The sequence below is a fragment of the Aythya marila genome (genome assembly GCF_965140915.1).
Source record: "Aythya marila genome assembly, chromosome: 5".
Classification (NCBI taxonomy): domain Eukaryota; kingdom Metazoa; phylum Chordata; class Aves; order Anseriformes; family Anatidae; genus Aythya; species Aythya marila.
In genome coordinates, this window is record NC_139046.1 from 34985950 (window position 1) to 35481368 (window position 495419).

Genomic DNA, 495419 nt, shown 5'->3' on the forward strand with positions numbered 1-495419 from the left:
CGGCACCTGGGCTCGGCGCTATCGGTTGAAGAGCAATACCGTGGGCTGCCTCGGAGGGCAGAGCTCGGCGCGGGAGCTGGCAGCGCTTCGGGCAAAGCCGCATTTTAGGAAGTTGAACTTTTTTTTGCCAACTCGTGCTGGAATTTAACAAGCGGGCGGCGCTGCGCTGCTCCCTGCTCCCCCCAGCGCCGGGCGCTGCGCTGCGCTGCGCCGCCCACCTGCGGCCGAGCTCCGGCCGGCGGGTCCCAGCGGGTCCCAGGGGGTCGCGGGGGCTCCGCCGCCTCCCGTCCTGGCAGCGGGACTCGGCTCGAGTTCGGGGGGGGCCGGGGGGGGCCTCCGGGGCGCGCTGCCCCTTTAAGGGGCGCCGGGCGCACGGGCAGGGAGCGACCTCTGGGCTTTGACAGCTCCCCGCAGGACTCCCCGCGCCGCCGGCCCCGCCCCCGGCCGCCCATTGGCCGGCGGGCCGGCACGCCGCGCGCCCATTGGGCGGCCGCTTGCCCTGAGCCCAGCTTTAGAACTCCGAGCCCCAATATTCGGTTACATTGTAGCAAAATGGCGACTGTCATTCACAACCCCCTCAAAGCGTGAGTACCGCCCGGCGCGCCCCGCACGGCGCCCCCCGCCCGCAGCCGCCCCCAGCCGCCGGGCCCCGCCGCTCCGCCCGCCGCCCGCCTCCCCCCCCCCTTCCTCCTCCTCCTCCTCCTCCTCCTCCTCCTCCTCCTCCGCTCGCGGCGTGCGCCCCGCGGGAGCCGCCGACCCCCCGAGTTCGCGCTCCCCGCGGGCGGCTCTGGGCGCGTCCCGCCCGGCCCCGGGGCTGCGCGCACTTGACAGCGTCCCGCGGGGCCGGCCCGAGCCGGAGGGGGGTCGGGGCTCGGCTCCGCCGCTGCGGCCCCCCCCCGAGGAGTTGGGGCTGGCGGGGGGCTCGCTCCGGAGGCGCGGCGCGGTGGGCGCGGGGCTGTGCGGGAGGGGAGCGGGAGGGCAGGCGGGGAGGGGAGGGAGGGAGGGCGGCGGGCTCGCCTTAAATGAATGACTCGGGCCCGCCGCCGGCGGGTTTGGGGCAGGAAGTCCGGAGGGCTGCTTTGCATATGCCAGGCTTTCGCTTTCCCGAGCGGCGGGGACTCGGGCGCGTCTGCGGCTCGGGGTCGCGGGGAGCGCCCCGGGGCAGCCACCGGGACGGGGACAGGGACGGGGACACCGGCGGGGACGGGGGCAGGTGCCGGTGCCGGTGCCCGGCCGTCGCCGGCCTCCCGAGCCCCGAACGGGGACGGCCGCCGTCTTCTGGCTCGCGTCCTTTATTTTCCTTGTGGTCCGCGTTGCGCACCGCTAATCCCCGGCGGCATTAGGGAGAGGGGGATTTGGCCCCGGCCGTGGGGCCAGGAGCTGCCGGAGCCTTGCCCGAGCCACTTCTCCGCGAACGGGGGCAGCGCTCTCGCCAACGACGCGGAGCGGAGTACCTGCCGGGGCCGCTTCGTTTGCACTTCCCGGCTGCACCGAGTGGGTGTTTTTATGCCTTTGAGTTTTCAGAGATGAAATTGAGGCTGCGAGTCTCTTTTCTTTTTTTCTTTCTTTTTTTTTCCTCTTTGACTCAAGTCTCTCCGCCTGGAGTTGGAAAACCCCTCGGAGGTTTTTTCCAGGGATTCCTGCCTCTGCCTCAGCGCGGAGGGAAGGGAGGGCAGGAGCTGGGAAGGGGCTCGCACGGTCCCCGGCGGGCAGCGAGCTGCCCTCCCGCCTGCCGCCCGGCCCTTCGGTGGCACCGCACCGCGGCCAGCGGGGAACGGGAGCGCAGGTCCCGAGGGGACCGAGCGGGCTCTGCCGGCCCCAACCCCGGTCCCGGCCCCGCCGGTCCCGGTCCCGGTCCCGGCCCGCCGCGCACTTTGCAGCCGCCGGCAACTTCTCGCCCCGGCCGCTCCGCCCCGGGAGGCTCCAGCCCGCTGGCCCCGAGCCCTCGGAAGTGCCCGGCCGGTCCCCGGGAGCAGGGGGGGAGCGGCGAGGGGCGCGGAGCCCCCGGGGGGGAGCGGGCGCCGCCGTGCGGGCGGCTCCGCTGCGGGGCTGCCCCCCCGGAGGGCCGCGGGGACCCCGGCCGGGCCCCGCTGGGATCGGGGAGGGCAGGATCAGGCCGGGTCCCATCCGCTCCCCTTCCTCCCCGGGGGGCAGAGGAGGAACAATAGGCACCCGCTGCCGGGGTCGCTTTTCTCCCCGCGCCTCCCAAAGTAGCGGCGCCGCGCGGGGTGCGCGTGGGGGAGTTGGTGCTGGCTGCCTGACACCATCTGCATTTTTTATTAAGAAGTTGTTTAATAAAACATTTTATCGTTTTCACTTATTCTTGAAAGTTGCTGATCGGGAAACAATACACATGTAAATAAATTATGCATGGGCTAAATTAGGACAAAAGCGGTAGGACACATAATAGGGTGAAGGATGCAGTGTACAGTATTTTATCCTCATGTGTCCTTCCTGACAATGAAAGGGAGCTGAATGACATTTGCATTTCCTCTGTCTGCGTTTTGATTGTATCGCAAAACCCACAAACGCCCCCTACAGAAACTGGCCACACAAAGGTTTTGCTCTCAGATGGGGGACAATGTCGAGACGGAGAAATCCTAGCTCAGGTATCGAGCAGCTCCCTGTGTGTGCTTGTGCATTTAAGTGTGTCCAATATGCAGTCTCTCTCCGGCACTTGGACACATATGTGGCCTCGTTCATGCTAGGCTAGTCCCTCGGGGTAATCCAGTGTACCTGAACATCTGGGGGAATGCATTAGGTAGAACAGCTCAGTCCCTTATTAATGATGGGTACTTCCCTACATTCAGCTCGCCTCTTTCTCTACCTCTTCTCACTTGCCGCTTCTCTTTTGGGGCTTTCCTCCCTCTGCTGTTCTCTTCACTTCTTCCAGTGATCCGAACAACCTGGCACAACTGCCTGTTGTTTCTGCCGTTTAATACCTGGTTTACCAACACAGCGCTACAGGCAAAAATACTGGAGATCTAAGTTTAACCGACCTGGGAAACAAGGGAAAGGCAGCAAGCGTCTGGACAAATGCATTCTTTATCTGTGGAAAAGGCAGTACTCAGAGGGCTTTGGTGGGGCAGCAGTGGGTTTGAAATGCTGGGTTTGTTGGGCTGTTTTTTTCCCAGTAGCCTGAGTACTTATCTCAGTGTTTTCTCTTTCCATCTTCCACTCCTTTGAATATCTTAACGTGGAGATATTTGAGCAGGGCAATAGAAGAAACAAATGCCGTTAAATAGTATTCTGAGTGACTTAAAATGTCAGTCAGAAATCTCAGTGGACTTTGTAAACATTAATTAATTAAACCTCTCAACACCCCTGTGAAGAAAGGATTATTGCCTTTGTTTTATGGGCGACTAAACTAGGACAGAGTGGTTAAGAAACTTTCTAATTCAAAGATCGAGCCTAGAACGCAGCAGTTCGGCTTCCAGCCCTAGCACCTCATCATGTTTTCCCCATCTCTGCCTTATTAGTGATGTGCATATGGTTCCATAATGCATTTAATGTAATTAAGATCTTGTAATTTACAGAGTCTTATCTAGAAGCGGAGCTGATTTCCCCCCACCCTTTCTCTGTCTTTACTCCCACAGCTGACTTTTATTTCAGGTTGTCAATTAAACATACTCACTGCAACATATGTTAGGCTATTGCCTTTTCTGCGTGCGAGATTCCCTCATGCTGTAGCTCTCTGCCTGAGCGCGCACGAGAGGAGCTGCTGCCGCTGCGTAGCCTGGCCTCAGAGTAAGTAGCAGTGCCGGTGCTCTCCCGTGCTCTTGCTCCAGACAGCCTGTGGGGCAGAAGAGGCGAGCTGCGCCCCCGTTGCAAGGCTGGGTCACCTACCTGCTGGCCGTGCTGCTGGACATCTTTGATGTGCGGGAGGAGTTTTATTCCCAGCCAGGTGTTTGGGGAGCGTATCGGTGCGGTGTGGTGTGTACAGCGCTGGAGCTGACCTTATAAACCCTACCAGGCCTGTTGTGTGTCTGCACTCCCGCTGCAAAGAGTCAGCAGCGGGTGGTTTTCCAGTCGCTGTGCCTTCTCAGATAAAACTGCCTTGACAGCCCGCTCTGGCCCCTGGGCTGCCAGTTGGCCATCCTTGTGATGAATTCTGTGGCATGAGGCACCTGTGGAAAAAAGGCTCGGTGCTCACATCCTTGCTTAATGTCAGCAGCAGACCAGAGTAGGTCTTTGGGTCTTGTATGGCAAGAGTATTTCGTAAGTGTTAACTTGGGCTGGAATTCAAGCTAGGGACTCAGAACTGTTTCCACATCCTGTTACCCACCCCTGAAACAACCCTACATTGTGATTAAGTGCTTGTGAAGACTCATATATATATATGTAAATACATATACATATTTTTTCCCCTGAATGTTGTTGCATAAGCATCTGGTTGCTAATTTTTAGTATTAAAGCGAAAGTATAACGTGCTGTGCTTTTTAGAGCAGGTGGAAGCAGAGAAATAGATGGACAGTTAGGTTGCCAGTTCAGTGTTTACAAGTGATGTGAAGGTGATTTTAATGTGGCTTTGCAGAAGGGAGTTTTCTTCTGCTTGACAGAACAGGGTTGTTGGACGCATTAAATCATGTACCAAAATCTCTACAATGTTTCCAGTATGGCTCTGAAGTCACTTAAAAACATAAATGAACCCTACTGTGACACATTTCGAGCCAAAACTCTTGCCCACATGAACGCTCTCTTTTCTGTATCCCAGCACCAGTCTTCAGAGCAAATGATGGATGAATGTTTTTGTATTTATGCAGGGAAACATGAGCATAAGAACAAAGTTGTTGGGGGTGAGAGGGGGAAGAGAGAAGCCAAGTTATGAGGACCTGAGGACATGCTGGTTTGAATATGGGAGAGTCTGATAAATATGTTACTAGTTACAGTGTTTTGTCTGGTTGCATGAGTAACTTGTGCATGGTTAGTTGTTGTAGGTCTTTTGTAATTTTGTTTTGTTGGTGTGGATGGATGAAGCTTGTGCCATGAAATTGTCATTTAAAAAAAAAAAAAGATTTTTAAAACATGCTATTTGTGGTGTGTGAAAGCAATGTTGAACTATCTGGGATGGGCTACAAAGAGCCATTTTTTTTTTTAATTTTTTATTTTGGAGGGTGTAATCATTTAAAGGTAAGCATGTGTCCAGTGGTCTGGGTTCATGATGCCCATTAGATTGGATCCACAGTGTATGACTGGGAACAGTTTACCAGAGCATGCACGAATGCAGCACATGAAGCACAATGGGGTTCTGTCTTCAGAGGGAGCTGTGGTGGACTCCAGTGAAGGTAATGTGAAGGTAATGTGGCTCATCTGTTGTGCAGCCTCATGAAAATTAATTTCTTCCTCTGCTCTCCTGAAACTGCAAGTGTGGTTTTCTGGGGTTGCTCTCAAGAATAGACCTCGTCCATCTCATTGGCTGTACCACTGCTGTCCAGAAATGAGACATCCCAGTGTGTTTGTTGTCTGGAATAATGCATCTTTTAGGATTATCATTTGCTGAGACTGGTGTTTTCTCACTCTGGTTTGCCTTTCATGTCAGAGCTGAATTTCTTTGCTTGGTAGATCAATTTTACAATCTTGGTATTTATTCTGGGCTCATCACTGTGTTGTCTCTGTATGTGATGTTGCCTTGAGCAAGAACAATTCCTGTATTGTTTATCCCCGAGGACTTGTAGGAGTAGAATGAATCTGGTTTGGGAGCTGAAGCTTTCTTCCCGTTGGACAAACAGACCTCTGATCTGAGGATTCCCTGGCTTGGGTGGCATGCTCCCTCATGCAGGGAAGCGGCAGCGAGGCAGCATTGCTCAAGGCCTGTTCTGAGGGCTTCATTAGGACTGTGCTGCTCTTCTGGCTTTGCCTGGGAGTTTTGCCCAGGGTGCACAGACTGAGGTGTGTTAATTGCTTCTTTAGTGCAGGTCTGTTTTACCATTGGCTTGTTTCTTTTAAGAAAAGCAATATCGTTAACATAATCTAGGAGAAAACATACTCTAATACCCATTTTTAGCAACTTTTTGTCAGGTGGAAGTGCTCCTTTCTTCTCTTCATAAACTTCTCAGCAGTTTGTGGAACAATCCCAAATATGCTGGAGCAGTGTGTGAAAAGCAGAAAGTGATTTTACTTTCCAAAGAAAGAAGAAAACTGCCCACTGTGTTTTTACTGTCCAAACTGAGTGACATGCAACAAATAACATAAGTGACTGCTTGAATACCGAATGTTCAAAACTCTTATTTATCTTTAATGGCCTAAATTATTAGAAATACCATACTTCTTTTTTCCTATTGTTATATATGGTTTATTTCCCAGAAGAGCATATTTTAACCACAGATTCCCAGCAGATGTCTCGGAGAAGAATAATGCAGTGTCTCAATAGCTGCTGGCAAATATCCTTCTCACACCCCCATCTCCTCCAGCATGGGACTAGCAGGGCTATGTCAGCACGTGTCTCGGTTTTCAGGTTACCTGCTTGAGCCGGGTGCAGCAGGAGAGCTGCAATTCCAGCTGCATGGAAGGTTTTTTGGCACCCCAGTGCTGTCTGGGGGGAGGCTTCGCAGGGAGTCACCGGAGCAGCGCGAGCAGGGCAGGGACGGGCGCTGATGAGCGTGCGCTGGGTGGCTGCGATCAGCAGCGTGTGCTTGCCAAAACCTGACTCATTCATTTTTCGTTCTGCTGAGCTATAGCCGGGGGAGAGTCCCCTGCTCAGGTGCTGGTGGGGACACTGACTGCATCAGTGTTCTTCTGGGGAGAAAGGCTGGAAGTGACATTTAATACTGCAGTCCCTTCTGACAGAGCTGATCCAGCCTAACTGAGGCTCATCTCCCCATTCACGCAACGCTGTGAGTCGGATCAGTCTTTGGCATCTGATAACGCTGCCCTTGCTTTCTGGTATTTTTTTATACATCACAATAAAATGTCAACTATAGGGTGCGTATTAAATCTAAGTATGCAAAAGAAAGCAACTCCGGATAATTTAGTTTCTCCCCCTCGTTTCTTGCCAGATCCCCCATCATTTTGACTCCTGTACGTGTTGTAAAGGGCGCTCTGGCTGGGGCAACGATCAGTTGTTATTTAGGCTCCTGAAGGTCTTGGTTAAGACATTGCACTAAATTCTCTACAAACACATGGCTTAATGGTTCCTGCCTCGTAGGGCTCAAAAATCTGAATAGGTTGGACAGCGCAAAGAAAATCAGGTGCAGAGCAGTGAAATAAGGCCATGTCCCGAGTTGGTTAATTCCAGCCTGCCCTACCGCATCAGCTGGCAGTGCTGATTTGATCTGATCAGATGCGGGCATGCTACTCCTGCCAAAACACAAAGTACAGTGCTTATGCTGCTTTTATGCTTTGGGTTGGCTTCATGCTAGCCACAGGAAGATAGATTATGCCTGTTGGAACAAAATTACCTCTTCGAAACATTCTGAGTGTTTTTCATGTTTGGAAGAGTGAGCGACTGCCAGTTCAGTGCCTGTGTCACACAGCTCTGGAGTTTTTGGTCTGGTTCTAGCAATTCTGCAGTTCCTAGTGTTTGTTGTCTTGTGGATCCACAGCCTAAAGTGATTAGTCAGAGTTGGGAGAAAAATTGAAATGGCTGGAGTTAGATCTCAGATAGCTTGCTATCCAGTGAACAGTGTTGTTGGGAAACTTAACGGAGGCAACAGAGTTAATATTTTTTCTTCAAGGGAAAATTAATATATTCATATTTCCATTTTCTTCAAGAACAGTCCTGAAGAAAGTAATCCATGGATTTGTGACTTTCCAAGTATTTTGGCCTCCATACGGTTTCCTGAGAGATTGTGGGTAGCCAATAATGGGGACAAACACATTTTATGCTTATGATTACTTTAAAACCTATGCAATCTGAATAAAGAATAGTGGAGACAGTGTGTCAGAAGGATGTTTTACTGCTCATCTCCTTTGGTCTTGGCCATGAATAAGAACAGAATCCAGTATCAGAAATTTTAACACGAACCCACTTACATCTACAAGTTGCACTGACTGCTACTGCTTATTTTATTTTATTTATGAATGGATTTTGAAGACTGTAGGTTTCTGTGTTTTCTATGGAATCCTTATCCTTGCAGTTTCCTGTTCATTCACACGTACCTGTTGATGTGGAATAGGGAACAGATCAGGAGCACAGCTCCAATTCGTAGCTCAGCACCTTTTATAGCTGGGCTGGGGCTAGTGCTGGCTAACAGGCATGTGAGACGTGCTGGGAAGACTCCGCAGTGAGAAGTTTCTCTGCAGGTGTGGTTTGATTGCAGCACTGAGATACTTCTTTTACTGCTTCCTCATATCTGACTGACACCCAGACTTCAGCTTTTAGAAGGGCTTCTCCAAAAAGGGACGTGTCCCTCTGTTCATTTTGGTGACATTAGTCCCCAAGGATCAAATGTGACGTTAATGCTTCCCCAGGCAGAATGGGGCCCCAAAGACCTCTCCCTTTTCTCTCTTCTCTTACATTGATGGAGAGGAATAGGAACTTCAGCAGGTTAGCTGGTGTTATGTTGGTGGCAAACAGGCATTCCTGAGGTCAAAATCTGACCAAAAAATATTGATGGGGAAATATGTGGAAAACCCTTCTCAATTTCATGTCACCAGCTCTGATTCATTGTTGTTGATAAGCTCAGCTAAATGTTTTATCTTTTCTTAGCTTTCCTCTCCCCCGCCTCTCAACCTCTTTCCCCCATTGACCTCTACGAGCACAGCCCTAGCTGTTGATTTATCAGGGCAGGCTAGCTCAGCACTGTGTGGAGATTGCTTTTAATTAACTCTCTTCGTTTTTTCCAACCTTCAGGGAGCAGCAACCCTTTAATGATTTTAATATTTTATCTGGATTTATATCCACCTTATGTGTTGTTTGTTGCTCTGCTTCCTCACACGTTCTTCTTGAGTCATTTCCCAAAATGAAGCGTTTGCTTCAGGTCCATCACACGGGATGAGGAGGAGTGTTTTTAATGGCATCTGGACTGGGAGAATTGGGCTCCCTATGGTCTACCACGGTGTTTTGGAGGAGGATGGGGAGTTTGAGGTGATGCATTTTGGTGCTGTCTCAGAGCAGGACTCACTGCAGTGTTGTGCCTCAGTGCGCAGGGAGCGGCAGCTTTGTTTTGTGGTTGCAGCATGGCAGATCAGAGCCTACCAAATTAAATCTGACCCCTGACTTGTTGTCATGGTCAGAGTCACAAGCTAATTTTCGCAGCCAGGTATGACTCTCGTGCTTGAGTACAGGAGGCACTAATGGAATGAACTGTTGCTAAAATGTAGTTAGCTTCCTGTGCGTGAGTACAGGTCAAAATGGGAGTCCTTGTTTACCAACAGAACCACTCTGCCTACTGTGAGTAACTCTACCAAGTGAGATTTCTTCAGCCTCATCAGAAAGCAGCTATATAAAACTTCTCCCACCTGGAATTCTCTGTTTACATATCCTACAGTGAGCTTTCAGGCGGTCCAGGATAAAAGAATTAGGGAAAATGCTATTTATAATATTAAGTATGGCGTTTTCATGCCAGAGGAGGAAACCACTTTATAATCATGCTCAAAGTAGCATCACAATCCCGTTTGTGGGATCATTTTCTTTGTTCCTCTCATGCAAGGAATGACTTGCACTGAGTGACTTGGTTGGGGTTGCACCAACAACCACTGACAGAACTGGATGTTTAGTAACTGCATTTCTTTGCTTTTGGTATTGAGTGTTGAAAGTGCATGGGAATCCTTCCTGGGTAGCAGTTTGATGGTCCAGCTGAAATTGGGGGCGTGAAGGAAAGTGACTTCAGACTGTCTGCCTGGTGCTGATGGAAAGAGTCCACAGATAAATATCGCTAAGACATCCTTTATGGAAGTGGTTTATGCCTAGAGCAAAAGCATCTTTTGGGGTGCAAAGATTGTACCACTGAAACAAACCAGATGACACCAAGTGGTAAGTAGTTAAGAAGATATTCCCCTTGTGATGCAGAATATACATGCTGCACACCACATAGCCTGTTCGGTGTCATTCGTGCATTGAATTCAAAGTCATTGGTGTGAGAACAGTTTGACTCAATTTATTTTACAAGGCTACTTATAAATATGTGTGAGTGTATTTAAAGCCCATTTGTTAAAATGGCCAAAGAAATGAAGAGGTTCCCAGATCCAGTCCTCCCTTACTGAGGAAGGTAACTCCGAGGCGCTAGCTGGGAGGATCACGATCGCTGGTGCTACTTAGGGAAATATTGGCAGTGCATCACTGCGTAAGATCATGTATGTCATCTGGTCTGCGGTTTGTGTCTGTTCTGTCTTCCTCTGCAGTACACTTTAATTTTAAAAAGTAATTATTTGGGTGTATTTTTTTTTTCCCATGCTGTTGCTGCGATTCCTCCGTAACTAACTCCTGGCATTCTCATCTGACCAGATTGCAGATGTGTCTGCTTCAGGTATTCATTCTGCTGAGTTGATCTGAAAGTAAATTCCCTCCTCCCCTCTTATTAGCTTTCTAGCTTTGTTTCCATAACTAACTTATCCGCAAAATCCAAGGGCTAGGAGAAGCTGGCTCTCCTGATAATGTCTTCTGAATTCCTGACTGCTGAACGCACAGCATGCGAAGTCAAAACCCGTCTGGCCCTCACAAGGCAGTCTGTTTCCCAGGCTGTTGTGGGCAGCTACCTTCTCCATGCACCCCTCGGAGGGGAAGAGGAGGAACAGATGAGGGGTGAGCACTCTGCCTTTGGGAAAGGCTCTGACCTGAAAATGGATTGCAATTCCAGCCGAATGGTTCCTTCCCTTGGTAACAGAATTGCACGCCTGGGCTCTGAGCTCTTTGCATTAATTCCATCTCTGCTAAACTTTCCCAGTCAATTAACCATGTCCATCTCCCGCTCTAGCAGCCACATGTGTGCCTTTCCTGCCGCAGCAGGGTTTTGGAACAGTAACTCCCTGCAGCCTTTGCTGCAGCAGTTTTCCTCCAGCAGCTTCCCTCAAGCATGGTTATCAATTAGGACCTGTCAGGTTTTTCCCGCCGATGCATCTGTTTTCAGGGCTGCAGGACTCTGACCTTTTGCTTCTGTCTTTATAAATACTGCTTCTTCCAAGAGGGGCAAGCTCAAATGCTGAGTGTTTCGTCTTTACGCTGATACAAAAGCTAGGTGAAAATTTCAGTCTTAATCTGAGGGGATTCTGGTGAACGTGGATATTTCTTTTCGTTTCTGTCATTGTTCTTCCCTTGGGTTTTGGTTTTGCTTGTCAAAAAGGCCCCATTAGGCTGACCAGTAGTTCTCATGGGGTGTTGCAGGCAGCACCCAGAGTTTAGAGACCTCTTCTGAGTGGGTGGCCAGACAGAACAGGAGAGCAGCGTGTGCCTGGAGGCTGAAGTGCCTGAGAGGTGCTCGCCTATGGGCTCCGAAGTAGACTTTCTCTGAAGGGCATCCCACACACACCTCTGTCGCTGGAAGAATAGTTTGGACACTGGCACTGGTGGTCTCTTGGCAAAGTGCTCAGGGGACTACAGCAGTAGCTTGAACGTGATTTTCTTGCATGCTCTGCTGTCTTCAAAGCTCAGGTTGGGCTAGAGTGCCTCTTAAAGTTAGACACTGTGCTTAATGTGTTGCCCTGAGTGTGTGGGTGATCCTGGTTAGTGGATAGGTATCTATATCATAAAAGCTGCCATCCCAGTTGGCACTAATTGGTTCCTATGTGGGTGATTTCAGATGAGAAGACAAAGACCAAATTGGCCACAGAGGCTCAATTAAGAGAAGTGTAGGTTTAAAAGAAGGTTCCTGGGTCTTATGTCCAGTCCCCTGGTACCATGTCAGATAATCCCTTTCATAAACTGAAAAGTCCTTGTCTTAAATCCCCACTTGGACTGTTTGTTCCCATTACTCCTCTTGGGAGGGTTCCAGAACCCACTGCTCTGATGGCTGGAAATAGCATTTTAATCCCTAGCCTAGCCCTACTTGTGACCAGTTTATACCCATTTGTTCTGGTGCCAGCATGGAGTTGTTAGTTTAAATAGTATTGCTGCTCCCTCCAAGTCTTCCTCTCCACTGTTGTGCATTTGTATGGTAGTGTTACAAGCCCTCTTGGCCTTTGCTAAGCTAAACTATCTGCACTATCTCTTCCTTTCCTTTGATCACCAGAGTATTTATTGCCTTTACCTTCTCTACTTCAGCTTGGATTACTCCCATTTAACTTGCTTGAATGTGAGTAGACAGTTTTTGCCAGTGCCCTCTCCAGAACTTTAATTTTACCCCTTCTGGAAGCATTTTGCCTTTGCATTTGTTTGCCGTTGTATAGTGCTGGTCGTTCAAAGTCATCCTGTGAAAGACTGGTATTGTTCTGTTTTTTCTGTCCTTTTTCAACTGTTGTTGTTGAGGAGATATCTGCACGGTGTCAACTGAAGCTTGTACTAAATTCACTCCAGCTAATTCTTGCCCGTTATTCTTAACTTCCTGGATGACCCTTCAGCCTGTGGAAGTGGCTAACGTTTATCAGCACACGCACTTCTTGTGCCAAGGTCATTAGCAGAAATATTGAACAAGAGCAGTCCCCAGACCAATCCTTTCTGGAACTCTGTAAGTAACCTCCCTTCGGCCAATTACTTTCTCTCTCAGGATGTTAACTGTGTCCAGTCCTCTCTCAGTAGTTTTTCAGTCATATCGCCATTTTTTACTCATCCTCATCTTCTCTGGTTTTGGTAATTTCTTTTGTTTCTTTTTCCTCGTTTTGTAATTAAAGAACTTTGTCAGTAAATTCAGGCTCATTTAGCTTTGCTGCAATAACTTGCAAGGTTTTAGAACACTTAACAAAGAAAGAGGAATTTTATTTTGCTTGCTATGCTACAATAGTATAGTACTAACCTTAATTTTTAGTATCTGCCTAAAGAACTTACCCGTAGATGTATGATTTCATGTTGCAGTTCTTGCTCAAAGATTTTTCAGAGTTTGTGTTACAGCTGCACAAGTGTCTGTGGCTTCTATCTCAGTCATCCCACTAAAGCACGAGCACGGCATTCCTTTAGCTCTTGGCCCGTACCTACGTTGTGTTTAATCTAAGTACCGTTCTCATTGCAAAACAGCTGATCTTTCTTTGATCACTTTTGTTTTGATGTATGAAGAATATTACTGTTTCTTAATAGCTTTCTGAAGTTCCAGCTCTTGACTTTGGCAATTCTCCCTTTATCACTTCTACTTCCTGACCTTTTAAAATCTTTTTTTTTTTTTTTTTTTTTTTTCCCCTGTAACTACAGCTTTCTGTTCCTGAAGGGTGTATGTTTTATTCTAATGTCCTTTTCCAAATATTCAGCCAATAACTTCTCCAGTCTTTCCATACGAGTTTCAAACAATTTTTGCATTTTTGTCTTAAAGAAATTCCACAAGTTCTGCTGTATTCCACTCCTCCCATGCTTAAAGAGCAGGTTTGAAGCACTCAAAACCAGGTTCAGAGTACTTTGGTGATGGGAAGTGTACAATTTTGTACCTATTCTTGGACTGCAGAAGACTGAGGCCATGCTGATCTAGGGCAAGCAGAAGCAATTCTGTTTAATATTAAGGTATTTCACTTAATTAGTTCATGTCTAGATGTGGCTTTTAAAAGTTCAGCAATATAAAACTATGTTGTTTCTTTCAGCAGAGTTGCAACCATTAAGTAAAAACCCCAAATGAGCAACATAAAGTAATTTTTTCTTAAATGACTCTGTTCACTTTTTTTCCCCTGATGTTATTGATCTTATCCAGAGAAAATTGTGTGTATGCAGAATGAAAAAAAAATAAAAAATATGTATGTATATATATATATATATATATACACATATATTTGTGTATATAGGAAAGAAAGAGTGTATCTATAGATGGTGTTTAGGAAAACATGATACTGTTTGCTAGTCAATGCCTTGCCATTTTAAACCTTTCCATACACTTCCTACTGATTTATAGCAGTATGTGATTCAATTCTTTCCTATTGGACAGTTTCAAAAACCTCATATAAATTGGTTTTTGTTTGTTTGTTTGTAATGAGAGAAGGCTCTGGGAACTTTTGCAGTATTACAGCACTCTTTGGATCAATGCATATCCCAGCAATCCCTTGCACAAATGACCTAAAATTGTGTGATCAAACCTCTTCTCCCCTCCCCATCCCTAGAGAGATATTTGTAATTAGATAAAATGAGGACAGAATATGCATAAGTATCTGTTATGCTGGGATTCCTGCCCAGAAAGGAAACTAACGGCCTGAGCTGGTCATAATCTTCTGCACCCTGTATGCTATTGACAAGGCTGTGGCTTGAGAATGCTGGGAGTTCAGAAGCAGATTTTGGCTGCTGTCTTTTGGTAACCTTTTTTAATTGACTGACTGTTTTCCAAAACAAGTGGAATTACACATCCTATATTTTATTCATCGGTCATTGTCAGGGACGTTTTGCTTGTAGAAGAGGGCCTGATTCACCAATCTCATGCTTTATGCAATGGAAGTGAGTGTAAATTACTGCTTCTGTGGTTTGGAAGTGCTTCGTGTTCACTTTGCCCAGATGTAAATGACCACATGAAGTGCAAGACAGTGGAGATCTGGGCCTGGATTGCTGTTGGTTATTTTTTTCCATTTCATCTAGCAATTGCTTCTTGTCTCTGATTCTTGGGCAGAAGGGACTGTGGTGTTTTGAGAGCGAATTCTGCTCTCTCGGCTCAGACTAAGAAGCCTCTTTGAAGTCTGCATGCTGGGGTGTGCCATCCTGTGATACTATGCAGTGTGAGAGGACTGGGTAGGTGACAGTAGGTGTTAGCTCACCCCTCATAAGCTTGTCGTTTTTTGGTCCTCTGCTAGAGTTGTGGTTTTGTCTTGTGACTTACCAACAGTGAAACACAAACCCTGGGCACTTATGAATCCGTCAGCCTTCCTCAAATAGCCTGGTCATTGGCAAATCCATTGATGAAAAGCTTTACTTGAACAGATGGGCAGTCTGTTCTCTAACCTTTCCGTCATGCTTTGCTTCGATGTCCATGGGGTAAATGTCGGTGAAAGTGAGAGAAGCCTTCTGATCAAAGGAGAGGCAAGGTCACGTAAAAAGCATGTCCTCCTGCACGTTCCCAAGGAAGGTATCTATCCAGCATTTCCAGTACTCTGCCCAGTGCAGCTAAATCAGGAGGTATGAGAGCCAAGGCTATGCTGAAAGGAGATTCTTTTTTCTTCTTGTGATTATGTTAAGTTTGGCATCATTTTTACCTGAGGAAGATTGGTTTGTTCTCCTTCTCCCCTCACAGTAGTTTGCAGCGGGAGATTTGGGATGAACCTCAGTTTTCTGTGCCTACAAGGGAGCAGGAGCTTCTGTGGCTGGACTGGAGGACTGGAATGTGTTGTTTCAGGACACTGAATGTGAAAAAAAAAAAACAGGTTGGCTTCATACAGACTATGGTTTTTGTTTGTACTCAGCCAATGTGATTTCACTGAAGTCCAGAAAGTTGTGCCAGTATGAGAGACGAATCAAGTACATGTTATTTCAAGACAGCCTTGCTACCAGAACTAAGAGGAAAAAAATCTTTTCATTTTTTTTTCCACCTTAAATTTTCAGAATCTCCCTCCCTGTAGGATATTCAGCAGCGCCCAATGCTTATAATTTGGCAGCAGTTGTTGCCATTAGCTGCCACCTAGGAGATCTTTAGCAGAAGTCTATAGCTTACCATGCAGGACAGGCAGCAAGATGACTTCTTAGTAACAGGGATGGGTCTGAACAAAATCCTGGATCTCAGCACTTCTTGCGAGCTTCAAAGATTGAACCTGGATCTGAAGTTAAATGTCTTTAATGGAAAGGATCCAAACACCCACATGCTTTGGCAGAGCTCAGATACAAATTTTGTCTACCTAAAGAATCAAGGTTCTGTTTTCATCTAGATTCATCTACTAGTGAGAAGCAAGGGAAGGGATAAGACAGAAAATATGACACATTGGCAAAATTGTTTTTCAATACTATGTTTTTCAAAGTTTTTTCCATGAGGCGTCAGCAGCTCTTAAAAGTCGCAGGGAGAGAGTACAGTTGTCAATGAGCCAGAACAGTTAAATGCTTTTAAATATTTGAGTTGGGTTATTCCTTCACCTTTCTTTCTCACAAACATGTCTGGTAAAACTCCAGTAATGAAAACACTTGCTGTGGGGGGGGAGGGGGGGGATAAAATCCTTTTCAGCAAGTAGTGACGGTGACATTTTAATCGTATCATAACAACACTGTTAGCAACGGTTTAGGTTTGGCATTGAACATATACACAACATTTGTTCTTTTATACAGTATCGGTATTACGTAGTAAAAATAGCACAATTGCAAAACTCATTTGTCACCCTTGTGCCAACTTTGTTCAGCTGACAGTTGCTGTTTGAACTTTTTAAAGCAATGTTTCATCCATATGTTAATACCAACTGTACGAATAAGTCTCTGCTTTCAGATGATCCTCTGGTGCCCTACAACCATGCACGGTAGTTACTTCCCACTTTGGGATACCTGCAAAGCCATCGCTGCCAGATAAGCTGTGCTCATCCTGGCTGGTTCCGTACTTCGAGCTGGTAAAGAGCAGTCTTGAGATAGGCAGCGGGAATCTTTCTTCAGCTGCTGTAAATTTTCCAGCACATTCCTATGCAGAAGTTTGTTATAGCCACTTAGCTTCACTGAGCCATTTCAGGACGGTGCTATTCAGAAATTTTCATCTTCCTAGTGGGAGATTTGGAGCTACTCTGCAGTGTTTTGGATGCTGTATATTCTCCCTGGTTATTTGCTGCATGTGATGGATGCTTATTGTATAATTCTCAGTTCAATTTTATAGCAGGCTTTTGATTTTCAAAAAGAAACAAAATCATGAGGGCAAAAACAAGACTGAGGGCATCCATCCATAAATGAACACTGGAAGTAGTGCTACGTAGTAACAGGTGGGCAGCTGGCAGGGAAGTCTCCGCTGGCTCACGCTAAACTAGCTTTGGTTTAATAAAACCAAGGATGCCAAGTATGGGAGGAGGGAAGAACTCTCCCCGGGTCAAATGGTGCTCCCTTGGGTAGTTATGAGCAGGGAACAAGCTGATGTACAGATATACCTGCTGCTGCATCATCCCACAAGGTTGGAATTCAGCTGGAATAGACACAAATAGATCTTATTTCAAAGCCTTTTGAATTCTGCCTCGTACCTACTGTTACAATAAAACCACACTTTATTTTAGGAAGGTTGTTATTGTTTTCTGTATTTACTTCTGTAATGGTTTCTCAAGGGTGGGGGAGAAACATGCAGTAGGTAGGAGTGAATCAACATGCAAAAGTTTGTGTTCAGACTAGGACCTGAACCCAGAGTGGGGAATTGATGGGATTTCACCCTGGGGAGGACATCAAAGCAGAGAGGAGCCCAAAGTGCAGCTGGTCCTTGAGAAGTGCCATTTACCTATAAACTACGTGGAGTGGTTTTGTTTTCTGACAGGCCTGTTTGGAGTTTCACTCAGTGTTTCCTTTTACATATTTATAAACATAATGCTACAGCGAACTTGATTGTCATGACTGATATGAGACCCATGCTTATAAAATTGCATGACAGCCCTTATTTGTTCCAAGATACCGCTAAATAGAGTCCTGGGGTTGGTAGACCTTTGCTTAGCTGGAGATTGTTTGAACAGTGATGGAAGGTAATAATAACTTATAGCTAAGCAGTGAGGGACAGTGCTTGTGTGAGATACTTGTTCTTCTGGTTTAAGTTGGTGGCACATTTATATAGCAGTACAGGTGTTGCCTGCTCTGGTTGCACCAGTGCTGGGACCGCAGATGCCTGCACTCTGAGCCTTGATGCTGCTACAGGTAATGCTGCATTTTGCCTTTCCGAGGGTGAGAGGCCAAGGCCAGTGCTATTCTGGTAACGGGGAAGGAAAAAGTAGGAAGAGCTGGGATGGAGAACAGGGTGAGAATGAGGCCTGCTTCTCCCTTTCCTGTTGGGAGGACAGGAGGGGTGGGAATGGTGCTGGCAGCTGGGGGCCAGAGCTTTCCTCCAGTGGCCGCCACTCTCAGCAGCCACCACAACACTCAGGCTGGTTTCCAAATAATGTTGTGGAAACTTCTAAAGAAATTAAACAGCCTTAGGAAGTCCTCTAGAGGCACAGGAGCTGGTTAAAAGCCTGGAAATGCAGGCTAGGAACAACTGGTTGTTTCTCTCAGGTCACCTGTGGATGCCCAGCTGGCTCAGTAAATGGGGCTGTGCCGCTTGATGTTGGCATGCAGTCTGGAAAAGAAAGTGGAGAGGGAGGTGGCAATCTTAGCTGGTAACACTAAGTATATTCCAGGTTGGAAAAACAGGGTTGCTGTGAAGTATTGAAAAAGGGCCTCATGAACCTGAATAATTGGGCTAATGAAACTGGTTGATTATGTTCAGGCTAGATAAATGTAAATTAGCGCATGTGGGGCAAAACAATCTCAACATACACAGCAATAGGGACAGAACTAGTGAGTGGCACTGAAAAAGAAAGGTTTGGGAGTTATAATAGATAGTTTCACCAATACATGAGCTTTGTGTTCGGTAGCTGGGAAAGATAATAATAAGGTAATAAGAAAGAAAGGAGGAGAGGCAGGTTGAATGTTTGGTTTCTTTCCTTTACATAATAACTCCTAACATCATTGCTATGACACTATATAGACCCAAGTTTTGCTGCATGTTAAGTAGCGTGAGCAGTTTGATCTCCTTATCTTGAAAAGAATACAAAAAGCTCAAAGATGTGCTTAGGAGGAAACAAGGATGATCAAAAGGAACAACTTCTGTATGAGGAGATACTAAATTGATTTGGGTTTTTCAGTCTGTAAAAAGATTTCTGAGGGCTACTTAAGAGAGATTTATAAGACCAGGGGCATCATGGAAGAGGCAAATGGGATGAATGGTCTCTCTTTCCCTTGAAGCTAGTTAGGACATCAAATGAGATTATCAATGGGCTGATTCAAAATGAACAAAAGGACACTTTTCCACAAAATATTAAATAAAGCTGCAGAATGGGATATACAGGGTGTTAAAGTGAACCCAGATCCAAAAAGTGTCAGCTTCATGGAAGAAAAATCCTTCAATGGCTATTGAATAGCAGATGTCTGGATTGCAATTTGCTGGAGGTTGAGAGGATGTATCAGTGTATTTCCTGCAGAATATCACTCCATCTTGTTCGTATTTGGTGTACCTCCTTAGGGATTCCTTCTTGGCTGATGTTTGAGACGGGGTCCTGGGTTAGATGGACCTTTGGTCGGACCTGGTTTGGCCGATTTTATATTTCAAGGGCTCTGGCAGTCACATAGTACTTGGTGTTGCAAGAAAGGCCTTGAGAAGTTTCAAAATAAGAGACCCAGAAATGCAAGATGGAATTAGGATTACTGGCTAAGTAACCAGAGCTTTATTTTGCTCTTTGCAAGGTTTGCTCCTTCATGTCAACCCTAGGGGTAAATCTGTGTGCCAGTTCACCCAGGTCTTGCAACAACCTGAGACAACCTGTTTATTAAACATATGCTTTGGCTGCTATACAGAGGAAATGGCATGATCCAGGCTGGTAATGCAGAGACTTGCATTTAGTTTCTGCCTACACCATTGACTTTCAGTATGTTTCTAGCCAAGTCCTTATTGTCCCTCTGTTTCCCTATGCCAAAGAATAAAACCCTTCATATCTCCCTTGAAGAGCAGCTTGAGATTAATGGTTGCAAAGTGCTAAGTAAGTGCTAAAAGTTGTGAGTGAATGCAAACTTTGCTTAATGCTGCTTTGTTTAATGGACAGTGCAGTTCAGAAACTTGCTCTCTTCTGTGTCTGTTTATAGGCCTCTAATTCAGACTGGGTAAGAAGTAAAACCTATATTCATTCCAGAGGAAAAAATCTGATTGTTTTCCATACTTACTATTTATTCATTAGCTTGGGGGTATGTATGTCAATACTGGCAGGGTTAACACATGGGAAGTCTGCACTGGCCTGATTTGTCTAGGAGAAACATCATTTTTTGTCCTATCTGTCCTGTTGCAGTCTCTCCTTGTTTTTGTGCTCTCACTAGGTTGCTGTTTATGGGATGAATTTTCAAGTCATGTCTCAGATTCCCAGTCACCGTCGACCTTTGCACTTCCATGTTGCTCTCTTTCTGCTACTGTGACCTTTTGCAGATGTGTTGTATAAGTTATTTATAATGAAAGGCAGCTGATGGCACTTTCACATAAGGTGGTTGTCCTCTCCTTTGCTGTGTGGTAGCACACCTGAATCCTGATGAGAATGTGAAGAGATGCTCTTGTTCAAAATTAAACATATCAAAGGCCCTAGAACCTGCCTCGGCACTTGCTGCTGAGCTAGATGGTACCAGATTTCAAGAAGACATGGAAAAAATTCTTGGTGTCCAGTTATTGTGTCCCAGGAAAATGCTACCTGCTTAAATTGAGTTTCAGCAGGGAGGTGTGCAGCCGTGAACACTGTGAATTCACACTGTGATCTCTGACTTCTCTGCACACGGTGTAAAACTGCAATGGATTATGTAAGGCTTTTTCCTCCTTTGGACTGACTAAAATCTGGCAAGGAGGTGACTTGAATCTGCTTGGTTTCTGAATTTCTGGGAAGTGGTTTGGTTCCTGGCTCTGCTTGCTATTACATCTGATTGCTGTCGTCCTCATGCTGCTCTGGTATGGTTGGGGTGTGGGGATATTTCAGCTCAGCTTGCAAGTCCTGTGTCACTCCTGCTCCTAGGGCAGGAGCCTTCTCATCTGCTGTGCTCCCACAGCGGGGCTCCTCTGCAGGAGACCTGTCCTTATGCAGGAGTTGCTGCTGCTGCAGGTTTACAGAATGATTAATAATCACATATTGGGCCCTTGATCAGGCACCTGTAGATGTTTCAAGGACACTCTACACATCCACTAGAAGATGTGGAAAAAGTCCACCGTCAGTGTGCTAGCTGGGTGTTAACACACTTCATTGTTCAGGAGGATGCTCCAGGGTGCTGCTTTTGTATATCATCATTTGAGTTCTTAGACATCATATTTCTGGGAGCTCTTTGGAAATGAAACACTAACTTTGGCAGTACAACCAAGAAGCCCTACGTGATTCCCTTTACTATTGGGATTTAAGTGTTGGGATTGCATCAGTCCTCTGCCTCAAAGCTGTTACAGGTCAGGAAGTGGGGGAGAAGACCCAGGTGCTTGTGCAAACCTTCTCTGAGTCTCACTAACACATTTCCAGACACATTTCCCATGAAATAACTAGCATTGCGTGGTTCCTACAGAAAACCTTACTGCAGTGAAAGAAAGTAGCAGCTCCTGTTAATGTATCTGCTCAGTGTTTGTATATGGAATTGTCCTGTTGGGTATCAGGGTAGTTACAATATCAATGCAAGTCTCCATCCCAAATGTGAAGGCAAGAGCTGTGTTATTGCTTCTTTATATTTTACTTTTTTTCCAACACTCCCTGATAAGTTCTTGGGACCACCACTGATGGCCACTAAGAAGAAGTCTGTGGATTGAAAGGAGAGCCTCATAGTAAAAGAAGAAAAGGCATCCAGCAGAGTGGGCTGTCTGCAGGCATGATCTGCAGAGCCACAGAGTCATGCGGCATGGAGCAGATGCACACAGGGCAGTGTTAATTGGCAGTCCCTAAATGCCATTCTCACCCCCAGTAAACCCTGCCCATCTCAGGATAATGCTTGAGTGAATTCTGCCAGTGCTCTGTGTCTAAGATCGCATTAGTAAGCGGTCCAGATCTAATACAACACTCCCCCGCACAGGTTCTATTCCATTCATGCAATTCATCTTGGAATTTGTTTCCACTTACACTCTAAGCCTCTTGTGTGCTGGTTACAGGTATTTTTTGTTTGGATAAAAACAGTTATTTGAAAACGGCCATCTCTGTCTTGATTTTATGTAGTTTCTCTGTAAATTCTGTGTGAAGGCCACTGTGTCCTTTTGTTCTTTGCATAAGTGTGGAGAGGTACCTAAACACGGCTCAGCAAACAGTTATCCTATGCAATGCAAACAGTAACTCCGGCCAAAGGGCATTTACCCGGGCCTGTGCTGTCAGTGATGATGCTCAGAGGGTGGTCCTGTCTCAGGCTTTCCTTGTTAGCCTTACTTTACTTCTGATTGTCTGTGTATGTCTCGCTGCTGCTCTGCCTGCCTAGGAACCAAAGGTAGCCAGTTAAGAAACAGAATAACTGATTTTAGAAAATGAATGAACAAACAAATGAAAAACAACAAAAACTCTCAACACATGGAAGAAAACATCCAGTCCAGTTTGAGATATGCCACCTTTAGAGCGAAATATTGAGGGGTGTATCGAATGCTTGAAGTGTCTGTGAAAATGCAGCAAAATATCTTATACTAAAACAGAAAACAAACTCTAATTCAATATCAGTATTTCAGTTTATGGGAGTATTGTGCTTTAGTTCCACTTTGTACCTTTCTCCGTGTGTAGTCCCAGTTCTGGTCTTAGTTAAAGATTTTCTATACCCTTTGGGTATCTGCAAACTGTCTTCTGGCAGTTTTAAGGTAGTTGATAGCATTGTGAAGGTGTTAACTGCAGTTTAATCCTTCTTTTTAACGGGGCCAGGGACATTCTACCAGAGTGACTTGCCAGTTTTCCTAGCTCAGTGTCGTTTTTTGCTGAACTGATATTATTTCAGTGGGGGGAAAAAGAAAAAAAAAAAAAGAGAGAGAGAAATATTTCTAGTTGTTAGGATATTCTATTTCTTTACCTCCTGGAAAGGCCAAAGTGAGATGGGAGAAGCTAAGCAAACCCCCAACAAAGTGAGGCGATGAGTTACCACTGATGAAGCAGGCTAAGAGGTTAAGCTTGAGAGAAGCACTGTAAAGAAATTATGCTGTGTGTACACGTGTGGTGTGTGTGCTGCTTCGCTTTCAGAGCAAGTCAGAGGAAAGGCCTGCAGATGTGAAGGTACTGCTGGCCCTGGTCACTGCTAAGTAGCAGGATGGGCACTGATAGCAAGTGAGGAGCATGAGAGCAGTTGGCTACCCACAGACTTCCTTGCAGGAGAGGTTTGCTTGTGGACCTGGTGTGACATCCTTGGGGATCATGTTGGGAGGTTGCTGGAGGAGAAGGCTTAGACGTGGCAGAACAAGAGCGACTTTTCATGCCCAAGGCGAAGACGTGGTAAGGGAGAGTTTGGGAAGGATGAGCAGGAGGGCATTCATGGCAAGGGGGAATGACATACAGCTTTGTCTGTGGATGCCAAAGCTGGTGAGAACTGTATCCCTGTTCCCGAGGGGAGAAGTGTGAGATGGGACCCCTCTGTGCGTTTGGGTTGTTAGAGGCTACGCTGCTCAGGGGATCTAGTGACTTTTCCTCCCACTGTTGATAGAAAGAAATCCCTTCTCCTCCTCCTCCTCCCACCAGTGAAGAGTGGAAGCAGGAAATGAGGTGGTAGCAGCCTCCCTGGAAAGGGCAAGAGACAGCGTCAGGGATGCCTCTGCACCAGTGCATTGCAATGTGAAAAAAAAATTGCACAACTGTCACTTTGAAGTTTGTGGGTTACTGTTCTGGGAGGAAGCAGAAGCAAGGATCCTTTTGCTCTGGCTCATAGACTTAACCCTTGGCTTGCTACTCAGGATTTGTCATGCCAGATCAGACCTCTTATCTGCCTCGTTCAGAATCCTGTTCTGGCAACACCTTTCAAAGCTGGATTTTCAGCGTCTTCTAGGATTCTTCAGCAGAAGCTTTATCACAACAGCTCAACTGCACAGGCTGAACAGACTGTGTGCTGTCCTCAGTAGTGCTGTTTGCTTCCAACAGATCCCCTTTCCAGTGCTATTCCCACTCCCAGAATCCCAAAATTCTCTTGGGAATTTGTAGGAACTGAGAAATGTAATCCCTTTATTTATTTTGCTTGTGGGTACAGAATGGATTCTGTGCCCACTGAATTTGGCAAAGAAGCACTGAGGGGAAGCCTGCAAGGGTAACTCCCTCTGTGCCTGCCTACGGGTAAGTGGCTAAACTGATCTGACCACCTCTTTTGCCTCCCTGCTCTTTTCTGACAGAAATTCTCTTAAAGTTCTTGCAGCCTTTGCATGACCTGAAAGCACTTAGTCATAACTGCTCAACAGCTCTCAACGTACAGCATCCCCAAATAAAACAAAGGCACTTTCCCACCTTTACCGTCAATCTATCTGTACTATAGTAATTTGAGTACTTTCCTATTTTATGATTTTTTTTTTCTGAATTGATCAGTACAAGCGAGGAGTCAGTAAGTGAGCCTCAGCCTCTGTTGTCTTCCCTATATGGTGATTTGCTCCCCAAGAGAGCATGTAAAATCTTCCTGTTTAAAACGTGTGACGTTTTGACCAGGTGTTAACAACAGTACAAAGTGTGCCAAAAGGGGTTAGACTGGCCTTGGGCCTTATTGAAATATACAATATAGGCTTAAGAATCTTTCATGTCATCCTAAACGACTGTTTCACCTTTGCTTTCTCACTTTTCCATCAGTGAGTAGCAAATACAAGGCAAACATCCTCTTTCCTTTCACATCATAGATATGAGACAAAACGATGTAAAAGCCCAGCCCATGACTCACAAATGCGTAGAAGTAGAGCACAGACATCACACTGTTCATCTTGAGGGGTGGAGAATAAAAGCAGTTCAGTGGCAGGAAAAGTTTTCTAGAAGGCCAGCATTTACAGTTGGTGTTGCAATGTCATAAGGACATCCCCTTCCAATTATGAATTGGAGTGGTGCTTGTCTATTGTGCACAAAAAACGTACAAGGGAATGCTATGTCATTCCTTGTAGGAATCTGGTGGCTGACTTTACTACCCTGCTTTGTTCTGTCCTCTGCTCAGGAGAAGGCTTCAAAGCTGGCACTGGACATTTTGCTGAAGGCCAGGGTGGTTCTGCAGCAGGAGGCCTCTTGCATCCTGCATAATGTGCTGCAGAGACTCCTTTCTCTGCTGCCACTGGCCTGACATACCTCCTGAAGAAAGGAGCCACAACCTGCCTTATATTTGCTTCTGGTCATTACAGACTTGTTGGTAAGGAGGCACACTGTCTTACAGCTTAAGTCCTACCAGGAGTTTCAATACTTACACTGGTGCTGTGGGTGGGAGAGAAGTTTCCTGAAAGGAGCTCTAGTTTAAAGAGCAGCGCTGAGGAATTTTGTGCAGCCAATGAAGAGACTTACCAGGCTTTATACTGAATCCAGTGCGTACTGGACAGGATTTTGCATGTTTAATCACTGCTGTGTGACTGTGTAGTGCAGAAATAGTCAAAAAGGTGTGTAATTATGATACACCTCACTGTCCAGTCTCCATGCTTTGAATGAAGGTGCACAGAATAGCAGTTCACATCTTCAAAGCATTGCATCAGTGCTAACACTGGAAATTCCTGTGATGGGTCCAAGTGACGTTATTCCCATTTTTGAAATTAGGGAACTGAGAGAGAGGGGTGAAGTCACAGGCTTGGGACTTTAGAAAGATTTACATAACATTTAGGCATTGCTGGCCCCTATGCTTGTGTTAAGCATGACAGAACATACCTGTCTGGATATTGTTTCTATAATGCTCTATGTAGATGTGTATGTATATTACGATTCCTCATGATGGTTAGTCTTCTTGGAGACACAGCTCTGTAAGAGTCATACTCAGGTGTTCCTGATCCAGAATCACCTATGTGCATCATTTCATCCTGGCCCTCTCTGTGACCTTTGTTACCCTCCCTCACTGGTAACCTAGGATATGCTAGAGTTTACCATCATTTGAAAGGTGGCATTAGTGATATTCTGTCTCTTCAATTTCTTTTACGTAATACTGAACAAGAGAAACAATTATTTTTAATGTTCTGAGACATCACAGTCTAGTATAATTGGGTGAGATCATTAGGATAGAGGCTGCTCAGGGAGGTTGTACAGCCTCCATCCTTGGAATTTTTCCAAGGCTGAGCTTGACAAAGCTCTGAGAAACCTGGTCTGACCTCACAGCAGACCCTGGATTGAGAAGGATGTTGGACTGGAGACCTTCCAAGGTTCCTTCCAACCTGAATTATCCTTGGATTATTATGCAACATTTTGTGGCATGCTGCAAATTAGTGTTCATATTGAATTTACAGAAGGCTTTCCATGGTATGGAAAGGAATCTGAATGGAACAAATGTGACAGCAGGGATGCTAGAGTAAAAAGTTCTCAATTTCTGAAAGAATTCTGTCTCATTCTTTGTAATGGGAGTACGTATTTAAATAACACAATAGCTTGGTGGTAAAGGCTTGGTGACAGACTTGTATCCTGGAACAAGCAATGCGAAGAGCTTCCTTCAGCTCTCCACGGCTGTAAAGAGGAAAGAATCTCTTTCAGACAGCACATAACTCCTACTAGTGTCAACGGGTGTTAGCTCACTCTGCCCCTTCTCTCTCTTTTCTTGTGGAAGCATTGCCCTTGGAGTGACTCTGTATCACAGTTCATGGATGTGGCAACAGGTGGAGGAAAGTCCTCACAGTTTCTTTCTCCAGGTAGAGCTGCAGTTTTTTTTGCTTATAACCCATGTTACTTCCAGTGACCATGGTTTGTGGTGTATGAAATACACATTCTCAAGAAGCAATTTATTTCCTAAACTATATTTTTGACTACGGTAAGTGAAGGCTGTCTAGGCCACACGTGTTTTGTTTGGGGAATTTATAATACGCTCTGGAGAGATATTTAATGGGAGCACTAAGTAGAAAATAATGGAGTGCTTGCAAGTCTTACATTTTCGGAACAGACTAATATTAATCACTTAACACCCTTTCCTGAGAGTAAGGAACACATGCAGTATGTTTAACTTTGTTAGATTTTCTTTGCTCAGAACTGTAGACTCCACTTTTGCTGATTTATTGGCACTGTACTGTGTCAATAGAGCTACTTAAAGTGAGTGCTGGAAGCAGTAGGTTTTGTGTGGGATAGAATACTGTATTTCTCATTTTTGATCGTTTATTTTGAAGTGCCAAGACTTCAGTCTGAAACAGCTTTTCTAGGAAAAACTGAACTGTATGGAGAAATAAATAGTAATAATCTAAGAAAAACATGCTGTACTTTTTTTTTTTTTTTTTCCTGGCATTTATAGAGCAATAGTGGTTGAGCTAGATACACTGTAGGTAATGATGCAATGATAATGGTTTCTGTCAGAAACTTCTAATTTGAAAAGAACTTTACGAAGCCCTTACCACCCCTCCCTTCACAGTTCTTTACCCCACTTGGTGTCACCTGTTGAAAATGTTGCTTAACTGTTCTCATTTTCTGTGAAGATGAGGCTTTTTAGCTGAAATAGAACCTCTGACCCTCTCACCTGACACCTGGTAAAGGCAGATAACACGAGACTTTCCACTTATCACGGAACACCTGAAGCTGTAAGAGGATACCTCTCCTTTGCTAGGTTGAGGCTCCAGAAAGCTTAGTAACCTGTCTCTCTTTCTCCTTCAACTCTGAGAATGCCATTAGGACAGGAAGATTGAGGTTGAGATATAAGCGTATAAAAGAAGAGTCTCCTTCCTCTTCTCTGTCTAGTCAAGTTGGGCAGGGAAGTCCTTTTGACAATTCAGATTATATGGTTCCTGAAAATGTTAATGAACTCTGCAAGCTGCCTGGAGAAACAAGCATGAGAAGCATGCCTCGCAGTTAGTTTTCAGGCATAATGAGTCAGAACACCCAGCATTTATTTGTTGCATCCTGAGTGTCCTTGGACAGGTTGTTTAACTACTCAGAAACTCTTTCATTTCCTGTATAAGGAGAACAATAAATCTTACGTGCACTAGAGGAGTGTTTTCAGGGTTAGCTGATGAATACTCATAAAAAACCTTAAAAGGGCTTATTGAGTGACAAACTGTAATTATGACATATGCATCGTGATTACTAGAGATTGCTGCTCTGTGTGTATATATGTGCACGCAACTGACTTGGGTACACAGTCTGCTGAGGGCACCTCACCAACAGTGGATTCAAAAAGGAGTTCTTAGATTTGGAAGGTGGAGGAGAAGTCTTCTGCTAATATTAAATGACTTGCTTCAGTGGGAGTTGCTGTTTACAGAGGTATTAAATTTAGGGAAGGGGGTGGTGGTGAAGAAGGAAAATAAGTACTCTTCCTTGTATTTTGGTGGTTACAGCGTCTTTCCTTTATCTCAGCATGTTTATAGGCAAGAGTTTACAAGACTCCCTCATCTTGCATTCAAAGGAACGAGAAGATATTTTATGCTCTACAACACTTTAAAGCCTATGGCTTCTCTCCAAGAGTGGTAATTCTATGGTGTGTGTCAAGTTATATGGCAGCTTTTCCATGGGAGACCGAATTGAAACACCACCCCCCTCCCCTTTATAAATGTCTTCCACGATGTACATATAAGAGTAGCTCACTGTCAAGAAGAGCTGTGTGGAAAAAGGTAAAGGTGAATTTTGATGACTAGTTTTACAATAGATGTTTAACAGAGATGTGCTGACTTTCCTTCTGTTGTACTGGATGGGAGGATGAGAAGTAAAAATAAATGATTAGTGTGGATGAGGGTGGAGTCTTTCAGTAGGGCAGCTTCGTCCTTCTCTGGATTTCCCATGCATTCTTAATTTTCTTGCTTCTTTGAAAGGATAATGAAGATCTCAGTGACACATTTTTTACCTGGAGTTTTTAGCTAGCCATGTGTCTATAATCAGAAAGTCTAAGATCCATATAAATGCAGAACTGGCTCTTCTAATTGAAGAAAGTTATCTTGACTCTGTTTAAGTTGTTGCTCAAAAGCAGAATGGTGTAGGCTCAACTGGCAAGGTAGGTAGAGGGAAAAGGAAGTTTCCAGGGCAATGATACGGAAACTAGAGAAGATAGGGGAATTTTTTGACTAATTGTTTTGGGGTAAAGTATGTAAATTCATCAAAATCAATCCAGTTCACAGAACTCAGCAGATTTTTGATTAATTTCTTAAATCAGTGAATTGTTGTTTTCCAGAAAAGCATTGGAGCACGTAGGAACATTTAGTATTTTCTAATTTATTTTCTTTTATGTGGAAATGACTTAATAATTCAAAAGACCACAAAGGTTAAAATCAAAGTGAAGCATTGTTATTGACTTAAAGACTGGTTTTGATACATTGTCAGTTCGTGCGTATTTTTAAGATTTTTAAATTCTTATGCTGTTACGGGAGAGGACACCAGATCTCCTCCAGATGACCGAAGGTGAGGAAACCATTTCCCAATAAGATTTAGCAAGTGAGAGATGTCAGCCCCAGAAGTTCTAATCATAGTTGCCTGTGCTGCATTGAACAAATCAGAAGCCTGCCCTGTATAGCTATGACTACTGCTGCTAATCTTGAAAACCGCAATATAGGCAAATGCTTTTTCCTCTTAAAGGTTAAAAACTACGATTTGATTGTTTTTAATGGTACCTTTTTGAATACCTGTCTTTACTTTTTAGGTTAGAGCGCATAGGGTACCAATCCAAGGTATTTTCTGGAAATCCAAGAGTTAGAAACACTTCTAATGCCTATGTATGCTCCAATTGTGTAAGTCATGTTTCTGGAGCTGAACTTTGAGGAAGAATACCACATTGCAATAAATGTGCAACTGAACTATGAGAACTGGTAAGAGCTGATTTAAATTCTTTGTGATACTGCAAATGAGTTGAGAACCAGTGGCAGCTTCTAAGAATCTTGGTGTGAGCTTGACTGCTCCAGATCCCTGCTTGTGGAACAGATGTAATACGACTGACTACACAGCCGTCATGTGAAAGTGAACTCTTGGTTACAGAGTTCCCTGAAGTTGCAAAGAGGACGTGATTTGTGCAGATTTTATTAGCTGGGCTTTTTTTTCTTTTTTTTTTTTTTTTCTTCCCTGAGATGATAGCCTCAAACTGGAACAGAGTGAGGCTTTTTCTTGTTTGTCAGAATATATTTATCTTTCCATAACTTATTCACCTGGTTTGGAAGCTAGCTTGTTTGTTTTTTCAGGAAAGGTGCCTGCTTTGCCCCACTTTATGATGAGTAAATAAAAATGCAAGGAAGATGAGTGGCTAACACAAGGTCATCCACTGAATTATCTGCTTAGCTGAGTTTAGTACTGTAGACCAGTTCGACTCATGGTCAGGCAAATAAGGACCAGCAGCATTTATCCTCTTCTTCCTTTTCCCCATTCAACATGTACAAAACAGACCTTTCTATAGTCAGGAATCTCCTGCTTAGATTCTGATGTTTGGTCCAAAAGCCATCAGAAAGGGGGCATTTGTTCACAGGGTGTTTCATAACGGTTGTGACAATCCCGCTTCCAAACCAAAATGAACCCAAACTACATTGAGGACAGGGGGTCACAGGGAGTCTAGCGGGCAGAGAATAATTGCCTTCAGCTAAATCGTTTATGGATCAACAAATCGGTTAAATCTTCATCACATGTCCTGGGCTTATAGAAGCTTTTCAGTAGTCATGGAAGTAAAGCCTTCAGATATGCCTGGCAGGACGGAGGAAGTACCTGTGGAAAGGGCTGTCTTCGAAACCATCCACTTTTTACATTGGGTCTGGTGAGCACAAATGATTAATGTCCTTTTCCTGCTGACAAGTCTCTCTTAGGAACATACATACATGCAGCTTAGTTTAGAGTGGCTGCTAAAGATTAGGTCCTCTGTGGAGACTGAGGAGGGGACCTACTGTTTGTACAGAGCGAGTGACGCCCCTGTGCCCTTCGGAGAGGCCATTTGGATCTCCTCGCTTTGTGCTGCTGGAGCGGCACCTGCCTGGCTGTCGCTCCCGTGGCCTGCTCCCTGGCTCCTTCAGCTAGGTCACTTTTCCAGTTTGTGTTTTCTGTTGGGCAGATCAAATAGTATCTGCTTTTATCTGCTGTGCTTTATCTCCTGTCGTGAAAATCAATTCTCCCATCCCTCTTTGAGAATGGTCTATTCCCTTGTGAAATGCCTCATGCCTTTCTCCCTCAAACTCTTACTCTAACTTGCTTATGATTTGGCCAGGTGGTTTGTTATATTACCACATATGGTTTGCACAGCTGGGCCTCCGAGAGGGGAAGAACCCCCCCCTAAACCTGCAGTTTACGTATCTTTTCTCCACCTCTTCTTCCTTCTCTCCTCCCTGCCCCCCACACCGGAAAATACAATTCAACTAATCAGCCGTTGCATCTATTAAAATATTAGTCTGTGGGATGCTACATGCAAGAGCAAATCCTACAGAAACTTGTTGCACCTGCAGGGGAAATGTTCCATATACGGTGTGGAGGCTGGCAGAGTCCTGATTCAGAATAAAATTTAAACGATTCTGGTCGTTTTGCCACATCCTGTTTCTCTCATTTATGCATGCACTATTTTGATAACCAGAAAATAGTTCTCAGTTTGCTGGAGCTAAAGATAACCTTGAATCGTAGTAACCTTGAATCTCGCTCCTTTAGCAGGGCTTGGGTTCTCCCCCTGCACAGACTGGGGCCAGCCTGGAAAACTGGGGCCAACCTGAAGTTTCATTTCTGGCATTCCTTGAAGTTTAGCGTGATTTCATAACTGCTTCTGAAGTGTTTCAGAGCAACCCAAACATGGCAAGTAGCACAGTTTAATTCTCTGGCTGGTCAAATTACCAGTGTCATCCGTCTTTGTATCTGTCTTTTAAGCCGAGAGACTTTGTTTTGTGTAAGATATGAAGTAGCAGGGAGAAAAGCAGTTGGTATGCTTCAATTTCCGGACTCTGCCCGAGGGCTTTCCCTCGTTCACTTGGTTTCTAGCACTAGAGTTTTTTGGCATGTGAACCATTCTCTAGATCCCTTGGCTGATTTCGGCACATTGTGTGTTTACATCCTGTTTTATTTCCCTCAGAGCATAGGTGTTTTAACACCAGAGAGAAAACTTGATCTTAAGATTGCTGTCAGTGGTTAGGGAAGCAATCCCCACGTAGACACGCTGACTGGCATGGCAGCTACTCCACTTCCAGCAGTCTTCCTGTTGCTCTTGTTGAGCACTGCTGCTCTCCTTGCAGCAACCCATGGTGTTTCAAAGTGCTCTTTCAACCTGTGGCCGTGTTTGAATGGACAAGTTGTCTCCTTCAGCCCTTCTACAGACTCTAGTGGTAGTTGGATTTGGAATTCAAAAAAAAAAAAACAACAAGAAATGGCTTGTAGAATTGAATAGTTTAGCTTAACATTACACTTTTCAAATTCATAATGAAGAAGAGACATGTCAACAAGGTGCATCAAGGTCCATTGTGCATATACTTTTATTTATTTGACATAGGCCTTTTCTTGAAACAGATCTAGTTAAAATTAGTATTTGGTAACTCAAATTCAAAGAATGACTAGGCTGGTATTTTGTGCAGTGCCATCAAGCTTTTCAAAAATGAAGTTCTTTGTGACATTTTACTTTTTCTGTTCCTTTCACATGACTTACGTTAAGCTGAATCAGACTTTGGTCTGTGCAGGCTGGCGCGCTTCCTGAAGCAGATGAGAAAGATCTATATTTTAACTGGATACTTAAAGAAAGATGTTCAGGGGACAGAAGTAATGAGCAGATCTTTCTGCAGGTTTATAACTTCTTCAAGTTTCTTTGGACTATCTGGAGATGCTGACAGTCCTAACACAGTACAGCCATTTAAAATTGCAAACAAAAGTGTTTGGCTGTCGGATGCCTGATAGTGAAGAATGCTCAAACTCCCATGTGGCAGCTGGGACCCAGCACCAGATACATAACTGTTATCATCACTTATTTGCTATTTATATTTAAATAGCATCCAGAGTAACTAATTTATGGATGAGCACTCAGTGTTCATCTAGCTTGCTCAGCATTAAGGAACAAATCTTGCATATTTTACTCATGTGACTAATCGCATTAACTTTTCAGGTGAGCAAGACTAGGATTTTTGGGGTGCCTTGCTCTCATTGGCAATCCTGGAACTACTCAAGTAAGCAAGGCTAATAACATTTGGCTCTGTGTGTAGAGAGTTGTGTTCTTTCCATTAAACAAAATGTGACCTCTGTAGGTTCTCCTTTTCTGGTGTAAACACCACGTCTACACCGACTGGGGAACCTCTGTACCAGTGCTGCTGATTCCAAATAAAGTCACGGTGACAGGGCCCTTAGTGGGAACTTACTCTGCCAAATTCATAACGCAGCAATACGAGAAAATTAGCTCATTGGATCAGATCCTCACGCTGTTGTAAATCTTGGTCACCTTATGGACCTTGCTGGAAGTGTGCCAGCGTACACCAGGAAACGAGTGGAATCATTCTCCTTCTGTATTCGTGATCACCACCATGTATATTTTCGTGTAGTATTTATATGCACCTGGTGTTACTTTTTAGAGGAAATCCTTTGCTGCCTGTTTTTCTTCTCAGTGGCGCTGCTGACCTGCGGTGAGCCGCTCTGCCCGGCAGAGATGCGGCGTGTTACCGCGTCTCGGTGTGCACTGCCCGTCCCTTCCCCTTCCCCCTCCTTCTCCGCCGTGTGGAGCAGATGGTGCTAATTCCCATGGAGACTCTTGATGCAGCTGAGGTCTCTTCCCTGATGCCTCTACTGTGTCATGGAAACTCCCTGTGGTCTTTTTGGAGAAGAGAACACACAGCTGATTATTATCTTTTGTTTATGACTTTTAAGATCCTATTAGGATTATATTTCTTTTTGCTGTTCTCTTCCACCTTCCAACCTGTCCCGAAGATCTTTGGTCTGAAATCCCATCTCACTTGGGGAAAATTACTTTTCATTACTGTTAGTTACATTATTTTGCATTCCTACAGACACCTATCCACAACATATTTACCTTTGTAAACAGTTGTGGTTTTATTTACTTTTTTTTTTTTTTTCTTTAGCAGAAATGCTGGCCCTTCACATATAACAAGGGTCACTATTGTTTTCTGTTTTAACTTAGAGGCTGAAGCACCACTATTTGCCATTTCTAATCAGCCCCTTCTTTAGTGCCCGTTTTCTTAGCCTTCAGGCCTCCCACTCTCTTGAATTATACATATACAACAGGATGTTTGCTAAAAATCATCTTCCTCTCCAACAGGCTCCCGATGTGTGCTGCCCACACCTTTCCCTGTGCTGGCATTCAGTCTCCTATCTGATTCAAGCACCACGTCTTTGTCTTTAACACACTCAGTTTCTTTCTCCAGACCCTTCTGATTCTGTCTTACCATATTGTATGCTCTTTATAATTTGGTGGTTTTATATTGGTGAAACACGGAATAGAATTTCACCTTGTGTATCTGATTGCCTTTGCTTTATTAATTGTGCCAGCTTCTCTCCTAATTCAGCTTGCTGCGTTGCTCCAGCATTCTCCTGCCATAAATGTCTCTGTGCATTTTCCCGTATCATATAATGATGTTTCCCCTGACCCTGTGCATTGTACTCAACTTTCTTCCAAACCACTCACAAAATCCACTCCTTTTAGGCTGGCCTTCCTTTGCTGTTCTCCACCCTTGTCTTTTATGCCAGATATGAAGCCAAATCCTGACGCTACTGAAGTCATTTGAAATGTTGCCATTTGCCTCACTGAGATGAAGACTGCGTTCACTGTCTACGGATTTAAATGCTATGAATGAGGGGGAAGTGGGGAATGAAGGGACACAAGAAGAGGAGTCATTAAGCTCATTACACCCTCTGAACACATCCTGTGAGCTCTCACTATTGTGGTATGTGTCCTCCTGTGCCACTGTTTTTGTCACCCTCGCTGTGCTATGCTTAATGGAGATTGTAAATTCCTCACAGCAGACTCCTCCTGTTTCATTTCTTCTTAGTGTGGTAAGCCCACCTATGGCATTGTGCGTATGTAGTTATTCAAGAAGCAGGTATAGTCTTCTGACAATTTTACCCAGTTTAAACAATAAAAACAAAATAATAACAAAAACCAAACAAACAACTATCTTTTCACAGTACCAAACAGGAAACCTCTGAGCAGTGGTCAGACTGGCAGTGGAAAGTCCAGCTTCACTGGGTGACGGGGTGTGCAATGACCACAGTAAGGGGCAGAACAGAAGCCTGTGGAGGAACATTTTATTCATCACCTTTGTATCTTTGCCAGGCTGAGGGGTATAAATCCTTAAAATCCCTGGAATGGTCAGATGTAGTCTTCTTGTGAAAATACACACACAGAGGTGACCTCTGTAGGGTCTTCAGCAAGTGCGCACCTTGGCTCCCTGTTATGAGAGAAGAGAAGCTGTCATTGCGTGTGTTTTTTTTCTTCCAGTCTCCTATATCCTGTCAGCCTCTCAGGTGAACCCTTAAAGGCCTAGGCTGTCCCGGTGACATAATGTTTCAGAGTAGCTGCTGTTTTGTGGAGAGCATTGGGTTTGGTCCAGGCAGCCCTAATGATGTGTTGAGTGGTGGTTATGTCCGAAATGAAACAGGCAAGAAGCGCTGTGTACAGCTGGGGCTGGAACTGGCGGGGGGGGGGGAACACAGCAGGCTGGGTTTCGTGGGGAGCTGCATGACTCCATCGCTACCCCTCTGCTCATTAGTAAGTGGCCCATGGCCTTTGTAAGGCACAGAGCACTGCGTTCAAGTTGCATCAAGCTCTGATATTGCCTGATTACAGTGGTAAAATGGATTCAATTATATTTTGTGGATATCACAAGCTACTTGCATTCTAACTGAAGTCACTGGCTAAACAAAGCCAGCATTCCTGCCTTACATGCACGAGACTACTTTTTTCCCCTCTTTGCTTATGGTTCACTCTAAAACACCAAAGACATGAATCTCCTCTTGCTTCTGAATTCCACTGGCTTAATTCTTACAACTTGCACGGTCCTCGTAGTTTAGAGAGGTGATAAAAGCAAACCAGTCTCTTTCATGTCATGTGACAAACCAGTGGTGGCACAGTGCAGTGGGAGAGCTGCTCTGAGGATCAGCTAGCAGTGAAGGTCTGTCTGTCTTGCTGCATCTGTTTCTTTGATATTTGAATAGGACTTTTCTGAGCCAGTCTCTGCCACTCCTTAATTAGCCTGCCACTCCAGGGAGCAAAAAACCACACCCCACAACCAACCAACCAACCAAAAAAATAAAAAAGGACAGGAATCAGATCCGTCTTTCCTAGATGACAGGGCACAACACAAGGTTGGCCAAAGAAATATATACTTAAACAAAATGCTTCACATTTACACATTAACCCTTGAGTAAATGTCTTGCATTTCTTAAAGAATCTACTTCGCAATTGACTAATTTCCCACCTTTTGCTAAGACCAATGAAAGGACAGTCCAATCAATCCTCTATTCTGCAATTATTATTTCTATCCTGTCTTTTCTGTGCTAGAAATCCTCATCTATCCCATTCTCAAACAAGTCTCTTGGAGAAGAAATCCTCTGTTTGTCAATTCTTAGACCATTCTTAGCATCCTGTATTCTAAGAAGTGATGGTGGAAAGCAGTTCAAGGCAGGAATCTCAGAACATCTCTCAGAAGCATAGAGAAGCCTATGAGAATCACGCTGAAGGGGGACCGCAGGCAGGGACCTATGGCAGGAAGATGCTGCCATACAATGTCTTCTAAGGATACTAGTGAAGGCATTGGATGGCTGATTGGGAAGCCAGGGATCTCCACGTGGTGGGTTTGTGTGAGCCTGAGAAACAGCTTCACTTGCTGTCAGTCCTTAGGACCTCCTCTGGAACAGAAGGCATCACAGGAGTGAGTAAAATGTTAAACCAGACTGGGATGGACTGCTATGTGGGAGCTTTAGTGGGAGTCAGTTACAGTCTCCAGGACAAGTCTGTGCCCAGGATGAGGGAATGACCACTGTGGGAATTACAGCAAAGGCAAAATACAGGCTTGGTTTCATTCCTGTCGCTTTTGAACCATCAGTAGTCCATTCATTTAACTGCTATGAACAGGTGTCTTTCTTTTCCCAACTGCCAAGAGTTCATGTTCTTGAGAGTACAGGAATCTGTTACAGTGTTTTCACCTAATATTTTTGGTCAATACAACAAATACAACAACTCTTATAGTCTGCAAAATAAATGCTGAGGTTGTAACATGAAGCTTGATTTTCTTCCCGAGGTCAGCTGCCACTTTAATTTCTCTACAATCTTGTTTTTCCTGCAAGAAAAGATACCTACCAGTTACATTGTGTGAACTCTTTTTGTTTTGTTTCTGCAACATGAGATTTTCTCCAAACAGTTTTTAACTACAGAATTCATCTTTGGCATGTCTCTGGATTCGCTGGAGTTACACCAGAAACAAATTTGTCTCTGGAAACCAAATAATGGATCAAAGATTTATAATTAGAATGTCTCATACCCTGTGGTCCTGTAAATGTTTTCCACATCAGAGGCAAGGTCTTCATTAGGATAAATGAGATAGCACGCTTTACTGTAGGCTTATAGTAGCCATGGAGGCTTTTTTCTTTCTGAATTTAGTTATTGTTGCTCTATTTCCAGATATGTTGACTTAAATCTCCTTCCCGATGCCTGTCCAACATTGCCAGCAGCAATGCAACTGTCCCACAGGCTCTCCTGCCCATCTACGCCAATTCTAGTCCTTGACTATGTGAGACAGCTTGAACCTTCTTATTCTTTCAGTTAGGAAGTAAAACGATAAGGAATTTAAGGTAAATCAGTATATTACTCATCTAAAGCAAAATCAAGCCATATAGAAAGACACTGAGTTAAACACATACATGTTTTAATCAGTGTAGTTAGTTTGGAAATGGACAGCTTTCGATGAGTGACATTGCTACTATAAGCCAAACAGAGCAGTTTGTGTCCCATTGCTTTCATTTCAGGAAAATTAGCTAGTTTAGTTCTGACCACCAATTTGAACTATTTAAGCTATCTCAGCTTTTTTTGGTTGATGCAAATTAGGAACCTTCTTCAGTAAAACTTGGGAAGTAACCTCAGATATGGTGGTGCTGCAGCCACTCCAGGTGAAGCTAGATGAGCTGAGCTGAGAATTTCTGTGCATGGCAGAAATCCATACAATTTCCTTAGGTGATTTGCTCTTCAGGAAAGTTCTTGGCATGTATGACTCAGAAAAACGTGCTCACCGTGGTGTAGGTGTTCATGAGATTGACATCTGACCACTGTTGACTGAATTTAGGCTCCTATGCCACTATGTTAATATGCAAGTTTAATGAAATTATCTCAAAGTGTTTCTGGTTCTTCTCCCCATACCCCTTTATTTCAAAATGTGGCAGAAAACCAGAAATTTTGTTAGTCTTCACTACAGATCTGAATACTACAGAACTCCACAAGAGCGTTATTACTTACCAGTAACTTTTTTTGTTGATGGATTTTCATAGTTATCTGTGAACCTCACAGAGAACATGTAATGGTCAAGCTGTAGGCTGACTTGCAGCAGTTGATGGTAATCTAGCATGTAACTGAAGAAGTTTAACTCCATGTTTGCTCCTCACTTATCCCACTGGAATAAAGAATGAAAGTTACATTCAGAAGCAATTGTACAAACTCTGGTTAATGCACTCTACATCAAAAGAAGTTGCGGTAAGAATAGTACAAATTCAGATTTAATAAGAAGCAACTTGAGCCTTTCCAGGATTGAAGCAACATGGATGACAAATTTCTGCAAAGTAAAGATTTCCTCCTCTGTCACTTCCGCATTCCAGCTTACAAAAAGGAATAGGAAAGCCAAAATAGAGTGAAAGTGCTCTTGTGGAGTAGTGAGCCAGCTGGGAAGGTGGGCGTTTCTGTTGTCCTGGAGGAGAGCTGTGCACAAGTGGAATCTCAGCTCAGTTGTGCCAAACCAGGCAGTTTGTGTCTGAACCTGAACTGCACAGATTTGCTAGGGAGATTCCAAGGTGGCTGGCTAGAGGATTGTAGGACACTTCCCAAAGCAGTGCCTGAGTTCAGAAACTATTAGTCTGCTTTGTGTGCCTGCCTCAAATGCAGATGTTTGAGGGGAAGCTGTTCATGTTAGCTTACAGAGCTGTCTACAGACTAAAATTTAGTTATGTGTTTCCTATATAGGGCTTGTTAAAGCATGAGTATATGTACATTATGAAGTATTTATAAGGATGGTTACAACATGGAAACATGTTGTCTGTTTCTGGCTGCACAAGTGTTGGAGGAAGAAGATGGAAAAGTACTCTGAATAGGAGGAATTAAAGGGACTACCAGCATGAAACTTGAATTCAGTAGAAGACTGACATTACACTTACCTTATACTTAAATTTATTTATTTATTTGTATTTTTCATACACATTTTTTTCTCATCTGTTCTCTGTGAAAGGTGTGAAAAATGGGGAGGTCCAAAGATAAGCAAGGAATAATCAAATCTGCAGTGTAAGCAAACAGAGAAGCATTAGGTTTTTTCTTCCTGGTGTCTTCCTTAGAGTGACCTTCAGTAGACGTGTGTTAACAGGATGTTAAAAAAACCTTCTGATAGCAATGTGACTTTGAAGTCAGTCGTGTTCCTTTTACTGAAAGCTTTGCTACAAGAGACCCCCAGCCTTTCCATTCCATGGTAAAAAGACCTGATAGTGCTGTAAGGTTTTTCTTGTGGCTGGAACAGAAGGTGAGAGCTTTTCTCAGGAGAGCTCACAGCCTAGCACAAGTATTACAAAATCATCACACAACTCCTATTCTTTCTCCCCTTAGGAATAAGTTTCTCTGTTGTTTTCATGAGGTCAAATACACTGCAGTTTTAGTGGAGTGTGAGATCTGCCCCTAGCGTGTATTTTACCCACACGATAGATTCTATAGGATCTCCAGCAATCGTCCTCCATCAGGATCTCCACATCAGAGCTGATTTGGGCACCCACAGACTGTTCCATTAACATCAAGTTTGGGCTTTAATTCAACAATGACTCATTGAGGGCAGAGCATTGCTTCATGAACTACCAGCCAGGCGCTCTGTACTGCCTGGGGTTTCAAACTAAGTCACGGGAACACAGCCCTCCTTTGAAATATGCGTTCAAGTAGTGCACAATACAGCGGTGTAAGGATGACAAATATTGAAGACCTGTAACCATACTGATGAAAAATCTTTTATAATTGTGGTGCATCCCAAGAGATTATGATGTATTTCTGGAGCCAACGGGGCTTTGGCAGTTAGGGTCATGTTCTGAGACCCTCCTCCTGCCAGTGTCATGCTTGAGATAGCACCAATGGTACTTGGTGGTTGTATCCGATGCAGTGTGAGCTGATCCAGAAGGAGCAAAGGTCTTGTCTGTTTGTTTTAATGTATCACAGAAGATTGTTGAGGCTACCAAGAGCATTGGAGAGGAATATTTATTTATTTATAGACATGCTGTTTACATATCATAGCTTGATGAAAGGCTGAACTCATTACACTTGGACTGAACATGTGACTCTGTAGTTATCTGCCTCCCGCTGGATGGCTGCAGGCCAAGGCAATATATGTACGCACTCTGAGCTGCACTTGTACAGCTGAAGCAGTTGTCTCTTTCAACTTGTCTTTGCCTCTCTGTTGAAAGTTAATGTCCCCTTGGTGTGCCAGCTATGCTTGTCCTTTTAGATCTCCCTTTAAAAATATTCAAGATTAGCATAAACAAAGAATTTAAACAGCAGGTCTCTTTGCTAGTTTATTGCAACTGGTAAAGGTGAGGGAATGCTTGCACAAGCCTCTTGACTAGTGGCAAAGTGGCTTCTGGCAGGGAGGCTGGGGATTAGGTGGGAAGTAGCAGACCCTCCATGTGCCATGGTGGCACTTGGGACATGTGGCAAAGGCATTCCCCTTCATAGTTCTTTAAGTCCTGTTTTGCCTAAGCAGTCTCCGCTGGCAGCAGCATTAATTGAACTGGAATGCACTGTTCATAACCTGTTCTTTCTGAATCACCATTATGGATGAGTGTAATGGGTTTCTGCAGTAGGCAAAGGGGCTGAGAAGTCAAAGGCGATGCATTTCTGCTTCTAAGCAGAATGAAGCTACATCGTGTCCTGCAATGGTGTATCTGGTGTGAATAACAGCAGGAGAGTTATGCTTGCTGATGTTATGATCTTTCTGAAAGATGGGCCCTTTTTTGCTGCATTTTGTTGGCAAATGCATGGGAGTAACTGTGCTTCCTGTTGACGGGATGGCTTATGAGTTACACGTAGACTATCCATTGGGAAAGAATTTCTGTGCTGTCTCTCAGGTGGTGCTCTCTCACTGAACACTACCTTTTTCCTGTTAGGGGGATGTTCTATTGGGACATCTTCATAATATCATTTGTGTGAACAGGGAACTACATTTGGACTTGTATCAAGGATAATCTCTTAATGGGAGATCTTTCCATGCTTTTTGTTGTCTTTGTGTGTGGAAGTAGAATCATAGAATCAGTCAGGCTGGAAAAGACCTCTAAGATCATCCAGTCCATCCTTTAACTGAAGTCTACCAGTAAACCATGCTACTAAGTTCTAAATCTACACGTTTCTTGAAGACCTCCAAGGATGATGACTCAACCACTGCCCTGAGCAGCCTATTCCAGTGCCACACACCCTTTTCAGTAAAGAAATTTCTCCTAACATCCAACCTAAACCTCCCCTGGTTCAACTTGAGTCCATTTATCCTCGTCTTATCGCTTGATGCTTGGGAAGAGCCCAATCCCCACCTTGCTACAACCTCCTTTAAGGTAAATGTAAATAGAATCGTAGACTCATTCAGGTTGGGAAAGACCTCTTAGAAAGCATATTAATGACTTGATAGCATCCCAAGCACAGAAGCTGGACAGGGTGGATAGCAGGATGTATGGTTGGTAATGCAGGATGGGTGATGATGGTGATAGAGTAACAGTGCTGCAAGAAGAAATGGCAGGAAAGTTGCACTTTGTGGCCTCGTGGAAAGCCCAATGTAGCAGGCACAGAAATATGGAGTAGTCTGTTCCTGGCAAAACTGTCTGTTCCTCCTCAGTGTTCATACAATCACATTAATTTCCAGTGTGGATGGCAGTGACTTAGAAGGTGCTAGCAGAGTAAAATGAGACTGAAATAACATTCGTGACTTCTGCGGGTAAGGGTGAACATTCATCAGATATGTTGAAACAATAGACACAACTCTTATAACCTCCTGGTTTCTGCCTCTTTCAAAATATGAAAAAAATAACTAATAATAATTTCAGTGAAGAAAGTGTAAGACTGGCTGAGTGGTGGCATAGTTCCATAATGGATTTAGCCAGTGCTGCAGTCTTGTCCTCTGGCTGTCCCTGGCTATGTGTCCCAGCTGTGATCCTGCCTTTCCTTGTACCAGCCATATTCAGGCCAGAGAAACAGTCAGATTTAAAGCATTTCTTTAGCATTATTGTGTTACATTTAGTGACTGTGCAAGAGCTTTGCTGGCATGAGGGGGGAACAGTGTGAGGCTGGGACCTGTAGCAAGAGAAGGATAGAGGACATTTATTTTAAGGTCAGTGCTAGCTATTGCTGGCCTAAACTGATTGTGGGACTATGGCATGGCGTGGCCATGTAGTGGGCAGGGAAGGAGATAAAGCATGTCTGGTTGATTAAAATAGTGCAGGTGTTACAGCTAATGTAGCAGGTCCCGTGCTTGGAGAGGGTTTGTGTCCTCCACGTGCCTTTAGCTTCTCTATCAGCAGAAGTGCAGATAACTTCCTCAAGGGGCTCCTGGGGGGTTCAGTTCAGTGAAGTCCTGAGGAGGGGAGGTTCACAGAGATAGGCAGTGTTGGTAGATAGTAGCCAGGTGGCTGCGCTGACCTACAAAGCTTGCAGCGTTTGCCCTTGTCTGGGGCAGTACAAGTTTCTCTGGCGTAGTGCAAGCCTTCCTTCAGAAATGGGGGTCCTGGCTTTGTCACGTTGGGTTTGAGCTGTGTGTCCTGCCCTGCAGCCTTCAGTGATGGGAAGTAGGGCGAAAGCTGTATGTGTTCAGAGTGACAGTGCACGTGGGGAAAGAAGTGGCACTTTGTCCTTAGTGACGTTTGCTGTTCGCACGTGTCCCTGTGTACGTTGCCGAGTGCTCACTTCCAGTGAGACCCTAGCCATGAGGAGATTGTAGCAGGTAGTATTTGCACGTGCACACCGGGGACAGGGTGCAGAGCAATTATCTAGCAGCCTCTCAGCTGGGAGGACAAGAGCAGGATGTTATGTGAAAGGTCTTTAATAGCGAAACTTGCTGCTTACATTAATGCTCCTCGCTACTTCCTTTTGGAATATACCCCGTGCCGTCAATTCTCCACACCCTCCAGAGGGGGAAGATTAAGCCACAGTGACAGTAGGGAAAATTTGTTGAGGTGGTGTTTAATTTCTTATAAAATGGGGGCTACTGTAACATTAAGGGAAGTGCACAGATGCCTGGAGAAGGGAGCCTACTTCTCATTTGCTTTCTCATAGCTCTGCTGAGCAGGCATCTTTCTGATAACACTATGCAATAATTTTGCTTAAATCTGTTTCTGTTCATGGTCTCTCTTTGCCCTCTTTAGATGCCCAGGAACCTGCCAGGTTAAGAACAAAAGCAGAAGCCTATGTTTTAAAAGAAGATTGATTCTTCAGTCTGCTTCCTTGTATTTCCAAAGCTACTGATGAGTTATACATCCTAAGTCCTGTGTCATTTTACTATTTTAGCACATTCTTAGTTCAAAAACTGCTCTTAAACATGACGTTGATTGTCATAAACTACCCTCCTTATGGCAGATTACTTTTTGTCTCTTTACCAGGCATAAAACAGACACATTTTTACCTTTCCATGGTCAAGGAGACCATAACAATATCATAAGCATGAAATTGTTTTGCAAAATTGTCCAGCTTGCTGGTGTAACCTGAGTGTGATCTGGCTTTGTGTCTACCTCTCTTTTGTTCTGGAGGTGTTTCCAACTTGCAGCACTAAGCATGGGTGAGAGGAGAGGATGTCAAATACCACAGTATTTGCCGTGCTTTTCATTTCTGTCATAACTCTATATTCTTAGTATTTTTTCTTTAATGTTCTGATTCTTATAAGAGTATCAACTTAAGTCATAGTTCTGGCTCAGAAGAACCTGTTACCACTATTTTGAAGTAGTTCCCAAGATGGCCTTAGTTGAGAAAAAACTTGTTTTAATATCTTCACCCTCAGGTTGTTAACATGACGGCACTTGACATCATTTACTCTAATGGCATTTTTGGAGTGCGATTTACATGGGTGAAGGAACAATAGATGAGAAGCAAACACAGAGAAGTTCTTGAAAGAGGAGCTGGGAGCAGAAAAGTGGGACATCCCACATGAGGCATATGCCTGGGGTGCTGCTGGGATCCCCGTGCCTTCTCCGCCAAACCTGCCTGGGCCCCCACTTTAGTAGGAATGCTGAGAATTTGGTCAGCACTTTGGCCCCGAGGTTTTCCATACAACAAAGCCTGTGGCACTCCTGTGTTGACTTCCTCTCTGGTTCTCATCTGATTTTGTCAAAAAAAAAGGAGATAGGGACAGAGTAATTTCTGCTGGAAGAGTGGAAAGCCTGAGAATAAAACCACCAGGCAGTGCTTTGACCAAAGCCAGAACAGGGGCAGGAGGAAGGGAAGCTGCTACTTCTTCTAGGAAATCAGAACACATTCATCAAAAGGCAGTCCTGTGCATCCACCTGGCAGGAACACACAAGTTTATTTTCGTCCTGGGAAGCTGTTTTTGGATCTTTGAAATATAACCCCTGTTATGGCAAGTTTGAGGAGTTTGAAGAGCAGACTGCCGAGGAATTTGCTTTGTTACGTTTTGTCTCCTTCCTTCTGCTCCTCCCCGGGGAAGACATCTTTTCGAGCTCCTGCCCCCTCCCAAAATACCATAGTAACCCACCAGCTTTGCCAGAAAATGCTTAGCACATTAGCGGGTTTAAGTGTCATAGTTGTAATCACTCTGAAGGCCGCAGAGCCGCATAGATTTCATTCCAGTCTCCTTTCCAGCTGGTGGCTTTCTGACAACGCTCTGTGGGCAGGGTTACAAGCTCACGAAGCCCGTGGTACAGATGAAATACGAGTTGCTGTGCTGCATGGGGAGGACAGTTGAATATGTGTGGATGTGGCAGAGGGAGGAGGGTTATGAGATCAGCTGGGTGTCTGTAGTGAGGGAAGTGTGAAATGGCAAGGGTAAGTTTTCCATTACACAGCGTTCAAATAAAAATGGTTGTTATTATTGAGGCTATCTCTTCTAGAGCACAAAAAGGGTCAGCACTGCCTTATCCAGCACTCTGTGTAAATAAGCAGTATTTATGCCCCGTTGTTTTGGCTGTCTTGGATAATTCCTGCCTCCTCTAATTTATTTCTGTAATTGCTTGTGTGCCAGATTCTGCTCTCAGCTTCAGGATCATGACACCAGGAATAATTTCTCCCAAGTCAACAGTGATCTGCTGATTTTTTTAACCTGGTGCAACTGTAAGCAGGATTTGGTCACTGGCTGTATTAACACCTGTTAACAAGAACAGGGAGCCCCACGTGCTGCTGAATGGAGCCAGACAGCCGCTTATCTCTCCTGCAGATGTTCCTCGCTTTTTGTCTCCTCGGCGTGAGGAGGCACGATGGAGCACAGGAATGTGCCATATCCTTTCCATTCCCCTCCCTGCTGGTTTGGGGCAGCCAAAAATGAGAGGGGACTAGGGACTCATTAGCAAAGCGAGCGGGGGAATGTGTAATAATTGCCTTTTTTTCTTGAGCACGGGATCTGACTTTTTGGCTGGGGCTGCAGGCAGGGCTAGGAGTGGGGATATATGCAGAGAAAATGCGTGCCTCTGCTTTATTTTCCCTAAGTTACCGCTTTGACAGCTTTTGGTGTGCAAAGACTGCTTTCAGAGCAGTGTCTGGGTGGAGGCAGAGTCCCTCTCTTACCTTCCCTTGCAGGACCTCGCAGCAGGCTGGCTCAGCAGCTGCTGCACCATTGCAAAGGCAGAGAGCTGGTGGGCACGCAGGTGACAGGCAGTATTCTGCTCCTTCCGAGCCAGTGGCCCAGTCCCAAGCTGTTTCCAGCCTGTGATTTCCTCCCTCGAACAGGGCAAATTGGATTTTTGCCTCCATGCGAAGCAATTCCTTCCAGTTCCCGCTGCCTGGATTCCTCCCCTCTCTCACAAAGGCAAGATGTTGCTGACCGCCTCCTGCGTGCAGCAGTGCCACGTATTTCCTGCTAAGATCTCGCTCGGATCTCGCTCCAGTCTGCAACAGAGGTTTCTGGGCCCACATGAACCTGGCAACTGCTCTGAGCTCCCTCACAGAGGTTAAATGCTACCAACTGGGTGATCAGAGGTAGCCTGCTTTGTGTAAAGCGGGGGCTCCTGGGCTCCTTTGAACGCTAGATGAGGTCCAAATCCCATTAGGGAGCAGCGCTCCGAGTGCTGGCCGGCAATAGTCTGACACTACTGGGCCGTAAATAACTTTAATAACTGTTCAAATTGGCATCTCCTATCTATGCAGCACAAACTTCTCATAGCTGGGAGGAAGTGTGGCTGCCTGCGATACAGGTGCGGGTGCTTTGCTAGGAACACTTGGGCTGGAGCCAGAAGTGACACGGCAAGAGCCCGCAGAGGCAGATCTTTGTTTTGCTAGGATTTATTTTAATCTTTGCTCATCATTTGGAGTCACGGTGTGCTGGGGCGCTTGGCCATGCTTTCTGGAGGGCATGAGGCTGGTTCTTGCCTACAGGAAGGAGCAGAGTCCACCTAGAATGAGCAAATGAAAAGGCGCTTAGTCTTTTTTCTCCCTGCCTCCTACCGGGCAGTCTGTGGATGAAGAGATACAGTTGCTTACACCAGGTTGTCATAGTTACCTACTCTTACAAAAAAAAATAAAAAAATCAAGGAAGACCATTCAGATTTTGTAGAACTGGTAGGCTACTCCAGTCTTTTCTGTTACTTTGGGATGAGAGCGAAGCGTCTGAAGCAACGTAACGTGTCTTAAACAGAACAAGCGAAATCTCCAACTCTGAGTTTTCCTTCCAGCATTTCCCCAACATTGCATAATACTACAAATGCAAGCAGCATGTTTTAAGCAGGTGTAGAGTTGTGCCTCACTGCTTCCTGTGTTTCAGTGCCTGCTATCTGATTGGAATGAGACTGCAGGTATCGAGTGCCTGTGCGCACTTGGGAACACTTGATTATGCATTCACTGAATCGCCAGCCCTTCGCTTTTCTTTGTCCAGCGCTGGAGTACATCTCCATCCTCCTTTCCTGTCTCACACGGCTTATGCACATGGTGCATGCACTGGGCTGAGCTCCTGCTTGCACCAAATCCACCATGCTGTCAAAGGAGGGTGTTACAGTGCTGGAACCAGTTGCAGCATAAAGCCAAGAAGTGCATGAAAAAGGGAATTGTGTTTAAATCATCAAATCAAGTATAAGGAACACCCAGATAAACGTGAAGAGAACATGAAATTTCCTTTGATGTTCTGTGCTAGGAAGGTTTCAATCTCATTTCAAAGTGCTCCTCCTCCACCCCCTTGCTTCTTATGGGATTGTATCCAATATTCCAATGTTCATGTAATGCCTTGACTTTGCTATCATTCTTCTCGGGATAATTATAGGTTAGCATAATGTACCTATTGTTCTGTTCCACAAAGCCGCACTGTCATACGGATGCAGGGGTGAGCAGGGGGAATCTTTGTGTGTTCTCCTGCATCCACACTGTGTCTTTAATTTGTGTTCTTCCTTCTCTTTCCTTTTTTATTTTTATTTTTATTTTTTTCTGTCCTTTAGTGAATGCTAAGCTCTTCCCATACTGTCGGTCTCTTTTTCCAGGTACACCAGTACTCTGTTTTTGGGTTTTGGCTGAGTTCATATTACAGCAGGTTTGCCTTTTGGATGAAAATAACACGAATGCCAAGAAACAAGCAATTGGTATTTACAGAGAAAACAGATAAATCATTCTTCCCAAAACCTTATCAGTTGAGTCTCTTTTATTATCTTGCTTGGTTTTCCCTAGACTCAAAAAGAAGGAAAAAACCTATGCTGAGCCCAGTCTCCACTCTGGGCCCTGCTGCACAAGGCACTTCATAAACATGTACCAACATAGTCCCTGCCTCTGAATGCTCACACGTTTCTCTACTACAGCATTCGTCTTTGCCCTCCAGGTGCAGGTGTGGGAGACTGCCGTTGAGTGTTTCTGGTGCTGGGGCTTTGCTGCTTTTTTATTATTTTGCTAGACCAGGTGCTAAGTATATTGCTGGGTGCTCGTAAAATCTTAAAGTAAGGCTGAAGAGCTGGTTAAATCTCCATTGTTGCACACAGGAGATAAATGTTGGTGCATAACTGGTTGAGAAGCTGTGTAATCAGTTGCTCAGTTTCTATTGTTGCCACCTCCAAGATAAATAACACTCGGGGCTGGTGTTGTATTTTAGCCAATGAGGCTGTATAAGCAAATAGGTTCATCTTGATTAGCTGCTGTTTATTTTGCTGAAAACTACTTTTTGCCTTTGAGTCAAACAAGTGGTCTGGGGAGATGGTTCCTGACTAGCCCATCAAAGGAGAACCATAGCGAGGTGTTTTTTCTTTTCAGGACTTCACACAACTTCCTCCTCTTTGAATGTGGGTTTACCAGAATAATGAAATGGGAAATCTCCAAACGATAGCACTTTTAAAACCTTTTGTTGTAAAGGAGGGAATTTCAGATTTTGCAAAAATCTGGATTAAAAAAACTCAGCTAGCATTGAGTGTGCCTCAAGTGTGCCTCCTGGAAAATCGGACAAAAGTGTTCTCCAAGGTCAGAGCTCTTTCTTCTCTTCTGCAGCATTTGGGCTTCCTCTTGATCCAGATGCACCAAGCCAAAACACGCAGTCTTCATTTGAATGTCTCTTCTAAAATACCTTGTATGAATCCTGGAAAGGAGACAACCTAGAAGGTTTATCCAGCACTGTCATTACTAGATTGTTCTGCCACAGAAAGCGACTTCTATTGTGAAGCTGTTAACGTTGGCAATGTCTTTGCCCACTTTTGTACGCCTTTGTGGATTTGCAAATCTGAACAAATGTAATGTCCATCCGTCTGTGTGGAGTTGAGAAAAAGGGACTTTGTGGATGAAAGTGGGCTTCTCACTCTACCCCTAGAATGTGATCTTTTTAAAACAAAAATTAATCTTTCAAAATGATAATTTGTAGAACCGTGTCTCCAAAACAAAAGAACCAGCACAGATGCACAAATTGGCAAGCTGCAAACACTGAACAGCCAACCTCTTTCTCCCTGGTGTAATTCCATGGACTTCAGGGGAATTAAACCAGTGGCAGTGAATTGCACCTAAAATGCCTTTGACTAAAATGTTTAGTATCTAGCGTCCTAGTAATGTTGAATGAGATTTGATGTTTTAGAAACAGATGACATCTTGTGTGTTTGTGCAGCGTGTTGAGGCACGTGCACATGTGTGAGCACACACGCGTGTGTATATGTGCACGTGCACTGATTGCTGTCTGGGGATATTCCCAGAGCTGACGCAGCCGTGCCAGGTATATTTGCAAGCCAGGTCTGACTGTGATGTGTGTTTTGGAGAAGAGCAGGGATGCTCCTCGCAACTGCTGTTTGCCTTCTACTTGCCTATTGTATTTCTCCTTTGTATCCTGAAGTGGAAATCACAGGTTAATCCCAGTCAAATCCTGTAAATGATTGGCACTGTTGGACTGGACCCAAAAAAATTCCTCCCTCTGGCTTAAGCGTATTTACATACCACAGGTCATTACAAGTTGGCGCTTACCTTTGTATTCATTCCCACATGTTAAGTATGAATGTTGATTCATTTTTCTTTTTTTCCTCCTATTTCTTCTATTTTCTGGGTAACCTTTTTTAAAAAAAATACAAAAGCCAAAGGAGTGATCCCCATGGGCCCTGACATCTGCTGCAACCCTTCTTACTGATGCAAAGGACACCTAGAGAAGGAGAGGGAACAGCCTGGCTGCAGTCTCTTGTTGTTCCTCTTTTATGGGCCCCTACCCCGCACCCTCCTGGGCCTGCAATCCACTAACTAGCTCCTCCTGACTCCAGCTGTCATTTTTGCTTTTTATCTACTGCTCTCTCAAAGAACCAAATGTCATCTCTTGTTGTTCCCTTAGCCAGGGTCAGAGACTCCTTTATGTGCCTTACTCTGATCAAGGATTTTTAACTGGGAACGAGAGCGGTAATCAACTGCATAGTTGGGGAAGGAGAGAGATTAAATCCGAGAATTGCCAGTGATTGCCCCACGTGAAGAACAGCGGCTAACAAAACACATGCTATCATTATGCTGTTATGATTATTTTATTCCCTTAGTGACAGTAAAATGCTATCTGTAGCAGAAAGGTAGGACAAGGTCCACCCTTGCTTTAGCCCTGTGGTATTCAGTGGATTTTTAGTGGGGTAGAATTGGGAAAATCTAGATTTGCAATGAGGGGTGACTCATATTTTCAGACCCTCTCCCTTAGAGATAAGTCAAGAAAGGGAGAAAGCAAATCAAAGATATGTTTGTGTTCTAAATTTAGGACCCATTTTTGTTCAATAGGGCATCCATTTTTATTTCCAGCCTTGACTCCAGCATGGGAGAAGTAATTGGTGGGTGTACTGAGAGGTGACTTCTGCTGTGTCCTGACACTTCCATTTCATCAGCCAGATTTGGAGTGTGCTGGCTGAATAAAAGTGGGGACAGGAAGGGTTCCCAGTGCTGCTGTAGTCTCTGCCCATAGTTTTTTTGATTTATTGAAGACAGACTCAAGCTCCAGGGACTGCAGTAGGTTGCAAATTGTTATTTGTTTATTTATTATTTGTTTCATAGCCAAACCCAGGAAGGCAAAACACTTAACAAACAGGCTAAATGATGAGAATTACCTTTCAATTGATTAATTACTTAATTATTAAGTCTAGTGGCCTAAACTGTCTTCTTCAATACATTCCTTTTAAAGTCTTGCCAGCCCCTCTGAAATATCTTCCATTGTTACAAAACTATAGGAAGAACAGTACAAAGTGTCCTGATTCTCCTTTTGCACTGATGGAACTCAAAAGTACTCTGAGGTAGGCAGGAACAGTCAGCCCTCTTCCAGAAAAGCACTTTCTTCACAAGAGACAAACGGGCTGTGTTTAGAGTTTGCCTAATTAAGGGAGACCCGGCTTGTAGGGAAAGAAGCTTCACTGAACTCAAATTGCCAACATTTGAGAAGATCTGTGTTAGGGACTAGCACACTGGTATCATTCCAAATTTATTCTGTAGGCATTTGATAGTGATTTTGTTAAGGCTTTCAAAATGTGTTGCTTTCTTTGCAACTCCAGCCCTAGAAGCCAGGAACTACATGAAAATTTCATTTTGATAGCTATAGCTTTTGTTGATTCTGCTGGCTGTAGAAATAGGAATTGAATATCATCTATCAGTTCAGTAACAGGACCTAAGTCATGATTTTTCTGAGTGCTTTGATTTGGAAATATAGGTGTTCATGAGCCTGCAGTTCCAGGTGCAGATAGTGGCTGGAATACAGGAAGACAGATAGGAATACGAGGATAAGACTTCTCCATCATAAATTCAGCATTAAGCTTCTTGAACTTGGACTTCATCCACTTCCTAGTTATTTATTTATTTTTTGTTAAAATAGGAGATGTGTCTGAATCTAAAGTTTAAGTTGTGACCTACTGGTAAAGAATTCAATCAAATGCTGCATTGTGAAGCTCCAGAACCTAGGGAAATACGGAGTCCTGCCTGACCTGGGTTTTCCCCTTTCCATCTATGATGATGTTTCAGCTCTAGCGTTTACTTGAGCCTTTTTATACTGTATTGAAGTCTGATCATCTCATGTATACATTGTGATTTGAAAAGAAGGATAGATAGGAGGAATCCATAGCCCTAGAAATTCTTGTCAGCTATCCTCTTGGTCTCTTCCTTTGTCTTTCTCAGTAGGAGGATATGGGTCACCTCCTGGGACATTCGTCCCATGAAACCCTTGGAATTCTGCATGCCCTAGGACACTGGCGAGGTACTTGAGATTCCTGCTCTTTTTCAGTATAGATCTTAAGGTTTTTTGATTTTTGTTTGTTTGTTTAAAAAAAAAACACTAAGAATTTGCACCCAGGTTTTTGTGGATCTCTTTTAGCTAAATCTCATGTACATTGTTTCCTGGGGCTGCTGGAGTCTGAGCTCAGTATTTCAGTTTGTCATTTCCAGTCCTATCTTGTTCAAAGACTCGCAGTCCCTGCTGTGTGCTGTTCCATTTACCACTTCCTTTTCACTCTTTGCTTGCCATCTTTCCTCCCATATTCAAATTTCCCATTCCCAGTGGTATTACTGTTTTGTTCAGTGGGAGCTGCTGTTAATAATTTCCCCATTGCACTGACTTGGATTGACACCTGTCTTTTCAACCCGTCAGTTTTTGAACAAATCCCTCAATATGTAGGCAAATACTAACACTGAAGCTATGGACTCATTCTTCTTCCACCTCGAGCAGTCTTTTTCCTTGAGCAATGGGAATGTAAAACACTAGTAGAAATGAGAATGGAGTGCTCAGTACATGCAAACTTTAATGGAAACTGAGTGTGAGATCACATGGGGAAATGATGTTTCTGAAGTTTAGATTCAGGCCTTAAATCCAGACTGCAGTTAAAAAATAATTTGTCTTAATTTACCTGTCAGAGCACTATTGAACTGCAGTATCTAAAACACTGCAGTGTTTTCGAATGCCAAGTTGTACTTTTCCTGCTTCCACTTTTTTCTGTGATGTTGCTGTACTCAAATGTATTGACAGTTGCAACCACATGGAAAGATATTACTACAGTAGCCAATTTGGTCCTTCAGGACATACCATAAGTGTGTTTCTCAAGTGAGTGTAGAACATACGACCCTGAAGGAAGCGTGTAATTACAGAAACAAAGTGCTATAGTTTTACTGTCATTTTCTTAACACTTACAGCTCTCTAAAAAGTGGGTGTCATTAGAATTGGGTCATTTTCTTTCTGCAGAACCACGAGCCCTAGGATCATCCTTCAGTATTTCATCAAGATTTTCTCTTTTATGTAGGTAGAATTAAAGAAAACAGGCAAGCAAACAAACCTAAGCAAAAGCATGCAGCAGAAATATTCTGAGAAGTGTGAGATTTTGGACATTAACCTATAGTAAATCATAACCATACCTGCTATCACCTCAAATCCACAAGGAATTCTTGCCACAGATGCTTACCAGATGCTGCAGCAGTGGCTGCAGCAGTGTCTAGCAGTTTTTCCACTTTTGGATGCACCAGGCAAATTTGAGAGAGTTAATCAGCTGATGGATAAATCCATGAAGGGTAAAATTGTAGACCTAAGTAGAAGCTGCTTAGCTGAAGTGGCAACAAATAGAATTTCATCCAAGATGATACTGACTGAAGACCTAGATGCTAGGAATTTATCAGATGGCTTCAGATTGAAGGTTCATTTTCCTTTCCTTCTCTATACTTGTATTTCCCCTCCTTCCCTAAGTCTTTTGTCTTGTTAGACCAAAAGAAAGGGTATAAGAAAGAGAGCCATGCACTTACAGTTCATATAAGTGTATCATTCTTTTTTAATTGAACTTCTTCTTGGAGAGATGTCACATGGGAAGCAAGACAAGGGATCTTCGAGCTGTTCATTGCCCCCACAACAAGAATGCCCTGCAAGTGATTGTATGTAAACATACAAAATGTCAGATAAACAAATAAATGCGTTTTCTGCTTTCAAAACCCAAACATTCAAGTTCCTATAGCTATAAAGGATTCCATTCCAAGTCATACATTGCAGTTTTATGACCAAGAATCTCAGTGTGGCAGTGACTCAGCTGTAAGAATATCCAATATGTCCATGTATAGACATCACTATAGATCAGTGACAGTCAAACCTGAAAAGTTTGGTTCTGGAATGGACTCAGAGGGAAGCAACATAATCACCAGGGTGTGGAAACCTGATGCTATGCTGTGATGTGCTTTGTTGCTTTGTCATCATTTTTGCATATTGATGGTAAGCTATGAGCAGATGCCTTAGTGTAGTGTCAGATCCATCACACCACGATTAGCGTGTAGAACTCTGCAATTGTATTTTCTTTCTAACCCACTCTGACCACTGGTAAAATGAGTTGCTTCCCATCTTTCCGTCTTTCTGCCTCTCTTCAACTGCATCAAAGAATAAAAAACAATCCCAAGTGCTTTGAAATATTGGCTAAGTCTTCTTGTTTGTTGAGCAACGGGGCTCTGATCAAGCCTACAGATTCCTCCAGAATCCACATGTGGTGTTTTAAGGAACTCAAGTTGAGCATTGCTGAGCTATGTAATACATTAGATTTTTTTTCTGACTTCTGGGAAAACGTCCTGTGTTTCACTGGCTCACACAGTGCTTTCTTCTAGCAATTTTCTTTACGCAGAGAACGATTCAGCTTATGACTGTTTTGTGTATGTCACACAAAAAAACTCCGAACAAAGAATCTCTGAAGGGCTTTTCTCTCATAACCCTCCTCAAAGATGACAAGACATTTTAGCATTCAATGCGTATGACTTGTGGTTCTCTTTGGGAAGAAGAGGAGAGACGTTTGGAGAGAAAGGAGACAGTCATTCTGTTGTGCATGTGATAGAGCCAACAACGTGGGTGTCAAAGAATAGCAACTCTTAAGCTAACCACAGTGGAGAACCTCTGGATGAGGGCAGAGGAGACATTTACCTGCCTGCTTCATGCTCAGCAGCAGCTGCACCAAGATGTTTCATCTGTGGTCGTTCCTTGGAAGCAGGAGGCTTCCATACCCACCATATACTGTGACCTTTATGCAGATCCTTCCTCTTTCTTCCCATCTCAACTCCTGCCAGTGGAGGGAATCTTCCCTTCCCCTTCCATTGCCTCGGAGCTGTTTTCCTTCTCCTGATGAATGTCAAGTGCTTTGGGCCAGCAGCGCTGAAGGGTGGGGGCTATGGCTCAGATCTACCCCTGAGACAGAGTGGAGCCAGCAAAGATGGGTTATTTTAAATTGTGTGGTGACAAGCCTTTTTTTCCTCCCTTTTTGTTCCCAGAGGATAGCTGGGGAAGTTTGCTGTGCCAAAGGCTTGGAATGTGGTTTTTCTCCTCTTCTTCCCCCTTCAAAACAGAAAGAGAGAACTTTATGCTGTGAAATGTGTTAATTGGGGAACATAAATCCAAACTGTAGTGCAGCACTGCTGGGCCTAGGCACCTATTGAAGTTTAATGAGGGAGGAACGGCTTTCTCGTGCCTTCCCCTCTTCTGCTCTCCCCACATCAAGCTCTTTCTTGTGGTACGGTCCTGTTTCGGATGGGAGTATGGGAACTCCAGGCGGAGTGTGCGTGCTGGCCCAGAGTTCTCACGGGACTGAAGCAGTGTGTGACTCCTTTAAACTAATACAGCTAGAGTGAGGCACAGATGTTCTCCCAGGGCAAAGTTAGTTGTGTTGCCAGTGTAGGAAAAAGAAATATTCCTCTGGGTACCTGTCAGAAGTGGCTGCAAGCCCATTTGAGGCATGTCCACATGCCCTGACCATCCATTTCTGGATCGACAGGGTCCCATGTAGCATGATATATGACTTTTTACTCCTCATGTCAGGCCTGATGTTTTCTTGGACCTTCATGATGAAGTATTTCATTATTGTTAGTGACTGGCTGAAGAGGTGTCTTGTTACTTCCAGAACAGAAAATAAGAATCCTTCTCCCTGTCCCAGCTGTGGTGCTGGGAATAAATGCCAGCCCGTTTGTACTGGATGTAATGGAGTCCCTTACAGAAAAAGCCAACCTAGGAGGGCCTTGATCAGAGCATGAGTGGGAGTGTAATAACCTACTGAGTGTAATAACCCATGCTTTAGCAGAGATGGACAAGTTCATCTGAAATGGCTCTGGAGCGAGTGCAAGAAGTAAAAGCTTCTCTTTGGCACTGATGCTTCAAGAAGAAAAGCAATTCACGTAGTGGAAGAAAGGTAGTTTGGAAGAGTAACAGGAAAAGAACTTAGATGGCCCTGCAAATCCCAGAAATTTATTAAAACAAATACTGACTGGCTTTGATGTCTGCTGCAATAAAATAGTAAAACTTGCTCTCAGACAAAATGCTTCTCATGATGGTGCAAAACCAGTGTTCATCCGTCAGCTCTGGATAATAGAGCATGAGTACCTGAGGTATTTTAACTTGCTGTAATGTTTTACTGCTTTTGCTCACAAGCTCATCGATATTTGTGTAGCATTAAGCATTAAAACTCTTATTTTATCAACTTCCCCAGCCCTTGCTGATGCAGCACTGGAAGTATGGGAAGAACTGCTCGCTCCTGCTTTGAGAGATGGGAGGAAAGGCTAGAGGGGGTGGATGGCGATTGCATGAGCAATGCAGGTCAGGTTACTGGTGTATTCCTCTTGCAAGATAAGTGAGAGCCCTCTGAAAGGTAATTATTGGAAAGCATAAATTCCTGAGATAACCTGTCCAAGAAGAAATACTGACAGGAGCAGAGGCCATGTGTTAAAGGCTAGCCATTACTCCAGGGCAATGGGCTACCCTCTCTGTCTCGTTTTTTTCTGTAACCTCCCTTTGCTCTGACAGTTGACTCCCTCGGTTCTTTTCCTTCAGCTGCTTGCCATTCTTATCGTGGTCCTGTTTATAGACCGCTGTGGTGCTAGGCCCCATTTGGGGGAGGAGAAGTGGAGACTCACTGTGCAGTTTAGTTCCATGTCTAAATTCTTTGGAATCTAGTCATTGTCTTTGCTCGCCATTGTCACTGTGGTGTTCAGGTAGCTTTTACAGCGTGTCTGGAAAAAAAGAAAGGTTGCCCTTTGGAGCTTTCTTCAATTGATTTGGGTGTAGAAGAGTTTCAGCTGGCATTCAGGGATGACATGGAATTAGCTTTGCCTCTGAATGAAGAAAATTGCTGGATTGCAGTTGGAGAAGGAAATCCTGAAGTGTGAGATAACAAATTTCAGAAGAAAAGATGGAGCAAAACTGGGAAATAAGAAAAGGGCCTTCTGCTTCTCTCTGTCTTTGTTATGCAAACTGTCTGTGTCTCATCTGTAATGTAGAGATAATGATATCTACCCAGTTCCTATTTCCACTGGTTGATTGATTAATGACTGCCTCATGATCCCTTGATTACACTTTCGTGACCTACAGCTTTAACTATTGCAGTGCTTTGCATCCCAGAAAGAAAATGGAAGTGTTGGCTCTGGCTAGTTCCAGCTAGGAAAACACGACAGACTGACCTAAACAGGCTTGCCCACATGCTTCTAAGACCTCATCCTAGCAGTGAGATGAAGCATGTGCTGTCTGCTCAGCTGTCATCTCTGTTCAGGAAGGCATTCAAGTATCTTCAGGACTTTGAACTGAAGGGGTCCTACACGTTCAATGAGGTGCTTTGCTGAATTGGGATCTAATGGTTGGTCCCAGGCAGGCTTTCATCAAGAGTCTTTGAAGACCTCGGTGAACACATGGAGCTAAAGATGGATCTGAGATCTTTTGCCTAGCATGATTGGGATGTGCATTAAACAACTGGTGTCTTAAGCAGAGTGAAACTATTGCCAGAAGAGTAAGTTGTTTGAACAGAACAGAGGATTTTTATGGCGCAGCGATAATCGCAGCAAACATTTCTGCAATCTTTGCTAACTGCTAAGTGAATTACAAGACTCTTCTCTTCCCTTTAGCTGTTCTGCAGTAATAACCACCCTGATCTGATAACTGAGTTAAGGTGGTACTGAGAACAGGAGGGAATCCAGAAGAAAAACGTTTACAAGGAAAGTCAGCGTATAGGGGAACAACCATCAGATACTTGAATTTCTAAAAGCTTGTGGTGTGTGCTTTTTCTTGACTATATCAGACAGTTCCTCTTCGATACTACGTAAGTATCTGCACAAGCAAGGACACAGGTGTGTGAAACATGTCATCCTAGAGTTAAAGCGGTGTGTCTATTCGTAATGGTGGTTTTCTCTGTTTCCATGGGCAGTGCTCCACATGCAGAGGATCCTGTGCCTAGACTTTTCACTTAGCTGAAGTGCACTCCCAATAGAGGGTATTTTTTATGCTAAGGGAACTGTAAGATGATGTGTTGGAGGCCACAATGCATGTTTCATCTCTTACTTCTAACTTCTGAGCAGTAATAACGATACTTTACCAGAGGAATGCCAGTAATCTGCCCTGCTTCCATTTGCGGGCAGAACTGGGGGAAGGAGGTGAAAAAAGGAAATAAAATTCACAGTCCTCTTGTGAATTCCCCTACATAGCATGAGTCAAGTGTATCCCTGCTATATGTTTGCTAAGTCAGTAGGTTTAGACAAGTAAGAGAATGATAGTTCCTATGTGTTCAATAGTAATAACAACTCAAAGAAGCATAACCTTAATTATCTAGACTCAGGATGGCTTTGTAGAGAACAGAAAATGTGACTTTCTGTTTTTTTTTTTTTTTTTTTTTGTGTGTGTGATTAATGGTTATTAACTTGGTCGAGTAGATTTTTATATTTTGTTATGTGTGGTCTATTTGTCATACATACTGTGACTGAGGAACTGCTACCCATTCAGGATTAGTAGTGTTATCTTTTAAATATTGACTATTGCTGAGATTTTTTTTTCAAGGTTGACCTCAGAAGCAAAGTAAACTCTACTAATTATGTGGTTTTATTCTAGATCTATATAAATTTCTCTCTGCTTTGCTATTTTTGTGATCATATTCACCTGAGCAAAATGGATTGTTTCCTGTATAGGGATTTCCTTTGCAAAAGGCGATACAAGGTTCCCACAAAAGAGGCAAGTCAGTTAGCTCATTAACTCTTTATAGTCAAAGGACAGGAAATACCTAAGATGTTAATGTAATTTCAGTTTTGTGTGATGGGGAAGCCTTCCCTGTCATTTAGGATCATTTCTACTACTCTTCTACTTGCACGTTAATTTCAGTCTCTTCTAAATTGTGCCATCTGGATTGAATGGCACTCTATATTTGTCTACTAAATAAATGCACAGGGGAAATCCCAGCCTGGGAAGTTCCAGGAGGGCTAACAAAGGTCTTTTTGACTAGGACCGTGCTGTAGAGCTTTCACAGGTACAGTTCTGACATGGCTAGCAACTTGCACAACCCTCATGCTCTTTCCTGATATCTCTCTGCCTGTAGAGAGCTGATGGAGACGCATGACTTCATGAAGGACAAGTTGCATGGAGACTCATGAAGAGGAATGCTCTTGGCAGCTTAGGTAGTGTTGTTTGAGCAGATGATGTAATTATGGTGGTAGAGAAAAACTCCTTCCATTTGTATACGTTGTGCCTCCATGGAGGGCTGTGCTGAAGGAGTGACATAGCCCTACCGCTCATGATGTGGACAGGCTTTTTCCCATTACAAACAAGCGTCCTTCTTGAAGTCTTACCCAAACTGGTTGTGCTGCTGGTGACTACCTCTGGCGGCAGAAGGGGTTGTGCGAGCTTGTTCTCAGCTCCCCCAGGCAATGTCAGCTGGGTTTGCTCAAACACATCGAATGGCCTTGCCGAAGTGGATCAGGGAGCACTCACACAATTATTGCTACTGGCAGGAGGTGCAGCAGCAGTAAGCTGTAGGAGACAAGCAGCGAAAAGCAGCAGGGTAAGAGGGAAAGGACGATATTTTTAGCCAGCACAGCTAGAGCAAGAAGAGGATGCCTCTTCATGATCTGAGGATCTTTTAGTACAGACAGTGCCTAAAGTAATCTGCACAATTTATTAGTGAGGTAAGTCTTGGGTGTTACCCCTGTTGTGCAGGTGAGCTGTTAAAGCTAAGAAGGGAGTCAAGGCAGAGTCATTTGGAGAACTCTCATTTGCCGGCTTCCAGGTGCCAGGTCAGGTAATAGATCATGGATTTTACTAATCCACCTTTTCCCTAACGTGTAGGAATGCAAAAGATAGTCCCACTGTGGGAAACTGGGACTGAGAGCTGAATGGATAGATTTTGTCTCTGGCTACATCTGTCCCTAAAGCCATGAATGCTCTAAGCCAAACAGGCTTCTGGTGACTCCAAGTGCCAGCAGCTTGAGATACTTCTTTACAAAACATAAAAAAATCTCTTGGATGTTGTCATGTCTAATCTAGTATTACTGCTGAAATTTTCATTAGTTCATTCTTTTAGTAATTGGAGAGAATTTTTGACCTTTTGGGGGAGGTTAGGACCAAGCTGAATTCTGACTGCTGTCTTCAGATACAAAAAGAGGTCTAGGTTATTACCTTTCGCACCTGTTGTTCATTTAATTGGATGATGCTGCATCTCTTTAAAACAGAAACCCTGGCCTGAGAAAGAATAGATGCTCTGTGATATCCCCAAGGAGTCTGCCTCTGAGATTAACCTAATTGGTCACTGTGCTGAGTCTAATAGAGATTGCATGCAGTGTCTGACTCTGGAAACACCTTAGATGGTCAGGTGTATGACACAGAAACTGCTGCTGTTATGTCTCCTTGGAAATGGAGGAAAAATAAGAGGAGAAGTCGACAAATAAACACCAGCACCATAATATGATTGTTCAGAGCCCCATATACATGAATAGGGCCAAGAATTTCATCTTCTGAGGTAAGCTCACACACTTCATCTTGTACCATACACAGATTCCTGCTGTATCTAGACAGCAACTCTGGGATCTCTATGCCCAACACTTAACAGGAACGTTTTTGGCTGTGAGGGCAGCAATATTGCTGTGGGCCTTGTGCAGAGGGCCATGTGCAGCTGCAGAAAAAGGAGCACCTCCAGCTCTGCTCCTTCTTCCTGCACAAAGATGGCAGCGGCTCCTGACCCTAAAGCCAGGTTTGGCCTGTAGGCTGCTGTTATTGAAGCACCCTGACGTACCACACTCTTCTTGGCAGTGGTAGCTTCTGCTGATGCTTCTTTTCTTTAAATGGAAATGCTGGCAGAGCTCTTGTAATTCCACAATACTTGTGAGGATGGGACTAATCAGATCAATTTTGCCCAATTTGTAAGGTATGCCTACTTTCTGTCATTTTTATTCAGTCAGATTTTTTTCATGAGATGCCTGTAGGTTCACACTGGATTAAATTACAGTCTAAACCTGTTTTCAGAGTAGTGAATTTAGCTCACTCAGTGAGGCCAGGCTCTCTGTTATGATTCAGCATCACCCCATGATTCAAGCAGTGAGAAGTCAGTAGATTCTGGCCACAAATGGCCACTAGGGATTTCCACCCCCACCAAGGGGAAGTCTGCTGATAAATAGCTGGCAAAAGGGGATTCCTCTGCCTTCTACATACAGGGGATAGACTGGTGCTGGGTGCTCAGAGGAGAATGCTGGAAGATCTCACGTTAGTCTTTTGCTGCTCTATGATTAAACCTAGACTCATAGCTCAGGGCATCTCCTTGACTGCTGTAATGTCTGGGCTGTGCCAGTGCTGACTCAGGAACTTGTCATCAGCTCTCTGATGGCTCCTAATCGCTTGTGCCACATACCGTCTATGCACCTGGCACAGTACTTTTGAACAAATGCTTGAAAGCTTGTCTGTTTTGACTTGATGGTGTCAGTTCTTCCAATGAAAGGCATTACCTATCCTTACAAGCCTTTCCGTGCGTTTACCCTCAGATCATTGCTACTTCAGCAACACTGGCTCTGCTTGTGTCTGTAAACTGCTTTGTGATCCAATTTGTGTATTTTATCTGCTACTGAGATGATTCTGCTAGCATTTTTTTTTTCTCTGACTCTCATGCTTAGGAAAGTTGTACAGGCCTTGTTTTGTGCACCAGATAAAACTATTTGATACGTATGGAAACAAAATGGGTGTATGAGCAACTCTGACTCTTTGAGAGTCTTGGAGAGTTTAGGATAGGCAGGGGTATGTGTATGTGGGTCTTCACAAAGCTGCCAAGTTAATGTTAAAAAATGAAGGTCTAAAAAAATTGAGTCACTCTGTAGCCCATCTGGAAATCCTGTTTTGCCTTTGCTCATGTTCACACCCCTTACATCATCAGAAGATGTTGTGCAGGGACAGATTCAACTGACCGTTGTGAGAGAACTGAATCTGCACATTCCTGCACTCTCCGGCTTGCCCTCAGAGTTTGTGGTAGGGTTTGGAACACTGTTCTGCTTCACCTAACGTCAGGAAAGCCGTTCTGTATTGCTGTTGCATCTCGTTACCCTACCTCTCTGCAGTCACAAAGGGCATGCGATTGTAGCATTTAGGTGCTCCCTATGGGCTAGAAAATTCAGAGTCATATTTTCTTTTGCTTCAGTCTTTTGATGGATGTTGTGTGACCATCTTGCAATGTAATGTGAGGATGAGCAGAGCAGAATTCTTTATCTCTTCTGGGAAGATGCTCCAGAGCTGTGGGTCTGCTGTCCAAAGGTGCTGCTGGAGTCTGGCAGATGCTGGGCTCTGTTACGCACAGAGTTCCAGTTGCATTCGCTGTTTCAGCTCCAGGAGAAGCAGCTTTTCAAGTGGCTTGTCTTTAGCACACTGCACGCTTTGCAAAAAAAGTGTTAGAGTGCATGAAGAAAAGGGATGAGCACAGGCTGGGGAGTACTGATCTCTTCGGCTTGCTTTGTGATAGGGTCGATACCACATTTTTGCAACTAGCTCCGTCTCTGTTGCTTATCTAGTCTAAGGTAGAGTCTTAGTAGCACAGCCCAGATGTGAAAAACACACATGAGCATGGCAAGGCCACTGCTTGAAAGTGGAATTATGCTGACTGGAGAGAGAGGAAGGCCCTTGTGATGATTGCCTCTATTAGATTGTCCACAGCGGTCTGTCTTTGAATCATAAATGTTATTAGCTCACAGTTTGTAATGCTTCCCACTTCTAGCCAGCCTCCTTGTTGTCTCTTCTGACTTCTGCCTCTGCCAGCTATGCCACCCTTGCTTTCAACACTGAGAGGTTTGGGAGAGTGCTGTCTGCATGAGGGGAAAAAGGCACACAAATCCATGTGTCGTCAACATTCTGTCTGGCATTGCTGCCTGTACCACTTCATCATATTCTCTGGAGGTTTTGCATAGATATTAAATAGGAGTGTTGGAAGAATTGAGCCTCGTGGCATTCTTCATGTCAAGGCTCACGGAGAGGAGGAGCAGCTGCCTGTCAGGAGCCTTGTGGGATCTGCTAGAGGGATCCAGTATAGCTGCTTGGTGCAGCTCTCTCAGCTCTTGCCAAAATGTGCAATTGGTCAGCAGTACCTCATCATCTGCAGTGTCACAGGCAGCTGATAGCTCAGGTAGCATCTGCATGACTTGGTCTTTGTCCATCTTTGTAAGAAGGCCCAACACTCCACGTGTGTTTTATTTCCAGGCTCATTTGTGAACGTCTCCAGCAGGAGAGGCCAGAATGTCTTCTGAAGCAGCGTCACATTGCTTTTTCCTACCACGCTTCCCAGATTTTACTTAGTTTGAAATTGGATGATTGTGTTGCTGAAGAACAATTTCTTATTTAAAATGTATTTCAATTTTCCTCAGTGTTCCTCCCGGTATCAAATGATCTGAAATGTAAGACTAGAGGCTAAAAGTATAGTAAATGAAAACGTCCTAGTCTTGGGGAGAAGTTCCACGTTTTTGATCAGCTGGGGACCACTGTAAACTTCCAAAGGAAGTCTGCTGCTTTCTGTTACATGATTAATCTTTTCTTTCTGTGCTATCAGCTTTTTACTTGCCTAGTCATGTAATGAGCCTGGTTTGGGAGGAAAATGAAAGGGTCCTGGCCTCTGGAACCGGAGACAGTCCAGATTCACACTCATAGTATTGGCTGAAAATGTAAGAGCTGCACTTAAGGAGGACTGGCCCTTCATTGTATGAGTTTTTCTGGGGTGGCATGGGCCTGTAACCATGGTTGAGGTTGGCTGGTTATATGCCTTAAAAGACTGTTCTTCTCTGGATCCTAATCTGAAAAGTGATAGGCAGCAGAGGAAGGGTGCACTAGGTTCTGCCCATTTCATAGCTTTTTTAATGGGTGTAGTGCACTCAAATAGCCTGGACTTTGCAGACTGGGTTGGAAAGAGGTGGTGGAGAGCTGCTCCACTGCCTTCAGGTCCACGAGGCTACCTCGTAGGCAGAAGGAACTCTCAGAGAAACAATCATCTCAAAGTGAAGCAAGGCTCTCAGTCCTTGCAGCTGACTCGTAAGCTGCTCATAAACCAGGCTGATTCTTGTTGGCTTTGGTTTAAGGCATGCCTAGGCAGAGGGATGGCACCAGGTATGGTACAGAAAAGCAATAAGTCAGAGTCTGCTTGGAAATCCTACAGTCTAGGCAGAGCAGGCAGACAAATGTTGAGAGAAAGGGAAGGCTTGTTCACCGAATTTGTTTTTAAGTTGACCTGATTCTTTGTCAGAAAACCTCAGTTTCTTAACGTGTCAAAGGAGAGTGACCTAATGAAACTCACACCGTGTGCTCTTCCAGTCCAGCACATGCTTTTTCACCAGTGACTACCTACAAAGTTGCATAGGACTGCACCAGCCTCACGTCACTGTCCCAGGACTCAGAGGGTGTTGGTGCTTTGGGCATCCTTCAGCGTGCTCGCCCCACTCCTGCTGCACTTCAGCTGCTCCAATCCCGCTGTTCAGTTTCAGTCCCACCCTTTTCCACCAAAACAGCCCTTCTGGAGCTATACCCCTCTTGAAAAGGGGCTGCTTATGTGCAGTCTTGCAGGAGATTTTAATAGTGTAGGCTGTTCTTTTCCAAGCCAGAGAGCTTTTATTAGTCAGAACTGGGTTATTTTAGTGTCCTCAGGCTGGAATGCAGATGCGGAGCCTGCACCTCTCCCAGCAGTGTCACCTGTCCCGCCGGTCCCAAGCCCCCAGGATTTCACCTGCGGACCTGCACTGGCGGCCTGCACTCTTTCTGCACTGCACTGACAACTTCTGTTCTGTATTTCCACTCGGGCTGTTTTCAGTATGGTTTGCCTCCCTTGACCGGCAGTTATTAACATCAGCCCCTCGATTTTTCCCTGGTATTGTTGAAATCTATGCATATGCTGGTGATTTTGTATTGTTAATATAAATCCAGACAAGTCAGTGTGACCTTTCGCTCCCATGTCCAAAGGGAAGAATCGACCCTTGCAGTGGGTTGCCGCACAGCACTGAGTCATACATACTTCTCACAGAAATAATGCAGAAATTCCCCATAGTTTTTACAGATATTTTTTCAGGAGGTGAAGTGTAAGTCTTCCATGGCAACACAGCTTGGGAAAACTACGAAGCATGTAGCACCAGATAATTAATCTTTCTGACATGTGATACACTTTTTACTATCAATGTAGTCTGTTTATTTTTTTGTCTCTTCGTGTGCTTCATTCAGTCAAACTCAGCTGATCTGTTTGAGTTTCTTTTGAACTCCTGTCCTCTCCAGTCTTACTCCTGCCCTCGTGTGTTCTCCAGTTCCCTGGGAGAGGGCTGGGTCTTATCCCACCTCTGTGACTTTGCAGTGATCAGTGCATTGGTACCACGCTTTCCTTTTTTTGCTTGGATTCTAATAATACTTTCTGTTTTTCCTGTACAAGATAAAATATGCTGTGTTTGGATATGTAGCACCACACTGAAAACAAAGAAAAAAAATGTATCTAAAGTTCCTTAAAATATTAACTGAAATTTTGACTGATGGAGATTCACTCCAGTGAAGACTATTGGTAAAACAAAACAGTGAACTTTACAAAAATGGTCACAGGGAAGCTGTTTTCCACTGGGATATGACTATCACAAGGAAATAATGTTTCTTAATCTTCCAATATCTGATTATTTGTTACTTAAAAAAAAAAAAATCCATTCAAAATTAAAATCAGGGCAAGCCCTTAAGGACCCAGTACTGCAATACTGGCCTTCCCAGTAAATACTTAGGGGTGGGTTTTTCATTGTGCTTGCTGTAGTGGATCCAAAGCAAGTTTTCCTAAAGTATGGTAATGACTAAATGCTTCTCCTAAATTATTATTTCTTTAAGGCAAAAGGTGCATATATATAATCTTTAAAATAAATATAACAAAACAGAGTACATAATCGAGTGAAGAATGAATTTGACCATTAACTTGGCAGGTTCTGTGGTCGTTAAACACATTGGGATTCCAAAAACCCTTTTCTCCCACTTAGAAAAATCTGAATTTTAATTGTACACGCCACTTGATGGTGACACCCTACTTGATAATGTTAAAGCCAAATATTTAACACTCAAAGATTTGTACTTATTTGTAGTCTTAGAAGAAGACGGAAGCTGTGGCCACCTCCAGCCAGATGTTATATCTGGGTTGCTGAGATGTCCTGTTTTTGTCAATAAATTCCTTGGAGTTAGCGAGCATCCCTGCTTTAATGTAGGGGGAATCTGACTTAGCTCTGCGGAAGCTCAAGTGTTTGTGGAAAGAGCTGTTAATCTTTGATCAACTGGAGTCTCCTTGTTACTGACTTTGATTACACAAGTGTACAACTTTAATTACAGCTTTTAATAAGCTTTCATTTTTTCCTAGCCACATTCTTTGTATAGTAGTGCGTCTTATCTTTTCCTTTCTCCTCTGTTCCCCTTCCCTTCCCCCCTGCCTTTGATGGAAAAAGTGGTTTGAGGTCATTGTGGGGGGGTTTGTGTCCAGAGACACCCCTCTGCAATGTCCCTGCCGGAAGCTCTGCCCTCTGCTCGCTTGTACAGCCCCGAGAGCTCCCTCCTCCAGCTGCCCCACAAAGAGCCTCCCCTGCACCAGCTGCTGCCCAGGGCCCGGTGGTCAGTGGTGGGGGGCAGGTCTGTGAGATGCCGGATTCACACTGAGTTCTGCTGCACGAAACAGCTGAATGACCTTTAGAAAATCTGTGAAGCCAAAGGACGTACTGGCTCTTGGGTGTAATTCCTTCCTGCTGAGGGCTGCCCAGTCCTCCCCGCTGGGGACGCTCTGAAATGCAGCAGCTGAAGTCAGTGGCTGAGAACAGCAGGAAGCCAGGGGGCTCAGCGTCCATCTGTGATGCTTATTCTGCATCCAGAGCCTCGGTGTGCTGGATCACCTTTGTTCGTTAGAGAAATGACCTGGTGGAAGCTTAGTGGATGACTTAAAATTGTAAATAAATGAGATGTGGCTTAAAACAAGCATAAGAAAATGCTTTCCTTTAATTATATTTTAGCCATGCTTTACAATTTTTTAGGTGTGAAAAATAAAGGTGGGTTGAAGTCAGCTGGATAAATTCACAGAAGAAAGATTCATCAAGATCTCTTAAACACAATATACCCACCACTGGGTAGCCTGAGACTTAGGGAAATTAAGTTCTGATTATCAGAAGCTAGAAGGAGGAACTAGAAATGCCTGCCTCTGTAGTGGTGTTTCTCAGTAAGCCTCTGTTATTGGCCCCTGCCAACAAGAGGACATTGGGCCAGTGCAGCCCACGGGGAAAGAGTATGGCTCCCATGGAAGTCATGAGGTGAAACTGAGGAGTGAATTAAAAGATATGAGTCAGAAAAAAGACACAGTAAAGCAGCAATTTACACCAATTTGACATTCAGAAGTGTGCAAAAAGAGTATAATTTAAAAATGCCAATTGTGTCTGTGCAAGAGGGTAGCGGGGAAACAACTAACAGAAGAGGGAAGGGAGCCTCTTTTATCTCTGTGCATGCATCCCTTCAGCTCCCTTGCTGTGCATGTTATACTCTTTTTGCACACTAATGAATATCGGAGTCAGAGCAAGTTATGTGATATATCATTCTACTCCTATTTTCTAATGAACTTACCCCTGATGGGTAGCTTTCCTAGCAATTCATGTCACGACTGAATTTTACCTTGACAATAGATCAAGAATGAGGTTGAGCAGCGAGGCCCACCTACTTTGCACTATTCCAGCATGACAGCTGCTTTGTGTCCTCAGGGTAGCTCTACTTTGATGCTTTTCCCTGTTTAGAAGAATTTGGAGGGAGGATTTTGGTAATCTCCAGCAGGCAGAGTTTTTAAACCTTTCTCAAGGGAGTATGAAGATTCTACAGAATTTTTGAACAAATATTTCTGAAGCAAGTGGCATTGTTTCAGAACATTTGACTGTTCTTCCCACTGCACCCCAGAACAAAGAGTTTGCCATGCTAGATCTTACCAGCTGCTGTTGGTGCCTAAAGCCTGCCTGTGGAAACCTCTGGAAGGGTAAAGACAAAACATCTGGTCTGACCACTGCAGGCATGGCCCTAGCTGTTAATGTGTGTGTTTTCGTGCCTCAGAAGCGCGCAATATGAAGACTGTGTCCTTTGCTCGTACGGGTTCTTTGACATCAGAAATGCTGGAGTGAAGTTCTTCTAAATTTGGCTGGCTTTCTGGTTGCTCAAAATATCCTGCAGGACTTCCTATAGCATAGAATTGAGATGACTGGTTTGTTAACTTGGCTGAATAAACTACGGGGAAAGGGAAACAATAGAAGGAGGTCACCATGGTGTACAAGTTGGCTGACCCTGGGTCATGGCCAGTGTGGTTGCACCGCTTGCTCGTTCAGTATCTATGCCTACTGAAAAGATCTGTGTCTGCTTTCTGAGAGTCTTAGCCTTTGATGACACTTTCTGCATGATCCGCTTCAGCAGTGTCATGCGTCAGCCAGCCTTTTTCATGTGTTCAGGGAAAGTTGTTCTGGTTCTTAGTTTATTTTTTTTAAACCAACCTCGTGTCCCCTTTTTTTCCTAGTCTTGTTTGAGGGAAGATGCAGTCTTCTTTAATCTCCGCCCTATCTCTTTTGGCAGACTTGGGGACCAGTTCTACAAAGAAGCGATTGAGCACTGTCGCAGCTACAACTCTCGGCTGTGTGCTGAACGAAGCGTCCGCCTTCCCTTCCTGGATTCACAGACCGGTGTAGCTCAGAACAACTGCTACATCTGGATGGAGAAGCGGCACAGAGGACCAGGTTGGTAGCATTATGTCTGTGAATGCATGTGCATGTATGGAGGGCTGGCCACTGAACCCTCATGGGGTTTAATTAATAGGAACTCAAACCTGCTACAGGCCACACAGAAGAGAAGCTGCCTAAACCTCTGTGCCTGCAGGGGATTTCCTTTGGTAACTGCAGAGAGCTGATCCTAATTATTCTCTCTCTACCCAAAGAAGTGCCTGACATGGTAGTTTCTAAGACTGTATCATTGTAGCTCTCTTAATGCTATTGATCCTAGTCTGTAGCAGAAGACACAATGCCCTGCTCTAAGTAGGACTGGAATTATCTTCAGGGTGGAGAGGTAGAAGTGGAAGTCTCAGGTGAATGCTGAAAATAAAGGATTATACTGGGAAGCGTATACACTGGAGGTGAAATTCAGGAGGGTCCAGTTACAGGAATGAATGTTGTTCTGATGATTAGAGATGTAGGTATAACTTCTAGTTTTGATTTGGACAAGGTACTTGGATACCAGCTCCGGAGCCTCAGTTTCTTCAGTTGCAAAAAATAAATTGATACATGTCCTTAAAGAGCTTTGGCTAAGGTCTCTTCCAGAGCTCAGCAAAGCTGAAGGGAAAAGACCACTATCATTTTTGTACACTTTGGTCAGTCTTTCCTGTGTTAGAGTAAATTCATCTGAAGTGCTTATTTGGAAGGTGAAGGACAATCACCAGTTTAAATGCTGGAGACGTTACTTAGACAAAACTCCTCCTGAAACCCAATGGAAATTTTGTTAGAGTATGGCTCAGTATCTGATCCACAGTTTGCACAGATTTTCTTAGAACACCAAGCTGCATTTCTGTTGTTTGTTTGTTTGTTTGTTTTCTAGTGCATACCAGAGAATCCAGGCAGGGAGGGGCTAGTGTACATGCACACTGGAAGCACAGTGTACACATGTGCATATATATAGTTGGCAGTTCCTGTAAACTATACTGAAAAAAATGGGGAAAAAAAAAAAAAGCAGCAAAAGAAAAAATCCAGATCTGGAATTGTGGGAAGGTGCAGGCTGCTGTTACCTCCTCCATCAGCCAGTTTGCAACAGCTGTAGTGGGAGGAACACAGAGGGCATTTCCCTCCCCTCCTGCGGGCAGACTATGAAAGCAATTGATGTCTCTGAAGAGTGCTTAGCTGAAACATTCCCTCTCCCTTTCCTAGGATTTACTGAGGGGCAGATCCTTGCACTGCTCCTAATCCTAAAGTATCCAAAATAGATGTAGTATCTTGTCTTGCAATATGGCCAGAAAACTCTTTTGACAGTAAAATGCAGCCAGTTCTAGTGCAGGAGACAACAGGTGTTTTACCAGCATTAAAAATACCCTAAGAAGGTTTCATCTGCCAAAACTATTTGGGTAATCTGGGACTGCTAAATGTGGTTTATGAGGTTCTGGGCTAACTCTTCTTTTGAAGGTTCCTTCATGACCACAGTTGTTTTTTGTTGTTGTTGTTTTTCTTCTTTTTTTTTTTTTTTTTGTTTTTTTTTTTTTTGTTTTTCCATTTGAAAACTCTGCATTCCTAAGAGATTATGCTTTGGCAAAGCTAGCTTGCTTTCCTTTTTTTTTTTTTTTTTTTTTTTTTTTTTAATTGCTAATCAGTTTACCTATGTAATTTCTGTAGCATCTGGTTATGAGTGAGATGCTATTTTTATCCTTTTGAACTCAGTCATAAACAAGAATATGTCCACTATATGCACAAGTAATGTTCTGGCAAGAGCATCTGCTACAAAGGTGGGCACAGATAGTCTTGAATGGGTCTCACTGGTGTCTCTGCACTTACAGAGGGAATCATCATAGAAGAGTTACAGCATCACACCAGGAACTGAGAGGTCTTAACACTTTGCTTCTCTCAGTCACTAGTTCTCTGGACTACCTTCAGAAAATTCACTGTGCAAATCTTTCTTTCCTCACTTCTGATACTGACCTGTTCTGCAGCTTCCCCTGCAAAAGAGGATCAGTGGCATTCCTCCTGCAGGGCTGCAGTGGGGACTAATGGTGGAACATTCTTCATAGAGAGTCTTAAGTGAATCAGGCCTTCTGCATCTGCTTCAGCCACCAAATCTGATGCCTTTGTTATTTTGAATTAGAATAATCAGTGTGAAATGAAGCAGCCCTCCTCCCCCATATTTGCTCTGCTCTTTCTTGATTTTTATTAGCCCATTTAGTGCTCCCTTGGGTCTCTTTGCATCATCTATTTCTTGTAGTATCATTATGGTGGGTCAGACCATCCCTCTGTAGTTTCAGCATGCCTGTTTTAAGGCTGTACACAATGTGCTTATGTCCATACTGAACATCTCCAAAAATTCTCTGCCAACCACCTTGGTATCTGTCTTGTGTGCTGTGTTCACTGCTATTTACCATCTCTAACCTAAAAAATGTATAAAGACAAATGGCAAAACTCCAGGACCTCTTTTTACTTACAGAGGGTTTGGAAAACAGAGGAGAGCCAGGATCTCAGTGTGTTAACCTGGTTTCTCACTGTCCTCTTTGTTAAAGGAGTCAGAAAACTGCATCTCCTGATAAACAGTTCAGGGTTAATTTCACACAATACTGCACAGAACTCCCTCCCTCTTTTCCCCTCCTCCCCCAGCCTTTCACAGGAGCTTTGAGTTATGACTCTCCTACACTAATGAGATAAACAACATAACTCACTGCAGGTTCTGCTATTTCCTCTGTAAGCAAATGGTTGGAACCTTCTCTGGTTGCCCTATAAGGCACCAGAGGGAGAGACAGCTCAGCAAGGGCTGAAGACAGTAAGGCCTGTATATGTGCTATTTCCACATGCACCAACTGTGTGGGGGTTAGACTGAAAGCGTCCAGAACAGAGCCTTTTCTCATTGCTTCTCTTCTGTGTAAACAATCAAAGATGCACAGTTTGTGTGAGCCAGCACAGTGACAGATGGGGGTCAGGATAGAGAACTGAAGATAGTGTTCAATGGGTTTGGATCAAGTGGAGGTTCAATATCTGTCTCAAGTTCACGGGATAGCTTCATATCAATGAGCAAGGGTATTGTGAATAGGAATAGAGAGCTTGCCTCAAGCGGTGTAGAGGTAGGTGTTGGAGGAACTTAAAAGCCTATCTGCCACCTGCATGGGCTATATTCCCTCTAGGGAAGAGCCTTTCCCACCTCTGTTTCTTCAAGGATACCTGCTCTGTTTCTTGTTGGCCTCTCAGCAGCTGTGGTTGGCTTTCACTGTCCTGGCAGAATCCAGAATTGCTAATTCTTATGTGAATTCTCAATAATTGAACCCACATTAACAGATACTCCGCCAAAACCACAATGGATCTTTGCTTCTCTTTGTCGGGGACAAACATTCAAAGCTGTGGTGCCCATTTTATGCAAATGACTCCTCTTTGGAGGCCTGTTCAATGGGAGTCTGATCCTCTGTCCTATTTCTTTCATCTAGCAACCCCCCATTTGAATGTTGTGAGCAAGGTCTTGCACAGGACCTACTGTTGAAGGGTGAGGCTTCTTGGCTCCACCTCTTTAATGACTCACACCAGAGCCAGGCAAAATCTACCCCATTATAATAGCAATTGTTTGCAGTGGTTAATGTTTGCAAAGTGTCATGAAGAAGTGTGTCAAGAACTGTAGAAGTACTGGTTATTCGTATTTTATTCATAAACCAGTCACATGTGCCCCTTTCTAAAATATATCCTTCTTGTGGTGGGCATAATGCCCAGCAAGCTGTGCAGCAATGAAAGAAGGGTGTGAAAAGCCCCAGGCCAGTAGTGCTTTGTGCCCCAGAACAGCCAGGACCTCTGTGAATACCTAGCTAGGACGTTGTAGTTCCTCCGTTTATGCACCAAGACCTGGAAGCAGGTGGAAAGTGCTGGGGTCTGCACTGGCATTCCCAACAGCAGAACTATTTCAAACCATGAGCGTACAGAATTTGATCAGCCCATTCCCTTGAGGTGAATAATTTTGTTGTGTCCTCTTTTTTTGCCTAGTAACTGGATATTGTTTTTATTAATATTATTATTATTATTATTCTCGTCTGGTTCAGTGAACCAGTTTTGTACCCGAGCTGCTGTGCTCTCCTGGCTGTTTCAGAAAGGACGCCAGAGAGCACTTGGGCCATCCTGCTGTCCTCAAGCTGTTCTGCTTTACTCACACTGCCTTAATGATGTCCAGCTGTTCACTGTTGGTGCTATTTCAGATATGGTAATGCTACTCCTGTCCTCTCTCTTATGTCATCTTACCTGTTTTCTGAGGGTATTGAGTCTGGAGCTTTAGTGATGCTCTGTACCCTCTTCAAGACTAATAGCAGCAGCAGAAGGATAGAAGAGTCAAAGCAGAAGTGGTGGACAGAGAGGGCAGGGAAGCAGAGGAAGAGAATGACATTCTTCCAACAATTCTGGGTCTTTCTGGGTATCAAGAATAGCTGGGGCAGTTGAGGATACTTAGAAGCACTTGGCAGTGTGCTTCTGTGCCCCTAGTAGTAATGCATTCATGATGCCCTGCTGCGTTTGCAGTACTAGAGAACAAAGCATAGCTTGAGCATTGGCTAAGGGGGGCTGCCAGGAGAGCCAGGGCAGCTCAGAAGCCAGCAACACCAAATGTGAATCAATGGAGCATGCAGCAATATAAACATTACTGCCGTATCTCCTCCCTCATTCAGGATGTGGGCATGAGGAAGGTAATAACCAGAATGAAGAATCTGTCTTTAAGCAAAAATCCAGAATTTAGGCAAAGATGCAGAGTCTCAATAACCAAACCTCATGGATCTTTGTTTGCTTCCACTCAGAAGACAAATTTTGTGAGCAGGTCTGCATATCAGGGCCTTATGATTTGTGTGTCGGAACTTCATCTCTTCTCTCCCAGGGGGCTTTCACTGCCTGTGGAGGAGGCATCGCCCCTGTGACCCAGGAGAGTCTGAAATTCTATTTACCCTGAAGAAATCACAAATTATTTATGTGCAGCTCTGGTTTCAGTGAGCTGAGTGAAGTGTATGAGTGAGACCTAGATTCTCTGTAGGCCTGATCCCAAGAGGTACTTAGGAGCCTCCAGAGCACTGGATGCCTGGAGTGCATAGTTCTGCCTCGCAATTTGCAGGATTGAACCTTCTGACAAGGAGATGCTGAAAGGACAAGAGCAAAGACGCTAGAGACAGTGCTTGTGGTTTACAAACTGAAATGTGATTATATTTTATTTTTTGCCTCTAATCTTCAGGCCTGGCCCCAGGTCAGCTGTACACGTACCCGGCACGTTGCTGGCGCAAAAAGAGGCGTTTGCATCCCCCCGAGGATTCCAGGCTGAAGCTGCTGGAAATTAAACCTGGTACGTATTTGTTTGTCTCTCTCTCCTGTGCTGCAGAGCAGCTGGCATACATGCAGGCCTGGCATTTAGACCTTGGACTCCATCTTTGCCCCTGTCTATCCATTTCTCCTTGCATCTGTTGCATCTTATCTCAGTTTGCTGTAACAGTAACCACCAAGCTCTCTGTACTTAGCTCACCCCTTGCAGAAATGTGCACAGCTTTTATTGGATGAAATGGGAGCTGAATTTACCTTCTGCAGGGGTGAATCCCGGCATCTACAAACAAATTTATAAGGATGTAAAGTATTTATTACTAATTACTGCCTCAGTCTGTTATTAATACATAATCTTGCCCTGGCGTCTGCTGCCTAATCGTTGTGAAGACTGCTGTGTGTAGAGAATAGTACACTGATAAGATTTTTCGTAAAGGGGCCAGAGGTGTGATCAGATTATGAACACCAAATACTAAAAATTGGTGAGGATATGCCACACATATGTGTGTATATGCCTGTATGTGCATCCTAGTCCACTCTTCTTTCAGTGTTGTTGTCCTTGGTAATCTTCCCCCACAATTAAGCTATGTTAAGTGATGAATCTGGATGCTGAGCGAGTGATTGTGAAGCAGATGTGGAGGAGCTGCAGCTGTCAGGTAGAGTGTAGTGCTGTGCATTCTTCCCTGCAGTTAGTAATAAAGGTTTGCTGTCTTTGTGGTCAGCTATTATGAGAAAGAAGGAGCACACGCAGCTGTATGTGATTTTTAAGAGGCAAGACACTGCTAGTATAAAAAGTACAGAAGAAAACCCCAAAATGTAAATTAAGGATATTTTAAAAAACAAAAATAAACCTGTTTGACAGAACGAGATGTCTGGGAACTGAGCTATACTCAGCAGTACTGATGTAAAATTAGAGGCAAAATTCTCATTGATTTTGGTAGAGACAGGTTTTTGAAGGCTCCCTATCTTCAAGACAGCAGATGTCAACAGGCTATTGTACAAGATGAAGAGATGCCTGTGACCACTGAGTTGGGGTGCAGACCAAGGACAAAGCCTCAGACAGCAGATAGAACCAGACCTCGTGGCTGAGTCAGTCAGAAAGAACTGTTAAAATCGGTCAGTTTACTCTGATGTCAGTGAGACTGGACTCGAGGAAGAGGATGGTGTTAGCCCATAGAAATCTCTACCTCAGACTTTTTGATGTTCCAGAAACTGTTGTGCCTTGATTGTTTAGTAAGGTAAAGCAGTAAAGTAGAGTTTGATGCTTCTTTGTTTGCATTATGCTTCTTTGCTGTACTCACTGAATGCCAAATTAGTGCATCCTACATGCCACAGGGCATGAAAGGCAATTACCACAAAGTTATCAGATAAAGAGACCTCAGCATGTCTGTCTCTGTGTTGTTTTCCCTGCTATAAACATCTCTTCTGCATCTCAGGAGTGCTACTTTTGTTGCATTGCCAGTGGCAGCCAAATAAGGCAAGTTATATTGCTCTGCCATTTAAATCTATTTTCCAACCAATTTCTATCTAGTGATTAACTTTCCTTATCAGTTACACCACAAAATAATTTCACTCCATCTGTGCATATCTGGAATAGACTCACTAGCAAAAAATGGGATTTTTCCCGTCTTGGATTTAAAAGTACAAAAGCCACGGAAAACATTGGAATTTCATTTAAAGGTAGCTTTTGATGATTTTAGAAAATGATAGTTTAGGTTATTTGCAACATGGACAGTAGAAATACTGTTCATTTTTGGTGAAAAATGCTATGGGAAAGCCTCGTGCTGAACCTAGGAATCTACCTCATGCTGTCTTCCTTGTTCTGCAGTTAAACATTAGGTGTCTGTGTGGGGTACAGATATGGCAGTTTAAGATCCTTTGAGAAGTACAGGGATGACAACCATAGAACATATAAAATACACTTGGCAAAATTCTAATTTAAATATATAATAGTTTCATTATGCCTAGGTCTTGGACTCAGGGCTTCGAGCTGTTCTCAGCAGCTAGCTACTGTCTGCCATGCTTGTGCTGGCTTAATATGAGAGTAGCTGATTTTTATATAGGAGTCTGTTGAGTTGGGTATATGTTATACAATATATGCAAGCAGTACAATTCTATAACATCAAATTAGGGTTAAACCTTATTTTTATCGTGTTTTACTTTTGCTAATTTCTTAGAAGTACTTTTAGTAAAACTGCCACTGCAACAGCACAGAAGGGGATCTTAGCTCTAAGATTTTTCCAATCCAGCAGTTAGTGGGATCAATACAAGAGGGTTTCAATGCTTGCTTGGGCTTCTGGAGTGGCTTATTATACAGATAAGTTTATCCAGAAGTTCAAGACTTCTACATCATTTTGGGGATAGCAAAACAAAAATCCTAGGGCTATGTAAGTTACAGCTAGTCAGCAGCTGGTCAGTAAGTAGAATCAAACTATTGTCTTGCTAGCAACTTAAGGGTGTAGTAAATCATTTAGCAATAATACAGCATTCATAGCTGTAACCCATTTTTGCAGTGTTGGTACCTTGCAGCTGTAGGTAGTATGTGGTGCAGCTCAGTGTTTGAGAGTTTCATATATGGTAATACCAAAAGTTAATGAAGAAAATATCTCAACATTTTCTGTTTCCAAGAGATTGTGTTCCAAGACAGAATCATTTTTTTTGTAAGATGCAAGTGCGCTATAATATTTTTCTTGGGGTCAGTTGCTGCCTGCTTCTTAATAGAACATGCTGCTTTTACTGTCTTGGTCTGTTGCTCTTATTTGTGAAGTGTTCCATTTTAAGCATAGTTACAGCTAAAGTTGTAAAGATCAGAACAGTGGAATGGAGGTTGCTGATGCAGCCTTCAGACGTCCATTTTCCTCTGCCACTGTACTCCGAGTTAAGTGCATGGATTGCCCTAGTAAAGTTTTTTGATCAAGGGTCTAGCAGTTTTCATGTTAGCACTATTTCTAAGCATCCTCCATCCCATTCCAATGGATATGAGGTAGAAATAAAGTATCACCCAAGCTTACTTACGATAACTGCCTCAGACAATTCAGTCAATATTATTACCAGACCTTTATGAATTACACTAAGTATTCCTGACATTTAATTTCACATGGACTGGTCTTCATCTTTCAGTGGTACATTCATATCATCACAACCAAACATTATGCCTCAAGAGCAGCCAAGTTTTCATCAGTGTAAAGGATATGATCTGTAACATGAATCATTGTAGTGTAGCAGCCAAGACTCCTATGAACAGTGGTATAGATCTGAAGCAAATTCCCAGTTGTGGGCAATATATTGATATCTTGGTCATACTATGATTTTCTAGGTATATTGTTAAAGTTATCAGGTGTTGATACTTCTGTGATATTCATGAAACTGGACTTCTGCCTTGTTCTGTTCAACTCAGTATGGGCAAGCCTGCCTCCCTGCAAAACTGGGCAGTGATATTTGTATGGGGTCTCACTGTGGAGCAATGGAAGGACTGGAAGCCAGTCACGTTTCCACTCCTTATCTGGCTGTTTTCCATCTAACCAGTAAAAGAGGAAGAGCAGAGCAGAGCTCCTGTGCATGGGAGGTCTGTGAGTCTGGGAATGGGTGTGAGAGAGAGTTGGGCTGGACTGCAGAGCTTTTTATTCTACAGGAAAGTGAGAAGGAGAATTTTCCCCAACTCTTCTACCAGCACCTTGAATTGCAGGTGCCACAAAGGCAAGCAGTAAGGATTTGGTCTTCAGTAATATCAGAGCAGCTGGAAAGATGAGGGTTAGAAATGGAAGAGAGATTACATCCTGATTACACGCAAGTACCTTGGAAATCGTAATTGCTCCCTGTGCAATATGCTTGGTGGTTTTGTGATACTGGGTGATAGCATGTTTCTGCTTTGGGTCAGGCATCAATATTGTGAAAGTGGTATTACCTACAGTAAACCCTGCTGACAATCAGGTATTACAGAAGCTTTGCAACTATGTGGATGAGAACAGATAGGATGTCTATGGCCAAAAACTCTGGTGGAATTTAAATTGGTAGTGTCCCACTTCAAATTTACAAGATGGCTAAATATAGATACGTACATAAAATACACACAGAGCTTTCAAGTATTTCACGTGCTATGTAAGTGTAAAGAATACGACTGGAAAGTTCTTGTCTCAGTTCACTGCTGTCCTTTGATTTTGAACTGAAAGGCAACAGCGAGGTCTCAGAGCTGGCAGCCTTCCCACCCATTTGGTGGGTGTGGAGTACAGTTTGTGTGTGCTGCCACTCTGGTAAGAATGAGCTGTGCTAGAGTTTGTTCTGTTACTTATCTCTGGGCAGTCTAGTGTTCAGCTGACTACAGAAATGGCTTTTGTTTTGTTTTGTTACCAGCTTTGAAGCGGTAAAAATAAACAAAAGTATTATTTTTCATTTGCTATGATGGACCATGGTAGTATTGTTCAAGGCAAGTGCCAATATCAGATTTTTAGATGGCCCTTAAACAGTGCCTGATCTGTCTGTAATCTGACATATGGAACAGACCACTGTGATTGTGATTGTGAACAAATGAATGGAGTCCTTACAGATAAGCTATTATCTCTCCAAAGCATCTTGACTTACCTTGTAGAGACTGTGTCTGATTGCACAAAGTGCGGTGTTTATCCTGGGAAGTGCTGAGTGCCCCCAGCTCTTGTGGATGATGTTCAGCATATCCATGGAAATCAGTGTTCTTTAAGATGGGGCACTTCACCAAGATAAACTTAAGATGAAATTAAAAAGCAAAGGACAGAATTAGCATTAGCATCACTTATATGATAGCATCTAGAAACTCAAGTTAGACCACTATCCCGGGGATCATTGTGAAGTCTCCTTATACTATCTGCTATAGTCTTGTGTTGTAGCACATATTACAGCCCAAACATATAAAATATATAATGGAATTCCTTCTGTTCCAAAACGGAGAAACCAGTGACAAAGTAAATTACCTGTATGAAGGTCTGATCAGAGACTTGTGGTAGAGCTGGAAATTGAACCCAAGAACACAAAGAACTCAGTTCTCCCGAGTTCCATATTATTCTTTCTTTCCCTGGCTGATATGTCTAGTGTCACTCAAAGATATTAGACCCTAAAGATAATTCAAAACACTAATTTCACGAGAATTTCTTTTTAGCATTTTTGTCAAACAAGCCAATTAATATTGTCTAGTTTCACTTTTGATTTCAGCCATTTTGTACACAATCACATGTTGTTTCTTGTTCAATACTACAAGACAGCAGTGTTGTTTCTCTATGTGCTCTATATGGAAATACACATTTCTTTTTTCTTAACAAAAAGTTTTGCTCTACTGTTTAACATATATGGAAACTTCTCTGTGATTAAGGGAAAAATTGGTTCCTATCATCACGGGAACCTGTGCCAATGGTACCTCTTTGCTATCTAAGAAGACTGTTTTAGGATCAAAACCAGCAGGATAATTCTGGTGCCAAACAAGAGTACTTCTGTAAAGTTTAGATGAATTGGATAAGATATTCCTGAAGGGTCTATAATAGCAATATATCAATTGTTCAGGCTTTGCACAGGCTTCAGCATATCTGAATAACCAAAGATATTTCTGTGAAGAACTGAATCATTATTTTTAATCATTATTATTTTTTATTTTCCATGGCTTTTATAAGCATTTGCTGTGATGAAACCTAAATTTGGGGCAGATGTGACATGAACAGCCAGCAGATAGGAGGAACTTCTATTGTCTGATGACTTGGTCTAGATTCCTCGTGTAAGACAGTTTCATTGCTGATACCAGCTTGTGTGTCCTTTGCTGTCTTCCTGCCAAACTCTTGGAATTAAAATGTTTTTGAAAATCTGGTTTTTATTCAAATACTTCTGCTTTCTTAAGTACTTTGGCTTTTAAAATAGCACTGCCCATCTTTTATAATATATTCTATAGTACTTTAAAATTTAGTTTATTTAGGATTTTCTTTTTCCTTCTCACATAGTTATTCCTGACTCCACCTGCTAGATGTTTAGTTGTGGGAGGACTGGAAATGGGCTCTGCCTATGACTGCTTCTGTATTCAGGCATCTGCACATGCAGATGGTGCTTCAAGGCCAGCAGAGGGAGCATTGAATAGTTGGTTTTTTTTTTTTTTTTTTTTTTTTTCAAGGGCAGGGCCTGACTCTGGTTCACGTAACTGAAGTAAGTCAGGAGTTACCTCTGCAGAAATGAATGAAGCTCTGTGGGTGTAAAATCAGGGGAGGAGAAGGACTGAGCCTACTGCATGAGTCAACATTTAAGAAACATTCTTCTGTAGCAGGAATAGGCTATTTTTAACTCATTATTTTTTAGAAACGGGATTGGATTTTTGGTAGGTGGTGCCAAAGCAACAGTTGTGTGCTGTATTTAGGTCACGTGTTAGGCAAATATTAGGTGAAATATCAAATAACCTTACAAAGTGTGGACAATGATGACCTTCATATTTGAAGAAGCTGCATAACCCATGTAAAAGAATTTTACAGAGCAATTCCCACATGTATTTTGGTACAAATGGAGCAGGTCTCATTTTCATCTACTCCCATCAGTCTTTATTTTTGGTACCTCATGTAGAAGAAAACAAAAAGTACTTACCATTTTGTAGCAGGGACGGTGGATAAAGTTCAGTTCTCAATTGATGTGTTACAGTGCACATCTGCACAATGGCAGTGCTGAATCCTGAGGTTGGTGTAACATGTACCTATATATGTCACACGTCTGTATCACTTTGGAACAAACCAAAGCTTCACATTGTGAATCCAAATCTTGGAGCAGGGATTCTGGAAGGTGGTTTATTGATGTTGTTTTTAAATTAGGGTTAGATAAGAAATTTCAATATGTAAGAGAAAGGGAACATTTATCATGGCTTTAGGAATCCCTAAACACTCCGACTTTTTTTTTTTTTTTTCCCTATCATTTCTTTAGCAAATTGGGAACTTGTCATGAAAATGGGAAGAAAATTCTTTTTTTAACCACCTCTAGTTTTTATTTATACCAAAGTAAATACTGATTTCTGCTGGGCTCTTTTTTTTTTTTTTTTTTTTTTTTTTTTTTTTTTTTTTTTTTCTGGCTTCTTATCCAGCAAAGTACCTAAGTATTGTCCTAAATTTAAGTAGGTGTTTATTCATCAGATAAGCCTGCAGCTTACAGATGAGTCCATCAATGCTACCGAATCAAAACAGTGGGCTCCAATTCTCCACTAATCTTGCCTTCAGATTGTTCACAGCAGGACATGGCAGCACAGGAAAGTGCTGCTGCTCTGTGGCCTTTACACATTGAGCTATGACTCAGGTTAGAAAAAGTAACTTTCTCTTGCCAAGAAAAAAAAACGTAAGTGTGGGATCTTCTTCTGAATCTGTTTCTTCCTTTTACACACATATATAACCAGACTCTACTCCATCCTAACCAGACTCTATTCATCCACCACCCTTAAATTCTTACAGTGGGGGCTTTCTGTAGTCAGAATCTCTGGTTAGATAAAGTTTGCTTTCCTTTTCTCATGTGACACTAAGAAAACGAGAGAACCTGTCCCTTTCTGCATGTACTCACTGACACTGAATCACAATGTGGAAGTCCTGCAGTGAAATGTCTTTGTCCCATTACCAGTCTACAGTAGAGATGCCAACCTCTGCATTTAATGTTCTGCCACACTATCACATAATTATATTGCCTGTGTGCCATACAAGACTACACAGCACAAGGCCAATGGAATATTTCTTTTTCTCTCTGCTTCTCAGTCTGTAAAATGGAGGTGCTAAAACACTTACTCACTTTGTCTATCTCAGAGAAGTGCCTAACGGTTAGTTAATAAATCTTTTTAGAGAGCCTGGGAGGAGTAGGGGAGTATCTTTAAATAAAAAGGAATGTCTGAATAAAGCCTGACACTTGCCAAGACTTTAAAGTGCTAGTTTAAACATTTTGGCCATCACCATGTAGCCTTGCCAAAGTGGTATGAAAGTATATCAACTCTGGTGCAAAACCTGGACTTATCTGCCCCATGGTGGCCAAGACAACAAGTAATTTATTACACACCCATTTATCCAAATAGAGAGACCAACATAGGTGAGTCGTTGGGTCAGATTTCATAAGGCTAGCTGAGCAGTGTAAACTTTAGAAAGATATCTGAAGTTTTGCACAGTGCAACTAACTCTTCTTGTTTCATTTTGGCCCCTGACAATCTGGCCTTACGTATTCCCTGTGTAACTGCTGTGGCCGACAGGGCTGTGGTAACTTCTAACTCCTCCTTTAGTTCACATACCGGCGCTGGGTATTGTTATGTCTGCTAAGGTGCAAGTTCTTAGACTAATTCAGTTCAGTCAGCTCAAGGATAAAAGTAAACGTGTATTTTCTCCCAGATGGGATTACATGATTTCACAGGTATGGAAATAAAACACACTCCTTTCTAGAAAAGCAAATAATTTTCTATAAATAGTCTAGTCAAGAAAACAAAAACATTGCTTCTGCTGCTCCACTCCCGTCATGCTACTAGAATTTACAGGATTAACTTTGTGTAAATAGTTTCTCTTTCATTTGTGGGATCTGGAACAGGTCACTACAAGTATTTTATACGCACAGTTTTACCATGAGAACTGTATTGGTTAGCTAAGATTGCTCATATGAATCACCTGGGTTTACTCTTGGTTCTTGTGTGGCTCAGCCAGTTTGCATAATTGGGAGAAAGCTGCTTGCAAAAGCCACTGTGCTTTGGAATCTCTCTGGATTTTGATCAAAAGCCTATTTAAGCCAAACCCTTCTGGCTCTAGTGGTCAAACTAAAGCAGAAGTAGCAACTAAACAAGATAAAGCAGTTTTGGAAACTGTTAATTTCATCTCTTTCTGAGCTCTCCAGGTCTTGTCCCTGAGAATGAGGATGTAGACTGCATGTACAGCAACCCCCCCATGCCAGGCTGTTGTAATTTAAGAAGCCATGCATCCACCTGGAGGTGACTTTTCCCCTGGCATGTAGTCTCAGCTGTATTTAATGTACATGTGAAAACGGAGTTATGGTGACTTTGAAGCCAGGCCATTTTGAAAATGATCTGGGGCAACTGTATCACTGTAGTAGGCCACTAAATCAAAGGAATGAGCTGTGCCGATGAACTCGTCAGAGCCTCTGCAATGCGTCTTGTAGGTCATCTCCTGGGACTTGATCTGCAAGATATGAGGAAAGCTTGGAGGGCTCAGGCAGCTGAGATGGTGTTGGCTTGAAATACCTGAGGCTGCTTGCATGGTTGCTTTCTTGTGGTCTTATCACCCTTTCTGTGTTATCCAGTCCATTGTTTTGTTCTTTCCCTGTTCTTCACTGCTCTGTCTTTACCTATGTCTGGCTGCTAGGAAGCATCTTTGAGGAGAGGTTTTTCAACATGTGCCTCCTAAGTTGCCAAGGCCTGACTGTGAATGCAATGTCTCTAGGAGACATTATTCCTACTGGAGAGGTAAAGTGATGTGGAATATATCCTCTTTCTATGAAGTTAACATTGATGCCTGTATGTAACCATTAGAACTATTTATTGCTGAAATCAACAGCTTTTAACATTGAAAGGTGGGCTGAGGATGGGATTCTCCTCTTCGAGGAAAGGTGGCTTTGAGAGACTGCATCAGTGCTCACCAAGCGGGCCTTGGGGGGCCAAGGAGTGGGTTGTCAAAGCTGTCTCCCTAAGGCTTGTTAGGAGGAAGAGGTAAGGGAACTCCTGGGGAAGTGCCAGGGGATGGTGTATGGGGGAACAACTTGAACCTGGAGGTTTTGTTTTCCCCAAGGCAAAAATTGTCTGCTCTCCAGAAAAGGGGCAGCTGAGACACAGCCCCGTAGAAGTTTTGCAACTAGAGCTGAGCCTAAGCAGCTTTGGCAGCAAGCCTCCTGGCACTTTTCTTGGTGTAAGCAGTACCAATTCCTTAAAAAGAGTAAGCTGTATTGGCAAAAGTGTTTTTGTAAAGCACAAGAATAGTTTAGATGCAAGTGCTGGACACAGGATCCTAGGAAATAGGTATCTTTTCTCTAATGCAATGCTTCTATTTTGTATGTTTGTGTAAGTAATCCTTGGAGTTCTTTGGTAATCACATGAACAAGAGTTTATAGGATCAAGTCCCCATGGCTTAGTCTTCTAAGATGCCAAGCTGTCTATCCCCGGACAAGGAAAGCACCTGAGCTTGGGCTTTAAGAACATGAGTGATCTTTTTGTAATTAATGGGACTTGGCACATGCTTAAAATTAAATCCACGTGTAAAGGACTTGGTTGGACCAGACTTACAGGTTTGGTCCTGAGCATCTTGCAAGATAGAGCCCCGTAAATTCACCAGGCTACTAGATTAACCATTTAGGAGAACCTGTGTACCATTTTATACAAGAAAATACTAACAAAAAATAACAGAGGTTATGGAATGTCATTGCATTCAAAATAATTTTGTTAAAAAACTTTTATTCAATTTTATTGTTCTTCTGACACATAGAAAATTAAATTGTTTTGTAGTCTGAAATATTATAAAATTTATAGCAGGTGATATTTTTCTGGTGCATATATAAAGGAAAGAGCAATAAATGTTAATATAAAGCCCACTATGAAATCTTACAAGCCAAGCTTTACAGATTTGCTGAGAGTAGAATAAAGAGTGTGATGGCTTCCTCTCCCCCATCCTTGTACCTTCCACCATCTTTCCTGGTTGGTGTTTTGTCAGTCGTTCTCATTCTCATGTAAACATTTTACCCCCTTGTAAATCACCATCGTATATCTGAGAGGTATTAAGTGTGTTTTTACTGGATTTCAATGCATTTCAGTATTTCTTGCATTTTGTATTTGATTGTCTGATAAACCACAGATATTTTATGCTTTAGAATTCAGACATTGCTGGTGTTTGCCATGGAGTCCATTGCCAATAATAAACTCCTTGGGGGAAGGAGAGTCAGTGCAATGTATGTTTGGTGGGGGATAAAGTACAGAACAGATATATATGGCTTTTCTATGCAACCTCTTCCAGACCAGAGATCTCACTTAGGATGCACTTGGAGCGTGATTCTCCTTAAACTAACAAGGTGACTTAGGGCCAGTACCTTAGCTGCTGGAGGTGGATGCAGCTCCCTGAAGACTACGGTGAGCAGCAATTTCCATCAGCTAAAGCTGTAGTTCTTGATGTAGGAGAAAGGATGAAAACTTCACTCATGGTGCACTTCTGAATGCATGTAATCGCCCTCGGGAAGTATGGAGTGGATGTCTTAGAAACACATATGGTCATGATTAATATCCTATGCATGTCCTCCAACACTGTGGAGAAAATTCTTTTGTTCTTGGCCTAAAACAAACAGCATGGCATGATGGGAATAAAAGACAAATTTTCAAAGATGGGACATTCAGTTAGTGCACTGAAACTACATTTAAACACTAAGCAAGTGGCTATTTTTTTTGTATTTTTAAGAGATGCTGAATACTTTTATCTTCTCATGATACCCTTGGTGCAGTGCCTGTGAATGACAGTTACAGATAGGTGCTACTCTGACAAAGTGAAGTTCATAGCTCTAGGACTTTTCAGAGTGATGTTGCCTTTGTAAACGATGGGTACGTCTGCCATGCAGTGCTCATTGCCTAAGTGAGATAGCGGCACGGCAGGAGAACTGGCAATGCGGAGCCTGTGTCTGAGAGCAATGCTATAGACCAGGACAGTATCAGCAAACAAAGAAACTATTAACTAAATAGGAAGGAGTCAGGATTAAATGCTTTGTGGCTCTGAAGCTGCTATACCAGGGATGGCACTATAAATATACTTACAGTATATTCTTCCAGGGAGCTTTCTTTTTATATCTAAATGAGAAAAATCATCATAACAATAAAAAAATTAGCCTCTGTCTGCTAAAGATGATGCCCAAGTACATCTGATCTCTCAGCAAGTGCTACAGATGGAACCAGAGTGCATCCAACTTTTTTGTTTTGCCTTTCAATCCTGAATCATAATTAGTTCCCTACTGCTTTAGTACACGTACAACATTTTAATAGTCACAAGGACTCACTCCAATCCACTTTGCCATTTCCACAGTTCACTCTTTCATACCAGTGGCAACCTCCCCTCCCCGTTTTAGGAACAGCATAAAAAAAACTAAATAGCCAAGCATGTAGCTGTAGATTGATGAGGTTGTCACACCATTCTCCTCACCGTTTTCTTCCGACCTGCACTGTGCTCTAATAGATGGATGATTGCTGGGGGAGGGAGAGAGTTAGCAAATCCCACAGCCAGATGTTCAGGGATGGACAGAGCGACCTTCTCAAGGAACCCAGAGGAGTGTAACTGTGTCCTTCTGAGGGAGAAGGACACTCAGGTGCCTCCGGCTGTCTTTGTTTATCTCTCTTTTCAAAAGGAGCACGAATGGGCTCAGCATGGCTGCAAGGATGGATGTTTCTCGGTGCATCAGGGGAAATGACCAGTCATCCGTCTCTTCACTGTGGAGTCTGCCTGCAGCCATCAATCTTGTAGCCCAGCACGGCAGCTCCTTTGGCTTAGTTTGGCTCAACATTAGATGAACAAAGGGAAATGAAAGCTGATCAGGGGGAAAGGAGAGAAGAGCAACTATTCTCTATTTCACTTTATTTTCCCCTCATATGGCTCTCTCTCCACCTCCCCCATTATCATCTATTTTTGCCATATTTTGTAAGGTGTGGAGAAGGCCCAGAATATACATTTTTAGGATCTAGAAGTTTACAGCATTTCTCTGTTAACAGAGAGGAGAAAGGAGGGAGATATTGAAAAGGCATAATTCAAGGCCCAGAGCCTCCATTTTTCAGTTTACTGTGGCAGTTTTCAGAACAAGCCTGCCATAGTCCAGCTGCAATAGGCAAGGGGAAGGAATATAATATCTTTCCTCCATCTTGCTATTTTTCTCCCTTGTTCCTCCTGATTCCTTCTTCCACGCCACTTTAGTGTTTTCAGGTATGTACTTCATCTCTTCACTCCTGTTCTATTCAGAAAGCAATCAACAGAGGCACGTGATGGGACTGTCTGGAAAAAGGTATGTACTGACATCCAAGAGCCATGACGGCAGCTTGTGTCAGCACATGCAAGCTCACTTGAGTTTGTCTGCTTGATACCACAGCGCTGGGGCTGCATAAGCTTTGCACAAACTGCCCAAGCTCATCCAGCACCTGTGATTCATGCTGTGAAACTGGAGGTCATGACAATGTCTTCATTGCTGTTGGTATGTGGCCTGTCAGAATCAAAAACATTCAGATATGTCTGCTTGTAAACCTAGCACTGAATTAACTGAATTCAGCACTGAACTCAGATGGGCCACTTTTGCCTGAAATCCTCAGATTTCATGTACTTCGAGCCAGGCTGGGAGGAAAAGAGGGATGTGAATTCACTGCCTGTGCTGGATTCCCAGAGCTATGGTCTGATTTCTTTTTTCCATGGTGGGTTGCAACCTGGTTGCTTTCACTGTTTTCCCCTAAAAATCTTGCCTCTGGATATCATAGCAGAACATCTTTGGCTTAATTTGTAGAAGCTTTATTTAGAGATAGCATTGCTCTGTTAGCACTGCCCAGTGTGGTGTGTGATTGACGTATTTAATAAACGTGTGATTACATTTACTTTTTAATTTTCCTGGCTAACACCAATGATCTAAGCACCAGGTCTGAAGGAGCCAGGCTCCCCTGCAGAACTGTGGTAGGAGATTTCTTTCTCCCACTTTTTACTGGAGGCAAAGAACTGAGATCTCCCAGGCGTGCACAAAGCTTATAAGGAGATTCAAGACCTAACTAAGCACTAAGACAGAGCAAGGGAACTCTGTAAAAGCAGATATTGGACTCAGAGATCTATCTGAGGAGTCTTTACCTGCTTTCAACCCAAATGTGCCATCTGGAGTGAACAGGCTTATGCCAAGATGGGGAAAATGTATACCATCATGTGTTTAAAGGGCTGCTTTGCAGTTTGGGCTGCTTTGTTTTGTTTTGTTTTTGTCTTCTTTTTATTCTAAACCTGAAGCACAAATCCTCAAGAAAAACATATTTGGTGAAAAGCAGTTTCTCCTCCCCCACACCGTGCTTGTGTAGGCTTTACAAGTGGACACAAGACCTCTTTGAGTGGGGATATTCAGAGAAATCTCACAGTCCTTCTTTCATATTTTCCTTATATAGCGATAGCATCATTTCCCAATGTGTGTATTTAATTGTGCCCCTTTTAAATGAATGCTCAGATTTTCTGCGGCTTCCCTGCAATTGTCGAGAAAGACAAATCTTGTTCATGTTGTCATGAGGCAGCCTACCCCAGATGGCACATTTGTGTCTCGGGATGCCCTCTGGCTGGCCTATTGGCAGGCATTCCAGTGGCTCTGAAGGTCACCTTGTTTACACCTTGCCTTTTTCCCCCTCCCTATTCAGTCTTGCTGAGCCTGCAGGCTGGGCTTCACCATCTGCATTTTCTCTGGTGCCATTAATCTTCCTGTTTACCATTCTGTTATTAATTCTGGAGTTCACCTTTTTGTTTAAATGCTTTATAGGCCTCTTGGAATTTCTTGCCTTTTTTGTGGCAACAGATCTGAGCATCTCAGTACATGATTTGCTTTGTTCTTTCCCATTTCTGAAAGGATACCTACTAGCATCTCATGCCATTTTCTATTACAAGTCTTCCTTCCCATAATAACATTTTTCAATTAAATAGCTTCATCTGTCAGATGCATCTTACCGTATGAGTAAATATTATCCTTATTCTTTGGGGTTTGTGAATTGGCCAATGAAGCCTGGTATCTGAAAATAGTTCAGTGTTTTTCTTGAGTAGAAAAAAAAAAGTGTTTAAACCTGTTTTTGTGAGAACCTGTGAGAACACCTTGGCTTTTTGGTGTATTTTATTCGAATGTCTGAATGCCTATGAATATTAAACAAGTCCTACCAAACCCTAGAGGATAGATGAAGGCTATCTCCTTTTGACAGATGATGGAAACACAGAGGGTACCTTTGTTAGAGTTTGGCCCAAGATCACATAGGGAGGCAGCAGCAATGCCAAGGGCAGCGTCTAGGATGAGTGGGGATGATTGTTCCCTATCCTTGCTAAAATTGTTGGTCACTTTGCTGTGGCCTTTCTGTTCTTCAGTGGTTTATACGTGTTTGAGCCTTGCATGATGAGCCAGTTCTGCTTGGCATGGTGTGGCTGACTTCTTCAGACACTGTGCCATGCAAATGTGGCTGTCCTGCTTCCCCGCACTGCCTGGGTTGCAGAGCACTTTGTTCCTGCAACTGGGAGCTTCACAGCCACAAATGCAGGATGAGGGCCAGGACACCTGTAATTGGGCTGTGCAGCACTAATAAGCCCTGCCGCATCTGTGCTATTACCTTTAGAGCTGCCGGGGTGCCTCTGCCTGCTCCCTGATGCTTTGGGTGTTGGAAGGGCATCGTTAACTGAGCTGCAGCATCGCACGAGCATACAGAGGAAGCTAGAGCTCAGCACTGCACTCAAGCAAATCCCCCTCCTCATTCCGGCGCAGGAGAAAGCGCGGTGCAGGCTCCCAGGAACCACTGCAGGACTCAGATTGGCTTTGGCAGGTTTATCAGCTCTGGCTTGGTGCCGGCTCTGCTAGGCCCAGTCTGAATTAATTGGGATGCCTGCGCACTGTGGTTGAGAGATAACTGCATTACAGAGATTTATCTCTTGCTGAAGGTATCCCCTCCACTGTCCTCGATAAGGGAGAGGAGAAGCTATGCAAAACATCACAGAATTTGTAGCAAGGTTAAGGTATGGCTGGCCTTATGTATGGTTTATGTATGAGGCTAGATTCGGTGCTGTCACGTATGGAAATAGTAGAGTCGACTGCGATGGAGGTCCACTCCCTGCTAGAGTTGGCAGACTGTACTGTGTCGAAGTGGCTCATGTTTTCTGGTAGCTTTCTTGGTACTGGATAATGAGCGGGTTCTGCTTCTTTTGATGGGTCAAGAGACCAAAGGCCCATCCATCTGTGTATCTACATGACCACGTGCAGATAGGTTGACCAAGTTACTCTCTTATGCCATACAGGCCAGAAGCCATGTCAGGGTGATGCGAGGCCTAGAAAGATAAGCAGGAATGTTCTCTAAATTGTAGTTGTTACCCAGGCTCTGTCCCCTGATGCTATCTACTGTGTTTGCTCGTTCTGGTTCTGCTAAGTCCTGGTTGTGGTTTGAGCCGATCTAGAGCGCAAATGCAAGAGCGACCATGAATGCAAGGGAGTGCTAGAGTAACGTTACTGACAGGAGATATTCCTTTATGATTTGAACACTGAGGGTAGTTATATGATCCAGCATTTAGCCTGATATTGTAATTTGGCAGGCTTTGAAAAGCAGGTACAGTATAACTGTATGTGACAATGATTTATGTTTGCTGAGAAATAAATCCGTAAAAAACTTCTAAAAGACAACCAACAAGAGGGCTGTTTTTTATCTTATTTTATTTTATTTCTATTTTTTTACTGTGAGATTTTATAGAGGCATTCTAGTCTGCCAAAGAAATACAGCTGCTTGTAAAGTCCATGTTTTGATGATGGGTTAAGCTAAACAATACCTAACCTTATGTTTGAGGGTCTCTGCTCTTTTTTTTTTTTTTTTCAATTTTATTTCTCCCTTGTGTTGTAGCACCCTGAGACATGTTTGAGCCAGGAGCTGACAGAATCTTTCCACTGGATCCTGATTTTAAAATTCAAAGTTGTCCTCTGCTTTTTCTACAGTTTATGCTCAGACTGAAGAAAGTTTTAGACCCCCGTACCACAGCTTCTTGTCTTTCATCTCTTCATTTTCTTTCCCTGCCACTGCCCCATTCCCCCAATCTTACAAGAGTGGCAGCTTTGCAGTAAGAGGTGCTAGGGAGGCATTGGGATTTTTCAGTCTCCCAGTGCTCCCTAGGCCAAACCTCAGTAAGCTCTAACATTTGCAACAAGTGTTTAATAAGATTCATTTTGGAGCATTATAGGACCCCATGGCTTCAGTCTGTTGCACTGTGTGGGTGCAGAGCAGAGGTATACTCTGCCCCTAAAGAGAAGTTTTCACTTAGTGGAGGATAGTGCTCCAAACTATTCTTTCTGTGCAAAATGGCTTAGTTACAGAGAAGCAAATAACCTCTCATTTTCAAGTAATCTTGCTTCTAAAATATGTTTATCTTTCTATTTAACCTAATTCTCATTCTCACCGTGGCACCATTTACCTTGAGAGTGCAACAGTAGGCATGAGGTTTGAGGGTGGAATTGGAGGGGGAGACAAAGGGTTACTGGAGTAGCCTTACGATCTCCAGTCCAGCCATGGCTTTATTGCATCTGACTTGAATTAAAAATAAAGCAAATTTGATGTTTACTAGCCTCCAGGGTCATTTGTTTGGCTTTGCAGACCCATTGTGAGAATCCGTGTTATCAGCAGTCTAGTTTTGGGGAACACCCAGGGCTGGGATGGCTGAAGGTCCTGTGGATCGGGGCTGCGGAGGACTCTTAGGTGGAGATCTGACACTGTAAAGTTCGCTACAGATGGGTGCTGAATTGCGGTGATGTTGGGAGAACAGGCTGGGATAGCAGGGACCATGGAAGGTGAAGATAAGAGCATAATGGTGGTAATGTGTAGCATCTGCTCCTGGGATAGCAGGTGACAGTGCAGGGAAAGAAGAGTTTTGAAGATCCAGGTCTGCAGGAGGAATGAAGATCGTTACTGCACTGTGCTGGCAGATGCATGCTTCAGAGAAAAGCTCGTAGAGCCCTGCCTGTAGTGTACCTGGTTCTGGTGGTTGCTGTGAAAGCATCCCTTCCAAGGGCAGTAACATATCACTATAAGCAAGGAAGGAAACGTGCTGAGGAGGATCTGGTTGTGCACACACAGAAAAGCTACAACATCCAGCTATTCAACGTAAAGCATTGTCTCCTCTTTTTTTTCTTAAGGGATTCCATCCCCCCTGCCCCCACCCTTTGCACTCTAACGCTATATTTGTGCCTTGGAGATGTGGAGATGAGCATATGATGGATGGATGGATGCTGCTTGTCTGGGTTTTTCACCACCATTTCCCCCGGGGCACTCTGTCTGCTGGCAGAGAGCACCATCCCAAAAGATGGTATCTTTTGCAAACTCGACAGCTAACAGACAGCTTCTCTCTCTGCATATTTCCCAAAAGAAGAGCAGGCTTAATCTGGTTTTTATATGGCATATTTCATTATAATCTTTTTGACTTCCCATGTTCCCAATACACCATCATAAAATAAAACGCTGGGGGTGGGAGCAGCAGAGATGCTGAGGCTTCACACTCTTGTGACACTGATAGATTCTCATTTTAAACTGTCATGGGATTTAATTGCTTGCTGAGCCACTGCACTGCACTTTCAGACACATCCTGCCACATCCTCTTAATGAGCTTAGTGGCTGCATTCGCTCAGCAGTAGTTCTGTTTGCTGTGAATTAGGTGGCTTTTTCAGACCACCTATATGATTTTAAAGAGCCAGCGGTTCTTAAGGTAAATATCCTTGGATTTGTCCATTTTAAAGAGCAGTTCATGGACTCCTAATATATAGTTTCCTCTGGCGCTTTTTATGTTCCAAAAAAATAGAACCAAGAAACAAAAACACAAGAATCTATGTGCAAAGTCAGTGTTTGTCTAAGAGGGTTTTTGGAAGCCGGATTGCTTTGGTTTGCATAGTAGCTGTCTCTGGCATGATAGATCATGCTGGAACTCACCCAATAAGTATCTCTGTTCCCAATTAGAACTGGAAATGGAGCTGCTTACGAGTGCACAGAGATGATGGCTTGGGTGGCAGCTGCTACTGTGGAGATGGAAATGATCCATTGTAAAACAAATACGTTTCACTGTATAGAAAAAGGGATGGTTGTTTTTAATTTATGTTTCAAAGAGACACTGAAAAGTTGCTTAGCTCCCAATGCGTTGTAAACCAAATGTGGCATATTTAAAGACAGGCATGTGCTGCTATTTTGGTGAATCAAAACTTGCAAAAGCCCACCATTTTGTAGGATTTGCAAAAATGTGATTCTTTTGGAGGCAGCATGTCGATAGAAAACAGATACTGGAATGGTACCGGCCTGGGTGCTTGTTCAGATCCTACCACTGCGGTTTAAGGACCTTGATAAATAGAGAGGTTGTTGCGCTGAGCTGGTAAACAGAAATAACCACGTTAATTTAATCACTATGGAAAGGACTCTGCCAAGTTAAGAAATATAAATTTTAATTATATGTACACACATATTCGAATTATACTATATGCACAACATTTGGCTGAGACACCAATAATAGCTTGGTTTATTAAAACAGGAAGGACTCTAAAATAACGTCTTCTTTTTCATTGATGATTTTTGGTGATTTGACTCTCCTATTTTGTATGGTTGTGGCTTTCGGTCTGTGCTATTTCCTGCATCTCCTTCACTAACCAGGTGCTATTGCATTTGCAATACTAATCAAAAGGAAATTTACCTACAAGCTGTCTTTAAATTGTTATGTATAAAAGAGAGAGCTTTTAGTTATATTGCTTTTACTAGTAGTTATTACTTGTAATAAAGATTATGTTCTCTGAAATTGCAATGTCTGAAGAAGAGCTTGTGGTACAAACTAGGAGTTACAATAGAAAGAATTTAGAACAATTGTGGGTAGCAAATGTTATTACTTATATTTAAAAAGGATTTGGATGTGATTCAAGAATTTAAAGAGCCATAAATTCTACGTGAACATTTGAGAAATTGATTGAAACAGTAATTAGGTATAAGCAGTAAAGCACCTCAGAAATGATGATATAGGAGGTTCTGACTGACTTCCCCCACCCTCCAAAAGGAAAATCATGTCTCACCACTCTCTTAAAATTCTTTAAATGACATGTAAAGAATTAATAGATAAGGAGGTTGACAATTTACTTAGACTTTCTGAAGACCTTTGGTCTTCTCCAAAGAGGAACAAAGAATTGTTGCAGATCAAGACTTCTAGAATAAAATATGAAGCAAAGGAAAAATGAAACAAAGAATTTTATAGAGAAAGGCTAGCAGCTGGTGCATCAAGGTTTGGTGTTCAGTCCAGTGTTGTGCAATATAGTAATGAAAAAAATGGAGAGAGAGGGAGTACGTTGTAAAGTACAAAGGTCTGCACATAGTCCAAAGTTATCTTGAGCAGTCGTGGCCAGAGAGGTCTGTGCTGGCCTCTTTGGGGTGCGTCTCAATGTCCTTTGGGAATGGGCAGTGGGAGAGACAGTTTAATTTGTTACCTGTGTGTTGAAAGTATTGCCTGCTGGAAGTTTTTGTCCTTGTTACAAGGTTTGTAATCCTGCCTAGCATGCAGCTGTGGAGACTGTTAAGACCCTGGATGCTGCCCGAGGGATAATACTGTGGGTAATATAAAGAATATTGTAATACATTTGTTTAAATGGGGGCTGTGGCTTCATCTGAACATATCAGGTGCAGTATTGGTCCATCCTGGGGAGATTATTGAAGAATGAGAGGAAGTTCAGAGAGGTCTAACATGACAAAGCCATATGGAAAAGCTCTCACAGCAGAGAGATGGAAAAGATTGTGACTGTTTATCTTCAAAAGGAGAGGAATAAAAAGAAATGTGAAAAGAAGTTCGGTCAGGAACTTCTATTTTCCCTATCTAACAGCAAGAAGATAAATAAATCTGCTAAGCAAGCAATAAATAAAGCGAAACACTCCTTATTTCAAGCCATAGTTCAACTGTTGAACTCACTCTAGTAGGAGGACATTGAGAATGAAAGTGTATCAAAATTCAGAAAGGGATGGGCTATTCTGTGTATTTCCAAAGGACCCAGATTTAGGATAACTGGAAGTGATACTGTGTTTATCCCTCAGGACTGACCTATTAGATAGCGTTTAACCATTTCTCTAGGCAAACTGAACCATCCTTTAGATTTTTGGAGGTTTTTATCTCTGAGGATTCAAAAAGTGTTTTGGAAATAAAATTTCTACACTTCCTTACTGTATCCTTTTATAGACCAGCCATCTTCCAAGAAAGATTGAATTCATTACAGGGACTGAATTCATTACAAAGGTGTTGTCTATGGACCTTTGTAGGTTTATATGCTGTAAAGTTTACATTTCAGATAAGATAGGGAGGAGAGAGTGCCATTTCCCACTTTGTAGAGCTGCTTAAGAATGAAAATGGCCTCAAGAATCTACCAGCAGAGAAGGAAATAAAGCGGTTGAATAGTTGTTAGCTTAGTGGGCAGATGGGAGGCAACTGCCCTGAGTTTCTTTTCCCCAGTTTTCCTCCCTTCTAATTTAATTCTTGGTTATTCAATCTCCTCAACAGTAAACTGGGAATAAAAGTATTACCTTATACTGCCTTGTCAGTGGGATGTTAAATTTAATAATTAAAAAATGCTCTGAGAGTTTCGCATGAAAAGCCTCCTGGAGTGTTGCTGGTGGGTGGTGGCAGCACCACACAGAACAACTGTGCTTTTTTAAGGTCAAAAAAGGGCAGCTATCTTTAAGCCTACCTTTTCCCCTGACTTAATTTTCAGTATCTCTGGAAGAAACAGGAACTAGTTTTCCTTTCATATATGTTTTACTTATCCCCTCCCTTCCTTGCTCATTCCCTTTACAAATGCATTTGTTTGCTGAGTATATCAGAGGCAGGCATAGCTTGTCACAGTGAAGCAATGTTTGTTACTGATGCCCTTCAGCTTGCTTGAAGCTTCTTCTCTTGCTGAATGTATAATGACCTGTTGGATTTTACAGTCCTGCAAGGTTCACAATGCAAAACAAATGCCCTTTTGCACCTAAGCACAGGACTTTGAAACAAGGGCGAACACACAGCTAGAGATGATTTTAGAGGTCCCTTAGTGACTTTAGATTCAAATGTTGTGACTTGCACATAAATCGAGTCTAAAACGCTTTCTTTCTATTGAAATGTCTGGATTTAGCATCCGGAGGGAGGTACTAGGTGTTCATACAGGGAATTCTCTGTTGACTTCTCTGTCAGTTTTTTTATAGCTCAGAAAGGGGAAAAAGTGGAGAAAGTGGCATAAGGGGGGAAGGTGTGCAGAGCTTGATGCTAAAAATGGAGGCCTGATTGCACAGACCTCCTTGCAATGAGAAGGGGTCAATTCACTGTTGACCCCTTCCCATTGTGTTGGCTGTCCTGGGAGTTTCCTTTGAAAATCCCAGTGGTTTGGGTTTACTCGGCCTCTCCCTCCATGAATAGAATAGCTTTTGCTGGAATTTTGCTGGATTTTATGTGGTTATTGGCTGAGCAGTGTTCTCTCACTTAGAAGACTTGAGCAAGCATGTTGTGGAAGCACTGATCAGGGACCCTGAATCATTTGCTGGCTTAGAGGTTTTCACATATAGAGCAAACATATTCCTGGGACACAATTGCCCCCAGGTAACAGATTACACTTTACTGTCCCAGGTGGAAGTGTTCATTCATTATTTGGATTGCAGGAGTGATTTGAGGCTTTATAAACACAAGAATTTCTGCCCTGCAGAGTTTACAACTCAAGGTGATAGAAAAGCAGGGAGCTTCAAGCAGACTGGGGAACACAAGACAGTTCTAAAAGATGAAAAGTGGACAGAGCTGTGAAATCAGCACACCAGATGCTGATTTGTAAGCATTGATCCTGTGCATTATTACTTTATAAATCTATTGGCCAAGAGGAAGGAATTCATTTTAGAAGGGAGGGAGTACTTGAGAAATCCACACCTTGGCCTTGTCAGCAGAGACATTCAGGATGTCTCCCTACCATAGAATTGCTCTGAATGAACACCTACACAAGTAGGATAGAAGCCAAGATCTACAAGGAAAATGTAATTCTTTCCTGGGTGTATTTTAACATCTTGCTAAAATTAACATGTTGTATTTGCATGCCTACTCTACCGTCTCATAATCCAGTGACAGAACTCCAAAGGGGAAGTATGCTCTGTTCCTTCACCTGCATGGCAAGTTGCATCAGGCTTCCTCATAAACCCTCTTTGCCAGTTAAAGTCCCATGCCCCAAGCCTCCCCCCGAGCCACACTTGGGTTCTTACTGCAGTGGCTGAGGTTCATCCTGTTCTATGGGCTACATTCTGCACTTGTAACTGTGTTGGCTGATGGTTCTTCATTTGTGTTGTCCCATTTAAATCAGCCTAGGTATCATATCTAGTCAAAAATGGGAGCTGATATTCAATGAAAATTCAAGGCACATCCTTTTTTGTTTGTTTGTCTTTTTTTTTTTTTTTAAATTTTAATTCTCAGCATTGGCCCCACATACTAGGTTTCCACTTCACCACATGCAGAACATGCCCTGCTGTAGGGAAGTGCTGCTTGTAGCTGTTCTATATAAACTGTGCCAGATGCTAAATTGCACTAAACTACTTCGCAACTTCAAAAGATCAGATCTTCATATTTGTTATTTCAGTGTCTACGAAAGCCTTGGTTTTGTTTTTTATTTGAAGCATAAGGAGTTTACATAAAGGAAAAATATTTTTCCCCCTTTTATTTCCTCTTGATACAATGTTCACAGCCTTATTTTCCTGTAAGCAAGCAGTAATTGAAAAGATAGCAAATTTTCAGCAAAATAGAATTGAATCCTATAAGGGGATCCATAGAGATTAAAAAAAGAACTTGAAGAATTCTCCTTCAAGATAGAAACAAGCTTGAAGGACTGTCAGTCTTCTGCTTGCCAGCTCTGTCCTTCTGCCTGTTAGCTGCCCGGGGGGAGATACATGCAGTCAGTGTGTTTTGTTTTTCAGAAGTTGATCTGCCTCTGAAAAAAGATGGGTTCACATCAGAAAGTACAACTCTGGAAGCCTTGCTACGTGGAGAGGGAATAGAGAAAAAAACGGACACTAAAGAGGAAGACACTATACAAGAAATCCAGGTAAAGGAGATCCCTGTGCCCTGACAGCAGTGCTGAATTTTACAATTTGTCTCTAAGCCTAGCAATTTTTGTCCTGTGACAGAATAGGTCATCTCTTGATAGTTGTGTCATTCTACTGTCAAAATGTTATCAAACCATTGTGCTATACTGTGATGCTCAAAATGAACTTGGGATCTCACACACTTCTCCTGTCATAAGAATCTCGGTCACTTGGCTGTGTTCTGCGTGGCTCGTGTGTTGGGATTTTCAGCAGTATGAGACAGTAACACATGGAACAGCCAAGCAGAGATGGGTCACAACCATAAACCAAGTTTTATTGCCTCAGATTTAGAATGAGTTTGGACATGGGTTTGAAGTTGTATTCACAGCTGCTGACTATAAAGAAAAATATGTTGTTGCTGTGTCTGTTTTTGCTTATACTGACAAGTCTTCAGGAAGTATGCAAACAAAATAAATAATTTAAAATATGCTAATGTTAATTATCTCAGTTATCATTAGTGATGCAGGTACGAGAACTATTGCCTCTTTGCATGCATTATGGTTTGAAAGTTACTTTTGCCAAAATTCCACTTCATCCTTTAAAACTGTTAAAAGTAGAAACACATTTGTGGGTCTGTCACAGAATGAAGTCAGCTAATATAAATGTTTCTTATATAAGGGCATCTCACTTTATAAAGACATCTTAAATTGATGGGAAAACAGGCCTCTCCCTTGGGAACAGCAGCAAATCTTTGGTGATGGTAAAACACCATTGTGTTATTTGATTCTCTGTTAGTGATTTTTAGGAAGAACCATTGGCAATGCATCAAACTTGGTTATTTTGGCTGAAATACAAGATCATAGAATCATAGAATGGCTTGGGTTGGAAGGGATCTTAAAGATCATTTAACTCCACTCCCCCTGCCATAGATAGGGATGCCACTGACTAAATCTGGTTGGCCAAGGCCCCATCCAGCCTGGCCTTGAACACCTCCAGGGATGGAGCATTCACACCTTCTCCTGGCAATCTGTTCCAGTGCTTCACTGCCCTTACAGTGAAGAATTTTCTTCTAATGTCTAGTCTAAATCTATCCTCTTGTAGTTTAAGACCATCTTTAGTTTAGGACCATTTAGTTTAAGATGTGGCATCTATACCTGAAATTAGTAAAATTTTGAGTGGCCAACCCCATGCCAAATGAAACAGAAGAGCATGGGGCTTCAAATCTATATTACCTGGAGATCAGTCCTGCTCCACTGAAATTTCACATATGTAAGGGCAGCAAATTAGGTCTCCTGTTCCCAGTAACACAGGTAAAAGAGCATCATCAGAGAAGTGTCCCATGTTCACTGAGTGGGGAAGAGTTCTGCACAAGGTGCCATATGTGTTTCCTTTCTCAGTGGTGTATCTGGCTCTAATAAGGTGAGAGCCCTAAAGCCCTGTTCATATCTACTTTCAAAGTCACAAGAAGTCGCAGTGCAGCACCATTATGAGATCAACAGGTGCCTTTGGATGTTATTTTGTGAAATGAGCTCCCAAATTATCCCCAACATCAGTCCGAGGAAAGAGACTTCAGAGATGGTAGAACTAGCACAAGTCTGGGCATTAAAGAGCAGAGAGGGGATACCACAACATACCATGAGTTTTTCGCTAAACTGCCCAAGCTGTGACCTGTCACCCATATACTAGTTTCATCAGAACAGACACAAAAGGCATGTCTTGCTGTTGTTTCTTATGCAAGCACAGCTTAGCTGGATTCAGTCTGTACAATGATTCCTGGAGCCTTTACTAGTGGCCAGCTTTCGGTGTGTATTTCATCACTTGACAGCTAGACTGTAACAGATCAAAATAATGATCAGGGTCCTTCATCCATATCACAAACAGAGAATACAGATATCTCTTTTGTTACTTTGCATGCTCTTCTATGCCATAACTTGAAAGGACCCAGGTTCAGTGGTGGTAACATGAGCAGGTGGGATAGACACAGTTGTAATTCCCACCTCAGTCCCAGTCACATACCACCCTCAAACTCACAGTATCTGTTAGTAGAAGACTTGGTGCTTAGCTGTGCTGAAGTACGTTGGGCTGGGAAACTCTTTTAGAAAGACAGAATAGGAAAATAACAGTTACTTTGCTAAAACGGTAAGGGTTGCCCCTGCTAAATAGATGCAGTCACTGGGGTCTGCTCTACAGCTGGTATTGAACAGAGTTGAGGATTTTGCCCTGCTATAAATTAGTATTGAATGTGTGTCTCCATCATTTGCTGGAGAAGACAGAATAGCCTTTTGACCATGCATCAGAAAGGCTATGCCCTTTCTACTGAGAATTAAAGCCATTATACTGGCAGTGTCATCAAATTCACACATGGTTACTTATTCTCCATGTCTCAAATTAATGCTGGAATTTAAAATGAAGAAAGTGGTTTGTGATATTTTTCTTAACTGCTCTTGTGTAACATTATTAGTATAAACTAGTTCCTTCCTATTCCACATGCAATATGGTGGTGGCCTTTTTTCCCTTTTTTTTTTTTTTTTTTTTTTTTTTTTTGAGATGATTTAGGACATCAAGCACCATGAAAATTTAAATTCATATCAGTAAGCTTGCAGATTCTCTTACATAGCACTTGTCTCCTCATGTACAACATTTCCAGAGTGCTCCAGTTTTCTAAGACCTAGTTGATCGATGTATGTAAATACCTTAATTTTGAAAAAACATTTTTTGTATGTAGAACTGGAACTTGCTTAACTCTTCCACACTCTAGTATTTAGAAGTCCAGTATTATGTGAAATTAGATTTCATGATGGTCTAATCTCATTAATAGCCTCCTGAGATTTAAAAATAAAAGGAGAAAAAGCCAGATGAAGAATTCTTCATTCTTCAAATGAAGAGTTCTTCATCTGGCTTTTGCTCCTTTTGTTTTTTATCAATTGAAGATTTTCTACCAGGTTCAAAGAACTACTTATTCTTTTTAAAAAGGACACTGTCCAATATTAGTCTTAAAAACATGGCTGATAAAATAAGAATAAACTTTTATGGCTGTTCTTCCAAGTGCAGGCTTTTTCTTTAAGTCAAGTCTCTCTTGTTTCCACAAAGGCAGAGTTCAGTACTTGAGGTATGTAGAAAGGAGACAAAGCCTCTGTGATTTGCTCCTGTTCTCCTTCTGCTGGCTCTCTAATATCTGTTAACTAGAAATTATTGGGAAGTGACAAACACAGTGAAAGATTAAAAACCAACCAAACAAACAAACAACACCTCCCCATCAGTTTAAAGTCACACTTTTGAATCTGCATCCTGGCTAAATGTTGTTGTGGTTTAACTGGATGGTGTCGTGGCAAAGATAAGTCAGTGGTTCCAGAGTAGCCCCTTATGAAATGGCATCCATATCATGAATGGCAGGAGTGGCTGGGGCCCTTTTCTTTGTTTGCCACAGGGATGCCAAAGGTTGAGAGAATTTCAGCAAGACATCTTTCCACATTAGTGTTGTGATGGTCTGTCTTGCCTTTGTCTGTGCTATGTCCGATTTGTGCATGTTTTCAGGGTGTCTGGCCTGGGTTTGTTCTCTAGAGGTTACATTTCAGAAGATTAAAGGAAAAGGGTTGAAATTCCCTGACAGTTATGTGAGATGATGAATTATTGTTATTGTTTTCATTATTATTCCTATTAAATAATTAACTGAAGAAGCTATTATTCCTATTAACTTCAACAAGACCTATACTTCCTCAGCCTTCTCATGCAGCAAGACCCTTGCTTCCAGATTACAGAGTTGTGCCTATGGTGTAAGCCCTGAAAGATGTGACTTTCTAGTTGCACTACAGATGATGGAATATATAGAGGAATTTTCTCTCTTTTTGCAAAACAGATAAAATTCTAAGCTGCCAAGGAGAGAACAAGTACTGACTTCTACCTTCTTAAAGTGCATGCTCAACATTAGAGGAAAACAAAACAATTTAAGTTGCAAGAAACAAAAACCAAAAAAAGTCATGCAAACCATTCCTCAGAAAGGGCCTGCATGAGGATACTACTTGTGCTGTCTTGGGGCATCAATGCTCAGCAATGCCACTATTATTTCCTAGGAACCTTTTTTCCTTGGTTGACTGATATCAGTGGTATTTTTTAATAAGAACTCCTTGGAGAACTGAGGGTGGAAGGGAAAGCAAATTTTTCTTTAGCAGAAAGAAATAGGGGTTCTGGGATCTGATTTGGCATTATATCATTAATCAACTGTAATTTAATAATGTACAGTCTCTGTGGTAAAAAGCAGCAGTTGTTTGTATGTGTCATCTTCTTTTCTTCTAACCATTCCTGTTTATTGTTCAACCACAGAGGGTTTTAGAAAACGATGAAAATGCAGATGAAGTAAATGAGGAAGAGGATTTGGAAGAAGATATTCCAAAACGAAAGAACAGGCCTAGAGGACGGGTATGTTGAGAATGTACTGGAATAGAAAGGAAGGGAGCAAACCTCTGCTTTCTAGTGTGTATTTTTCACATGTATTATATATGCAAAGTGTATATCCGTGGATATATGAGAATGATAACCATGTAGATAATTTTCAGTCATACCATCAAAGATTTTTAAATATATTTTACTTTATTTTTGCAAATTATCAAGTAAAAAGACTTCTTTGAGAGTAAAAAGTTGGGGTGCATTTATTATAGTGCTGTATTTATAATTTTAATGTGAACTGTAACAATTATGGTGACATCCTGCTATTGCAATGCTCTTACTATAAAACAGCATTTACTAATTACAAAAAAAAAAAAGCAATATATTCAGTCACAAGATCCAAAAAAAAAAAAAAAAAAGTGTTAGTAAGAGTAACTTGAACTGTGTTATTATGTCTTGCAGCTTTCTCTAAGGTAGCACTTTGTGGCTGATATTTTGGCCTTCTTGAACCCAATGGCAAATAATCCATTTGCTTAAAATGGGCAATATTTTATCTTTAGGGGAGTCCGTGTCCCTTCTCTTACCTAAGATGTCTTTTCACAATTTCAGTAGGGTGCCAGTTAAGTAATGAAATCAACATTTTAATACTTGGAATCAATATTTTCAATTGTGGCCCCTTAAGCTAGGCATCTAAATAAAAGGGAACACAGTTCTCAGAAGTTTCAAGCATTTTCATCTCTCCTTGGTTCCAGTGGATGCTGCAGGGGCACAGGAGCTCTAGAAGTACCTTTTGATGTGTTTATAGGAGTCAAGCAAGAAGGGCCACATTTTAGGCCAAATGAGCAGGATATAATAGCTTTTGAATAAGAGAGAGACATGAAACCACATTGAATACCTACAATGTACTTATGCATCAAACCCTCTCTTTTGGTTTCTTCTGTTGTTGTATTGTTTCAGTTTTCTGCTCCTCTTTATTTTGGAGCTTAAGTCCTTTAATATAAGATCAAAGCACTTTAATAACTGGATAAGTATATATTTCACCTTCCTTATTCTCAAAATCACCTGAACCAGTTTCTTTCTTTCTTTCTTTCTTAGCCAAAGACCCCCACCTGGAAAAAAATTTTCCAGAAAAATGTAAGTTTCAGAAAATTTGTATGAACCAGTAACCAAAACCAGGAGTTAGAGTCGATATGTGCACACAAGCTTGACTGTAGCTATCAACTAATATTCCAGGCTAACAACTCTTTTCTTATAAGCTGCCCTCACTTAAGTTGCGCATGCTGGTTAGGGTAAGTGAGGGAGAGTGAACAGGTAGAAGAAATATACTACCTGGGAGAAGGGAGTTAGCAGTATGCAGATATCCCAGGCCTACACAAAGTTCTGAAGTTACTGTTATGTGCAATGTTGTTCTCCCCTGCTCAGGAAACTGTTTCATTTTTTTTCTCTGCTACTGTAGGGAGAGGAGTTGGAGGGTAGTAGATGTCCCATTCATTTTAAAGTGTAAATTTACTACTTATTTTCTGCCCTAGAACTGGCCCCCTATTAAGAACAGGAACAGCCTTTTTTGTTGCTAACTAACTCCCACTCTGCTAGTGCCCTGGCTTCATTCAGTACAAAAAAAAAAAAAAAAAGAAAAAGAAAAAAGAAAAAAGAAAAAAAAAAAGAGAAGTTTGAAGAGTGCCAAATACTTTGAGCAATTTTCATTTTTATTTAATGGCATCAATAACCAAAGTAAAATGTGGTATAAATTAGGATTTCAAAATTAGGGCCAGATACCCTAGCTGTTGAAAACTGGTAAGCCTGAGCTGAAGCCTGAATTGCATCTGGTTATGAGTGTTTTGCAGCTTTTCAAGCAACCCTTTTATAATGTTAGCCTGACTCAGTGTAGGGAATCACAACTGAGGATTTCAAATTAGGGGATATGAAACCTAAGCAGCACTCCGTTTCTGGGAAGGAGGTTGTCAGGGTGTTTTTAGAGAACAAAAGTGGGGAAAGGATGTCCATAGGAAACTAGATCCTGCAGAGTGTGGCCTTTGGGGATTCAGAGAAGGAGTAAGGGCTGGAGGCATTGATGTAGAATGAATGCAACAGAACTACTGCTCTGGACATTCCAAATTGCACATGCCTCTTCCTTTTCCTACAGCATAATTTTATTTTTAATCCTCAACTTCTCCATCTGTCCCTCTGGCTACTCTCTCTGGCTGCTTCAGGACTGCTTCAAGGCTGCTGTGCCATAGCTCCCAGGCCTCACATGTCAAGTGTCATAGTCTTTGCTGCATCCTGTCAGGAGAATGAAGACAGTCATGGATGACTGAGTGCAACAGACTGGAGAGCCGACAGCAAGCACGTGGCACTCAGTTGAGAGCCTTTGGTGCAGCTGCTAAGTTAGCTACCCTCTCAAAGCTAGACCTGAAACCATGGGAGCATTAGAAAGGACACTGAAAGATGAAGAGATGGATTTACAGAAGGTTTTTAGTATCTTTGCTGGACAGGGAAAATGTGGTAGGAGCTAGGAGAGAGAGTTTGTTAGGTGGTGTGAGAGGAATGCAGCTGCACCTGTACAAGTGTGTGTTCCTCAGCTGAATATCCCATAGGACATTTTCAAAGGCACTGGAGGTGTTTAGGAGCCCAGCTCCCAGTGAAAGTCACTGACTTGAAAAATTTCCCGGTGTGTTCAGTGCATGAAAAAATGTATCTGACATGTGGTCATGACATGAATGCTGTACCCTTGCCTTTCTGTAGAGAACTGCTTGAAGGGAAACAGCTGCCTGCAAGACTAGTGAAACTCGGAGCAGCAGACTTTAAATTGCCATCCTCTTCTGAGAGGTGTCAATGTAAAAATAGTACCTTCTTACTCAACAGACCTGTTTTCAGTGTATAAACAGACAAACCTACTGACTAGTGACAAAAAAACCCACAAACTTTACAGCTTTTTCACAGCCCTGAAGCGCCAATGCAGCCTGGTAGGACAAAGAAATGGGATTCTAATCCAGGTACCAGCAGAAATATTTATTAAGGGCCAATCACTTGTCTCTGTGAAAACTGTGATGAGCTGAGGGTTGTACAGGAGCTGCCACAGACCTAAATTCAGCTTGCAGCACATTTTGTAGTGGTGATGGAAGAAAGGAACTAGCCTGGGATTGATTTCATAGCTCAGAGGGGGTTTATAGAGCTGGCAGTCAGAAATAAAAATATTGTAGACTAATAAGCTGATTTTTGTGTGATATGGTCAGTGAAGTAGCTTCCAACAAACAATTGTTGATGGGTCCTTTTCCAGGGTGAAACTGCTTTTCAGTTCACCCTTACAAATCTCACTTTGCACGTGTGTACTGATTTGCACAGAGGTCTTGGCAGAAGGCAAAGCTGTACTTGTCATACCTAATAGTATTTACACCATCCAGAGAGCTGCAAATCCATGTCTCTCCTTCAGGACTGTGTTAAGAGTTAGACCTGAGCAATCCCGAGGAAATAATACATGATGTTTTTGTAAATCCCTGTTTTGACAGACTGTGGTAGGCGAGTGTAAAACTGTTCCTTATTCCTTCTCTTTAGATGTCCAGTGGAATGCAGCTCAAATATTTCTAGTTCAGTCCAAAATCCACAGATGAGGGACAGAGATTATATGACTGCTTAGTATCTGAGGCACTGATATTCTCAGAATTTCTACATCTTCTCCAGCTTTACTTGATAAAGCTCTGTTCCTTTCTTATTTTCACATGCAAATGCTTGAAAGATTTGAGTCAGGTGGCCTTGCCTAGGGTGAGAGACGCCAACAGTTTAATAAGAGGTGCAGCAGAAACAATTTTGTTGCTTTTAGGTGGGAAATAGATTAGCTGGCAGAATTACTAAAGGGCTATGTAGCTATCCACCTCCAGATCATTTTCCTCATATGAAGATCAAGTCTAAAATTATTGTCATCTGCAGACTGTACATTAACTATCATTAAAGAATTGAAGGCCTAGGCTCAGTTTCCAGTTCCACATCAAAACTGCTGCCGTTGGATAGATATGAACTGCCCCCTTGTTGTTGTCTGGCCTGAGAAGGGTCAGAACCAAGTCTCCACTCTTACCTCTCAAGCTCAGACAGAGCAGTGTGCTGTGAACAGAGGTTTTCCAGGGCTGCCAACCTGCTGTGTTTTAGGAACACAAAACTGCAGAGACCTTTCTGGGTAATTCCAGTTCTCCACTATTGCAGGTAGCCATTCTACCTAATCTTTTCCACTAACTGACCTAAGCTCCATGTTGTAGTGAACCATGGTATCTTTGTCCCAGTCAGAAGGCCCTTGAAACATTGCTTTCCAGCTAGAAAACAAAACAAAACAGCCCACCATCACCTCTGAAAATACGGTAGTCATTTTACCTCTGCTTTGTTTGTTAACTGCTTTCTGGCTGGTTTAAAGGTTATATTTATCCCTTACCACCTGTTCATCTATTTTTTCATTCATATTCAGTATGACAGGTATTTGGACATCTTCAGAAATGAAAGTTTGATGATACTTGACTGAATATGTGCTGGCAGTAGCATACTGCTATGGATGAACAGTTTGGGTTATCTGTGGAGGGGATCTCTGCTGCATTACGAGGTCCATTTGCATAGTGCATATCTTAGGAGTTGAAGGGTCAAGCCTACCCTTGATAAACCCATGTGGAAGCTGAGGATTTATTTAGTTTATGTTGCACATTTTTCATAGGAGGGTGAGGGGCACAAGGAGACCCGAGGGGCAATGGAATAATGTTAACATTCTTCTTGTCCTTGCAGGCTCGGGGATCTGGAGGTGGCAGGAGACGGAATGATGCTGCCTCCCAGGATGATCATGACAAACCCTATGTCTGTGACAGTAAGTAGCACCCAGACAAATGACTTTGCTTCCAGCCTGGTCCTACCAGCTCGGTGCACTCAGGGTTCATCTTTTCTTTTCCAGCAAAGTATTCTGCTGCTCTCTGACTTGCATGTTTGCAACCTGCTGCTGCTGCTGCTCTTGGTGTTTTTGCATGAAGGAAATATAATTAAGTCCTCGGCAAGACTCCACCTCCCTTTGCGCTATAACAAGTCATCTCTTACATTCTTTCTCCTTCTCCTCTTTTTCTGGCTTCTTGGCCTTTTGTCATCCTTTCCCCCATGTAAGATTCACCCTCTATTTCTTTCTCTGTTTCAGATAGTTACAAACAAAAGCATAACTCAAAAATCTCCGACAAAGGTACTTCACCCTTGTTGTATCTCTTCATATATTTGGTGATTCTCTTTCCTTCAGTCCTTTAAAATCTCACTGGGCTAAATTTTGAAGGTCTTATTCTCATCCCTTATTCAGAAAGGACTCTTGTGGCATCATCAGGAGATGAGCCCTCCTAAGAAACAAACACAACTGGAATGCTCTGTTTTGATACATATTTCCCTTGAGTATGACAATACTGTCTGACATCTTTCAGTGGGACTGCAGGTGAAGTAAAGCATTGCCCAAACTGAAAAAAGATATCAGAGTCCTAGTATGAAGAAGGAGTACAATATTTGTTACACACTGTATTTTTTAAGGTCTACTACTTGGTGCATTTCTTCTTTTTATATTCATTTTTTTGCTTCGCTATGTCATTTCCATGAGGGACACTCATCTTTACCTACATGCTTTTGAGACTTCCTATCTTAAGGCCTACTGCAGTGTGTTTGTGCAGCAAAGAGTATTATTAGAGTGCCTTCTATAGTACAAGACAATAACCTAACAAAAAATAATAGAAATAGGAGAATAACAGGAAGTTTTCAGTTCTGTGACCCAAAAATGTTTGGTGGTTTTGAGAAAGTTAGAACTCCCCTTTCTCCACTGTTTAACTATTTTACCATGTTACTGACACAGTAAGTATTTAGTGGGTAGTATTGGTGGTAGGGGGAGGAGGGTTGGACCAGATGATCTTGAAGATCTTTTCCAACCTTAACCTTAATGATTCTATGACCTTAAAAGACCAACCATTACTATGTCAATCTCTGGGTATTTTCTGCTAATTTTTAAAAATGTGAAGAAATATGGTGCATGTGTGGTAAATGAAAATTATATTCCATATGATTAAATCATATTCTTTTATAGCAAGACCAGATGATTGTGCATAGCACAATATGACATGTTTGGTATATTACTTCAGCAATGTGAATATTATAAGGTCTGCTGGAAATGAGTAGATATAGGGAGACTTGCAGATGAATGGGAGTCTCTGAACATATAATCAAGGATGAAGAGCTCTTTAGTATTTGAAGAGTTGGGAGACTTCTACTATAGTTATATAGCTGTCGTTTCATTCTGGAAGAACTAAAATATGTCTTCTAAGACTTATCTAGGAGCCACTGTATATCTTGTAGAAAGACACAGTTTTTCTCTGCTAGTATATGCATAATTATCTTAATCACTTTTTTGGAACATCTTTCTAAATCCAAGGACACTTGCCAATGATGTACGCATTTTGAACATAATGACTCTTTATCGTCTGATCTTGCTCTGCTTTTGGATCTTACAGAGAACTCACAACATGCATAGTAGTGATTTGAACAGAGTAGATAAAACATCTAAGATACCAAAGAAGGTGGCAGAAATCTGAGCTGAAGTCTATGTTCTGGTACATTGTTGTACTGATGGAATTTTGCCTTGGCTTACATTTTGGAGCATAAATTTCCTCTTTGGTTTTGGAAGTATAAACTTTCCTATTTCATTTGGCTGATACCCTTCATTTTTAAGAAACATATAGTCAGAGGGTGAGTCATAAGGAGTTTTGGAATCCAGACTTTACACAGTAACTCCTCCTTTTCCATTGTAGATAGCTGAGAAGAGGGTTATGTGATAGCAGAAGTCTTACCTGACTGTGGAGCAGAAGAACTGTCCCAGTTGCAGTGCCATCCTCCTGAAATAATACTATGCCAATGTTAACTTTCTGTAGAAATATTGCATACAATTCATAGTGAATAATTAGCTTGTCCGTTCTGAGACCTTTTTCCTGCTTGGGTGATCAGTACACCAGTAAAGGATTTCTTTAATGATTTTTTTTTAATTTGAAATGATTTGCTAAATAATTTTATAAATAAATATCAATCTGATCACGGTAGGTTAGATATTGGTTTGCAGTACTCCAGGTAGAGGTGTTTTGGGCAGATAGTTTAGTTTTACATGGCCATGTGCAGGTCAAAAATAGTGAATCTGTTCCATGGTTTGGAGAACATGATTCCTACAATTACATTATTGGTATGAATAATTACTTTAGCAGGTGGACACTTTACTTTTTCTGTATATTCTTTAATTTACTTCCAGGTTGCTTTTTCTGCATGTGTTCTGATATTTGAATTTGGAATGTGACCACAAAGCAGAATACATAAGCATATCTAAAACTAATTTTGGTATTTAAGTGTATGACCACAAAAATGACTTGTGGTGAAGAATGCCCTTTTTTCACAGTTGTGCGTTCATATTTGTAGGAAATTAGTATATCACCAGACTTCATCAGGAGTAAGAAGGTTATGTGAAATACCTAGCCTGTGTGTCAGTAAGATGATGCAAGAGTTGTATCCAGCTGACAGTGCCCCTTGTGTTGTAAAATAGCAACGTTATTTCTGAAAAGGCTTGCCTTTGGTGGAAGAAGCATTCAGCTATGCACCAATATTAAAGTTCATCCCAGTATTAAAGCTGGCTGGAAATATGGAACCTCTATACTCAGGGATGTTTTCAAAGCTTTCAAATTTTGTGTCATATGGTGTTAGGAAAGCACGAAATCTCTGTTTGGTTGTTTGCCTGTTTTGTAGAATTAAATATTCTAACATACTTCAGTTGTTTTTTTGAGTATATACTGTATCAGGAGTTCAGAATGAAATATTTGGCCATTCAAAGCATTAATAAAATTGCTAATAAAATCATGAAATGCTTTATTTCATTAAATTGGCAAATGGAAATGGGTTAGCTAGATTTTTACTCAGTTGTTCTGGACAGTGTTGTGCCTTGAGCTCCATTGGGAAAAAAGCCTCGATATAAAAAGTGGCAGGGAAACCTGGTGTAAGGTGAGTATAGACAGGAAATGGTATCACAGTGGGATGGTCAGCTGCTCTAACAGAGCAGACCCCAAATGTAGCCTGAGTACCTGGCTAGCACGGCCTCTGATGTTACTCCAGAGAAGCTGAATATACTGTTCAAGATGAACTTGGCATGTGGTTTGTAAAGAAGGAACAGAGTGAATGAATGTATGAATGCCTATGTATGTAACAAGAATTGATGTTGTGTGGTGATGTCATGTGGTTGTCAAATGATCAGCTGAGGAACAACTATCCTGCTAGTCTGCAGTCTTAGAAAATCATTTTGCTATTTTTATATTTACTTTATTATTATTGTTATTATTATTATTATTTATTCATTCTGGGGAAGCAGGGGGAGCTTATGTGAAGTTTTATCTAGAAATATATTCTGTTTTAAAAGTTGCAATCAGTTGTAGCGGCAGAGGTTCATGACTCTGGATGTCTACTTCCTTCAGCCAGACTTGTTAGTTCGTCCTGAATCTCCAGGAGTTATTAACGTCACTCATGAGCATTCTTATTTACATGTATCTACTTTTATTCATGTTCCCACTGATAGTTCCCTACACACTTACCTACTTCTACCTTTGTTTTCTGTTCCTTCATCTATGGGAGATTTCCCTTGACCATCTCTAAATGAGTTGCTTCTTTCTCTCTCTCTTTTCCTTTAACCAATATGTCCTTACCTCCTTTTAGTTTTATTCCTGTATAAACTGCAATGTTAGCATAACAACTTATGTTTGCATTGTATCCTTTATTCATGGTCCCTCTGAGACTGAGATATGTATTTAGATCCATTCCTTGTCCAAAAATGAGAATCGACCAAAACCTTCTTATGATCTCTGCTGGATCAGTGACTAATGCAACCTTAAATGTACCCAGAGACACTGATCCTACAGTCTTTTGTAGAAGCTGGTTCTTTTGTCAAAAACTTTATTTTCAGGTTTTTCCAGTTACTTATAGTGATTTTCCTCTGCTTCAGTCTAAGAACAGAAGTCCTTGCTCTGTTCTTAGTGGATAACAATGTCTTCTCTCTATGTCTGAAAACAGTTACCGTGGCTTTTTTCAGCTCTGTTTTCTTCAGAGTTTTTTAAGAAGCTTGTTTCTTTTCTCTGAAAAATCCTCAGAGATTCTTCTTTGAATAACAGTGGCCAGCACTAAGTAGAAGATGCTGTTCTGAAGATAGAAACAATTCCGAAGAAAGGCAAATGGCTGTTACATTTATATGTAATTTATACTTACCTATATAAATTGGATGTATGCAACTTGATCTGTTATATATCTGTGAAAGGTGGCTGATCTAATAGGTTGCCTAATAAACCCTTTTTCAATGCAAGACACTCCTTTCCAGTGGCAACAGGGTTTTCACCTGTGTCTGACATGCGAGTTCATATTTAATAGACCCTTTTCTGTAACTTCTTGTTCCTTCTCTGTTCAACCTGCTTCTACTCAGGCTGAATATCTGTCATCCTTAGTTTCCTCGTTATACTGTCCTCCCCTGTTATACCATGTTTTATTGATCTACACAAGATGTCATCTTAATATTTACTAATTATGCTGCTGTTTGAAAAAACATTCTTTGATTGATGAAACTTGTATGGTATATTTTTATTAGTATTCCAATATTTTATCCAATCAGTTCTCTTCATGTCTGATTCTTTTATTCTCAATTCCACCCTTCAAGTTACTTGTACAAATAGAGGCAAATGTTGAGCCCCAAATACACTCTCAGGTGCTTGAAGATGCAGAAAAGTGCCATGTGAAGTTTTCAAAAGGTTAGGCTCCCAGTTCTCACTGATTTCAGCTGGAGGTAACCTCTTAAACTGTTTTCTGTAAATATCCCAGCCTATCTGTTTGTGCCTTCCAGATTGTATAAGGCTTGGTGCCTTATTGAACACTTTGAATTTGACTTTGAACTAATAATAATTAATCAGAACATCCTACGTTCAAATCATTAGAGCTTGAAACAATTGGATTTCTCTGTGAGTTCATCATCCAGCACGGTATTGAAATTTCAGTATTTTAAGGTTAATTTTTTCTTCTCCTTTCCCTTTCTGCAGTAAATGTATCACAGGTTCTGCCAACAAAAGGCTGGAAACTTCGGATAGTTTAAGTGATTTAAGATGAACAGATTCCACTGAGCTTCAATGGGAATTGAGGATCTCTCTCTTTTGAGTTCCTTAAAAAAAAAAAAAAAAAAAAACCACTAAACGGTTAATTTACATGTATGTTGTTCTAGCATGACTTGCTAACTATAACTCCTTGTGGCCTATTCTTTAGGAACTATATTCCTGTATATGTTCACAAAGTGACTGGTCAAGTAATTAGCTTAATAACTTCACCTGCCTTCTTTCTCCTCTCCTCTGAGTACGACCTGATCCTGCCATACTCATTTTAAGAAACGACTCATTTGTTCTCTGTAAGGTTTGCTGGAGTACCAAAGGCTTGCAAGATAAGTCATGATGTAGGCTGATTTTTACCAGTTCTCCGAGACTTAATCTGTTATCATAATTCTCACAGATATGAATGAATCTAACATTGTTACTGCTGCTTCTTAGACCTTTGGTTAAATACCACGCTGGCAAGCTTATTTTAAAATACTTTGATTATAGCATTATGTTTTTACTTGCTTCTTATAAATCTCCATCATGTCTTCAGCTTCCCTTTAAACTATTAGCAGCATAAGCCCTAAATCATCTCCTGGTATTATCCTTTCTAGTGAATCTCTAAGTAGGTAATAAGCAGTAAGATCTAGAATAAGATGATTGTTCAGATGAACCCAACAAACATCTCTCCCACCATAGCTGCTGTACTTGCCATTCATTGACTATATTACTGGTAGAAAAGCCAACATAAGAGAGGCAAAAACACTTTTTTTTTTTTTTTTTTTTTAATATTGAATAACACAGCTGTGGAGTGGGTCATATGGTTAAGAGGGGAATAGAATTGTGATTCTAATCCTACAAGGTATCTGTTTTCTGCTTTGCTCCTGCTAGCAATTTATTTATTGAAATGTGGATGTACATATTGTTGGATATATGTGCATTGTTGACCTGTGTGTGGTTTGCTTTGGAGTTCAACCTTCCTGTGATCTTAATGCAAAAGATAGATTCTGGGACTTGTCCCTCTGGGGGCAATGAAACAAAGACTATTTACTACCTACAGAAAATCCCATAAGAAATGGGTTAATAAATAACTGCTCTGATAAAAGAGGTGTATAACATGACAGTACTGATCAAAGAGGGACAAGCGTAATGCCTTTCCATCTGTGGAGGTCAAGATACACTGTGTTAATGTTTGAGATCTCTCTGTACCAGAGAGTGGACATAACTGTAACAGTGGAGGTTATATTACCAAACCAATGCAAAATAAGGCATGTTTTTATTTTATTTTTTTTTTGTATTGGAGTGAATGGGAGGACAGGAATATAACTTTGAGGAATGACTGCCTGCCATCAGTTAACTTAAGCTTTGTTTTTGACACAGCCCCATTGAGGAGAAAGAACAGGAGGCAAAGGAGAAAAGCAACAACAATGAGGGGGCAAGACTCAGCAAGGGAAAAAAGAAAAAAGCATATATCCTCCCCCAATTTCCGGTTGCCACTGAAAACACGGATTGTTTCCTTCTGTGTCATACTGGTGACAGATTGTGTAAAATGTATGTGGAGAGCTGGCTGGAATATACCTCACAGCCTGCCAAGGACCAAATGTGTAACAATTTGAAAATGACAGCAGCACTGCTATTAAATATTTGATGAGGAAGTCTTTTAAGTCATAGATTTCAAACCTTCTTTGAAAGGAGGAGAAGTATTTTATATTAATTTTACTCATAGAGAAACGTAAACAGAGAGAAAATTTGCTTATCCAAAGAGTTACAGGCTGTTACAGGCCATAACTTAGAACAGAGCTCTCTTTTATGAAGTGCTCAATGCTTGTGATTAAGCTGTCTGCAAGTTGTGGTTTTTCCCCATAACATAGTTGTGTAACGTCTTCACTTCAGTCTTCAAACTGGAAGGGATGTAGGCTCATCATAGGAGAGCGTCTGGTGGCCTAATAAAATCTTCCTCATCTGTGCTGTTTGATCTGCACTGCCATGTTAGCTTTTAATTACCCAGCTTGTTTCTAAGATGGCATTCGCATCAGGTTGTAGCAAAATATGTCCTTTGAATGCAGAAATGGAGGAGGTTATGTTCTACAAACTCCTGCTGTTTTCATTGGGTTTGGCTACCTAATTAAAGATTGTCAACTTTCCAGTGTTGAGATTCAGGATGAAATCTAACACATGCAAGGATGATGAGCCTACCCAGCATGGAAAATTAAAGATAGAACAGCCAAAGCCACTGAAAGAAAGGCAAGGCCACCCAGCAAAGTTTATGGAAGGCACACTCTCACTTGCTATGTATGAGCTGTGTAGTGTTAGAACATAACCACCAGCATACATTTCTGACTGGGGGAACCAGTTCCCATTAAGCTTTTGTCAGCTCCAAGAATGAGAAAGATGTGGTGTGAGCACTGGTCTGGTACTGGAACTCATGAATTCTAATCCTGGTAATGATGAAAGATCACTGTGTGGGCAAGCCACTTAACCCCTTTGTGGTTCTCTTTTTTCAGAAGTGAAATGAAGGTAGTATTTCCCACTCAGGAATGTGGAGGAAGATTAATTAATGTTTGAAAAGCCAGTCTTGCAGTAGGAAGAGTTATATAAGAGCTAAGCATTTATTAATGATCACCCTTTTATAGAAACTCCTTCTTAGCACAGTAATATGGTAGATTAATAAAATGTGCTCTATCTGGAAAATAAGAAGTTAGGGTGAATTTGGGAAGATTCCAGTCTGTTGGAGAAACCATGAAGTTCTGACTTAGCTTTTATCCTAGGAAATTGTCACTGAAGTCAGCGGTTCTTTTGCCTGAGTAATATCATGATACCCTTTTTCCCCTATAAAAGTCTGATCTGCTTGGGGAATAGGAAATCCCAGCAGTTCAACTCATGGTTTTGCTTTAGACTTTTTTCCATGTCAGAACATTGAATGGAGGAAATGTCTGGACACCCAGAAAAAAGGCTGCTGGAAGCTACAAATCTTTGGTCCTACAGAGGATCTGCTAGAACTCTGTAAACATAACTTCTTTGCCTCAGCTCTGGGTATAAAGTCCTCTAAATTCATTTGTAGTGAGGAATGTCTCAGCTTGCTGCCACCCTTGAAGGTTATCTCAAAGAGCTTTGCCAGTGGAAAGTGCCCAGCTACAGAATTACTACTGCCTTAGCTTATATTGATACTTGCTGGTTTTTTTTTTTTTTTTTTCTATTGGATTTTTTTTTTTTTTTTTTTTTTTCTGGAGAAGGAAAAGTCTGCAAACCCACCTGATCTGATTTCCTATGCCATCCCAAACTCTGCAGCTAAAATCCCTGCAGGATCCTGTAGGGAGTGGAGACAAGGCCACAACCTTGGGTATTTCTGCAGGGAATGCAAGTTTCCTTTTGTACATTGAGGGAGAAAGCTGTATGAGACCTTTATTCAAGGATGCTGTGCTTTTATAAGGTAATACCTGTAGAGCTAGAATTGTGTATTTGTTTTCAGGTAGACCTAAATGAAATGTAGTGTGTTAGAATTTTTAGACATAATTTTGTTTTGAAATTTAAAACAGACAAAACAAGAGGTAAATGGGACTGGGATTTAGAGCTTATCTGATTTTGCACCTACATTAGCAGTAATGCAGGATCAAGCTGTATAAGAGCAAGATAGAGTCAGATAGTATATATTGTGTAGCTGCTAACTCCAGGTGCCTCCTCCACTGTCAGTACAGCACTGATCATCTGATAGTGCTCTGAAAATAAATTAAGCAGATAGAAGTTTTGGAGAATACCAGTAATTCTTAGCAAAAGTAAAATTTTTTAACTTCCATTTTCAAAAACACGATAAGGTGGATAGGCTAGGACACTTAGTGTGATGCTCCAGTCATCTGCTAGGAATGTTAATCTCTCTCACCATTCTAAAAAAATGACATTACAGTCGCTTAATTAGAGGGACTTATCCTTCCAAAATCATTTTAACAGTGAACATTGTGTAGTTTTCTCTAGTTTGATGATTACTTCCGAGTTACACTTTTTCCAGTATTCAAAAGTTGTACTTATTCACTTAACTGTGAATATATATATATTCACATATATATATATTTATATATATATAATTTATATAATTTATTATTATATAATATTCATAAATATATATTATAATATTTATATATATTTATTATAATATATATATATATATATATATATTATTTTTTCTTTTTGGTCCTTGTCAATATCTGTTCCATGGCTTGTCCTGTGCTTTGTAAGACCACAGATGAGCAGTAGGTAGTTTCCCAGTCCAGAATGCAGTGAAGAATACATGGTTGGTACCAGAAGAAGGGAGACCAAACTGAACTTCTGAGGAGAGTGTGCATCCAAGAACAGTTCTTCAAAATATCAGGCAGCACAGTTAGGTTTACATAGGTAACAAAGGCAGATGCTTCAAAGAATGGGTGAGCGTATACATCTGAGTGTTTTAATCCTTCCTACTTCTCCCCTGTCTCCTGCAGGAATTTTCACTTCTAAATCAAGGGAATTTAAAGACTTAAGACTCTGTGCTAAGGACACATTACATTTGGAAAAAAAAAAAAAAAATCTGCTCTGTTACAGTAACTGTATGATCATCATCTTGCAGAATGGTGAAAACTGGGATAAAAGTATCTAATCTTCCAGATCAGACATTTTATTCATATCATGAGGTTGTTTTACACGTTTATAATAAGGCAAAGTATTTTCCTTGAGGGAGTTTACAAATCAGTTAGAAGAGACAGAGAATGAAATCTGTTACCATACTAGGCTTTGATTTACAATTTTCTCTCTTCTGTTCCACAGCGTGGACCACCAGTTAGCTTTTTGTGAGCAATAGCAGAAAAGTGAAATAATGGAAGTTTTACTTAGCTGGAAATGAATAATTGCAGTGGGTCTTTTTAAGATTTTTTGTTTATAGAGCTTAATGACATTCCCAGACTCAGGTGTCTGGGGAACGGAATCTATATATATTGCAAGATACGTTTTAGGTATCACAGTTGAGTGAAGTTTTTAGGACTGGATGGTGACTTCCCCTCCGGGGATCTTTTCAAGAGATCTAAAATCAAGACAGAACTAGAGGCTGCTGGGTTCTGCTCTATCTTCTGACACACCTTCCTAAGCAAGCCACGTGGGACATAGTACCACTTATTTCTGTGTGATATCCTGGAGGTCAGTGAAGCCAGTACAAAAGTGTGAAAGTGTGGCTGGGAGAAAAAATCTGCAGGAAGGGCACTAAGCTTCTCAGCTTTTGTTTCCTAATCTTTTAGAATGGCAATAATTGATTCAGAGACTGCTTTGAAGATGAAAAGAGAGAACTTTTAGAAACAATACCATGAATTAAAATCTTTATAGAAGCTGAATTTGTATGTAATGAATGTTATGATGAAGTTTGCCCTTGTGTTGAGCTTCTATGTTTTGTAGCCCTTTTATCAGCCTGAATTGTTTGATCCTGTTCTTAATGCCTGTTGGCTTAGTCCTAAAGCAAACAAGTGTTCAGAAGGAGGATTCCATGTCACACTTTGTATTATTTATTGTGATTGCTGAATGTGAAGTTTGTTAAATGTTCTTCTAGGAAGAAACTATGGATGATTTCCATCTCCTTGTCTTGACTGGCAATCTGTGAATAAAGCAATTTATTGCCCTTTTAAAGAAAGACTTTATTTTCCTTTTCAAAAAAAAAAAAAAAAAAGAAAGAAAAAAGGAGTAATTTTGTTTCCTTTTCTGAGAGATCAGTAATCAAGAAAATAATGCCCTTTCTTCTTGGTCCAGTTCCCCTTGCTGTGCATTGTGCAGCATCAACATCAGAACTGGCATTTCATTTAATTTTATGGGCAATCTTGTTAGTAATCTCAGCAGAGAGGATTAGGGTGGTATGAGCTGCGGAGACTGGATGTGCATTTGTCTAGGCCAGTAGGAAGGGCTGCTGGCAGCATGGTGGGAAGAGCGCTTGTCTGGGGCCGTGGGGCTGCAGGGCTGGCATCTGTCACCTTTCACTGACACCCATCGGTAGCATTTCAAGCAGGAATATGGAGTTTGTGGTGCTACTGCCAGGGGAGAAGGGAGTGCTATTTTAAAGGATGCTGTCATTGTTGCAGGTTGTTCTGATGTTTCCATTCTCTCTTCCCCTCCCTCGTATTTCCTTTCCTCCCAGTCTGTGGCAAGCGTTACAAGAACAGGCCCGGGCTGAGCTACCACTATGCCCACACTCACCTTGCCAGCGAAGAGGGTGATGAAGCCCGCGAGCAGGAGACCCGCTCTTCCCCTGTCCACAGAAATGAAAACCACAAACGTGAGTAGTATTTTCTCTTTGCCTTTGAGATCCTTTTCAGGGATGTTGCCTCCACCTGCTCTTTGCCTTGCGGAGGCTGGCGTGATTGCCTGGCTCCATTGTGAGTGATTGGTACCTGGATGCTTGGAGCTAATCAGCCACTGCTCACACCAGTGCTGGCTCAGCTAGTCAGGAATTCATTTCAAACCCAGCATTATCTCTGCAGCAAGTCACTTTTCCATTACAGCTCCTGTGGGGAGGAGGTGGCAGGGAGAGGGGGGGAAAAGAAGAGATGCCCAACCCACCCATCGTCAAGCAGCCTCCCAGTGGCTGTTAGCAGGGATGTCAAGGAAATACACATTCTGTTTCAGGGGGCTGTCTTTGTTTTGCCTTTGAATAAGACACCTTTATCCATGCCTCAGATTTTTAGCTATGAAATTTACAGCATCTTTCTGCCTTATCCCTGCATCTCCTCCTCAGAAGGCTTACACTCATCTTTACCAAAATGCACTTCTTAGTTACAGTTTTGAAAAAATCTACGAAAAGGTATCAGTTCTCATCTGCAAGGAGGAATGCTGGAGCATGACATCAGTTACATGCCTAGATTCTCCACACCAATGCAGGGCTGAAAGAAAAAAGGTATAGCCCAGATGGCCATGTTTGACTGTCCTTCCCCTGCTTCTTAGGCACAGAATGAAGGGTCAAGGAGACTGTGCTTTATTACTGATTTTTGTGAGACTGACAAGTCTCTAAGCCCCTGTTTCTCAGTTTTCCAGTGTGCAATACTATGTGATAGTCGCTTTTACCATGGGATTTGTGTTGATACCTTTGTTCACTTATGAAAAGTCCTTTCAGATCACTGTGTGAACTGTCATTTTAGTTCAAAGCAAGGAACAATGCAGACAAAGCTATAAAATGTTTATGGGGAAAAATATCCAGGCAAACATTTTATAATATATTAAGAAGAACTGGAAGAAATATGGAAGTAGGAAAACATTTTGTTTCTGAGGAGGATAATTGATAATTGTCCCCAGGGATGGAGGGGGGGAGGGCTTCCTTCCTCCAAAGCATCTGCTGCTAGCCACTGTCTGAGCTTGAAGGGCCACTTAGTGTGATCCCATTTGGCAGTCTCTGTGTTTCTGTCACTTTTATGCTCTACCTTTCAGTTATTCATGTGTTTGGTAGGTTCACAGCAAAGGTAATTTTGACTCCTCCAGCTGTTGATAAACTTGAGCTGTCAATGCACTAAGAGTGACTGCTTGGGCAGACTGGAGACTGTCAGTGTTCAGCCAGTAGCTCTTGTTTACTTAGCATTTATATTACCTCTGATTTTTGCCATTGTTGTTTATCATCGTCATCATTATTATTTTGGTGCCTGCAGTATTTAGTAATAGTTGCGTATCTGAGAGGTGTGTTGCCAGTCTGTATTGAGTTACTATTCATAACGGCCTTGCACTGGGGCCCAGACAAAGGAAGGTAGCATCCATTACCCTTCAGCTTGTCACAGAGGCCAAGGGCAGTCTCAGCCCTCATGTTTCTGGTGCTTAGGAATTGATAGAAGTTAGCAAGAAGAGGAGCTAGAAGAGCCGTGGAGAGATTAGCAGCAGCAGGACTTGGCCCGTGGAAAGAAAGGTTTGTTACGTACTATGGGAAGGGGTAGAATGGGAGCTGCTCGGGCTTGTGTTCCCCCAGAGCTCCCGTGTAATGTGTGTGGTAGAGGGAAGCTGCTGATGCTGATCCCCAAATAGGCAGAAGTATAAAAGCAGTGGGGTAAAACCCTCTGACATCTAGCCTCCTGAGCAGAAAGAATCTGCTTAACAACCAGCCAGGAGCCAGTGAGGTACAGGCAACAGCCATGCGAATGTGAAGATCACCCCTGGGGAAAGTCCCAGACGCTGGAAGGTAACTCTCCCAAATGGCTTAGCTGTCGCAGTGGCTGTTTGTTCCTTTTTGCCTGTTTATTTGTTTACAGCCTTGAGCTCAGATCTTGCATCTTTGCTCTTTCACTTGGCGATATTTAATTTATGCTGCCATTTATCTTCCATGTGAATGCTAATTGTCCACATTGCTAATGTGCAGTCATTAAATGGTCCCTTTGTACAGGGGGATGGTGGGGAGCCAGAGCATCAGATCTTTCCTCTCCCCTAAGAACTGCTAGGCATGTGTTATGAATTAGATTTGACAGGTCTGCAGTGTCGCAGGGCTCGGGCTTCAAGAATCCTCTCTGCATGGGCTTGGGGGGAAAGGGAGGGAGGAGGGGGGATGTTAATCCAAACAGCTAATCCGCAACCTACTGCACAGGAGGACCAGAGATATGGTATAGAGCAGGGTCTGGTTATTTGCTTAGCAGTGTGTCAGAGAGATATGAGCAGCCTGATTTAGCAAAAGCAAGGCAAATTCAAACGAGCCGTTTGGAATTTTTCATGCTGTGGGAGGTGAGCACTGGGTCAGTGAAGTTCAGGCGGGCAGTTGCAGTGTGAACTTCCTTCCTTTGTACCTACGTCTGCTCTGCAGTCTCTGCTCCTTGCGGTACCCGCAGCAATGGCAGCCTTGCTGATGCAGGAGCTAGCTTTCTGGAGCATGGCTCCTACTGGGTACAGCTACAGATGCCCTGGCTGGTGCCAGCTAAGGAGCTGATGGCTCTGTCTCTTGCTGCACACCCAGACCCCTTTACCTCTGCTCTTCTCCTCATGCACAGACTAGTTCAGGCAGTTCAGTAAATTATCCAGGAATTTTTTGTCCTGGAAAAGAGAGTTAGATAGGAGGGATCTATCTGAAACTGAGAGCCACTGAATAGATGTGTATCAAAGAAGGGGATTGGCCCAAGCCCCAGGTCTCACCTCCCTGGCACGTCTCGCTGTCCTTGGCAGGTGTAGATGGTTTGTTTATTTACAGCTCTCCTTCTGTCCTTCTTCCTATAGATTATCTTTTGCATCAGGGAAGATAGTTTGACAGTCTTCTCTGCCCTTTGCCTTTCCTAAAACAACTCAGCCTGGGCTTTGTTTGAGCTCTAGTTGCTTTGTTTGGATGTCTTATCTAGCTCTTTGACACAGATAAACAGCCCTTCCTCAGTGCCTAGTCTTGCCTCTGCCTACACACCCATTTATTGCTGACATACGTTCTGATTTTTGGCATGAGTATAGACTCGTGAAAAGGAGATTATAGAAAACCTTTAAAAAAGGCAACTCCCCTTTCCTCAAGTCCGCCAATGAAAAGGAAGGATCATACACCATTCTCAGCCTTTTTTTATTTTTTTCTGCTGCCTTTTCCTCCACATGTTGGCACTGACAGTGTGAGATTTGTGAGCCCAGGGTGCATCCAAGACTGCCACAAAACACCTGCTGTTTTATTCCATCTCACTCTATGGGTACAGGCCAGCTCTGGGGGCAGCTGGCGCTCAAATTTGGAGACACTTCTGATATAGGAATTACATTAGACTTCTATCTATTGAAATGTGTGTGTGAATGAGTGCATGAGTATAAATGCGCTTCCTTAATTCCCAGGAGAATAGGATAGTCTGTCTACATGGAGAAAAACTTCCTCCCCATTAAAGGAGGAGAATTTTCAGTGATATTTTGCTGTGTAAAACGTTGGTTAATGGCAGCTGTGTCGTAAACAGCAACTGAACTTATGCCCACAAGCACTTTGGCCAATGACGATCCTAAATAAAGCACATTGTGCTGGCTGTTGCTGGCCTAGCTGTGGTGTGCAAGTTGGGCCGTACCTGCAGTAGGCTTAGCTAATGAGCATGCAGGTCTGCGAGCTCCTGTCACTCTGCGAGCTTGCACATCTGACCTATAAAACCACCTGTTTATGTTGTTTCGTGGCATCAGGCTGTTGTGCCCAGTTGCATCGCCGATTTTATGATGTGGATAAATCTCTACTGGAGAGACCAGCCAAAGTTGTTTGTGTACTCTAAGCATAATTGGATACCCAGTCTCCAGAGATAAAAAATTAATGTGCTAACCTCAGTGTGCCTCCAAGCTGTCCTCCAGCTCCCCCACACAGTCAGCTTTGAAACATTTTTATTTCCATCCAGGCAGGGGGCTGGCCATGAATAAATGACGAGAGTCAGCCCCTCAGTTGGAGACGAGCTGTTTGTTCCTCTCCACAAGCAGCATCAATTTGAAAAGCTACATCAGGCCTACTTTTTCCCTGCCTCAGTGCTGATCCTCGCTGGGGCCATGATAGGAGCCACATCTGAGTGCAAGGGTGCATCAATGCTCACCTTGTGACAAGACACCCTGCAGCAGGTGCTTTTTCAGTGAAAATATGTACATTGCCTTGATTTGACTTCTCATTAGTTTAATCTATTTTTTTTTCCCAGGGCTAGTTTTAATGAAGAAAAAAAAGTCAGGATACTAAAAGAAGCTGTAATGATTGCAGACTTTGGAGATGCATAACGATTTCCACTCAAACTCTGTTTGCAGTTGTAAATTTCTCAGACTTCTGTGCCTGTGTTTTGAGATGTTAAGGAAATAATAAATCAGATGTTTAGAGTGGCAGAATACTGGAAAATCTCAAAATTATCTCCTATGTACAGAAACCCATAGGGGTCTTTTGGCTGGTTTGTTTGAAGTTGTGTTTTTTGTTGTTGTTATTGTGTTGTTATTGTGGAGGTGCTATCTCCATGCTTTTTGTCCTCATGTAGATTTTAAACTAAGTAAAACTCAAAGATTTGACTCAGTTTGAACTTAGGTGCTCTGCCTTCTGACATTCCTCCCGTGAACAATTTCTAGAGCCAAAGTCTACAACATGTGACAGGGACCAACTTGAAGACAATGGCCATCCTCATATGAATGCGGAGGGATGCTGTTGATCTGCCCTGTATATTGGACAGCATGACCCCTCCTTGAGTTCCCTGAGCTGACAGGAATGCTGCACTTTGATGGCCAGAAGCCAAGCCTCAGGAGAGGAACCCTTCAAAATCAGGAAATCTGTATTTTAACATGTTGGACTTTTTGTCTGCTTGCCTATTCTTTATCTCCTACTGTTAATTTTCATGGGGTGCTGGACAATTACAGTATGGTCTATTTTTAGTGATTTACTGTGAGCAGTGGGATTTTGGCTAGTGTCTTATGTGCTCCTGCAGAAGACCCTCTGAGATCAGTACACAGACATTTGTATGAAGTGTGCCTTATGGTGCAGGAACACTGACACCCCAAATCTCCTAGATCTCAATAGCTGATCCTGTATTTCATTGGCTTACCTTCCATTGCCTGCTTCCCAACTCATTCCTTAGCTGTTCAACTAAAGGGCCATACCAATTCCTGTAAAAGATGAGATCGAATGTTCTTCCTCCCCCCACAATCAGAGGCTTCCTCTGACTCCTACAGAAGTACCTGCTGCTGGTAGCATTCGCTTGTTGCAGCTTGTAGCGCTCCTTGGCTGTGCCTCCCCATGAGCAGGGGGTATGTAGGAAAGGCAGCCTGTCAGAGCTGCTAAAACATGTGAAGGCGAGAGCTTCCTCTTTCCTCACAGCACCAACTAACCCAAAGAGGAGACAAAATCCAGTTACTAGGGAGAACTGGCAATACTTGCAGCGGGCAGCTTGCAGCACCTCTCGCAGTAGCACAGCTCTGGCTGCCAGCAAAGGGCATGACTGCAATGTGCGGTGGGGCCCCTGGGGGCCCATGGGGCTGTGCAGAATGATTAGCTTGGTACCGGGAACACAACAGCAGCAGTTTCCCAGTGCTACCCCTGGTTCACACACACTGAGCAGAGGTTATTTGGTTGAATGCTGTGCCACATCAGCACAGCTGTGTCACTACCAGCCTCAGTTGTGCTTGCAGCCTGCTGGAGGGTCTCTGTATCAAGCGCCCCAACACTTCCCAGTTTGGGGTTAGCCCACATGCTTATCTCTGCTATTAATGATAGAGGAAACACGCCCAAAGAGACTCGCCATTTCCTCTCATTCTATTTGATTTATGTTTTTTTCCTGAAAAACCGCAGTGAAAAAACCCCGTGTTTAATTCATTGGTGAGGACAGCGCAAAAATGGCTGTGCACATCTCTGCCTGGCCACGTACAAGTGAGAGCAAGAGCCTTGAATGCAGCTGAGCTTTGCTTGGCCTCTCCCTCACCACACCAGGGGTTATATATTTTTGTTTTATAGCGTGGTTCTGGGGCAGGGTCTGGGCCTGGGCACTGGGCACAGAAGCACCTCTGGGGCCCACCTCCATGACTTCCACCATTGCTCGTTAACCCCAGCAGTGATGAGGCAGACGTGGGTGCATCTCTGGCCAGGCATCGCCCTCCATTCTCCTTCAGAAGATATGCTTCAAGACAGGCCAGGGTTCACGCTTTGACTCTCCTTCCCCTCTCCTCAGTACCATTTTTTCGTTGTTATTACTTCATTGCAATTTTGAGCAGCAGGCCGAGGGGCCGCGCGGCAACTCCTTGTGCTCGAGAGCTGGAGTCATAACAGGTGGCAAGACCAGAGGCAGCCTGGCCTGGCACGCCGGTCGCCATGGAAACGGGCCAGAACTGCGAGGGATGAGCTCTGTCAGCAGCGGGGGGGAAGGCAGCCCCAGGCACATGGGGGCACTTGGGCGGCGGGTTGGGACGGGATGGCAGCGCCTTGGGATGAGATGGGTCCTCCGAGGGGCTCCGCCAAGGCAGGCCGCGTGCGGCTGAGCGCTGGGCTTGTGCTTCAAGAAGGGAGGTGTCGGAAAGGAAAACTGGGCCCCAGCTGCAGACAAAGGGTCTTGTAGATTTAAAAAGGAAAAAAAAAAAAAAAAAAAAGCAAATCCACCCCTTTTTCTCTGTTGCAAAGCGCATTGACTTGATTCAGGCCTGCACGCAGGTTCCTGTGGTCTCTATTGTGCTCTGGAAATTTCTGTTGCAAACAGAGTAAATGACCTCATTCAAAGCCTTTCGAATTGAATTGAAAACCTCCAATGGACTTTATTGGTTTTGGATCAAGCCCAGAAGAAAAAGGTAAGAGCTGGACAAAATGTGTTAGGAAAAATCCCTTTGGGAACGCATTTATGTCTGATTGTAGCCAATTCACTGTAATCATTTAAATAAACAAGGCACAAGCCCCCACCCTGACCCTGAGGCACACGCTCTAGTCCTCCTCCTCCACCGCCTTTCCAGTCCTGTGGACAAGATACAAAATAGAGATGAAGTGCTAGCAAACCTGGATATACCACTTAAACCGTGGCTCAGTATCAAGCTGCTGTACCCACAGGCTGAAGAAATGTATGTGGCTGTGATTCAGTACTAAGGAGCAGAGAAACCAGTTTTTCTTTTCAGTGCTGTTTCCACCTACAAGTGTTTAAAGATCATTATCCAAATCATTAAAATAACTTCAGCTGGAAATCAGAAAATTGAGAAAATACACTGTTCTACTTATTTAGCTTTTGTTTGTTTTTAAGAGTGTCATTTAGAAGGAAACCTTTTGAAAATATTTGTGTTCTGAACTTTTGGGTTAAAAAAAGGGACAAGCATTGCTTCTTTTGCCTTCCATTCAGGGACAAGAATTGCCTTCCATTCAGGTTATTTATTCTGTGCAGCCATGAGAGCTAGAACCTGAGGCTCTTATCGTGTCACACAGCATCAGAAGAAAATAAAAATCCTAATTTCTTGATGTTATTTCACTAGAAGCAGCTTTTATCATTAAAACAGGAAAATAATTTTTAGATTCTTTGACTACTTTGAGGGAGAAGAAAGGAAGCTAGAATTCTGGCTAGACCACCTACCTGCAAAATCAAGAAGGCATAGAACTTATTTTAAATATTTAAACTCAGTCAATTTGTTTAGCATTTAAGGTTTTGTCTACAGAGCAAAGTTACTTTGTAATATACTACAACATTAATTTAATTTACAATACTTGTTTTGTAGGAAGACTCCTGTGAATGATGTTACTATATTTTAATAAGGAATTTATTCAGCTTACCATTATATAGTTTGAAATTCACTTGATTAGGCTGAGAAGAAAAAAATCTATTTCAGAATAAGAGCAAGCCAAAGTTATTTGGAAATACTGACTTCATTTTCAGTCTGCATCCTATCTTCACATGAATCAGCTTACAGGTACAGTTAAACCATCATCTGACCAGTGCAGATCTTACTCAATGCATTTTAAAAAGGATTTTTAAAGCCAGTATACACTGCTTATTTGGGGGCAGATGTAGATGAAGACAGGGCCTTTGATGAAACAAGAAAGTGAGACCAAGTTGAAACTGCAAGAGGCGGTGATTTAAGTACCCCCCCTATGAGAACACCTTAGCTCAGGCAGTACTCCTCAAAGCTCCACAAAGCTTTTGATCTGTTGTAGCAGTTTGTAATGTAAAAGAAAATCAGAGGAGTTTTGTGTAAGCTAGGACGAGACCATAGTTGTTTTTCACGGCTTTGCTTTAAAACTCTTTCTGATTCTGGGTGAACGTTTTTCAGACAAAATCCTTGGCTGTAGTCACCTGATCAAAATGATTTAGCTAGCACACCTTGGTGAGTTACTTCTCATTAGCTGAGCTATCATGTGGCTTAAGCAAGCACCTTCTACTTTGTGATTAATGTGTGCAAAAAGTGTATACCTAGTTAATTACTCTGTCTCAGATGAAAACACATTAGTCCCTAGTAATTTACTTGCTTTCACTTGTGCATCCATTCCCATACTTTTGTAAATACTTTTATTGATAAAGGGGAGGGATTAGGGTTGGGCTTTTGGTGTATGATATGCTTCTCATGAATATTGTACATTGTATCTTTCTGTCTTTGCTTTGTTTCTTAATTTCCTCATCATTTGTGAACTACAGGAAAATTGAAGTAAAAACTAAGGACATACACAAAAAATCCTTTGAAAGTAAGAACTCTGCTTACTGTCATCTGCAAATCTTTTTATTCTTAAGCCTTCTGTTATTTAGCCTGAGGCTTAATTCGCTGTACAGTACTGATCAAGAAAATAAGCCTGAGTTAGGCTTCATTCCAGTTTTTGTACCCATTAGAATGAAAAAGCATTGGAGACATTGCCTGTACTGGTGTATTTGGCTGTGAAGATGCATCACTAAAGACAACATTGGTGTAACTTCAGGAATTTTAATCTGTGTACAACTTTTCAGGACTGACATCTCTTATCCGAGTCAGATGAGCCAGGTGCATATTATGAATGACAAGCAATAGATGAGCACATAGACACTGACATTAAAAATTAAATGAAAGTGGAAGACAAAAAAAAAAAAAAAAAGTAAGAGGAAGTGATTAAAAAGTGTGCTTTTCCCCTTGCCAGTAGTCTGGGAGAATCCCTTCAGCTTCATCACAGCCGATGAAAACCCTCCACGTGTGCCACACGCCGTAGATGAATTGGTCGGTGTACGTGTTTTCATGAGTTCCCCTGTCCCATTTCCAGTTCGACTGTTAGTGGGTCTTAGGTTCGTGAGCTGCGTTGGAAAATTTAAGTCAGTATATGTTGCACATTAAACCAGTTATGTGATCCTACACCATGTAGAAGTAGAGCTCTTTGCTTAGTACACTGGCAGGCACCTTGAATGGTTGTTTTTATTTGTGGCCTCACCACAGAATTCTTGTGCTTTTGAGGAAGCCAGCTAATGACCCTACTACCAGGTCTTTCCAGCTGTAAAATGCCATGGTGCCTCTTCACCATGAAATTTAATTAGGGCGCAGTAATACTTTGGCTAGATGGCAAAAGGCACTTTGGACTTCACTGAGGGTTAATATTAGGTTCCTAGTAGCTGCAAGGTGCTTTAAGAAACTCGCATGAAAAGTGAAGTAATAAGGAACAAAAAATCACTGGATGCTGGGCTTGCTGAGCTTGTATTGCATTTGACCTGTTTGTAGATGCAGCAAAATATACAGAAATAATGACTTAACTTTTTCAGAGTGAGGCTGCAGTGGGAAAAATAAATGTGAGAGAGATCTGCTTTTTATAAAAAAATAAAATAAAAAAAGTACAAGTAACAACTTTATGACCATTTTGTTACAGCTCTTAAAATGAGTCTGTGTGCTAGGCTTCCACCTGGTTGCAGTTCTTTTCTGCTTATCTTGCATTCGCGTATTAAATGCCTCTCTGCTAACTGGCAGGATGCTAACCTAACAGTGGGAGCTTATGGCTGGTTTTGGGAGAACCAAGGATCTGCTGACCACCATTTCAGAGCAAAACCCATTGTTTAGTAAATACATCAGGGACTTGATGATCATGTAGGAAGATAATGCTGTATTTGCAGTGCTATGGTTTTATTTATTTATTTATTTTTATTTTTCTTCTTAATTTCACCTTACTTGCAATCTTTCAGCTACCAATCTTCAAAAAGCTCAAATAATCAACAGCTGGAAGGGAATGAGTAACTAGATGCACCCAAACCAGAAAAAAACGATGGAACTCAGAGGAAATTTTAATTTTAACTGTATGTCTTGGACTGCTACCAGAAGCCCTTTAGAATGTCATTGTTCTGTGGGGGAAATTTGGATGTGGACAAAAAGATCATTAATAAAGGCTGTCAAAACATCTGTTAAAAATCTGCAAGTTACAAAATATGCATTAAAAGGATAATTAAATATAGATGACACAGTTTAAAGGTCTTCATTTTCTAGTTTGTAGCAATCCACATGGGGTAGGCTTAGGCCAGGTATACCGTTGGAATTTTTATTTTTAATTTAAAAAAGGAAAAACCAAGACCAACCATTTCCCTCATTTCCCTCACCCTTTCATGGTTCCTGGTCAGACTATGGAGGAACAAGAAGTTTTCTCTCTCTGGAAAGCAAAGGAGGAAAATGACAGTTGTGAGGAAAAAAAAGAAAAAAGAAAAAAAAAAAGTGATGGTCTGCTCAACTAGAGATGCTGAAGACTTCTGTCCATTTCTCCCTTCTAGAGGAAAAGCCTCCCCTTGTACTTGAGCCCCAGTGTGTGCCTGCTCTTTTCCAATATTCCTAGGTGGAAAACAAGAACCTAGCCTCCCTCCTTTTTTAGAAAATATGTGAAATAAAACGAGTGAGGGTGCCTCTCCCTCCATCTCCCTGCTGTAGGTTTCTGAGTTTTGGGGAACATGCTTTTCCTTTCTGAAGTTGTGCTTTGTGTGTTTGCATTTATGGCTGCTGTCTGAAAAAGCAGGCTTGGCTTACCAACAGCTTAGGCCTGATTCTGCATTAGGGTATGTTTATATGCTTGTGTGTATTATGAATTCCCTGAACTGCACAGGGATCTCTGGCAGCATGTCCTGGTGAGGGACCAGCTCGGCTGCATTGTGAGGGAAATGGTGAAGTGCATTTCAGGTGAAATAGCTACAGCATACAGTGTACTTAAGATGGAGGTGATTTATACAGCCCAATTCTTGTTTTAATTGACAACATTTTGTGTGGCCTGCAAACTCACCCAGTTAGCATTATATCAAAGAGAAGTGGGAAATATCTGAACTGAATGCTCTTTAAGTAAATCTGATTTCTAACCCGACTGCAGCCCAGAAAGGACCAGACGGGGTCATCATTCCCAATAACTACTGTGACTTCTGCCTCGGAGGCTCCAATATGAACAAAAAAAGTGGCCGGCCTGAGGAACTTGTATCGTGCTCAGACTGTGGGCGCTCTGGTAGGTGACTCCTTCTTGCAACTTTCTTGTACAAAAGCATTTGTGTGTTTTCATTTTTTCTCCTCCTGAAAATTTTGAAGAAAGGCAGCACATTTGGGAGGGAATAGGACGTGAGGTCTTACCTCTTGCCTGTATTTGTGGGAATGGATGATTGGGAAATTTTCTGTTGTAAAACCCATTGTTGGATTCACAATTTTAAGCTAATGGGGTTCTTACGAAATAACGAAGTTTTAATGTATTTATTGGCTTCTGTGAACATTGGTACATGTACTAGTTGTTCTTTAAATGGAAGGAGAAAATCCTATGACAATGTTAAAGAATGGGCTCTGTCTTCAAATGCTGCAATTACAACTATAAATTACTTACAAGATTTATGAAAGTTGCATGACAAGCATTTCCATTGATTACACATTTCATGCATTTCTTCATCCAAAAAAGAAAGAGGGAGGAAATTACAGGGTAGAGATGGGGGTAGCTGTCAAGAATTATCCTCTTACAAGATGACTATCATTAATTTTGTTTAAAGAGGTTTTTATTTCTCCATTTTCTCCTCTTCTCTCTTTTTAAATGTAGGCAGTTGTGTCTTTCCCATTTCTAGTTGTCTTTATTTCTGGACAGTTCTCTTCTCTTCTCTTCTCTTCTCTTCTCTTCTCTTCTCTTCTCTTCTCTTCTCTTCTCTTCTCTTCTCTTCTCTTCTCTTCTCTTCTCTTCTCTTCTCTTCTCTTCTCTTCTCTTCTCTTCTCTTCTCTTCTCTTCTCTTCTCTTCTCTTTCACTTTCCTTCTCTCTTTCTCTCTCTTTCTCTCCCTCCCTCCCTCCCTCCCTCCCTCCCTCCCTTCCTTCCTTCCTTCCTTCCTTCCTTCCTTCCTTCCTTCCTTCCTTCCTTCCTTCCTTCCTTCCTTCCTTCCTTCCTTCCTTCCTTCCCTCCCTCCCTCCCTCCCTCCCTCCCTCCCTCCCTCCCTCCCTCTCCCCTTTTGTTCTCTTGTTCTCTTTCTCTCTCTCTTTTCTTTTCTTTTCTTTTCTTTTCTTTTCTTTTTTTTTTTTTTTTTTTTTTTTTGAATTTTTGTCCCAGCTGAGCAGCTACTCAGAGTTTGTGTGGGAGGTGGTGGCAATGGTAGAGGGAATGGGAGACCTCTAACAACTGCATATTCCAGCTTTGGTCCAAGTTTCCAGTTGTGATATTTCTGGACAGTGGTGATACTAGTGGTGATAAGACCATAAAATGTAAATTTGAAAACCAAAGAGACCTTGAAATTCAGTATTGCTGCTGCTGCTTCTGTTCTGTGGTCACTGGAGGATGTTTGTTGCGTGATGGCTGCAATGCTATGTGAAGTGTTCTCGTGATGAAGGAATGGCCTTCTCATATTCCTGCTGAGATTCATAGTGAACTTCTTACCAGATTCAGTGGGAGCAGGACTAGGCTCTCACTGACAAATTGCCTTCTGCAGTTGTTGTGACCTCTGAAGATATCCTGAAGTGATACTGACTGGTCACCAGAGGACCACTGGTGACCCCTTTGGTTTTCTCCAGGGGCATCCTTATGAATCCTGCATAGTCAGTGGCATGGACCTTTTAGTGTATATGCATTTGCTTCTTAATAACTAAAGGGGGAAGCTCATGTGGTCTGTGGTGCCATCTTGGAAGAGCATTCCTCTTCTCCTTGATTGCTGTAGTTCAATATAACTCATTTCAGCCTTGTCCTGATACGGCGCAGTGAGACAGATCCATATTTTTTGCTATTTAAACATTGCTATGGTGATTATATCAGAATGTAACACAAATACATTAAATCCCTTGATGGCTTAGTGTGATAGAACAAGTAGATCCGCATGTAACCTAAATTGTGCAAAATCAGTTCCATTAAATGCTATCCTTGTACAAATTCGGACCCACCTGGGTCATTCGTAAGGGTCTGCAATGGTGTGACTGATGTGTGATGGAAGCAATTAAGGTACAACCACACACTAATCTGTAAACTAAAACAATGAAAACTCTTTGGTGGCTGCCATCTTTCTCTTTCTTGATAATGGGCAACATTTTCATTATACTGAAAGAGAGGTCATGGAAATTATGTTATTTCTTCCCTTCACAAGACGAGTAATACCACATCCCTGTAAGGTGGTTCATCTACCAATTATTTTGTTATATCCATTTTATTTTTGTGAACAGGGTTTAATTCTTCGTTTCTCAAGCAATGCAGTGTACTTAACCACGCAGTTATATGGCTGATTGGTGTAGCTGGAGTGGGGACCAAACAGTCGGTTACTTAATATCATGTTAGTGTTTCCGAGTAATGAATCAGTTGTCCCCTACACACTGACCCTTTCGTTTTGCTGGGGCACAAGAAATATCTTTTTCTCTACCTTTATTGGAGAGGGATTCTGAAGGTTATGCTATTAATCACATAATGTGTTTGATTGAGGGAGAAAATAAACCTCAATTTCACAGATACCAGTACTTGACTTCTATTTTCAAGAGTCTTGTTGTTGTTGTTGACATTGATGTTCTGTGTGGAGAATTTCCTGTTGCATACTGAAAGTTGGATTAACGCACACTTTTGAACTTTTCAGTGTTCCCCAAGACAGGTCACTTCTCATCTTAGTTGTTTTAGTTATTGAATTGTGTCTGTTTGTTTGTTTGGGGTGTATTTTTAAAGGAGATGACATGAAATTGGAATAAAAGCATTTATTTAGTTTACTTCCACTTAGTTTTCAAAATGTATTTCATTTTTTCCATAGAAGAGGCTGTTTAGGATCAGGTGAAGGACAGGAATAAAAGTCCTGAGGCTGATGAGATGTCTAATGGGTTACATTTCTATAGCAGTAAATTTGTGACAGTTGATGCCAGTCTGAAGGACAGTCATTGTGCTTAGAAGCTCTAATGGTGTCTAATTACTTACACGGTCTAAAATTCTTTTTAAATTGATCTAAGTAATCACGAGAAAATATTTTAATGTCTTCTGAAGAGAGGAAAATATGATTAACCCTTTCGCTGCCATAGCTATGGGCACCTGTGTTATTTGTAGATATTTTTTTTCTTTGAAAGAGAAACTGACCCTTTTTTATTTTCTTACTGCAGTTCTACCAAGTTATGACGTTGAGGTGTGTGGGCACGTACAAGCACACACCTCTGAGCTCGATAGTCTGTATTGTTTAATAATAATGATGCTTAAAAAAATGATGATGATGATGCCTGTTGCTTAACCCATGTGCTGATATATTCATCATACATGTCAGCTCATTTGGGAAGAGAAGGCAGGAGGGACGAAGCAGCGCCAGCACGCACTACGGAGGACTTGTTCGGTTCCACGTCAGAAAGCGACACCTCGACCTTTCACGGCTTTGACGAGGACGATGCAGAAGAGCCTCTCTCAAGCCGAGGAGGTGGCTGTGGTGGCAGCTCTCCCTCTGCAGACAAAAAGGGCGGCTGCTAAAATAATTAAAAAGACGCACAAACTCTGAGCAATTTGCTGTCCATTTTACTACTAGAATTATTATTACCTTTTTCTCTCTTTTTTTTTTTTTTTTTAATTTTAGGTCCTTGGTTTTTGTTTTGTTTTATTTTGTTTTTGTTGTTGTTGTTGTTTTTCCCGTGGGGTGTACACTGAAAGCACAAGCGCTTAAAGCTCTTGACAACTACTTTGAAGAGACAGAAGGTTTTGATTTTCCTGTTTTTTTTTTTTTTTTTTTTTTTTTTTTTTTCATTTTAGTTTGTTTTTCTCCCACCTCCCCTCCCTTCTCTTTCTCTCTGGAAACATAAAAGGTGGATTTAATATTTTTTTTTAATAGTGAGCAGAGTTGATTTTGTTGTCTTTTAATATATATATCAGCAAACCACAAAAAATACAGATGGGTTGGAGAGCATGAAAGAAAACCCAAATAGTTTTTTTTAATTATTATTATTTATATATTCTATATATTATTAGAAAAAAAAAAAAGATACTTTTTAAATAAAAATACAAAAAAAAAAAACACAAAAAAGCAATGGATGTCTACTTGATGATAGAACTGTTTCTAGAGAACCACTGTGGGCGGACTCTATCCGAAGACAAGGAAACCCTTGGTGTGATGGCTTCTGCATTTTGCACTTACTGTACCATGTGGAGTTTGGCTCTTCTTGTACATCTGCTACACTTGTCTTTAACAGCTTGAAGGCACAAGCAGCTCCATTGAAGACCATGACCTTGGGGAACACGTTTCCATCATCCGTCCTTTGGATACCTTTACACTCAATAGATCTCTTCCTTCCTGCACCCCTGCATCTTTTCCTCACTCCGCTCTACCTTTTTTTATTATTATTAAATTACTTTTCCTTCACCTTTCACTTCATGGATAGCAATTTCCAAGCATAGGGACGGCATATGAATGGCAAGTCATAGACATCAAAGACAAAACAGATGGAGGAGCAGAATCATGGAAGAAATGATATGGAAAAATACCTCACCTATACTTTTCTTTCCATTTTTAAATTTTAATTCACAGCATTTTTTTCTGTGTCGCCCAGATTTTTCTCTCTGTAGTGTCTTGTGAGACACTTTGTTTGCTTTTCAATAGCTTCTCTTGAAATAAACCAAAGCAATACTCATTAAAGTTCCATGGGCAATGGCGAAGAGTGACTCCCTTCCCAGCGACTTTCCCAGAAAGGAGGAAGCATGCAGCAGAATTCAAAAGGTATGTCCTAGCTGAAAAGTCTTTCACTGATTGTGAAATCTCTGTTCCCTGGATTTTCAAGAGACCCTTGAGTGAACTTTGTTGTAGGAGTAAATACTGTGGATTAAATTGTCTTATGAGTATGTGCCACATTCAAAATATGAGTATGTGCCTCTTATGAAACTTATTGAAGTTATGTGGGAGCAGGATCCAGCCTTGTTTACAGTCAGAAGTGAAGTCTATAAAAAGATTTAGTATGTAGGTTATGTTTTCCTGTCCTAATGCTGGTGAAAATACTCCTGGAGCAGAGACAAAATTAGGTTCTAAGGTTGTGTTTTTACTGATGCGTATAATGCCAACAAATAGGGTGAAATCATGACCCCATTTAAATCAAAGGCAAAGTAGACATTTATATGGGCAGTGTGTAGTTCTTAAATTGGAGATATTTGATTCCAGAATAAAAATCTCAGCCTTGTAATGAAGACTTTGGATACATATTGTTCTAATATGTGAATGAAGCCTGTCCAAACAGATTCCTCTTCTTTTTCTGGGCACAGTACTGTCTGTGAGAGTTCTTTCAACAATTTTTTCTTTCCATAAACCTTAAAAAAAAAAAGAGGATCCAGTCATAGAGCTTACCTCAAATTCTTTATTGACTTTAGGCCTAGAATAATCAGTGGCCAGATTCTGCTCTTAGGTACGTAGATGTAAATCCAGAATGATGCTACTGATGTTTAGATTACATTAATAATCTGCCCTCAGAATTAAGTGTGCTACAAAATGTTACAAAATACCTCCATGTGTTTATAGTGTAGAATAGGGAATGTAAGAGTCATGTGCACCTGTGAGGAGAAAGCCTTGTTTGAGCTTTTTCCATATTGACAATCTTTTTCTGTTGCTGTTCTGTTCCTGCTGGTGTATTATAATCCATCAAGTGTCAAATCAATGATATTGTGACTTAACACTGTCAATGAGAAGTGTACTTTAACTGATGAAAACATTCATTCATTCCACAACCAGTCCTTTTTTCTCTGAAAGAATACAGCAGATTAATTCATAATATTTTGCCATTCTTCTGTATTTACCAAAAGCTCAAACTTCAGGTGGTTTCCAGGGGGGAGGCACAGGCATACAGGTATCTGCCAAAATCCCTGAGAGGACGTAGTTGGCTCATTTGTATCATCTTGTGTGTGTGTAGTTAAACATATATCAGAAATACATGTGCACAGCTACATACACACCTATAGACAATACAGACGTTAAAATGAAGAGCACAGCAGTCAAGATAGCAGACACTTCCTAACCAAGAATAGATGGAATCAGCACTTGCATGAATCTTATGTTGGCTCACTCATTTCATACTGACCTTACTGTAAGCAGAGTCATATCTTTAAAGTCCAGTGGATTTCCTCTAATTTTACATTACTGTAACTCAGAGCAGAATCTGGTCTAGAGATGCAGTCGTTCACAGTTTTCAAAGGAATACCATAAACCTGAAATCCTTTAGATTAAAAAAAAAAAAAGTTCAAACTGATTGCTTCTTTTTCTCTGCCCTTCAATCCCTGCACTTACATCAATGTTACTAGTATTACATTCTCTCCCTTAATTTCTTTTTCCTTCTGTTGTTAGTCTGTGACATGGCCATGTGAACAATAGGAAAAATGGAAAGGGAGCAGTACATAGAAATGTGCCAAATGGAAAGCAAACAAGGAACATGATTTCTAGCATCTATCTTGCATCCATTTCTTGTGTTCATGTAGCAGTCATATCACACAGATGAGTTAAAGAGTTTTCATTTTGTACAGCCAAAGTATACTTAGGTGAAACAGACACTTGAATTATTAAAGAACTGAAGAGAGCTCAGTTTTCATGAGCTGAGGAACACCAAGTTTTGTTAATTTTATCTACTTTTTGCAGTCTGAGAGGTGGATGCTTACCACAGTTGGCACCAGGCAACTGCACGTGGCTACTGGTGCAGTGATGGCAGCACAGGGCTCAGCATTTGCTGACTGCTGTGTTTACTCAGCTTCTTGCACACTCTTGCAGCCCATTCTCAGCTCTGTGCTGCTGCACTGACTGTTGTCCTAGCAGCACCTGGGCTAGCTAGCTGAAATTTATCCAGATATATCTTTCTGAAGAACTTCAGTCACCGCAATAACTGCAGAATAGACATACTCTAAATATAATTTTAGACATACTCTAAATATATTTTTTTCCAAGTGGAGTCCTTACCATTGTCTTTTGTGAACCATGCCTAACACATTCTGGGCTCTTCTGGAATACAAACAATAATCAGATGCCCATAATTCATTAAATCTTGATTTAGTTTCACAAATGCAGTTAGTATAACAATGCATACAGTCTTAATCCTTTCGCAACCTAACCACCCATCTTTGTGACAACTGGGTAGCACAGTGCCCTCAGAAAGAAGCCACAGCTCACAGAGTGCATAAGGCTGCCAGCAGACATTTATTACAGATGGCATACAAAAGTACCCATTACTGTTATTTATGCCATTAATGTGTATATGGACAGTCAAGCTAGTCCTGTAATGTGTAGTAATGTGTAAATGGACAGTTCAAGCTAGTCCTAAGGAAGGAAGGAAGGAAGCAAGGAAGGAAGGAAGGAAGGAAGGAAGGAAAAATAAATTTGTTGTTATGGAGAGCAGAGTGGTCTTTGAATTCCTCAGGATATCATATTAGACTGAGATAACCAACCTGAGGAGAAATCTACTTCTCACAGTTTAATCAAGTAGGCTGAGCAGTGGTACTGGCCATAGGAAGGCATTGATCACAAGGAGGAGGTGAAGATGTAGAGATGGAAGCTAAAAGTATACTTGTTTAAACTAGGTTGTAAAGCAGTGTTAACTGTGAATATCGAACGGAGAGCTGATGTGGAAATGAAATACTGTCAGGGTAGGCGCTGCTGGAGTGAAGACTGGGAACAGGGAAAGAAAGTTGGTCAGCTCATAAGTCAAAGATAAAGCAAAGGCAAGGGGCTGCTTGCATGAGACCCTCTCAGATGACAAGAAAATGGCACTGTTATGAGGTAGAACATACATAGGAGGAGGTTTCATAAATGCAGTGGGGAGGAAAAAAAAAGCAGGGAGGGGGCTGACACCAGCATAGCCGGGTCAGAAATGAGGAAACTGCACAGTGCCAATTGTATCCTCAAAGACACGTAAGTCCCAAACCAAACTAGGAAGGCATAAAGAAAGTGAATTCTATGTCATACCTGAAAAATAAAGTCATCTTTGAAATGAGAAAGAACTGTGATGCTCTGTATTCCTCAGCGATTTCAGCAGTTCAATGAGACCTGCTGTTCTGAGCTTTATAAGAAGGAGATCTTTGAAGGTACAGTCCTTCAACTAATCACAAGCCTGGCTCTTGCAGTCCACATCCAAAGACGTCCTTCTTATTAGAGGAAGGTTAGCACAAGTCTATCCGTAGATTCTCCTGAAACTTATATGCTCCCACACAAACCACATCCCAAAATAAAACCACTCCAATGTGGAATGTGAATAAAGGAAAGTTTCATCTCAGGTCCAAATTCAGGCTTACCCATGTTTGTTTAATCATGTGAGCTATGTTCTCTGGCCCCTTTCTACTGCTTCATACTAAAGGATCTTAGAAAAGGTACAGAATTTCCTGAGCCATCCTCTGCAAACTGATTCACAGATGGGAGCAGGTGGAAGTGAGGAAGTGACGTGCTGCTTGAGCAGCCGATTTGTGGGAAGAAAGGCTGTGTGCGCAGATCCTTAGCATATTCCATTCTGTGGTACTTAGAGGACATGTTAGCAGGGGCAGACCTTATCTCTTGCATAAAAACAGTTTAAAATTTTAAGCATGATGGTATTGAGAAGTTTTAAGAAAAGGGATTCTGACATTACAGACAATAAAGGGAGGCCACGAGGCATGTGGCAGAATAGGGTTGAAGATGGAATCTGTTTTACTTCACTTTGCATCTCTTCCCTCCACCCTGGTGCCCCCAGGTTTGTGGGTTTGTGGCTTGGATATTTATTTCTTGTATATGTAATATGCTTGGGATAACATTGCACATATGTGGTAAGGTCATGAATGATGAGGCTGGGCTGCTGAAACACGGTCCAGGGAGAACTTTGCCACTGGCTTCAGAAGGATTAGCACTGAGCTTTCTTAGCTATTGCTTTTATTGAATGAAACCTCCCTGTTAATACGCTTGCTAGTATGGTGTAGACAAGCTCTGAGACGGCCATTTGTTTCAACAGAATGTGTTATTAGAATCCCCTCCCCGCATTGTTTTGCCTTTGAGCTTTTACATTAGTTATTCATTTTGAGTTCCAGTGTGCCATTTTACAGTCCTCAGCTTAGGCTCTTGATTGAAGACAGAGACTCAGTTTGCTGCCTGCTGGTGCGTGGAGCAAACCAGAGCTGCACCCAGAGAGCCGCTGAGTCCAGGCTGTGCTGGGGCACCACAGCATTCTCCTGGCTGCCTTGCCTTTCTTTGGTTAATCCTTTTAATGATGTTTTGAGATGGATCCTGAAATTATGATTCAAATACCATCAAACTGTGGCGCTTTCAAAACCTGGATCCTCAGACAATTTGCCTCTTTCACATGGCAAGCAGTTTTACTGAATCGACTCCTCAAGCAAACATTGTATTGACCCCACTGGGAGTTGTCTCATTATAAAAACTGCAAAATCTGCCCAGTGTGTTTTGTGCTGCAGCATATGTAGATGTTTCCAATAAACACCCATTTTGTATTTTCTTCTATTTTTCTCTTATTTGTATAAAATGTGTCACTATGAGTATATGTAAAGTATGAGGCATATACATGTGTTCATGCTGGCATGGGGTTGTTTTGACAAACCCTCACAGTGCAGGAATGTAGCCAGGCTGAATTTTTGCTGACTGAGCCATTACAATAAACCCTACCAACCTTTGTTCTCTTTGCCAGATATTTACCAGGGTTGAAAAAGCCCAACCTGTATAAATACCATAGAGTACTGAAACTGGGTTGGAACTTTTTTCATGTTCCTGTCTGATTTCTCCATGAGTGTTGAGTTGCCAGCTTCAGAGGATGGAAGTTATAGTAACATTTAGAAAAAAATAAAAATAAAAAATCCACAGATGTTGCAATTTCAAGTTCTGATACCTCGTTAAGGGGTTGCATCCAGTTCATATCATTGAGTTATTCTTCCTGTCACTGGCAGCTTCTAAGATTTTGGACCTCCAAGTCATCCAGAACTGATACGAGAGGTGTGGGGAAGGTGTGGGGCAGGCCCTCCAATTTTGTGGGAATAAACATGAGTTTTTTTAAGCTCAGGAGCTTAGTGGTATACAACTTAGTCCATTCATGGATTAAATTAAATGCAAAATGCAAATTTTCACGTGTTTCCAGAAGTTATCACGTTGCTGCTGCCCCTGTGCATATGGTTCAGAATCCTAAAAATGTCTTCTGTGCAGTGCTGCATACACTCATGGCTCTGTTCAACTAATTAGCAATATAGCAGTGTAATCAGAGCAGGATTTCATAAGCAAAAATCTTAACCTCTAGTGAAGAGACAGCTATATAAGCTGAATGATGAAGGTTATTTAATGACGTTCACAGTAAGAAAGATTGACAGCATTTGGTGCCTTTCTTTTGGATGTGCTCCTTCATATCCCGTTTGTTTGCTTCATATTTACTTGTAGCTCCCCCAGTCAGTTGAAACTGAGTCTGTCGATCTATGTTTTCAAAGCACTAGAATGCAAACAGTGTTGGAAGGTTGGTTTGTGCTTTTTCTGTTTTATTCTGAGCACTTGCTTTTGTTGTCTGTTTGAGTTTGTTTAGTTCTACTTTCTATTGCCTTTCCCTCTGCAGTCAGCCCTGCCCTCATGGACTCCAGCATCCTTCAAGCAAGACATTTCAGAAGAAGGCCGAGAGAAGCCAGGATGCTTTGATACTTCTCCTTGCCCTGACCCTTCTGTACCTGTTTCATCTGGCACAGGAGCCTGGACTGCGGGAAGCCAGCTGCCAACTGTTCAGAGAAGTTCTGGGGATGCCCTAAGCTGGTGCAATACAAAGAATTTTTTTAAAGTCTTGATTTCACTTTCTTTTAAGCATGTGTATAAACCCAGGTCAAACTGGAATTGATCTACAGTAGAACTGACTGAAAAACAAACAAACTGAAAAAAGACTTAACTATTTTATTTATTTCAATATTTAAGAGAGAAAAGAAGTGCTGAAGTTGCACAGTATTTTTGTTTGAAATACATTTTACTTCAAATTTTAAATGCAATTTTGTGAAGACATGAAATTTTAAAAAGCACTTAATGTAAAATAAAGACTGAATATTTACTTTAAGGAAAAAAACTTTTTTTTTAAATAACGAAAATAAAGATCAACTCTGCTCTCTCTCTTACTTTAAAGAAGCCATTCATACATGTGCTGGGTATCTTTGTTTTTTGCAAATTGGATGTGGTAAGTGAAGATTGTTCTGGTTTACTTTCTCCTTAATAATAACCTGTTAGATGCTTAAAACTTACTTTGCTGTATTTGTGTTAGGCACAAATCTGAACAAAAACTGTTGAAAGAGCAAAGATCAGGCTCAGTGGCTGGATTTTTTTGTTACCATATGTTTTGTCCAATTCAAAGGACTGTCTTCTCCCAGTAGGATTGATGTGTCTCTTCTGCACAGAAAAGCAGGTTTTCACTTGAGCAACTCTGTGAAATACCTCTGCTGAAAGAGGGCTTTGCAAAAAATGAAAACAACTCTGTTAATCCCCCTACCCCCCTTGTAATTCCTCAGCTGATTGTGAGTTGGTTGTAAGGAAAGTATCTAAGTGTTCAAATGCTCTTGCATGGAGCTTCCTGTTGGAGTCAAGGATGATGCTCTGTGTAGAAGCCTTGTGTATTTCATCCCGTTATTAAGAAGTAGTCGTCTTTGAAAAGTATAGAGATGCACCTGCATTTCAGCAGTGAGCAACAGGGGTTGCTCAGCAGGAGAAGAATGTGAGTTCCCACAGCTGCAGTCCTAAATTATCCGGTGAGGAACATTCACAACCCTCATTCTGGGTTGTTAGCCATCTTCTCAGTGAAACAAGTTCTGCTTCATGTGAGCACTGGGGGAGTTTGTTGGCTGCCAAATCTGCTCACAGCAGATAGTGTAGGACTGTTCTCTGTCATGTGTGGTGCAGGGTAGGAAGGATGCAAGATAGCCTTGTGTCTTAGGAGAAGGGTATTGGACTTGGCTCTGAGATTACCTATCCTCTGTGGCCAGGGGTACCTATTGGGATAGATCCAGTGTATAGTTAGAAAAAGTGTTTTTGTTAATGTGGATTATGTTGGCTTTTTGAGTGAAAAAAAGCAATGTCACAAAAAATTCATCCTGAGTAGGTGAAGCTGCCAGAGAGCCTGATCCTGCATCATGTTTCTTGTGCACCTAAATCTCAAACTCACCTCATTGAGACATTTCCATGTGTCAGCAGTGGATTTTGTCCTATGCTCCCTCTCCCTTCTCCTGCTCCCTCCTGCATAAAGACATAGAGCCAAAAATAACCATATTAAATCTTTGGTAAACCTAAGTCCTGCTCCCACTAAGTCAAATGGCAAAATCCATGTCATAATCAGGCTCTTTAGCAGAATGGGTTTGCTTTGTTCATTTTGCTGATTTCCAGGCTTGCAGTGGTGAGCTGCCTCTAGAGGAAAAAAGAAATCAAATTTTATTTAATCAAAATATAACAAAACGCACAACTGTAATGAAGATTTACAAACTGTAGGGTCTGTATCCAGTTTGTGTAATATTCCTTTCAAATAAAAGTTCTGCTTCCAATGCCCCTACTGTATATTCCTCTGTAAATATTACATTATCAAACCGATTCCACAGGGTCTTTTTTAGTGCAAATAATCTTCTTTTAAAGAGATATTGTTGAATAACGTACTTGTACATATACTTTTCTAAGCTCTCCATTGTTTATAATACTCTCTTGAAGCTTAAAATAAAACTTCCTCCTCTATTGATTTTGTTTTTCTTTACCATTTTGTAAATTACGACTCTTGTCCCTGGATTTTGTTTTGTATTTCTTAATGAAGCTTGAAGTTAACCAAAACTTCTCTTCCTTTTTCTCACATACTTCCTTTTAACCCTAGAAATTGGTCCTGTTACTTGCTATAGTGAAGGCAGGCAGGAAATAAAATACTGCTTTTGTGTAGGACTCATTTTGGTAGTATATCCTGTGACTTGGTGGTAGTAGAAGATCTTCCTCAATGTGTTTGTGTTTTAATAACCTTCTTTATGAGATAAATAGAGTTGCAGTGAGGTAATTTAGACTCAAAGGTAGAGTCTAAATTATATGATGCTCTTTGTATGGATTTTAGTGACATCGCCTTATGGAGCCGCGACCCTACCTATGACTCTTCTAATCCAGTCACTGGAGTGACTGCCTGCCAGAGCCAAAGCTGTGGTTCCCTTTGCTGCATTTCACAGTGCAGGCATGAAACCTCCCTTTCCCTTTACACATCTAAGATTAGTAGTGTGGTTGTATAGGATGGGAAGAGAAGGAGGAAAGACTGTTTCAGATTAGATGCCCTCTTTTTGAGAAAAGCCATGTTTCCTCTTCCCTAATAGACCTGCTGTCATTTTTATGAAGTTCTGTTGTTTTTCCTCTGCCTTACCATTGATTGCTCTGTTACCAGTAGTGGCTATAGATGGGCCTTTTCATTTTGGCAGCTGCTTGCAAAAATAGCAGCAGGGATGTAGTTTTTAAGAGATCTTCTGATGTGGGTACAGAGCCTTTAGAGTAGTGGGGAATAAAAACACAGCAGATCAAACAACAAATAAGTCCTAAAGAACACAGCAGAAATGAATCCAATAAGGCAACATAGAAATTATAGTAAACCCCTAAGAATTGTCGAACATGAACTCCTACCTTCATGATTTGTAACATTTCTGTCTCAGAGTGTGTCTTTACAGCAGAGTTAGCTATTTCCTGTGAAGTTTTATTTTTCACACGTGTAATCTTACTTTCCATTAGCGTTTTGTCTCTTCACTCAGCTGGCCAGAACATGACTTGAAAACTTCACTGCCTACCTTCAGACCTTATCTTTACCTGTGCAAGGCCCTTTGCAGATTTACTGAAGGGAGGAGGAATCCAAAATGCATTTCTGCTACCCTTGCTGTCCCATCACTGTGGCTCTTGGAAACTTCTTTAGGATCTGGTAGAGCAGCTTGTGGGCTGCTCGCTGGCTTGTCCTGAGCCGTTCTGCAGCTAAAAAGGTCTTTCTTTCCTTTGCACAGTTTGGACGTGGGGGGCCAGAGACAGCTGAGGAGGTGGGGTAAGGTGCCAGCTGTATTTCTGAGCCGTGCTGAGAAGGTAGCTGTGATGCTTCCTGAAGAGTGCATGCTGATGTTGCTAGTTTTAAAGCTGCTCCTAGCAACTTCCAGTTTCCTTTCTGTGATTTGCTCTCAGATATTCTTACAATAATCTAAACTGTATGCCTACAGAACTACTTTTCCAAAGGGACTTGATGGGGGCATGCAATCTTCCTGCCCTAAGGCAGTGTTGGTAGGGAGGATGTGTGGTGACAGATTCTGAGCCCCTGGCCATTGCTGCTTTTGTTCTTCTTCTAGCTCCTCTTGAGCTTTCTGCTGTGCTGCACAGGACAGAGAGACCCAGATGGAGGTTGGACTGGGGGCAGAGCTGGACAAATGGTGACAAATCAAAGAAAGGAAAGTTGAAAAAATGAAGGAAGGAAGCAGCTCATGGCATCAGAGCACTTTTCTTGTTCAATAGGTCATCTCCCACTCTTAACTCAGTTGTCACATTCATTGTTCTCGGTGTGATGGATACACAGAGCAGAGCTAAGCATTTCTGCTAAGGTAACCAGGAGTGAAAGGGTACATTGAAACTGGCCTTTATGGATGGCTGTCAACACCTTGTTTGGATGAATGGGATCCTTCCCACCACAGCGGAGCTATTGCTACAGGCTGTCAGACTCCACAGAACAACTCTGCATAGGTCTTACTTCAAATGTTTTTGTGCTTTTTGTTTATTTCCTCCCTCCCTCTCTCTCTCTCTCTCCCCATCTCTCCATAGGCCAGGAAATATAAATGTTATAAAGGAAAGTTTTAATTCTACAGAAATTATCTGGACAGAAAAAAACAGCACTGTTCTGTCATCCCCAGAGCTGATTTCTTTGTCATGCTGGCTAGGAAGTTGGCATATTTTCCTGTATGGAGAAGGGTTCTTGCTGGTGAGAATCAGGTGCGGCAGAAGGGGGAAGTAAAAGTGCTCACCAACCCTGCTGCAGCTGCTGGGTGTCCCCACAGCCACGGCCCCCTGGGATGAGGTTTAGCCGAAGGCTGACAAAGCCGAGAGCTGCAGTCCTGAGTTTTCTGAGTAAACTGACAATGGAATTGGCTTCTTTGCTTTGACCTGAGCTAGTACACTGCACTGGTTTCGGTGACATAGCCTTTTCAGTTCCCCATCCCACCCCTAGTGTTGAAGATGGATCAGTAGGACACCCACTACCTCATGCATAAACAAGAGCGCATACAAGCATTGACTTCTCAGCCCTCTGCTTTGGCTGAGCCTGTCAAAATTGTGGCCTGATGTGTTATAATCTTTGTTGTCCCTTGGAAATTGTTGTAAAATTGTATTTCCTTTGTTCCACCAAAGCTGGGCACTTGTAACAGTTTAGTTCTATCTTTGATTTTAATGAGTAAAGCTGAGAGCCATCCATCTGTGGCATCTTAATTTCACCAGTATATTTTTTAAAACCTGACTGCATTTTTTTTTGCTGTTTCAGTGTATGCTCTTGCTGTGTATCTAGAAAAAAAAGTATTATATCTGAACTTTTGTTCCTGTATTCAATAATTCTTCGTGATGCCATGATGTGTGCACCATGATGGGAGAAGCACGGCATTTACCTTTAAAAAGTACAGATTTCTGAAGTGTTTGTTGTTGCTGTCATTGCCACCCAGGATATAACTAGAAACAACTTTATTTGATGTTGTCTAAGATAGCTGTAGTAGCTCTGCATAGCCTACAAACCAAATATTTCAGTGTTATGGAAAAGGCAATATACTTTGAACACTGAAAGCTAGGTGGTGGGCTGAAGCTCTCAGAACTACTGCTACCTGCTGGAGAGAGGCAGCTGCTCTGGAGAGCTTGCAGAAGGGTTTGTCCTCTTTGGGAGCCCAGCTGATCCATCTTGAACAGGAACAGGTGTAACTTCCCTTTAATGTCTTATGCTGAGTGTTTTTCTTCAAAGAGTGACATTTTGTTTCTCAGTGCTGTTAATCTTCCAACACAAATTCTCAGTAAGACCTTCTAGTTTATCTCCAGAACTGCACAATTATTAAGAGTCATTCTTCACTTGGGCTGAAGTCCCTTCTTATTACAGTTCTTCAGTCTTTGCTGTTAGTGGCCTGGTGTTGGGGATGCTCATTGTGGGTTGCAGGAAGAGAAAGAGCATGACCAAATCTTTCAGATACAGCCATCTTGTTTTTAATCAGAGCAGAAATTTTAAATAATGCTGGAGTGAGTTTTGTCAAGCATTGCTGAAGACTTAACTTACTAATTTAGATTTCTTTCATGTACCAACAGCCATTAACTCCTTCTTATGATGAATTCAGGGGCCAGTACCGAAGCCAACTCTCAAGTTGAGAGGAAATCCCTAGATGGGAAGCAGCTGGAAGCTATGCTGTCACTGGAGGGGTACTTTTATTTTAGCATAAGACAGCCTTAGCTTTCCAGTTCATGTAGCACATTGTATGGTGGAATTTACATAGGGTGTTTTTGAGCCTATGTTTGAGAAATTCACTTTCCACTGTTGGTGCAAATCATGGTTGCTTCACATCAGTGCTCTGCTGGGAGTGGCTTAAATCTGTTAACCTGCACTACAGTCTTTCCAGCCCTTTCCTCAGGCTCAACAACTCATTTTAGCATGCAGTGGATTCTGCAACTGTGTCTTGGCTCAGAAGCCTCGTCCATTGCTGGGATACCTGGGCTTGGGCTTCTTAAAGAAGGTCCCAGCTCTTCTCAGGAAGACACGCAGGGACTCGGCTGGCATCTCTGAATATGCCCATCAGCCTGGAGGCTTAGGAGAGTTATTAACTATCTACAACCACTCTCTGGGTTCAATTCAGATTGCTGTTGTACTCTTCAGCCATCCAGATGGTTCAGAGCCTTAGTGTTCCTTCACCTGGAGAAGAGGATCTTCCCTGGGCTAGGGAGCTTCAGTTCCCTTGCAAGGCCAGGTCAGCCTCTTCCTTATTCAGCTCACCAAGACCACATTCTCACTTCTGTTAAGGATGAGATTTTACAGGTATTTACAGATGTGATAGAAGAAAATGTAAGGGAATCTCCTAATGATGTATACACCCATTAGATTCCTCTGTGATTGTTTAGGAGCTTGCACCTGGATTTATGTTGAAAAGAGCTAGTCCTGATTAGGCTCAGTGCAGCTGTCACTGAGAATTGCCAGGGAGCTCTTGGGTAAGTGGATGCCACCTCGTAGTGAATGTTGCAGGTGATGAACGCCCTCAGTAGCTGTGAAAGGTGCCCAGGTCAGACCAGCAATGCAGGAGAGGACTTCCCAGCCCCCTTGCCAGAATCACCAAGCAGCAGTCCTGCTAGCCAGCACAGCAGCCAGCTCAGAGCAGGGGCAGAGGACTGAACAGATCCCAGTAGTACAGTGGAAGATCATTTTCTGGCATTAAATAGAATAATGTTCTACTTTCATATAGCCTCTATTAAGCAATTCCTCTGGTGCTGAAAAGGAACAGGACGAGTGAACTGTTTAATGAGGGACACTTGTGTCCACTGCAGTGGAACTAGCTAATTTCTTGTTTCATCGGAAGTGATACTTAGCTGTTATGAAATACGGGTTGTGTAGGTAAAAGCAATGCTGCTCACTTGTTACAGGTTAAAGAGTGCTCTGCACCTGGGCTTTTTTAATCTAATGTCTACAAAAACAAATGATGGATTTTTATCTGGTCTTTTTCTACTTAAAAACAAAACAAAAAAATCCTACTGTTTTGGAGTCTCTGGCATTATTTTGTTACAAAGTGACTCAAAAGGGCTGTTGAAATGACTGAATTGAAAAGTGCCGTGGTGAGGAGAAATGATTTTGGTTTGATTCAAAACTAAATGAGTTCTATTTTTCTGAATGGAATGACCCTTTTCCTTCCTTTCCCACTGCCAAGTGGGCTCTGACTTGAATGAAACATTTCGTTTGTGAGTATTTTTTCCTCTCTTAAAAACAATTAAATGGAGCTCACTTTTAAAGCAAGGTACTGTTCCAAAATGAAAGTAAAGCTTTTTGTTTGTAAAATTCTGGCACAAAATGTCTCACCCTTTCTGAAAAATCTGTTTCTGCCTCTGCTGTTTCTTAACCCTTTAACACCTCAGATTTTCTTTTGACAAAAAGCACTTTGTTCAAATTCAGGTATTTACTCAGATATTTAGATCAGCCTGGAATTGCATTTTTTAGAAAGTAAACTCATAGTTGTCACAGCCTTTTTCACATAGTGGGCATGTACCAATGCTCTGCAGCATGTAGTGAGCTGATACTTCCCTCGGTATTGATGTTGCTGGCATTTTGATGGGGAAGTGAAAACTGGCTGCCATGTTGATGAAATCTCCATTGGAGCTTAAAAATTCCTAACCAAACAGAAGGTTTAGCAAATGGAGAAGGGAAAAATCAGTATTCGGTGGGATTTTTCCAGCTTCTAACACTGCATTGCAAACAATGGAGAGTTTGTTTAAAAAAAAAAAACTCTGCTGCCTATTCTGTAGCTGAAAGAGCTTTAAATCAATGGGGGACTGAAGTAGCTTGCTTTAAATTGTGTTTAGTTAAGTGAGGCAGTCCTAGTTATGTCTGAATATACAATCATACAACTGCATTAGCAACAGTAAATTATGCTCGTGTGGGAAAGTCAGACTTCTTGCATTTGTGGTGTGTTCGTGTGGGTTATCAACCATCTACTCATCATATGCTGAATTTCTTTACCTGGATGGTACATAGTTACCTCATGCAATCACCATGAGGTCACTGTCTATGCAATGGCATGGTGTCTTCTGCATAGTTAATTTTATTTAATATTAAAAAAAAATATATATTTTTTTTCTCTGGAGTTTGCCATTTGATTTGAAATTCCTGGAACCATCCTGGTAGTGAATTAACCTAGAATTGCTCTTCAATCATTCTAGAGAGAAAGTTTGTTCAGAGACCAGTACCACTCTCCTTTTCAGCTCTCCCATCCCCTCCTTTAATTCACCTGTTAAAGGAGGTTTAACTCACCTGTTAACCCAGCCTGCCCTATTTCCAATGGGCAGTGGCTCTTAGCAGCACATGGCTGAAGTCACCCCTGAAGTTCTCCTCAAAGCCCTTGGTGCCTGGGGAGGACTGCAACTGGTCTCCGCAGGTGCCGCCTCGAGAATATGGTGTGCTGGGCAGCACCGACTGTCCCTGCAAACGTGCTGCTCCCAGGTTGTGCCAAGGAGCCATTTAACACCAGGAATACTGAGGAAGGACCAGGTGTCTCATCAGCAGTTGGGGCTGAAGGTTTCAAGCAGGTAGCAGAGTCCTTGTTCGCCTTAAAGGAAGGGGAGGAGGGGCAGAGCTTATATCTTGCTTTATGGGGGGAGGCTTAATGGAGTTTTTCATGCAATGCTCTAGTAGAAGGCTATTCAGGCTGCTGTTTCCCTAGCATTTTAAATAGCACCCTACTCCTCTCATTATAGCGGGAGATTTTGGCTCTCCCAGGGGGGAGGAGATGTTCTAAATGGGCTGCCAGGGAGGTGGATTTAATGCACTAGGAAGAACTGGCTTCACCAAGTTAAAAAGCAAAACAAAACCCAATCCTCCACTCCTATTTTTAGTGTTTATGACCAAGTATTTTTGCTTGGTTGCTCATTTTGAAAGGGTTTAGTGAGCCTGCCAGTTGATTGAAAGCTCTGTGGTGTGTGAGCTGGCCGGGCCGGGGAGCCCGCAGCGCATAGCGACGAGGTCGGAGCTGCCTCTGAGTTTTTTTCCACTGCAGTTTGTTGAAGGGTAACGAAAACGTCCCCCAGGCAAAAAGGGGATGTTGGCTTTCCAGGTTGTGGTGATTCATCTTGTCCGGATGAGCGGCCTTCCTCCCTCCCGCTCCCACATTTTCATCTCATCTACCTCACCCCTGCTTCTCTTCACAGCCGAGCACAAACCTGCCCCGCATGGCACGGGCTGCCCGGCTGGGAAGGCCTCTGGCGGCCGTCCCCGCTAGGCCTACCTGCTGGGCAGCGCTCGCCTTCGTTGCCAGGGTTCCTGGCCAGTTTGTGCTTTATAAATGGGTTTATTCTCGTTATTAGAAGCTGCGTCCCTGGCATATGGAGGCCGTGCAGTGCCTGCAGGCAGGTTTCCTTCCTGTTGGTGTTGGTAAGCCGCCCAAGTGCCTCCTGGCAATTAGCAGATCGTTACCCATGAAGCTGCGCGGTGCTGCAGCCTGGTGGGTTTTCGGGAGGTCACTCTGACCTAATTCACCCCCAGGAATCGTACAGCGCTGGCATGACTTACCAGTGCATTAACGAGCTGATGCTTCGCTGTGAGGTTATTTGAGTGCTTCCACATTATGCTTCTCAGGGAAGAAATAGCCATTTTGTCCGGCAGCCAACAGTGTCTGACAGGGACCAGCGTGGAGCAGGAGGGAGCGGAGCTGTCTGGTGGGTCACAGCAGGCACGAGGTATTTCCTTTGGGGTTAGGCATGGGGTCCGTTTCTGACCCCCTGGGTTGCAAAGGTGCAGAGTTTGCTGTGTGGCTTCTGCCTTATCGCAGCCTCTCTGCACCAATCAGAGCAAAGTCCCTCAGGTAGGAGCCAAGTGCCTGCAGCTCTGCCCCACCAGCAGCTTTGCAGCGTGGGGAGGCTCTTTTCAAATAGTTTTCCTGTAAGATTTGTGGCATATACTACTGATAGGGTGCTGTGGGATAACTCAGAGGGACTACCACACCTTCAGGATGGCTTGCATACCTCACTCCTGCTCCTCAATTTGTGTGCCCTATAGAGGTCATTCCCAGCTCCCACCCAGTGCCTCCTGCTGCCATGTGACAGACACAATTGCTCCATCCTGGCCTCAGCTAATCTCTGCAGGCCCGGCTGTGCCTGGATGTGCACGGTGCCTTCGTTTTGTTTAGGCACATATGCCGGCATTGCACCCAGCTTTCCTCCTGACACCCTTGTAGTCAAGTTTCTTTGTCCCAGTGGATGTTCTCGATGCTTACCAGCATTTTATGTGGTGGTGTTGTGTAGTCAGAGCTAGGAGAGAGTTGCATGGGGAAACTGGTGCCCAACTCTCAGCCAAGGCTGAGAAATTTTCCAGCCGCTTCCCCGAGATGCGGGGTGTTGTGGTAGGACCTTGCTCTTGCTGTGCCCTTTGGTGTTTGCATGGCCAAAGCAACAGCAGGGGACTGCAGTGGGAACTGCTGCCTTCAGCACACAGAAATGTTTTTTAACTTCATCAAGATCTCTGGTGTAATCACTTTCAAACGCCAGGCTTGTCTGCTTTCCGTTCCCATTGACTCCAATTATACCTGCCTAACTGAGGCTGAGACCTACCCAGTATCTTTTGCACAGGGGTTTTATTTGTCTCTTGGGTGGGCAATTAAAGCAGGTTCTCTCCTACCAGCGCTGAATATTTGAGCTGTCTGTAATTTATGTGCCTGTTTTTGCTGGAATGGGCACCGAGGAGCAATGCAGTGCCTCCCGTGTGCAGATGCAGCGGTGTGCCCTGTGCTCGGGCCCGCTCCTCTCCAGCCCTGTCCACACCGGGTAGGAAGGCTCCAGGGCCAGGAAATGAAGTGATAGGAGCTAGAAGCTCTGCCACAGCCGAATGGTTTCAGAGCTCCATCAATTATTAAATGAGTTAATTCTTCCACAATTACTGGCATATTGCAGCATATTAGAGTAGAGGAAAGTTGGTCTTGCACCAAATCAGACAGACCAATCTATGAAGCAAGGCCCCTGAGTCCTTTTGGACTCACCTCCGTAGCAGCGCCCGCAGCACCAGGTCATGAAGCCTTGGACACTGGGGGAATCAGCCAGGTTTGCTCATTTCCATGTAGAAATTCACATTGGCAATACTTCCTCTCCTCTCTTATGCCTTAGTAGTGAAACCCAATGGTGCCTGTGAGTGAGGCTTCCTTTGTTTCTTGTTTGCTTGTTTTTCTTAAAAGGCTGAGTTCAGCAGGGCTCAGCTCTGAAGAGGGGGAGGCTGGAGCTCCTCATCTGCAGCTTCTGGTGCCCGCCCCTGCCATGGCCTCAGGGAAGCCTGTTACATTTTTCTGCATGAAGTACTCCGGCTTCCCCAAATCACAGAAGTAGCGAGGCAGTTGGTGCACTGGATCCTCACCCTACACACACTTCCAAAAACTTCTGTTTATGAACACTTGCACTCGAGCAGGCAGGCATATGTCCCTGCATCACAGTGCCTCGGTGTTGCCAGACGGGAAGGGCCAGGAAAATGCCAAGAGCTCCGTGTCCTCACCCCTTAGAAATGCTTGGTCTTTTTGTCAGAGCTGCAGCTCCTGGAGCCCTGGGATTCTGGCAGCCTTTTGGTTTGGTTGGATGGCTTGCTTTTTTAACGACCTTCTCTAATCCTTCTATTTGCTTGGGAACCTTTCAAAGAGGAACCCTAAAAGGCTCAAGAATTAAAATGCAAATAAAACGTACTTTTAATAATCTACTGATTGGCAAACTTGGCTCAGAGTTTTTGAATGTGTGGGGTTGTTGACACCAGATATCTGTAAGCATGCTGAACTGCATTTTCAGATGGACAATGTAGGGCTACAGTTTTATATCACAACCGTAAAAACATATCCCTTAATAGAATTACAAGTTACTTTTCCCTTCTTTTTTTATGAATAACACTAATAATTCTGTCTGATGATGGCAGTGGTCATAGTAATGCTTATCCAGTCTTACGAAGAGGAAATCTTGCAGTTTCTGTGCATGCATGTTTGGATGGGGTTCCTGTGTCGTTATATCTGTAATATGTATTTATGGCTGTTTAAAGACCTGAATAGTTTATGGAATAAATTCTGACATGATATAGCCAGGAGCCCTGTGGGTTTTCATTATGCTATTGATTAAAAAGCCTACGACTACACAGTGAAGATAAAGGAAGGAATTGGGAACTGGGTGAAAATTCCTTTTGCTCTGTATAAATAATTTCACATTTGTTTTTTCAAAAAGGACTCTTTGCTTATTTTTTCCCCTCAAGATAATCTCTGCCTTTGTTTGAAAAAGGTTATTGATTGGATTGTTAACTTAAATAGTCTGTGGCGGGTGTGACAGAGCACATGGCTGCAATTAATCTTGTGATGCAGAATCCATTATTGAAGAAGCACTAATGAGCCATTCGCAGGCCTTCGCTGGTCACAGAGCGCCTGGGAGCAGCAGATTGCTCCTGCCCTTTAATGTCAGTTTTGGTCTTTAGTGTTACACAGCCAGCGTAAGCAGAAGAGATTTTTAGATTTTTTTTAGGGTATTTCTGTTTAAATTCTCTGTACCATCAGCCTGCAAGTGCGCCGCACGCAGGAGTCACAAAATGGTGGCTGAAATGCTTTCGCCCCCCACTCCTCAGATCAGATGTCCAGTGGACACAATGTACAATTAAAGCCAGCGGCATGTGAAACATGGATGTCACTGTAAAATATTGTCTCAGTCACAGGGTTCAGATCCAGATGAGAGTTTTGACAGAGATGGGGGAGCATTCAGGGCTGATCTATACTTTAAAATATTGCTTGAAGACAAAGGGATGAGCTGTTGGAAACCTGCTCGCTGCAAGTTTTATTGTTTCTGTTGTTTATAGCTATTGCAGCATAGCAAAAGTTTAGGTAGAGAATAGTTATGGTAGATTAGAAACTGTCGATGTTAACATATCACCTTCTCCTTCAGCAGAACTACTCCCTGGATGTATTTTAGAGGTCTGTCTATTGACTTCAGTGACACCATAAATATATGTTACTTCTGCCTTCTGTTAGATCCGCAGAGCTGATACAGACATGTGAGAGTGATCGGGAGTTTGCCAGGGCTGAGGCACCACCTAAATAATTAACCACAATCCTGCTGCAGACTCTCTGCAGCACACCTTAACATATTGAATGCAATTTATCACAAGATTATCAAAATAGTAGTATTTTTTTTTTTCATCCTGACCAAATAACTGATGAAAGTAAGTGAAAAAGCCTTTCCAGCTCTTGGGCTTGTGCACTTCCATAGTATTTGTAACTGGAACCGCATTTTTGACTGCTCTTTGTGTGAAGTAAAATTGTTCACAAGCTGAACTAACCTTTATATTTTTTAAATGAGTTCAGATCTAGCAACAGAAGTTATGTTGTGTGAAGCTACAGGGCTTTTTCCTCCGGTATTCCACCACAGAGGGAATGCTGTGATGTGGAGCAAGGATGGTGCTCACTGATCCAACTCCAGGAAGTCTTGGATGTGAATTTTCTGATAGGTTATGGAAAACACTGCTTTTTCAACCAACGTAACAGGAAAACAGAGGGATGATGATGAAGGAGAGCAAGCAGGGCAGAAAAAAAGGATTTTAATGTCTTAAGTGTCCACTGTCATGCTTGCCATACACTGCAGTAACTTATCAAGCTGCTGGCATAAATAAAAATAGTCTTTCCAACTTCATTTGGTTGGGGCCATGGTACCACATGGCATGTTTAATGTGAAAGAGGATCTGACTTGGAGGCTAAAGAAGGAGATGTCCATGAAGTGTTCCTTTTGCTTTGGACAAGTAATGGGTCCTGGGCTAACAGAGAGTGGTCTATGGCTATGCAGACATGTCTGTGGCCACTTTTTTCAGACTTCTTTGTAGTCACAGCATTTGGAGAGAGAGACCAAAGAAGTAAGTTAGTATGTTTTGCAAAATATTCTCTTTGCTTCTGAAAAGAAGCCATGGTGGCCCTCACTCCACTAATAATATTTTCTAGGGAATACTCAGCTCACAACACCCTGCTCCTTTTAGGCTTGGGGTGGGTGCGGTTCTTAAGAAAGGCTCTACAAAATTGGATGTATCACTTCCAGGGTGGGGCACCACTGATATGAGATGTGCAGAAAATGTGCAAGGTGTTTCTGAGGCAAGCGAGGAACTAGAGAGTCAAGACTAATAGCTGGAAGGGAACAGGAATGACTGTGAAGGGACAGAGAGAAAGCAGTGAGCAGAACCTGACCTTCATGTTGTGTGAGAAAGGGATAGGCTCTAGCTGGAGTCTGCAATGAGCAATAGGAGTATGCAGGCAAGTGAGCACATGAATGCATGTAGGCATTTAACTTTGATTTATTTATCGAGTTTGATAAATAAAGTTTGATTTATTTGTAAGTTTGATTCCATATCTGTTTCTTTTCAAATGTGACTGAAGCTATTTAACTGATTAACTTGCACCCCTCTACGAGTTGTTTTCTTTGATATATTCCAGCACTTCACAACCTTTCTGGATGCCGACTTGCATCTGTAGGGATGAATCCCTCCCTGCTGTGTAGTGTGGCCCATTTGTTCTATTTACTGGTGTTGAAATGAGGTTCTGCATTTGCTGTAAATCAGATCTGGGAGATCGTTTCACTGTCATGTCAGGTTTTCTAGTTTGGTAGCATCAGAAATTATATGAGGTCTTCTCAGCCAGAAAAGGTCTTGTGTCACGGAATTGCCTTCTGGACAGTTGTGACTTCAGGGTCCCCAGAACTTCAGTTTGGACTTGGTTCTCAGTAAATCTCAGTAAAATCTGACTTCTGTTTTGTGCTGACATTTCAAGGGCTCCAAGAGTTAGTGATCTTCTTAGCAGGTCTGAGCTCATCGGTACTGTCAAAACACTTTGCTCAAAGGCTTAAAAAAGTGACATGAACAATGTCATTGGTCCCTCCTTCCTTAAATATCTTCTTTATTTTCTGTTCAATTCCCTTAATAACTTACACACACACATTTCTTTGCTGGGCTTGGTTGTCATATCAGTACCATGCAAATGTAACTGCAGAACCAAAATCCTTGTTCCACCGCTTGGTAACAACATGGGCACATAAAGAAAATATATTTCCCACAGCATTATTGCATTACCCAGCAATTCTCAGCAACTGTTTGCTTCACTAACTGGAAAATATAGATGCTTCTTATAGGCTGGTGGTGGGTAATGTGATAACACAGCAAAGTACCGCTGATAGGTCTGGTAATGAAGACAGTACATCTATGCCCATGTCTCCTGTAGCCATGCCTGTTCTTCTTATCGGAGAAACAGCTTTTTTTTTTTTTTTTTTTTTTTTTCCTCCATTCTTAAAAAGACACCTAGGCTGGTGGAGGTGGCAAAGATTGCTTTCTACCCACTGGCTCTTTTCTAAGAACAGATCTGCTAGAGGTGAAAAAAGCCCACACACTCAGTGGTGTAAGTTTCTAGAAGTAGTGTTGGATGTGCGTACCTGTATTTCTAGATATTCTCTGCCTTTAGGTGAGCAATTGAATAGTCCTGTCCCATTTCCCCTGCCCCAACTCTGCACAGTACAAATGCTTGTATGTGCCAGAGAGGGATGCTAAATGCAGGGCTTTCCAAGCAGGCGAGCGATAGCTTATTGCAGGAGGTTGCTTTAGCCAGATAGGGGTGGTTTGGGACTACAGCACTTTATTTCAGCGGTATATTTTTCTTGTTTTGTTTTGCAGAAGGAACACTGATCCTACCTTTGGTTTGTTTGTTTGTTTGTATTTTCCCCTCCAGAAAGCCCATTGCTGACCCCGCTACTGTGATACTGCTGTTTTGCAAAGCTGGAGTCGACACGCATGTAGGGGCGGGGGTTGTAACTGGCAGTTTGTCCTCCCCGATTAGATGTGACTGTTCTGCTAGCTTTCCCTTCTTTATTCCTTTCACTTAGTTCGTTGTGGAGTTGGCTTGGGGTGTTTTCCTTTTGGTTTCTTGTTTTGATCCTGGAAGGTTAGCTGTGAAATTTGGTTTCTTCTGTGCCAGCAAACTTTAGCGGCAGAGCTCTTAAAAAAACAACCTGACAGCTGCATCCCTCCGTCCTGTCTTGTCTCTTCTCTGTATGCTGCTGCTTCCATGTAAGCAAAGTTTACAGAATTGCTTCGCCCATCTGGACACCAGGAAGGGAAGTTCTGAAATGGAGAATAACCTCATTTCCACCAGGTCCTTCGGTCCGGTCGAAACAACGCTCATTGAAGCTGTAGTCCAATTGCTATTAAGATGGATGGGCTCCCTCTAAAATTGGGTTTGTTTCTGACTTCATCCTTTCTCTTGTTTTCTATCAAAATAAAAAACAAGCAAGCAAAAACAAACAAAAAGCACAAACAAATGAACAAAGAAACCTAAACCCGATCTCAAAAAACAAATCCAAAGACAAAAAGCCAAACCATTTTTAAGAGCTCTGAGTAAAACTGCTTTGCCAATGGGGAAAGGGTGGGGATGACTCTGATTTTTCTCTTGTGCCCGGCAGCGAAAGGGTTAATGCCTGCTTTCCTCTTTGGTATCTGTTAGTTGCAGCCCATGTTGTGATCAGTCCATGTCCATGTGCGTTTTGTTCCCAAACATAATGCCGGTTTGCTGACGATGGGTAAGTGAGCCTTAACAATGACGGTTGTTTCCCATCTTCCTCAGGACACCCGACCTGCCTGCAGTTCACCACAAACATGACTGAGGCTGTTAAAACCTATCAGTGGCAGTGCATTGAGTGCAAATCCTGCAGCCTTTGTGGGACCTCTGAGAACGATGTGAGTTTTTTTTACCTTTTCGTGCCAGTAAGCGTCACAGCCAGGGGATGCCGTGCCCGCCCCTGAGAAGCAGGTGGCAATGCTGTGGGTCATTGCCTTTCTGCTGCTTTCCTACATCTCCTGGGAGGAGATACTCCTGAGAGCAGGGATGGGCTCCTCTCAGCGACCCGGTCTCTGCTGAAATTACCGTGGGTATCCAGTAGGGCCGCTTAAGATGGTGTGCTCATTCATTAGAAACTAGCTGGAGGCCATGCACTCATGTTGCAGGGAGCTGCATAAGAGTAGTGTTTTTAACATTACAATCAGGAATAAATCTGAATGGGTGATAATCCCAGAGATGACAGGTATGTTTCTTCGGTCCAAGATTTTATTTACTCTGTTGGCATGATTTTTTAATCTTAAATATAATATTCAGGAAACATGGAAGCATTTGGATTGCGATGGCTGAGCCTCTCATGAGTCACCTAATCACCTTTTCCAGTGATTTCCAGACCATGACGCAGAGTCTGCAGCTGAACATTTTTTTTTTTTTTCTTCCTCCAGTTAAAATCTAATGATAAGGGCTCTTGATAGTCTGTAAGAAACCTGGAGAACTGACCATGTCCGAAGAACTTCGGAGACAGTAGTTAAGGCTGCATTCCCTACAGCAGAATGAATTTGAAGCCTGAAATTTTAGTGGTAAATGAGGAAATCTGAGAATAGGGAGCTGTTCTGTATTAGGAGCCAGGGGCACTTTGGAGAAGGATTTATCCCCAAAAGTGTGTGAAAGAGCTGCAGACCATGAGGTAGGGTCACATTTTTCACATCTCCTTCACAAAGTATATGCTACTCAGTTAAGTTTTTGATAACTGGCAAAGTCCAGGCTTTTGATGAGAAAGGATTCCTCTGAAAAAATGAGATCCAGCATTGATCTCACAGGAAACGCAGGAGCCCAGCAAAGCGGGGAAGCCAGTCCTCTTCTCTCAGTACTGACCTAAGAGCTTTTGGTCCTGCATCATAAGGCCACTTTGGAGAGAAAGTCCTCTGGTTCTCCCAGAGATTTCCCAGTTAGAATCTAAGAGAATTGTAGAGATTCTTAAGAGTCTAATCTTCTAAGAGAAGGATTTCAGTTAGAAATCTCAGAGAGATTTCCAAACTGTCTTTGTGATGAGAAGGGCTCTCAGTGGCCTCTCAGAAATATGGTGCTTGATCCTGGACCCACAAATGTGATGTCTTTTACATCCTTTTACATTCCCAGTAACCCCTTAGTCTCTATGTTGCAGCTCCTTGCTCCTAGTTGAGCAATGCTGATTACCATGCTTATGTTTTCATCTTGGCATGAGACTAATGTGCATCATTTTATCTCTCTTCTCCTCTCCTTCTCTCCCTTTCCCCCTCTGTCTCTCCAACAACCCTGCCTCAGGACCAGCTGCTCTTCTGTGATGACTGTGACCGTGGCTATCACATGTATTGCTTGAATCCACCAGTCTTTGAGCCCCCAGAAGGTAACATATGTTAGAAATCCGCTTTGAAAATCACGATAAAGTCCCTGTGGAGAAGAGTTTCAGAAAAGTGGCCTGGGCCATGCAGAGTTAAGGAAGCAGTAGGAAAGGAGAGGCAGGTAGCTCTGGAAAGAAAGCAAATGAGTAGGCCTGGAGGGCCTGTGTGATCTGAGATGTCCTGTGCAATCTTGCATAGTCTCTACTTCCTCTTCCAGCACATAGCTCTTCTGCAGGTCATGGGTACCTTTGGATGTCCCAGATGGCATTGACTCCTCAGTTTATGCAGCTGAAGTGAGCTCCTGTGAGCTGTGACTTTGGACTTCCAAAGAAGTCAAGGTCCCAGAGAGAAAGCTCCAGATGGGAAGCTATTCTCTGGAATAGCTGAGTCTGTTGTAAGGAAAGAGGATTAAGAGAAAAAAACTCTTCCTTTCTTCTCTGGCCTGTCGTTGCCTTGGAAGGGTGAGGGTTTTATGGTCTGTATTACATTCGTATGCAGTTAAAACCTCTAAAGGGGATTGTCTGACTATACTGCTACTGGTTGCAGTTTGCCTCCTGGTTTTGGAGCAGAACTAGGCCCTTACTGTTATTGATTCTCTGACTGAAGTCTGCAGAGAGCAGTAGAAATGGAGAAGGAGATGTCTGGGTACAAATGACTGCAGTTTACATGAGGGGTGAGACAAGAATAATTACAAATTAATCATGCATGCAGGAGCTAAATGTTTGTAACTTTGATAAATGGGAAACTAAAATCAGGAGGGAAAAATTTGAAATGGAGCTAATAATTAGGTAAAGGTTTCTGTTGGAACGGAAAGTGGTGTATTGAATGTATTAAGACATAAAACACCTATGAGCAGGAATGCACATCCCAGCTGTGTTTTAAGCTGTGTAGAGAGGCTACATGCATGACATCAAGGGCACCAGAGCCTGCTTCAGATGCATAGAGGCAATTCCAGTGTCAGGAATGTTTGATATTCTATTCAAGCCAATCTTGAAATAAACTCTGAGTATCTGGATTTGGTGTCATAAGAAGGATTTCTTCATTTGCAGGGAGTTGGAGTTGTCATTTGTGCCGGGAGCTGCTCAGAGAAAGAGCATCAGCTTTTGGTTTCCAGGCCTGAGGAGCTCCAGCAATCAAGAAACACTTTGCTCCTCATGTTGTCATACCAGCACACAATTCCCATTGAGAACACAAAGACACAACCCACATCAAAATGAATGGACATTCAAGTACAGGAAGAGGTATCTGTCGTATTCGCTGTCACTGATGCAGAACCTCCTGGGCTCTACGAGAAGGATCGTGTACTTTCCTGATGCTCCGGATGAAATCTCTTCACTGCTATGCATGGTTGCTGCTTACCGTCACGGGCTCACATGCATTATGGAAGGGGGAGGGTTGTTATATTGACACAGAGAAGTCAGTTTTGTGTGGCCTTGTGCTTTCTGTTTAGTCTTCTTCTTGAAGGAGGAATAGTAAAATATCTCCCAAGGATTTATTGGTGAGTACGTTGGTGGGGAGCAGCACCAGTTACTCCTCAAGGGCTTGCCTGGAAATCTCTTTACTGCAACCACTCTGTATTCATACGGGGCTTTGCGTTGCATTAGTTCAGTACTTACCCGGTTGTGAACAACACATTGTCACTGAGAGAACCACTGATCAAAATTTTTTGCGGGTGACACTTTCTCCCTTGGATCAAATGCTTTGCTTTGGCATATCTTTAGACATCTGGTTTCAGTATTTCTGACAGAAGAGTAGGACCATTATGAACACACGCAGATGCTTAGGAAAGCTTAGGAAAGTCTACTATGTTTGGTATTTTTGGATATTCAGGGACACTGTCGTACTGCAGTGCCATCACACACACAGTTCAGACTCATCATTTTATTTGTTTTGCTCAAAAAAATTGTGAATGGTTATGTATCTAACTGTCTTGCTGTTTAGCTCAGAAAACTGAATGAAAGCAAAATGTAATTTTAAGCAGATCATAGAAAATGAAGGTGTCCGTTTTCTGAGCCATCTAAAGTAAGGTGAAAAAAAAAGGAGCAACATTGGCTTAGGGTGGTATGAAGCACTTTTGATTATTACTATTTTTTTAATTTCTAAACGAAAATATTCTGCAATTGAAAATGGAAATTTTATTTTAGGAATTGTCTCATCAGGAGAAGTTGTACTTTTTTTTTTTTTTTTTTAATGAAAATAGTTACCAGGATCTATCTGAATGTTCTAATCATTTTGCCCCACAATTCTATACAACTGCATTTTTGACAAACATGATAATTTGGCAAAAACCTTCCAAGCTCTCGAGAAAAGACTGCTTTACTGAACCTAATATGGAAAGAAAGATTTTCATAGTTATTTTAAAATTTAAATAGAAATAGTTGTACTTTGTTTAAACAAACCTCTACATGTGAAATGGAGAAACATTAAGCAAGAGCATCATTGGAAAAAATATTTTTACAGTTGAGTCCCTTTGAATAACTTACAACATTGCTAGGAGGACAAGTGAGTCCATTAACCATTTTTTACCAGATGCATCTTTAAGGTTAAAAACATGCAACTCCCCAGACTGCCAAGTAGCCCAGGAAGATCATTTTCCTGAGTATGATGTATATTACTTTCTATGCATAGATTTAAGTGGGATTAAAACATAAAGTTATGAGAGTCCCAAGCAGCATGTGGTTCAGGTTGCCTGTACTAGTAGGTAAGGACACTGAAGATTATATTTGGGATATTTATATTGGTTGAAATTTTTCTGCAAAAATTAAATGTCCCTGAACGCTTGAAAGGACATTGTGGAAGAATATCAGTGAGCTAATTTTTCTTCCTTCTCCTGCTAATTACACTTAGTTAGAATGAACTTTACTGACCTAATGCACTTTTCCTCATTATTTAGATAGTTTCTTCACCTTTTATGTTTTGTAGCTTGCACAGTAGCCATGTCAGCTGTTGGATTTTCCCATGTGCTGTCATGAAGTAATTTCAGACTGCAGTGGGAGTATTTTAATCTGTTAGAAAAGGAGTTTAGAAAGTATTTATCCTAGTCGTATTGGACCAAATTTCTTCTGGAGCAGCTGTGCTGGCTACCTGGGATTCATTCAATACCTTAGTTTCTGTGTGACAGCCCCCTGGGTGAGCCAAGAATACAAAGATATTTGAGTACCACATGCAAGGAGGGTAAGGCTTATGGGCGTGCATGAGGTGTCTGGTACATGGTTGGACAAAGCTCTAGAAAAAATGTCAAACAAAGCATCTTCCTCACTCACAGTTTGAGGAACTGCCCATCACTGCGGTCCCATTCAGATTTCTGTGCCACTCCCTCTGCCCTGTCTGCTGTCACCCTGTTTGATGGGTGGTCCTGGGGACATGGCCGTGAGATAGTGTGATCCTCCTGGATGCATCGCCTAAATTTCTGGTAGCCCTCTGTGGGCTGTTGGTGGGACCAGCCAGTGCAGAAGGTCAGTGCTCTCTGTCCTGTGATGGAGACATTGCTGAAGGAACTTTGCTCTGCGTGCCCACCTGCTTTCCTGTTTTGCCCTTGTGATCCATACCGCTGACCGTATTCTCCTCCCACACTGTAGTGAACAGCATTGTTCGTGGTTGTAAGTATTCGTTAGTGGCACTGCTGAAGTTTCATCGCTAATGAGGTATGACAGAATAGATTGCTAGACCTTCGGCGGCAAAATATTGTTGGAGATCAGTGTAAGATCCCATCAGCTTTTAAAAATGGAATGGATTTGTTGGAAAGTATGTTTGTCGTGCAGTGGGCAGGGCAGCAAGGGGATGTTTTTCCTGAGCACTGACAAAGACATGTGGGCAGGGAAAGCTGTTAGTGAAGGCAACTTGGTCTTCCTTTTAGCCTGGCAGACTGAACTGAGACAAAATTCAAGGTGTTGTGCTCTTTATCTGCTCTGGGGATAGCTGGGATTTCTCTTTTTTGCCTTTTTTTTTTTTTTTTTTTTTTTTTTTAAAGTGATGTACCCAGTAAATCATCTTTGTACCTGCTCCCCTCTGTGGTGAAGTTCACACTCCATGTGTGAGCTCGTTGGCAGTCCTCAGGGTGATCAAACTGACGTATTTCAAAACTCTTCTGAGTAGGCAAAGCAAGCTATTTTCTTAGCACAAATCAGGCCAAACTACCATAGGAGGTGGTAGATTCTGCATCCCTCAAAGTCTTCAAATCAAGACTGGGCAGTTTCCCAGAAGACATATTTTAATTAAATACAATTTTAGTTAATCACAAGAATGTCTGACTGGAAAAGGCTCGTGTTGTAGAGGAAGCTAGACTAGATGATGTAATTGTTCTTCCTGTCCTTATTATAAAAACAGATGTTTACCAGTTGAGGGGATGTATTTAAATTAAGATGTGTCTGGGTAAAGGCCTTAAAATATGTTAGTTAAACATATTCATGAAATCCTTCTCATTTTTAACTCATTCTGGGTAAACCTAAAAAGGGTCAGTTACAGAAAAGTGTCTTTATGAAAGCAGTAAATAATGTAGTACCTCCTTCATGCCCTCAATGGCAGCTGTTGGTGCTAGCTACCTCAGGCTTTTCCAGAGAACAAAAAAATCAGTCTGCGTTGTGTGGAACTGTGGCTTGGTTCTGGCTTTCCCTCCATAGTATGTGAATGCAGGGTTGTCCAGTTTTCTGGAAGCCAGAAGGGGCAGAGAAATGATCTCAGTCTTCAGATTGCATCTGAAGCATTTGAGAAAACGTACCTTAGGACACTCCTTGAGCTAGGAAAGTCACCATTAAGTATGTTCTGTAAAAATATTACTCAAAATAACTTTGAAATTGTTATTCTTCACCTTTCTTTAAAAAGGGCTCAGTAAATTCTGCCCCAAAGCAAGAGCCTGTGCCGTGCTGTGGGGCTAGTGCATGTTCCTCACACCTACAGCATCTATTTTGACAGGGTTCATCTGGGAGGTGAGGACAGGATGGGGGTAGAAAGGAATATTAATTAAACTTGCCACTGCTGCAGGAGTGGTGTACATTGTGTGCAAGGAAATTCCAGGTAGAGCTGGGCATGATTTTTCTGTGTGGAATAACTTTATTTCCAAAAAAAAAAAAAAAGTGCTTCTGAGGGAACCACAATTATTCACATATCCATTTGCAATCTGACAAATTATTTCATGTAAAAAATATGGGGGAAATATTGGAAAAGGTGAAACTGTGTGTTTCAACACATCAAAGCCTTGCATTAGAAGAAAAAAAAACCACAAAACAGTATCTACTTAACAGAAAGTTAGCATCTATGGAGGAATAAGAATCATCTAAGATGATGCGACTGGGTACATCTAAAAGTAAAAGAAGATAAATAACAGAGCAAATGGTAATTTTTGTGTACTAGGGACACTTCCCTAGTGAGGCATCTTTAATCAGTTGATCTTGTCTGTCTGTCTATCCCATCATTTAGCAATGCCAACTTTTAGTCTATAAAACTGTCTTTAGAGCAGAAGGGGAAAATGTTTTATGTTTTCCTGGATATAAAAATATGGACAAAGAAACACTGAATATATTGGGAACACTTTGGCACCAGTCTAGGAGGACAGAAAATGCAAATCTCATTGAGGAGGCAATTGAAGATGGATTGAGTTGTCAGTTTTGTTGAGGGAGACTGCATGTTGGCAAGAGGAAGTCCTCATCTGAAATGTTAACAGTAAGGCAGTTGCACATTTTTGTGAAAATAAGTTCTGCAGGGAGGAACAGGCAGACAGGAGAGGTGCCCCACTTAGTGAGCTGCTCTTTTCATCTCATTTTACCTGTCCATAGTGTCTCACCATCAGCACTTCCAGCAGGGATCGTGGCACTGCTCTGGGCCAAGGAGTGGTGTGCTGCAGTCCTGCCTCTCAGATGCACCACGGAAGCCTTTGCCAGGTGCCACCACCACTGCCCATCGAGGCACTCAGCCGAGTGTCTGCAGGAATGGCAAACAACAGCTCCTGCTCCCCTGGGGAGCAGGGGAGGGACAGACTTTTTAGTGTTTACCCCTTTATTTCACACATGTCAGTGAGAACACCAGGTGTTTTGCTGCTGGGGAATCAAGCCAATAGCTTATTAATGTTTGCAATGCCTTTCTGCCACCCTGGGTGAAAATGCAAAGAATTATACTACAGTATTCACTCGTACATTTAGGATATGCATTGGTACTGTTATTTTGAAATGAACAAGCTACTGTTTCCAGATCAGCTTACTGCCCTGTGTGTGCGTAAAGTTAACAACAAAGCCCTTCGTGCTGGAAAATTGCTGATTTTTCAGGTCCTGATGTTTTATTTCAGACTCCTATCAGTCTAGCCACCAATCTTGTCCAGTTCATTGCAGCAAACCCAAGATTTCACCTCCACAGTGAATCAGGAAATGTTCCCCCTCTGCCCGCGTTTCAGAAGGAAGGTGAGAGAAGGGCAGTTCTGAGTCTTCATATTCTGGGTGATAAAGAACAGGTCTCTTTCATGGTCATCGGGGTACATTGGGAAGTATCTGCTCAATATCAAAGGAAAACATAGGAACACTATGCACAATGTACTCTTCCTTCATAGATCTTTTAGAAGTATAGGACAAGAGATGTGCCCCCGCATCCTTTTGCAAAGGCTATCACAAGTGTATGAGGAATTTCCAAGTGTTCTCTCATTTGAGCTTCATTATAGAATAGCCTTCATTGTTCATCCTAATGTTTTTTCTTCCCTGAATTATGTTTCTGGATTTGAGAAAGTCTGTACCAAAGCTGATACGGAGGGTCTAGATCAATTCAGAGATAGAGGGAGGTCCAAGCTGAACCATCAACTTTCACCTCCCCCTTTAGAAGTGTTTAACAAACCCTTCATCGTTGCAGGGAATCAAACTCGCATGCTGACTGAATTCCAATTCAGCATTAAGGTCATACAATTGTTCTTTTAGACTCTTCTGTAGTCATAAAATGTTCTTTAAAAATGCAGGGAGAAATGTTCCCTCTTTACCTTGATGGCATTCCTTTTTTGTGCTGCAGCAGAGATCAACAGTCCTCTAGTTTACTCTGACTTTCTTCCAACACCGTAACCTGGGTCAGCAGTAACAGGGACAGGTCCAGGAATAATCTGTGTCATTGAATTGCAGATATAAGAGAGCCTTGAGAGCATTCAAGTAAATTGTCATCTATGCTAGGCAGTCAGATCTCCTAAGAACCAGAATTTTGTGTGCTTTTTAAGCGATTACTTCACCTGTTCCTCACCTGCCATTTCAGACTTTTTTTTTCCACTAAAAGTGGCTGCAAAGAAAAGTATCAACTAAAACTGGGGGTGGAGGAGACTGAGTTAGGATCTTTGCTCTTGAACCTTTATTTGACAGTCGTTCAACATTGTCACAATTCATAAGGGGGGAAAGAAAGAGGCTAAATCTGTGACATCATAGTGCTTCTCAGATAAAACTGTGATGTCATCAGCTTTTTAATGCACTTTTGAAATGCTCAAGTAATCATCCCAAAATAGTGACATCCCCATTAATACATTGGTAGAGCCTTACTGTATGATGCTGTAGTATTTAATTTTAATTAGAAAGACTTTAAGTTGTATGTAGACATATACATATATATTTGTGTTTAATGTTATTTGCTGTAAATATGGTTCACCAACCAGGAGTAGATCTAAAGTCCTATAACAAGTGTTTCTGACCCTGAAAGAGAAGAAGAAGGGAGAATATCTTACTTGTTTTGCTAAAGACATGTGAGAATTCTAGCAAAATAAGACAAAACATTACCCCTTACAATATAATTGCAATGTATTTGGAACATGATTTTATTGACAAATGAAAGAGCACAAATTCACTAAAAGTTAGGTCAGCTTCTCAGCTTGCTCAATCAACATTCCTCGATTGACTTTAAGCCAAGAGGCTGATCTGGTGTCTTAAAAAGGCCCAATTGAAGTAGCCCTAGTCTTTGGTCTTTAGCAAGAAATACACATTTTTAATAGTTGAGAACACCCAGCACATACAAGAAAATAGGCGTTTCTGCTCCAGATGGGTCTGGTCTGTTTACTTTGGGTTTGGGTTCAGCCTGGTTCTGGTGCCATGTCACAGGCTTCAAAGCAAAGTGAGACACTGCAGCAGATGATTATGGAGCAGTCAGCAACCAGGGTAAATTTCCTCCTAACTCTATAGAATTTGGACTTGATTGCTGCTCAGTTTCCAGTATACTGCCTTTTGATTTACTGTAACCCCCTTATTGCTGTATTAGCAAACAGCGAACTACAGCACGTGATTTTCCTCTGCTGTATCAGGCCTCACTTCACTTGGCTCTGAGCTCACCTCCCTTCTTCATTTCTAATCTGTTCCAGTCTTTTTAATCTCTCTCTCTCTCTCTCCCCTCATGTGGAAATCTTCTCCAGCCCCTATTGTTAGCACCTGTCCCTGGAGTCAGTCCTCTTCAGCTCTGTTTGTTCCACGACAGCCTGAAGTGGAAGTTTGCATGAGGGATATGCTGCAGGTTTACTGAGAGGTATGCAAACCTCTTAAGCACGCCTTCCCTCCCAGTGGTACCTCCTGACAATATCTTTGCTTTTTTAGCCGCCCCATGAGTGGTCCCGAAGTCACCCCTGGGATATTTCCCTCCGTGGTGCCAGCTCACCCCAAGGGAGCCCATTCTGCACGGGGAAGCCACGCGGCGCTGCTGCTGGCACATGTGCCCTCCTTCTCCCAGTGCGCAGCTGGGGACGTGGTCAGGCTGATGGCAGGAGATCACATCCAGCACGGCTACTCCCTGGAAGCCAAAGTGTTGCTTAGTAACCCACTCATGGAAGTACCAGAAGCATTTTTCAATCTGTCACATTGGCGAAAAACACTGGCTTCTTGATTTAGAGGCATTCTGCTGCGCGTAGCAGGGCTGTGCTCCATTACCTTGCATCCAGCGCTATCTGCCAGCGAGGAAACAAACCTCCCCCTGCATGGAGGGGCTGGGGGCGGGGGAAAGGCACAGCAAAGATTTGCCCAGCATTGTCTGTGAAGCCTTTAGCCATTTCTCCTGACATCTAGACCTCATCTTAACTCCCTTCCTGTGGGAGATATTCCCTCCTTATGGTAGTGCACTCCAGGGTCCTATAGCAATTGGCCAAACAGGACCCTGTAGCACCTTCATCTATTATGAGACATTACTGCAATAAAACATGGTGTGTCATACAGAAACTGGATGAGGTATTGCAATATTTATGTTGTAAGCCTCAGTGTCATGGACAATTGCTACAGAATAATGTATGTCTTTTTTTAATGCGGTGGAGTCATAGCAGCTTCACCAGAGCACACAGAACACAGACCATCTGGGAGTACATGGTTTCCTCAGTTATTTTCAAGTTATTGCGTTATTGAGAATTAAATGAAAAACATCCTCTCATTTAAAAATAGACTGTAAAGGCTTTTAGGTTACTTCCCTTCCTCTTTTAAGTATAATTCAATTTGGGAGCTAAACATCTAAGTTCTGACTTAAGAGGTTTGCTCCTTTATCTGGCACTGTTTTATCCTTAAAAATGGCTTCAAGAAGTAACCGAAGGGCTTTTATTTGCAGTACCTTATTGATTTTGCTATCAAGTCTCCTCAGTTTGGAAGTAAAAAGGTATTTATACAATGTCTAGCTTTGAGCTCTGGGGTCCAGCTGGGTTCTTCCTACCCCGCTTCTCATCATCAGAATGAGCAGAACCATCAAAACACTGTATGACCCATTTCTGTCAATTGGCTCTTGCTGTCAGATTGTGTCCCTGGAAGCCCTCTGCAAAAAAATGAAGGTGTTTTATGAGGGTCAAGGAAGGTCCAGAGTGTCCTGAAGTCCAGGTGTCAGACAAATGATCCTGAGAGGCTCTTTCAGTCATCAGAGACTCTCTTACCCATGACGATGCTCAATACTGCAGTGATGAAATCATCAAGGTTTATTTCTTGTGCAAATCCCTTTCAATGAAAGGTCAGTGACACACACAACAGTTGTGGTCTAAAACTTAACACAGCCTAAAGATGAAAATACATCCCACAACATGAGAAGATCCTAATTTGACCTTTGAGGAATTTATGAAGAAGTACGTTCCTGTAGTCCTTCCTAGTCTAATAGCCAAGTTTGGGTATGGGGTGCAGTTTCTTTCCATTTTAGTTTGTGTATAGTTTAAGACATACATGAAGTAGACAAACAATGTTCCTGCTGGCTGGTGTGTCACCAGCATAAGAGCAATTGATGACCCACCCTGGGGCTCCAGGTGCAGAAGTGTCTATCTCACACAAATGTTCAGAGATAACTGGTATCTTTGGGGGGCAGGGAGCATTTCTGGCACAGGAGACAAAGACTGGAGGGAGGCCTGATCTATGTTTTAATTCTTAGAACTGGTTGTGCCAGCTCATGATAGATGGAAATCTTGCCCTTGTGGTGCTATGCTCCTTGGAGAGACAATTCAGAGAAGAATTAGGTGTACAATATATTGTTTGTTAGAAAAGTAGCAGGGTATCTGTTTCCAGTCTTCTAATACCTTGACCTTGGATTTTGTTCATAATTAAATAGTCTTGTCTTACCAGCTAGCCATTGAAGCAAAAGAGCTGCTGTTATAAAGGGAGGGAGCAAGGGAAGAGCAGGCAGACTGGGTATTTCTAGGCAATATAGAGAAAACACAGCCATTCCCTGCATTCACAACACCTCTTTCTTCTGTATGTTCTGCCAGGTAAAATGATTTGAGCTGAGAGATATTTTAGAGCACCTGGGTTAGTTAGCTGCAAAGCAGGGGCTGTTCTATTAATGCCCATTCCCGCTGTTTAGTTTCTGAGGTTTTTATCTATTTATATACTCACAGCCTTGTTTTCAACATGGAGGATGCTCTAGGTTATCTCTGTTTCACCTAGCTGGGATCTACCCTTACAGAAACAACAAAATGTGGGCTGGAGCCTGCTCCACCTCCTGGCTGTACGTACCCCTACATATATATGGCTGCATTACAGTGACTTTTGTGATGTGTTGGCTGTGGTGCCAAGACAACATGGCTGGAGAAAATTAGGAATGCTTAAAACTTAATGTGAATAGAAAGTCAGTCAGTGAAAAGGCAGTACAGCTGAAAAAGTTTTCTTACCCTGAGCCACCATCGTGTCTTCTACAATCTGCCAACCCTTATATCCCCTAAATAGCCTTTTGTCCTCTTTGCAGCAGAAGAGAACTTGACTTTTGTGTCTTTGCTACAAGATGGAGCCATTGGCGTTCAGTCTTTTCGTAATGTCCAGATGAATCAAAAAACTGGCTTTGACATGGGTTTGCCAATTCCCACCAGAATAATCTAAATACCAGTCAGGGGATAGATTGGAGGGGTTCTGGGATGCTGCTGACTGATGAGTGCCATTGAAATATCGGTGCTCAGGGCAATAGTGATAAGGAGGTTTTGTATCAATGCTCGTGAGAAAAACCTGTCAGTCACAGATGAAACCGATTGTCCTGTTAGTCACAGGGTAAGTACAGATGCAAGCCAGAACTACAGAGTGAGAAAATAAGGCTTGCTGCCTGACAAATACCCCAGACATCCCTCTTGCTTCAGACAAAACACCCTTCTGTGACTGAAGCTGGGGTGGCGAGGAGGTGGGCTCACAAGGCTGCAGAGCCATGTCACTGCAGCACATTTGCCACAGTGTCTTTGATCATGTAAATGTACAAGAATAGGATAAAAATGCCTGTCATTTATTTCAAATTCCTTTTCAGCTATGTACACTACCTCCAGGTTGCCTGTTGCTACCCCATGTGAGGCCTAATTGGAGTTTACACGATGCTGCTTGGTATTCATTTACTTTTGGTGGCCACAGACTAAGGTTACAGGTTTAGGAACCAGAACATAATCATAAGGACAGCTTCTTGTGTTATTTTTCTCTTTCCCTCCTTTGTAAATGTGAACCTTTCTTTTGAACTCTGAAGTGACTGTATTGTTACAATGTGTGTATGTAGAGATTTGTTTTGATATGGCTTGTGTGGAGGACCGCTGCTCCTCTTATCTCACACTCAGTTTTCTCAAGTGCTTGATAGCTTTGCCAGCCTTTTGTGGGGGAGGAGAGGTGATGGGGTGGGTTCCTACGCTTCAGACTTGACGCTTTTCGAGGGAGATTTGCACAGCTTTGCACAGAGCGGTATGAGAATCCAGGGTGCTCCCAACTGTTCTTAAGTAGCCCTGATCTGGCTTCTGCCAGCAGAAACAGATCAGTTTTGAAACCCTCAGAAAAAAACATGTTACTCAATGCTATAAGCCAGCACTGATCAAGAAGGCCCATTGGTTTGTTATGCGTGGAGACATGCGTGATGTTCCCCCCCAGCCTGAAGGCACCTGTCTGAGCACAGAGTGAATCACACCCTTCGCTCACGACAACTGACATTGCTCCGTGGGTGCTAACGGAGCTACCCCAGTTTGCACCAGCCAAGGATCAGCCCTTCTGTGTTTTCGTGGTTAGGAAAACCGTGAGTGAAATCCTACGGAGGTTTGAGAGAAGAGGGCAATGTGTGTTGAAACCTCTCAACTTTGCAGGATTTCTTTGGTATTCATACACATTTGCAAGAATGTATTCCAAGCATCTTGTACTGTTATTAGTAACTTGTACTGTAGTTTGTTAGCAGTGTTGACTACCTACGTAGCTAATATTCTGTTGCAACTTAGAAAAAGTGTAAACGATTGCAGAAAACAGGAGTTTAGAACTTGTATGTACTTTTTTTTTTATATTAAAGCACTACTATTAAAAGTACACGCAAAAATGCTCCTGTATCCTTTGTTGCATGTCCAAACAGATGTGTGGAAAGAGAAGGAGAGAGCTCGCTTCCTGAGATCTTTCCTGCTTGCTCTGGTACTTCACAAAATAAGATAGTCAAACTCTGGAGAAGGTCTCCGTATGTTAAAGTTTCTTCAGCAATCAGAAGATGCCAGTAGCCTAGTCCAGTATCTGTTATAAACTCATGCTGTCCCTGAGACCGACACCTAAGCTGGACAAGCCCCAGGTGTCCCTGGGAATGCTGAGCCAACACTTAGCAGTGATTCACGGACCTGAGGAGCTACAAAAGCCCTGGTAAGTGGGGGGAGTTTTAATGAACACGTCCACTGTGCAGTATGTTAGGTTTCTTGTATTTTTATCACAAAGTACCTTGGTAGTCACTGGCAGCCTGTTGATGTTAAAGAGGAGGAAAAGTGTCCACAGCCCAGACTTACTTCAGAAGTACTAGGAAGTTGTGGGTTTGGGTAGAGGAAAAGGGGTACAGGACGACAGCTGCACATGCAGGCAAGAAATGGTCCTTACTACACTTCCCAGAAATTGTTTTTCTTTTCCTCCAAATTTGAAATGTGCTGGTCCAAATACTTTTCTGGATCACATCACTGTGGGATCAGAGTGCACAAACAGACATCTCTAAAGCAGCTTGTGATCTGGTGATCTCAGCCCAATTCTTAGTACCCAGATGCCCATAATACGAAAACAACCATCAAAACTGTCTCCTTTGCTGGCACTGTTTAATCAAAGGGACAATGGGAGAGAATGGCAGTCTTATTTCTACAAAGAGCCCTTCAATGTCAAATTTGCCATACAGTGGAGTAGCATTCACCTCTGTGGCACAGACCACAGCCACTCCAGAGAGGAACAAAAGCTCTCAGACAGCACGCAATTAATCCAGCATCTATTAAACCAAGCACGGGTAATTTTGAAGGAACGTAACAGATTTCTGCTTTAAATTATTCTAAGCACCATTTTTTAACTCTACATGGTATGCACGTCTCAAAGTAAAAAAACAGAAGCCCGTGCTTCTGGCAGATGTTTTCTTCTGAGTAGCTGTTTTACCTCCCCAGCATCTCATAATCCTGAGACAAAAATCAAGTAAAGCGCAGCAAAGGAACAACATTAAAACGCCGATGGCTTTTGTGCTGCCCACAGCCATGATCAGGTGCCCAGTGCAGGAGCAAACGATTAGTTCCATGACCAAGAGTACTAATGAAATCTGGCTTCCTATGGATTTATGACAATACGTTGCCTTGGTGCCAGAGACTCGAGGAGTTAGTCTTTCTGTTAATATCTTGAATCCAGATGAGGATTTTATCAGCAATCGGCTCTGGAATGGCTTAATAAACTCTGAAGTGGTGATACATTTAGAAAAAAAAAAAAGATAAATTGCACATGACATACAGTGAAAGACTAAATTTAGTGATGGGAATGCAAAAGATAGTATAGAAACACAGGTCAAAACAAATATATCTTGCCTGCTGAGTCCTCAAAATGAGTCTACTGTTATTTGTATTTCTGTAATGTCTATCTACACTTAGAACTTTTTCCAATGCAACTATTTTGAATAACAGTGTAATTAATTGACACTTTGGTAGTTCCAATAAAAGACGTAGAGTAGTTGCAGCAGTAAAGTATAAAGGTGTAAAAAAACAATATGTTTTCACAGAGAAGGAAGATTTCCCAGAGATCTAAGCTGGATGGATTCTTTTTTATTTTTATTTTTTAATATTTATTTGCAAGTGATTTGGAAAAACAGGTTGAAAAGTGAGGTGGAAAGTTTACTGAGAATGAAAAACAGTTCAAAACAAGAGTTGATTGTGAAGAATTGCAGAAGTTTTTCATGATAATCAGTGACTAGGTTTTAAAATGACAGATGAAATCTACTGTCAATAAATGCACAGTAATGCTTCTGGGAAAAAAAAACTAATTATACATGCATAATGAGGGGCTCTAGATCAGCCATCACTGCACAGGAAAATGATCTCGGAGGTGGCACTAATTCTGAGAAAATGACAGGTCAAGGCTGAGCAGGTGTCAAAAAAAACCACAACAACAACAAGTTAAATGTTAGGAATTACTAGGAGGGGAGAGAAAAGAAGAGGAAACAGAAGACATTGTGAAGACAATTTTATGTCTTTGAATAATTCAATGGTAGCCGTTAGGAGAGCAAGGAGATGCACAGGCAGGAAGCGTTGGAGCTACGGGGCAGCTTCCATGAAAGGAATAAATGCAGTGGGACTCGTGGGCTGGCAAGGGAGATGGCAAAGCATGAGAGACAGGTCTGCAGGTTTGCCAGGAACCAGCCACCACCCTGAACTAGCTTCACCTCCAGCCCCAGAAGCACCTGGATTCCTGCAGCACACAACCCAACTGTGGGTACGTGCTCTATGCTCATCTTTCTTCTCACATGTTTTTAGCCTCCAAGCTTCCTCCAGAGGTCACGGTACGGGAAAGTGAATCCCCTAGCAGGCCCTGTGACCCGGCACTATAGGGCTTTACTTTGGTTCTCACATGTTATACCCACAGAGTTTATATCTATTCCTGGACATGTTTTCCTGTCACCTTAGTTTGTGCCCATACTGGGGGAGGAAGATCTTTTCAACACCTTAGCTTTACTCCTTCTTGATCAAGTGATGCTGTGCCTGCTTATTTAATTTAGCACAGCTGATAAAAGGTTATCAAACAGCTTGTGGTTGAAGCTTTCAGCATTTTCCTGGCACAAAAAATGTATGAAACAATAAGTCTAAACTCGGCAATCCACAGCTAAATTCAGGGGGTGGAAAGCTAGCACCACATAAGCCGAGGGTGAAACTCCCATCCCTTTGTGTGGGATGGGATTTTATCTCTAAGTGTAGGAGCTTCCTAGGAAGTTGTGAGGCTGATTGCAAAGATTGAAGGAGGCCTTTCACAACAGTAGAAATTGATTTAATGGATTTTTATTTTGTGCTCCCAAAAGGCCCTAGTGCAAATATGTGTTTTGATACTGCGATAGCTCACTGCTTTGCAATCTCTGCTTCAGTAATTTTTTTTACGTGCCCACCATATTCCCAGAAAGCAGGAATCTGTAGAAAGGGAACCAGCCTTCTCCCCGATGCTGCATGCCTGGTGCTGAGTGGCAGAAAGACCTGTCAGTCTCGCCATGAAGCTACGGAGAGCAAAAGTACCTCCCCGGCAGCCTGACCTTGGCAAGGAGACAGGGGACTCGACGTTCGCGACAGGCGGCAGCTCCCTTTAATAAATATTTCACGGCAGAGAGCCGCAGACTTGGGGAGAAAATGGAGGGCAGGGTTCAGCCTGTGACGCAAGGTGATGTGACCGGACCTTGTCTAGTGGGGCTGGAGGCCACCTAATTGGCATTCCTGTGCCATGCTTGCGAAGAGCATTCTGTAGTCCTCTGGGAACGCAAAAATAATTAAAAGGCCCCTCAGCACACAGTGTTGCTAATGGGCTATTGCCTGCCATGTGATGTTTTTGTGCTCAATTAGAGCTGAGCAACACAGGCTGCTAAAAATTCACGTTCCCCCCTCCGAGAGACACCTGGGTGGACTGAACCTCCCCTTCCTCTGCACGATGGCCCTTCTCATACATCATCGCCCTGCAGCACTGGCGATAAGGAGCCAAAGGAAGAGGTGACAGCTAAGCTTCGTGCAGCAAAGTACACATCACTATGTTTACTGCGTTGCAGACCGAGCTCTGGCATGGGCAGCCTGAGTGAGGAAGGCTGTTCAGCTCCGAGCAGTCATCCCAGCGTGCCCGGGCACAGCCGCAGTGACCTTGAGCTGCAGAATGACTGTGCATATGGCGTGAAGCAGAGGCCCTGGACCTCTTCCAGGCGAGCGCTTGCTCGCGCATTGCATGTCTGTGTGGACTGCTGGCTTCTCACGGCGCCGTGCACGGCTCAGCCAGCGCCAGCTGCGGCTGCCTGGCAGGAGGAATTCCTCCAAAACCCCCCCTTTCCTCGCCCTCCCGCCCCCGACCTTGTGCTCTGCACAGATCCTGTATGAGACGATGCTGAGAGACCTATCAACACCTTTCGCGTTTCCTCAGGAGGGATTTGGCCACCTCAAGGCAGTTTCTCTCTGCAGTCTCAGATTTGCCTTCTGTCCAGGCACCTCTTCTGTTTAACAGCTCTGCCGCAGAGGCTCCCTTGCCAGGTCTTTGTGCCCAGTGTCTTGTGCCTGGTGCTCTCACAAGCCTTGACTTGCTTTGCAAGCCATCATTGCTTCGTTTGGGCCAAAACAACAATTTGTCTCCAAGGTACGGTTGGTTGAGTATTCATGGGCTAAACTTTAGGTAATTAGCATTGTTAATGTTCTCTGTGTGATATTACAGCTGTGGGCCTCATTAAAATGTTCTCCCGGGAGAAGCCAGGCGAAGAGTCAGGTGTCAGCCTTGCTTCATGTGGAAAAGCCTGCTGGTTATTCGGAGAGAATTGTTTGTTTAAACACAGGACTTGCACACATCGGCGTATTTAATCCCTCATGCTTCCGACAGCCTGCGAGGTGGGCTGAGCTGCTGGGCAGCACCTGGTGCAGCTCAGATGGCCGGCCCCTGGCAGCATCACGTCCAGGAGGTACCAGGCCCGAGGGAGGGATTCGGCAGCAAGGGTCTCCATCTGCTCTTCCCAGGAAAGCCTCGGGCCTGTGGGTTCCTCCAAAAAATGCAGGCAGCGGGCAGGGACCTGCAGGGCAGCCTGACCCCGTCAGAAGACACTGTGAGATCCTGCCCACTGCCTGGGCAGCCACGGCATCTCCCCTGAGCAGCGGGAGACTAATGAGTGCTCTTAAAAGAAAGGAGAAAGAAAAAAAAGGAGATCACCGAGGAGATCAAGCTAGTCTGAACCAAGCAAAGTTCAGAGTAGTGAGAAGAAAAGCAGAGGTTGCATTTCACTCTGGTGGATGTTTCCCGTTCTTTTTGCTAGGGAGGCTCCACCGGGGAGAAATGAGAAGGTAGCAGCTCTTCCCACCATGGACCAACCTCCCCCCGGTGTGGGTCACCACACGAGCCACACATCGTGGCAAGAAGCACCATGCCTCCCTTTTGTGTCTTCCTGAGGTTCCTCGAGCCCCTGCTGCGCGGGGAGGTGACAGCATGGCCCAGGGTGGTACTGGGAGCCCCAAGGCCACCCTCCTGCGGCACCACCACCAGCAAAGCTGATGTCCCACCCTGCCTCCATACGTTACACAAGGAATGGGAGGGGTGAGCACACGGCAGCCATGTTACTGCCCTGGGCAGGGCAGTTATGCCCTCAGTAAGAAGCCTGAAAGAGTCCGTATAGCTCAGGTGCCAGGCACTACAAATGCGGGCTCTGCATTCGCTCTGTTTGTGACCTTTCTGAGTCCTTTCCACAAAGCCTGCCAGCAGCTGGTCAGGCAATTATTTGTGAACGAGAGCTGGGCTTCTTCAGCTGAAGGTGGTAGCTGTGGACAGATGTCAGTGCAACACATGGGCACGTCCCAGCTGTTTGCAGGCTCTGAGCACAGACAGAGATGTATGTTAACAGAGACAGACGTAGACAGAGATGCATGTTGGCTCCACACCTAATGTGCCAGTAACTGCATAGAATTTTAAGCGTAAATGCTGCCGCTGTTGCTATTTCTTAGATAATTTTCACCCAGTAAAACTACGTGAGGACTGTGGTTGGAATTAGGGCCACCTGTGTGGATAGCTTGAGTGCTCAGGCACAGCCAAGGCCTCCTGTTCTGGGATACCACGTGCAGCTGTCATCTTGCTGCTGTATGAAACCATTGGCTTCACCTTCTAGGTAAGTTTCTCCATCAACAGATTTTTTTTTTTTCTTTTTTCTTTTCTTTTTTTTTTTTTTCCCCGCTATTTTGTTTGGGTGTTTTGGCAGGCAGCTCAGATAGCTGATGGCCATCGCTGAAATCTCTTCCTCCCTTTCCATTTTATCTAGTTAAATGCCCTCCCTTCCCACAGATCTTTCAGCTGGTGGGAGTGATAGGTAGGTGGCTAAAAGAGGAGAAAGATGGAGAGACACCATGGAGATACCGGGTTCCTGGTGTGAAGAGAAGCTGAGGGCCTGGGTGGAAATGAGGGGTGGTAATGGGTGAGTAGGAGGAAGCCAAACAGGCTGGAAAGTGGGACAGAAGAGACTGCAGGATGGGGATGGGGGAGGAAGATTACCTGACTGCAGGGTAATTTGTGTAGTGGGATGCTGCTTTGCTTCAGTTACACAAATTACATGTACCCACTGTGCAACATTTTCTTGGTTTTGCTGAGCTGGTAGGGGGGTTGGCTGCTCCCCATGCAGCTGCTACTGCCACTGTTGAAGGAAATAATGTCTTTCCCAGAGTTGTACTGACAGTATTGGCTGTCAGCACCAAAATTCAGATGTAAATGAATTGAGCCGTCTTGATGTCTGTGAAGTTAAAAACAAAATTAAGGGGAAGGGGAAGGGGAAGGTATGCTTTGTCTGGTGAGCTGTAATTCAAAATCTTTCCCGAACTATCCAGAGACTCACTCTGTAACACATCATCTTCAGGTTGTGGTAGCAGGGCAGAGTAAAATGGAATATCCCTATCTCTCTGGGATCAAATGTGGGGAGAGTCTATATTACCAGTGTTATTAAATAACTTCTATTGCATTTCTTGTCTGTTTTTAGCCATTATTTAGGAGAGAAGACCAATTGCAGTTATGAAATCAATGACTTCCAGTGAATACTTTCTAAACTCCTTGGTCATTTTGGGCTAAGTATGATAAAACTGTATGGTTCTTAGGCTCTTATAATTTTTATGAAAACACGTAGATGAGCAGAGGAGGGAGAGAGAGTGAGAAACTTCTCGTTAGTCTCTTCTGAAATGAAAGGACACAGCATGACATTACATCATATTAAACACTAGGGAATGAGGGAGAAAGATTATGATTGCCCCAGCTGAATGGAAATTTGCAATCAGAGCCTGCATCTTAAAGGCATTGGAGAATCCCAATAAGCAATGCAAAGCCATACAAAAAAATACTTCATTTCATCTGCTGCTCATGGAGCATCATCTCTTACAGTTGAAACATAAAAATGTCTTTAGGAAATTTCACAGAGGACAACATGAGGCCAAGAACACAGGAGGGTAAATGTAATTGCCTTGGTCAGCTCCTCTGGTAAGCGCTCAGCTGGTCCATATTGGATTATCTCCATTAAATCTGCTGTTTTACACCTGCCAAAAATCTGACCCATCAGGTTTTGTGCTGGGATAAATGTTTAGTTCTTCTTTCACTCTTCCAGTCCCCAAGGAGAACAGGAGGCTGACCAGAGAACTGTTTCCCTACTGAAGTGTTGCTATTGGAAGTGTAATGCATTGCAGTTACTCCAGGCCTACCTGTGCTTTTGGGAACATTTAACCAGAGTTAAAAACAGTGAACACCTCTGTTGTCCTGGACCTTCCCAGAGCTGGGAGGAGTCTGGGGCAGAGGAAAGACAGTGTAAAGCTCAGGTGGATCTACTTTTCTCTTGAGCCTGTCCAAATATCCGTAATTCATCCATGCTCAAGCCTTTGGTGTTTCTAGAGGTGGCTTATGCCACACCAAGACCTCCATATACCTACAGCAGAAACCAAGGACGGAAGTAAGAATGGTAATCACATAAGGAAAACTATTTTGTTTCAGGAGAAATCAGAGCAGGGTTTTATATGATGGTGGAGGCTGCAACAGTGCGATATTGACAACTAACATCTTTACTAATAACACTAACTTCGGAGAGTTGCTGGGCACAGGGATTTTATCCAATTTAAATGTAGCTCTCCTGCGTTTCCTTTGCTGTGAACTCGTGCAGATGAAAGGCAGAATAATAACTCCCTCACAGAGAAGCATTTCCACGTACCGGAGATTAGCGGTGGCACCGGCAAGGCGCGCAGCTCCTGCCGGGTGCCGACATTCCCGCAGCGCCAAGCAGAGCCTGCATCCCAATTATCCTGGGGAGAAGCGGCTCTTCTGCAGGGCAGTGCCATGGACACACGTGGCAGGGACCCAGCAGAGAGGTGCCTGATGCTCACTGAGTGCAGCAGTGCCCTCCTGTTACCTGCCCGACGGACTTATGTGTGCCTCCTTCCCCGGTGCCGACGTGCACGTGTGAGTTTGTGTGTGCATCTGTGTATCTGTTTCAGGGCTGGCATGTCCGCCTGATGATACATATTTAAACACTGTAAATAATTGACATGCAATGAGGAAATGCGCTTTATCAAATGAAGCGAGACCACGCAAGGCCCAGCACCAATTCATATTCATATGCTGTGCATTTCCTCCCTGTTTAATCTGTGTTTTAAAGGAACCTGTCCCTACTGGGAATTCCACTGCCAGCCTTCACCGGCCTCATTTTGTGCATAGCATGCCTTCAAAACTAATCCATCCTCAAAGCCAGAAGCTCATGTCAGCTTCATTTTGAGAGTGAGCATTTAATTTCTGCTTGCTCCTGTCCTTTAAAAAAGCCAACATTTAAGCTAATAACAGCGAAAGATCAGGGAGGGAGTAGAGGAATAGCAACCTGACTCTCCATCCATTCATCACAGCTAAATCCAGCATTTTATTATGAGGATGGATTTCTCCTTGCCCTCTCTCTACCTCGCACTGACATTAGGACTTGGTGTAAGGCCTGTTTCTCCTGGGTTTAAACTCAAGTCCCCTATACTTTCTCCTGCCTTCTAAAGTTTAGTCTTCCCTCTGCTTGCTTGGTACCAGCAATGTAAAGTTTGGGATGGCAGCAGAGTGTCCTGCACTTGTGGTGCCTGGTGAGCCTGGCTGCCAGGGCTGGCTGAGCAGTGCAGAGCTCCCCAAAACGCAGCTTGTGTTTGATCCAGCCGTGTGCGTTCTCCTTTGGGGTTTTGTGCCTCTGGATGCTTGTGGCATTAGCTCTTTGTTTTCAGGAATGTGTGGAGCGGCGCTTTTATTAATTGTGCGCTGCAGCCCGCGAGCAAATTAGCATGTGTGCACAAAGGTGCCTTCCTGGCCACCCTATCAGTGCAGCTACAGCTAATTGGTGTGAACACGGCCAGGGAGAAGCCATCAGGCAGGCAGTGCATTTAGCTCTGCTCTTTCTTCCCCCCTTCACTCATGAATTCATCTACACTATTTCTGAATTGGAGTCTCCAGGCGCCTTGTTTAATTTATGCTGCAACTTTCTTATCGTCCCCGGAAATGCGCTCGGAAAGGAAAAATCCATGCAGAGGATCTTGGCAAGGGTGAGGTGACGGTGATTATGTAGCGAGATGATCAGAATGAAGAGCAGCGAGTACCCCTGAACAAACAAGTTATTGGTAAAAAATGGCAGCTTTGATCAATTTGTGTGTTCATTTGCCTGCATGTGAAGCTGTAACTCTTTAACTTCAAGTCCGGCCGTTGAACTGAAGCCGCTGTTTCTTAAAAAAGAGCTGCGCAGAGAAACCTCTCCTCCCCTCCACCTCCCTGTTTCAGGCATTTAGGATTAGCACAGCATCTCCGAGCTTATGGCCGGTGATCTCACTGTTTCTTCACCTCCTTCTGAGCTCAGGCTTTTGTCTTTGGCCTGTGTTGCTTTCCTGTGCTTTGTCCTGTTTTCACTCATACACAGAGCATGAAGAGCCCACACGTCTGCTGTGCCTTGGGGGCTGGCGAGCACACAACCAGCAGGGAATACACGCCGGGGAAAGAGGCTGGAGCAAGACCTTCGAGATATTGCTGGGGGGTGCTTCTGTGCTTGTTGCCTGGGGTATCTGCAGAGCTGCCATCTGCGGGGGGAGCTTCTGCTGCCTCTCGGGGAGTGTCCCCTTGTGCCTGCCTCCAGGCCTTGTGCCTCCTGCAAGGGCACGGAGGGGGGGAACGTCCCCACATGGCTGTGCTGGAGGTCCCTGGCACCAGAGCCCTGGCAGGGGGGTGTTTGGCATTGACACAGCACCACCTTTCCAAGCAGCACTGCTTTTATGGAGTCATGGTCCCCCGCAGGGCTGCAGGGACAAGGATAAATTAGCATGCATGTCCCCGTGCCTCAGGCCCACAGCATCCAGGTCTCATAACTCTCCCTTTCTCTGTGCTGTCCTGATGCCTCTATTGTTTCTCATCAGCTCTCATTATGTTGATTTAACATCTTCTGCCTTCCTTGGGCAGAAATAGCTCTTGTCCTTCCCCTGCATCTTCAAAACAGCACTGCCCAGCTGCAGAGAGTCCTTGAGAGTGCATTAGTGGCAGTTCTGACCCACAGCCATCTCTTACTCATCCCCCCCAGACAGCAGACAAGACTCCCCAGCCCTGCAGAACATAATGAAAAGATGAAGGGGAGACCAGGATTGTATTCTCTTGTTTTCTGGGTAAAGCAGAGCTGTCTTGTGCGCTGCAGAGGCACTGACGCAGCTTCCCCTTGCTACTCCACTCAGTGATGTTGACAACCAGGACAGACTGCTGCCGGTTGCCTGTTTGGGCTGTGTGCAAATGTGCAGGGCCTCCACAGGGCACAAAATCCCTAGAAGTGCAAGAGTTGGCCTCCCATGCCACCTGCTCTTCTGGTGCTGCTTGTGTGCAAGGCGCTCCATGGAGTGAGGAGATGCCCAGGCACTCTGTGGAGAGAGAAACTGAGGCACGCGATGGCTACAAGGCAAGGCACAAGAACAGGGGGTTTAGTTTGTGCTGAAATGACGTACATGTGACTGTCCTAAGGCCATATACTGTCATAAAGGATTCCTTCTACACAAAGCTTTGGCTCCCTTGAAATGAAGGACCTACTTTGCTGGAAAACTGCCCCCAAAGTCACTCAGAGATGTTGCTGGACTCCATAGCTGAGCACCTCCTGTAGATTTGTTCAAGAGGTAACAAGAAGCTCATCTGAAATGTGGCCCGAGGCTTGCTGGGAAGCTAGCTCCAGGCTGGGAAGCCTGCTTTGCCCAGCAACACCTTGGCCCAGTGCCTTTCGCAACCTGCCTCCGCCTGAGCTGCCTCACTTGTAGGGCAGCCCCAGGCTCCCGGCAAGCCCAGCACCTCTGTGAAACATTCATCAGGCCTGGAGAGCCTGCAGCAGAGTTCATCTTTGTTCCCTGCATGAACAGAAAAGCCAAAAGCATTTCCCTCGGTTTCTCTGCAGCTCCTGTTTTTGGTCTGTGCCTCTCATGCACGTCACACTGTGTTGGTACTTGGAAGCTGCTGGGAAACCCAGGGTAAGAGCTGGAAGCTGGGTCTTGTTTCTGGGCTTTCCAGAAATGTGCACCACTGGGAATACCGCAAGCACAGAAGGTCAGGCAGCCGCGGACTCTGGCCTCAGACAAGATCCACCTGGTGCCCTGCCAGGAACCCTCATCCCCCCCCTTCGGGCCTCTGCCTGCTCGAGGAGGCAGGTGAGGGGATCCTGGGCACTTGGCACCAGCACAGAGCCAGGGGGCACCAAGGGCAAGCAGCTGATGATGGGAAGCTTTACAGGAGTATGCCAAAGACAGGAGGAGAAACAAAACTAGGGGGGAAATTTCGTATTTAAGCCTCTGCTGCAGTTTCCAGGAAAAACAACCTTATTCTCAGCAGTGAAAGGGTTAATTCCCTTGACAACCTCTCCCCCTCCTTCCCAAAGTATGTTTCAAAAATAATCAAAGTATTTAATTAATATTGCAGTAGTCCAAATAAGTACAATCATCTTCCAGGAGTATTTACATGTCGGGCTATAATTAGAAGCCCCCTTGGCACCAGCCCACATGAGCTGACAGGTCACGGTTTCCATTACATACAACATTTTTCCATATCATTGCTCAGTCATGAGTGACTGTGAAGTGAGTTAGCCGGGCTCAGCAGAGAGGAGGGATTGAGTGAGCCATGGTGGAAGAGGAACAAGTAATTTTTCTTGTCAGGAACTTGCTGAGACTCACCAACACCTCAGTTAAATGAATGCTTCCTAACCTGACAATGAGCCATTTCTTCCCTGGCTGAGCTGCGGTGGAGGGTAGTGCTTTGTCCAGCCTAGTGGAAGATCTCTCCTGATCCAACAGAGGTGGGTGGGTGAAGGAAGAATGGCACTTAAAAACAAAACAAAACAAAACAAATGTTCTTGAATGCCTTTAAAAAAAACCACAAATGTTCCTGAATGTCTTTTCCTCCTAGACCCTGAGCTCAGACACGATGGACCATGGAAGGAAGCACAAGAAGCGTGCTTCAGACCAGAAATGACCTTCTGCCCATAGAGGAAAGTTATTTGGTAGTGATCAGAGCTGTTGGGAGGCTGAGTCCCTGAGCATTGGTGTCCCAGCACTGCACTCGCTGTGGTTTTCCAGCTTGCAGTGTCCCATACATGGCAGTCGGCTGGGCTATGCTAGGGATGCAGCTGAGAAGCAAAGGTCGAAATGAACCTTTACATATCTTACTTACCAACACTCCCCTTTGCCTAACCACATAAAATGGAGCTTAATTAATAATACATTCTGGAACTGTAGTCAACACCAGCTTCACAACATCATTATTATTTTTTTTTTTTTCTCTCAGGAAGGACAGCACCAATATTATAGTGAAACTAGCCAAGGCTTTTATTTAGTTTATCAATAACCTATTGCATTTTGGGGGGTAATATTTCTGCTTTTTTCCCTCATTCCAAGAAACTGTTACTACAGATAATCTATACACATGCAAAGAAGTAACAGCTTTTATAGAAATGCCTGATTATAAGTTGCAAAGCAGTACAGGTCTTTGCCAATAGAATAAATAAAGATACAATTTTCAGTGAACAAGTAAGATAATTGGACATTTTCCTGTGGAAGTGGATTTTTTTTTCCCATTGGAAGATAATTCAAAAACTGAAATTTTCCACAGAGAGATGGCAATACAATTAATAACAAACTCTTTTAAAACAAATGAAAAACCTGATTTAAAAATATTTCAACTTGAAATGATCACTTTTGATAATCTTAAATGTCATATTTTAAATGGTTTTCTCTTAATTACACTAATTTAATATAAAATTGTATTATATAATAATAAAAAAAAAAAAGTAAAATGAAATAGTTTCTTTTTAAGTCCAACCATTGGATCAAAATGAAAGCCATTTTTTTTACTAACTTAACAGAATTACTAGGCTTTTTTTTTTTTTTTCATTGAATTTTGCAACAAAAGAATATTTGAACCATGAAACTCCTACCCTCAAGTGAAAAATATCATTTGCCATGTAGTTCTTGGGAGCAATGACAGCACCTAAAAGATTCCCAGTGAAAATATGAGGTCTTTGCTGTGTCTCTGGAGTCATCCCATTGGCATTTGAAAGATTTGTGATGCTGCAGTAAAAGGTACAGGGAATCTGCTGAGGACTGCAAGGCTTGGTGCTGGAAAAACATGGAGTGTAGAAAGAGTTCATATTTATTATTTTACACAATAAAAAAAGTTACTCAAAAATTTTCAAATTAGTAGCAAGCATAAAACTAGAAAAAATAGTGAGCGGATTCTTACCTTTTTTCTTACAAAAACGAAATGACAGCATCTGAATTTTGTCACTCTGATTTACATGTGGTACATTTGCAAAAGTAGATAAGCAGAAACCTGGTGAGGTGGGCACGTACACTGAAGACGGTCCTCCAGTTTTCCTGGGTGATTTTGCTGGAAATTTGCCCCAAAATGAAGTACAAGGGTTTCTGCAGAAATGGTGGTTCTTGTTTTGGTACCATACTGACTTCTCATTTAACTGGGTTTCTGCTTGGAAGGGGAAGGCTACGAACCACCCTGATGTGATCTCCAAAGATGCCTTCTATGCTTTGCTCCTCACTGGTCCGTTCAGAAGAAGACCACACCACAGTTTAGGTGGGACACAGCAGCAGTGTGTTTCAAGAGAGAGGAGGGAACAGAAGGCTGCAGCATTTGGAATCAAGCTGATGCCCTGTCTGACTCCTGTGAGGAGACAGAAATGTGAATGCTGACCTTCACCTACCAGCTCTCTTGCAGCTTCAGCTGGACAAAGATGCCTGTAAGGAAAATGCCTGCGTAGGAGACAGAAAGCTGGGCAGGCAGTGATGGGGGCAGTGGGCTGCCCTTCATGCCTCGGGGCGCGCTGGACTCCATTACGCACTTGCATGTCTCCCTCCAAATTGGCACCATCTGGCCCACCACCTGAATGCTTCTTTTTTTTTTTTTTTTTTTTTCCCTGCACAGCCTCTCACATGGTTTGCCAGCTTGCATTTGTGATTTGAGGGGGACTGAAAAGGTGGTGAGATTTGCCACAAATTATTATTATTATTTTTAAATTATTATTATTATCATCATCATTATTTATTTTATTTTTCATTTATTTTTTATTTTTATTTTTATTTTTTTGCATAAGCAGTGCCACTGACAGGACTTTTCTTTAGGTTTTGATTGATCTCTGCACCTTTTTGGAAACCTGTGTTGCTTATTGAAAGGAGCTCCCTAAATCAGTGTTCCTCAGGCTCCAGTCAGGAAGATGTAGAGCACTGTGGTCCTGCTACAGGAACAAACACATTGCCTAGCCTAAGGAGACAACCTTAAAAATATTGAGCAGCATTTTGTTTGTAATGCTTCTGCCGGGGAGAGAGTGTGGCAGGGGCAGTCCGTGCTGGGTGACTGGTAGTTCAGGCGGTGTGGGACCCAGCCAGCATCCTTGGGATCAGCTCTCGCTAACCACCAGACTCTGCCCAGGTGAAAACAGGCTGCAGGGAGTGAAATTCTTTGCATACACTGGTAAAACACAGACTAGGAAGACCCACTAGGTTTAACAATTAAACTCTTGAAATACAGAAGTTTAATAATAAATGTTAAATAATATTAAATACACAACTTCTAAGAGGGAATCTCAGAAGGGAAAGATTTTTCCCATACTTCTAGGTGCTTGTGAGCAGTGAACCCAAGGACAAGGATGCCTGGCTACTGCCTCTCTAATGACGCTGACAGAGAGCCAGAAGCCATGGGGAGCAGCAGCATCTCCAGGAAGGGGCTAGTCACGTGGAGTTTGGGTGATGCCTTTCTAGCATTAAGAGGAGAATTTGCTGTTTTGGTTCTACCTAATTACAAATACACTAAAAAGCAGGAGTGGCACAGCTAAGTGGAGTGGGACTGTGGGTCTGTACTGACCAAAGGTTTTGCCATGTCCTTCTGCAGCCAGGCAGGTCGAAGTCAGCCTGCAGATCTGGCACGGAAAGGCCCTGAGTCTCAGCCTCGTACTTGAGGCTTAACTTCATTGCAACATCAAGACCTCGAGTGCTGCTTCAGCACAACCTTAATTAAAACTGTATCTTACAGCCCTTTAATGAATGGTGTAACAAATGGGACTAGACATTTACTGCACACCAAAAGTCGTTTTGTTCTGTCTGCTCTGGTAAAACATGAACGGTGCTTGCACATAGCTTCAGACTGACTCTGAGCCTGACACACACATGGTTTAAGACATAAACGCAGAGGTAATAACTCCAAAGAAACTTAAGGAAAAAGGCTTTTGATCAAGGTATTTGAGAATAGATTCTTTTTCTCCCAGAGTGCTTGTCCTGAATTGAGAAGTAGAGAAGGGATGGATGGATGGAAGAAATAAGACAAAAGAAATGACTGAAGTCACTGGAAGGTTACCTTTTTTTTCTCTCTCTCTCTCTTTTTTTTTTTTTCTTTTTTTCTTTTCTTTTCTTTTCTTTTTTTCTTTTTCTTTTTTTTTTTTTTTTTTTTAAACCAAAGGAGCTGTCTTTTTTCAAAAATAATCAATGACATTTCCCATGAAGTTCAGGGACCACAGCTTTTTGCCTCCTAAAAACTGAAGAAATAAAATACTAGCCAGTGGCAAGAAAATGCAGTTGATTTATTGTACACCTTTAAAGTGAGTACTATTTTTTTTTCTATGTACATTAAAAACAACAGCTTTTTAATTACAGATTGCTTACTTCTAGTAGCCTTAAGATACAATTATTATCTGTCTGAATGAAAAACCAGCTGGGTGGCAAAGCTAGAATACAGGCCTGCTGGTTTTGCCCAAACAAGGAAACTCCAGCAACTGCCATGGAAGTTTTAGCTCCATAAATACTGCAAGCACCTACCCTGTGTCTCAGGCATGGCGAATGACACCACAGGTTTTTTCAGCAAACAAAAACCCAATGATTTAGCTTTGGCTGTGTTCACACCTCTTTTCTTTCCAGGAATATTCTGAGTTAGTTAGAATTTGACTTAGACAAATGTTTATAGAAACAGTCAAATTAAAACAAATCATAGGGAAAGGCTGAACATACCCCACTGTAACAGTTGTATCCATGTTTTTGGGTGGCAGACACCATACCAGGTGACCTGCATGTCCAAGCAAAGCTAAACAAAGCTCCTTGAGTTTCAACTATCCAATGCCAGTAGTAACTGCTTCGCAAATGAGCTGCAGATCAAGAATTCCTCCAGGAATAAACTCTCTGGCAAGTAAATATTTGGCAAGTATCCTCAAATAGCGAATAAATCTTGGAGATACTGCAATCTACTTGCAGGCAACTTGTTAACACAAGAAGAGATGGAATTTGTCAAAGACATCTTTGCCCAGGAGCAACAGACTTATGGGCTAATAGAAATTAATTTTCCATCTCTAACACTGGGCACTATTTCTGCCTGGTATCACGGGCCTTGACACTTTTTTGGCATGTGATGTTGAAAATGGCCAGTCACAGTTAATTCACTTCTACATTCACAGGTTCGCCAAGGCGGGGGCTAGAAACGCTTCCTGTTGGAGTGACTTTGCCCCTCTGCCAGGCCTGCACAAGGCTTTGAAGCCTCCTGTAAAACCTCGCAGCAGCCCAGGTGTGAGGTGAGGCACCCCATGCATGACCCCCAGACATGGCTGGGGCAGGGGAAGTTGCCTTCAGTGGTCGTAACCTCACCACTGCATGCTCTGCCTTAGAGTTTTGTGGTGGTAAAAAGCCTGGTATGGACGATGGTACTGTAAGGAGGTGATGCTGTTCTGCTCCCTCTGCAGTACACCTTGTCAGTGGAGACCCTGTTGTCCAGGTGCTCCTGGGGTTTTCAACGGGACCAGTTGGATCATTTCCAGTGCCTTCCCACCCAAATGCTCAGCTGGGGTGGGTCACCAGGAGCAGGTGACAGCAATGTCTCATGCCTGGCAGTTGTGCTAGCACAGCACTGAGTGGAGCACCTGGATAAGAGCACCTGCAGGGGGTACTACAGGAAAAAATGCCTGACATGTTTGCCTTATTTTACAAGAAACTTGCCCATAGAAGTGACTTTGGAAATATCTGCATGTGCATATGCATGTGTTGACCAAGCATAGCAATATGGCGTTGTATAAAGCTTTCTCTGACATGACTGCAGGATGGCTGTATCACATGCAAACAAAGAAGCCCTGAGTACATTATGCAAGCCAGTCCTGTGGAAAAACAATTCCAGGAGCAATTTACGTAGCTTTAGCACATTTGTTTGGGACTATTTCAAAAAGACCTTCACTCAGTGCAGCCAGGTACATTAGTTTCCATGAGGACAAGTGTACAGTGTATTGAAGGTGTCATGCATGTCACACAGAATTATTTTTTTGAGACTACAGATATTACAGCTTGGAAGCCTTTGAAAATCTGCTCTTCCTGGTCCGGGCACAACTGCTGATTTGTCTCGCAGTGCTGGACACGGCCCCTTTCAGACAGGACTCTGCTCCCCTTTTCATCTACTGCAACAGCATTGAAAACGTGCCCAACAGGAAAGCTGGAATGGGTTTGGCATTGACTCTGCCTTCCCTTGGCACTCTTGCTAGGGTAAATTTGCAACTGAAATTCCAAATTTGGCAAGAAAAGGAGGAACCATTTTCCTGGCAGCCCTCCATAGGTACTGAGGAGTGTGGACTGGGGGAGGTAAGCCACAGAACAGATGGCAGTGTAGGATGGAGGTAGGCAAGGTGGTCAAAGATGGCAATCCATAGATGTAGCAAAATGTGTTACACCACAACATGTGTGACACATGGATGCACAATGCTAGGGTGCTACCTCGCTTGCAGAAATGATGGGGTAACTGTGCCGTATGGACTAGCACAGCCCTTCTGTCCCACTTTGTTATGTTTTTCTTGACTGATCTTTTCAACAAAGAGAAGGGCAGCAAAGTTGATAGCAATCTTTGAGAAACTGGCATATGAAAAGAGCTTTACTCAGATTTATAGCCTGAGCTGGGGAAAAGACAATAGCCCACAAGTACCTACACTGACCGTGCACAAACATCTGCTCTGTGTCGTGATGCAGGGTGAGAGTGGACGGTGGTGCAAGGAACAATAGGCTCAAGACAGTGCAAAAAAATACATTACGGGAACTACTCAAGGAAAAAATCCACAGTGCTGAACACCTTTGCTATTTGTGGCCTACAGATGGCTCTCACTGTTTTTAAACTCACTCAGAGATGGCTTTTTATGTTTTAGATCAGAGGTTTGGGTTTTATCCTTGCAGTAAGAATGTTTCAAGTATGGAAAAATGTGTTCTTGAGGGCATCTTTTGAGGTCCCATCCCTGGAGATTTCAGAGGCATGGTACATAAAGCAACCTTGGTGAATATTCAGTAGAGAAAATCCTGCTGATTACACAGAGCAATGCAAGATTAGCTGCCAGGTCTTTTATTATCTATGACTCCATGACTATTGGTAGTGAAGGGAGTTCTTACACAAAAGCCTTTACTGGTTTTATTTATGCCAAGGCTTCTTCCAGGAAGGGGAAATCCATCATGTCAGAGATGAATGCAAACACAGAGCTTTCTCTCTTGCCCTCTCTTCCCTTTTGGACCGTCCTGTCATCTGACACGGAGCCTGTGGTGCTCTGCATATGCTCTGCCACTTGATTTGCTTAAGACTCCCCAGAAACAAAGAAACAGCAAGGGCAGGATCAACTTAATATAGTAACACGGCTGTTTTCTGGGAACCGATGGCTTGGTTAGAAGAGAAAGTCGGGGAGGGAAGGGTAAGCTGGGCAGCAGGGAGCCAGCAGGAGGATGCTGGTCCGGCTCCCTTAACCTGCAGCCAGGGCACATCATTTCTGTGACCCAAAGAGACCTCACATTGCTGGCAGATGAATCAAAAGGTCACTCCCACATCACTGCTACAGCAATGCAAAATTACTGCTGCGTTCATAACACCGAGGGTAAGAGAGAAAGCCCACGTAACCAATGTCATGTTCAATTTGGTGCAGGTAGCTCTGGTGCTACTTGTCTGGTCACGTCCATGGTCAGAAGCCTGTGGTTTGCTGGGCTGTTCCCCACGAAGCTCCCCCTGGGCTGCTCTCTCAAGTAAAGGACTGCAGAGAGCTGCTAAGCCCTGTGTGGTGTTGGCTGTGAGCACTGTGTTGCAGGGTGAGAGGCAAGGCGCAGTGGGGAACTTCAGCATCACAGCAGAATGGCTTGGTGTCCAGTGGTGGGTCGACATGGGAGGACAGATAATTTGGGGCTGGGTAACTCAGGGAAGAGCCCTGCAGAAGCTCAGGAATTTGGCACCAGGAAAGGACCTGCAATTTGCAAGTGGCCCACAGCAGATGATTCGTCATGCTGAACAAAGAGGGTTTTTTGTTTGTTTGTTTTGTTTTTCCTCCCTGTGTTATCTGTGCCTGTGTACGTATGTATGAGCAGGGCTGGCTGAGGGGCCTTTTTGGCATGGGCAAAGCAAGCTTTCTCTAGGCTGCAGAAAGCTCTAGTTAGCTTGAATTAGCCAGCACATGCCCAAAATATGTCTGTGCCCCAGCATGGAGGATCTAACATCTGGTCTCAGCCATCGACTGCTGCTGGCTGCACAGACAAATGTGCGGCTGCAGAAATGTCCCGGAGGTGGCAGAAGGGCAGTCCTGGACACAGCCAACAGCCTTTGCTGAGATGTTCCCACTGCCCTTGCTCAGGACAAGCCCGTCCTGCTGACAGGCCAGGCTGCCCTGTGGCTCTGAAACTGGGACAAAGAAGGGGTGAGTCCAAGCCAACGTATGCATCACCCTCCGCCTGTTTCTTTAATTGCAGAGCAGGTACAGAGCTCAGCCGGCTCCAGCGGGGAAAGCTCAATCTGGCAGCCCCTTTAGGAGCCGCACAGACGAGCCTAAGAGAGGGCCAGAGAAAACAGGAGTGATGAGGCAAAAAGGCAGCTGGGAGCCACAGGAGCTGAAGCAATCACCACAGGTGCTGAGGGGTGCCTGAGGAAGGGTTAAACAGCCTGATGGTGCCCTGAGCAGCCCGGTGGCAGCACCACAGGCTCCTGCTCGCCCCCCGCTGTGGGCGCAGCTGCGGCCCAGCACCGGCCAGCTGGCTGCCCGCCCTGCCCAGAAGTGTCCAAAGTCTAAATCCTGAGCGGCTGCCATGCCTGCGCAAGGCCAAAAATACTCAGTGGCAGTGACACGTCCCCACTGTGCTGGGAGGTCATGCAAGGGGATGCGTTTTCCCACCTCCCCAGCCTGGGCTATTTTGCCCGTAGCAGGGACCCACAGAGCCCGTCTGCCCCCTGGGAGCACCCCTTCCTGCACCCTCGTGCTCCTCATGCAGCAGGCCCCATCCCCACCACCCCATGGGACACCCCCCGGGTCCTGGCACCAGCGAGCCTGCTGTGCTGGGCAAGTCCCCGTGGCCTGAACCCAGTGTCCAGGCCTTCAGTCGCACACAGCACATGGGTCAGGAGCCCTTCAGAGTGCTTTTCTTGTAGAGAAATGTCCCACAGTGCCTCGTTTCTCTGTATTTGACCCCAAATGACCTCACAGTCGGGCATTTCAGAATCCCAAATGCTTTTAGGGGAAGTGCTGTGCCGTGTAAAGCATCATTTGAATGTTTTTATGTGGTGTGCCTTAACCCACGTGGCATCAGGCTGACACTGAGTATGACAAGAATCAGGCCCCAGCAGCACGGGGCTGTGAAGCTATGCGGCACGCAGGAACAACCTGCATGCAGATGGACGTGAGACGTCTTGACAAGGATCCAAAAGGGACCGATCACTCCTGACGTCCCAGCCCAGCCAAGGATTTCCTAGTGCAGCCATGGAAGGAGCAGGCCAGGTCTCTGCCTCCCACAGTTTAGGGAAAGGACGGCTTTAAACTTAGGGACGACTTAAACTTAGGGTTTAAGTCCCCAAAGACAAGAGATGGAAGCTCAGTGTCATGTCTCTGATAGGCAGCAATAGTCAGGGGTCAATGCAGTTGCCCATGGGGAGTTGTTTTCTGCCACACAAGGAGTACCAGGGTACCTTTGTAGGCCTCCAGTCAGGATGCACTGGTAAATCCAATGACATCGCTGTCAGACTCATGTGGATGGCTTGGGCACATCCGACCTTCTCCAACAGCATTAAACTCCTTTGCCTGCAACACATTTGAGCCCTGAGCCTGCAAGCTGCTCCCTAAATTCTGCCCACCGACTTCCTCCCTCTGTGCAGGGTGAATCCACAGCTTCCTACTGCAAATGCAGTGTGGGCAGCCACACTGACACTTGCGGCAAGAGCCATAAATTCACATTAAAAGGCTGTGAGTAATAGCATTGCTGTCTAAGGCAGCCTTTTCAAAAGCTTGTTTTCAAATGCTCAGCAGCAGGATTAGAAGGTTGCTGGCTCTTAGTGGTGAGCTTTGCAGATGTTAGGGGCTGGCAAAGCAAAATCTGTATCACATGAAAAAGTTGATCAGGTCTGACTCTCTCCTGCCGTGAGATTACTTTTCTCACTACAAAGCATTTCTCCTCACCAGTAAGTTCAAAGTACATATGGGCATGAAGATAGTGTATTGTTCGACAGCTCACTGTTCTGCTGTGCAGCTGCCTCACTTGTTCTCCATCTCAGGTTATAAACAGTGCTGAGAAGCTGCAAAATTGCTCACAGCTTAAGCTATGAAATCATGATAACCCAGCCTATCTTACCCCACTGTGAGCTCTACTTTAATAATCCTACTTAATCATTAAACCACAATAAGAGCAAGCCAAGGAGTTGGAGGAAAAAGCCAAGCCAAGGCGTATCAGAGCACTGCTCAAAATCTGAACTGAGCTCCGTCAGCTCTAGACAGAGGAAGCCATATCAAGGGACAGCAAAGCTGTTGTGTTAGGGGTTGGAAAGACGTGCCACAAAACCCATATCTGTTGGGACCGGCTGAAGGAGCCAGAGCCAGCTGTGAGCTGCTCCCACTATTCATAATTTGCAGTGGTGCCCTATTTACATCCCCTCCCCAGGAGACCAGCTTGTTATCTAGCACACACACTCCAGTCAGGCTTCACATTTTGACATAGATGCTTTGGCTCAAACCTTATGCCTGATTATTATTGAGCATAGCAGTGGCTTCTGCTTTTTTTTTTTTTTTTTTTCTTTCCAGCACGCTTTACCCTTTTCTGAAGGGTACAAAGACAGCACATGGACACACCTGCTCTTTGCCCACTGTGCTACATGTTGTCTTATGGCAGACTGATTAGACTGATTTTTTCTAATGACATTTCACATAGAGATGATGCTTTTTTTTTTTTTTTTTTTTTTTTTTAAAAAAAAAAAAAAAAAAAAGGAAAAGCAGGAAAGGCGATAAGAAATAAAACCTGCCTCAGTCACCCAGCTGGAGACACACTGAGAACAGGTCCCACGGGTGCATACGGGACTCACACTGATTCCAGCAGGATTATTCATGTACGTGTGTGTGCATGACAGACAGAACAGATTTGGGCCTCATTGCTTTGACTTTTCCAGGATGCTCAATTTATTTGTGCATTTCAGGAAACAGGCCAGTACAGTTGGATGTCCTGTACCTGGGTTCTCCTTCCCCCACCCCAAAACAGAAAGAGTTGTAGGCTGAAAGCACCACCCATGCCAGAAGATGACAGAGCCAAATCCTTCCCAAGGCAGAGGACCACTGAAATTGCTGGGGTGTCACCTGAGTAAGGACCAACCGAAGAACTTTGCCACCACCTGTGACAATTTGGCCAAAGAGATGAGTTGATTTTGTATTTTCAGACCAAAATAATAGACTGGATGGGGGACCTTTCTTGCCTCAGCTTCCTTAAAAGCAGGGACTGATAGGATCAGTATTGCCAAGATTGTTCCAGGATTTTGGTTACTCTGCAGAAAACAGACCCATTATTTGTGGTCCAAAATGGGGCACATTTTGCCTTCATTGTCTTTCTACCATGTCTTGTAGGATTTGACTGCAGCATGGAAGCATCCTGATAGAGCTGTACAGTGCATCATGTTGCTGTTACTGTAGTAACTTATTACTAGAAGACCTCGTGTTATCTTTATTGCTGCAGTACCTGGTACAGATGTACCACAGTTTGTCCACACACGCTGATACTACAGCCTTATTCCCCAAACTAATTTACTGCAGCGCCCTGTTGTCTTATTGCTGCATTATCAAAATGCTACTTCACTGCAGTGGCCTGTGTTACCTTATTGCTACATTTATCCTGGTATTATGTCAGCTTACTGTGACTTTTTATGGCTGCCCTGCTACCATTTTATTACAGTACTCTATGGGATCCTAGCACTGAGTTATACTGAGAGTATATTAATCCATTTGCCTTAGCCTGGCACTGCACTGACTTGTCGAACCTTCCTCGTGCTCGTCCCGGTGCTGATCCACCACAGTAGCTATGAATGCTTTGGATACTTCATTATCCAAATAGCATTGTACGGACATATTTCACAGCCATAGCCCTGCAAGCATGGGACGCCTGGTGGCTAGCTTTCACAGCGTGAAGATTGTAAAAGCTTTCCAGTTCTGCCTTTCCTTGAAACAATGCCATTTAGAACACAAATAGAGGTGGAAAGCTGATTTCCTAACTCATCTTCTGGGTGATGAGGTAGTTGGAAGACATGGGATGCTTATAAAGCAGCAGGTTACTGCTTGCAGCACTCAGCGGGGTACTAGTGAGTGTGCAAGAAAAGCATCACTTGCAATAAGCAATGTCATTAAAGAGCAATAATTCAAGGATGCAGTTCATGTGGAAGTCATTATATGTTAGTATCGTCATGTGTGAAGTAAAAGACAGGTGAAGAGCAGTTCATATGTGCTCCCAGGAGGAGGCCTTGTCTTCTCTCATGATGTTTGTTTTAGAGAAATTTGGTCAGGAAACAAGGAGGGGAGCTTTCCTGTCTCCAGAGCATATTGAGCTCTGTCCGCTCAGCTCGCCATTGCGGAGCAGATTAGCTTGCACGAGTGTGCATTTAGATGGCAAGCTGTTCAGCAGCCAGGCCCCCTGATGTACGCCCATATGCATGCTCTCTGTCTCCTAGAAGCTCCCTCCATGCTCTCAACTGTTCAAACACAGCCTGTTCCCTGCGGGCAAAACACTGCGGCAGCTGACACGACTGTCCTGCAGAAGGGGAGAGGAGAGAGGAGCCAGGTACTTTGCTTACAGGGCAGTGGCACATCTCTGGGTCAAAGCCTGGTGCTGCTGCTCTCTGCATGGGCCGGACCGCGCTCTCATCCATCCCACTGCCATATGCAGCTTGCACAGCACAATGGGGCTGGCAGCCCTCAGCACTGCCTGTGTGCAGGTGACCCTTTGTTCCCCAGCACTGCTCCTTGCTATGCACCAGTTTCATGCTTCATGTGTGCATCCTGCTCAGGATTGCTCTGCAAACTGGTTTGGGATTCACAAGACAGACCTCCCATGAGAGGAACTGGGGGAGTGCCTTGGCCCAGAGTTGCTTGGGGTGTGAGCAGTCATTGGCTTACAGACTGCCAGCAACGTGTGGCAACGGTGGGCTTAGCACTGAGAGGAACCAGCCTTTGTTCTTCGGGATGACAAAAGGGGGCATGTATGAATGTGCTTGGATGGACAGCTGGGCCTGTTGCACAAAGCCCCACCATTGCCAGAGGGGAACCTGTGGCTGGGTGGCTGACAGAGAACAAACGGGTCCTGCCAGGACAGCTAGGTGACCATTTGGAGGGGACCAAACACCCCCTTCAGAGGCAGGACACCACCTGAATGTACAGGCACATCCACGATGGTTCTGCAGTCCTGAAGCTCGCTTGTTTGCCAATGAATTAGGCCTGAAGACCTCAGAAAACAGCCTGATTATGGGAATTAGGGGAGTGTAAAGAACAACTATCATACTCAGTCTACTTATAGTCATGCAGGTGTAGAGAGTCCTATGGACCTTAGGTAAAACCGTTAACAGGAGCTGTCTAGGAAAAATAATTGAGGTATCAAAATGAGAAATTTCATGGGTAAAGAGGGAAAGTCCTTTTACTGACAGAAACTATGCTGGCCTGATTTTGTGCATACATAGGCCTTGAATGTTAGGATAATACTTGCCTCAGAAGTGGATATTGTTGGTAGCCAGCTGTCTACTTAGCGAGATAGATAATTTTGCCTAGATAGGAATGCAGACTTGTAGCCATATAGCAATTTCTACCACCTGCACAAAAAGCCGGCTTGGCTTGGCATGAGTGAAGAAGACCAAGTGTCTATTTTCAGATACACTTCAGATCTGAACGGCTTGTAAAATACAGGAGGTTTTGTGGCACTAAGTCAACTGAGTCTTGAAAATTTTGTATATAGGCAATATACTGTATATGAATGCAGTCCATTTTCCATATCTGCAGCTAGTATAACGTGGGTTTTAGCATTAAACAAGTCACTTTAGTTCTGTCCTTATCCTGACCTCCAAAATCCCAGTGTTTTGACACAAGCTATTTGGTCACCTCTTACAGTTGTATTCATGGGCTCTACCTCAGGTGGGAGCTCATTTCCTCGAGTGGTGAGTGCGCTCTTACAGCGGTGCTCCTCAGCTGGGTCAGTTACCTGAGGGTGGCAGCTCAGCCAGGGGTGCTGCTGCTCAGGAGGGGTAGCTGGCACCCAGCGCCTGCCCAGTCTCAAGCTGCTTCTGCCAAGCCCGTCTCCATCAGTTCTCTCCTTGCTGTGGACTGAATTTTGCTCTCCACTACACCTGCCCTCAGCAGTTACCTTTCCCTGTATACGCATGAACAGATTTTGGCTCTAATTAGAGCTGGAGTTATATCTAAGTGGTTCAACTCTATGTACTCGCAGTAAAACTTGAACATCCATCATTGAATAAGTATGCAAAACCTTAAATAAATAGAAAACCAAATACAATATAAAACAACTCACTTTTAAATACCGCATGTGTGTGTTTGTGTGTTTGTGCATAAGTGCATTATACATCTAAAACATGACTCTGAGCATCAGGCAGACTCTGATCACACTTGCACTAAATGTACATGCAGAGCAATCCCGCTGATGTCAGAGGATTTGCACCAAAATCAGAGTCTGACTCCATAGGGCAGATCCTCAGGTGGTGAAAGCCACTCATGCTCTTCTGCCTACAGCTGAGGATCTGGCCATTGTCTTTGGACATGCTACATGCCATTGGAAGGACAGCAAGTGACGAACTTGAGTAGTGCCTTTCTTTCTTGTTATTTTAGATGAGGAGAGACATAGGAAAGAAAAAACAACGCTAAAGTCAATGAATCTGCAGGAGAAATGCATTTGATACTGTGTGGAAAGGAGAAGGAGCTTCCAGCAGATATTTTACTGGATCCAGATGGCCACAAGAAAGGGAGCAAATGGGATTGCGGTGGCATCTATTACAGCCGTGTCTGTGCCAGGGAGAGAAGAGGTGAAGGAAAAACACCAATCTCTCTCAGCTCTTCTTCCTCCAAGCTGCAGTTGGGTCTGTTTCCTTACATAACAAGACACCGTGCGCTTATCTTGTTGCCTCCTGTGTGCAGCGGCGCGTGCTCCCCCGGAAGCAAGAAGGCCCCCAAGTACCCGTGCCGAGCTCAGTGTCCTTGCAAGGCTGCACAGGTAAGAAAGTGCCGATGTAAACGGTGACAAGCAGGCTCTCCCCCGGCGAGTTGCTCCCTGCTTTTCCTCGTGCTCTCCCCCGCAGCACCCTGCTCTCCCCGAAACGCTGCGGCTCCGGCGGGGTGGCCGTCGGCAGCTGTCAGGAGGACTGCATCAGGCCCGTCAGGCGCTTGCTAGTCAGAGACTTTCCCTGCAGGAAGGGACAGACAGACAGTGAGAAGAAGCCTGGAGCGTGAGTGAAGCTGCCGCCACAGGATGGGGGCTGTGGGATGGTCTGGCTGCAAGTGAGGGTGTTTTGGGTGCTGCATTTTTGCAGTAGAGCAGGTCTACTCCATTCACACACAGTAGGAAAGGAGTGCAGGGGACATTGATGGCTCTGCAATGGCAGCTCCAGCAATGTAAAGATGCTCCAGGTACTTCACCAGGTGCTACACAGCTTTCCTCTTGAAAAACGCTGTTTTTCTCAGAAAATAAAAGTTCCTGGTTGAAATAGACATCTGGGGAGTACCAGAGAGTTGTGCAATACCTGGGAGATCTTAACCAACCTCCTGCGTGTTACTCTGTGTAGCCAAGATTTCCTTCCAGGGTCTTGCTAATTGATGTTTGAAAGAAAAGATCCAGTCAAAGACAAACATTTTGCAGTGAAAATGAGCATGTACAAAATGTAGGAAAATTTGAAATGCAAAATTTAGCAAGTAATCTGAAATAATCCTTATTTAAGATGTTAGCACTCCAAGAAAAAAGGACACCTCCTGCTCCTGCCCCTTTGATTTCTCATTCAGGGCTGCAGCGGGAGGATGCGGCAGCTCCCTGCAGAAGCCTGAAGTTGCTGCTCAGATGTGTGCCCTTTACCAAGCAATTTGCTTGGCTGCACAAACACACGCAGCCTGATCAGACGGGTTTTTGCTGTGAAAAGCACTGCTGTCACACGGCCATCCCGCCCGGGACAGGCGTGCCACCGCCACCGCTCTCCTGCCTGCCCAGCACTGCTAGGCCGAGGGCCGGCTCCCTCTGGGCCCAGCTGCCCACACAGCACAGCCGCCATTTAAGGCAGGCCTGCTTTCCTTCGCCATAAATCAAATTCCTGGTTATTCTTATTTTTGAATGTACCCCAGGGAAGCTCGGCCTGGTGCAACCCCAGGAGGTGGCCAAGCCTTCTGTGGGGCTTGGGAGCTGCGGCCAGGGCTGCAGATAATGGCAGGCAGGTTTCTCCTGCTATCTTCCCTGAGGCGGGTGGTGTGGGGACACGCCAGCTCCTGCTCACGGCTTTCTGTGGCAAATGTTTCCCTCTGTGGGCTCCACCATCAGCCACCCTGTGGATCCAAGGCCCAGCTCTGCAGCATACGTCCTGCTGGAGGGCAGGGGGAGCCCCGCTCAGCGCAGCACCACCTCCCCAGTAGGGCAGGTGGTGAGAGGATCCAGCATGCGTGGGTTGATGTTGTGAAATTTATGGCTACGAGTGGGAGCCATAAGTATATAGGGGCTAAATATGAGGTTCGGCTTTGGCCACAGAGGCCCCAGCCACAGGCATGTTCATGGGTGGGGTTGTGGGCATCTGCAGGATGGAGGTTGCTGGGATGCAGGCAGTTGGTTTGGGAGTCTCTCCTTGAAGACATCCTCAGTATAAAAAAGAAAGAAAGAAACAAAAACATTAAAAAATACATAAAAAAATAATAAAGAGGAACAGGAAAAAACTGTTCTTCATTAGGAGAACAGCTATCTGTTTCCTATTATTAAAACGAACAGCAAGGGAGTAAAACGTGTCTCAGGTGAAGATGCTGATGGGATCCACTTGCTGAGGGCAGTTACTGTAACTTGGTTGTCTTCGGAGAACTGCTGCTGATTTACACCAGCTGAGGGGCTGGCCCACGGTATTACTGATGTAAAACCAAACCCCTCTCACGTGATGGGCTTTTGCATGTCTGGAAAGAAGGGCACCTGGACCAGCAGTGGTCAGGTGAGAGGCCAGGCTGGTCAGTGTCCCCTCAGACAACAACAGCGAGACACACGCCTGCATTTTGTGGCCGGAGGGTGGACCTGCAGCTTGGCCACCTGTGCTGGTCCTGCCCGAGGCTTGTGCAGCTCTAGCACCTAGGTTGGGCAAGCAGAAGGCTGCTCCGGGAAGCTGGATGTGGTCACATCAGTTCATAGCTGGGTGCAATATATGCCAAAAAAATTCTCAAGTCATTTTGGGTCTGATCCGACATTCAGTCAGGATTCCTTTGGTGAGATCATTGACAGAGAGAGGAAGTTTCAGATTATTATGATGTGAAAATTTGGCCCAAAGATCTCACCTTTTCTTTAAAAAGGTTCAACCAGAATAAATTATTTTTTCTTTCCACACGTCTTTGTTTAGCAGGAAGCCAGCTGCCGCCCCCACGTTTCTACCTCTCCTTTCCCCACTGAATGAAAATGTCAACAACTCCTGCCTTATTTCCAGGAGAAATTGTGTATAAGCTGTGCTGGCAGGGGATTTGGAAAGCACAAGATTTTAAGCTCAGCACACTACAGCACTTCTTGTACTCTGCCATAAGCATACACTGAGTAACCTAAGGCAAAATTAGAGTGGATGTAAAGAGAAAACTTTTTACAGAGGGTCTAAGCTTATGAGGAAATCCCCAGTCCTCCAGTTGCAAAATACTTGTCACTAGTAATTAGGGTTACAACAATTAAAAATCCAGGCTGTTGTCACTCAAACAGCATAGCACACGCGGAAGGGCATACGTTGCAGGGCATATGCTGTGTGTCCTGTTGGATTCAGGAACACTTTCTTTTCTCATCGTTTCCACTGTCACACAGCTTCCTGGCAGGGGTCACACACAGGTTCACCATGTCTTGGAGAGCCTTTGGTCCTCTCTATGCAGCTCAGTGAATTTTTCACCCCTGACCACTGGAAGCACAGGAGCCTCAGTTTTAGAGGCAGTGTAAAACCTGAATTTGGAGTAGCCTAAGAAAAATGTCAAGGAATTTTTAATAAACATGAAATTTCCCCCTAGAATGTGGCCTCCAAGTTATGTAGCCCATTCTGCTGCTCAGCTACGTGTCAGGCAGGGGACCAGGTCCATGCACCAGAGGGGTTGTGAAGGGTAACCTGCAGGTTGCAGGTTCTGCATAGCACCTTCGATAGCTGAGCCTTTGATGAGCAGCTACTAAACTAAAATGTAAAATGTAATTAGCAATTATTTGAATGAAATAGAATTCAGCAATTTAATATAAGCAAGAAGCCAAATACGAGGAAATGAAAGTCTGGGATTTGACACAAAAAGGAAGCAGCGTTACTTTCAAACCTCCTGTATGAGCCACCAGTTTCCATCTGGCTGTTATGCCTTTTTTTTTTTTTTTTTTTTTAAATAATTTTAAATAGAAAGTTTAGATTTGCCCCGTACCTGTGGTTTCACACAAGGTCCCAGAGTGCAGCTTAAGTGTCTATCATGCAGCCACTCACCACCACCAGCATGCACGGGTTGGCACTGCCATGCACACCATGCACTTACCTGAGCCCCCAGCAGTGCATGTCCCACAGGGAGCTGTGGCTGCCGCTGCAGGGAGAGGAAGCACGCGGGACGCTTCTGGTGCTCCAGCACAGGCTCCCCTCTTGGCCACATCAACACAGACCAAAGTGCTGTCACGCTGTTCCCCTCCACGCTCCCCACCCACTGACTTGGGGCTTTCTAGGACCCCACTGCTTGCTTGCCACGCACTTTTGCCCTTGCTGCTGTCCTTTCCCAGCCCGTTGCCCAGCCAGAAGCATCTGCTGCATCTCCAGCCCTCTGTAACAGCCCAGCAGAGGACTCACAGACCAGGGGCTGGTCTGGGTCTCCGCTGGAGGTGAGCAAATCTTACTTCCTTCAGCTTCAAAGTATTCAGTTTGCTTGTTTTCTTCACATGGGGACAGACTCCGATTTTGTACCTTTTAGCTAATGTACTGCAGTAACTATGGTAGTGGGCAGGCAATGCCTTGCCACCTAACTTCTCTCCTGAAGAAAGATTTCTAGGGCCCTAGCCCTGCCAGCACTTTTTTTTTTTTTTTTTTCTCAATGTTAGAATACACTGCAGATCTTGAGGAAATTTTATTTTTGTGTAATTAAAAAAAAATTTTATTAGACTTTTTTTCGTGAAAAGATACATGGCAAACATAAAATAAGTAACATAAATTAACCAAGTTAAATACGAGAGTTAAAAACATAAACAATAAAGGAAAATAACTTAGTTCAACAAAAAATAAGCACAGACACACAAGCTCTGAACACATATCACATAAATTAGCACACAAAAACCATGGTGCACACCACCACCGATGCCATGCCGACACAGACTGAGAACAAGGAGCTGCAAAGTGGCTGTGGAGGGCAAGCACAACAGCAGCTGCTCCCTGCGTGCAGGATGCTGCCCCATTCCCACCTGCACAGTCCCACCAGTTACCCCCAAAATGCTGCTGCTGAGCCACCCCCGGTTAGCTTTTCTACATCTGATGCCCCTTTTTGCTTTTTCACTTTATGTCACGATAGGAGCAGATCAGTGCTTTTTTAATCCGACTAAAACTGGTATTATCCACACCCATTTTATTGGGAATTTCCCATGCTTCCTGCACAAGTACTCACCCCTCCGAGAGCAGCTTCACGAGCGCTGGAGCTCTCGGCCTTCCCACAGCACTGGGAGGCAGATCCTCTTCTGCTGAGGGGCACTTTGGGCCCTTGTGTCTGAGAATGTGTTAGAGCCCATTTTGGCATTAGTTCAAGCAGCCTTCAGACTGTTTCAACCTATCTCATGGTGGGATGGCCCTAAGAGACCACAAGGGCCAAAGCCCTGGTCTTTATCATGGTGCTGCATCAGGCAGATAGCCCAGGCTGTGTCTCAGCAGAGAGAAGCAGCTTAGTGGTGCTTGAGAACCTGCCCTGCGATGTGCACCATCCCCAGTTATCTTGCAGGGCCCTTCTAGATGTTAGCACATCCCTTCTTTGGCCTCCTCCCTTCCCTATTACCAGCCCAGAACAGTTCCCATGCTGGGGACATCTGAGTACCCAAACTTTGGGACTTTGCTGGGGCAAACACCCTACTGCTACGCAGTAACGGGTGGCTGTGGAGCTGGCTGCATTACAGCCCTTCCACCCCACAGCCACCCCCAGCAGCATGCCTGGTCTCACACACCACGTGTTGGTGTTTCTAATTTTTTCTGAATGTCCCTCTTCAAAAAAAAACCCTACAAAATGGCAACATTCTCTACAAAGCAGAAATTCTTTTTACCTGTTCCTAGTATTCACCTGCTAAATCACTGCACAATGGTGTATTAACGTGCTTTTTTCAAGCCACCCCAAAAAATACCCTCCCCGTATGTTGCTGGTCCAGCTCTCAGGCAGGGTGCGATTCTGTTTTCCTCCTTGTGTGCAAGGGACTCGGCTTGTGTAAATCCCTTCAGTCAGACTGGGAACCAGATGTCTACATAACGTGCATGGTCAGAGGAAAATAGAGATACCGCTGAAGTATCAAACCCCTCTGGGATATCAGAACAAGCTTGGCTGAAATCACAGCAGGGTCTAAGCCCTTTCTCCCCCCAAAACCCTTGCTAAGGCCGTGATTTAGTGTCTGCAGCTAGAACTGTCTGGCATGGGGAAGGTACAGTTTTATCCTTTTTTTTTGCATGTAGCTGGAATAAAAGGCAGTAAATGCATAGTAAGTATATCCTGAACTCCACACAGTGCCTTTTGTCCAGAAGGATCCCAAAGACTGTACACACAGGGATCACTCACCCACGGCAGCAGCGCAGCGACCTCTGGGGCTAAGGCAGCTGCCGTTCTGCGCCAGCAGCGCCCCACAGCAGTGTTTTTAGAATGGGAAGTGAAGAGAAACTTATCCATGGGAAATGATGAACACTTATCTTTTCGAGGAGACCTGCACACAGAACAGACATGCAACATGCATGCAGTACATGCAACCCACCGTTTCCCGATCCAAGAGTGTGCAGCACAACCCTGTACAGCGCATGCATCGTACAGGCAGGCACTGTGCTGACACCGGGAAGAGACGTGATGCATTCCAGCATGCAGCACGAGTCCTCACATGCTCTGTACACCCCATGCCCATGGCCCTCCGTGGGCTCAGGTACCGGCTAGTTGCTGCACACAATAGATGACAAGTTGTGAATGCAGACTGGATCCCCTCGTGCCGCAGGTACATGCTGGTGCTTTCCCCCTCCGTGTAACACAGCTACCTTTTTCCCAGTAAAAGCCAGCATTAGCTAATGACTGGAGTGCTGGAGCAAGCAAATTTTCTTTTAGAGCAAAGTATCATCCAAAGATAAAAATAACCGTTTTCCAGATGGCTTTTCTTGGTGCCAAATCTAAGAAACTTTGGCATCCATTCCTACATCCTTCCCTTCTAGCTGTCTGTTCCTGACACCCATTTCATCAGCATCTCAGGGTATCACCTTCTTCTACTATCCACAGTTTATCTGACTTTATTCTCTAACTTAAACTTTTGGCTTTATTACATTGCAGGTCATAAATACGTTCCGTGCCCTCAAATGCAGTTATCTCTTTATGCAATTAGGTAGAGCTGCAGAAATGAAAAAGTGGAAAAGCTGGTAAGTATGTCACAGTTCTATGAGATCATCGAGGACCCAGTTAAAAAGAGAGTCCTGATGATATCAGGCAGCAGCTCCTCCTCCAGCCTTATGCCTTCTCCACTGTGTTCATGGGTTAGTTTTTGTAATGCATCACAGTGTGAAATATCACACAGTTCACCTGAGAAAGGTAAGATCCTATCAAGGCATTTTACATGTATGACACCATGCTCATGAATTAAGAATAGGGACTGGGACAGCCAGAGTGTGACTTGGACTCTGATCCAACAGCAGACAAAAGGAGAGGACATAAAAACCAGGACAGCAGGAGACAGCAGCAGTAGCCAAGGGATGAAGACAAAAATTGGGATTTGGGGAAACTGGCATCAGGGAGAAACAAAGGTAACAAGATGGATCTGGAAAATACTGCTGAGAGCATCTAGGAAGGGACAGCCATGCAGGCAGGACAGACACTGAGGCTATCATAGCTGCATAATGCAAGGGCACAGATAAACATGGAGCTGAAACTAAGCATGGGACTTCAGGTTTGCAGAGTACTGTGGGTTCACTACGCTGAATCATGATGCACTTACAGGTCTAAGCCAAGAATAGTTCAGCATGAAATAGCCAAAAGATATCGGAAAACTAAAGCAGAGGAATTGCTCCTGTGAAAACGCCAGTTTGCATCGCTGCAAGGAGGAGGGCGCTTCAGACGCCAGGCAGAAATATCAAATATACCAAATACAGATCAAATACAGGAATCTCCAGTCATATTCTTGTACCTGGAAAACTCTTCCCTGCATGAGAAACCATGGTTGGGTACTGGCTTCACAGTCACCAGGGATGTATGTGTGGGACTCTGCCCACAAGGCTCCTGGAGGAGAATACAAAACTGCCCAGCTGCTGCAGGCACAAGGACTTACAGCAGCTCCTGCTGACCAGCCGCTGCCTGCTGCCGACTGCAGTTCTGTCTCATATGGTTAATGAAGCTGAGCCTCTCTGTCGATTCAGTTATTCACCTATGCCTGGGAACAGAGACAATCTTCGGTCTTCATTGACTTGCTGTCCTGCACAAAATGCTCCATCCATAATGTCCAAGATTCTTTAAATGAAAGCTCATTAGAGAACTTCTATTCTTGTAATCTTAACCTACAGTCTACTCCTCACGCAGCCCAAACACAGACCACCTCTTCCTTCACCTTATTCTCTTGCTGCAGCGAGCTGAATTTACCACCTGGAAAAGCTCCCTGCTTCTTCATACCCAATTCCTTGGTACATTTCACAGCGCATCACTTTCCTCTATCTGGTGTCTTCTATTGTGCTGACTTTCAAATAAATTTCCCGACTCTCTTAGTCTCACTACATACACACATTTCCTCTAGGATGTACCAGGAGGGCTCCTTTTCCTATTAACTGTTGCACTTATGAACTGTAACAATGAAAGATAAAATACAGGCAGCTATGCAAGTGGCTGTGACACGCCTCTACAAATCACACCGCAGCATACGCTGCACTGGCCTACTATTGCTCATGGAAGGAGGCAGCACAAAGAAAACAGGTAAGGGTACCCTACAGACTCCATTCTGTAGCCAGAAGTCTGCCATTTGCCTTTTTGGTCCCCCACAGCAGCTGCTGGTTTTTCCTGGGAGCTGTCAGCTCCTGCTACTGCTCGGGCTGAGGTCCACGGGGGACTCTGCCAGCAAACACCTCCCCTCTGCCAGGCTGAACCACTCTTCTTTTATACTCCATCAGTGGAAGAGACACACAGGAGCTCTTATATCAGACGTTATAAAAATTCCAGGTAAACACTGTATGCCTGATCTGTTAACTCTCTTGTCCATTAAAGCACGTAGATTGAGAACTCTGGTGCTCTCAAAAGCTGTGTGAGTGCCTTTTGTTCATAAACAAATGTGAGCTGGGAATAAAATGCAGAAATCTGTTCAGTACTGGGTTAGTGCTTTGACACTGCGTTGGACACTTAAACACCGGTTTACTTACGGAGGAAACTCCTTCCTTGAAATATTACAGTTTTAGGAAAGTTTGAAATCAAGTCTGAATATCATGGCCCAGGTTTATCTTTTGAAGGTACCCACTGAGGCTGGTATCAATTGGTTTAATCATTTTATTGCTGGAGTAACCATTGCTGCTTTAGAGTGAAACCTCTACATGCTGCAAGGTGTAACAAAGGAAAATAATAATAAACTCTCCTGTTTTCCCACTCATTAAATGTAAATGACCACCAGCACAAGTTAGGCAGAGACTTGGTGGCTTCTTCTGCAAGACAAGAACGCCAGTGGTTTCCCTAAATGTACTCATTAAAATATATTTTCCTTCTACTCTTGGCCCTGAAGGATCATCTCAGCTTATGAGAACTAAGCTTCTGTCTATCTGATTATTAAATCATTTCTAAAGCAGATGGGAAACTACAGTGGTTTAAACAGCTAGGCTGAGACTGCATAGCTAAAAATAGGGTAGTAGGCTCCTTTTAATTAGTAAGATGATCAAATATGACAGAAGAGGAAGATGTAGATATATGGATTTGTGTGTATGTGTGTCTTTAAAATTAAGTTATTACCTCAATACCAGGTATTATTTATAACATATATGATACATGATGTCTGATTTTTATGATGCCATTTATCTTCACTTGGAAGAGAAGACAGACTAACTCTACTTTCATAATGTCAATCCTTGCTATATTCAAAAGGAAAATTGTAATAAGATAAACCTGCCACCATGTGCAGTGCCATCATTTTTTAAATGAGGTGGATTAGTAAGTGCTCTGGTGCAACAGACTGTCAGATCTCAAACGTGCCGCCCAGAGCGAGCAGAGCTGCCTGAGATCAATCCTGCCCTGTCTCTCCTGAAGCACGCAGAAGAGCCGATCCAGCTCTGCACCTGAGACTTCACACACAGCAGCAGGCACAGGGCTGAAAGGGTCAGGGACTGCTGTATCTACTCTACCATTGCACTGCCCACCTATTTTTGGGGACTCCTCAAAGCCTGAAGAGGGAAGAAAAGATATTTGCCACTCCTCCACTCCTGCAGAGCTGAGCAATGTGTGCCCTGTAGGGTTGTGCTCCATCACACAGAAGTGGCCCTTCAGTGCCCAACAGATTGCCACTTGTGACATTTGGTCCTGAGGCTGCACATCTGCCACCCTGGGCCTCCCTGGCAAAATCTGTCTGTCTGTCCTGCTCAATGCAAACCAGATAATACCTGGCATCCAGAAAGATTTGGTGCAAAAACTTGGTGTGTTGGTCAGTCTGATTTTTTTTCACTTCAGAGGAGAAGATTGACTTTCTAAGGAGCCTGGCATGTTCTGCCTATAAACAGGCCTCAGCTGATACAGAAAGCTCCCTGCACACACAGCATCATCAACAAGGGGCCCAAAGCAATCCAACCCCACCTCCACCGGGCTGCTCTGGTCCTACTCCACCTCCACGGTTAGTGTAACTGGGTTCCCCAAATTTGAGTAAAATGATGCAAAAGGAAACTGTAAGATCATAAGATTTGTTTCCTTGTGTTGCTTGTCACAGGTAAAAAGTTATAGCAGATTGAAAAAAACAGTAACTGCTTTATTTGAAGGAACAGTGAGGTAAAGATTATTTGGGGGAGATTTCAATAGACCTGAGGTGCCAGAGTGCCACAGGAAACAACAACTTATTGATGCTGGAAGAGAATTTGCTCCATATTTTAAAACCTATTCTGAATATCCTTATAATCTTACTAATTGTCAAGGTGGTGCAGAAAGAACAAACACAGCATGGCCACTTCACTCTCCACTGTAAGCATCTGGGAGCTATTACTCAAGTAATCATTTCCTGACGCTTTTCCTAAATGGTGTTTGTCTTCAAATTTTATTCTCACAATCCACATTTAAATTGTGAGGTTCACATTCAACCTACCTGAAAGTTTACATTTTTATCCAGAACCAAAGTTCCTGGAACTCTGAAATCCCACCCCAAATTTTGTGTTACATTTTGACTGCCAGTGCTGAATCCTGTGCGGACCCTCAGGCCTGGGCCTGGCAGCCGCCCCAGGAGGCCACATGTTTGCCCAGGCCCCGAGCATCACCAGGTGCAGGACCTCTCATACAGGACCAGGCCTTTGGTGACCCCAGCTCAGTCATTTCCCCAAATGCTGGGTCACACACCACAGTCAAATCTGGAAATTTCTTGGGGGCCTACTACGGTCTCCCCATGCCAAACTGTGCGCAGCCTGGAGGCGGCCCGGTTACATGGGCAGTTAACGGTGCAGCCAGCCTGGCAGCCACCACATCCCACCGATGGCTTCTAAAGACAAATAAATTCAAGCGTTGGCTGTTTTGGGTGTTCTGCTGACAGCCACCACAGGAAATCTGACCTATTCTATTTGTGAAACAGGCTTAGGGCTCCCAGCCCAGCCTCAAGCACATGCTTAACTTCAGCCTCCCTGACACGTACTGAATTGCTTCACTCCTGCGCAGCCGGGGACTGCAGTGCATTTCGGAGAACTAGAGCATGTAGAATTAACTTTGTCTTAATTTGGGTCTCCTGAGTAGGTGATAAAGTTACTGCTTTGGTAATGCTGGCCTCTGAGGAGATCACAACATGCCAACAGGGCAACTTTTTTCTCATCTAATGGTAGTGACAAAACGTCATTATGCAAAGTATAAAAATTCTAGATCGTTCCTAGTTCTTGTGGCTACCGTGTCATCACAGGATGATATTTTATATCTTATTTAGAAAAGCGAAAGAAAATGTTTACAGTATGCTAGCCAGTATGACAAAAATTAACTAAAGGGCAGACCAATCTACAACAATTACCTTTACAGGTACATTATAATTCTGACCTCCCAAACTGTGGCTTTCACGCTGCCCTTCAAATCAAATTTAAGAGAAAAATCTGGTCTTGGCAGTGTTGCTATAAACTCAGCCAGCCTAGTAAAGTGAGAGTTACTCTTCTATTTGGTGAATCTGGGAGCAGAATTTACCACTCAGTGTAAATATTTCTGCATAGTTTGTTTAGAAAAAAAAAATCTTGTCTGCTCCTCTTCTGGCAAACTCTTAGAAAGTAGTAAATATGCAGATGGGCATAGTGATATATTTTGTATCAACATATTTTAAATGTGTGCATATGCATTAGCTATATAAATACATTCCTCAGGAAGCCTGCCAGTGGATATACTACAAAGCTCTACATTTGTTTTGCTTGTGCAGTTAGTATGGCAGCATCAGAAAGAACCCCTCCAGGCTTATCTGCTATATAATAGCTCACACTTACCTGTGCAGCTCCCCCTTTTCTATTTGGACGTACAAATGCTTTATATTTGTACACTGTCTGTGCATATAAAGTGTATATATATATAAACATACATAAATACACACACAAATGTAAGCATATGTACCGTATATACATATAGCCCAATACCTTCATTATAAAGTTGTTATAATGCCATGACAAGGTTTATGAACTTTCTACAAAATATCGTTCTGTACAGTAGCATATACAGGAATCAACCCCATGACAACTCTGCTGTCCAGGTAACACCTTACAGCTAATGATGGGCGATACACAAACATCAAAGCAGTATGCCAAAAGCATGTGCTGTATCAAGTCAAAGTGTACTTGATACTGAGCAATACTAGAGTGACTGACCCAGCTGCTGTCTTCAGTGCTAGCTCTCTGCCACCCCATGCACACAGCTGGTTGCATCCTGCACCCTTCCCCTTCCTCTGTCCTCCCTTCCTAATGAGCCAGCTGCACTACTGCACAGCAGGACACCCCAGGGAGGACAGACACACCCCAGAATATACACACCATGCTGGGACCAGCAGTAGGCATCAAACATTGTCCCCTTTTTCATCTGTTCCCTGAGACAAATTCCTGAAAGCAAGCAGGAGAAGTGTGTCTTGCCCATCCCTGGGGTCCTTCTCTGGGGGCTAACACAGAGCCCTGGCAGTGCCCAACATACCCCATGCTGTAGCACCCTTCTAGAGCAGGATCAGATCCCTCACTGCCCAGGTGGCTGGAGGTTGGAGTCTGGTGAAGGACAAGAGGAGAGGACACCTGTCTGCTGCCTCTGAGGTCCCACCGTCCCCTTATCTAAGCTGTTTAACAGCATCACATTTCTCACTGTCACTGCACTCCTTCTTGGGTGTCACTACCATGGTAGTCAAAGGGTATCGCCCATCACTATTTACGCGAGCACTGACAGCGTGGGCAGCTGAAGGAGCATCTGCAGTGCTGTGGGTGGCTATGTATGTGCATATACACAGGGAGCATGAACCATGCACGGAGGTCAACATGGATCTTTTGCAATGGCGCTACTAGAACCATGCTCTTCTACTTCACTGCGCAAGGAAAAGCCACAACAAATACTGTAGTGGGAACGCAGCAAAGAGACATCCTTCCATTTAACTCAGGACAAAAATCAATTTGCTTTTGCAATGATGATTAGCTAGAATGAGCATCATGATGGAATTCTGCTCCCACCCCCGCTTTTCAGAGCTGCTATTTAGATGAGCTACAGTACTAAAAGAGAAGCTGCAAAGATGCTATCTGCAAAAATAAAAGATGAAGTAAGATAAGCATCCGCATTCCCCCCAATGAAAAATGAAGTTCTGAGAAAAGAGAGGAGGGAAAAGAAAAGGAACTTACCACGCTGCGAGTGAACTTTTCTAGAGAAGTTCTACGACCTTGCTCATTCTCTGGCTTAATGGGGAAAAAAGTGGGGAGAAAAAAAATACAGAAAAACAAAACCTTCAGCTTAAATGCAGTTTTTCAAAACAGCAGCAAAATATGAGGAAGCAGCAAGAAGAAAAAGTTGTAAAAAAAGTAAAAACCAGTAATCAATGTTTGCAGCAGCAAACATAAGAAACCAAAACCCCCTACAGAATGAGACATCACTACTTCTACTCTTGGAGAATGTCACCTTTTCTCCTGTGAGTTTTTTTGAACGCTTCAAACAGCGTCTGTGCATTGCCGTGTCTCACAGCTATTGGTATTGATTTCTTGTTCATTGAATTTTCCTTCTGTAGCTGTTTGAGCTGGGACCTCTGATTCTGGTTAACATCTGCCAAACAGCTGATTGGAGGCTCCCATCTACTTGTTTAGAGAGATGAAAAAACACACAGTCACTTTTACAACATTAAAAAGCAATGTGTGAGTGAATACAGTGCTGGAAGGAAAATCCTGCTGAACTCATTGCCAGGGAACCTATACATTCCTCTATTAACCCAGAGGATAGAAGCAGATTTCCAATACGTTTCCCTACTTCAAAACATAAGGCAGCATATGTATGTCTGTGCAAGGCCGTGGAAAGACACGCAGATTTAGGGCACTACTACTTTTGTATCTAGAGAACAGGACTATTGATATGCAAGAAGATATTCAACTTCACTGTGAGAAGACAAGCGTATGTATCATGGCTTTATTAACGTATCCCTGAGAAGGTTGCTCACTGCTGCGCTTCATTCATTTGGCACAAGGGAGATCTAATTGTCACTAACAAGGAAGAACTAAATAATTTATTGGCATGTTTGTTGGCATATCTAATAGAAAAAAATGCTATGGAAAAGAGAAGAAACTCAATAACAGGAAGAAAAGCTTATTGCAGTCAGAAAACTGTGAGCATTGGCAATTTCCAAGAGAGAAAATTATTTGAATATGGTGAGTCAGTGAAATGGAGATGATAAGATGGAAGTAAAACTGAAATGAGGGGGATAAGGAACTACTTTTAAAGGAAAGCCACAGTGGTGCATGGTGCATGATACTGCACTGGAAATAAGTGCTGCACTCCAGCTCCTCAGAGGGGCCCACCCACCACAACATCTGCCACATCTTCAGATGTTCAGCAACAACCCCCAAGAGAAAGCACTCGAGCACAAACAGGTAGAGAAGATGTAAGGAAGCCAGAAATATATCAGATAAATTGGATGAAAACTTGTGCTGGGGAGTCTAGGCAAAGCCTTTTGATTCTTCTTCGTTACAGCTGCCATTAACAGCACCTCTCTGGTGTCCACAAGATGGGTCTGAAGGCCCAGGCAGAGGTGGGCCTGATTCTGCCTGGTGGGTCACCAGAAACAAGAGAAGAACACAAAGCTATTTCAAGACCCGAAGAAGCAGTCGAGCAGTCTCCCTGCTTAGAGCCATTTGAGAAAGCCACAACTTCAGCTCTGGTGTCCCGAAAGTGTTACTGAAAGTGAAAGCTAGAGGTGCTACAAGGACAGATTTTTAGAGCTGCTGAGTGACTTGATTAGACTGTTTTAAAGCATACTGAAACATTTAACAGTAAGGACAACATTTCTGTAGGGATAGAAGTAATCTGAGCTTACTCGATACCAAAGTTCACACATGGGGCTTGTAGCACCACTTCCAGAAACCTATTTAAAACTCGTCAGATGAGGGCTTTGTAACAAGGATGACATAAAATGGCGGCCACAGGTCCAAAGGAGAGGGGCTGCTCCTTACACCTTACCTCTGACTACCAAGGCGGATAGAGATGGGTGAGAAAGGAGGAATGGGGAATGCTGCCTGGCCCCTACCACAGGCATGGGGTGTGCTGTCCCGTTGGCTCACCTGCACCACTAGCAGCCATTAAAGATTCACCACAAGACAGCAGCAGAGGCTGATGAGGTCCCCTGGGAAGAGCCCCATGCAGAGACCTCTGCCAGGGAGCTAGAGGAAAAGCTGAGGGCAATCACTTTCAGCAATGCTGTTATCGCGATCAGGCTTGGCTTTCCCTGTGGATGCAGCACCTCTGGGCTGCCCCATGTCAGGGCCCTGGGGCCACAGGGACCTGACATCAGCTCTGTGTGGCAGACGTCACTTCAGCCAATGCTAAGGACAGAGCCAAGACACGTGTCAAGGGACAAAGCAGGCTCTGTGGCTGGTGGGGAGGCAGTAACATACCCTGGCTGCCACCAGAGCACACGCTGCACCAACCCTGCACCTTTGGCATGGGGGTGGCAGGCTGGGACCAGCTGAACGTGTGGAAAACCCATCACCATAGCATCCAGCTCTGAGTCAAAGTGTGACATTTTCTAATAAAATAAAAAGCAGCTGAGGCTGGCTGGCTGCAGAGCGAGGAGCTGGCACAAGCAGATTTCCTGGCACCGGGTGTGGGTGCTGGTGCAGGCTCCCCAGCTTCACCTGCCTGCATCTCTCCAGCACAGGGAAGGAAATTTAAAAATAAACTAAAAAGAAGAGGAAAAAAAAAAAAAAAAAAAAAAAAGAAGAAAGAAAAGAGGAAAAGAGACCAAGTCAGATGTTTTTCAGCCCTGTGAACACATCTCGGGTCCAGTGCAGGAAGTGTCTGATGAGGCTGCGGACCCCGGAGCTGCAGCACACCGGCAGTGTTAGCACAAGCGCACACCGCGACCGCAAAGTGCCCAGGCAGAGAAACACGTGCACGGCCAAGGTCAGGCAGTCCTCGTGGGTGCCGAAAGGAAAGGGGCCATCCTGGCCAGCAAACACACCAACAAGCTCTACCAGCTAATGACAAAGGACGTGAGTATTTAGGCAAAATATGAAACTCCCACCCCCGCTGCAGATGAAAACATCTCAGCCCAGGAAGGTGCAGAAAAACAGATCTTGCTAATTAGCCATTCGCTAATTATTGACCATCTCCTCTGAGTTTTCCTTTTTCCACGATTAATTATTTATCCAACCATCCCAATTTTAAGTTCCTTTGTGCAGATTCTGCTGGCACAGGGCAGCGTAAGTAGAAAATCTTATGAAAACCAGCTGACACTGATTACTAAAAGTAATTAGGAGAAAATTGCTCAGCATCTTTAATAACATTCAAGCCAAGTCCTGTCGCTGAATCAAACTGGCCATGTGTGCCCTGATGGGATTGAGGAAGGGACAGAATCTGCAGTAGGAAGCTAAATGGACAATACAGAGCACTCAGGACAGAGGCTCTGGATAAAAACAGTGCTTCAAAAAGCGCGTGCTAAAAATGCAGCCTGCTCCTCACTGCACGAAGCTCCTAGCCATTGCCTTGCTGACATTTTATTTATTTATTTATTTATTTATTTATTTTGCCAGGGATTTGAACAGGGGTAAGAAAATGCATCCAAGAGCTTGGTCTTCTGAACTGCAGGTCTGCAGAAATCCCTCCTTCCCTCCCAGGATTCACTTTATTGGCTATTGAAGGAGAAAAATGTGCGTTGCAGAAAGGCGATGCTGCACGAGAGTGAAGGATGGATAATCACTTCCCTGACACCGGCTCAAGAGAAGGCCAGAAGCAGGTCCCCAGCTTCTCAGGCAGCCATTTACGCCTGTCCAACGTGAGGAAGCGAAGGGCACGGACAATGCTACCAAATGGCTGGAACAGCAGCTTGCATCTGCTCTGTGTTCATGAACACAGGACCCAAGTCAGCTGGTGAGGAAAGTAACACACCAAGCCAAGCAAATACCAACCTGTGCTTCCCCTGGTGCGATGGAGCTCACTCCTGTGACTTTGCAGCCCTTCTGGGATGCTCTCCTGCCTGCAGGAGGCTGCCCCGTGCCAGGCAGTTAGGAACACCGGAGCCGTGACAGCTCAGCTGCTGCTCAAGCTGGCAGCTAATGTGGAGATGCCCACCAGCATCATCACTTCACCTTGCTTTCATGCACAGTAATAGAAAGCAGCTCGAGGTCTTTTCTGCTCCTTTCACAGAATCAGAGAATCATCTAGGTTGGAAAAGACCTTCAAGATCATGAAGGCCAAGCGTCAGCCTGATCTACTCAGTCCCATCACTAAGCCATGTCCCTTAGTGCCCTGTCTCCCTTCTCAAGCACCTTGCAGAGCACACATCTGGCTGGTCCTTCATCATTAACAAAGCCCCTGTGCACCTCCACCCCTTCCCAGATGCACTAATGAACCTACACTGCTCTTTGCCCAGGGAATAAATCCCTGCTCTGTGGCCAAGCCACCCAGCCCAAACTCCTTGGCCTGAGCGAGGAGGTTTGTCACAGCACACGTTCTTGCACAAGGTTCGCTGCCATCTCAGGACGTTCAGCCACCACTCTGGCTAGCAGGGAGGAGGGCAGGGGCGGTGCGGAGGTCATTACCTGCTGCAAGGCAGTCTGCATCATGTGCTATCAGCAGAAACAGGAGCAGGGCGATGCTCGATGCTTGCCAGCACAAGTGGAGCGTGATGTTCAGATACACAAATAAAAGGCAAGGAGTTGGCTGGGGATCTCGGCACCATCCAGCCCTTGGCCATGGAGCTGGTTGCTTCCAGCAGCCCTGTGCCTTCTGCCTTGCTGCAGGGCGAGGCTGGCACGGAGGCAGTGAGTGCAGGTCAGGCCAGGCTCTCGGCCCTTCCTCCCTCATCCCCCTCAGCTCCCTCCTGGCAGGGGAGGAAGGCTTCTGTGTGAGGCAGGGAGTTACACCCAGCTCTTCTCTTCTCCAGCACACTGCTTCCAATCACGCCCGTGCTGGAGGCCAATCTCATGCTCCCTGCTGAGCACCATGAATCTGCAGGACTGAGGCCAATGGTATTGTGGTTGTTTGTAATAACGACACTGTGAAGAACGAAGGGGAAAAAAATAAAATAAAATGGAATAACAAAGTATGTATGTCTGCTCTGTACACAGCCTATGTCCTCCACTGTCTTGCATCAGTGGTGTCAACAATGTGTTCCTTTTATCCTCCCTGGTCCTTCTCATAATTCTGTCATTGTATCTCAGTGTTGACCCACAACTTTTCCTCTTTCTCTTCCCTTCATTGCTGCACTCCCAGAGCAGGGAGTGGAAGCTCCCACATGTGCAGTTATTGTATGATGCAGAACTTATAGTGCCTTCCAAACTCCACATCTCAACAATGTCAAGAATCTTTTGAGGCATTAATTCATTAGTGCCTTGCAATGTTTCCGCTGAGCAGGTCACTCTTATTCTTCCCATTTGACAGAGAAAAGAATATGAGGCAGAGCAAAGCTGAACTTTCTTTTCCCCAAGACCACACAAGAAATAAGTGGGGGAACCAGGGGATGTGCATGGATTCTCTGGCTCCTGGTCCTGTGTTTTAGCCACACGGCCAACCTTTTCCTTTGGCCTGCCCTCACAGCTTGCCACAGCCCAGCTCTGGAGCTAAAGGACTAAAGATACCAACTGATATAAACATACCTATGAAATATTTCTGCATGAATATCAAGCTACAGTCAAAAGCAAAGTTCATTTGCTTCGTGCAAATAGCTCTTTTAGCCCAAGTCCACACTGCTGTTCCTTCAATAAGCTTATATTTAATAATAAAGCTAAGGCTATGCCATATTGGTGTTGCATACAGGCAGTGTTAGGACAATATTTGTGGGCCAAGGCATACCCATGCCCCAGAGAGATGTACTCACCAAGTCTTAAACAACTGCATTGTATATCTACTTGTAGCAGTGAATCCAGGACATTGTGTGCAAGCCCTAAACAAAATCCTGCACCACTGCAGGCTCTGCTAGCCCGCTGTGTTTCCCTTTCCCTTCCTTCTCCTTTCCAGATATTTAGAAGAACTTTAAAGGGATGTCTCTCAAACAAACACCAAAGGCACTAAAGATCTTACCGTCTACTTCAATGCACAGAAACGTCATGTTCTTTCTGTTAGCATCTCTGTACCTATGCTGCTTCAGAAATGTTCACATGCTCAGCACAATTCAGCACGATTGTGAAGAGCTGGATTCTAGAGTAACATCAGTCCCCTCCTGCATGGTGTGAAGTTGGTGCACAACACATCCACACCGATCTCCTACTGCCTTTTTTTGGTGCTTTGCTGTGTTTACTTGTGCACACAGATCTTTCTAAACGAAACTCGATTCTTGCTTTCATGGCTGTGTTAACATGACGCCAAGTCCTGCTCCTCCGGCATTTTGCAGGGGGATGAGGATTTCACACTGACACATCCAGGGCTTGATCTGACAGCAGACAAGGACTGCAAAAAAAGCCTCTGGTATGAATGGGCTCAGCTGTGAGGAGAAAACTCTCCTGATTTGAAGCGCGTGAACCCTCACGTGTTCAACAGAGATTTGGAGGGAGGATGGGGATGGCACGATGTAAGCTTATGGGCTCAGAGGAAGGCAAAGGTTTTTATGCTTTATACCATCACAAGACTTTGCCTTGCACTTCCTTCTTTCCCCACAGCCTCTGAACTCTAAGTCAGGTCTAACCTTTTCAAATGTAAGCAGCACTGCTCTGTGCTGTCTCAAATCAGACGTTTTGAAACACAGGGCTGACTGCTGCCCCCCGTTACCTTCCCTAATCCACCTGCCTGTAGTCCCAGGCGTAGTGAACAGAGGGGTTTGTCTCCTTTTGTCACAATACGCATGGTTTTAGGACACACAGTGACAATCAGGACAAAAATATCATTGGGATTTCATCGTATTGTGCCAATGAAATGTAATTTGGCAGCACACAAGAATGCAGCAGAGTAACAGCAGGGAAGATGGTGATGGAAAACCCCACACTCAGGCTGCAGGTGCCAGCTTATGAGTGGTCCTGGAAATCAAACAAGAGAGAGACACATACACGTGTACATGCATGCACATGCACACACGGACACGCAGATTTATGGAAGTCAGGAGGTGCAGGAAGCATTTGAACAAAGCCACAAATGCGGAGAGCAGCAGCTTACCTCCCAGCCCCTCAGGAAGGATGGAGATGTGGGTAGGAGCTGCCACAAATCTAGGTGACCGCCCCTCTGCTACTCTGAACTGGGGGTCCTGGCAGAAAGGCGGTGCTGGCAGAGCACATGCGGGCACCAGAAAAGCTAAAGAGCTCAAACCCAGTCCTCCCGTGAAAAAATGTGGCTGAAAGTCTTGATTACTGCATGGGTTGCAATTACTGCTTGTTTCCAAGGAAAAGGAAACATCTCTTGGGTGCCAAGAGCAAGTGAAAGGGAGAAAAGAAGAATGGAAATCACTACAGGGCAGTCTAGAGGTAAGGCATCCAAAGGGAAGATCACATGGGGAGGCTGGGGAGGTGAAAACCAGAAAGGGTGAAATTTGCAATTAATAGATTGATGGGTTCTGCTTCTCGTACCAGACACCATCTTTGTCATGAGGAAGAGGCAATGCAGTTTTAATTGCCTGCACTGCATTGGGAAACAGCTGTGCAAGACAAACATCTTTTTTTTTTTTTTTTTTAAATTGTGGGTCATCATATTTTCTCGAAAACGTATGTTTAGGCTGTGCACACGGATGCCATACCCTGTGCCCCTGGTGAGGAAAACAAAAGTTCTTATTCCTTTCATAAATAAAATTTTAAAAAAGAGACAATATTTTCATTTTCACACTAGCAGCAAGCAGCAGGCGAGAATCAAGACGTGCAAAGAGATGCAAGCATGTCCTTTCCAACAGATACCTTCTTCTTTGCCAGCAATAAGTCCTGGTAAGCGTTTGAACGGAGGAAGCGCGCGTAGCTGTCACTCTTCATCAGCTTGTAAATGTGCTCCTGTGGGACGGGAGGAAATGAGAGACAGAGAATTGTTATCAAACCTCATTTAGACATCACAGGGATTTAAAACACAATGAATTAGAAGGAAGAGAGACTGATCAAAGTTCTAATTAAGTCTGCTATTATTGATTATGCGCGTTGTGGTGGCGTACAGGAGGTCCATCCTGGGGCAGGACCCTGCTGTGCTTGGAGCTGCATAAACACAAAGCACAAAGATGGCCCTCGCCCCAAAGGCTGGCACACATTATTCAGTAATCAGTGTTATTTTGTGAAGACTGCAACTCTCACCAGTCCCCAGATTACAAACAGGTGTCCAGCCAGACTGAAACTACTGGGATGGCTCAAGGAGGAGGAAACAAATGTCAGAATTTGTCCCATAGACTGGGTTGCATTTTACCACTCATAGATACTTGTGCTATCACCCAGCACTCCCCATATTGTTCATGGAGGGGAACTGATACTCGGACACATTTCGTCTCCATTTAAGACAGACACTCAAAATAAAGCCAAACTGTTCATGTCCTGAAAAAGCCTCTCTCTCTAGCTGACTATGCATGGAGTTTATAGGCCTAGCTCAGGCGTGAACGTCTGCATTGTGTGTATAAAGTTACATCAGATGAGTCCCTCATCACCACAGGGTCTGTTTTCTCCTACCGAGTCAAACTGCTCTCACCAGTTTGCTCTGAGAGTACAGCACCTACGGCATGCATCTTCAGTCTTACGAGGGCGTGTTTCACTGCAGCAGAACAGCATGCCCACTCTTTTCCATTTGCCTTGCTTAGTTTTACTTGCCTGATGAAAATCCCTTATTAGAGTCAGCTCTTCTAATTGTCCCTGGATTTGTAAACAGGTATTAGTCCAAACATCAAGAAAATCAGATCACAATACTTTGGCCAAGTAAGGACTGAGAACGCACTAAGGGAACTCAAAAGAAAAACAGGCACTTTGAGCATTTCTCTTAGACTTTGCCCATGGAAGCACTTTTATAGAGTTAATGAGTTGTTTTACCTATACCGATTTATACAACATGAAATATTCTCTCCTGCCCTACGGACGTTGCAGATGGAACTCTGGAAGAGGCAAACCAGGCTGAAGTCACAAAGCTTATTTCACAGTGTTAATAAGCCAAGCAGAATTCCCTTATCGTCCCCATCACGGCCGATTAGCGATGACCTGTCTGTACACAGAACTGTTTAATTCAGCTTTCTTGCACTATTCAGTGTATAGTCAGCCCTAAGATGGGCAAAACTGCCACCAGTGTTACTCAGATTCACGGTAAAATGTATCCTTTGAGCTACAGCCTGGCATGGGACAGTTTTTAATTTCCACATTTGCTTACAGACCTGTCAAATCCTCCTTTCTGTGAAACTATCTGAAGGATAGCACAACATTTCGTGAGAGAAATGCTTGTACAAAGTCATTTAGCAAACACGACTCCTTCTCACTGAAAAAAACAAACAGAAGGGAGGGCACAGCTCCACACTTATCAGCACAGAATGAGCAAAGCAGAAGCTGAGACAAGGACAGGGAAAATAATGCAAACCACGGATATGGTCAATAACAGGTTTGTATTTCTCTGGTATGAGTAAGGATTTTCAGCATCAGCTCTCTCTCTCAAGCACTTCAACTAGTAGAAACTCAGCATTCAGTTGATGTAAACCCAGCCACAGTGCAAAGAGCTCAGCTGTATTGTTACCTCTTAAATCTCTGAAGGAGACTCCATCTCCTCCTAATAAGTTCTTTGTAATTAATTGGAAAAAAAACTCACCACCTATCTGCATACCTAAAAGGCTTTTTCCTTCCTCCTCCGGGACCATGGGTGGCTGATGAGTAACTGGGGCAGCCACCTTGCAGCCCCATCAGGAGTAAGGGCTGGAAGGGTCTCCAGAGCCTTCCTCCTCCTGGTGATCCTCCCTCACCACACCCCGTACACGCAGGGTGCCGGTGGGATGGGGTGCTGAAGAGGGGAGGAAGGAGCTGTGGGGCTGAGATGAGGCAGCAGGTGACAGAGATATTATGATTGATATTTTGATATACAGGTGATTACATTTTTGACTACTTTTGAACTCCCTGTGGTTTCTTTACCTGTGGTCAGACAACTGGGTCTGCTCTGAAAGGCAGAGATAATATTTTTGGAAAATAACATTAACTTTTCATTTTTGCCCAGGGAGATCACGTTAGCTACTTTCATGTAAAGAGGAACACAGTGGAGCAGAGACTGCTGGCCATATAACCGACCGGCATGCAAGCAAAAGCCATCATTCTTACTCAAGTCAAGGTGCCCTCATGTACTTGACCTTAAAACAGTATAAACTCAATAGCTGACTGTTGGAAGGGGGAAAAATTACTTTGATCCTGAGATGAAATAAACCACAAGCCAACTTCTCAGGTGAGGCCACTCCATGAAGAAGAGGAGTACTGCACGCCACATCCCTAGGTAACCGCTATGAAGGATTTCTCTGTTTTTCACATCGTGGAACTGCTGAGCAGCACTGCTACCTTTCAGCCATTCTCCAATGATATAATCAAATGGGGAATAGCTATTGCTAGGCTGTGAATGCTAAGGAAGAAAGAAGGCCAGGCACAGGGAAGGGAGAGACATGTACAGCTTCAGATGCAAACTTTCCTGCTTAATCACAAGGGCTGGCTTTGAGAGGCTCTGGGCTGGAGGCACAAATGAGGCACTGATCACTTGTTTTATAGCACTGCATTTCTGAAGCATCTAGTGGAAATCCGAGCCACTTGCTCAGGTCAGCAGAGACTGCTTACCAATAAGCAAAGGACAGCTTACACTGCTGCAGCCAAACTCCCCACTGAGACTGCACCACGAAGGTTCCTGCTGAAACCGTGGCCGCAGAACATGTCCAGCTGCCACACAGCCATCCTAGCTGCAGGACAGGGAAACCCTGCTGACCAGGATGTTTGTTTCCATCTTTATCCTTCCTCTATTCTTTGTCATCAAGCTGTTTTCTGTTACACCTTCTGGAATCCAAAGCTTCCTAGGAGGTGGTGGATCTAGGATGATCCTCATGGGCTCCTTCCAACTCCGATGTTCCAAGAATTTATGGCTAGCACTGAGCAGCTCCTCATTTCTTAAATGCACTGAAAGCCACCAGAGGTCTAGCAACTGAGGATAATCTTTTGAGACAGCCTGAGCAACGGGCATATTAGCAGAGGTGCGTGCACAGATTTAGCTGCCCTGTGCAACTTTTGCAAATTGGCTTGTCCCCATGCATCACAGATTTTTAATTCACTCGGGAACGCTGCAACCCACTGGTCTCTCACTTCCTAATTTACCGAGCAGCTGCTTTTGTTTCTTCATTTTATCACACGGTGAAGAGGGAGCATCACTTCACCAAAGACTGCAGCCAGCATTTCCAAGGACTGCACTTGATATGCATGCATGCTCCTTGACATACCTGAGGCTGCTGGCAAGAAACGTCAGCTTCCTATCTGTATGCTGAGAGAACTCTGCGTTTTATAAACTTGCTTATTATAGGGGAATGAGCTCATTATTATTGACTCCCTGAATACACAAAGCAAATTGACTATTTGTGTAATTTTTAACAACGCAGCTGCAGCTCTGGACATCGCAGTCTGTTGCACTGCGAGCAGTCTGGCCAGAATTATCGCTCTGACATTTCTTTGTGAGTGCCATGGGAAGCTGCTACGCCACATGTGCACAGCAGAAGGAGAAGCATTTCACCTCGGAAGCACGGCAGCTCCCAGCCATTTCTGGGTACCACTTCCCAGGCAGGGCTCAGAGTCCCAGCTCGCTGCTCTAGCCTTCAGACAGCCCTCCTTTAGGGAGTCACACTGAAATTAAAAAATACATAACATCGTCTAACAAAAATTGCCTAAGTGATCTATTAAACCATTAAACAAGGTAGCACCCTGCTTTTAAAACCCAATAAAGGGTGGAAAAAAAATCTTTAAAGATCGGTCCAGGAGTCCACAGGCCCCACACACCCCACTGCTCTCCCCTGCAGCCCTGCCAGCTCTCAGTGGTGCTTCCCTGGTCCTGAGCCAAGATGCCAGGGGTGATGGGGTCTGTGTGCATCTCCTCATTAGAAAAAGGCAGAGCCATCTGGTGCCTTGTGCACCTGAACCACATCTCGTCTGCGGAGGGAAGAAGCAGGCAGAGGGGCTGAGGGCTGTGCAGCTGCACCAAAGCTGCTCCCTGTCCTTAGGCTTGTACAATGGGAGCTACACTTTGGAGAATGCAGCCGTCCCACTTGCCATCACCACCGCAGGATATAAAGGAGGACAAACAGCAAATTTTAAAGGGGAAAAGGCTATGACTTCTGTGAATTAGATAGCAAAGGAACCATAAAGGTAAAGTGCAGCGAATTTATTTTCTACTGTTTTAAGTAGAACCAAGAAGAAATCCCACCTCAGCTCCAGCTGAAGCACAGGGAAATAAAGCCAGATAAGCTCCAGCAGCATCTCTTGGTTTGTTTCCATTCACAAGCCCTATATTTGGAAGGAGATGAAGGACAAGCTCTGTAAATTTTCTTGACAAAAGGGGAATGGGGGGGGATAAAAAAAAAAAAAAAAAAAAAAAAAAAAAAAAAAAAAAAAAAAAGAAGAAGAAAGTTTGCAATCCAGACGGGAATGTGGGAGGTGGCTGCGATAGCAGAAACCATCCCAAAGCTGCACCTGCTTCAAATCAATGTGCTGCAACTTGATCCCAGGGCTCTCCCCCTCTGCAGTTGAAGCACAGTGACCCTGAGGAGGATGGGGTGGCAGCCAAGCAGGACCTTGGGAAGATCCAAGAAATATGTGGGAAAAACCTGAACAACAACATGTCAGCAGAAAGCGGCTCTCCCAAAGCACCTGGCAGACCTCAGGACGCCTGTTGTCTGCTATGAACAATTCAGCCCAGTATCTTGGTTCTTTCCTTGGAAACGTGCACGAGACAAGAGCTGTGTTGGTGGTTAAACATCTCCATTTCTAATCTCACCGCTGTCTTACACACTGCCATTCTGGGACAGGTCTGAAACGTTTTGGGGATTGTGAAGGCCAAGCACAACACGCCCTTTGCACACCAGCTGGATTCCAGCAAGTCCTTACATTTTAGCTTGCTGATAGAAAGTTCTCCATGTTTGTGCCCGAACACAGCTGTAAGCTTTAGATGTTGAGGGGGAGGAGGAGGAAATCACCAGTTCTTTGCTTGTTTCAAGCCCAGGCTTCTTATTTAGCACATTTTTAGCCCATTCTAGGGGAATTACACTGCAGCTAGATAGCTACTCAGAGTCATTCAAGCCCCAAGGACCCACTTTGCCCTTCACAAACTGGTCAGGAGCTGCCTCGCTGCTCTCTCCCACTCACATCTTCTGGATTGGATTGGCACGTCCCTCACCCTGCCACCAAGATCTGGCATTAAATGAGTCAGGGCTTTTTTGGAGACCTCTTTGTAGTGCAAGCAGGCAAACACAGCAGCTGGCTACAAGGCAGCTACAAGGTAGGTTTGCAGCACATCAGACAAATCCATTCAAAGAAAAGCCCCAAAGCAATGTAAAGCAGTAGACTAAACAAATAAATATACAACAGCAAACCATAATGAATGTTCTACCTGAGCGCTGGGCACTGGGGGAGAATTTTCTGCAAATTCACACATGAGAAAGCAGAGCCTCAGTGAATGCCTTGTGGCCTTCGCTGGAAGGGTGACAGCAGATGCCAGCTGAGACCTGCCTGGGGTTTGTTTGCCAAAGGGATGCCTCCGCTGCACGCAGAGGATGCAGGAAGGAGAAAGCAGGGAGATGCTGTTCTGAGCACGCAAAGTGTGACTGCTGCACCTCAAATTAGGCTTGGCAGCAGCCTAATGCCTTTCGGCCAGCCCCTCTGCCCTACACGGACACATCTGTGGCAGGTTAAATCCTGTGCCCCAGCACCAGCACACGTGCTGCATGCAGCACAACCCCTAGCCAAGGGCTGGACGAGAGGTACCCTATTCGCTCTGCCATACTTTTCCCAGCCCGTGCTTGGGACACCCCATCCCAGCACCACCAGGATCTTCCAAAAGGTCTATGCCAAAGCACAGCAAAGCAAAGCAGAGCAGCCTCTTGCTTTGGAGCAGTTACCTGTACCATTTCCAAACAGCTTTTAGAAGGAATTCTGATCAGTTGCCATTCAGCCTAAGTGCTGGTGCCAAAACATCCTTTGGAGAAAGTGGAAAAAAACCTACCATATTGACATTGGAATTCAAAGCAGCTGGTAGCAGGCACCGCTGAGGCAAGGCATGCAGCACCCAGCAGAGAAAAGATGTTCATAGTTAGCCTCACTGAACCCAGTGGGAAAACACCAGTGAGGGGAGGAGATGGGGAAACATTGGGGTTTTACCCCAATTCCCCTTACATCTCCAAATCCCCACTAAAAGCACCTCTGCATCTGCTTACTGTGGTCCCTGCACTCAGGATTTTACTCTTCCCAGTGATTCTGTACTGCTTTTTTTGAGCTGTCTGCCTGCATAAACCAGTGGTACCTAGCAGTACTGCCACCTAGCACGGCTAGTGGGGAACGAGTACTCTTGCTGCTGCTGGAGCGCTGGACTTGCCTGATTTATAGTTTAGGAAAGAAATGTTTCAGGTTGGTAAATGACACATAAGGGTCTTGGCCTAAGTGTGAATTGCTCTGGAAAATTTGAGCAATATCTTTTTGTCCACTCTCGAGTTATTTAAGTGACAAAATTATTTACACTCACAGTTCTAGCTGGTGCATTTTCTTCACACTCAACCAAGTTGTTTTTACTACTACAGAAAAAAAAAGATGAATAATTATACCATAATATAGACTAACCTCCCTGCTAAACTAAAAAGCATAAAACCTCTTTTCAGACCACAAACGAAATTACACCAGGCTGAAGGCACAGTAACGTAAGAAAGAGCTTTAGCAGGAGAAATCACTGTAAGCAATGAGAGCTCATTTTGAGTAATACACAGAAATCCTTTGTTTAGCCCTGTAGATACAGAGTTGGAAACCTAATGTAAATCTCTCTTGTGAAAATGCATTGATAAAAGTAACACATCAATTTAGCCCCGGCTCCTCTGGAAAGGGCTGAGACAAGTGGTTTGCTTCATACCTTCGGAGGTACCAACGGGACTGCAGGGCTGCTGGGGGGCTGGCAGCAGACGCACTGCAGAAGCCTACAGAGGCAAAGCCCAGCTGAACGCTGCGCGGTTTAGGGGTCAGCTTGGTACTGCAGGAGGATTTAGTCCTAAATATAGCAAGGGCTATCCTGGGAGACCAGAGCGGGCTGTCGGGAGCCTAACGCCATATGAGCAGCTTTAGGTTTAGAGAACAATGATCGTGGCTAAGAGGCTGATTCTCACAATGTGGGCCAAATCCTGGCTACTGGCAGAAAGCCCAAGTGAACAGGTTTTGCCTGGGAGGAGGGAACAAGCTCATGTAACATTTGGAAGACTGGCATCTCTTTTCCAAACAATACAGGATCGAGGAGACACAGCGACAAAGATGGCTTTTTGCACTCCTGTACATGCTGCAGTACAGCCAGGAGATGAAATTACTCAACTTTTTGGCTAAGACATTTGCAAAGCTGTTTGCAGCTTCCCCTTTCTGATTCCTCTGGAGAAAATTCCGCCACAAAGTTGACTTCTGCCCTGGGTAGGGATATGCAGCATCCCTGCCACAACAGAAATTAAACTGGGGCGGTCTATGTCTGCTAGGAGATGGTGACAGCAGGATGCAGCCTTACAGAAGCAAGCAGCATCCAGCTTCTGAGTGAAGGTGCTGATGCTGAGGTAGGCACGACCAGCCCTGGTGACATCCTGGACACAAAGCCAGCCTTCCAAATCTCACAACCATTTTGTCTGTAGGGTAGCTACTGTTGTATCACCTTGGACAAGCCTTTAAATGATTGAGCTCCAGCTCTTTGTCCATGCTACAAATACATATCAAAACCTTACATCTGTTTGCCAATTAACTCCATCCGTACCTGCTGTGGTCTGAGAAGGGGAGAAGTGAAACGCACTGCTGATAAATCTCCCCAGGGATTTTTTTTTAAATTAGAAGGACGAACACTTTAAGAGATAACAAGCCTTAGAAAAATTAGAGACTGGCGTTCCAGCAGCACATGGGTTTGGCAGGTGTGGAACTGAGCTATCTGTAGGACTTCTCACCCACTGTGCACACTAACGGGACTTGTTGTTTGCCGGTGGAGAGCGATGCAGTTGCAAGCATTTTGCTCACTGCCTGAGAAGCAGAATAGTGTCGGCTACTTCCTGACTCTCACACGAGCAGGAAATTCCCTTGCTCTGCAAGAAATGGTCATTTCTTGCAGTCCAGAAGCACAGTGCACATTAATGGCACAGGGGTCCCAGAGAACCAGAGTCTGAGTGCTGAATACAATTTTAAGCAAGCTAGAGGCTTTCCCATGGCATCCATTTAAAGGCAATCTTTGGTGTTAGGAGATGTCTGACAAAGGCTGCACGTTAGGACATTTTTTTTTTCACACCACATGACCACTGAAGCACAAATGAAAATGAAAAGAAAGAATAAAAGAGGTACTTTGCGATGCATGGTGTGTATATACATTTAGGAAAAAGTCTCAGTAAAGTAGGAACACTGAATACCTGCTCCTATATTGACCTCTGCATTGAGTCTTTTATTTTCTGCTTTGTGCAGCACCAGGCACACCAGCAAAACCCTCCACGATCGCTTTCCTATTTTTGTTGCAGGCACCTAATTGCTCTTATGGGTGTACTTGTGGGGCTCTTCGTTTCAGATTCAGTTTCGTTGCAGGTTGTTCTGGGAAATCCACAAAGAAAAGAACTTACATTTTTGTTTGGACGTGTGACAAACGAACAGCAACAGCGACGCACTAGCTGCTGAGGCCTCAGCCCCAAGCACACACCAAGCCCTGGGACTCGCGATCTTAAGATGGCTCAGAGGAGGGCAAAAGGCCAAATTAAGCCACAAAGCGATCTGCTCTCCAGAGCAGAGGCCTAGTGCATGGTAGCACAACCCAGTGCAAGACTCAGGTGAAAGTCATCCTGCTGGGACACATGAATGAGCATCATGCAAAGCTATCAGCTCACAGGGAGGCACTGGACACCTGACCACACTGCAGCTTTGTGCCCACACCACAGCAGCCCTTTTAATTCCCTGCAGCACAAGCACCAGGTCGCTAAGTAGCACTGGCTCAGCTGGAATCAAGACATCCTTCAAAGCTGGACACCTGGGTCTGCCCCACATCCCCTCCTGGCTGCCTTCCTGCCAAGCAGAGCTGCAATGTGCTACCTCAGTTTGCCATCCTGAGACACCTTCCTTTACAGACGTGCAGGTAACCGGAGTGACTAGGTGAAACTTCAAGAAAATACCACTGACATTTCCCCAAGTTCTCACACAAAAGGTAATACAGATGCACACAATGAATGATTATTTTCATGTTTTCTTTCCATGCTGGGAGTTTGCTCAAGACCTACAAAAGGAGTTCTGTATGCTCAGTGAGTAGGCACCATGCATGTGCTGCTGTACATGTATATGCTTGCTTTTACATCCTGTACATGCTTGAAAACAAACCTAAGTCGGTGGAAGAAAGGTCACCCCTCATTTTGCCTTCTTAGAGAACGACATTGCACTTCCAAGAGATCCTTGCTCTCACTTGGAGTTCGTTTTTAAATTCAAGTGTCCTGTCACCTCACATCAACACTCACAGCGCCTTGATAAGACCAGAATGAAACCTAAGGACCGACTGCTGACAAATCCTGCACGGGCTCATCGACCTGTTACAGCCCAGGACAACCGGACCACCACCTGGCAATGCTGAGAGCACAAACTGGGCCCAGATCTGGGCCAGCTACATTTCTGGTTTGAGCAGCTCAGAATTTGGCATTATGGTCTAAATCTGCTCTGGAATTAGCCAAGGATCTGCACAGTACAGTCAAAATCCCTAACTGAGCCTGGATTAGAACTGAATTTCCCTGAATCATCTTCACAGAAAACACAGTCGATCAGTTCAGGTAGAGGAACATCAATCTAAAACATTATTTCATTTATTAAAGAAGAAAAATAAACAAAGCAAGTAGAAAAATTATTGCAAAGACAACTACGTGGCTTACCTTATTCTAGTATGCCTGGCTGTGATGCCCCTACAAGCAAACATCAATATTGGGCAACAGGACACATCCCTGCAATACTCGCTCACAGTACCAAGGTCTATGGGACTGATGGGACTGAGGCAGGGATTAAAGACATTCTAAAACCAGAAAGACATTTCAGGACAGGGGAGGAAAAACTGTTAAAAAATTAATATGTGGTACAGATAAGCTGTAATCAGCGTACAGCTCTGGTTTCCCATGTTAAAGATGAATTAGTTGGTCTGTCAGCAGCTCCATCAGCCAAAAGAGGCCATTTGGATGGAGCTGAGCCTGTTTACTTTCCAAAGCTGGCTGTGCCTGCTTCATATTGCAGGTCCCCACATGGGCTGCACAGCGATGCTGATAACTCCCTGGGGAGCTCCAGTCCTGCTAAGTAGTTCACTGTTTAATTGAACTGACCTTTCCCGACAGTGCCCCATGTATTAAAAGCTGCTTCACTCCCAAGTGAAAATGGTTTGATAATCATAATATTTTACTCAGTGGACAGTTGTTTAAGAGCAGAAAATAATCAGCTCAATGACTAGGCTCTCCTCTGGAGGGGCCCAGCACCCAAATGACAGAAGGTGCTGCAGGTGAAGGTAGCTGGCAGAGCCAGCAGCAGGAGCTGTGCTGCTGGAGGATGAGGGGTGTGTGAGGGGCTGGGTGGCCAGGGGGGCTGGCACAGCTCATGGGGGCACAGGGGTGGCAAGGCCAGCAGGAGAAAGTGGCTCTGGGCAAGCAGAGCGGTGCAGGGCTGCAGGACACAGCAGCAGCAAGGGACACTAAACAGGGCAATCTCATACCCTGAGATGGGGAAAGGGCAAAATGTGTGCTGCTGTGATTTTCGGTGTCACTTTTTTGACTATAGACACCATTTGCCTTCAGAGCTTGAGCGGCCTTAAGATGAAGAGATTTCATGTGAGAAGCATGTTTGTCAGGAGCCCCCTTTCTCCCCATTTCCTTCAGGTTGTCTTACCAGATTTATCTCTACTGCCTTCTGTGTTGGCCTTCATGGATGTACAGCATCTGGGAGAGCTCTCTGGGGCTGGGAGCCAAGGTTGTGCAAAGCAGCCCATCCTTGTAGACTGTTAAACACCTGATAACAGATGATGCTTTGCTTTGCTTTCAACTTAGAGCTATAAGGCAGTTACTAGCCTGAAGAATACTGTGCTCTGCTGCACATTCCCCTTCCCAGTGTGTTCGTTCTCAATCCCTTTTATATACAACTGGCATTTTGTGGGTCTCCCAGGTCAGCGTAAGGGCTACGGTGCAACATCACTTTGTCCTATTTTTCCACTGCAGGAGCTGCAATTTCCTTTCTCAGGAAAAGCCAACCCTTTTCTTTCCTCTTAGTCTTCGTGTCTCAGAGTTGCAGGCATTTAAGGAATGCGCTGTTCAGTAAACTAATTTTTTCTTGTCCTTTATTCACAAGGACATTTGTGTTGTTTTCCTCTTTTTGCTAAAGCTACACAGGACAGGGACAACACTCATATTTTCCCTCCCACAGAGGGTTGTTTTGACTGGTTGTGTCTGGTTGAATCCCTAGGAATGTGGGATGTGTGCGAGCTCCCATGGGCTCCTGGTGCCAGCGTGCCGAGATAAGGCAGCTGGGCTACCACCAGCTGCAGACTCGTGAGACAGCAGAGTCCTCGAGGCAGTGGGGCTGACCTGGGGGACACACCAGAAGGACACCTGAGAGACTCAGGAGGACCTACATGGGCTGCCATGAAGAGGATATGCACTAGGAAATTTGGCAATGTCCATTTTGTCTCTGCTTTTGTTAGCCTTAGATATCCAGTCAAGCAATCAGAAACACCTTGCTTGGCCTTTGTGGAGCTACCAGAGTCCACTGCAATGCACAAGCAGGTGAACCAAGCTCACCTTCCACCTTTACCAGCTATCCTATTGTGGCAGACACTGTCTCCGAGACAATCACAGCTGGGCCTGAAGGTCTATCTTTGCTTTGTATTTGTTTCCATGAACCCAAAGAGATGAGTTGAAGACATCAGTCAGCATAAAAATCCTCTGAAATAAAATTAACCCAAGGAGCTAAAATTGCAGTTGAACTGCAAGAGCTCTGGCGTGATTTCATCAACTCCCCTTTGAATGGCAATTACATTGTGAACAGATAGGTTCAAGCCTAAATCCTCAGTGTCTTCTTCTGATTAAATACTCATTGCCTAAACATCCATCTTATTCTCAGTACTTCTACTTATCTATTTAATCAATTCCCCCATTATTCACCTATCTTCTTTAGTCTGCATTTTACCTTCTTTTTTTTTTTTTTTTTTTCAGGTAATGTAAATTTACAGGAGTTCTAGTTCACTACAACAGCAAAGCAAAAACAAAAACAAAATAAAAACCCCACAACATCTTAGCCAGAATGTGTTTATACTCCTGTGTTTCTCAGCTTTAAAAAGAACATTTACGTTGTCTTATATTCACAGGGGATTGCCTTGAGACTCTGCGTACATTCCTTCTACATGGGCCCCAAGGAGCAGGATTGCATTCAGGAAAATATAGTATTTGTTGCTGGTTTGAAAAATTCATTACCTAACCTTGTATAAATGGTCCTCAACATCTCCCCTGAGACGGAAATATTTTGTTAGTGGAGTATTTTGAAGAACTGCCTTTGAATGAAAATTTAAAGAAAATATAAGAACAAGGATTCTTTTCTTTTGTTGTTGGTTTTACTACATGCTTTTGATAAAGAATATTTTAAGGAGAATATCTTATAATTGTGTCCCTAGTAATATTTGCCAAATGATCCCTTCTTCCTTTGTCCTTTTTTTAGCCTTTATAAAATGACATTTTCACTTTTTCAGAAGGTTATGCAGCTTTATCCTGGCTTGTAAAAGTTTTTCACAGATTATCTGTTTTCCTAAAGGCATTTTCTGTATACAGTTTATCTGTAAAATTTCCCTGATAAATCTAGGGCCCTTAGGAGGGAAGGATTAAGCTCACTGCATTGCTTACTGTCCTATCATTATTCTAAGGCATTGTCTGCTAGACAAGTTTCTAGTCGTGTTGGAGTGAGATGCTGCATTTGGGGTTTGGCTGGGGAGATACAATTAGTTATAAAGGAATAAATGATAGAACAAGAGTATTAATCAGCATTTTGATATGATATCAACCATTCTGTAAATATGACAGACTGTTGTGACAGGGAGTAGAGAGCCCAACTGAACTTTATAGCACTCTTTCATCTTTGCTTTCTTTGAGACATGGCTCCAGCTCACTGCGCCTTGCAGACTTGTAAATTTTCAAACATCTGTTCCCAGAGGAGCATTAGCCTGTTATAACTGATAGATTCAAAGAAAATATCATTTGCCCAGCTTGAATAGATATCCTCAAAGTCACTTCCAACTGTGCCTCTCCTTTTTCTTACAAGTGAGCAGTGACAATGTGATAGTGGAATATCACGGTAAAACTGAGAGTTTTATTAGCAGTAGTTCTGTACAATCAAAAACAAACCTGTGCATCTTCATATGTGTATCTCCCTGGGTCTTTGACATTTTGGCTTGTTTTCTCATAGCTGTGGGAATCCAGGTTGATAGCACTCTGGGCCCCAGGAGCTAGGAACTCTTGCCAGATTTCCTCCACTCTGGTGGTCACATCCTGTAGAGGTTGTTTTTTCAGATCTTGGACAGCCAACCAAAACCTGTAATGGACAAAAATTGAAAGTGGAAAGAAGAGAAAAAGAGAGATATAAGTAAGACTGCAGATAAGCCTGGGCAGAGTCCAAAATGACAAAGCCTAACCCAGTATCTAGCTGAATTCACAGAAGACTCTCCCTTTAGCATGATTTCAGGGGAAGGTGTGATAGACTTTACACCAAGCCATTATAACGTGGCAAAGATAAGAAAAGTGACTTTAAGAAGTGATACATTTCTTATTCAAACCATTCTTGCAGAAGTGTGACATTAGGCACACAAACAGGAAACCTCCGGAGCTCATGCAGCTGGAGTGGGCTCTGCCTCCTGCCGCCCCGCTGCAATCTGCTGGTAATTTCTGCCTGCAGGATCTGTCGTCTGGCAGGGATGCAAAATGCAGAACAAACTTAATATTCATATCATTTCCAGGGTGAAGTAGCACTGGCACTTAGAGAAATCTTTTGTTTTGTTTGAGATTTGTAAACTGACCTGCATTCAGATGGATGCCACAGGAAGAGATGAAAACAGAACCAAGTTATGCCCATGCCATTGCCCTCTGTAGGAAGAGCCAAGGTTGCTACTTGTTGAGGGCATCTGAAAGTGTTGCACAACCTTGAAAAACCCATGTCCCCCACTTGTCATTATGGGAGACTACTAAACCAGCTGAACTTTTAGCTGAAAGCCTATTTTCCCCTCCCAAATTATATAATGGTGCCAGCCTGCTATCACTGAGGCAAATGCTGGTAGGAGGACAAAACTGCCTCTCCTAAAGCAAAACCCTCCTGGCAATGAGGACGGCTGGAAGAGCCAGCAGCCTGGTGGCTCCCGTGCTCCTTCGGTCTCCTGATCAGCTGCCGGCAGGGTTTCCTGGTGCTCTGTGTAACTGCCGCAGAAACACGGGTACGTGTTTAGCCTCATCCCATTCCTGCTATACATACAAAGTGCCTGTTTAGGGAAAAAACAACAACAAAAAAACACAACTGATGACATGAATACTGCATACAAGGCCAGGCTGAGTCCTCCTTGCCCACTCCCTGCTCCTGCCCTGCCAGGCAGCTGTGTGACAGAGGCAAGGATGCTCGCAATACCCACGTCCCTGCTGCTGTCAGACCAGCCCTGTCCTGTGCACTCCTCCTGTCGCTGCCGTCCCTCTCTGTCACCCAGGCGAGGTACTTAATCCACCCCTGGAGCATGTGATGTCCTGCCTCGCTACACCTTATTATTTGAACACGGTGACACCCCCAGCTATCACATGCTCACTAAGAGTGGCGCTCACAGTGAAAACCTGACACCGTACGCGGCTGTCTTTCCATTACAAATATTTTACCGTTCAATTTCAGATGTGAGGGTAACAAGCGAACACAGAAAAGGCATGGAGAAGAAAGATGCTAATCAACCCAGAGTAGCTGGGACATTTCAGACAAACACTTGGCTAGACGGAAAATTTTCTGCTGGCGTATCTTCTGCCCTGGGAGCCTGGGAGGCGGGCAGGCAAAGCATGCTTGCGGGAGAAGTGGGCGCGCCGCGAGGTGACAGCTTGCCAGCACAGGAGCACCATCCATTTTAATAACCACTTGGCTCAATCTGAAAACCACCCAACCAAACCAACCTGACGCTAACAAGAACGAGCTCTTCCTACTGCAAGCAATTGTGAATTCGTGCCCAAGGCTGGATGGCCTCTTCAAGGCGAAGGGGAGTTTTGTCTCGGTAAAAATTTCAAAGCTGCTCGCTAGAGCTGGTATCTGGAAATCAAGGAACATCAAAGAGGGGTACCCAGCCCCACAGCCACAACTGCCAGGCAAATTCTCTGCCAGGAGAAACCACCCCAAACCCAGTGCATAAGCTGGGCTTCCTATGAGATTTCTAGAGCATTTTCAAGGGAGCGATGGGTATTTCTGCCCAGGAAGGATGCAGACACACCAACAGCTGCCCTGGAATTTGTGTTCAAAGTGCAAATGCACTCCCTCAGTCAGTCCTGCAAATTTTGGGGCACAAGCCCAGCCCCATGCCCATGAGCTGGCAGTAGAAGATACCACACTGGCTCCCCATTTCCCCTGGGAGGTGCCAGGGCTGATCTGCAGCAGTCACCCTGTGCAGGGGAGGGGGAAGATGCCCACCCACATCCTCCCTGCAGGTGTCCTGGGGAGAGCAGGACCAGCACGAGGTGTGTGCGCTGAGGGGAGGGCAGCATTGATCCCAGGCTCTCTGCCCTTTACAAAGCAGCACATTAGAGCTGGAGAAGGCTGGCAATAAGGCATTCCAAACCGTTGTCAGAGGCACAAAGCATTCTAGCCTCATCCAGCATGTAATTAAGCTGCTGTCACTTGCAGGAGATTTCCTGTAATGGTGCTTTACCCCGTGCAGCCTCCTTAAGGCACAGAGAGCTCCCGAACCTCCTGCCTGCTCTGCCTCTCCACGGGGTGCTGCGGGGGTGCTCCATCGCTGTGGGCAGTTTGCAGATGGCCCTTGGCAAAAAGACAGCTGGGGAAGCACTGGGGCTGCTCCTGAGGTACGGTGCAAAACAAAAATGAATTTTAAAACCTCATAAGACACAAAATATGGATGACTCTGGAGACTGGGGAGAGACTGTGGGGAGAGACATTAGGACAGTGTTGTGACCCCATCCTGGGGCAGGATGCAACACCCCTGGTTTGACAGCAAAGTCACTGAGTGACTGGCAGAGTTTGAAACATGACCACGCTCCCCTCTCCTTGCCTCAGTAGCCCATCTTGCATCTCTCACCTTTCACAGCCTTGTTCTCACTTCACTTCAGTAAGAGAAAAACCATCATTTTAACTGCACAGCTGGGGGTGGGGGGGAATGTAGGTAGGTAATAAGCACAAATCAACAGGAGGTTCAGACAGGGGAGGCGCTTACACCCTTGGATAGCTTGATGGCCAGATCCTTGGCATGGGGAGTGTAGGGTGGCTGAGACCTGTCCTCATCAGCGCTGGGGGTAGGTAGTGAGGCTGTGTGCTAGTGGCCAGCAGAGCCCTGGGCCATCGCTGCTGCAGCACGTCCAAGCAGCCTGCAGAGTTGGGGCGAAGGAGAGCAAGCTGCCTGCTGCCCAGCTGCCTCCCCCTCCTCCTAGCGAGGCTGTGCACCCCACTTCCAAACGGCAAGCTCCTCGTACTGCTGCCTTTTTGTTTGCCGGGTGAGGACACGGCTCTCCAAACTCCGGGATGTCCCGGCTCCCACAGCTCGGGATGCCCTCCGGGACGCGCAGCGCACAAGAAGCCAAGGCTCACAAGCCACAGCCGGCGCGGAGAGATGCGGCCACCTCGCTCCTGCCTCCCAGCCGAGTGTGTGCGATTTCCCAGGGCAAAGCAGCGCGCAAGCTGCTCGCACCGGGGATGCTTCCCTCGGCCGTGGAGCGCCCGTGCCGCCTGGCGGCCGGCGGGGACCCAAACTCCGCTCCTCGGGCACCGGCACCGGGCGCTGCCGGCAGCGGGGGCAGGCAGCGAGGGCTGCCCACCTCAACTCACCCTACAGCGAGCGCTTGGGATGGCTTTTGGAGCAGTTAGGAACTCTCTGCGTAACTGGTTTGGGTTTGGAGAAGCTTTGTAGAAGATTTTTTTTTTTCTTCCTAGGTCTGCTTTCCCCAGTGTCTCAGAATTTCATTTCCTGATGAAAACTAAAGAAAAAAAACAATCTGGCAACAAGTTTCAGCCATTAGGTGTCCTATAAGATACAAACGCTTTCTGCAGATAAAATTGTTTCCCAGCTAACTCCACGTGCAACATGTGTTCACAATAACACGCAAACCGCCTGCCCTGCTATATTGCAGGCTTTGCAGTACGCCCTATAAAGGATCATGTGTTCTCTGTTTGGGCCCATAAACAGGTGTGCAGTCTCCTTTCCCTTTGGGTAAAATTAGCATATCCCATATTCCCACCTAGCTTTCTCTTTCCAGCTGACACTCTTTGAAGCTGGAAAAAATCAATCCACCGGTTAGATGAACATCTCAGCTATCTCAAGGTGTCTCAGGAGATTTCCAGGTCATAAAAAATGTATAGAACTCTCCGTTGACTTTTTTTTTTTTTTTTTTTTTAATTGAAGCTTGGCATATTCTCTGCTATAGTTTGGGTACTTCAAAAATCAACAGAGGCAAAACACATTGTAGATGAAAGACGGCAATACAGACAGAAGAGAGCAAGAAAAAGAGTTGAAACAAAAACAGAACATAAAATATCCAACTGCCTGACTTTCCTGCTCTCACATAAATAATGGACAGCCAGTAACTAAGTAAGTTGCAGGGCTCAGCCAAGCCCAGGAGACTGGTGGACATGATCCTGCAAGTTTATTACAACACAGAAACACAGCTGGAAGGAGACCTCGGAGGTCACTGAGTCGAGTGTGCTGCTATCTCAGGCAGTGCCTCTCTTGAGACCCCCACCAGGACCAATTTTTCTTGGCTAGGAAGACACGGAAATACCCCACCACAATCAAGCCTGTGATTTTGGACTTGCACCACTGGGAATAAAAGCAAAATTTGGTCCCTTTGCTGCACCACTGAGTTACATTCAAGACACTCTCAGTTGCATACTTTATGAAATCCCTTTTCTAGCACTACCAGGAATTGCTAGGTTTTCCAGCAACCACTTCCACAGATCTGTCTTGAGGATAGCCCAGTGGCCTACAGGACTGCTGCCAACATTAATGAAGATCCTCCTGACATTCACAAGGAAGAATATGTTCCCACTGTGCCAATTCCCATATTTCTGGATAGTTACTGGGAAGAGGGTCCAAAAGTATTTTTTCCAGCAAGTGCTGTGCTCTCAGAAAGTTCCTTACAGCTTCCAAGAATTTGGGTGGGATACATTGCACTTAGCTATAGAAGCCTACCATGCAGACATTTTAATTTCAATTAGTGTCAGGCTTATAGATGGTAGAGAAAGATGGGAGCTTTCCTGTGTAATTTAGTTGCTTATCATTTTGTTTCCACTTAAAGATAAACCTTCCATTTAAAGATTCCACTTTCCCTGCTAATTTACTGACTTCTCTTCAGCTTCTCTCACTTGAAAAGGAGACTTGGTAGTGGATGGTGTAGAAGGTTTATGCTTCTAAGCTGACTACTTAGGTGAGATAGATCCCAGCCTTGCTGTTGGGCATAAATTAATCCTTACTTGCATGTTTAAGCATCCAGCAGTTATTTTCCTTTCTACTACACACTCTTAATAGGAATTCAGGAGTTTTCTCTGCCACACCTGGGCCTTAGGGAGCCACCTTTTACTTCTCAACACTGTTAACAATCCATCCTATTCCAGTTTACTTTATGACTGCTTGTGCCTTTACGTCCTGTTAATTATTATTTACAGCCCTAAGCAGGTTTACTAATACTGATCCAGTATTAGGTCATAATGACACCACATTAGCCAACACCGTGATAATGATACCGTAAGAATGATCGTAATGGTACCATATTAACCAATAATGATACCAGAATCTTCCAGAAAGGATGTGGGATTTAACCTCTTTATCACAGCCCACTAATTTGCAGCCTCCCATTGCTACAAGCTTTCTCATAACCAAAAAGAATGCACATCTGCAGGAGGAACAGCCCTGATTGACCACAAAAGGCAAATGCTTACTTGGTAATAATGAAAATTCCTCCATTTGTTTGAGTAGGATGAGCCTGGGGGACACCCGCCAGTGGTAAAACCTGATGGATTTCATTAGTGCAACCCCACACATATTTCAGAAAAACCATTTGAGGAGTATTTCAATACAGTATCTTAATTTTGCACTTCATCACTATGATTTAATTGCAAATGAGCACCTCTGTACATAAGTGCAGTAAGTATATACAAGTTCAGTACCTGTTCAGCCACACAATGTCAAGTTCATTTATGTAATTTAGTAACACTCCCTTGTTTATCTTCAAAGTAACTTTTGGGTTTTTAAAAATGACAAACATTAAAGTGCATTGATTTTTCATTGTTTTGTGACTGGCATGCTTTCCGTATTTCTCCCTGGGCAAGCAAATAGGATAAATATGACAAGTCAGTTCCAATGTCATTTAAAGTCACTTTCTGGGGAATTTCACTTTCAGATCTTACAGGCTAGCAGACTGCAATAAAATGGCAATTCTTCACATGCTTTACTAATGCGTATGATTGTTGAAGTGAAAGAAGTTTAACAAAACATAAAGTGAAAGCCTGTTCACTTGAGTTCTTAGCTGGTGTAAAGTGAGAGCAGCATCAAACCTTCTCATTACAGCAGCAGCACTAAACCCAACTGCATGTTCAGCTGATAGCAGATTTCCTCCATTGCCTAAGCACGATTCTGATTCCACTAAGTGGGAGTGCTCTGGCTGTGTCTGCCAACGAGCGCTAGGACTACTGGAATGGGACTGGGCCCTCACTGGGCCCTCTGCCCATCCATGTGCAGAGATGGCACCAGAGAACCACAACATGGCCTCAGGGATTCAACTCAGGCTGTGTAAAAAAGTGTTTTTTACTGAACACTACAATATCTAGGGCAGTCAAATGACATTGCTGCTGGGCCCTTCCCTGTCTTCCAGACTAACAAAGTGCAGGTGAAGACCACTGCAGTTCTCTGTGAAGTGCCTCTACGCTGCTGTACCTCCGTTAAGGGAAGAGGGTAAGGATCCCACATGCACAAGACACACTGACCCCACGCCAACTCAAACCCTCATCCTTCAGCACAGGTCAGTGGCTGCAGCCTGCCCTGGTGCCAACCACAAACCAGGTGGCTGTATGTAGGTAGGGCTGTGGGTTTAGCTCAGGATCTATTGGGGGTATCTAGCTGGACCTCTCTTTTTCTGTCAACATGAGAAGATACCTGGCATCAATAAGGGAAAATGCCTTACTGTGTTACTTCTTAGTTACACAGGGGTTCACTGGTGAATCCTAAGGCACAGGTTAGGTGTGAGTTTAGCCCCTAGTTTTGTATCTGGAAGGGCTAAAGAGGCATGCATAATCTGCTACACCAGAACAAAATGTGCTTTTGGTGCTCCCAATATTTTTTAGTTATTAAATCTTCGGTGGGGCTGTATTTTAGGGTAATATATTAAGGCCAGATATTGGGTTTAAAACAGTGTTACCAACAAGGCTGGGGGGGCTGCATTTTCTAGCATTTCACCCACACGAGACATTATGATTAGCCCCATTTGTTTACTTTAAGTTAGAAAAGGTTTCACCTGAGGTTTTCTGAGCTGAATTCTGATTCCAGGAAGCGAAGGAACTGGTCTCGTCCTACTGGGTCCTTCAGCACCTCATCCATGGAGAAACCCCATCTTTTCACACGCTGCTGACTAGGTTCTTTGCTGTTTGTAGAGAGAAAGGAAAAACAGATGGAATGTGCATTTCTGCCTGCTGTCCAAGCAGCTGCTGCTGTTTCTGCTAAGCAGCAAAGGGAGGAAGATTGTCAGACGAGGAGATGGTGGTGGCTTTTTCCTCAAGATTTTGCAGAAATACAATTTATCAAATAACATATAAAAAGAAGCTATAAAGGTCATGGTTAAGGCAGTTGTATTATCTGGGTGCTGCTTATATGGCAAAACGAGAGAGACGATGAATGATATTATTTTCTGTGACATTTCCTGTACGTTTCACATAAAGAACAATTTCTTCTATGTCGAAGCAGAGATTTGCCAGCAGTGCTCTCTGGGTCATTGGTGAGCTCCAGCGCATCTCCTTGTGCCCCACACAGCACTGGCTGGTCACTTGGAACTGGTTTCAGATTTTCAGTTGCACATTTGCATTAAAAAAGCAGTTTCACTAAAAAGCAGAGAGGACAAGGGTTCTAAAAATGATTACTGGTTTGTGGTCTTTTATTTTTCAGTGCCTCTGATTTTTGGATGCCTGAGTCTCTGAGACTAAAAAGCACCCCTGTCCTCCCCTCCATGATAATCAGACACCATTTTGTGTCTCAGCTGGGACACTGAGATGCAGAGGCACCCAAAATGACTCACAACCTTTCTGCTACATTATTTCTTAATACAACCCTACTTACATAAGCTGTTGTTTGGATTGCCAGACATGTTGCAGAGATGCCTATGGGGAGAGGCAGTGCCTGGGAATCACAATGAGGATCCTACAAGACAGTCTGCATCAGAGTGCAATCTGGATTCACAAAGTGTTTGAAAGCTTCTGGTATGATGGCGTCATACTACGAGACAACCACTAAAACACAGCTCAGCTGCTCACATTTGTGACAGTGGAGCCATTGTAAACAGTACGTATCTATTAAACTGCATGTCTTGTCATGTCCACAGCAATTCCTAATCCGGGAGCCTTAAGGGACGGTGGCGATCTGTGCTGAAGACAAATAAGCCACAGGGGTAAATAAAATGCCCACTTTGATTTCCTCTCGGTATAAAGACTAAGCAACATTGATGGGCACGTCCTCGCTCGAGGCACAGAGCGCTGAGGCTGGCTCCTCCTCTCCTGCGTGAGCCAGCCTGGACATGGGGACACGAGAGCCGCGCTGGTGCACAGCTACGCACCAGCCAAGTCCAGGGAACTTCCTGCTGAACACAGGGATCAGCAGCTGCTCTGCTTGCCACTGCACAAACTGAAAAGGCCAAAGGGCTGTCTAAATCCGAAGGCTTTCCAAGGCATTTCCCCAGTGCCACGAAGGATAAGCTGCAGTGGCACAGAGCTGTCCCTGCTCAGAAGCTGCCTTTGCCATCAGAAGGGAGAGGGGTTTTGTGCTCCTGAATGAGGGCTCTGCCCTCCTCACTGAGGAAACAGCCTTGCAGGCAGCACAAGGGCTACCGTAGCTCCTGGGGCCCATTTAATTATTCATGCAAGTTGTAACTAGATGCAGATGCATGGAGGTCTCTTACAATAGGAAATAAAATAGAAATACAGAGATGTTTGTTCTCCTGTCTCTCAACAATATATTTTATCTTTTCACCAGCAGGAGAATCATCTTCCTTAACTCTGAAATCATAGCAGAAGCCATGCATCTACTTTATATTCCCACAAAGGTCATGACACTGGGTAAATTGTATTCCTCAGGGACACAAAAATATTTTCTGGGATTTCTGGCTACCTCAGAAGACCCAGAAGTAATGGATGCCTGGATTATGTTGTAGGTAGGGTTTCTCCAGAGAAGTATTTTGCTCAAGTTGTATCTGTTCCTAACCCTGCTAGGGAGGATGGAGAAAATGAGAAACTGACTAAAAAGGAAATCCAAAATATTCAATTTATGTAAAAGGAGGCATAGATAAGGGAACTAATTACCAACTTCTGTGACCTTCAGAGAAGCAGGTGACAACACCTTTCACATCCCAGATCACATGGGTTTTACACAGAGAAATAACTTGCCCTTTTCCTGGAACACTGATTCACTATGAATTGGCTCCCTTAGGCTACCAGCATCTTAAAATTTACATTATTATTCAAGTACAGAGAGAATTAGATTTGGTATTTTCAAAGATTTGCTAAAGGGAGCTCCCAGTTCAGTTCAACAATGGCAGCTCAACAGCAGGAGAAGCTGCTGAGCACTTGCAGTAGTCAGCCAAAGGACGCATGAGTGAGCAGCGAAGGTGATAGGGAGCGTGGTGAATCAGAGCAACTTACTACACACCCGGAGCTCATCTTGCTTTAGGCTTATGCTAAAGGCCTAAGAAGCCATAAGCAAGCACTGTCCTGAATCAAATGAAACCAGGTAGCGCTTTTCAGGTACCCTGTTCTCTTGCATGCTGCTGGACACAGAAACAGGTTGACCTTACCCATGCTAACCCAGTAGATTAGTTGGGCTTTGACAAACCCTAGGTTTCATCCAAGTCTGCTGTCATATAGCTGCAAGACAGAGAAGCAGACGGGACAATTCCAGTCCTGCTACAAGGACTGCAGATAGTTACTGATGGCAAGACAGAGAGGCTGGCTGGGTTTCTCTTGCAACAGCATCACATGGGCAAAACGTGATCTAAATCGCAGCACTGTGCTTGTTTTGTTTTTTTTGGAGAAACTCTCTAGGGTGCAAGGCAGTGGAGGTCCTACACTCTTCCTCTTCCTTTTCATCTCCAACATTACACACCATAACAGAGACAAGCCAGTTTGTTCACTAAGGTGAGGTGAGGCCCAAACTCACTTTGTCATTCTATTATCGTTCTGACATGCCAAGTTTCATACATACATTGTGAGCTGCACTGATCTGGCGCCTGTACCTAACCTACCTCTGTGCAGTGGGTATGGCCACTACTCCAACCCTTCCTGTCCTGCCAGTGGAGTCTTGCACGGGGTCCCAGGACTGGGGGAGGACCTGAGAGCTGGCTCTCAAGTGTCCCAGGAGGTGCGCTGGAACAAGCATCTCTGAGCAGTACTGTATATCCACGGGCTCTCACAGTATAGTCCCTGCATGTCCTTGATGGGCATGAGAACACCCATTACCTGATTTACTGAGTAGTGCACATCAAGTCACATGGAAGTGGAAGGGCTGTATAATCCACTGAAGAAGTAATAGAGTATAAGCTTCTGTTTAAACTTGAGCTATGTGAGTATCTGGTGAAGTTACAGATGTCCAACTTCCTATCCTGTGGGAAGAGCGTACAAATAAAATTGCAAGACAACTCTAATATTACTTAAAACTGCCAATTCTTACCTCATTTCAATGTCCCACAAGGCTGCATCATCACTTATCCAGGGATTGGAAGGCTCAGCAGGAGTTATAAAGGGGTCATATTCCACATACTGCTCTGTGTAGGCTATTAAACTGACATATTAAAAATAAATAAATAAAAATCAGTGCCTGAATACTCAGTCACATGTCAGAGCTATAGATTTTTTTTTCCTTTTTCGTGATTTTTTTTTCCTTTTTTCCTTGCTTGGATCATTCAGTTTCTCAGCACCCACAGGATTCCCTTTTCCCAGGGAGGGTGTATGCAACGATTTCACCCACAAATTCACTACACCATTTTCCTCAAGCTTGGCCCTGTCAAGATGCTGACAAGAAGCTTGATGTGGCAGCAACTGAATTGATATGTTAGGACTTTGTGCAGGGAGCAACATGACTACGAAGCATGCGTCCTCTTCATTTGTTGCATGCTGCTACTGCCTCTTACCCCCTTTTTATTTTTTTTGCAAAGACTTCTGCACCCACTTACCTTTATGCATTGTGAATAACTCATCAAAATAGAATACACATACACCTGTGAAGGATCACAGTCCTGAGTGTCAGATCTTCACCCTATAGGTTGTTTTGTCATGTTGGTATACTATTTAGCATAAAGACTCAATTGCAATATACTTCAATGGTAGTTTACAGTAATTAATTTAAACATGTAGTAACTTATATAGATATTGGAAAACCACCTAGCATTTACACTAGGTTTGCTTTGTGCCTAGTTAGTTAAGAAATACAGGCTCTTATCCTAAGAGCTTCCTGGGAAAAAGGCTGTGCTTGAATAGGCAACTTGGGCATTCCACTGGGGTTGGGACCTGGGGGCAATTTTACAAAAGGTAGATGGCATACATGAAAGAATCAAAAGAAATTTGTCCTAGCCTACATGTGAAATACTCTGAGGCACTTTTTCATTTTTCTGTCTCTGTCTGACAACTAATTAAATAAGTTAATTGAGTCTCACCATACTGAACAACTAATCTACTTTCACTGTGATTGTCCATGGTCACTTTACCTCTGGTCTTCCACATCTCAAAAAGGCAAGAGCACGAAAAGACCCCGTGAAACAAAGGGCCACAAAAGGCAGAAAGTTTCCCTGACCTGCTCTGCAGTAATTATTTCTTTTTGTTTGTCCTAGCTCGTATCATGAGGCATTAAAATCATACACTTTTGTAACCACAGCAGGTTCCCATTGCCCCTCAGGGCACTCGGGGCTGTCTCATCTCATTTCATTAATTACATTTCATGACTGCTGTGGGTCAAGGGTTGGAGGAGAGAGCAGCGTCCAATTTCAGAGAGCAGCAATTCCTGAGACATCAATGAGAGAGAGGGTTGGTTTAAAAAACAAAAAAAAAAAAAAAACAAAAAAACAACAACAAAAAGGATCAATCAGGAGGTATCTGCTGTGAAATTTTGAATTGCTCCTAATAAAATAATAAGGCGGCATCAGAGGTGCTAAGAAAAGTACCAGCAAAAATAAAAGGGGGGAAAAAAAGCTACATAAAATGAAAGAAGGGAGGATTTGCTAAACACATTTTGCTGATTCAGTATAATGACAGCAGCTGAATCATTGTCTCGTTGTCTAAACAAGGCTACAGTGGGAATCCTACGGGAAAGCATTTCTGCCAAAATGCAAACCTGGACTTTTGGCCTTTCAGGTGCTGCAATGTAATTCTGGCAGAAGAGATGGTGGTTAAGAGTTCGCTGAAGGGTGCAAAGCTTGCACTGAGAACCTGACTGCCTCGCAATCAGGGGGCCCTGCTAAGCCCTCACAATAATTTGGGGAAACTGTGAGAATAACAGAGATTTGTGACAGATTTTCAACTAGGGAGCTGAGATTACTTCCGGTAGGAAGATGCTCGGGTTTTCCCCAGCCATTTCTATAATGCCTCGTGTATTGGGATTGCAGCAACATTACCTGATGCAGTCAGGGAAAATAGTAGGTAGAATTTATTCACAGTTTTGCTCAAAAGTTGACAAATCTCATCGCCAAATCCTAAACCTGACAGCATCCAGGTCTCCCAAGTGGGGAGAAAGGATGTGGAAGGAAGATAAACTGTTTCCCAGGTGCCTGGAGCAGGGGTGCCTCTGGATGAGGGATGCCTCTGGCCCAAAAGCTGGGCCCAGCCTGAAAAGTGCCTTGCTAGTAACAACACCTCCTTAATCAACAGATCTGCTCACGGAGTGTGCATTTAATGTTTTGGATGCAGCTTTCAGTCCACACAGGTTTAATTTCAGGCAACAGATCAACTTAGGCTATCTAAACTCATTTCCCCCCACCCATCCCCACCACTGCCGAGCTGCTTGACCCATCAACCCATTCCCACCCCTTCCCTCCTGCTCCCTGACCATCCACCTGCAGGCTGCCCTCCCGGCTGCTCCTCATGCCAAGCCCTGCAACACTACAGCATCACTGCCACCCACAGCCACTGCATAAAGAGCCCCAAGCCCTTCCAGACCAGGACAATTATTTTCTGTCCAGTTTTATTGAAAATAAATGGATTTTTTTTATTTTTTTTTGTCACTGACATTTGTAAAATCAGTATAACTTGAACAACAGGTTCAAGTTATATCGGTCCTGCCATGTGGACAGGACCTGATGTTCAGAAGTCAGTGAGTTTTAGTGAGCCCCTCTTATTGAAAAAATACCTACCTAGAAAAAATTCAAGCAAAACACAACCGCTTGCCTGCAAATTACCAGCCTGGAAATTATTAGTCTCAGTATATTAAGGTCTCTGTAAGTGAATTCAATACAAAAATGACATTTTCGGTAAAGGAAAAATTTATCAGAACAGAACCAAAAAGCCGAAAACATAAATATGGATGCACTACATTCAATAGAACAAAATAGTGTATGCAGGATTTCAGAAAGCCTCTGAATATTTCCTTTTTAACTGGATAAATTTTCATTTAAATTGTTAAACTTTATGAGCTACTAGGAACTTACTGTTGAGCTCTTGCTATGTAATTTGCCTAGTGCAGTGTACACATCGTAATTACAGGAGCAGGCATGGCAGAACACAAAATTTTATAGGGTAATGTCATTTTAATTTGTTTAAATAAAAAATCTTTTGTTATTTCTCCATAAGAAATCAGCCCTTATCACGCCCATCACGTTCAAGACTGTTTTACTCTAAAAGCAGTTACTGAAAACCGTGCTGATCCCCACATCTGTCTTAACGATTTTACTGCAAATGTGCAGAACTAACAAGTATCTATCTGAGTAAAGGAGCAGTCATCCTCAGGAAGCTAAATCTGAGCTTGTTCTTTACTTGTTCATAGTTTCCTATCAGGACTAAATTTTCTGCAAGCCAAATTGTGCCTTGATTTGCCTCTGTGAGAAATCTACTTCTATAAAACCCTGCCTTGGGTAGTCCAGATACCAACCTAGTACTTTCCATAGGGTTTCATGCGAGTAAGCGAGAGCAGAAACTGGCCCTACAACCCCGGTAGGAATAAACTCCAGTATGCATATGAACACCACACACAGCAAGATGCAAACACAGTACCAGTCTAACAGGAGATGAATAAAGGAAAAATGGATGTTTTTGAACTGAAAGAGGAAAGACTTTTCTGTAAATGAGCTCTAGGCTTGTGAAGGGGTGGGAAACAAAAGCCCAGCAACGGTTCTTTCCTTTGTGAGTCATTTCTTTTGCTTTTACAGTACACCATGCTCATTTTTCACCCATTTTTTTCTGCCTTCGGTGGCAGAAGGGTGAATGCCAAGTGTCAGTGGTCAGCAGACAGGCAGTATGGTTGAGCAACGAGGGAGAAGGATTTGCTGCACAGAAATGGGACCAGACTTTGTGTGTTCCTGCCCACTTGCTGTTTCTGGAAACGGCAGTTTTGAGATGAGGAAGTAATGGGAAATAATGAAAATGGCTACACTCACCTTTCTGCTACTTTGGACATCTTTAAACAATGCCTGTCTATCTGCAGGTTCAGAAAAGTTATCTGAGGAGAGAGATGACAAGGACATTAAGAATCCGGGAACTCCACAGCATGCATTGATCATATCCCAACCCACTATTGATTTCTCATTCCAAACAGCTTGAAAGTAACTCAAAAAGAAATGAGACCCTTCCCTAGGTAGTAGAAGCAGCTTATTAGCTGCTTCCATCAGGAGGCTCAATTTCATGTGGCGAAGTCCCTGAGGGGAGCTTCCCAAGAAATATTTAAAAGTAGGAAAGGCACATAGCTGGGGATGAGGCTGCTAGACAACTCAGGGTTCAATGTGATCCTCATTTTATAACACACACTTCCATCTCCCTAACCAAGAAAGTCATGGTTTTACAGTATGTTTGTACTGTGCTATAAACTAGCTCTTCACAATACTCTGCAGCCTATGTTGCCTACAATGGAAAAAGCTCAAGAAATGTAGTGTTCCAACTTAGTTCAGAAGATGACCCTAAAACTGGCAGCCTAAGAAACATGTCTAACTGCCTTTACTTAAATGCTGACCCATCAAATCTTGCCCATAGTTCAGTGAGTGCTGTTTGTTGCAGGAAAGCAATTCTGAAGAACTCTGTGAGCGGGGGCAAGGACACACAAGTTGGCTGGCCATTCCTCAGAGTGATTCTTAGTTTTCATTCCTCACGGTGATTTTTCCCGGTTCCCCAAAAGCTTTGACAGTACAGCCTGTAACAGTCACGCACTGAAAGATGCTTTTCCTTGCCCACCCCCAGTCTGTGCTTTGAGCACGCTGGTTTCTTCCCTAGCCTTTGTCGATGTCCACTTTTCTGACATCCTCAGTGATCTGGAAATGAATCTGTCTACTCGCCCACAGACAGAGTAATACTAGAGTCAAAGGTCAGTACTGCCCATAACACGTATCATCACATCACTGCTCAATTAATGTGCATCTTTAAATATCTAATGCTTTACATAAAGCACATGAGGATCAAGCAGTTAAAAAACCAGTTGATTTTACTGATTTCTCAATACCATCTCAATGCTCCATCTCCCTGATAACAGCTGTCTGATTTTTCTAGATGCACTCAGTCTCAAGAGAGTTGCCACGTAGCCATCTTCTTACCTGTTTCCGGAAATCCTCTTTCGTAGTTTTGCGTACAGGTTGGGAGGGCACGTGTACGGGGCTTTGGGGCTGAGACTCCTCTGTAACCCCATACACTGACTGCAGGGAAGCAGTAAACAAACAGAAGAGATTATGGCCTTTTTCCCTGTTATGCAATGAGGAGAATTGCAGTACGCAAAACAGTAAGACAACAAGCCAACGATTTCCTACTGTTTATTTTCATGCAGGTCAACAATCATTCAGCCTGGAGCAAAACTGACAGATCTGACTGCGCTGCAGATGCCTGCACTTGGGACATCTGCAGGCATGCCAGCGGGATGCTTGGGGCTTCCTGCACAGCCTGCTTTCCAGCAAAACTCTCACCTGAGACCTTCCCATTATGTGTGAGGTGGCTGCTCTGTGCTGCTGCAATCTATAGGTCTGTTTCACAGTAAGTAGAAAAAGATTTACCCTAAATATTAAGATGCAGATGATAATTTTTAGGAGCTCTGAGGGCTGCACCTGCCAATATTTGCAGGATGAACCCTGGGAATGATCACTGTGGTGAAATGAATGGAGAAAGAAAGGACTAGAACTCAATCACAGGACATTTTATTCCATTTGGTTGAATTTCTTGTCATAAAAAACTACACATTGAAGAAAGAGCTTAACCAAGTGTCTATAGGTAACTTACAGATTGACTTGTAGCCATTTGTTTTCTGGACAGAGACTTGCACCGAAAGTAATACCAAGTACCCTGTTGTTCAGTACTTCTGCTTTTTATTTAATGTTCAAAAGAGACGTGAATAGCTCTTCTGCAATTTAACTACCAGGAATCTGGTGACACCTGATCACAGATTCCTAATCTGGTGTCACCTCTAGAACCAATATATATCTAGAAGCTAAGACTTGCTGGAAGTCAAAGGCACAAAAGCTGTTAATGATCAAGCCTTTGAAATGACTAAGACAGGTAAACAGCTCTGAAAAACCTATGCCCAAATGATTTCTGAAAAATGGTACCTAGGCACTTTTGCCAATTGATTTTAGTTTTATGGGAGTGCAAAGCCAGCAGACATTTGGGGCACAGAGTTTCTTATAACCTTCTCAGCTTTACCAGTCACTCTGTCTGTACCTCTCAGTTGGTAATACTGCAATAGTAAATTCACCAATTAGATCAAAAATGAACTGACACTTGCAAACCACTTTTCGTTTTTGTTATGGAAGTCTGATATACTATAGGTGTTAAGTGTGATTTACATTAAAAATAAGGAAAACCAGAAACTCAAACTGACCTTTTTAACCTTCTGTGGGTTTTTCATACGACGACACTTTCTAATGTCCATTTCTGTGGTGTTTACGCAACCTGGCTGAAAAGAGATGGTTAAAAAAAGACGGTTATCATACTACTACTTCCTGTTTACAATCTACACGTTACCTTACCTTCCTAAAATATACAGTTAGATCTTGTCTGAAAGTCTTTCCTTAAGTTTGCATCCCATAAATTACGCTTGCTAAATAAGAGAGTGCAAATACCCAAACTTGGCATCTCAGCATCAAATCCATTTGCTCATAACTTTGGCACTAAGAGGAAATACCTCAGCTAAGAGAAGAGCTTTTTCTAGGAAGCCTGTGCCAAACCGGGTAAGCTGCTTTTCTTTTCATATGCACAAAAAACATCTTCAAAACTTCACATTTATCGCATATTTCTAAGTCAATAGTTCCATGCATGCACAAACCTAAAATGTCTGAAATAATCTTGTGGCAACTTGTTTTGAATTGTGAGGAAAACCCATGTGGTGACTTTAAAGGCAATATCTTTGTGCAATTCATGGCACAGTGTTTACTAGCATTAAAACTTTCTTGTCAAAACCTGGAAAGCCTCATCATTTAAAAAGAGCTTTACCACAGGCCTGTGCACATCCCAGAATGCTCTCTCCTGGCTGTCCAAAATTTTCCTTTCTGTTTTATCCTTTTTCCTGTCGATTCTGAAAACAAAAGCATAAACATGAGTCACCACACAACTAATGTTTTCTTCCTTGTTATACTTCCTAGACGGGGTTTTTAACCCAACGACAAAAAACATTTTTTTGGTGTAGAAATGTCACACACTGTCTTGCAAGGCCATGTGTCATGAACAAAATATGTCACTGATGTTTGCTCCAATACATGTCAAGAAAAATTTTCCTATTAAAATGGAAAATTTAACCTTAGCATCTCTTTTTTTCTTTCTTTTTAATTTTTTTCCCCCCCATCTGGTGAGGAAAATGCCCTTTCCTGACACGCTGTCCCCAGATCTGTAAGTTCACATTTGGCTTTGGCTCTGCCAACTCCACCTGGTCTGTACCTGTTGGCACCTCTTTACTCCAGGTGTAGGCCCACCTTGGGAGGCTCCGTTGCACCCAGTGGCACAACTGCTAAGACTTCAGACTCCTATGGGGCAGCTCTCCGAGGCATCACCCGCAGTGACAGCACAGGCAGCACTTGTGGCCACCTCGGGGATTCCAACAGCCTGGCTCTGCCTGTCCCGGTGCTGGCAGAGGGCAGGGTGCCAGCACCAAGGGACAGGAGCAGAACTTGCCGCACGGCGCTGTGCAAGCCAGCACTCATCCAAAGACACGTGATGGGGTTGGCACAGGCCTAACTCGGTAATTTCAGCCCTGATGCAGCCAGTACATCGGCTCACTCAAAGCGCACACATCAAAGGCCACTGGAGGTTGTTCAAAGCAGCTGTTCCCCTACCTCTCAGCAGCATCTAGCCATTCGCATCTGATGCTTGGCTCTACACGTGAGCACAGCAAATCACCACCGGCTTGCAAAACCCGCCTGCAGAGAGACTAGATGAGATGCGGGAGGAGGAACTGCCCTCGCCTCCAGAGCAGATTTGAGAAGCTGTCAGTGTTCCTGTGCTGCCTTCCTGCACAGCTGCCACCGGGCATAATGAAAGCAGCGAGGGCAAAAAAAAAAACACACCACACAATCTAGAATTTCTGACCCTCAGGTTCTCCCTCTCCTGTTTTTCTCTTGGAGAAGCAGTAATCCTCAGCTGAGTCTGTGCTAGAAATGTATCAAGGGGATAGGAAATGGGGGACAAACTGAAGTTTCTGAGCACCCTTTCCCACCCCACAAAGACCTCGAGTCCTCCACAGTTACCTGTCCCTCTCTGAATAAGCTGAGATGAGAAACCAGCTCCTCATGAGCTCTGTCCCCACAGAAAAGACAGCAGCCACCAGACAGCAGTTGCTGTACTGAGCTGAGTAGCAAGCACGGACACCCAGCCCAAAACCACTTCTGAGAAGCCTTCGTGCCTAACCAAAGAGGAAGGTGAAGCCTTCTGCCTGCATCACCCTGCAGAGCACACGTGAAGTGGAGACGCTCTTCAGAGGCTCCAAGAATCGTCTACGTGGGTGCTTTGTGCTAGACCCAGATTCTTGGCTTCTGTCCCCAAACTTACTGATAACTCAGTGTTCCGCATTTCAAAATATGATAAAGACACAGCATATCTAGAGGCTCTGTGGCTGCAGTTTTGGAGCACTACAACAAGTTTCCCTCATAAGGTGTTTTGCTTTGAAAATACTGCGTGGTCATTGATGTTCTCCTCACTTTGTGCTGTCCCTCATTTAGTGTGTACAACCTGAAGGTTGGTATACGAGTGGAAATCCTGTGTGCAGACAAAGATGTGGGAGCCAGAGCAGAACTTGATAACCAGAGAAAGGTTTCCAGGTGTTTTTGTTTTCTCTTTTAATTAATTTTCTGCCATGCGTTACACCATGAATTCCAACCCAACTTTTCTTCATGAAAAGATGAATAAGTAACGGTGACCATATTAAAAAAAAAAAACAAAACACACGGAATTTAAATGTCTTTTAGGTGATAATTTGTGCTGTAGACAGAATACAGAATTTTGTTTAGACTTAGATTTTATTTTTCCTCTTGGCAACAAACCTTTACATAACTGAAAGTACAATTGCTATTGTAACTTCTAATTTTCTCTTCTAAACAGAAAGCTGGTATTCTGTTCAGAAAAAAAATCCCTTAATTACCTTGTTATTTTGAGGATAATTATCATGTGATTAAATAGTGCGTAATTACAAGATGATTAAGCAAAGAATTAATCAAAATTCCAACGAGTTAATCAAAGATAGAGACCAATCCCTCAGCCACACCCTCAAGAAATATTATTCCTTAACTTTTTAGCACCTGATGCTGAAAGTGCAAATTCTTTCTAGTGACACAGACTGTCAGTACTGGTGTTCTGATGTTCTCTTCTTCATCAACCTTTCAATTTTACTAGTGACAATTACATGTACAAAATGGACACGCAGGCTTTTAAGTAGACTAGTCTAGAAACCCTGTACCATACCCATTTTGCGGCACTAATGACAACGTGCTAAAAACATTGAACTGTTTTCAGAAAGATGTGAAAAAATGTGGATTTCAATTATATGTAGAAAGTGGGAAGAAAAGTATTACATATGAATAAGTTTCATGTAAGCGGCACTCGACTCTTTACACAGTTAGGAGCACAAGCTGCAGAGCAGAGAACAGACGTACAACTGAGCTGACCGGGGAATGGTATAAATGAGAAAACTAAATACAGTCTGCTGTACATACCACCTTTATAAAAGTACTTTTAAGTAATAGCATTTATGAACTTCGAAATGCTTAAGCACAGAGTTACACAGACAGATGACGAAGTTTTGTTCTTTCCATTTATCCGAAACAAAAATACCATACCAAAGTAGAAGCAGAATGTGCAAGTGAATCGCCCAACCTCACACAGACAACTCAGGCTCAGGAACTCCCGACCAACATTTCTACACACTGCTTAGCTGCAGTAAAGACAGTGGCAGAGAAGTTTTATCCTCACAGAGCCCCCCTCCCTGCCCAGCCCCAGATACTGGTGCAGATCTGCTCCAGGACTACTCACTTCACTTGGGCCTCAGCTTGCATGAAGATGAATTCCCACTTCCTTGCAAATGCTCTCTGAAGCCTTGCTAAGTTTTCCTGACAAAAGATGAAAGTAGTAGAGAACAATTAATTCTGGTAATTATAGCAATTGCTTGAGAGCATAGTTAGCATGTTGGGAGTTTATTTTAATTTATTTTTTTTTTAAGCTGGAAAATTCAAGACATGGAAATCAGCATTGGTTTCAGGTGAATTATCCCATAGGCAAAGCAAGGTTTTGACACATCTTTTCAGTCTGCAGCCAAGAGAACCCTGTCAGGAGAAGTAATAGAGTGTGATGAAGACAGCCCGAGCTCTATTAGTAAAATAATGATGGAGTTGTTCCCAAAAGATAGTACTGAGAAGATCTGCAAAGCTGACAACTTTCATTTCTGAGAGCAGATGGCTGCCACCTGCACGTTTTCTTCTCTTCCTACTTTCCCTTCCTCCCCCCTCTGCTCTCTTCAGGCTTTTGCTAAGGTGCAAAGCCCAAGCATCCCTTGCTCTGCTCAGCCCTGGTCACTGCGGAGAGCACTGCGCAGCTGCACAGCACTCAAGTCTGGGAATTGCCAGGATGATTCACAAAAGGAAATGGCTTGTTTGTCTCCACAATGAAAACAGCTAACTGTAGGGACCAGATCCAGATGCAGCCTTTCTCTGCATCTGAAATAAGAGCTCTGGTCTAGATCCATTATGGAGAGCATCATGATCTGCACATTTGGAGATGGATGTGACATTCTCACAGCTCAAGGTCAAACTCAGGACATGGCAGAATTTCAGGCACAAATGGCACCCCAAAGTCACATATCCACAACTGCTTGGAGAAAGAGGCCTACGAGACCATTAACCTGACTCTCTTAACCATTACAGCTGGTTCAACTGTTCCAAATTTTCCTTGAAAATGAACACTGTTAGTTCTACTGCTGTTCTTGTTATGTCTATTCTCTTTGTTTCAAGAAAATGCTTAAGCACAAGCATTTCAATGCTAGGAGAACTCTCCCAAATTTCACTTTGAACTGTCATATAACACATAGCTTGACTCAGTTATCATCAAGTCCACTCAAGAGTTTCAGTCTTATACATGGAGAAAAGCAGTTAAGCAAATGTTTTACAGCTGCACTGAGCTGCGATGATTTCCTTTACTGTGAACTACTTGTAATATCTGCAAAAACAATTTTTTGTGGGTTTAATTTTTTTTAATATTTTAAATCATGTTCACATGTGCCCTCTGGAGTAAACATGCTGAAGCCAATGAAACATCACCAAGTGAAACATTATTTGAATCATGCTCATGTTTGGCCAATTATAAACTAAGCTAAATGCAATCACGCAAGCTTAATCATATAATGAAGAACCCTGCTTTAGCACTATAAACTGGGGGTAGGTGCCTATGAGTGATTCAAGCAGAACCTCAAATGAGATGCTGTCCCAAGATGCTTTTTAGTGATTCTCTTTGGAAATGCCAGGTCAGTGCTGATGCCTGCAGAGAGAAGCATCCTATGCTAAATCACCACAAAAATCATTAAACGTACGGAATTCTTTCCCATTCCCGTATGCCTATTTCTCTCACTTGTGCTCAGCAACATCTCCACTGCTGGGTCTGCTTCAGCTCTCATAATGACTAGGAAGAGTTGGTGCCGCACTTATCTGATTGTCTTTAATTAAGAGAGCAAACTTTGAATGCAGAAGCGATCTCTAATTGTGCAATGCAATATTCACAAGAAAAATGAGAGACTGCCAAGATCTAATTATTTGCCATCACTGGTGCATTGCTACTCTCAGAAGACAATGATGTGCAAAAGTACTTAGTCATAGCCTCACTGCATGTGTGTGGGAGTGTGTGCTGCTGAACAGCCTTTTTTTTTTTTTTTTTTTTCTTTATGATAGATCTTTAGAGTACTTACAAGTTAATTGGTTGGCTGTGAGCAATTTTAATGGTTTTAATAATGAAATCAACAATATGCAGAAGGAAAAATTCAGCAAAATGAGGTATAAATGCATATGGACTATTATATTCATTCCTTTATGTCTGTACTTTGAGATTAGAACTCATGGGAAGTCTGGATACATTAGACAAGTGCCAATTTTTGCATGCTCTTCACTGGAAAGACCAAATGGTGTATATACGTATCTGTGTGTACAGAAGACCTAAAATTGTAGAAGGCGTGGAAGAAATAAGAAGTCTACTCTAGGAAAAAAAAACAACTTGCAACATACGCAATACAAATGCATTCATCGTAACAAACATGAACACACAAGTCCACTAGAACCAGTTTTGTACACAAAGACTCCACTGAAACACTCCACACTGGAAATTCAAGTGTTACACCACTGAACTAGAAAGCAAGAAAAAGGCTGTATGATAGAAAGAAAGTTCAGCTGGTCAGCATTACACTGCCAGCATGAAAAGAAACCCACTCCAACCCTACCCCTCCTGCCTCCATTTTCCTATTCCTATAGACCCAAACCCTGCACTATCTGAAGCTGAATTTGGGGATTTTTTTTTTTTTTTTTTGATAATAACTTCATAACAGAAAACACGCCCTGAATAGGCCTGGTTCATTATTCTTACATAGTGCACTGAAAACACAGTCCAGGCTTACTACCTGAAGACTTTCCCTTTAAGGTCTGCGACTGTATGCTACGAGTCATTAGCAATTTAATTACTTAGTAATACACATGAAAATCCACCATTTTGTGTGTTGGTATCTGCAACATAAACCAGGACCCGTTAACTGGAAACAGGAGGCCTATGTAAGCTTGTGTGTTATTTGCTGCAGTCTTGGAGGGCTGGCTACAACAGCAGATGCTTTAACTGGAGATGCTGCAAAGCCAGTGACGTTCCCCATTCACCTGCCTGATGTTGTCTCCAGATCAACCTTCACACAATTCCGACAACTTAAATAAATAATAATAATACAAAAAAAAGACACAGGAAAGGCTGACCCCAAAGCATAAAACTGCACGATTCAGTTGGCAAACAAAGTCCTCCCCCCGTACTCCCACACTTTGAACTCTAGCAGCAGTGTACCTACGGCTTCATAATCCGCCAGCTCCAGCCTGGCTTTGTTCTGCATGGTCCGTTTGCAAAGATAGATGGCTAAAGGGAGAAACAGAATGGAAAACAATTACAGACAGATTATAAGTACAAGATCTTAAAAAAATAAAACAATAATAATATTGGTCCACGCATTGTTCCTTCTCATCAGAAGGCAACACGAACCAAGGAGCGAGAGGGCTGAATACTCAGCTGACATTATATACTAGCAATCTCAGAGGCCTTAAACATCTGGGATATCTCATTTAAAAGTGCTGAGAGTAGATGCCAGGACCTAACGAGACATCTGAGAAAGGCACAATTACTTCTGGGGCTGGTAAAAGATTTAGTGTTAGCAACCTGCTCTTTTCAGCACTTCAGGAATACGCCTGCCAAAGTGAGCAGCCTTGCATACCTCTGCATTTCTTTTCCCCTAAAATAAATAAATAAATAATAATAATAAAAAATAATCAGGATATTGAAATGAAAACAGAAATACGGGCTAGATCTTAAAGGTACCATGTGACATTCTTTCATCTGCTCCATCCACATGTTCTGTAAATTTCAAACTGTTAAGAAAAGCCTTCTCCCTTTTCACCATAAGCAGACGCTGCCAAAACTGATGTGGTTTGGGATCCCAAGGGTCAAGAGGAGCCCAGTGCACGATTACAAACCAGTCCCAGGCTGCCTCCTGGACAGCCTCGGCTGGATGGCCAGCTCAGCTCAGTTCTGCTATGGGCTGAAACAAGGTCCCCAGCACACTGTGAGTACACGGGCAGATCTGAATTGCATAACAGAGTTCCAGTACTCTCATTATGGGATGGATCTGGAAGTAAATTGTACAGCTGCCTTGTGTTTTGGCCCTCTCTCTCATGTTGCTGTGGCAGGTACAAATCATGTTGTGTACCAAATGGTGAGGTGTACCAAACTGGACTGGGGCAGAATGCAAAGCATCCTCTACAGAAAACGACAATAAATCTTGTTCAGAAAACTTCAGCTTTGAAAACCATGGAGTTTTGATTTGCTGATAAAAGCAATTTTCTGACACCTCCATGCATGTTTTTCATTGGATAGCACCTCCTCTACTTAAAATATGAGAAAAATGGTGCTTTGGTGTAATTCTACTCTATGTTATTCCTATAATTTTAACATTCATATAATGAGCCTACATTAAACATGGTAACCAGAATGGAGCAGGTCACGTATATTTATTTTCATACTTCTCAAGAACAACTTCACTTGTAAGCCGTTTACACCACCAAATAAATTGAGAGCCAGTCATCTTGCAGTACTTCCTCATGTGAGGCAGTGACCTGCCGTTAGCAAGTTCATTCCTGTCCTGTGAGCAGATCCATGCAAATAAAAAAAGTAGGAAGAGCTGCTGGGATTTCAGCTTTATTTGGGCCTACTGCTAGTTTGGGATTATTTCCTGGGAAGACTCCATCTGCACAGACCCCTGATATGCAAAGGCTGATTATAAGCATATGTTAGAGATTTGTGGGATAGATGAAAATCTGTCACTACAGGGCTCAGAGAGCAGTTGCATCTTGTCCAGCTGTGGGTCAGCTCATACAGGGCTTGATTTTGAGGAGTATTGTTCCATTCAATGCCTTTGCAGCAAAATAACCTGACAGTGAAACCCAGTTTCTTATCAGACACTACGGGAAAAAACAGAACTCCCGTCTTAAAATTGTTATTCTGATATTTACAGAAAATGTGTTTAGTGCAGTTCAGACACATATATGGTGACTGCTTGTAAAATCTGGAAATTATTTTGCACATAATGAACAGCAACACATTTTCTCCTAAGCAGTCGCCTCACTGGGATAAACACATAAGTCTGTATTAGCTTCCCTGCAGATGAGGACTGCAAATGAACTATCATATGACAGACACCATTGCAAGCTACTTCCCCACCCCAGCAAATGATTTCCAGAATCCATAATGGTGAGTAATTATTGCCTGGGAAAGAAAAAATTATTATTCAGGGAGGAGTTATAAACTGATCTTAGATTATGAGATATTTCAGAAGAGGCATTTCCAGAAGCTCCTGCTTTATGAGCACGCACATGGATTCACTTCCTCTTCCAATGCCACACCAGGATGCACCAATTGATTTTATCATTTAGCTGTGAAAGAAGTGTAGTTCTGGAAGAGACAGCAATATTGCACGGAGACAGCTAAAGATAACAATACTGACATATTTTCTTTATGTATTATCACTGTCTGCAGGCATTCACATGTTTAATACCCCATGCTGCAGTTTATTAGCTCATAAACCACGCTCAGTCTTCTCTTTTTACCAGCTATCAGCTGGTAATCTTAAAAAAAATAGGAGGAATAAGTCTGATGTCATATATCACGGAAGCTTAACTATGGGTTGTCATCAGTTATATACTGGCTTATTGATCAGCCAGATGAGTGCCCAAATGAGGTAACTTTTTATTGATCAACATATCAAATTCAGCTACAGATCAAAGTATATTCTCCCACAAAAGCAATACTGATATTATTTAAGATTCCCGAGGAGCAATATTCTGCTTGCCATAAATCTTGCTGAAACGAACAGAGCTATTGGAGAATGAAGGCAACAGTACATAACAACCTGGCCCCACTGAACTCATAGGCTAAAGGACATTTTTTTTCCCAATCTCAAACTTTGTGTACCAACTTTCTGCAATGAAATAATTATAGCCTCACCATAATCTGTGTTTTCTGGTTCCCAGCAGTTTGAAGGCCAAAAGTACGGTGCCTAAGAAACAACATATGCATGTTCATAATTTAAGAGATGAAAAACAAATCAGACGCAGAAAAACATTTTGAATACAAACAGAAGAAACACGAAGTCTAAGGCCCAGTCTCTGCTCTAAGGGGAAACACTGCTACAGGTCTGAGGAAAAGTGAGGATGCTTTTCCAGAAAGGTATCATCACCAACATTCCTCACTGAAGGCAGAGACTCTGTAATACTGATTGAGGATGTCCACCCTGATGACATTTTAGACAGTCTTGCTATCTTATCTGAATATGGACCTCTTACTCTCTATCCCCAGAACCTCCTCTTTCCCCAGAAATTCACAGTCACCCTGAACCTTTTTCTTTTTGTTAGGACCATGAGAAAAAAACAACTTTGTGGCCTTTTATATACACCACGCACCACTTGTTTTTTTTTGGAGCAGCTACCAGTGTGGTTGACAGCCAACAAAACAATTTACTTTTAAAATAAATCAGATGGCAGAGCTCAAAACTCTTCTGATTACAGTTGTTTTGAAAGCAGAAATCCTGCTGAGTTTACTGGTTTTGTTTTCTGTCCAGGTCTCCATATTGCAGTTGCTACAATTAATTACAAGATTACATGTAGCTGCATTTCAATTTTGACACAAATGAAAAATAATGTGACCACATAAATTACAGAACAGTGTTTTGCATTACTGATGCAATTCCACAAAAGAGCACAGGACATCACATGTATACAAAGACGATTTCTTGCACCAAGGCACAGCGAGAAAACACGGAGGGATGCAGCAATACACAGTTCAATGTTCCTCACTGATATATATATTCCCTGAACTTCACAACATGACAACTGTTAAAGGATAGACTGATGTTGATGTAGAAAGCAGCAGCAGTGGAATAATGGAAAAGAAAAATGATTTTATCGGGTTATTTCTGCAGAAAGCTGCTGAGGAGAACTGTTGCAGGAAACGACAACAGGCAAGCAGTAAGCAAAATTGCAAGAAAAGATAAGGGAAGAAAAAAGAAAAGTCAATAAGCAGTCAAGACTACTTGATGACGTTGTTTACAGGGGCTTAAAATAAGAAAAATAAATTAAATGATACTCTGCTTTTGAAATCTGGCTTTTGAGAGCTGCACGGGACAGCTTGATAACTTAACTTCCTATGGCATCTCTCTTAAAATGAACAAAAATACAACTAAATAGGCAATCAGCAGTGTCCCTGCTTCTGCCAAGTCTTGCACGATAGGAGGAGTAGGACTTTGTGAAAAGCAAGGGAACTGTCATGAAAAATCTTAGTCTGAGTGACACCAGGTAACCAGAAGGTGCAGAGAGATAAGGGGAGGTCTGCGATTTCCTGTGTTGTTTTTTTTTTTGTTGTTTGTTTTTCCCTGTGCTGTTGGTCTTACATGATAACAAAACCACATTAGCAGTAGGTCTGAGAGCCTGAGCAGCAGATGCAAAGATGAGAACAGGATTTTCAAATAAAAGCTAAAAAAAACAACAAACAAATAAGCAAAACCAACAATAACAACAAATGAAAAGGAGGAATGGTAGAGTGAATAGAAGAAAGGTCACAGGAAAGATAAGGGAGCTGACAGAGATCATGTAACAGAAAAACAAATTCAACCAGACAGTAGGTTTGAACTTACTGCTTCTTTTAAAGTTACCCAATCTGTCTAAAATAAGTTGTGGCAGCACAAGCTTTCGGTTATTGAGGAACTTGACAGCAGCAGATTTTGGAAACGGCATTGAACTCAAGCACAGGATGCTTTAAAAATTGGAGGCATCCAATCTGGGGGCACAGACACTACGGGATAAAGGTGTCTCAGCTAAGGTGACTGACAAGGTCACGCATCCTCTGTAAAAGATCTGAAGCCTGAAGTTTGCCCCCTCCCACCTCAATCTGTTACCAGGAGAGGATAAAAACATGAATTTTCTGCTCTACTAGAGCTCAGATGTCCCACTCCAAAGTTTGCCCTTGCCCACTTTGGACAGAAGGGTGGCTACTCAGTTCTGCAGTAGCCAGCAGACAGTAGAAAGGGCCACAAGGAAGGCTGAGGGCTCACCAACCTGAAAACGATAGAATGTCCCATCATCTTTCAGGGTAAGGACGTGGTCTGAGATTGGAAAGACGTAACCCTGTGCAGCAATAAGACTTCCCAAGTGTATTGCTTCCCCTATGAATGAGAAGGAAAAGAGAGATACGAGCAGTGATACCTCAGGATGATGTACAACATGCAATCCTCTGCTTTCAGCAGCAGGTCTGGTGATGACTTGCATGCTCACAAGCCACGTTGTACCCGTGCTGCATCCTTACACCTTCCAGTGGAATCACGCAAAGCAGGGGAGCAGAAAGCAGCCTTACAATACAGATGAAACATTACTCAAACATTTAACCCGCTGTTTTTGTGTATACAAAATGTCTCGCACCAATTCAGCTCTAGAATCTGAATTTCACTTCAAAGCAGATTATCCACCACAGGTGACAGCTGACAAGAAGCCTGCTCCATCAGTGAACCCCACTTGCTTCTGCCAAATTAGAGGAACATCTGCAGCACCAGATCATTATTCAGCATCTTTGTTCATAAAGAGAAATCCTAACGCTGCAGCACTGCCATTTGTTAGAAGAAGCGGTGCTGAGGTAAGAGGTGCTAGCATATGTTAGCTCTGCCAAGGCAACCCTCACCACCGCAGAGGTACCTCTGCACAGATTTTCAACTGATGTCAACTGTCAAAAGCTGCACCTACTTTCTCAGAGTTGCAAAATACACATCAGATGATCATGTGTGCCCAGGCAGATAATAAATCTATTGTCGGCAGCTGAAGTGCAGGTTTGGGATCTGACTGGATTCACAAGAAGGGATGTGTGGAGAGGGTTGCTCCGTGTGAGACAACACTGCCTCTATTTCAGGTTTTACATGGTGACAGCAGAAACAGACTGCGAGATAAGTTGTTGATTTTTAGTCTTTCCAGGAAAGAAAAAGAAACTTCTGGACCTGCAGAAATCATTTCTTTCTTTCTCCAATAGTTCTCAGCTGTGCCAAGGTGACTGTTTTTTCTGAAGTGTGAACTATTTGGACTGCACCCATGCACTGATCACAGTTTATGGCTCATTATTCATGTATCTATCTGACACAATAAATCAGCAGCCACCATCTGATCCCGTGCTAGTGCCCATGTCATCCTTGACCAGCATGCCCTGTTAGTCGTGGCTACCTTTCTCCACACCACAGAATCCTGTCGCTGTTTACCTGGTTAACCACACACATCTACCAACTTCCTTTCCAGGTCTGGGAACAGCTTTAGAATAAATCAGACTTTCTTAGCTAGCAGCAGTTTCACAGACAGGCTAGGACTCCTACAAAGCGCTTTCTCTGTGTTGTAGAACAAGGTATTAGACTTAATTAAGTTGTTGATTCTTATCTGTTTTCCTCCTTCTTTTCTTCAAATGCTTAAATCCGTCTTGTTGTTCTGGTATATACTCTCTGCAGCAAAATAGTACCCACTGTCCTACAGCACACACACAATACAGATTAAGGGTCTGTTTGTCCCCAGCTGGAGTCACCTTACCTGGATCCTCGATGCTGAGGTTCTTCATAAGCCACTGTACAATATCAGCACCTGTAACAACAAAACAAAAAGGAAATATAAAAAGAAAAGAAAGCGCTGAACACCAAGACCAAAAGGTTTCTGAGAGCCCTAGAGAGAGATAACATTGAGATGAGATACAAAAGAACTGACATGATTTTTTTCCATTTTCCTTTTTAGCTCTACTGAGATTTCAAAATGTCCTTCCAGTGCCACACTGTAATTATATATTTATTGATAGGTACTAAGCCCAAGTACTCCCGTGTGCAATCGCAGACTTGCTATACCTTAAGTCAAATATTACTCTAATGGTTCCATGTAACCTCTTCTTTTCCAGTAGCTTCTGTCACCTCAGCATACAGGGAACTGTTTCTGAAAGCACTGCCCAGCAAGGGGACAAAGGAGCAGTTACTGTCACCTTGCACCTTTAATGTCAGGGGCAATCATCTGTACGTCTAGAACTGAGTTACCAGTCAAAAAAAAACAACAACAAAAAACCAAAAACACAGTGAAAAGTCTAGCACTTGTCAAAGACAAGTGCTAGAAAGTGGGACTAAGTGTGTCTGAAACCAAGCTAGTGCTGAGTTGGCACTCACTAGTGATCCCACCAGCAGCATGGTGGCCAGGAGCAGAGAAAAAGATCTTTAGATTCCATTTTTTCTTTTTTTTAAATTAGGTTTTCAGGGGTCATCAAGTAGTAACAAAACTTGTTATGATCTTATAAACAGTGGTTTAGGATCCCTCTGTATGAATAGTCAGTGCTTAGCACACTGAGCGTGGATAAGAAATATCCATATGGTCATGAGGACACAGAGCACATACGAACATTGGACTGATCTTAGAGCTGTTTTCCACAGGTTGGAGCCACCTAGGAGTGCTGTGTTGTGGCTGGGCTGGTGGTAAATCTCTCTTGATATCGTCTTCTTCTTCTGGCACTAAGGAACTCGGATGACCCGCAACCATTCACACGGCAGAACCCCAACAGAGCCCATTTGAACTAATTTACAGCCTCACAGACCTCAAGAGTACTAGCTGACCACTGTTTAGCTCATTTTCTCACACCCTGCATAAACAATAGATAGCCAAGAAATCAGCGATCCTTTCACTAAAGTAACATTACACAATTGAATAACAGAATGCATTGGCTCTCACCCATAAAACGTTGTGCTTTAATGTCTGGTGCAATAAACCAGATTTGTAGTGAGCCCTGACTTGTCCACGGACATCGTTATACATGTTCAATACGTGGGACGTTTTCTTGGTGTTTTGCTGGCAGATAAAAGCATGTTAGGCAGGGTTTGAGCCAGCCAGAGATGAACCACCCCTGGCCCAGATGTGCTTTCTAGAGCTGAGCCCAGCCCAGCTGGGTCAAAGTGTCTGCCTCTGAAATATCATGTAGACATACTGTTACACTGGCTAAGCAGCAAAGACTCAAGAAGAGTTGAGTAAAACTTTTACTGAGTAATAAATTTACTTAGGAAAAGAGTTCTGAGGGAGCCAAAACTACCTGCTAAATGAAAACATGTCCAGTGAACAGTCGGAGCTGAAAAATATGTGGGGAAAATATTCAGTCAGTAACTGTTGCGTTTGACACGTTTATAAAACAGAAAATGTTAGTAACAAAGAAGGATTTTCCCTTTTGCCTTTTATAACACAAAAATAGCCTAAAGATATAACAGACACTTGGGGCTACACGGATATTTCAAGAAGACTCAAATTCAAGCACTTCCGTATTGTCAAGAACCAAACACAAACTCACAATTGTTGTCTTGGTTCAAGGTAAACCAGAATCTTTCTTGTTCTCCCAGACTAAGAAGGTCCACAATTTGTTCTGATTTTGGTCTCAGATCACAGGCTTGCAGTACTCTCTTAGTCATTTTATTCCCAAGTGATGTGACAGCTCAAATCTGAAAATCTCCTAGAGAAGTTCATTGTCTTGCTCAAGAGCAAGGGAGGTGAAGTGCGTTCTGACCAATCCCTTTCCAAATATACAGGAATACTTAATGCAGAATTAACTCTCCACAGTGTGATCATGACCCCAGCTCTACTTTTCTTTTGAGAAATTTGCATCAAACTAAAACACAGTGCTGAAAGCAGATTCACCAGCCTTCCTTCCCCAGCTTGTTAAGGTTTTAAAAAAAAAAAAAGGTTTAAAGTGGCAAACTGAAAACATCAGCTCAGCCAGAACTACTGCCATCAGTCACTGCAGCATATAGGCAACACTTGAGATCACGGATTTTAATTCCTCTCTGTTAAAAATATGAAGTCATTCCTGAGTGTTGCCAAGAGCCTAGAAGATTTTATAGCTGTTCTCCTGTTGTCCTGAGGCAGACAGATTATCTTTCTGCTGAGTTTGCTGAACCATTATTTATCACCTGCCAAGACTGATTACTCACCCTCGGGACAATGACAAGTCTTTCCTTCCTCTGTTAATTACTGTCATCATTAATAGCCATGTCAATAATTAATATTCAATCATAATGAAAACTCTTTGGTGACATCTCCCACAATACTTTCAATTTTTAGGGTTACCCTCACATTGGCTTTGCTTCTGCTTGTGGCTGTTCCTATCAGCACAACCTGGTTTTGCCCATCTACAAACTCTGTTTATGCCCTTTCTCAAACTAGAAAATTCAGAGCTAGCCTTCTAAGATGCCATGAAGATGTGAATGAATCCTGTACAAGACCTTCCTCTATCAGATCAAGACACAGACTCCTTATCTGTAAGTTTTCCAGAAAATTCGTTCTTAATCTCTTCCGTAGATTAGGCCCAACTGACAGTCCCCTTTTAATTCACCTTCCCCAAAAGATCTTCTCTGGCTGATTTTCAGATTCCACGTTTCACAAGCGCCTTCAGAGGACACCCAAGGGTAACCCTTGATCCTGACACATCTCCACTAAACCCCAGTGGGGCATTGGAGATCTTCTGAAAACAAATAGTTGGACACGTTTTCATAGTACAAAGTGTTACTGGATCTAGGTAGAGGAATGGCTCACATGTTCTCTATGCTCCTCTCTATGTACCTACGCTTTCTCTGAGTCAGTATGCTCAGTTCAAGGATAGACAACAGCCTGGGAACATCTATTTCCTCCTCACCTATTATGAAATTTATCTCATTGCTTTAGGGTTTTCTTTAAAGCTGAGGTAGATGAGGTTGCTTAATGCCAACGGAATAGTTATATCCTCATGCTCAAACAGATTCACAATGACCATTTTTTTCCACCTACCTGGTTTAGAGACAGAGTAGCAGTTTTATACTGCTTGCTATTTTCTCCATTTTCTGTTCAGCCTCAGTGATCCCATAAGAGTAACCAGTGTTCCCACAAGGCCATTGCCTGTCAACATGACAAACGACTGGCCAGCCAAAGAAAGATAAATTAGAAAAAAGTTCACATGGTGTGAGGCCATTGGCAAGATGCAGTTAATGATGTGAGTCACCACCACTTTCTGTACTCAACCTAAGTTGTTCTAGCTCTGCCAGAAAATCCAGGGTTTACTCAGAAAACATAGAGCCATCCCTCTTCTACTCACTGTGTAAAACAGCCAAACACCTCCAGTGCTTTCTAAAGATCTGCTGCCTGGAGAGGAGACTGAGTCTCTGGGCAGAGGGGCCAGGACCAACAGCTTGGGCATGTCCCTAACAAAGTACACACACATTCATGTTGTATATGTCTGTTTAAAGAAATAAAAAAAATGCCAGAGGACTTCTAAGGCTTTAGCAAACGTGTATCTTTGCTTTTTTTTGAGGCCCAACCGGACAACTGCATTTTTTTGCTGAGTATCCTGAGGTGGCAGAGCTGGTAAGTTCTGTGGAGAGGAGCCCCATGGTGACCTGGCATGGACGGGATGCCACACGTCACCCAGACATGGCATGAGGACTGGGATGATTTGGGCCTCAAGATTGTTACACGGCCTCACAGCACACTGACAAATATTAGCAATGAACAAAGTGGGGTCTTACAATAAATTGAATAAACAGTGTAGGATCATGCTACAGAAGAGTTTGTCTCATATATACACCTCCAGGAGCAGGCATAAGATTTCATGGTTATCTCCTGACTTTGTCAGTGCTAGTGTAACCCTGATGCGCTCTTGACATATTTTAATGTTTTAGTAGTAGTAGTAGTATTTTTTAAAAAGGAATATGAAAAGAAATAGTGAAATGTTCAGATCTTTCCTAGACATTATCTACTCACTCCATGACACGCTACATGAGCAAACAAGCTGCGTGCCCAGCCTCTTTCATCAGTCATCTACAAACTCAAGGTTCAGACAGCATTTTGATGCAGGGGTGAAAATGTGTTCTCCTTCCTGTCACTTCGTTTTTGAAAACAGATGAACCCATTTTAGCACCAAATTTTCCAAACAATTTGCTCCTGAACTCAGACCAATCTTAAAATATTTCTATCAGAAAAGTAAGCCTGAAAAAAAAAATCACAAGCAGTCAAAAAGATTTATAAGAATACCTACACGTGTGTATGAGCAGCCACTCAAGCTGCTTTCTACTATGCCAAACACGGCAATCACACCAATAAACGGATCAAATGGTTTCTTTTTTTTTTTTTTTTCCTCTCCACAACAGCACTGGGTCCTCGGTAAGTCTAGGAACAAAAGGCTAATTAACTGGGGTTTGTGAAAATAAATACATGACACCCATAGTAAAAGGCAAAATGATTTTATACTGAGTTTCTCCAAGCCTTCAGCACTCTCTGCTACCATTTTTCCCCACACAGATCTCCCACTGACTTCCACAGTGATTTCATCTAGGTTGGAAGCACAGAATCCTGCTCACAATAAAGATTTAATGCAAAGCTCTAGTTTTTACAGTACTGGATTAAAAAAAAAAATCTGGGTCTCTCCCTCCCTGGTATTGTGTTACAAATAATGGGGAAACACTTTACAGAACTTGCCTACGATACGCACATAAATAAATACCAATAACAGAGTAAAAAACCCAACACTCAGCAGCTGACTCAGAAAATGTGGTAATTGCACCACTCAGTGTCAGCAAGGAGCATCATCAAAGCTACAACAGCTTCGAGCTCCTACTTACAGAAATTTCCCTTTACATTAGGCTCTCTTTAAAATTCGTTTGTGAATTATTAACATCCATTAGCAGCAGAACTATTACCCCTTTTTGACCACAGCAGCTAAAGGTTTTAAGAAGTATTTATTTTTATTCATCATAACTTTTGAGTGCTTCAATTCACAATTCATTTTTCTCATAATAAAAAATGGAAAATATAATACTTGTGTGAAGCAAGGATGCTGCTTGCTGTAGGGTGGCAAGCAGCACGTGGCACTGAATTGTACATGGGCACTCCAGGATGATAAAAACAAGAAGAACGGAAGGTTTGTAAACAAAATGGGTTTAAAACCTGCAGGTCCTCTACATTTTCCTGACAAGTGTGGGTTACTTATCACAGGGTTTGGGCTGATATGCCATTCCAACCACTTATTCAGCCCCTCTCTGTCTCCTTTACTGTTATCTACAGAGAGCTGTTCTGCATGCTGGTCCACTTATATCAAATGTCAATATTTCAGAGATAAGTCCCAGAGAAATACTAATCATAGGTGTTTGTATGTTGCTTTTGAACTTCAGAAGCAAGCTGTGCCTCTGTCACACGAGTGTCCATGCCTGTGTAAACAAAACACTGTGAATCTGATTACAGATTTATCAAAACCCTATTAAATTAATGGCCCTGACATCTGACTCTTGCTTGTTCCTGTTCCTGCCACCAGGCCCTGAAGCAAAATTAACAGCAAGTCTATTAATAAATTCTTTCACAAGAGGGAGCAATGACCCCCAGCTGCACTGCCAGGGATTGGCACTTGTGTTTTAGGGCAAGGGACAGAGGAAAAATTTCCAGGGGAAAGCAATGCCACGGGCTCACCCTGCTAATAGCTCCTTCTGGACTGCTATTTGGAGGGAGTGAGGCTGGCAAAACACACACACTGCTGCCACACAGACCCGTGTGGGCTGACCTGCCTGGGTAACACAGGCATATGCCAGACCCTAAGGTCTTGGAGGTACCAGCCCTAGACCGCTCCCGTTATGACACTGCCCTCCAATAAGTGGTTCAGCTTTGTACCCTGAACGAAAGCAGCATGAGATACACCCAAAGACAGGCGTCTTGCTTTCAGCACTCTCCCATCAACACCACCTAACGGCAGGCTCAGCCCGTGCTGAGCAGCTGAGAGCAGTGGCCTTGAAGTGATCGCACGGCGGCCACGTTAGCAGGGCTGTGTCAGCGAGCCCCTTAATGGACACACGGTTAATCCCAGTGGAAGAGGTCTGCCAGCACGGCTTAACCTGGGTCCTCAACTGGAAAAAAAGCAGAACCAGCAAAAGGTCTTCTTCCAGCTGACCTGCACCGACACAAAGCAGTTGGCAGTCGGCATCAGCCTTGTTCTTACCCTGGCCTTCGATAGTGCAGCATCACTTCGGCCTGGGCCCAACCCATGTCATTCAAATGTGTACCTGTAACACCCACAGAAGACAGGCAGGCTGTCTTGAGAGGCATTATAAATGTATACGAGAGGCAGGAAAACTGCATTCCCGGTCTCCCAGCAGCAATAGTTACCACGTGCAACAGTACCTGAAGTCACCTCCTTTTACAAATTGCTAAGAACTGTAGATGTGTTAAGACGTAACTTTACACCTGCAATTTACCATAAATTTACAGTTGCATTTCAGGCTGCTCTGCCTTTACGTTACTCGAGCTACCGAAGTGGCTCGTATAGCTCCACAGCTTGGCTCCGTGCCATACAGCAGCGCTTAGACCCCATTCCCCGTGCTGTCAAAACAACTCAGCAGCAAAACAGCCGGGGAAGCAACTTGCAGCACTGCTGGAATTGGGGCTATTGAAAGCTCCCGTGTCAGATCTTGTTAGGGCTGAAACATTTTTACTCTTATGCAATTCATGCGCACTGTCTTCAAATCAAAGGCAATCTCTCTGCCATTTCTATCATACTAATATTTTTAATAGCAAATCTTCTCCTGAAGGAAAGGGGAAGATCGATAGTGCACAGAGCCGACTGGTGTATTTCAGCATGGGGTTGTCAGGTCCCTTCACTTTGCGTCCTCACTCCCAAAGTGGTTTCAAATGCTGTCAAATGAAGTTCCCCCCTGCCCTCGCCACTGCTCTCAGTTTCCCTGCAGAGGTGTGAATGTCACTGACTTGTCTATGACAGTATGTACAGTGCACCCAAAGCTACAGCATTTTGATGGTTCTGGTACTATATTTGTTTGCTAGGAGTTCTGACCCTGTCGTCCTTGCATGAGCCAGGTTCCCATGAATTTTGACAGAAATCCTGTTTGCAGCAGCACTCAAATTTTCAGCCTCCAGAAGTGCTCAGGCCATGACAAATCTCTCTTACACAAGATCACACACTCCTGTGTTAACTATGACAACGTTTTCTCTCTATTACAGCCAAGAATAATTAGCATCATCAAATTTTCTAAGAAACCTGCTTTGTCCTGACACGTTGCTACTCTTTTCTTTCCCATTCTTCGGGAGAGGTTGGGAACCACACGCAGTGCTCGTGGTGATGCAATAACAGTCACATTACCTGGAAAATGAAATAACCCGACATCTGAAGCTCTTTTCCCTCCAGGAGTTCATCGTCCTGAAAATGAAATAATCAGGTCTGTACAGCTTTCCCCCCTCGTTTGCCTGCCAGGCCTTTCAATCACACATTAAGCAGGGTGCACCAGAGAGCAGTTAGCCTCATTGGACCTCTGCACTGGTGCAGCGGTTGGTCAGGAACAATTCTCCAGCAGGATTAAGGTTGCATGTCTAATAACTTCTAGCCAAGGGTAACTCTATATGAATTATGATCATTTAGCAATTGCTGACAATTTACTTTGCGCCACACAAAACAAAAAGGTAACATTAGCACCAGCATTAGAGGCCATAACTCAAGCAGGGCTCCCAAAGCTGTGCATTAGAGGTGTTTGTACTGGCAAGCAGCAGCTAGCTGATTCTGCTGGCAACACCATTCAAATGTGCATTTTAAATACGGGCATTTATCAGTGTGGATTTTAAATGTGTAGAACAATTTAATAACACTGAAACAAATCAGCAAGCACAAATCTGTCAGTATTCATAATTATGTTATGAGTTCAAAATGGGTAAATCGTTTTTTCCTTTCTCCTGTTTGATGGATTTCATAGGGCCGCACGTAATAACAGAACCACTAAAGTCAACAGTCTGCTTGCTTCTCTTAAATAACCCCCAACTACATTTTCTGTTAAGTACTCCGAGTGTATTTTACTGAATAATTGAAAATAAGCAGCATTTTGAAAAGCTAGAACGTACATTAAATGACTGCCATTCTGTTTAAACAAATGAATCCAGTGTCAAAACATCACATAGCTCAGAACTACAAAATATCCGTCTATATGATATATAAAAGGCATTTTTGTTTCCTTTCTAAGAGCAACTCTAGCTTGTAAAATACTTTTCTTCCTTTTAATTCCCCACTAAGAAGCTGAAGATCAGCATTTTATTTAACTTCTTTCTAGGTAAATGTGGATTTAGGGTTGACAAAGCTGATGTGCTGCTCTGAGGCCATGATGATTTCAGGAAGCACCTGGCACAGCCTTTGTAACACTGTTCACCGGGCAGTGCCCACCAGCCTTGTTTGAGGTGTCAAGCCCTGAGCAGGCGGCACTTCTGCTCTCCTACCTCTGTCCAGCACAGCCTCACATCTTGAGGCCCAGCAGCTTCACTTGCATCTTTCCCATGCCACACCACACGGTGGTGCTTAGCAGCAGGCATGGCCCGCCTGTGCAGATTTGTAAAAAAAAAAAAAAAAAAAAAAAAAAAACACAAAAAAAAAAAAAAACACAAAAAACAACCTTATGATGCAAGAAACCATGTTCTAGTATTTTTAGTTTCCAAATATATAAAACCTCAAATCTTCTCTCCACATAACACATTAAGAAAAAAAGAAGAGCGAGCTATACTGTGTTGTGTAATGCCTTGGGAAGTATTTTGATTCATCAGAAGCTTTGCAATGTTGAGAGTGAGAAGTCTTAAAAGGTCTTCAGAGGAGAGTTATACAACCGATCAGAGAAACTAGAACTACATAAGATACTTTACCAAAAAAAAAAGCTGATTGTAAATATCAAAATGAAAAGAAAAGCAAATACATTTCACCAGTTATCACAAGTCTCCCATATTTGCTTTCCATATTCAGACTGCAGTATCGTCAGGGTGCCAGCAGCAAGCACTGTGCGAAAGCAGACAGAGTTAGCCTGTCTCTGAACTCCATTCCTGGTGTAAGCTGACTGACGGATCGTCAGGGCAGCGGTTAAATTTCAATGAGCAGTGACAGAAAGCAAGTGCTGCTTTTGCAAACACCTGCAGACCTGCTAGAAACCTGTTTAACAAAGTCACAGGCAGAGACTACAGAACAGACACACCGCCACGTGGGCTTTATGGCAAATCAATGCTTACTTAAATAAAAGCAAAGCTTGTCTTAGACATGGGACAGACCAGGCCAGATTACGATTCCCTGCGTCCTTTCAGCTGACACCTCGTCCAGCACATGCTGCCTCTGCTCCAACCCCTTCCTACTGGCTCACCCCTGGCGGAAGCAGGCAGCCCACGGAGCTGTGGGGTGGAGGGCTGCTGGTGGGCACCCTGAGGGGCTCCTCCTGGGGGTCACAGCCTGCTGACCCAGTACCACAACGAGCTTCTGGCAAATCAGACTGACAGCACCACTTACAACGTTCAGGTGCGACTCATGACCATCAACAGGCTGAGAGGAGCAGAGGGAGCGGGCACCGTCCTCGCCCTGCCCCGGGAGACACGAGGGGGAGAGGGGACGATGTCTGCACTGAAGCCACTCACAGGGTCACAGAGAAGCGAGACAGAAAGGTCCCAACAAATCACCCTGCAGAATTACAGCATCACAGCCAAACACAACAGGTCATACCATCGGGTGGTGCGTGAAAAGAAGCATGGAAAGGCAGAGTGAGGAAAGGGTTTGTTTTTCTTCTGTTTACTTCGCACCGTCCCCCCAGGATCACGCAGTTGGGAGGAAGAGGCTCAGATGCGCGATGCTCCCCTTGTCTCTGAGTCACCAGCGCCTTGTGGGAACAGCCCCCAGAAGTACAGAAGCGTGCAGAAGTGTTTGTGAGGTCTTACAGGCTACAGACCTTGCCTTTTATAAATGTATTCGCTTCTGGTTTATCGGGGAGGTAAAAGAAATTGGTTGCTTCTGCAGATCTCAGAAATACAATCACATAAAAGCCTGGGTTAAGGAGGAGGACTTGTGCAGTTGAACTTCTGTAATGTGAACGTTTTCCTTCCTCCCAGAGGAAACCACCCAAATTTTAATGGGTTAAAGGTTTGACCTTATGAATTAAACTGAATCATTTATGAGGGGTGAAATGTAAGCAGCAAAACATACAAAATGCATTGAGAGAAATAGAAGTTTTAAAGAAAAAAAAGTTTCAAAGTAAAACACTACAGCAAGTTTATCTAAAGAACAGTACAACAAAAACAGTAAAGAGAGTCAGTTCCAAAAGACATTATGTTAAACCTAGGGAAAAAGTTTGACAAAAGTCACTTCTGTCTAAAAAAGGTTTTGCCATATAGATAAACTTTAAAAAAACAGAAGTCTCTGTCTCATTATTCCACCCCTCCTTTCCCCCCAAGAGCACAGGCCAGAGAGCAATTAGCTGGACTGCTCACTGTATGGTCTCTGCTGCAAGAATGAGCATAGAAGTGATGTGTGGAAGAAGTGGGACCAGAAATCCAGCTGCACAAGTGTGTGGTAACTTGGAGATCGTTAATCATGAGGTCTGACTGTAATTACATTGAACACATGTAGTAACGTTATATATATAGATACTATAAATACTATGTACATCTCAATGCAATATATGGTTTCTGAAGGCCACATAAAAATCATAAGTCCAATCAACTCTGACATTGAAAAGGCTTCCCAAGAGGCCTCATATTTTCTATGGAAAGGTACTCCTCCCTTGGGAAGAGTACAGGCCAGCATTTGGGATTCTGTACTGCAAATAACACCGTTGTGACTCTGCTGATGCCAGTCTAAAGCACGGCTGGTCAGTATTTATGGCTGTGGTATCTCACAGACTCAGCAGATTCTGTCTACTATACTGATTTATTCCAAAATAAACTTTTTATCCTGTTGACACTGGGATTAGCAGTAGCTTATGCTGCACACGCACAGACGAGTGCAGACGTACTGGAAAGCAGAGTCCTGCAGTCCCTTATGCAGTGAGCACAGTTTAAGTCACACACTCTCCTCGAGCAACTGAGATTTGTTCCCCTCTTGCAGTCAAAGAGTAAAAGAGTAGAACCGAAGGAAGAAAACATGCAAGGAGCGAGAGGATATGCATGTAAAACCCAGTCACAAGGAATAACAACACAGATGTTGAAAACAGTAGGTATGCAAAAATGAGTTACTTTTGCCAAACCTAAATGGTTCAAATGCTGCTCTGAATAGGAGCCTACAAAACCACTCCCAGCAAATACCTAAATAAAGAGAGTGGCCTCTGTTTAAGAACACGTGACTTAAATGTTCTATGTTTCAGCATCAGCAAGGTTCACAAAACTACCTCTAATGAACCTACACCTATATGCTAGTCACTCATTATTCATTTGTCATTAGGGACGGCAATTCAACTAGCGTGTCTGCTGAACAGCAGCGCTGACTCCCCTGAATCACGTATCACAGGGTTTCCTCGTGTGACAAGGACTTTTCCACAGTAAACCCCAGTGTTGGCAATACCTCCATTTGACACCCAGCTTAGCTACCTATTCTGAATGAGCTTCTGCAGGAGTCTTTCCCTCCCTGTTTTCCACAGGAACCCTAAGATGTCTAAAGCTATGCAGTGCACCAAACAGAAATAATACACTAACACACTACCCCCAGCTACTTGCTGAGGCTCCCTTTTCAGGCTAACATTTTCAAAGTTTTCTCAAAGCAAAGCCTTGAAAATGTGAGTCAGAAATATAAAAGATGACAAAGTCCTTTTCTGCTGTTCATCGTATCTGGACTTCCTCACCTACTATTCTGGAGCTTGGCATCAGGCACGTCTAAGTTTCAGTTTTGGTATGTAGTTGTACAACTTTGGAAAGACCGTACATAGTGTCTGTGCAGGTCAATTAACTGACTGAAAAAAAAAAAAAAGAGGTAATTAAAATATTCAGGTGTCTCTGTGGGTTGTAAAGATTAATGAGTTGCTGTTTACATGGCACACTGAAGACATAAAACACCAGACAGCTCCTCAGCGTGTTGAACATTAATACTAATTCCTGCCAATGGAGTTCCCCAGTTCTGCTGTCCTGTGCAGCCTCTCCCTTGCAAGTGCTTGTTTCTGGTTTTACTTTCACAGACTAAGCCTGTCAGTGCTTTGCAAATTTAGCTGCATTATGCCCAGAACAAACCACAGCAGATCCCATGGCAGGTAAATCAGGATATGGTTTCCGGGCTGCAATAACAAACTAAAAGGCCAGTATTCTCCTTTACTTGCCAGTTTACTCACAGACCATCCTGTGCAAACAGGATCAGTCTAAGAAAAGGCCATGCAAATCTCAAACCAAGATCCCAACCAAGTAATTTACAACTACAAGATGTTACTCGGCATTTGTTCTGTCCTGTCTAGTAGCACTGGGCAGATCCCTTTTGTAGGGCACACAGATACCAAGCGCATTTGGTCAAGGACCACATCCTTTATTTGGCCCGTTCTTCTCACAACATGCAATGCTTCAAGAGTGCAGCCTCACAGCTTCACTCCATGACCACGTTAGTTGTGCTGCACACGTTAGAGTAAAGGCCACCCACATTAAGGCAAAACCAGCAACTTACTGTCAGGAGGTGGTCAGGAGAGAAGAGATCAAAACAGGAGCTGATATTTGCTTCTCAAAGTCATGAGGATCTTCTAGCCATTTAAATTTGAAAACACAGAGACACATCACATATGCAGAGGTGATACCCTCATGATAAACTGCAGTACAGCATGACGAGCTATTGGCCCATTTTGTAAAGATACGACTCTCACACGAGTAACATTTCATCTTCCTTCAACATACCTTTCCAGTATCTAACATTGCAAGCCACAATCTGCATTTTAAGTTTTCCTTCTGTGTCCCATAAAATATCAAAACTTTACTTCAAATTACACCTACAAAACCCCACAATGTGAGTCTAGCCAAAGATACATGTGTTTCTGCCAGAGTTGCTTTTGATATTGTGACTTTAATTCTCCTATTTTTTTTTTTAATTGTCTCACCTATTATGCAGAGTTAGAAGTAAACAGCTGAAAGCCTAAGAATGAAGGATCTTACCCTCATAACAGAGAACAGTCACTCCTCTTATTTTTGGAGTCCTTAACACAGCAGAACTAGTTATCAGAATTTCTTTATACAGAAAAAAAATGACTTTTTGAAGATTCAAGGAAGGGGAAATGTGCAACTCTACTCCCTTGGCTCTTGTATGGGTTGGTACCATGGGATGCCATGTGCCACTTGCACAGTTCCTACATGTCTGGGGCTTATAAAATGGGGTCAGGACATTAGCTATTAGGCTCCAGTCTGTTGGCATGATCCTGTTACCTACTCTGCAGCACCAGAGTTGCCTAGCTAGCCCACTGAATGTTTGCCATCACATCAAGCTGTCCTGGGGGGGCAATAGCTGGTTGGGCTAAGTTTTGGTATTAGGGAAAAATGTAATTGCCGATAAATACAGACCAATCTGACCGCTAATTAATTCCTCCCTAAGAAGGCTGAAAGCTCCATGCAGACCCACAACATCCCCTGCCAAAGTACATGCTAAGGAAAACAGTCACACTGTTGATGGGGCTTAATTGCTTCCTTACTATTAAAAATGATGTAAGAAAAGTTGATCTATAACAGCAATAATTAATTTTTTAATAATCAAGTTTTCATCCTTTCCAAAGGAAGGATAACCAGTGGCTACTAGGAATGGATATGAATAGGACCCCGGTTGGCTTACATTTTACTTTTTTTTTTTTTCTTCCATGGAGATCTCTTCAGTTTTATCATTTTGTTATTAAATGCACATTTTTGCCTTAAACCTATTTTGGAGTAATGATATGCATTATGCTGGTTTAGATTGCTCCCTTTTATGAAAGGGAATTGTTGGGTATTTCTGTGCTGTCTATAATCAGTAAAGTATTAATTCTGAAAGCAAAACAATGCACCTCCTTGCCTGCTTCTCCTTTTCTTCTCCCAAGCTGTTTGCATCCCTTTGCCTCCCTGAATACAAAAAGGCATAGATCTTTCTCTCTCATTACTGCTGGGTCATGGCAGCCTAATAGCCATGTGTGCTTTTGAGAATTTCCCCCAAGTAAATACGTTACATCATTTAACTGCAAATAATGATAACCTCATATAAAACATCAATGCAACAAAAAGGTGTCCTATGTGCAACCCTTCCATATTTTTAAAAGATGATGGTGGACACAAATTTCAATAATGCCAAAATTACTCCTACCCATTATTCCATTTTCAAAACTGAAAGGCCCTTAGGAGGCTATATCCTGTTGACTATCAAAAGAAGATGCAGTGCCTTAATAGTTAAAGCCATTTTTTTTTAACACCAGATTTGTTTTTTCAAAGGCACTTCATGTGTTTCACCTAGCCACATAGATACTGGAGGACCTTACCCTTGGTAACCAGCATTCATTTTTTTCTTGAGTTGGCATATAGTCTCGACTAAGCTCCATAATTCATCAGGCTATTTCTTTTCCCTTTACAATTTAGTAGTCAGCACTCTGTAAAATAGATGAACATTTCTGGGAAAGGCTGGGCTCATTTTTCTCCAATTACACTTTCATGGGTCATTATACATTTTAAAAAAACAAAACACCCCAAATATGTACACATTTTAGTTCATACACAATAAACAGCAATATAATTCACATCAGTCTTCTAGCAATGCAAAGCTTTGCTCTAAAATGACCGATGATATATGAAAATTATTTTTTAAGTGTAAGTGGGTAATTTCTTGCATGAATGTACTCACTAATACAACACTAAAGGGACAAAGCAGTCTGTAATTCACATATTTGACTAATAACTGTAAGGCACACACTTCAGACCCTAGTGGACTTTTTTTTTGTTCACTCCAGACATATCTATAACTCCATGTTTAAACCTAAAAAGCAATTAACAAGCACTGCACCAAATTGCACCATGCAGCATGACAATCAAGTGTAAAAGGGCAAAACTTGGTGTCTTAACCACGTCCCAGAAATGGGGGGAGGAAATAGAGATAAGAGTGAATGAGAAACAAGCTAAGTACCACAGAACAGGTCAAGTGTGTCTAGGTGGGATGTGTTGGGATAATAAAGGGAAGATCACTTCCTTAAACTAGAGGAAAAGATGAAACTTTCACGTGTGCCATGCTAAGGGTGAGACGTCCTTATTGCTCTGCACAGGATCCTCCTGCACAGAGCAGCCGGTTCCTACACGTCGCTAGCAGTACCACCAGCTATGGCAGCATGTTCTCAGCCAGCCTCTCCATCTTCAGTTAAGTAGCTGAGAGAATAACTTGACCATCACCTGCTGTTTTAGTTAGGTTATTAGCAAATAACTACTTTAAATATCTACATGTTAACCTGAATGTTCTTTCAGTCACACGCTAAAATCCAGTTCTATGGGAGTACCCGTTTGTATACGTCGTACACAAGGAAAATGTACATCTGTACACTCACAGGATTTTATGTAATGCAAAATGCTGCCAAAGAAACAATCATATTTCAAACTATTTTATAGAAGGCTTTTTTGTTGTTGTTGTTAATCTTTACTGCAAGCTAAAAACATCTGTTCTGCATATTTAAGAAATGAAAATATAATCAAATCTAAACAGAATGGCAAAACATTTGTCTGAGTCCCCCACTGAGAAGTCCCTTGTAGCAAAAGGCTGGAGGTTGAAGAATATACTGGTACAATATTTCTTTTTTCTTTTTTTTTTGGTTATATCCTAACCCTAGGTATCCACTACTGGATGTGTGACTGGTAAGAATATTGGTGGGCACTGGTTTGACTTAGAGCCTACTGTTTGCAGTTCATACCTGCTAACTTCTTCCACCCTAGTTAAGAGCCCTACCTCTACAAAATCTTCTGTACAATTATTTCTCAGTAGGAGAGACCAGTCCTCTCAGGATCTGCAGGTTACAAAGAAAAAGGCAGAAACAGAAGGGACGGGACACAGTTGACAAGGACATACCTTATCTTCTGTCCCTCCCAGCACCTGGAGAGAGTTTGCAAATGTATCGTCTTCACCATAATGATTCCCAGGGCAGCCACATGCATGGATGTCCACAGCAGCCTGGCTTCATTTGAAGCTACCCTTTTAGAAAACAAGTGTCCCAATGCCAGCAGAGATCCTGCAGTCTCTCTCTTGTGACTGTCCTGCAGAAACTCACCTCACACCAGAGTGCCTTACAAGGAATTCCCTAAACAAATACAGTACAGCTCCTCTGGACTCCAAAGCCCCTTCAGCAAGTTCCCCCCCCAAATATGGTATTGCACATAATCCTCACTACTGCAGCCCTACCTGACAGCTTTAATTATCTGTAGACAGTAGCTTGTATGCTATCCTGTGTTCCCCATAACATATCTTGGCATCTGTCTTCAACTCTGAAAGTTTAATAAAAAAGGTAAGTTTACGTGACAAGACCAAATGTAGCTGCTATTCATGTTAATAGGCAAAACTATATAAACCTATATAGGTTTTCGTTAGAGAGGACAGTGGAATCCAGTAATACCTCTCAAGAAATAAAGTTTGCTATGCAATATGGTAAAACAGGACAAATGCTGAATTCTGCATCCTTAGCAAAGAGAGGCAGAAGCAGGCAGAAACAGTCATGCTGATCAGCCCCTACCAACCAGCCAAGTGACGGTGCTGAAGAGCTGCTGAAGAGCAGATGCTGCTTTCCTTTAATTTAGTAAAGCCAGCAAGGTGGCTCAACAGACCAGCACAGACATGACGCAAAAGCACCGCAGGTTTTACCGCTCACTGGGGAAACATATTAATGTGCATCTCAGCATCACCTGGAAAGGAAGTCCCCTCCTTCTACAGTGCAAACCTCCAGGTCCATATTAATGACCACTGTTACTCTGCAGTAGGCTGAAGTGAAAATACACAATGCCAGGTGACCGGAACAATCAAGATGACTTTTCAACCTGTCCTCACATACCCCCAAGCTCCTGTTTCTATGTGCTTCGTTGTCATACACATCTGCTCCGATCCCTGAGACACATGTACTATTCTAACGTGCCTCCACCAGGATCCTGCCTGCCACATCTCCATCCTCCCACACCTGTGGGACCGAACTCGGTAAAACTGTCCCCTGACAAGCCCACCAGAGTGCACGTCCTGCAGCTGGTTCCAACCCACAATGCCCCCCCACATCCCCCTAGAAACACAGCTTGCACCAACAAGCCTTCTAAGCACAGGGTTAATCCTAATCACCTGTGTGCTTCGATTAACTGGTTAGAAGTGACACACAAGCTGGGAGAGAAGGCAGCTCCAAGGCACACTGAATATTTGCTGGCTTTACCTGAGATCTGTTGTTCCTCCTGGAGTCCCAGGGAAGAGGAGTAGGTAGTGACAAAACCTGAAAGCTGTTTTTAGATAATCTCTTTCAATCCTAACAGAGTAAACCCTACTTTAACGACAATAGCGACAAACACCAAATATTGACAAACCCTCAGCCTGACAAAGCACATCAAAAGTTTTTTTTTCTTTGTCTGGTATTCTGCACCCTGATGGGACTTTTCCAGGGCCCCAGCTTTCTGCTGTTATAGTGTTGGTACTAATTTGATTTGCATAAGATGGATCTCTATTTCAGAAAATGCTTGTCAGCCTCAGACTATTTTGAAGAAAATTCATGCGATTCATCCCTGAATCTATCCAAAGTGATAGCAAATCCTTTGCTGAAGTAATGAGAGAGAATTTAATCTTGACATTCCTGGATTAAGCAGTTGAAAAGCAAAGACTAGAGGAACCGGTGGCACAAAAGACAGCTGTTTCCAGAGCTGTAGATAAATTGACAGAGTCTAGACATTATGAATGAGAGCTCAGTAGAGCTAGAGAAGCTTGTCACAGCAGAGGTGGGAATCCAGATTATAATGACTCAATTAAAGAAAGCCATGACTGGTGGAAAACACGGAGCTATTTCTATCTCCTTGTCCCTACAACTGCCCTCATACTGCTGTGGGTGTAATTACATAAGACACACAATCCTTTAATGGAAGGTGGAATTATTTAAGGAAAACAGCTGGCAAATTTAGAACTAAGTAGGAGCAAAGAAACGTCAGCACTGAACCGAGAGCGTGTCAAACATGACCCAGATACCTAATTAGAAGTTATACTCAAATCTAACTTGCAGAGGGATCAGGAAACAGACTGGCTGAATTCAGCAGAGAGACTGCAAGAGGTGTGTCCTTGAGCTTTACTGTCTGCTTGTCTCGGTACTGTTCTGATCACCCCACTCTCCCCTGGCTTTAATTTGACAACGCTAACGAGCTTGCCAGGAGAGCATCAGTAGGGAATAATCACGTGAAGAACCTCACCTGTGAGCTCCTGCAGCTCAGCAAGGTGGGAGCTTCAGCTTCAGGCCTGTCCCCAGCTGACCCTTTCTGAGCAAGGATGCAGTCACTGGAGCCACAGGGCCAGAGGCAGGCGGCTTCCTCAGGCTGCTGGCCACAGGAGCCCTCATGCCTTAAGCACCTGAGCCCACGGGACATCCCATTTCCAGAGAGCACTTGTAGAAAGAAAATGGGGGAAGGTGGAGGAATGCTACTCTGTCTGGAGTCTTTGTTCACGCACTGAACAAGCTCCTGTCACTGAGGCGCAATCCAAAGGCATTCGCAATACAGAGGAATGTAACACATTAATTAAGAACAGCTCCGTGAAAGCTAACCAGAGTCAGTCAAAATATTATTTTCTATTAAAAATAGACGTCCTTAAAACCCAGCACTCTGCAAAACGAAAGCTCTGGCTACGCTTATTTTAATTTTCCCTTATGCTATTCTCCACAGGGGCAGAGAAATAAGTTCTATTGTGGTTTTAAATAAAAGTATTCAAATACAGATGGATATATTTGTGAGTGTGTCTGCTCAGCTGATCCTGCACAAAAATCAGGTGAAGCCACAGACATCTTCAGTCATCTGCCAACGTCTGAGATGGTCCCCATGGGACAGCCCATACAAGTTAATGGGAAAGAACAGTCTGCAAAATACGATTGCAGCATGGCAACGTGCTCTACTACTGGAGCCAAGACATGAAATAACCTTTGAAGACTACACACATTTCCAAACTTGATGCTCAAGGACCACTGCTGGCAACAAAAGCAATATCTTAATGGGGAACAAACAAGCAGCAAGTCATTGACAGAGATGGTGCTGAGATATGCTAACTACTTAAACTACCACATACACTACATAAAATGCAAAAATTCATTAATTTGCATGTATATCACAGATAAGAGCAAAGGTGATGGAAAGCTTACCAGGCCCCTTTTTGATAGGCATCTTCCTGTTGTGAATTGTCAAACAGGTAACAAGAGGTGTCAGCGTGCTGCTCCACCTCTGAGGGAGGACGTGGCTGCAGAGCAGGGCCAGGGAGGTTGTATTACCCCTGCGCTTGGCACTAGCGCAGCACTTAATGGAGCACTTCAGACAGCTCTGGGGCTCACTGTTCAAAACGTTGTTAAAAACTTGGAAATTGTCCAGAGAAGAAGCACAGGAGGAATTAAAGGGCTGGAATACATGCTTTGTAGTCAGACATCCTTTTTGGGACACAATTTATTGAAAACTTCACAAAGAGAAAGTGAGGTGACTACGTCACCATCATTGCAGTGATTAAGTATCCTTATGGAGAGGACAGATGTCTTCGCTGTCAACCATAAAAACTATGAGGTTCAATCAGGTGATCTGGACAAAATCAGACCAGAAACAAGGAACGTATTTGGGGTATATTATTATTATTATTATTTTAAAGGGTGACACTAACTTCTTTAAAGGTTACAGTAGATTTTCTTACCCCAAGTATTTTTTAAAATTTGATACTTTCCGAGAAGACGCATAGATGTGAAGAGGATTCCAGGCAGGGAAGCAGACTGAACTGAAGGACCACCACAACCTCTCAACCTGTGTGCTGCACAGGTCAGCACAATGGGCAAAGGTCTCCATCCTTTCTCTGCACTGCAGTCACTGGTCCAGGACATGCATCAAGACTTATGAGCCTTTACATCTCTATTATTTATTGCTGGGCACAACTGCTGCGTCTAAACTGATCGCTGTCAGCTCCTACTGGGCACAACACAGTGCCCATGTACACCACCAAGCTGTTGTAGCAAAGCAAGTTCCTAAAGCAGTAAACTGACAAGCTCATTTTGTGTTTGTTTTTGCAGTTTCAGGTTGTTACACTTCTTCCATCTTCTAGGCACATGTCATTTCCAAGTACATCTTATAGCTCTCCAAGAAAGCAAGCTACTGGTTTGGGTCAAGGACTCAATACTCTTTGGATGTTTAAATTCAACACTTCCTACCTAAAGGAAAAAATGCCTATTATAATATCCATATAGCAATGACATAAACGATGCTACAATGCAAAACTAGCCAGTCTTCTGACTATACTTTTTCTATGTGAGCAAAGAAATAACACTGATTTATATGCCACTGTCCATTTCACTACCTCCAGCAACCATAATCTTGAATAGACCAGTCACTAAAATTTTATCAGAGTTCAGTACCCGTACCCCTTTATTTCTCTGTCATTTGTACTAGTTCTCTCACTCTCACCTCTCAGTGTCTCTGTCTGGTGAGAGGAAAACGCACAGAGCATTAAACAAAACAACACTGAATATTTAGCAGACGTTTGTTTGCCAGAAATTTGCCTTCAGTTGTTCTAACCTATGCAGGAAATAGAAATGACATTTACTGAATACTTAGAGCAAAGGTGAAGTATCAAAAACCAAAAACCCATCAGAAATTATTCACTCAGGTGAATTTGCATATTATTTTGGTATTGTCCAGCAAACAACTGATACCCTTAGGAGTCAAATAAGTAAATAAATAAATAAATAAAAGTAGGTGGGGAAGCAATTCTATCCACGATAAAAATAGGACCAAAAAATACTAGAAAAAGTGACAATAAATCATACAGTCTTCCACCACTGTAGACAAACATTATGTTTTTGTCAGTCCATGTTATAACTAGCATTTTACATGAACAAACTTCTCAAAGTTTCTTGCATGTTTTAGTATTCTTTTAGGGGTAAAAGTTAACACAGTACCATTCAGGCCATATTATGGAGGTACCTGCATGGAGAAAATTCTTATTGTGCAAGTGACCTTGTAATGAATTAGAACCTCTTCTGCTCTCCTGAAAAAGATTCCCTCCTTACAAACCAAGCAGCCATCAAACAGGAATTAACCGAACGAAGACCTAATTGCTAAGTTTTATTTCTCTGCAGGACCAAAATATAATTTTCTTCCCTGCATGTGGTAGTGAATCATACATCAAAAATATCCCAGCTCATCAATTCACACCACACTCAAAACAAATCCATGGGAAACCAGCATGCAATTTTGAGAGATTTATCCACACGCACACAGGGAAAAAAAAAAAGTTAAAGAAAATATGTAAATGTGTATATATAAAAAAAAAAGAGGCTTGTTATTTTTAATGACGGATATGTATGGAAAGTCTGAAAGTTTTTTGTTTTGTTTTGTTTTTTTTTTTTTTACTGGAAGGTTTTAAAGCCAAATCTATGTTATTCTCACATAGTATTCAATGCAAATAAACAACTGACCAAAGATTCTGCTGGAACAGGTGGAACAAAAGTTACTTATCAGCCATTCAGGGTATGCACTTAAGCCGGGTAATGCTGTGTCCTCTCTAGCACTACTCCAACCTGCTTCAGCTAGAACATCCAGGAGCGGTTTGCCTAAGGGCTGCATCTCCACATACGCCTTAGTGGGTATATGGCTCCTCAGGCACAGCAGGAACAAAGATGCTCTGCTGTGTACTGAATGCTCAGCAGCCCACAGGAGTGTTGGAGGCAGGGCAGAAACAAGGCAAAAGGTGTGAAAAAACAAACTCTGTTAGTAGATCCTTCACCACGCAACTCCCAGGTTGCCACAAGGTGAAGACAGGTGACAGCATTGCAGCTTGAGTGCAGCCTGCCCCGCAGTCACATGCAAAGCACAGAGCCCCACAGTTCTCATAATTAGTCCCCGCTCTTTTGCTGTGTCATTCAGATCTGGAAATAAACTTTTGTAATAATGCTGCGCTTTTGAAGATCGCGCGATGAATGCAAAAATGCATTAATCATTCACTCCTATGAATTTCTACAGGCATTAAAATATTGTTGACTTTTCTTTTTAATGCTTTATTCATTAGCCACAATATTCCACCAGCTAAATGTTGTGTTTCAGAATAAATCTGCAGTCAGCAACAAGAACACTCTTAATATGTAACTTTTGTTACTATGGCTGAATTACCAATTCATCTAAATGCTTGAGTTCAGCAGGTAATTTATCACCAAGTTTGCCTCTACTCCCACTTCTAGTCTCCACTGAAAGACTAAAAGGCCTACAAGCAATTCTTGAAAAACATGAAACCATTTTTAACAGACCTGCTTTGTTCCAGGCTCATAGCTTTCATGTGATGCCTTCAAGCCCACCGATTTTTATGCTTATATTCTTCAGCAAGAGAAATTACAGTTTTGTGTTGTTCTAGCTACTGCCCAGGTGGATGGAAGGCTTTCTTGTTTTTATTTTTCCTTTTGACGTCATCTCCGGTAACTTGAAGAACAAATAAGTCACTGCAAAAAGATGAAGCTGGATCATTTGGTGATTTTTTTGTTGTATTTTTATTGTCCACAGAAAGATCCACATAGCATAGTAACTTATGCTTCTGATTTATCAAATCTTAACTTGATGGAAGCAAAGTTCCAAATCCAGCAAGGACAGATTGGGCCAGAAAGGACATCCATAATTCTAATGCAAGGAAGTTATAATTTTGCATAACATCCAGTATCAGGGCCTTTTGGATAGCACTTTACAGGCCATTTTACTAACCAAATTGTAAATTTCTCAGGACGTGTTTCAGAAGCTTTCTGCGGTGACCCAAACCAAATTTTAACGCATCCACCTCTGTGTGATGGGCTTTTCTTCCAGTGATCTCCACCTTAGGTCTGGCTACTTGAGATGCTGACACATGAATACGTACACATAGCTATGTATAATGTCCAGTTCTTGCAACTTAAAAACTATGCTTAAATTCATTAAGTCGTTTAGGATTAATCCCATAATCCATGTGCATATTTTTAAAGATTGTGTAAGCTTCACATGATGCATGAGCAAGCTCTGCGTGGAGACAACCCTGACAAGAAGGGAGAACTATGAATAAGACGCACAGAAGTGGCATCAAGAGCCAGCTATGGAAAAAATTCTTCCTCGAAAAAGATCAAAGTAGCTGTGGAGTCGCACATCCTGCAGTATTTGAGCTGAGTTCATGCCCCACAGGCAGGGAGGACCACTGATGGACCACAAAACCTACCACCCAAGCTACATTTGGGCTGGGAGAGCAGCACCCGCAGCGTGGCTTGTGATCAAGGTGAAGCTGAATGCACTGAAATGAAGCTTCTCTGCAGCAGAGGGCAGTGACACACAAATGCTAGCGTTCATCATTCTGCACAGCACCGACAAGTAATGCAGAAGCCTGCCCTTACTTATCTCTAGCGTACAACACTTGCCACTCTTCGGCTTATTCTTATGAATAATCACATGCTCTTTATGCATATCTGAGCATGCACACATCGCTGTGGGTTTGTGCAGATGCACAGACATATTGAATGTTCACTTTTAAAAATATTAATTCTGGTTGCTTTCTCTTATTTCTTTGACAACTATATCCTATTCAATTAATCTACCATCCCCCGATCTGAAATCAAATCCTTTAAACTTTTGCTTCACAGGGCACTGAGTTACAGCTTAACAATAGGCAAGGAATTACGACACTGCAGGGAACTGATTTCAATCTTTCCCTCTTCCATTCCCCCCCCTTTGAAAGGTAAAAAGCCGGATGCACTTGAAGAGAAAAAAGGGAGGAGGGGAGAGCTGTAGATGAAGACAGAATAACTCTTCAGCTCCTTAACTGGGTTAATTTGTCTCCTGGCATTAGGATACAGAGCTTAAGAGAACACTACAGATAAAAAAAAAAAAAAAAAAAAGTTGCAAGGCATGCGCTTCCCATGTAATAGCTGACATGTCTAATACTGTGTGATTCACAGCAGCTTTGAAATACTAGATTAAAAGGCATAACGACCTCCTTATTGAGGGAAGGATGGATTGCATTTCCATCGGGTGCAATTTGAAGACAGATGCGTACGAGAAGAAAATGTAAGTTATGATGAAGAATTCCAGTCTTAGCTTGAATTAGTTTAAATATAAGTGGCTCAGAGCACTTGATTTTTAGTGAAAAATAAATGGATTTGTATGCTTGACCAGCGTTCCCAAGCCAACTTCCACAAGGCAACTGCACACTGGTGAATTTACTGTGTAGCACCTTCTCTACGCAAATGTGGAAAACAATCAGAAATGATATAGTACTGCGTGCATGTATATAAATATACATTAATGTTTACTCAAGAGCAAGTCCTTTTTATTATTTATGAACCAGTAAGCAACCTCACATTATTTGGGATACTGAATTAAGTTTTGACATTTTTTTTCTTGTTTTGTTTGTGTTTTAACTAATTGGGCTCATTATTGTTTAGCAAAAGATTGCACTTGGTTTAGATTTGGGACTATCTATCAGTTCTGTCTGAAACAGAGCCAGTACTGCATTTCAAGTCCTCTGCTTCTCAAAGCGAAACTGCATAGGAAAGAAAAAAAAAAAAAAGAAAAGAAAGAAAAAAGGGGCTGACTTGGGCTAAAAATCTGATTCACACACTCATTTTGAAAAGAGTTTTAGCTGCTCAGGTTGAGAAACTGTTGCTGTCCCAAATCCAGGGATGTATATTTTAGATCTAGAGTGAAACTACCCAAGTGTTCAATGCAGCCTGCATCAGAGTCAGTTCTACAGTTAAAATCCTACGGTCAGGTGATGAAAGGAGCTCAACAGACAGCCCAGGGGGAGCCAAACCCATCTGCAGCCAACTTGCGGAGTTATGTGGTCTCAATGAAAGCACTTTCTGGGAGGCACTGCGGAAGGTGAATGAGCATTAAGGCAAAGCACTCAGCCTTGGAGCTGGCTCTCTGGGACCTGATAGGTGATGGGTATTGCTGCTCGTCAGCCCTGCCAGTCCTGGTCCTGCTGCATTCACCACCAACCTCTTCCTTGGAACAGTTTTTCTGATCCAGGCCCTTTCAAACACTGTAGAGAGGAATCTGCTCTTCTCCCTGGCACCTTTGGCTGTCATGTCTGGATGAGAGATACATTTGAGCTTCTCTGAAAGGAAAATGCTGCAAATATCCCTCAGACTGGCTTCTGACGAGCTCATCTCACAATGGGTTCATGAACTGTTCCAGAGCTTAGGTGCCATGAACTACATGGTTAGAGAACATTATCAATAATAAATCCTCTCTTTCACGACACTGTGGGATTTCAATTCCCCAGCCAAATGCATTTTCTTTGAGTGCGTGACATTCTGAAGCGTTCTGGGACAACTCTATAAGCATTTGCCAAGATACATGCTGGCTTCTTCAGACAGAGACACATGGCAGTTTAAACTTGGTATATATCATGAGTCTCGAGAAACGACAGGCCATCTGGCAGATTTCAGCAATACTGGCACTTTCTGCTCAGAGAGGTCCAGGACTTAACTACGAAAGACATGGTAGGTCACAAATGAAATGCATTGGCAGGGCTGCGTACATGAAGCTTGTATGGCACTTAACCCAAACCTGTACAGCTGGGTTGTCACCCGTCAATCTCAGAGCTACGCAGGCAGCTTTGGGAGCAGAGCAAGGAGGCAAGCATTGGGGTAAGGGTAAGGGTCAGGAGTAGTGCACAAGTGAGGTGACAACTAGGGGAGTGCTGCTGGAAGACAGAGGTATCACTCAAAACAGAGCTGTGGGGAAAGAACTGCTTGAGGTCAGTGCGTTATGGGTCACGAAGTTGTATCAAAACTTCTCAAGAGGAAGGCAGGATGGTGAGAGACTTGTAGGCTGCACATATCCCTTGGGTCACAACAGCAAAGATCTTGGCACACAGGATCAGATGGCGAAATCTGGAATGAGGTTGGGGGCAGGGTGAAGATTGGAAATCATAAAGGAGGCTTTTTGCACTGGAAAGCTCAGCTGTTACAGGTCAGCACTGACTTCTGACTTGTTTCAATAACGTTGCACAGGGCAAAGTCTCAATCTTTGGTAGAAGTATAGGCCTTTGGTCCTCCAACCAAACAGGAGGTTAGTTTTGAGTATGGAAATCAAAAAGATTAGAAAGATGGTTTTGTTGCCGAATAGTGTAATGAGATATTCTTACAATAGCCTGACGACCAGGACAATACAGAATTGCTAATTCATTTGCAGAAACAAATTATTACTGAGCAAATAGTTTTCTTATTGAAAGATGTGAAAATCTATGACAACAACTGCCATCCATCACGGACATTGTCCGATGACCCTGTCTGTGCATGGATCACAGCACTACTCAATACCTGCTGTCAGTCAGCTTTTCCTTCCCTTTGTCCATCATGTCAGTGCTGTTCTCTACACATACTGGGCAATCTCTTTCAGGTACATACACACAGATGTAAAACGGTCCGGTTACATCTTAGTTCCACTCTCTGCAGTTTGCCTGCAAAAGCGAAGACTGAACCACGATAATGGTGTGATGTGCTTTCCTTTGACTGACCTACTTTTAGCCAAAAGCCAGGGAAGAGGATACACAAATCTACTTCTAATGCAGATTAAAACGTGCCTTTGGCACAGCATCCTCACACAGACTCATCATACATTCAAAAAAGGTTTTTTCATCCTTCTCCTAGACTCCTGTTGTCTAGAGAGGACCATTAATGATAACTCCCTGAGGCTCCTTCTCCTTGTGTTGCAGAATGCTTCATTCATAACTTAGGCATCTGGACAGATGAAAGCAAAACCCAGACGAGTGGTTCTTTCCCTAGTATTCAAACTTTAAATCAAACACCCACTTTGCTGTACTATAAACAGAACTGCAGGTTTAGAACGCCAAGGCACTGCTGTACTGTTTCTTTTTGTTTAAGATTTTACATTTCTCCTGTGAGAATCCATTACAATAGAAGTGTCAAGCAAAAATAAACCTCTGTTAATCACAGTCACTGAGAACCTGCCAAGTAAATCATGTCTCGACATTGCTGTTCTACTTTTCAGGTAAAAAAACAAGCGTACAAGAATGCCAGAATCGGGAAATTAAGTTCTTCCCAAGAGAAGGGCTGTAAAGGTAGGCCCAAGGATTTTTTTGAAAACACAAGCTCTTCTCTTGTGTTCGTGAAATTTAACAAAACTAGAAAAACACTAAAATTGAGTATCCTATGGCCGTAAGAATAATTCAGGTTGCAAGGATTCCTTAGAGGTCACACCGAGTCCCACCTCTACTCAAAGCAAGGCCAAATGCAAAGCCAACACTGAAATCAGATACAGATTTCTTCTGGTTTTGGTTAATATGAAAGCAGGTGTATGCATCTGAAGGGAGAAGTAAGAAATGGAGACACCTTTGGGCTTTCAGCCGAGTCATTATTTTCCCATACTTTTCAAACTCAGAGACTTCATGCACTGCGCAGCACATCACAAGGGAACTGTCTTCAAATCACCTGAAGGGAGTGTTACTGAGCTTGGTTCATTCCAAATTCAAGAATTTGCTGTGAGCTTTGGAGGGAGGTTATGTTTTTATCTTCAGCTTTTTGCTATTCCCTGTGCTGTTGAAAAGCAGCCATTTGAAGGTGATGCAGCTGCTGCTCCAAGAGAACAGTCAAAAGGGGCAGGCACCACCATACTAGGGTACTACCTAATGATAATCACTTCTTCAAAGATGCTGTGAGGTCTCCCATCTTTCTTTTTTTTTTTTTTTTCCCCCCCCTCTTGGGTAACAGATGGCATCTTGATAACTAGATCAACCACTTAATCAATGTTATGAATATTGACAGGTATACTAGAAACCTGTTTTAGTTGAGTAAACCTCAAGACATCCAGTTTGGATATTGTAGACTATCACTTATTGAATGAATTTGCAAACCAGATATACGGTTGTTTTCCCCATGAACCTTCAAGAACAGCCAGCTCATACCTGCTCTAGCCATTAGCTGCAATTTATCAGTTTTCACATCTCATTCCAAATTCATGTTTCTCTCCCAGAGTAAAGCCCTAATCCTGCAACTGTCAGTTATATTGAGTCACCACCCTGAAACCAATTTCAGACATAAGAGCCTGTTGCTCAATAAAAAGGGATTAACTGGACTGAGCCTTATTTAAGTAAAAACTTCAATTTCCATATTCCCTGCCTATCCCCAAGAGCTCGGCAGATTTGTATTCCATTCCTGTAGCTTTAGTTGGATGTTATTTTCCTGATACAAGGATATCAAATCACACTCCTGAATGAATCAACACAGTTTCAAACTCTGCCCAATCCAACATTTTTCACAGTAAGGACATTTCTGAAGTGCTTCAGCTCAGCTATCCTCCACTGCAGGGAACCATCTTTGCAGTTGCTTGACACCAGCTGTACTGCCAGTATTCCTGTTGACTACAGATATTATCCCATTATTTTACAACAGGATAAAGTACCCAAGAGCAAGAAAGATCCATTTGAACTGCCAGCTGTCTCTTGGTTTTTGGTGTGCTGCCTTTTTGCAATAATGCACACATGCATTCCTGCATTTTTAGTGATTGTTTGATTTTACTGAAGTGAAGATGCCACAGTAGCAGCCACAGAAAAAGAAGTCCTTTAGTTTTCAGGAAAACAGAGGTGAAGCTTCCCTAAACTGATGCATCATCATGTGTACCTCGCCTGAACTGGAAAGAATCTGTGCAGGACTGTGACAGTTATGTTTGCTTTACAACATAAATGAGGTAAGTTTAAGGAGTAGTTGGGTATTGGATATTGGACAGAAGTCTAGTGGTAGAGAGAAAGGAAAGTGCTTTTGTACTGCTGCCATGAATACTACTATAGAATTGGCAAAAGCAGGTACCAGAAACACAAGTATAAATCCCCCAACCATTTACACTACACCACCCTGAATAAACTTAGCACATAATAATGGCAAAATTCTTTGTTGCATTAGCAACTATTCTGTCTGAAAATATGGACAGGAATGTTTTTGTACTGACAGCCATTTCCATCCACACTTTTGCACATATAGTTTTAACAAAATGTCATAGAAGCACAAAAGATATTTCACATTCTTGTACGCACAACAAATCTCAGAAGTATTTGAGTATAAGTGAGAAAACACTGCTTCAGCTTTCTTTCCCCAGTTCTTCTCTAAAATAGTCCAATTCCCATCATATGGAATGACTGTGCCTGATGATACTGTGATAGACAAAAAAGTATGTAACATACCTTTAAATATAACACAATGTAAGGAAATATCAATGTCTGCTTAAACAATTAGGCAATCTTGGTTCAATACTTCATGCCTAACAACAGTGTGGAAAAAAAAAAGCAGAGATGGGCAATTTTTTCTTTCATTCCTTCTTTTTTTTGTGTGTTCAGTTTCTGTTTGCTTAGAGCCAGCTAGCACCAGCTCACACTTCTGTTCTAAGCAGGGTTCTTACCGGTGACGACACTGGGGATTTTAGACAGAAAGCTCTTGACAGTTCGGATGGGAACTCCACCTGTTTTGTCATCCTGCATTCTTGTGATGATGTCTTCAATCTGTCAAAAGGAAGGAAAGACTTAGTGGCTTATGCAAAATGGTGAATGTTATGTCTATATAACTTGATTGCTTTGGAGCCCGGCTGATAGGATGGGGATTAAATATGGCACATGTTACTGTACAAACACAGACCTAGAGAAACAGCCATCATCTCCCAAATCTAAATCCTGAGACAACAGGGTTCAAGACCAGATAGAAATATGGTGGTATGAGTGCACTGACAATCCTATTGCAGTCATTCTTTTTTGCTGACCAGCAGTGATAGACATGAACACATGTTGTTAGGTCTTCAGGTGAACTAGGTTAGACTCCATACTGCAGTCAGCTTCAGGAGCTTTAACTATCACCAAGTCTGATAGCAGAAAAACAGAGATCCTCTTGTCAGAAGCAAAAAGGCCACATGCAGCAGAAAACTCAGGAGGAAGGATTTTTTTCCTCCCTCTCTTCTCTGTAAGAATATTTATGACCAGCCAGCTTGGTCAGCCAAAGGCCCTCAGGCCCCAGGCCCAGCCCCTGTGAGCAGCCTGGCCACCAGAAGGGTGACTGCACTCCAGCTAGCATCAGCGCTCACCCCGCACCTGGTTTTCTTAAACTATGACCTTCCCTTCCAGGACAGTTTCTCCCTTTCTCCCACATTTGCTGGAATTCTCAATATTGTGACCTTTAGAGGGCTTTCATTTTCTGGGGAAAGGAGCTTAATATGTGAGCTCCTGCCCTTTTTTCTAGAACAGGAAGGGGTTTTGCTCCTTCTGAGGATACCCCCGAATCTACTTGGAGGCAACAACAGGGAGAACAAAAACCTGAACTCAAGTACAATGCAGAAATCTGGTGTCTGAGGACTCTCAGCTTTCAAATCACAAGGTCTCAGACACCCAACAAAAATACAGCAGAAGCTGTTGGCTCTCCTGTTAGCTCGCGTGGTCCAAAGCAGAGCCCGCTGCCCGATGGTGGCAGCAGGCCCAGGCGTTCGGGGCAGAGGCTGGCAGCGGTCACACAGAGAGCAAAGCCCTTCTGAGGGATCACACCTCCCATTATTTTCCCAAAGATTTTCTCTTCACAGATGATGTGAAAACATAACCTCAGCAGAAGGACCGTCTCTAGGAGGATGAGATGTGCGGGGAGCACAGCCCCTCTCTCCTAAACGCAGCTTGAGAGCTCCACCAGCTCCCTTCAAACGCCAAGGAGCGTTCTTCATTTAGATGTGAAAGTAAATTTGTTTCACAGACTCAACGCCTACATTTCCAAACAAGTTTAACTTCAAGTCTTCCCGAGGCGGTAAGAACATCTCCCTGCCAACTGCAGACGCTGCATTTGATCGCCGTGTTTTCAACCTCAGGCTATCACATAACTGAACTGTTCACACCTTGTTTACATATTATTTTTAAGTTAACACATGCCCTGAGCAGATTCTCAGCAGGAATGAAGTCACAAAGACAAAAATATCCTGAAAAATTCAGTCGACTGCTGAAGGGTGGGTTATCTGGGCGACCCTGCCTGAGCGGGGAGGGCTGGTCCAGATGACCTTGATGTCCCTTCCAACCTCAGCCACCCCGTCAATCTATGAGTCTGATCTACAGCCTGTTTGTCATAGAATAATGCTACTTTTGCCCGAACCCAAATGCTAGGAAAATTAATACAACGTTTTTTCCCTTTACCTGAACTTTATGCAAGGTTATTTGTTGATTTAATTAGTTTCTTCCAGTCCAGGAACAACTGGAGGAGCAGCTGCTCCTCTCAGGCTCAACAATTAGCATTTCACAAGTGCTTCGTGCCTGACCTCAGAGCACCCCTGAGCAGGGCTCTCAGACCATCTTGTCCCAAACCCTGCCCTACACAAGGCTACTGTCTTCCCTTGGATATGCTGGAATTGCAATCTGAGAGAGATTTTCTGAGGAAAATACTCTGGAATCAGTCTCCTGTCTCCATGAACACTTACAGATTTTAAAAACACAGTTTGTCCTAAAGTTGTTGGTGTCTTTTTTACTCCAATAGAAAGGTCACAATTAAAAAAAAAAAAAAAAAAAAAAAAAAAAAAAAAAAGCTAAAATAATTGTTTTGGTACAGGAAAATAAACTTCTTGCTGTTTTGCTCACAGGACCAAACATGACTTATGGCATTCGAAGTTATAATAATTATGTCATCATAAGAAGAGTTCAATTTGAATAAAAATAAATATATATTTATATTATATATACGAATATATGTATATATACATAAAATAAATATATTTCCCTAAACCAGCCTCATTCAAAGCAATTAAGTTGGCACTGGTGTCTCAAATAGGACCACTAATTTGGGTTTCAGTCACAATCATAAGACCCTATTGCAATTTTAAATCAAATCAAAACTGCCCTAGAGATGACTCCTTCCCAAAAGGCTCTGACAGCTGCTGCTTCCTCTTGTCTCCCAGCCTGACTACTAGCAGCTTCTGCTCTCTGTCCAAGTGTCAGATGTTACTTTTCTGCCTCCCTTTCTATTCCTGTCTTTCTTTCCTCCCTGTCCTCTCATCCGATCCAGAAGCAACTACGTGCAGTGTATTCGTACAGCACCCCTGCATTTGGAGTCTGTTGCTTGAGAGCCCACAGTGCTACAGGCTCTGCTTGCACTCAGCCTTCCCTTTCCCAAAATCCTTGCTGGTGTTTGCCAGCAGATTCCTGGGCTTCTTGAAGAAACATTTGATGGTCATTTAATCCTTTCTCAAAATCAAGCTGAAAATGAGATATAAATATACATACAGCAACCTAGGACAAGTTTCTATTCAATCTACTACAAAGAGAAGAACTGACCTGCACCAGCCTCTTGTTTTTTGCATCCACCCAAAGATTACAGATGTTGCCATGCTGGATCCCAACACCCAGCCAGGTATGGAGATGTTTCTCAGAGTAAGCAACACAGAGACAAAGGAAAAATGTGATCATCTTAGAGCTTCAAGCGTGGAGAAGAGTTTCTGCATATCATTAAATAAGCCTTATGTTTCCCTTTTTGGCCTGCAGAGAACACAAGTCCTTGGACAGTTCGTTTAATCACACTACGAGGCAGAAATGAGCAAAAGGGGTTCCTCCTATTTCTCACTTCCCAATAAGTGAGATGTCAGCACGGATAGGACCCTAGAGTATGTAGATTATAAGAGTTTATCGAAGCATCCAGTTATGCACTAAATCCCCAACACATCCTACTGCTGGGGGAATTTGCTAGTACATATTAGAGACTTTCTTTTCCACTGGAAAAGTAGACCTTGAGTTTATCAGAGCTGAGATGTCTATCACCTGATGATGGAAAGTCTCTTTTCCAAGGCAGGTGAAAATAAGATGATATTTTTATTAATGTGTTATAAAAAATAGCAATGCAACAACAAATGTAATATTGTGGTTCCAGCCATCTCAGAAAAGGCTGACTGTAGATGAAAAGATACTGTGATGGGCTCAGGAACAATAAACCATTTCTGTACACCATGCTCATGGATGAAGTACGTTTCTACACTGAGAAAAATCCCATCCCACAAAGAGACCGACTGAAGAAAAAGGAAGCCAAAGGTATTAAAAATATCACTGATTACACCAAATCTCTATATTTATTTATTAAGATTTTCAGGAGTTTCCAGAAGGAAATAAAGACTTCCATGATGCCTGTCATATCACTGATCACAGCCCAGCAATTCTGAGTCAGTGCCACACCACATCCCTAGTGTTACTGTTCAAAAGAGGAAAGTGACTCTTGACTTTGCAGTGGCTTTTCTTTCTCCCAGCACCAAATTAATGCAGGCACCCAGAAGGCAGTGACTGGTGTGCACAGCCTCGCTGAGCCCTGGAAGCATGCTGCTCACCATCAAGCCTGTCCTTGGCCATGACATCCTGACAGAACAGCAAGTAACACACAAAAAAGAGAAGCTAACAGCTCCCATCCCGTAAGATCCCCTGCTTAGACCCCTGTAACAGCTTACTGATGCTACCTGCCTGAGAACATGGTTCAGTGCTACTCAGCAGCTACCTCCTAATGATGTCAGAGGTCACCCCAATCCTCTTTTTCCAGCTCATTTCTGTGAGCCATTAGGAGAAGCAGTACCCTTTTCATATGCTGCAGGCACGCACAGCTGCCTGCTTCTGAGTATTTGGGTACCCACGATGTTCCTAATTACAAGTACTCTGCTCTTGGGAATTCCTACCCCCAGCTAACCTGTGGCAGGACAGTGTGAGCATCACTCATCAGCACCACCATCGAACACACAGGGCTGGGCAGACAGCTCTGGGCACTGCCAAATACCCTCTTCACCCTGGCAGGTGAGCGCTCTCATGAATATTGGCGGAGCTGGATGATACACAGGGGAATGGATCAATCTGTTGTAAGCTAGCACGCTGCTAACAATTATAAATACATTTGATCTTTTACTCTCGTCAGAAATACCAGTTTAAAATAGATGATGCTTCTCACGTTGCCATCCTCTACAGGGCCCGAAGGTGTCTCTGCCCACCTACCTGGCAGTACTTGTGCTGCCGTGCCCCTTCCACCTGCTGGCTCCTGCCGGGCAGCCCCACGCACGGGCAGACGAGGAAGGCTGATTTGACAAGCCTTCAGAAGCCCACTTGCTTCACCTGTGCAGACAATTTCACTCTGCTCTACCACGGGAAAAGGACACTGAAAAAAGGGATGATACGCCTCCCTTCAGCACCCTCGAGGGAAAAAGGACAACCTTGCCTCTGAGACAGTGCTGGAAATCAGCAGAGCAGCACCGCTGGAGAATTGCTTTGTGACCTTCAGCAAACAGCTTCATCTGTCTTTGTCTGAGCCTCCCCTCCTGTACAGCAGAGATAATAACAGATCACAGAAGGGCACTGAAACTTATTTCAGTGATGCCAGAGCTGCTGGGACATCGGATGCTACATGACTGTGAAAGATACGATCCCCGTCTCTGACAACCTTTCAAAACCCCAACAACTGAAACAAAAGCGAAGCGTGGCAGCGCATGGATGCATCAGCTGGCAGGACCATTTGGCTCTTTCCCACATGAGTAATTTCCGATGGCTGTTGAGAGCAGAGGCAGTGATGCAACTTGTCCTCTTCCTGATCCAGCTTTTACCTCTCCTTCTTTGTAAATTTCAGAGCTAATTTTCAGTTAAAGGCAGAGTATGCCACAGTTTCCTCATGCTTAAGTGTGTTACAGGGAAGCCAGAAAAGAGCAACTACTTTTTTCAGATATTATTGGAGGGTGAAACTGAGCTGATAATGTCACCTTACGACTGCCAGCGTACTTTAGCATTTTTATATATCTATATGGAATAGATTGAGAGGGTAGCAGTGAAGGAACGTATACAAAGGCACCTGTTGCAACTGTCTGTATAGTGCGGCTACTAGAGCTACAGCTTCCCAAACCAAGTATCTGCTTGCAGTCATCACATGGAAGGATAGGATTCACCCCAGGATCATCTAAACCAGCGTTTAAGAAACTATGACCCTTATTCAGCTGCTGAGGATCAACACCGGGGTCTGGGGAATACTCTGGCAACAGCTTTTTGATCAGTTTACATCTCCCATGGTATCGCCTACTTTATCAGCTGTGTATGCACTGCACCCCTGGCTTGCATTATATGAAAATATAGTCATGGAAAACAGGAGCTGCAGCTATTCCCCTCATGAACTATATGCACAGTTGGAAAATATGGTTTAATAATCAGAAAAAACAGTGCAAAAAGCAAACACAAAAAACAAAGCTTAGCAAATTAATTCCACAAACAGAAATTCTCCATATGACTTGAACTAATGTCATTTTCTCCCCCTGCAAAAATCAAGCTTTTTAGTCCATCAATGTTAACAGTTAAAAGCCAAAGATGTCAACCAATGTTTACCGAAGCTCCATTTTTCATTAAAAACATTTTGACAGACAACCCCTTGATGATTTCAATTTCTACATGAGCTATCATCACATGAAAGAGAAGGCTGTTTTGTAGCTTTGAAAGCTGCATAAAAATACTAAAAGTGAACTCTTGCTTATTGACCATGCAATTTTAATTGTAGCAATAAATGTTTGGGAGTCTGTTGCAGTTTACAGGATAACAGAAGTTTCTTGTGAAGAAAGTGATCCATTTTCCATCATTCTTCTTATGGTTATGGTAAAAATATCACATATATGTATAACATCAGCTTCTTGAGCCATGTAGAGCAGAGCCACTCTAATCAGAAACCTTCTCAGGTCAGCTGCAAATTAAATCAAATATTTACTTTGCTGTGTAATCAGAAGCGTTAAGCTTTTTATGACTGCAGGAAAGTATCACAAACATCCAGGGAAGATGATGTGCATTTTAAAGCACTACATTGGAAGCCAAGTGGCTGTACTGTACAATTATCACTAAGGTGTGATGCAAGTCACAGTTCAGTAGAAAAAGTTATACCATGACCGCCGGACAGTACGTAATGAATATGGGTGGCTTTTGTGCCACTTCCTAACTATGCACAGGTACATGCATGAAAGTGGAGACTGTTCTAGCCAGGAAAAACACTGTGCAACACTGCACTGTTATCATCTTAGCTCCAGCTCCAATGGGAATGTGCATTTTGTTACTACTGACATTGTCTTTCTCCAGTTCACTGCATCTGGTTTATGCTGTTCTCATCTCTCTCCCCACCCTTCTTTCTTTCTTTCTGTAGAAACTCAGCAAAAGGCTCCAGAACTAATAATCCTCCCTTTGAGGGGCTCACTTATAAAGTGCTTCTCAGTGCGCCTCAAGCTGAATTGGACAAACCACTTTGGTGAAAAAAGGCAGCAATTCAGCGCCCGTCTTGTAAGCAGCACTGCTAGGGGAGCTGAAGGTGCTGCCTTATCTGTGGTGTTGGGATCTGTTAGATCGTGACAGCGCCAAACCTCCTGCACCATTTCACAGAGGCCACCAGGCACCTAATAACATCTCCTTATGGGCAAACCATCTCTAGCAGAATTTGGCTGGACAATCCCAAAAGGCTCTTCAGTGACTATCTGCAGATGGAAGACTGAATCAAACCAAAGCCAAGGCATGGGATGAAATAGGTAGGAAAAAGTTATGATTAGGAAACTACAGCTGCACTTATGTTAATATATTCAGCTTGGTCATTAACCAAGGGGGTTAGGGGAAGAGCATGTGCTTTCTTCTGATGAGCTTTTACTGAAGTCACCGACTGCAGCGACTGGCAGCAGTCTGCTGCCTCACTGCCGCCAGGGTCAGACGCACAAGTTGCCTTGGAAACACTAGAGATTTTCTTTTCTGTTGCATCACTGCACCTAAAACAAAACTATGCAGCTCTCCAGATTGCTCGCATGGTGATGAATGAAAGCATGAAGGAGACGTGCCTACCACAGCCCGCATGTGGACCAACGCAGAAGTAAACTCCATACATGACATGAAAAAGCACCTTTTTGTGCCCACTCCCTCCAGGCACGTGCATGCAGCCCCTTGTCACTGGGGTGAAGCTCCTTAACCCAACCTCAGGACTGTCCAAAGCAAAGCTGTGACCCAGCTGCCATCTAGAACAACATTACACAAATTACTTCAATTAGCAAGTGCCACAATTAGGACAACAAGAGCAGTTTTAGTTCAACAGCTTTGATTCAGCAAGTGATTCTTTTGGGGGCTTAGCTCCTGAAGCCTGAACGTCCCCTCGAGTTCTGGCCATGCACCAACCATCCTAACGCAAAACAAAATTGTGCTGAAACCTGGCTCTGTGCTGGAACTGAGAAAGCCCCAGGAATTGTAAACCCTCCAACAACACTGGGCTGAGTAACGTGACGTGAGGCCAGTTTTTCAAGCCTGCTTAGAAGCAGGAGTTTTAGTATCACACTAGATGCCATGAAGTAATCAATGGACAAGGTGACACCACAGCCAAACAGCCACAGGGAGATGCTGGCTCCGGGATTGATTGTCAAGGCTCACTTTGGATCCAGGACATCATTCCCTCCCCACTGTGGCTGGGGGGCACCAGCAAGGAGGCTGCAGAAACGCACTCTGTGGGACCTGAGATAAGGCTGTCACGAGCACAGACATGCCCGTTTGTCACCCAGCAGATAACACTCGCACCCCATGCTTCAGACTACGGGCAATACTTAATCGGGCCTTCTGCTGCCACTGCGTCCTTGACCCAGTTGTCGCTGCTGCCTGCCAAGCGTACATTCATTTTTTAAACCAAACCTGGAGTGGTGTATGCATGACCTCTCGCTCCTGTGATGTTGAACTACAGAGTGATAAATGCAGTGCTTGTAGAGGAAATTCTCTTTTATCTAGAACGTCAAATACAAGGCCCTTCTAGATGAAAAATGTTGGACTTCGGTGGGTCACCGATCTGTTTCCAGAAAGGAACTTGCAACTCCCCAGACCCTGATGCAAATTAAGAGCTGGTTACAAAATGCACCCGAGACACTTCAACCCAAATCCCCAAAGCCAATGAGATTTCCACGTGTACCCTCCCAGTATCATATATATATATTAGAAGTATTTTATTTGATTAAGTGCATCATTCATTGACATAGCAGACAAGTCAAGAATAAATATAAAGCAGAAGGAAGTGGGGATAGAGCTTGTGGCTGTCTGATCAGAGTTTTGGCATTGCTATTGTTGTCTTAAAGTCTGTGCACTGAAAAATGGAATGTCATTGAATCACCTCAGATGCTCAAACACCACCAAGTTCTCCCTTTTTAATTCAGAAATATAAATTTTTTAAACTTCAGGTAGCACACCTGAGGAAAAGTTTTGCGCCTACGCCCTCCTAGATGGCCTGAAAGACTTTCATAGGGAAAACAAGGACACAGCAAGTCATAAGAGGGACTTGCACATGGCAGACTCTTGTTTCAACCTGAGATTCAACAAAGCACTACCAACTGCAGGCAAAACCAGATGAAACTGTACAGTAAGAACTGGAAACTATTACAATAAACTCAGAAATGTAGTGCACGACCATTTTCTCCTCATTTTGCAGGGCTTCCCAAACACACACCTAATTTTTCCCACTGCAACAAGGACACTTGAGGCCATGCAGAAAATAGTTCAAGAACTACTTCCAGTATGAAGCATGGAAGTTTGCTTTGTTTCTAACAGAAAAGGCAGGCACCAAATGTCAGCTGTTTGCTTCTCCAATGAATTGCTGAGGGAAACCATCCAGCACATCCCTTTCTTTCTTGGTAGGTGATGGGCTCCCATGGCTAACCTTAAGTAAATTATGCAGAAATATATATACGATGAACATTTCTCTTCAAAGCAACAAAAAAGTACTTAGGGAATTGTTTTTTTTGACTTTTTTGTTAAAGAAAAAAGTATTCCTCTGTATGTAATACCGTGGCACATAATACAGTGTGACAGGTCATTTCATGCATCATTTAACTCTTTGCACCGCAAAGTGCCATACCACAATAAAGATCAGATTATCTCCCTCCCCAAACGCTCTGAAGTAGAGGCAAAGCAGAACAGACACCAAGTTACAGGAAAGAGAGGCAAACCTATTTACCACCCTCAAGAGATCACGTTTTCTGTTTCAGTCCCTTCCCACATGATAGTGTCACCTTATTCTTGTGCATTTATATCTAAATATATATATTATATAAATATATATAGGCAGAGACAGAGAAAAAAAGTTTGCCTGGATTTAAAGGTAACGACTGAGAAAGGAAATGCTATTTTCATTTGAATTTCAGAACTGAGGAAAGAGGGCTTTCTGAAGATTTCTGTTTGTTCAATAGTAAAAATGTAAAATTTGATTTCTTTTTTCATACCTCCACTAACTGTATTTTTTCTTTGTACGGTATTTCAATATATTTTTTATATAAGTGCCATTTTCATAGTGAGGAAACAACATCTGGGGATTTGGCAAATATTAAAAAAAAACAAAACAGAAATGTCCTACTTCATTCTCCAACTATGGAGCAGTAGTAAAATGAAAGGCTGGAGCTGTAGAAGTATTACAGAAAATTTAAAATAAATCTGAGCATTAGTCAGACCGGATTTGATACTGTCTGACCAAAGTTACCTTAATTTAGGAATTTATTCAGATACTATGCTGACAGGCCAGTTTGCACAACTTACAAGATCCAGAGCCTCTCGAACTGAGCTACTCAACTGCTTTGACCCTGGATTTTAACAGCAGCTATTGCTAAAAATGAAGGAAAAAAGAAAAACACCCCCCAGAAAACCCAACAAAGCACAGAACATCCCATTACAGCCCCTCCAAAAACAAACAAAATACCCAAGCCTCACAGATCACTAACTGGAAGACATGAATTTAAAATGGTCATATGGTTTTCATGACGTGATCATCTTTTTGGGTTTCGTTAAAATTTTAATGCTCTGCAACTTTCATTTATTATTTGAAAAGCAATTGGTTTGTTCCCCTCAGCAAAGAAAGATTTCCAAATCCACCAACAGTTATGGGATCTACCAGAACACAGTTTCAATCCTCACCATTGGTGAAGTAGTTTACTTCAAAATTGATTTTATGACTTATTCAGTGGTTCTGCTTCTATTAGCTCTGTCCTTTGGTAACAATAATCTTGTCAACGTACTTAAAGTAATACTTCAGCTGCTAACAAAAGCGCTTTGGAAAAAGACTAATTTACATTGTTTATATTAAAAGAAATATGTCCGTTTTCTTTTCCTGAAGAATTTCTTCCTTCTCTCTCTCTCTTTTTTTTTTTTTTTTTTTTTTTTTTTTATAAACAGTGAATCAAATAACACTTCACCTGAGCTAAACTTGGAGCAGCTGATGTAAGTGATGCCATGCCTGCTTTTCCCTCATTTCAGAAACAAACTGCTGTTTGATTCAGTTCTGGCTTTTCTCTCTTTTTTAGGGGAAGAACTTTGAACCCAGCACCAGTACTCCACCATGGATTGTATCTAAACAGCTTTTGCAGGAGGCAAGCACATTATTGACTTAGAGGGAGAGAAAAGCTAGGAAGTGTTGCTGTCTGCTCGAAACATCATTTGTAATATTGGCATTTAATGCAGCTATTGCCCAATGCAGCCAGGCTCTGCTGTTCTTTTTTAACGCTGTATATTACGATTTGTTACGAAATACAGTTTCTGTGAACCTTGCCAGAGACACCAGTTTTAAAGACATCTGCCTCTTGACACTTAATCAGTATTTTTCTTCATTCAAGGAAAAAAAAAATACCTGTAGAACGAAAGTTAGAAATCCTACAGATTAAGATACCATTTACTTTGGGGAGCTTATTGCTACCTTCTCTCTAGGAGCCTGTGTAAAAGAGAGCTGAAGACTGTTCGCACGGCAGAATTACCTAGTGAGTACACGAGGCGCTCTGTCTATATCTCCTACCTGCAGTCAACATAAGACTGTCTCTGGGCGCTATAATGCTTACTTGCTGCTTTATTTACAGAGAAAGAACAGCACAAAAGACCCTGTATCCTGTGGCTACAGCTGCTTCAACATGTGAATGCACCAAGCCAGAGCAAGCTACCTCCAGAGTGTAAAACAGCTAGCTACCCATTTCTATATCACAAGCTGGTACTTGTATCTACAGATCATTTGACTTTCCTCTTTTAAATGGTTTTTGAACTATTTTCCCTTGTAGAATACCATATGAGAAAAATAAAATTTAAAAGCCCTTACAGCTCCCTTATGATATGTGCACTTTTTCAGGCTCCAGCACATTAGAGGTGACCCACAACCAAGCACCCTGTCTCACGTATGACACTTGACAATTACAAAACCCCTCACTTCTGCAGCATAGTTGTATGTTTAGCAATTCCTCCTTTCTGCCACTTGCTGTCTACAATCTAAGAGTGGTTATCTTTGCAATATGGCACTTTTTTTTGCTCTCTGACATGACGACACTTTCTGTAGAACACGGAAAGACCAAATGCGCATCTATTTATTAATACATGAATATTGGAATTTGCATAAAGCTACGAATACTTACTTGTAGTGGTCCTCTAAGCATAGAAGCACATAATTCTCCTCTGTGTGAGCACAGATGAAGTGTGTTATTTCTAATGAAATATATGCATGCATATGTGCACACAGTAAAAAAAAAAAAAAAAAACCAACAACAAACTGTACAAAGCTTGGAGTACAAATGAGTGCGGGTGAACTAATTTTTTAGACTCATCCATGTCTAAATGCTGTGTCTATTCAGATTTCCACAATCATGGTTAGATACAAAAGGCATATCATGAGCTTCTGCTTCTCTTTAGGAATTTTTAATACTGAAAGCGACGTTTTATGTCCTATATAAATGTGACTAAATGAGAAACTTAAGAAACCTTTGAAATAAGAGAAAAATCTGTCAGTACTACTTATTTGACTTACTGTAATATAAGTGAGGTGAGTAAGCAGGATTTAGTACTCAATGCTGATAACTTCAACAAAAACATTGGTGAAAATCAACAGAAATCAGACACTTAAGACCCACCTAACATATCCTATGACACCAGTTGTCTGAAATGCAAAGGTAGGAAATGTAAGTCTACATAAATATGTTAATTTTAATGGGATAGCAGGGGTTGGTGGTGGAATACCATTACACCTGACATCAACTCAGCAAGATCCAGCTCTGTATTTCTTATCTAGGAGACATTACAACAGAAAAGAATAGCTACTGAATAAGTGGGTAAAGAAGGGAAAAAAATCTACAAATCCTCTTCACTTTCTGTGCTACTATCAAGTGGTCCCCATTAGTGCTAGGAAGTGTGCATGAAAAGAAACAAGACCTGGCAGCCTGGAGATCAGCAGCTCGGGCTCCACACTGGTCTCTGCACCTGCTTCGGCTCAGCGGTGCACAAGGGCGCTGCAGGAGGGGGGCAAGAGAGGGTGGTGGAAGGCCATCAATAATACATGTGTCATCAGCCAGGGGGATGAAGAAGGGAAGTGCGTGCTGCATGGTGATTTCAAAGCTGGCGCTCTTGATAGCATTCAAGGACATTTCCATGAGTGTGGCCACCCTGTATTTACTGGTGGCTTCCTAGGCTGCATCCAACAGATCCAAGCAGCTCTCCAACATGCTTGCAGAGAGACAGTCTCTACCAGAAATTCATCTCTAGTTCTTCCCTGCAGGGAGCTCTGATTGCATGCCCACAGTTATCAGAATTTGGCTACAGACACACCGACTATTATCAGACTTGGCTACAGAAACACGGACTATTATCAGACTTGTAGAACATGCATCACCTTTCCAAAAGCTAGACGACTGGTAGGTGTCTCTTCTGTCACTTACAGTTCTCATGCAGGCCAAAGATCGACCACCATCTTCCACCCAACATTGGTCCAGGCACTTCTGTCGCTGTCCTGCACCCAGGTTCATTGCTCCCTGAGGTCAGTGGCAGCCTTTTCTCCAATTTTCCTGGGACTAAGAACTAGCACACTTCAGCACATCTGACACAGTGTTTGCTTGCACGCAATCACAGTATCAGCAGTCTCTGAAATACAATTTATCCTGAGGATTTCATGCTTGCTTTCCTGGTATATTTATTTGCTGTTGTTCAGCTTGCCGTCCTTCCTGCCCACAAGTGAGCCATGTATCAGACTGTGTCCTTCAACAGTACTCTTCCTAATTCTGTGTGTTTTCATGTTCATGGGACTTTCATTGAGAATTTGTTTTTCTCTATAAAATCCCATAAAATATTTTATGAAATGATGCCCTTGTTATTTTTAAAGAGTAACTCATATTTTCAATATTTTGCATTCACGGCTGCAGAAAATGGTTCTCTGATCATTTGAGTTTGTTCAGGAGCATTTTTATTAAAATTCGATAATTCATACCACTGAAGTTGCATGCGTACTTTGTTCACTCCTTTTAGCTCTGCCCCAACCTACTTCGATCTTACATATATAACAGAAACTGCAGAACACTTTCATATCAATTTCTTGATAAAACACTGACAAACAATTAAATAGACACTTAGAGTATGCTGACTATTGCCCAGCTGAATAGAGAAGTTTAAAGGGTCTGTGACAAGTAAGATGTACAAATATATTCATGCAAAAATCAGTGAAGCAAACCAGTTGCCACTGCTAATAGCTGTGATTTGGCTGATGAAACTCTTTGAACCAACACTGCTATATGCTCTGCACATGAAAATACACAAGTGGAATAATCCATAATTAGTATCACTCTGAAGAGCTTTTTGACTTTTTTGTTACTAAAGCTTTCTCCAGATCTTATGTGTTACTTGAAACTACTTGAATGACTTTTCACTCATTTAAAATATTATGTATAACCTGGTGCATTTGTCTCATCTGAATGCTGCTAAAGGCAAATCTTGGCATGCCCTAGTTGCTGAGCTCAAAACAAATGAGTGTTCGTGATGTACACACAGGGGTTCGTTACTGTATAGCTCTGTCCAAAGCCTAAGTGGACATATTTAAGAAAAAAAAAGCCAGAATAAAACCCTAATCTCTTCAGATTGAGCCCTCTGTTTTTCCTCTAGGAGCAGAACACTAAACTAGCATAAAATATCCTTCTCTCCCCTCGTTTGAGGTCACAGAGACACCTGCACAGCAGCTGCAGATGTACACAGAGATGAGCGTGTCGCCTCAGGGGGACACTGAAAGAGACTGTGCTTCAGAGAAATCTGGGCCAGTATCTTTAAAAGCCTGCACTTAGTCTCTTATACCTGCATTCCCAGCCTTGTTGTTGCTTTGCCTGCTAATTCTTTATCAGAATTCCTTTCTGCAGAGAGCAAAATGCTCTCCCTCTGTTCCCTGCATCGGATTCAGCCAGACAGCTGTGGTGGCTGAGGGCAAGTGGGGATGGAGCCACAGCTCCTGTGAGCCCTCTCTCCACGGCCTCCTTTGCCCTCCAAAGCAGGGAAAACAGAGCTGACCAGACAACATCCAGACTTCAGATGCTGTCCCTATCAAAAGGTGCTGTGGAGGGAACAATCTTCTGCTGTTTTCCTGCACAGGGTCAGGTCACAATCTGGTCTCTTAAACCAGTAGCAGCCTTTCTAGAAGATCTCTAAGAAATGTAAATACATGTGACACCAAAAAAAAAAAAAAAGAGAGAGAGAGAGAAAAGAAAAAAAGAAAAAGAAAGAAAAACATCTGTCTGCACAATTTTTGAAATAACTTGTGATTAACACAACCACAAGTTACAGGATGTGGTTTTGTACAAACATCTGCTGCATATATTGCACTAAATTACATTTACGAAGCAAGCCTATCAGCACTCTAAAGCATAAGTAAGCTACAAATACAAAAGCAACTCATTACTATTATCCCCAAGAGACCAAAAACTTAGTCCAGTGACATTTCTAACTGAAATTTACGAGAACCTTGGATTTTTGTTGTAATTAGCCAGACGGGAAGCATGCACAAGACGAGTTGACAGCTAGGTAAAAAAAAAAAAAAAAAAAAAAAAAAAAAGTCAGTGACTTTTTCACAGCTGGGCAAAACGTTATGCAAAAATAAACCCTATTCCCACTGCAGGCAAGCTGGGAAGCCAGGGACAGGCTATGCCACCTACTCGGTCCCATTCAAGCCCACGGCATAAGGTAGCACAGACGAAGTGAGTTGGGCTTACACGTGCACGTGGGATGGCTAATGGAAAGAGATGCAGCTTCCCGCACAGACATCGCAAGTGAAATGGCTCCTACCTAGTCAAGCAAAGTATCTTTAATTAGAAAGTATCTTTCATTAGAGTGTAAAAGGAAAATTCAATCTGAACCTTACACGAAGGCTTTTTTACGCTGCTCAATTAATAGCAACTATCCTAGCTAATGCAACCTAAATATCTTCTCCCCGTACTCCTACCTGAGGGGTAGCCACCAAGAGGGTGGCCAGGCCTTCACTTCAGGCAAGGACACAGCGAAGGAACCCAGAGCTGCAGCAGTGTCTCACAGGGCCACGCAGGGGCTCACGGCTCACCTTCTTTCTGGGGTCTCTCCTACAGGCCTCACATCTAGAGTCAACACACCTGAGGCTGCTCTAGCAAGGTTCCCCTCCCTCCAGCTCACCTGTGGCACCCTCGCCTTGTCGCAGCCTGCAGACACACTGGCAAACAGCCATTTTGGGGTATGAGTCTTCTGTTCTCCTCTAGATCTGGCCTCCAGGGTATCAATTTACCAGCTTAAGCCTTAGCTCTTGTCTCCTCAGGCTGTGAGGAGGTGTGGTGGTTATTATTTCCCTTCTTGTACAGGAGACTCTGGAAACACCAGCCTGTAAGCAGTGACTCACAGCCCGTTAATTTTAGCTGCCAAGTGGCTTAAACCCCCCAGTTTAGTAACTTGAAAGCCTCAGAAGTCTGGGTAGATCAAGGCAGAGCAAACATGCCTGCAGTGTGGGACACTTCACCTCTCTTCTCCCTCAGGGGGAAGCCCGCCAGCTGAAGCAGGCTCACAAGAAGGGCTACCACAAAGCCAAGAAGTTACTCCCCTTCCTCTCTCACCAGAAGCTGTGAGATTTCCATTTGTGATAAAACAGACACTGTTTTCATCATCTTCTTATACACAATGACCTTGACCCAGGGCAGAAGAGAAGCAACAGGCCAGGAGATCGGGATCTGGATGAGCAGGACTTTGCCTCCTGAAGCAACGAGGCTCCTGACCCAACTTATACAAGAGGTCTGTGCGTGTGTTACAACCACAAACCACGTAACACATCTAGGATCTTTGCTGTACCATGTACTTGCCACCTCCAGCAAAGTTCTGGCAGCACTGCAGAATCTGTGAGAGCATCTGGAGAAGGGACTGATTATCTAGAAAGAGCAGGTCAGTTAGAAGGGACCTTCAAAGATCATCTTGTCCAACTGCCTGACCACTTCAGGGCTAGCCAAAACTGATGAAAGGAAGGCTGTGACAATTCAATTTCCACATGTATTGTATTACCCTCAACACTTGCTTTATTCAACAAATAGGTAACGGACATTTCCTCACGGGAAACAGCATTTGAAAACTGTACGTTTGTTTTAAATTAGACTTCGAAGTATTTAGATATGCAACAAAACAAAGACTATCAAACTACAGCCCATTTGACCACGGAATGTTTTTAAACTATGTAATACATAATTCAATTAAAAAAAAAAAAAAAAGATAATTGAAAACACTCACCTTCCTGTGACACCAAAGACCTAAGTGAGTATGACATGGATCTGTTGCTACTGACAATACTCACTATAGCCAAGCAAAGCTAATCAAGCTCTTGTTCTCTGCTGGAATTTCACCCAGTGTTTTTCAGTGATACTTGGGAAGCATAAAGAAAGACACCACTGGCTGGTAGAAGTCAGCTTGGTCTACCAGGATTCCTCTTGCTCTACAGTTCCAACTACTGAAGCACAAATACCCAACAGAGATATCTCATAGTGTCAGAGCACAGAAGAAAAAAAGCATCAAAATTGCCCTGGAAAACTCAACAGCACCTTCTCCTTCCTTGGCACTGTTTTCCTTGTAAATGGTCGATATGTTACTCATCCATCTTCAGGGCAACAGCCACTGATCATAAGTAACAGAACGAACAGGAGTGCACATTTCCAGGAGTGCCACATTGATTCATTAAGTCATCAGTGTAAATTTCAGCATTGAGTTTTTCCTGAACACCTTTATTATCACACATATAGTGCCCTGTCATTCCCAATTATAATTCTGCAACCCCACAGCATGTGTGCATTTCAGCTAACTGGCTAGTAAGACCAGTTTATATCCTTTTTTCCCCCCTCCATGCTAACCTGCATTGTGTCTTTAGCCATGATACTGCAGAACTGGACATCAGCAGAGTGATTTATGGCCAGCAATAAGCTGTGCTGCAGATCGGATCTGAATTGTGCTGGCAGATCAGTTTGGCAGCATGGGCTGGAATAAAAACATGGCACAGTGACCGAGGCACACCGTCAGAGACACACACGTTTAGGTGCCTGATGATGGTCAGGGTGGGGAGGAGGTCTCCAACCGAAATAACACAAGGAACAGCTAAAAATGAGGATTAAGAGGTACTGGCAGAGCCTTGAAAGAAGCTTTGCACATAGGCTGCCTACACTGAGTCTGACTCAGCGTTCTTAGTCACATTTGTATGAATAACACAATCCATCACAAGTGCAAGTGTTTGGGGAACAATATCAGTGTGACTGGGCTGATTCAAACATTGTAAGCGACTCTCCCCTCCCCAAGTAATTTCAGGATGAATGTACTGTTTGAAATCGAAGCACGCTGCAGGTTTTGCAAATATGGCAAGAGGCATCCACAGAGGTATTAGAAATTACCTGATAATGGTCCTTTAACTCTTGCACCTAAACAAAAATGAAACAGTGGAGGGGATTACAGTGAATGCTGCTGCACTGGCCCAAGCTGTTCTGCACAGCACGCTTCCCCCTGATCTATTATTCTCCAAGATCGCTCTGAGCACCTTCTTCTACTGATCAGTAAAATTTACATTTACTAATGAGCCCTAGACACACATCAGCAGCAAGCAGAAAAAAAAAGGCCCCACTGGGTAGCAACCAAATTAAAAGGGTACACTGAGAGCGTGGCATGCAGCGGTGATGGTGAAAGAGGCGAGGGCTGTCCAGCCTTGTGAGAACAAGAAGAGGCCCGGTTCTCCATCGGGTGCGGGTCAGGGGGTGCCGGAGCTGCCGGGGGGCTAGGCACTGAACCACAGGTCTCAATAATCACTCAAATTCATTAAAGGACTTGCTGTAAGACTTCTTTTGTTCCCGTGCATTATTTTGGAGGAAAGCTTTTCATGGTGCTCTGCATTTACAGAATTATTTTTTTTTTAGGATCAGGGATCAGACCCTTCGGGCAGATCCTGCTCAGTCCTGCTGATTTAGCACATAACCCCACCTGGCTTGGCTCCTCCAAATCTGTACCTCTGACAAAATCTTATCTTCATTTCTCTGAAAGGCACAAGACTCTTCCTCACCTTTAAAACAGATAACTTGTCAAACTTTCCAGTCCCACAGTTACCATGTGCCATGAATCTGAAGTGACAGCTTTACTCTGCCCTGGGTATGAACACGAGTAACTGACATAGGATTTTTGTTTAATTTTTAACCACAGAACAGGATTTGGCTTGGTAATGCAAGATTTTAGAAGGTAGCGATAGGAAAATGATCAAGTGTCTGAAAAGCTTATACCTGCAATCTTTGAACGATGACAGCAGTCATCCACGTAGTTTCATGCAGCGGTAGTAAGAAAGACATTTTATAGCAGCTACTGTACAAGAGGATTCCAGGGGATATGACTACTACAGAGTAATCAAACCCATGGGATTAGAAGGCTGCTGAGCCTAATGCCTTAACATCCTAGAATAATTCATCATCTCATGATAACCATATTTTCTCTAATGTATTATTACTTAAATGTTAATGGGACCCTTACAGCATTTAAAGGCCTGTCACACCCAGCACCGCACTGCTGTTACTTCCTGTATATATACACCACTTGCTGTCACCAATATCTGTTCTCAAGCCTTTTTATCTGTTGACCCAATTTAATGCCTTGGTTGAGATTGTCTTCCTAGCTGTAATTAAAGCAAAAAAAAAGACTTCACAACAAAACGTTTATCTCCAGTGCCCATGGCATCTGATAATCCTTCTCTTGGTGTACGTGCTGGCCTGCTAGCCATGTTCCCAAAAGATACATTTTTGGTAGCATAAATCCTGCGTCTTCCCAATAAAATTCATCTCAGAATAAATGTTTAGATCCTAGTAATGAAAACCCCAGCTAATGCTTTAGCTGGCATTTTGTAGTGATATACGTGCCTAGAAAAGGTTGCGGACCTCGCAGCGATCTGTAGCGTTACCCACAGCACTGCAATCAAACCTTACCTCAGTGGCCATTACAGCAAGGCAGTCAATTTAACCTAATTTGGTTGCTCTCCCAGAGCTTGACACATTGAGACTGAAACGAGCCCTATCCACAACGTGGTAATTACCAACATATATCACAATAAAAGATCCATCATCAGCAAGCTCCGAGATGCCTTGAACTGAAAAACGTTTGGGTATGACCTTTCCACAAAGCACTACGTGTTTGGGGCTGGTTTGAATTTTCCTGTGATTTCCCAGAGTTTCTTCCCTTTCTGCAACTCAGATCCACATCAGAAATAGATAACAATGCTGACAACCTTCTGGATGAACCTGATAAGTGATAGTTCCTAGTATCAGCTCAGGCACTCCCCACAATCACATAGGCAGGCTGTTACTATTTCACTACTGCCCACCACTCCCGGAAAACGAAATACAAATTGATGGGAAAAGGAAAGCACGGTGACCATGCACACGTGGATCTTCTCCTGCGCTCTGTGCATATGTAGGAGGTTCATCATCCACTTCTCACTACAGCTCATAGAAGAGTATTTCCATGCCCCTATCAGCCTGCTGGAGCTCTGAAAACCCATCATTTGCCACCATAGTCAGCTGTAGACTTCACAAGCTGGGACAGACACCACCTTTGAGCACAGACCACGTCCAGCCAGGCCCACGCATTACATGCGCAGTACAGCCTCTCTTAACATATGAGCAGGCAAATGACTTGTGAATCTCAACATCAGGCAAGGGTATCCTTCAGCACGGGGAGGCCTGGGACAGAAGGATGCAAAGCCTCCTGTATGCACACATTTGACAATCTGATCTGGGTGTGTAACACTGCAGGAAAGCTTAATGCTTCCTGCCTTGAGAGAAATGGAGGAAAGGGAAAACACGGCCAGATACCAGGAAGGGAGAGAGCAACAAATCAGCCATGTCAGTCCCCACACTGTGTATGATGCTAGACAGCAAAGCTGAGACTGGAGTATTCTCTGTGGTTTATTAGCTAACACAAAAAAAAAAAAAAAAAAATTACAGGAATGCAAAACAATGATGTACTGTCAAGCAAGGAACAGATATTATAAATGAAAATTCAGCAAGAGACAGAGAAAGCCTATGCCAGCCTTACACTAGCTCTGCAGTTACCCCAGACTCAAAAAAATAAAATCTTTACTCTCAAATAAAAAGAGGAGGAAAGCAGTTACAGTGTACTCCCATTACAATTTATTGAAGATTAAAAACTAAAAATCTACCAGTCACAGGTATGCAGACACAATCTTAATTGTTACTAGCAATTAACTATGAAGTAAGAACTGTTGTTTTCACCGTGTAGGTAGTACACAAGGCTTCTGGTCATGCTTGCCATATGCAGGTGAAGGTACAAATACCACGCTAATGCAACTTAGGGAGTGTTGCTCATTGAGTGTTTGATGAACAAATATCCATGTCAGGTTTTTGATGCACCAATAATTAGTGGCAGACTGAGAAGACAAAGGTAGTTCAACCTGAAGAAGGGTGCAGTTAGGAGGAACTTCATTTCCTCAGACTTTGCAGAGGATGCAGAAACCTTTTTGCACCCTTCTCCCTCTTTCACGTGAATATAAGGGACTGCTTGTGGAAATGAAAGTTCAAAACTTAAAATCAGGAAACATAAACCCTTATTAAAGTAAATTATAACTGTATTTCTCCCCATCTTCCTCTCATCCAGCCGATGTCTTTTGCTTTTAAATGTACGCATTGCTTTTTTTGTTTTAAATTGATCTGTAACCTTTTGTGGCCAAGAACAATAATTTTATTCTATTTGCATGCAACTGTGGACCCTACATTTTGTAAGATACAATTCAGTTTCTTGAAACTGGCAAATTCAATATAGCAGGTTGTTACACCTGGAGATGTAATAATTTCAGTGGCAGTGATGAGCAATCACAGTAGGGTCTCTTCAAGCCTACGCATTTGGCAGGTGATCCTCTGTTTAAGTGTTAGACATAATAAACAGAGGACTGATTGAAAGAGCACTCCATGAGAAATTCAAGACTGCACAGGAAACACCTTAGAAAAGAGCTGCAAAGGTGCTTCTCACTCCTCCAGAAGAAAAGAATACGAAGAAGTGAGAGGGAAGCAGGAAAGGGAGAAGACCCTTCAGCAGCCAGCAGAGGAGGGGCAGAGACCAGGGACGATCTGCACACCATAGCTTGTGGAAAGAGGGATCAGGGGTTGGGGAACAGTGTGACAAAGCGGTCAGAGCACTCTCCTGTGTGATGACCCCAGAGCATTGCCAAAACTCTGCGGCCACGTGTCACTACAATACAGTCGTGGTGCATCACAACACAGGACTTACCAGTTCTCCAAAGCACTAGGAGGAGACACGAACTGCTTCCAGGCAGTACAGAAAGTGAGTACTGCTGCCGTTCAATAAAATTTGTAGCTATGCAATTTTATACAATGGGACAGGTTAAATCAAATCTCATGCTTCAGGGCAAAACACAATTGCCTGCAGAACGAAGACAGCATTTTTCCCCAACACAGTTTTTCACAACAGTTGTTCTTGCCTTTCTCCAAGACAGGAAAAGAAGTAAATGTTACAAAGAAGGACAAATAATACAAAATAATGACAGATCACACGTAGGACACTAATTTGCACATAAGAATTACCAGAATCTTTTCACCACTCTACTTGCTTCTTCCTTAGTAAAAGGAGACTATCAGATAGTTGGAAGAGACTGAAGTTCTATGAATTATTAACAGAAAATTGGTAGAAAAATGTTCCAGACTGCCTCTTCTATTTTTAACATACACTTAACCTGAGTTCATTCACTGCCTGTTCATTAAAACTATTTATATGCAGGTTTGTTTCACCTCACATTAAGAAGCAAGATTTAGCCATGCCAAAGCTACAGAAGATATCCTCCTCTACTAAATGAGCAAGCATGAAATAAGCCCCTGCTTAAAAATTCACGTAAAGTGGTTTCTAGCAGCTTTTCAGAAGTGGATAAAATGCCTTTCCTTTCTGCATTGTCCTTCAAAACAGTGATGCATTTTTTTCCTCTGATCCATCATGAACCAAGCCTCCCTCCTAGCTGGACCACTACCAGCCTGGCTCCAGCATGGCCCAGCCGTGCCCGTCCTGGGTGCTGGCAGAAATTGCAAAGCCACGAGAAACTTTTTATTTTAAAAAGAAGTGTAGATAGAGAAGAGGAAGAATCTAGATTGACAAGGATCCTTTAGATTTATCCAATTTCCCTTATGGTTAACAAATAAAATCCATATTGGAATCATCCCCCAAAGAATGAATTTTACTTTTCAAGCATGAATAACAGTGCTTGAAATAGTGGGGCAGAAAACTATACCTGTCTTTTCTTTGTGGCAGTACCACTGCACAGATAGCAAGGAGCTCTTATTTGTCACAGTAGGAATATTTGATTATCTGCACAGTAATGTAAAACTAAGAGCAAAATTTGAATGCCAAGGTTAACTACTCATAGTTACTGCCTAAGCTGCCAGTCAACCTGCAGTGTTACTTTAGTTTCACAGGAAAAATTAGATAAAGTAGAGAATACATATTGTATAAAGCTATTCTAGGCTATTTATTGGCACCACATCCTACAAATCATCAAAAGGTTTGCATGCGTAAAATCAAAGTTAAGACCTCTGATGACTTTCCTAGAAAAAAATGACTTCAGTTAGCTTAGAGGGATTTCACAGTGGGACTGAAGTTCCAGTCCTCTCCAGGTTTAGAGAGGGGCTTTCTTCAAGCTAGTATTAATCTGTTCTGTAAGTAAAATGAGGAAGTTTGGGAAAAATTGTTCTTAATACCTGATTTTTCCTCATATCCTGACCAAATTTGGAAAAAATATCCTGTGCTAGGTGCAAGGAACTCATCATACTAATACTTACGTGATTTTTATTTTTATTTTTTTACTATAGATGTTTTGGGACCCAGTTTTGCAAGACTCTCTTGTAGGAAATAAACTGCACAGTAACACTGGTTGCGAAGAGAATGAGAGAAGATGTGAAAGCAATTCACAACCATTTCAAAGCCTTACCCCAGAACAAGAGGTACATGGGACCTCTGTGTATATGGGAATCCTGCCCAATGGCTGCTATTTGATGAACGTAGAAAAATTTAGCATAAAGCAAGTTACATTTGTTACAGGCTCAAGAATCATGGTTCTGCTTCTAGGGCTCAACCCAGTAAAAACCCAGTGACCTTCATTCAGGAAGAGGTAAACGCAATGGTTGATAAGTCTTTTCATTCCTCATTCCTCCTCCTCCTTTTTCTAAACATTGCACAAAACATCACACAAAAATTTTTCAGGTGCATTGGCAGTTGCAACCCTAGTACATATTTATGGGAAGCTAAAGTTTACAGTTTTTTCTTCTGTAGTTATATAGGAAGCTTTTCCATTTACATCCATATTTTTGTGAATAGGCACTTTTTCCTGAAAAAAAGTGCAGATGAGGCCACTCAGCAGAGTCTAAGACAGCAGCGAACACCTGTAAAAGTCTGGCAGTTCTGAAACTTGTGTGAGAAACGTTCACAATTTTAACCTCCTGGAGAATGGGCATTTTTAAGAGTTCTTTCTTTACCTGTCAAAGCTTCTGATCAGATCTTTTGGGGGATGGCTGGCCTTTTAAGGTCCTTTCTTATTCAGAGTTTCTGAAATAAGGTCATTCTTTTTACTATTGTCACCCTTTACGAGAATACAGTTTCTTTTAACAGAACATCATATCTTCTCATGGCATGCTTCAAGAAAGCTTCCTATTAACTTTTCCTTGGTTTGGATTTTGCAGAGAAACTTACATGAGCACTAATTATTTTTCCCCCCCAAATACAATTTCTGTATTAAAAAAAATCCATCATCCAAGTTACTGTGCTCTCAATCAATGCATTTTTCTCCTATGGAACTGAACTTTGAATAAGTAACTAATGCAGTGAGCTCCTCACACAGTTTTCATTTGCCCTAGTGGGTAGGATGTTTCAGAAAGTTACTAACGTGGTAGGAATGATTCTGACCCTGTTTATGCTGTGTTCGCTGTCACTACTACCTCGCTGACTCCAAAACTGTGCCTGCATGAGCAATCTAAAACTTAGGGCACATGCACAATATGGAAACTGGGATGCCAGGGCTTATTCTGCACTGACATCTCTGGGACTTTTGTTCAGTCATCTAGACGTCAAGCTGTGGCACTGTCACACTGACAAGGAAACAAGCCCTGCACCATGTCCTGCTGCCTCAGTTCCCTGGCTGTGGGTGGATCTGGGACCTTGTTCCACTATGTATGGATCATCATGTATGGAAATGGTGCTGTGCCATCTGAGGCTGTGCAAGTTCTCACCCGGTCTCTTGGAAGTGATTGAACTGAGAAAAAAAATCAGATTGGGAATTGAATGCAGGCTGCATGATTTTAAAACCTGCCGTGCACAACAAGAGAAGAAGCTCCCCTTCCTCCAGCGCCTTCCTGCTTTTCCCCCACTGACCTGAAAGAGAAATGCCCTGGGCAACTGCTGCCCCTTCCCTACCCCAACAAACCTGCAGCTTCTCCAGCTGACCGCAGAAGGCCGTCATTACAGGTGTGCACTCGACTGAGCACATACCTTCCTTGCTCCTGCTGCCCTGCATAATGAAATAACATTGCAGCTGATAATTTCACACTACTTCAAAACTAAGGTATGCCTTCCAGCACTTATCCGTGCTCATAAAGCTATTTTGACAAATGAAAAAACTCAGCTGAGGAGAATGAATCACTTGCCCAGAGCTATGAAAGTCAGCAAGAAAGCGATAGGCATGTCCATGGCTTTACGGGTTTGATTGTGCTTTATAACTACTGCCTGTCCTTACTCTTTAACTTAATGCATGGATGAGAAAGCCTTCAAAGAAATCTTAAAAAAAAAAAAAAAAAAAATCAAAGACTCTTATTTCCTTCACGTTATACCTATAAGTGCAATCCACATGGCTGTATAGCCGCTGACATTTCAGATGGTGACAAGACTCAGGCAATGGTTCATGAAGCACTCGAAGCACAGCCCGCTTAACTACCCATTGCCAAAGTCCCCACCAAGGTCTTCACCCTGGAAAGCATGGAAGCATGTGTCTAAGTGACCCATCCTCCTACTAGGTACAGCACACAGGTGTATGTTTAACTTCAAGCATCTGCCTAAATTCTGAATCACTTATTTTAGGGAGCCAGGTGCATATTTACCCTCCTGCCCCTCCCCTTTCAAAGAGGGATGGTCTGCTGATGCAACAACTACACAAAATCCCAAAACTCAGCCGGAAAGGAAATACTTCAGAGCCTTTCAGGGATAATATCCTCCCATCACACAAGCTAAGCAGCCAGGGCCTTAAACTGAACCAGCAGAGGGAACCCAAATGCTGCAGGCTCCAACTTCCACCCAGTAAAAGCAGCGTTAGCGGTGCCCAGCGGCTGCAGCACCCGTTGCTGAGCCCACAGCCTGCCCGCTGCTGGGCTAACTACATTAGCTTTAGTATGTTCACATAGCCAAATCTAGCTGATTTGTATTTTCTTACTTTTCTACTTCATTCACATTAAGCCTGTCTTCTATTACACCAGTCTAACACTCGCGGTATGTACTAAAGACAACATGCAAGGTCCTAGTCCACAGCTTTGCTATCATAAATTTTTTATTTTTATTTTTACACATATACAGCTCTTTGGTAGGACATTTGTACTGTTTTCTCACTGTGTGTGTGTATATATATATATACATACACACATGTATATATATATATATATATATCCTTTTTGGCCAATGATATGGGTTTTTCTGGCACTAGGAGACATACACGTGGGAGTTTCTCCCTCACTGCCTGAGAATTTCTTCTACTTAAATGTTTTGGGAAAGCTACAGCGGGTTTCCCATGAGTTTTCTGGCACCCTACTTAAATCCCTTTTCAGCATCTTGAACTAAATTTGCATGTGAAAACAGAGATTACCCTAAAACAATTAGGATGTCAACTGATTTAGAACCTCCTAAACTGTAGAGGATTGTGGAGTTTATTTTAACACAACAGTGAGAACTTTGTGGACAAGCAAACACGTTGGAAAAACTTTCAGCAGCTTGAAAATTACTACTTTTTAAATTCCTTTTACTATCACTTTCTGTGGGAGAGAGCTATAGGCTTCTGCATAAGTTAAACTCACTCTATTCACACCATTTGTTTCCTGTTGGACTGCCCACAGCAACATTTCACAGTCTTTCAACAAAAGCACATCTGCATCAGTTCCTCCAAGGACGCCAGCCCATGCAAAGTGTTGCACAGAGCGACGAAAGCAGCTGAGCCATGTGAAAAAAGCACAAGGACTTAGAGGAACCATTCACCAAGTCATACCAATGTGGATCTGAATACCAGCTCTGCATTTGCTTTATCCCATCTTCATGTCTCTAAAGCATGCTAAGTTCTCCTTCAGCCACCTCTCCACAAACAGAGGGGTCCCACCCATTTCAGCATCTCCCCCTAAGACAGCTGCTCTTTCCCCTTATTTGAGCTGCCCCTCTTTGTATGTTCATGAACCTCACCATGTGCTCCTTGAGGTGCAGACACCAGGAAGGTTAGCTTGCACTGCCTTCACGTGAGTGGCAAAAATGATGACTGGTTTCCTTGATGTTACCTGTCAGGAATCCGTAATTCCCTTTAGTCCTGTTTTCTCTGTGACAACTTGCTGCTGGCAACAGGTGTCAGCAGTGAGTGCAGGTTAACAGGGGATGAAAGCAGGCTCAAGGACAAACTGCATACAGCTGGATTTCAGAAATTGCAATTAAGTTATATCCTCCCATACCTCCAGAAAAATAAAGGAAAATGTGAAAAGAGTCCTTGCATCAGTTCAAACTCGGATTTGTCACAGACATTATTTGCACAACTCCATAATTTGCCCAGCAACGAAAGATGAACGTAAGGGGCTGGGAACCAGAAAATGGAAAGCTCATTCTACTGATGTTTACGTGAGGAAAGCACAATCCTCTCTTATTTTTAGACGTGAGACCATATTTTATTATGTCAAGCATTAATATAGGTTTGCAGAGGAAAAAAAAAAGTCAGTTCTGCCTTAATTTGGAAGCATATCTGACAAATGCAAAAGCAGGTCCACGCTTCTGTGATTTATAATGGGATACTGTAATAGCTGGATAGAAGCAGATTTATATGGCCTGTATTTAATTGAGATCCAAAATGAGAGGCACTGTCACTTGTAATGAGCCTTAGCTGTGAGGTATGTCCCCCATTCTCTTGCTTGTCAGGCATTTCAATTATCTCTCGTGTACTTTGTTATAAATAAAGCTGCAAGGAGATGTTCTAATCCAGGCTGTCCGCAAAAATCAAGGGCTTGGAGGAACCAAGATTCATTTGTATAACAACTGGTTTTATCTCAGGACTGCTGAAATCAGTAATGATATTCATACACAGAAGAATTCAAACTGTTTTACTGTCGCAAAAGTTCAGCTCTATTGATGTAGCCAGTGATACTTGACTGCCACCATCCCCCCTGGGTTTGGGAGGCAAAAACTCCAGCAGATGTTCAGTGGATACTTCTGAAAATTCCCATTTCTAACAGCTGGCTTTCTGGCTAAGGAAAGTTTGGCCCTACTCTTAAAAGCATCTGATTTCAGCCACTGACAGCTGTGCTACTACCTGAATTATTAGACAGTCACACTAACTTGATCCTACAGCCTTTTTTCTTTTCCTTTCATCTCCTCTCCATAGTTTGTCCTCCACTTTGTCACATCTGACATACCTCTTTCCATAATACCAATGTATGAAAAAAGTTTTTTTTATAAGACAGTTGTTTTACACTTCATATAATGCCGTACATACGTGCAATAGTACCACTTACACATTACTGAGTGAAATGGATTCTATTTCGCTGCTTTGCAAATATATTTCCTGGCAAGTCAAGAGCTTTTCAGAGAGAAGATGACTTTCTTGAATATTAAATTCAACTTAAACTAAAAGGAACATTTCCAGTCCTTTCTCACATTCTCACTTTAGGCAGTCTTTGTGCAAACACCTGTTCTGTTTGCTAAAACTCTTCATAGGTTTTATCAGCTACAGCATGAAAATATTAACTGCAATTAAAAAACTGAGAGCTTGAACATTGCTTACTGAAATGAGAAGACTATCCTCATATCTCACCTGTGTATTTGTCCATACTGCTCAGGTCCCAGGAAAAGCAGCTCAAAGCAATAAGTTCACAGAGCATCTTAAAAAAAAAGAGGAGAAGCAGCAGCAGAGGCAAATAAATACCCTCTCAGCCACATGCACAGTCAGAACAGCCTCATTGATTTCACCTGAGCAGTCGCTTTCCATCAGCCTTCCTAGAGATAGCATCTATAAGCAGCCAACTGAGAACCATGAATATAGATATACTTTTAAGCTGGGCACTCAGCAGCCTCTACCTAAAATGCAATATGGAAAGGTACGACAGAATTATTACGTTATCAGAAGATGCTTACTGTTTTCACTCCTTAAAATTCAAAGTCCTAATTAACAACGCTTTGTTTTTCCCTAACTGGAAGAAGGCAGGTTACATTTAACCCAATTGCTCTGCAACAAAAGGTGACTCAGCTTTTAAAAGCAACAATCCCAGTAATTTCTTACTCCTAGTCCTTTGTGCTTATGGTTTTACAATTTATTGGTGGTATAAGGAAGCACATACTGCTTCATTACTAATTTGTTTCTAATTTAAACTGGGAACTAAATCCCCTACCCACATTAATCACCGTATAGCATCTTACCAAATACTTATCTTCCCCACAAGGAGAACATACTTGGATTTACTGTGTACTTTCCACCTGACATTGTGGCATTTAAAAACGTAATTGTCTTTCCACGACAAGGTGAGAATTGCTATTTTAATAACCTGTACTACTCTGGTATTTTTGGACTCAGGTCTTTATGACCAATATAATGGTCTGGCCAGTCACTAGTTAAGCACTGGAGGAGCTCACGCTCACGAAGATGAGATTTATCTAGCCAAAGGGTGTCCTGAAGCAGCAAGCTGCCAAGTTAAGGCCAGGCCAGGTCCCAACAAAGGGCCTTTTTGGGACAAATTGCCTTGCAGCATGGAAGTTGGCAGGCATATCATAAAGAGGGTACAATCTGTTTTCTAGTTGTAAAAATGTTTTTCAAGAGTTGTATTGTTCTCAGAAATTATATTTTGACTTAAAAAGGCTGCTAAACCACTGGTTATCACTGGCACTCAATACGTAAGATAAATAATAACTACCACGTAAGTGCACCAGATTTACCAGTTCATCAGTTATGCTGGTAACCAGTCTCCAAAACCAGCTGCTAAGAGAAAAAATGTAAATTCAGTCCACTACAATGTTTATACATGTATGCAACATTGCTAGTTGTGTGACTGTTGTATCAGAGAAAGAGAGGAAAATGAAGCTCTCTTTCGAGTGGTCTCTCTTTGGAGCTGTGCTAAATTGTGAGGGGACAACAAAGGGATGTAAAGGAATTGGTTGTACTCAAAAGAAATCCCACAGAATTTATCATTTACCTCCCAGCTCAGTGCAGGTGATAAGCAAGAACATATACATACGCACACCTCCTCCCTCAAAGGGAAATATATGCAGTTTGTAAGGATGAAAGCGTGCCACTCCTTACAGAACATTTTGCAAGGAGGGCAGGACACGAAGGTGTTGCTATTATTCTATCTTAAAGCATTTGCCTAAAACATTTTAATTTTGTATAGCTAAATACATTGCGAGTGGACGTAAATACAGATTCACTTTGAGGCGATTGGCAAGATTATGTTCCTCGAGTTATGAAAATTACTATGTAAACCAGAATCATAAACTGAGGGAAATAGCTAACTCTCAAACCACCATCCAGGCATTAAAATCTCTGAACTGGTAGTAAAATAATTGGCGTAAACATTTCTTGCTTCTACTGATGCTTAAACCTACAAATTCTCAGTGGCAATTGTTACCAACTGAAGTTTTTATCAACATAATTAGTAATAAAAACAACATCTGCTTTATGCAGTTATAGCGATTACGCTATACATTTAATTAACAGCAATGAAAAAAGTGTCATTTTAACTGACTGAAGTGTCACTTGCACATGCAAGTAGCCAAAGCACTCCCTACCGCTGCACATCCTCTTCCAGTAAGAGTTACTCTAAAAGCCAGTTGATCCCAAAGGAGCCTTTCTGCAGGGTCACCAGATGGGGTGAGGTTGGACAAACCTCTGGAGATCACCTGGGACCACCCCACTGCCCAGGCTGGGCCACCTGGAGCTGGCTGCCCAGGAGGCTTTGATGATGCTTAAATTAGTTCAACTTCTAAATCCATGGCAGGAGGAGGGAGGAGAGGTCTTTTTAAATGCTTACTGAAGACCTCACCTATGAAGATGTAAATGCATTTTATGTTTTGCAACCTTAAGAACGCATGATTCAGTAGAATAGATATCTGCTTTTGCACCACAGATCAACTGGGAGGAAAAGTTCGTCAGTCCTGGTAGAGGTGTGGGCAGAGCTATCTAGGTAACACAAGACAGCCGGGTTATCATGGGATTACACTGATCTCTGCAATAACAGAAAAACAGTAAGATGGTAAGGAAGGCATGTTTTTTGCAATGCACATAACTACTAAGAAAGCCATCTATTACTATTTTTTTCCTGTGGTTACATTAAAGAGCTGAAAGTAAATTAAAGACTGATTAGGTGCTGGGATGACTTAGATACAGAAATACTTCACAGAAGTACAGGAAGGACAGCAGTAATCTGGAGGATGCCGTAACCTCCCCAGCCAAACTTATCCTGAACGACATGCAATAGGAACTGCAAGAGCAGAGAGTAACACGGTAGAAATTAGTGCTACTAAAACTGCATTTATGTAATTTAAAAGGTTCAGAAAATTAACGCAGAAGAAATTGCGCACGGGACAGTGAGGAAAGGCTCTCTGCCTTTGATAAAGGTAGGGAGAAGACATTTGCCCAGAGAGAAGTGAGGAGAAGAAAGCGGCCCCGGAGCAGAAAATGGAGTGAGCAGCCCCCAGCCAGCTCAGCCACTGCAGCAGCCCAGGGAGAGTGACTGCCGGTGCTACTGAGAACTTCCTTTGGCTGGTTTAGATTGCCCTTTTGTAACACTGACCTTAGCTTTGCCTTCAAGGATAGCAACCGCTGCTAGATTAAATCTGCTTTTCTTTGAGTCTGTTTGATGCTATTACTGCTCCCAGGTAACTCGCCATACTCTGGGAGCAACACGTCTCCGTACTAAAGGGCTAGGAACCCAGCACAACGTCTTGTGCTGCAGCTTGATTTTACATAGCGCTTACCACAGCAGAGAACTGCTGATGCCTTTTGCTTTCTTTCTTTCTTTGCATAAATTAGGCTTGAAAACAGCACAATGCCATGTTCTATGGCTTGCATGTTTTGCAGGGCTGCCTGCAGCACTGGTAGCCCCAAGCCCACTGCGGCACCACAGCACACCTGGGGACGTCGGATGGCATTTGGGCTAGGTGGAAACCCTGCTCCTCCACCTCCCTTCTTCACTGCCTCCACTACCCTGCCTGGACCTCAATGGGCATCACAGCAGAAAAAGGCAGAGATTAGTTTGGATGGGGGTCGGTAGGTACAAGCCACAGAGTCACCGAGTGGCTGAGGTGGGCAGGGAGCTCTAGAGCCCGCCTGGTGCAGCCCCCTGCTCAAGCAGGGCCACGTCCAGGTGGCTTCTGAATACCTCCAAGGATGGAGACTCCACAGCCTGTCTGCCCAGCAAGAGCCTAGGACAATGAGGTTCGTTACCAGATTTCTGGAGGGATCCTGCAGAGGGGGATTTGTGTGCTGTTAAAGGGCTCGGCAGCCGGCTGCACTGGCTGGTTTTGCCTCCAGAGCAAAGTCCTGCCTCCTTCTGCCTCGCGAGGCAGGGGCTTGAGCTCAGGTTCCTCTGTCACGCATACCTTCTGGGCTTCTATTTTGTGAATCCTAGACTGCTTAAGTAAAAGGAAGCTGGTAATTATGGAATTAAAATTTACTTAATTCTATAAATTAAAAACATTTTGAATTATTTATGGATTTGTTTGTTTCTTTAAATCAGTCACCTGAGATGTGCCTTCCAGCTACCGAGCACACAGGCAGGGAGGTGCACAGCAACAAACCTGCTCTGCAGCACTGCAGAAATGGGCCACTTCTGAGTTTATTTTCCTGGGATACACTAAATCATAGTGACACCAGTTCTTGACTAACACACAGCTATTTACTTTCTTGACACAGAACAGAGGCCATGTCCATATGTCTGGACAAAGCAAACTCACATAAAAGGGTTTTGGGGGCTTCCATTTCTGGGTATTTGGTGCCTCACTTACAGTGCTCCTGGTTGCTCCAGGGACAGACACATTACAAAAACCATCTAACACCCATGCTAACCTGTTAGACAGAGCTGAGTGAGCTGCTATGAACACTGAACAAGGATTTGACAAATTTACACTCCCTGTATTAGAAAAAGTAAATTCTGATGTGTTGATATAAAGATTGGGTATCCGACTGAAGAATAACTGACCTCACAACACTTTAATTTCTTAAACACTCTCAGCTGCTAAAATATGACACCTTCTGACACATCACAACGTTTCCGCATGCTTGGTGGAAGCACACGCTGCTGGCCTGGCTGAAAACGAATCCTCAAAGGGAGAAGTGAGCTGTGAGATCTCTGTTCATCTCGTAATGTGACTGTGTGGCACTCAGGTACTGAAGGCAAAATCCTGAAGGGGCAAAGAAATCTCGAAACAGGAATGACTGAAGCATATCTAGGCATGTATAACACAGAAGAAATACTGCTGTTTAAACGTAATGTAAACATAATGTAACATGAACATAATGTAAACTGCTTCAAAATAAGCAAGTCAGTTTGCCTCACAAAACACAAAAAATTGTGTGAAGCCATTTAAATTAAAAAAAAAAAAAAAAAAATAACATAAATAGAAATAATGAAATGTTGTTCCCAGCCATTTATTAATGTTTCCCAGATATAAGATGAAATTAGTCAGAGGACAGATTTCTGGTCCTGTTAGCAGAATCCCACCAGCCCCAGCAGGTTTGCCTTTACCAGATCCATGCAAACTTTCCCCAGCTCCCTCCCCAGCTTTGCTCTGTGTTCCCCTGACTCCTTCCATCTGCATTTTCTTTTAATCTTGGGATTCAAGAAATTCCACATCTGAATGCAACAGTCTGCCATGGGCTTGGTCACGTCAGTCTTTTCTCAGTGCCATCAGCTGACCACATTGATGCTTTGTGAATTTGATGCAAAACAAGACAAGCACAGGTAGTTTTCAAGATGATCACTCTACAGATGACCACTTTGGGTGTTGAAGGTCTGAGCTGAAAAGGCCCTGGCACCCACAGCTGGGAACTAGATGATAAGCAGTTGTCATGACACAGTCCTGCAAGCCACAGGCCCCTGATAAAAACACCAGTAGCTTTCAGATTTCAGTTCAAGCATCTTAATTCATGCACTCTACACAGCTGTTGCTCAGCTTCCCTACATAAGCACAAACCAGGACTCAACACATCAAACTCCACACCTCAGGACCTGGATTCTGCCTGTATTTCTAGAAGCAGTGAGAGAGGCAACACCAATGAATTTACCTCCCTCCAGTAAGCAGGAAATCTGTTTCATGGTGAATAAACCCGCTTTCAAGCAACGTGATTTAGCTAAACCACCCTCCTGACGCACTCCAAGTGAGGAAATGGTGCATACATCCTAGGCTCATTCAGCCCTATAACGCTGTAAATGACCAACCAGGCACCACAGCTATTTCTCCTTGCCTGGCACTTAGAGTTTATTTGCATGTATATGCATGGAGATAAAAAAATATTGATAAAAACTTGTCTGTGTGCACAGGCTGAAATGCTGAGAGCTGTTCAGGCGCGTTGTGGGAGCTCTGATGGTCAGCACTGAGCAGACACAGCACCCCCTGCCCAGCACCCCCAGATGTCACCACCCCCTATAGGGGCTGTCTTTTTGGCAGCCTCCCCTCGCAGTCGTTGTATTCTGTATTTTAGAAGGTTCTTCTGAGAAAGAAGAAAAGGAATAAGGGACCATGGCTAGTGTTTTGAAATGCTTTGTTACTCCTCAGAAAAATGCATGGGAATGTCAAGGAGCTGAACACAGGCCGGCCACTGTGGGGTTCAGGCCTGTTACTTTTACTGTGGCAATCTCTTATGGGGAGGCAGAAGAAATACTTTCAAGTAATGTGCTTCCTCCCATGCTGCTGGGGAATTTCTGTTGCTTGGACAGACAGAAATGGGGCCAGAGCTGTGAGTCAGGCACTTGCCAGCTGCTGTTGCAGTGGTTGCCAGGAGGATTGGACACCAAGGTTTTGAGGCTGACACTGCCACCTTCATTTTCCTGCTCTACCAGCACTACCAGCTATTGCTGGTGGTCAGATGTGGCTCACACGTTTGGACAACTCCAGCACCTGGGGCATTTGTGAACGGCTGGCTTCAGTGCCCTCCAGCAGAGCCTGAGCTGCTCCTCCATCAGCCCGATATGTACCTGCCACCAGCTGGTGGCACAAAGACTGAGAAAGGGAGTTTGGGTTAAAAAGTCCTGCCAACTTCAGCTGCTGCCTGCTCTGCTGATCCTCCTCCTTGTCACATGTCTGTAAAGAGACAGCACTCATGTTTGTGCCTCTAAGAAATAATCACAGCTGCTCACTTCTTGCCGTCATCAGGCCCGACTACTCTTTAGCATGTCAAAATAATGACATATCTGGAAAATACAGAAGCTTCTGCTCTTCCTACACTCTGTTTAAAGTTATATATGGGCACTGATCTTGGCAGTGCTGCCACACACAGATTGATGGACAGATACAAGAAAATGGTTGACAGCCCGGCTTCAAGGTGCGAGAGCTTCTCGTCCTTTGGTCCCTGCAGTAACCGTAGGCAGGCTGACTTACCCAGGTAAAATTGTTCAAGAGCGTGACTCCTTCTCCCGGGCTTGTAGCCAGCACTGGTCCTCCTCAGGAAAATTTGATGGGCAGCATCTCAAGGATATTCGTACGAAGTGAACAAACTGCAGTGACTGCTGGCACTCAAATACTTCACACACACTCCAAATCCCGGAGCAAGAAGAGGTCACCAGATATCTGCCTGCTACTGGCTGCGGTATGGGATGGGTTGTTTAAAAATACCCTCCACCTTTGGCACGGGGTAGAGAAATACAAAGAACCTCTGCTTACAAAGTGAGCGATGTCTCCAGAGTAGCAGGAGCCGGCTGGCAGTAACTTGGATCATCTCGTTTCCCAGACTGAGGCCAGACACCACAAAAAGTCACAGTAAGACCCAGCTCCAAAGTGCCCACACTCAGCGAGTGCTCTCAGGTGATTCAACCCAGTCGATTTTACACCACAATTTATTATAAAGGGAGCATTATAGACAACAGGAATGACACCTTTCTGCAGCTAACACTGTTTGTTTTCTGCAAGTCCCCTCTTATTAATCTTATTTTTAAACTAAACCAAGTTTGACAAACATTTCATGCTGTAAGAATTTGCTGCCCTCACCAAGCCTCCCCCTTCTTTCCCGTGAGCAGGCTGGGTATCCCTGTAATATGGGAGCGTTACGGTTTGATACACAACACGAGGACATTGGAACGATGTTTTTTAAAAACCACCACTGCCCCAGCTTCCTCCAGCACAGGGCTGTGCCCCAGCTGTATCCTCCTCTTCCAGTGCAGCCACTGGAAAAAGCAACAGAAACTCCTGCATCACCTTGAAACCCCGTCAACACTGACCACACAGTCCTAACACAGTAGTTGCTTTAACATTTTTCCAGCAAAAACCAAACCTTCTGGCCAACAGCCATGTGCCAATAGTTTCCAGAGCTTTTTTTTTTAAAAAAAAAAAGAAAAAAAAATCTCACAATATCCATTTCCCTTGCAAAACTAGGGAAAAATGCACAATTATAAAAATGTTTAAGGGAACACCCAGCAAGTAACTGACTGACCTGTTCTGGTTCTCCTGCATTACGCGTTTGCAGTGGGAAGGTGCAGCCTTGGGTTTGAAAGACTCCAGAGGAAAGGGAACTTTATATTACAAACTACCTGCAGACACGAACCTAAATCACAGAACAAGCTCAGAGGAATTTACTTTCCATAACCATTGGCTATTACTTATAGCAATAATTCAGCTTACACACCACTATATTAGTCTCTAAAGATGATTTCTTAGTTGCAGTTATGATCATGACTGAAAGCTCAGAGCGTTGCCTGGAAGATAACTAGAGGCAAGGGGACCAAAAACCCACGTTACTCACGTAGACTGTAAAAATGTGAGGCACAAGAGAGTTTGCTTCTATTCATATTCCTTAGCTAGGACTTCTGCTTTTCTATGTCTCTAAAATCAGTCATTATATACGCATAGCAATTCACATGAGATTTTTCTAAGTTGACCCATAAAATACAAGTTTAACAAGACTGTATTATTTTAAATATTATTCTTTAAACGTGGCTTTCAGAAAGCATCTGCCCTCCAAAACATTTTACAGATAACAAGTTGTAGGATCTTTTTTTCTCCCATTCAGCTTCTTGCTTGATATATGAAAATATAAAACCTAAACTACAGCATGAAGATAAAGCAGCAACTTTATAATGCATGGGAGGAATTTAAATAAACTCATTATTACACAAATTGTTGCATTAGTCTTACACAGGCCCAAATTTTGTTTAAAGGAAGGGAGGTTTATATTTAGCTAATGGTGAAGAGAAAAAGAATTGCTTGTTATAGACAACATACAGAGTTATTAAACAAATCATATTTGCGCAAAAAGCTGCAATTAAAGCAATTTTCCCCCTTAGCTTCCATCTCCATAGAGGGAACGCAATGCTAAGGCTAGCAGCTTCTGCAGCCCAAGGCAGCAGGGCTGGCCTCATCCTCTCCTGCCCCTCCCTGGCTGGAGATGCTCCACACAAAGCTGATCCTGAGGTGGTCTCCAGCTCCTGAAGAGCAACCCAGACAGCTGCTAGGTCCACCTCTCCTTCACAGGCTCTGCCTTACTGTCCCCATGCAGGCAGGCATCAACATGGGAGTCTGAGTGCTGCTGGGTGTCAGACTGCCCTCACTGATGGACCTTTCCTTAGTTCTCCTCCTGCAGCGTGAGAAGAGAGGAGAAAAACCCTCGGAACGTAGCCCTCCACTCAGAGCAGTTCTCCAGCTTGTAATTTCTTGCAGTCTCCTGCAACCAAGCCACTCTTACTGACAGCAGACTTTAATTATTGTTTCCCTGCGGTCAGGGTTACACGCAATCTGATTTGTGTGTCTGTAAGCCTCGTGTTGGTATTTGTTTCTTCGTTTGTTACTGACTTATCTAAAATGTTTCATTAAGTCTGAAACAAAGGAGCTGAGGCAGAAGGTGAAACCGCCACAGTGGGGTTCCTCCGTTCCCTGACTGCTGCTGGTGTCTGAAGAGGCCAGGAAAGTCTTTGGATGCTACTGCTGTAAGCAGCCAGCCCGGCCTCTCCTCCCTGCTGAATGCACAGCTTCCAGCTGTAGCCTTCACAGGGAGACAGCTCTTCGATCCTTTTGCAGGATGGAGATGCCGGGTGTGGTTCAGGCCAGGTTCTTCAAAAAGCAGGTCCTGTATTCCCGCTCAACATAGCAGAATATGCGTTATCCTCTGGGTGAGGAAGGCCACAGTGCTTTATACACAGACTGCTGTCTTGGTTAAAACCAACACTGATGCGAGATGGAATTGGTTTGCAAGGAACAGCAGGACTTTGGCACTGTACATGTATGATTCAGAATATGCATTCCTTTCTAAAGAGGAAGGAGGACTGTAAATTTACAGATATTGGTGTTTTCTACCTAAGTTCCTACTTAAATTCATCAAAAAGAAATACTGTAATTAACATAAATCCTGACTACAGCACAACCAAAAGTGGTTGAAACTACCACATTCCCTTTGCTGCCTGTTCCTAGTCAGAAATCAGCAAAACCTCCATATTACTACACTGAGATCTACAGCTTTCCAAATAAGATGGAAAACCTAACCAAATGAAAAAAAAAAAAAAAAAAAAAAGGACAAAATGTAGATTTTTTTTTTTTTTTTTTCTAAAATTGGCAGTCCTGCTCATGTTCTGCTATCAGCACAGTCATTTGGAACAACTTTTCCTAGCTTATCAGAATGATAACGGTTTTATGCTGGAAAAAGAAAGGTTTGTTTCTCCTAGAAATCCCTTACCTGCTCTGTCTTTTGTTATTTACCCTTTCCCGCAACACCGAAGTGCCACGGAATCTGAATATTCATAGAGATGGCCAATATTGTCACTATTCTGAACAACCTCCATTTGAAGGAGATGGGGAAAAAGCCTGGAAAGAGTTATGAAAATTTATTTTCTCTAACTTAGAGATGTTTTGCACCAAACTTACTAGTCACCTTAAGGAGAAATACTGCCTAGGTAGCACCTGCCTTTTACTATCAAGGTGGGGCACAGAAGAGATGAGTGGTTGACCCAGGCTCACCAAGGGAATCCATCTCACAGGTAAGAGTAAAAATTACTGTGAATACAGCTCTGCACCTGTAAACTCTGCAAGTGTTTCCATTGTTTATTCCCTGCATCTCCAAAGTGCTTTAATCTTCACAAGCCCTTTCATTTCACCACTAGCAGCTACCCCTCTAACAGTGACACCGCTTAAATCAATAGCAAGTGATTATAAATATTCTCCCTGACTCATTTCCCTTAATGAGACAATCAGCCTTATCCAGAGCCGTATGTCGGAGTTAAACAAACACGGTTATTGACTGCAACCAAATCGCAGCACACATTGTAAACAGATTGATTTTCCTCTGGATTCTTCTTATAAATAAGCAAGCACTTGTTACTTCTCTTGATAAGCTATGACTGCATCTGGCACTGCGTTATGTTGCAGGACATACATGGAAACACTGCCTTCAGTGCCCTCCTTAGGGTACTCACAGGTAAGCCTAGCTGGTAACTCCATCAGCCCTTACAGTGACTGCAGGGCATAGAAGTCCGATCTGCGTTGTTGTTTTGACTTTCTGGAAAGGTTTCTTAATCTACAAGACCTGCCAGACAGGGGAAGCTGCATTTACACAGAACAAAAATGTAACTCTCCACCTCAAGAAGAAATGTCATTACAGCAGAGAGGCTGTTCTCACAGACCATAAAATTGATCAAAGAGTTCAGATTAAAGATTACAAGTCACGATGGCAAGTTTTCTCAGGGTGACATCTTTTGACAGGGAAGAGAGAAGGAGGTGGGAGGTCACATATGGCCATATGTTGTTTGGCTAACCTAAGGAATGTGCTCTACTGGACAACGTACTGTCCATGCTCAGATTAATGTTAATTAGACCCAATGTTTTATTAGCTTCATTTGCACAGAGTGGCGCAGGAGGATTCCATGGTACCTGTTTCATTGGTGGTTGTGAAATGGGACGTAAGGAGTTCATCTTGACCAAAGTCTGGCACGGCCTGAGCATCCTTCTGCCTCTCCTCCTGTCAGCCCTTCCTGTTGTCCTCTGAGAAATCTCAGCTCTGCTTCTTGCCAAGTGTCACTGATGCTGGCAGCAGGGAGTAGGGGATCAAGGAAGCTTCCTCTTCCCCCCTTCCTGAGCTGCTGGCAGCACATGGGTGAAAGGACATTCACCTTTCCAGGGCATTTGAATCCACAAGGCTGTGTACTAGATCTGGGAACTGCATCCTACACTCCTGAAGGAAAAAGTGCAATGAAACAAAATCCTGTGACTAATTTATGGTCTCAACAGACCAAGTCAGGATGTCAGCTGTTCTGAGCAGGACTCTCCTATAGCCCCCTGATGACAAGAGCTTGTCAGCAAACTAAAGTAACAGACACTCATGCTGAATTTTCATCCTAATGACAATTCTGAGAGCCAGGAGAGAGAATCAAAAAAGTATTTGCATTCCTGCAATTGATATAGAAAAGGTAAGTTTAGTCCTCAGAGCGTGTGGTACACCCGAAGTGTGAGAATGGACATCACTAAACATTGACCTCTGGTGCTGGGAGCACTTGGACCAAGATAAATCACAGGGCTGTGTGCCCTGTGGATTATTTATGCCCACATGCTAAAGATGATTTCTTTCAGTAGGAGGCATTTGTTTAACGCCGGCTGACCGACACGTCCTGTAATTAGCAACACAGAGGAGGAAATCCCTGACTAACTAATTGATCACCAGCTCCTCGCTTCCTGCGCACCACAGGCTTTCCTCAGTATCATGGAGGGTCTGAATCTCTGCGACAAGTAGGCAAAGTTGCACGAGCTATTCTGCTTTGCAGTGTATTTTCAGGTACAGTGAATTGCCTGCTCTAAGTAGTATTAGCAAGACAGCAGCACTTCCTGCTCCCAGAGCACTTTACTGATGCAGAAATCAAAACACAAAAATGTAGGTTACAAAACTCCTAGCTCTCCGTGGGTCTGGGAATAAAGTAGCATATTTCTGATCAAATGCCCTTGTATTTTAAGGCTGACTTGTACAGAGCTGTGCAATTTGTAAAATTATAGCTCACAGCCACAACTTCTGCGAGGACACTTTGTTTTTGCCTTTCTGGCCTCTGCATAAAAGGGCTCTTTGTTTCTTTGTTTTATAGCCCATTTCATTCAACTAAAGTAGTGCATTAGGGGAGTGTGATTTACCTAATAATCTGACAAAACGAAGTAATAAACACAGACATCTCTTACGCCCCTAGTATACTGCTTATGAGCACCATTTAGCATTATTCACAAACCGTTAGCATACACAAGACCAACTAGCTCATGGAAAGGAGGGTAAGAGTGGCAACAACAGCACTGAATGTTTGGATGATGTGTTCTGGAGGTTGGAAAGAACAATTTAGACAAACGTCTGCCAAAATTTGTTGATCTGATCTGAGTACGTCTTGGTGGCCTTTCCTCTGGTTGCTCAGTTCCAGGAAAAGGAAGGGAAGGGAAGCGGTGGAAACGTAACCAGAAGTCCTAAGCAGGGATCTGTTCCTGCAGCAACTGACACGGAGAACAGCATCAACAGCCGAATTTCCCTGCATTGCTGCTTGGTCAAGGACTGTCTTTTGCTCTGTGTCTGTCCTGTGCTGAGCACAATGGGCTCCTAGTCCAGTCCTGCTCTCCTCAGTGGTACATACATCCAAATTTCAAACAGATGACACCATTCTGATTTTCCCTTTTTTTTTTCCTACTCCCAGAGTGCCTGGGAAAAATATATAAGGAAAATATCTCTGCCTTATCATTACAAAGCACTTCTCTTGCATCAAAAGCTCAAAAGAAGAAAACACAGTTGGTCTGAAATTCGGTGGTACTTCCTTCCACAAAACATTAGAGGAATACAAAAAGAGAAGGAAAACGTACTCCCTCAGTCTCCATTCATTTCACATCACAAGATAATTCAATATCTGGCTTTAGAGACTGCCTGCAAAGCACACGCATCAGTTATCTCTACAGATACTTTGGCAGGGGTCCTCCAAAAGTCCCTCTTCTTTATGCATAGAGAAAGTAAAGGTGAAATTCTGATCAGTTTGAGTGACAATGACAAGTGCGACAGAATAGTAATTGTACCAGGCAATGAACAAAGTGGCACTGGAAGTCCACCTTTAACAAACAAAGCACACAGACTGTGTAACACCCATATCGTGAGCTCATTCCCTGCTGCTGTATTTTAAACAGGGGAGTCTTATCTGGGGGTAGACCAGCAAGCCATGCCATTATGGGTTAAAACAAGCAAGCAGTGCTTCAGAGCAGGAGCATGCCAGCTGGGGAAATGCTGTACGGTCTGCAAAAGGCTCCACAGAAAGTGCTCGAGTGGTGAGACCCACGAGCTCTGCCCCAGCCTCCCAAGGGAAAGAGCAGAAGCCCACCACGTGACGTATTTAGGATGAGACTAGAGAAAATGCAAGGGGAAAAGACCACGTGCAACAAAACATACAGGCTGGAGGGGACTTGGCGAGCTGGATTAGTGGATTTTTCTCATTTTTAATTTCTGGGATTCAGAGCCATTGAGTGACTGTAGAGCAAAGCCTTGCTTTTCTCTTCATGTCCTGCAGCACTATGTCTGGTGAAAAAAATAAAAAATAATCATAGCATGTCTGATTAGAGTGGCTTACGGCATGCATTAATAAATGTTCCCAAGGCAGACCAGGCTTTCTTTTAACATCAACCTATCACCACAGAAGTGATCTGGGAAAGACCTAGAATGGTCTGAAGTACTGCTGAGCAGTTTTTATTCTAGCCAAACAGAGAATGGGAGAACAAAAGCAATATAACTTCAAAGAGGGAATGAGAGAGAGCTCAGCATACACAGATAAATGGACACTGCTGGCAGAAAGTAGCAATGAACAGTGAAGCACTGGAATCTCTAATTCCCTTTCAGTTAGAAAAAGGAGTATGTGCCATCATAAGCAGCTCCCTGCTCCCACCCCCATTTCCCGTGGCCTGAGTTGCCCCATGTTTCACTCGTATTTCTACACAGATAAGGTATCTGCACGCTCAGTCAGGGAACAGCTTCCCAATATATAAAGGAAAAGCTGTAAGGACTGCCACCCAGAACAGATGTTGAATGATTCTTTGAACTCCTTCCTTTCTCTCCCACTGTATTTCCTCAGGCAGTAGCTATTACTTCGGTGACACCGTTTATAGTTTTATCACCCTGAGGAAACCCGAAGGTTCAGATATTGGCTTACAGCACACAGCACTGATCATCTGCAACTGGGTCAAGTGAATAGCCTGCTTCCAAACCCCGAACTCACAGTCCCACAACACTTAGCATTTTGCAGAAGCACAGAATAAGCTCTCTCTACCTTCATTTTAGAGATGTGAAGAAACACATAGTATCTGAAATAAGTGAGAGCTTCCAGACCTGTATACAAGCAAGGGTGATGGCCAACAGCCATGAAAATCTGAGAAATACATCTTTTGTAAAGAGACACAAAATACTACAGAATTAATTTTATTACTGGCAAAACCATAAGTGTTATATATATATATATATATAAAACTATATATAACTTATATATATATAAAAGAGCATCTCAGTTTCACTTCCAGATTTCTGTCGGAATGCAAGAACCTGATAGATAAAAACACTATCTTATGGATAGGCATACCCAGTAAGAAAATATTGAGAAAGAAAGAAGATAAATCACACTATGTCATTTTTTAGTGTTTAATTCAACATACGGAAGGGACAGATCTAAAGGAACTTATGCAAGATGCTGATTAAGGAGAACATGCAGGCTACCGTTCCTACCCTACTCCTCAGATTGAGAACTGTCATAATTTAGGGCTTGCCCCTCTGGGCTTTCCTTGAAGTTAATACTGAATTGCACTGGCTTTCAGTTAAAATGCATTCCAAGCCAAATGTTTGGATCTTCTGTTTAACCAATTCATACACACAACCTTGTTTTCTTGACTGCTCACTGCTCTCCTGCAGTACTTAAAATTGCCAGTTTGTCCTGGCAGCCCCTGCTAGTAAGCAACCACATGAGACAAATGGGGTTTCTCTGAATGTGGCTAGAAGGAAAAAGCTGCCACAACATTTCCCTGAGGCAAAGGTAAGGTGTATAGCTGGGATGGGGGACAGCAGTGAACAACTGATGGAAGGCTGCAAGGAATAACTCCAGGCTTTGCCATGAGGGCTTTCCTGGCAGCCCTGTCCATTACATGTAAAAGGGACAGGGAGAAAGAGACACAAACTCTCACCCAGTAAGAGCATTGGTGGGGGACTACACCACTGGATGACAACATCTCACCAGTATTTCAGCACTAGAACTTGACAAAGAGATGCAGGGAAATGTAACCAATTTAACAGCTGAGTACTTAATGAAGCCTGAAGGAATCCATGATCTTACTAAGTCCTATGTCCCAAGTCCTAGCCCTTGTCATTTATCTGATATTCTGTTTACACGTCATAATAAGCATGGGATTTACCTGTTATGAACAGAACCTTAATCTGAGCCATGCTTTCTCCCCAGATGCTTGTAAAATGACAGCTACATGCATGAACGGATGAGTAACATTGGCTCATCTTGTACCTGACATCTTTGGAAGGGGACTCACTCTTACCACCTTCATGCAGGAGAAAAATTCCTCAAAGCAATGGGAAAATGCACCACCTCCCTCTTTATTTCCATCTCAGAATCAAAACCTAGTGCATGGATAAACATCAGAGAAGTCTTGCTGTTGTGGCTTAGCTTAGAGAGCATCAGATACAACGCAAAACATGGCCACGCAATTGTTGGAAAAAGGGGTGCTCAGCTCTTCCAACGACTGTTGGTACCATTACGAGGAAAAGGTTTGCTGCTTGCTAACTGCCAGGTAGCTGGCTGGGCTGAATAACACTGACGCTACGACAGAATTCACTGAGTAACACTGGCAAAAGCAGGAATTTACATCTGTATTTAAACCTGAGTGCAGACTGAAACATTTCTATTACCAGGAAAATAAAAAGCTCAAATGGGATGATAATACCCTACACTTGGCAAATGGAAACCGTGGCAGATGGATTTTTCTATTTATTTGGCAAGTGGACATTATGCTTTTTGACACTGGCTGTAAACCAAGTGAAAAAAAAATAATAATTGGATAAGTAGCAATTTTAAGTAAGACTGCTGCGTTAAAGGACACATGCTGAGCAAGTGATGGATTTCATTGCTAAAGAGATTGGAGGCTCTTAATGGATTGTTAAAATGCTGTTACGGAAATGGTTTAGAGGCCCACCCTCTAGAGAGATGGAGAAGACATTACTTCTTACATACCAATTGGATCCTCAAGGGTGCACACACACGTGCACACGGTACCCACATATGATGGAAACGTGCGGCAATGAACAAAGAGAATGTGTCCCCTGAAAAGCAAGCCCTGCCCCTTCAGCACCTCCCATGAAATGAACTAGCACCCTCAGCCATCTTTACGGTTATATCAGCAGGGATATGATTGTAAGTAATTGAGTTTGATTTCAGTCTTGGGGTGTGATCACACAGCACAAGACTATGTCTACTGATATCCTGCCTTGCATCATGCCATGAGGCTTCCTGATGTTAACGATGCACTTTCTCTTCTACAGTAAAATGCTGTCAAGCCTTGTTGACAACTTTTAAAAACAGAAGTGACTACGTATATGTATAAAACTGAAAGATAAGAAGCTTCTAGGTAAAATAAATAAATAAATAAATAAATAAATAAAAATCCATGTATTTACTACCTACATGTCTGGGAGAAGCTCCCACTGAGTGCCAGGCATCCTGTTTCAGCTGCTAGCCCATGTTCCAAAAAGGGCGAGGTTGCAAGTGCCAGATGCAAGACATCAGACTTTTTCTTGTGGATGCAAGTTATTTTTAGGAGCACTTCAAAGTTCAAGAACAGTGATACATTTCTGAATCTATCTCCATGTTTGGTACTCTGACTGCCAGTCTCCGTAGGGTGCTCAAATATGGAGTGCTCCAGGCACACTCAGACCTCCTCTGCCACCCCTTGAAGTGGTCACACTCAAGTAACAAAGGACACGCAGCTTGGAGAAAGCTGGAACCACTCTGGTGGTATCGTGGTGGTATCAACAGAACAGCGAATTTATTTCCCCACTAGGCTTCTCAGACCTCATACTGAAGTCCAAGTTTGTTGCTTTTTTCCCCAACGCTAAGCTTTGTTCTCATCTCAGTTTTTTCATCTCCTGTCACTGTTAGGATGTCCCCATTCCAGAAGGATATCCCTGCACTGGCTGTGCTTCTACCAAGTCAGAACAGGACATCAGCTGTTTCCATATCTTATCAAATGCATTAACACTGCAGTGGAGGTACATAATCTGCGTTGTTCCTGGAAAGAGTAATTTTCAGACTTAATTTTTCCTGAGGAAGCAAAGCTCATGTGGAAATGCAGCCCATGTATCTGTGTCTGTCTTCCAGGCCTCCAATAAATTGGCCAATTTCAACCCAGTTAAGCAGACTGGCAGGAGTCTGAAAAATACCAAGTTTGTGCATCTGGAAAATACAGCTGAGCAGGTACAAGAGTTGGGAAGCCCCATTAGTGGCACAGGGAGGGAAAGGCACGGAGGGAGTGCCAAACTTGGCATCATTACACAGTTACCATCAAAAAGGTTCTGTGGGTTTTGTCTCTTGTAATTATTTCTTATTAATCCTCTTTAATAAGCGATCATAACTTCAAACACTACAGCAAAATCTAACCACATATTACAAGAATGTTGATAACCAAGAATATTTTACATTACAGTTACTCAACCCAAATAATGAATACCTGTTGCCTCTTTTCATTTTTCCCTATGTAGTAAGGTGATGTTTTCCTACTCCTCACACAGTATTCACCTCATTATCAGTCTTAACAGCTCCATCTCATCACTGACACAAGAATTATATAAACCTTTACAGGAGTAAAATTAGATTCTGTATTCAACAGAAGACATTTGAAAGCCAGAGTCTTGGGCGGAAAAAAAAAAAAAAAAAAAAAAGTATTCCAGCAACAGAAACTTGTAGTATCAGAGACAATACAAGTAAACTTTTTTCCTCCCCTGTCCTAAAGGTGGAAGGTGAAAAAAACAACAGCCTAGTGTTATCTGCCAAAACTAGTCCTAACTTCCCAAGACCACCTTGTAGTCATGAGCTTGTCCCTGACGAGTGAGTGATCCGAAAAACCAGCAGCAGCACCAGGAGGCTCTCCATGCAGCAGGACACATTACCCAGGCAGGGACCAGCCGTGGTAGCTGTCTGCAGGCAGCGATTACAGGAAGCAGGGATTGCTCTGCCTGCTTGGCAGCTTCACATAACACTTTCTGACAGCAGCCTTATTCCCTCTGCCAAGCTCTGCAAAACAGGATATCAGGAGTTTGCAGAGCAAGGTTACAAAATAAAAGAGCAAAACAAAAACAGCCGTCTTCAGTTGCTGCTCTGGTTTCTTTGTGGTTTCATCCTCCCACAACATCACTTCAGCAAGTATTCCTCTCCCAAATACACACTTTTCAAAATAAATACTTAAATACAACCATCTTCGTTAATATGGCAATTACAGTTATGCTTACTTGATAGATCACAGACTCAAAAATCACAGGACTGTAGGCTCCAAACTTTATGTAATAGGTTATCATCACAAGCTGGGAACTATGTAGGAGCCAAAGTTAAGTTTACAAGATAAGCCTCAGACTGAATGCTAATGACTTAAACATCCAAAGTACCCATAGGAACCATGACTTTTCTAAACTGCAACTTAAAGAGTCCATTTTTTTTATCAGTACCTTGCATATTCTTGTATTTCTTATATTTCTTTCAGCAGCTCTCAGGTGCTCCAAATTTTATTTAATTTTCAGAAAGTTCTATTCCTCCAAAAGGAGTTAATTTTAAATCACTCAGATAAATTTTCTTTCATAAGGACAGGTTACTTGATTTGTAAAACAATGATGTCAAAGTTTAGGCTCCTAAATTTCATTCTAAACGAGGGATGTTGCCTAACTGTCAAAGGTGTTAGATATGTGCAGCTACTACAGACATCAGCAGGATGTGCCGCAATCAGTTCTTCTGGAAAGCTGGCTTCCTTTATTTCTGAACCCGTTTGAACACCAGACTTCACAATCAATATTCACTTACTAGAACTATTTTTTTTCTTACCAGCATCTAAACATAGCTTTGACAAAGTTGCTTGAGATGCACTGGACCACATACTTCCCGTGTGTGTCAATCCAAAGGGCACAGATCCCTCATTTCAGAAATGTGTTTGTAAAATGGAACTGCTTATCTGAGCACACCCTCAGCCAGCATGTGTTGGTTCAGAGAAAACAGAATCTGCATTCAAACCTCTCCTTTGGAAGCTGATACCACTCCTCATTGCTCTCACCTGCATTCTGATACCGCACACCTACATTTTACTGAGCTGTCCGAGCACTTTCAAAGAAGAAAAATGATGAATTTTTGGTTCATTTCATCTCTTTTAGTTTAAAGCCCTTTCGCCTTATCCTATCCCTCCACTCCCTGATAGAGTCTCTCCTCATCTCTCCCCATTTAAAGGTCCCCTTTAAATACTGGAAAGAGGTACATTTGGTTCAGTTTTTACTATTATATTTTCCATGGGGTAAACATGCAAGATTTTGAGTTCAGAATGAAAAGGTATCTGAAAGCCAAAGATGAAATAAATAAGTAAATCTCCCTATTATAATTGTAATATTATAACATGGACCAAACATTTCAGTCTGCTCTAGATTTAATGAATTGATCTTGTATTAGCGAACTGCACATTCATTTTGTATTGCAAGTAGCATGGACCTCCTTCCCCCCCCCCCCCCCCCCCCTTCTACAGTTGGAATTCTTCATTTTGTTGCAAGACATTTGTTTATTCTGAGACAGCAGCTTGTAAAGGCCCATGCTTGTAGCTTAGTTTTGTACATCAAAACTGGAAACACATTTGAGCAAACAATTTATATTTCAAAGAGTTTTTATTATGCACTACGTCTACTTATTTCGGTTATTACTTTAGAATATTAAGATTTCATTGTTTAAAGTTAACTAAAGGTACTCACTGGTTTAATGTAAGTCCATAAGATCATAACTGTTCTGTAAGGAACGAGCCCCAGAAGTTTCCTTGTGCACTTCAGAGCAGGAATTTCTCAGAAAACAGAAGCATGTAAATTTACCTGAGGAGATGCTTATGTGTGTGAGGTGTCGTCTTTAGGAATGAATGGATTGTGACAGTGACCTGAGATGAAATTGGAGCAACAGTTACTGGAAGATTGATGCTGGATTTGTCCCTGAAGTACAGGAAACATTGCAAAGAAACCTGACAAATCGTGCTGTAGGCAGGGCAAACAGAAGAGGTGCCAACGTGGCTCACAGGAGGTCCTGGTGATGGCTGTCCCTGAGCTCCTCCCTTCCCACCTCTGCACTCAATGACCACCATAAGACTTATTTTGGCCTACCGGGACACTGAACCCGCCCAGATCAAGGCTGTAGACAGCTGCCCTGGTTGCTGCATGCTTAAACAAGCTCCAAGAGGTCCTGTTTTTACACAAGAGCTCAGAGTAATTCATATCGGGGAGCAGCCGTGGAAGACATCTGGTCCAAATCTGCCATCAGAGCAGGGCCAACCTCAAAGGTAGATCAGCCTTGGAAATCTCCAAGGCCAGAATTTGCATAAGCTCTCTGGGCACCTGCTCCAGTGCTTAACTATGCTCACTTTGTCCATATATTTCCTCTAGGGCATAAAAACCAACCAAACAAACCCAACTCAGTCCGAGTCCCATCTACAAAAATGTGGACAATAAATATTTGCCAACACCTCCAAAACACTTTGGGGCTAAGTGGGTGAACAACAATAAAATGAATGTCACTAAAGGTTAAAGATGCCAGAAAAGTACAAATCATTCATTCTTAGTAATTTGTTTTGAAGCCTTTCTACATGTGCTTTTCTGAAGTGACAATACTGCTGAAGTCCTCAACAAAAGGAAACTACTATCATCATCTCTGCTCCCCCATGCTTTCAGGACTGCCTCTTTTCTTCCTTCAAAAACTTGCCATAAAATAAGCATGGGTTGGATCTGTGGCCTCTAGTCCACCAGAGCATCCTAGGGTGCTGCAGAAAGCAATATCCAGTTGACTGTCTGCTTTCCCCTGTGCTGACAGACAGACTGACACTTGGAGGCACCAAAGTTTGCTAGATCTGGTCTTCCTCGTGTGCAGGCACAGCTGTTTTATGGGTGCAGAAAATAAAAGAAGCTAAGAACACTCAAGCAACTGCCCAGCAAGCTTAATAAAGGCAGAAAAGCAGGTTGAAAAAAAATACCAGGCTGATCTCATGCAGAAAAAGTGAGATGCCCTTTGGGGACTTCTGGTAGTTAGCAGAGATCTCGCAGTTGTGCTCAGGACATCTTTGTTAGAGGTGACAAACTGGCTGAGTCCTTGGTGTACAGAACAGTGCATCAAATAAATAAGAAAATAAAAAGCAGGCACACAATTCCCATGAAGTATCTAATGTAACAGCTAGCATGTAGTACTACCTCTGAATTTCTTTGCTTTGATGGGTTTTTGTCTACCACTATTAATGTAGTATTTTGTGGGCTTAATTTAAGCAAAATATTTTGCATGTTTCAGTGCACTGTCGACATATCTAATTTTAGCTCTGCATTATACAATATTGCCTTTTTTTCCTCCAAAGAAATACATGACTCATTTTATACTCAATGGACATGCAAATGAAAATTGCGTTCTATCATAACAGCTAGTAGACTTTTGTAAGGGAAATAACAAAGCCTGTTTTCCAACAACTACAGCCACTGAATTCATCCTTCCCACTCCAACCACACTGCTGCACGGGCTCCCTGACAATGAGCAGTGCTCTCTGTTTAACATCTCCACAAATACCTGCTGGTGCTATCTCTGATGGGAAGGAAAGGGGGCAAAGGTGTCTCCGACTCCCTGGTGCAAACACACCCCATGCACCAGAATTGTCAGCAGCCATTATCATCATCAGAGCCCAAACACAGCTCCGATCCCAAGGCAAGGCACCTAGCAATCATACACTGGGGCACACCAGCACTTTTCTCACTAACGTTTTCTGACTGTGATTGCCAACCGATTCTTTGGAAAAAAAGAGCTAAGATCCCCCAAAAGTTGTTCCACTCCAAAGCAGCTCAGAGCAAACCAGGTGGAAGTTTCACTGTGTGTTCGGTTAAGAGCCTCCTCTAGGCAAGGAAAACCAGCCCTTTCTCTGTGTGGGCAGATTGCTTCTACTTGGCATGGCACAACCGCTACTGAGATTATTATTAAAAATGTTATAACTGGAGATGTAAACTTCCTCTCTGTCTGCTATATGCTCAAATAATTCTTACTTTATGGGTCTCCAAACGAACATATAAACACGTCCAAATATGTATGCACTTGTATGTGTATTCATATACATGTATATTATATATATACAAATACAGACATACACAAATGCTTTGATCTGACATAGGCTGAGTATTGTTTCAAAATATTTTATGACAGAAAGGTCTCTGGATGTTTACCATCCCATTATGTTGGCAGGCAAGTGGATTTCCCCAATTGTTTATGCTGTTTTGTTTATGTCATGCCTTATGCCTTAAACTAGTAAATGATGAAACGTAAATCAGAGCTCCTGAGCAGGATGTGAAACTATCCCAGGACTGTCTGCTTCTCAGATGGTGATTTGTCAGCACTCTTTCTGAGAAGCATTTTGCTGATACACACTTACACGAGATGTGTATGAAGTGAAAGCCCCGTAAGGGCTCACACAGCTCCCAAAGGATTACGATGATGAAACAGAAAACTGTGCTGGTCTGCATATAAGAGAGAGGATAAATGCTTTGTGAAACATTACAGACAGTGGTAAGGTTTGATTTCCATCTCAGGCCAGAACAGACAGCAATGATTTCATGAACATCTTATTCAAGCAAAGCATCTAACGGCATCTGCAGAACACAGTATGCAACATCAGCCTTGTTTCGAGATCTATGTTATGGAAAATTATCTCTCTGTGTCCCTTCACTACGATATGAACTGTTAGCAAACTTGCAGTGAACTCTTGCTGGTATCTCAAAATTAAGCCACAGTGGCTCTTATTTTTATCTCTGAAAGGACATTTTGGTTTACTAATAGCTTTTCGAAAGGCCAGTTTGCTCCTGAACAAAATTGCTAATGCAAAAGCACATAATCATGTACTACTTCCATCATGATCATCTCAATAATTGTATCAGGTGCAACAAATACGAAACAGGCATTTTATGTTCCTATACAAGTTTTCTGTAAAACACCATGCAACTTTGATTTTGCATAAAGAAATGTGTCAGCCTGTTTCTTTTGCCAACAACCTGTATATTTTGTGGATTTCTAAGCTGCCTTGCTCAGTTTTATCACTTGCTTACATTAAGGGTGGCTGCACTGTGTATGAGCTTTCAGCTTTGGAGTGATTGAGATAATTCTGGAAGAACAAAAACGATGTAAAGGCACAAGAAGGATCAACCGGCAAGGACAGATTAAAAATTAACAAGGAAAGTTTGACCTAATGCATCCCTGAAAACAAGGGTCACATAACAGACCATTCTCTTAGGATGAAGGTAAATGGTTCATAACTGCTGATTTGAAAATATAAATAGAATTGAAGAAAGGAAAGAATTCAAACAGTTCAGAAAATCTTGCTAGTAGTAGGTCCCATTAGCTCTAAAATCTGGTCCAACTGGCTGCTTCATAACTGGACTTTGTAGGTGACACACACATGGTTTTTCCCTTTTTTCTGCTTTAAACACAGAAGTCAGCAACACACCTCCAACTCCAAATGCTTTCCTGAAAATCCTCCCTAAAGGGATTAACTCCAACCACTATTAAAATGCATTTCATGGCTACTTCCCTTGCCTGACTTTTGGAAATCACCACAGACCAAATCAGCATGTCCTGCAAACTGATGAGTACAAACCAGAGAAATTCTGAATTTCTAAACTCCTTCCAGTGTTAAAAACTAGCCCTCAGCTCTTCTATTATGCAGAGTACTGTGCCGTGTCTTAGAACAATAAACTGATTTGCAAGGGGTGATAAAAAGAGAATTGCTGTCAATACAATTGGATAAGATTTGAGAGAATTAGAAATGAAATCAAAGGATTTGAAAGTCATTGCATCACAGAGAAATCTTGCTGTTCATGAGCATTAAGCACATGCATGGCTTCCTAAACAGCCATTCTTATGATTCTTCATGATTTACTTCAGAGAATTTCATAGTATTACAGAAAAATTCAGGTTGGAAGGGATCCTGGGAAGTCTCCAGTATGACCTCCTGCTCAAGCCAGGCTCAGATGCAAGGTCAAACCAGGTTCCTTGGAGCTTTGTCCCACGGAGCCTTGCAAATTTCCCAGGACAAGGCACAACCTCTCTGGGCAACCTGTTCGCTGCCTGACTGTCCTCATGGGGAAAATGCTTTTGGCAAAACTTTGAGAAATGCCATTTCCTGTATGAAACCTGCATCAGAAGGCATTTGCGTTGATTTGTTTCACGATAGCTGGGTTTCTCTTCATTTATTTACCAGTTAGCTGCTCTCCACGGCGTAGTTTCACTACTAAGCAGCTCTGCCAGGTTAAAATGAGGTCAAACTTTGCTGACGAACACATGGCTGAAATAGTCCTGCTCTCCAGCCTGAAGTAGGTCATCTCAGAACACTTCCCCATTTTTAGCTCAAGCTAAAGCGAAACAAAGTTGTTCAGCATCTCAAAGGCTGAATTTTACTTAGGACTTTGCAAAAACAGTAGTGAAAGCTGGCGGAGCCAGGCAGGAAAAAGTCAGTTAACATGGAATTTGACCTAAGCTTTTCCCAGTGAAGGGTGGGCCAGTGCTGGCTGTGAAATCCCACTTCTGTCTGGAAGGAAAGAGACAGGAACCTCTTGGATCAGGAACAGCTATACGTTCAGTCACTCAACACACACTTACCTCCCTACAGTAGTTTTAAGTTACCATGTTATAATGACAGTAGTTCTTTGCTGCTTTTCTTTTTTTTTCTCCACCAAATCATAGAAACAGAGAATATCCTCAGTTGGAATGGACCCACAAGGATCAAGTCCAACTCCTATTTCCACACAAGACCACACAAAAATCAGCCCATGTGTCTGAAAGCATTGTCCCAATGCTTCTTGAATGCTGGTAGGCTCACTGCCCTGGGGAGCCTGTCCCAGTGCCTGACCACCCTCTGGGTGCAGACCCTTTCCCTAACCCCCAGCCTGACCCTCCCCTGTCCCAGCTCCGTGCCGTTCCCTCGGGTCCTGTCGCTGTCCCCAGAGAGCAGAGCTCAGCGCCTGCCCCTCCGCTCCCCTGTGAGGGAGCTGCAGGCCGCCATGAGGCCTCCCCTCAGCCTTTTCTTCTCTAGGCTGAATACACCAAGTGACTTCAACTGTTCCTCATACATCTTGCCCTATAGACCCTTTACCATCTTGATAGCCCTCCTTGGGATGCTAGCTAACAGTTTAGTCCTCTTTATACTGTGTTGCCTAAAATTGCACACAGTGCTTGAGGTGAGGCCGCGCCAGCGCAGAGAAGAGAGGGACAGGCCCTTCCCTCGACCAGATAGCCATGCCATGCTTGATGCGCCCCCATGGTACAGTTGGCCCTTTTGGCTGCCAGGGCACACTGGTGACCCATACTCAACTTACCATTGACCAGAAACCCCCAAAATCCCTTTTGGCAGGGCTGCTCTGCAGCCTCTCGTCCCCCAGACTGTACATATAGCCAGGGAATACCGGAGCACAGGCCCTGTGCCAAGAGGAGTGAAAGCATCAGCAACAGAGCTACTAGACAGCTGAACGTTTGTATTCAGGACAACAAATTCTGTCATTTCCACGATGGTGGGCTTAACATTCCTGTCCCGTTCCCCTTTCCAGACATCTCATAGAAGAAAACCCTTACCCCAAATACTTGATTAGTCACAGTTGCCCAGTGCACACTCCGCAGTTTATGCAGAAGTTACCCTACTTGTAAGCCAGAGTGATTTTATCCAATATTGTTGTTTTAATGTAATTTCACAGAAACACATCTAAAACCTATTTGGAGTTAAGCTGGGGTCTATCACTGAGTATATCTGCATTCAAAAGATCCAACAGTTCAAAGAGCCCCTTTTCCATAGCGAAAATTATCTTCATCTATTGTAAGCACAAGCATATCCCCTCAAATATCAGCCTGGCACCAATCATGGTCTGCTGGAATTGTATTTCCATGCTAGGCATTGCTATCACTCAAGCACAAGACACAGGGGATTAGTTAATCAGGTATCTGGTCTTCCTGCACATATTTGTTAAGGAGCAAAATGTGTCCAAAATGGCATCTGTCATTTGTGGCCTCTCTTTCTAGATACAGTTAAGAGAAAGCAACTGTTTTGATGGAAAGACAAAGGAAAATGAAGGAGTCCCTATACTGGTCCGTCTGTAAGCACTTGTATCATAGATACTGGGGAATTTATTGCAGATGAAGCCCTGGGTCAAGCCAGCAACTTTTTACTCCTCACAGAGAGCATGTGTGGTCATCTACAGCACTGATGGCTTAGGCAGGATGTGGAGTGGATAACCCAAGGCTTTTCCATGAGAGAAAGGCATAAATTTGGTGTGGGAGTTGCTCTCTACACAAGTACCAGGTACCAGGCAGCTGCTGCATTAATAGCTGAAGAAGGGGCTGGGAAAGCAAGAATGGATTCCTCACTGCACAGTTGTAGACACACAAAAAGCACAGAGAAACATTTCATTAATAATTTCTTTCATAAAATGCATTCATTAATTCATTATCTGGGTTCTCACTATTGACACTGCAGTTACGCATTCAGCAAACCCATAACAAAGCCTACACTTTCAGAGAGATGTAGGGCCTGGCCACAAACAATGCCTTTCCAAACTCTATTTCTGTAGACAGGCCATTAACTTGGTAACAACTTAAAACATTTTCTTTATAAATATGGCCATGTTTTGGCAAAACGCATGAATGTTATAGGCTTTTTTGTTCCACGTATCAGAAAAGCACATGTAAAATCCCTTTTTATTAGCTTATAATCAGCTCTTGCCAGCCATTATTCTGTAACGTGAGGAGCATTCCTGGGAGGACAAGAGTGTTAAAATCCATCAGGATTCTTCACAGCACCTGTAGTGAAAATTGCTGCCATGTCTACAAACTCCCTGAGCTTTTAGTCTTCTTTGTTGCGTCTTTTAGAAATCATTACACGCTTTGCAAAGGCAAAGAGGTGAAACACTGAGCTCACAACTAAGCAGACTGAGGCTGAGGAAGAAAGGAGCATGCTCTCTGCATCCTTGCAAAGGCCACAGTTACACTCTGGGTTTGTTTTTAATTGTTTTCCTCTTTTGTTAGATTACTCATGTCCTCGTAACTACCTTTTCCCCTCCAACCCTATAAATTGACATATTACTTGCATATCAATGGTGAATTGCATATTGTGCCTTTGGCATGAAACTTACTTAGTCTTTTTTTTTCTCAATAAATGAGCGATAGAACACTGCTGTTACTGAGTAACATATAAAGGTAGTTTATTACCAGCCTTACTGCCTGCAATTATTCCTGTTATTACTGTAATGGTAATTTATAGACCTGTGCTGACCGTTACAGGCCAAATTGCTGGTCTACTAATAAGCCAAATTTACAAGAAAGGACACAGTTTTGACTTAACATTTGGATCTAAGCTAGACATGAACACCCAGTTCAGACATGCGAGATGAGCCATTTTTCAGAGCAAAAGCAAATCAGATAGATCCAGACAGCAAAATAAATGCACAGAAGGAAACTTCAAGAATAGTGCAAATATTGTCATAGCACAACATTTTCATCTGCGCATTTCATATTGGATGGCATTAACATAAGAACTTTCCATTTCAGATGTTTAACCCTTTCTCATATCTAACGTAATTCTGTGCTTCCGCTTCGTGTGTGTGTAGGCACAGGAGGAGGGATTCACTCACCTTCATTCCCCTGACCTAGTCGAGCACAACTGCCATTGCCTTGGCTCGTACATGAACATTTTTAGAGACCTGCAGATGCTAAATGATACAATTCCCAAAGGTCCCCATGACACAAAAGGCTACCATTTTCTTCTCTTTCATGCTTGCAACTCTACATGCATCAGCACCTCCTCAGGTCTTAGCATTCACCTTTAACACAACCTTCTTCTCCTCTCCCTATTACTATTCCCCTTTCAGACTTCAGTTCCCTGCATGCATAAATAGACACGGCTTTCAGCCTCCTTTTGTGCAGAAGCACAACCACGTCACGCAGTTCTCTAACTGACGAGTCACGCACTGATTTCAAGCTGTAGCTCATGGCAATTTGCGCATTTGGCGCCTCCGGTCTCTCTGTGCTCTCCATTTTGATTTAACATTTGCTTCTTGGTAGCCCGTTCAATTAATCTTGTTGCTGTTAAACAAAGTAGCCTTTCTATTTGTAAATCCTGCCATCTGGAACCGTCTTCTACATATGTTTCAGCAAGTCACTTGCTCTTAGATAGGCTTCCAGATATCTTGTCTCCACTTGCTAGAAAGTGAATTTCCTTCTTTATGACCTAACACTGCACCTATGTCTGGTTTGTCATCCATCATACCCAAATTCCTAACTGCTGCCATGAACTAACCCTTCCCCTCTTCAACATTACAGGTACACAAAGCAAAACCCAGCTCTTTCAGATTGGGTTCACTTTTTTTTTTTTTTTTTTAAACAGACCATATGACAAAACCACGAGGCATCTGGGGATACAGCCTGCATGAAAGCTTTTACACAAAATACAGCTGTCTTACTGTCTTAACTGGCCAGTATTGCCTGTGCTTGGAATTACTTGTGATGAAACAAACAGCCTCCAAATAAACAGCAAAAGTCAGTTATTTGTGTCATCTACTCTGAAAACATTTGCTTGAAATAGAGCAATTAGGAATTTGTCAAACAAATGATGACAGCTGATAACTGCTGCTGATATACAGCCTGGCATTACTCTCATATTTAAGAACCAAAAAATAGACAGTAATGTACATATATTTCAACACTTTGTGCATTACTAGCTCTCTCTTTCAAGACTCAATGTGCTATCAGCATTTTAACTAAACAGCCCTTGCTTTTTAGCATCACTCTGTAGCATGGCATTATAATAATTCAGAACACAGTGTTAGCACTGAGTGTTAAACAGATAACAGCGTAACCTTAGCAAGGCAACAAAAGATGCAGAAGAGGATCTGCAGTCAAAATTCTCAAGTGGTCAAGCCTGAGTACATCAGGTCAAAGGTTTTTACTTGGAGTCATAGGCTGAAGAATCAATTTCAAAGAGTCTCAACTACCCTGATGAGTTAGGAGCTGAGAGCCATGAAATGCATTTGATACAGGTATAACCAGTTGTCAAAGAAAAACTACAGCAGCTTTAAGCAAGTGATGGAAAAGTAAAGGGTACTAAACCCCACTGTCAGCTCCCAGAGAAAACACTTTTATCATACATCATTGTTCCTCAGAGGCTTTCATCTGGGGTATGACTTTAAATCGTTGCCCCTGTGTGAGTCATCACACTGTGTAGCTTCAGTAGGACAAAAACGAACAACTGTAATTAGAGAAAAGAGATCCTACCAGCTCCTGCCCCAAGTGCTGGGGCGCACAGCAGGCAGCAGTCAAACTTTCTGTGTAGAGCTGCTCCATCCTGCCTTGCCTCACTTGGTGAGCTCCTCATACATGTGATGGGGGCTCTGGCTGAGATGTGATTGCAGGAACCTTTGCACAGGTTCTTCTGGGCAGGCTGAACTTGTTTTTATCTTCTGCACTTTTAAAAGCTACAGTTGTTTGATGAAGTTAAGATAATAATTTCATTTCCCTATCAGTTAATCACAACAATGGCTGAGAAACCTCATTAAAAGATGTGTTTTCTACTGTAGTTGTACACGTTTTTATCTTTTCTCTGTAAATCACAGAATGTATGAGCCATTTGGCAGAATATGACTACCTCCAGTCTCAAGCACAGGAACAGTAGGAAAATAAAGGTGACAAACTCCAAGTTTCTTTCCTGCTAAAGGCATGAGACTTAACTTAGGAGAGCACCAATAGACTGTGCAAACAGTATTACACACATTTTACCTTGATTCTAAATTTCTTTGACATCACTAGATGATCTGCACCCATAAGGATCCGGGGGTTGTTTCTGCAAGTTTGGTATGTTTGTGTATGCTTTTTGCAATTAGTCTGAAAAACTGATTCTCCATGTCCTTTTCCCCCTCTGGCAAAGAAAGTAACTTTTACATTGCTTTTTAGAGATAAAATGTTGCCACTAGCTGAGATGCAGAAATGTATTCCTGGCTTTCCCTTACTTGCAAGTACTCTCCTGACCCACTGCACAGCTGTTCTTAACAAGGAAGAAAATCCCAGCTCTTCAACCTCCATCTCTGCATAGGAAGAAGCAGTCCATAATTAGAAGTGAAACGGGCAAAGGAATGAATTCATGTCACTAGAACTGCACAGAACAAGAGAAATGAATTAACATCATGAGAATTTGCTGCACTCACGGCAGCAAACTGCAGACTGGCTGAATGCAAATAAAGAGACAATGTATTACAAAAGATGGCTGATTGGCTATTCTTGGCTGCCAAAAAGCTGTTCAGGATGCACTGAGAGAAAATTCCTGCAGCCAGAAAACATGATTTCTGCTGTTGATGAGAAGAAGAGAGGAAAGGGATTCCTCCCTCACTCCCAATTCCTGACATTCGCAAAAGGCTCTTGCACTAAAAACAAGGAAGAAATCATTTTGAATTTGATTAAAGACAGATGAAATTTGTCAGTTATATGCACTTAAAGGAAAAGATGCTCTTTGGTGACTTGAGAATTACTTTAAAATGTGTATTTTAATATACTTTGCCTAGGCTATCTAGTATTCTTGCTTATGGATCCTCCCAAAGACAGATGAACACAGCTTATGTTTGGTTTTTGTCCGTGTGCTGCACAAAAGGTTATTTCAATAACTGCACCAAAAATACCTGTTAGGAACACATCTGAGGATAGCACTTCTTATTACCATCATCATTATTTCAGCCAAAGAAAATGTTTTAAGTCATTCTTCCTTCATCTAAGTCTCCTGTCAGGTGTTTTACTTCCATCCATAATGCAGTAAGAGATGCTTCCTGACAGTGGCTCTACATCTGATTTTGGAAACCTGTATGAAGGGAAGGAGACAAGAATTTCTTGGGAAAGAATACTGCATTTCCAGAAATCACTGGGAGCTCTGGATTTAAATTTTGTATCCTCTCCTACTGAAGAGAGACATAAATAACTATTTTTAAGCCTTGTTATTTTCAGGTATCTCTGTACAAAGCGAGGAGGAACTATTTCATCAGCCACATAAGAGTAGGACATAACAGACATCCTGCAGAGCACTTCCACTGCACCAGCATGTCCTTGGCAGGTTCACTAGTGACAGCACACTTGGCGATGCAGCCGAGGTGGGCAGCAGTGTCCCAAGCACTTGGGCTTGGCGCAGCACAACGATGCCCAGACCCTTCATGACTGAGTACAGCAGCCAACTCAGCCCTGCAGCAACCTTATCCTGACAAATGATTGCTTCAAAGCACACAAATAAACGCTGCTTATAATAATACATGAATTTTAACGTGTCCTTCCTCCAGGAATCACAAAACACTTTACAATTATTGATGCATTCTCTCTGGAAGACCTCTGGGTTAGCTCTCCCAGGGGTTAGATTGGGAAACAACATTTCCCTTGAGTGAGACGGACTTCAGCAGCATCATCACCTTCTGTTTTAACATAACTACTCTGTCTTCCTTCAAACTAGCACTGAGACACAGTCCCTGTGCTTTTTATAAAAATAAAGCAGCTCAACTCTCACATTTGCCTTAAAGGCTGTTGGCTGAGTTGAATGAAAAGGCTATTTCACTAAAACTGACAACAACTGGGAATAAGAGTTATCTCACAGCAACGTTTGGGAATACGTGAATACCTTGGATTTCATGCTGTTCTTTCAGGGGTAAAATTCAGCTGAGACTGTAGGGCTGTAAAAACAAGTAAAATAATTGGACTGTATTGCCAAACATGTTTATTCTCATAGGGCCGCCTAAGCTTTAAAGCTAAAGGGGCATTTCCTTCATGATTCCCAGAAATCACAGTTCGTTTCAGCAGTTATTAAGACCCCAGTAGCTGGGTTGCTATTGTCCATTTTTATAAGCAGAAGATGCAGTTTGCCCTCAATTACTTTTCCTTATGCCCAAAGACATTCTGATCTAAACAAGGGATTTTTTTTTTCCATCATCTTATTGACTAGTGGGTTTTCTAGTCAGCCAACCACCGGCACAAAAAGAAAGAGAAAAAAAGCAACATGTTCTTGATGCCCAACATTTGATGACCTTGAAAAATAAAACCCTGCAACCGCCTGTGGGGAAGTCTGGGGAGATCAAAGAAACAATTCAAGTTTGTATTCATTTGAGTGCCGCCCCACGTCTGGCACTGTCTGGACTGATGCTACAAGAACTGCCTGTTGCTGTAATGCTCAGTAAGCCCAGTATCAGACCTGCAGAGTCCACTAAGCAGAAAAGTCACTGTACTGCACTGAGTGCCGTATCTATGGCATGAAATTGCCAGAAATCCCCTGAGAACAAAAACCGTGTTTTGTACATCTAGATGAGTTTCCTTCTGCAATCTCAAATGATCTAAAGGCATTACACCACGGCATACCTGAGAAAGGAGAGGGCTGTGCAGGTACCACGTCACCTCTCAAGGAGAATAAATTACTTGCAGTGTGAAGCTACATGGAGTGCTGTTACACAGCAGCTTTGCATTAGGTTTGGAGAACACCCTAGCTCATTTAAAGTGCCAGGAGATTTTAGAAAAGCAATCCGAAACTGAAGTCAGGCCCACCTGTAGATTTAAAACATCCTTATTTGTGAAGCTTTGTTAACGACAGCTGATATCAAAGACCTCAGCTTTATTTTTCAGGCAGGAGATTCTGCTGTTTGCTACAATACTTCCTTAAAAATACCAGGCTGGGAAACTGCTTAGCCAAGAATGCGAAGATAAATCTCCTTCCTATAAACCACCAAATAAACTGTTTATAATGCCTCATTTTCCCTTTCAGTCTCATTTGCTTGAAAGAGATACCAGCAAGCTGTGACATGACAGAAACATCGCTATAAAATGATTTTTAATTATTGAAATGTGTCGGAAGTCACAGCAGGCTGTGGCATGTGTTGTTTCAAAGAGCACAGAGCATCCTTTGTGTGCTGCACAAACCTTGAAAACCTGAAGGCAGGGACAGCTGCAGGCAGTAGCAGTGCAGGCAGACCTGCAGGAACAGCGCGTTACATGGGGTGGGAGAAGGTAAAGCACTGCTCTGCAGCCACGGGATAGACAAACAAATATAAAATAAATAGCAGGGTCACCTAACACACGGGGTCTGCTACAGCCACAGCTCCTTGTAACTCCCTTGTTGTGAATTCAAACAGCACGATCCGTGTGCCCAGCAATAGCACGTCTGCAGTGCTGCGCTCAGTTCAGTTCTGGTCATCCTGGTACATGCAGGATCAGTCAATACACAGTGGAGAAAAGACGTACGGAAGAACAGAAAGTCCATGCTGAGGAAAGCAGACCAAAGAAGTTGGCTGGTTCAGCCTATTGAAAAATCCAATGGGAAAGAACACTGCTCTTTCTAAAAGCATCACAGAAATAAATACAAGACAGCAACAAGCTAACTAAAACTAAAGGAAAATGGACAGGACCTGACCAAAGGTCAAGAGAAAAGCTCGACAGTGAATTCAAAGGCAAGCTCTGCCAATTAGCAGGGAAGTTTCCAAAGAGCCCTTTCATCAATGGCTGGAAGCAAACCCCCTTCACACTGCTGGGCTGCCACCTTCCCAGCTAGCCAAAGGGCCCAAGGACAGGATTGTCTGTAAGAGCAAAATACGGGGCTCAGCAGTCCCCAGCAATCTTGGCTCCCACCTTCTGCATACAGACGTTTCTGATGAGAGCTGTCTAAACATGGCCAAAAGCTGATTTTGTCACTTAGTGACATGTCCAAGGGCTGTGGCTATCAGGAGAGAGGAGGAAAGGGAAGCCAGGCAAGTTTGTACCTCCCAGCATGGGCTGCTCGAGAATGCGAGCAATAATAAATAAACAACTACCTAGCATTTATATTGCTCTAGGATTTTTAAGTATTTGTTGTCTCCCACCTCCTCACACAGGACAGCAGACAAGCACCAAGGTGAATAGCACGAAGCAAGGAAGGACCTCTGGGATGCAGCTCAGTTACGTGGGTCCTCCACTGGAAAATAGCTCAAATCCATTACTGGGGATAAGGAAATCCACTCAGAAGCAGGCAGGCACTAGAGCAGGGGCAGACAGGTTACACTTTGCTTAGTGCAACCACATGTGTGACAGTCAAACCATGTTTCAAATCCCAGACTGCACACCTGATCCTGTAATTTCAACCTCAGAGAGATGAGGCTGACCCCAAAAGCAATGAGAAGCATTAAAGGACTCTTCCTTACCCTCATCTGACAGTGCAGGAGAGAGGGGAGCTGCGTACATCTTTTCTTAGACCCCAGAACTCTTTCTGTGCTTTCTGGTTACGTGATTCAGTGCCGTTCTGGAAAGGAAGTTCATTCAATCGACTAAAACAAGAGATGAGTCAATGATGATGCAAAAACAAATGAAACATGGCCAAGAAACTGAAATGAGCTTCCTCGCTGTCACACCGAAGGGCCATCGGTGCTATTTCTCATGTTCAGGACTCAGAGGGATGCATTCACAATGACTTCGGTCAATCTGCCAGCTTCCCCTCTTGTCAACGGAGGAAGGTTGCTCCAAGGGGAAGTTCAGAACACAAGTTAGTCCTTCTCTGAATTGCCCTTTCTAGGAACCCTTGCTGATGAGCAAAGGCATAACAGTCACCCAAATCTCCAGGCTTCCCTTGGAAATATTTATTGAAGAAAAGCTCCAGCATTTGTGATTCGCTGGGGAACCTCTGCAGAGGCATTTCTGCCCTATTTCAGACCTATTGAAATATTGAGAGCCTATTTTAACCCTCTGTGTTTTGAAAACTATTCATGCTGAAACTTCCATAGTCACCTGCAGACCCACTGGACACATTTTTTGGAATAAGAACATCATAAAGATTAGAAGTCAGTATTCAGGCAAAAAATCAGAGGGTTATAAAATAAGCAGGCCTTGAATAAAGAGTGCACAAGACAGGATAAGAAGTTCACAGTCGCACATGCTTGGCAAAAGTGTGAATGACCTTGTATCTACTCCAGGTTGGATATTTTTTTAGCTGGTGACTTTATGGGATCATCAGGAGCAGAACACTGATTCTCTAGCCCCTGAAGCTTCTTCCTAGCAAAATGAAACCAGAAATTCAATAATCACTGGAGAAAAGCAATTTGGTACATCCCAGCCAGCAGAGGGTAGCTTATGCACTTCTTAACAGCTTAGAAAAGACTTGATGGTTGTTCTGCTGCCTCTTACAAAGAAGTGACCCAGTGCAGCAAATGTCCCCTCCCGTAACGCACCAGACACACAGCACAGATGTACCCAACTTCCAAGCAAGACTGTCCTGCTGTATTTAAGATTTGCCCACATATGGCTATGTCAGCAGATCCAGACTCCTTAGCCTCCTCATTTTCAGCACCATGTCAATTTTAAATGATTCTGGCTGAGCGAGATGGCAGGTTGCTGAAAACACTGTCAGCAACTGGCAGCCTGACTCCATTAAGGCACTCAATATGGCTCACATCGGTTCAACAGGCTTAAAAATACCTCCCTCGCGCAATCCAACTCACACGGTTCTGCCTCCCGCCGCCCGCAGGGTGGGCAGCTCGCGGAGTTCAGTCCACATGAGCAGAAGCGCTCCCCTGACCAAGGGTCCTTTTGCATTTAGAGCTCAAACAAAATAAATTGGCAAACAGAAAAATGACTGGAACCGCAGAAGACCCCATGCTGATGGCTAATAAAAAATCCACGCAAGTACATAAAGAAAAAAAAACCTCCACTGTTGTGTTTTTTTCACAAGAGGGTGGAAACACCAACTTTTTAATGATATCCACAGCATGACAGGAAGGGGACAGGGTGGGAAGATGGCTCCCAGCTTTTAAGGAAAGGTCTTTGTTTTTTGCTAGAAGTTCTTGCACAAAAAGCAGCTGTAATGTTTAGAATCAAGCAGCCAGCCCTGCAGCCAGCTGAAGGAAATGATGCCTCGCAGAAACTGGGGTCTGCAGTCAAATGCATTTAATCATGGAATTTCATTTGGCTTCAAAGTACAAAAATGTTTTACTAATGGCAATTAAAAAAAAAAAAAAAAACAAAACAAAAAAGAAAAAACACAACCCAAAAACCTACATTTTTAAAAAACAGTAGTTTTCAAATTAGTGACTGAGTACTTAAGAACATCTCGTCCCATCTCCAAAGCCAGAAAGGCGACGCTGTGGTCGGCCTTGCAGGAGTGTATGGAAGCAGAGAAGGGGGCTGCTGAGCTACTCCTGCCTCAATCCCCATTCCGTAATAACACCCCAAACCCTCTACTTGGTTCCACTACACGCAGCTCCATGGCCTGTGACATGTGCCAGCTGGAGCAGAAAATGTTAACAGCCCATTTTTTAAACCCAATTATTTGAGCTTGAAAACTGCACAAAGCAAACATCTTCCATCATCTCGCAGGGAGCGTGACTTTGGGCTCGCTAAACCCCTCGGAGGCAGCGTCCTCACTGCCCATGCCAGCAGCAGGAGCACAGAGCCTAATTTATCTCTGTATCAGTGGATCAATAATGTTAGCAACCTACTCCAAGCGAGCCTGACTGCAGCTCGCAAAGAGTTCAAGCTCACACTATTTTTCTTTATCCAAAACATTGTGCATTCTGCTGGTGTTTAGGCTAGACTAAAAGACTTAGCTATTCAGAGGGATTGCTCCATTTCTGCATGGTAAGAACCCCTTGAAGAAGGAAAGCAATTAACCTCCATGAAATCCATGGAATGTATAAATCTTCCACACCTTTCTTCTGAATTTATGTACAAGCTGTAAATGATCAAGTCACAATAACAGCATTATGAGGAAGGTGACTTTTTTTCCCCTTTATATTCTTCCGTGCAAGATTTATATGCATGTCTGCGTAGGGTCTCATCAGCCAGCAAAGAAAACAAATGTGGGATACATCATTTAGTATCAACACGTTCTAAAGATAAAGAATAAAATCAATGTGCAAAATAAGGATTACACAGAGGGGCATCACCACACAGAATCTCACCTGAAAATCTCCAGCTTTGGAAGGCTGAAATTTTTTTCTCCATTACCTTCTTAAGATTTTGGTGACATGACCACTTAAACTATGAATGAACTGCTTGGTACATATTCCATCCTTATTTCTGTGCTGAAGGATGGATCCAGCTGTGCAAGAAATCATCTTATTTTCTTGGGAAAATACTTTCTGAGGAAATATTCAAGAAAGGTTAGTGAATACTTCCCAAATGAAACCCCCAAAGGTTTGGTTTGTATTTTGGGGGGCAAAAATTATTTTGGTTTGTCATTTTCCCCCAATCTGTAATAGGTTATGCCCTTCTAGGGAGATTCACATTGACGCTGCCTGACATACAGAATTGCTGGATTATGTCAAGGCTATCTGAAATACTGACAGAAATAAACTGTACGGCAGAACAACATCAATACACAGAACGGGAATGAGAACGGCTCAGCTGCCAATATAATCATCTAAGAGAACAGACCACCAAAACAAGACCTGCGATGAGTTAACAAGCTCCATCCATCTTCACATTCAAGCATGAATAATTTCCTAAGCAATGACGAGATGTTAAGCCATTGCTGGAGCCTCCAGCATGCCTGCCATCATTCTCCAACTCTCCCGTTTAACCAGGAAGAGAAAAAGGCCCCGCAGTTAGCATCCCGGTTGGTTTGTCATCTCAACACACAACTTGCCATTTTGTTCAGAAACAAGAAGCATCTTACTAGTGCTGTAAAATGAAATACATTTCATTCTGAAAAACAAAAAGAAGACCCATTACCCATTTCCAAAACAGAGTTAGAGCTTTCCAATCTTTATGACCTTTAAAACAAATCCCAAGAAAGATTTGTTTATTTAGAAGCTGTGCTGAATTCCCAAAACAACCACAATGACTAAGAGACGGGAAACTTCTTTATTAATTTTCTGTATGACTTACTGTTTTACTTGCTTTTGGTCATGTACTAGTTAACAGCAGGAAGCTAGCTGCTCACCTCCTGGCTGAACACACATGGCCTTGCCCCAGGACAGCACCCCCCAGCAGTGCCCACTTGCTACGCAGTAAATTCCTTACCCAAAGCCTCCACCACCTCACCTCCTTGGCACCCAAAATACGCACCGTGCCCTGCTGGTTCCCCTGGGTGAACCTAGGCTTCTCCACCTAGCACCCCTACACCCCTTCAAGCCTTTTAATCTCCAGTTTTTCCTAATCCAGATGTCCCCCTGCCTCTGAGCTCTCTCCATCCCTGGTCTCCTCCAGCAAAACCCATCCCCTCCTCGACCTTCTCTGCAGCAGTTTTTGGGGCAGTTCCAGAAGATCAAGCCAGGCTGCTACTAGGAAAGACCTATCAAGGCAGAACATGGAGAGCTGAAAAACAGACCAGGTCTGGGAGAAACCAAGGGCTGTGGTGTGGCAGCCCTGTCTGAGAAGCAGTCTCCAGTGATGCACGCTAGGAATGAAGAAGGCAAGCAACTACAGACATAACTGGAGGCATTATGCTTGCAAGACCAGGCGCTGGAACATGACTAATGCATCTGAGAAAGCTGGTGTGTGTGCTGGAGGCAGGTTATCTCCTACTCTACCCCTAAGTGAAAAACCAGACAGCACAGGGAAGGAATGATCACTGACACCCTACCTCCTTCATCCTGCTAGACCCTTTTATTTCCATAGGGCACCTTTGCTAGCATGTCTCTTTCTGTTCTGCAGCCTGAGAATTAGAGCACAGCCAGGCAGTTTACGAAAACGCCTTAATCTGCCATTAGCAGCAAGTCTTATTAGTTTCAGCATCTTTTATTACCTTTGTCCTTTTTTCCTTCTTTTTCTTCAGTTCTAATGAATTCTTTTCTTAGTGGTAATTGACGAAGAATTAAAATGATTATTAGAAGAGGAACATCTGGAAAGTGGCATGCATCACGCTAAACGAGCTTCACAGCAGATTCCTGCATTGCTCATCTTGATTTATTTGAATATAGTTGATCAGACAAGTATATTTTATTTTATATCTAGGTCAAAGTTTTAACATGATGTACTGGGATGGCTAGCTAGATGCTCATCAAAATTTGAAAACAAAATTGAAGAAATCATGCCAAATGAAATCGACTTAGATGAAGCTGGAACAAAAACTGCACAGTGGCACAGCGCTGTTCATGCTCTTCTGAGTCACGCCCCACAAAAGGTATTTAAAATATAATGAGACCTCATGCATTTGGAAGAAGGGAGGCAGTAAGCTTTTTAAAAATTGCCAGGTTTGTAATAGAGATGCAATGAAAATTGACTGCATTTCCTGACCAGTGAACTTTCTGTCTCAGTAATTAAAGCATCTTGTATTACTGTAAAATAAATATGATCAAGTTTCTGGAGGTTTCAAAAGCAGCTGGCTGAGCTAACAGGGTGGATCACACAGCACATCTACAGAAACCCTCTTCCATGAGCAATACTTTTTGAAACCAGGAGCCCCTGTAGAGATATGCACGGAGAAACTCTAGTGGCAATGGCATGTCAAGATTAAGTGCTGGATCTAATGCAGGGACCCCTTGGAGAGCAGACAAAAACTCCACATTTCACAGGAGGCAGCTCCTTCATTTCTGTTGTGGAAGCTCTGCCAGCAGACACTTTGGAAGAGCTGTGCCAAACAGGGATGTCCAAGCATGCCAGGCTTCCCAGGCTCCCAGCCTCCCACAGCCCCTGCCACCCTGCTGCCGCCTCTCCTCCAAAGCACCTTCTTCCCCAAAACACTGCCATGGGGCACACCAGTGTGTGCCACCCTGTCCTCACTGCCAGCCTGCATAAACAAGCACTCCAGCACAGCCGTCAGGAACAGAAGCAGGTTTTCGACTAGAATCATAGCTCCATCTGGCCCCCAGACCTACCAGGGAGTTGTAGCTTAATACAATAAATTATAACAGTGGGGGTAAAATAATGGAGATTTCTCTTCAACAGATCAGAGATACCATAGTGCCCATTCTTTTGGTCTCCTGGACACTTGACTCTGCACACTTGATTGCACTCAAACATCTATAAGCTACTCTTTCTTCCTGTAATTATACAGGAGAAGCTGGAAAATTTCAGCACAGAGCAAATATCGTGGTACTTGATGGGCACTGTTAGACAGCCACAGCAGTAGAGACTTTAAGAACAAACTAACAAAAACACACACCACTACCAAATATTTCTCATCCTCTGGTCTGAGGAGAATGGTCAATTAGATCACCTTGAAATAAAATTCTTGAAGGACTTGCAGTGTTTTAACCATCCTAAGTCTAATCAGGTAACAGAGCAGTAGAGGTTTGGATCCAGAAAGCTTACAATGTAAGAACCTGCAATTCTGCCAAACACCTCCTTCTGCTGTTCACTGACCTTTGTCTGTTGTAACCAGCACTGTTAGCCATCAGGAAAACATTTCAGATGCAAGAATGAATGAGTTTAGGAGTCGAATTTCAGATCAACGTTCATTTGCTGTTGTTCATTTTTGTCCTCCCAGAGCACCCAGTCAATCACAGCCTAGCCATGCTCTCAGCAGGAGAAGTGGGTTTGGCAACTCAAAGCCTCAGTGAAAAGACATTTTCCTGACAGTGAATAAATGATGTTATTTTCCATCCATTGCTCTGCTCTGCTGTAACTACAGTTCAGTTGTGCAAGGGACCTGGGTGAATTCTGTGGAACAGACCCAAAAAAAGCAAACAACAAGAAGCAAGCAAGCATTGCTTGCTAACGTTTACTCAGAGCCAACAGCAATTCCTTTTGCTGGCATTCACTTGCCAGCAAGCACGCTTTGCACAGATGCAACTTCAGAGCTCAAGTTGCAGAAACGCTCTTACAAGAGCAAATAAACCAGGCAGACAGGAACCCGACTGCACAATGCACAGCCAGATCTCAGCAGGCTTGCTTGGTGTTGGGGCTGCTGTAGCCAGCAGCACTGCCCAGCAGACACCCTGCACACCTCACTACGATGCAGCAATCCTCAGGGCGAGGCACCAAAAGGACACACCAGAGATTCCCGTTTTTCACCTCTGTTACACAAGCAGCCAACCAGACAGCTCAGTCCCATGTTCATGCAGTGAGCCACGCATATATGAAAAAAGAGCTCTTACACTGCAAGTGGAACATTTACAATTAATACTCTCTCATTTTTTAATTATGCTTTAAGATACAGATCTGTGTTGATGTTCTCTGACAGAATTTTCAGCCACGGGTCTAATCAAGTCAATAGATCTGCCCTAATTTTAAACTAAGGGTGTGTGCTTTTCTCTTCTGCAGAAACTTCCCAAAGTTTCCCTGTCGTTACACCACTACTTGTTGTACCTGGACCCCAAGGCTGTGTTCCATTCACCTGAAGAGTTGCTGAGAATCAGTGAAGTTTTCTGTGTCAGATTCAAATACAAGCTTACCAGGAGGCAATCTATAACCATTACAGTCATTATACATTGGGTTTTATGTTCCATTTTGCACCTTCATTTCATATTTGCGCTACATTCTGCATGTGTGAGAAGAGAAGCCAGCAGCTAGAAGTGCATGGCTGAACTTCTTCTTGTGAACTTCTTGTTGAACTTCTTGTGAAGGAAACATGCTAGCAACTAGCATGCTCCTAAAAGCAAGTAGTACAAGAGTCCAGAGAACACAAGGAGCTGGACCCACAAGACATCTAGGCCTTGATGCCAAAGCTCCTAACCTATCTACAAAGACCAAACAAGAAAATAAGGAGTCTGATCGACCCCTTTAATTTTACACTGTTTTGATTGATTTGTACTTTTTATGCTTCTTCTAGGCCTGTAGATTTTTCATCAAGCTGCCAGTCTAATACAGTCAAGGAACTACCAGTGATTAAGAGTAGGAACTGCTTTTCATCACCAACCTTTATGTAAACAAAGCCTTTTTAAAACAGGGTGAGATCAGTAGTATAATTCCTACTTTCCAAATGGGAAGCAGAAGCAGTGATGTACTCAGAGAAGCCAAGGCAGGCAGACAGCGCTGCTCAAGCCTGTCTCCTTTTCTAAGCAGCAGATGATGATGCACAACATGCAACAAGACCTGCTTCTCTCTCTCCAGATAACAAGAAGTTTCTAAAAAAAGCATTTAAATAAGAAGTATAGACAGGCAGTGAAATGAATCTGTGAAGGAGGCCGGTTTGCTGACTATTCCAAAATAAAAATCAGAACCTGTCTCCTGCAACAGTGCGCCTGATATTTCACAAACCTCCAACAACATTTGACGGAGCATCCAGAACACTGCTATTTATTTCCTATGGCAGAGGAAGCATAAACCAACTTGGCCTGTAAATCATTTTCAGCAGAATTACATGTTTTGTGCTAAAGTACGGAGCTTGATTCCCTGTGGCCTTGTCTCTGCTGCAGTCATTTACATCAGCACAAGGCAGATCAGTGGTATAAAGAACTGTTCTGTGATGTAGGAACATTTTACTTACATGATGTATTTCATCTGCACCGCTGTAAATGTCTCAAAAGGTGCAAGGCATACATGTGGGAAAAAACAAACAACTAAATCCATCAACACTAAAATCTGTCTATATACTGAAAAAAAGCTAGGATGGGTAGAAGACAGCTAGTGGGCAGAATTTATTAGCATTATTTTATAAAGCTCACAGATATATATTATATGTGGAAACATTGTTAGAAGAACCCTATATTATAAGGTCACACAAGTTTAAAGCATGCATTTTAAAGCTTTAAAGACACATCTTAGAATTACAGTTGCTTCAGCAGCTTTAATACAGCTACAAAGCATACTTTGGAATACAAAATTTAAATGCTCATATGATTATATATACATATTTTTTTTCAGAGTCTTTCCCTCAGTGAGTGCATAGCAACTCTAGTTTCTGCAGCTGCTAGACATCTATTAAGTACAACTGCTTTCCCATCGTACTTCCCCATTTAGCTGCAGGTCTTGCTCACTGCACACTACTCCAGTGCTGCTCATCACCCTGAAGGACTGATTTCCTGCTGACCCTTACTGTTTTACCACCACCACCGAACCCTATTGCTTCACAAATATTAATTAGTTTTTGCACTATCGTCCATGTTATACATACTTGCAATTGATGTTTGGGAGAGCAACATCAAAAAGATACCCAGTGAATTTCAGGAACCCCAGCTGAGAAGCGTATGACACGATCTTCTCTCCAGTTTCTCTGTGACTTGAGGTTGCAGTACTTAATTCTCAGCAAATTTGTACCCAAGTCTCATCCAGTAAGGAAGGATCTCCTAATGGCTGCCTAGTGAGAAGTTTGGTTTGAGTAACTTCAGGAAAACAATGCAACAGGCAGAAACAGAGGAACACAAAGCAGTTCCCTGGGGCAGCTCTCACCTGCGCCTTCACTGTACCATTTCTTCCCACAGTCACCTGCTTCACTCTCTGCACTTCTCAGCTGCTGAAGCAAATGAAGAAGACGCAACAGACTCCTTACACAGCCCCAGTTTGTCTCCAGGTTGGACTACTCATGCAATCAATGAGACTGAAGTACTGTGGAAAATTCATACTGCAATCATTGTGTTACAGAGACAGTATCACAAATCAGAAACATTATGGGGAGAAGTAAGGTCATAGAGACACCCTTCATTCTGGCATTCCATAATCTTGTGAGCACTGACTGGCCTTTGTAGCTCCAAAGAATACTGTTAAGGCTATCTTATTACCTACAAAACAATCTGGGAAGCTCTGTGGTCTTTTAATACAGCAATTTTTAAAAAAGCCCAAAGATTCCATCATGTGGCATAAAATCAATATCCAATTCCATCTGAAATCTTGTGGTGCCTGCAACCACGTTGGGCAGACTCTTCCTAGATACCTCCTGGCATCCCAGGGGGCTTAGGAACAAAGCAGACTATCCCCGGTGCTGGTTTTAGAGCTAGGCTCAGCACAGGAGCCCAAGGCTGCAGACGTAGGGACAGGGATGCTCAATCTTATGAAACCTTAGTTATCGAATTCAATGAATTTATAGCGTAATGCTGTATGGATTTCTACCTAGATGACAGAGACATAAAGACCAAAACCTTAGCTAAAAGTCATTTTCTTGCCCCAAAGCATAGGACTGCTAGAGTTCCTAAAGAAAATATTGAAAATATTTTTGTCATGAAAGTATTTACATGGGGGAGAGAAAATATTCTTTAATTTGGCTTGAGAAATCAGCTGTCCATTCAGACCCACAGTCAGCCTGGAAAACTTCAGCCTAAATAGCTGAAGTGAAATAAAAATTTTAAGCACCAGAAAACAGGGTTTTAGTAATCTGGCAACAACACAAACAGCTAGCGTATTAGCGTTGCCCAGTCTGTTACATGTTTACATGTTGATGTTTCTTCAGTCTTGCCCAACACATCTGATCTAACTATGAAGTTAGTCTTGCTTTGAGCAGGAAGGTGGCCTGGATGTCTTCTGGAGGCCCCTTTTAACCTGACTCTGCAAGGAGAGTTGTCAATACACAGCTCCTTCCAGGTAGGGACCAATCCTGTTTTGTCTGTGTTTTTTCACTGTACCCAGTGCCATGAGCATGAATTCAAGGATTATAAGCAATGACTCCACGCTCTCAGCATGGGAAACCACTAGAAAGCGCTGACAGGCGTGAGTTCATTAATGGCATCAATTTCCCCAAACCTGTCTTTTCATCATAGGCAAGTCTTAGACAGGAAACTTTGTGTTTACATCTTCAGGACTACTTTGCTAGCCAGTATCTGTGGATAACAGCAACTTGGTCAAGCTTTTTGTGATAATTCTGTACCCTGAATTACTGAGCAAAATGCAGCTAGGATCTCAGTCAATTTATCCAAAAGAAAAAAAAAAACAATCCAGAAGGTACCAGATTTACTATTTTAGTGCTGTTTCCCTAAACCCACTTAAGCTGCAATGAGATTTGCCAATTTGTCATTTTGTTCCCCGTGTATCTGGGGGCAAAGTGCACTTATTCTGTATGTAACTGCATCCTTAATCGTGACTGAAATGTGCTTTTCGTCCGATGTCCTGCAGAGAATTTAAACCTAGCTGCTTTTATTAACACAAGCATCTATGCAGCTAGAACTTCAGATCAAACCCACGAAGCATTGGGAATCATTATGCTCTAAACAAGCAGATCATGAGGAGAAGGAGCATGGAAGGGAAAGGGATGGAGAAGGACAGGAGGAGGAGTTCATTTAAATATGCTTTCACCACATATAAAGGCCTTCCTGAGCTTTCATGTGTGTTGCCAGATCTAGAGTTCACCTACAATAAGCTAAACTCAAAGTTATTTGCAGGAGGTTAAATATATTAAAAACATGGGAGTTTTAGCTCTGAGAATACTGCACACTCTCTGTAAATCAGTAAGAACAGAACAAGGGAAGCAATGCTCTCCTAACCAACAATAATGTTCATCCAGTGTAAGAGCTGAAGTCTTGGTATTCTGTAGGTTGATGAGGGGAACTTAGGCAGAGAGGTAGGAATATGGTGAGGATGCATACTGGATGGATACATTTTGACCCAGCATTGCCACTCACCTCACTCACTTTAATACTAGGATCTCAGGCTACTCCTCATTACAGCAATTCTCTTAACTTTTCCATATACTGCCAAGAGTGAAAAGGACTATAATCCTAATATTTGGAATACCATGGACTACATCCTTTCCCAACGCTATCAACTTTTTCCAAACAAAGCAATATTTTACTAGAGCAATGCAAGTGAGAGGATGGAAGACAGGATATGAAAGCAACAGCATTCACCTTACAAACACGCTATTACTCCTTATGTGTAAGTGCAGAAGAAGGAAAGCACAGTCACTGGAAGGCAAAGGACAAGTCACAAAGGCAGGGAGAAGGATGCCTTGGGAAAACACAGACACATACTGCAAAGGAAGGTAAAGGACTGTGACGTGATGAACAACATCTCTCATTTAGCAAGGCTTTCCCAGAGTAGAAGAAGAAGAGGAAAAAATTAATATCCTGAAATCACATTCGTTTCAAAACAAAACTGCAGAGAAGCCATGCACAGGAGTTTGAAAAAAAAAAAAAATCCAGCTCTAATCTCTCTACTGGGAAGCAGAGAGACTCTTGCCTGATGAACAATACTCTGGGCCTTATCATAATGAATTTCTCAGTTTAGCAGCAGCAGAAAGCTTGTCTTTCTGTGATTCTTTACCTCTGCTGCATTACTAATGCTTTCAGGCATTGCTGAAATGAGTTACAGGACAGGCAGCCTGTGATCCTTTCTGCTGCTTCGTGATATTCATCATGTAACGTGTCCTGTTCTCATTGGCAAGCTGGGGACCTGCAAGGTGTCTGAAATGACCATAAGTGTCCAGCGTGCAGGACAGCAGCACACAGCATTCATGCAAAGCACTCACATCGCGATGTTTCTCTATTCACAAGGCAGAAATGCCAACTACTGCACTCCTCCACCTTAATTCCACATCTTCTCCCTGCCCATCCCAGACACATCTTCTGAAAACATCAGGGACCCCCAAAATGCATGCAGGGCACCAGGTGGCAAGCCCTTGATATGTTAAAGGAAGTTTGACTGGTAAATGCAAATACAAGGAGGGTGACACATGGCTCCACCTTGTGCCCGGTCAGTCCCCACCCTGCCCTTCTGGCACCACAAGAAATATGTGCTCCTGGGTATTGCCCACTGTTGGCATGAGCTAGGCTAATCCATGACAGCTTAATCCAGCCAGTGACCAGCCCCTGACTTGCCATTGGAGCATAGGGGGTGTTGGCTGTAGAGCCACACTGCCCTGTTTTTGCTCTCAGTCAGCAGAGAGCTTGCTTAGAAAGACTCAGGAAAGTGGGACTGCGGCCAAGCGTCCCTCGCTCTGGAGTAACAGCGATTGATTGTAAATCTGCAGCATAAATTAGCAAATCATCAAGCATTAAACAAATAGTGGGAGGTGGCGAACTCTAGAAATGCAGCTCTGGGAGGGGTCTTCCTTCAGAGGTACAACAGAGGAGGCATCTGATCTGCTTCTGGCATGGAAGAGGTGGCAGGGACAGGGCTGGGTGCGAGGGACGGGGCTGCCAGTCAATGGTTGGGCATGAAGAGATGAGAGATGAAGAAGCAGAGCTGGTGAGGGAAAACCAGCAGCAGGAGTTGGAGCCAAGTCACATTCCCTCCCCTCCATGGGGCGGCTGCCTTCCTGTTCGGAAAGCTGAAAGGCAACGCGAGAGACCGGTGTCATAGGGGACCAGAGGTGCCACTTCCTTTGTGTGAAGTCTGACAAATGCTTGTGTTTCTCGCTTTGAGGTCAGTGACAACTGTGCTTTGCTTCAGATGCCTTCAGGAAGTAGACTGGATGGAACAGAGCAGATGTAAACAATTGCACAAGTTTCAGTTCTCGGCTTCTGTCTGTGCTAGGGGAAAAAAACATTTAAAAAGTTGCACTAGACCAACTGTGCTATAACATCGTGGGTTTTTTTTACCCATAAGAGGAGTGAATTATGCCAGAGAGTTTTAAACAAACCAAACACGTCACCCTGGAAGGAACTAAAAAATGTAATTCTCAAGACTGGATGCTACCATGCAGCCATAGCACATGCGATGTACAGCATCCTGCCTCACTGTATTGTATTAATTGTCTTAATTACTACAACAGAATTAATACAGACATGAAAATGACTGCAATCAGCGTCCCACAGTCTCTCGAAGCCTCTGTTATGCAGCAAGATCTCCAAGTGGGGATCTCTGCCTGGTGTTTGGAGATCTGTCACATCCCATGCATCTGACACAAGGCACAGCCAGTTGGCTGCACCTCCCGCAGGCTGGCTCCCTGCCCCTGGCTCCGGCTCCAAGGCCCCCCGCCACACTCAGCCACGTACCCAGCTCACACATCAGTGCAGAAGACAGACAGCTCGGCATCTGCACAGCACCTCAACGGGGGCAGGACTGGGGAAGGCTCCTAAGGGTATGGAGACAGGTTGAAACCAGCACGAGGGATGCGTTCCCACAGCTCCAGTCCAGACCAGGGAACGTCAGGAGACGTAAGATTATGAAACTGGTGCAGCTGTGGTGTGCCAGAGCCCCCTTTCTCCCTCCTTCCAGCAGGCACCCACCTGCAACAGCAACAAGGGGGAAGCAGTCAGAAAAGGCTTACTTCAGAAACAGCGCACGAGCTTTTGGACCTCTAGCCCAGTAGGTCACCAGCTCTGACTTTTTTTGTTTCACTCTTCTTAGTAGGATTCACACAGCTGATCACTTGAAAGCAATTAATCAGTGTCCTAAATTCCACCTGCCAAAGAGCCCCTGCACACAGTTTTCTTAAGAGAAAAAAAAAAATTAAACTTTTTAATTAATTTTTTTTCATCAGAAATCCTGCCCTGCTGATAATGGCCAGGAAGGTATGCAAAAGTAATTACTCACACAATCTGTTTTTTGCATGCTTGCCGCTCGCTTGCGGGGCATCAAGTCTTCCTCTTCCAATTCATTAGCACCCCTGCCCTGCCCGCAGCGCCTCAGGAACAGCATGTCGCTGTTTTCCTCCTCTCAGATTAAACGCTTCAGCACTTTCACAGGTCAAGTATTTGGACGCCTTTCCCCTCGCCACAATTGCATAAATACATCTGCATTTGTTGCATGTTTGCAGGAGCCTGAGACCAAGCGAGGAATCCAAGCCACACGCTCCCCCAGTGAGCTTAATTAGCATGTCAGACAAAAACCCAGGGGAAGAAAATTTATGAAGAAGCTATTTCCAAAATTATAGCCACCTGCTAGACAGTGAAACTCTTTCGCCTCTGCTCACACAAGGAGGGACTGCTGGGCTTGCAGGAGCCTTCTCCTCTCTTCTGCCAAGGATCCAGCACCAGCCAGTTAGCGCTAACTCCTTTCTGAAATGGTGTGACTTAAGGGAAAAAGAAAAGAAAAAACACTCAAGAAAACATGAGTACGTGCACTGAAGTTACATGTCTCCTTGAACCTCCAGGGCAGACAGGAAAGATCAATAACTCTGACATTTTATGATGACCATTTAACCGGCAATGTTTCCTACAGCAGATGACAGGCACCTCTGTTTATTACTTTTGTCAGAAAACACTACGCTCTATGGCTTACTGCATAACCTGTGTTGTTCACCACTGTCAAAGCAAAAGCGAGTTAAATCATCAGGGCACTCCATTTTCACCTCAGCTGGTTTGATTTTGGTGTTTGTGCTGAAACCACTTCCCCGCCAGAGAGATGGCCGGCGCGGTGCTCAGTAGCTCCCACCACTGCTCAATATGGAGATTTTTCCAGGGAAAAGTGATGCTGCTTCAGCTCATTTGAGAAATAAAACATGCATTCTCTTCTCTGGGGAGGAAGAGATGCTTTGGCCAGCCTCTGTTCTTTTACACGGAACAGGCAGTGTCAAGAAGTAGGATGTTATGCAGCAAGGCGTGAGCCCTCACTCTCTTGGCTGAAGCGCCCACCAGTCAGACTGAATTTGCCTACCTTATCCCACAGGCAACCACAGGACCAGGCTGGTGTTACTGCAAGGTTGCTTTTGCATCTATCCACCATGGAACTGCAAGAACAGCAGGTCCTGCTTATGAAATGGTGGCTGGAAGATATCCAGCAATGTTCCCACCTTGCTCCTCAAACCCGACAGCCAGAGCAGCGCTGCCACAGAGAAACAAAGGTTCCCAGTCCCTGAATATTTCAAGAGCATTTGAAAAGTGGCTTTGGACTTCTCAAACATGAGACAAAATACAAGAATTTTAAGAAGAGGGATGGAAGCCAAGCCTGATTTTCCCACAAACCCTTTCTGCCCTTTCCTGAACAATCTCTACCTCCTGCTTCACCCGGTCTGTGCACAGCACCTGACAGACATGCAGAAATCCTTCCACCGTGGTGTTAGTATTGAGCTTTGGAGCGACCTTCTGGACAAACAGTACCAAAAACCAGATGTTGCTTCTCCTCTAAATTGCTTAGCTGATGCTGCTTCTGCTAACAGATCAGGGCACTGTCTCCACAAACCTACCTTAAAAAAAAAAAAAAACAAACAAACAAAAAAAAAAACACACAAGAAATTGTTTGACCTCATGCCAGCTGGTGCAGTGTTACACCTCAGCTGGGTAAGAAGAGGCAATGGGAGGCAAAGTAACCAACCAACACCCAGAGGGGGCATCAAATGCCCTCCCTTTTTCAGACTCTGTAGTAGACTCCTATAATGAAACCCATTTCTGGAAACCTTTGCAACCATCTCATTTTCAGGGCACAACGAGTGGCCCCCACTTCTCAACAGTTCAAAGCCAACAGAAGTAGCAAGCCTCCAACCAGTACCTTGAAGAAAGTCAGGCTGTTCATTCAGTGGCCTGATTTTAGGCATTTACATTTGAAATGCTGGTCTCAGCTTTCATGAAATACATTCTTTATAGCCAAGATCATAAAACATGAGGGAGTAGCTAGAGTCAGGATTGCCTCCCCCCCAGTTTCATCCTGTTTATATTTCAGGTAGTGGGGAAAAAAAATCTTTTATTTAAATCCCATTTTCAGAATTTCTGTTTAAGACAGTTTTGGGGCACGCTATTCCTTGCCTGTTTTGTTTAACCTTTCAGACTTCCTGGTATTGAGAGAGAATCTGCAAAGCGGAGGTCTGTAACACGGCTGTTAATACACCATTGCTGCTGACATCATGATGCGGCGTTCATCTCGTACATTTATTTCTCTGACCACAATGACTGAGATTAAATGATGATCGTACAAGTGCTACAATGTCCTACATAAAATATTCTGTAGATCACGGGTCTGTATGCATTGCTAGATCTGAAATACAATTTACCTCTTTACGGTAAAAGTAAAGAAAGTATGAAAATCTCCTGACCTACTTTTCCCCTCTAAGCTTGAAAGCAGTATCTTTACAGTACTCTTATCTTTCTCCTCTTCCCCAAATCCACAGCAAATATCATATCCTCAACAATGTCAGTTGATTTTTTGAAACTACAGCTGACTTTGCATCTTCGGCTAGAGTGACTTTCAGGAAAGCCGGTTTATTACCTATGATTATTTTTATTTTATAGACTCCTAATGCGTTCCCTGACCCATAAATCCCCCAGCACCTTTGCGACTCTCCAAAGAGGTTTACTCCACAAACACAAAAATCCATCCATCCACAGACAGACAGTGTCAGGACCATCTTTTGTTTGCTTTCTGCCGTGTTGTTTTTGCACCTTGTCAAATTTAAACAATTTTCTCAATACTTGTTTCTCCCTCACGCAGCTTCACCACTGTTTGCTACCTGTTACCTTCTGAGTGTTGACAAAGGTGGTTGCTTTTTTTGTTGTTTTTATTTTTCACCTTGCCTTTCAGAAGCAGTTATCCAAGACCCTAATAAGTTTTCAGATTCTCAATTTAAACCATTAAGGATACATAAGTGCTCAGCAGTCTCCTAAGCACAATTCTGCCACAAGTTGTTGCTATTTAATGAACTGCTGATTAGAGAGTGCTCTTTCCCTCTGCCTCTCTCCTTAATAGTCCCTGGATGGCCTTTACATACAATTTCCTTTCCAGTAATTCAAAGCAGATGGTCAGGCACCACTACACTGTGAGCGTGCATGAGCACACACACATGCATTTGTGTGGAGGGAGATCAAAGATGAATATAAATAAAAATTAATATAAATCAAAGATAGGGGAGACGATCCCATTTGAGTCTCTGATGAAACAGCAGTGCAGCAAGAAGGAACAAGATGATTGTTCATATTTAGTCAGAGAGCAAAAAATGAACAAAGGCACTGCTGAATGTAAGAGAACATCTTGGGGCTGCATCACCTGTACACAGCAAAGGATCCTCTATTTTAATTCCCACTACTTCAGTTTTCCCTAGATGTATCCTCCACCTCCAAAAATAAGTAATTCAACACAATATGGTCACTTGGGAGGGGAGTAGAGAGGGACAGAAGGAGGGCACATGAGCAGGAGGTCACCAGTCCATGCGGGGATCACTACTAGTGCCCCATTCCTCCTAACACCTTTAGATGTTTTGTACCCCTAAAGCATCCCTCTCGAACTGGCAGGCATTGCTGTGAGGTGGCCGTTCCCACCAGCAAGGACAGAGGCTCACGCCTCAGCTGCTCATCTGCCCTCCTGCAGGGAACAAACTGGGGTTGGGCAGAGCACCTCAGAACTGCCCATTTCTCCCCATTGACTGCACAGGAATGAAAGCTGAACACAATGTAACAATTAAATAAAACTGCAAATATTCATATACCTGCCATGTAGATGATTAAAGTATGATGAAGTGAATACCCTTGCATGTCTAGGTTCCTTCCTAATAGAGCATTTATTTGTACGTTAGGGAAATCCGACAAGTCAGATGAGCTGCTATGCCGCAGAACAGCTTGTTTAGGGCATGAACCTTTCCTGCTGCATGCTGTATGGTGTGTTAAAGTTATATTAAAGCCGTTTGCCCTCAGCCTTTCCCCAGGAATGGATAACCACATGGTATCTCAGCTACAGGATGTGCAATTGTGGATGTACTTCTGTACCACTTCCACTGAGCGGCTCTCCAGATAACCAACCATTCCCCAGTTGCCTGAATCATTTTATGACCAGGTCAAATGTATGTAATTTGCTTGTTGTGACCTGATTCAGGGGATTTAATTCATTAGGAAATATTTTGTCTCCTGCACAGAGTAGCAGGAGCCTGAGTGACGGCTTTGTGTGGTTGTGCAGACATTATACTCACTCACCCACTCTCTTGCTGCCAAACTCCAGTCTCTTTCCTTAGGCAAGAATATTTCTCATGAAGTGGTAAATCAAACACCAGCTCTACAGAGAATCCTGAAATGGGGGCACTAACAAAGCTGAAAGGCAGCAACTTTGATAGCAGGTAAGAACGCAGTACTTGTTAGGAGAGCAGACATGTAACCACGGGAATTCATTGCCGGAGGAAATCATTCAGGCAAATAAATTAGAGAGGTTAAAATAGCTGGAATATTTGTATGAACATGACTACTATCTGCTTCTGAAGTGGACTCCATTTAAATAAATCAACTCCTAAGTTGATGAAACTTGAACTTGTACCCACAGGGGTCTTATTCAAGAGCACAGCATGCAGCCATAGGGAAAGGACTCCACGGGACAGGGAATGTTGCCAGCACCATCACCTTGGTATGTATGCTGTGTCACCTCCTGGGCTGCCAGCGAAGTAGCAAATATGTGAACACCATTGCATATGTCCTCGTCTGCTCTGGTATTGCAAAACACAGGGAGTTTCTGTTACAGGAACTTGAATGTTTTTATTTGCTTAAATGAGTAAGTTCTGAGATGTGCATTCTTACTGTACAGTCAGCATCATAGGATAAGTATATACAAAAAGGAATCCAGAGTAGACATTGACCTTATTCTATATGTCCCTATCTGCACAGTGGGACAGCCATCTCCTATGCCATAGCACAGTGCGTGGATTTCTCAATAGGTACAAATTGCTCTGAGAATTCATCAGCAAAATAGAGGGTGGCGAGACGGCATTCAACTTCTCCACACAAAACTAGAACGGGCAAGTTTAAAATCCCCAAAAATAACTCCCCCAGAGAAATCCCAGTGGCAGCAACACCATACACCGTGACTACCTCTCAAAGAGAAACCTGAGCCACAGGCAGGACACTGAACCAGAGCCTACCTGTAGCAGATCTGAACACGCTTGGAGAAGCTGAGCAAGGTCAGCATGCTCACACTGCTGAGTACCAGGACGCAATGGAGTTCAACAAAAAACTTTTTTTTTTTTTTTTTTTTTTTTTTTTTTTTTTTATATCTTTAAGATCCTGGATACTAATTACGAACTTGATAGTTTTATGAAAACAGGGAGGAATTTCCTTCAGCATATTGCCTTGTATTTAGCAGCTGCCCTTGAAACCAGTGTGGGTATCAAATCAAGTGTCAAATTCCTCCACTTTTTAGAGCACAGACATTGCAACCAGTGTTACTGTACCCCAGTACTATGATGATACAGAGCCACAGATGATCTACAGGTCAGCAGGTCGACTGCTGTTTAAGATCTCGTATTCTGCTCAGCTGTTCTGGCAGTCCCACCTCCAGAAACATCCACTGCCTGATCTTATGTAGATACACAATACCCTTTTGAATCCTTCTGAGTGCTGAGTGCTGTGAAACCATTAAGCTCATTATGAAGGTGAAAGAACCAGCACCACATCCACATAACTATATGCTGCTACTCACTTCATCCTATAGCTTAGTAATTTCAGCATAACTTCTCTACTCCCTTGAAATTTTTATCATGCAAGCTTTTCTTTGATTTGTATTTCCTTAATAAAAGCAACAATAAAATAACAAACAGAAGCATTTACCTAGACTTACTCCTTTCATAGGCTTCAATGAGTGAAAAAACTCACAGGGGGAAAGAGGCAGGAGCAGACAGACTGTCAAGGTGAATTGGGAAGGGATTTCTGGCACAGAAACCCTGTGCACCCATGGATGCTGCCCCTGACAGAGAGGCTGCAGCGTCCCAGCTCCTGCTTGTCCTTCCGAGCTCACACAAGCAGCGTGGTCACGCAGAAGCTGTCACCTCTGTGACACGGGTCTGAAGTCACAGCCACACCATCTGGTGCAAGAGATGAAGTCAGACACACACACAACACCCCTTGGGAAACAGACACTGCAAAACCATTTCAGCAACTTTTTCAAGCCAGGGCTAGCACACCGTGATACTTGGCCAAAGCGTCCTCCCAGTCTCAACCAATTTGTTGTTAACCTTGTTTTGTCTGAGTAGGGTGGAAATGAAATGAGATCAGGATTCATAGAAAATGTTCCTTACAATAATTAAAAAAATAAAACACAAGAACAAAAAGATTTTCTTAGAAAATGTTTTCTGAATCAGGACAACTAAGAGGTAGCACAGCTCACAAAACACCTAGAGTAAAACCCTCAAACAAGAGAACAGCACATGAGCTTTTTGGTTTAATACAGGACCTATACATAGAACAGAGTGGGAGTATTAAGACATAGTAACACTAAGAGATATTACAGTTAAAGAATGCTCTCGTTCGACCCCAAATAACACAACTGAGTTGGTGTCAGTTATAATTGTCTGAACATTTACTGAGCTAAAAACATTTACTAAACATAATGCTACTATAACATATTGCTAGGTGGAAGAAAGAAGTGAGGGAGTGAAAACTTTCAACTACCAGGATTAAAGAGCCCAAATCACACAATGAAAACTGTGCAGCTGACAGTGGATTGAAGACAAACATTGCAGCATTTCCTTACACAATGTGTGGTATGAAAACCCACTGGGCAGGCACAATTTCCCTACCTTCTCCCATTGAAAATAAATAACCACCTGCAAATGCCAACAGATGTTAGACTCACCTACTGCAGAGTGTTTCACTCCAACTGTCCTACCACTGAGACAATGCCCATCTGAAAGTACTGCCCTGGGACGAGCTATGAAGTATCCATGAAACATAATGTCATTCATATCAAGTACCTCAAATGGATCAGTTTTTGAGTGTATCTACAGCTAAATCCTGTATCGGCTATGGATAGAAGTAATGTAATGCACTCCAGAGAGTGATGCCTACTGCAGCTGAGGGAAATGTGACCCACCCCCAACCACAGCCCCATGACAAGAAGAGAAAACAAAACGAATTCATTACACGCTTGGATTTGCATGGCTGTAATGGATTGCTGTGTTGTGGTTACACCCATCAAACCCAGGCATGTTCTACTTGGGTCGAAAAGAAGCCACCTCAGGGTTCCTAGCAACATCTTTAACATCTTTCTAAAGCTGGAGGTGAAATGTTTGATCTAAACTACCTGCATATATCCATACACCTGAAACACGTGAAAATAGTACTGCTTAATTTTAATTACTGAAATATTTCCATTTATAACAGCACTGCACTTTTCCACCACCCCCTTGAGGCAGGATATACAAGAATACAGTTACCAGAATAGATACTAAACATTATTCACTGCGAACCCATACTTAAAAAATCAAATACAAAAAAAACTAACGTGCAATTTAGTGTCAGATCGCAGAAGGGCATAATTAATCCAGAAAGACTCATGCGTTACCGTAACATCAACTGCACGACTACTTCTGCAAGGCCCAAGATGTGTCCCACCAGTCGTTCACTGTACCAGGCACAGCCACGCCACCGCCCTGCTCTGGGAATTCCCAGCACTTGATCTCATTCAGGACAACCCTCTCCAATGCACAAATGCCTGAGAGGGGGAACCTCCTCTCTCCCTTTCTCCACTGTGACTTCGTGTTCACACTGGTGCAACAGAAACCCAGCGTGACACTTGGTGTGCTCCTGCTTGTTCAGCTGGTTTGGGGGCGATGCAGGGAAGAAAACAAGGAATAGAAAGATTAGAGTGGTGGGACAAAATATTCCTTTGAGATTATAGACATTACATCTGTCTCCTCTTTAACACTTACAGCACTCTTGTAATGGTGACATAGGCTATTTAAAACATCCTACAGAGATTGCAGACTACACACAACCAGCTACCAGCAAGCTCCATCGTTTCTCTTATCTGTCCAGCACAACCTTCTGCAACAAGCCCTCCAAGAAGGAATCATCTGGCTTAGAAACATTACAGCATTGTTTCTATAGACCAAAAAAAATTGATTACAAAAGGCATTTATGGCAATATGCATTAAAAGAGTGGACTGTGCTGTTTTGCTCACTGTGCTTATGGAGAGCTTACCCACAGCTCGTGCCCTGACCGCAGGTGGAGCCGAGCACCCATGGGATGCTCCCCGTTAGGAACACGTCTAGCCGGAGCAGCTCTAGGCATGTGCTGAGCACCTTGTGCATCGAGGCTGAAATGCAGAGATGCACGAGTCAATATAAACATCTAAAAGCATGAGGAACGTAGTGAAGCGGATTAGGAAGTCATCACAGAATTCCTGGAGAACAGAATTTGGAAGTAAAAACTGTTGTAAAGGCTACTTTTGAAACAGACAAAAAAAAAAAAAAAAAACAAAAACAAAAAAACACAACACACTGGGCAATGCCTAGGTATTGGGGAGAAATATTTGTAAACCATAAAATATTAACTACCTCTAAAGAATTATTGATAAATAAACACATTTTACAACAACATCACTTTTAAGGTTGTAAAATGGCTGAGCACATTTTTATTTTTTATTTTTATTTTTTCTCGTAAACTGTCACATCCAATATATAGCTAAAATATAGGGGGGGGGGAATGCACAGTAAGAGCTGTTACGCATTTCACTGTCATTAGCATTCCTCTAGCAAAGCATCTCAGGAGAAAATATAATCTCCAGGATTATTTTTCAATAGACATTGATCTTAGCTGCATTTCTTAACATTAGGTGACGTGAAACAGCAGAAGCACACACGAGATGCCTAATCTCTGTGTAATGATCTTGCCCAACACCAATTTGGGTATCACTGAGATGCCATGGTTAAAAAAAAAAAAAAAAAAAAAAAAAAAAAAAAGCTACATGAGAGAAGAAAGAATTTCTTTCTGCCTTCTTACGCTCAGTAGTTTCATTAGTAGCTTGTATGTATGAAAACCCATTTGTGATTGTAAACATCATTGTATGTACTTAATTTAATTCTATCCTACAGTAATATGGCCCATAACCAATTACTGGGGTGAGAACAAAGTTAAGATGGCCCTGGATTTAAAAAAAAAAAAAAAAAAGAACAAAAAAACATTTTATGATTATAAACATAATAATATTCCAATTCTTTTGCTGTACTAACCTTTCTGTTTGTGCATGAAAAATATTTTTCTGCTATATAAATTGTACCAGAGACAGAAATCTGCTTTATTTTATTTGATTTACCAAGAGTGAACATTAATTATTCAGTCCATATAATTAACTCCCAGCAGAGACAATATTCTAGATGCAGGAAGACTCTGCCTCAGGCAACTGAACTGAGTTAAGCAGTTCCACTTGAGAGACTTACAAAATAATCCAGGCTGGGGGTGGGCACAAGGAGCGTGCAAGACACCAAGGCCTTCTTGCACTGCAGCAGCTCAGGCTCTGCATCTCTAGGACACTCCACCATTTTATTTGTTGCTTTCTCCACCAGCTCTGCTTTTATTTCCATTTAATCCGTGGGCTCATCCTCCTTCCCCTATGCGTGTGTGTGCATGTGTGTAGACAGATAAAATATTATTTTGGGGGATTTGGGGTGTTTTGCGGTTCTTTTTCCTCTTTGTTTTCCTCCAAATTTTAGCCCAGTTCAATTGTTAACAAATATTATGCTTTGAAATATGACAAATTCCAGAAAAAGAGTATCAGCACTTTGAAAGCTTGCTGACTCCAGCAAGCTCCAGAAAGCCATGAATTATGCTTAAACTTAGAAAACACTGTCTGCACAGATACAGGCAGGGATCAGTGAGAAGCAGTGGAACAGTGAGACTGGGTGGCTCTACTCTTCCTTTCCCCGATGTTATTCGGAACCCCTCTAATGATATGTATCCATAAATCCCTTCGTACAGGCATGCTTTATTTTCCCTGCTATTAATAGGCAATCTCTCTTCCCACGACCCCAATTTAGAGCAGTAGAAGCTCACTTCACAACAGTGAATGGTGACACTGAACATGGAAGGTTTCAGAACACCTTTAGTTGGACTTCTTCAAATATTCTGCAAAAAGCTGTTAAACTTCAGCAGGTATTTGAGAAACGCTATCCCTTAATCTGAAGATGAACAAGCTGAAGTAGAGGGCAGAAACAAATTTTCCAAAGTTATTATCTGTAGTACTAAGAACTCAGGTTTCTCCAGCTGCATATCCAATATCTAACCCCTTGCAGCATCTTATGTTATCTTCAAGGGATGAATGCAGCTTTAATTTTATTTATATTTTACATATATTTATCCATCCTTGATTTAAATCACTGGTTGGAAATGCTTTTGTCTGCCATGACATTTACTTTTTATTCCCTTGTCCTGTGAACATACTTTACATCTGTGTTATTAATAACATAAAGCACACAATAAACCTTGCAAAAAGCTGAAACGGGATGGAGGACTTGGAATAGAGATGGCTGGAGAAAAGGGAAAGCAGAGAGGACTGCTGCAATTCACCACATGGATCAGATTGAAATTCAGCCATAGGTCACAACTGAAATAAAACATGAATAACTGTTGTGAGCTCAGTCTACACATCGCTAAGGTGAGAAAATCTATTTGGCACTACGGGTCATCTCTGAAGCAGACTAAAATGATAGCTTATGTTACAGTTCAGCAAGGAGAAAAGCTAAAGGATGGAAGCAGAGATTGTGGTAGTGGAGAGCCTACCTACACCAGGCCATAAGGAAAACTCTCGGTCCAACAGTGCTAAATTTACTCACAAGTTCTCAAGAACACACAAGTCAGAAAAAGAGGAAGAAAACCCATGAAATAAAATCTTGAAAACGCATCTGAAAGGGCACAGCAACAAAAGTAGAATGTTTTATTCCAACAGTTCTAATCAAAGATGGAGTGTTTCTATGTTACGGAAGAAATTTCATTCTTCTCATTTCTTCTCAGGCTGACTGACTATTCACTATTTAATATAATTCATCACTTCTGTTAGGACACTGATGTAAAAAAGACTTTTCCTATATTCACGTAATTTACATCTCATCCAGAAAATCTCTTACACACATTCCTAGTTCCAACTTTAGAGTAGAGTCCTAACTAAAACCAGAAAGCTGCTGCTGTCTTCTAGTTTTTTTTTTTTTTTCCCTGTTTGACCAGGGACATTCAAAAATTACCTCTCAGCAAACTCCGCAAGCCTGTCTAAAAGGTTTATTTAGCATAAAGTTTAAGATGAAATTACCATACTGTCATTACTAATTTAGTCTTCATTAAACACATTCTTTGGTTTTGTTCAGAGGCTGAGGGAAAACATTAACCACGTTTGCTCTCTGAACTGGTTCCTGATTAGTTTTGTTCGTAATCTTCTGCCCAGCAAGCACTTCCTTTCAAAACAGTCTAATATTATCCTTTCTGGGACCTGTTTCGTATCCACCTTCTAATTCTCACACTAATCTTCATCTTCTCTCTTACATCTCCATTTCCAATGCTTTTATGAAGTCCACAAGATAAGCACTACTACATTTCTCTTCCATAGAAAATTATTTATTGCTCTCTAAGAAATCAGTGAAGAGTTTGGAAGAGTCTTCCAAACGCCACTTCCCACTAGGCTTTATGTCTTTAATTAATACTCCTTTCGAAAGTGAAGCAAAAACCTCACCTGTGCTGAGGACCACACACAGCCACACAGAGAAGCTGTGGAAAGGAGGCTGCCTCTGTGCTCAGCACCACCTTGTGCAACCAAGACAGCGCACCAAGTCCAAGTGATGCAGAAGGCTGTGGGGCTTTTAGGGTGTAGATGAGAAACATGCAATAATAGCAAGTTATGGAACAGATGCCATAAAGAATATCATCTTCGCTGTTTAGGAAAACCGGGGGACACATCCTAATTTTCTGCTGTCTTATCCCATCTCTCCTCTGTGGTTTATATCCCATAAAAATCAGAGTGGTTGTCAAACTGCTGGTGTGGTTCCCTTGCTTGTGTCAGCACCGCATGCAGTAAGCTCAGAGTGTAACAATTTCGGTAACAGCAGTGAGCAAGCCTGACACTCCTCCGTACTCTCAGCCAGAGTACCAGCAGCGTGGAGCAGCTCTTTCTTTAGCACCTGGATAAGCAGCAAAACCTCCTTTGATGTTTTTCTTTGAAGTCAGGGCAGAATTAGCTTTTTAGTAGTATTAGGAGTGACTCATTCACTTTGGGTGCCAACTAGGATACTCTGACATTTTTTTATTATTTTTTATTTTTTTATTTTTTTTAATTCTGCATGCTGTGAGAGTCAGCTCTCCTGCTAGCTCCTCTACGAGCAGCAGTCATTACCTTAAGGACTCCACGTCCATCTCAAACACACTGCCCCTCTCTCACAAGGGTTCAGAGAAGCCCCTCAACCCCTTGCACACATACCTCAGGGTCAGGGCTCTCTGCTAAATCCAAGCAGAGCTGAGCAGGCTGCCACCAGCCATCCGACCTGTCCATGGGAGAGGGGCCAGCATGCTGCAGCGCAGGGCTGGCAGCACCCACACCAGCTCTTTGCTCTGGGAGTCCACCTCCGAAACCCAAACAGCAAAAAGAGGCAGCACGTGCAAAGAAATACCACCAACTGAAGCCCTGTATTTCAGAAAACACATTTCATCTTCACATGCTACTCTGACAGGGCTTCAAGTCCCTACAGATGCATTTAGATTGGTGGACCCTTCTGTTCTCCCAGCAAGCAGCAATGTGAATTGCTGGTGAGTGGGCTCAGAGAGCTCCTGACATCTCTTCAGGGGTGAGCATCCCTACGACATGCACACATCCAGCCGACATTTGCACCTACCAAGTTAAATCAACACCAGCCATCAACATCAGCATTTCTGCAAGAAAACCAGTTGCTGCAGAGGTAAAGAATTTCTTCTGATCCAAAAGGAAATATGCTCACACACATGAGCAGATACTTTATCCTACACAAATAGGGCCGTTAATGATGTTGGTGCAGGCTTAATTAACGGGTCATGGGAAACATCTGTTCTTTGCAGCAGATTGCAAGGACTCCTGTCCATCGCCAAACCAGGAGCAGATCGTTACCGTAATTGCTGTGTTCCACTTTCCCTGAAAGATTCCTTTAAAGACTGGCATCTCTCCAGCTGCAGAAAAACCAAAAACCCCTGCTGCTCTTTTCCTCCCACGATAGCTGATAACAAACTGGATTAGAGAAAGGCAGTAATCCCAGGAAGCATAGGATTTCTCACCCATGAAGGACAAGTATTGTGGTTTCTTGCATAAAGTACATTTGAGCCACTGTAGGAAAGTCTCCTTAGAAAGTGAACAAAATAATTTTCTCTCTCTACAGTGAGGAAATACCATTACCCTTCATGGTTGAGATATTCTTCCTGTTCCATGGGATTAATTTCAGTGTACTAGAAACTGAAACGTGGTGGAAAAATCTATGGATTTTCCTAATTAGAAAAAAAAAAAAAAAGAAACCATCCCAAACCACTGCCTTGCTCTTGATTGGTTTCTTTGGGGGTGGAGAATAATTAGAGTTTTGGTTTTATTTTACTTAAAAAGAAGACCCAACAATAGAGCTTATTGGAATTAAGCAAGGACAGAACTTCCACAGGACTGCTCTATGAATGCAGCTTGCCCTTCTGAGCCTGCCCTATGTGGAAGATGCTGAGTCTGCCCCAAGCCCCATTTTTTTGTCAGGTCAGTGAACAAGCTTGTTCCTATCCTGGCTTATGCTCAACTGATGTCTGAAGAGCCCCATGTTGTGATAATGGTTTGCCATTATGGTAAGCACTAAGTAAGTAGGCAAAAATGAAACACTGCATATTTTATGTATAGTCACAGCATCGACTTTAGACCTTCTCCACTGACACGATGAGGATTCCTTCATCTTTCCTCCATTGGCTGTTTTTGCTTTTGAGGATGCTCAAGGAATACAGTCTCTGTAAGTCCCGGCTATTTTTAATAATGTTTTTATTTTTTCTACTTTTTGCCATTTCAGGCAGGATGACCTAACCACTAAAGTGCTTTTGAAAGAGATGATTACTTAAAAAAAAAAAAAAAAGAAAACTTTCAAGTGTTTCACATTGCCCGAGTTCACAATATATACCAACAGCAGACAACACTCCACCAGAACAATTTGGCCAGAAAAGAAGTCCCTGTGAAGATGGCTGTGATTTTTGGCTTGGCATTTCCCTTGCTGTACCACCACATAAAGAGACAGTCAGTGCTGCATGCAGGCAGCCTGCCTTGTTGCCATCTTAAAATTGAGAGCCAAAACAGATGCTGACATACAGCTTGCAGGAGGGCTCCCCAGCACTGCCTACCCGTTTGGTTACGGACAGTAGAAGAGCTTTCAGAGATACCTAAGACTTCAGCTATTTTTTAAAAAAGTCCTTAAGCCAAAAAAAAAAATAATAAAAATGACAATTAGAAAGGCATCTTTAATGCTCTGAATCAACTGGAAAAGGTATATGAGCTATCACAAGAGGACAGTATGAATGCGAACCGTACGGATTAAACTGACAAATGGCAGCACGCGGCGTTCTAACCACGTACGGTGTGATGGCACCATAAATCCTGCATCTATTCAGAAGAGGTCTACACAGAGAAAACAGATTACTGTGGCAGGAATGCTGTCAGGCAAGACTGAAATTTAACACAGAGTGAGAACAGATAAATTAAGGCATTTGTTTAACAAAGGGCTACAGAAGAAAATAAGTTATTTGATTATACTAAATCAATACTATCACCAAACTGACAGAGAATCAGAGGACAAACCAACATGAAATAATTAAACAACTACAAAATTAAAGGTAAAAGCATCATCATGAATGTATCTTCAGATCCTGAAATATGTTCATGAACAACAGGGCCAAATTTCTTAGTCTAGCTTATTCATGCTTTTTAATAAAACCTGAGGATGTGTCTAATTAGAGATGTCATTCAAACACAAAATACAGCTTCAGATAATAAAGGAAAGTAGATGCAGAGCTGTACAGCATTTGCACAGAAAATGAATCTGAAGAGTCATAGACTTGCTAAGCACCACTACTGGGTAAAACATGAGAAAATAAACCATATTGGGCAGACCACCCCACAACACCTAAAAATAACCCACGTGGAGAGAACACATTGGAACAGGCATCCCTCCTGTCCACAATGGTTTCACAGAAGGTCACAGGTTTGTCTCTGTTCCATTCCCAAGAAGATATTTAATTCTGGACCTCAATCTTGAGTTACAAGTAAGTGTGCGTGTGCGCGCACGTGCGTGTGTGTGTCAGAAGTAATGTAAAATGTTCTCTGACTACAATGAAATAGGATCATTGCACACAAAGCCAGAACACTGGAGAGGGAGAACCAACAATTTATATTTGGCTTCCTAAGACAACCAAAAATTTTAAATTAAAACCAAGATCACCCTGGAAATCAGTATTCAGAAGTTCAGCATTTTCCTTTTAATGACTCACTACAGGGCTGCTCCATTTCTCCATATTTACGTATGTAGCAGAGAGATGAGAACACAGTTCAATGCTCACTGGCACAATTAGCTCTAAGCCTGACAGCAAAAAAAATTTTCCTTATCTACTGTTAAATGCAGTTTAATTACTGATTGTGAGTTCCGCAGGATTGCCCAAGTTAAGACTGCTTGTTCCCCTAATAACACTAAATGTCTGACAAAAGACTTTGCGGCCAATTTCCCCCATTTTGCTCAAGCATTCATAAATTCAGCTGCAGCTGATCTGTCCCTCTAGTTCTGGTGCAAAAATCCTGTATTATAAGCACTCAGACCAGAAGCTGTATCTTTATACCCCTGGACCTCTTCCTCTAGTTTTCTCTCACTCCCTTCTCACTGAAGCATGGCAGGTATTATGTTACTTCAGGTTTTTTTTATTGAAGAATGTCAATCTGGTAAACTACAAATTGCTGTTGGAAAAGTGGCAAGTGGAGAGGCTGTAATCAACTGAATGTAAAACGAGTTTCACATGTTTTCCAACACATAACCCTCTGACTAAAAACTAAACACAGGTTCTCAACCAAACACAGAGATTGCCCAACAACTGTAATGTATTTTTAGGGACCTCAAGAGTCTACACGCTCAACCTTGTACGACTGCAGACTACCTTTTGTATGGGAAGTTACAAATTGCACATTCCTCCTACCAGAAAGTTCTTGAAGATCTCACTCTGCAGAAACCTCTTCAAATGCCCAATCCAAATTTTCTTACAGCCATCTATTTCCAGAAAGCTGTAACTACTCCCAAACTAAAAAGTCTTCTCCGTGTGTTTACCAGCATGTGACTTGTCACACAGGCTTTCCAGTTCTGTGATGTCTGCACTTGCTGCAAGCCCTCTCCTGCATTGCTTCCCCCTTCAGCGTACATTTCTTGAACAGGATAAGCAAGAATACCTGAAGCATTAAAGATAAGGCCTTGACAGCAAACTACATTTAGGGACAACAATCTTTTCTTATATTCTCAGTCCTTAATGAGAACATTGTATGATCCTGCTCTCATCCATTTTATTATGTTACATTGGTCATTTATAGCTTCTTTTATGACTAATGTACTCTGATCCTTTTCAAAAGATGCACTTACTACAGATGAAGAAAAAAAATCATGCCTTTGATTCAAAATGCATAAGATTGAACCTTGGACTAGTCAGTCCACCTTTTTTTTTTTTGTTTGTTTGTTTTCCTCTCTCTTTTCCCCTTCTAATCCTCAGGCTTACCCTATTCTTTCCAGAGCTTCCATCAGTCCTCTCATACTGATTATAACCATCAACATTCCACCACAAGCAAACATGAGCATTTTGTACCCAGATCATCAGTAAAAACACTGAACAAATATGTTCTTTAGAAATTATCTATAGCCTTTTGTTCTGCAATACATTTTTTTCTTCCCATGTTTATCTATTTGCAAATACCGTCGTGTTTGGGCTGTAGCATACCCAAAGGAAAAAGAGTGCAGTTCTGCAGTCACACCAGAGCAGAGCAGGAATACCAGAACTGTAACATCTGGGGAATTCTTTCCAGAAGCAGACCCTGCAGAAAAGCAAAATGCTGCATAACAAGAGTGAAAAGCCTGGCTGGAGTGCACAGATTTCATCTTTAATTTAAAAAATAAATAAACCTGAAAGCATAGAATAATGTTCACTGATCAATATTTATTACTGTTGTATCTGGCTTGAAACAGGAACTGAAGGGATTTAGATAAATAAACTGAAAGGTCATCTAGTTTCTCTGCAATTTCTGGAAATACACTCAGTGAGTTCTCCTGGGAACGCTATTTTGAAACTTCCTATTGTAATCTGAACAGATTTATCTCCTTCTGTAGTCTGTATCAGAATTTGGTCTTCTCTGAATCTCACGATTAAACCTAAAATCTGAGTAACTTATATCCAATACATGTATCACAAGTTTTTCCTTTTTTCAAATGCAAAGTACACTCAACATGACACGAAGTGCAAACTGAGATAGCAAAGCAGACGAAGACAACTCTTTAATACTATTTGATCAGGCAACAGAAAAAAGCTGGAGCCAGGGAGTGATATGAAGAGTTGTGGGTGACAGTAACAGATACGTTGCAGCCTTCAAGTGAGCTTCTGCTACAGATAGTTCAGCTTTAGAAAAGCGGATTTATTAATGATTTGTCAGACCAAGAACATACCTGCCTACTGCCAAAGTTTCAAGACAAGGATTGGTTGTGCATTACCATCCATGTGTATTTGTCACTACCAGAAAAAAAAAAAAAATCCTTTTCTAGTCCAGACTAAAGTTATTTTTATGAAGAGGTTATAAACATTGTTTGTTTGTTTTAAGCTTGCTGCTGCAGTTGGGCAGTGACATAGCCTGTAGGAGAAAGGGAAGGGAAAAGTTTTAAAGGGATTCCCTAATTATGCTGCTAGCGGACAGGGGGTGGGGACTCTACATATAGCCACGCTATGGACAACATTGCATACCTGACGTATTATTTTAAATAAATAATACTATTTTAACTAACTGCAGGCATGCTGTTTCTTTTGGCTGAGTATTCCATCAGACCAAGTCAAGCACTTCATATGAGGAGCACCATACCAACGTCAATTAATAAAGAGGTTAAACAAAAAAAAGTTTTCATAGGCTAAACCAACACTAAAGAATTAGATGTGGCAAGCAGTTATACTGATTTAGGCAAAACAGAAAAACTAAAGGAAAAAAAATAAAAAAAAAGAAGTATTGTATCTCATTTATATACCTTGTTCCTACAGAGGAATCACAAATAGAGAGCTAAATGAACCCTGCAGAATTTGATCCATGAGAAGCTTGCAGATTGCATCCTAAGGATTCTGCCTGTGAGTCTGGAGATGAAAGCCTCCTTGGAAGCTTGGTTTAGTACTCTTGTGCCCACCTGTGCTTTTTGTCTCCCACAGCTGAATCCTGGCTTGGACAGAGCTTTGAGGTAGAACTGCTCACATCTTCTCCAACATGAACTTCCCACAGAAGGGCAGAATGCAGAACTCAAAATCAGAAAATCTAGGTGTTATATGATTAAAAACTACAAACATGATTTAAAATTAAGTTGACACAATTAATGAAAATGGAGAAATGAAAAGGTTTGTGCCCAAAACCACAAACCACAGCACCCTTGAAGGCAATTTTTGTTTTGGTGCTCAGCTACAGTTAACTCAATGACAGTTCATGTAAATTTTGTGTAGCCAAAGTGTTTCTCTTCCCAAAAACAAATAAAAATATTTGTGCTTTTTTTATTCTTAGCAATACATTACTCATCTTGTACTTACACATCCTTGAGAAAATACATGCGTGATGTGATTTGAATATATGAGAGGGAGATATTGGGCTTCTCTTTATCCCAATCTTGCTTTCCTACCAAAACTCTTACTACAGAATATTGTGCTTTCCCCTACACCTCTACCTTGTGGCCTTTGAACAAACACGTACACTGCTTTCAGCTTTGACAACTCAGAAAAGCACAGTATGTGACTGCAGCATTTGTATAGCCCTACAAACTGTTCCACAGCTTCAAACATTACACTGTGTAGAGCAGGAAAAAAAAAAAAGGCACCAGAAGAATCCAAGCATCGATTATAGTAGCAGAATAAAGCCACCTGGTACCAGACAAGAACATTTCTGCAACTGGGAACCAGCAAAAAAGGTTAGAAAAATACTCCCAAAAAACAGCTGATGATAGAGGCCATACAGTAGAGCTCATGCCATCAAATCTACCTAAAACCAAGAAAAAAACCCTGCAGAATTAGAAAGCCCTAAGTAGATAAAATAAAAGGACTTGACAATACTTTCTTAAAGAGGTGAGTGCAACAACTCAACTCCCAAAAGCAAGGCATAAGGCATCTCTGCATAAGGTCTCAGTAAAACACAGCACAGAGAATCCAGGAAATGATGGAAACATCAGTACCAGAGCTCGCGGACTGATGTGATCAAGATGAATAGACACACACGAACAGCTCGCCCAAGCCTGATATTCACCACCGCATGACAGCCGCGGCAGCTGCTGGGAGCTCATTACCTTCCCATAATAGTTAGTTCATGCCCACAGTGGAAGGAAATGAATTTTCAACTAAAAAATGAGATGTTCCCAAGCAGAAGTGTCGTTCCACAGCAGATGATTTCCTGCCTGAAGTTCATTTTCTGGCGCAGTTGGGAAAAGGTGTTCGTACAGACAGACGTGCAGGCAGAGCCCTCCAGGAGTCCACGTAGCAGATCCCGTGATCCACCACTGCAGCATAACAATGACTGGATGTTTCTATCTACCCATCCTTCTGTGCTAATAACATTGACTTCCTAGAGCCTCAGACTTGAAAGGCCATATTTTTAAAGCTTTGAAGCACCTAAAAATGTAGAGCAATGTCTCTTACAGAGTTTTAGAAAGTGCTAGATAGGACAAACACAAATTCCCTGAAGACACAAAAGTCTTGTGTGGTTTAGAAGTATGTCCACATAGGCACACCTTAACATTTTAAGAAACCCTACAAGCATTATATATAATCTTCCCCATATTTTACACACTGATATGCTTGGTTTTGCAAGTCCAGACCTACTCGAGGTTTACCTATGCTCACAACATTATCTGGGGTTATTTTTCCTGCGTGGAAGTGATTAAGAGCAACTGCTCCAAAAGCATTATACCTGCTCTGCACTGCTAGTGCAGGAGGTGCCACTGCTTTCTGATGCATCGGCAGCGCTGCACTGGTCTCAAATAAGCCTGCACCTTTCCAGGCTTAAAACTTGTACCCAGATGTCTTCCCTCGAAGATCCAGCCGATGGTGGGAGGCGCTGTAGATCTGGCAGTCATTACATTTGTAGACATTTCTGTGGCACTCAGGAGGAGCTGCTGAGACTGCTCTGATTGTATCAATCCACAGAGGCATCGGTGTGCCAGAGCTCCTCCAAAAAAATGTCTTCAGGGTGGCTTTGCTCTTGTTCTACAGAAGGACTTTATGCACAACTTGAAGATGATAAATTCACAGTGACAATTTTAACTGTCTTAATAAAACCCTTTCAAGATTTCATAAATAGGCTAATTAACAGGTGGGAAGAAATGATTACCTGAGAAATGTTATCTTCCAAAACACTATTTGAAGAGGCTCATTTATTAACAAGCTCTACACAGTGTAACTTCTCCTTGTACTCTTCCTGTGTTTAATCTCCTGAGGATGGAATGATTTAGTGTCCTGATGTAGTGATTAAAGTAAGAAAGCAATTTTGTAAAACACACTTGCCTGTCATACACAGGAGGTCAAAACAGCTGACCTGACAGCCCTTTCCAGTCTTAAAGTGTATGCAATTATTATTTTTATTTTTTTAAACCAAAATTACCATAATGTGGCCAAATTTGGGAGAAGTCAGTAAATAACTTTGATTGCCATTGTATTTAAAATGGTAGTAGGTGGTAAAAACAGAAAATCTCAGGGAAAAATTATCCTCTGCTCAACACAATTTGGTCTTTTGAGAACTTCACTGCTTAGCTTTCCAATATTCAGAAATAAAGGACTTAACCCATTGCAGGATGTACAATTTCAGTATGCTACTCTACCCATTTCATGTATCACGGCTATATTTTCAGGAATAATCTTAAATGCAATAGAGACGGTCAGTCTCCACCCGGGTTAGGCAGAAGGTATGGGTATATTCTCTTCTCCACAGGAAGGTATCATCTCACTTTCCAGGCAGCTCTACACTACTGATTATTTGTTTATGTCTTGATACAGCATTACACAATTCTAACTGAGCTAGTGGCTTAGAAACAGATGATAAATTCTTACTTTAAGGAAATAAAATTGGGCAAAAGCTTTTTAGAAGGCCTAGTAGATTATCACTGCAGTAAATCACATAAAAAGACAAAAACAATTAGCAGCTAAGAAATTCAGTGAAGTGCGTGGGGAGTGGGAGAGGGATAAATGCCGGAAGAGAAAGGAAAGCCTCTGCAACCAACCAAATGTTTCCTACCCGGTGCTATGCCTCAACACACAGAAGCAGCAACCCACATCATTCAACAAAGAAAGCCACCAGCTTCTGAACGGTTGCACAATGCCCAAGAAAGAGCCAAAAGAGTTGTAAACTAAATTCAACTAAAAGCTCATCAGGGCTCCCCAGTAGGCATCAGTTTGTGAAAGCGCTGAAAATCTGATAAAAGGTCTAGGAGGGAGAATGAAGCACATGGGAAATGGAATGAATGAAAGCTGGGAGTGCAAATTCCCAACAGAGGAAACTAAACATTTGGAATCTGGATGGCCACTAAAAATGAAAGAAAAGCAAAACAAACACCACCACCTCAGCTCATTTTTTTCCCCCTTTTTTTCCCTTTTGGGATGGGAAGAGAACATAAGAAACACATTTTGACTGCTAATGAATCTTATGGATACTGTCAGCACACTTTAACAATGAGATTAATCTGTTTCCATGCATCTTCGGTAAATTGGCTCCCAGTAGTGACCAGTTCTATCCCTTAATGCTCCTTACTTCACGACAGATTTCTGCAGTTATGATCGAAGAATGCATTCTGACAGCAGAGCTTCGCGCAGTTCTTGAGGAGCTCAAAGCAGAGCAATGCCTGAAGATTAAAGACCCATCCTGCTATTGGCACCACCGTCCCTGTTAAAAATAATCTCCACAATAATGATCGCTTTAATGTTCTCTGTCATCACTGCTGGGGTGACAAAAAGAACTGGGTTAGGCAGACACTGTCACTGTGCAATTCTGACTTTTTCTGTCTCGCTTTAGCAAACAAAGTATTAAGGACGCTCTCCACTGGTGTTCATGAATCATGCCTGTAATTGCATCCAGCTATTATAAGCTGTCTGTACACGGTCAATACAAGATGAAAGAGTTCCAAGGATGTTCAAAATGAAAAATAACCTGCAGTAGATGCAAAATGATTGCATCTACTTAACAACAGGTGGCCATCCTCCTCTCTATTTGTACTGGAGCATTGTGCGATCATGTGAGACAAGCTCCATCAGATACTCTGGAAGGCAGAGCTTGGTTACAACAGAAACCTTCCCCAGTTCCCCAGATTAAAGTATCAGAAGGCTTGAAGTTAGAAACCACACAGGAAAATAACAGTATTTTGTGGTTTTGTTTGTTTGCTTATTTTTCCAGCAGTCAGAGGAGATTGGGAGCAAAGAGAGGCTCAAATGTAATGAAACACTAGCTGAGTTGAAACAAACTGTTGTCCATCTAAATAGGGAATTACATGTTTCTTACTCCTGCCCACAAATAGTGGAGGTTGCAGGACTGAATTCTCAAATAGGTACAGCTCTGGAGAGTGAGAACTTCTCACCTCTGTTCCAGCTCTCCTCCAAATTGTCTCTAGTGTTTGCAACAGCTACTGGATGCCTGCTTCATCTACCAAACAAGAAGAAAAATAAATATGGATGCACGTGACCGGATGGCAGAAAGGGATTGGCATCACCAAAAAGAGATCACATTTGCTTAAGTCAGTTGAAATGCAGCTTCAGTTGTAAAAACAGAAGGTATCATGTCTTTAAGCCATTTCTACAAGTGAAAAAGATGTTAAAGTAATAACAAGTGTTACAAGAGTACTAAGGCTACTCTGCTAAGCCCATTATCAGCTGTGTGCCACTAATAACTTTCCCCTTTTTACTCTTTTACTCTACCTATCCATACAGTCACGTTCCATCTGAAATAATACCACACATCTGCTCCATCTTGCTAGCTATCCTTGATAAGCATTCCAGATTTGAGTGCAGCAAGTATGGAACTGTGTACAAAGCACTGCAGAAATTTGAAGGCCAGGGAGTTCAGCATTTTCCTAGTAAAACCACAAATGCAATGTTAAGTACCATATCTTACAGAGAATTAATGCTAAGCGCAAGAAGAAATAGTTTTGCATTCAGACAAGGACTGAATCTTAAAAGATTCATCCCATAAGAAAGCTTTTGTACTTTTAAATGTGTATTTGATTAATAAACCCACCTGTCCTTATAGTGATACCTGAGACAAATGGAGAGAAATAGCAGCACAAGCACTTGAAAGAGAAGGAAATAATGTTGAGAAGGGCAAGAAAAAAATAAATTATCTGACTGGAATACAATCACAACCAACAGGTTTTGTAATCATCAAGTGTCTCAGCCTCACTGTACTGTTTAATCACCTGCAAACACCATTCACTGCCTCACCAACTCCTCCACTGCGAACGTTATCCTATAATTAAACAAGATGACAATGTCATAAGAACATGAATCTCATTTTGAGAAGCGTAGTCTTAAGAAAAGGACGACAGAGAAATCCAAAGCACTTCACCACACGTGTTCAAAGGCAGCAGCATGACCAAAAGAAGTATTTAGGGAAAAAGGCTGGGCATTTTCTGCCTCCTCCCAGCTCTTTTCGTTAAGGAACACTGAAGTGTTTGAAGTATAAAACACCAACAACTGGCAAACTAGCAGTATTCATCTGCCAGTTGGATAACAGGCTTTAAAAAAAATAAATAAATGATCTATTATATATGTCTGATATAGGGGCAGCTCTGGATCTCTCCAAGCTTAACCAACAGAGTATCTTCTCCCTTTAATTGCTTGGGTTAAAGATACAGAAATGCAAGTGCTTAATCTTTGCTCACTTTGAATTCCAAGTATGCCATTACTTATTAATCCCTCTATATTTCTTTTATGAAGTGCTTTTGTTAATGATCTTATGCTATTATTAGGGGTGATAGTGCATAAAGAAAATGAAGACAAACATAGAAGCGTACACATGAAAATAGTGAAAAACTTCATAGAATTATGCATCCTCTTGTTTGCTGAGATAAGCGACCTTCTTAAAGCTACCCAGAGGCAACTGCATAAAGTTATAAATATAGCCAGTAGCTCTCAGCATCTAATACACATACATTCTTGATCAGAGGTTTCATTACCTCAGAGTGACTTAGACTGCATACTTCAGAGCTCTGTGCATTTAATAATGCCAACATTTGTCTGACAGTTGTTGAGACATCTGTTAAGAACAACACCCCTAAAAAAAAAAAAAAACAACACAACAAAACATAAGAAACAACTAGGCAACAAGCTGATCATAAAGATGACCTCTAATCAATCAGACACTGGTCTTCTGCATTTAGGGGGCAGAGGATTTAATAGGCAATGCCATAACTCCAGTTTTGAAGGCTGAGGAGTCATTTCTGCATCTTCAGTTCAAGCAGTAACAGAGAACCCAGCCAACCTGACGCAATCTTCTGGTACACTGAGGAGATGTTATCATACAAGGCTTCAGTGAGGTCCCATGTGAAATGTTTTTAATCAGGTCACTTATGTTCACAAATGGCATATTGAGACAGGAAAACGTGCAAAGAAGGGATTTGAGGATAATCGGAGAAGTGAAGAGGACATTTTTTCCTAGAGATTACAAGCTTGACTTGCTTAGTCCTGCAGACTGAAAGCCAAGAAAAGCTAGGATAGCTCTTCCAGCAGTGGTTACGCTGGGGAGGGAAGAAGCATGAGTAATTCTAAGGACAATGACAGCAGCAGAGTACATGGCTGTAAACTTGCCCATTAAGAAGCTTAGCCTGGAAATGTGACAAGGTTTTTTACACAGGCTTAAACTTGAGATTGATTACTTCATGAAAGGAATTATATGAGATGCAAAAGCAGGGACCAGAGTAAGAAGTCCTTATATTCTCATTCTTCTCTGACTTTAAGCAGCTCAGATAAGGACTTCCCTCTCTTCGCCCACTTGTGCAAGAAAGGGGCAGGGGGGCACCCTTGGGGCTCCTGCCTCCTCCAGCAGTCTCAGCTCACCCCGCAGCTCCAGCTGCCACCCAAATCCCAGCTTCTGCTGTGTGCCTTCTGCACACAGGAGGGGAGCCTGGGCTTGGCAACAATGGGAGAGAGAGACAGAAAGCATGAGAGAGAAAAAGAGAAAAAGAAACAAAAAAAATACCACCCAGTGGTGGTGCTGGCAAGATTTCCACACTCCTCACTACCTTGGAAATATGTTCAGCACCAGTGCAGCACACTACAAAGTCTGTACCACTAGTGGGGAAGCTCACACCTTCACACTTTGCTTTAGTATTCTCGAAGACTGAGTGCTCCAAGGCATTTTGCAGATTGTGCACATTCTTCAGCTTTTTTCACCCCAGAAGCATAAGGAACAACTAAGAGAAAAAAAAGATCTGTGAATTCAGAGCACAGTTCTGAGACACAGGATGAACTCCCCATCATAGGGTTGATCTGAGAACACAGGATGGCTTAGATCCTGCTTTTTTTTTTTTTTCCCCCATGTCAAACGAAATGGCTTGGACAATAAAGCCTCATTAGCAGGGTAGGTGTATAAAATCAGGCATTTCTTGTCATTCTTCTGCATCCAAGACCACTAAACAAGTAGCACCAGGTGCTGCAATCAGAACATTATTTCACCGTGGTTATTTTTAACCTTCCAATAAGGAACAAAAACTGATCTCATTAAAAGACAAACAGGACTAGATGACTACTTGTGCTAAAGGAAGAAGAAATTAAAGAAAAGAGGGACCATAAGTATTTCTGGTGAAGTGTCACTGCTCTTCACAGTCGGTGCCTGCGCACTGGACGCTGTTCAAACAAGCTCGATATAATGGATTCCATCCTGATGGCTCTGCTTGTTTGCTCAGGCCCAGGGGAGCTGGGACTGCTGAGTAATGGAGTGAAATCACTCCTGCTACTTATTAGTAAGCAGCTTAATAAACCCCAAAAGGAAGAGCAGTTTCCAGTTGAAACGAGGATCTTCACAGGTGATGTGCAAGAGTTAGCCATGCCAGCAGCAACACTGGGAAGGGTCTCTGCCCACATCTGAGCTGCCACAGGTGAAAAACAAAACTGTGGACTACCACACCTAGTAAAGGCAGGGATAGTCACACAGCAAAAGTGGAGAGTGGTCCTTCAGATATCTTGAGGCCAGATAAATGCAAGCTGTGGGATACAGTTGCTCCAGGAGCTGTAACTTCCCAGCTAGCACTGGGATGACACTTGGTTGCGAGTCCCTACAAAAGTAGATGTTATCGTTAACGAAGATCGCTTGAGAGAATTTATACCTTACAGATGTACCGTTACAGACAAGTTTCTGTCCAGAAAAACATTCCAATTACAGCTTTATAAACAAAACCCCCTTAGCTTTTTGCCCAAGCCCCCCAACTAATGAGCCACACTGATCTGCTCTTCAGGAGCTGACCTGCTGGCTGCGGCTCGCAGGGAGCTGCTGAGGGCCGGGCACAGAGCAGGCGAGCCAACGGGCTGAAGGGCCGCGCCGCGGAGGCTCTGTAATGACGGCCGTTTGTCACCGTGTGACAGCGAGAGAACAGCTGTGACTCATTTCATAGTCTACTGAACATGAAATGAGTTTGTTTCCATCTGTGATGAACTGTGCTACCACTTGCGATACATACTAGGAATTGGTGCTATCATGTCTTCGAATGCTGGCGTAAAAATTACAGACTAAGCAGCAGTGACTTCTCTGGCTTCTACCGTGTGACAGTGCCAAGGTTTCAGATCCCACTGAACTGGCTTCTTGACTCGGCAGCCCTGTGCAAACAGGAGTCCAAGCGTTGGTCCCTACCATTTCTCACAAGGTCCCGTTGACTCTGACAGCGAAGGCACGTTCCCTGCTCACTGAGAAGCCCCAGCTATGACACAGAGAGGGCCATGCATTTCCAGTGATTATAAAAAAAATAATAAAATTAATGGCTACTTAAAACCTGCATCATCTTCCTAGCACCAGATCATGAGACCAGTAACGTGGTAAACAGTGGCCGTATCCTCGTTTCCAAAAAGGACTTCCCCAGGGAGTGCAGTAAATGTTTCAGTCCCTGCGGCTGCAGGGAGCTCAGGACCCCGAGAGCATTTCCAGGAGAAACGCGGCTCTGGTGCTACGCTCCACTTCCCACTCCCACACAGGCCATAAAGGTAAAACCTCCCCAGAGCCTGCAGGTCTGTTAAGCAGCTTCCTACCTCACAGACCCGAGCAGCAGCAGGCCCCAGGGCAGTGAAAGGTGCCTGAACCTGAGGCGGTGTCCGATAGCCAGAGAGACACCCGTGTACGTCCACCCAGCCACAAGTCTCCAAGCGGTGTCTCTACCCTTTGAGAGTGAAAATAGGATGAGATGCAAACGTAATGAATCCACATGCATTTCAGCAAATATTTAATGACATAATATCCAAATCAAGCGTGAAACGATCTCACAAAACTAAATATATTGACAGTCAAACAGCTGGTTTCATTACCACTAGCACCTTTCTTGTGACACATGCAATTATTATGTCATTTCATGATGTGACAGTCAAAATAGGCTTCTGTTAGGACACAAACAGATAACAGGATGAATAAAACACGGCGCTCTCGCATTTTAAAAAGAACTGAACATTTCAGCTTTACAGATGTGAATGAAAAAAGAAACTGCACTTTTCAGTACAATGCAAGTTTCAGTTTCTGGTGAATTCAAGCTATCAAATCAGTACATTTTCTACCTCCTCCTCAAGAAGCATTCTGCTAACAGGAAATATAGATGCTCTCAATGAAGAAAGCAAGCTTCAACAGAAATCCACAGCAAGGCTTCAGAGTTGGGTGCATTTGTGCATGATGCATCACTAGCATCATGCCAGAAGGATACTCAGTTAACTCCCATCGAAATAGAAAAATATTGAAATTAAAGAGAAAAAAATGCAGTTGGAAAACTTTTTCTCCAGACCGGTATATTTAGTGAGTGTCAGGGACAAACACATTCTCTATTTTTCCCTTCACTCTTTGATCAAATGCAAAAGACGTGACAGGTGTAGGATAGCTGTAGGGGCTCCCAAACTGTAATGCAGTTGTACCATGATCTACCTCAAAGAGGGATCCAAACACTGTCTCAGCAGCCTAATATCTTATTCCTGAGCAGAAGCATAGCTAGGCACAGAGCCAGGAGCTGCTGTTGCTGACAACAATAACATCTTTGCAAATTTAACTCAGGAAATCCAATTTTTTTTAGCGTAGGACTGGAAGTCACAGGCTTCTGAAGTTAAATTGCAGGATAAAAATGATTCCCTGAGCATCCTTGAGTATATCACCGTCTTTCATCTGCCTCACATACACCCTTCCTTTTCTCACAGTTTCATCCCAGCGTGCCATTTACAAGTAGCCATAAAGTGAAATTTCACATAGCGAAATCCAAACACCTCGACAATAAGGAGCGTTGCACTTCATAAACCTTTAAAAGAGGTGAAACTACATTAGGTCAAGCAGGTATGCTGCTTTTGTATCATAGCACACTAGCTTCTAAGGAATCAGAAAGGCTGAATGCTGTGGAGTGTCACTGAAAGCTATTCAATTTTGAAAGGAAAAATATACCAAATACAGGGGGTCACATATCGTGGAAGTTTTTAAGACATTTAAGAAAAAAAGGTAGCGCTTGCAGAGAACAGAAGTCAAAGCTCAGGAAACCCAGTTACTTGCTTCCCTGCTTAAGCAGGCTAGATGCTAACAACCAGTGACAGCGATGAAGAATACTTTCAATTTTTTGACATTTTACTAGGAACATTTTAGCTCTGAAACTTGTTAGATACACCAGCAAATTTAAGAGTGTCGAAGCATCGATAATTGGAAGGGAGGGGGAGATGAAGACACTGTGTTTGGGAAGGAGAGTCTTCCCTCAGGGAAATCCTGCTGCAACTTGGTCTATTTCAGAGGCCAAACATTTTTCTCTGGAGAAATTATTTTTGTGAGCCACTGATGATTCATCCCTCGCAGAGTGATTTAACTTTAGTCAGCAAAGCTGAACAACAGCGAGAGGAGGAAATTCAACCTAGTCTTTCTGTTGTTTTGATGGCAGAACTGAATAGCTTCTTGTTAGCAAGTCCCCTCCAGAGCATCATTGGATTCAAGGAAGGCTACAAATACAAGTTACCAAAGACACACGAACACCGGCAATAAGAAGCTCATTAAGGGAAGTAGCTATCATCATTAGACAGGTAATCCTACCTCCAGGATTTTCTGCAGCACAAAGCTCTTACTAGTCAGCTTGCTCTCCAAGGGTGTAATTACCTTCTGGAAACAAAATGTGGTTGTATGGGGGAAAACTTCTTGGAATGATTCAGTTTTGTATAAGTCAGTTAAATGCTGAAGGTTTTACATGTACAAAAAGGCTTTGAAAGACCATGTCATTTTGTCAGTGGGCTGCCTAGCAGCAAATGTTTGCTGTATAAAAGTCATTACCTGATTCAGTCTTTTATTAGCTTTGTCACCACTCCAGAGAAATGAGATGAACTAATACCATCACAGCAGACATTTCACAAATGCACAATACGTTACAGAAAGTAACAAACACCTCTGTGATACAACCAAGTCTATTCTGGTTTCGCCAAAAATGGCTAAAAGACACGTGAGGTCATGGTAATCACCTAATTTTTCTTCAACAGTAATTATTTAAATATAGAAAAGATCCTTTGCAGAGAAGGACTAGCAGCACTAAAGATAGCATGTCAAAGATAATGACTTGCGCAGTTAATCCCTGTGTATCACGCTGCATATTTACCCCTTGATAGAATAAGATCTGTGTTTCTCTAAATAGGAGTTCATCAACACTAATATCATTGGCAGAAAGAGGATGGAGAACATGAATCTTGTAAATAAGCTTCATAAGCGATGTCAAAATTACTTTTTTTTTTTTTTTTTTTCCCTTTCATCTAGCTTCCATTCCAAAACGTATCCATCACAAATCAATAATACAGTAATGCTGGCAATCCACAGCACAGCTGAAATTTAAATGCTCCCCCTCAAGTCAGAAAATGCATGTCCAAGGCCTGAGGACATGCAAATGTCACCACAGCATTCCTAATCTCTGAATTTCCTGGGGAACCTTGGTGCTCCTAGGTGAGGCATGGCCTTCCCAAAGCCCCAGTGGGACTTTCCAGCCCCTTGGCTGGGCACAGTCAGGTTGTAACCACAGGTGGCCAAAGGCCAGACAGGTTTCTGTCAGAGGTTCCTTGTCCTTGCTCTAGAGCTTCTTGTAACAGCAGTGTGCTTCCATGCAAGGCAAGAACTGCAACTCATTTATTTCCAGAATGGAAGTTACAAGTCTGTTAGAAGCTTATCAATAAAGGGAAAGAAACCGTGTGCTGAAGTTAAGGAGATGAGCCAGAAGAAAGCTGTGCAAGTTGAAATGTTTGCTAACACTATTATTTCAGATGGTGCAGCAGCCTGCTTAGAACAGTAGTGCCGAGCCTTGTTGCTTAGAGTAATTTGAAATGAATTGGAAAAGTTTAAAGTGTAATATAAACACAAGACTGAGCAGCACAAATCTTGGAAGTTTTGCCTCGGACCATCAGACAAACCTGTTGCACAGTTTTCCTTCATGTGGTTAATTCCCTGAACTCAGACTAATACAGAATGGTCTAATTTTGTAAGACTTCTGGAAAACACAAAGGGAGGCTTTTGAAACAGAAAGAGGATCTAAAGCCAGGTGATACTCCAAAGTAAGGACTGTGCATCTTCCAAAAATCCAGCTGGTGAGTCTTCTGTAAAATACTAGCGCCTTAACTTCACAGGAAGTAAAGGTGGGAGGATTCAACCCACTACATGTTCCACAAAAATTATATTACCAGTCTACCGTCTCTTCCTTCTTCTCTTAGGAGAAATGCCTGCTCATCTCTGTCATACCATGAACCAATGAATGGGATCTAATCCAAGTCATCCAAGACCACCTCAGTGCAACAGATGATCAGTTCTGGAACTGCTCTGCCTACTCAAAGCACCAAAGGATCTGGCCTCAAATGCTCTGCTGCAGCATAAGGAATGAAAAGTCATAAGTCATCACCAAGTCAGATTTCCCACTTTGGAATTTAAAAAAGGAATAGCTTACACTGCTTACAACTCCACATTTCATATAGTCATACAAGCCCCATAGCTCCCCAAAAGGGAAGGCATTGGATAGAATGTTACTTTTTTTCTTGCTATAAACTATCACAGAACCTGTATATCCTAGCAAAACATCTTGCAGAATAAATTTATTTTAACCTACCATGTTTTCTGAAGTAGATTACTCTATATCCTGCTGAAAGAAATACAAACATCAGAAAAAAACAGATTAGTGAAGTTAAATATTTTTCGCTTGAACTTTTTCTTCTAACTTACATCTCTATTTTTGAAGGCCACAGCAAAAGTAACATTTAAATATGAGCCTGAAACCGCATTTCATTATGTTTTATTTTTTGCTAGGAAGGAAATTACTTCTTCCACTACCTCCTGAACTAAGTTACTGACAGCCCCCCTTCAACATCCTGATTTACTGCTAATGATGGCAGTGGATGACAGCTCCCAAACACTGACTAAATAATTAGCAGCAAAGCTTCATTCAAAAATATCAACTCATTGTCACTATATCTATTTTTAAAGTCAAACATCATTAGTTTAAACAACAATAAAAAGTGTAAAAAAACCAACAAAAATCATTTCTTCCTCAAAATTTCCTCCTATCCCTGCTATCTTTAGCCCAAAGAACTGACAGCACATTAAAGCCTCTATGAAATTGTCCTTCAGGACAGTAACAGACACAGCCATTACAAACTCCAAGTATAGCCTTCTATATATGAAAAATTAAACATCAGTTATATAGAATTATTATTAGGATCCATGTTCTTAGAAATCAATACTTACTTCGAACCCCCCAAATCACTGTAAAACCGTATAGTTAATGAGAGCGTTTCTGGTAAGTGGATATTTTAATCCACGTCAGGACAGATGGAAAAAGTACCTTTAGGAAAGTGAGAAAATTCAGACTGAAGAAACAGAGCCAACCTGTGTCACGCTCAGCAAACACTGCAGAGAAGAATAAACACTTGCCATTTATTAGCCCACACTTACCACACATCTCTTCTACTCTCCATCTCCAGCTAAATCGAAACCACACAGTCATTATGCAATAGCTATTATTTAGCGCCTACATTTCAAATTAGTTTAAATGTAGTTATAGTGGTTCAGTCTTGGGCAAATACTCCACTACAAACTGTTAGTTGATAGGAACTCCTTCATAATTGTTTCCTGCATGTAGGATAGCTCAAATGAAGAGACTGATAGGATCTACCTGTTCAGGCTAAATGTCAAAGGCCCTCAGACAACTGAGGGAGGGATTTTTTCCTCCCTATTTCACAGCTTACATAGAATTACACATGCCTCAGTTTCCCGAAATGAATAATGAAGTTTCAGGATGCATATAGGAGAACTGAGTGCTTTTAGGTTGGCATTGTTTGACAAAAGATGCTCGCACAGAAAGTTGTGGGTCAGTGAGAGCAACCTGCCTGCTGGTCCCCAGGTGCAGGAAACAAGGGGCAAGTGAAGGTGGGGAAACGTCCTCTCACTGACGGAGCTCTGAATGAAGTTACAGTGCAATGAGTCCGAGAAGCAGCAACACGCACGTAGCCCTGAGCTCCTGGAGTCGCAGTGGACATCCAACTTCTGCAACCACAGAGGTTGCAAAGCCATTCCCTGCCTCTAAATGCTATGTGGCTACATCCATTCTCCCCCCTGAAGAAGCTGGTCTGCTTCCAGAAGGCCACCCAAGGCAGTATGACAGCAGCCACACACACCTGGAGATCACAACTGAGCCAGCACATGCAAAACAGAGAAGTATCAGGGCCTTTCTAGCCCCTGCCCAGCATTTGCCTTCTCTGGGTTTAAGGAAGCTCTGACACCCCTGCTCCCAGTCTTAGCTCAGGGGGGATTTGGCTGTGGGTGAGCAGCACATACCCTCTGGCCCGGTGACAGCAGGCTAAAACCAAATGAAAACAACAACAACAAAAAAGGCTCTTAAGTGAACCCGCATCAAACCTTTTCAAGAAGCTTCTTTCATGAAGGGTTTAAAATCAATAGAGCAGAGCTCTAGCTGTAATTACTCATTGATAGGACACAACAGAAGTGCAGGCTGCAATGGGAAGAGAGGCAGAAGGCCAAATTCATTCCTGATGTAAGCAAAGAGGTCATACAGAGGACAACAAAAACCACAGCCTCTCCTTACATGTCTGAATCCAGCCCATGGAGCTCAAAGACCATTGCTGCTGATCCCTCAGATGAAAACAAGGTGATTTAGGAATCTAAATAAAATAAAGAAAACCTGAAATGTACCATTTATTCACTCTTAGATTTAGTTATTCTATTAAATAATAGCTGCAGCCTTAATGGGAAGCTTTCAAATAATCGAAATAGTTTCTGAAGTGCTTGCACATGCTCCTTTTTCCCCTATAACTAAGCTACAACCGAGGGCAGTCTCCAGCTTACAAGGCTACTCCTCTCCTTTGCCAGAGGTGACAGCAGTCCCTGCAGCTGCTGTCCAAGCCGTCAGTCAGACAGACATTGCCTTCAACACCTTCATTCCCTTCTGTTTCGGCAGACACCTTTAAACAGCGTTACCTCTCAATTCATAAGCCGTATTAGTGCTGTTCGCGTAGTGCAACATCTCCCTGTGTAGTCTGGCACCAAATTAACTGCCTGGTCAGCAGTTCACAAACCTTACGGCAGTGGGTCTCACATTCCTGTTAGAACACAGCAAGCACGAACAGCAGAACATCGGAGCATTAGCCTGTGGTGTCACACAGCTTCTCCATCAACAGGGACATGAAATTAAATGGCTATCTGAAAGATGAAGCAAAACACTAATTTACCCATCAGTTTTGCGAGGCTGCTAGAGGAATAACTGCTGCAGTCAGCTTTCTAAAAGCAGGACAGCACAACTTGCCAAGGGTTAACCTGCTCACACACCAGGGCCTAAGCCTTTCTCTTGCTTAAGGACTGTTTAATTATGTATACCAAATGCAAGAGCTCCTGCAGGAAAGATTAAAACAGGCTCTCACAGCCTAATGCACAGGCACGGAACTGGAAGCCTGTAAGGCTGTGGCCCACCATCTCCCACACTCACACGGGTATCATAAGAACCGAGGTGGGAATTTCATCGCTCCCCGGGAGATCAAAACCCTCTGAAGGGTCTCTGCTACACACTGACGTCAGGGTTGAGAAGAGATTTCCTATGAAACAGGATTATCTACTCCCAAACGTCTCATAAAGTGCTTAAAGAGTGCTCTGATGCTTTTGAAGTACCAAGGAGAGCGTGCAACATGTCCACATTGATATTTTTCACTTGCATGGAAGCAGTAAGGCCCTTACCTTAGAACTGGTTTTCATGGGGGAATAAAAGCCCTCGGAGCCCATAGTCTAAGGTGCTTCACGGCATCCTCCACCAGCAGCAGTCTGTCCCCAATACGCAATCATTGAAAAGACTTTTGAAACACCTTCAGCATGCCCACAATGACGTGGGATGCCTTTCTGCTGGGTATCTGTATTTCTGAATTTGCTATTTATCTCATTCCTCTGGCCAAGCCATCCAAGCCCTGTCAACATCTTCCAGCCCCATCAGGACTGTTTTAACATCCGAAGTCTCAACAGTTACTGCTCGTGGAAGGGGAAGGAGAGGAAAACAACCTTCATACAATAACAAACCTCAACCCCACCAGCTTTTACTTAAAAACAGAGCACAGAAAGACAAGGCCCATCTCCTCAGGCCCAAATTGTATCATCTCCTATTTCAGCACCAACCGTGCTGCTTTCAGCAGGAAGCCCAAACCCGCTTACTGCTCCCCACAAGTACATCAGTGGGGCATGGGGATGAACTGTAGCACCACATTCATACTAAAGCTGAAACAATCATGTCTGTGAACATGTGGTTCTCTGCACAAGACACTAAAATGATTTCTGGACTGTTTTCCTCTCCCAGACAAAATGTAACTGAAGCAGAAAATAAAGGTTTCTATGGGTTGGTGGAAAGCAAGAAATGGTAATGATATGGCACTATAATCTGATAACGGCAGGGAGGAGGGGATCACACTATGTTGAAAGTGAAACAGGTGCATAAAGCAAGAAAGGATCATCATCATCAAATGGTTTGGCTTGGAAGGGACCTTAAAGATCCCCCAGTTCCAACCCCCTGCCATGGGCAGGACACCTCCCACCAGACCAGGCTGCCCAAAGCCCCATCCAGCCTGGCCTTGAATGTCTCCAGGGATGGGGCATCCACAGCTCCTCTGGACACCCTGTGCCAGTGCCTCAGCACCCTCTGAATACAGAATTTCCTCCTAACACCCATCTAAATCTACCCTTTTTTCAGTGAGTCTGCCTGTGTCCCTTTTGCCACCTACCAGCAGAAAAGCCAAGCAGCTCTAGATAAAGACATCCTCATTTTCCACCCTTCTTACTCATCACATTAAATTGCACGAAGAGAGGAAGCATCGACAATTTTATTTTACAAGCCCTCTGGAAAAATGAGATGGATTTCACAAGCCATAGGAACTCCTCAAGTCTCTTTCGTATCTTTTATCTCTCAAACATATGCCTTTGGGGAGCCCCCCTCCCCCTTTTTAAGCCCGAATGCTGCTTTAAAAATCGGGAAGATAGGGCTGACAAGCATCGGATTCCCAGAAGCCCTGGGTTTATTAACATGAAGCTCTTCAGCAAGGTCTGAGGACTTCCCAGCCCAGCGCTGTTATTTTCTGTGATTTAAGGTAAAGTTGTCACACCAGAACACATCCGCCCAGCAGACAACAACACGATCCCAGAGCTTGGAGCCTCCTTGGCCAGACTTCGTTAACTCCATAATGAGAGCTGCATTTCCCAAACCCTGCTCGCTGTGGGGGCTCGATTAAAAATTAAAACAAAAATATAAAACACTGCACAAGAGCTAGAGTAAAGGTTATGGTAATGAAACACATGTGACCGTTTAGGGTAACTTTTTAATAAATATTATTTAAACTCTGAAAACCAAACTATCAGCAGAACGAGATGCTTGCGTGGACTTCCTCCATGCTGCAGCACAGCTGCACTGCACTCTGCTCCTCTAGAGCCCTGTTATAGGCACCCAGCACCAACACAGAGCTGGGACACGCTCATTTCCCCTGCACAACCAGCTTTCTTCTTCCGAACATCCAAGCCATGTAGGTTGCTGGCACTTACATTCAAATAAAGCAACAACCACAGCTATGCACAGGGAAAATCACCGCAATTACAGCTGGGCTACATCTGGGATGCACCGCAGGCTGGAAGTGATGCCATGGTGCCACGGCAGCCCCTCACAGGGGGGCACGCCGGCTGCTACCTGCCCGCAGCGAGCCCACGTGGCACAACACCTTCACACCAACGAACAGGTTACTGCCGAGAGCCGCTCGCTGATCCCCTGCTAGCAAATAGAGAGCTTCAGGCAGCAGCGTTTTCTGCCCAGCAGTCCTTGCCCTTGGAAATGAGGCAGCACACAAGCACCGTCCGAGCCCGGCCAGCGCTGCACGCTGCCTTTAGAGAGGTGCCACACTGCGAGATGTAGTGGTGCTAACTGCTGCAGCCCAACACATAAAGAGTGCCATTTATTCGGAGTACAGCACGCTTCTGAATGCATTATTAAATGCCAGCAAATTCCGTTTTTATCTGGGTAGAGGTATCTGTGCCGTCAAAATGCAGGCTCATATTGTTGCCTAAGAACATGACTACGTTCCTTGCAATATAAATCCACTTCTACACTTGCTTCGTCTTTTTTGTGTGTTCAGATCCGTATCTGAATTCAATAGGTCAGCTCTGGAAAGTACTGATAAGTCACTGCTCACCCTTATTTCTATTCACACCGCAGCATGCCTGAATGTTCCCTTTTAAGGACCTGGCTCTCACAGTGACGAACGTTGTGGCGACTCAGGGAAAGAGCAAATGGTAAGATGAATAATACATAAAAACAGTTCTCAGTAGTGAACACCTCCCTGCCTTTTCCACTTAGTCTGTGGGTTAGGGAGACAGAAAGGGAACAGGTGAAATCACTTCCTGAAGATGTCTCAGCCGGTCAGCAGCAGAGCCAGGCATACCAAACATTTAAGCCTGCCGACTCTCCTTCCAGCACCCATTTCCAACAGCCATGCCTGTGTACAATAAGGACTACTGCCATCGGTCTTATTTATTCCTTTCTCCAGAGCCATCAGTAAACCAAACCAACCTGAAGAGATCGGATTAAAGGATAACAGTAAGTGAAGAGTAAAGTGCCTTTGTACAGCAGGCTCATTCTTTCTTTTCCAATACAGACGAGCACTTAAGTGCATCAGCTCATAAAAGATGTCTGCAGAAACAAGGCACATCACAACTTCTGGAAAAGAGGTGAACACAAATAAGGAGGAAAATAAATGGAAAACTGTTTTGGCTAACGCCTTATGTTTTGTTTTGTTTTTCCAACAGATCTGTTTCTTGTAAAGAGCCCTTCAAAGTGAGAAAGCCCTGACAAGCCCATGTCTTTTCTCTGCATTGCCTTACAGGGCAAAACATCAAAACTGGAAAAAATGGATTTTTGTAAGTTCGGGGTGGTGTCAGTTGCATCTGTCAGTGCATCCACTTTTATCCGTATCTCTTCTGTAAGTCCTTCTCACCAAACCCTAACCACAATAAGAGGCCCAAAGGATCCCAGCTCATCACAGCGAGGCCACTTCCAGCACACAAGCACGCCCTGCTGCAGCTTTCTGACTCAGCTCTCCTGGTGATGAGCAGTCAACTCAAAAGGATTTTAAAGGACACTAAGGAGAAGCTGATCAGTCCCTACAGAAGTTCACCACTGCTAGAAACAGACAAAGCAGAGAGAAGAGAAATTAGGTGTGGGTTAGCAGGTCCTGCAGTGCCACAGACACTTTGTTCCACCTGAAAGAACAGCATTTCATCACCAAGACTGACTATTAGGCCACGTTAAACACAGAGAAGCATAGAGATGCCTCACCTTAAAATCTGGGATTATTGCATCCTTACTAAAACAGGAGTGCTCCTAACATGTTATGAGAAGGGCAAAATAAACGCATAGATATTTTGAAGGTTGGTGTAATGCATTGTTATCAGTGCAAGAGCATTCCAGTTAGAATGTAGGCAAAAAAAAAAAAAAAACAGGAAGATTTTATCTAAAGTCTGGAACTCCAAAATTAAATTAGACACTGTGAACATGGCAAAATGCTCACATGCATTGTTTTCAGCCATTTGTGGTATGTGCAAGCTGTTTTCTTTACTCAGGCACAATATATGATAAGCAGGCAAATTGCCAAAGCTCAGTCTTACTGTAGCCTGTCTTTTCAATTCTTCTATCAATATGGATAGGTCTAAACCACATCACCCTTCCAGATCTTCACCAGGAACCACTCACCGTTGCTTTTATTCTCTCTTACATAGCACCATAAATACACTCATCTCGGTGGGGAATTTTCCGAGCACTGAGGGAAGCACTCCACCAAAACACAACTCTTGAACTTGCATCCTAGCTTGCAGAGAGACGGCAACAGATGGAATTTAAACTTTGTGTTGACACTGTGATGAAATCTCAGCCCTCTAGACTGGCATTTTCAAAGGACACTTCCATGTAGCTGTATCATGGGTTGAATGAAGATCACCTTCACCATTTTCCCTTTTATTTCTATTGTTTTATTTTTAATATGGCTGGAAGGGACAAGGGCATAAGTTCAGCATTGCCCACTAACAGTGACCTGCCTCCTGGTGTTGTAACAAGATGAGTTGTACATAAAACAAAAAATTTTTAAAACATTTTTTTCTGCATTCCCAAGGTGACCTGGAAAACACAAACCACACTTGAAACACCGTAGCAGTGTCACTCATAGGAACAATCCCAAGCCAAAGTGCGATAACTATGAATGATGCAATCCATCCTGACAAAGCACTGAAACCTACAGAGAATTTATGGGTTCCCAGCACTTCACTGCTGCTTTGGTGAACGTACAGCATGTACGCTTGCACCCAGACATCCTCACAGACCAACTGGCTCTTAGATGTACTCCTCAAGCAAGAGGAAACAGCGCCCCTGAGCATCCAGCAGAGAAATCCAGCTTTCCTTTGTGGCAGACAAATTGTCAACACCGTAAGATTGCAGCTGAACAAGAAACAAAAGTATGCAAAGAACACGGTATAGAGTTTTGCACTTGGCAGCACAGGTGGGTTTGCCCTGACTAACCATTTTGATACTCATTTTATTACAGGTTTTCAATGTGTCCTTAACAGAATTTCCCCATCTGCTCCACCAGAGCACTGCTGCTCCTAGCTCCTGTTTGATGCATAACAGAAAGCACTGGCTGCAGCCAGAAAGGAGCCAACCACTGCATTTCAGATGCAGGTAATCCTAACAGAAGTCCATTTGAACCTTTCAGCATAAATCCATTGCTAAATAAAATACACGATATTTCACAGGTTTTCGTTTCTGAATACTACTTCATGATATAAATTTACCTTTATTTAGTTCTGCCTTTCTGTTGTACCAACAATAGCACCGGTTGTCACTGCAGTTTATAAAACATGCAACTATTAAGCCTGACAAAAACATAAAACTACCAACTAAGTAAAATTTCAAATGAACTATTCTGGCTTTGCTAAAGAGAGAGATCTTGACACATTAAAACTGAATTTTCTGGAGAACTGGTGTGAAAGGAAACAAATTCCCAAATGTCTTCTCTAAGAGAAATGTAATTGCCAATTCTCCAGCCTTCACGGGATGGTTGGCCCATTTCAGGTGTCTTGACAGAGGAAAAACACATTAATATTAATTTGCCTGGATGGCAAACATTTTTTACTCCAAGCCTTTAAGCTACAAGGATTTTCTACTGTTCAAAATACCTGGAATCACTGAAAGCATCGTGCAAAGAACTGGTAAGGGGAGCTTTCAGGCAGGCAACGCATTACTGGCTGCCTTGAAGTCGATGTGTTCTTTATCCAGAGTCAATTAAGCATAGTGTCAGAGCTAACGAGAACAAAGAATGAGTTGGACTGAAAGGCTCAAAGGTGGTTCAATTTGTAGTTGCTAAATTTTTCTTTTAAATAAAGTTCCCTGGGTTTAAGGAACTGCACTCAGTGGCAAATTAGGATTCATAGAAGTATTTGAGCACCAAGTTAACATCAACAATTTCATTAACAACATTTGAAGAGTATGATTTCTATAAACTAATCCATTCCCTCCCAAAAACGTTTCACATGTTTTGTAGACAGGTCTGAAAACCAGTGTTTCTTGACCTCAGTCTCATCCAAGCAATGGGACAAAAAAAGTTGAGAAAAAAAAAAAAAGGCTTCAACTCTGCTCAACAGAAATAAATTATATAAAAAAACTATTAAGCAGAGCAAATAAGAAATGCCTTCAAACACCAAAAACTGTCCAAACAGAGGCACAGTATTTGATGAGGGTTTGACTTGTAAAAGGTCCACTGTCCCAGACACCAGCGGGCATGAACCTCCCTGGGTAGAGGAGCCCAAGGCACTGGCATCCAATAGCAGACACACAGCGTACCAGAGCAAGCAGACATATAACGGGGTATAAACATAGCACTCCACAGATACTACAATATTTCAGGTATTTTACTAGCCTCTACTGTAAGGAAGAGGGAACAAAATAGGAACAATATTTACATCCCCTTTGAATTAGGGGAGTAAAAGTGTATCATAGCTACTTCAGCAGATCTCCAATACTAACCATGAGCATGTACATCATTCACAAGGTGACTATAAGGAATTACAAAGCAATATCCAATACCTCTGAATTATGCTATCAATAATGTAGGAAAGCTCTGTGGTTCTAAATGAGCCCACTAAAAAAGCTGAAATAATGACCTGGTAAGTCCAACTCCTTTAAGACTTCGTACAAATCTGTGTAAGAGGGGTAACCTCCTGCACACCTTTAATACATCATGCTTCTGCACAGTGCAAGGAATTAGAGGATTGCCATCTATCCCCCCCAACCCACTGGTAAGGAAGTGCTGCCATAAATGACAAGTGAAGGATAGACACATCTTGTCAAGGAACTACCCCTATCCCATACAGTGGTCAATAAAGACAAATTAGCATGGAAACATACTGTGTTGCATACATATGCATCAGTCTGGTCATACTTGTGGATAGGAATATGTTAGAGCACTTAATTAGATCAAAGACAAGACAAAAATAAATAGCATTAACTTTGCAGAAGACAAAAGCATCTAACCCTGAATCTTGCTTACACAGATTTCACAGGGCAATTAGCCTACATCTGAAGCATAAGTAATGAGTAAATCTTTCGATTTACTAAGCGTGACTACCCCAGCCTCCTGAGGTTATGTAGAGGTCAACAAACAGTGGCAGTGCAACTTCAGTGCTGCAAGAAAATCATCAGTTACTTCTGAAGAGATGGCAGCTTCACAACAGATGTCAGTCCCCAAATAAATCACCTACAAGGTCTGACTGGCAGGTGGCAGGCAAAGCCCAGTGCCTGACATGGGGCCAAAGAGCCTGACCAACTGCTGCACAACATCAAATTTCTGCATCCAGTCCACTCACACCCTTCCCAACAGCAACCTGTCCTTACCTGTCCTCCTGAAAATCATGTGCTTCCAGCAAATATGCCATTACCAATAATAGTACAAACAAGATCCTTGTGGCTAGACCACACCAAAAAATAAATAAATCACAAAACCACCAATACACAGCTGCTGAAATAAAAGCACATCAGTCGGACATTTCTTTCACCAAAACAATCTGAAATGCATCACTTTTCTATCAGTAAAATAAATGAGATGCCCCTCCAGATCGTACTGACAGCACATGCATAAAGCCACTGCCGGTGAACACCACGCTTGGCATGCTGAATGTTGAGCTTTGGTTCTTTGGTGCAATGCAAGTGAAAAAAATAGACAAAAATAGAGTCTCACAGAGTCTCAGGTATGGAAAACTTCTACTTTATCACTGTAGTTCAGTATTTAATATTCCATGCCTATGCTCTGTATGAAGCAGAAAGAAGTTCAGAAGAGTCTGAGAACTCACCTACCCACTAAAAAAGTTCAGAAAACTGATTTTCAAATGGCTGCCCTTTTCAGCGTGGAACAGGAGTGTCAGAATAACTTTTTTGTTTAAGATTGGGTTATACAATTTGCAAGCAGATTATGTGAAACTATAGAAAGGGAACATGATATCCAGGCTGCGCATAATCAGGAAATAGCTCCTGCATTTTTCAGTTCTCAAGACAGATTTCTTAGTATCTTTGCTACATGAAAACAAGGTCCCCTCATTTTAGCAGTCTTAATATTGTGCAGAATGAAAAGATTTTCTTCTGAATTGCTTTCTCAGAGTTCAGAAGAAACCGATGGGACCATTTCTGGTGAAGGCAGTGGGCTACAAAGCATCCTATAGGACTACACGTGGGCAGTGACAGACCTCCACTTGCCATAATACCACACACCAAACTCACTGAGATCAGGGATGTTTCTGATTTACCTCCAGCTCAGCTTTGCAAAAGTTGGCTTTTCTAATCCATACAATTGCTTTGCACAGTTTTACTGTCCTGAGAAACACAAGTGTGATTCCCTCTCTATGCTGTTCAAACCAGCAAGCAGATTCCTTATCAAGGGTACTTGCAAATTTGATCACTCAAGCAGCAGCACTGTGCTAATGCAACCCAAGGCACTGAAAGAAGTACTTTGAGTCCCAGGAAATGTTCATTTCTGGTGTCACTTGCCACAGGCCAAACACTAAGGAAACACCTATAAAGAAAGAGGGTGTTTACAAACGAGCAAGTAGCACAGGTTAACAGGAGCATTAGACGTTGTTCCGAGCCACAACTTTGAAACTTCTTCAGACTCTCTATTTTCACGCTGTATTTCCACTATAAGAGCTTTAATTATCATAAGTTAATCACATCCCCAAGGCCTTACAAGGCAGCAGGCAATGGCAGACGCCTCTAATCCCTCTGGGGTGTAATTATTTCATAACCACTACACTTCAGGGTTACCTGATCGCCGTTACGGAAAATTTTATCCTCTCTCCTTCTCCAACCAAGCCCTTTACAATTAAATACGTCTCTGACCTATTTTACACAATCTCAGTTCTTTCCCTTAAAGTGCTGTGTAAGACTTTGTTCTTTACTTCAGACAGTAGAGAAGGGCTATTTTATTTTTTTAAAGTTCGTGGCACATCCAGCACAGCGCAGACTACCTTGAGGCACTGTTTCCAAAGGTGACGGACTGGATTTGAACAGAGGTTTCTCAATTCAGGAAGGATTATCAGCAGCAGCTTCACAATCAGAAGTTTACAGACCTGTTGTTGTAAGAAGCCTGACATTTTTACCACTAGTATAACACATTTCTGTCGGAATGGATTTTTGACATTATGACTTGTTCCTCCCAAGTTACTGCCACATAATAAGATTAAACAGGACAGATCAACATGGACTGTAGTTGTTTGGTTGTTGTTGTTTTTGTTTTTGTTTTTTTTTTTAATTATGAAGTCCTCTATGCTTTGCCATCTCTAACCTAAAAATCCTGAGAGAAGAATGACCAAAAAAAAAAAAAAAAAAAAAAGGCAGAAGAAATCTCTCTGAAAATAGATCTCATTTTGAAAATAAGATCTGCCATTTTTCCTCATTGTGGAAGACCAGGTTGGGAGTATAACTTCAGAGAACGTGAGAAAAATGAATCCTCCTTTCCTCACATTTTTAAAAGACTTTAAAAATTGCTGGTATTTCAGTCTTTGCTTTCCCTGATTAGTGGGTCTGAGGTCCTTATGCAGTTCTTCTTTGCTGAATTCCCACAGGAGATAAGGCCAAAGAATTTGTAATGAAAGCAAAGGGGTGAACTAAAAGGACAAAAAGTATACCTGCAACCGAATCTGCTTGCTCAGCAAGAACCCGTACAAAATGCTGCTGATCTTTGGAAGAAGCAATCCAAACAATCGATAGAATTGTAAAATATCATTGATGTTGAGCATCTTAGCCAAATCTTATGGTACTCACCATCTGATCTTGCATCTTGACATTTGTCTCCAAAGCACACTTTGAGAGTGGGACACTAAATAAATGCTTTCAGTTGCACTATTCAGCACTGACATTTTGAACTCTACAGTCCAAACAGCTGACAACAGCCTCTTGTTAGCACTGTAGCTACTTGGCATGGTAGTGCACCGATTTATCCAGCACATTTTATTTATATGACATACCAACTACATGGTTACAAATGCTGTTTTTATTTGAATTTGCTACTTTGAAAGCATTTATTTGAAGACTGAGGAGCTCTAAGTATTTAGGACTTCAAGAGTTCTGATTTCCAAAAAGGACCCTGAAGAGTTCCCTTTCTAAACAAACTGAGGGCTCTGAGGCATCGAATCTTTAGAATATGTAGAGGATAACTAAGTGAAAACGTAGGGGCCTGGATTTTCAGAGTGGTGTTTTAAAATTCTGGCCACAGGACAAAGCTTCCAGAACATCTCTTTCACTCTACCACTGGTTTGAGTTGCTACCTGAAGTGTTTAGGGTAAGCACTGCAGTTGAGATGTCAAGATCACCTCTAAAGAGAACTGAAGCAAAATAAGAGAGAAACTATTGCTGGGAAGGTAACTTGTCTGCACTGGTTCTCCTGAGGTTAAGCTCGGGCTCATTAGATTGAGGCAAATAAAAATAAATAAATACTTCATGCAGATTTTTTCTTTAAGGTATCAGTTAATTAATAAATCTCCTATAGATATTCTGGAATATGATTTCAGATAAACTAGGACAACAGAAGAAAAACATCTTATTTCAAAAACAGTGATCAAATCTATGTAATGTGGACTACGAAGCAGAAGTCTTTAGTAAACTGTGCTAAAGTTTGAAAAAGGATCTATCAATGCCTTTTAAAAAGTCCTTCCATTTTCTGTTCTCCGGTGATTTCTTGATGCAATTCCATAAACATTAAAATGAAATAGTGATCTTCTTGATAATGGAAACAGTTCCTTTTAAGATTAATTACTAAAACACAGGAAAGTGCTCTAGCTCTCTGACTCACAGGTCCATACCAAAGTAAGGCTAATGTTGTTTCATTTATTGGCTAAAACATTTGTGGGGGGCAGTTTAGCTACTTACATATCAGCTCAGTACTCCGGAAACACACCAGCCATGAGTCTTCCAAATCAGAAAAATGAAGATCTTATCTTTCAAATTGCTTCAGCTCCTACAGACTTACAACCACCACCCTACAAGCCTGAAAATAGCATTTCATCAGCTTTTTTTTCCTTGTCTGATTTAGTTATTTGACACTGTTTCTTTCTCACTCAAATGGAGCAGGAATGAAGACAGCTAATCTGGACAGAAACAACCCAATACACTGTGAAAAATAAGTGGTTCAATGCATCTACGTACACAGCCTTCAACCTCCATATAATTGCTTTGAACCTGGACATTCAGCAGGCACGTGATAATCTGAATAGCCTGATTTTGGGTGGTTGTCATCCTGCAAATCAGAGACATTCATAAATGCCATACCTACCATCAGAATTGGTATCACTGGCACTTGTGGGGAGAGCGGTGGACTAGAAGGAAATGGAGATGTTAATCCATCTAACCCATTGTAAGCAATATGTAAATGTGGAAGGAACCTCAACAACAGGAGAGTTTGCAGAAGTTTGCCCAGGAGACAAACACTGCCATAGTAGAAACTTCAACAAATACTTCAATACTTTGGGGGGAGGGAAGGTTAAGAAAAAAAAAAAATAAGAGGCTGTTGGAACTTAGCATCACCTCCTACTCCTCCTGTTTATGTACCTCAGGATGTTTCAGGCCCAGCGTGAACTGTAGGAGAGACATTTCTTCTAGAGCACGAGTGCTCACTTAGGAATATCTGCCACTGAAGAGCAAAGACTGAGCAGTTGAAAACATGTAAGACCTGGAGGAATAATCACACCTACTGCCACTAAGCTCTAGGGAGTACGATAAAGAGGGGATAGCTGGAAGAGGTCAGCTCTGCAAGCCAGAAGGCTGCTTGAGAAATACAGTCAATTAATCCCAGTAAGCTGTAACCATTTGCTCCACTGCCTTTAAAGCACAGTTCCACAAACCTTAGTTACTCAAACTACAAAGTCACTTAATTATCCAGATTCCTGTCTCCACTAAATACTAGACAGATTGGCAAGTCACCTGTTTTTTTTAAGTTTGGGTAGCAGAAAATAAACTTTTTTTCCTAATCTGGATCTCAGTTATTCTTTCACGCGATGATATCTAGTTCTAAAAGAATAAAAGAACACTTCGTTTTGCTTTTAAAATCATATTTGTGTGATATCCTATACGTGCATCTCAAGAAATCCAAATCATTGCCACCCATAAGGATGGAAACGCTGCTGTGATTTTACAAGACAGCTGCAACTAAAACATTTTAAGCTTCTTCCCTTATGATGGTGCTCCTTCTCTGCCCAGTTCGAACCAGGACTGAGCTCAAGTCCTGGGCCATTAGGCTAAGTGCTGGGTAGCGCAGAGAATACACACAGAGATCGCTAGAAGGGCTGTAGCAATGCTAACAGACTTCTGCAGAGCTGGTTTTCTTGGTTTTGTTTTCTAAGTGCTTCAGTAGTTAAGGCTTTTAACCTAAACTAGGGCAAAAAAAATATCAAAGGGAGGGGAATGAAGGAAAGTGCCCATAGTTGAGAAGCTGTGGAAGGAGAAAACATGAGGTATGCACAGCAGGAGCTGACTGGATCCACTAATGACAGAGCAAATCAATAGGTTAAGGGCTAGACTGCCCAGATACAGGAATATCCAAATAGGATGAGGGACACTTTCAGGTTATTAATGCAGATTTATACTGGTGATTACAGCACAATGAGGGACAGAGCTCCGTGGGGACTGCTCACTGCTCCCCCAGGTGCCGGCCTGCAGGGCAGGGGAAATATTCCCCGGGGGCTTTCTGCAAGCTTGAGCCAGGATGGGACACTCTCCTACAAACTTCCCTGGTGCTCCAAAACTTGCAATAATTTTATTATTAGCTTAATTATAACATTACACTACTTAGGTGCTTTAAAGCTTTCATGCAACATGATGACTACTTTATTTCCAGGATAGCAACTCTAGAGGTGCATCATCTCATTTTTGCTATTTTTATAGTGTCTTGGTTTTACTTGGCATCAGAACAGAAAGAAATGTCAAAGCCTTCTAAAAAACAAAACATGAGTTGTTTTCTGGCAAACTGTACCAGCAAGAAAGAGCCACTGATAGAGGAAGGGAATGATACAGGAAAAGCAGTGCTTTGACATTTTTCATTGAACGGACTAAAGCAGGCTGAAGTCAACTGAATTGAAGACAGACAGAAATAGAAGCCAGCTCTGTGGAATTGCACTCCTCTGTCTCCATCACAGGATGCTTCTCCCTCTCTTTGCAGATACCATAAACCCTACACACATTTATATACTTGATCTGTGCAAAGACGTACCCGTGGATATATATGCACACACATGCAAGAATATGAATATTGTGTGTATGTACGTGCCCTTTGCTAACAGAGGACATTTTCTGTACTGCCCATATCTAACAGTCCCCTGGTTACTCTTCTCGAATTTCCCCTTCCTACTTTCCTAGCACACTACTGCTCAGAAATAACGTGTGAAGGATTTAAGGCTGAAACAACTAAAGAAAATCTGGCCTGGTTTTCTGCTGCAAAAGCATGTAGAGAATTTATACTACTGCTGGACACATCCAGAAGGATTCAATAATCAAACAAAAAATAATATTATTGTGTAATCCCAATTAGAACAATGCCCTTGTTTGAGACTAGCAGCTGTTAGTCCCTTCCCACAAGCTCAGGCAGGATATGCAAAAGGCAATTTAAGATACATTTAGAGGACACAGCAGCCTTTATTTTCACACCCTCTGGCCCATTTTCAGATGCGCATTGAGTAAACTAGAGATGTGTTGACTGTGGGAGCATGGGGAGAGCGTTTCAGCCACAACCCCTATGAGAAGGGGCTGCCACGGGCAGGAACACTGCATGGAGAGCAGGTCCAGCCCCTCCAGGTACCACGGTCAGTGCTGCACCACCCTCAGAAAAAAATTTCTCCTCCTAGCATCTAACCTGAACTTCCCAAGCTACAATTCATGGCCAGAGTCATTCGTTGTATCATCTGGTGTTACCAAGAAGCACTCAGCTCCATCAGCTTTGCCATTGCTCTCCTGTCCTCTGTACGCTGCTGTTGGGTTCCCCTTAGCCTCCTCTTTGCCAGGCTGGACAAGCCCAGCTCCCTCAGCCTGCCTTCACGAGCAGGATGCTCTATGTCCCTCATCACCTTAGCAGACTGCACTACCTGGACTTGAAGCTCTCCACCAAACAAGCTCTCCACTCCTCGCTACCTCCCAAAGTGGTGGCAGACACCACATTTTACAGCCACATCACTCTAACTTTACAACCACACAACAACTCTCTGCTTTCTAGCAAACCTGAGCTGTCTTCTCAGAACAAATGGACCTTAGGATTTGCACTTCCACAAACCTCTTACATTGCAGCTGACACTCGAGGATAAACATAGCTAAGTGAACACCAAAATATAAATACACACACTTTTCTTCAGTTACAACAAAATTATTTAGGGCAAAATCCAGCAAGCCTTTTCATTTGTATTAACACAAGTCCTGATCAAAAGCTTACTGACGGCGAGGGCCTTAATTGGTTTTGGATTAAGCCATTAGGAATCTTAAGGACAGCCAAGTCCAAATTTGCATTTCTGCAAGTAAAACCCTAATTGGTGGCTGGAAGAACTAAAAGTAGATGTGGTGTCCTTCAGGAGCTGTGCTGATAATACGCTAGGCAAGATCAAATGCCTTGCTCAGTACAGCATTCAGGCAACTTCCAGAATTTAACATCCTGAACACTTGCTTTCTGTTAATGACTGTAAAGGCATCGGTCCCAACACCTGGACCAAATTCCAGCTTGAGATGTTACATTTTGGTCCAGCCAAGTCTTTCTCTATCCCCTTCGTATACAGTTCACTTTTTCAGCTCTCTCATTGTTATTAAGCAGCTTTCAGCTTTGAACTTTATACTTATTCAACTAAGAGCGGCTGCATTTCAGTAGTCTGTGAAATTATGTATAGTAAAATCTCTAGAAACATTATGGGTATTTATTTCATTTTAATTTGAATCCATTAGTTAGAAAGAAGCCCCATTCTACTGAGGCACATCCAATTCAGCAAATTTAGCTTTGATTTTTTAACATTATTACCACTAAATTACTTTCCTCCAGAATTATAGTAGGCTAAAGCAAGATATTAATTTTGTCTGAGACTAAACTACATACTGAAAGCTACTGGCCACTTTAATTAGTTCAGCACTCCCCAAAAGTCATTAAAATGAAAGAAAAAAAAGTAGAGAAAACTAAGACTAAGTTGCACACCAAACACTTCATTTTCTCTGTAGCTTTCTATCTATTGCAAGTTTGATGTCAAAGTAGCTAGTGCAATCAGCAAGGACAAGGCACCCAAACGCGCTGCTTTTGCACAAACCATCAATCCAAAACCACAAATAAAGACACAGAGACAAAGCCCGGTGATGGACAAAAGACATTGGTGTGACCTACAAGGCTGGAAAGCGCAGACAATACGGAAGGCAGCAGAACAGTTCACCCCGTACATCTCAAGGGTATCAGCAGCCTCCTGGATCCTCCCATAGCCATTCTTACAGAGTCCAACTCATACAGGTGAGCTGCAGGAGGAAGATACAAAATGTGCACGTCCTAATGCGACATTCCCTGCACTATCTCAGAGCAGGACAGGACTCCAGCCTCAGTTTCCCCTCCACTCTCGCATAAGGTGTCAGCTGTGATGCTGGAGCACAAACTGGCTGCCTTCAGCTGCCTGCCCTAAGAGAGTACTTGTTTTTTTTCCAGCATAGGAGTCATCTGACAAGCTGCATCTTGCCCACCTGCAACCACTTCCCTTTCCCCAGTGCCTTTGTGCTGATTTGCAAAGGGCATTGCTATTTCACGGGGCTTCAGAGCTCCAGGATGCACAGGAAGGGATGGTGCCGTTCTCATGCGCTCGGTTGCTACCACATAGCAGCTGTCTTACCTCGCACTGCCTGCCCAGCCAGCAATAATAAATGCAGAAGGATGACCTGCAGCATTTTCCTCATATTTAAAATTGGCCAAGGGACGTATTAACCTGTGCCATTATTCTGTCTCCTTGCTCCTCCATGGAACAAGATATAATTCTCACATTTCCACAGATTATCATGATGAGGTATTTCATGGGAGGTTTCATTTTAGCTCTGCACATACACTGCTTCCAACAGCTGTATTTTGTATATCATCCCATAACTACCAGCACTGCTGCCTGTAGATTTGTTGCCTTTCTTCTGTCCATCCTGCTGCACAGAGCTCACTACCTGCAATCTGACAAACATTTCCACTAGGATGTAAACACCCTCTTTTCTCTCCTCCTGTTGAAGTCTGCAGTGGCCTTTCACAGAAGAGAAATAATTATCACCCTATGTTCGGATGCTGGAAACTCATGACAGCTTCTCTTTCAGTCAGACGAGGCACTAAGGTATCTGACTCAGAGCTGCTCAACAACAAAAAGTCGAGTGATGAGCACAAGGCAGCCACTGCTAACATCTGGGTTACAAAAACACAAATACTGAAAAACAATTCAGGAACACAACTCAGCCCAGCAACTCTATGGAGGCACCAGAACTACACCCATTCTCTGCTGCCACTCCAACAGGGACAGCAAGGACAACTACTCTGACCCCCTATTGTAGGGCCCCCTCTTTGTGTAACAGATTGGATGCTGGCAACTCTTTCCCCGTTATGAGCAGGCAACTCCAGGATGCTATTGATGAGGCCACCATCTATCCTGTGCATTCCCGAAGAAAGCAAAACCAGCAAATTGCTCTTTTGCCTTTGTTTGAAAGACAGGGAAGAATACAAATGGGAACAATACAAAAAGCCATTGAAATAAGAGACAACCGATTGTGTCATCAAATTCTTTATACAGAGGGCACACCCTGCACAGCAACAGAGGAGCAGTAACCATTTGAGATTTCCTTTAAGATACCTTCAAGCACCTGACATCTCACAATTCTGAGACACGCTTTGAGCAGCCTCAGCACCGTCACCACCTCCAAAGCATAAGATGCGCAAATTGAGGTCACTGGATCCCAAGTGATTAAACCAGAGCGATCTAATATTCATACTTTCCCTGGAGTATGTCTCTTTGTTTTCGAGTGCTATCTTGAGACTCCTTGGCAGAGAGGAAGACTACGAAGTGCAGCTGAGCAGTTCTCTCGCCTGAACTGCTCTCAAGACAGCACTTTGAAACAGGAAGAGACAGGACTCAGGAGAACGTATAAATATCTTATAAGGTGCTGGAACACTCAGTAATTAATTTTTCAGCAAGGAGAAGCTTTTATTTCAACAATGTGTAAAAAATAAATTTTGAATCTCATACCCACTGCCTGGCTACCCAAGCTCTGACCCAACATAATAGCAAGAATGGAAGAATCACAAATAAGGAACCTGCCGAAATAAAACAGGCCAAGAGCCACTGCTTTTACTTAACCTGATTTCCGCAGCAATAGATGGCAGCTACGTTTCCATTACAGAACTGTGTAGAATTTTTTTTTTCCCCTGTATGAACCTAAGAGATAAAGAGGACTCTGTATGCAATTAGGACAAGAGGAGGGGAGAAGATCCTGAGAGCTTTACCTGCTTCAGTGCAGAAATGCTTCCATCATTCAGGGGCAGACAAGACAGCGCACAAAAGCATTACGCATGCCACAGAGGAACGTCCAATTTTATAGGGAGCATTATCTTAAAAGCTACGGTGAGCCAGATTCAACACAAGATGTGATGTTGAAGAGCGCTCCTCTGCCACTCCACTTCACCCTGAGCACCAGTTCTGCCAGAGGCTCTTCATGTGCTGTTTTAACTCATCTCTCCTCAATATATTGGTCTTCCAACAGGTGGGACCACTTGCCCTGCTTCAAGCTCTTCTCTGCCATCCTGCGTGAACAATTAGTGGTAGCCTTGATTAGCTGCCTGATTAGCTGACCTTCAGCACCTGCCAAGATCTGGAGAGTGGCTTCAGACATGCACCTAAATGGTTTGCTGCACATTTCCATTTTCAGCCTGGAAGACACAGAGGAGGGAATCTGTGACGTTTCTGGAAAATTTTCCTAAATAAAATGTCAAGACTGGTAGGAGGAAGAGCCAACAAAGGCCAGGAGTCCAGCTGAGATAACGTGCACCTGAAGTGTCACAGGTTTGGGCTCAAATACCTGTCCTCAGTGAGGTAGTGAAAGAATTTAAATCAAGGCATTGTGAAGGGTGGGTGCATTCCAGTATCTGAACTATTCTAGGTCTCCATCTCCAGATTTGATAAAAACGCTACCAGGAACTCTGTAAAACTCCTTACTGATAGCTGGAACATAAGACTTCATAAAAAGATTCTTTATATAATAAATTCTCATCCTGATAATCCCAAACAAATGTACCTCTCAGCATTTAGTCCCTCTGTGAATTATAGAGTCATTTGATAATGATTCAGCTATTTGTTCAGCTGTTTGCAAACTTATTAAACTAACAATGAACAACAACTCTTATTAAATATTTAAGATGTTTCTTTCAAAGGTCTCATCCTCATGAACCCAGAACGATAATACAGATTTCCATTTGGTAAACACTTCTGTCAGCAGTACATCAAGTTTTGTACACTGAGCACTCCATGGAGGTAAAGACATTTCTTGGATCCGATTCCAGCATTAGTAATGAAGGCTCAGAAGATGTTTGAAGGTGAAAAAAAATCTTAGTATGTACGGACTCTAAGGTCACTGGGTTACCAAAGACAGAACAGACGAATCTTTCAGTGCTCTGGGTAGAAACAGCCACTGTCACCTCGCTGCTCTCAGCAGTTGCCAGCTGTTTGCTGTGGGCAGTGAAGTCCTTTTCCTGCAATCACCAATCCCCTTAATGAGTCATTTGTTACCATGCCCACCAGCAGCTTCATTTTGTTTAGCCCACTTCAGCTCTGTGATGGTCAAATCCTTGAAAACGGTATTCAGTGCACTGTCCAGGGAGATGGCTCTGTCCCAATTAATCAAATAATCAACCAGTTGCAAATACATTTTGAAGACGTTATTCATGAAAGATGATTCAGACCTGATCCTTAGGCAGCCTGGGGATATCACAATGCCATCCAGACCTCTGTAACACTGCAGTGACTCTACATAAAAAATCATTTTCATTTTTTAAACTATTTTGCCTGAACAGTGAATGAAACTAGGGGTGATTTGAATGGCCTGAAGATATCAGAAGGAGGTAAAGATTGATCAGTAAACCTCAATCATGGGGCTAAAATGTTTGTTGATGGTCTTCATTTCAGAGCTAGGGCAAATGCCCTTCCTTTCAACAATACGACATGCTTGCCTACAAGCCTGTGATGGGAATGTCTCTTCTGATCCCATGGTTGGGCTTGGGGTGTTTTTTTCTGTCTATTTATTTTGTTTTGGCATTAGAAGCAGCCAGTACTTAGTGAAGCTCTGGCTTCATTCATGGCAACAACGCAGACAACCTTCTGCACCTCACAAGCACCCTCCAGTCTCAATCTAGGGCTGAGTTTTGACCTTTCCAAGAGCTTTTCTCAAATTTTGCTGCAATAGAATTGGATGATAATTCAAGATCGGTGCGTGGTTTTTATCCAAATTGCTGAGCACCAAAGGGAATGGATTTGTGAAGAGCTCCTTCAGAACAAATCCTGGCTTCTAGGGTGGTAATAGGTGAGCTGGGGGTAGCTCTGTGTTCACATCCATTCTAAACTGGTCATTCCCACAGGATAAGACTGATGGGTCCTGTGGATATCATACCCACAGCCATCTGAGCCAAGACAGGCCAACTGCTATTTTCCGGACATCTCAATTCACACTACTGCAACACCTCAGCTCTATTTTTTTCAAAATTACATCAGAAAAGAAAGTACCGAAATGAAACCACAGAACACTTTACTGCTAGAACCAGTTAGAAAAAGAAAAAAAAAAAAGAAAAAAGAAAAAAAGAAAAAAAAAACACATTACTTTAAATTTAATCTTTTATCAGCATTTTTTTGTTGTTGTTGTTATTTTTGTTTCATTTTGGTTTTCCAGAGAAGTTCTCTGCAACAGCCTGAACACTGTTGACCAGGGTCATGGCTTTGCCAGCGGTTTGTGCCTACTACAAACATAACCACCATGAAATAATTTCCAACAGACCCACAAGCAGGTGACAAACCGTCATCATTTCCTTACACTTTGGACAAAAGTCTGGGTGTGAGATGCAAGCCTAGAAGCTAAAGCAACCTCATGTCTTCTGACAATCTCTTCCCCTATTAGCCAGATTCCCAGTCAAAGAATTCACTTCTCCTGTCCAAAATACTCTTGGAGTATCACAGCTGCCGCACAGAAAGATGGTCAGCTGCTATAATAAGCAAAAGACCAGAAAAAAAAAAAGTCAGACACTAGGGAGCAACTAATTGAAATAACAGAGTCAGTTTATCCATTCCTGTATGTTTTCATAATTCACTGAGAAAGAGGCATCTCAGCTGCTTGTCCTTGAATGTCTCTGGGGATCTCTCTGCAGCTTGACATATTTAAAAGGTTGCCATGGTCATTGAGTCTTTTTCCTCAGTACTGTAACCAAATGCATCAAAAGCAGTGAAGTAAAGCAGTCCCAACCACAAGCTGTACGTCCCAGCATACGGCCACATCTCCCCGTTGTTTTTCTTGCTCTGCCTGGTAGCTTATCTCAGCGCCATTGAGACCATTGGGGCCTAAAGGGCACGAAGCCTTCGGTTCATGTCCACCAACTTCAACCAGTTACACCAGAAGAACAGTAAGACCATCAAAAGAAACACCTGGGGGGGGGAGGAATTTATCAAGACACTGCCAAATGGATTAGGAGCACATAACCGCAGTGTGCACGCATCTAGGAGGTGACTCAATGCCCCATTCTGGGGCTAAATGTTTCTCAAATAAATCAAGGTTATGCAATTAAGAACAATGTGGACAACAGGCTACAATTAGAGCTTGCGTGCAGCCTGTAAGTGGAGTCAGATACTTTTAAGACTACTGAAGAATTGCTTCAAGCACTTCTAAATCTCCCTTGCAATTCTAGGTCAGCAAATGCCATTTTCTTAAAGCAATCTTCTTGAGTCTTAACTCTCTCCAAAACACATCGCCCTTCCAGTTCACTTACCAGCTGTCTGCAACAGTCTTTCTGCCTACTTTTGGTGCATTCTCCTCAATCCTCTTTTTTTTCCTGCAAATAGCCCTGAATGTCAGAGGCACACGCTCACAATGAACAGTTTAACAGAGGCCACTACAACAAAACTTTCAAGCTCTCATAATCTTGTGCAAGCTTGGGTCAAGGTCTCCCCTACATGCCCTGAAACTCTCAAACATCTCTCTAGTGGGAGGAGGAGAAAACTGGTGATTCTAAGGACTGGATCAACAACTTAAACACCATTTTTATTGTTGAAAAATAAACTAGAGGTTTCTTTCTTGTATGCAGGAAGTAAAACTTGTTGTAGCTTCACTTGTTTCAAGTGCTTTCCCGTCAAAAATGCTTTCAGAGAAATCACTACTGAAATAGGTCACCGTTCCTGGTATTGGGACCGAGGGAAAACCATTCAGGCTTCGTGTTTACAATGAACAGATGCTTTCACATTACAAATATATATATGGGTGTATACATATATATATAACCACATTATATATATATAGAACAGTTATATATATTTTTATATATATATACACACACACACATTAAAAATGTGGTTTTAGCCATTGTTTTTGTACAGATAACTTTCCAGTTACAACCCAATGGTTGAACTGCATTCAGTGTACAAACAGATAACAGTAGTACCATTGCTGTAGTTCTGTTTTTCCATGCATGGAAAAAATATAATTAACAGAGCTTCAGTTAATTTTACCATTAAGAGCCCAGCAGGGAGCAGCGCGAGTGACAAGAAGCCACTGCTGCCAAGGTTTATGTGACATTTTGTGCAAGTTATTGAATGAGCTAATTTGTACATAGTTACAAGCCTGTGTTTAACAAAATTGTGTGGATTTACTGATGGGGAAAGGCATCTAATTACAGCATCAGTGAATGAAATATTCTCTTTGTCTGGAACACTGCTAGAACATCTCCCGCAGTTATGGTCATGTCAACAAGCAGAGGAGAATTGTGCTCCAGAGCTTTCCAGTTCCAGGTCTCCATGCTCAAACCCACAATGAATGAGAGAGATGAGGAAAAACTTGTGAAATGGTAGGAGTCAAGGAAGAAAATTCTTAATGTGCTATAAAAACCAAACCTATTTTCATCAAAAGGAGAAAAACATAACTGAAAATAACTGGTAGAGAAGAATAAAAGTTACCCCTGCAGCACTAGACACTTGAAGATGCTGATAAACAGAACCATTTCTATCTAGATTTTAAAAACATAACTGCAGAACCATTTCTATTTAACTTCAATCTCACAGAAGCACATTTTTACAAAAATGTAGCTATGACCAAATTGAGAGAGAAAGTAAGTCAACACCAACCAGGAAACAGATTTAAATAATTAATGCGTTCCTTGATTAGATACTTCTTCCTACCTTTTCCATTCATTCTACTCTCAGTTAAGGCATTTGAAAAGATTATATAATGCTTTGTCATTTCTTCTCGTGTATGCCACAAACATGCATCACTTTACCTTTAGAGACACCTAATTATGGCCCAAAATACAGAATCCAAGCACTTCCTTGTGAGGTAACGTTAATGAGGTCTTTTAATGGCACAGAAAACCAGAATGGGTTCCACCTCCCTCAGAAACATCTAAGGCTTTGACCTAAAATATCCATTACACTCAAGAATGAGTAAACCTCTGTTAAGTAGACCCCTGCATTTCAGCATCTGGTTAACTGGTCAATTTCCTTCAGATCATTTCACTTTGGGAAGGGAAAGAAAAGGAAAGAGGAAAAAATGAGATATATGACAACAATGATAAAGAAACAGAAGAATAAAAGTAATTGCTTCCCCTGGAACATGGTATGACAGCTTCTCATGAAAAGAGTGCTTCAAAATGTCTTCGGATGGAAAACATGAGTTTTTAAATGGAACTTCATTTGCATACTTTCATGGTCCTGCACATGTAATCCTATTTATTGAAATGAATCTTCCCACTCAAACTTTAGCTCAGAGCCTTATGAAAGAAGTTTGTAATCCTCTGAAGTGATATTTTATTAATCAGGACATAAGATATAAAACACTACCTACAGTCCCTACTCCTCCATAAGTATGCTGGTATAGTGGGTCATGCAATTTTTCTTCTTCTGTCTTCCAGAGACATTGAAACATCGCACTGACACCTGTTCTGAGCAGATTAACTCATGGCCAGCAGAAACATCAGTAGATCTTGACATTAATGCAATAGAAAGTGCAGCATTTCTCACGGAGAAGAGTCTAGTACCATTTCCCCCCTCGTACAAAAAGAATGGCCTTGTTCCTGCAGCAACGAGAAGAACCTAACATGAAAAGACAGTGTTTGCGTATTGTCTAAAAAAAAAAAAAAAAGAAAAAAAGAAAAAAACAAGACCATATTTACTACTACTAATGGCAAAATTTTAAATTTTTAACTGCACCTCCTGTGGACCTACAGTTCCGATCTGCTGTGACATACACAGAGCAGATACAGGAGATGGAAGAAGAATGATTTCCACCATGTTCTGTCACTGCATTTGAAAGAAGTCAGGTGGGTCACCATAACCAGTTCTTCTAAAGATTTCTTACCTCAGTGAGCAAAGACATGATTAATAGAGATAAGAGCTGGCAATTCAAGCTATTCAGAGCAACAAAAGAACAAACAGCCAAAGAGTACTTAAAAAGGATCCTGCTTTGTTTTAATGTGAAGTGCCTTCCAGTTTCCAGAGCTCTGGGGGAACATTTGTTCCTTCAAAACTGTAATAACCAAAACTACTCATGCTTTATTTTCATCTTAGTACTTGGTGAAGTGCCAAGCATTGCGAGTCTCAGAGGCAAAACCACGAGAGTCAGCAACAGTAAAACCCAGTGATTATGAAGGTTTCTTAAGGGACAACAAATATATACATAGATATATGTTAACGTAGTAAGTAGGAAGCAGCCATGCAATTCGATAGGTGGAGAAAGATGGGCTGCATTTTTTTCCCCCATTACAGTTCGCATGAATTTATCATCAAAGCCAGGCTGACTCGAGCTAGAGGCAGAAGCAAAAGGAAGTAGGATTTCCTCAGTTCTTTTAAGCCTTACTATTTGGTCGCCAGGTGGACATCAAGCCACGGACCACCTATATATATATATATATATATATATATATATATACATACACACACACACACACACTTTCACATCTACAGACTCACAGGCATGTATACCAGATTTTACAATCAGCTAGGGAAGCCTCCTGCTGTAAATCTATTTTTTCCCTCCTTGGCATGTGCCCTAAAACTGGTAATATCGTTGCTTCTTGATTATTATTTCACTTCTTTTTTCCCCCCTCAAGATAACACAGTAGATGGCAACAACTGAGTTGACTGCATTTTATGGTGTGCAGAGCCCTCAGGGTGGGACACCAGGACCCCCGCCTCCGAGCACCCTGCCACGGGGAGGGGGCTCCCCCATCGTGTGGGGCTGGGAACAGCACAGGGACCCCGGGGACGTGGGGGGTGACCCAGGGCCAGGGCTGTGCCCCATGGGGACAGGGTGTCCCTTACCCACACACCTGGGATGACCGGGGCCAAGTAGCTTTGTGTGCAAGCACTGTTTGGGGGGGGAGTTACAGACAGGCGTTGGGGAAGCCTCAGTTAAGTATCAGCATTGTGTAGGTGTCCTGTATTGTGTTTTATCCACTGTAATGCTGAATATTGATCCTCCTTATGTAATTCACTGATTGGTAGTTAATTATGTCTCTAATAAACACATAAACCACTTCAGTCCTGATTTGATTTGAACTGCGTGAACTGAGCAGTTTTTCCCTGATGAGAACAACAAGGAAGAAGTAAGGGCTCGGAATGACACCGAAAAAAAAGAGAAACAAAGAAAAACTGAGGGCAGAGAAGAATAATGGGGCCTAAAAGACTGGGAGAACAACAAGGAATATATGTTCGCCCCCTGGCATAGCTACAACTATCATGATCTAGTGAGTTCATGCTGTAGCATTTCATTAGCACTGCTGTCACCCTTGCCTTGGGCTAACCCAAGTTTGCATCCAGCACAGTGAAAATGTGAACAGCTTTCCCCTACACGGCACGCAGCCACGCCACATACACACAGTGCACTTTAAGATAGTGCCTGACATAACAACCTGGAACTGAAAAGGGAGGCTGGCTAAATTGGTTATGAAAGTGCAAGTACACAGCTCCAATACACTGAATTTACATGGAGACTTCGGATTTCGCTTTTCTTTGACTTAGGAGCCACCCAGTTTGAGTCCTGGTCACAAAAAAGATGATAGTCTACTGAACCACAGACCCACTTCCATTGCTATGATCTATTTTGCAACAGAAACCCCCAGAAAAAGAACTTTTACACCGACTGTCAACCTGTGCAGTTTCTCCAGCACTACTTTCTCTAAGTTTTTGTTGTGAAACGAAACAATCCCATGACTAAATAAAGCTCTGGGCAGAAAGAAAACACTTCTACTGAGCATCTTGCCCAAAACAACATACAACAGCAAATCAAACATAATGAAAATATTCCAAAACCATAACTTAAAATGCTGACAACAACATGGGAAAGATTCTCGGGGGAGGCAGAAGGGAACTTTTTTTCCCCAAAAATGCGAGCCACCAAATAGACACTACAGCTAGAACAGGATAATCTTACCCTCTAGCTGAACCTTCCCTTTTTATCTGTGTTCTAAAATTGCACTGGTTGCTTTGCTAAAAATACACTCTGAAGTTGTCATAGCTTTTGGTCCTGGCATGTCTTTTTTCTGCCTCTGAGAACAGCTAAAGTAATAGATCACGGTAATTAGACTCTGATGGGTGCAAGAGACAGTTTGTTTCAGTTACAGAGAGGAACAAAGAAAAGATGAGGCAGAGAGGAAAGAAAACTAAATAAACAAATTTAAATCCAAAAATTAACTCTGAATATGGAGAAAACTACAGAAAATTTGAAAAGGCTACAGGATTATCAGCAAAATCTCTAACCACAAAGACAGACACAATACACTAGAGCTAAGGCCACCTTTTCCAAGAACAGACAGACAGATCCATGTGGGCAAAAATGCGAAGAATTATTCTGTGCAAGCAGAATAATTTGAATGGAAACATTTGTAACTTACATATTTTATATAAGGCTAACCATTATAGCCAGGAAAAATATAAAGGTTGTTTATCCTCATTACCTCAACAGCATAAACATATGTGCATCTGGATGTGGGTGTAGATAAAAAGAGAAAAAAGCCAATAGTTAGAGGGTCTACCTACCACATTAAATGCATTTCCTTATTTTTAACTTTGCACACCACCTACTCAGTTGGATCTTCAACCTTAGCTAAGGCTCAGCTGTTTCCTCAAAACAAAACAAAGAAATGGACAGAAACAACAAACTATGAAGTGCCCACAAGCCCTCCCTGTAGGTGGATTGCCTCCACCTGAAAAAACAAACAAAAAAAAAAAAAAAAAAAACACTTCTGCCACTTACGTGGCAGTTTCATTTGTGTGTAGACAATGATGCAAATCTGCTTCTAAAGTCCTCTGAGCACTGATTTCTCATGTTTTTACACTAATGCCTTAGAGAACTGATCATTCATACATGTCTAACTGATGCAGCAATCAGACCCACAGTCCCCAGCCACACCCCAAGGTTCCCTGAACATCCACAGCCAAGGTCAGTGGCGTTAGTGCTGTTCAATGGCACCTGCACGTGTACAAACTGTTTGCTGTTGCAGGAATAAAACATGTTTGCAGGTATCCTAGCCCCCATCCAAGGTAAACTGAGGAAGGTACATATGTAAGGCTAGAACAACTTCTTGGCTCACTATGTTCTCCACTTTTGCGAGGAACCATGTCACACAGTACTACTCAAAAACATACTGACATCTATCCTAAAAACTGTTAGCCTCCTTGGCCGTACTACTCTGTGCAGTGGCTGCTGCAGAGCTCTGCTTTTCTTAGAATTAGGAATTAAGAGCACTCTTGCAGAGTAATTACGTCTCCTGCCTTTCTTTGCTCAGCTAACTACACTGTTCATTTCTAGTCCATCCTGTATAATCAGGTCATGATCTCTTAAGGCAGGAGATGAAAAGAGAAGACTACACCATGACCTAGATGAGGCTCCATCGCTGGCTCTTTGTGTAATGCTATTGACACCCCTGGATATACTTCTCCAACACACACTGAGCTTTTATTTGTTTTCTCCATCACCACAATGCACCAGACTATGCTTCTCCTATGACTTACCAGCGTACTTGGGTTTCTCTTTTCCACTGCTCCTAACTGGACCCAGCCAACCCTGCTCTTTGTCCCCTATGGCACAGCTTCTCTGTCTCTGTAGGGCTGAACTTGACACCACTGCTGCAATTCCTCTTAGCACCACCCCACACAGTGGAAGCTACTGACACAACAAATCACTTTGTTAAAAAAATTAGCAGGCTTTTTAAGTAATAGTTAATTCATACTTGCAAATACTCTTGTGCCTTGGCTGCACACAAAAGTTGACAGCAACCTGCTTTTCTGTGTGCAATACAGAAGTGCAGAGGTAAAGCTGCCCTGACACGTAACTCACACATTAATCCATCTTGCTAACAAGGGCGGGGTTAAATTTACTTTCCAACATTAACAAATCTGGTTTGGGGGTTACTTATAAAAAATGAAGTGTTTCTACTCCTAAGGTACTGACAAATACTCTCGAATTCAATCCTCGTCTAATCCTGTGTTATTGCTTTTAGTGTGGAAAAAGGGTAGAAATTTGGAAATGTCAAGTGCAAAATTGCTTAAAATGTCTTAAACTAATGTCTACCATCTGCATAGGCACATCTTTTGGTAAAACTTGAAGAGTCTAAGTCTGCAGTGGTATCAACTCATGCATTTTATGATTATTTTTAAGTTAAAGAACCAGTTGCAAAGCAGAAGCAGTTATGTGACAATCTCAGATTTCATGTACAAAAATCAGGCCCAAAGCCTCTACTCAGAAAAATCTTGAAAATATAACTCAAGGGACGAATTAAAAAAATGCCAAAAGTATCCAGCAGTTTAAATGCCTAAAAGGCATTTACATTTTCGGCTATTTCTTAGGTGAGGGATTGTTTTTCCGATATCTAATGTAAACAGCACAGACGTTTTGCTCTGAAAAAAACAGAAATCTGTTGAGGGATTTCTTGAAACAGCAAAAATCCCATGGCTTGCTGTAGCTGAGCAAACCAAGCTACCAGGGCAACTATGAGAAGTTCCCATGACAGTGTTCCCACATCGCCCAATTGAGGAATTCAGGAAAATATTGTTACCAGTAGCTGGCCTCAAGGACAAGGTCTATGTGACTGCTAATCACAAGGGGGTTGTTTTCTTGCAGGTGGGGTTGTTTTCTTGTAGCTGTTTGTCTGAGTGCTTTTGACCAATAATCTTGTGTGAAACACTGTCCACCCCTGTTAAGTTCTCTATAAAAGTTAGGCTATTCGGGCAATAAAATGGAGCATGATCTGACTCTACTGGTGTCTGTCGTGCTTTCGGCCGTGCTTCCTGCAACAGAAATCCTTACAAATAATGAATCCAGTGGCACTTCAAGGTACAAGAGAGATGAGCTGCTGCCTCTCAGTAGAACACCAAGAAACCTTGAAAGACTCAGGAAACCTCAAAAAAGCTGCAGACTGCTTTCATTTAATAACACATAAAAGTTTCATGCATAGATATCATCTCATTTACACACACAGCAGCTTTTCCTTCCTTTGCCACAATGTCATCCCTTGGACTATCCCCTTATGGTTTTGTGCGCTTTTGCTTGCTTGGACATTGATCTACTAAGATCAATGTTTGTGCTATTGAGCACAAATTAAGAGCAAACAAATAGCACTCTTGTTTTTTTGATCAGGTCCCAATACCTGCATAATAGTTTTTAATGTGAAAAGCTAATTTTAACAAAAGCCCCTTTCTGCCATCTTTCTGCTTTGTGGTCCATACATTTCTTCTACTCTGTCTTCACAAGCATCTGCTCTTCCTTCCCCCACCATCACCACCTTGGGCCCATTCTCACAGCAACTCTCCAGGTATTTGCCTTGACTGGAACATTGGGAGCTGCCTGGAAAAAAGCTGCTAACATAAGATTGCTTCTTAAGATGATTATAAATCAGATCTTACATGAGAGTTTAAGAAGAAAATAATGCTGCCAAATACTGAAGGTAAAAAAAACAACTCAGATTTTCTGAAAGCATCTTGTGGCAGCTGCAAGTTTGTATTATATTTACTTAGAACAGTAATTGCCTTTGGAAATTAGATTTTCCTGCTTGTTTAAAAGATTTACGATGAGTAACCATGAAACTCAGAGTTAACTCACTAACTGCTGACTGAAATAGCAGATGTGTCCAGCAAAGTTTAACTGCAGAGATGGAAACGTACCATTGCATAACCCAGGTCATTTCTTTGACAACACCCTTTGACATCCCTCAGAGCATGCAAGCTCAGAATAGCTCTAAAGATCTCCAACAGTGAAGTTTATGAACTCTTACCCGTTTCATCTGTGTTTTCATCCTTCTTGTTATAGTCCCCAGGTACTCCTAAACAAATCTTCCTAATTGGTATTTTCAGTTCCTATTTAGCCAAGCCCAAAGTATTTTGCCTTTTTTTTTTCTTTCAACAACATGACAATTTTTCCAGTCTTTTCTCTAAGGAGATTTGATTTGCCAAACTGCTTTGGTAATAAGCTGCCTAGTAATGCCAGAAGGTGTCCATGAGCAGTTCATTTTTTGTTAGAGGCTGGAGAAGGTGAACTTTCAGTCCCAGAATTATTGGAATAATAAGCCAAAGGGCCTCTGGGACAGAGTGAACAGGGCCTGGAAGCCAGAAAAGCAATCAAGAGTGGCTCAATTTCAAAACATAGTGACAGGCACTTACAATGAGTTGGTATTTTCTGTTACCGTTTGCTTGGAGTGTGTTTTTCTCCTCTCACTGGCTTTACACAGCATGTTTTTCTTCTGTGCTGTGGCACCCACACAATGCTCACAGACTGCAGTGAAGACTGGGATGTTGCTCACACCTGCAAAGCCCTTGTGCAGGGAGATCTGCTCGCATGAAGAAGAGGTTAGTGCATTTCAAAGTCTTTTCAGGTATTGTGTACCACTCCTCCAGTAGTAATCCAAAACACATCAGCATCTTCTCCAGATGTGGCCAGACCAAAAAAACATGGCTCTGACTTTTTACACAGAGAGCAGTACTTACACTGCAATGCAATGTTGGGGGCACCCTGACATTTTCTCTTGTGTATCGATATGCCGCACAAAGACAAATGACAGCAGGCCCCTGTGGCGATGCTACCCACAGCCCTATAACCAGCTTGGAGCTGGGGACCAAGTACTGAGACACACGTGGAGATGCAAGGCAGCCCAAATCCTAGGAGCAGGATGTAGCTTACCTTATTATAGATGTCTACCGCATGACATAACCCCCTGGAAGCTGGATGTTGGAGCATCCAGTAAAATCAGTAGGGTCCTAGTCAATACATCTCACATAGTTTAGGGTACAATTCATCTTAACAAGTGTAGGGTGAGGTAAATCATACCCCCACCACCACTCACACTAACGAGTGCACCTGCACTACTAATTCACACACAGATGTCTTCCAGAACAGCAGGGCAACACGGAACGCTTTGCATTCAAAAATAACATGCCTCAAAATTTGATAAATATCAGCCCCCAAAAGGTTAACCCTGAAGGTAGAAGAAAATAAGACATGTCTCATTGAGACCATCTGCTGTAACAATCAAAGCAGTTAAGAGTCAGTTTGCTTGCAGGAGTCCATAGAGAATATCACAAACTAATTGGAGTCAAAATAAATTAGTTTATTTTGTTCTGCATGGCCAAAATTCATTCCACTTAGCTTTACGTACCTAAGTAAAGAGAACAGACGGTTCTAGGCTCTTTTCCATAAACAAAACAGACAGAGGTTGCTCCAAAGGGGCGCTCACCATCATCTAAGGTCTGACTTGTTATTCAAATGCGCACATCTCTTGCCACCAACTATAAAGAAAGGCAGGCTACCACAACCACCCTCATGGCTTTTGAGCTTCAAAGAGACTTCAGTGAGCCTCAGTAAAGAAAGCATGAACAATTTGAGGCTGTACATGTAGGGCTTCCCTCATCACCATCCTCCACCTTACACCCCCCCAAAAAAAAACAAACCCTACTTCTAGGGGCATGACAGCGATGGCAAACAACAGAACAGATGACACTAAGAGCAGGAATGACTCTGTCCTGTTACTGAAGGCCACTTTTATTTCTTCTTCAGGGAGATCAAGAATTGCATCTTAGGGTTGTTACCATGAGAACCAAAACTTTTTTTCTTTTTTGTATGACCTAACTGATACCAACTCTAAATTGTATGGTATGTGGGCAGATTGTGTTGTGTATTTCCGGGAGTCCAGTGCAGTGTTTTTTCTCATTCATTAGTAGTAATCAAGCCATTTGAAAAGAAATTAGAGATGCAGAGCTAAACATTCATTTGGAGAGAGTAGAGATAATCAAAAGAATGAAGTCTTCTCTCAGATTTTGCATACGGTTTCTCAACACTAAGGGACATATAATTGATGCATAATATATAACTAATATCCAATAGTAAATTAGGTTCAGAAAGTTAATCACCAATAGAAATAAACTTTTTTTCAAAAAACAGTTTATATTAACCTTACTCATGAAAGAAAAAACAAACAAACAAACAAACAAAAAACCCTCAACACACAAAAAGCTGACAGGTGTCCATTTGTTAAAAATACAGAATTCCATATTATTAAACAGTGCATGGGGCATGCCATCATAAAAGCTAACCACATATTTTGACAGATGACTGTGTTACAAAGGGCTGATAATACTGACACGTAGGGAACACCGGTATGGAGAGAGGAATCAAATGGCATGAGTGCACTCCCCTTTTGTGACACCAAATTCGCAAGCCTTATTCTATAGTGACAATAGTGAAACAGTAACAGGCAAAGAAATGGAGAAATCCTTAAACAGAAATGCCATGAGATGAACAGAAACTGAGACACTGTCAAACAAAATAAGTAATGTTTCCAAACATCGGTAAATGAGTTCTCTGCAGAAGAAATTCAGTGCCCTAATTCTAGACCATGCAACCAGAAACTCCTTTCATGTCCCAGATCTGCTTCCATCTGCTGCTGTAGGACCTCTCAGCGAACAGGTTCTAGAAAGACAATCTGACTAACCAGCTCCTGCTACTTCCAAACTAGCAGCCGAAGTGTGTTCATAACACATTCAAAACAAACAAGCCTACACATTACCCAGAAAATTTTCCCATGTTAACAATTCCAGATTCCAAACCAAATATGCAGCTACTAAACCAAAATCACGGTTATCAAAAAGTAACACTTTAAACAACTCATGCTCTTGTATGAAACCTAAATTATTTTCTCAGCATATGAAAGTCATCAAGATTGCAGTCACACAAGCAGAAAACAGTACGATGCATACCCAGCACATTTTAGTTATCTGTAGCTATTTGCTAAAGGTGTAGAAATGATTAAATATATATATCTATATATAGATAGATAGATAGATAGATTTAACCCAGGATTGTACTACACAGGGAAACTTGATTTGAGCTGGCATTGTAGCTCCCAAGTTAACAGAATAGTAGCTTATTTGAGCCACACAAGAGATTTTACTTTTGTCGGAACTATCCAGCACTTCCACGTGCTACATAAGAAACATCCTGCAGACTGAATAAAAAAAAAAGTATTTACATGCTTTCATTAAATTACAGAGACCCAATTTCATAGATAATATATTAACCTACCCCAGAGTAAAACACTGTCTTAGCAAATAGATTGTTCTCCTTCAGCTTTAATACCACCTCTGGAGTGCTTCAGAATAAGCCACTTTATCATTGTGGAAAAAAATGGTTTCTGACATTGTGCACTGCTGTTATTTTACCTTTGCCTAATACATATTTCACTAGCACTTGAAAGGCTTCTCTTAAATTTAAGCAATGCAACAGGAAGTAATAACATCTACCTGCAAAGAATCAAACTGTAAATTATGTAACAACAAGTGCAATTTGAAAAATAGAAAAAACATATGAGAAGGTTGTTACACACCAGCTGCTCTAGGCTTAGTGTGATAAAGCTTGGAAACATGTACAATTATTTTAGCTACATTCAGTAAACTTGAACAATACTTAATAATGTTGCATCACAACCCTTCACAAGAAGTTATGGTTTTCACGTTACATCATTATAAGTCTTTCATCAACTATTTTATACTAACAAGCATAAATTCTTCCACTGAATGGAATACTTCCGAGTTCTCAAATGCTATAGTTCAAAACACCTACTTTACTGAAAATATTTCAGATATGGATCCAAGCAGATGGCAATACAGCTTTGTCTTCAGAAGGGACAAGGATCCTTTCACGAGCCAACAGCCAGCGAGGAGCAGGCTCCTGTAAGCAGCTCCCGCTCCTTACCTTTCTGTAGACGATCATGTTCGGGGAGCTCTCCTCAGGATCCGCAGCTTCCGCGCTGCCAGGGTCAGCAGGTGCTTGGGCCATGTTTGCCTCTCGTTGCTGGGGCTGTGGGGATGGGAACAGAAGTCAGAGCCACCCCAGGCTGCAGGGAGCACGTGAAGGACACGCAACGAAGGGACAAGGACAATATGGGGGAACCACACTCCGGACTTCAGCTACAGTGACACCCCACCAAAACGCCGGGACAAGCCACAGCCCTGAGGGCCGAGCAGAAAGCCCACAGAGGGAGGTTGGTGAGGCAGTGGCAGCACCATCCCTCAGCTCTCTGCTCTCCAGGACGAGTGCAGAGCAAGCAGCTTTGCTCCCTTCTCCTCATCACACAGCCAGCAAGCTCCAGGCCAACCACCAGGCTCAACTGTCCTCTAAAAGCACACGGAAAGCACTGCCTCATCTCCTCCAGGTCATGCCAGGCTCCAGCCAAAGACATTTGTTATAAAAAAAATCATATGGTCACAGTGCAGGGATGATGCTTTACATCCTACATCCAATGCTACATTTTAAAACTTTCTCCCACCAGCGCATTTGACAAGTTGCATGTTAGAGGAGGCAAGGAGAAGAGATGGAGTCACGTCACAGCCCTCACCGGCCTAAGAGGGTAACACCACCGCTTGTAGACACCAGCTCCACAGCTGTTCCATGAGCAGAGGTGCTTTAACATTGGAAGTACCAATATTTTATTAAAATTTGAGACAGAAATGTCGAAATATGCTTGAAATATATACATGGATACTTGACCTACAGACTCCTTGCTTAAAAAAAATAAATCACCATCAAGCCACCTCCTTCATTTATAGGGAGAAGAGACTTATCACATTTCCAAAGGCGACAAAATGCCTCGGCATATAATACACACATATAACAGATGTTCAGACCAGTTTAGACACTATTTTAAATTTAAAGGATGTTAATTTTAACAATTAACTTTAACTCCTATTAAAGTTCTTCTAAATTATACTCTACTGCCATTCTGTTTTTTGCTAGAAGCCCAGACATTGCACTGTTGTCCCAGGTCACGAGCCAAAAAGGAAATGGAATACATTCTTTAAGCATAATGATTAGATACAAAAAAAATCAAATAGCACAAACGGTGAAGGGTAAAACATTTTAAATTACAGCACTTTGAATGATTTACACTGATGTGCATTTTCACAGCCTTTCTCAGTCTTGATTTGAAGGCGCTAAACAATTAGGCTCTGTATCCGCAGTCAGTTTAATGAGGTAGAGATTTTCTGTAACTTCCTGAAGGCAATGACAAGCCAAGGCAGAGCTGAGAGCATTCATCAGGTCACCCAAGTTTCAGCTTCACCTGCATTATGGAAAGACCATGTTTACCCCTCACATTACATCTGAGATCATCCATATTTTAAAAGAAAACAACTGGAATTAACTTTTAATTGAGCGGTGCCCTTTAAAGAAGAAATTTCCAATTTCTAGTCAAAAAGCCCTCTGCAGCATTATTTAGCTGTGTTCACTCGTTGCATTATTCACTTTGAACGTTCTCATTTACAAATTGTGGTGTTGTTCTACTGCTAGCTCACTTGATATTTTCTGACACTTCAGGACTTCCCACCACAGTGCATCTTGAAGCTTCTCAGCTACTCCGGTGCAACAAGACAAGCAACAGGAGGGGTAGAGGTACATTTTAAGGTAAACTCATACTTTTCATTTTGGTTCACAGCGTTAATAATTTCCTTCAAGACAATTAGTATCTTCCCCTCTTACTACCAACATGTCTTACATAATTTTATTTATATATATTTTATAAAATGATGGTTAATTCAGTTTCCTATAGCCCAAGCATAAATTGTGTGAATGCATCTGAAAAATGACAGGGTGTCCTTCCTCGGTTGTCACACTTATTTTAGTAGCAAGTATGGCATTCCTGCTAATCTCAACTCACTTTGCACAAAAACATAGATAGGTGGACTTTGTGTAAGCTTTGCATGCAGGAAAACACTAAATTTTATTTCTCAATTTTAATGAATAATCCAAACAAATCAGAAGAACATTCAGTTATGCACATTCCTTTATGATTACTACCTTACTATGAAAATCACTGTAAGCTAAGAACTCTAGCTTTTTTTAGAACTCCAACCTGATATGTATATAAGCTACAGAGGCCCAGTAGATACTATTGATGGTAATTAAGGGGGAGAGAGGAGCAGCTGGACCATGAAGTCCATATTTAATAGCTCTCCCTGTGTTGGCAAACTACACTGCCAAATAATCAAATGACAACTCTGGATATTATTTGCAACCATTTTCAACTTTTACTGATTGCAGTGAGTGTGTTCTTCAAACAGTTGTTTTCCCTGGCTTTTCTGCAACAAGAAGAAGAAAAAAAAAAAAAAGCCTGATATTCAAATACAGAGTACTCAAGTGGCAGCAGAAAACAGTTATGTATTTGGCAGCCAGCATCAATAAAGAGTAGATGTTAATTGATTACACCGAGTACTGGAGAGGCAACAACAGGAAAGGAAGCAAAGCCTTGGCAGAAATTAAACCTGGCAGTCATTGTACTGCTTTGGTAGTTGGACTGTTTATTTTGCCTGTCTATATGTTTTCACATCCCCATCTATACATTTGAAAAGAGCAGAGCTAAAGACAGAATGACCATGGGAACTGGTCGTTCTTTATAGCTTTGAGCTATTCACCTCTAGGTTGCCTGTCCACATCCAGCCAACCCAGGTGATGGCTCTGCCAGGAACATCTCAAGCCACCGGTGGCCTCTGAGCAGCCTGTCAGTGGTTTCATTATACCCCAAGAGGACACATGTCCATAATCCGAACAACATCAAGTCTTGCAAAGCTCTAGACAGTTCACTCAGGAATCCCTGTGAGCTCAAGAAGCCAAGAAGAACAAAACATTCACTGAGTCGTAATGACGATCCCAGTGAGAGCAGGAATTTCCCTCTTCCTCTTCCTTCCAGGCAGAATTTTAAAACGTTATTTGGCTTGCTGCACTGCAAAAAAGCTGCACTGATAAGTGCTACCACTCAATAATGTTCTATTAAAAAACGAAAACCACAACAACAAAAAAACCCTTACCCCAACAGGAAAGAATCACATCACCAATTTTTCAAGAGATCCTACTGACTTTTTTTTAAAACAGCATTTTTCCTCCATGCCAGCCTTCTGTACTCAAGAAGCAAGCAGAAACAGGTTTTAAAAAAAAAAAAAAAAAAGCCTCTGCCCTCTGAGCCTTTCCAAGTAAATGTTTGTGGTGCATTGACCAGAAGAGAATCCAACTCCTTCTTCTATGGCTGTTTCTGTTATGCAGGGCAGAGAAAGGTGAAAACTGACATTTCATTTATGTTTTTAAAAAAAATTAAAATTACACATGCAGTCTTCAGAACAGATCCTCACCAATTGTTACCTCAGAGCACAGTCAGCATCTCACTCCTACAGGCCGTTACCAATGCATTACCAATGGCTAACACATACCAGCACACATCCACACACCAGCAACCAAAACCCATATGTGTGCTTTCAAAATAAATAAGTAAATAAATAAAACTGTCCCTGAAGGTTAAAAGAATGCTATTATCCCATGGCTACTTTTCTGACAACAGCCATCCTTGCAGTAATTTAGACTCCACATCAGCAAGTGATAACACTTGAAAACCATTTGTGCTAACTGTTCTCTGAGTCAAACATACACAGGGAGCAAACCAGTGGTCTGTAACTTTTTGTTTGTGGGTAAGATAGCCTACGAAGCCTTAAACTAAAACCTCCAGAAAAAATACCAAGATAGATGCTAAAAGGAGAGGATGCATTTGGCTCTTTTTTTTTTTCCTTTCAAATTTTCTTATTATTTTATTCTTTATAATAGCTCTTCTTTTTCTGGAGAAACATAATCATGCTGGACTAGATAAGCAGCCACAGACAAAACGTACTGAACTGTGGTGAGCTTTATCTCCCTCTTATCTGATCAGGCTCCTCAAACTCCCCCCAAAGCCAGAGGCTGCAAAGAGAATAGCTCCTATATATCACAAAGGAATCGGTGAACTCATTTAAACTAGAATAACCAATAAAATATTGCTCTGAAAAGCAAGAAAACCTTTTGGTTTTCTTTACATTTTCTGATACAGGAGTTTAATAACAAAATTTCAAAGTCAACAACCTCTACATTTTCAGGCAGAAATACCATCAGTATGTATGTTATCTCAGCATATATGTAAATTTGGTGATAAAAACTAAGCAATAAATTAACAGCTTTCCATTCATGCTCTAAAATACCTTGACTACTGCAAATGACTGCTGTAAGAAAACTCTTATAGGCACAAAAACCCATCTGCTTCACAGAAATTACCCCATCTACGAGTCCTTATTGACTCTGGGTTTTATAGATAATGGAGACAGAAAGAGAAGAAATGCCAAGTTAGAAGAAATTCTGCAAGGCAAACTATTTCTTGAAAATATCACCTGGGTTTAACAAACCTATACAGGATCATATTTAGACTTTGATCCTCATTTAATAAATAATTTGTCAACTTAATAGACAAAATTGGCAGTTGCAAACATTTCTTGCACATCTGAGATAAACTGAGATGGTTTGCTTGAGTAATCTGCACAAATTTAATCCTAGAAAACAGAATCTAGTACATGAATCCCTATGTAAATATCTATCAGAACTGCTCAGCTGAAATGCAATTTGGGATAACAGTAAGTGGAAATGACCTTTGTGCTAGTTAATTAATGTATTTCAAGAGTAGCTTATCATTGACTTGTATTACTAACATCAAATCATAAGAGATTTGAAGCTTTAGCACACCACCGTAGAATAAAAATTGATTTCACGTCATTAATATCCTGCTAATTTCATTCTAGCTACTGGACACATCTAGACTACATGGCTTTTCACGTGCCTGAGGAATCATATAGCCACATACCTGCTGAACCCAGTAGGAAAAATCCCTGCCTGGTTTGATTCAATATTCAGATCAAATAGATCTTGTTATTAAAGTGACAGCAGTGAAGAGGCAGGGAAAAATAACCAGCTAACCCGCATTCAATTAGTGCCCATTAAGATCAAGTTGGTATTTCCCATCCATTACAAAAGTCTCTCTATCATTGCACTGGGAAGAAGAAAACCTGTAGGTTCCCTTTCTTCTCCTGGTTAACTGTTACTTCATTAAAGTAGGGATCCAACAAGTCGTGCATACTAGAGGACAACACAGAGGAGCCACGTGCTAGCGAAAGGGGGACTGGGGATTCCTGCGTAGGGAGCGACCCCACAGTCAGCAGTGCCCGAGTAAAGGGTCTGGTGTCACTCCAGGTACCACAGCGCTGCTCCCTGAGTGGAGGAGCAGCCAAGGGGGTCTGCCTCTGGTCAGTGAAGTCCAGTTCCCAAAGCACATAAAAGTCCTTCCAATGACTGCTTTGGAAATGAGACAGTAACTCAAGTAAGTTCCTCTGAAAATACTTTCCCAGTGGAAGATCATCCCCAGACTTTCTGCCCCTCCCCACAAGTGCTGAGCTCTGCAGTACTATCAACAATATTCACTCTGTTGCTGTTTTTAAGTAACAAAGTATAAACACTTCCAGCAACCTCCCTTAAAGTTCAATATTATTACTTTTTGGCCAAACAACTTCCTCTTTGTTTATGAGAAAGCAATTTTATTTAGACAGGGAAATTTCGTAGGTTCCCAAGGACCCCATTCCTTTGCCCTCTGTACCAGCTCACAGCTGGCACACACACACACACACCAGCATGTCTGCTTCCAGTGAAAAACGTGCCTCAAAACATCCTGTGGGGATACCTACATCTCCATACAGCACCAGGGCAGAGAGCAAGCTCTGTGCTCCTGATCACTTGCACTGCTTGGCTGCTAGCTTGCTCCCAGGCTCCCTTCTGGAGAGCTCCAAACCAGTACTTGTGCTGGCATTGTTCTTGGAGCACAGGTCTCTCCTGTCACTGCTTGCACACAACAGTCAGTGGGGGTGATCCTACACGAGGTTAGGCTCTCAACTTCCTACTCATTCCTCCACCAGTTTCCCAAGAAATTGTGCAACTTCACAGACCCCCACACCACATCCTGTCCTGTGATGCATAACCTTATCCCTGTGGGCTGCAAAACAATCTCACATTTTTTAAAACATTCATTGTAAAAACAACAAAAGCACAAAACCCCCACCATTATATCTTCAAGACACAGAGGAGATACCACCTGGTGGCCAGAAGAGGCTCCTGAGCCAAGGACACGTACTGCGGGCACAGCCATCCATCTCATTTGGGCAGAGCTAGCCGTCGGACATGAGGCAATCCAAGCCGCTTGGCTTCCTGCATATAGACAGGCTACCTTTTTAAACTCAGCCCACTGCATAATTTAATGCGAGCCGCTGTTTTCTCTACATACTTGTCACCACTCACTTGCTTTTCCTGGTTATGTATGCCCTTTAATAAAATGACTACACGCTCAAGGTGCCACGTTAGCCACAGGTGGCCTGTCTCAGTTACCTGGCAGAAGATCACACGGCTTCTTGACAGACAGCAGGAGGTGATTACTTTCCTCACTTTTCCCCAGGCAGCCATGCCCCATTTGGATACTCTGTCTACATATTTCTATACCTGCAGGTATTTGTAGATATTAGAAAAAATGAAAAACATTGTCTATAACTGGATATTACAGCCAGTAAACCCAGAGGCAGAAGCCAAGACAAAGGAACTTGCTCAGCATCTGACACTGACTAGGTCCCAAATTCCCTGATGAATCCATTTAAAAAAAAAAAAAAAAAAAAGAGAGAGAGAGAGAGAGAGAGAAATAAACACTACCTGTTTTCTGGTCTGTCCACCCAAGATGTGCTAGAAGCGTTGCTGACTTAAAAGGAAGATGTTTCCCACTTTCAGAGCTTTCTTTTATTTGACAGACGGATAAACAAGAGAGCAAGACAACTGAAAGAAAAGGTGCAATGTGGATGGATGGGTGGTGGTGAATATTGACACAGGAATCGCTTGTTAACAAGGCAGGCATCTCCCTTTATGAAATCAATTGTTAAAATTGGCACTCGTGTACCAAATTTATTTTTGATTTAATGGACCAGAATGATGCTATACCAAGGAAGAAATTGGCTCCAATACACCCATCCTCCTTCCAAAGAATTCAGAACAAAATGGAGTGCCCACCTATCATCATTCCACCTTCCAATAATAATAATAATAATAAAAAAAAATACTGCTGTGAGCACAAGGGCTCTTGGAAAAGCTCTGAGCCAACATGCTGTTACCAAGGATAGTCGCAGAGAATGTAACAGCAAATATATGCTGAATATTCAACTGAAATAAGCGTCAGCAGTATGCGAGTTTAGAAATGCAAAGAGAAGCATAGCCCAACTTTGATCTTCATCTGAATTGGTGATCCCAAGCAACTGCAGTATTTATACAGTGCTATCAGCCTGCAAGGAGCAGCTGCAAAGGAAAGAGCTGAAGCTGTATTTTGTTGTTTTGCAACAATGCCAGCTTTCTGGCCAAAATCATTCACTGTGGAAAACGAGATGACTGACTACACTGATAATATAATGCTTGAGGGTAGACTTCTAATCCCTCTTCCCATATAAATCCCTTTTTTAAAAAACATCTTCTTCGGATCAGTCAAGGTGTGCTAAGAGCATTCTGCCCACGAAGTTCATCCATCAAACAAACCGTCTCTTGAAGCGCCTTGTATCTCATGCCCCGTAGAAAAAATTAATTGCAAACACAGTAAACTACTTCTGGGGGACAGACTGCATTTTCTAGTTTCCACTATATCCAGTAAGTTGAAAAGAGCTAAAGAAAATTGATTAAAAAGAAAAACTAAATGAGAAGAAGTGCAAGCTAATGGATGCTCAAATATGGGCTGACAAGAAAATCAAAATATTAAAATAAGAAAATAAATACCCCAGTACCTGTTAGATTCCCACTTCAGAATCACTCCACATAAGCTCCCTGTGCCAAATGGAGTTTGGTAAAATAAAACTCTCTTCAAGTAGTCTAATGCAAGTTGATATAACAACCAATTCACTCCTGCATTGATCGGTGACTGTGCAATCTCATTTAAAACATCCCAAAGTGCTGAGAGTTCTTGCTGGATGTTCATTCTCAAGAGGGTGGAAAATTGCAAGTGCCCTGCATAAAATTAAATGGGAAATTTGCTACCCAAAGGCACAGGTGCTTTTGAAGATGTGGCACCATGCAACAGCCCTGGTTGCATTCCATGTACTTCAAGGACATTATGCAATATACTATGATTTCACTGCCCAGCTGTTTATCTCAGCAACGTATAGCCTTTACAGATGCAAATGAAGTCCAAATCATGTCAGTAATTACAATGTAAAAAGCATCTGAGGCACTCCTGACTTAGCTAGCTCGAGTTCACGCACCCACACAGTACAGCAGAGCCTAAAAATCCCCCTGCAGTGGTTCCTCTATCCTGAACTCCACAATGCCCTCACTCAACTACCGCAAATAGCCATATATGCCACGTGCATTATGAATGCTGCTATGCTTTACTACACTGCTGTTACACTATAATGCTCATAGGAAGGCAGCTCCTTTAATTGACCTAATAAGCATCCATGCCAGACTGCAGTTTCACTAGTGAAGGCATGAGCTAGAACTAGTTGCACATCTGTGACAGAGGCAAATATTATTTTCATTTACAAAATGGTAAACTAAATCACAATGAAATTAAGTGACTTCCCCATATTCACATAACGGATGACAGAGCAATAAATTGAACATATAAACCCTGGCTTTCAAGCCATTAGTTTTCATTTGCTCAGCGCACACATCCCCATAGCACAGTAGGTCTGTATTAATCAATCCGAGGAGCTTTTAACTACCCTGTGAATCTTTCACCACTGCTGCCAGGTTCTATAAGTACAGTGAAAAAGATGACATAGCATTCCTCTTCACCGGGATGACATTTGTGACTCTCGTGAATTGAAGATTCCTGGCAAAAATAAAATAAAATTTTAAAAAATGCACTAATTCCTCCTCACTGCCAAGCTACTTCATGGCCCCCACCACCTCCAGGCAGGCTGGGCGCAGTACCTGTGCCACCTTCTGCTGCTCTTGGGTCAAGGAACAGAGAGCTGCTTCCAGCATGACAATGCAGAGCTCCTGGGACACCAAAATGCCAGAACTCTATTGCTTGCTGAAATTTTAATCTACATCTCCCTCCACAATCTTTGCTATCATCTACAGGGAAGTTAAAAAAAAAAAAAAAAAAAAAAAAACAGCCAGAGATGTGATGTGACACAAGTGGGTAGCAGCAGTCTCTCTTGACTCTACAATCTTTCTAGAGCTTGACAACCACTGAGGAAAATACAAATTAGCTCCTCTTTCTTGCTCCTCTCTTCATAAAGCACAACAGCAGAAATCAGTTCATTCCCCAGCCACCACACTATGCTATCACTCCAGCTAAAAACAGTAAGTAAAATTATGCAGAAGTCTTTTCATGGTAAAATGTATATGGACTAAGAAAACATTGCAGATTCACTAATATTAACAGCATCCTTAAAAAAACAACAACTTTAAAAGTCACTCTATCATTAAAGGATAAGGGTAATCCATCCCCATTAGCCTCCATAATACATCTATTTTTATCTTTTCAAGTGTATAAAGATATGCCAAATTTTTCAAATTACTTCAGACTGCGTGCCTTCTAGCCACATCAAAACTCCTATAAAACACCACCTCAAGGGCACAACTCGAGCAGCGTTCTGACATTACAAAGGGTCACTACACAGGAAGTTAAGAGATTGAGTAAAGGCAGAAATTTGCAGAAAAAAAGTTTTTAGAGGTGTAGGAGCTTAGCAATTCAGTTCAGAATATGAAGAAAGATGTTCAACTACGTGTCAGTGCTCAAAGATGCAAGGAGGGAATTTTCTAGCCTGAGGAATCAGGTGTGTAACTCAACAGGAACCAAGCGACTGACTTGTCCAGATGCTTCTGCAAACCACCCAAGGTATCCATCATCACCAAGGGGCACCTAAGTGCTTCTGAAATGTGCTCGGCCAGCACAGCTCTTCTCCTGGTCAGCTTTTCTCTAACATGCAGACAGCAGCAAGTGTTCAGGGCTCAAAGTACTACTACATCTTCAGAAGTAACACAAGGCCCTGATGCCCAGCTTACATCTCATTTGATACTTTAGATGGCAGAGCACTGTTTCATGCCACGTTGGTGGCAGCAGTTCAAAGACTGACACAAAGAAACACCTCCCCAAATTACCAACATCATAATCCTATTGTACCTGAGTTTTCCTTGTAATTATAATAACATAGTATGAATTCTTACACTAATGCAATCGTGAACAAGCTGAGAAAAGTCCCACGAGGAACCAGGGGCATGTCAGCTCTGAAAACTAGATGAAATACTTGTCCTCTGAAACACCCTGGAGCTGCTCAGTGCTGTGGACCTGTTTGCTCATACAATCTGCCCTCTACAGAGCCTAGATGTGTTTGCAGAAATGCTTCTTAAGTGCCAGGCACCCAGCACACAGAACGCACTAGCTGCTCAGAAGGGCAGAAGTGCCCACCCTCCTGCTGCTGCTTTACAGCTGCGTGGTTGGATTTAGAAATCAAAGGTACTTCAAGCCAGAGCCTCTGGGTTAGCTATCCCTTCATTCTTGAAAAGCTGGAGGCTCACATTATGAAAGAGAACAAAAAAATAATCACCCAGCAACACCCTTGTATTCCATCAGGAAGCACAAGCCACGGCACATTCAGAAGTTTCTCCACAGACTAACACACAGCATTAAGACGACACACTGCAGCTATTTTGCCCTCCTGCTATTCCACATACAGCAGCTTCTTTTCTTCCCCCGCCATCTGCTAGTTTGCTGCAGTCTGCTGGGACAGTGCTGCCCTCTCCTTCTCTCCCCTCCTTGGCTGCTCGAGGGGACAGTGACAGATCCCAGCATTTCCAGCCCCTGTGCTCAGCTCTCCTCCCATGAGCATTAAGGCAGAGTTACTCTCAGGAATGAACAGGGCTCTGCTCACCTACAGCATACCTGTGGCCTCCACCAGTTACGTGCCAGGCACCGGAGCACCTCATCAGGGGTTAGGAGGTAATCACTGCTTACCGAGGACATGCTTTTTCCTCTTACCCTCAGGTGTCATTTTGGTTAAAACAGATGTCTGCACTACCTGCATCACAGGAAGCTTCGGAGAGAAACAAAGGCAGGCAGCATCAACAGTGCCTACACACAGCTTCATATTGGGCCAGGTAGTAAAGGGAAACTAGAAAACTTCATCAGCTAGGTTGAACAGCAATCTTTAAACATCTATTGCTTATAAACCTCAGCGTAACATGTAGCAAGTAACTATTTCTGATTACCACTACACTTTAAGAGGAAAAAAAAAAAAAAGCGCTATTTAAAAAGTTCACCACAGTTGTAGCCAGTTAGGAAGGAAATTGGAATGCTTGCCTGACTGCTTTATTAGTCGGGTTGCTAGAAAAAAGAACAGCGCATCCAATAATAATGACGATGTTGTCTGGGTCTAAACAGTTTCTTCAGCATCTCACATACACATTCAAGCAGTAAGTACTATTATTCTGTGCTTATAACCCCATGCCTCCAAGTCCACAACTACAATTCAACATCTGACCTCTCCTTTAAGCAGATTTACAAGGCAGTATAGTGGAAGCGTTCACAATCAGCTGGCGAGGAAGCGTTATGAATCATAACTCCACAGCAAACAATTGCTAGCTCTTCTGAGCTGCAAGATTAGGACAAACCTGGCATTCAAAGAAAAAAAAAAAAAAAGGAAAAAGAAATGGATGAAGGAAAATATGCACAGCCTTCTGCATCTATGTAAAACCAAATCAACCTCAGAGATCATTTAAGATGGTATCAAACGCCTTCCATCCCCAAAGCTCTGAACTACTGTTAACCTCTTCTGCTATTTCTTCAGCGAGCAACTACAAATAACACCGTGCCTTCACCAGGCGCTTTTCACACTCGCAGCTCTCCCAGCACTTCCCACAGAAGCGCACCAACACAGCCCGAGCGCGGCGTTCCCCGGGGTGGGGAGCCACCGATGCACGGGGCGGGATGCCAGCGTGAAGGTGAGTTTTGGCAGCGTGGTGTCGTTTACCGAAGGCGGATTTTTCCTCCTCTCCCATCCCTACGCGGTGGCACTTCCTAAAACAGAAACCAGCCGAGAGCCACCGTAACCCTTCGGTGTCACGGGGGCAGGACGGTGGCAGCCCCTCGCAGTGACTTACCAGGCCGTCCTGGCCCCGGCGAGGGCTGCGTCCAGCGGGGGCGAGCAGAGGGGTCCGTCGGGCGCCTCTCGGGTCGATGCAGGTGCCGTGATCTGGAGGAAAATCCGCTTTTCCCTCGGAGAAACACTCGCGGCTCGCCGCCAGTCCTGTGCCCGGTGAATGCCCGCGGAGGCGCTCCGGGTGCGGGGGGCTCCGGGCTCTGCCTGCCGGGGGAGGGAGCCGTCACCGCCGCGCTTCCAAGTTCCCCCCGCGGGGCACCGGCCCCTTCCCCGGCCCTCCCGGGGCTCCCCCCCTTTATCCCAGCGGGGCCCCAGCCCGCAAAGGGCCCCGCCAGCAGCGCCCGAGCCCCCCGGGGGGCAGCGGGGACCCGCCCGCCCCCTGCCCGCGGCCGCCCCCATTACCCTGGCAACCGAGGCACCCGCGGGGCTCTCCCACCTCGCCTCGCCGCTCTGCTCAGCGCCCCTCAGGCCGCGGCGAGGAGGAGGAGGAGGAGGAGGAGGAGGAGGAGGAGGAGAGGCAGGAGGCAGGCAGCGGCCGCACCGCGCCTCCCGCCGGCAGCCCGAGCCCGGCGGGGCGGGACGGGGGCGGACCCGGCCCCAGCCCCGCTGCCGGTACCTGGGGGCGGCCGAGGGGCTCCGGACCCTCCCCGAGGAACTCGGCGCCCTCGGGCCGCCTGCAGGTGCCCAAACCCGCGGTGAGATTCAGTCCCTGCCTCCTGCGAGGTCCCTGCCTTCAGCGAGGTCTTCGCTCCGGGTTGCGAGCCTCCCTCTTCCTTTTCGCTGATTTTTGTTCTCCTGCTGTTTTCAGCGGCCGTGCAGAGTGTGAGTCTGCCTTCTGCCTGTCCCGCGCTTTTACTTATTTCTGTGTTTATTACTGCACCGCCAAACCGTTATCAGTCACACCGCCTTCAACAAAATCACTCGGAGATGCACAGCTCTTATAAGCAGATCCGTCACATGGGCACAAGCCTTTGCTGTTGGCTAGAATGAGTTTCCACACATTAATTAGCTGTGCAAAGTAGCTTGCACGCTTCTTAGGGATGTGCTCCACCAGCTTCTCCAGCAGATAGGATAAGATTTTTATTCCTATCCTTTTCCTCCAGAAATAACTCACCCTGAAAGGACCCCAATGTCTGTGAGAAGCCCCCGGACAGATGCTGGGAAGCATCTCTACCCAGAGCATTTACCAACATCTCTACCCTATCTTAAAAGCCCCTGCGTAGTGTCCATGTTTCTCCCCTTTTCTAAGATCCTGAGGAGTTACTTCATTTGGATGTTATCAAAACCAGGCTTATATGCGATGGGCCTGCTGGTTGGCACCAAAAGCAGGGATGTCCCAGTATCTTGTGGCTGCGGCGTGCCTTGCACACTGGCTCCCTGGCAATGACTGGTACCTGGAACAGTTGTAATTTTTCAAGTGATAAATTCTGAAGAAAAAAAAATCCAAACCATGCCTTTTATAAAGTTATCCATCTTATGTTGATGACTGCAGCAGTAGAAAAGTTCCCACACACCTGGTTATGCTCTCCTAAAAATTTCTCATCCAGACTGCAGTAAAGGGGTCATTTTACCCCAGCTTTGGAAGGTGCAAGTTTCCAGCACTGTGTGCAGTGGCTGTGACACCAGGGCGATACCCACTGGTGCTCACAAGACCAGTGCCAGCTGTCCTGCTCGCTGTCATATCTGCGGTGCTCCGAGGCTGGGTCAGTGCTTTCCCTTCACAGGGCTGTTGATCCAATAACTACACATTACCCTGTGGCACTTCCTTCAAAAAGATTCAATAAGCATTAATTACAAGAAAAAATGGAGCTGCTGCCTCAGGTGTCGGTGCCGAGACTTGTCTAAGCTGGGGCTGTTCCCCATGGACGCAGTGAGGTGCTGTAAGTGCCCCTCTGTAGCCAAGTGCATGAAAAAGGCAAAGAGGTTTTCAGAGTTGCTCCAGGTAGGTTCTATTTTTCATAAAATGTTTAATTTAACAGTGACCTAGTTTTGCAACAGCTTTCAGTGCCTTGGCTTTTCTTATCTCCTGTGTCTTAGCCTACATCATTAGAACAACAGAGCAATAGGTTTTACAGACATTCCTACAGCAAACTAAATAAGACCTTAGCTCATGCATTAATTCTTCTTCTCTCCTATTTCGTTTCTTAGAACTGCTATAGCATAATTTCTTTGTAGCTTTAAGGAGGTTTTAGCATATCTTTTATGTTACATACTGTAGATTTTTTTAAAGCGTCAGTTCAAAGCCCTTTGCTTATTTCATGGTACAGTTTCAGGTATCAGACCGTAGAAGCAGTCTTGATTTCCTCGGCTTTTTACAGAAGAATCCTTTGTTTTGTAAACTTTCAATTAACCTTATCAAATTGGTGGCTAGATTGACTAGCAAGTTTGAAGGTTTACAAGCAGTACAGACTCATCCTAGCATTCAGTAGGAGCAAGTTATGGGGTACTGTTAATTTTGCCCACCTTACTTCCCCTCTGTGGAGTTTCAGAAGGAGAAAACCATTCTGCATCATGTCGTTGTAACCAGTAGGCTGCAGAACAAGTGATGTTCACTCTTCTTTTGCTTTGCATTACTTCCAGTAGGTATTCTCAGCTACAGTTTCATGGTACTCCTCTGCAGTTCTTAGCTCGTCTTTATAGGGCAAGACTTCAAAAACTTCTAGTGCTCTACCCTGTGCACTAAGTTCTGTACGGATTCAGCAGAAAAAGGCAGCAGTTGGCAAAATGGTTGATTTCAGCCATTCCACCCCAAACCAACTGAGGTCTGCAGAAAGCTGGCTCTTCCTTTCACCTCCATCAGAAGGACTCTTGGGAACTTTTATCAGCAGACAGTCAAGTACTTGGGCCTTGCACCTCCGAGTCCTTCCTGTGCATACCCTTCCCTAGAGGGAAAGCCGGTTAGGAAATGCTGCCCCATCTGCCAGACTTTTATGAGTGCAGAAGCTTTCTGTACAGGGAGAACTCTCCCACAGGGATCTCTGCCCACAAGAGGTTTGCTTTGATCCACGTTAACATGTTTTGCAGAAATTTAACTTGTCAGGCTGAAGAAGGCAGGTAGCATGTACTGACAGTTTCTGAGCCACGAGTTAAACAGAATGAGCCAAATGTATACCTCTATATCTACAAGGATTATGAGAGCTATAAGAACAAAACTGACATAATAGGAAACATCCAGAGCCCCGCAGGGCCAGCATGCACCACCCTTGTTGAGCTCCACTGAATTTCTGTCTTTGTGCAACAGGATTGCAGCTGTCTTCGCAACTGAAATTTTGGGTGATCTTTGACAAACTTCTCATTGACCTCTCATCATTAGGGAAAAAAAAAATAAATGGAAAAAAAAAAAATGACCAGTGGTGAATTTCAGGCATGGGAGAACTTGTTGCTTCAGTCTGGAGAAATCACCAAACCAAAAATACTGAGAAGAAATTCTTTGTATAAAGTTTAAAATATCAGAACGCCATTAGTAATGGACCCTCTGTTCATTTTTATCAATAAAAAAAATACTGTGGAAAAGAAATCTGCATTCTTTGCAAATACACCAGGGACAGTTTAGAAGACCTTATTTGCTGGATGTTTTAAACAGAGGTTTGTGTAAGGAGCTTTGTCTCATGCTGTCTGGGAACAGTTTGGGGACTGGAATCCCAAATAGGACCAAGAGCAATGCAGCTAATCAGAAGGGAAATGATACCATTTCCTGAACACTCTAGTACTTGCTCAAGCATAACAGAGGTGTCCTTTTCTCTCCTGTCTTGAAGATCTGAACAAATCAGAGCACTAGCCGAGTGAGATCAGCAGTCTCCTGCTTTCCTGTGCTAGCAGCATGTCTTTAGAGGGGATTTTTGTTTTTTCTATCTTTAACAGCAAGGACTCTGCTAAAATTTCTCCGCCACTTCTTTCTAATCACCAGGAGATCAGTTCCTTGATGGCTATCAGTGTTTCTTCTTTTCTGTCCTTTAGTCAGGATCCTGCCATCAATCTCATCAGAACTTGCCAGGTTTTCCAGGGCCAGGTAGATTCTCCACTTTTGCCACATTCAATGCCAAAGTATTATGAAAGCTCTCTGCGCTAAATGGCAGGAATGGGTGAATTCGCATTGAATTCAGGCTCTATCCAGTCAGTCTGTTCCTCCTGGACTGGAAAAGGTGCATAAGGAATACTCGCCTTGAGTAGATTACAAAATCCTTGGCTATTTTCTTCTGCAACACTGCAGAAGATTCCTGTGGACTTTTTCTGTTTGAAATAGGTTTTATCATGATTAATTACATAAGCTGTGATGGGAGCTGGTGTGCGGTGGGAATGAGGAGCCTGAAGTGTGGAGGAAGGCATGAAATGTGTTTATAAAAACCTTGAAACTAGCAAGATGCAGTATGTGCCTTCCATAGTCCTGATCATGCTGTTTGTATGCTATAGCCCTCTCATCACTGTTTATCTGCATCTTATTAAACTGTACATTTGTCACAGCAGAAACAATATAATCTCCTGCTTTTGAAAAGCATTTAACATATGGAAGAAATTGCAAACACCACCATAAAACGTATTTCTTTTCTGTGCTTGGATGATTTATAGTACCCACTAACACAGCTCCAGCATCAAAATGCATGTCCGTGTATGTCTGTATCTATCTATACATGTTCACCTTGTGTACACGCAAGTATTTCTATATAAAAAAATCTAACCTATAATAGTTATAAAAACTTTACAGGCTGTTGATGGTTTATCTAAACCATATGGTGCCATTTCTCCCCCTTTGGCTAATTTATGTAGCTGAACACCACAGTGAATTTTTTGGTTTGGGCAGTGGAGTTTAACACTTGACATTTGCTTTTGGTGTATATTTATTTACTTACTTTGTTTCTGTTTACTTGTTTTTCTGTTAACAGCAGTAAAGTCTGAGCAGTCAAAGATTTCTACAATTTGAATCAGAATAGTACCTAAAAATCACTTTCAAGCTAAAGTGAATATTAATGGATGATTTTTCAATTATTGCTGAGAAAGTACCACACATGGGAGAAGATATGGCTGAAGTTACCTTTAGCTTTGCAAATCCCTCTTACCTACAAAGCCAGGCATCCAGATGTCTCGAGCAGTTGTACAAATCTCAGTGGTACGAAATATGAGATGGATCCTGGGCTCAGGTCTCATCTTCTACCTCTGCAGCCAGAAGAGCTTCACCAGAAACTCTTGATGACACACTCCTTAATTCGATAAGCCTGCTAACCTATGGTAATAGAGACCGATAGAGCCCCTTTAAATTAGAAACATTCCAAACTCTTCTGCTCTGTTAAACAAGAGCGTGAGAATAACATACTTGTGGAAAGCTCAATAAATAATATATAAGACCAGTTTTACAAAAACATGGGTTTCATTTTTTTCTCTCATCCAAGAAACTGCTTCAAATCTGCATCACTGTTATCAACACCACAAATCTTTAAATACACTTCATTATCAGGATCTCAAAGGGCATTATACACACTGATGAAACAGTAAGCCCTCACTTGCAGGTGAATAACTACAGTGGGCATGGTTAAAGTTCCACTATTAGTTGAAGGTCTGTTTTCTTTTGATGTACTGCACCCTGTGTTCAGATTGTTGATACTTTTATGAAACTATGGCCTCTTGGCTGAAATGTTTCATTTTATGGATCAACACAAGGCTGGCTTCTAATTTTTCATCTTTACTTTTTTTAAAGTTTCAGCAAAAATTGTTTAACTCCCTCCAGCGAGATCTGGAGGGGAAGGAAAAAAAAAAAAAGGCTTTTTCCCATGTTAAATATATTCTTGTAACTGAATATTCCCATGTTTTGAGGCTACCATTAAAAATGTATCAAGGAGATGGGCCTGGGTGACAAGGATGTGTCGTTCTGTGAAAATCTGCTCAAATTTTGACAAGTTACAAATTCTGAAATTTTCAACTTGCTCTTGCTTACATTCTTAGCAACTGAAGGCTAAATTCCCCAGAAGCTGACTGCAGTGATGCATATTCAGATTAGTATAGTTAATTTTAACTAAACATGTAAATTACTCAGTGGGTTGTTTTTTGTTTTTCTTTCTTTCTTTCTGCTTCTTATCAAATTGTAGCACAGAAGGGGACTGAAAATCCCTTAGCCTGTCCCACTGCCTAAGGTAGGATCAGCTGTGCCTAAGTTACTACTGACATGTCCTTGAAGGCATTCAGTGCCAGAGATACCAAAGACACTCCAGGAAATTTATTCTTGTGTTTAGGGAAATGCTATCTGTGTTCATCCTGATATTGAAGATGAATCTCTGTTGTTAAAATTGGAACCCATTATTTCTTGTCCTTCATCATGGATATAGAGAGCAGATTATCCCTGTTCTCTTTGGAACAAACTGCCACTTTTTTTTTTTTTTTTAAAGACTTTTGTCCATTTTTCAGCATCAAGCTAGACAGCATTGGTTCTTTTTCCTTACAGTCTATGTTTTTTTCATGCCACCCGATTCTGATTAGTCCATCCTGTGGACACTTGGTCCATCCTGCGGAATCTGCACCTGCACAGGCAGCGCAGGATGGTGTTCCTTTCTTTTGCACTAGCCCAGCATTATTGACTCCTGTTCTATTTGTGGTCTACAATGCCTGCTAAATCTTTAACCACAGGATCGCTTTGAAGATGGTTCTTTGCTGTCCTGCATTTCTGTAGCTCCTCATTACTGTCTAAAGGTAGCTCTTCCTATATTGAATGCTTCCCACATTTTCCAGATCATATCTGCAATTTATCATGATCACTGAATTTTGATCCTGGCTTCTAACATACTTGCAGTCTCTTGCTGCTTGAAATTATCTGCAAATTTAATAACAATTCTCTGTGTGTCATCATCCAGCTCATTAATGAATTTAATGAATACTGCCAGACCTAGAGCAATCCTCTGTGGAACTTATGCAACTCATCCTTACATTTTGACAATGAAATATCTGTTTGAGTAAGGTCTGTTAATGGATTTTGGTATGGGCATTTATAAGTTAACTAGCTTCTGCAAGCTAGTAGTTTAAAACTCTTTCTTTCTGTTTTCTTGTTGTCATTTGCCAGGAAATTCTTTTACTAAAATATTGATGGGACTCAGACTTCAAAAGAGACTGAGCAGCAGTGATGCAAATTCTATATTTTACTGAAATATTTAATTGTGGGAAATGTCTTGAGGTGCACTTTTATTAGCATTCCCAAGAGGTAGTCACTCATAAGATACTGCCTGTCTTACTTTTTCCTTCCTTCTTAAAAGCCTTCTCAGATTTTTGTTCAGCAGCTAATGGCAATAACACAGAGGAAAGCATAAATATTGAAACACTGAGAAAGTCCTTAACACCCCATAGGACCACCTCAGCCTGAGTAAAATTTTTACTTTTGCAGTGGCTTAGAGAACTTATGCTGGAGTATTTTCTTCCTTCGAACCCCATATTGTGCAAAGGAACAGTACCCTCCATGACAGTTAGAACATATTTAGAAAAGGCCCACAGATCAGCTCATGTGGCTGTGAGCTATAATCTACCCACACATGCTACAAAAACAGAGCTCTTTTTGATCTGCTATAATCAGGTGGTCCTCCTCATCCTTTCAGAACACAAAGGAAATTTTCTCTTTCTGAGATGCTCAACTATTCAGTTGTTCAAATAATCAGGAAAAAACAGAAGTAACTATGGTGTCTTCCTTTCTAATGCACCAAGTCTTTCTTGCTTCTGCCTGTCTGATACGTGGACTTTACAAACTGAGTAGCTTTAAATGTATTTCAGAGCAACTAACTTTGGAGAGCTAGCCTAGATGAGAACTCAAAAGTCACCTTGAAATGACAGCCACACTTCTGTTCATTATTAGATTTCATACTTTTGTTTTGCTTCACAGCTCCGAAAGCTCTCCACGAAGATGAAACTGTGACCATCTGTGTCCACATCTGCAAGGAGCTGCATGTTCACCTGCTGCAGTCCCCACGGACATGGCCTCCAGGACAACCAGCCCAGCCCACCAGTCCTCTGGGGCTGAAGCACCATGTCAGGATCCAACTGATCTAACAGGTACCTGCTACCAAAATGCTCTCTCCTCACTCGGGTCCTGGACACACACACCCCACATGTCCATCAACTGGATCTAGCGGTCATGGGGCCACAAAAGAGGACGGTTTGGCAGGTCTGATGGAAAACAAAGCCAACAAATGAAGACTACTCTGCAGCTAGAAGAGGGGGGCGAGACTGCATGTTTCAAAGGCTACTTGATTTTAGCTCATTTTAGAAGCAATGCAATGCGTTACCTCTGCCTGCTCTCTGCATATTTATCTCCTTCCTACCTTCTAGCCTTCATACATAAGCCCCTGCCCACATGTTTCTAGAAGTCTGTTTTTAATTATTTAAAGCAGTTTTTGTTTTTAACCTACAGCTTTAAATCCTGCACTTGATGACAAAACCCAGCCTTAGCTCTTCCCTAAGAGTCATCTTTTTAAAAGCAGCTGCACTCGTTCAGTCTTTACTATACCAGTTTGTATGTTAATCTTTCAGTCAATTTCACAGTAATTTAGATTATCAGAAATTAATTCCCAACAAAGCTAAAAATACTCTGCTCGTTCTCCTTGAAGGACAGCTTTGTCTGATGGGGATGGTACGCTGAGCAAGTAGCAGGAATGCTCTCCTGCACTACGTGGCCATTTCACCTTATGAACTCTGACAGGCAAGTGGTTAGGTCCTCCCCTAAGACAACATCCCAGACTTCCTTTGTAGCCACTGTGATGCCATTAATTCACCTATTTTAGATACAGATTTGATGGTGGAATGTATTGCTCTCTGGAGATGACACCTTCTCTTCCTCCTCTTGGGGAGAGCTGGGACAACAAGCTCAGACCAGCTGCTAAAGGGTGGATGCTGGGGAGAAGAGGCTCAACTAAGAGACTTCAGTCAGCAGGGATTTGTTTCTGCACAAACCATTAGCCTTCGGGGTTGTTTCCTAAACCTGAGGAGGAACTAAGAGAAAAAGACCAGGCTGGACCACAGCACGTTTAATTCTTGGGGCTTAATGCTTCTTTTTCACAATTAATGACCTATCCTGTTGCACATTTTTAAAGGAATGTTGCAAAAATGACAAAGGCAAATGCGAAAGAAAAATGCAAAAATAACCTAATATTGCAACAGCCTTACACGTCATGTATGAGGTCTCAGAAAACCCAAGGGTCCCAAGCTTTGCTGTCACCATTAAAATGAGATCCTGAGACCAGTGGCTCAATGCATAACAGTTTTCATACACAACAATGCAAATTACTATTCCAGGAGAAAACAGGACCTGCTTCAAAGATACTTTTTACACACAACTTCAGCTGCAGGGACAGCAGGCTTAATCCAGCAGTATTATCAAGCAATTTTTCTCTATGACTGACCCTGCACATCCACAATTTCAGTGCCTGTACACTGCATTGCTGGCCACAAAAGCTAGACTGCCAAGAAAAATCCTGAAAAGGAAACTGATAAAATCAAAGACAAAATGAAAGATGAAAACAGATGTAACACCAATCAAAGACCCAATTTTATCTTCCTGTCCTCTTCGTTTGCTGCCTTAGGACACCCTATCATGGTCAAGATACAATCCTAATTTTCCCCTGATTGTGTTAAAGCTGTCCCAGCATTTTTTCCCAGTACAGGGCTACAGGGCTGGATAAGCAACTGTGTGCTACTCAAGTTTCATATTCAGGTATTCAAGCTTTAGTGTAAGAAGAAAACTTTGGCAAAAGTTGAACAGACTGCCTTTGCATGGGGTTTCAAATAGCTGGAAATTATCTGTTTTTAATATAGCAGCTAGATGCATCTCCACACTTGTAAGCATTTTGGTCTTAGGCAGATTAAGGTTCTCAGGGAAAAAAATACCATTTAGAGCTGCAGAGGCCATGGGAATGTCCTGCGGTCTTAAACTGCCCATTGTCAATGCCACAACTTTATTTACACAGAGAGCACTTCCACAGCAGCTGCTGAAAAATACCCAGAGCCAGCAAAAAAGAATGGAGAGCAAAATCTTTTCAGAAGTGTTGTGCCATCTGGTCCTTACCGTGCATGTAAATATTGTCCTTTTGTAAAAAGTCCCCAGCACATCATAGGTTTTACTCAGTCTCTTCACAATGTTCTTCTTTCAGTGCTTCTGCCTTAAATTTGAGCGGGTACTGCAGATTCAGAGAATATACATATGTTGCCTATCAGCTCCTTGCTTTTTGTCCAACTTCATTATTTAGAAGAAAATTGCAACATCTCCACTGTAAGAAATATATTTCCTTGCTTAAACCTGTTCTTTCACAGGTCTGGAACATTGCATGGAGGCTGCTGTTTGCTGCAATTAACAGTCTCAGGAAATTAAAGACCACGACTAATGCTGTGTTCCAGCAGGATTCCAATTCCTCATTCTCCTTTTCTTTGGGAAGCAAATGCAATGACATTTGCAATCATTTTTTTCTACCTCTTATTTTTGAAAAACAGGTAGTTCTGTACTGTGCTTGATTAATTTTCCTAGCTGAAACTCAAGTCTCCAGGGCAGCATTCATTCGTTTATTCTCTACCAGCATGATAATGTCTGTTTTCCTCAGATGTTACTCTGTCCATGTGTCCCCTCTCCACTATTCCCCACCACCACGGGACAGCTCTGCCCCTCGGTACCTATATAAAAGCATAGCCTCCTGTTTCTCTTTGCCTACCCAGCACGTCAGGACTTCAGGCAGACCACAGGAGAGTGGCCTGGCCCAGCCCTTCACTTTTGTGCGTTACAGGCCACAATGAACATGGAAAAGTTCAAACAAAAGGGGATCCCTGAACTTGTGTTGTTTTCTGTCTATAAGCAGTACCTCATATCTCATATTCTCATGCTTCCCATGCCTGTGACGTACATTCGCTAAGTCATTTCTTTCATAGTGTCAATGTGGAATTGTGCATTTCTCTAGAAAAAAAAAAAAATGGGGAGACTGGCATCATGTTTACTGCTAACTCTGCTAGTGCTGGAGCAAGAGAACAGCATGTGTCTCGAGCCTGGCACCAGACACTTTGGCATTGTCAATTTCTCTACTGTCCAGAAGTTACAATAGCATTCTGAAACACAGATTTGGGTCTAGCTCTACAGAATTGGTATTCTTAATTCAAAATACATGGTTCTTGTAGGAGCTACAGTTCATAAATACAGAAGTAATATTCCCCCCACCAAATCCCTACCTTTTGTCTGCAGTGTTCAGCTGGACACAACAATCCTCGTTATTCCTCTTCCCATCACTGCTATCATTTCCACTGGACTCAGTGAACATCAAATGCCACTAACATGCATAAGGGAGAGAGAAATAAAGGGTGAGAAGCTCTCATTAAGCATTTACGTTATCAGAAATAGACTGACCAGGGCTAGGGACTGGTACAACAGCAATCTGCTCAAAAGATGAACAGTTCTTGCTCCACATCACTGAACAGGCTGTGTCCTGAGACGTGCTCTCTCTCTCTCTCCCAGGAACACAAGTCCCGTGTACCTGGCACAGTGACCTGGCCTGCCCCAAGTAGTGAAGATGAAAGCACTGAGCCTTTACCCTGCAATTTGGACAAATTTGGTAACAGCCCCTGAAGTCTTTGGTGGTCTGGCTGCATAGCTACACAAAGGGAGATGACCCAGCATGGGCATTTCCAGAATACACAGAGATAAATCTAAAACTCTTGTCTTCCCAGAATATAAACTAAACCCTCACAGTCTACCCTTTTTTAGGGTATAAGCAAGTCAATATATCATCTCTTACTACCAACCCTTCCTCTCCCCTTGCTTTTGACAGAAAAATATCTGGATTGTAATTTGAGATGACATTGTTACAAATGAGGGTTATAAGGGAGTTCAGCCAAAGAAAATCCCAAAGACTACTTTCCAGTAATAAGCACAGAAAAAGAGGAGTAGCAAAATCCTCATATAATCCTTTTCTCATCTTCTCCCCTTCCATATACCTAAAATGTGTACTTATCCATTGCTAAAACCAGAGGGGAATGGAGAGCAGCTCCCCCATGATGCAGGAATGCTCTCTCTGAACCACAGCACAACTCAGTAAAGGTACCTGAAATTCTCTAGGACACAAACGTGGACTTTGGGTACCTCCATTTTTTTTCAACTCAAAGATGCTTCTCATCCAAATAGGAACCAGGCAGGGACCTGCACAGCCAGGATGTAGCATCTCTTACCAATTTCTTAAAAAAGAATTCTCTGCTGAGATGTGCTGCTTTTGAATGCTGTATGGGCCTTGGGCTCTGGTGGGACAGTCGGTGGGACACCTCAAGGTGATAAAATGCTGTAGATGAAGATCCTCTCCTGGAAATCTGCAAGCTTAGCATCTTTGTAAAGGGGAGTACAACCATGAGCAGCATCCACTGCGTTGATCTTCCTCTCCTTTCCCTGTCTGGATGAAGCTGCTCACTGAGGCACACTCTAAAGCAGGAAATTAATCATTTGAAATACCCCAAACCTCCTGTGTTGTCACAGCTAGGACAGAATCAGGACCTCCAGCATGCCAAATTCTTGGCAATCTGAGGATAACAGGAGAAGGAAATATCTTTCAGCAGCTGTATCACCTACCAAGCTGTTTAATGCCACTTTCAAAGACTTTCAAGGAGGTGGAATTCCTAATACAACCCTCTTGTCACAGCACTGTTTGTGGTCATGCAGTCATTTAACTACCTTAAGGAAAAAAAATGGGTTTGGTCTTGAATCAATGCCACAAACCTCCTGAAGAACATCTCATGACAAGAATTTCCATAGCTTAGGATACAAATATCGCTTTTTAAAAAAAAAAATTCATTTTCCTTCATTTTCTTCCAGTACTTCAATGCTACATGGAAAGCTTGCACAGGACCCAAAAGTACTTTCTCTTTATTACTCAGCATTGTGTAAGCCATACACCCTGTAACTTGTCTTCTCAGTCAAATATGCAGGCTTCACCTTTTCCATCTGTTCTGATACGGAAATTTTGTCATTCTCCACAGCATGGTATAACCTGTTTCAAGGCCTATTTATTCTCTGTTTGCATGGATTCTTTCTGAGGGGCAGCTGGAACTGAAGGCTGTATCCTGGAAGATGACGTCTGTTTCTGGAGGCAGCTGTATTTGATCTCCCAGGAGCAGTGGCTGTATATTTTCTGCTATTCCTATTCCAAAATTCTTCCAGAATATGACTTTTCTCTCTGGTTCCTGGCTCCTGTCTTCTTAGCCCCATCAGGAGCTTTCCCTGCCAGGTATGGGGGAGCCTGGGAGCAGCTAAGATGGGGGCACAGGAAAAAGGGGACTTCAGAGCTAGGAACGGCAGTGCCACATCACCACCTCGCTGTGCTGCAGCTCCCCCAGTGATGCCACAGCCCTGGGACACTGTCCAAAACAGCACTTACCTTGCAGAGACTGGAAAACCCCACACATTTCCTGGCCTAATGGGGAACATCAACAACTGCCAAAAAAGCAACGTGCGTGTTTGTGGCTGGTGTTATGAGCTTACGCCCGCTACAGAAACTGCATCTGTGCAGCCCAGGTACTGCAAAGCAGAGCGTGGGTCACAGAACCACAGGATGTTAGAGATTGGAAGGGACCTTGAAAGATCATCTAGACCATCTAGTCCAATCCCCCTGCTGGAGCAGGATCACACAGAATCACACACAGAATCACAGAATTTCTAGGTTGGAAGAGACCTCAAGATGATTGAGTCCAACTTCTGACCTAACACTAACAGTCCCCACTAAACCATATCCCTAAGCTCTACATCTAAACGTCTTTCTTCTCATTTAAAGGGGAGATTTTCTGTTAATCACAGAAATCCACTGGTGGTCACTCCATTAGCTGTTTGAGGGGTAGGAGAATGAAACCACTCACAGAAAAGCTAAAATAAACTATTCCTGAGACTAATTTCTTGCTTTGTATCACAATAGGAAAGAAGTCTTCTATCCTTGGTATGATTATGTAAGCATTCCAGTTTGTAATGTCACAGAAATGTGTTGTAGGATGAAGCCTTAGCATAGCACACTGTGAGAGACTTATGGGTAAATACATTTTTTTAAAGAACTTTTCACATTTTGCTTCCATAATGAACAGGAATATTTCTGCAATACTTCAGTCACTGAGAAGGAAAAAAATCCATCCCTATTTTTCTTTCAAGGTCCTCCCAATTCCCCTGCCAAAAAGGGTAAATATAAAGCTATCAGAAATAACGATTCATTTTCTAACATATTTACTGCTTGCATGGACAGGCTCAGTTATCTTTCCTTTGGATTTATTTGTAGATTAAATAAACATAACCTCTATTAGATTTTATAATGAGTTAAACCTGTGAGCATCTTGCTTGTCACTCCACCAGAGGAGCTAAACCACTGGAAAACAAAGGTGTTGTTCTACTCATCCTATGACAACATATTGTAAAATAGAGCTCCAGAGAAAGCAGTAGGACAAAAAAAATCTGCACAATCCTTTCCCAACATTCAGGTTTCTTACAGGAGCTTGCATAAACTGTCTCATCTTGCTCCCACCCATCAGAAAGGCTAGGCATCTGCCACCCGTCTTGTTGTTGCTCTGTACTCAGTACTGCTTTGACACTTTGCAAAACTTTGAGCTGAAAGGAAGTAAAAGCGTTTTGTGTTTTTTTCTTGCTAAAGGAGACGCATCAACATTATGTTGTCGTAGTAAACTAACAATGAGAAATGGCTTTGGCTTCAGCCCCACCAGAAATCAGCCCCACAGCCTGAAGAGGGAGGGCATCAGCTGAGAGGCCACTGTGGCACTCGCCTGTAGGAGTGTGTGACAGCTGGGCAAGGAGGCAAGAGCAGATGACTGTCCTGATTGCATCACCCTGCCCAAATACAAGGCTCATTGAATCCAACAGGAAATAACCGCAGCTTTTTAATTTACTCAATACAAATGCATCAGAGGAGGGACTCGGGGATCAGTTTGTTTGATTTTTCACTCAGCTGTCAAGGAATTCAAGTGCAGACAATTGTTATGGTTGGTAGCTACTAATTTCGATTTGTCCAAAGACATAAAAATCTGGGCTCCAAGGAAGCATCTTTGCCCTTGGCTGTCACTTGTGGTCAGGGCTATAGCAGTGAAGCCTCAGCTCACACTTCCAGGAAAAACCTCTGGAAAGATCTGAGTGAAACGCAAATGATCCCATACTAGCTGAACCTCTCTTTTAAACAGAGAGCATGTGTCCTCAGGTGGACAGGTCAGCACCACGCCAGATATTATATCACGAAAAGAAAACAGAAATTGGAATATGAGGGACCCACCCCATATGTGTGGGAAGGTAAGGAAGAAAGTCCTGTATTTCCTCCTAAAATGGTTTTAATAGCTGAAGTCCTTCAGAATGTAATTAATGTTTATATATCCACTTACGAGAGCAAATTAGTCAATTCCTCTGGAAGACTATTAACTTGACTTTTTTGCCTCTGTGCATTGTAACCAATTATGAACCCAAGATCTGCAGGTGTTAGATTCACCTAGAAACTCTGAAGTTGCCAATAGGTGAATTGTTATTTTATAATAAACAATAAAAATGGACAAATTAATCCAGGCAGAATAAGAAACGATCCAATTCTTTGCTGAAGTATTCAAAGAAGAGATGACTGAGTCACTCTTTTTTCAGTACTTTTCACCCCACTTAGTCTGACTTGATACATTCACTTTATTCCATGGAAGACCCCTGTGACTCCAAGGAGCAGATGGATTGTGCTTTTAACTGCACACTGCACACTTCAGACTTTATAGATGGCCTAAAGTGCTGGCTCCATGTTTGGGGCTCCTGTTATCTCCAGGAATACCAGCTATTAATAGTGACAATTCAAGCAATGGATCACAGAAAACGTCTAGGAAAAAAAATCACTAAATCCTGGACTGTCAGCCCTGAATGATGGAAATGTGCAGAGAAGAGCAGCCCTGGAGCTTTTTATCTTTTATTTTTTTAACTGAAATTAGAAAGTTGTGTTAGAAAACGTTCTGCCTCTGCTAACATCTGCTTCCCTGTTAAGATTTCCTGGTGACGTGATGGTAGTATCATTACAGGCCAGATCCACTGTTTCCATATACTAGATTTGCAATGACTTGATCTATGTCTGATTCTAGTTTGGGATCACATTTCATGTTTTGATTAACTTCAAATATAAGTAATATGACATAAGTTTTCTTTTAGAGGTACATATGACTGTTCAGTGCTTGTTGGAAAGGGTCTTGTTTGCTTACCAAGGTGTCTTCTTTACTTTTTCCCACAGTATATGTTGATAGTTCAGCACTGCTGTTTCCGGTTGTTTTGACTGTGGTGAACATAAGGATAATTTCGAGTCTTCTATTCTTGGTAACAATGAACAGAGGTCCCTCTACACACTGCAAGACATGGATGTACAAGGATTCGTTTGGACAGTTTCAACAGATTTTTAGGTAAGTTTGTGCCATGAGCCTGACTCAGTTTCATTACACATTTCTCTGCATGTTTCCTTCTGGATTTCATTTTCACAGGTCACTCATAACAGCCACTTGAATGCAAATCATGAAGAAAGAAGATGTCTATAGACTAAGCACATCCATTCCAAAAATCCATCTGCCTCACAGTACAGGAGATCAAAAAATCAGCTAGACTAGTGATGGGACAGAACAGGACCAGAGTACCCAGGATTGCAAGGGGCCACTTTTAAAAGGCCACTATAGAAGTGATATGTGACGTTTCAAGAGCAACGTACCCCAGAGATGCCATGTCCCATTTCTGTGGTAGCAGATTTTTCCCCTCTGCAATATTCCAGTCCCTTGCACCCAAGCTGTTAGTCTTCATCTCTCAGCCCTGTGAGCAGAAGCAGATGAGGAGAAGGTTCCCTCATTCCTGCCCCACTGTTACTGTCTCTGCAGGGAGAGGAAGCTTTCCATCACTGAGCACCCAGAGGCTTTGCAGGGCTCTTTATATGCCCCCCCCTCTGCATCCCACAGCTCACAGCGCACATATGGCAGGAGAGAGGGTGGCAGGGCCTGTGGGGGCCCAGTTTCAGGTGCTGCCAGCTGCTGGCTGAGGGCAGCAGACAGCCCAGGCACCTTCCCTAGGGACTGGGAGTGTCCCCAAGGGTGTTCCTGCATCTGAGCGCTGCACTGGTCCCCACCCTCTGCATCAAACTGGTGCTGCTTTATCAACAAGTGAGGGCAACCCAGCAGTTACGCCTCTGGAGTCCTGTGTGTTCTCAAACACAACTGTCTAATTCTTTACACTGCAATAAAAAGCTGAACTCCTTTCCCTACAAAAACCAGGCCAGAGAGTGGGAAGTGGGGGCTTGGAAAGAGAAAGAGAGTGGGCGAGAGATTAAACAGCCTCTGGTATTCAATGCCTGTGGATGACAGTTTCAAAAATATTTCTAGGGATATACTTGGCAGGCACTTGCCTGCAATTTCCTTCTAGATACATATAAACAGCAGAAGCACACAAACGGCCTCTTACTCAAAGAGATATAATTATCTTAATTGTTGTACACGTACAAAGGCGGTTTAATAACTGCCTAGGGCACCTCTCCCGCTAGTGCCCCTTCCTCTTCCCCACACGCCATGCGATCTGTCCTTGTCACACAAAAAGGCCAGGCTAGAGCCCAGGCCTCTGGCACAAGAAGCTGAAGAGGTTTGTGTTCCCCCAGTCCCGTCACAGCACCTGCAGCCCTCAGTTTCAGACATAATCTTGGAATCCCAGGAGATGTAGGGGCTGAGTTCCCAATGCTATTTAAAGAGTTGCGAGTGCCTGTTTACTCCAAGATCCTCTGAAAATCCTGCAGTCACAGACCCACAAAAAATATTAACCAAGTGACAATTTCCTCTAATGTGCAGAGGCAATTCCCCAGGGGAAAAACACTAGGTTACAAAGAAGAGCACAGACAGATGAAGGGGAGACTGGGAAGTAGAAAAATAAAATGATGAGAGGAAAGGCTTGAAAGAATAAAAACAGGGAGACAAGGGAGAGTACAGGGAACAATAAGCATACAAGCTGGAAAGGACTCTCATTGTCTTGCTGTTGCTTTCTGCTTGGCTTTAATACTTCTTTCTCTGTTTTTGTTTTGGTTTGTTTTTCTTTCCCTGAAAATCAATGAAACATTTTTATTTTGAGGGAGAAGGAATGGAGAGGTCTGAGGCAAAATGACTTCTTCCAGCTCTGTGGGAACTGTGCACTGTCAACCCCTCCTGCTGCACTGGATTTGACACCAAGCTCGGGAGGGTGGCAGGGAGCAAGAGTGAGAGGAGGGTAGGGAAGAAGGAATAGCAAAGGAAGGGAAGAACAAGGTACACAGGCCTTGGAAGGAGGTCCTTGCATGGGAGAAGGTAATCAAGCAGATGAAAAGCGCAGAGGAAGAGACTTGTTGGCCTGGCCATGCAGCAGCAGCTCCAGACTGGCTTAGGAAGCGCTTCAGCTACGTAGAGCAGATCTCCAGCACTGGCCGAGCTGCTGCTGCTGCTTCCCGCCGGCAACTTTATCTGGGGATAAAGAACAAAGGCAGGAGAGAAGGGGAAGGAAGGAAGCAGGGAGCTGCCTCCTGCCACCTTCTAACATCAAATGGCTGCAGGACATCAGCCTGAGAACCCTTTGAAGCATGATTCTTATAAACTACTAAAGTGGGCTTTTTTTTTTTTTTAATTTAAAACAAACAAAAAATTAAATGAGACTAACATCAGCATTGGGAATGTGAAGCCATAATCCCTGAGTGGAAGCCAAGCCCTTTGGAGTCCAGCAGAAGAACACCCATGGCTTCCCACCCCAGGGAAGGGGTGGGAAGGAGAACAGCTATACCCTTCGTGACTTTTTTCCCAATCCCAAGGCTTTGCTATGGTTTGCAAGCCTTGCCAATCACCTGTAATTCAGGCAACTGCATCACCTCTCTAGCCAGGCACACAGAACAGGGAGGCTAGTGAAAACAAGAGCCAGCCCCAGAGCAAACTCCTTGGAGTACAGGCATGTTTCAGCAGGGCAGGGATTTCCCACAGGAATGATAGGTGTACGTTACTGATGTGGGTATTGGTTTAACTTTTTGAATTAACCTGCCATACTACTGCCACGCAAATAAATGCCATATGTTTGTACACAGGCTGAACTCAATCATAAGCTCATAATGCAAATAAAATCGTAATGCAAATGGCTGTCACACAGTAAGCCCTTGGATATACGTGCAAAAAGTACCATTGCAATTAAAATGTGAGATACTAATTCAGAAAGTAGACTGATAATGAGTAATTTGTTCACTGAATTAACTAACCTGCTAGCTACACGAACAAATGGTAATTACAGGTATCATGAAACAGAGTCACACTGCGTAGTTGCACTATAATTATATTTGCTGTATTAAAGTGTGACCCTGGTATTACAATGAGAAATGAGATGAAAAGCAGGAGAAAAATCCCAGCTTGGGATCCAGGCAGGTGGAACAAAGCCACAGTGATGCATAGAAAGCTACTTTTAATGACTTCACAGCTCCCTGCCAAGGATACGTGCCGCACACATCTCCGGAGTGACAGAGCAATCGCGCAGATTTGTACTGGTATTGCACACACACACTGCTCTGGCTTAGCAGCAACCCTGGAATCACTGCTTTGTGCCATTACCAGTGACAGGCAAACTCCCCAACAGGAGTAAACTGTCAGTTGTACAAATTCCATATTTTCCCTGCAGTATATTTGGTCCTGGCAGGCTTGTTGCTGAATGCACATACATCAGGCTGGTGCCAATGCACTCTCCTCCTCCTGGTCCATTCTGCCTAAAGCTAAAGAGTTGGAAGGAAGAGGAGAGACTGTTTTTGCTGGGTTTATGGTTGCTGGGGTTTTATATATTGCTTTTCAAGTTGCAAAGCTTGCTGATTAGCTCTGCGACCTTTCCAGTGCCCAGTCAGCTCAGAAAAGGCATGGGAAACACTCTGAGGAAAAGAGCTGGGAGGAAAGAAGGCATGGGAAAGTAGCCAGAGGGAAAAAAAAAAAAAAAAAAAAAAAAAGAGAGAGAGAGAGAGAGAGAGAGAGGGAGAAGGAAATGAAGGGAATCTGTTCAGAAGAGCAAAGAATATGTCACAACAGTACTTACAGATACCCCCTCTGACAAACACACATCTCCAGTCACAGGCCTGACACGTTTTGTCTTCATTCCCAAACCTGCAAGGAAGAAGACCTGGTTGAACTTGTGTAACACTGCCATCCAGTGCTGTGAGTGTGCCCCAGGCTGCAGCCGCACCTCTGCGCCCTGACCTGTCCCATCCCAGGGCAAGGCCACCACCCCAGCAGGGCCCAGTTGTCACCATCCTCAGAGCCATGTCCCTTGCTGTGGTCCCCTACCCACAGACGCCCTGGTGGGGCTCCAGCCTGTGGGAGGAGTGGGATCTGGAGGGCTCAGCCATCCTCCATCACTGGGACACCTGGAGCATCATAGATCACATCATTGAACCCTCCTGAGCTACCTTCCCTCCCCTCTAACAACTTAGGAGCTTTCTTTAAAATGAAGGTTATAAAAACAGCTCTGTTAGATTAGCTCAAAAGGCTAGAGATTTTAGACTCACTGCTTGTATTGGCTGGAGTAGTCAGAAAGGGCAGTTTGTCACCATCATCTCCTTCGCCACAAGATCACCCACAGGAATAAGGGAGTGAACCCATCCACATATTTCCCCCCCTATTCTCCAGATCTTTAACAGTCCAAGAAAGAAGACTTCTTCTATGCTAAATACACTGATAAGTAGTTTCATGCCCTTGGGCTTGAGAACCAATTTAGGGTTTGCTGGTGTCCTCCTTTCTGGAAGGGGGACACTGGTGCTCAGCTCTCAAGGCAGATGGAGTCGCAGACCATGCATGAGGTTGCTGGTTGGGTTTTCCTCTAATGGTCACCACAGTCAAATTTGATGAGAGAAATTTCCTAGGTTTTAGAAAAATAAATTTAATCTCCTGCAAGCAGCCAGAAGGGATATTCTCAGACATCTTTCAGTCTTGACCTGATTTTTTTTTTTTTTCTGAGGTGGCTACAAAGATCTGACTAATGTTCTGAGATCAGTTTTATTTCAAGACCTCTCTCATAAAAAATATGATATGTTGATTAACAAAACCCCAAATAACTCACATGCAAAAGCCTCAATATATGCAAAAGAAAGTCTTTGTCTTTCTCTTGCTTCATAGCACAGCTTTTCTTTTTTTTGTGATGCTTCTTCAGAGTTTTGTGCAAGCCTTTCCCATGCCAGCTCATTCCCTTTTATAGAGGAACAATTTTCTTCTGGATCCATTTATCAACGTTCATCACAGAGATGTCTGGAACTTCTTCACTACTAACTAAATTGATAAATTTGCTTCTGAATAATTACAAAAATAGCTTCCTTCAACTGAACAGCAGCAGAATGGACTGCAATGAATCACAAAAATAGATCTGTTGGCTTTTGAACATGCTTCAGCAGGAAAAGTGCAGCTGAATTTGATAAAATACAGTCACTTTCTCTGCTGACATGCATATTCAGGACAAACTCTGCCTTTCAAACCAGGTGAATCTGAAAGGAAATCTTTGAAGTAAAACACAAAATAATGTCCTGCATGGCTGAGGGAGCATAAACAAATAATGTTTCTTCTTTATTTTACTGTAGCTATATTTAGTTAATATTGAATGGATGGTTTGAAAATTTAATGTAAGGGTTGATAGTGGGGATTGTGTTTTTATTCTTGACTTGCAGAGATGCATCATTATTAATTAAAGCAGATACTGTACCTGCTGAAGCCAAGTGGACAGCACAGTACCTTCCAAGTTCCTTTATGTTTAAGGTTTTTTAATGAAATTTCTGGGATATGCACAGTAATAACATTGTTTTTGCAAAAAATAAAACCAAAAATGCTTCCAACTATTCATTGATGTAGGTGGAAGGATACAATAATTCTTTTTACCTAGGAAAGTAAGCCCCAGAAGTTTGGCTTTGATTATTTGTTGCTTCTAGGCATTAGTTTTGTCTTACTCTGTGGAAAAACCATTAAACTCCAGAATTCTTCCAGATGAGCTTAAAATCAAAATCTGTTGGGAAGAGATCTATATTGGGTTTTATGTTGTTTTTTATGTTGCTTCCACTGGCTCAGATAACACTCCGCCATTACTTCTCATTTCTGATAATTAGGAGTCCCTCTGTTGGTCTTCAATAGCAAGAGAGCACAGCACAGAGCATCACCTCTGCTGGCCTTTCAGCACCAGCCTAATCTTGTATACATGAACTAAGCTCTCTGTGCTTCACTAACAACATTTTAGATGAGGATGAACATCAGAATCAAAAGGTTGTTATGAGAATTATGTGTATTCCTTTAGAAAAAAATAAACAGCATTTTTCAAATGCAGATCACTACTAGCAGCATGACAGAGGGTCATTGTCCTAGAGTTCCTAGTTTCCAAGTTGGAAGAGCCTCTCTGCTTGGCCAACTCAGCAGCACAACATTAAGGAACAACCACAGTGACCCCTGATACTTCGCAACTACAAACAAAAATGTCAAGGAACAACTGCGATCTTAATACAAATACGCATGGTGACATACAACAATGACATAGTAGTGATGAGGTGAAAATCCTCACTCAGAGAGAGCTCACCTTCAAGGCCTAAAAGGCAAACTGTGCATTTGTATAACAGAGGGTTGCTGGGCCCTGTTAGTAGCAGCCAATTACGGCACCGCTGTCAGTGTGGGTAGTGAAACCTGCTGGCTCGGTTTCCATCCTTGCTGGCATCCTTATCCCTGCTGGGAAATGTGCAGGAGAAAAAAAATATTTTAAAATGTGAAGGTAGGAACCTAAAACCAGGAGGGCCCAACATTAGCACCTAGGTGGGAATGGATTAACAAAAGCAGCACCTCTCCAAAAGTCTGGTGTGTGAAACAGCCCAGCTGGGCAACAAGCAGCCAGAGGACTCAAAGACTGGTCTTAGCTGAAGGCCAAGTTGGGCATTCACTCAGGGTAATATTTTGATGGGGAAGGGAAGAGACACAGCACGAAGGGGAGATCCTCAAAGGTCACAGCAGCTGCACCTTAGCAAACTGGGGGTCCTCCAAATGTATCATAAAAATGAGTCTTGCACAGAAGTGATTTCCTTTAACCATTCTTCAAAGGCTACCGCTTGCTGTTCCCCCCACCCTGTGCTCCCAGTATAGCACTGTATTCCAGTCATCATCCGCAGAAATCCAGATTTTTGTACTCATATTTCTATTAGCCCTTAAAGTCATTTGGTGCCAGAAATGCTCCCAGTTCAATAACACAATTGCATTGAAGGAGACTGTAACAGAGGAAAACAACTAAGTTTCTCTGAAGTGGAATCAATTTGCAGCAGATTTATGTACTTCAACGACGTGTAGCACTTGCCTTGCTTGTATCCAGACAAGGAGTCATAGAAGGTCGTGATGGAAAGTCCCATTCATTTCCCTCAGTCAGTTCTCTGAGGTCCGGGGGAGGAATGCTACCCACAGTACATCTTTGAGGCCATTGTCACATGCATTTCTAAACTAAACCATCTTCATCTGTTGAGCATGAACTTTGACAGACAGAAGAAGAGCGCTGTGGGGAATTTTAGGCCTCACTTTACTCAGATAATTAATATCATATAATGCTGTCTCCCCATTGCCTCCCTTCCTGCATAGTTATATAGGCTAAATCTACAGAGAGATTTTTACTTCATTCAAAATGCAAATCCTCAGAGCCCCTTTTTCAGCTGTTGCCTAATTTTGGAGCTGGCTAAATTCCCATGACATCTAAGATCCCATCAGTAAAACTCTCTGGTTGCCTGTTTCTGCCTCTAGGACTGCCCAAATATACTCAAGCCCTGACAACACTGAATAACTCAATATTTCTGTCCTCCAGGGATTCACAGATAAGGCATTCCTCTTCCAGCAGCTGTATCTGCTAACTAGGATCCTGTAGGGACTCCTACAATGGAGAGCTAGCACAGACCATACCTGCAGGCAGAGGATGGTGGGGCCGCAATAAACTGCCATTGCTTTAATAAAGAAGACTGGGGATGAAGATGGGGAAAGTATTTCAGAAGAGATGGTTGTGGTGTGTTTCTTTCATTTGTGGATATGCTGGCAGTTAAATCATTTCACCTAAATCTCACGGGAGGATTACACGGACCAGGTGAATACTGTGGATACAAGTGGGACAAACCAGGTAACCAAGGCCTTGGATGAGCAGCGTGAATGACAGGAGGTGCCCCATCATTCAAACATGTACTGCTCCTCTCCCAGCATTTTCTGCTAACCATCTCAGAGAGTCTGACTGCACGGCAGCTTTTGTAGCTCTTGCTAGGCACCTAGACCTCCACTTAGCCGGGCTGCTCATTTCACTGGGCAGCAGGACACCTAAGAACTCGGCACAGAAACACGAAAATTAAGTTCCCTGCATGACTTAGTCTCTACTTTGCGAGTGAGTTTTGCTTGAGAATCTTATTTTTTCCCCACTCAGATGCCAAAAAGCTTGCAAAGCAGCAAATTAGCCCTCTGGATTTAATTGTGCATATGCATCAGTAACGGGCGTAATTGCACCATCTCAGTCACATTATGCAGTGTACTCACTTGAAACCAAGCTGAAGAAATACCGCTGGCAGCTACAGGAAGACAGACCAGATAAGATGGCACCAGATGTAGTGAGGCTACCATGTTGTCACCAAACGTACTCTGGTAATTACTGGCCACAACTCTCCCCCTGCAAGCAGGGCTCTCTCCACCACTCCCTTCTGATGAAGGGCTACTATTAGACTGTCAGCCCCTGCAGGAGATCCCCTTGTATGAAAGCCAGAGGGCCACAGGAAGAGGTTCATCTCCTGACTGTATATTCACTAAGCCTCAATCAAATTACCTGGTTTCTTCCCTAGGGTTGCCTATGGAATAGAGGCTCACACCGGGAACTTCTGATGTCAAGGTGGAATAACTCACGGCTTGCATCTGCACTGCCAGTCCTGGGCTGCTGTGTGAAAGGGAAAATGAAGCACAGGGAAAAGCTCCTCCTCACCCACCAAGATGTCCCAAAACACTGGTCACATCCTGCAATGAGCTCAGCAACACCTTACTTGAAACAATACAGGGCCCTGGCCATCTCTCCAGGGAAGGCCTTCCCCTCATTCAGTAAGTTACTTAAGTAACTTAACTAAACTTACTAAACATGTGAGGCAAACCAGAATTGCTCTCCATGGACACTGTGCAGCACGATGAAGTGCTGGAGATGGTTTGCATGCGTGACTGGTGCAGGCTTATGAAGGGAAACCTGCTTTACTCTGTATTTGTGGAGAAGTATCATATTTACTTAGTTTGCTGCTGGACCACTCCTGCTTTCCCAGGAGTCATGGTTTTAGCTCAGGTCTCTCAGAGGTTTTAGCCAAAAAGTTCAGACATCTAACACCCAGGTGGTTCACAGCTAGAATGGCAGCTGCCATTCACACAGCACAAGGCAGCCCTCTGGCTGCCTGCGGTGCTCAGGTGTCTTCCTGGAGCTTCGCTGGCTCAGAGCACTCTCTACCAAATGCAGTTTGCCAGTTTTGCTATCAGTCACTGGTCTGTCTCCAAACACTTGGCACATCTGCAGTGTTTCAGAAAAAAAGTCACTTACCTCCCACTTCTTTCTCCTTTCTGAAGGCCTGCAGGTGTTTCCATCTTCTCTGACGCCATGCCAGTTTTAATTCCTTGATCCCAGCAGTAGCCTCAGAGGTCTCCAGATGCACCCCGTGTTGCTCAAGCTCACTCTCCTCCTACCTATGATTTTATAATTAATAATTCAGAAAATAGCAAATAATAGAAATTTGGCACAGTTATCCGTTCATTTGCCTTCATCAAATACAGTCAGATTTAAAGATTCATAACAAATCATCAAATAAATGTTATTTCCAGATGACATAAAAATTGCATTGAGAGAGGGCTGTGTTACAGCACTTGGGAACAAAAAATGTAGACCCTGCACTCCTGAAATGACAAAGCAACTGTCAACAGAAGGTTTTATTTAAAATTATAAATGAACCAGCAAATTTTTAGGAGTTTAATTTCATGCAATATTGATAACCCAGAATAGAAGTTCCTGGACAGGTTACAACCTTCTGTGCCCACACAATAAAAGTTAGCTGTTTGCTGGCAATAGGGAGATGTGTTTTTGGAGAGCTTCTTGAAGAAGCAATGACCTTGTAGCAAAAATGGCATGTCTGCCACAAAGTATAGCTAGGTCTTACCAGGTGCAGTACTAATGGTGAGGGATGATTGATCTGTGGAGCTAAAAGCATGTGGGGGCAATTGCATCAGTCCTCAGGGTAGTAAGCAGATCACACACTTCAGCTGTGTGGTGTGTTGTGTACAGGAGACAGGCTAATAAAATGACTTGACAGAAGCTGTTTAGTGCAAGAAGGTTTTACTATCTGATTCTCAATCATTTTTCATGTTATGCTGACATTTGTCTTGGCAAATAGAATTAAAAACAAGTGCATAACATGACCTCCATCCTCAGTTGAGTGGAAAATTCTGAGTAGGTATGTGATTAAAACTTGTTTTCCATGGGTTTAGGTAAATAAACAGATTACATGACAAAGAAGGTTCAAGGCATTTGCATATGGAGGTCAAATGAGTGACACCAACCCAAGAACAAAAAAGTTCAAAGTGTCACTTGGCACACACAGGTTAACTATGAAAAAACACATGTTTATAAGCAGCAAACCTTTTAGTGCTGTGTATTTAAAGCAAAAGAGCATGCTAGTGTATAAAACATGCTCCTGACACTTTTTTCCTTCTATTTATTCCAAAAAGCCAGGACAACCATAGGTTGATTTATCTGCGTCATTAATTTAAACACCTTTGGCCAAGGCAGGAAAATACAAAATCTGTTCTGCACATACCTAAAATACATCCCTACTGTTGTAATCATGGAATTAGATAATGCTATTTGGCAAACAAATTTATAATCTGAACACTTGCAGAAAGATACCTGAATTCCATTGATTAAAAACACATGGATATTGATAATATATTACAAAATGTTCCCTGATCATTTCCTTGTATTTAGAGCACGTAATGGTTAACATGGTGCAGGGGTCTCATCATTACAAAGTTTGGAAAGGTATTCTGTAAAGATGTGGCAAAGCCATAGTGTTGCATAGATTACTCTGGGCAAGTCTTGATGAAACCTTTGCACAGAGTGCAGTGCACAGCATTCACCAGCTTTGTTCCAATAATGTACATTTTGACTGAGATTTTTCAAGGTTTCTTCAAAACGTCTTTTAAGACACCTACCCTGCTACAAAATTGAACTCCAGCATCTTGATGTCTTCAGAAACTAGATGCTAGTGCCAAGTCTCAGGGAAAAACTGGGTATTGTTTCTATTCCAGTAGTATAAAACTTTTATTCTTAGTCCTACAGAATCAAGGGCTTTAAAACCTACAATTTAACTTTGAAGAAAACATTCTTGAAGAAGAAAATTTTTAAGTTGTATAGGATTATATCCAACCCACCATACTACCAAAGTAAGTCAAACATGAATATAACTCTGAGGAGTGAGAAAAGAAGAAAATTCAGGGTTAAGGAGTTATGTTTGCAGAAAGCAATGATTCCTTTGCCAAAAAAAGAAAAGCAAACAACACCTCTGGAGCTGTTCAGAGAGGCAGAAACCCCAACTATGCCTCTGAGAGCTGGATGAAAAGTCAGGATGCAGGTAACTGTTAAAGATGAGTGTTTTTACAGTTCAGCACACAGGTCACCCGTACTCTAAAACATGTCAATTTGTGTTTCTGTACATGCAGAGCTGTACACAGGCATCACTGAATTATATTTTCAGTTGCAGGAAAAAAAATAAATTCTTTCCAGTACAGCAAAAACACTTGGGTGTAGAGTGAGTTGCCTCCAGTACTCAAAGTGAAGGTAAAACCAAGTAAGTGTCAGCCATTCTGCTCACAGCATGTGTTTTCATGTAGTGCACCTTCTCTCTGCACTCCCAGAAGCCAGACCCTGATCCTCCATCCATGGAGGAGCTGTACAGAGCTTCTCCCCAGTTTGGAGAGGAAAGCTGCATGGCATCCTTGGGTATGTTCCAGCTTTTTGAGTAGAAAGTGCTGAGGCCTACTCCAGCCACAAGTTAATCAGAAGTTCTCAAAAACTCTTTTTGGAAAAGGCTGTATTTATGTTTCATTTGAGAAAAGATTCTTCTGCCTCTGGCAGCTCACATTTCTTGCAGCTGTAATTTCTATATAACATAACCTTTACTTTTATTACAGCTCCTTGTTAACTATTTTTAGAGTTTATGCAGAACTCACACAATATATAATCTGTTGTAACTCTGAATTTCATCCCAAGGACAGGTTTAGGTTCGTCTGTGGGCAGAAAATGCCCACAAGTTGTGCAAAGGACACCTGCAAAGTGAGAGGCTGCACAGCTCTACAGCACAGGCACCAATGGAAGCTGGTGGCTTGTAGGACAAAGCTGCTTCTCCTCAAAGCTGGGCACCGCAGAGGATCGTGGTAACCAATCACTCAGAGCCTGGCATTTCTCTCTGGGCATTAAACAAAGGCAAAAATCCCTACACAACCCAAGATCTAAATAATAGAAGGGACTTTCTGCACAATTAAAGTATTGAGGTCATTATCTGCCAGTGTCTGACAATCACAATAGAAAATACTGTCCTTCTTTAGAAGGTCCCAGGCTATACAGAATAAAAAATGCATGCTTTCCCCCTCCTCTTTCCTTTTTCCCCTCTTCTATCACTTGCTGCAAAGATTTGTTTTTCTTCTGAGAAAAATAACATATATTTCAGCATTCACTTTTAAATATTCATTGGTGAATTTAGTGTTCTTTTGTGTTCTTTAGTGTTCCAGCTTGCCACATCATTTTACCAGAGCACATTAATCTTGATTGGTGAAAACTAGGATTTTTTTATTACTTTTAACCTCTGCTCAAAGCAGTGTTATATAAACAGTTTATAGCCAGTGAAGCCTGTGGCTCTTCAACAACACAAGGAACAAGCACAACCAAGGCTCTGGGAAGTGCCAGCTGAAACAGTGGGAAACTTTTGCTACTCCCCTTGACAATAGCCCAATAGCCCTTGAAGAAGGAAAAGATACACATATGCATGTGTATACAGGTATGTATGTATATAGAGACAGACACACAGACGTATGTGTGTGTACGCATACACAGTAAAAGAAGAGGGAGTAAGTTGGATTTGAAAACTGATGGCTCTCCCTTCAGAGAATTATCTAAAGAGAAAAACTAAACTGGGTGGGACTTACTCTGCTTCTTCAGCACTGTTTATCTGTCTCAGCAGACTTTGCACCACAAGAAACTCTAGTAGTTTTGGTCCTAGAAAGAATCTTCATCATTTTCTGTCTCAAGAAAGGCCTTCAGAGGGTTGTTGTCACAAGGGCAGGAAAGCATCCTTCAGGATTTCAGCTTCCTTTCACCTAGGATTTAAGATACAGAATAATGATGAATATTCAAGTTACTTTCTCTCACTCAGTTCAGCATTAATCCACGTATCTCCAGTGCATTATCTCTATGTAAGCTAACAAACACCATAGATACATGCAGACAGGATGGGGAAGAACTAAAGAGCTTTAATTAAATGGTGACTGAGCATGTAAATGGCCACTCGTCAAACAAAAAAACACCACAAACATTGTGTGCCCTGACACACAAAATTGATGACCATTGTAGTCACGACATCGGGCGCCCACGCAGATTCTGAAGGTGAGAACAACTGGAGGGAAGGGAATTACTCGTGATGGGAGTCTACAGGGGGTCTTGGCTTTTTTCTCCTTCACTGCACTACTGCGTTAAATTGTGCAGTCACTGGTAGCATCAGAAAAAAAACAAGTGGCTGTTGGCAGCATAGGGACTGCCAAGGACTAGCTGAGTCAGAGGAGTAAGAAGGAAGACCAGAGCAGAACAAGAAGTAATATCACTCTTATAATCATTTTAAGTAATTTTTTATCTATGCCAATAGTTTCAGTTAATGACAATGATTGTTTACATCATTTACCACACGCGCACCAAGCAATCTCTGGAGTCAGCATTTCTCACAATGTTCTCTTCAGACATTCTTGTAGATAGAGAAGTGACACAGATATTCCAAAAAAGGAGGTAAAAGACAAAGACAGGTGTTTTTTTTTCTCCCATCATTCTTATTTGTGAGACTCCCATTAGCTTGATGGTTCATTCTAACTGGCACTCAAGTCAGTTTTCAAGTGGTAAGCCATTAACTGCCCTTCCTCAGATTGCCCGCTCAGGCCCTCCAACACAATGAGCTTTGATCTCAGACATGGACCAGGTCACTAAGAAACTTACAGCCTCCTTTCAAGGGTTCAGATCTCTGTTTTTAGTTTTCTCCTTCACTGAACTGATAGCACAGAGGCAAACGTATCAGAAAGTCTACCTGCAAACTTGCTTTCTGGAACTTTCCATTAAAGAAAACCATTAAACTTTTTAGAGGCTTGTAAATTCATAGAAAATACAGATGGAAGGGATCCAGGTATGTTATGTAATACAAATTCCTGGCCCATAAAAGTTCAACTATATTCAATATATTTCTCAGCATTTGTATCCAGGTTCTTATGTACTTAAAATGCTCTAGGATGCCACAGGCTCCCACAGCACTGTGCAAGGGTCGTCTTACAAAACCAAGGCAGGTGAGATCTGTTACCACTACCATGGCAGAGAAGAAAAACTGGTGGGTGTTACATTATTTTGTCTTAACAGTTTCTTCTTAGCTATTTCTCGTTTCCTTGCCTTGGGGTTGGTGCTTTACAAGCAGTGTGGTTACTTGTAGAATTTGCACTATAGTCAGTAAATAAACTGCTACCGCAGGAGAAGAAATCAGCTCTGAGTATACCAGAGGTGGAAAAGGCAGGAACTGTTGACAAGGCTCCCAAGGAACATACACACATTGGGGAATTTTCTCTGAGGGAAGGAGGAAGAACAAGGATTGTAGAAGGAGAAAGTATTGAAGAAAAAAGCTTTTGGTGGTATGATACAGAAATGGTCCAGATTCAAGTGCCAGGAATGAAAGAAGACGTAGGAGAATCTTCCCGACCTGTATGAGATGTTTAGTAATATGCTCCCAACAGAGATGCTTACTTCGAGTTTTTAAATCCAGCACTGTGAGCACTCAGGAGTGCGTTGCATGACAGGGGTCAGTGGCCAATGGCAGCAGAAGTCTTTCTTGTACCCTGGGAAAAGTGTTCTCCTTCAGATTGAGTCTTCTGTGAGTGACAATAAAAGATATAACAGCTGACATGTTCTCACAATGGCTAGGAAAACCTGTGACATTTGCTACAGAAGAAAGAAAATGCAGGCTCTGAAGCATGTAAAAGACAGAACTTGTGAGAGATTGCTGTGACCAAGGAGTAATCATTGTAGGAATTAACATCTACTTCAATTTCTTACTGAGACTGACGCAGTGCCCCATGCTGCTGGAGGTTTACTGTAAGACTGTTGTTTACTTTTGATTATAGTTTTAGAAGAAGCAATTCTTCTTGTGCAACTCCCAGGTTAAACCACACAGCCCTTTTCTATTGGAGGCTCATGGCAGGCTGGGCCTGACCTGCCTGAAGGGAGCTGCAATTGAAGAAAAAGTCAAGTGGCAGTCACTTAACGGGGAATCTGCTGCTACAGATCATGCCACACAAATCAGCAGACCTCAGGGAGCAGATTTTCACTGGCAGAAGAACCTGGGTGTCTCAGTTTATAACCTGTCTGTAGGAGCAATGGATGGCTACTGGCAGGCAACAGCACAGCAGGCAGACCAGCACTCGTCAGCTGCTGAGGAAGTAGATAGGTTTAAAACAAATCCAAAACACAGAAAATGAAAACTCCGAGTATACTCACCAGAAATGGGAGGCAATGTCAGCATCTATAAATTTCAGCATTATCCATGGTCATGCAGGTATTCCTTGTAATTTGTTGCTGAAATCTGTAGGCTGAAATGGCCTTTTTCTTCGGTGCAAACTTCTTTCTCCACATAATTCAAATAAAGCAAGTGAGGCCTGTCCTAGAAAGCTGGACATCGCAACAAATCAACAGCATAGTGCAGTGCAGACGTTGGCAGCCTTGTCTGTCCATCCAGAGTGCAACTGGAAACTGTTTACTGGGAAGTGATTGCTAATTACTCAACACAAGGTAAGTCTTGGACACATTGGCAAGCGCAGAGCTCCTTACAGCTGAAGGCAGTGCTGGCCAGAAGGATGAAGCTGCTGGGGTCTGTTCTGAAGTAAGTTAGCTGCAGAAGAAGCAGCCACTGTCACAGAGGGAGGTGACACAAGAAGAATTAGCAGGGAACCCCCTGTCAACAGGCAGATCGCCCTGGGCACCAGATGAAAAGGAAGAGGTACTGGGGCAGCAGGTGGCGGGGGGGTCCTCTGCTGAGATGGGCCTCAGAGTAGGCCCCCAACATTGGCAGTCCTCAGACCTCCTGCTGAACCTGCTCCTGGTGTTCCAGACCTGCCACTGCTACCACCAGCACTGGGAAGGGGCAGGGTTTGCTCCCACCTTGCTGGTAGAAGACAAACTCTGCCTGGACCACAGGGTTAAGAAGTATGTGGTGGGATAAAAGCTCCAGCCACGCTTTTCCCCTATGGGAAACACCTGTGAGCTCTCCTCAGCAGTGACCTAGAGATCATTTGTTCTGCACTGCTCTTTTATTAAGCATTAGTAACCTAATTAAATTGATTCACAGCCTTTTCTTCAGTTCCGTTTCTGCATTCCAGCTGGTGGTGGCAAATGGGATAGAGGATAGATTTTAATGCCCCTTTATATGTCTGGCAGGAGACAGACTCTCTGGCAGGAGACAGCCTGTCCCTAGGGTGCTGTCCATCTTCCAGCTGCACTGCCACCACTGGCACATCAAATTCCCTCTGTTTTTAGGGCCAGATTTCAGTCACAAGGGTCTGTCCCCTTCTCACCAGTCAACAGCCACAGAGACAGGAGAGGAACATTCAGAATGGGGCAGTGCTCTCTTCTCCTTCCCTCAGACCCTCTTAGCACCTGGGGCCAGCATCACTCCCTGATGGCCTGGATCGAAGTGGTGGCCCCGTGGCGAGGACCCGAGGCAGCACTAAGCACCAGCCAATCCAAGGGACAGTGCCAGAAGAATCACAGCAGGCAGGTAGCAAATACCTAATCCCACTGATTAAACAACATCACACTTTGGAAACTAAGCACCTGATGGCATCTCATGATGGAGAATTTTGGTGTTTTCCCTTAGATGAAACCAAAATTCAAGGGTTAGATCTTGAGCCCCAGGAGAGCCCCGACCTCCTCGCACAGAAAACCAACATGATTACTGCAGTGACAAAGCCAGTGGCATGTAAACTTTTTGTCACGTGTTTCATCAGCAATTTCCAAATTCTGTATTTTACCTCAGATTGCTGAAGTAGTCTTTCAACACTTTACTGAATAATTGAGTGGCTGATTTATAGTCTGACCTCAAAAGCAGCCAATATTTCAAATGTTTCAAAAAAAATTCAGGGAGATCAAGCCCACCACCTATCTTGGAAATGGCTGCAAACAACTCCTCAGAACAAATTCCTGGGGCTTTCTGTAGCTTTTATCAATGCTGGGGGGCAAAAACTGATGCACGATTGTTTGATGTAGGATCTGTGGTACCGTTCCTTCCACCACCACCTCAACAACAAACACCCTTGGAATACAGGTTAAAAAAACATATCCAGAAAGATTACAAAATTAAAAGTCAGCAAGGGTACTGAGCTCAAGTACCAACTGAAGACCAAAGCCTAAGGATACTTAGGATCACAGCAATATCGGTATCACTCATTCAAAATAAAGCAGAGCAAAAAGCAAAGGAATAATTATACAAAGCAGAGTAGAATAAAAGAGAAAGATTGGAAAGAGGAACCCTAGGGTGAAGTTTACGATCTCTGCAGAGCTCAGTTTGCATTGTGTCCCAGGGTCCGTGCTCAGATGGCACCACACGCACGTCTTGCTCTGTCTATAAGGAGCAGCACGAGCTCTGCTGACTCCGTGCAGCCAACACTTACAGCTATTCTGGGGCTCGGTGCTAACAGACTTTGTGAGGGAGCAACGAGGAAGGGAGCAAGAATAAAGGCTATCACCTCCTAAATCTACTGTGATCTGCACATACATTCAAGTGGGAGTTACTGCAGTGACAACACAAATCCCAACAGAAGTGATGTCAATTCTTACAAGTGTCCCTTAACCTGATTCCCCACCTCCTCCTATCAGACAATATTTAGCAATAATGTGGGAATGGATCACAGAGGACCTGCACAGAGAATCTTCCATTCAGGAGAAGCACTCACCAACAGCACAGGTTCATAGGAGATCATCCTTCTGTTCCTGCATGGAGCTTCTCTGAAGCAACAAAGTTGATGGGAAGGCACCATGGACAACCTAGCTTACATGTAGTAAATCAGTAGTGCCAACATCATTCAGGTGAGCTCAGTGCCCACAGGCTGTGCCCGTGAAATAAAAAGATTTCATTTAGCCCTAATTTACTCCTAGGGCAATGACTTACACTGCAGTCAGTTTGAATTACAACAAGCATAGAGCATAAATTCTGACAGACAGTCTACTTTGTTGTCCCTACATTTTTACAAAGCACACTTTCCATCAACTCACGTGGCCATACAAGAAAAATCTTTCAGGTCACCCATTAAAAAGAGGTTGTCTGCCCCTTTTCTGGTAAGTATAAAGAAGGCCGGCAGATAACACATGCATATCTCTGAGTCAGTTTAAATTTGGAGCCAATCTCACTCCCAGCGTGGGGAGGTGCTCACCAGGTTACAGCGCCTGTGCCTAAATCCAGCCCTGCCCTTTCCTGGGGGGACACACAAAGGTGGAACAGTTCCCTGCAGCAAGAAAAAAGCTCTGAAGCTGCTCACCACAGCTCAGCCCTGCCAGGAGCCTGCCTGAGCCACGGGCTCTGGCAAGTGCTGTGGTTCTTTTCTCCATCTCAGGGGACAGAACCCTGCCAAGGCGTTTTTGGAAGTCTGTGTGGTTTCTACAGTTGCTGGATCTTGTCACAAATAGGTCTGCATTTGTCAGCCTTGTGACGCTTTCAGCCCTCTCCTTGAACACAAAGCCTTTGTTGCCTTTCTAAAATGTAGAGCTGCAAGGAAATTACTGGGAAGGCTTCCATAAGGGCTTCTGTGCCCCGGGAAAATCACAGCAATCAGTCTAATAAAGAAATTTAACAGAAACTTTCTAGCAGCTTTGTTACAATAACTGCACGCTGCCGAGGTCACTGTAACTCTGCCATGCCTTCAGTCACCTCACCACAACGCCCTGGCGTTTCTGCCACCTGCTCGCTCCTCTGTCACTGAGGGCTGCGAGGCTCAGCCATCCTGTCCTTATCCCACTGCCCGCACCACTCTGGAGGTGAGGAGCAGAAACAGCGGGCAGGGGAAGGATATTAACCATGCAAACGTCCTCAAAAAAGCAGACTGGGGGCTACGTTTATGCATTCCTCTGGTAATGTGTGTAAATAAAAATCTGACTTACTGTCAGTGGACTAATGCTGTACGCCAGGTTTGCCATTGACGCATCAAAGCCCCTGAGCTGGAGAGAGTCGGGAAGAGCTTCGGGAACCGCGCGTGGGCAGAATGGACGAGCTGCAAACTGGCACCGCTCTTTGGAGGGGATGCTGGCAGCCCTTCGGCTCAAGATCAGCACGGGGAAGGCAGGCTGATGAAGCGACGCCACGTCTAGCCCGCAGCACACAAGATAATCAGCAGAGATTGAGGCAGTCTGAAAATCCTACACGTATAAAATGCTAATGAAACAGTTTGCTTTTGCAAAGAAAATCTGGGACCTTGGAGAATTCCATCAATTCCCTTAAGATTCACTTAATGTGTGTGTTACAGCAGAGGCACTTACTATTAAGTACAAGTAATTTACTAAGTTTTTCTTACATTATTGTAATTTCCTTTTTTTAATGGTTTTGCTTTATTGGAAAACTTTCCTATTAAAGTTGGTTCTTACAAGTCATCCTTCTCATGCAGAAAAAAGTTAACACAGCCAAGTATGCAAGGCAAGAGGATTGCAATGTCCTTAAGTTAAACGGAGTTTTAAACAGGGAATTAAGTCAGTACCATCATGGTGTGGTCCCAACCTGGCAGTATGTGGCCCTGCTGCCCTGCCAGTCTCAGCAGCTGGGCAGGGAGGTGGGACGGGCTCTGACCTGCTGACCTCCACACACAGCCACAAATCCCATCCCGACCCGCCTAATGACAAGGAATGAATCTGGAATACTACACGAAGGAAAAAAAAAATAAAACACTAAATGTGATTGCGCCATTTCAATGAGCCTAATTAGCTAATAAAGGTCAGTCTCATTAGAAGCTCTTCAGGGAAGGAGCCACTGAAAGAAATTCAACAGCAAAAGGATTTTAACAAGCTGTCCTCCCTCGCCTGCACCAGGCATTTCAAGGAGGACTCAGGGAGAAGCCAAATCTCTTGAACAAGCGATGAAGGAAGGTGTTGATACACGGGCGTTCTGTGACAATAACAATTCGCTTCCTAACTGTCAGAAGATCATTCAATGTCACGCCGAAGCATTCTGCTTACTCTCTGCATGGGAGATGTCGGCTGTCCTGAAAGCAAGCCTGCCTCTGAGCTGCATCCCCTCTGAAGAAGAAATAAGTTTTGTATTCTTTTGCAGCTGCCATAACAAAGGTGAAACAACACATTCTAGTTGATTTATCTTAGGTAGCCTATATTTCAAATAAATCCCTGCATTCCTGTGCCTAAAGGGAAGAACAAGTGCAGAAAACAGGGTTGTCAAGCAAGTAAATGAAGCAAAACACCTAGATTCAGGTGTTTCCTGACAAAATGCTGTTGTTTCCTTTGTTTACTTATTCTTTTTAATTTGTTACTAAAATCAAAGTAGTTAAAAATATATATATTCACCTTAATAGCTGTATTTTACTGGAAGTCATTTGGATTAAACTATCTTGACTACCTCTTTTGACAGCTGTGGAGCCCTCTCTGACTGATCTCTGCTCTGCTGCTGCAGTACGGGGAGTGACTGCTGTCCTGGGGTGTACAAAATTAACGTTTAGAGAGATGGAGGGTGGTGTTTGCTTGACTGACTTCAGAGACAGAGCCTAAGGGTGTCTGGGGCCCTGAAGGGGCGATTTCGCTCCCAGCTGTTCACAGAGTCTGTTTTTCCCACCTTGCTTTTATACAGAGTCATTTATTTGCCCTTTTTTTTTCTGGCAAAATCCATCTCTGTCACCAGCCAGCCTGAGCAGCAACTTGTTCAATGTCTCCTTGCCCCGTTCCTGCCGCTGCTCTCTGAGCAATGAGCAGAGAGCTGCTCCACCCAGTGGGGATGAGCAGCAGACACAACAGAGCATCCTCAGCCGAAAAGCATAGAAAACCCAACTTGGAAGAGTTTGAGAGAGGGATGAACACCCCTTCTCCTCAGAGGAAGCTCACATCCCATCTCATCCCACCTTCCAGCTGCTCTGACTGCGTGATGCAGCTGGGAAACCAGGTCTGAAGCCCGCAGCAGAGCTGTACGCAGTGCAGCTTGTTGCTTGTCACACCACAGGAGGACGCTGGTTTGTGGCTTTGGGCCTGCCTCCAAAAGCTGGCCAGTTGCACAGACTCTGCCCTGGCCAGCCGAGGAACACCAGGTCCCCAGGGTGACCCCAGCGGGTCAACAGCCCCCAGACGGGAGTCTGCAAGGGAATGGTGGGGGCTGACCCCCTGGCTGCCGATAAAACACTCCTTACTACAGTACTCCATAACTACCATACACTATAGATGGAGCCAGGATAAACTGCTCAGACCCGTGCCCTAGCCCTTCCCTCACACACAGCTGGGCAGGCTCCTGTACCAGGTGGCATGAATGGCTCTGCAGCAGGTGAGGTGAGGTGAGGCTTGGGCTCTGCTGCCCCACTTGGGCAGGTCAACCTCACTAATTTCAGCTCTGATATGACAGCCCCATCCCTCAGGGGCAGGACAGTAACTCAACGGAGGGACAAGGCCAGAGGATAAGAGAGATACTGTAAGGCTGGCCCTGTGAGCACAGCACTGCTTTGGGAGGAGATCACCTCAGATGACAGGCTGGCCACTGATTAGTGGTAGAGCTGGATTCCTGGCTACAAAGGGAAAAACCAAAGGGAGATTTAAAAAAGCGTTTTGAAATGTAAGCACGTTTTCTGACCCTAGGAAAGAGCCTCCTAACTGTGGCAAGAGCTTTATTTTATAAGCCCCATGAGCAAACCAAGCTTACGGCTATTCATATGCAGACAACACATTTCACTTCAGGAGCATCCCAGTGCTGTTTTAATGCTTGCATATCTTTACTAAAAGCGTCAAAAACCAGTAAGCCCATTTCTTTTACCTGATGAACACCGGCAGCAGCAATTTTACAGACAATTCTTATAGGTTAAACTGACCCCGCTGCCATTTTATGCCCAGCTGAATGACTGAAAAGTCCATCCCCAGAAACCACAGGGCACAGTCGGGGTATGTTCTGCATCAGCTGCTGCTTTAAGATTAGGAACCACATCCATTAGCCCACAATGGTGGATGTAACAAGCAGAAACCACACATTTCTTATCACTCGACAGCTGATTCCACCTGCTGAGAAGAAGCTTTGCTGTCTACAGCCTTGATGCAGCACAGCAGGAGGAAAACGGCCTATGACAACCACACTGCACATCTAAAACATTTCACAACCATAAAAAGGTAGGAGGAGAAACAGAGGGAATGAGCAGAGCTGCCACTTACACAAAGTTAAAGGAGCATCCTTGAGAAAAGGCTAGTTTTTGTACGAAAACCATGACGTGCACTTCTTTTCAGTGCCAGCCTGTGTCTGGGAGGCGTGAAGCAAGAGGAGTATAGGGAAATCATGCAATAAATAAGAGCATTACATATTTCTTGTAGTAGAAACTTCTGCCAAACTACCAGCAAGCTTTCTTGTTTACCATTACAACTCTGTAACACTAACTAGCATTCACTACCTGCGAAACACCCAGTTACCCATCAGACACAGAGTTTCCAAACAGGAGAAATCAACCCCGATTTCTCAAGGCAACAAATTGCAACTTTTACGCCTGGCATATATGGAAGTATAGATTAAAAACTGTACTTGTGGCCCATGGGATCTTTTCTGCAGCAGACGGCACTCAGGGAGAAGTTTACCTCAGGAACTTCAGCATGGCCCCACAGCCCGGGGCCGCCCTTCTCTTTCCACAGGGCTGGCAGCAGCACAGCTCCCGCCTCACACCGGTCACCAGCAGAGAGCACGGCTCCTCTATCACTATTTTTGTTAAGTAGATCTCCAGAAGCTGCACGGGGAAAGCACAGCCCCTGCGCCCGCTCTCCTCAGCCTGAGGCAGCGAAGTGACGCGGAGTGGCACCGTTTTCCCGCTCAAAATGTCGACGCTGCTGGGCAGAAAGCCCCCACCTCCAGACTCCAAGGGGGCCGAGAGGGGAGCAACGCGAGCGGAGGGCACGGGGAACGGTCCTGTCGCCTGGAGGCAGCGACAGGAGACGACAGACCCTGGGGGTGTCGCGATAAACGCCCCCAGAGAACCCGGCCTCGTGGCAGGCACCGCCAGAGGGAGCCGCGAGCCCGCCGCTGGAGCAGCGCGGCTCCCCTCAGCCCCCGGCTCCCCTCACACCACGGCCCCGGCCTCTCCTGCCGGCTGTCCTGCCTGGGAAGAGCTGCGTGCAGGTACATTACTACGTGTTTTCTGGCATTTCACAAATTCTAGCGTGTTTCCTATGCAGGTTGAGGACAGCCGGGGTGGGACCGACACGTGAGGTGTTGGCTCTAGGACTTGGGGCTGCGCATCGACACCCTGCCTTGTGGTGCAGCCACCCTGAGCGAGCTTACGAGCAGAGCAGGGAGCCCTGTGGGTCTACTTTATGCCATATTTTGGGGTTTACAACTGGAAGTGGCCTGTTTTAGAGCAGCAGTCCCACCTAAAAACAACACCTGTGAGATACAGTAGATAAGTTTTGGTCAAAGAGTGGGACTTAAATAAGAGACTCATTGGGAAACCTGAAGTGTTTTCTTGTGATCTGGTGGATTTGGGCTATAAGAAGCCCTAACCAAACTGCCACAGGAACAGAGAGCACATGGCACCCTGTGTGCTAATCACAGAATCGTGGGGGTAGAAATAAATAAATAAATAGATAGGTTGGAAGGGATCTCCAAGATCATCTAGTCCAACCTCTGACCTAACACTAACAAGTCCTCCACTAAACTATATAATTAAGCTCTAAATCTAAACATCTTCAGTCAGGAGTGCCTGCTGCCACCTCTCCAACCCAGGACAGGCACTTAAAGAAAAGCTAGCATTTCTAACAGCACCTCCTAAACCCTAGATATGCAAAATCTGCAGGGCAAAGGTCAGGGTTTTCTCTGGTGTTCCACTTTTCCTGTTCCCATGGCAGAAAAATGTGCTGGTTGGTATTTTTATGGCTCCCACCCGCCTCCCCCTCCACCAAGCGCTGTGCCTGCTCCTGCACCACGCTGTGGCCCGGCTGCCTGGCAGGCTGCTCGGTGCCTCCTCTCCCAGCTCCTGTCTGCCACCGAAGGCACAAAGCATTGCAATCTGACAGCCCTGCGAGCTGCCAAACCCTATCCAACGTGAGTCGGCACATCCCGAATTCAGTGCAGATCTTTCTGTCAGTGGGCATGGATTGGAAACCCTCCCTGCTGCTGGAAGGCCTCTGCAGCTCACGGGGCTGCCACCCCCAGCTGTGCAGCTCCCAGCCGTCCCAAGGCCCTCCCCGCAGCCGGCCGTGTGGTCAGTGCAGTGATTAAAGAGTTCAGCAAAAGAAGCCTTGAGGCTTCTTCCAAAGCTACTTGGACCAGGCAATTTCCAAGAGCTTTGAGTATATCTGAAGACATCGCAGCACTGACAGGAGAAGTGATTAGGACCAAATTACTGTCTGAGGCCAAAGGGAGTAAAAAGAGACCTGAAGCCAAGCTCCTGGCTCTGTCTTGGCAATAGCTTACTGCTCCTGCTGTCTTCTTGAAAACACAGAGGAAAGTTGCCGTGCACAAACATTTTGTCATTGTCTCTCAATACTAAAGTACCTGACACAGCAAGAAGAAACCTCTCCAAGGAGACCAGGCAGTCCTGAAGCACATTTTGGAAATAGCTGTTGGGTCTCATGAATAAAAAGTGAATTACAAAGTACATTAGAGCATCACTGTGTCAGCTAATACCCTGCTAAGGATTTCTGGCTTTAACGCAGATATCAGATGCTGGAAAGATCTTATTAGGCCCAGATCACCCTTGGGGAACACAGCAGGATTAGCCTTTCTAGGATGTGTGCAAGTGCTTTGTTTTTACCTAAGGACTGATCTGTGATTAATTTCCCATCTGAGAGGTTCTAAGGACAAGAGCACTGAAGGGCAAGCACGGGCAGAGGTGCTGCCCCACCACACTCCTGCTCACATGAAAATCCCAGGGCTTGCAGGAGAACTGCAGCTGCCTGGCAGCTCTGAGGCCCAGGGCATCGTCTCTGGGTTACAGCAAGAGCCTTTGCTCTCCAGCTTTACACTGTTACTGCAAGCCCAGCAGGAAAGTATTTCCTTCCTGATCAACTTTCATTTGGTTTGATTATAATCTTCTGACACCTCCCTGGTTTCAGTTACACCCTTTTTGCCCCATCAGCAAGGTGAATTCTGTACTGTGTTAACAGAGGGCTTCCAGCACACTGCAGCATCCAGCAACAACTGCTGGTTGCTCCCCCATGCCAGCTGTGTGTGCCCCATCCTGTTTATCTTTATGGGGTTTGCTGATTTCTCCTCCTAGTGCAGTGCAGAATTTGGTAATCCTCCCCTTTTCTAGCTCTCTCCTTCTAACTTCCCTGCTAGCCATGTGGCACGCAGGGCCCCCATGGTCAAAGGGGCTCTGGGCTGCAGGAACCAAAGTGGAGGAACCGAACAGTGACTGAAATGGGAATGGATAAAAGGAACCCCAATGGCAGTCACTAGGCTACAAATTCCCATTCCTGAGTCAATGCACATTTTAAACCAAATGAAAAGAGATTAACAGGAAAAGCTGGGAGAAAGCACAGGTCAAGCTACTAATTTAATAGTTAGCAGGCTTTCCTGGGAGACAAAATGTCAAATCCCCTTAGACAAAGAAGGCAATGAAGCAGAGTCTTTCAGTATCTGTGAAGAACTCCATACCCACCAGGTTGTCTGGTAGAGGGAAGATAATACCGACACCTTTTCCTGCATGCTCCTTTTCCACTTCCCACATTGTGTTCTAGCTGGAAACTCAGAGATCTTCGAAGCAGCCGTCAGGTATGTGGATAAGAAAGACTCAGTGCCTAGAAGTATCCACTTATCCTACTGAAGGGCCTTGAAGCAAGCTTCTTCCTCAAAGGTCCTGTAGGAATGTAAGCTCTCATGTGATAAGGAGTGGATGAATGATTAAAGGATAGGAAATGAAAGGTGGAAACAAGCAGCAAGCTTTCACAGTGGAGGGAGTTCACTATGGCAGTGTCAGAAGGTTAAGTGTTGGAGGCTGTGATGCTCTGGGGACTTGATAAATTACCTGGAAAATGAATGGGTACCAAAAGTGACAAACTTCCTGGTGGCACGAGGATATGCTGAGTAAAAACACGAGGGCTGTCTGTGAAGAGTTGCAGAACAGCTGTGTGCTGCTGAGTGACAAGGTGAGAAAAGGGTAGAAAACCTGCAACCTGGAAATTCAAACTAATGGATGTGGGAAAAGCAGAGCTGACCTCGTTACATCACAATGGGCTCTTGAGCTGGATCTTAGGAATATAGTCAGCTTAGTTTATGCTCAGTAGCAGAAAATGAAATGTCAGGAACGCTCTGGGAAGGGACAGAGAACAGAATGGAGAGTGTCAAGGTAACATGCACCTGCATCCCAAATTGTGTGCACTTCTGGTCCTGCCATCTGCAAAAGGACTTAGCAGAACATAAAGGGCACAGAGAGGAGCAACAGGAAAGATCTGAAAGTGTGTCCACAGGAGGAGTAAGACTAAGGCCAGACAGACTGGAAAAGAGACAACTGAAGGATGATGCAAGTAAAAGGCTTTTTAAATCATGAATGGATTGGAGACAGTAAATAGGGAGTGATTAAACTGCAGAGTGTCAGGTGGAACTGGTGGGTGGAAATTGAAAACAAAACAAGAAACTAACAGAGGGTTAGGTACAGAGTCTCCTTTGGACAGATGCAGGAAGTTTACATGGGTTCTCAGAGAGACAAAACAAGTTTGTGGAGGAAGATACGCTGCAGGCAATTACATGGGAACATGACCCCTCTGATTGGGAGGCCCCTAACCCAATCCTACCAATCCACTGAGCTAGCGTGGGCCCCAGGTAAGGAACTTTGCTTCAGATCAAGTATACTTGCCCTGTATCAAATGAAGTATTATTGGCATTTATTCTTGCTCAGATGAAAATAACAAAAACATTTCAGTTGCATAAGAAGTAATTTATTAACATAGTAGTTCTCAGAAATTAAACCAACAAAACTAGCTTACAGCACAGAAAGGGCGGCAGAAGAAACTTTCAGCTGCCATCAGCTGGGCATCAGCACAGACAGCCCAGAAATGTATCATTCCATATCCCTATATTTTCAGAATTTTTATTTTTTTAAATTTCATAATCAGCCTGGTTCTGTGATGCTACATCATTTCCTGAAATTTTGCAAACAAATGGCTTAAGCATTAATGAGTTTTTCCATAGGAAGCAAATGCAAACATGCTAGCAAGATTTAAGAGATGTGTAACATGACAAGTACTGGACAGTTAGGTTACCAAACTTTTGTATAAACAATTAATGCATTGTAGTACATCTCACAATTTGCCTGTGAGGTAGCTCCTGATATTTATTGTCAGACCAAGACCACAGAGAACTTGGAAAGCAGACAGCACTTAGGTTAAGACATCTTCAAAAGTTGCTGCTAATTGTGAATGCCTTCATTTGTAAATAGTTGTTGTTAGAAACGATTTTTGTTCGTGTCCTGCGTACAAGGCTGAGACCTCGTGAAAACGCAGCAGCAGCTATGTGGTGAGAGCCAACACGCTGAGGATGGGCTGTGCAGACATACTTGGGCAGGAGGGACCTTGGCAGCAGCCCCTTCATTTTGATTTTCCAGTTAGTGTAATGCAGTTATCAGCTCCATTCAAAGCTGAGAGACCAATGGGAAACTGAAAAGGGAAGGCTCTTCCCCTCTCTTCTTCTAGTCCAGGTTAAAATAAAATATTTAGCAGTCCCTAAGTTATGGGACAGGGGGACCTGGATCAGTCATGTCAATTAACCAACCAAAAGTAAAACCTTTTAGTTTCAACAGAAAGTAAGTTCTAAGATTTTTTTTTTTTTTGGTGTTCTATTATATGTTACTAAATGTTAGTCTTTTTAACTGAAAATTTTAGAATTTGCTCTTTTGTTGTAGTAAGTTTCACTTTCCATGCAAACTGACATCAGGAATGTAAATTGATCCAATTAAAAAAAAAAAAAACATGAATGCATCATCCATCATTTTCTGACAGAAGAAAATGAACATTAGAAATGGCTTGTTAAAATACATACAGCAATCCGTGGTTCAGTAATTAATGTGTCCCCTGATTAAGAAAATACACTGTAATTACAATACAAAGGGTTGTGTTTAGTTGCAAACCCGCATGCTTCAGCGCTCTGGGAAGGGCTGCGAATCGATACGTCTTCCTTCAGCCAAACGTCCAAAAAGCCTACGTGCACGGCAGAGCAAATCCCTCCTGTAATGGCTTTCTGTGCGTCTGACAGCATCCAGCTGCTTCAGGAAGCTTCCTTTGGCCCACCCGTCCTGGTTCAGCTCGGCAACCCCCTGTCGGATGCAGGTCAGGCAACCTTTTCCAAGCACAATCTTGGCAAGGGATCTGAAGGAGCACACGGCTCACGTGTAGCACGTGCTACTTGCAGCTGTGCCCCAGCATGCTGTGACCATGGCACCTGTTCA

General features: G+C 43.1%; 2 protein-coding genes across 8 annotated transcripts; one reads left to right on the forward strand and one right to left on the reverse strand.

Annotated features, from left to right (window-relative positions):
* Window positions 1-537: 537 nt before the first annotated feature.
* On the forward strand, window positions 538-159798 carry DPF3 (double PHD fingers 3; the record flags this gene model as incomplete). 6 transcript variants are annotated; one of them, XM_082760931.1, is made up of 12 exons in its annotated part: window positions 538-584; window positions 68241-68401; window positions 73590-73697; window positions 97308-97435; window positions 101736-101831; window positions 102894-102932; window positions 106557-106635; window positions 118077-118214; window positions 129606-129734; window positions 156983-157095; window positions 158498-158579; window positions 159624-159798. In XM_082760931.1, 12 exons carry the CDS (start codon window positions 553-555, stop codon window positions 159692-159694), a joined length of 1176 nt encoding a protein of 391 aa, XP_082617057.1. In that variant the 3' UTR covers window positions 159695-159798. The 6 variants fall into 6 exon arrangements, 4 of the variants coding, with proteins under 4 accessions (XP_082617057.1, XP_082617054.1, XP_082617056.1 ...); XR_014317553.1 differs by lacking the exons at window positions 156983-157095; window positions 158498-158579; window positions 159624-159798 and adding exons at window positions 132969-134402; window positions 140224-140971; XM_082760928.1 differs by lacking the exon at window positions 102894-102932 and having other exon boundaries at window positions 553-584.
* A 36736-nt stretch (window positions 159799-196534) lies between these two features.
* RGS6 (regulator of G protein signaling 6) lies at window positions 196535-450966 on the reverse strand. Of its 2 annotated transcripts, XM_082760815.1 has the most exons (18): window positions 450933-450966; window positions 450532-450734; window positions 438265-438369; window positions 292340-292439; window positions 262541-262591; window positions 261041-261147; window positions 258936-258987; window positions 256234-256298; window positions 253182-253258; window positions 250158-250239; window positions 249547-249621; window positions 248276-248374; window positions 247133-247194; window positions 243223-243333; window positions 239810-239935; window positions 232469-232655; window positions 218805-218894; window positions 196535-198122 (listed from the first exon to the last, which is right to left on the reverse strand). In XM_082760815.1, exons 3-18 carry the CDS (start codon window positions 438346-438348, stop codon window positions 198072-198074), a joined length of 1419 nt encoding a protein of 472 aa, XP_082616941.1. In that variant the 5' UTR covers window positions 438349-438369; window positions 450532-450734; window positions 450933-450966; the 3' UTR covers window positions 196535-198071. The 2 variants fall into 2 exon arrangements, with proteins under 2 accessions (XP_082616941.1, XP_082616942.1); XM_082760816.1 differs by lacking the exons at window positions 438265-438369; window positions 450532-450734; window positions 450933-450966 and adding an exon at window positions 328062-328105.
* Between the last annotated feature and the right edge of the window lie 44453 nt (window positions 450967-495419).

What these genes read in the sequence shown, in the direction of transcription:
- RGS6 (XM_082760815.1), bottom strand. Translation starts at nt 438,348, where the DNA reads ATGGCCCAAGCACCTGCTGACCCTGGCAGCGCGGAAGCTGCGGATCCT. An exon ending in GGACATTCTATCGTTTTCAG is followed by an intron (nt 258,988 to 261,040) that starts GTTGGTGAGCCC and finishes GTTGTTTCTTAG; the next exon opens with GCACCGTACTTTTGGCCTTC. An exon ending in ACACATATGAAGATGCACAG is followed by an intron (nt 218,895 to 232,468) that starts GTTTGTTTTTGA and finishes CCCGTCCCACAG; the next exon opens with GAGCACATTTACAAGCTGAT.